This window comes from Pelodiscus sinensis, chromosome 11 (assembly GCF_049634645.1).
Source record: "Pelodiscus sinensis isolate JC-2024 chromosome 11, ASM4963464v1, whole genome shotgun sequence".
NCBI lineage: Eukaryota > Metazoa > Chordata > Testudines > Trionychidae > Pelodiscus > Pelodiscus sinensis.
This window is the reverse complement of record NC_134721.1, coordinates 49,335,151-49,911,866: the sequence shown is the minus strand read 5'-3', so window position 1 is coordinate 49,911,866 and position 576,716 is coordinate 49,335,151. Positions and strand designations below refer to the sequence as shown.

Below are 576,716 nucleotides of genomic sequence, written 5' to 3'. Positions count from 1 at the left end.
CAGGAAATTATCTGGGGGTGAAGGTTGAAGACAATCACAGTAGATTGTGGCATTCAAGAAGTTAGCACTTACAGCCTCTAAAACACAAGTTGTCAACATTATGACAAAGATATTTAATTTGTATAGTTTGTCAGACTAAAGTTCTCGATCATCATCTTACTTTGCTTTTCTTTACATTTAAATCATCACTGGAAATATTTTTTCATCATTTAATTTTTCCAACACTTTATACGTTCAAAGCACAGTTCTGATTGACCCTGCAGCTCTGAGTGTTCAGCATAAAGAATCATAGAATACTAGAACTGCAAGGGGCCTCGAGAGGTCAAGTCCAGTCCCCTGCTCTCATGGCAGGACCAAGCACTGTCTTCCTGATAGACATCTATCCAACCTGTTCTTAAATATTTCCAGTGATGGAGATTCTACAGTCTCCCTAGGCAATTTATTCCAGTGTTTAACCACTCTGACAGTTAGGAATTTTCTTCTAAAGTCCAACCTAAACCTCCCTTGTTACAATTTAAGCCGATTGCTTCTTGTCCTATCATCAGAAGCCGAGGAGAACAATTTTTCTCCCTCCTCCTTGTAACACCCTTTTAGATACTTGAAACTGCTATCATGTCCCCCCTCACACTTCTCTTTTCTAAACTAAACAAGCCCAATTCTTTCAGTCTTCCCTCACAGGTCATGTTCTCTAGACCTCTAATCATTTTTGTTGCTCTTCTCTGGACCTTCTCCAATTTCTCCACATTTTTCTTGAAATGTGGTGCCCAGAACTGAATACAATACTTCAAGTGGGGCCTAATCAGTACAGAGTAGAGTGGAAGAATGACTTCTTGTGTCTTGTTCCCAACGTTCCTGTTAATATATCCCAGAATCATGTTTGCTTTTCATGTCTTCAAATCAGATCACAGGCTCTCAAGTCAGGCACCCATAAAATAAAGAACATGGGATTACTGACCACCTGTGAAAAGTTTAGTTTAAGTGACTTACCTGCCATCGTACAAGAACAGTTTGAGAGACAGGGATAAAATGTAGGTGTCTATGGTGGCGTTCAACTCTCTTACCCTTGAGATGATTCTTTCTTCCTGCAGTTCTTTCCTTTTTCACCATACACCTTCTAACTTCTGCACCAAGTGAGGAAGGGCCTTGGATAAAATAGCCTCCTTTTCTACCCAGTGCTGGTCCATCCTGTGCAGGGACTGAGGCAGAGGGGACTGTCCGAAAAAGACATTCTATCCTGGCTGGAGCATGCTCAGTGCAGATAGAATCTTCAGAGAATTTAGCAGCTGACCTTTAACAAGAGCCTACTGCACATGTGCAAAATGTGATCTCAAAGACCTCAGTGGGCCAAATTCAGGCAATTTTTCACAGGAATAGTAAAAGGCAGGGGTGGGGAACTCCAGGCCCTGGGGCTGGATGTGGCCCCTGAAGCATAGGGCCTCCCCCAGCACTGCAGAGACCGCACTGGCACACCCTCCTACCCGCTGCCGACTGATTTTTCTGTGGGCCAGTGGCCCCCAACCTAAAAATGATTCCCTACCCCTGGTAAAAGGCAAATCCTTCACACTAGGATGAACCCCCTTACCATCACCTTCCATCACATTTCAAATCTCTGTGCCAATGCAAGGAGGCACTAAAACTTTAAAATGAAGTGGTTGGGGTTTTGTTTAAAAAAGAAAAAAGGAAATACCCAAAACAAAACGAAAGTAAGAAAACCACTTTTCCTACTTGAGCTCTTTGTCAGAAGAGACAACACTATACTTGCTGAAGCTTTCCAGAAAAATTCAGTCTAAGGCAGGTATTCAGAATAGGAAATTCTAACCTGGAAAAGTTAGAGAGTCTTAAAATGGGCAGTGTTGGGCAGCCTTAACATCAGGCAGCATTAGCAAGTCTGCCTATATTACTTTGAGTTTTTATAGTACCTCCCATTCAAGGATCTCAAGAGAATTACAGCGACCTCTTGTCATAGGTATTATCCTAATTATTGAGTGCATTGTAATATGTGGATACAAATCCCAAAGCCCAAATTCTGCTTGGTCCTCACATGGTGGACAGGGCACAAAGGTATTTAGGCTCCGAACTTTCATTGGTTACACTGAGAGTTATAGAAATATTTAGGCTCCTGACACCCCTCTCAAAATGAGGCATTTTGGAATTCCTGCTGGTCTTGTATCTGTACAGTGCCTAACACAGTGCAGTCCTGCTTTATGACTTGACTGCTTAGATGTGTTGGTAATATCAAAAATAGATAACACTAGTTTGCTGCTTCATTTAGAGTTTGCTTTTTTGTCTTTAATACTACTAGTAAAGGTCCTAAGATTTAACTACAAGGGGTTGAAGACACAACTGGAGGGGCAGACAGAGCAGAGGATTAACAGTTTCTTATACAGTTTTCAGATTTCTAAACAGTTGGAAATCAAGTATGAAAAAATTAAAACTAATTTGATATATACTTTCCCTACTAAGTGTTCTAGCCAAACACACTCCATCATCAGATTCCTCAAAACACAGTGGTAAACTTACAAAGCAATGTGTCGGGGAAGTAGCCACAAAATTCCCATTAACATCAATGACTCACTCAACTAAATCGTTGTACATGGCTTTGAAAGTTTACCCCAGGGGATTGGTCTCCTCTTGATGCACAGGGGATTTATACACCTAACTCCTATTAATGTTAATGGAAGTGAAGTTTGTCTCTCTCCTGTTCACTGATCAGAGAATAGTTCTTTGTAACTTCTGACTGGTAATTTTATAAGTCCCTAAATGAAATGGCTGTTTTGCTTTAGGGAAGGGAAGATCAACAGGCTCATAAGGTTTTGTGCCTCTTTATGCTCCCTCTGTTTCACACTAAAGTATTCAGAATATGTAGTTTCAAATATTATAATTGCTAAAAGTTGAGAATTGAAGAATTGAAGAAGCAACATGGACTTCTAGTTAACTTCAGTTATCCCTCCTGCTGTTCTTGCCCTTCCTTTTTCCTCCCGTGACATCTTTTGGTGCTGCACTTTTCTTTCATTTGGAACAAAATTAAAAGATTAAGCTAAAAAGGATTCTCAACAGATAAATCATTTTGTAATTATGTGCAGGTGTTAAATTCTTTTTGGCACTGACGTGTTGTAGAGTGCAGCATTACAACATTATGGCATGCAGCAGAGCATCCAGATTTGATCGTCCCACTAATTATCAAAAGACACTGGAGCTGAATCCCGAAGGCTAAGTGTTGATTAGATTTTATCTTTGATGGTGATTTTGTTAATGGTTCGCTAAGATATGAATTTTTCACATTCCATTGAGTTCACATTTTATTCTGTCTGACTTGCAACACAGTCAGTTTAAGGTTTTCTGCCAGCCACCAAACAGTGCTTTTGGCCCAGTTACACATATCTTGAAGAGTAACAACCAACCATGACTCAGTGTCCATAGCATGAGGAAGCATATTAATCCCAGAAATAATGGCCATGCTGGAGTAGGTCTTTAAGAAAGAGCTTGGTCTGTGAAAATTCCTTCTCAAAGCTTCTATGTTAGCACGATGGAGAATGCTGAAAGTTGTACAGTAAGGCTGTGGAGAGCTCATAGTAATTACATGCTGCTCCTTTCGAATCTTAATCCTGAGGCTTTAGGATTTGTAATTCCACCCTTTATGGCTGCACAACCAATTTTCTATCCCTTTGAGTTGCTGCAAGCACAGCCCTTGGGCTGAGACTGATCATTGCAGAAGCCAGATAGGAAGCAGGCTCTGCAATATAAAAAATAACTTTAAAAGCACAAACTGGATCAGAGTGGTGCCTGTCTAAAAAGAAGATCTTGATGTCTATATTTATTCCTCATCTATTACCAAATATGCTCAGTTTCCAGATGTCAAAATAGATTATTTTTTTTTAAACACCCCACTGAGCACAATGCTGGCAAGCAGAACACACCTTGTATTTCATTCTGCTTTACAGGTCATCTCTAAGAATGAAGTCAGAACAGACCTGGCAACGGGAGGCATGGAGCAGTGTTGAACCAAACTCTCTTCCACGGCTTTAGCATCAGACTTGAGAGGTTAACATTTAAAAAAAATGTTTTATTGGCCAACGAAGCAGATATGACTAGGTGCATGCAAACAGGGAGCATTAACAAGTTGGTATTTTAACAGTCATTTTTCTGACCTGAACCCATTTAAAAATAAATAAATGCTTTGGTTTCATGCCATGGAAAAATTCTCACTTTTTGTTTGCACTGTTAATGTGAACCAATTGCCCAGATGCTTATGAACATAGCTGTGAGCTGAGGTAACCAAAAGAAGTTAATGTTTAGCATGAGGCCACATTATTGTCCCATCCTGTATCTGTTCTAGACCATTGTAATTATAAACATGCAATGTCCATGATTATGCCACAGGAAGTATCAAGAGAGGAAACTACTATTATAATGTATGTGTTTATGAATCAGTCTAATAACTCTGACTGTGAAAAACCGCAAACAATTAGTTCCACAAATCTGTATGATTCCAAATTTCCCACATTTTGACATAGGTGACTGATGGTTACTTTTTTCATCATATAGAAACAACCACAGCATCATACAAATAAGAAATTCCGAGTAAGGAAAATGCCTCTTCAGTCTTAAAAAAAAAAAAAGTAAAAATATGACTATGTATGTTAGCTTTATTTTCTACATTCCTTACATTTTTGTTATTGATGAATGACTACAAGTGTTGTTGCCTTCAGGATATAGCCTAGGCACTGCTTCATGCTACACTAAATATAGTTTAAGGTGGACCTTAAGAACCAACCTTAGTGAAATGCTGAAGTTTAACTGCATAGTTTGTACTTGCATACTATTTCAGTGAAATTCAGGTACATAAGATAAAAGGCAGAAATCAATGCATGAAAAAATTATAGCCACAAGCAAAAGCAGCATTTTTCTACACAAACAAACCTGTGCTTTGTCTGCATATGGAGACTTTTTGATATATGGTTGAGGCAAACCTCCATTAACCATGATGAGCACAAGCTTAAAAACAATATCGATGGTTTGGAATAACTAGTATTTAAGAAGTGGTCTTGATCCTTTACTACCGTGGTTCTCAACCTTTCCAGACAACTGTACACCCTTTTCAGAAGTCTGATTTGTCTTGTGTGCCTGAGTTTCATTTCACTGAAAAACTGCTTACAACATTAGACATAAAAACAGTGTCACAGCGCACCGTGACTGAAAATTTGCTTACTTTTCATTTTAACCATATATTATAAATCATTTGGAATATAAGTATTGTGCTTACATTTTGGTGCACAATAGAAAGAACAGTATAAACAAGTATGAAATTTTAGTTTGTACTGACTTCGCTGGTGCTTTTTATGTAGCCTGTTGTAAAACTAGGCAAATATCGAGATAAGTTGATGACACCCCTGAAAAGAACTCTTTGTACCCCCACAGGTACACATATCCCTGGTTGAGAACTGTTGCTTTCGACATATAAATGGACCAGTCTCTTGTAGAACTCACTGGCAGTTTGGTGATTATACATTTAAGGCAACACGCACAAATATGCATGCTAGCACAGATTCCTGCAATTCACTGAGACTACTGAAAACCCCACCAAACTATGTAACGCTCCATGAACCAGTGAATGAGGGCACACAGCCAAGCAGTGTGGGAGACATATTATTAGTCTTTGTTTTGTAAACATGTTTGACTCAATTTAATTGTGTTGGTGCTTCAGTTACATTTAAATAAATATTTGGTTTTTTGTGTAAACAAAAATGTTTTTGCTTTGTCAGGATTTTGTAGCTGGCACCTGACAACGCCTGAAATACCACCTTGCGACTGATTTGTTTGATGCTGTTTTAGGCCATGGAAAAAGGCCCAAATGTATGTTCCCTCCATAATAATTTTAACCTGTGAAAACTGTTGCGTGGCGATTGCAGTCCTCATACTTTACCTCCTATTACAAGTGTTCTGCTACTAAGAACAAAAACAATTATCTGCTAACAAACATCCTCTAAGGCTATGTCTTCACTGCGAGTTCTTCTGGAAGAAAATATGCTAATGATGGACTCATTAGCATAAGTCACAATCTCATTAGCATATTTTCTGTTGTTTCTTTTTGCACAAGGGGTTTTTGTGCAAAAAGAAACAGTGTGGACTTTTTTTGGGGGGGACAAAAACCCTGTTTTGAGCAAGATCATTGTCCTGGAGAGGCATAATGATCTTGCACAAAATGGGGTTTTTGCACCAAAAAACAAAACAAAACAAAAAGTCCACACTGCTTCTTTTTGCGCAAAAACCCTAGCGCAAAAACAAACAGCAGAAAATATGCTAATGAGATCATGACTTATGCTAATGAGTCCCTCATATTTTCCGCTGGAAGAACTCACAGTGAAGAATAACAGTAAGAAGAAAGGCAAGGCATGCTGTGCTAGTGACTGGACTTTATTTCCTGGTCTCAGTCTGTGTCTGGGCTATAAAAAGTTAATAAGGTTTATGCAACAAGGATCATTATCCAGTAGCCACTGTTACACTATCAGAAAGTCTAAGAATCTCACTTTTCTTTGTTTAAAATCTACTCATTCCTTGCAAATGTTGGATGAATTTATGAAGTGCTGTTAGTGTTATTGCAAAAGACTACTACTGTTTATCTCCAGAGGAAGTTCTGTCATGCAGATTTGCCCAAACCCAAAGTAAGATTAAAGCTGCGTGAATGACAAATTTCAAGTCAAACCAAAATGAAAGGTTTGTAGACCAAAAAAGGCTAAAAGTAGTTGTTTTGGGGACTAATTAAACATTGGTCCCCTTGGACTAAATGCTTTGCTCTGATTAAGCATTTTATTTTTCAAAGATGTTTTAAAACCAAAAGGTGAAGGCAATTTCAAAACAAAAAAAGTGTCAAATATTAAGACAAATGTTTCTTTTTTATAAACATTGAAAACCATTTTGACTCTTTTTTGGAATGTTTGGGGGGGATATTATGAAACAATTTGGTGAATTTTACACAAATTTGTGAATTTTCAGTTGATCTGAATTTGTAATTTGAAATGTACCTGTATATTCACTTCAAAATTTCTTACCATTAAACTATTGCTGGTCATGAATTTTCCATAAAATGTAGTTTCTGAAATTGTGAATTCTTTGGGGAAAAATTTAATTTTACGACTTTTAAACATTTTCCCATGAGGCAATCTGCCATTATAGGGAAATGGAATTTAATATTGAATACCTTTGAAACAAAGTATTTTGGGTCAGTTGAACAAACAGAAAACTTCAGTGTAGCAATAACGAGACTGCTTTGATCATAAGTGCCAAAAAATAACATTTTGTAACAAAAATTTTGGTAACTTTTCATTCTGCAAACAAATGTCCAATCATTCATCCTTATAAATGGAGGGAAAAGCATAATGAAATACTGGAATTGCCACAGGACAGAAATACTGATTTTTATTCAGTTTTACAAACAGATTCATTGGACTACTTTCAGAAAAACCCCCTCAAATATACAAAAACTCAAAGTGAAGTCACTGAAATAAATGAAAAAAAAAATTTCATTTTCTTTCTTTTTCTTTTATCTCCACTCCACTGTATGCCTAATCATGAAGTATTTCCTTCACAAATGAAGGAATCAAGAAAAAATGCCCTAAGAGTAAGTGCTCAAAATAGCTAATGGTACATCTACACTACAGAGATGATCAAAGCTGCCACTATCGATCTTCCAGGGTTCAAATTAGCAGGTCTAGTGAAGACATGCTAATTCAAAGAGAGAGGGGAGCTCCGGTTGATGCCGGTAGTCCTGCTTTCCTGTGGAGTAAGGGAATTCAAAAGAAGAGTGTTCTCCCTTCGACTTCCTACAGTGTAGACAGCGCCAAAAGTCGAGTTAAGGTACTTAGACTTCAGCTATCCAATTAATGTCATTGAAATTGCATGTCTTAATTCAACCTTAGCCCATAGTATAGACGTGCCCTCTGTCTCACCAGCTTCTAACATCTGCCATCTGGCTGTGATGTTCTCAGTGTTCTTCTGAATTAAGTGTCCACGAACATTATTCAAAAGACTTCAAAATTCATTAATTGAGCCCAGGAGCTTTTAGCCAATCAGAACACTGTAAAACATGTGACAGAACTCAGCTGGGCTGCAAGTATGTGCAACTCATTACCTAAGAGAAATCCAGACATAATTTTAAACAATTCTATTATAAATGTTCTTATACCATCCTCCCCACTTATATCTTAACACCTTTCAGTAGTGTTTGTTCTCTCATCCTCTCCTGCCGGGAAGAAGAATATGCAGAGGAATGCTATTTTTACAGGGATATTTTTGGTTGTCTGTATTTTTTAAAAAATAGTCTTGTTGCTATATGTTTATGTTAGAGAAAGCCAGGTCAAAGAACCTTGTCTTACACACACTTGAAGTGAAAGGCGATGAGGTCTCTGAAAAAGGGGAGGTTTTTCTAGTCTTGGACTGGCCCTCAAGAGAGTTACGTCTCTCACACAAATGAGCTTTTTTCTCATTTTCTCTTTGCTGAGGGGATTGTGCCAGAGGCAGAGCTAGACTGACCCATCGCTGGGTCTGAGGCAAAAACCATACTGTACACTAAAAGGGTTTTTAAAAAAGAACTAGATGAATTCATAGAATCATAAAACACTAGAACTGGAAGGGATCTCGAGAGGTCATCGAGTCCAGTCCCCCGCCCTCATGGCAGGACCAAGCACTGTCTAGATCATCATGGAGGATACGTCTGTCAACGGCTATTAGCCAGGAAGGGCAGGAATGGCCTCCCTCGCCTCTCTTTGCCAGAAGCTGGGAATGGGTAACGGGATGGGTTGCTTGATTGCTACCTGTTCTGTTCATTCTCTCTGGAGCACGTGGCACTGGCCACTGTCAGAAGTCAGGTCACTGGGCTGGATGGACCTTTGGTCTGACCTAGTATGGCCATTCTTATACTTCTGGGCTGGTGAAGCTACAATTGATTAGTATCAATAACTGATATGAAGGATGATAGAGTACAGCCTGTTCTCCCACCCACGCACAGGCTGGATGAGCAGTTTGGCTAGTGTCAATATTAGCTCCCAGAGGGAAAGTGGGAAAAGGTGCCCCAAGCGGACTCACTTCTACAGCAAAGCCTGGCACTCTGCTTCCAGAACTGCTTGCTGCTCTTGAGAGCTGCTGCTAGAGTCAGACCCTAGCCAGTGCTGGAGGGAGGAGGATGAGCATGGGCAGCTAGTCCCAGAGCTGCAGGCTAAAGCTGCTTCATTTTCCCTCTGCAGGATACCTGCTGCCATCCCCTGGCTCCAGTATCAAAGCAGACAAAACTTTGCCATTGGTTGCCTGGCTCAATTTGCTCAAGCTGTCACCCATGTTGCTGAGGAGACCTCCTGCCGCATTCTGTTCTAATTGGAGTTTCCTCAATGCTGAAGGCTTCCTGCCCATGCATATCATGTTGCTTCAGTTCTGCCAAGAGACGAAGGCGCATGCATAACTCAGGCCACCCTAATGCGGGAGTAGTCTAGTCCGTGAAGATGGTAGAAAACATCTCTCATAGATGCAGTTACACTGAGTGTTAGCCAGGAACTCAGGCACACTCCTGGACTGTGGAGTGACTTGATGTGGGTGTGTACCTTTAACTGAAGGGGACTGCAGTGCAGCTCCAAACTCTTCCAAATACTGGCCTTTGCTCAGCCAGCATCACCTGTCTTGCTTGGGTTTGGTTTCATCTAGTCTTCTTCATTCATGAGTTGATCTCCTCCACACATTGGGAATAGTAGTGGGGGCGCATGTGATGGAAGAGAGAGCTATGTATCATCTGCATGCTGCTGGCACTTGAGTCCATACTGTCTGAACAGCTGACCCAGGAAGCTGCAGGTAGATGGTGACAAGGATGGGAGAGAGAACTGATTAGTGTGGCACTCTAGAAGTAAGGGGTTTACTGATGGAGGGGCAGTTTCCTGACACTATCATTGCGTGGTCCCCTTCAGGAAGGACTCTCATGATTTGAGTGCACTATTCTGGAACAATACAATCCCTCTCAGACAAGACAGCAGGATGTCAGCGGTCCCTCTATTTGTTCTATTTATGTGCAGAATAAATGTTATGTGCACCAAGGCAAGTGCAGATGAGCACTACGAATGGAAACACGTTACCAGCTGTGGGCAGCTATTGGCATTATGCTAATCAGCTGGGCATCACTTGAATCTCTCCTGGGTGGCTGCCCAAGCACTGAGCTTACAGGGGACACTGGTCAGGGTCAATCATGCCAAACACTGCAGAGATTCCAGAGGCTGTCATTGGAAGTCCACCCTCCATCCTTTGATTGGAGGAGATTGTGCATCAGTGAGAATCAAACAGTTTCAGAGCCATATTCTGACCAGAATCCAGCTTGTGCTGGGTCTACAGTATTACCTTCATACTACCTCCATGCTCTGGAGTGCAAACAAATTAAACTGTGTGGGCTTTTTCCTCATACCTCAGGTATGAAATAGTTAAAGATTGACTGCAAGTCCAGTGAGGCCTACAAAGGCATTTTTCCAATGATTCATGTTCCTATTTTGCTTTAGATTAAGTATTTTCGTAATATATATTACAATTAAACATTGCGATTGTGTCAAAAAGTCAACTTCACCACAATGTGCTTTAGTTGTACTAAGATAAGTATGGCTGGTTTAAGAGCTCCCTAGATGGCAGTAATGATGTAAACCATGGCTAAGTAGGTTCCCATAAATGCATCTTCTCTATTAATATCCCTGTATTCATTTCTGAAAATACAATTTAAGAACCAATGCCAAACAATGCAAAATACAAGGACAAAAGATGGTAAGCACAGATCCAGACAGTATGATCTGAGCCTTGGTGAGTCATTTGTATTGATTTTTTAAAAGGCTGTGAGGTCTTTCTACTTGCTTGCATGCTGTGGATATTGTGAAGTTTTACTTCTGGAATGTTAGTTTGAGTAACAAGTCAAAATAACTGTTAGAAATTGAGTGAGTGAGAAATTGAGAAAATAAAAGCACCACTGAGACTAATCCATTTTGAATAGACCCCTACAAAGCTGGAGGACATAACGGGGCAACTTTTGAGAGGGTTGATGTGTGGACTCCAAAAAAGAAAGGAAAAGAGAGGATTCAGTGTCTAGATGCCTTTTGTAGAAATATAAAAATGCAGAGGAAAGCCTCAGTGCCAAACTGGATACATTTCAAGACATGGTGCTATCAATAAGCCAACTCCTCGTTCAGAGGTACAGGGGAAAACTACTCAAGTTTGAAAACTGTCAGCCATGGAAAAAGCACACACTTTTGTCTCTGCAAGCTGCAACACCTAGAGCATTGCCTATGGGGGAAGAGCAAGCATTGAAAATGCTCTGAAACACTAATAATAAAGGGATTAACTTCTTATAGAAAGATTCTTAGATTAGCCATAAACATTTTATTATTAACATATGGAAACTCAAGAGATGATTATTCCTCTTACAAAAAATTAGTTTGTGCCACAGTCAATAGAGTTTAGCCCCAGGACCAAAAAAGGTGGTTGTGTCTCCAACAGGCTGGAGCCAGTGATGATCTTGCAAGTGACTATGGACCCATACCGAAGAGAAGATTAGTGGGATGAAAAGGTACATGACATGTGTGTTGTGTTTCCTGGGAATAAATAAGCTTCAGGGAATTCTGCAGGTACCTGTCTGACAGAATAGATGTGACTTTTTGACCAAGCTTTGGGGCAGGGGATACTTATGAGATACAGCAAGAGACTCGAGAGAGCTGCAAGAATTTAGATCTTGTTTTCTATAAGGGTACGTCTAAACTACATGGCTCTGTCGGCAGAGGCATGTAGATTTGTTTTTTTGGCAAAGGCAAATGAAGCCGAGATTTAAATGATCGCGGCTTCGTTTACATTTACATGGCTGCCGCGCTGAGCCGACAAACAGCTGATCAGTTGTTTGTCGGCTCTCGCGCTAGTCTGGACGCTCCCCCTGTCGACATCAAAGCCCTTTGTCGGCAGCCCCGGTAAACCTCATTCCACGAGGAATAACGGGGCTGCCGACAAAGGGCTTTGATGTCGGCAGGGGAGTGTCCAGACTAGCGTGCGAGCCAACAAACAGCTGATCAGCTGTTTGTCGGCTCAGCGCGGCAGCCATGTAAATGTAAATGAAGCCGCGATCATTTAAGTCTAGACACAGCCTAAGCGCATACCTAGACCCATTCTCAAAAAGAAGGCACAATAGGTGCTTCTACAAAGATTTGCACCAGTAAAACCCCCTGAATTTCCATGTACAAATGCCAAGCATCCCAGTGCCATACAACTTAAGTAGTAGAACCCATGAGTAGGCATTTATTCAGTTTCCACTTTGAACTCCACCAGTCCCATTTGTTGATGCAAACATAAGTTAGGAAGTGCAACGTTTGCATGGATTTGTGCATAAAATCCCATTGTACCAGTTTAAAAGGTGCCCCTTAAATGTTGTTCAGTGTGCAATGTTATGTTCTTAACTGTGGAAGATTCTCTTGGATAATTTAAAAACCTGTTTCACCAATAGAGCATTATTTTGCTTTATTTGGTGTTATATGTAGACCAAAATCCCTTACTTCCAGCTTTCACTAACATTTTCAATACATTTCAATGCAGGTTAGTGCTAAATCAGGTGAGTGAAAATTCCTTTTTGTTATCTATTACTATTCTTCCTATTTAGCCAACAGATTTCTTTTCTGGGATCTCTGATCCCAACCTTGTCTTTGTGTGGAAATGCATTTTAAGTTATGTTCTGAAAATTCAGACTCATTCATTCTATTTACATACTTTGGTTATATTTTACTGCACGTTATAAGCACTATTAATACTGTGCTAGCAGCTGTGCATGTTGCCATCACATTGTCCCATATACATGTGCAGAGGTTTTCAGCAAGGGCCATCTGGCAGCTGATATAATGGCTGTCCTTTTCTCCCAGATGCTAGATATTCATGCATGAAACTCTTTTCCTTTCCAGTCGTACAGACTCAGGGGTACTGAAGTTTTGAATAATACTTGAATCTTGCTGTAAATCCCACACTTGTATGGGTTTTTTTCTTACAACCTTTTCATTTTTGTTTTCTGAGAAGGGCCTGAGGGTTTCACCCGTTGTGGTAGTTAGGGAGAGCCTTGGTGGAGGACACGATGCTGTTGATAGAAATATATGGCTGTGTCTAGACTGCATCCCTTTTCCACACATCGCAATTGCAAATGAAGCGGGGATTTAAACCCCCCCTGCTTCATTTGCATAAACATGGCTGCCGCTTTTTTCCGGCTCGGAGCTTTGCCAGAAAAAAGCGCCAGTCTAGACGCAGATCTTTCGGAAAATAAAGCCTTTTCCAAAAGATCCCTTATTCCTCTTAAAATAAAATCCCCACTTCATTTGCAATTGTGATGTGTCTAATTTGCATCCCTTTTATGGAAAAGGGATGCAGTCTAGACACAGCCTATGAGTAGACTTCAACTCAGTGAGGGGCAGCCTAGGCCAGTGAGTGGGCCGCATGAGCGGTCCTTCATCTCAGTGATCCACAAGATTGTCGTAACCAAGACAATCTCCTGGGATAGGGTAGTTTTGCTAACTGCGCTTGTGTACCTAGAATTAGTGGGATGTGTCGACAGAGCCACAGCAGAGCTTTGATTAGATGCAGAAAGTGCACAGCTCTCACAAGGTTGTGTGCAAACAGAACACACCTCACTTCATCTGCCCTCGCTTTAAGTGTGTGTCACTTTTGTAATACTGGGCGGGGGAAAAAAAGCCATGCAGATGAAAACAAGCAGAAGGCAACACTGAACATGGACAACAGTTAAAATGTCTTGTGGGCCGTACACAGAACCCTAGTGAGCTTCATGTGGCCCTTGGGCCACAGGTTGTCCACCGCTGCCTTAGCTCATGCACACAAAGATGATGCTGGGAATACTACTGCTAGCAAGAGCAGATTAGTTTCACTAGCCAGCTCAGAGAGTAATGAAAGCTGCTGATACAGTGCTCTTGCAATCTTAGATATGTGTTTGTATGTGTGTAGTTAGCCAAACATGGCCGGTACACAAAAATACGTTACAACTTCTGGGGTTTGTAGGATCAGTGGGAATTATGCATCACAGGTGGCTTCCTCCAGCAGCTATTTTTGTAAAATAATGAATGATGGAGCAGTCAAGATGGATTATATTTGTAGTTAAAAATATAATGTTTATCCAGTTTGTTGATGATGGCAAAAGCCTATGTAGAACTGATACATCTTACAATAAAACCATGCAACTGCAATTTCTAAAAAGAAGTGTAACCAAGTGAATTCTCATTTTCCAGCCAGTATACTAGGAAAAGGATTGGTAATGGGAACCACTGTCTTAAAATTCTTCCATGACATTAATAATGACATATTTAGATTATTTCCTCTATTCCATTGTTCACTATCAACTCCTCGCGAGTTTAAGTCAAAAGTTTGGTGTGAAAATGAACATAGGAATTCAGTTGCCAGTGGGGTCATCATTCATAGAAACTTAGAAATGTAGAGCTGGAAGGAACCTCAATAAATCATCAAGTTCAACCCATGAGCTGAAGCAAAACCAAGTAAACCTAGCCCAGCCCTCACAGGTGTTTGTTCAACTTGTTCTTAAAAACCTCCAGTGGTGGGGATTCCCCACAACTGCCCAAGGAAATCTATTCTGGAGCTTACATACCCTTAGCGTGACAACATTTTTACAGTCAGCCCTCAGTTCCCATTCAGCTGAACAGCTAGGCTGTGTCTAGACTACATGCCTCTGTCGGCAGAGGCATGTAGATTAGACACATAGGCAAAGGCAAATGAAGCCGCAATTTAAATGATCACGGCTTCATTTACATTTACATGGCTGCCTCGCTGAGCCGACAAACAGCTGATCAGCTGTTTGTCGGCTCGCGCGCTAGTCTGGACGTTCCCCCTGTCGACATCAAAGCCCTTTGTCGGCAGCCCCGTTATTCCTCGTGGAATGAGGTTTACTGGGGCTGCCGACAAAGGGCTTTGATGTCGACAGGGGGAACGTCCAGACTAGCGCGCGAGCTGACAAACAGCTGATCAGCTGTTTGTCGGCTCAGCGCGGCAGCCATGTAAATGTAAATGAAGCCGCGATCATTTAAATCGCAGCTTCATTTGCCTTTGCCAAAAAAACAAATCTACATGCCTCTGCTGACAGAGGCATGTAGTTTAGACGTACCCCTAATGTGCTAGTTGTGCATATTCTTTGTGCAGAGACCCCTCTCCCAGGGTGTGTCTAGATTACAGGGTTTTGTCGACAAAAGTTGGTTTTTGTCGACAAAACTCTACCTGTGTCTACCCTACCATCGCATTCTGTCGACAGTAAGTTGACAGAATGCGGCAGTTTTGTCGACAACAATAAACCTTATTTTATGAGGAATAACGCCTTTTTTCGAAAGGACTCTTTTGAAAGGACTCTTTCGAAAAAAGGAGCTATTGCATGCAAACTGCTTTTTCAAAAGAGAGAGTCTAGACTCTCTAAAAAGTGGCTTGCTTTGTCGACAATACTGATCGTAGACTAGATGCTCTTTTTCGATAGAGGCTTTGTCGACAGTATCTGTCGACAAAACCTCTATTGAAAAAGGCGTGCAGTCTAGACGTAGCCTGAGCGAAGACAGTCCTTTGTCTCTGCTGTTACGCAGATCAGCTAGCATATTGTTATCACTCAATATTTCTCTAAAGAGAAATGATGCACTCATCTGCATTTAGCAATTTATCCAGGACATATGTCATCTCTCTCTATATTGGATTTTTTAGGTCCAATAGTTTTTTACTTAAAACTCTTGCATGTTTTTGCAGAATAAATATTTCTCCTGTAGTAGGTGGGAAATATTTATTTAACCAAATAATTTGCAATGACTACACAAGCGTGGCGATAGGCGGGGGAGGGAATCTTCTATATTAACTAGGAAGCAATTTGAAATGGTCTTTTATCGTCATATTCCTTTATGATTCACAAACCAATGACTGAAACAAAAAGGGGTATGAAATTATTAATAATAAATTATTGTTGTTGTGAACGCATATGAAGTGCGAAAACGTTACTGGATAGGAAATGGATTCTCTGTTCCAAGCAGCACATTGAATATTATCTGTAAAAATGACCATTAAGGGTCATAAAGAATCTTCATATATTTAAAGATTGACAAGAGGGAGGGGAAGGAGAGACATACACAAACCTACAATTATTGATAGGATGGATTTCCCCCCCCTTTTCACAGAGAGTTAGAAATATTGAACCTATTATTACATGGTCGTAATTACATATCTAGGCAACAGATCACTTATTTTAGGAGAAATACCTACTGACTGGGAAAACATCATTAATTGTTTCTCTTTTGTTGGCATATTATCTGGCTGCAATAATTATAGAGCTGCTTCCCCACTATCTTTTGCTCTGAAGACTTCTGAGAAATATTTCTTCCCAGTTTACAAAGAGTTTAAGCATCTTAAGTCTGAGCCCTTAACTTTTATGGTCCCGTTCCTCCCTCCTCCAGCCGCAACATGGAGCCGTATTCATGTAATGGTCGAATTGAGCAAGTATCTTCTCTGAAGTGTATATTATTTATATTGTGGTAGCACTATGGACCCAGCATGTACACATAATAGAGATGTCTCAGAAGGTGTTAGGCTGTATCTCCAAAAACAACGAGGTGCCTTAGAGACTCAGGGTTTGTTTAGACTACATCCCTTTTCTCGAAAAAGGGTGTAAATTAGACACTTCAAAATTGCAAATGAATCTGGGATTTACATTTCCCATGCTTCATTTGCATAATGGCGACAGCGAGTGTTTTCACGCAGGGCTTTTTGATAGAAAAACTGCAGTTTAGACAGGGATCTTTTGAAAATAAAGCCCTTTTTCAAAAGACCCTGTAAACCTCTTATTTTCACACACAGATCCCTGCACAAAGCACAGTAACTTGTGGCTGACCTAGAATCTTTTTGGAGAGACATCCAATCCTGATTGAAGTACCCAACATGATGGAGGATTTACCACACCGCTTAAGCTGATCCTTTACTTCCATTTCCACGGTTTAAAATGAGTTAATCTAGATTCAATATCTAGCCATTGAATCTTGATCGATAAACTTCCCTCCGCTGCACTGCCCTGCCCTCATCCCGACCATCAGGATTCCTTTTTGTCCTACTCCTGGACTTCCACAGAATTCAATACTTTGGTCCCAGCTTTTAGTACCACCTGCTATTCTAGCCATGGCTTGGCTTTCCCTTCACTGCCAAAAATCTGAAGCAACTCAGAACATTCTAGACCAAGTTGTCACAGAAAGACATTGGATTGTCTTAGATTACAGAGGAATTCCTGGGATTTACTTTTGGATAGAGTTAAGATCAAAGACTTCAGCTCCTGTATGAGCTGCTTGGTTTAGCAATCTCCTGGATAGGACCGGCAGATCTTAATTCACCCTAGAATTTATAAGCCTCAAAATACACCTGATTAAAGCTCTTTGTAGAGACAATAGAGGTAATTTGATGTGAGAGGGAAAAAAAGGTCATGAGAAGCTAAATAGAGTTCAAAAGGCCTTTTCCCAAGCGTAACAGGGATTTTAAAAATCTGCAGACTAAAGTAGCCAGGCTGAAGCCTCATTGCAGAGATGCATAATGACTAGATTCATCGGTATGTGTCAGAATCAGTGTAAGCAGGTATGACAGCTCCAAGTGTTTGGTTTATTAAATAGGCACTCAGAAACCCACTAAATGCAAAGGGAGGTCTTCCCATGGGTTTTGTCTAAAACCCGAGACTGTTGCATTTAGAAAATAGTTTTAGTAAATATTTAAAAAAAAAGCACTGTAAATTCTCCAGATGTCTATGTAACCTATTGGTATGCATATTTCTTTATTAAGAGGTGTATCGTTGAAGTAATTAATTTGAGGGAAAGGTTGCCCAGGTTACTGCACAGATTACTGAATAACAGAGCAAATTGGTATGTAAACATAACACTTATCTAACTTATTGGCACAAAAGTAACTGCTGACAAGTGCATTCCGCACACTCCAAAGGCTCTATCCAGCCCAAATGCTTTTCCTCTTCCATAGCCATCTATTGCAGAGCCTGGTCTCTACTTCAGCGGAACACTTCTCACGACCCCAGAAATGGCTATGAAACACCAGTTTCAGCGCTACACACCTACCTTAGCTTCTTTTTCTCTGGGGTGGGGTCAAATACCATCTGGTCATCCAGCTTATGGGAGTGATATCCCAACACAGCTCCCTTCACCATTCTCATGCCTGTAGCATGCGACACCCAGTCAAACTGAAGGTCAACAAGGTTGTACAGCTCAAATGTTATATCCCAAGGCTTCGCTCTCTGACAGAGCATCCCTGCTCCCAAACAATGGAAAGCATATGCCACAATTACTGTAATAAATGCGCCTTGAAGGATCGCTTCACGTACTCAAGTCCAGCTCTTGAGCCAGTGAAAACAGACCCTGCTCCCTTAACTTGAGTGAGGCCACACTCATTTATAGCAGTTGAAGATGCTTTGCAAGTGATTTTGGAATATTAATTTTCATAAAGACAATTGTTAAGCTTAGGACCTATCTTCACAACTCTCTGTAGTAGAACTATTGCACTGGCTTTTAGCCCTCTGAAGAATGGGTCACTCATCCTCCAGATAGGCTAGCCCACCGAGCAGCCATTTTAATACAGCGTTCTAGGGATGTGCACATCAGATGGGGGATCATAATTCCATCACCATAGTGAGCTAAAAAAATTAAATGTAAAAGTGGTCTCATTAAAAAATTACATTGAATTGACAAGTGACTAGGAATATTACAGAATTTACAAGCTATATTTTGACAAGTTATTTTTGATGTAAATCCCAAATCTGCTAAGACTATCCCATATTGTTTATTTACCTGTTTTCAGTAAGTACCCCTCAGTAAAGTTATTGAATACCATATCGTAACCACTAGAAGTGAGCTGCCTTTTTATGCAAAAACTTTACAAAATATTTCTTAAATAAAATACTATGTTTTGTGCTGGGCTAAAATCTAATCCTCCAAAACCTGACTCATGAGTCATCATTGTGAAAGAGTTTGCTCCAAAGAGAAAGTCCAGGATACATATCTAATACACTTTAAACTGCCTTCACTAAACAATGTCATTCCACATGAGAAATAGATCACATTATGGAGTGGGTCTCATGAATATCACCTAAAGAATCTATATTAAAAATTCCCTAGTTATCACCTACCATCTTATACTGGAGCCCTTGCTGGGTACCAAAGCACTACAACCCACGTGATCACATTCTGAAAGAAATCTTTCCTGACTCCCCTCTTGTGGCCTTCAGACAAACACTCCCTCATAAAGCTCATCAACAGAAGCAAGCTCCCCACGAACAAAGCCCCACCAACTCAAAGCAGTACCAGCACCGGACCACACATGCAAATCCTAAAGATGTATTTTCACAACTGTGTGGCCAAGTGCTCCCCACAACATCTTGTAAGATCCATTCACATGTGGTCTGCCTCATCCAGTGTACAATGTGCCTTAACTTCAACTGTTAGTGAAACCAGAGAAGCACTATACACTCAGATGAATTCTCACAGAAAAATGATAAAAGACAAAAACACCGTATCACCTGTGGACAAACACTTTTCATAACGCGATTGCAGTATGTTGGTTCTCAGTTCTCATTCTCAAAGGAAATCTGCACAACTCCTTTGAAAGAGGAGCCTGGGAACTTGAATTCATAACTCCACTGGACACTAAATCCATGGACTTGAAAAGAGACACGGAAATACAGCTTATTACAATAACACTACTGCATGCTAGCCTTTAATTTGCCAATTTTGTTTTAAGTGGGTCTCCTACAGCATTAGGGAACTCTGATGCTTAAGGAGCTGTGTGACCTTTATTTAGCTCAGACACTGGTTTCTTTCTCCTGACCAGAGGAAGATCTCTGTAAAGCCTATAATTTCCACCAATGGAAGTTGGTCCAATAAAAGTTATTACTTCACCTACCTTATCTCTGTCACATCCTGGGATTAAAATGGCTCCAACAACCATCAAAACAACCATTACTGCATTGCAGTCCCCTAAAAGTATATAAGATCACCTGGTTTTTTTTTGGTGGGGGGGAGCCCTGTGGCATCTTAAAGACTAACCTTTATTTGGGCATAAGTTTTTGAAGACACCTCATTGTTTTTGCAGATACAGACTAATACAGCTACTCCACTAAGGCACAGTTTTTGAACATCTCCTTCAAGGATTACTGTATACACCTTTCTGGTACTTAATCATAAGTAAAGCTGAAGTACTAATATATTTTATATGGAGCCATTAATGTATTTAACACATTACAAAACATAAAAATAAAATGGTCTAGAAAATGTGCACTCTAACATTATACTAAAAATATAAGTTTCCTTTAGTTTACAACCCAAATATTTCATAGCTTTTGCATGCAGACACGGTATGAGTGTACCTAAATGACCTGCTGAATTTTTGCATGGTCATTTCTGTGCTATTACTCACATGCAAGTTATGCATGCATATTGGTAAGAAACAAAAGGCCCAATTTTTAAAAAAGTAATTGCCTAGAAATAATTAGGTTTTAACACTATGTTGGCAAGCTGTATTTTTGCTTGTTTCAAACTGAGGTACAATTGACTACATACCAGCATCTTTTTAACTTACTAGAAATTCTAAATAACTTGTATAATATTAATACAGCACAGCATAATTTACAAGACAAAGCCACAAAAAAGTTTAGAGTAAAACCCACGTTCAAACTAACTAAGATGCTTACTTCAACTGGATAAATTTAGACTGATGGGGTAATGAAAGGGGCATTGACAACCACTTGTGAGCTCCTTTAACATATCTATTTTCAGGAAATGTAACATCTGGCACATACTACATCCATTATCCTATCTGTCCAGTTTAAGTGCACACAAATAATATATGTTCATGACTGATTTCCCTGCTGATGTCTTTATTATTACTTTGAACAGATGAAATCTATGTATTTAGTCCAGTTTTTAACTGTTAAATTTTGTTTTGCACATTCCATTGTCACATTGCTTCACTGTGTGATATTTAGCCAATATTTAGACATTTTTCCTTTTCACACTAGTTTCTCAATAAGACAAAGTGATAACCAATGTAAAATTAAAACTGAATAGACATCAGAATTTCTTTAATCCCAAACAGTACTTCGATAAACTTCAGCAGAAGATTCAACAACATCTTATTGAGGAAACAATATGAACTGCTTCCTGGGAGTCATATATTGTAAAACCAGAAGGGACCATATTATGATCATCTGGTCTAAACTCCTGAATAACACAGAACATAGTATTTAACCTAGTAATTATTGCATCAAGCCCATAACTTCTTATTGAGCTAGAGGATATCTTTTAGAAAGACATTCAATCTTGAGTTAAAGTTTTAGTGTGCTAGAGAACCCATCATATGCTTTGGAAAGTTGTTCCAATGGTTAGTTAAGCTTGTTAAAGATATTTGCACTTTTTTGGAGCCTTTGGCTGCTAGATTAAGTAGCGTTGTTTCTTCTATGAATTCATGCAAATACATGAATTCAAAATTAAAGTGCTGCATACACAATTCACTGGAAGAATTAGTTGCTCTCATATTCAGTAAGTGCACAGAAATGATCCTCCTTGCATAGCTTCAACAACAATTCTTACAATTCTTATCACTTTCTTAAGTATAAACACCCTATGATATCATATCAAAATCTTAATAAGATAATTTATTCTACTTTAGGTCATGCTTCCTTACTGTTATATTAGTGCTCATGAGAGATGTTAAATCAAGACTGGAGTCTGACAAATAATCTTATGTTAAAGGAAATTAAAAAACGAAGATAAAAAATGGTTTATAAATGGCTGCCACATTCATATAAAGTTTCTCTACTACCATCATCCAATCTTTTGTCTATAAAATAATACTGAAATATTCTGAATAGAAAATGTGCTATATAAAATTAGTTTCTGAACTATTAGGATACATCTACACTATCGGACAAAGTCGAATAAGATACACAACTTCAGCTACGTTAATTGCGTAGCTGAAGTTGAAGTACCTTAACTTGGCTTCTTGTGCTATCTAAATTGCAAGAGCACTCTTCCTTCGACTTCCCTTACTCCTTTGAAAGCGGGGTTACCAGCATCAAACAGAGTGCCCTCTTACTTCAAATTAGGTGTCTTAACTAAACTGCTAATTTGAACCCTGGAAGATCGATCTTCCTCTGTAGTGTAGGTGTACGTCTAGTGATAAGAGACACTATGCTAACTTCAGACATCATTAGCACTATATTTAATATTGATTTGTGAGGAAATGTGGTTCTATGATGCGGGCCTAAACTAGAAGTTAAGAGCTCTGGGTTCAGTTCCCAGTACGGCTAGATTTCCCATGACTTTGTGCAAGTCTCTTATTCTATTGGTACCCCATTTGTAAAAATGAGGCTGTGTTATATCTCCCCTCTCCCCCCATTTTGTCTACTTAGACTAAAGGTTCTCAAGGCAGCGTCTCTCTCTTACAATCTATATGTAAAGCATCTAGTACAATGGGACCCTGATCTCAGTTGGGGCTTTTAAATGCTCCTGTCGTGTACCTAATACATTAAAAGCTGTTTTCAGTAGCCCTTACCTTTCTTAAATTTTCACCTTTTGGGGTTCACCTTAAGTTTTTCAGGCTGGTTTCCTGCCTAAACAATAAGTTTGAGAAAAAAATTCCTCTAAAATAAAAAGCCTATAAGTGAATAAAATAAACTTCCTATTATAATATTTTTTAAATCCTCCTTTTTTTTTAAGACGAGCTCTAACCCTCAAAAACAAAGTTTTATGTTTTTCAGGAAAATAGCTCTTATGGAAGAGTGCATTTGAGTGTTCACCTGAAGTTTGGGCTTGCTTTGACAGGTATGAAAGTTTGCAATTCACATGTAGTTAGAATTTAAGCCATTTTCGCTGTCGAACAGGTTGCACTACTCACATGAACACTGAGCTAACTTTAGCCACACAGCTTGTGCCGAAGAGCACGCACAGTGCTGAATGAAATACTGCACAGACAAAGGTGTGAAACAAAGGCAGGAAGGCTCTGCAGAAGCCCTTGCCTCATATGGGCTATGTCGAGACTGCAGGCTTCTTTCCGGAAAAACGTCTTTCGAAAGTGAGCGTCTATACAGCAAAAGCGCAGGAAAAAAGCTATCTGCTTTTTCAAAAGATAGAGTCCACATTGATTGGACGCTATCTCGCGTACAAGGCCACCTGAAACCAGTTCAAGCAGGGCATTAGGTCAGCAATTGCTTCCGAGTGCTGTTGCCTAAGCCTAGCTGAGAGAGGCACTTCAAGGGACACCCCTGCACAGCTGTTGCTCTGCTTCTGCTGTGTGCTTGCTGACCTAATGCCCTGCTTGAACTGGTTTCAGGTGGCCTTGTACGTGAGATAGTGTCCAATCAATGTGGATTGCAGGTTGCAATCGCCATCTGGAAGCGCACCACCCCAGACTGTTACCGATCAGTGGCCAACCAGTTCGGCATGGGGAAGTCCACTGTTGGGGCCTTCCTCATGGAAATGAGGCACTCTCGGACTGCAGGCCCAAGGGCATAGACATCCCCTCACTCATTCTCTGTTGTGTGTGTTTGTTTGTCAGGTTGTGAGGGACATCAACTCCATCCTGCTGCCAGGGTCATCTGCTTGGGAGACCTAGACCCAATTAGCGTGGGATTTGCCACTGAGGGATCCCCAACTGTGGTGGAGCAATCGATGGAACCCACCTCCCGATCTGCACAGTACATCGAACCACCCAGTACCTAAACCGCAAGGGCTACTTCTCCATGGTGCTGCAGGCCCTGGCCGACCACCGTAGACAGTTCACGGACATTTTTGTCGGGTGGTTGGACGGGATGCACAATGTCCATGTATTTAGGAACGCAAGCCTGTACGGGAAGCTGGAGGTGGGCACATTCTTCCCCCAGCATGAATTTCACATTGGGGATGAGTACATTGTGGGGGAAGCCACTCCTTCATGCCGTAGCTCATGAAAGCATATACCAGCCACCTGGACCCCAGCAGGGACCAATTCAATGCCCACCTCAGCCGGGCGAGGATGCAGGTGGAATACCCGTTTGGGGGCCTCAAGGCACGGTTCAGATGCCTCCTGACCCACCTTGATGTGGGGGAGCACAACATCCCCAAGATCGTCTTGGTATGTTGTGTCCTCCACAACATCGTGGAGAGGAAGAGAGAGGCCTTCCTACCGGGGTGGGAGGCAGAGGCTGGCCACAAAGGAAGGGCCTTTGGGCAGCCGCAGACAGCTGCCAGCTGCCAGGCCCATCAGGCCAGAGTGTGCATATGGGAGGCCCCGAGGGAGAGTTTCTCCAAGGATGCCAGTAACTCTCCCCAGGGCCTTCCCGCTAGGGGCCTGTGCCTTCCTCCACTATCCCCTTCCCACCACAGCCCCTCCCTTTGCCCCTTCTCTGACCTCTGAATAAACACACCGGTTTTGATTTTAACACAACGAACTTCATATTTTTTTCTTTCAATAAAATCATCTGGGGAGGAGGGGGGCTGAGAACCTGGAGGGGGGAGGGAGGAAGCAGGCTCAGGGCTGGGAGTGGTATGGAGGGTGGCTGGAAATGCCACCTCGGGTCTGAGGACTTTGGCGAACTCGGGGTTGGGTGGGGCCTGTGACAACAGGAAGATGGGTAGGGAGGGGGGCTGGAGCGGAGTCAGGGAGGGCAGGGGCAGGGGACATAGGCATCGCTTGGGTTTCAGGGGGAGGGAGAATGGGCATAGCGGGTGGGGCAGGAGGGTGGTAGGCAGAAGCAGGGACAGCAGCTGGGTGTGCCATCATTTGACGCATGATGGCACACGTTGCCCTGCTGCACGAGCTGGTCCCACATGCGGGTCCGCCACTCAGGGGGCCTTTCAGACCATCCGTGCCAGGGTCTGCTGTATGTTGTGCAGGATGCCCCCGTGCTGCCTCAGGAGGTCCTTGTGGACCCTCCTGCGCTGCCTCGGCTGGTGCAGCTGGGGAGAATAGGGAGGGGGAGGTGGTCAGTCATCCATGCAGACACTGTCCCTGAGGCCGTGCCCTCCTCTGTGAGCAGGGAGCAACAGTCCTTGGGCAAGAGGGTGGTGATGTCCTGAGAGCAAGGCCATGGGTAGCCTGCTCAGCAGGCCCTGCCTCAGCTCACAGGGGCCCCGAGCTGCCCAGGGGACTATGAGGCCCACTTCCCCCTCCCACCCCGCCCACCAACAACCATGGAAGGGAAGTGTCCGGTCACAGTGGGATCCCTTGGGCAGGGGAGGGGCCCGGAGAAGCCTGGCTCTCCCTAGTGCTGGCAGACACACCTGTGCCTGCCAATGCTGTCTGCAGAAGTGGGTGCTGCCTCATGCATGCAGACATGCCTGTGTGCTGTGTGGGGCACTCCTCAGTCTGTGTGGGATCGTGCATACCCCCTTGTGGCCAGCTTGCTTCCAGGGGTCAGACGTGTGTGGCCTCCTCTGAGCCTGTGAGCAGGATCCAAGGGGTGCTCTGGGGCTGCCTCCTGAGACTGCGTGGCACACGCTGGTGCTGCATATGGTTCCACATCCAAGGACTGCAGCACGATGTTCAGGGCAAGTGATAATTGCACCACATCCCCTCTGCACCCACCTCCCCTGCCCTGTGTGTGTGAAAAACTGAGATTGCTCACCCTCTCTGCTCTCAGAGGATGCCTGCAACCCATCAATACACAGACAATCCAGGAAGTTTCTGGAGAATATTCGGGATAACTTCTTGGTACAAGTGCTGAAGGATCCGACCAGGGACTGTGCACAGCTTTACCTGCTGCTCACAAACAGGGAGGAACTAATAGGGGAAGTGGAGATGGGTGACAACCTGGGAAGCAGTGATCATGAGATGGTAGATTTCAGGATCCTGACCAAAGGCAGAAAGAAGAGTAGTAAAATACACACCTTGGACTTCAGAAAAGCAGACTTCAACTCCCTTAGAGACCTGCTGGGCAGAATCCCCTGGGATGCTAACATGAAGGGGAAAGGAGCCCAGGACAGCTGGCAGTATTTTAAAGAAGCCTTGTTGAAGGCACAGAAAGAAACCATTCCAATGCGTAGCAAGAGAAGCAGATATGGTAGAAGACCGATTGGCTTACCGGGGAGATCCTTGTTGAACTTAAGCACAAAAAGGGAGCTTACAAAAAGTGGAAATTTGGACAGATGACTAGGGAGGGGTATAAATGTATAACTCGAGAATGCAGAGGAGTTATCAGGAAGGTGAAAGCACAATTGGAATTGTGACTCGCAAGGGATGTGAAGGATAACAAGAAAGGTTTCTACAGGCATGTTAGCAAGAAGAAGGTGATCAGAGAGGGTGTGGGGCCACTAATGGATGAGGGCGGTAACCTAGTGACAGATGATGTAGGGAAAGCTGAAGTACTCAATGCTTTCTTTGCCTCTGTCTTCACAGACAAGGTCAGCTCCCAGACTAATGCGCTAATTGATGAGATATGAGATGAAGGTGGACAGCCCTTGGTGGGGAAAGAACAAGTTAAGAACTACTTTAAAAAGCTAAATATACATAAATCCATAGGTCCGGACTTAATACATCTGAGGGTACCGAGACAGTTGGCAAATGTCATTGAGGATCCTTTGGCCATTATCTTTGAAAAGTCATGAAGATCGGGAGAGATCCCAGATGATTGGAAAAAGGCAAATGTCTCATCTTTGAGAAAGGGAAGAAGGATGATCCAGGGAACTATAGGCCAGTCAGTCTTACCTCAGTCCCTGGAAAAATCATGGAGGGGATCCTCAAGGAATCCATTTTGAAGCACTTGGAAGAGGAGAAGATGATCAGGAATAGTCAGCATGGATTCATGAAGGGCAAGTCATGCCTGACCAATCTGATTAGCTTCTATGATGAGGTAACTGGCTCTGTGGACATGGGAAAGTCAGTGGATGTGATAGACCTTGACTGTAGCAAGGCTTTTGATACGGTCTCCCACAATATTCTTGCCAGCAAGTTAAGGGAATGTATATTGGATACGTGGACGGTAAGATGGATGGAAAGCTGGCTGGAAGATTGGGCCCAGCGGGTAGTGATCAACTGCTCGATGTCAGGATGGCGGTCAGTTTCTAGTAGAAAGATTCGGTTCTGGGACCAGTTTTGTTCAACATCTTTATTAATGACCTGGTTGAGCGGATGGATTGCACCCTCAGCAAGTTTGCGGATAACACTCAACTAGGTGGAGAGGTAGATACACTGAAGGGCAGGGATAGAGTTCAGAGTGACTTAGACAAATTGGAGGATTGGGCCACAAGAAATCTGATGAGGTTCAACAAGGACAAGTGCAGAGTCCTGCACTTGGGATGGAAGAATCCCAAGCATTGGTACAGGCTGGGGACCGAATGGCTAAGTAGCAGTTCTGCAGAAAAGGACCTGGGGATTACAGTGGATGAGAAGCTGGATATGAGCTAACAGTGTGTCCTTGTAGCCATGAAGGCTAATGGCATATTAGGGTGCATTAAGAGGAGCATTGCCAGCAGATCCAGAGAAGTGATTATTCCCCTTTATTTGGCTCTAGTGAGGCCACATCTGGAATACTGTGTCCAGTTCTGGGCCCCCAATCACAGGAAGGATATGGACACATTAGAGAGGATCCAGAAGAGGGTGACCAAAACGATTAGGGGCCTGGAGCCTACGAGGAGAGGCTGAGGGAGTTGGGTCTATTTAGTCTGCAGAAGAGAGGAGTGAGGGGGGATTTGATAGCAGCCTTCAACTTCCTGAAGGGAGGTTCCAAACAGGCTGGAGAAAGGCTGTTCCCAGTAGTGACAGATGGCAGAACAAGGAGCAATGGTCTCGAGTTCTGGTGGGAGAGGTCCGGGTTGGATATTAGGAAAAACTATTTCACTAGGAGGGTGGTGAAGCGCTGGGATGGGTTCCCTAGGGAGGTGGTGGAATCTCCATCCCTAGAGGTGTTTAAGTCTCAGCTTGACAAAGCCCTGGCTGGGCTGATTTAATGGGGGCTGGACTTGATGACTTCCTGAGGTGTCTTCCAGCTTTATGATTCTATGATTCTACATCCTGGCCCAGGCGTACTGGCTCCAGGCTCAGCATCATGGTGCTGGCCGTGTCCTCCTACTGCCTCCACTGCCCCTCCTCCTGCTCCGCAACCTCTGGGAGAGCAATGACAGGCATCTCGAGGTCGGAGTCGTCCACCGCGGAGGAGAGGGGAGGAAGGGCTGCACTCCCTGGCTCTGGCATAGCCCTGGTGGAGCTCCTTGACTTTACTCTGAACCTGTTCTAAGATCTCGGGGAGGTGCCCTACTCTGCCAGGGCCTCAGCCATTCACCCATAGATTTCGGCATTTCGGCGCCGGGAGCAGATATCCTGTATCCTCCTCCCCCCACAGCTCAAGGAGGGATAGGATCTCCACAGGATCAGGAGGGTGCACACTGCTTGCTACCCCTGGCTGGGTGCCGCAGCCCTGGTGCTGCTCCCTGCAACAGCCAGGAGAGTTCTCAGGGGGCTTGTGGCTGGGCCATGGCGAGCAATGCCTGTGGCGGGGAGAGCCGCACAGTCAGGTGCTGCTCCCAAGGCTGGCTTCCTGCCACAAGGATTATCCAGGGTGTCTGCAGCTTTAAGAGCTGGCAGGGGACAGGAACTATAGAACTGTGATTACTTTGGCTGGAGTGGCCATGAGGGCACCTGTGTTATTTCCTGGAGGCCTCTTCTTTCGAAAAAGACCCCTTTCCCTCGTCCACACACATCTGTTTCCAAACAAGCTATTTCGGAAAAAGGCTTCTTCCTCATAGAAAGAGGTTTACCACTGTCGGAAACCCCCCTCCATTCTTTCGACTTTCTGTTGAAAGAACACAATAGCAGTGTAGATGTAAGTATAGTTTTTTTTGAAAAATGGTCTTTATTTAGAAAAATACCTCTACAGTGTAGGCATACTTCTGTACAAGGTACATAGTCAGGGTGTCTTCATACACAAAGTAGGGCATAGCAGAAGTAGCATCGCAGAATGGCAGCTCTCTATAGCTGAGACTGAAAGTTGATTACTGTTTAAAAGATGAAAGGAAAAAATATGTAGCACTTTAAAGACTAACAAAATAGTGTATTAGGTGATGAGCTTTCATGGGACAGACCCACTTCTTCAGATTGTATTCTGAAAGTTAATTGGCATGACCACATATAACAAAGGAATACAATGAAGAAAGTATAAAAGATGTTTAAAAGATGATCACTGGAAAAGCCACATGCTGACATGTATTTTCTCAATGTGTGTCACAGGGACATGAATCGTTCAGCTTTGGGATTTTTTGAGCTAGCTGACATACAGCTTCCCTAAAACACTGTGCTTACAAAAATCATCTGTTCTGATTTGTTTACCCACAACTGGAGCTCAAGCTATGGCTTTGATTTCTCCAAAATGATTTCATCTGCTCAGGATTTATCAAGTAGCAAATGCATATCCGATAGCAGGCAGCATAGCTGCAACTGTGCCAGTACAAAAATGCCATAAAGGATATAGTCTTACTTTTGTCTATTTATTTTTCTATCCTCCTATCTTCCACTATTAAGCCTGATATTTACTCAGGGTGCATCTACACCGCACCGTTATTTCAAGATAACTAGCATTATTTTGAAATAACAATGCGAGCATCTACACAGCCGTTCCATTATTTTGAAATAACGGACGGCTTATTCCGAAATCTGTAAACTTCATTCTATGAGGAATAACTCCAATTCTGAAATAGCTAGTTCGAAATAAGCCGTGTGTAGACGCGACACTGCTGCTATTTCGAAATAGCACCTCACCAGCGCCATTCTGAGTTATTCCTCCCTAGTGGCTCCTGGGGCTCTAAATTGAGATAGCACGACTAAATTAGGGGAGCTTGCCTCGGACTAATTTTGAGGCTTCCCTGTAGTGTAGACGTGCTATTTCGAAATAAGCTATTTTGAAATAACTATTCCAGAATAGCTTGTTTTGAAATAGCCCTGCAGTGTACATATACGCTCAGAAAACAGACTTTTTGCATAGATTTTCACCCTTTTTGATTTTTGTAGTGAGCACTGATATTCCTGGTAAACGTTAAAATTAGAAAAACTCTGCCGCATCCAGGGAACGCATCTGCTTTTCCACTTTTTTTTGTAGAAGAGCAAATGCACTCTTTCAGAAGCCCTGTCTTTCTCCTTCCACGAGGAAGAAGGGCTCTTCTGAAAGAGGAGGTTTTTCCAAAATTTGGCCCAGTGTAAACTGGCTAAATTTTGGAAAAGCCTCTTCCAATTGTGGAGCGCAATTTGCATACCTTTTTCTGATAGAGCAGTGTAGTCTATACATAGCCTCAGATTAAATAAAGCGCTGCTGAAAGGCAGCCAATTCTGGACTGGAAGGGAACACTCAACTTTTGCACACGCTGTTGCACAAAGATGTGGGGACGAAAAGTTCTGGTGAACAGCACTATAGGAAACCCCTGTTCTGGAAAAAAAAGAATGAAAGGATATAATATTGTTGCACAGCTAACAAAGGAACCAAATACAAAGACTCAGTAAATTGCATGGAACCAGATTTATCTGCCTTACAGGCTGAGCCTGCCCTCAAGATCTGAGCCTGTGATTCTAAGGAATCCAAATACCATGTTTCAACCATCAAGCTACCAACGTGCCATTAATGCAGATCTACTCCTTCATTTCCCTTTTTGTTGCACAGGAAGATCCAACAAATTTGCAGGATGAACTTTTGTGATTTCACATAAAACACAAAGCTCCCACTACACAGCGTGTCTATCAAGGAACCCTGCTTTACTGCTGTTCCTACCACTCCCACCCGCCAAATCATTCCTTCCATTTGAAGTTGCTATGGCAATGATATAATTATTCTTGATCAGCAGGATACAGTAATTACAGCACTAAAATCATGGAAAGCTTGTCACTACAGGTGAGAGACAAGAACAGTCTCTTCAATTATGCACTTTCCCCTTTAAGGTGGTTTCCATTTCTTCTGTATTAGGTAAGATGTAAAACTCAGCTTTCATTTTTGACTGATTTTACTTTTTATTTAAAATAACTGGTAGTTGTCAGACTCTGCCTGGCTTCTTTGCATCACAGACATTTTCCACAACCAATGTGAGAGCTGAATAGCTATTTTGATCTGAGGATTTACTGTAAAATGAAATATTGTAGTACAAGTTGCACTGCTCTTATCCAGCACCCTCAGGACCTAACTGCTTCCAAACCAGGGAATTTCTTGGACTAGAGAAGGTTCCCTGACACAGCTCCCAGCCACCAACTCTGCCAGCTGGGGGGGACAAGGAGGGCGAATGGTGGACTACCTCCATCCCTTGATGGGCTGCCTGCTAGCCCTGCTGCTGCTGTCCCAACTGGACTGTCTGCCAGGCTCCTGCAGCCTGCATTGCTGAAGGCTGGTTCTGGCTCTGGCTCTGGCTCTGATCAGGCTGCCAGGGGCTGCCAAGTGCTCAGGCTCCAGTCCCAGCCCTGTGACAAACTATGGGCTCTGGCCCCGCTTCTGCGGGTTGTCTGGGGCTCTGGCCCCATGCTGCTGTGTGTTACTAGTGCTGCCACCAGCCCGAGCCCCGGTTCTGCTGCCGTGGGCTGCTGAGAGTGCAGGCTGCTGCCCCACATCAGCTCACAGGCTCCGCACTGCCACAGGCTGTCTTCAGCCCAATCCTGAGCTGCCTGGGGCTGCCGCAACCCAGTCACAGTGCCACAGACTGTCGGGAGCTGCTGCCAGCTCCAGTCTCACTGCTGTGGGTTACTGCCAGCCCCAGCCCTTGGCCCGTCCCACTGCTTCAGCCTGGCCCTCCTGGATTATCTTCCTGCCACTAGGCTACCAGGGTTCTCTGATCAAGAAACATCCATGGTCTTGCCAGACCATGGATGTTGCTGGACCACGGAATTCCTGTTTTGGGAGGTGCAACCTGCATTTTGAAATATTACCAGCCCAGTGCTGAAACGTTGTAATCAGATCACATTCCCTTAGTGCCAGTATATGATGCTTAGTTTGTGGATCTGGCATTATAAAGGTTAAAGAGAAATCCTTTACTTTGAAGTCATTTATGTCTGGAGATTTTAATGTTGGCTATGTCCATCGTTTGGATTCTGTCTATACAATAGAATCTATGCTGAAAGACAAGTCTTTAATGTTTCCTAAATGGAATGTCTGGTGATGATTGTGTATGCTGGGGTACCATAACACTTGTTTATCCGCAATTTGTCATTTTTATTGGTAGATCTTTATTTTCTAAGGCTATGTATACACAGCAGCTTTATTCTGAAATAACATAGTGTGCGTCTACACTATAGGCTTTTATTTCAAAATAATGTTGAACTGGAGGACTTCTTACTCCAACTCCTGTAACCCTCATTTTATGAGGAGTAAAGGAAGTAGAAGGAGTATTCTTCCTTCGACTTCCTGCTGTGTAGACAGCACCTAAAGCTGAATTATGCTATTTTGACTTCAACTATGCAATTGACGTAGCTGAAGTTGCAGAGCTTAATTCGACTTTATCCCTGCTGCGTAGATGTACCCTAAGTGAATGTTACAATGATGGTGTCATGATATTCAACATCCTGAAGTCAATCAATCATTAATATTAATTATTTGTCTAACTTTATGCAGTAAACCCTTTCTAGCAGTCAGTCATTTGTGTGTGCCTGTATGCATGTGTGGTATTTAGATGCAGTATTTCTGTTCCATGTGGAGCTGGTAGCTAATTAACTACCCCAATGATGGTGGACACAGTGCCCACGTTATTGAGGTCTTTGATGGCACAATAACCTTCTTTCTATTACCAGCATCAGTAGAACTGGCAGAGTCTGTTTAATCTGCAGTCCATCGCGTCATGTTGGACATTTTTAGGAGGCAGGACTTGGGAGAATATCACGGGATAAGCTGATCTGCATTTCCAACTTTCAATATTGTTCTGAAAAACATGTTTTGTTAGTCTTTAAAGTGCTACCAGACTATTTGTTGTTTTTACCTAAAACAGGTTATAGGTACTGGAAAGTCCAAAAATCAAACGATTTCTCCCCTCACCTTTTCATAATTAATGTAAACTCCTTTGTGAGCATTCAAATATTTGAATGTTAATAGCTAATAGCTCTAAAAGGTGTCTCTGAAAATGCAGTGGGATCTAGTGCTTTACATAGAACCAAGAGATCTTGACTCCAGATTGCAAAGCAAATGGTAACAGAAGTCCTAAAAGTTACCAAATAAATAAACCACCAGCACCTGAACAACAAATCAGGGCTGAAAAAACTGAAAAATCATCCTAAGGAGGTGTGTGTGTGTGTGTGTGTGGGGGGGGGGGGGGATAACCAACAGATAAGCACTCACAATTATAAAAAACATTAACTGACTTAATAAAAGTATTGAAAAGGTATAAGTTCAAATCTATGTTCAGAGTACTTGCATCTTCACGCAGGATTCTCTAACAGAGAATATACCCTTCAGAATAAACACTGATTATCTGTTCAAGCCAAAGCATTAGTACCACCGACATGTTTTACTGCATGATAGAACATAAAAAGGTAGTCTCGCATTATTCAGGCAATTAGACATTTCAACTGTGTATTTCAAGAAAAATAAAATGGTTAGCGTGTCTGATGGATGTGGTGACACTACAGTACTTGCCTGCCAATCAGCCAGCAGATGTGAAAACCTGCTGGCCAATTTGCTTGGAAGTTATTGTTCCTAGTAATATCTTTTGTTTAATTTGTCTCTGCATTCTCCTGGCCCAGGCAGAATATGGCAGGTGATCAGAATTTTCCTCTCTATGTGAAGTATGTAGTTCTCTCTGCCCAAACAAGACAATGTTTCATTTGTTCATCTTATGAAAGGAACTGCTGGAAGATGCTCCAGCCTTCTGCAAGGAGATCAAAGAGTTGCTAAAACATGTTGGTCAAGTATTTCCCTTTCATCTGAATATATTGTGTGTGACCATATGCCACTCTCAAAGGGTGAGGAAGGTTTCTAATCATTCCAGGAGGGAGTACTCAGAGATGACAGGGAAGAAAAAGGAAGATTAAGAAACATCTATAAACAAACCTCTACAGGGGAGGAGCAGGTAACATACCTGGACTAAATTAGTTCACTTCAGGTTTACAGGGAAAGATAATAGGGTTAATAGTGACTATAAAGGAACATGAGATGGGTCATAAAGCAAAACCTACATCCAAATATTGGATGTAGTTTTGTGCTTTCCTGATTAGTCCATTAATAAAATATATGGTACAGAGCATTAAATGAGAATTAAAATGTCATCTAATATTGATGAAATGGATGTGTCAAAGCATTTGTGACATTAAAGAATGTATCATACTCCAAGCATAATCCATAGCGTTTTTTCAAGGACAGTCTTCATTAGAAAGTAACAAGGAGTCCTATGGTAGCTTAACAACTAATAGTTTTATTTGGGCATAAGCTTTTTTGGGTAAAACCTACTCTGTCCAATGCATGGAGTAGAAATACACACACACACACAAAGTATATCAAAAGAAGGGTGTTATTTATCAAATGTAGGACCTGTGTTAATGAAGCCAATTTAGTAAAGGTGGATGTGGCTCACTCCCAGCAGCTGTGTGGGAAGTGTGAATACCAAGAGAGGGGAAATTGCCTTTGTATTGAGGTAACATCCTAAATCCTTAGTCCTAATCTGATCATGTTAAATTTGCAGATGAATTGCAGCTCTGCTGCTTCTCTTTGTCGTCTGGTTTTGAAGGGTTTTTTTGTAGAAGGATGGTTACTTTTAAATCTGTTACGGAGTGGAGGAGATTAAAATGTTCAGGGAGATAAAATTTTGTTCTCCTACAGGTTTATGTATGTTACCTTCATGTCTCATTTGTGTCCATTTATCCTTTGGCACAGAGATAAATGGTTCAGTCAAAATACATGGCAAGAGAAGCATTGCTGGCACGTTATGGCATATACCACGTTCATGGATGTGCATGTGAATGAGCCCATGAGTCACTGGGGGGGCTTTTAGGTAGGGGCTGTAGGTGACAACCAGTGGTGTTCTGTTATTTACCTTGCTGGGCCTGTTCTGTAGTAGTTGACTTCTGGTTCATCTTTAAGAAAGGGGATAAAGTGGACTGTGGAAACTATCATAGTATCTCTCTCCTTGCTGCTGCAGGCAAAGTTCCAGCCCGGGTACTTACAACCCGCCTTCTGCTCCTGTCAGAAGACATTTTACCAGAGTCACAGGGTGGCTTCCGACTATGTCATGGAACTGCGGATATGATCTTCATCACACGGCAGCTTCATGAAAAGTGTTGGGAGCAAAACCAACCACTGTACATGGTTTTTATTGATTTAACTAAAGCCTTTGACTCAGTGAATCGCCATGCCCTTTGGACTGTACTTTTCGAATATTGGATGTCCTGATAAATACATCAGTGTCCTAAAGTTTCTTCATGACAACATGAAAGTGACTGTTCTGAGCAGCACTGGGTCCCAGAGTGAACCCTTCAAAGTACAAACAAGAGTCTAACAAGGCTGTATCATCGCCCTAACCACGTTCACAGTCTTTATTGCCGTCATTTTCGACCTAATTGCTGGGAAGCTCCCAGCTGTCACTGAAATAATGTACAGAATGGATGGAAAGCTGTTTAGGCTGAGCAGGCTGAAAGCTAAGAGTAAGATTTCCATCACATCTATGGTGGAACATCAGAATGCTGATAATGTAGTTTTTGCTCATTCTAAGAAAGATATTCAAACTATCCTGAATGTGTTTGCTGATGCTTACACACATCTTGGTCTCACTCGGAACATCAGGAAGACCAAAGTGGTCCATCAGCCCTCTTCAAATGAGGTACCATATTCCCCATCTATTAAAGTCAGTGAAAGTTATCTTTCATCCAACGCAGATATTGATGTAGAAATCCAACATCATCTGCGCTGTGCCAGTGCAGCCTTTGCTTGTTTACGGCACAAGATTTTTGAAGATCACAACATTCAAACAGACACCAAACTTCTTAAAAAACAACAAATAGCCTGGTAGCACTTTACAGACTAACAAAACATATAGATGGTATCACGAACTTTCGTGGGCACAGCCCACCTTCAGATGACCTGAGTGGTGGATGTCCAGAACCAAAAATAAATAGGGGAGGAGGAAGAGGAGCAGGTGAGGTAAAAAATTGGGAGGAGGAAAAAAGAGACAGTGGGTATATAAATATCAAAGGGAAAGCCGAGCAGTATGTAACAGGCAAAACTATAATCACATAAAGACTGGATAGTTAAAAGAAGCAGATAAGAACCATTAGTTAGCAATTAGAGAGGAAGAGTACTAACACCAGATTCTACACAGACAAAGAACCATTGGTACCTTCATTGTGTGGTTGGTTGATAATGTCCCAGCCATGTGGTATCTCAATTCAGACCATTGGCATGAGAATTAAACTTGTGAATGAATTGTAGTTCCAACCTTTCCCTGTGTATTTGGCTTGTGGAATTGGTCTGTAATAAAACAGCAACTTGAAGATTTTGACCAAACTTCTCTATAAAGCCATCATTCTTCCAACACTACTGTGTGGATCTGAAACCTGGACAACCTACAGACATCACTTGAAAGTCCTTGAGAGGTATCACCAACACTGCCTCTGCAAGATCTTGAAGATCAAATGGGAAAAGAGGCGCGCTAACATGTGTGTTCTGGAAAAGGCAAAGACCACCAGCTAGCTTGCCTACCTCTTAGAGGGACTTGCTAAAGGATAACTTAAAGAAGCGCAACATTGACATTGGAGACACTTACCCAGGATCGCTCAAAATGGAGACAAGTCCTGTGCAATGACTCCCTGCATTTCGAACTTGCCCGCTGACAAGCTGAGGTGGAGAAGAGGCGCAAGAGAAAGGGGAGGCTGACTTCTCGTCATGGTCAGCAGCCTCCTGATGTACCTGGAGACATCTGTCCACACTGTAATAGAACTTGTAGTACAAGGACTGGTCTTATCAGCCACCTGATGGTCCACAACTCCCATGGAAGAGGATCATACTCTGCAATGAGTGATTGCCATCATCATAGTAATTGACTTTTCCCCACTTTTGGTATTCACACCTCCCCCATCAGTGCTGGGAGTGAGCCACATCAACCCTGACTAATTGGCCTCATTAGCACAGGTTTTTCATTTGATAAGTAATGCCTTCTCTTGCTATACAAGTATCTAGATATAGATATCCCTGCCTCTACTTTCCACACCAATATATCCGTAGAAGTGGGTTTTACTCATTTATTTACTTACACCCAAATAAATCTGTTAGTCTTTAAGATGCCACGGGCCTCCTTGTTTTTTTTTGCAGATACAGACAAACATGGAGGCTTGTCTATTAGAAAGTGTTATTTGTTCAAATCATGCTATTTGTTATATACTTGCAACTTCTACAAAAAACAGTTATGCACAATATATAAAAGAAAATCGGTGAGAAAAAGAATGTACCATGTTTAATGAATAACATTGCAGATAATGTGTGAAAGAAGCAAAGATTTAATCACAAATACAGAAGTAACTGCAAAATAAAAAAATACAAGGTGAGGTTTTCTTCCAGTATAGGGTTTTGGGGTTTTAAAAAATAAAAACTGGATAAAACTTCAGAACACTAACTGGGAAACATGTTATATTGCATTTGACTGATTTATAAGAGAAAACCTTTTTAATGGCATATTGAGAATGTGTGAGTGCGCGTTTACAATCATCTCTCTTGAATTTCCAGCCAGTAGAGTGAGATCGAAATTGCTCGAGGGAAAACCTGTTAGCAAGATTGGTTTGTCACCTTAAAATTTCATACAGATTTCACTGAAATGTCAAAAAATTGCATTCATTTAATAGTACTGGTGATGCTATTTATGCAATTAAATTACTTTAAAGTTTGCTGTTGTCTTGTAAGAGAAATTGTTAGTATTCTATTTATTTTTACACAGAATTTAAGAATGAAATTCTCTCAGTGTTCCACAACATGGGTGAAATTAAGGGACCAATCATGACACATCCACTGAAGTAAACGGGTGTTGAAAGTGCTCAGTAATTTGCAAATTTGCATTATGAGTATAGTACCATTGAACGTGCAGCAGTGCTGCAGGGAAGAGTGAAGAAAGAAAGTGCACTTTAAACTTAGTATCCTCCTGGTGGTGGCCAGCCAGCAGCACCCAAAAAAATTCCAGGAAGTTTTGCTGCAGTGGCACTTTATTCAGTGCATTTTCTAGCAAATGTCCATCCTTTGTAGAGGATGTCAGACCCCAGCATTAAAACTAAATGTCTGCAGAATACATTGCCTGAAGTAGTCTGTTTGTTTCCAGAAAGATGAACTAATTAATCCTCACTATTCCATCTACTCAAGTTTGACAAAGATTCCGAGGGGAATCCCCTCCTCCTGTCTCTCCTTCACTTAGAACAGGGATTGCTACATGCCTGACCTCTCCAGAAAGGCAAAGGTTGGAATTCTTGGTGGTGCAGCTTCTCGAAGGCCAACCCCCAACCAATGCTAATATAATCAGTGGCTTAAGGCTACAATCTGGCCTGTGGTGTTGATATTAGTACAGATCTTTGGTGAATAATTAGAGAAGTATGTTCATCTCAAGAGTTAGATGCACCTGCTACATGTAAATGTAGCTACATAACATTTCGGTCCTCGTCCATTATAATAGTAACAATATTATCATTTTTTATACCATAGAAATAAGCACTATTAAGCACAAGTATCTGCTGTATAAATATTGATGCAAGAGGAAACTGTTCTTCTGTGTAACCCACCAGTGACTGACAAACATTCAACACCAAACTCAATAAAATAGCCTTCAGACGAAAAAGATGAGGATTGTTTAGACAGATGGCAACATTGTTTTTCCAATGTTGGGTGCTGTACGGGAAATAAATCCATAACATCTTTTTCTTTGGGGGTAATTCACAGGAAGTATTGTAGACCATGAAAGTCACTGTAATGTCCATAAAGATCATAGAAAGATACACCCTTTCAGGGAACACAGATAGCTAAGTCCTATGTGCTTGGGAAATGCAGCTAAGAAAGCCTATAACATCAGGGAGTCCTAACTAAGAGACAAGAAAAATTAAAAGAAACACAGATTTCTTCAAATGAAACTGCTTTTGTGAATTTTTAAACAAGGTTTTGTTTAAAAAAAATGAGTAAGTTACTTCAGCTACTGTGACTAGTTGAGGCAAGTTCTTCCTTTGGGATTTCTTAACCAGGGAGATTCTTCCCTTCAGCTATATAACAATTTATACTTAAGGGAAAGGAGAAAGCTGATAACTAGGGTTAGGTGAACTGGTCTGGATAAAGGACTGAGCTGAAACTCTGCCCAAAGTTTGAAAAAAAAAAAAAAAAAGCTAAAAGTTTGGGAAAGTTTAATTTCCTTACTACTTTCTTATTTTCATACTGATGTCCTTTTCTGATTCCAGCTGGAATTGGAGACATTCTCAAATATTGTCACCAACAGATCCTATTATTGCAGCATTTACCCAATGGTCAGAACCAATAAAAGATCTCTTCAGAGCTTGTTCCCTCCAGCCCAGGTTTGCAGATTTCAGAGATTTGGGTATGTGTTTTCTTGTCCAATAATAACATGGATTCCTGCAGACCATGGGCCCTGAATCTCACCATAATGCTAGGATGCCACCTGGTTGTGTCCTCCACTAGCATGGGGGTGATTGTTCTAACTGGAAGGCGAAGAAATATTTATGTTAAATGATTGCATGGCTACAGCAAAAATGAAAGCCTGGAAAACCAGTCAGAGAAGGAAGTCTAAGCACCAGCAGAATGTAGTCACTGCTCCCACTTTTTACAGCAATATGCCATCAGATTAGATTAGTACAGGTAGAAGGATGGGGGGATCTACCACTGTAGTTCTGCTCCTGTCAGGCATGAGAAATTTCTCTCCAGACATCTACCCCTAAAATCTTTTAGAAGCCTACTTCTGAGCACCTGAGGAGTTTGATGGGTCTTTACAGTTATATGAAATTATAACATACGTTGTTGGGAAAGTTATATTGATTTTCTTGTGAACTGTGTAAGTGCTGTGTATAAGTGCTGTGGTTATTTTAACAATGAAAACAACATTGGTTCAGGATTTTTTTGAGCAACTAAGGAAAAAAGTTAAACCAATTCTTTTCAACATCTGTGTGCCAAATTAGTCTCTCAGGGTACGTCTACACAGCAACATTATTTCAAAATAACTTAGTCCATATCTACACAGCAGGCAGTTATTTTGAAATAATGTTGAAAAACTGTCAAGCTGGAAGACTTCTAACTCTGACTCCTGTAACCCTCATTGTACAAGGAGTAAGGGAAATCAGAGGAAGAGTGCTCTATTTCAAAGTAAGTACTGTGTAGACACTCCCAATTTCGAAATAAGTTACACAATTGATGTAGCTCAATTTGCATAGCTTATTTTGAGTTACATCCTGCTGTGTAGACGCACCCTCAGTTACCACATTCCTAACAACAAACAGGAAGATTTTAGTCAAATATGTCCATGCACCCTACCCCATTTCTGTTCCCAACTATGTCAAAATGGATCATCTGGGCTCTTACAAAAAAAACTTGTTTTTGTTCTAACTTCTGATGTTGAAGTATAGATCATTGCAACCAAGTCCAGGGTGCACTTTTTTTGCTCTAACTATCCTCACTAGCATTGACTCTGGTGTCCGATGAAGCATACCGAGAGAGAGGAATGAGTCATCATCTAGGGTGAATAAAATAATCCAAATAAGATGCAAATTTCCAAAGAAAACCAGCAAGTTCATGGGGGTACTGGTGATCTTGTACATTGGATTTTCTAGGGTGCAACCTTCATTTCTCATCTTGTTCAGCGGCAATGCAGTAGAGTGATGTTTTATGCTTTCTTGAAAATATTTGCTGCATGGAATTCTCTTTGACTTCTAGAGAGAGAGAAACCAGTTGAACCTGTGGCAGTTGAGCCTATGTCTACACTACAGAGTTTTGTTGGAAAAACGGTCATTTTTCCAACAAAACCTGAGTAACGTCCACTCTGCAATCACATTCTTTTGAAAGAAAATCAAAAGACTGGAGGGGTTTTTCCAGCATTGGTAAACTTCTTTCTACAAGGAAGAAGCCTTTTTCTGAAAAAGCTCTTTCGGAAAAAGGCGTGTATGGACAGGGAAGAGGGAGTTCTTTCAAAAGAAGAGGAAAGAGGAAAAACAGGTGCCATGGTGTCCATTTTGCCCATAGTAATCACAGCTTAAATGTGAGATAGCTGTGTGAATGCTATCTGTCGAAAAAGCAGATGGCTTTTTCGATGCACTTTTGTAATGTGCTATCTTACCCATTACAAAGATAGCTTCCCCAATTATCACCTCTAATACCATTAGCTCACAGACATTTACCTTCTCCGCCTCCCCCCCCCCCCCCCCGCATCCCTCTTCTGTTCTGAAAGTTGATTTGTCCTTTTCATATGTGTTCATTTTTTTTAAATTGTATCCTTTGGTATATACGGTTGTGACTATTTTCTTCCACTATTTGATCTGAGGAAGTGGGTCTGGCCCACGAAAGCTCATCATCTAATAAACCATCTTGTTAGTCTTTAAAGTGCTACATAGTTCTGTATTTTATTTTGTAATGTGGACACTGTATTTCGGAAGAAATTTTTTCAGAAGATCTCTTCTGGAAAAGCTTCTTCTGAAAGAAGCCTGAAGTCTAGACATAGCCCTACTTTGGGTACTAAGATGTATATTAGCAAGGATTGTTATCCTCACTTGGCTATCAAAGCCACAGAACAGAATTGTGCATGAACCCCAATCCAACAGTCATGACAACGATAATTTCTAGGTGTTTTTTCAGCATGGCAAGCCATTTTGTTCAGTTTGCTGCCTTATTTTGTCAACCTGTTCTTTGCGGCTGCCCAATTCCAGTTAGAAAGACACTTAAGGACAGGTTGGATCAGATCCTCAACTAGTCATAGCTCCCCTGAATTCCATGGAGCTATGACAAGCGGTACCAGATGCAGATCTGTATTCAGTATACTGGCATTCTTAGACACTTCTATACACCAAACAAATGTGTATGCTCCACTGAAGAGTAAGTACCAGGATAATCCTTGAGCATACCACATACTTAATTGGGGCACTGAAGTAATTTTAATAAATCCTTCATAAAATGAAGATTGCAATCCTTCTAAAGTGGCACTGAATTTAAGTCTACCTAGGGAGGAAGGAGAAAGGACATTTACCATAGAGTGTGTATAGACAGACTTACAGAAATCTATACATATAAAAATGCCACTTAAGCATCTAATGCCCATTTTTCAGTAAGCCCACTTTCAAAAGCCTCTCCCCCACACCCGATGGATGTCACTACAAAGGTCTTAAGTAGAGTAGTTAGTCTTCCCCAGGCAATTATTCCTTAAATATTTAGTTGACTTAGGGGAACAGAGCTATCAAAATACAGGGATTATCTATATAAGCCAACACAGATCTCAAAATTTTACCTGCCTTTACTCATTTCTGTTCCAAAGTATTAGAAAAGAATGAAATAAGATTAAAAAGAACTTAATAAGCTTTCAGCTGAAAACCAATTGAGGCAAGCCCTTCAGCTCTTTCTGTTCAAATGAGATTCTAAGATGTAATTCTAGTAACATGCAAGTCATTTGAATATGAAAAAAGACTTCACATTAACACCTAATAAGAACAAAGTGCACACACGGCACACACATGGCAATTCATCTCTCAATAAGACAAAACATCACTATTAATGTTAAGAACAAAATACCTTTACTCCTACACTACATTTACAGTACTTACTTGCGTACATTTTAGCATCAATAATGCAGGCCATGTCTGAGGAAGTCAATTGAAATTGCCCTTCAAAAAGGCAGAAAAAGTAATATCATTAGCATGACACCTCTACTCTTAAATGCACCGAGGGGTTGGTTAGGCTACAAAAAGTTGGAGGTAGGTGTGAATGAGAAACATTCTTTATTTGGCATTAAAGAAAATGTGGAAACAAAAATGCCTATATGACAGGCTGGCTTCTGCTTTTTCTCACTCAAGAACTCTACAGTCTGTGTTCAGAATGAATGTGTACTGGACTTTTTGTAGGGAAATGTGATCTAACAGCATTAAGTTACAGCCACTGTTATAAAGAGAGGAATCCTGCACCTTTTTTGTAGTAAAGTGCAGTATTCTGGGATGTCACCCTATTTGTTGTCTCTACATGAAGAAATGAACTATAACCACACACAGGGGCTTGGCTTTTTCGTTTTAGTGAAACTGCTGAACATTTTTCTGCATTTTGAAGTAATGGTTTAAAATTTCAACAAAAAATGGACAACTAAACAGTTTAAAAATAGGGAAATTATTGGCAAGAATCTCAAATTGTCAGCTCTGGACAGTAGGGAAAACAGCCTTGCCAGGTGTTGGAGCAAGGCGGGGGTGCCAGTTCCACACCCCTGGAAGAGGCGGGGATTCAGGTGGGAGGAGCAGAGCTTGTGTTGGCCTTCCCGGGACAGCCCTTAGCGCTGCCTGGAGTGCGCCGTGTGGGGTTTAAAAGGACCCAAGGCTCTGGCTGCTGCTGTTACCAGAAGTCCCAGGCTCTGGGATAGTTTAGCTTTGGGCAGGAGGCTAGACTCAAAGAGGTCTCTTCCAGCACTATGATTCTATGATTCTTTGTTGTGACTTTCAATTTCAATGAAGCCCTTAAACTCAGAGGGAACTCACTGTGAATATAGTATCAGAGGGGTAGCCGTGTTAGTCTGGATCCTTGTCGCTATTGTGAATATAGGCTCTGCCCCATGACCCCACCCCTACAGGAATGCTTCACCACTGCTGCTCTGGCTTATAAAAAGGCTTGGTGGAATAAACTTTTTATTTTCTATAACTTTGTGAAATATGTTTTAAGATTTTTGTCTTTTTATAATTTTCATAGTTGTGGGAAATTATGGGGGAGGTCTGATAATTTTAATGACAAAGTTGAGATACAAAGAGTTCAAGCTTTAAAGCTGTTAAAACACAAAGAGAGAGACAAGGTGGGAGAGCTATTTTTTTTTAAATCTGCAACAGCTTTGGTTGGTGAGAGATTAGCCCTTTTGGGCTTCACAGACCTGAAGAAGAGCTCTGAAGAGTTCCAAAGGATGCCTCTCTCACCAAGCATATTTAGTCCAATTAAAGATATTACTTCACTCACCTTGTGGCTCTTATCTGGGCACCAACATTACTACAACAAACCAGCAAAAACCACTATATCACAAGTTAAGATATACAAAATAAATACCCTAATACCAGATATTATTTGTTGATTTAACTATTCATTCACTCATCTATTTGTATCAAGCCCAGGTCAAAAGTTTATATCACTGAATTTTAACTCTAACAAGTTCTCAGGCCGCATTTTGCTTTCCCTATCTGTAAAGAATTGAATGATTACTGATGGAAATATTTCAGGATTTCTGTGTACTGTGAAATCAGCTAATTTCCAAGTTATTTGAAAAAAAAAAACCCCAATAAAAACAACCAAGCACCCTAGAGGTTTCAGGTGCCTAAGTATCCTCTGGAATCACAATTAAAGCTGCCTTCTCCAGCCCCACCACAATCTGAAATGGCACCCTGGGGAGTCAGGAGTGGCCAGAAGGCTGCAGGAGGGTCAGAGGCAAGATGCAACCCCCATATGTCAGCATGGAGCTTGCCATGAGCTGCAGGCCAGGCATCTGGCATAAGGGGCAAGTGCAGCTGCAGCAAAGGAGCAGCTCAGACCGTGGAGGAAGAACCCACTGAAGGGTGAGTGACCCACCCTGGCTTTTCACCCACTGTTTCATTTCACAATCTGATGCCATTCAAAAACAGCAGCCACCTTCTGTGTGTCATATCTTGGGGGAAATATTTCATCTCAAATAATCCACTCCCCATGTAGCTCTTAAAGGAAGGGGTTGGCCAAGAAGGACCGTGACAACTCCCTTTTCAAGGGGGAGAAACTGTAGCTTTGCACTAAGGGGAGCAAAGGACTGAGCAGCTTCCAATGGAAATGGAGGGGGAACCATGTCTGGGGTAGGGAGGGCAGAAGCACCAAAATGCAAGTTACCCTGGGGGCCATTTTCTCTAATGCTGGCCCAGATGAAAATATCAAATATTTGAATTTCTTTAGGATATCAGGAACCCTATAAAACTACCTCCGCATTTCTAATCTAATCAATAGCTAAACAATTTTATAGCATTATATCATAATTAGGCTCACATTTATATCATATATTTATATTAGTTATATATTCAATTTTTTGGATTTCTTAAAAAAAATATCGGTTTTTGCTGTTTGGGAATTACCACATGTGGCTGGATGTGATGTAACATCTTAAACAATTAAACTGAGAACTTTGAGAGCTGCCATCTTGGGCTACATGGAAAGCTAATAAAGAACGGGAAGTCTAAAATGACATTGTAGGAACACAAAGGACCACACAAGTAAATCTAGAGTTCTCTTTCCTACAAGAAAAAATAAGTAGGATTTGGCAGACTAGACCAAGTTTACAAACAGTTCAGCTTTGGCACTCTGCACTCACTCCACGAGGTTTTAAAAAGCTGCGTTTTATTACCAGTGCACACTTGGGATATTGAAATATGTTTATTTTTGTAAATGTGTAACCACTGAAATTAACAGAGGCAGCAGAGGAGGAGGGGTGTGGGTGGCTTCGCAGGAACTGGTACGCACAGGGAGCCAGCATAAAAGCTGGCTTCCCAAGTACACCAGCTTCTGTCTGGATACCTGTCACCTCAGGAAGAGAAGCAGAGGTAAAATTTCTCAATGGCTTAAATGACTGCTTCTTGGAGCAGCTGATGCAGGAGCCCACAAGGGAAGAGGCAATTCTTGATTTAGTCCTGAGTGGAGCGCAGGATCAGGTCCAGGATATAACCGTTACAGGACTGCTTGGGAATAGTGACCATAATATAATAACATTCAACATTCCTGTGGTGGGAAGAACACCTCAGCAGTTCAGCACCCTGGCATTTAATTTCAAAAAGGGGAATTACACAAAAATGAAGAGGTTAGTTAAACAGTTAAACAGAAATTAAAAGGCACAATGACTAGAGCCAAATCCCTACAAGCTGCAGGAAACTTTTTAAAGACACCATAATAGAGGCCCAACTTAAATGTATACCCCAAATTAAAAAACATAGCAAGAGACCTAAAAAAGAGTCACCGTGGCTTAACCACCATGTAAAAGAAGCAATGAGGGACAAAAAGGCATCTTTTCAGAAATGGAAGTCCAATCCTAGTGAGATAAATAGAAAGGAACATAGACACTGTCAAATCAAGTGTAAAAATATAATAAGAAAAGCAAAAAAAGATTGAGGAACTAATCCACTCCCTATGCTAGCCCAAAAACTCAAAAGGAAATAACAAAATGTTTTTTAAGTACATTAGAAGCAGGAAGCCTGCTAAAAAACCTGTGGGTCCCCTAGACGATGGAGATATCAAAGGAGCAATCAAGGACAATAAAGCCATCGCGGAGAAACTAAATGATTTCTTTGCTTCAGTCTTCACGGCTGAGGACGTTGGGGAGATTCCCAAATCTGCACCGTCCTTTGTGGGTGATGAATCTGAGGAACTGTCCCTGATTGAAGTATCATTAGAGGAGGTTTTGGAACAAATAGAAAAACTTAATGTTAACAAATCTCCGGGACCGGATGGCATTCATCCAAGAGTTCTAAAAGAACTCAAATGGGAAATTGCTGAGCTATTATCTGTGGTTTGTAACCTATCCTTTAAATCGGCTTCTGTACCTAATGACTGGAAGGTAGCCAACGTGACACCAATATTTTAAAAGGGCTCTAGAGGTGATCCTGGCAATTACAGACCGGTAAGTCTAACTTCAGTACCGGGCAAATTAGTCGAAACAATAGTAAAGAATAAAATTGTGAGGCATGTAGAAGAATATAATTTGTTGAACAAATGTCAACATGGTTTCTGTAAAGGGAAATCATGTCTTACTAATCTGTTAGAAGGGGTTAACAAACATGCAGACAAGGGGGATCCAGTAGATATAATATACTTAGATTTTCAGAAAGCCTTTGACAAGGTCCCTCACCAAAGGCTCTTGTGTAAATTACATGGCCATGGGATAAGAGGGAAGGTCCTTTCTTGGATTGAGAACTGGTTAAAAGACAGGAAACAAAGGGTAGGAATAAATGGTAAATTTTCAGAATGGAGCGGGGTAAGTAGTGATGTTCCCGAAGGGTCAGTCCCGGGACCAATCCTTTTCAACTTATTCATAAATGATCTGGAGAAAGGGGTAAGCAGTGAGGTAGTAACATTTGCGGATGATACCAAACTGATTAGGATAGTCAAGACAGAAGCAGACTGTGAGGGACTCCAAGAAGATCTCACCAAACTGAGTGATTGGGCAACAAAATGGCAGATGAAATTTAATGTGGATAAGTGTAAAGTAATGCACATCAGGAAAAATAACCCCAACTATACGTACAGTATGATGGAGGCTAATTTGGCTACGACAAGTCAGGAAAGAGATCTCGGAGTTATCGTGGATAGTTCTCTGAAAACTTCCACACAGTGTGCAGCGGCGGTCAAAAAGGCAAATAGGATGCTAGGAATTATTAAGAAAAGGATAGAAAATAAGACCCAGAATATCTTACTGCCCCTGTATAAAACTATGGTACACCCACATCTTGAATACTGTGTGCAGATGTGGTCTCCTCACCTCAAAAAAGATATGTTGGCCTTGGAAAGGGTTCAGGAAAGGGCAACTAAAATGATTAGGGGTTTGGAATGGGTCCCATATGAAGAGAGGTTAAAGCGACTGAGACTTTTCAGTTTAGAAAAGAGGAGGCTGAGGGGGGATATGATAGAGGTATATAAAATCATGAGTGGTGTAGAGAGGGCGGATTAAAAAAAAGTTATTTATTAGTTCCCATAATAGAAGAACTAGAGGACAACAAATGAAATTAATGGGTATCAGGTTTAAAACTAACAAAAGAAAGTTCTTCTTCACACAGCATGTAGTTAACCTGTGGAACTCCTTGCCAGAGGAGGCTGTGAAGGCTAGGACTATAACAGAGTTTAAAGAGAAGCTAGATAATTTCATGGAGGTTGGGTCCATAAAAGACTATTAGACAGGGGATAGAAATTGTGTCCCTAGCCTCTGTCAGAGTCTGGAGAAGGATGGCAGGAGACAAATCGCTTGATCATTGTCTTCGGACCACCCTCTCTGGGGCACCTGGTGCTGGCCACTGTCAGCAGACAAGATACTGGGCTAGATGGACCTTTGGTCTGACCCAGTACGGCCGTTCGTATGTTCTTGTGTCTGACCACCCCCCTCCAACTCTGATATAGTCAGCCCAGGTTCATTGGTTAATCATGTAAATGGGTACACGTTCCTATCCCTAGTGCGCACACACTGTTTTGTTTACAATAAAATGGACTTTTGACATGTGTGATTTTTAATTGTTTTTATCTCTTTCACCTTTGCTGTGTATATCCACACTTACATCACAGCAGTTTTGAGAAAAACAGAAGCTAGCTGGCTGTTGGAGACATTATGTACCCAATATTTATAAATGTCAAGATGGACACTTTCTTCCCTCTCTCTAGAAACCCACAAGTCACAGGGAAGATGTTAGACTGGAGAAAGATTAATTAAAGCCTGACAGCTGCAGGTGAAGAGCCCTTCCACCTCAGTGTAGCATTTACTGACTGCCTGTCTTATACAAATAAGACTAATGCATATCTCTAGCCGGTCCTTTTACTGCTAGGGGTAAAACTTGAGAAAGACGGAACATACTGCAGAGTTGTTGAGGGGGGCCAGCAGAAATAGCCAAGTATATCCCACACTATCACAGGCAAGATGGTTGCCTTTCCCAGATTACGTGGGCCGATTAATGAGCATGTGTGGAGACAGGGAAGTGGGAGAAGAAAGTGATGTGTTGTTGGTTTTTTTTAAAAAACAAGGTATCATCACACTTTACAGCCACCATAAAAATAAAAATCCCAAACACCAAAATTTAAAGCTTATGCTTTCTCCCTCATCCTACAGTTAAACGAGCAAATCATTCCACTGACTTTAAGTCTTGCTTAATCAATGAGTGATTGGGCTCTATAACTAATCCAAATCAGCAGGCATGATCTCTCTACTTAGAAGCACAGCAGTCAATTGAAATAGAAAAATAATTTATTCATTCTTTAAATATTTCCTTAATATTGTGTTTTTAGCATACACCTACTGTTAGATTCTACTTGGATAACTCTTTTGCTGGACAGTCTTAAAATATTGTACATATGACACTCATGCATGATTTACACAGATCTTTGCATCGGAAATTTGATACCTAGAAGAAATAAACAATCACAAATTGAGTATGTCCATGAATCAATTTAGCTTGACTGTTCTTGATCCTCTTAATGATACATAACTAAACTGATAAAAAAGTTTATAACAAATGCACTTTTTGTGGTCAAATATTGAATTTTTTTTTTTTTTAAGAATTCTAATGCATGAAGCCAATTTACCCGAGGAAGGTAATCATTTTGTCCTGTAGTGTGACAGATTATCCTAATCACAACTTTAGCATGCACTTCTAAAGAGAGACTATTTGGGTCCATCATTTGAGTTACCAGTTAATTTGATAAGGAAGTTTAGCAAGATCATTGGGAAAGCTGTTAAACTGTAGAATCCATTAGGTATGTGGTTGCCCTCCCAACACTCAGGGGCAAGGTAACAGTGGTTTTAGGAACAATATATCCCAGTTAGCATACCTTGTTAGAGTGTCTTCATTGTATTTGCAATATGACTTAACACTGAAATGTGTAACATGTTCTCAGGATTGCCAACTCTGACTGTAGCTATTCCAAGAGATTTTCCCCCTGACAACAATTTTCTTAAAATATCCTACTAAACTCTCCAGGATTGCTTTCCATTGTGATAGGGAGAGTGATGCTGATTCCAGAAGACTCCAGATAAATCTTGGAGGGCTGGCAACCCTACATGCTCTTCAGCTCACCACTCCTACTTCCACTTTGTTTAAAATGATTCAAGGCACCTTTCTGATACAACAATACATCACTGAGCACTGAGAATTAAAAGTCCACCCTGAAGATTGAAAAAACCAGTTGCTCTAGACTTAGTCCCCAGCTACACTTAAAGGTTTTCTGTTATGTCATTCCAACCCACACAAGAATGTTGGAAGCAGGGATCAAGCTTGAAACCTCTTGAGCTAAATGCATGAGCCTTCATGGCTAGAGATAAAGAAAAAACCTCTTAGAGCCAAGGCTGTAGCAGGCTCACCACTCTCTAGCTGGCCTACCCACCACTAGAGAGACAGACAGAGCACTCTGAGCAAGCAGGATGTAGAAGTGAAGATGACAGATGAAGAAGTGGGCTGTGCCCACAAAAGCTCATGATCCCATCTACATGTTTTGTTAGTCTATAAGGTGCTACCAGACCATTTGTTGTTTTTTAAGTTGTAACTATGTTGGTCTGGGGTGTGGCTATTTTTTTCCTTAACTAGTTATACCAGGAAAAGGCCTAATGTCAGTTTACCTCATCTTGTACTGGTATAGTTATTCTCCTTCCTACACAGGAATATCTATACTAATATAAATTATCTTTACACCAAGATAAGTGTGCCCACACTAGAGGAGATGTTGTACCACCATTTACTATACAAGTACAGTTAAAGTTATGTGACTTTCTAGTGCAGAAAAGCCCTTATGCTACTTCATTTTGTTCGGTGTTTAGACAGCAGGATTATAGCAGAAACAGGATTGTAGCCTAGCAACAGGATTGTAGCCTAGAAACAGACAATTAAAAATACAATACGGTTGCTAGACGTTGCAATGTAACATTTTATTTCTTGGAATTCACAACAGCACACAAGAATCTTTAAGTGGGCTGCTCCCTACAACCAAAGGGAAGAAATTCTTAGACTGACTATAGACTAATGGTAGGAGCCTGAGTAACAAACAAGGCAAATTGGAGGTGTTCATTTAGGAGAATAAGTTTGACGTAGTTAGTAGTACTGAAACCTAGTGGAATAATTCTGCGACTCTCAACCATCGGTCTGCAGACCAGTGGCGGGCCGCAAACCCAGGCCTGCCATGCTTTGGCTCTCTGCCAGGCCACGCCCCCAGCTGCTAATGAGCCCCGTCTGCTGGGGTTCCCCATGCAGCAGCAGGGTTAAGGGCACAGTGGGCAGCCGGGTGTGCTGCGGTGGGGCTGTCACTATCGAGGCAGCCTCGCCATGGCCCCAGTTTCAGCTCCGGCAGCTGCTACGCAGCCTGGCCGGCAGCACTTTGTGATGGGCGGCTGCAGAGCTTGGCTGGGGCGAAGCGCCGTGTGAAAGGCGGCTGCCCTGTCTACCAGGGCCAGCCACCATTTGACAGGCAGCTGCCCCGGTGAGCCCATTCTCTTACTTCCCCGCTCAGTGGGAGCCTCCCCATAACACTAATTTATGCCACCTGAGCACCTGCCCCAAGATTTTAAGGGAGAGTTTTTTAAATGGCACAAAATGGAGTCAGGCCAACAATCTCCTGGAAATTTTATCTGGCATGTTAGTGTCTGCTGAGTGGGGTGCCTTTTTACGTCACAATGTTATGCTCCAAACCTCCTAGTGTAAACTGGAGGAACAACATGTAGAAAACCAGTAGTCCATTATCTTTTTTTGAATGGTAGAAAAGTTGTACTGATTTTTATACGGATTAAAATATAGGTCCATGTCATCCCCAGAGCGGGGGCGGGTGTGACTCCGGGTGGAGGGGAGGTTACACGTGGGAGGGGTGCCCCAGCTCGCACCTGGGGCTGCAGGTGCCACAGGGGGTAGGGCAGATGCCCAAGCTGCTGTGCGTATGGGGGTCAGGGCACTGCGTGCTGGTGCCGGGCGGGGGGGGGGAGGGATGAGAGAAAATGGGTGACTTATGTAACTTTGCAGGCAGGAGGGGGCAAGTCCTGGATGGCACTGGGGCAGGGGCAGCCTTTGAGCCTAGGCAGACTCGGCGGTCACCTAGGGTGCTGCTGGCCCGGGCGCCCGATGATGTCACGGGGTGCTCAGGCGCCTATCCCACCTTCCGCCTGGGGTGCCAGCTGCCACAGCCAGCCTCAGGCTGCTCCTGCACTGGGGGCCACAGGTGGCAGGCATGGGACCTAGGGTGGGTGGGGTGGCCCCTGCAGCGCATCACGGCAGGTTATTTTTTGATTTTTACAGCTTGAGCTTGGGCCCGATTGGGTCCAAAAGTACCTTAAAACCTTTTCCTGGATGAAAGGTTATCCCATGCAAAGTTTGGTTGTGGGAGCCCTTTTAGTGTTCTAGTTATTAGGGCACAAACTTACAAACAGTCTCCTTTATATATTAGATAAAAGTATTTTTGTTCGGTATAGCAGATTCTGGTTGGGGAACTGGTATGAGATACTGGAAATATTTTGTCAGTAGAAGCTGCATCTTCAGTAGGTGGGTTTGCTGGTACAGATGTATTGGCAAACCGTCGGTGTAGATCTGTCCCTTGGTACCCAGTTCTCATTGATTTCCAATGGGCATCAGCTGCCTTTGTCTGAGGGCTTGGAGACCCCCTGGCAGGGCAGCCGGGGATGAGAAGGGGCTACCATTACCTAGGTGGCTGGGGTGTGGTGAGGGGCCCGGGGCTGTTCTGGGGTGGGGGCCCACATGGTTTTGATCTTCTACACTGTATGTTTTTATGCCATTTGGGGAATGGATACTTTACTCTTTGGCACAGCTTTCCTACTGTATAATTCTGCATTCACCGATAAAACTATAGGACAAATAAAATCTAAGCTAATATTGATAATTAAAAACTAAATTATTAAATTCATAGGAATTAGCGCACAGCTTAAGGCCAATGACTGATGTGTATTGTGTGTGCACAGATGCAATGTAAGATAACACATGACCACTTAAAATTCATTACTATAATGAATATGCAAATACATTAATTACCATAAAGAGTATGCAACTGTTTCCGTGCTGGTCTGCCAAAAGTTTTTTAATGAGTTTGCCATCCCGCAGTACAAAAGAGGTTAGGAACTACTGGAATAATTCACTCTCAGAAAGTTAAGATCAATATTTACAACTTCTTTAGGAAGGATTGAGTGAGCAAAAGAGGATGAGGGATGGACACTATGGAAAACATGGCATTAGCTGTTTCCAAGTCACTGATTGCTTGGAAGAAAATGATTTTGAGTGCTTATCAGAGTCCTAACTGATAAAAACCCAAGATGGGGGTATTAGTTGGTGCCTCCCACAGACCACCAAGGTACACTAGTCAACAGGATGATCACTTCCTAATGCAGCTACCTACAATGTGTAGGGGGAAAAAGATGCTTGTTGATCATGGGAGACTACAGTAGGAGTGACATAGCACTCTAAATCATGTTTACAATGTGCACACAGAATAGAGTCCAGATCAGTATTTATATTTATTATACACACACACACACACACACACACACACACGCGTACGTTAAAGAAAAACATATCTAAGACTCACTTTCCTAATGAATCAAGCATACCTCTGAGAACAGGTATACAAGTATCCAAACAAATGAAAAACATAAACAAGACATTCTACCTTGTTTATAATTATGAGGTATTCTCATTCAGTTCCTCTGGGCTTTCTTGCCTTGCAGTATAACAGCCTTCAGGGAAACACATGTCAGTAAAGGAATGTTACTTGTTCAGATGGTTGTAGCTTAAGAAATTTTCCTTGCTTGTATCTCTCAGTTTTAAACGTTTTTTAAAACTGGATCTCTGGACAGAATTTGCATCATGAGTATTACCTCACAGTCAGAAATGGCTTTTGACATTAAAACAGGTCAATAAAAATAGATTTCTAGACATTATTTTGCTCGAACTATCATATCAAATTTTTAAAATCTAGAATTCTTAGGGACACTAGGAATTAGTTTAACAACTATTTGTTGGAGAGATAATACTACAAAACACAACCATTCATATTATTTCAGAGTTAGAACTCAAGTACAGTTGTGAAAAAAAATTGAAGGTAATAAAACAAAAACCACGTAAGTTACTGTAGATTTCAACCTTTTGGTTTCAAACAGATTTTAAAAGTGATGCAACCCTGAGGAGCTCAGCATAGCCATTTTAAAAAGACTCTTTTTACAATAAACAATTATGAATTTTTCAAATTAGCTGAAGATTTACATTGAAGAAAGAAAGATTCCCCAACTCCACTCAAATATTTGTGTTTGTGTAACATATGAAATAAAACAAGTTACAGCAAAGCATGAAATCTGATGAGGATTCTACCTTAAGGAAAAAGAAAATCATCTTTTGTAACAACAAATCGTTGGAACCAGTGCATTACTTTAGTGACATTGTTCCCTTCAAGACAAGTCTAAACTCTTCATCATTATGAAAACTCTGCCTATTGCTTTGTAACAGAAAATTTATTACCACCGAGTCATTTACAACAGACAGCGTGCATTCCAAAACTGATTTGTTACTTTAGGCCACAACAACTCACTTTCAAAGTTTAAAGAATCCATTATACTCTACTGTATGAGGAAGAACACAAACACAACAACTTTGAGGCAGGTTTAAATAGAATTCCATTAAAAAAATCAGTTTATGCTCAGACACTACTATTAAATGTTTTATTTTATATTAAATAGTTATTGCATCAGTTTACATAAGCAAGTTCTCCAATGGGTTACAATAAAAGGAGTTGATTAGAGTAACAACACATTCATGTAGATTCTCACAAGAGCTTTCAGTGGTATTCTCATTTGAAAGATTTTTATTGTGTTTCTGAACAAAAAGAACCTTTATATAGGTTACAAAAGTTATTAGAGGAGTTCAGGATTTTGCAGAACCTGCTTGATAATTAGTAATCTTAATGTAAAAGCACTAGGACATTTTGGTAGATCGGAGCTATAGAGAATAAATCATCATTGTATTGATTCTTTCAGATTGGGAAACCACTGCATGTACTTGTGAATATCTACACAAATACTCAGTTATTATAATCAATACTTTTTGTAAGCAATGGGAGTGCCATACCTCACAGCATCAGTAACTAATGGACAAAAAACAAACCCTACTAAGTTCAAAATAAAGAAGTCAGACAGTTATGCCAAATTCCTGTGCAATAAAGAGTTTTCAAAACTCATTGTATTTCCATAGTTCTTTTCAGGGCAAAAGAAGGTTCACAGAAGGGGCCAGAGACAATGATATAGTAGGGCTTGTATTATTCTTGTCTTTGCAAGCCCATATCCACCCTCTCAGACTTCAGAGGGTGGAATGGCGTAAATGGAGCTCAGAAACGTATCTGAGGTATCACAAAGGTTACCCCTATTGGGGGAATCACACACATTTGTGACATCCGACTGAATATTGTCCTTTGAAGTTCAAAGAACACATACAGAAAGCCAAAATATAAATGTTACCAAAGTGCTTTGATTTACAACTTCTTTAATCATGAGAAACAAGTCTCAGGATATTTTTGGTTCTCTGAGATTTCTTAGTAGGAGCAGGACATGACAGAATATTAAAGTGAAAGTTGAAAAAGTTTCATGTTTTCTCTTCACTTTATTTCAAATACATTTCAGAAAACTGTGTTCCATACAAGGAAGATAACAGTGTCAATAGCCATATCCTGCCTTATATTTATTAGCTCCCATTAAAGGAAAATTATACAGTTCCTTTGATTTCTGAAGTGCCACATCAGGTTGACATTTTAAAATGATGGATTTCATTGAACTGTGTCAGACCAGTATAGTCTATTGCACATAATTGCACATTTACAGTATTCCTATAAATTTAACATGTCCACCTTTATAGTATAGACCTTAATTTCCTCTATTTCCATTCCTTTTACGATTTGCACAAAATAGGTCTGTTTGATTTTAACTTGCAAGCACAGTATATGCAAAGTGGCCACTGAACAGTCATGGTTCTGAGTGTACTAAGTGAACAATCTGGCTCTTAATATTTATTCAAAGTGATGTTTCCATGTATACAGGGACCCAGATATTGTAAAATACTTGTTATTCAACATTTAATCTTTCTCTATATATATTTTAGAGACTTGTGCATCTGTCTGCAAGTCCATTTGTTCAAGAACTCCTCCTAAATGGTAAGAGCTAGGGTCACCAAATTTGGTCTACAGCTTCCTCTCATCCTAACTTAAAGCAAGCTCAGAGGTTGGTTGTACCAGGAAAACTGGAAGCACCAGGAAAGAGAGGGGATGTTCAGGGAGGATACATGATACTGAGAGTGTCCACGGGGGAAAGAGAGCAGGGGAGAGCTGTCCTGCAGAGTGTCAACTGGGGGCAGCTGCAACACAGGGAATGGCCAGCAGGACTAGGGCTCTGCCATCTTGCCTGCAAACATACCGGATAAGCAGCATCCCTGCCCCAAACCCTTTCCCCCATCCCAGCCTTTGGCTGCAGTACTGGCGGTGGGGGCAAAGAGCAATAGGGGCCTCTTCTGGCTGGGTGGGCTGGAGGGAGTGAAGAGTTCTATGCTGGATGGGACCCTGTGCCCTGAGCCCCTCCTCACCCCCCCCAACCTCACTCACCCCAGCCCATCCCCAGCCTCCTGCATACCCCTCCCTCCCACATTCCCAAGGCCCTGCCCTGACTCCTGCACACCCCACCCCATACACACACACACACCCCCCAACAGCCCCCTGCCCTGAAGGATGCAGGCAATGTTAAGTAAGTCTTCTCATATAACAACATTTAAGATCTGAATCTTCTACAACTCTCCCACAAGGAAACCTCCCATGATTTTAATGAGACTTATCTGAGCAGGAGGAGTCAAGGATTGGGCCCAAGGAGTCATTTATAAACAGTGGAAGCTGCTGGGTGGTTCTATGAAGAGTAGGCACGGTCTTTATGGCTGTGTGGTAACTTGCTACGTGCCAAATTCTATTCTTATTGAGCATGAAGATGGTGAATGGCACTCACTTTGGAGGTTGTTTGTGTGCATGTGCACTTGCTCAAAAAGCCTCTTATTTGAGAGTGAAGACTACCAAGAAACAGGCCTAACTCTCATTTGGACAAAGACCCATTTTTAAATATTAGGGTTTAAACCAGGGCTACACAACACGCAGCATGAGGCCCATGGCCCATTTGTTTGCAGCTCACATGTGGGAGCCAAAACAAAAAAGCAGTCAATATAATGGTCTTGTGTTGATATGAGTTTTAGTAGTTAAATTCCTGGACTGTTATTGCTCAGTAAAAGTGCTGTCATATGGGTGGAAATTGAGTAAATATTGCATTTTATTAATATCAGCAGAACTGACTTAAATGGAGCCTACGTGTTGTGTGGTCTTGCCTTAATCTTTGTATTCATGCCCCTCAGTGTGAAAGAAGCTATTTGCTTATATTTGCATATGTGTTGCATATACATGCAAATATACTTAAGATGCGGACCTCAGCATGTGCTGTGAGTATCATTGTGGCCCCTGGGGCTTCCAGTGTTAAGTAGCCCTGGTCAGCCATTCATTTGGTCTATATTTTATACAAAAGGAAAGAATTCTGCACTGCAAGTTGGCCCAGAATTTGAGACAGGAATGAACTGAAAAATTCAAATGTATATACAAACTTTGTGGGTCAAGCACTGAAGAGCTCAAAATGCCATTAAAAGGCATTCAAAAAAAGCTAAGCATGTAAATCTGACTCCCGGTGTGTTGCTGTTCATGAAGTTTCATGAGTTCAGACAAGGAAAATAGAGTACAGCGATTTCAAAGCTTCTACTTCTAACTTTCTATTTGTAGCATCAAGGGCTCTATGTACTCCCCTAAACTTGGTGATTGCCCGTTTGTAAACTTCGGTTCAAAAGGGTATGTTTCTAGTTTCAGAAAGAGGCAAGCAGTTAAGCTTTTATGCTTATATAAAAGTAGTAGCTTGCTGACAGGTAAGAGATCAGCACCACACAGAGCAGCAGCATAAAGATCAGTCATCAACCTTTGCTACACCAAAGTCTTCTTTAGCTAGGTGTTGAAAATGTGGGTTAAAGGGCCTGCTCTTAAAGTCCTAAAGTCTTTTCCTGTATTTTTCTTTACGTTTCTGGTCACTTAGTACACAGCAGAATGATGAAAACAGGAGGGTTTTTTTTTTTTTATTACTAATCAATTGCTTTATGCTAACAGAACAAAAAAGTGCAATTTATCACCATTCATTTGGGTATTAACATAACTCATGCAATTATCTGGTTTTGGCTTGTTTTAAGGGTTCAGGAAAATAGACATGTGTTTATGAATGGATAATGCAATGGATATGTTGGGGCTGTGGTGATAGCAAGGACTTGCTTATAGGACTTTAATTATACCACATAACCACTAGAAAAATTGGTCTCTATAGTCAACCTACCTGGAAGCAACATACTGTAACTGAATTATTCAGAAAAGGGCTTTTGCTCATACACTTGCAAACCTGTTATCTTTAAACAAAGAGACCTGAAATAGTATTCTGAAAAATGTCTAAGTAACTTTGTGATTGAAATACAAGAAACACGGCCTATCAACCCAGATCAAATCTGAACAGCATACTCCTGACTCCAGCCCTGAACATTGAATCTGCTTCATGAGAGTCAAGCTTGGTTCATTCCTCTTTAAGAATCACTGCCAGTAATGAGATTCTAACTGCCAAGTTCTGCCCTCAGTTACACTTGTTCAATTCTATTTCCTTCAGCGTTTGCACAAGTGTAACCGAGGGGAGTGGTCTAGAGAGTGGAATGTCCTTTATTATCCATTGTGCTGTTTGACACTAGTAATCAAAAGGATACACAATTAAACCCGATTATTCTCTGAGATCTTTTCTGATCAGACAGCTTTCTTGGTTTTTCTAATCACCACAAAATTTCTCAGCCTTTCCAGACGCCTCACTTTCTCAGGAAGGAAGCTTTATCTATCCCTAATTATTGCCTTAAGTGCTAAACTACAGAATTCAGATGTACGTTTCCCCAGAATTTTATGATTAGATGTAGCTTGTTATAGACACAGAGACACACATTGGCTGCGTCTAGACTGGCATGATTTTGCGGAAATACTTTTTAACGGAAAAACTTTTCTGTTAAAAAGTATGTCCACAAAAGAGCGTCTAGATTGGCACGGATGCTTTTGCGCAAAAGCATCCGTGCCCAGTATAGACACGCTTTTGCGCAAGAAAGCTCCGATGCTCATTTTAGCAATCGGGCTTTCTTGCACAAAAAATTAAGGTGCCTGTCTACACTGGCCCTCTTGCGCAAGTATTCTTATTCCTGAGCGGGAGCGTTAAAGTATTTGCGCAAGAAGCACTGAATTCTTACATTAGAACGTCAGTGTTCTTGCGCAAATTCAAGCGGCCAGTGTAGACAGCTGGTAAGTTTTTGCACAAAAGCAATTGCTTTTGTGCAAAATCTTGCCAGTCTAGATGCACCCATTGTGTGTGGTTTTCTTGGGGCACTGCAATCTAATGGTTTGGACACCTCTTCTTTTGAAAGACCACACCACTGGCCCAAAGTTTAAGGGGAAATAAATCAGCAACATTCCAGTGACTTCAGTAGGGCTACACTGATTTACACCAGCTGAAAAAAGTGACCCATAGTTTCTGCTTCTATTAATGTTCGTTTCCCTTCATTCTTTTTGCCATTTTTTGACTGATAGTGTAGTTTGGTACATTGTTTTCCAGGGTTATGGTTATACCATTGAATACAAATAGATTTGATTTGCTAATCCCCTGTATTGGTTTCTAGACATGTTTTCAAAATATTAAATAATTTAAATCCTTCAATTGAAACAAAGGAACTTGGCATGGTTCTGCTTTACAGTACAGCCTTGTTACAGGCTGGGGACCGAATGGCTAAGTAGTAGTTCTGCAGAAAAGGACCTGGGGATTACAGTGGATGAGAAGCTGGATATGAGTCAACAGTGTGTCCTTGTAGCCAAGAAGGCTAATGGCATATTAGAGTGCATTAGGAGGAGCATTGCCAGCAGATCCAGAGAAGTGATTATTCCCCTTTATTTGGCTCTAGTGAGGCCACACCTGGAATACTGTATCCAGTTCTGGGCCCCCACCCACAGAAAGGATGTGGACAATTTGGAGAGGGTCCAGCGGAGGGTGACCAAAATGATTAGGGGCCTGGAACATATGACCTATGAGGAGAGGCTGAAGGATTTGGGTTTGTTTAGTCTGCAGAAGAGAAGAGTGAGGGGGGATTTGAGAGCAGCCTTCAATTTCCTGAAGGGGGGTTCCAAAGAGGATGGAGAGAGGCTGTTCACAGTAGTGACGGACAGCAGAACAAGGAGCAATGGTCTCAAGTTACAGTGGGAGAGTCTAGGTTGGATATTAGGAAAAACTGTTTCACTAGGAGGGTGGTGAAGCGCTGGGATGGGTTCCCTAGGGAGGTGGTGGAATCTCCATCCCTAGAGGTGTTTAAGTCTTGGCTTGACAAAGCCCTGGCTGGGGTGGTTTAGTTGGGATTGGTCCTGCCTTGGGCAGGGGTTGGACTTGATGACCTTCTGAGGTGTCTTCCAGCTCTATGATTCTATGACAGCCAGGCCCTTACTAAAGAAAGGGCTAGAAGAAAATTCCAAGGGTGACATCAGATATCCATGAACTGAAAGTGGTGCAGTAGCGGTATCGTCCAGTCACTGATAAAAATCAGAATGAATGGCCAAAACACATGTAGCCTGAGCCTGATCTTACAATTCTTTTACACTCCTGCAACTTCACTGATTTCCATGGAGTCACCCCAGAGCAAGTGGGATTAGAATAAAAAACTGTTCTAAGGAATTCCTGCACATCTTTCATAAAGAGTCCATAAATTAATCTTATGTTTTTCTCAGAATACCTGGGCGATTTGGAATTGGATGTAGCTATACTTTAAAATGGCATGCAGAAGGGATTGAGCTCACTTCTACTCCTTTAAAGTCAATGGGATTTTTGTCATTTAGCTCAATGGAAGCAGGACTGGACCCTAAATCCACAACAGTGCTAAACCATGTGGCCTAGCACAAGATAGTGTAAGACTATCTTGACTTTTTTCTCAGACTGAAAGCTGAATATCAATTCCAGTGATTCAAGATATTTTAAATAGATAATGCTAAGTTAATATTTTCAGGAAGTAGAGCTTTAAACAATGTGTCTGTTATAAAGGAGTTTCCCATACCTCCTCCCTAAAATAGGGCAAGACTTAGCAAACACAGATTCTAATCTTTGCTTCATGGGTGTGAATCTAGAATAATTCCAACTGCCCTCAATTCAGTTATTCTAGATTTATGTCACAGACCAGATTTTGAAAGTCTTCACACATTCAATTTCCAGAGAGACAGAGAGACAGAGAGTTTATAAAATTTGAGATAGAAGCTAAGTGAGATATCAGAACATGCCTCAAAACATAAATTTCAAGTACTTTTCTTCCCAACCCACTTCCTTAATTTTCTTCAAGTCACATCTTTACATGAGGTTGACATTGGTTCCTAAATCTGCAGTTTTTATACATGCCATTTGATAGATCTACCATGTTCAGTTTACTTACAAACTGTTGTAACAGTGTATTCAACTGTCTCAGAAATGAAACTTTAGAACAGTATTTCTTTTGCTTATATTTTCTTTTATTTCCACAACCTCTTAAATAACTAGAGTACTGTGTGTGATCCCATTTTGCGCATGAACAGCGACACAATAAGAATTCCAGCTTTTCAGGGTCATCAGGAAACCCTCATTTTCTAAACAAGTTTGGCTCTGTATACGCAGCTACCTTAGACATTTATATGGCTTCATTTACCACAGCACCTGAGTACTTAATCTTTAGCATATTAATCCTCACAACACCCATGACAGATGCTAGAACTAAGAGTGTTGCCACATCCCTTGGCATAGAATAAGTAACAACCACCCAAGTATATGGTTTCTGCCTTCAGCATCCCCTCTATAAAAACTGCTCCAGCAGCACTGCTTTGTGTGGTAGGGAAACACTAATCTTCACTTTATAGATGGGAAACTGAGCCACAGAGAGACTAACTGCATTTCTGCACTGCTCTACAGCATGGACTACAGGGGTGCAAACAACAGCTCATATCAAAGTTTTGCAGTAATCCCCCATGTGGACATTGAGGATGTGAATTAAAAACATTCCTAGTTTTCAGTAGTGTAATCCAGTGCACCATTTAGTTTGTGCCTACAATTTAGGGGGCTGTAGTTTGGTGCATACTGCTCTTACACTCCCATCATCTGACTTGTGGAGAAGTGTAAACCAAACCTTAACCGAGTTTTCTCCTACCCCTTCTCTCCCCAAAATGCAAAGTGCACCATATGGTAAGATTGTGGGGGAGCAGGGAATTAAATACCGTATATACCGGCGTACAAGACGACTTTTGATGTTAAAAAACATCCCCCAAAATCGGGGGTCGTCTTATACACCGGTTATACAGGCAAAGCCTCGGGGGAAGCCGGTGACGGGGCATCCCAGGCGCGCCGGGGCTGTCCCGCTGCCAGGGCGTCCTCAGAGGCTTTGCTCCCGGTGTCCCTGGTCTGCTGGAGACGGTCCCCAGCAGACCAGAGGCACCGGGAGCAAAGCTGAAGCGGTGGCGGGGTGCCGCGCTTCTGAGGCTTTGCTCTGGCAAAGCCTCAGAGGCCCGGGACCCCGCCGCCGCTGCAGCTTTGCTCCCGGTGCCTCTGGTCTGCTGGGGACCGTCTCCAGCAGACCAGGGAGACCGGGAGCAAAGGAGGCGGAGGGGCGCTGGGGTATAAGACAAAACCCTATCTTTTAACTAAAAAATTAGGGGGTCGTCTTATACGCCCAGTCGCCTTATACGCCGGAAAATACGGTATGTCTCCCTTGATTCCCAAGCTCGTGCCCTAACATGACCATTCTTAATCTAGATATTAATGAATCCCCCCTCAAAGTTCTCCCCCAACTTGCTTCATCTTTAACAAGCTTTATAAATTTAATGAGCACAAATTTATAGCCTGAAAATTAGCTACTACAGACAAATTGCTGCCCTTGTCAAAAACAATTCAAAATAGTTATGGAATAAAAAGGGGGGGGGGGGGAAGGTTATTTTCCAACACACCTTTAGGATGTTTATAATGCTGATAGGTAAGGCAAGCTGGTTTAGAAATCATCTTCAAACAACCACCTGTATTTGCAGATTTAGAAAAATTAATATTCCTGAAGCAAGACTCATTTGCTGAAAGCTTGTCTGTTCATGTCAAATGATGGGAGCACAAACACAATGTTGCCTCTCTACATATGCCATTTTAGAGAATCAGCAACGAGCAGAGCAGAGGAAAGAAAAGGCAAAACCCCCTTCCCTCCTCTCCCCCACCCCCTCCGCAATTTTTAATTCCTATTATTCTAGAACAGGATTTCAGGAAAGGCAAAAGGCAAGCTGGATCTGCAACTTTGGCTGTTCTGACAGAAAACTGTCAAATTAATTTAAAAATGGATTATGTGTTTAAAATCCTTTCCTTGGACAGGGACACTTCCCAAAGGTAGGCAAGTAATGACTGCATGTTTCATCTTGTTTATTCAATTTAGGAAGGTCCTGATTTGTAATGAAAGCAGCACTCAATACAATGTTTTTCAACATGAAAAATGAAGACATCTACTAGGATTCCACATTGCATACTGTATCACTTCTCATTCTCTGCAGACAGCGTGTCATATGAACCTAAGGCTAGGGTGCAATCTATGACAACCATATGACTTGAGTCACACAGTCTATGGAACTACTCTGGGATTGCCTGACTGAAAAAAGACACCGTATAGCATTTTACATTTTTCACTAAGAGTAAAGGTGCTATGGAATATGGTCCTTATTAGGCTGCATCTACACTGCACCGTTATTTCGAGATAACTAGTGTTATTTCGAAATAATGTGAGTGTCTACACAGCCAGTCTGTTATTTTGAAATAATTTTGAAATAACAGATGGCTTATTCTGAAATCCGTAAACCTCAGTCTTCAAGGAATAATGCCTATTCCAAAATAGCTATTTCAAAATAAGACATATGTAGATGCTCCACTGTTGCTATTTTGAAATAGCCCCTCACCAGGGCTATTCTAAGTTATTCCTCCCCAGTGCTTCCTGGCGCTCTAAATCAAGATAGTGCGTCCACATTAGGGAAGCCTGCTTTGGACTAATTTTGAGACTTTCCTGCAGTGTAGATGTGCTTTTTCAAAATAGCTATTTTGGAATAACTATTCTGGAATAGCTTATTTTGAAATAAGCATGCAGTGTAGATGTACCTTTAGATGTGTAGTCATAACTCCCACTGAAGTCTCTGGGAAATGTGCATGGATATCTACATAAAACAGCCAAGCATAAAACAATTCTGAGTAATTCTTAATTAACAGTCTCAGATAGATGGAAAGACACACAGACAGATGCAAACAGTCAAATATATAGCAGATATCTTTAGTGAAAGAATGATCTTCTCCTAATCAGGGGTCAGGAACATGTTGAAAGCTTGTTGCTGAAGTTTGTAGTACAGGTAGAGAGTCTCAGGGAACATAGGTAAGATTTCTCCCCTTGCTTTTCTGGATAGGAAACTGAGCTATAAATTTTTGCTCATTGAGTTATGACATACTCCAAAGAAGCACGACAGTCACTTTGTATAAAAACCCAGGAAGGCTTCTGATGTTTCTAAATAAAATTAAGTTTACTGTGCAGTAATTTAATAGCTTTAGATACACATCCAGCAGTTGTGAAAAATATCAGTTAACATTGGGGTGTGTCTAGACTACATGGCTCCATCGACAGAGCCATGTAAATTAGTTTACTCGACAGTCAATGAAGCAGGGATTTAAATAATCCCCGCTCCATTAAAATAAAACTGGCCACCCCTCTGTGCCGACAATCATCTGATTCGGCACAGTGTGGCAGTCTAGATGTGGCACAGTCAAGAGAAGCCTTTGTCGACCACTCCTGTAAACCTCGTTTCACGAGGCTCGTTTCATGAGGTTTACACGAGCGGTTGATAAAGGCTTCCCTTGTCGACCACGCTGTGTCTAGACTGCTGCGCTGTGCCGGATCAGCTGATTGTCAGCACAGAGGGGTGGCCAGTTTTATTTTAATGGAGCGGGGATTATTTAAATCCTTGCTTCATTGACTATGTCGAGTAAACTAATTTACATGGCTCCGTCGATGGAGCCATGTAGTCTAGACACACCCTTGCATTTTATTATGTTCAAGGAAATAGACAGAAACAATCTTTGATTCAGACCCAAAAGGGCACCTGTAGGTTACTTATCCTTATCAAAACTGTGCCAACTGCATTAGAAGCAGTAACAGATTTAAGCACATCATCACTCCACCATCAAGACTAGTAGGATTTTTTTTAAAATTGTTTACTGTCAAATGAGTTGATATATTTCACATTTGGTTAGAAAGATCCTGATCTTTAAATATTCATGTTGCTTAGAGTTATGGGCCACACACTGAAAGAAGATGAGTATGATTTCTTTGATGTATAAATAAAAATGCCTTATTTTTCCACTCCAGATTGACTTTTACACAACAAACTAGAAAAGATTCCAATCTCAGTTATGTCATTACAAATTTGACTCATGTAGAGGTCAAGATGGCAAGCAAAACAATGGGGACAATGGTGTGTGTACAGCAGGAAAAGCATTTAACAACAATTACGCTACCAACAGGCTCTCATATCACACTTTACCAGCAAGTCCCAAAGCATTAGCAAAAGGAGGTCAGTTCTCTATCATCATCAAGTCAATGTTATCATGATGATGTGCATCCCATCCATTGCTTCAGATATTCTGGTTCAGCATACCTAATAAATGACAAATCAGTACTAGTTTAAACTATTTTATCACTTTGTACCCATTTTCTGACCCACCAACATGTGTGTCTCAAACTGAGAAGTTACAAGATGGGTGATTAATCTCCAAATCCACTGTATCTCCACGGCTTAACACTCAAGTATGTCAGTGTAACTGAGTGCCGGGGCATATGACATCTGCCTACACAGATGTGCAAGACTTGGTACATGGTAGATCATTCCAAAGTAATTTGTACAACATTGGAGAGAATGCGGATCCTTGTGGGAGTTGAGAGACATTCTTGGAAAGTGAAGGTTTAGTAAAGTACTGCACTTTATACAATGCAGAATGTTAGAAAACTGTCTGGTATTCCACTATTTTCAAACAGCTGCAAGATAAATGAATTAAAATTCAGGCCACTTGGATCATTAAACTTTCAATACTTCCTCAGCGCCAGTACAGAGTGAAAGATCCTTCAGTTGATAAAATTCAAGGCAACATTACCCATCCTTACTATAAATCCAAGATACATTCCAAAGAACTTAGACTTTAGCAAAACAACTTGAAATGGTGAATTTTTTCTCTACAGCTGACTTCCTTCTGAGCATATTGGGGATTTTTTTTTTGTGTGCAGCTAAAGAGCAGGGAATGTGAGGACTTATAACGCATCAGTTCCTATACACGTTATCGACTTTAGTGCAGAAAGGATGTACACAAGGGCAACTTATCATAGAACACTGGAACTGGAAGGGACCTCGAGAGATCATCAGATACAGTCCCCAGCCCTCATGGCAGTACCAAGCACTGTCTAGATCCTCGCTGACAGGTGGGAACACCTTGTATTTGTGTTTCTAGTGGAGTTCCCCAAGGATCTGTTCTAGGACCGGTTTTGTTCAACATCTTTATTAATGACCTGGATGAGGGGATGGATTGTACCCTCAGCAAGTTTGTGGATGACACTAAAATGGGGGAGAGGTAGATATGCTGGAGGCAGGGATAGGGTCCAGAGTGGCCTGGACAGATTAGAGGATTGGGCCAAAAGAAATCTGATGAGGTTCAACAAGTGTAGAATCCTGCACTTGGGACAGAAGAATCCCAAGCATTGTTACAGGCTGGGGACCGAATGGCTAAGTAGCAGTTCTGCAGAAAAGGACCTGGGGGTTACAGTGGATGAGAAGCTGGATATGAGCCAACAGTGTGTCCTTGTAGTCAAGAAGGCTAATGGCATATTAGGGTACATTAGGAGGAGCATTGCCAGCAGATCCAGAAAAGTGATTATTCTCCTTTATTCAGCTCCAGTGAGACCACATCTGGAGTATTGTGTCCCATTCTGGGCTCCCCCCTCTATAGAAAGGATGTGGATGCATTGAAGAGGGTCCAGTGGAGGGTGACCAAAATGATTAGGGGGCTGGAGCACATGACCTATGAGGAGAGACTAAGGGAGGGATTTGGGTTTGTTTAGTCTGCAGAAGAGAAGAGTGAGGGGGGATTTGATAGCAGCCTTCAACTTCCTGAAGGGAGGTTCCAGAGAGGATGGAGAAAGGCTGTTCACAGTAGTGACAGATGGCAGAACAAGGAACAATGGTCTCAAGTTACAGTGGGGGAGGTCTAGGTTGGATATTAGGAAAAATTATTTCACTAGGAGGGTGGTGAAGCACTGGACTGGGTTACCTAGCGATGTGTTGGAATCTCCATCCCTAGAGGCGTTTAAGTCTCGGCTTGACAAAGCCCTGGCTGGGTTGATTTAGTTGGGATTGGTCCTGCCTTGGGCTGGGGGCTGAGCTTGATGACCTCCTGAGGTCTCTTCCAGCTCTATGATTATAGCGGAGACACTGTGTAGTCGTGGCTCAAATAACCCCATTGTAGGTTATAACCTTACCTTTCCCTCACCAATTCAATGTCATACACAGAGCCAAGTATATTGACCCAATTGAACCATAAAGAGAAATTGACTTACCTGCAGATACTTCTGAAGCAAGAACAGGACAGGCCTGAGACAGCTATTAGGTGTTGAAGCTGAGAAATATACTATTCAACAGTAAGAAAATCTTTCAAAGAACCAAACCAAGAAAGAGAAAAGCAGCTGGCTTGACAGACAGATAACTTGAGACCCTTTGTTACTAACTGTAAGGACAGGGATTTGAGCTGATAACAGGTTTATCCATTGATATGGAGAAACCAATGAAGGGTGGAATGTGCAGCTTTCAGGTGCGTGGCAAATAGCTCTACAACCATTCCTATTCACTATGAAGAACTGGCTGGTAAAGGAGCACCAAAAAAGGATTTTTATATTTGCATTAGTAATATAACGTACTAGAAGATTTACTTGGCATTGCTCAGGTCCTCCCAGATAGCGGGCTGGAGGTGTGAGGTGTAGGAGTCAGGGCAGGGGGGACTCAGTGGAGGGAGAGATGGGCTGGCTGGCAGCTGCTCCCCATAGCCAGGCCAGGATGGTGGAGGCTGCACTACAAGGGCAGCAGCTGCCCCCTGTGGCCACTCAGCAGTATAACTGTCCTCCAAGCATGCTGCCTCCCTATGGTCCTTTTGGGAGCATAACTTCCCTGCTATCACACTCTCCCCTTTCCGTGTGAGAAACAATCACATTCCATGCCCATCCCGCTGTCCTAGTACAACCAATCCCTTACCTTGCTTTGAATTATGATAAGAGAAAGCTCCATCGCACATTTGGTTGGCCTGGCTCTTACTGTTTAGGAGGACACACAGAGATGCACAAACTCTTCCAAATACATCGTAGAGGCCATTCTTTCACTCAAGACCTTCTCCTAACCTAGAATCAGGAGCTTGTGGAAGGTTTGTTGCTGAAGCCTGTAATACAGGTCAGACTCTCATCGAACATGGGTACAGACTGAGCTATAGAGTCCATTGTTCCAGGTTCCGAAGAGTAAGTCTCCAAAGGGTGGAACACTTCTCTTATCCGTGTACATTGGGCTACACTTACAGGGAGATTTGAATTAGGAATTTAAAGGGGGGGGGAGCATGGACCATTCCTGCCATAAGATTTTGTATACTCTCTTCACTCTTATGTCCACCAAGAAAGCCTCTTAACCTTTATTCTTTGCTCCTAATTTTGTCTGTGGACATATTGGGGAACCCGTGCGCACAGGAAAGGCTCCCAGACAGAATTACTATCAACCAATACGTTCCTGGGTACTAAAGGGTTAATTTGTATCTAGAAAGTACATGGAGCACTGTTGCTAGGGTTACTAGGTGGAGGCACCACCAGGAAGTCATCACCCCTGCCTAGGCAGAGAGTATTTAACAAATAAGCTGAATAGTTGCCAACTGCAAGACTATAAAACGCCTCCCCAGAGTAACCGGTCCCACAAGGTGTAAATTTGGCACACACTGCTGGGGACTTCACCGTTTACAACTCTGTTCCGGTATAAAGGACACAGGATACAAAGCAATGGAATGGAGACGATGGCACAAGGAGCTGGAAGTGCAAACAGCGGTGATCTCATTTCCTTAAGGAACACAGAGCTACTTGGCTCTTCTCTCCTGTGTAACCTCGTCTAGGAATGGATTCCACTGAACAATCATTTTTTCAGTCTGAGGATGGGGAATCATACACGTCCAGAAGCTAATGACTCTCCCTCCCATTTAGCTGTGATGGGATCCCCAGGGTGCTACACAGGACTGCTGTGCCCCCTGTATTCTCTAGCCTGGGCTGACCTGCAGTGCTTTGCAAGTGACACGCAGCAGCAAACCCCTCCAGGTGCTGTGATCACTCAGCAAAACAGCATGGTTGAGCCTTACACCTAGTTATATTGCAAGAATGCTCCCAGTGCCACCCATGAATCACTCAGAGAAAGACTCTAGTCAAATCTCCCTTCCCCAGCCCTATACCTCAGGCATGGACTATCATGTACTACTTAAGATGAGCAGTGCTAATTTTTTAATTCACCGCTTCATTAATGACAATTGGATATAAACTAACCTTTGCAAAACCTGATCAAGTTTATCAAACACTGGAGGCAAACTCACTGGTAAAGATCAACAGGTAAACGAATGTATTGACTGCAAAAGACAGATTTAAGTGACAGGCAAAAAATGTCAAGAGTAGTTACCGAACAGACAGATAAGCATGTAGTCTAAACTCTCACCCTGTTAAGCTGTGCAACATCAGATCAGTGATTCTCAAAGTGGTTCATGGACCCACTCTGAGAAAGCTACCACCAGCCGCTCATAGTTTGTTTACTTACTGGCTCCACAGCCACAGGGCCTCGTGGCTCCCAGTTGATGCCAAGGGGAGCCCCGGGAAGCAGTGTGGGTCTGTGGACCACTTTGAGAAAACACTGATTGATCTGTTTCCCTCAATCCACTGGATATTGCAGTTCATAGTATATGGCAGGGGTCCTTTTGTGACTTGGGGGCCACTGACCCACAGAAACATCAACCAGGGTCCACACAAAAGTGAGAAGCACCCCCCCCCCACACACACACACATCTCACTGATGTGGCCCCCCCCCCCATAGGCCAAAATGAGGGTTTCAGTGGGAGGGAGGGGGGCTTCTGAGAAACTGGCCTGAGGTCTAGGTGGAAGAATGGAGGTGTGGTCTGGGAGGGGAGCCCCAAGACTCAGGGGCCAGATCTAGGCAAGCCAGTCCCCGGGCCTTATGTTCCCCACCCCAGTATATAGGTTTCACCCTCACCTGGACCATCCCCCTCTGTTAGAGTCTTCTGTCTTCTTTTCAGCGTTGTTGTTGCTTGCAGCACAAGTGGAGGAAGGAGAAAGGGATTCCATGCTTGGCCAGAGTTCTCTTTTATACTCTGTTTCATGTGCTGGGGGACTATAAGTCTACACATGTCTGTTGGGCATTGCTAAGTCCTGAGGCAAGGTTGAGCAAGTCCTCTGGTGTGGCCTTATACAGGTGAGTCATTGAATCAAAGCAGCCTTGCTGGACAATGGCTGCTGATGGTTGTTTGACATCCTGCCTGGCCATTGGTTTCTCTCTCTGCTGTTGTCTCCGAGGAGCTAATATTTGGCTGATTCCCCAACTTACAGCATGTTTTAATGACACCTGCCTTCTTGCTCTTTGGGCCTCCCACCATCCTGTCCCACTGGGCCAGATTCTCTGGTCTCCCCTACACAAGGGACACAGTTGGGGTTACTGCACCCTGAAAAGCAGTGCAGACACTGAAGCACTTCAGCTCTGGAGAATGCAGTTCTAAGGCACGGCACCCAGAAACCAACTCTTAAAAAGGGATCAAACCCCCAAATAAATCAGTCTCTCGGTGTAAAAAAGTTTTAGACAAGGAAAGCTCATGAGGATGTTTGCCCCCTCTATGAATGAAAGAGAGAGATGCACATTGATTGCTTCCTCCCCCGGGTAACAATTATTTACACTGCTCTTGATAGTAAACAAGTGTTTTGATTAAGTTAAAACCAGTAGAATTCAAGAGGTTGCAAATGAAAAGACAAAGTTAGTTACTAAATTAAAATGAAAAGAATATACCTAGCTAGTTCTAATTAACTAAAAACTTATTGCAAGCAGATTCTTATCCTAAAGAGCTATTCTTATTTCTGGCACAGTCTTCAGGTTTGAGGTTGTTTTACCCTGACCGGGGTCTCCAGCCCTTTGTATCCTTTAAGGGTTTTCCAGGCCAGCTGAAAATAAAGGGCTGATAGCATCCCATTGCTTAAATAGTCTCCCCCCCCCCTCCCCCCAGGCAGGAACCTTTTGTTCTACAGCCCCACTTTCCATGGAAAAATACCAGGGTCAAAATGGCATCCCAGTACCAGTTGCTATGATCACATGTCTTCCTAGGACTAACCACTGCTTAGACTTACAGAACCAACAAGGCTGTTTATAAGTTAAGTTGATCACCAAGTGATTAAGGCTTCTGGGGCACCAGTAATGGTTCTCATTAGCATATTTAAAACTATAAACAGTCTCCCACTTCATATTTTTAACTTTTCATATAAGGATACATGAACCAAAATAGGATATACAGATCTAGTAGATTGTAACATTAACAGGTTACGAGGCACTTTTTCCAAAGTGTCTGAGTTATTAATATAATTATGCATAAGTCAATTTTCATAAATCATAGGGGGACCATCACATCTCATATGGTATGCTTTTATATGCAATATCACAATTATATACAGATGAAGAACATGGGGGTTCCCCAAGGTATAGAACATCTCAGAGTATCCCAACTTTTTTTCTGTTACACATGGGGATGAGGATGAAAGGAGGTAGCAAACCACTGCTGACTGAGCAAAAGACAAGAGATGTGGATATTGAGATGACTTTTGAGAAATTGTTTTTAAGTGATGCAATATGCTCCAAGCTGTGTTTTTGCCAGTCAGCTTTGCAATTAGGTACACCTGCTGCTGTGCATGTAAATGATACTAGCAATCATGTTAGGATTTGAAAACCACTCAGAAGAGAAACAATGCAGGAGCACAATGAGCAGACCAGTTATTCTTGTTGTAAGATGTAGTTTGTTGGCTTAGTAACTACAGATCTGCATGTTCTGGTAAGAGACAATTGTTATAGTGATAAAACCTACCAGAGTTAGACGAAAGTCTGAAGCTACGGGTGGGCCTCCTGTCCATGTCCATACAGATGGGGAGTAACTGTCATCAGGCAACACGCAGTGCAGCTGGCACATCATTACTTCACTGTATAGAAGGAGGAACCATCAATCACCTACTGCTTCAAGGATGAGAGCCTCCTGCCAAATCCTCAAGAATGCCCCTCACTTGATAAGAGCAAACTATGAGTCAATACAACTGTGACGGGGCAGAGTTGCCCTGGCCCAGCTGGCTGAAGAGGCCCCACCCTCACAGTCCTGCTGGGCATGCTCCCAGGAGAGGCAGGATATAAAAGCTCAGGGAGCCAGTGAGCTTGGGCCAGAGTTCTGGAGTTATCCCTCCAGCAGCCACAGCTACCCAAGGAGCAGCACCCGCAGCTGCTGCCATAGCCCTGCCTGCAGGAGTCCAATGGGCTGAATAACCCACAGAGGGTGGCAGGAAGTAGCCCATGGTGGAGGATTAGCCTGCAGGGAGCTTGGTGTATCGGCAGGAATCCCCACTGAGCAGGCAGCAGTAGTTGCCTCTGTTACAGGACCCTGGGCTGGGACCTAGTGGAGTGGGAGGGCCTGGGTCCACCTACCTCTCCCCCACATCTCCAAATAGGCAGCTCCCCAGCCCTTGGAGAGCTGACGAGGCCTCAAACCAGAAATACCCTGATCGCGGGACCAATACTGTTGACTGGGCCATAGGGCTGTAAATACCGATAGAGGAACCTGTACTTTTGGCTGGGCTGTAAGGCCATAAGTACCCTGATAGAGGTACACATACTCTTGGAGGAACCTGTACTTTTGGCTGGGCTGTAAGGCCATAAGTACCCTGATAGAGGGACACATACTCTTGACTAGGCCGTAGAGCTGTATATACCCTGTGAAAGGGGCACTAGTTAAAACTAAACCTGCAGGTTGTGTTGGCCCTAGGGAAAGGGGGCTTACAATGGACGTTGGGGACTTTCCGTACTGTCAAGGGAGCATACCCTTCAACAACTACTTAGATTCTATATCTCAAACCAAAGTAGGGAAATATTTATTCTATATTCTTAGATTAGAATATTTTATATCATCCTGAACTATGTTATCAAACATCCTGCAATAACATTGCAGAGTAATAATCCTAAGAAAAACCTGCATATTTTTGACATCCATACCACCTACTTTAGTCTATGGTACATTTGATTTCCCAAGGATTGCAGGACAGAGCTCTTATTTGCGTTGTGTTCACAAATGAAGGTGAGGGTGCCTATTAGATATCACAACGCCAACTGATTTCAGTTAAAAATGGCTGTCAAATAAGTGTTCAGAATCCAAAGAAAAAGCTGAATATCCCTCCAAACGTAAATTAACTGTTCCTCAGACACCAATCTAAAGGATATTAATATACAAAAGTTTTAAATAGGAATATGACAGTGGAACCCAACAGCTTTACAAGGGTGGAATGGTATGTCTCCGTTTCATAGCCTCACCAAGCTATTTACTGATGGACCATAAGTATGTACAAACCAACCAAGCATTCGGCATCATTTGTAGGACTTCTGCATCCAAGACCTGGGAGCTTCTATCAATCTTGTGTGGATTATACTAAAAAGTCTCAGAGGGGTTGACATGTTAGTCTGTAACTTTAAAAACAAGCAGTCTTGTGGCACCTGAGATTACGGCTACACTATGCGCCTACTTTGAAATAAGCGATTTCGAAATAACTCCTGAAATAACTATTTTGAAAATAGTGTGTCCACACTACAAATCCCCCATAGAAATAGAGCAGATTTAAACTGAAATAGTGCAGCCACACTGACTAGAGCCTGAATTGCATTTAAAGCCCGAATTGCATTTAAAGCCCCCCGGAAGCACTCCGGACAGAGCATCAGGACAGCAGCCTCAGGAAGTGACTATCTGAGGGTTGTGCTTGAAGGAGCTCCCCTCTACAGCTGCGTTTCAGACTCTTCTCCATTGCCTACCTCCTTGAAGGACAGCAAACTCACCCTGCATGGTCTGGTTGCACTTGTGGATGCCACAGAACTTCCATGATGGAACTGGACCTGCTGCAAAGCAGTGCCAGGCTCTTAGACCTCGTGCCACAGTTTGCGTGGGCTGCCCATGTGGTGCTGCAGGAGGACAACGACTAACCTGGATTGGGGGACCTCCTCACCCAGGCCTGGGTGCTCCTCCTGCACCACATACTAGTCCATCCTCCCCTGCACACCGTGTACCGCCACTTCTGGCATCAGGAGACCCATTCCGACTGATGGACTGCATCGTCATGGAGCGGTGGAGTGGGAATGGACACCTTCCTGGAGCCAGAGTCCATGACGAGGGGCTGGTGGGAGGTGACTGGCTCCTCTCCCAGGATGCTCTGGGGTGCTGTTGCAGAGTGGAAACTTTGTTCCTTGGCCTTGGTGTAGGCCTGGCACAATTCTTTTATCTTCATGCACACCTGGGCCAGCATGCACACGTGGCTCTTCTGGGCCAAGCTGGCAGCCATCCCACAGTACACAACAGCATTCCTGTGCCTGACAAGGAGATCCTGGAGGTTGGATTGGTCATCCCAGGCCTCTGAGATCCAGGATCTTTGCACCAGTCCACCATGATGCCCTCTCTTGCCCCTGGTCAGGGGCTTCAGAGGTCGCTGCCTGCATACTTGCAGCCATGGGGGGCTCGGACGGAGCGCAGAGGTCTGCCATAGTAGCAGTGTGGGATACTGTTGTGTGGCATGGGGCTAGCAGGGCTGATGTGGTGCCACAAGCCCTTTCCCTTTAAACCCTTTAGGAGCAGGAAAACTATACAGTTTTGAGCGCTGTGGACAGGGTGGACACCACAGCAGCTGTGAGAAGCCCTGGGGGCCAATTATTTCCAAAAAAGCACAGCTGTGCATCCAAACACCCTATTTCAAAAGAGTTATTTCAAAATCGGTGTTATTCCTTGTAGAATGAGGGGTTATTTCACTACAGCACGCTCATTTTTAAAAAATAATTTCAAAAGAACGTGCTTGCTGTGTGGATGCCTGCCTTATTTCAAAATAATGAGAGTTATTTCAAATTAACTCTGTTGTGTAGGCATGCCCTGAGAGATTTACAAATTTATTAGGACATGAGCTTTTGTGGGTAAAACCAACTTCAGATTAGTTGGAGTGGATATTACAGAATTAAGGGTATATACAACAGCAAGAGAGGTTTCCTGTCAGTTGTAGGACCAATGTTAATGAAGCTCGTGGCCTAATAAGTTGTTAGTCTAAGGTGCCACAGGATTGTTGGTTTTTATGATTATACTAGTTCAGGAGAATTTCTTTGAGATCTCTTGCTGATCTGTTAATAGCTGAGAATTCACACATGTTTAGAAGGTGCCATATAGTTGGCTGGCTCCTTTATTGTAAAACATAAAAAATTGAAATGTTACTTCAATTTTTTATATGTTTCGCCTACAGATTCCATACTCTGAATACAGATAAAGATGAATTAAAGCCATAAAAATTCGAATCGGGTTTGAGTTTAGACTAAAGTTTAGACTGAGTCTAGAGTTTACCTTAGAGTCAGGGTATGTGCAGACCATGTGTTTTTGCTTTGGTCCATCTAGAATGACCAAACACACAACAGAATGCAGAGTTTTAGGGAAAGAAGGAAAATATTTATGTGACACGAGTACCCATGAATCTAGCTTGGATCAAATTATTAATTACACAAGAAGCAGTAGAACAGGAAATAAAAATGTTTAATCTCCTCTGTGTCTGGTAGTATGTGGTGAAAGCTGCCATTATGACAGCACCTTTTGCTAACATTTGATGAAGGTCAATCCTATAAAACTCATTACTGTCCAGAAGGATTTAATGAATGGGGAAAAGTTTCACTCGCAAGACAAAAGCACTAATCATGAAATTTTAACTTATTGTAATATTACTGCACTGCAGACAGCAGTCCCAGACAGTCTGGACTAAAGAATTCAATAGAAGGAACCTACTACATGCACAATACCTGTATTAATACCTATCTACAGCAAGCACTGAACTATGCGGCAAAGGAGACACTTGTGCACAGAGTCAAGTTAGCCATTAAGCTGTTGCTCCACTCTTGCATGGCAAGCCATTCAGACAATGACATTTGTGATTTTACCAAACAACCCAAGGCAGATCTTGGTCATGCTGCATGAGATGCAATAGCCCAACTGGCCAGTATGACAGGATACATCTACACTAGCTCGTTAGTTTGGCTAAGTAGGGTAACTAGGGCAAGCAGAGTTGCAAACGAAGCCTGGGATTTAAATATCCCGGGCTTCATTTGCATGTTCCCGGGTGCCACCATTTTTAAATCCCCCTTAGTCCAAACTCCATGCCTGAACTCCGTGCACATGGCATGGAGTAGGTAGTTCGAATTAAAGATCCTAATTTGAACTACCATTACTCCTCATTCCACGAGGAGTAGCAGTACCACAACTCCTTCACCTACAATGATGTTGCCACCACCCTACAACTCTTTTTTTGCCAGGACCCTTAGACACAACACTGAAACTTCAGATTCAAATAGCTCTGCATTTCCCAAACTGTGGGCCGCGGCCTGGTACTGGGCCGTGGGAAAAAAATACAGGGCATCAGCATGGCTGCTGGGGGGGAGCAGAGCGGGGCGGGAACTGGCTGCCGGGAAGCAGTGCTGGGGGCAGCGGGGATGTCCCAGTGGAGATCCGGGCAGGCAGCCAAAGCAGGGCTGGGAGCGGCAGGGCTCTCCTGTGGAGATGTGGGCAGTGAAAGCAGGACTGGGGCTGTCCCGTGGAGATCCAGGCATGTAGGCAGGTGGGGGGCAGAAGCAGGGTTGGGGGTAGCGGGGCTGTCCCACAGAGATGGGGGGGCGTGGGCAGGTGGGGGGCAGAAGCAGGGTTGGGGTAGCGGGGCTGTCTCACAGAGATGGGGGGCGTGGGCAGGTGGGGGGCAGAAGCAGGGTTGGAGGCAGCGGGGCTGTCTCACAGAGATGGGGGGTGTGGGCAGGTGGGGGGCAGAAGCAGGGTTGGGGGTAGCGGGGCTGTCTGGCAGCGGAGATCAGAGAGGGCAGGCGGTAGAATCAGGGCTGCATGGGGGGAGGGGGAGCTGGCTGGGGGAGATCAGGAGGAGGAGGACGGGAGAATCAGCTGCCAGAAGCAGGGCTGGATGGGGGCAGCGGGGCTGACTGGGGGAGATTGGTGGGTGGCGGGGGGAACCGGCTGCTGGAAGCAGGGCTGGACGGGGGCAGCGGGGCTGACTGGGGCAGATTGGTGGGTGGCGGGGGGAACCGGCTGCTGGAAGCAGGGCTGGACGGGGGCAGCGGGGCTGACTGGGGGAGATTGGTGGGTGGCGGGGGGAACCGGCTGCTGGAAGCAGGGCTGGATGGGGGCAGCGGGGCTGACTGGGGGAGATTGGTGGGTGGCGGGGGGAACCGGCTGCTGGAAGCAGGGCTGGACGGGGGCAGCGGGGCTGACTGGGGAGATCGGGAAGAGAAAGGTGGGGGAGGGGAGAGCGGGATTGACCTGGGCACATGCAGACCCTGGCAGATGAGTGAGTCTGGCCGGGGATTCCATTTTGCCCCCTCCCTGGAGTAGCTGCAAACTGCCTGGCAGGTAGACACACTCAGGCAGTGTGAGCACATCTACCAGCCAGGCAGCTAGTTATAATAAAACATACCTAATCAGAAAATACCAGGCATTTTCTATGTCTGTGTCAGGGGGTGCACACCCCCAGTGTGCCTCAGTGCCCCCTGACTGTCCTCACATAGCCCCTCTCAGGGCAAGTTACAGTCTGTATGGGTTGCTCATCATAGGCATTTGTCTCAACAGCTCAGCTTACCTAGTCGGCCTCATGGTCTGCCCGCAAGCCAGGGGCTTTGTTTCCAGCCCCCAGCCAGGGAGGGTCTTGGCTGGTCCTCCTCCAACCTTTGCTGGTCATCTCCAGCTTGTCTCCCTTCAAGGCACTCCTGCTGACTCTGCAATCAGCCCTCCACTGGCTCTCCACTTAGCAAACTGTGCTCCTCCCTTTATAGCTGACAGCTGGGCTCTCATTAGCCTAACCGCTTCAGCTGGGTTCTTCCAGCCACCCTAAGGCTCAAGACCTGAGCCTTGGGCTTAAAGGCCCAGTGCAGGGCAGGCGCCCTGTCACAGTCTGGTAATTTCTCAATTTCTTTCCCAGACAAAACCTTCAAATACCAGACTATCCAGTACAAAACCGGACACCTGGCAACCCTGCCCTTCCTTGCAACCTCCCACTTAGCCAGATACCCTACCCCCGATCTGCTCCTGCTCCCGCCTCCTGAAGTGCCTCCTCCATGTGGCGCCGGGTCCCCCAAGCCCTGACCCAGGCTGGATGGAGGATGCAGCAAAATGTATTCATTTTTCATATGCATTTATATTTTTGGCCTGCAAAAGACAGTACTGAAAAAAAAAAAAACAGGTTCCAACTAAAGTAAAAAGTTTGGGAAATCCTGATCTAGCCAGCTTTCTATCCATCTTACAGTCCATTTATCAAATCCATATTCCCTTAACTTGCTGGCAAGAATATTGTGGGTGACTGTATCAAAAGCTTTGCTAATACTGGCACTGGGGGCTTTGGGAGAAACAACTTATTTGAATATTCATCATTTGCTTATTGAATATGCAAATGAATGTTACTGGTCCTCCAAAAGCTCATGAATGGATTTACTGGTCCTCGTGTCAAAAAGTTTGGGAACCCCTGCAATAGCTGAAATAATTAAATGAACTATTTAAAAAATTCTACAACAGTGAACTTGACCAGAATGAACCATGAATTTGGAAGGGCTCTGTCTGGGTGTGTCTAGACTACAGAGTTTTGTCGACAAAAGTGGACTTTTGTCGACAAAACTATACCTGCGTCTACACTACCACTGAGTTCTGTCGACATAACGTCGACAGAACTCAGCAGTTTTGTCGACGCTGGTAAACCTCATTTTACGAGGCATAACGCCTTTTGTCGACAGAGTCCTGTTGACAGAAGGTGTTATTGCATCTAGGGTTGTGTCTAGACTACACGGTTTTGTCGACAAAGCAGCTTGCTTTGTTGACAGAACTGAATGTAGTCTAGACGCTCTTTGTCGACAGGAGCTTTGTCGACAGTATCTGTCGACAAAACTTCTGTCGACAAAAGCCTGTAGTCTAGACGTACCCTCTATGTGCATGCCCTACGTCACCCATCAGCCTATGAAATGTCTGAGTACGTGCCTGAACCCAGCATTGACAGTGAATGGTGTTGAGATGTGTAAGACACCTTGAGAGATTCTTCAGCACGCCCTTTTTAGGGGAAACATACTAGCGGCAGGTGTGCTATAGGTAGGACTCGGGCACCTCAGTGGAGCTAAGAAAGCCTATAAAGACAAGAAACAAAATCCAAACAAGAGAGTTTAGAAATCAAACTCTAAAGCTAATTGAAGAGAGCACCGATAAACCCTGATATTGCATCATTCTGACCAAGTATAGTTTGGTTAGGAAATTGCTCATAAACCAAACTGGATTTTCACTGGAAGCATTAGTCAGTCAACTGTAAATATTCACTAATTATACAGTTTAACATTTTTCAGTTTATGGTTTTGTCATTTTAATTTTTTTTTAAACTTTTGTCACCTGTGTTAGTGGGGAGACCCAATCATATCAGAGTCCCATTGTGTGGGATGTTGTACAAACCCTTAACAGTCTCTGCACCTATGCATTTACAATCTAAGAGCCAGATTTTGTCTCCCCTACTTCGACAGTACAGCACCTCATTCTTCAGACAGTCCTATTACTGTGTAATATGCGATCAGCATCTGCCTTTAAACAATGAGAAGATGCAAAAAACTAAGTTAACCAGAGGAGGACCAGATTTTGAAACTATTACATTAAGTAGTAGCTGACAATTTGAAAAGTCCCCCATAGTGAGGTGCTACCATCACAAAAGGTACACCCAGGAAAAAATATGGATTAAAAAATGTCACCTAAGCAGAGGGAATAGGGGTAGGAAGACAAGACCCTGAATTAGGCACTTGAGTAACACAAATAAACAAGGTTAAAAGCGGCAGTTTAATATCTGGTATGTTCTCTGAGAACTTTATATTAAAGGAATATATATATGAATAGTCATGCACACAGTTTAAAGGATTTAAGCTAGTTTTAAAGAATATATAAATACTATACACAGGAGATAATGATGTCAGTGAGTTTGTTTTTACAAGCTACATGCTGTCCAATACAGATTTTCAGAAAAATCATCATTCATCATTTTTTATGAACAGCAAACAGTTGTACAAATACTCCTCAATGATTTGTGACCATAATTAAACTGACATTTTATTTGCAAAAATAATTGTGAATTAATTTAAGTGTTTGTTTAAATTATTTAACTAGTTCTAATTTTAAATCATAAACAACTGTATGAAAATGCAAGCCAAGCACCAAAGATTATGTTAACTGACTTTTTTGAAGTTTAGTCGAATTTTTCTTACATAATCAGGCCTGCCAATGGAGGGGGGGAGAGAAGAGGGGGGGGAGAGAGAAGGGTGGAGACAAAGGGGTTGATTGCCCTAGAGCCTGGAGAGTCAAAGGAGTCCAGCGGTCTCAGCCACCTCCACTACTGAGGCAGCCATCAAGCCCTTTAAATTGCCATGGGAGCATTGATCAACATGGCTCTGAGAGATGGGGAGAGGGCACCATGTCAAAGATTGGACGATGGTAAGGGCTGACTACCATTGGTCCCGCCCCTTCCAGGGGTACAAAGAGCTTGCCTTGGGGCCCATGGTGACTGTTGGCCCTGCTGTACATAACAGCAATATACAAAAGGCTTTTGGATATGGATTGTGTTTGTTGTATGTTTGTACAGCACCTATTGCAGTGGGGTCCTGGTATAAAGACTAGGACCTCTACACACTAAGGGTATGTCTACACAATAGTGTTATTTTGGAATAATGGACATTATTCTGTGATAACATTATGCGCTGTCTACACAAGAGCCCGTTTTTTTTAAATGAATTTGAAATAATAGGATTCTTATTCTGACTTCTTGTAAGCCTGAGGCCGCGTCTAGACTGGCATGATTTTGCGGAAATACTTTTAATGGAAAACTTTTCCATTAAAAGTATTTCCACAAAAGCGCATCTAGATTGGCACAGATGCTTTTGCGCAAAAGCATCCGTGGCCAATCTAGACACAATTTTGCGCAAGAAAGCCCCAATCGCCATTTTAGCCATCGGGGCTTTTTTGCACAAAACAGTATTTCCCTGTCTACACTGGCCCACTTGCACAAGTATTCTTGCACAAGAGGGCTTTTTCTCGAGCAGGAGCGTGAAAGTATTTGCACAAGAAGCACTGATTTTGTACATTACAAAGTCAGTGCTCTTGCGCAAATTCAAGCGGCCAGTCTAGATGCACCCTGAGGCTGTGTCTACACTGGCATGAATTTCCGGAAATGCTTAAAACAGAATAGTTTTCGTTATAAGTATTTCCGGAAAAAGAGCGTCTACATTGGCAGGCTGCTTTTCCGGAAAAGCCCTTTTTCTGGAAAAGCATCTGTGGCCAATGTAGACGCGCTTTTCCGGAAAAGAGCCCCGATCGTCATTTTTGCGATCGGGGCTTTTTTCTGGAAAAGACTACTGGGCTGTCTACACTGGCCCTTTTCCGGATCAATGTTCCGGAATAAGGACTTATGCCCGAGCGGGAGCAGCGTAGCTTTTCCAGAATATCGGCTGATTTTGTACAGTAGAGCGTCGTTGCTTTTCCGGAAATTCAAGGGCCAGTGTAGACAGCTCGCAGCTTATTCCGGAAAAGCGGCTGATTTTCCGGAATAAGTGGCCCAGTGTAGACACAGCCTGAGTGTACAAGGATTAAGGAAGTCAGTAGAATAGTGACTTATTTCAGTGCTATGTAGGCAGCACCAAATTTTGAAATAAGCTATTTTGACTTCAGCTATACACGTGACGTAGCTCAAATTGTGTAGCCTATTTCAGCTTTAGCTCTGCTGTGTAGACGTGCCCTAAGCAAACCGCAGTACTCCTGTGAGGGGAGATGGAAAGAATTAGGTTTGTTTAGTTTAGAAAAAGAGAAGACTAAGAGGGGACATGATAACAGCTTCCAAGTACCTAAAAAGCTGTTACAAGAAGGAGAGAGAAAAATTCATCTTAACCTGCAACAGGACAAGAAGCAATGAGATTAAATTGCAGCAAAGGAGATTTAGGTTGGACATTGGGGCTCTGGCTACACTGCCCTCTCTTGCACAAAAAATATGCAAATGAGGTGAAGTGTGGAATATTGCTGTGCCTCATTTGCATCATTCGTGATGCTCCATTTTTTGGCACAAAAGCCTCCTCTTGTGAAAAAGCAGTTCTTCCTCTTTTTCAGGAAGAACAGTTCTTGTGCAAGCGGGGCGCTTTGCACAAAACCAGAGCCTCATTTATTATGCAAATGAGGCACGGTGATATTTCATGATTTGCCTCATTTGCATATTTTTGGCGCAAGAAGGGGCAGTGTAGACGTAGCCTAGGAAAAGCTTCTTCGCTGTCAGATTGGTTAAGCACTGGAATAAATTGCCTAGCGAGGTTGTGGAATCTCCATAACTAGAGCGTCAGAGCAAGTCAGACAAACACCTGTGCGGGATAGTCTAGATGGTGCTTCGTCCTGCCAAAATTCAAGGGACTGGACTTGACTTCTCAAGGTTCCTTCCAGGTCTATGATTTAAAAGTGCAAGGAGACCATGGACCAGAAATCAGCCTTGGGATAAGGATCACGATGCACTTGTATTAAAGTGTGTTTTTATATGGCTCTCCATTTACTCTGTACATTTAGAAGAACTACAACAGAATGAATCTTGTATGCAGTTTTGGAGCTGCTCTCTATCCACTGCCCCTCAGAATTAGTAAACCTTTCAGATTTTGTTGCTTATTCACCCTCCCTCCCAAACCATACAGGTGATCTTCTCTTTAGCAGGAGAACCGCTGGCTACAACCCCTAGAATAAATCAGCCAAGTATAGTCCCAAATCAGAGAGAGGCTCTCATCCCTCCTCAATGTAGAGCTTACTACCTCAGTAGTGCTTTTCACCTAGCAGATAGGAACCATGAGAGGCTTAGAACTCTGATCTGCTATGTTTTGTTTCCACAGGTTGTACCTCTCTAATCCAGTAACATCAGTGGTCCTGCATGATTTTAGTTAGCCAGAGGTCCACTTATCATGGGTGTGGCCAAGTTTCCCATGGTCCCATAAAGTTTGTTAACAGGCCCCAGTTCTTTTCTCAGTATACTGTGCTGTTATTTAGCTCCAATTTACCCCTAATGTCTTCTAACATCCTACTAAGGAATGGAAGTGTTGATAATGCCTCTAGACAATATTGACCTCCTGTGGTTTGGAAAATTCTCTAGTTCAGCAGTGGTCAGATCCTGAGGGTGAAAGACTAGAGAGGTTCAACCTGTACTATACAACTCAGCTGGCTACGAGCCCTTCCATATTACAGGTTAGAGAACTAGGGGTGTTTTCTGTTAAAGAACCTTCCTTTGCAATATTCATTCAGCTTGGAGTACATTTTAAACCAGAGGTGAGGTTGAGCAGCGCGGGATCTTCAAACCTTACTGTCACGGATCTCTCTGGGATTCCGCAAAGAATCTAATCACCTGGGGAGATATGTCAAGTGGTAGGTGTTATGCAGTGATTTTTCATTAGTTTTAATTACTGTCATTTTATAGGGTAGTTAGCATCTTCAGTCCTCTGTCTGAATCATACTGGGATTTCTGCCAAATGTCTTTCCCTTCATTGGTTCCCTCGAGCACTGTTTAATAATGGAAGTGCTTTAACATGTTTTAATAAAAATATAAATGCCAAACAGTTTTGAATGAGAGGGAAACTAGATTTTAAATGTTTATAATAAAATCTTCTTTATTCGTAATTCTACTAAACTAAAAACTTGGAGTACCTGCTGTTCAACAAAAGGCTTTCTTAGGGTTGAGGAGAGAGTATATGGAGCATGCCCACCTAAAAAACATACAGCAACAAAGCCACCCAAAATTTTAGCCACTATTAATGCCATCCTGGGAGATGGGCAGACGGGAAAAGTACCGATTCCTATCCTTGAAGCAGTTGCCTTGGTAGCTTATTGCACATTATTAAAACAAACCTTATCAGCTCCAGATTTTAAAGGAAGTCTCTCTTCTCTGAGTAGATGACATGATTTACAGAACTAACCACAATCCAAATTGTGATTTGTGACAAAATTGTGCTTGAAAGATCTGTAGCCCATAAATTATTTATAGAGGTTTGCAAGCAAATATTAAGATAATGAATAAACCCAGATATTACGTGTTCGTGAACGATGTGCCTTCCCCCCCAAAAAAAAGACAATTAACTGAACAAATTCATTGGGAATTTTTGCTCAGCTCTATGAAGTAAATATTTTATTTGTCCACAGTATTTACAATTAGGATTGTTTCTCTGTTTCCTCCAATGTTGTTAATAAATACAATCATATTTATTTTGCCCTTTGGTTTTCTGTAGGACATCCTCAAAACACTGTTTGCTATAGGAATCTTTGGGTTATTAGAGATCTTAAGTGTGAGCTCTCTCAGCCTTTAACTTGGGAATGACATCTTCTCCTAAGTGTCTGTAAGGCATCTGAAGTCAACGGAAGCTTATATAAGTGGTAAGTCAGGGTTTTTATACATTCCTACTTTGATAGTATACACTGAAAAAGTCTCAGTTCATGCAGAGTGTTGTCCATGTGTCAATGTAGTGTTGAGTAACAATGGCAGGTACAGGCTCCAGTCAAAACTGAAATCAGTAAGCTACCCAAGGTAAGAATTTCTGGGTTGGACCATTACAGTGAAATCCTGGCCTGAGTGAGGCTAATGGCAGAACTCCATTAATTCCAGTGAGGCCAAGATTCCACTTTTGGGCTATACATTTTCATAAGTTTCTCTCTGACATTTGTTTCAGATGGTGCTAGAATGTCAACACTGTTTTAAGAAACAGCAGGTGTTACACCTGCACAGGCAGTCTGTTAGCAGCCTGTGGAGCAAAGGCTAAGGCATTTTGAAACCTACAGCGTTGGAGGGGGAGGAAAGAGAGATGTTAGTATTTAATTAAGGAGCAGGCATTGCAACATGTCTCTTACAAAGCAAGCCACAGACTGAAAGATGTTTAAAAGATCCAAGCAAACATAAGATGTTAACACAGCCGTGATAAGAGCATTCACATTAGAAAAGTCATATTTAGAGGAAACTTTCCATTGGTCCAAGCCTCCTTTAGATCTGCTGCAACGTTAGGCCATGATCCTGCACTGAGGACCACACAGGAGGACCTCTTTAGTTGCCCAGAGTTCTACTGAAGTCTATCGGACTCTATGCAGGTGCAGGGATCCTTTCACTAGAAGACTGGGGTGTTGGTACTGAATATCTGTTTCAGGTTGTACGTTGTACTGAATTCCAAATGGGACACAGATAAGTCACCTCAGTTGTTCATAGAGAGACATTGAGTGTCATCTCGCTTATGCTTTAAAAGGCTACAGAGAGGAGGAATGGGGTACAGGTGGGGGAGAGAGAGAGAAACATGATATTCTATATGGCCACTTCTTTTTTAAATATGGGGTGAGGAAGCAAGGAGACTATTATCACCTTCCCAGCTGACTGGTGCTCCCTGTGCTGCTCTATATTGCATGGAATTGTATGTTAGATATTAACTGTCTCCGCACATGAATGATACTCAGAAGTTAACTATAATTTGCCCAGTGTAAAATGAACACAAACAAACCATCACGAACTGTTTGGTTCTTTTCACTGACGATTGAGGCTTTTGTTTAAGTTGTGGTGATATGTTAGAACCAATCCTACAAGAAATGTAACATCAGTCCTTTTACAGGATTTTCTGTCATTGTTTGGCACTGAGGTCTGGACACATGAAGAGACATCTCTCAACATCAGCAGACTTAAGAGAATCTACAGCATGCTTTGAAATATAGGAAAGTTGATCTTGCTGGGCTGTTTACTTCAACACAATTAAAAAAAAAAAAAAGATGATCTCTTCTCTCAACCACAGATGAGAAAATTTGTAGTAGGTAAAGCTACAGGCAAAGGAAGATTTATAACCAAATTTAACAGATTAAATAATACCCTCTTTAAAAGTCTTCTGGGACCAACACTGTATTCTATAACAGGCCCTTTGACTCAGTATTAGAGCTTCGTAAAGCTCACTCATTTAACCTCAAATGGGTCCATGTGGAATACCTCCTTCATTTGAAATGTTAAGTGTTCTGGAGCCCACACAAATTTTGCTTTGCACTTTAGGTCCACACAAACAAAATCTGAAAGCAAAAGTCACTAAGTTACCATTCTGCCTTGGGTTTATGTCAAAGTTTCCTATTTCTGAATTTGTACTTCAAAACTCCACAGATCAGCCCATACTTGCTTAAAAGCGTTGTACACTTTAGCCAACTTTTCTCTGAATGCACATACAGTGTGCTTACAGTGGTACCGGAGGTATAATTTCTAACTTAGCTAGAGTGCTAAAATATAGAAGTGCAGCCAGAGCTGTACAGGCACAGGGACAAGTAAGCTGCCCCCGAGTACAATTCCATTTGGGAACCTTAGCTGATTAGCCCATCCTGTTGCCCATGCCACTGGCACTATCAAAGCCTGAGCTGAAAATGACACTTCCAATTTGTGGTTGCTAGGAAATACAAACCAAGCCCGCTGTAGACAACTGCTTCATTCAAAGCATTTTGCTCAACTCTTCTCAATATGCCAATGGAACACAGGAAACCTTCACCATTGTAGGTGGTTATATTCCTGACACCGCCATGAATCGTGAAACCCACAAATACTGGGGGTGGGAGGGAAGCGGAGTGAGTGCTCCATTACCCGGCATCTCCTGGCCCCCGGATGAGTTCCCCGCAGCCCCGAGCCCCTACAGGAGAGGGACGGCCTGACTGCTGCTGCCACCCTGCAACAGCTCCCCCCCCCCCCGCAAGGCTTTGCCCTCCAGGTCAGGCAATGGAATACAATGAGGGGTGGAGGAGAGGGCACGGCAGTGGCAAGAAGGGGTGGAGAGATCTACAAACAAGATGAAATCGCAAATTGCAATTCTGTGCATTGCAAGGATCTCTTGTATAGTGTTCACACTCCATACAAAACTAAGCTGTTGCCTTGATAGGCTTCTCGTTCTCTTTGAGCTGTAAATTCTTGATAAAGCTCAAGCATTTTCAACAAACTTCCTTGAGACACTTGAAGAAGTCTTACACCACGGTTACATAAGAGACTAACACATGCCCCAGTTTCGCAAGGTATTTGAACATGTGCCTCACTTTAAAAATATAAACAAACACCTTATTGCATTGTAAAGAGACTCAGAAGGGTAGCCATATTAGTCTGTAACGTTAAAAACAACAAGGAGTTCGGTGGCACCTTAGAGACTAACAAAAAAAGTGACGGGTCATCTGAGGAAGTAGGTTTTACCCATGAAAGTTCATGAGTCTCTCTATATTTTTGTTAGTCTCAAAAGTGCCACTCATTGTTCTGATTGTATTGGGACAATAAAGCAGTTATCAGAGGCATCGGAGCAAAGATACAACCAGATCAGCATACTCATTGCTGGAAGCATACTGTCACCACCCCTAGACCACCCAGAAAGTGCAAGACAGCTAGGTGGAAGGTAAAGGAGAACTATATAAACAACACTAACCAATATAAATGGTAAAGTGAAGAAACATTTTCAGAAGTGTGATTTGAAACTGCTCATCCATCCCAATCTTTTGATCATACTAGGAGATAAAGCCAGATCTTTCTTTTGATGCATTGAGTTATAAACAAAAAACTGTAAACTGGTTTTAAAAATATTACATCAGAAGTTGTAAACATATGTAAAATCTTTAATATCCACTGCTCAAATGAAGTTGACCCAACACTAATTTAAACTTATACCACCAGCTTCTCTTGTTCAACTGAAAAAAAACTTAAACAAATTGTCCTGCAGCACCTTAGAGACAAACAAAAAATGTAGATACTAGCACGAGCTTTCGTGGGCTAAAATCTTTAGGCCTACGTTTTTGAACCATCTGGTGCCACACTCAATAATATGTAACTCTTACATGGAGGTTTTCCTATCTCAAAGTGCTTTATAAGGCACATTCCCTTATAAATATGGGGAAACAAAGATGCAGAAAGGTGAAATAAATTGTCCCAGGCTAGCGGCATAGCAATAAAAGGACCACATCTGATTTCCCCTCCATTGCATACAAGTTACAAATACATTTCATTCATCTGTTACTAATAATATTTTGATTCACTAATCTTATTTAAATCCTGTACGCCCCTCAAAAATTAGACTACTCCATTACCCCATCTGTTAAATGCCAGGAAATATTTTCACACCAACTTCCTGTCCTGTTAATCCCACTTGGGGACAGGTCTCCGTTGACCAGAATAGGCCTCATTTTGTCTCCCTCCCTTCTTTCTCTCTGCCTATCCCCTCTTCTTCCCTTTCAGTTTCACATTCTTGAGCATTTCTTTCCCCTCTTGCTTAGTTTTTAATCGATGCCAAACATTAATGCACAGACTGAATACTGTTAACTTGGTTCCAATCCCATGAGACTCACTTTTAATTTTTGTATTTCCTTTCTATTCCTCACCCTCCTTGAATGATAGAGAAACTTTAAATGTTTCACTTAAATGACCTGTCACTTTTTTGGGAGGTGGGGACAGGGAACTCCTAGAAGTAGTTTCCTTGTACAGACTGTGCTCTTCAAGGCCCATACTGCAAGCTGCTCCACATAAGAGAAACCTATCCTCTGCATGGAGCTACTCTGAAATAAGTGGGAGACTGTATAGCCTTTGGGGCTTCTTTGAACAGAACAGCTTTCAGGATTGGGACCTAGATTAATATTTTATTTAGGAAACATAAAATGCCTTTAGAAATATTTTGGACAAAGCTGGTAAGATCAATTTGTGCAAGAGTTTTGTAAAGACCATTTCCTTCAAATTAATTATTTCAAGACCTCATACATTATATATTAGTGTGTGGCATGACTGATTTCTGGGTGAATCTTTGGCTGCAGATTGATATTGGATTATCTAACAAAATGAGACCCAGATTATACTATGCCAAAAATGTTTCAGAGGGATAGTCATGTTATACTGTATCTGCAAATATCAATTAGGAGTTCTGTGATAATGTAGAGACTAAAGGTACGTCTACACTTGCTCCCTAGTTTGAGCTAGGGATGCAAATGTAGCCGACTGAAATTGCTAATGAAGTGGGGATTTAAATATCCCACGCTTCATTAGCATAATCTCACCCGCACGCTATTCTGCTCAACAGCTGAGATTATGCTAATGAAGCACAGGATATTTAAATCCTCACTTCATTAGCAATTTCGGTCGGTTACATTTGCATCCCTAGCTCGAACTAGGGAGCAAGTGTAGACGTACCCTAACAGAGTTATCAGAGCATTTTTGTGGGTAAAACCTACTTATCAGATGTTTGGAGTGAAAGATACAGAGGGAGGCATGTATATATACAAGCACTAGTAGAGCAAAAGGAGGAAGTTACTTGTCAAGTGTAGGACCAGTGTTAATGAGACTAATAAAATCAGGGTGGCTGTAGCTCACTTCCAGCAGTTGATGGGGAGGTCTGAATACCAAGAAAGAGGAAATTGCCTTTGTAGTAAGATAACCAATTTAAATCCTTATTCAGTCCTAATTTTGATTGTATTGAATTTGCAAATGAATTCCAGTTCAACTGGTTCCCTTTGTAATCGGGGTTTGACTTTTTTTTTGTAGAAGGATGGCTACTTTAAATCCATTACTAACAGTCCAGGAAGGTTAAAGTATTCTCCTGCAGGTTTACGTATGTTAGCTTTCTTCATGTTTGATTTGTGTCCATTCATCCTTTGGCACAGAGACTTTGGCCAACATACATGGCAGAGGGGCATTGCTGGCACATGATGGCATATATCACATTAATAGATATGCAGGTGGGTGAACCCCTGATGGAGTAGCTTATGTGATTAGGTCTAGTTGGCAAGGGGGGTTGTTGCAGGGATAGCTCCTGGGTTAGTTTCTGTGGTATGTTGTGTGGTTGCTAGTGCATATTTGCTTCAGGTTGGGGGACTTTCTGTAGGTGAGGACTAGCCTGACTCCCAAGGTCTGTGAGAGCGAGGGATCATTTTCCAGGATAGGTTGTAGATTGTCAATGATGGGGTTTAGGCTGGGGCTGTGGGTGATGACCAGTGGTGTTTTGTTATTTTCCTTGTTGGGCCTGGGTACTCGTCTGGCTCTGTCAATCTGTTTCTTCACTTTCCTGGGTGTGTATTTTAGTTTTAAGAATCTTTGATAAAGATCTTGTAGATGTTTGTCTCTGTCTGAGGGATGGGAGAAAATCCAGTTGTATCTTAGGGCTTGACAGTATACAATAGGTCATGTGATGTGTCTTGGATGAAAGCTAAAAGCATGTAGGGAAGACTAGCAGTCAGTAGGTTTCTGGTATAAGGTGGTGTTTATGCGACTATCATTTATTTGTACTGTAGTGTCCAGGAACTAGATCTCTTAAGGTACATCTACACTGCACAGCTATTTCGCGATACCTCCAGTATCCCAAAATCCCTTCCCTGCATCTACACAAGCTGCCCGTTATTTTTATTTATTTTTCAAAATAACGGCTGCCCGTTATTTTGATGTATTTTTCAAAATAATGGGTGCACTATTTTGCCATCCTGGTAAACTTCGCTGCATGAGGGATGACTCGAAATAGCACATTATTTCAAAATTTGGCACTGTGTAGATGTGCCAAATTTCAAAATAAGCTATTTCAAAATAGATTTGAAATAATATATGTAATTCACAGAGAGCAAATTGTTTATCTTATTTCGAGTTTAGGGTGCTGTGTAGACACACCCTTATTTGTATTAGTCCAGGCTGAGGCTGATGGTGGGGATTTCAATAATTTCCACCTCACCACCACAGAAACACCTACCTAGGAACCTATCCCTGCAACAAACCTCATCACCAAGTCTACCAAAACAAGTAATTATGAAAGCTATACAAACTATTCCCAGAATGAACACATGGATAGGTGAAAGTGCTTAAGGCATATTCCACAGTAAATAGCTAGATTTCTCTCATGAACTATAAGTATGAAAACTATATTCCAGGTATTATTACATAGCCTGTAGCCATGAAATTGAAAAGCAATGGTTAGAGTAGATTTGACACAGTTGAGAAAACTACTTGTACTGTCTTGTATCTTTGAATCAAGTCTACTAAATTAATTGTATTTCTAGTATGACACTATATCACTCATCTAAAATAAAACTCCAATATTATGAAACAATAGTATAAGCACAGTGTGAGGTGAATGAGGGCCAACACAACTTCAAGATGATACTAGAAAGGATTTCACAGGGTCTCATCCAAAGCCCACTGAAGTCAAAGGAAATATTGCTATTGATCTCAGAGTTTAAAGCCAGGAAGGATGGCCAGAGCATCTAGTCTGACCTCCTCAATATCACAGCTCTCAACACCACACAGCACACTAAGATGTCTGTCACAGGGTGGAAATGCCCCCCCCCCCCCTTCAGGGTACTAGGCCTCTCAGGCCTTCCAAAGAGGGCTCCACCCTGTGTGTGTGTCTTGGTCTCCATGGCTCAGGGCCAATAATTACACCCTGTCTTCAATGAGGCAGTCCATTCTAGTGGCCTCAGTCAGTAAATCACTCTCTTCTCGAAGGTTCGTGAGGGCCCTCTAGACTGGGCGCTTCTCCAGCCGTTCCCCACTGACTGGCCTCTGCGGGTCTCTCTGTCCGTAGGTCTCCTCACAGCTCTGGCAGCACCTCCTTCCCGGATAGCAGTCAGCCCGGCCTGAACTGCTCTACCAGCCTTTATATCTGCCCAGCAGGGCTGTGGGGTGGGGCTCTTTCATTCATGTAACCCTGGCTGACACTCACCGGTCCAGTGCGGGGTTGGGACTCCTCATCACAATGTCCAATAACCAAAAGGGCCTGGAGCTCCTGGCCGCTGCTGCTACGGTGGGAGCGGCTGGAGCCCCTTGAAATCACTGCCAGAGCCCAGCGCGCCGCACTCCCCGTGACTCTGAAGGCTGGTGGGGGCACGGCGGGAGCTGCAGTGCGGGGGGGGGGGGTGCTGAGAGCTGGCTGCCCCAGACCCACCACTTCCACCCAAGACCCAGCCCCTTCTGGCAGCACGGAACTTCCCTTCCCCCCACCTTGCCCAGGGGCCTGGCAAGTCTGTCATCCTGCCGCCACACCGGGAGAGAGGCACTGTGACTATCTGGCACACTCTGTCCACAGCACACACAGCTCATAGCAAGATGGCTGCAGTCGGGAGGAGAAAGTGACCAGAGGCAACATGAGCAGACCCAAGCTTGAGAGGTTCAGGTTGTCTTCTGACTGGAATCCAGCACTTGTGCCCCAGTCCCATTGGGTTTCGAGCAGGTTTTATTTTATTAAAATGAGCCCATTTCCCAGAACTCCTGGGTGCAGAGGAATGCTGGAAAACACAACCCCTACAGGCTCAAAACCCAGAAGGCAGATAAAGAAAACCCCACATTTATTATCTGAAAAAGCCTGATGGTTTGAAAAACAAACATGAGCCTGTGGCTTTACTGTCCCCACAGACCGAAGGGGCAATAAACTTAAAGGTGGTTTTGCCTTATGGCAGACAAAAACTGCACTGCGTAATGGAACTGTGGAAAAATTAAACAACCTCCACCCGATTCAGAGCATCCTCTGACAGATTAACCTCAGGAAAATATTTGGAAGCCACCCCCCTCCCCGGCTTTCCCTAAAGCCAATGCACAGTTCCAAGGTAGAAAGGGAAGAGAAGGATATACTCCTTTGTAGAGATAACAGGCACTGTCTTATCATGCGGGAATATTTCCTTAGTGGCCTGGATCAGCTCTGGATTCACCAGCACATAGGTGCTTGCTTATCACAAGAGGATGCCATTTTGGAATACTGTGATTGGGTTCAGGAGCACAAGTGATCTATAGCCTCCCACAGCAGCACTCACTGTAAGGAATGCAGTCCTTTAGCCTCACAATGAGATGGATGGGGAAAAGCTACATAAACTAACCTGTTATCTTGTTTCGTTATTTTTCCTTCATTTTCTTGTCTTATTTCCTCTTGGGTTGAGCAGTGGTGATAGGCATTTACTGCCCGTGACTAAAGGGGGTTGCGGGGGAAGACAGTACTAATGGTTTTAAATGAATATACAAATATACTAGCACATTGCTTGGGTCCTTAAGCAGGTGCTCGGTGCAGGAGTCAGGGTTGGGAGTGAGGAGGGGCTCTGGGAAGGGGACTCCGTGTGTGTGTGCGTGTGTGTGTGTGTTTGTGTGTGTAAGAGGGTGGGGATAGCTCCCTGTCCCTGTCAGGGTGCGAAAGCAAAGCGCACAGCTTGTCTGCTTCCTATGCTCCCCAGCCAGAGCGAGGAATGCAGCAAGCTGCACTCTTTCCTCACACGCTAATGAAGGGGAATAGCCAGCAATGTCTCTGAATGAATATGGGGGGTGGAGAACTTCACCCCCCCCCCCACACACACACCCTTCCTAATAGGCACCTATAAGGTGAGAGGCTTGGGGCTGGAGTACTGTAGGGAGCAAGCTCAATGTAAGCTAGCTCAGATACACATAGACATGTTGTAATCACACCTCCTGATTGCAACGTAGACATACCCTTACACAATGCATAATTTATTATACCTGGAGGACTGATTTGAGCCATAGCATCATGCTATTGTTCTGGCATCTAGCTGAACCTTCAAGGCATGGGAAATGATTACATTAAAATGTGTAATATTTTATCATCTATAGTTGAAAACACCCTGCTAAAATGCTCCATTACTTCACTGAACATGCATTCCTTAATTAGACACTCTTAGGAGTCCCACTCCTCTTTGAATAGAAGATGCAAAAAAAAAAAAGGAACTTGTCACTCCCCCCAAAACCATTCCACCATGAGATTAAGATCCCAATCTTGAAAATACCATGAGTGGTTCCCTGCAGTCAGCGTGAAGTCTGTAAATACATCCCTGGGATCACTCATAATAGTAAGCAGTACACCTGGTTGTAAAAGGATGCAGATTCAGGTTGTAACCATATAGGATTAAGGGGATTCTGGTGGGATATCACAAAAGATCTTAAATACGTTTTTGGCTACTGAGTTATCATAAATTGATCAAGAGGATTATTAGAGATTGTTATAATTTTTATTTTAAACTGTGTCAAAGGAGTGTTTTGTGAAACAGTCTGTAGCTCAGTAGGCGTTTACTTCTGTTACATTCACTGCTTTGCAATATATTCTGTTTTATTACATTCAGCAATAATGCAAGGAACCTGCAGGTTTGTATCATAGAATCAAAGAGCTGGAAGAGACCTCAGGAGGTCATCAAGTCCATCCCCCTGCCCATGACAGGACCAATCCCAACTAAATCAACCCGGCCAGGGCTTCGTTAAGCCAAGACTTAAACACCTCTAGGGATGGAGATTCCACCACCTCCCTAGGTAACCCATTGCAGTGCTTCACCACCCTCCTGGTGAAATAGTTTTTCCTAATATCCGACATAGACCTTCCCCATTGCAAATTGAGACCACTGCTCCTTGTTCTGCCATCCGTCACTACTGTGAACAGCCCCTCTCCATCCTCTTTGGAACCTCCCTTCAGGAAGTTGAAGGCTGCTATCAAATCCCCCCTCACTCTTCGCTTCTGCAGACTAAACAAACCCAAATCCCTCAGTATCTCCTCATAGGCCATGCGCTCCAGTCCCCTAATTATTTTGATCACCCTCCACTGGACCTTCTCCATTGCATTCACATCCTTTCTATAGAGGGGGGCCAGAACTGGACACAATACTCCAGATGTGGCCTCACCAGAGCCGAATAAAGGGGAATAATCACTTCTCTAGATCTGCTGGCAATGCTCCTCCTAATGCAACCTAATATGCCATTAGCCTTCTTGGCTACAAGGACACACTGTTGACTCATATCCAGCTTCTCATCCACTCTAATCCCCAGGTCCTTTTCTGCAGAGCTGCTACTTAGCCATTTGGTCCCCAGCCTGTAACAATGCTTGGGATTCTGCTGTCCCAAGTGCAGGACTCTACATTTGTCCTTGTTGAACCTCAGGATCCTGTATCCTGTAAGACATTGGCTTTAGCACTTAGCATGACGCTTGAGCCTAGGAACTTTAGCACAGATAAGCTTCGGAATCCCATAAACTATGGGGAACTGGAAGTGTTATGTAAGGGGGGAGTTTTATCCATAATTACATCAGCCAACCACAGAACATGAATTGACACCAGCTTCTGTAAGGTTCTGGACAGAACATCCAACCGCAAAGGTGCCATGGCAACAAACTGATGTATATAATAATGAGGTGAAATGATGAATATACTACCCTGTAGAAAAAGGACCCTTAACACTGGTAGAAGAGGAAATGCAAATAAGAAAGAGGGAAAACCCTCTATCGAATATACATTAGATGTAAGATTTTTTAATTCCCATTCCCATTTTTAAAGGACAGTTCCATATTTAAGGCCTCCTGCAGATGACCTGACTTTTTCTTTAAAATTGGTAAATTGTCCCGTATTTTCTGTTTCCTCGCCATTAGCAGTGGCAGATCCTGCTGCTGGCCAGATCCCTGCTCACCACCCTCCTGCCCACCAGCGGTGAGTGGGGAAAGGTGCAGTGTCCAATGATTGGGCAGAGTGTGCAACTCTGGTGGCAGGGTGAAAATGCAGCACATGGTCCCAGCTGCTCCCCCTGCTGATCTGTAAGGGCAGCCTCTGCTGTGTGCTGGCTCTCAGCTAGCAGGGCCCTGCCCTCCTCCCATTTTTAGCTGGCACTGGATGCTGCAGCGGTGGGTGAGTGCAGACCAAACAGAATTACTCCAGACCTCACTAGCCTCACAGAGAAGGCGCTAGCAAGTAGTGTACATAACAACAATGACATCTGAGGAAAGATTTCAAAGGGAAAACGCCCTCCCAATTGCAGGAAGAGGGGTGGTGAAGCTTCTGGGCAGAGTGAAAAGGAAACACGCTGGAGATTATATGGATTGGAAAAGAGCTCCAGTTCCCTTTAGCTCATTAGGATTTGCATTCATCTCTCACGCTACTTATACCAAGCCAAAGAGCTAGACGCCCTATATGGGTCTTAAACTCTGCAGGAACACGGGTACCAAAAGACACATCAATAGAAACTGTTAGGAATCCTTAAGGATGGTGGCAAATGAACCATCTTTTACACAAGACAGTGGCATAGGAATAGGAATGGTAGGTGAATTCTAGAGTTTGGGGAAAATGAGAAAAGTGGGAGATGATGTTACAGTGATGGCATTAAATTAGAGCAACTCCTCCTTGCTTTCTGACTACATTCATAGCATACTGATTCTCTCCTCTGGGACGGCAGTTTTGTTATCGGGGAAGAAAAGCGTCTTATCAGTTTTTCTTCCCAGTTGTTTGTTTTGGCTCCTGCCCTGCTATGCCAGTGCCTGTCTCCGGTGGCAAAAATGTTGCCCCTCTCTCTGCAGCAACAGTTGTCACTTCTCAGTTGCTACAGGCAGTTACATTAATAACGTTCTGTCTAAGCAAATGAACTGCCAAATCCTACTCCCCAAGTTTTACTTAGGCAGACTCAAGCTGCATTCAAGATGGTACGAGCATTTCACAAATGGTACTGGATGGAAAGCATGCATAGCACCTTTTGGAATACTGGAAGATGATGGCTATTAGACTGGCTTCAGTAAAGTTCTGCCTGGCTGTGGCGGGCCACTCCTGCCTGGCCCTCCTGCAGGGCCTCTTAAGTCCAAGGCCCTCTGGCCTGTGTCCAAAACATAGTTTCAGTCTGGCCCTTTAAGGCAATTCCAAGGCCCTCCAGCCTGACTCCCAAAACACAGTTTAGGGTTGTAGCGGGGACGCACCCCAGGTAGGGGGACCCAGGCCCACCCTACTCCACCGGGTCCCAGCCCAGGGCCCTGTGAGTGACCGGATAGTATGTCACTCCCTCGGCAGGGCAATCTGACCAAAACGTGCCGAGGTTCTTGGGGAGGGAGAGGCAGTTTCCGCTCCTGCCCTGGGCCATTTCCTACCTAGTTCATTGGGGTTCCTTCCCATCTACTCATCCAGCTTGCTGCGCCCTCTGGGCCGGCATTTCCTTGGCGGGCAGCCTCTGGGATGCACCAGCTCGCCTCCGCGTCCCCACCGGCCTCTTCTGAGGTCTCTGGTGACAGCTGTATGGGAGCTCCCTTCACAGGTTCTTCTCCTCGGGCTGCCACCCTTGACTGAGTCCTTTTCCAGGCTTTTATAGTGGAGCTACAGCCCGGGCATGCTCGGTAGAGCTGTGGGGGAGGGGCCTTGGCAGCCAGGTAACCCTGGCTGGGCCCTGCAAGCTTAGTGCGGGGCTGCCTTGCCCCGTCACACTAGCTCAGGACTAAGTCACATATCATGATTTTGCAAGAGAACAATAACTGCTCACCATAATTTTATTGAGTCTGGTTACCACTGTTTGTGAAACTGCTCAGCTGAAGATAGCCAAGGACTGGGTATGAAGGTATCTGGGCTCTATTCACAGCACTGTGACTGACTCTGTGGGTGTGTCTAGACTACATGGCTCCGTCGACGGAGCCATGTAGATGAGTGTACTTGGCAAAGGGAAATGAAGTGGCAATTTAAATAATCGACGCTTCATTTACATCAAAATGGCCACCGCGCTGTCTCGATCAGCTGATTGTCAGCACAGCGCAGTAGTCTAGACGGGGATCAGCCAACCCCAGAACCTTTGTCGTCAGATCCTTTATGCCTCATGATTTAAATAATCGCCACTTCATTTCCCTTTGCTGAGTACACTCATCTACATGGCTCCGTCAATGGAGCCATGTAGTCTAGACACACCCTGGCTGCGTCTAGACTGGCATGATTTTGCGGAAATACTTTTAACGGAAAAGTTTTTCCGTTAAAAGTATTTCCGCAAAAGAGCATCTAGATTGGCACGGATGCTTTTGCTCAAAAAGTGCTTTTGCGCAAAAGCATCCATGCCCAGTATAGACGCGCTTTAGCGCAAGAAAGCTCCAATGGCCATTTTAGCCATCGGGCTTTCTTGTGCAAAAAATTAAGGTGCCTGTCTACACTGGCCCTCTTGCGCAAGTATTCTTGCACAAGACAGCTTATCCCTGAGCGGGAGCGTCAAAGTATTTGCACAAGAAGTACTGATTTTGTACATTACAAAGTCAGTGCTGTTGTGCAAATTCAAGCGGCCAGGATAGACAGCTGCCAAGTTTTTGCGCAAAAAGTTTTTGCACTGGTTTTGCGCAAAATCTTGCCAGGCTGCCACTTTTTTCGGCATGGAGCTTTGCCGGAAAAAAACGCCAGTCTGGACGCTGATCTTGGGGAAAATAAAGCCTTTTCCGAAAGATCCCTTATCCCTCTTAAAATAAGGGATAAGGGATCTTTCAGAAAAGGCTTTATTTTCTGCAAGATCCGCGTCTAGACTGGCGTTTTTTTCCAGCAAAGCTCCGTGCCGAAAAAAAGCAGCAACCATTTTTATGCTAATGAAGCGGGGGAGATTTAAATCCCTGCTTCATTAGCAAGTGCGATATGTCTAATTTGCATCCCTTTTACGAAAAAGGGATGCAATCTAGACGTAGCCAAAAGGTTTCAATATTTTCTTTATTTATGGCGGGGGTGGGGAACTGTTTTTGTGCTGGGGGGACCACTGACCCACAGAAAAATTAGTTGGGGACCACACAAGTGAAAAGCAAAAAAATCTCCTCCAAAATCCCCCAACCCTCACTGATGTGGTCCTCAACTAAGACACCTCACTCCTCTAGAGCTCCAGCCCCATGGGGATTGAGGAAGGGACAGGGAGGACTGAGGTTCAGGGCTTCCAATAGGCCAGATTTACTTTTCTGAGGTTCTGGAGTTAGTGGATTTTATGGATCCCCCTTAGGCTCTGGGGTGGAGACAAAAATGAGAGGTTCAGTGTGTGGGACAGAGATGTGGTGCAGGATCTGGAAAGGAGGTGGGGTGTAGCCGGGAGAGAGGTTGCAAGGTCTGGGTGGGAGGCAAGGTACAGAAGCAGGCTGGGGAAAGGATGTCCGGCCAGGGGGAGTGAGCAGGAACAAGGGAGGGTACAGTGAGTGGCCAGGAGGCAGGGTGCAAGGAGTAATGTTGGATGCAGGAGCAGGGAGGAGGTAGGGTGTCTGGCTAGGAAGAAGGCCAGGCCAGGAGGGAGGGTGCAGGAGCGAACTGAGGATAGGGTATCTGGCAAAGATAGAGGGAGTCTGGCCAGGAGGAGGCTGGAGTCGGGTGTTTGGCCAGGGGCAGGAAGATGGGGGCAGGGAGTGCCTGGGGGGAAGAGTGGCTGAGGGGGTTCAGAGAGATGGGGAATAGGTCTGGGGTCAGAGTGACTCAGGGGGCTTGGGGAAAGAGGGACAGGAGAACTGGCATGGTGAAGCAAGGTGGGGGTGGGCAAGTGGATGACCCCTAGGTGTCCGGACCTGCTGTGGGTGGGGTCCCATCGAGATCTGGTCCATGGCACCTACAGGGGTGGGCACTGAGGCAGCTCAGCCCCTCCCACCAGACCAAGTCCCCATGTGCGCAAAGCCACGAAGGGCCCCAAGACTCCACCTATGTCTTGAGTGTGCAGGATCTTCAGACCCAGTGCTGCCTCCTCCCACCACCACCAGGCACAGCGCAGCCGAACCTGCTGCTGGGGAAGGGGGAGGGCACCAGCCTCTCACACACCAAAGAGCCGGGCCCCGTGCAGACCAACCGCGGGACGCACCGCTCTTGCCATGGTGACCCTGAGCTCGGTGGTCACCCAGCAGCAGACAGAACTTTTCCATGGAGGGGGCGGGGCAGCACTCCTGCACATGTAGCTCCACAGCCCACGCAGTGGATGGTGGGGATGAGTTTGCATCCTTCCCTTCCCTGCCTGCCCACCACAGCTGGTGCTGCAGCCTCGTGGCTGCACGCTGGCCACAAGGCTCCAGGAGATACGCAAACTTCCTGCTGTTTGGAGGGGGAAGGTTGGGGAGACTGAGCTCCCACCTTGGACCACCTGGCAGGCAGCTGCGGACCACTAATGGTCCATGGACCGCACTTTGAGGACCACTGCTCCCTCTGTATATACATCTAAAACCATTTCCTGCAGGATGACAGAGCGATGTCATCACTTCACTCTGCATCCACGGGAGCCAAGCCCTACCCACTCCCAGGGCCCACATGGAGAGCAGGGGCTGCCTGCAGCCCAGCCTGGCTCTCTCCTGCCCAGCAGCCTGGGGGAAACCCCTAACTGGCATGCCACAGTCCAGCCCTTCCTGGCAGCAGGGCTGGGGGGGTCGAGAATAGAGGGAGAAGGGGAGAAAAGCTAGGCCCTCCCCAGCAGCCAGTGTGAAGGCCTGGGGGGAGAACTAGAGCTGCCATGCTGCGGCCTCAGCCCGGCCCTTCCCTGTGGCTAGTGCAGGAGAGAGCTGGGGAGAGCCAGGGTAACCTCTGCCCTTCCCGGCAGGGAGATGGAGGGCCGGGGTGGCCCGGCCTGCTGAGACCCCGCACTCCCAGCCCCCTAACTCAGCGCTTCCATCAGGACCCTGCACCCCCATCTCACTCTTGCCCCTTCCCCCTGGCCACACACCTGCCCCCAGCCTGCTTCTGCCTCCTCCCCTCAGCCAGACACCTACCCCCAGAGAGAGGGAGATTGGTGAGCATAGCAAGCAGGAGACGCAGCCCCCTAGTTTCTTTATATGTTTCTTCTTTCTTCTTTTTTTAAAATTGGGAGTAAAAAGGAGAAAAGGGCAGGTATTTCCTTCTTTCTAGTTCTACTCCACCTATTTACTGGGCCATTCTGCATGCTTGGGAGTTTCATAATGGGAATTGGAAATGGGATAAGAAAAGGAAATTGCCAAAGATGAAGCAATTTCCTAGGTGTAAACACTGTGTACAATTTTGAAGAACAGATCTAATATGGGAACATTTTTTCTTCTGTAAAAGATTGTGAAGATTTGTTATAAGATACCATTTAGCACAGAACACTAACAAATAACCTCATTATGGCTGCTGATGAAATAAAACAGTGGACTCTGCAGTCCTTACTTAGGCAAAACTCCAATGACTTCAATGAGGACTTTGGGAGTTGGCTCTGGCAAGTTACTAAACTACTGGTTAACAATAGGCCTTGGGCAAAGTATCTAAGTCACTTAGAAGCCAAAGTCCCATTGACTCTCAATGAGACTAAGACTCCTTCGGCTACGTCTAGACTGGCCCCTAATTCCGGAAAAGTCATGCAAAGCAGGTAAGTCAGAATAGGGAAATCTGCGGGGGATTTAAATATTCCCCGCGGATTTAAATAAACATGTCCGCCGCTTTTTTTCCGGCTTGGGGAAAAGCCGGAAAAAAGCGTCTAGACTGGCGCGATCCTCCGGAATAAAGCCCTTTTCCGGAGGATCTCTTATTCCTACTTTCAAGCCCTTTTCCGGAGGATCTCTTATTCCTACTTTCAAAATAGAGTCTCTCTTTATTGAACAAAACTCAGGGAGACTGGGAAAAGGAGGTGGGAGAGGGGAAGAGAGAGGGTGGGAGAGGGGAGGGCAACTAAAATGATCAGGGGTTTAGAACAGGTCCCATATCAAGAGAGGCTAAAGAGACTGAGACTTTTTAAGTTTAGAAAATATGAGACTGAGGGGGGATAGAATAGAGGTCTATAAAAGCATGAGTGGGGTGGAGAGAGTGCATACAGAGTTCCCATAATAGAAGGACTAGAGGACACCAAAGGAAAGGAATGGGTAGCAGGCTTCAAACTAGTAACAGAAAGTTGTTCTTCACAAAGCAAAGAGTCAACCTGTGGAATTCCTTGCTGCAGGAGGCTGTGAAGACTAGAACTAGAACAGAGTTTAAAGAGAAGTGAGATAAAGTGATGGAGGTTGGGTCCATGGAGTGCTCTTAGCCAGGGGGTAGGAGTGGTGTCCCTGCCCAAAGTTTGTGGAAGGCTAGAGAGGGATGGCACAAGTTCGAACGTCCGTTAGTTCGAATTAACTTTGTAGTGTAGACATACCCTAACTGGCCTAGGCCACTAGGTACCTAACTGCATCATTAGGTGCTTACCTACCTTTGGAAAACTGGCCCCAAGTCTGCTTTGAAAACAGGACTTAGAGCTTTTGAAAATTTCCTCTTTATTTCAGGATATAGGGCTGGGCTTTAAACAGCAGTCTTTATTTTTGTCAGAATGGCTTTGGACCCATCATTAATTGTCATCACAAATAATACCAGATAGATGTCTAAATATCTGGTTTTACCCACAAAATAGAAGTCAAGTAGAATGAAACTTTAAAAAAATTCATGTTATAGTGTTATTATTTGTATTATCGTAGCTTATGCTAAATAATCTAGTAACTTGAAAATAGTGTTTGAAGCAGTTAGACAAATCAACATCTTCTAGTCTCTGGCTGCTTGAGAATCCTATTGACATACCTGCGGTAGGATGTGCTGGCATGGAAATGACTATATTTGTTTGAACAGTGGGAGCCAATTTCATCCCTTGTGTAATACAGCTGACCTTACCTTGCTGCCATGGAGCTAGACCAGGGATACATTTGGTGTTTATATTTCTTTTCTATTCTATAGCTGAGAGGACATCTCCTCTACAGAAACCCAACCTATGTTTCTTATGGTGGCATGTGAATTCTTTTCAAGCGACCCTTTAAGAATTACAGAGGAAATTTTAAAGAAAAGGTATTAAACACATTATTTGTAACCTTTGTTTTTAGTAATCATGCAGCCTAATGAATGTGTGCACTGTGAGGGCATGAAGACTGCAATGTCAAGAACATCAGAGAATGTAGCCGCTGGAATGTGTGAAATGAAATCCACCACCAGAGTCAAATACATCATTGAGATATAAAACATTTGGCTCATTGTCTGTTGTAGTAGCAAAAGTAAATTATAGTTCAGCAACCCTGTGTGTACTAGATGTTAGAAAATCATTCATCCTAGAACAATCAACTTCTGGAAATCATTCACTGTTGCTATAACTGAACACAATGCAGCGGCAATTAGCTGTGCATCATTGCTTTCAAATTACACAAAACTGACTGCAGTGGGATGGTGAACATTTATTAGGCCAGGTTTTATACTAAATTAAAGATCGTGCGGAGGAGGAATATTACAGAGATTTACATCTCAGGTCAGTTTGTACAATGTCTATATTTGGCTTTCAAAATTAATGATGTCACAAGTCCAAGACATTCTAGGCTTATATCTTAGACAGGCCTGCTGAAGGGATACGTTTCCATGCATAAGACACCGTAAATAAATTAACCTCATGGCCCTCTTCCTGTTCTTACACCAAAATAAAAGCAGAAGTAAATCCACTGAAATGAAGTTAACCTTTAAATTCGTGTGAAGTCTTTGAGCCCTCTGCAAAAACAGCAATACAGGTTCATAGAGTCAGGAAATGCTTACATAAAATAAAATTGGGAGCACTCTTCTTTCACACTTGCCTAAAATAATAATAGAAAATATGCAGGACAGCAATTTGTTATAGATTTCTTTACATTCCTGGAACAAAGCACATTCAAATTGATATGAATCGTCCAGGTACAGTTGGAATTGCATTGTACGTGGCCATTTGGCATGTTTCAAGGAGTGTACATAAACTCCATGGTTAAATGCCTATGTCAGTTTTGTTTGCCAACTCCATGAATCAATGAGTTTTCATACAATTTTTGGCCCCAGTCCTGGAGGAAAGTTTTTTAATGGTGCCCTTTGCATGCTATTCCCAGTCAGCTTTATAGCTAAAGCTCAGTTTAGCATGGACAGGAGAAGCTGGTGAATGGAAGAGCTATTAGATTAAATTATTTTCAAATTCCCTGGACCTGGCTTTGTATTCCAGTGCCACTTTTCTGAGAAATTTACTTTTACTTAATATAGGTTTATAAAACCAAGAGAGAAAGTGGGTCACATTTTTTAAAGGCACTACAAACCTGCCCCCAATTTGTTTTTAAATAACTATGTGTGTGTAAACACATGCACTTTTGTAAGTACTATTACCAGCCCAGCTGGGTTTTGTGCATGTAAATTGTATTGTTTTGAGAAATGCATGTGTAATGTGTTTGAGAACACTAAGCAGCATGCACACAAATGGAAATCGGGTTTTGAAATTTAGGCCAAAAAGAGAAAACTTCTTAAAATAAACTATATTGATCAATGGCCTAAAAACCTTTATTAATTACCTTGGTTGTAAAATTGAATTTCTTTTGCAGTTTTAGACACTAGTAGGTTTTTTTTAAAATGCAGATTTTAAAGAAATTATAAAATAAAAAACATAATTATATGCTTTTACTTTGTTTTTAATTAAAATAATAATTTATTAAATCAATACAATTCTAGATAGGAAGGTTAGAATATCAGCACCCATATGTGGCAGTCTGATCTAATAGTCAGAGCCCAGAGTAGAGTCAAGAGTCACATCCATAATCAGAAGCCACACCAACGGCCATCCAGAGTCATCATCTGGAGTTAGGGAGAGGGAGCAGGAATGGGGCAAGGTAACAGGAACAAGGAGGAGGAGGAATAAGGCTAAGAGGCAAGAATCAGTTCTCAGAGAATTGGTTAGCAACAAGCCTCACAATTAGTTGCTCAGAGCAGAGATGGAGCAGGAGCAGGAAGCTTTATGCTAAGTCGTCTGTTCTAGTCAGTTGATCCCACTAAGTGAGCAAGTGTAGCCCTGCTGACAGGGTTTTGTGTCAGTTTCTGTCTGGCTTTGTGGGGTTAGGTCTTCCCTTGGTTCAAGAACTACATTAACTGTCAGATAGGTTATCCGATCCTCTCAAAATCCTTCCTAATCTGGAAATGTGGTGTTGGTGAAACAAATAAATAGGATAATAGATTACAGCAGGCAAAAGATATACAGGAAAATGGAAAAACCAACATGGATTTTGCATGGACAAAAGATAAAGGGAGCAATTTAGGAAGATAAAGACATTGATGAGAGAAAAAAAATATATATATATACGCACACTAGCAGATTTATTGAGCATTGCTCAGGTCCTTAATTCAATGACATCATTTTTTGGGAAGGAGAGAGAATAAGAGAAAAATGTACATGTTTCATTTAAATTATTGTATTTTTCAAAATTACAGTGTTATTTTTATGAAGTTCATTTTTATTTTGGATTTCTTTAAAAAGGGGTTATTAAAATGTGTCAGTTTAATTTATTTTAATAATTTTTAAAAAATGGGAATTCCATCAAGTGTGTTTTTTCTTTATGCCTATAGATTCTTATCATTCACTATGTTTTAATAAAAAAGGGCTATAGCCAATTTGCTTTCCAATAACATTGTCTTCTAGTTTTCAACCCTTAAGCATTGATTTAGCTGCACCATAACAGAACACAACTCCAAATGCCTCCATTTTCTCTCTTTTCTGTAAGGTTCACTGAGAAGTAATCCTATTGGTCAGTCTCATTCAACATTCACTCAGTTATGTCAATTTTGTTGATTATACTTGATTTGGTGATTGTGTCTCTTTTCTGTTTGTTTTCTGAGAAGCAATCCCATTCCAGGCACATTCCATTTTCCTGGCACAACCCAACCCTTACACTGCTCTAAGAAGTTATGCTGAATACTGAATTTGGCAATCCTAGCTCTTACGAACTTTTGTTAGTCGGTAAGGTGCCACAGGACTACTCACTGTTTTTAAAGTTACAGACTAACGCAGCTACCTCTCTGTATATATTTTCAATCTTCACCGCCAAGGATGTTAGGGTGATACCTACCCTTGGACTTGTTCTGATCAAAAGGACGAGGTACTCTCTGAGACTGAGTTGTCAAAAGAAGAGCTGCTGGAGTAACCTGCTAATTTAAAAAAATAATAATTTACCAAGCCCTGCTGGCATACATCCAAGAGTTCTAAAGGCGCTTAAAAATGAAGTTCCCGGGCTGGTAACAAAAATACAACCTCTCTGATTAAAAACTGCTCCTGCTGCAGAGGATTGGAAAGCTGCAAATGCTATGCAGCACTAAGCCTTACATCTGTCCCTGGCAAATTGTTTGAAAACAGTAGTCAAAACTAGAACAAAACCCCCAAAAGAATATGATGTGACAGGGTCTAATTAACATGGTATCCACAAAGGAAAATCTAGGAAATCTACTCTCCTAGAATTTTTTGAACGTGTTAAATAGTGGATAAAGGAAAAGCGGTTGATAAACTTTAGACTGATAAAAGGCTTTGACAAGGTCCTGCAAAATAAATTCTGAAAGAAGGTAGATAATAATGGGACGAGAGAAAAATTATTGTCATGGATCAAAATCTGGCAATCAAAATCAGGAAACAATAAATAATATTCATCATGGGGGGATGCCTCAAGTTTTTGTACTTGGTCCAGAATGATTTGGGTAGGCCAGAAGACCCTGAAGTGGTTCAGAGACATCTAAACAAGCCAGGTGAATGGGAAATGCAATGGCAAATGAAGATGAAGTTTAACATTGACACATGTAAATCATTGCACCTTGGAGGGAAAAATGAAAACCTCTCAGGCCTTTTAAAGGTTCTAAATTAACTTTATCAAATCACAAAAGAGACCTGGACAACACTGTAGACAGCTCAGTGAAAAAAATCCGCTCATCCGTCCACACACAGACTACCTAAAAAGTTTTTACATGAACAAGGAATGGGATGGGAAATAAAATGTGTAGAATTGTCTTTATACAAGTCAAAGGTGCTGTCTTACCTGACAGGATGTGGACAGTACTGGCCATCCCATCCCAAAAAGAAAAGTGCAGAATCAGTGGGGGTCAGTGGAAGGCAATGAGAATGGTTAGGGATCTAAAACTTTCATATGATGAGAGACTGAGAAGACTGGGATTGTTTACCTTAGAAAGGAATGAATAAGAAGGCACATGCTTAAAATATGTTACATAATGAATAGCATAGGGAAGGAACTTCTGAACACTCTTCCCTCGCTCCACTCTTTAGCTGCTGCTAAAATGTTCCTGTCACCATGATAATAATTTTCCTCTCCTTAAACCCTTTCCTCTTGCCTTATACATGAAGTTCAACCTTCCTGGGAGAAATATTCGGTGATGATTTACATTGCCATTTTATATGAGCTGAGAATTTGGTCCTCCACTTTCATGATTGTAGCCTTGCCTCTTCCTCTCCCTTCCTACTGCTCAAATTCATCCCAAGGCACCCACTTTTATATTCCTTTTGCATCCTGCTCCTATTCTCGCCTGTGTGTTTTCTTCTGTTTAGACTCGGAATAGCCTCTTTCTCTACAAGCTCCAAAGTATTTCTGATTCTTCATTCAAATCACTCTATAAAACACACGTCTTTCATGAAGCTCAGGCAACAATCTACTGCAAATAGCTCCACTTGATCAAACCTATTCCTTCATCCACTGTATTGTACATAGCTGATCTCAGCTGATTGTTTTCAGACTGTTTCTCTTATACATTTGTATAACACATGGCACACTGCTCGTGTCAGTAAATAATAGAGATACATCAACTAAGTAAAAAAAGAGAAGCCCCAAATCATGGTAAGCCATCTATTAAGGAGCAATAATATTATTATTTATTTATAATAGACCAGTAGTTCAAATAAAGGTAAAAACTAAAACAGGAAGTTGCTTTGTCTTGAAGAATTTGTTTCATGTGAAAGATCAATCAAATAAATTGGTAGCAAATTTTGCTAATTGGTCACCATGTACAATTAAAAAAAACCCCAGCGTTGGAGAATCTACAACTTCCTTAGGCAACATCACACACATTGGGAAAAATTCACAATTTGGGGGGGAGTGTAATTATACTAAACTGAAAAAATACATCAAATATGGAAGCAAACAAGATCATACTAATTATACTCTGTGGTAGATACTCCAGCTGTAGTGTCAAAGACCTCTTACTATATAAACTTAATCAGTCTCCCATTTTTTATGAGGGCATTTGCAAGCCAACTAAAGAGAGATTGACTGGTACATGAATGAAACTGTCCATGTGATCTCACAGCATGGGGTGAAAATAATTTCCCTGACAACATCTTGAAGAAAATTTATTGTCCAGTGTACCCTTCTGTTCTTTGACATTGCTGAGAAAGGTATCAATTAGTGCCATTTGTGATAGTCACTTGCGTTATGTAGACACCTGTTGGCAAGGAAGTGGACTGAAACCACTAATTCATTTCAGCAAGCAACTGTCAGGATGGTAATGACTTTTTATCACCATCAATCCGGCCTAGAGGGAAAAAGAGTGTTGCCTCTTATCAATTCCCTGAGCCATGCCCGCTACTATTTTAACAACATAGAATAGTTTACATATCTATAGGCAGACCTAGTGTCCAGGACTCCTAGCTAGTAGAAGGCAGCTAATTTTCCACTTTCAAGTTACCCATGTTTTTTCAATTCAAAATGCATTGGGCCAGATTGTCAGCTGGTGTAATTTGTCATAGATCTGCTCATAGATCAGAATCATAGCAATTTGCAGCAATGGAGGATCTGGCCCATTATCTCAAGAGGAATCACAAATAATGAATACAATTCAAGTTGTGTGACATCCTTTAAAAAGTTTGTTATAAGCTTTCTCGTCTAATAATCAGCATCAAAGAAAGTAAATTCAATTGGAGTTTGCATATATGGTGATTGTTCAAATTGGCTAAGATGAAATAAACCCTGCCCAGCACTGATAATGGCATAAATGCTAACATTAGCATGATAGTCAACTTCCTCTCTTTAGGCCATCACTGCCATCATATCAGATAGTGCTTTTAGCCACTGAGAGTTAAAAAAATGTTCCTCTCCAGAAGTTCAAATCCAAGACTAAACACCAAGGAACTGAATTTGACCTTGAATTGATTCCAAAATGTTGGCTTGTGCACTCCCAGTTGAAAGAAAATCAGGGGCTTTGGCTCATAGGTGAAATGGAAGTCTTGTTTGAACTACTAAACTAGCGCAGTTTGAGAAAAATGGTTGCATGGTATGGAACCATAAATTAAAGGTAAATCATGTAAACAATGAAGTAAGCTTTAAAAAACGCTTTCTGTTAAAAGTCAATTATTTTGTTACAAGGTCAAAGAGATTTTCAGCAATAACATTGTTCACTAGTAGACCATGAAGACCTGTACATGTCTAAAATATGTAGATCTTTTAATATGCACAACAGAAACTGAATGTTGGAACAGTGTCAAACAGTCTCTGCAAAATTACAATGCAAGTCAGACCACATACAGTAATCAAAGTCTTGGTTTATTAAAATGTGTTATTTATGACTTACAGAAAATATTTCATGTCTGTGAAAGAGAAATGAGCTAAGAAATTAACCCTTTTATATTAAAGACTGTTTCCTTTTCATTATATTTACAAAATACAGAATTATATTCCAGAAGCAAGGAAAAAAGAGATGCCAAGTCTTCCACATGGTTGAATTAGGTCTTTAACTAATAAATCATCTGAATCATATAATCCTTTTACAGGATTGTAAGTGTCTTACCCTTATGGCTTAGGTTGCTGATATCCTCTCTGTAAAAACTGCCTTTGGCTGCTGGCATGCTATGACATACGGTGCCATAACTAAAACTATGCAAGCAATGATGTGAAGGTTCATTTTGAAATGGTTAATGGCTGCCTGACACCAATGCCTGTCAAGGACACTCTATTTGTCAAAGAGAAAATAAAGTGGATTGGCCCCTCCTGAATTAATATGTTCAGTATGTAAATTTGCTCTCTGCATGTGAAAACTGCACACAGTTCCTTTTTTATTTTAGTTCAGTTAATTATGATGTCTTGACAAAATATTTGAGTTGTTGCAAAAAACACACCCCTTCCTTGTGCACCTGCACAAGTAGCAGCCATACACTTGAAATCCTGTGGCTTGAAGACAGGGGTTTTTAGCACTGATTTCCCAGTGGCATCTCACTGGGAGTAAACTGGTGTGGTGCCAGTTTTCCTTTCTTTTGCACAAGCTGCTAAAGCAATATTGGAGAACGGGAGAGTATGTGCTTTCAAAGAGTGTTGCAGCTTGTGCTCTGGCACGTCTTTAGTTTTGCCATCTGCGGTCACCCTAACACAAATTCTAATTTTAAAAAAGAGGAAGTTAGCCTTTCCTTTTCTTTCTTTCTCTCTCTCTTTCTCTCTCTCTTTCAGGGAAAACCCTATAATGTCATGCAAATATTATTTAATCATACCGCTATTTATGTCTACCTACACATTGAGGGACTGCAGTCAGATCAGAGGATGCATGGTTTTCTCAGTGTTATTTATTGTGCTTCCTACAATTGTAATAAAAAATTAGTTGGAGCAGGAGTGATATTTACTGGCCCAGGCTGACTCATAGTTTTGGATGGTGTCACAGGGTAGCCCGCCTCTTAAAGAGTGATAAGCCTCAGCTTTAGACATGACAAGATCAACTTACCTCCTCAGGTGGGAAAATGATTTTCATCACATGACAGGAAGGTCGTGTGACTAATCTGAGTAGGCCTAGGCCTATAAGGGAAGCAGTTCTGTGAGTGTCAGGCAGAACAGAATTTTGAGAAGTCACCTGGGGAGAGATTGTCAAAAGTCAAAAGGTGTCAAAGCAAAGGGTCCGAGACACCAGGGAAGTTGTTTCCACTAGGAAAAGCTGGGAGTGGCTTGCTAAGTCAGGGTAGACCCTTAGGGTATGTCTACACTGCCACCCTAGTTCGAACTAGGGTGGTTAATGTAGGCATTCGAAGTTGCAAATGAAGCCCGGGATTTAAATATCCAGGGCTTCATTTGCATCTTGCCGGGCACCGCCATTTTTAAATCCCCGTTAGTGTGGACTCCGTGCCCGCGCTACACGCGGCACGGAGTAGGTAGTTCGAATTAGGCTCTCTAATTCGAACTACCGTTATTCCTCGCGGGCACGGAGTCCGCACTAACGGGGATTTAAAAATGGCAGCGCCCGGCGAGCTGCAAATGAAGCCCAGGATATTTAAATCCCGGGCTTCATTTGCAACGTTGAATGCCTACATTAGCCACCCTAGTTCGAAGTAGGGTGGCAGTGTAGACATACCCTTAGATACTAGAGGAATTTCCAGCCAGGAAGAACTGAGAGTGGCTTGCTAAAGCAGGGAACTCACTTGAACATGACTTTATTTTTTGTTTTATTCTGAACTTTTATGTTAATAAACCTAAACCCAAAGGAAGGGTTGCACAGAGAGAAACCTATCTGTGGTGTGACTGAAGTTTGATCCAGGTTTGGCAAAAGTTATATACACCTTGTTGAATCTGGCTGAGGTGTTTTGATTTCTCAGATTTCTCCTGCTTTCAGATTTAATAATGATCATTACTATTTTGTTAGGTTCTGATGATAGCTCTGCACAGTTCTGCTCTTCTGCCCTTCATCCTCTTAGTCTCTTGTTTGGGCCACTTCATCAGGTAAAATCTGTTGGTGGTATTTCAGTGCCCCATTAGTGTTTTAACTGAAAATGCCAGAGGGACCCAACCTAGGTCCCTGGATTCACAGCTCCTTAAACTTAGGAAAAGTTCATGTTTGCATTCAAATTTCAATATGAACTTTGTGGACTGGCCCTTTTTTATTCAAAATAAAACTCAGGTCTGAGGGATGTACAGAAGCACAAATGTATTGACAAGGACATGCTGCAAACAGCCTGTAGTGTATTGTGTACCCAGTGCAGTGTAGTGTATAACTATGGATGGAAATGCTGGAGGAAGATAAATAAAGACTTGACTTGCTTCAGGAGGTAGGGAATCCTGACTCTTACTTTTAGATGTCTAAATTCAACTGTAAAAAATAAACACAGGCATGAGTGATTCACACCACTCCAAGGATTGTCTATTAAAGAGGAATAGGGATGTTTCCTTTAAGAGCTTATCCTGCTCGGAATGGTCTCTCACTGCTACCTATTGTTTTTGAAGCACTACAATAATCATGGAAATCTAGGGCTAGAAGGGACCTAATACACACCTTTCTCCAAAGGGCTTTGTTTCATCCTACAAGCGTGCCTGGCGTCATCATGCTTCTGTATGCTACTGGGCTTTGGACTAGGATGACCTAATTTCTTGGCACAGTAGATGATGATTACCTCTGGTGTAATCAATGTCTCCTGGCTCTTGGCCAAAGTCTACCCTCGTATACACATGCAGCTTGTATTGACTGCACTAGAAGCTGAACAATCCTCCCCTCCGAAGGCAGAATGTAACCGTCCTAATATACTTTTTTCATCTTTACTCTGCAATGGCACTGTCACTGACTTACACGGAACATGATGCTCTGTTTGTAAAGACTGAAAACTGAGCCAGTCAAACATGTGTATGTTCACTTTAATTAACAACCCCATGGAATTATCAGGGAAAATAATTTTTGTGACTGTCAATGCACTCTAAATATTCTCCCGACTAGTTCCACTGCTGACACCAACATGTATATTTGGTTATTTATGCCATATCACTAAATAGTCAATTTAAAATGCCTCTGAACTATCTCACTGTGCACAGTGCCAAACTATGTAGCTACAGGTTCTGAATTCGGGCACTGTTCCTCTATGTCCTCCCTCTCTGGTTTTTCTCATTTTTTGATACACCAACCTTTGGTCCTAAACTCCCTTTCGGATTTGTTTGGGCAATCACAGGAGGGCCTCGACTGTTACTGAAATATAAATTATCCTGGTTTTCATTCTGAAGTGCAAACTGTATTGCAAGCAGAATATCATGACTTGATAGACTCCTCAAACTGACTGTGTCATTAGATTTCTATGGGGTAAAATATGTTATCTTTTTCCAACAAGCACCACTTGACAATAGTTGAAAAGTATACCAGCCCAGTGCTTGTGGCTCAACACTAACCAAAGCCTAAACACCCCTTTGTTATACCTTTTTATTAGGCATGAATCTCAGGGGAGGGGGCTAACGTTCCTCACGGTGAATTCCTCCTAAGTTCATAAGAGTGGTTCCTACCTTGCTGGGCCCCGAGACAAGGCAGGTGGAGGGCAGGGAAGGGCAGGGGCTTAGGCAGAATGGGCGGGGCTGGAGCTAGTCTCCCCCAGGCTGCCCTTAGCTCTGCACGGAGCATGGCAGGCAGGGCTTGAAGGGTGATTTAAAAGACCGGCGGCTCTGGCCACAGCTGCTGTCACAGTAGCAGTGGCAGTGACCCGGAGCCCTGGGCCCTTTTGAATCACTGCGTCTTGGAGCTCCCCTTTACCTCCCTCTGCTGGCAGGCCTATTCCTACCAACACAATCAGCCCTGAGACAGTTTTCATGGATCCCCTAATCCTGAGTCCCGCTCCACACACTTCCCAATTGTGCAGCCCCACTGGAACTACCCTGACCATCTCCACTGACCACAGATGGAAGCTATGGAAAAACACAGGCTTCGGCTGTATCCTGCCTTTGAATCCTTCCTCACTCAGTGATTGACCTACAGCCCTTAGTTAGCTCCTGGTAACTTCAGGTCTAACCAGGGATGCTGGGATAATTTTTGTAGTGGGGATGCTGAGAGCCACGGAACCAAACTGTAAATCCAATATATAACAAAAACCACTTCAAGGGTGCAGCAGAATCCCTAGCACCTGTAGCCACAGTCACTGCCTGTTCAGCCCCCTTAGCCTGTGTGGACTGGATTCTGATCCCACAGAGAGCACTTAGCTTCAGAAAGCAGGGACTGGAACCACCAAAGTGGCTGATCTTCCCAGGCAGGTGAGATCCATGCACAGAGGGCTCCAACTGCACATGGAACACCAGAATGTGGTCTTGCTTCAAGTTATTTCAGTTCCATGTGTCTACAGTAGATCTGGATGAAACTAGGGAATTTTCATGCAAAATTTTATATATGAATTTTTGCCTTTTTAGTGGGCAGTTGCATGCCCTTCAACTTTAGCTTTTAGCAAAACCTGAAGGAATGGCTATTTTGCTTTAAAAGCAATTAAGCAAAGAACATTTTTGCCTTGCATTGAGAATGCCACTAATCAAGAATCAATGGTCCAAATTCCACTTTCATTTTACTGGCATACTCAAGTCAATGGGATTGCATCAGTGAGAAGAATTTGGTTCAATATCCAAAGATTAAAACACAATCAGATGTTTTAAAAAAATAAAAAATAACAAAATCAGCTAGTATGAAGTTCCATACCTGGAATAAATGCAGAATATGCAAGAAGGATCTGCTATGCGGATTAGAGAGGAAAATTCTACCCTTGCTCATTAACCTGCGGCTCAAATTTGCTGTATCAATAGCAATGTTGAATATACAGCTAACTCTGAAAACAGAAGTTATTCATTATCCAATAAGAGGCTACATCTAGATTCTGGGGTTTTTCTGCAATACCAGGAAAACTCTGCTGCATCCAGGGAATGTGTCTGCTCTTCCATTTTTTTGTGCGGAAGAGCAGATGCGCTTTTTCGGAAGCCCTGTCTTCCTCCTTCCATGAGGAAGAAGGGCTCTTCCAAAAGAGGAGGATTTTCCAAATTTTAGCCCAGTGTAGATGGGCCAAATTTTGGAAAAGCTTCTTCTGAAAAAATTATCCGAAAAAGGTATACATTTTGCGTACCTTTTTCCAATAGATCAGTGTAGTCTAGATATAGCCAGAGACAGGCCCAAATAAGTTTCCATACTAACCTACATCAACAAAACATCCATCTGAAGAGGGAAAGACATGTTTTGGCAACGGCGCTGAGTGCTATATAACTAATGTCTCTCAACTATTCTTACAGCAGCAGTGTTGATTTGGAAGCACAAAAGGCATGAAGGAAGAATATTCTTAGCCTCTGGCCCCCTGTTCAGTATAACTTCATATAATGTCTTAAATCAGATCTCTTATTTAACCAACATGATTCTATCAGAAAGTTTATATTATAGTAAAAAATAATCATGGACTAGATAATGTTATATCTATATGCATGCAGAGGAGAACTATATGCCGAGTGGCCAGTGGGGCAGCCATACTACTAAGGGAGTGAACAGTAGGGTGGGGTTCTGCCATTTTGCCTGCCAGCACACTGGATAAGTATCCCCGCCCCTGTCTCAAACTCTTCCCCCGCCCCAGCTCTGGAAGGGGGGGGGGGGGGAGAGAGAGAGAGAGAGAGAGAGAGAGAAAAGGCCCCTTGCAGCCAGGAGGGGCTGGAAGGAGAGGGGAAAAAGGCCTGTGATGGATGGGACCCCTGCCCTCAGCCCCTCCTCATCCCCAATCTCACTCTTACACACACACACACACACACACACCCACCCATCCCCAACCTCCAGCACTGCCCTCCCCCCCAGATACCCAAAGTCCTACCCGGTCAATGCAGGCTGAATCTTCTAATATGTATAATGTTCCAATATTGAAATACTAGCATTTTTAACACTTTCCAAAGGCTTTAAAGTCTGAATACTTCAGACCTGAAGTAAGCATTCCCTTAGGGATTTAGTGCATTTAATTATCTCTGAAGCTTTATCCATCATAATAACTAAGTGAAATCACCATTCTTCTATAGAACAAAGAGGAGCTAAATGTATAAATCAACATCTGATTTGAAAAACTGTGTTTACAACAGAAGCAATGCATGGCAAGATTTTGCAAAACTGATAAAAAATTATTTAAGAACAATAGTATTCAAAGGGCTAGATCCTCAGATGAGACAGAAATACCTTCAAAATGACTATGGAAGGAGGAAGAGGAACAAGGGTGGTTCTGAATAATATGATCCTAGGGCCAACGGAGGCTGGCCTAATCCCTGCTTAACTGAGAGTAACCTTGAAGTTGCTCTGTGTAGCAAAGGGCAATTCTAGCTGTATGAGCTCTGTGAGTAGTGGAAGAGAATTCCATGGAGGCTCCAGCTCCATCGGCTCTCCTCCCAGTCACAGCCCCCGTGTCTATATGTTGCCTTGTCCCAAGTATTTTACATTCCAATGCAGTTTATAAATACTGTAGGCCACATATTTAAAATCGCAAACTAGAACAATAGGTGTACAGTCTGGTTCATGCGTCAATTTGAATCTAAAGTGCAAAGCTTAAACATATGGCATCCCCAGACTACAATGAACAGGGTTGCATTTTATATGTTGTCACCCCATGTATCAATAAGATCCCTGAAACATGTTTTACACTGCAATATTGACTATCATATTAGTAACTCACAAGCTACAAGAAATACGATGGGGATCATAATCCAGACAGGCATTGGGCACTGGATTTGTTCCCAAGACCTGTAATCAATGGGAACCTGTTCACATCCATTCCTACTAGATGCCCTTTGGAGAAGCCACCGGCTGTGCTATGGGGAAAATGAGGCCCTGAGGGAACGTATGAAGAAATAGATTGCAGTGGAGATGCACTGGCATAAAAGTGATGCAACCGTGAAGAGAATCAGGGTCTACAGTTCTGCATAAATCCCACATCCCTCACCCAATACACCCATTGTTGTGTTTTCTCCCTACAGAATCTGAGGTATTCACTGATTAGGGCCTTGTCTCCTCTCTCTCCCATCGATCTACCCTACACAACTTCGGCTATGTTAATAGCGTATTGGAAGTTGACATATTTACCATGGTGTCTTCCACGTGGTAAGGTCACTAGGATCTGCTCTCCCTTCGACTCCACCTACTTTTCTCCTCCTGGTGGAGTACCAGAGTTGATGGGAGAGTGCTCTAAGATTGATTTATCATGTCTAACCTGCAGTATAGATCCATGGCGTAGTGGAGACAAGGCCTAGGAGAGCCCGGAGGAGAAGAGCAATGCCAATCCTCTGATAAGGACAATTTTAGGAAAATCCTTTGACTTTCAACTCCCAAAGTTTCCTGGCCCTTCTGTGAGTTTTGCCCAGGTAGGGCATAATTTGGTTGTATGCCCCTGGTATCATAACAAGGATAAGGTGTCAAATGCCATTACTCCTCAAATGTGGCGTAGAGAAATATTACAGCAATTAGCAATCTTTTGTTTTATTGCTGCTTTTCAATGTATCTGTATACATTCTAAATAGTAATAATATTAACTCACTTTTCCATAGCAAGGGACTTTATAAAGGAAGTCAGCATAACTATTCTCACTTTACAGATGGGGAAACTTAGACAAGGTGGCGAGAAGAGACTCACCCAAGGTCACCCATCAAACCAGTGGCAGAGATGGGACTAGAAACTAGGCATCCTCAGTCCAAGTTCAGTGCTCAATCCACTAGGCTACATCACCTATAAGAACTTAAGTGTATAAGATGATCATCTTGATGAACATATTTATTATTAACTGTTAAATAAACTACATTCTAGAAAGTGGGCTGCATATTGCAGCACTTAGATCAAGCGAGTTATAAGGGAAAAGACAACTGTTTCTAAATAATGAATCATCATGGTTCAGGAATATCTAACACGCTATTTATTGGCTACTTTATGAACATCTACCATTGGTGTCTGAAGAGACATCCAACTGCTGCGAAATAAATTATCCCACCCAGACTGTTAGAAAATGAATTACTGAACTTAAAAAAAAAAAAAAGAGCCAACCCTGCAGCAATTAGATACCAATCATATCACTACCACAGGGTTATAAACAGGAAAAGAACTACAGCTCAGCATATGCACCCAGGTTTCTTTAATCCTTTCTCCTTTCAGGCAAATTCCACACTGTTCCCACCTGCCTGTTCTACTTCTGTTGATCAATTATCTTGTTGAACTGACAGTGAACCTGCTGCAAAGGGTTAAAGTTCCAGAGTTAACCACCATTTAATTTTTTTTAAAACAAGCAATCGAGTGAAGAAATAAAAAATCCCTAGATTGATAGAGGTCAAACACAGTGTCTTTTTGGAAAAATGTCAACGATGTACTGTAACAACTCCGATGGCTTTTAGTTTCTCTGTTTAAATAACTGATTATTAACTGTGAGTCTAGAAAGGTTTAAGGCCCTGATTCTGCAAACTGAATGCACTCATGGCCTTATATACATACCAGACCATAGAATTCAATGGGGCCTTTCATGGGCACAATGGTTTGGTTTTCTCTTGCAGATTCAGGGCCCATTCTTGAAAATATTATACATAGCTCTCAAAAATATGCCTCTCTCAAATTGATACGAACTCATGAAAGGGGCTGGAATAAGAACTCTCAAGTCTAAAGTCTTCTAATTACCAGACATATGATTATAGCAAGGAAAATGTCAGTAGAAATTCCCGAAGCTGTCCATGTATCCGCACAGAATTGCAGGAACCACACCCAGGGCCAGGCCATAATTCAATCTCCATGATCCACTCTCCCTTGGCTACTCTGCTAAAATTGCCAAGGAGGTTGCAGTTAGTGCCGATTATAATGGTGATATGGACACCTGATCTAAATCCTCAACATTAGTCACCTAAATCCAATTTAAATCAATGAGAGTTAGGCACATGAACACATTTGAGGATCGGGGGCCCTCTGCATAGGAAACATTACCCAAAACAACCACCTATTTCATGAATCTTCCTAAATAGTCATTAGAAGGCAACACTTTCAGTTGCAACCAACCTAGATTAGATTTCAATCAGCTGTATAAGGCTGAGAGGCTGTAAATGATACTAGCCCACTAAACCACCCAAGAGACCCATGTCACACTCCCTTTGCTTTAGGAAAATTGACTTATGAATGTGAATATGCATAACTCAGAGACACTGTAGGCACAATGCATCAGGTGATATATCATTTTTAAAGTTAGTCTTCTGAATGTGTATATTCCATTTCTATGTATGTATCATTCTAGTAGGTAAAGTTAAAAATATGAAGCATGGATCTGTTTATATTTCTAAATGTGCTAATAAGGGGCATTACTGATATGCCAGAAACTTAATGGCCCGGTGTTCAAGGTAACAATCTTTGAATGATTCTGTTGTTCCAGTATGCCAGGATTGTGGCTGGTCATGCCAAAACATGTGGCCAAGCCATCCAAGACTGGAACCTATTCTGGATCTGGTACATTGACACTCAAGGTGAGAAAAGTTTGATGGAACATAAAGAATTCCTGCCTTGGGCAATAGTGATATAAAGGTGGGAAACTAAATAACAGGAGTAGAGGCCAGACACTAGGAGACCCCCCCCCCCCGCCCCCGGCGCACACACAGTTATGACCCAATATAGCTGCTGGAAACATCTAAAACTTAATATGCTTCTTAGTGCATTAGCCTTAATTGGAGTATTTTGTTTATTTTTATCTGTCTGTTTTCATTTACAATCACTTAATTCCTACTGTTTTACTTTAAAAAAATCTTGTTCATTTTTAAGCTTTGTGTAAAAAATTGTTAGGTGGGAGAACAACAGTTGTGCATCTTTTTCTTTCATTGATAAAGAGAGTAAATCGTATAAGATTTCTCAGTGTAAAATCTTTTATACAAAGTAAGATGGATTTATTTGAGGTTTTGGTCATTTTGGGGCTGTGTTCCTGGATGCTGTCAATGGTCTTATAGCTGAACCCTCCTAGAGATGAGCTGTTATCAGCACCTGTGTTGCTCTTCTGGGGAGCTGAAACCCCAATGCTGTGCCTTGGTTGGGGACCAGAGCTTCTGGCCCAGCAGAACAGGGTGGTGAGGTGTCCCAAAGGGCAGGTAGACAAGCTCAATGGCATGACCAGCACACTGAGTGACAGTCTTAAGGGACCCCTGTGATTGAATCCTTTCGCCCATGTTTCTAAATTATAATTTACTAGAGGACTTACCCAGTATTGCCTGGGTCCTTCAGGGTGGAGGCTGGCAGTGTGGGAAATACAGGAATCAGGCCAGCGTCTTGAGGTTGTGAGGGGTTTAGGACAGGAGGCCAGAGCATGCAGGGTGCAGAGGTCAGGGTGGTGAGTTGAGGAGGTGCTCAGGGCAGGAGGCTGGGCATGTAGGGGGATGGGATTCAGGTAAGGGGTGAGGAGGGGCTAATGGCAGGGAGTAGAGTGAGGGAGTAAGAGCAGGTAGATGGGAGGAGGGGGGAAGCTCAGAGCAGAGGACTGGGGGCTCAAGGCAGGGAATGGGGTAGCTGTTGGCTTCTCCCCGGAGGCAACCCAGTGTGGAAGGGGCCATGCGCCCTGCCTCCTGGCTTCTCCCTGAGGCTGGTTTGAGGGGGTGGGGGCTTCAAACCCCAGGACGCAGTAGGGATTGTGCACCCTGCCTGCTGGCTTCACCCCAGGGGCCGGGCTAGGAGGAAACAATCAGGGTTTTCTTGGCACAATCAAACCCTGACCTTGATTTAAGTTAGGATAAGAGGAAGCTGCCTACCAAATTTGGTGCCTAACCAATGTTGCCTCTAATTTTTTTTTCCATTAGTGTGTGTACTAAATTTTGTTATATGCACCAAGGCATATGTGGATGTGCACCACAATTAGAAACATATGTTGCTAGTTGCTATTGGCTGTGGGTGCTCTGCTAATCAGCTGAGAGGCATTTAAATCTCTCTTGGGCAGCCAGCCAAGTGCTCAACTTAGAGGGAACATTGTTCATAGCTCTAACCGTTTCAAATGAGTTCTTGAACAAACGGACTCACAGACAAACAGATGAACAGACTCTCAGACAGACAGATGGACAAATCTCTAATATATATATATATTTATTTATTTTAACTTATTTATTTATAAGTTTGCAATGTGTTCCCTGTGTATTTGGCATTATTCAGTCCTTCGCACATTGCAAATAGAATGTGCAACTGTGTTACAGCTTAGTGCATCTTTCTACTCTCTCTTAAATTTAAGATGTATTACACCCCCAAATTTAAATCTCACAGGTTATGCTGGTTTTTGGGCAGTCTTTCCAGAACAAATATGAAATTATTGACACCAGGCTTGATTTTGAAGAATTAAATCTTTGGAATTTCGAAGGATTACCTCGATCAGGAAAAGGTATTTCCCCTCATTACTTCTACCTTGGACCTGTACTGACAAGTCATAGTATTTAACGAATGTCAGAGAACAAATCTTAATAGCATGCTGAGAGGGCATGGACATGCAGCAGTGACATCGTGCTTTCTGAGCCAGTCTGCTGTGCCATATGATTTCCTACGCCATGAGATGCCCGCTCGTAGTAACTGAAGACGACCACACCGGAGAATAACAAGCATGATCTTATGAGAAAATGACTCCACCATCTTGTGACAAAATAAACTATTAACAAGTACTAGCTCTGTTGTTGCTACAAAACAAAGTCCCCTTTTGTCAGATATGACTACCGTAATTTAACCCATGGGTTTTATTCGTTTTTACAAACCCTGCATCCCCCTCCCCTGTGAGGTATATTCGGGTGCGGGGTATACAGAAGTTTTTTACACTCACCAGGTGTGAGCTCTCCGTTGCCTCTTCCTGTGGCTGCACAGGAACCTGTGGAATGAGCGCTCCCCCGCCCGGAGGCTGGCGGCTGCACTGGATCCTGGGGTGGTGAGTGGCCAATCCCCTCTCCCCCACCACACTGTAAATATACCCCAGCAAATATACCCGCAGCACAGAATAGTCTTGTATACCCTGCGGGTTATATTCATGCGCAGGGTATACAAGATTTTTTTTACTCAAATAGAAAAAACCGTGGGGTATATTCGGGTGCGGGGTATATTCGCTAAATTACGGTAACTTGCTACTTTTTCAAGGGCCATGGTGCAGACCTGCAAAATCATGAGATTGGCTTCTAAAAAATTATGACCTAGAAATACATTTTGGGTTCTTTGTTTGCTTTCTGGGTTTTGAATACTCAGAACACATTTTCAAACTTTCCTCTGCAACCAAAATAAATAGAAATTTAGCTTTCTTAAAATAAAATTTCCAAAATGGCGACCGGCCAGGAACATACTAATGAAGCGTGGGATATTTAAATCTTGCACTTCATTTGCAATTTCGGTCGCCCTCATTAGCCTCCCTAGTTCGAACTCGGGGGCTAGTATAGACATACCGTTAGATTTTTGGATAGGCCACTGAATTACCATTGGCCGGTAACAACTTTTGGTCACTTCTAAAGCTCCTGTCAGCACTGCTGAGTGGGCCATTAGAAGTGGCTCCCTGCCTGCCTTAGCTCCGTGCAGCTCCTGAAAGCAGTGGCATGTCCTCCTGGCCTCTGCAGGCTAGTCCCTTCCCAAGTGCCAGCTCCACAGGGCTCACTGGCCAGGAACCTCGGCCAATGGGAACTGTGGAGGTGGCTCCTATGAAGGGAGGAATGCACAGTTGCCTGGCCAGGCCTCTGCCTAGGTACCAGAGGGGGACCTGCGGCTACTTCCAGGAGCTGCTTGAGGTAAGTGCCACGTGGAACCTCCACCCTCTGCCGCACCCCAACTTACTGCTCCAGTCCTGATCCCCTTCCCACCCTCTGAATCCCTTGACCACAGCCAGAGCAACCTCTTGTACCCCAAAGCCTCCTGCCCCAACCCCACCCCATAGTCTTCATCCCCAGCTGGAGCTCTCGCACATCCCTATACCCCAACCCCCAGTTCAGTCCTTACTCCTCTCTTGGCCCCAGCCTGGGGCAACCTCCTGTACCCCAACTCCTTCATCCCCAGCCCCACACCAGAGCCTGAATGCCCAGTGAGAGCCCACACCCCTTGCACTCCAACCCCCTAAAAAGCAAGTGGGGGGGGGGAGCAAGTAACGGGAGGAGGGGAGATGGTAGGCCAAGGTGTTGAATTAGAGGTGGGACCTGAGAGGTGAGGAAGGGCAAGGGGAAGGGAAGGAGCAAGGCAAGGGTGTTCAGTTTTGTAATAAAGTTGGCAATCCTATCTACAGCTAACAGACTCTGTAGGCCATACGTGGACCCAAAGCCCTGTTACTTCTCTGGCCAAAACCATCTGGTGAAATTTCATTCATATTTCAAGGCTTTGTTGGCAAACACTAGAGTCACTGGTAAAAAAACAAATATTTTCATCTATTTGTAAGGGTAGCTGCAATGTACCTGTGATACATCACTCAGCAAGGAATTCAGCTCACGAAGCATGGGTTTTCACTGGGAGGCTAGGAATGGATGCATACCCCAGTTGTGCTGGCTTTCCTCCCACCTAAAACCCACAGAGGAGCTAGAAAAACAAAACTCAAATTGCCATCCTAGGATGATCACTTATCTGACAATGGTTGTCCCAGACTCATCAGCACAAGCAGACGAAAGCTTGATGAAACAGAGAGCAAAAAGGACAAAAAAACCCCCCAAAACATTGCAGTTATTTCTCAAATAAGCTTTCCATGCTAAACAAAGTTTAATAGCTGACACTGCTTTAAAAACAGGAGTATAGGTATGCAAGATAAGTGTGTGGATAATGTGAAAGAAAAAACGTTCAGACATACTGTACCTTAGGTATCTACATTCCTATTTTTATAATTATCTTAATTAAAGAGTAATTATTTTATGTCTAGATAGGCTTATCTGTAACATGAAGCTACTTGTCTGCCATTACAAAAAAAAAAAGGAAACATCAAAATTGCATTTGTGACCTACTTCAATGGCTGTTCTCGATTGTTAATACCATTTTAACCACAAGAAAAAAATACCTTGTTACATGCAATTGGTATTCGTGGGCTGGAGAAAGCAGTCAGGTTACTAATTATGGAAGCAGGATTTGCAGATGTACCCAGGCAGTCAACTAACAAAAATGTAATTTTTTCTTTGCTTGACAGAAAAAGGACAAGAATACGAAATACGAACCCATTGTTAGCCACAAAATATAAAGAGAGCTCATTCCTTTTAAAAGGTAAAACTGTTGTCTCCACTCAATCTGAGGTTCTCCTTCTTGCTCTGTTAATAGGGATGGAGAGGGGTTTCTTCATGTAAAACACACCACAGGACCTACACAATCCACACAACTCCTCCTCCCCCACCCCAGATTCTGGGCACTACGGAGCCATGTGAAAGAATGCTCACGACTTCTGCAACAGCTTTTGGCTGCAACATGACTTCACTGGAGCCATATTACCAAAGCCTCCTTTGGTTGGTACCTGCACTCAACAGTGAGATGGGATTCTGACCACATAGGGAATGATGATGACCCTTCTCTGGGAATCAAGCCAGGGTGGCATGGGGAATGTGCTTTCCCACCAGACCCAGCACTCCATTAATGACTACAGTTCCCCACTCACTCGCTCCTGACTCTCCTCTGCACTACCTCCTTGACCAAAGTACAGTAGTAGTACCAGGATGAGGCTTGAAGAAAGAGAAAGGGTCATGGAGGTGGCTGAGTCTCTCTTGCACACAGAATATTAGCAGGTAAATAGAAAGGGTTTTAAAGTACATTCGCTAACATGAGTGAATTAACATGCTTTTTAACATCCTACAATGGACAGGACTCAACAACTTTAAAACCACATTATCTGGTCACAGTAACCTCCAGAGCTGACCCTGCCCCGCCGTCTCATTCTTAAATGTTACCATCTTTACCTGCACTGCATGCAAAGTGTTATTTAGAAACAAAATAATTAGCACATCAGCTAACACATTTTTTAATATCATAGAATCCTGGGGCTGGAAGAGACCTCAGGAGGTCATCAAGTCCAGCCTCCTGCCCAAAGCAGGACCAACCCACCTAGTGAGATAGTTTTTTCCTAATATCCAACCTAGATATTAGGAAGTATCCCCCACTGTATCTTGAGACCATTGCTCCTTGTTCTGCCATCCATCACTACTGAAAACAGCCTCTCTCCATCCTCTTTGGAACCTCCCTTCAGGAAGCTGAAGGCTGCTATCAAATCCCCCCTCACTCTTCTCTTCTACAGACTAAATAAGCCCAAATCCCTCAGCCTCTCCTCGTAGGTCATGTGCTCCAGCCCCCTAATCATTTTGGTTGCCCTCCACTGGATCCTCTCCAATCCTTTCTATATATCACGTTTCCCGCATCTAGACAAGTCTTGTATTGCTCACTCAAGTAACCACTACAGCCATTAGTACCTGTTTTACTCAGGGTGAGTCTGGACCCATTCCGATCACAATCAATAGGAATTCGGCCAGCCATTGCACCTTTTGGGAAGGGCATGCTGTGGAGGTGCAACTCCCATTAGCACCAAGTTTTTTATTGCTCACTGTGACTACATCTACACAGCAGAGCTATTTCAGGATATCTCCGGTGTCCTGAAATAGCTATTCCATGTTTTAAGAGCAAGCCCATTATATCAAAATATAATGGGCTTGCTATTCTGACGTGCCTGTAAATGTTTTGGAATTGCACCTTATTTTGAAAGTTGGCGCCGCATAGACCACGCCAAATTTCAAAATAAGCTTTTTTGAAATGATATCAAAACAAGCTACGCAATTTGCGTAGCGCAAATTACAGAGCTTATTTTGAGGTAAGGGTGCTGTGATAGGTGCTATGCCCCTGTAATTAAGTAGCTAGACCTCTGTCCAGCATCACGTGACTTCCACCAAAAGGTTCAGACAAAGAAAGGTACAGACAAACTGCTCTTTGCCTTCCAATTCCCCGATTGTCTTCTTTTCTGATGGGCAGTGGAAATATTAGACATGCTGAACTACATGGTTCAGTTCTTAGAAGCTCTGTCATTATTTTAAACAGAACGTATGTTTCCCCAGAACATCCTACTGAAGGACCCCAATACCGATATTTTTAACTAAATAGATGATTAAGACAATTACTGAGTATTTATGGGAGGAAAGTAAGTTTCTAAAGCAGTATTCCTCAAAGAGGTCACAAAACCACTTTGAGAAACCAGCTAACTGACCACTCTGATGTGTTTATCTACCAGCTCTGCAGCCATGACTCCCATTGGCTCCAGTTTGCCATTTGCAGCCAACAGGAGCTGTGGGAAGTGGCCAGTGAGCAGGTTTTTCAAAGTGGTTTGTGGTCCACTCTGAGAAACACTGTTCTAAAGCTGTATTGGAAAGACTGCTTAGAACACAGTGGGGTATCATTTGTAACAGAGAGGTGCCATGGTAATTACTAATTATGGGAAATGTGTGGCTTTACGTAATTCCCTTAAGCACAAAGTATTTTGGCGACTGGAGAGCTACTAAACCCTTTTGGGGGGCAGTGTGAAGTTAGTTCTTAAGAAAAGAGACTTCTTTAGGCTGACATCCCAGATTGGTTTCTGCAATATTGTTATTTATCGTGAATATTTTTTAAAATTACATTACTCCTAGGATTATGAGAGGCACTTATTCCATCAGGCTTATCAATACTAAACCAATAGAAATGTATCAAGTACAGGCAAAGTTGTGTCCCCCTTTCTAGTCAATGAGAGTTTTGTCATCAATTTCACTGGGGCCAGGACTTTCCCCTGTTTGTTCTTGCAGGGACAGGTTTGTAGGCTATTTAAATATTCACAATGTTCTTTCTTACAAAAGAGATTTGCTTAGTCTCTATTCTGCCACCAAGTGGCTTAACAATGAAACAGGCCAAGATAAATGAAAAAAACAAAGAACAAAAACAAAAACAAAACAAAAACCCAACCCCAAAAAGTAAATGCTCCAATCTATATCTGCTACATTTTACTTGTGGATATAAGAAGTAAGATTTGTTAAATAGTAGCTGATTATGGAAAACAATCAGAAGACTGCACTTCTGTCTCCTAGGCTATGTCTACACTGCAGTTATTTTTCAGAAAAAGGTACGCAAATTGCCTTTTTCCGAATCTTTTTCGGAAGAGGCTTTTCCGACATTTGGCCTGTCTACTTGGGGCCAAATGTGGGAAAACCTCCTCTTTCAGAAGAGCCTATTCCTCATAAAATGAGAAATACAGGGCTTTCAAAGAATGTGCCCACTTTTTCGGAAACTGATCCGAAAAAGCAGATGTGTTTCCTGGATGCAGCACCCCGGGAAAACTCTGTAGTGTAAATTTAGCCCTAGCAAACAGATACTGTAAAGGCAATTTTCAGTGAGATAAATTCAGCATCTATATAAACAAAACCACTAGCATTTACTTTTTCCCTAATGAATAGAAAATTTGACCCAAAAATAAAATAATTTGCAAATCAGTTGTACAACATAGTTTTAAGGAACTATTTTTGAATCATTTTAGTTCATTAAATAAGGGATTCATATATTTATTAATGCATTAAATTTGCTGTAAATGTATCAAAAGTTATTTTCTTCTGGCTTTAAATGTATTGCCATGAAAACAGAATATTATTTTAGTAGTGTCTAATAAATAATTCTTCTTTATTGAACAAAAATCTGGGTCTTAAGCAAGGTTTCCTAATTCAATCAATGTTTTCTAATTTTTTCCATGTACAGAATAAATTTTGTCAGGTGCACCAAGGTATGAGTTAATGTGCACCAGCAATAGAAATATATGCCATGACTGTGGTTATTGTGGGCACTCTGGTAATCAGCTGGGCGGCATTTGAATCTTTCCTGGGTGATCACCCAATTGCTCAGCTTACAGGGAACACTGGTTAAGTAGTCTCAATTGAGAGGTGAAAATAAAATTCCTTTTCACAAATGATTTTGTACTTTACTGCTGCTACTATCCATATGTTGATAAATGATAATGATGCTGGCAGGGGAGTTTGTGCTTATGTGACGTCTCTTTTATCTTGGAAATATACTTCAAACAGATTTATGACATATTTTCCCTGTAATGAAAATTCTGCTGTTCTAATTTGAAGAAGTTTCTTCTTTGGATTAATATTTCCTCTCATTTTTCCACAGCCAGAGATGCTGAGAAGTGGAGATAAGTAATGAGGCTCTATGTATATTTTAGCTCTTATTTCTCTAGCAAAAACTCAAATTAACAGAGAATTTGAGGCTTAATCTACATTGATAGTTCAGGTTAAACTTAACTGCATTAGATCACATTTCTGAACAATGAATCCTCACCACCAAGCCTGTTCCATCCACTTTAAGGGCTGTTAAAGTCAATTTTGGCACATAAGCTTTCCAGAAGGAGTAATGCTAAATTCAAGCTTGTATGGTCGACTTTACAATAGTGCAGACACAGCACTGTGAAAGCAGACGTTCTTTGCCTCCAGGAGGCGACCCGCAGTGCCCTGCTGTGAGTGCTTTGGCCAGGATTTTCAACTTTACTGCTGTACAGGTGAACAGGGAAAGCTCTGGGAAAATGTGAATTTCATTTTTTGCATGGCCAGCATGGTGAGCACTCTTCAGAGGAGGTGAGACACTTGAGCCACACACCTGACCATGAATTCCCAGCATTGCAGACAAGCTCCAGCATGGAGCATGCAGGAGATCCTGGACCTTATTGCTCTGTGGAGAGGGGAATCTGTTCTTGTAGAACTAGGAACCAGCAAAAGAAATGCAGGTATCTATGCCAAGGTTGCAGAAGACATGCAGGAGAAAGAATATGCCAAGGATGCCCAGAAGTGCTGCTTGAAAATAAAGGAGCTGAGGCAGGCGTATTACAAGACAAAGGAGGCAAAAGGACAGTCTGGATCATGGCCACAAACATGCCACTTCTATGAGCAGCTGCATGTGATTCTTGGTGGGGGGAGAGGGGGAGAGCACCAACCAGCTTCCCTAGTCAGACCGTGGATTCCTCCCAAGACACTCCTCTGGCAGCACTTTTACACCACCAAAAGCCCAAGCCCTGTGAGTCCAAGGGCAGCTGATACAGTCCAGCTCTAGGTGTTTAATTGCAGTGTAGATACATCCTGTGATACCACAGTTCCTGGGCCATAAGTAATTAGACAGACCACTCCACAATGTGGATATGAAACACATTACCATGCTGGTGGCATTTATCCACAGTGCACAGATAGCGATTAATCCATAATAGGCAAAGAAGGGGACATTGGAGCAGGGGGGCTTTATTCTAAGGCTTTTTTTATTGCTATTTCTGCCACTGCTTCTCTTTTTAAAACTTGAACAGATCAGTAAACCTCTCTATGCCTCATGTTGTCCATCACTAAACATACTTGCCTCACGTGCTTTAATTAGGTGCATTTATGTACAAGGCAAATAGTGTTTATAGATGTGCAAATTATTATTAAAATCACATATAACACTGGCAAGCATTGGGCAGTCAGGAAGCTTTTCTCTGTCAACATAGCTGCATCTACACTGAGGGTTACGTTGGCATAACTACATAGATCAGAGGCATGTTTTTTCACATCTCTGACATAACTATGCTGATGTAACTTTCAAGTGTGGATGAGGCCTTGGTGTACATTTGGTATTTGCAGACAAGATCATACTAATCACACACCTGACTCATTATACTGATTTCTTCTCCCAATAGGATTTTACGTGGAAGGTGCACAAATACTGTGGTGAAGAGCAGCACTGTAAAACTTTAAGATAGAAAGGCCAATTTTTTGTTCTCAGTTATTCTGTGTCAATCCTGAGTAATTCAGCAGACTGAACATGAGTTACTAAGGCTTTGCACCAGTGTGAGTGAAGGCAGATTTTAACCTGTTGGGGTTATATCAGCTTTATATTGATGAAAGATAAAAATCAGGCTCAAAGCCCCTGCCTTGAGAAATGTATTTATTTTTTTCTCAGTTGGACCAGAAAAACTCTGTTAAAGGAAAATAGTGTTTCACCAGATTTACACTTCTGTAAAGGGAAGGCAGAGTCTGGCTTTGGTTCAGGAACTTACAGTCTAAAAGATTTGGATTCACTCCGTGACCCAAGGGAGTGCCAATTGTACCTGTGTGCCAGCAAAACTGTCATGTAAGATAAACTGTTGTTGTGTCTGGGAACATTGCTATGCTTTGGACCGTAACAAACTGAGAACAAGGCACCATGACACGCATTTTCACCAGGAACGCTGACACATTCTAAGTGCTAGATCACAACTGTACCAAAAAATAAAAGAGTATTTGTAGGAAAGTTCCGTACATGAGTTACAGCAGCCTTACTAAAAGAGAAATGGGTACATTCTCTTCCCAGTTCAGGAGCTCCAAAAGCAGTGCCCAGCTTGATTTGTTTTCCTGAGGAAATAATCTGTGAGGACAGCGATACATGTTTCTAAATGCACTGTGGATATTAGTAGGAGGAAAAATATTCTGTGAGCAATGCTCACAAACAATAAGTATTCTGTAAAAGCCAGCTACTGTACTTAAACAACAATGGTCCTGTAGCTCCTTAGGGTACGTCTACATTATGGGACAAAGTCGAATTAAGATACATAATGTCAGCTATGTGAATTACCTCGCTGAAGTCAAAGTAGCTTAACTCTGCTTTTGGTGCTGTCTACATGTGACGTAGTAGGGGTGCTGTCTACTTTTGTAATCCTATGTTCATTCTGGTGTCGCATCCACCGTTTGTCTTATGGGATTGTATGTGATCCTATTGTCCTATGCTGCACATCTGAAGTGACGTTGTCTGTGGGTGTGTGCATGCCTCCATTTCCCCAGGCCCTGTAGCACTAGCTGCATGAGGAGGGGGAAGTTGGATGTGACTCACTGGGGAAGTATGTGCAGTCTCTCACATCCTGAGGCCCATGTTACAGAACATAGCACTTTGGGCCTGGAAGGAGGACAATGGAGGAAGGGAGGCTGCCTGGGGCGAGTGAGCAGTGGCTGTGGGGGTGAGGCAGTCTCGGCTGGGTAGGATGAGGAGAGCAGACTGAGAGCAGGAAAGAGGGGTTCGGGGCCCATGAGCCCCTTCCCCCCAAGAGGAATAAGGCCGTCTGCTCTCGGTGTCTGAGCTAACACCGCTCCTATGCTACGCCATGTCTCTGAGAAGCAATAAAACCTTCTACTCTACTGGCTAGCGGAGAGTCACATCTGGCTGCGGATGAGGGTGCAGGGGCGGGGGCTCCCCGACAAGCTGTCACACTACACTTCAGGAAGTTGAAGGGAAAACACTCTTCCTTTGACTTCCCTCACTCCTTGTGAAAGCAGAGTTACTGGTGTCGACTGGAGTGCTCCGCTCACTTGGAATTAGCTGTCTTAACTAGACTGCTTATTCAAACCCTGGAAGATCAACAGTGGCAGCTTCGCTCTTCCTCTGTAGTGTAGATGTACCCTTAGGTTATGTCTACACTTGAGGCTTCTTGCGCGAGAAATATGCAAATGAGGCTAAGCGTGGAATATCGCTGAGCCTCATTTGCATACCTAATGAGCTGCCATTTTTGCAGAAGAGGTTCTTGCGCCAGAAGGAGCTGTCTACACTGCCCCTTCTTGCGCAAGAAAAACTCTTGGACAATGCCATTATTCCTGAAAATAATCAGTGTAACAGCATTGCGCAAGAGGGTTTTTCTTGCGCAAGAAAGGGCAGGGTAGACAGCTCCTTCTGGCACAAGAGCCTCTTCTGCAAAAATGGTGGCTCATTAGGTATGCAAATGAGGCTTGGCAATAGTCCACGGTTAGCCTCATTTGCATATTTCTTGCGCAAGAAGCCGCGAGTGTAGACATAGCCTTAGAGACTAATCAAAATATATAAATAATATCATGAGCTTTAGTGGGCACAACCCACTTCTTCAGATGACGAATAATTGTACTGTACTAGCCATCCTGCTAGAGTCATTTGGGGAATCTTCGCACTCCTCCAGGCAGAAAGTCTCTGGTTCTTTTCCCATCATTGGCATTAACAAAAAACAGTCTGGTGTTCAGTCAAACAAAGACAGTTTTACTGATAAAGCCAGTGGGGGAAGCAAATAATTTATCAAATCCTGCTACTTCTAAACATGCAGAGAGCTGTGAATCAATACACGGAAGTGTTCTCAGTTTGATTCTGACTGCAAAAAGGAAAGGGCAGCGGTGCGTTCAGTGTCTCCGAGCTAATTGAGTGAGAGTGCACTCTCCATCATATCTACTTCTTACCAGAAAGGAAATGTACAAGATACAGCAGACAACGAGGGACGTGAACGAGGAATTTAGAAATGCTTCTCCATGTTGGACCTTCTTCAATTAAGAAAAACAAACAAACAAACTATACATGTGGATGAAAACACAGGGCTCTGCCCTGATTGAAATGTATCAAGTTTCTGAAAATCACCTCTGAATTAAATTAAACTCAATTTAATTTTATTTAAACATTCTATTGAAATAAAAGTCTGCCATGAGGCATTTAGCCATACTTCCTTGGATGTTCTACTTATCAGCATTATACAGTGTCACTGTATTTATTTCCTTGTAATATTCAAAACCAAGAGCTGCCCAGTGTGGCCCTCCATACAAAGAGTGTGTCTATACTGCAGGGCGTAAGTCGAAATAAGCTACACACATTGAGCTACATCAATTGCGTAGCTTATTTCAAAATTGGGAGCGTCTACACAACACTTACTTCAAAATAGAACACTCTTCCTCCAACATCCCTTACTTCTTGAACAATGAGGGTTACAGGAGTAAGAGTAAAAAGTCCTCCAGCTTGACAGTATTTTGACACTATTTCGAAATAACTACCGACTGTGTAGACGTAGTTATTTGTCTAGACAGGCTAATTTATTTCAAAATACCACGAGTTATTTCAAAATAATGTTGCTGTGTAGACGTAGTCAAAGAATCAAAACAGCCTACTGTTTTTGTTAATGTAACTCAGCATGTAGTTTTTGTTTGGTTTGTTCTTTTTAATAAATATCTTGAACTATTTCTATAATGGCTAACGTATTTGGAGTTTTACCAACGTATGTGCCAACACTGTACAGTGGAATGTTTGCTGACCTCACAAAACTAAAGTAAGCAGTCTATTGAAAATATGCTCAAAAACTATGTTGAGAGCTCTCTTAGCTTTTAAAGGACACCAAGGAGGGCAAAATATTTGAAAAAACAAAGTGAGTGGAATGTTGATGTGACTTTTGTTTAGGCTTGTTGGCAAGCCACTGGCTGTCCTATGATTTGAATTCACCTCTGACTTCTTATTTGAGTCATGGTGGTCACAACCAAATGTGTTCAGATATCTGTCCATTCAGGGTTATGTGATGAAGACATTCTATTGTTCCTGTGCTCTAACTTTCCTTTTGCACATGTACAAGATCACATGTACAAGATTCAAAAGCAGGAAATGCACATTTCATTGTGTGAACATGGCCCTCATCAAAAAGCCTTACATGTATTTTTCTGGACCAGATGATACATCTCTGGCTGGTTTCATACTTTCTAGGCAAATAAAAAAAAATATTTCGTGCAGTAGGGCTCTCTGGCTAAAGATTTAATCTGGTAATGCATCTTTTCTTATCAATGGATAACCTTTCCACTAAGAGCTCATTCCTCAATTGCTCAAGACAGATGGAGGGGAGGGAGGCAAAACTGGCTGAAAGCCACCTTCCTGTCTACCCTTATCCTGCAATGTCCCATATCATACATTAGAGCAGCCATAGAGCCTGTTCTGCTTGGCAAGGATTGGCTGAGAGTAGCACATGCCAGTCCTGTTCCTAGAATGTCCGCCAGCCCCGGAATGCCCTCTATGCAAGACCAAGTTAGTAGCATAAAACTGGTTTTGTTTCAAATTACAGGAAAAGGGTCACATTATATTGGAAGTTGTTTGCCAGTCTTCGAAACTATAACGGCAAAATCATAACAGACATTGAATAATCTGTCCACAGGTCAAATCTTCATGATTCATCAACACCAAGACTAATCAAGTTATCACCCATTAGCTCTCATGACCATGAACACCCCCAGCCAACCCCTTTCACCTACCTGGTGATTCTGTCTCTTTTGCTTTTCTGAGAAGCAATCCCATTCCAGACACATCCCATTTTCCTGGAACAATCAAACCCTTATGTTGCTTTAACTTATGCTTAGAGGAAGCTGTCTATCGAAATTGGTGGTCCCAGATCTTACTGTTTAGGAGTTCTTGAACAGACAGACAGACTCAAATATAGTAGATTGTATATAAAAATCACTTCACTAAATATCAGGCACTATAACTACTATGTAAGCTATCATTTATCCCCCAAATCCTTTGTTGTATCAGTGTGTAATATATCATGGCTTATTGCCTTTGACATGACAAGGGATCTATTACTGCCAGCTTTCTAACTTCACAACCTAATGATTAATTCTCATTCCTACATCAAGGAAAATACTTGGAAGTTAATAACAGATGCAGGAACATCTTGCCCATCATATTTTCCCCAATTGCTTAGGAGAGAAAACAGTGAGGGATAACAAGACCTTACTGAAGGAAAAGAGAATGCATGAAATAATTACCAAGAATTGTAAGAGATGAGTTTTTGTTTGTTCATTTTGAAGTATGCTTTAGGAATGTTTACTAGGGTGGTGCACTAAAAGCAAAAATACCCACCTCAATTTCATGCTAAATCTTGACATCTTGCTAGACAGTGTTGAGTTCAGGAAACTGCTGATGACCTTCATTAAGATGAATAACAACTGTGATATGGCAACAGCTGAGCCTCATTTCAAGAGCAATCGCCACTATAGAGACTAGCAAACATTCTAGCTTCTGCTCCATCCAAACCTATCTATTCGCAATTTGCTATATGGCTTCACTGCACAGTGAACTCAGGTGATTGGCTTCTGGGTCTGAGCATCCAGTTTAGCCTAGCCTGGATACAAGCATCCCCCCAGCAAGTTCAGCTTCTGTTATTGTGTCCTCCCTGTTTCTGCACTAACCCTTGCATGCCTGGGTCACAACTCAAATATTTTCCTGCTGAGGTCCAGAACTCTAGAATTCCTTCCTAGTCAATTCTGGACACTCCAGGAGAATCAGTTTGTTCCTTCAAGGGAAATGTGGGAAGGGCACTGCAGAACTATCCATCTGAGGGATTTTGCCAGCATCCTCACTGCAAAGTGGGCAGGTTTCAGCAAGGAGTCTGGGTTCTAAGCTATGCTCCAGCCATGTCACTTACAGCACCTCCAACCCTGGCTCAGAAATTTTTCAGAGTGGGTGGTAGGGGTGGCTTGGAGTAAAACTCAGGTGAGAGCCTGGGTTCATTGTGCAGTGAAGGTCTACCCAGAATATTTCATTCAGGGAGTGAAAAGTCCTTACACGAAGTCCTCTCCTACCCCGCCAATGGAAGGGGATTTCCTAAAGATTCCCCTCTCCGAAAGTTAATCCTGCATTTGTAACTTTATAGGCCCACGTCTAAAATAATTGTATGTAGTTTAGAAAACACTGCGCTATCTCCTTCCTTCGATTAGACCAGCAGTCTGATCAAGTGTTTGGTTTTTCCCTAATTGAAGCGCATTGCAAAATGTTAACACTACATAGTGATACTGACTTTATCATGGCCTATGAACAAATACACCCCACAATTCTATAAAGATTTATTTAGTTCTGAGCCGACAAGACTACTTACATGCTTAAAGTTAAGCACAGGCACAAGTCTTTGTGGGAGTCAAGCAACACCAAGGGAAGGGCTGCATTACAGTTATAAAATATGGTTCTATTATGTAACCTTCGTGTGTTATTCCGAAATAACAATGCGAGCATCTACACAGCAATTCCGTTATTTCAAAATAATATCAAAATAATGGGCTGCTTATTCTGACTTCTGTAAACCTCATTCCATGAGGAATAACTCCTCTTCTGAAATAGCTATTTCGAAATAGCTGCAATGTGGATGCTTTGCTGCTGCTATTTTGAAATAGTTCCTCCCCGTGGCCATTCTAAGTCATTTCTCCCTAGCGCTTCTTGGGTCACTAAATCGAGATAGCACATCCACATTAGGGGAGCCCACCTTGGATTAATTTTGAGGCTTCCCTTTAGTGTGGACACTCTATTTTGAAATAAACTATTTTGGAATATATCTTCCGGAACAGCTTATTCTGAAATAAGCATACAGCATAGACGTACCCTGAGTTAAAAGAATATTATCCTTTTCTATTCAGCAACTAACTGGAAAACATTACTGGGTGTGAGCTGTCCTTTTCTGACATCATCCTCTGGCAGCTGATCCACAGCACGGCATTGATCATGGCCTTGGAAGGATGTGACATGAGTTTCTCTTTCTGGCAGGATGAAGGTTTGTTGTTCCTTTCTGATTATTACAAATTAATGGCCCTATAAGAGCACCTTCTCTTCCCTGCCTGGTGCACCAAAGCAGTGCAAGTCAGAACTTAGACCAAAGTGAGGACCACTACTATTATGTGTCCACTGATCTTTTGAGGCTGAAAGATGAGGGAAGGTCACCGAGGGAGATAAACAAATACAATTACAAATTACAATTGTCCTTGATGCTTAATTAAATAAAAAATTGTACCTTTCAATTATGGATCAAATGGAAATTATTCCAGGGGAGAACATTGAACTGGTGTCTTTTTTTTTTCTTCCAGACATATTAAATTTCTCTTCTCCTGGCTTTCAGACATTAGATTATTTCTGACTGAATCTAATCATATTCAGTTGCTTTCCTTTATCTGATAAGTGAGATCATACCTGCATCTCTAATCAACTAGTTCCTTTCCTGGATCATTGTGATGCAGCCTTTGTCTTATCAATCTGGCTCAAAGATACATTCCACTTCCAAAGTTAGTGAGAACAGGTGATATGTTTGACTCAGAGGCCCAAGGCCAAGTGCAAACTGATTAGTTACTAACGCACGCAGGTGCATCAATTCATTTTTGTGAAGCTCTGAATTGTGACCCTCTGCAGCCCACCCTTAAAGAGGGCCCAGAAAATCCCCCCCCCCCCAATAATACGTAGCACATAAGACTGAATTAGTGGCGCAGTTTCAGCTGTTGCCAAAATTAATAGTTGGTTTCTCTTTCACAAAATTAAAATAAGAATAGGAGCTGCCTGCATTTTCCAGAACACTCACTGCCTGTTGTTTTGAAATAGGCAGCCTGATTTGGTCCATTACTATTCCATCCATCCAGCACAATTTGCAATAGCAAATGCAGCAGTCTTGGGCCCATTGACGAAGGGGGAGAATGGTTTACTGTCAGCAAAGAATCTTTTACCTTTTAGGAAGAAAACTGTGTGTTATTCTAGAAAAGAGAAAACCCCTTGGATTCGCATTTGACACGTTTGGATCTCATGAGAGATGGGCAACTGTGCAGGCTTCAGAGGAAGTATTCCTTGCTCCCACATATCATACTGAAATTTGTGTGCACAGAGAGGACTTCTCAGATGTATGCATAGCTCAGAATTAAATAAAATGCTGAGCAATATCCCAACATATTGAGTTTCCCCTGGAACACTTGCTTCCCAAATATTGCCTACTGCTATTTCCCACTTGCTTCCCAAGTGTTTGCGTCCTTTCTTGTATCCAGGATAACCAAATAAGACAGAATGATCAAGAAACTCTGGAACATACTGAGGTTAGAGAGCACGAAGTCTTTAGGGGACTGAGACTGAGGCCAAAATATGCAGACTTAAGAGTTCTTAAACTAGCGCACACAAGAGAGTGTCTCAATAAATAAGCAGGCTCACTCCTAGAGAACTTAGAAGATGAACAACTTATTTGCACAACTGTCAAAAGTATCTGTGGGACAGTCCACAGGACAAATGCCATTCCCCCTGTTCCTCTAGGTGCACCCTGGGAACTCTTTGGAGTTTAAATGAATGGGGTTGCTTAGGCAGAATCAGATCTATTTTTGCAAGGCAATGTCTGTGAAGAGTGACTTTTAGGGGGAGACTTTCAAAAAAACAGGAATTGGAGCAAGGTGACAAATTCATGTTGACTTGAGAATCATTTTTTTCTGCCTTTGAAATTTTCCCTATTATATCTTTGGGTTTGTCCCTGGGGGAAAAAAAGACCTTAGTAGCTTTGAATTGGGTTAATAACAAGAGGCTTAGATAAAAAGACCTGTGCTACAGCGATGGACAATTTTCCAAGTGTGATAGTCAGAGGTGGGGGTGGGGCACAGGTTCTCACATCAGGGCCAATCTCTAAGAAACTTGAGATCTGTGCAATTTCAGAACAAGCCAAAAGAATCTTCCTTAGAAAAAGAGGGGAAGTTGAGGAAGTCAGCAAATATGCAGTGCCCTCTGCCTCTAACTACACTTGGTTTCCTCCCATTGCTCTAAGTCAGGAACTAGGGCCTCAGGGCAAGGTCAAGTAGGCAAAAGTCTGGTGGCATGAAGACACCCTCTGCTGGACTGGGCACATATGCTGTATATAGCCTGGATGCTGCAGAAGCTGGACTTCAAGGATCGTTCATGAAAGTGCTATTCCATTAAATTAACAGCAGCAATTAGCACATAAATGGGAATGAAGGTAAATATATTTTACGCCAGATTTACTGCTTCATATTGCTGAGTAGGAGAGCATCATATGGCAAAACTCCCTTTGGAAAGGACATTTTGGTCAAGGAACCAGAGGTAGATTCTGAAACATGGAGAAAAAGTGCTATACAGTCCTTTATGTTCACTGAGTACAAACAGGAGATTAAAAATACATTACATTCTAATGCAGGAAATCAAATTAATTGTTTAAAACTGGTCATGGTTTATTTTTAATGAGCTAAAGATGATGATTTTGAATGGGATTACACAATTCCTTATATATCACCATCCAAGTCCCAGTCCGACCCTTTCCTATATTTACAGTTAAGAAGGAAGTCTTTTGATGATGTCTCACAAAAGGAATGACAAATCACTTAACGAGTGTAAATTGCAAATGTCAAGGCATACTGGAAAATGTGTTTTGATCAAAGGTCACGTTTTTGTATTGGTCAATGTTTTTGAATAGAGCTGGTCAAATTATTTGCGACAGTTTATCCATTTGGATCGGGCCCTTCATTTTATTTGTCCACGAAAAGACCATGAGTTCTACAAATTGATGCATTTGTTGAATTAAAAGACTCGAACTTATGGATCGCTTATGAATGATTTATGTGAAAGCATTTGGAATAAACATGGTCTTTCAGATGATCAGCTACACCTCAGACTATTTTTTCTGTACCTGGATTGGATGACCAGAAATCATCCAATGGAAGCATTTTCCCATGCCACACTGGCAGGTAAGCTGGATTGCCCTCATTATATAGGAGAATGGTGCCCTCATCGAGTATACCCTACTAGTTGCCCAGGACTCTAGAACTTGTCCCCCCTGACTCCCCCCAATCCATCCCCTCCCTTGGTCTCAATAATAGTTGGAGTTTGCTGCCCTTCCAGCTGCCTTTCAAGCAGGCTGCAAAGTTTGGAAATGCTTCTCACACAATAAAGAGACGTAAGAGTTTCTGTGGGTAGCTGGTTGGCTGGCTATTGACATTACTTTAGTACTGCTAGGATTTTACAGTATTAATGATGTGTTAGGGAACCTAAAGTTTTGGGTAGAGTCCTTTATTATTATTTTAAATATGAATAAAAAGGGCTGCAAGATTTAACTGTGTGCTTATAGCCAGCTGTCATTCACAAGCAGGTCTGGGTTTGCCTGTCATCTAATGATCTGTGAAGTAATTGACATAACGAGATGTAAGGTCCTTATCCATGATGCGTCAGTATCCCAGAAATTCTTAAGTCACAGCTTGTGTTTAACTTAAGGTGACTAAGGCAAGCAAGCAGGGGATATCAGCAATCATCTGTGTTTCTCTGAGCAGTTGTGAAAGTTCCTTTGGAAACAAAAACTATCATTTTTATTTGCCTTCTTTTTTAAGTAGAGATTCTCTAAGAATTGGGTTCAAGCATATGCTTTGCCAGGAATGTCAGAAAGCAAAAATGCAGGCAGGCATGTATAAAGCCTAACAGCATGGAATGTATTAAATTGGAACTCAGTTCTGAAAACACTTACATGTAGGTGGCATCTGACCCTGGAGATTGGAAAGAGCTCATTCTTTGTACCAAACCATTTGGCTCTAACTTAATATTACAGAGGGGTGGGGTGCGGGAGACGATGTTTAAAAACATTATAGTTGCAAGGTCAAGCACTCAGTAGTTAAGGAAGCCAGGGGTCCTGTGTAAAAATAAAATAAAATAAATAGAATGTGAGCATTTAACTAAAGATTTGTCATAATGCAAGTGCATAAGGGAACAAAGTTAAGGTGGCAGGCTTAACAACACACATGGGAAAACCATGTATCTTTCTGTAACTTTGTTCTTGGAGAAGTCAGAGTCCTTTTGGCTTAATTTTCAAAAGACATTCAGCCTGAGCATATACCCCACCTGGAACATTTCAGCCTGAAAGATTAAACTTCAGCAAAGTTATAAGCAACAAAAATGGGAAGTACTGCCCAATCTTAACAATAGACAGCTCTACCAGCTCTGCCTGTGATCAGCACTGATGTCAGCATTCACTATTGGAGCAGGGTATCAGGAAGTTAGATGTGACAACAAAAGTGTCAGGACTCTGGTAAAGTCAAAATGAAGAAAACTATGGGGATAATACATACAGATGGAAAATGAGGGACCAGGGGAGGCAGAGAAGAAGCCGGAGAAGGGAGAGAGATCGGATAATGAAAAGGGAGGTACGCTTGGGATAGATGCAAGCTACCACTTTTCAAGAGTTAGGAGAAAGTAAGGGGAGTCTGTGACCCAATTAGCACAGAACTGTCCAGGTAGGACTTACAGGGATCCACAGAGTATGGTATTTGCTTTCTAATTCACTGGAGAGTGAGATTTCTACAGAAAGCCTGTGTCACACAATCATCACAATCCTTGCATAATGCATGTACAGATAACAGGCAAGGAAATGTGTGTGCACATATATATTTATATCTGAAATTATGTTCTTAAAGCTTTGAAGTTTAAGGGAAAGACACCCAGAGGTGACATGCCATAGGACAGTATCTCCCTGACAGACCACTGCATGTTGTATGTCTAGCAATGGGGATCTAGTTGCATACTGTGGCAAATGCTAATGAGGAGATTGCAGGGACTTAAAAATTAATAGCAAGAGGTGATCAGTGGGGGAAGGAACCCTGTTTATAGTCAAAGACCAAAGGACTTGTCTTTGGAAACAAGCTGCCAGCAGGAGTGGCCTCACAGAAGGGGTGTCTGGCTTCCCTGCATACAACGTGCCTAAGTGCAGTGTGTTAAGTAGAGCGATAGAAATGTAGCCGTGTTAGTCTGGTGTAGCTGAAACAAAAAACAGGACGATGTAGCACTTTAAAGACTAACAAGATGGTTTATTAGATGATGAGCTTTCGTGGGTCAGACCCACTTCCTCAAATCAAATAGTGGAAGAAAATTGTCACAACCATATATACCAAAGGATACAATTAGAAAAATGTATCCTTTTTTTAATTGTATCCTTTGGTATATATGGTTGTGACAATTTTCTTCCACTATTTGATCTGAGGAAGTGGGTCTGACCCACGAAAGCTCATCATCTAATAAACCATCTTGTTAGTCTTTAAAGTGCTACATTGTCCAGTTTTTTGTTTAAGTAGAGCAGTGATGCTGAGGTGAAACTCAGAAGCTGGTGTGTACCACCCCCTTGAGACCGGTGCCTCGATGTGCCCAGAGGAACAGGGGCTGGACACGCCACAGGGATGCTCAGAGGATGCAGGGATTGGTGTTTGCCTGTCACTAACCTGCAAAGAGAGAGCGGGGCCTGCAGAAGCATGGAGGGGAGTGCTGGTGTTCCCAGTAGCTGCGGGAGACAGAGTGTTGACCACTGGGGGGCACAGGCAGGGCTCTCTCACACTGACGCCATGGGTAGTGAGAGGCCTACGGTTTTACACATGGACTTATGGTTGAATTTTGTGCCTTAGCTGCTTTCTTTGGGGGGGGGGGGGTGGGGTGGATGGCTTCCCTCAAAAGTCCAAAAATTAGAGGCTATTTTTTAAAACAATAATTAAACTTATTTCATTTAAGGCAAATGTGATTTGGGGTAAGAGGATGTAATGGGAGTTAGTAACATCTCAAATAACTGAGCACTGCACATGTACTTACCACCATCATTTCACCATGGGAGTACATCTACACACCAGCATTATTTCAGAATAACTAACATTATTCTGAAATAACATAATCAGTGTCTACACACAAGCAGTTATTTTGATATAATGTCCAGCAGAAGTACTTTTTACTCTGACTCCTATAACCCTCATTTCATAAGGAGTAAGGAAAGCCAGAGGAAGAGTTCTCTGTCTCAGATTTCTTGCTGTGTAGAGAGCACCAAAAGTCAAAATAAGCTATTTCGACTTGAGCTATACAATTGATATAACTCAAGTTGCGTAGCTTATTTCAGATTTAGCCTGTTGTGTAGGAGGAACATTTCCAGCAGATCTAGAGAAATGATTATTCCCCTTTATTCAGCACTGGTGAGGCCACATCTGGAGTACCGTGTTCAGTTCTGGGCCCCCACTATAGAAAGGATGTGGACACATTGGAGAGGAGGGCAACTAAAATGATTCGGGGGCTGGAGCATGTGACCTATGAGGAGAGGCTGAGGGATTTGGGCTTATTTAGTCTGCAGAAGAGAAGAGTGAGGGGGGATTTGATAGCAGCCTTCAGCTTCCTGAAGGGAGGTTCCAAAGAGGATGGAGAAAGGCTGTTCCCAGTAGTGACGGATGGCAGAACAAGGAGCAATGGTCTCAAGTTACAGTGCGGGAGGTCTAGGTTGGATATTAGGAAAATCTATTTCACTAGGAGGGTGGTGAAGCACTGGAATGGGTTGCCTAGGGAGGTGGTGGAATCTCCATCCCTAGAGGTGTTTAAGTCTCGGCTTGACAAAGCCCTGGCTGGGTTGAGTTCGTTGGGGTTGGTCCTGTTTTGGCAGAGGGTTGGACTCAATGACCTCCTGAGGTCTCTTCCAGCTCTAGGATTCTATGAGTCTCATAGCGCACGTCTACACAGCAGGACTAAATCCATAATTAGCTACACAACTTGAGCTACTTCAATTGCGTAGCGTAAATTGAAATAGCTTATTTCAACTGGACATTATTTTGTCATTATTCTGAAATAACTGCGGACTATGTTATTTTGGAATAGCGTTAGCTATTCTGCCATAACTCTGCTGTGAGGACATACCCATAGTGGATTACATCAGGCCCTCAGAACCACAAGATTATTTTAAGAGGCATGAGATTATATATATTGTTTACTTGTCTTCTGGTTTCTGAGCTTTCTTCTCTCAGAACCTATGAAGGCTAGACACTTAAATGAAAGCTGAGATTCTCTTGCACTCTTGATTCCAGCATCTGAGGGTTTAAAAACAAACACTACTCTGAAGAAGCATGATGCAATTGCTCTTTTTTTTACTACATACAAGTGTAAAATGGTTTCACAGAGACAGCTGGGAACTCTGCTTTAACACTTATGATAAGCCATTGAGAACATACAACACTGAAGGAAGGAAGGAAGGAAGGGTCTCTCTTTTTCCAAAAAAAAAAAAATTGCTGTTGATCACCTGCAATTGACATTAGAAACCCCTAGATGGCACTGTTGGTGCATAAAATGCAGACAATAGCCCATTTATATTTACTTAAAATGCATTTTTTAAAAACTCGCCTGATAATGTGGACGTATATTAATTAAAGACAAGTGGCTCATCTCAGATACACCCATCAGCATCTCAGAGTCCCAGATGCATGTTGTTGTTGCCATATTAATACTCCTTGGCTATTCCTGGTCCAAAAAGAGTTCTGGAACAGGAAGCACTGGCCTATCGGGAGAAATTATACTCGTATGCTATTTCTGGCTTGGTGTTGTAGACCCAACATGTTCTAGTCAGACAGACAACCATTGGAAGTACTAGCTTTTTTTCGCTTTGTGATCCCAAATTAGGCAATGTTGTGCTTGCAAATAGGGACTGTTCTCACTACTTCCAGACTTTCTGCTACCAGCTGTACACTGGAAAGCTCTCTGGACTTCCACAAACTGACAGGATATGCCCTAAAAAAACCCAGTTTCAACAGAAAATGTTGGCCAGCGTAACAGGGTCAACTCACCACCATGTCACCTACTGCTGGGTAGTCCAGGAATTAGCTCAGTTGATTGTACCACCTGCTGTCTGGCATCGCTCTGCTCTCTTTGCCTTCACTCTGACTCCGGACCAGCCTCTCTCCTTGGACTGTGGCTTCCTCTTCAGGACACTGCCCTTCGGCAGTGCCCACCGCTCCACTCTCACCCCTTTCCCAGGGTATTGGCAGTCCTCGGTCTTTACACCTGACACCGTGGCCAACTGCAGCCCTGAAGTCTAATCCCTGGCCTCAGGGACAAGCCACAGTCTGCACAGGACTTGCTCCAGTGTGGTGAGGTGCGGAGAAGATGGTACCAACCATCTTCTGCCCTCCTCCTTTCTCCTTGACTGCATCGTCTCAGCCCCTTTTATCAGGGACCACAGCCTAGTAGGTATCAAGCAGGCACTTCTCTGTGGCTCTCCTGGAAACTACAGATACAAAGGACCATAGTGCCTTCCTCACATATCCCAGTTGCTTCCCACACTTGCTTTAGAACAGCAGTGGGCAACTAAGCCTTGTGAGTGGGCCTTGCTTCATCTCAGTGGGCCACACGATTGAAATCCAGTGGTGGGCAACCTGCAGCCAACTAGAGTTCCACTTGTGGCCAGTGCACCCCTTCTCTACCTCCTTCCCCAACACCTCTCACACACTGTGGCACTGGAGCCTCCCCATTCCTCCTCCCCATTCCTCCCAGCGCTTCAGGAGTGCAGCCCGCTCACTAGGCTTGGCTCCCCATTGCTGTTCCAAAGCAAGCTTGGGAAGCACCTGGGACATAGGAGGAAGGCGCTCTGGTGCATTGTATCTGTAGTTTCCAGAAAATATAACAGCAAAATGTTATCTTTAACGGTAACCAGCATGTTGAATCCCATTCTGCAAATCTCTCTCTCCAAAGAGAAAGATGGGGACCGTTCACTTCCTTACTTCTATGGACACCTTCATTGATATCAGTGGAGTTATACTGTCATAGAACTGGTGAGTGAGGAGATGTGGATTCCTGATGCTTTTAACCTGGTTGTAATAACTCAGCAAATTGCAAAATCTGATGTGGAAACTGCCATTCATTTTTAAACACCCAGAGCACATTTACAAAGAAGAGGAGTCTTGATGGGCTGCATTTTTCTTTTGCTGAAAGGCAGAAAACTGTGGGAGGAGGAAGTGTAAAGTTCTCCTTGCTAACAGCTGCAAAACAAGAAACACCATTTCAGCAGCTCTCTGAGTACTGCAATTAGAGGGCTCACGGATGGTAAATACCTCATGTGACTGAGCAGAAGGCCGGCACTGTCACTTGTATTTAACTCCGCAGACTAGCTTTCCTTTGCAAACAGACCATTGCCAAAGACCTCTTCAGAAGGGCAGCTCCAAGCACACCATCTTCATTTGAAAGGGTGAATCCACCTGTTGAAACGAACCGTGAGCCACAGATAGCCTTGGCTTGAAGAAATACAGGGAAGCCAACAGTTGACAGCAACTGCAGATGTGCACTGCATACATGTCTGGAGATAAAGGTATGTACAGCCCCGTTAATCCAATACAAAAATGATTTCAGCGCGCAAGTTTTAAAAAAAGCAATAAAAGGCTCCGTTTGCAGATAGTCACTTGGGACTCCATTCAGCTCTATGGAATGAAAATGCAAGTGACTCACTGCTGGGGGCAAAGTTACCGAGGGCTAAAGGAGCGCTCCCTGGAACCACAGATCTCAATGGAGCGGATTGGGACTTTCATCCTTCCAAGACCGATACATTGAATGTGCAGTTTATGCTAGGAGGGGACTGGTGCAATGAGATTTTTAACTTTGAGACCCCATCTATTCTGGGTAGAGGCAGAAATGGAAAGATGCTGACACCGGTATCCTGAGAGGAAAGAGAGCTCTGCCACGGCTTTCACTCTAGGGGGGCTGTATTTCATCACGCGCTGTGCACAGCCTAGATTATTCTGAAGAACTGATTCTGGGTCATTCAAAATGAACGTTGCTATATAAATGTAAATGTCTACTTATTTCTACCTGCACACAATAGGAGTAGATCAACTCTGCCCTTTTTGGAGAGCTGTGTGTGAAGACCTTCTTCTAGAAGCATTTTCCATATCTTCCAAGTGCTTCATTTTTCACTGCTTCATGAATCCATGTGTCTAACCCCATCATCTTGCCTCATGCTGCCCAGCTGAGTAGTCTACCTCACTTCCCTCTTAGTTTAGCCCTGCAGACAGATTTAAAAGCCTCCCCCCTCTTCTGGTGTAACAAAAAGTACAAACCAAACAAAACAAATCTAATTCTTTGATCTAGGCTCCCGGCCTCTCCCATCAGCAGATCTTCATCTTTTTTGGAACATAGGTCAGATTCTGAAGGATGGGCTATTTTCTTCCCTCAATTCAAGCAGCCAGCCCCTAACAGAGGTCCATCACAAGGTCCCAGAGAGAAGCAGATGCTTAGACTACCATCCGTAGCACTTAAAAAAAACGTAACAACAAATAGCTCATGGTACCATCTACATGCTTTTTTAGTCTTTACAGTGCTACCAGACTTTCGTGGGCACAGCCCACTTCTTCAGATGACTGGAGTGTTAGAGGTCCAGAACCAAGAATTCCCTTGTTTATTCTTGGTTCTGGACCTCCAACAGCTCATGATCCCATCTACATGTTTTGTTATCTTTAAAGTGCTACCAGACTATTTGTTGTTTTATGTTACAGACTAACTTGGCTACCCCGCTGAAAAATCTGTAGCACTTGTGGGTCTATAGCAATCAGATGCTTGGCTAAAAGACTAACAGGATAATCCATCGGTGACTAAAAAAAGTCACAGATACACTGGATTCGAAAGTACAAACAGTTACATTCTCAAGTGTCTCCTTAGGAAGCCTCCAACAGTGTTAGAGATAACTGAAGACTAGTAACCATGGTCCCCACTTAGCCTATTTCTGTTAGAAGTACTTACGCAGGAAACATGGTCAGAGTTCAATTCTATGTTGCGTATCATTGATGGCCATTTTGCATTGTCCTCGGCTGACACAGTTGCTCCCATACATCTCCCACTAACAAGCTGTTCTACCGCGGTTTGAGTCAATATCCAATATGCGGAAGCTGTTCCATATGCTCACATCCCAGCTCTTACCTCCCTATGGCCCCCAAATGGCATGCTCCTCCCAGGTCTCTCAAGACAACTGGCCTGATGCAAACACTCTTGGCCACCTTCCCACTCCTGCTGACCTGTGACCTTCCAGATGGTGCTGGGAGAAGAAACAGTACATTTGCTCCTCAGCATTGGCCTCTGCACTGCTCTTTGGTTTGGGATGCAAAATGGAGGATGATCCATTTAAGGCTTAATGGAAATAAAGCATTAACCTCTGGGGCTCTGATGTGAAAGGCTACTGTCTGGATTTAGCTCTGCAGGGGGAAGCAGCTGATGCAACTGACCTACATTTTTAAAAAGTGAATATTGATGATGGGTACCTCAGTGTTTGGATGCCCAATTTGAAACACTGTAAATGGGCCTGATTGGGGGTAGGGTCAGAACTCAGCTGTTAGGACAAACTTCATCTCTTTAAGGCAACTCAAACCGGGCACCCAAAAGATGAGACTTGGAAAATGTAAGCCTTGGGTAACTGAGATTTCAAACAACTGTCTTTGATATAAAAATATAGACATACAACTTGGCTACAAAACTTTTTTTTAATCTTCTTTCTCTCCCCACCACATTCTAGAGGAACAAGGAATTTAGGGGCACAGGGTGAAAACCTGGCTCCATTGAAGTCAAAGGCAAAAATGCCATTGACTTCACAGGTGTCAGGCCTGAAAACCCACACTGGAATTAAATCAGAACACAAGGGCTCTTCAATTTTCATGCCAAGGGCTTGGAATGACAGGGACCAAAAGTAGCTGGGACCCTACAGCACTTTTAATATCACATTACTTCTTAGCACCATACCAGGCTGTTAGATTTTAAGGAAAACCTACTCCATCATCCACCATTGTCTACGATAGCACAAGGATCTCTAACAATGTTAATTAGGCAGTGTGGGCAGCAGGAGATAATATTGCTTACCAAATCAGTTCATCCCTCCTCTCTCCCCCCAAGTAAAGAAATTCAGAGGTTGGAAATCTTCTCTCCTATGTTTAAACAAAACTGATGCTTACGATTCTCTATATTCAGTAGATATTTGCAGAGTTATGCTTGCTTCATTACCTGAACGAATATAGCAGTCTTTAGTAGGTACTTAGTCACTGTAAGTCTGTCTGTAAATAAAAATGCTTTGCTACATGGTTAGCAGAGAAAAACATTTTAAAAATCACAGTCTAATTTCTTGAGGACTATCAATTTGTCAGAGGCGAGCTTGTTTGTATAATTTCTCAGGTCTTGTCTGCTGCAAATAAACCTAAATGTTCTGCACAGAAAGGCCCCATTTTTAGCTGAGCTTTAGGAACCTCTATGATAAATAAGAACTGAATTCAGCAGAAAAACAAAAAACACCACTTTGTTTTGCTGTCATCTTGTAATAGCACAGGTTTCCTTCTTTCCAATCGTTTAATATACTGTGTTCTTCACAATATTGATTTTCTGAAATGTGGTTCTGGATATTTGGATTTTACTTAATACCTTTTAACCTAAACATACAGAAAATGTGACTGCCCGCTCTGCAGCCCCTTACAAAATACAGGGAAAGTAATGAGTGCTTCTGGGGGAGAAAATGGGTTTTAAATACAGAAAGGCACATGGAAAAAGAACTTGAATCGCTCTGATTATTCTTCTGGCTGTATACACAGGAAGGTTTATTATTCCCCAGGAACTGGCTCAGCTATGTGAAACCTTAATATCAGAAGGCGGATGATTGCGCTGCTGATTCTGAACAATATTGTTCTGAATGGAGGAATTTTATCTTACCCTGCCACAAGGGGGACTCTTAGGGTACGTCTAAACTACATGCTTCTGTTGGCAGAGGCATGTAGATTTGTTTGTTCAGCAAAGGCAAATGAAGCCGCGATTTAAATGATCGCGGCTTCATTTACATTTACATGGCTGCCTCGCTGAGCTGACAAACAACTGATCAGCTGTTTGTCGGATCAGCGAGGCAGCCATGTAAATTTAAATGAAGCCGCGATCATTTAAATCGCGGCTTCATTTGCCTTTGCCTATCTGTCTTATCTACATGCCTCTGCCGACAGAGGCATGTGGTCTAGACACAGCCTTAAGGAGACCAACTTACTGCAAAGTTCGGAGAGAGTTTCCCCTTGTTCTATACCTGAGCTCGTGGACAAGGGTAAAAAGACACCTTAGGCAGCAAGTCCCATAGCGACAGATATGTGAGACTGCTGTGATGCGTGCCTGCAGAGATCATTTGCTTTAGAGGCAGCTGACCTGTGCTGACCCCAAAGCCCTTAAATTTCTTTGTAATGTGTTCAACTGCATAAAATGGGAATAATAAAAATACTTCACTTCCATTTTTTGTTGGTCTTGTCTGTTTAAATAAGAAACGGTCTTTGGGACTGGACCACAGGAGATGAATTACTTGATGATCGCCCGTTATTATTCAATCCCTTGAAAACATCTGGCATTGGCCTTTATTAGAAGATTAGTGTGACAGGATAGCCCCTTGGGATACCACACGATGTGCTCAAGATACCACTAAGCCCACCTTTTCTGCCATCCTGGGGGTTCTCTTAAATCTGTCTTGCTGAGCCAGGCTCTTACGATGCCTCCAACAAAACACGGGCAGAGCCAAACCGAACTGCAGAACAATATAGATACTGAGACCAGCTCTTGGAAGACTCATCTTAAGGGACTTGCCACAGCACCCAGATGTCCACTTCTCTTGGAGTATCAGCTAGGGATGTAAAAGCTTAATCTGTTATCTGGTAAGCATTAGCCTTATTGGCATGCTTACCCAGTAACCGATTAGCCAGAGGGCGGGGCCCAGCCTAGCTGGAGAAGCCCTAGGCTGTGGCACAGCAGGCCTGGCTGGACCCAAGAAGCAGCCCCTGGCTGGATTGGAGCATCGCCTCCCCCCTGTCTACAGCATGTTAGGCAGACCAGAGCAGCCTTCCCGGCAAGCCTGGAGGCACCCCCCATCTGTGGCAAGATGGCTGACAGGACCCCAGTCACAGACTCCAACCTGGAGAAGCCCCCAATACAGGATCCCAGTACTCCATGGTTAACCAATTAAGCAATTGAAATTATACCATTTCACTGGTTAACTTTTTTAATGAGTTTACATCCCTAGTACCAACACAGAGTAATAAGACATTTGACTCTTCCCTCAATGTGTAGGAAGGTACGCACAAGTTCCTGTCCCTCCTCCCCTGCAGTTAGAAATGACAGAAACTGGGTTATCACACAAACCTGAAATAGATTTAAAGTAGTTAAAGAGTTAGCAAACAGAATGAAACAGACCACTATGAAAATAATATGAAGCATGCAAATGATGCAAGAGTCACTAAAGAAACTGCTTGTAAATAATAATTTCTCACCCTACATGTTGTTTTAGGTAGAGGCCTTCACTGGTCAGGCTAGAATCTTTTAGCTTGGTCTAGCAGTTCCACTACCTGCTGCCCCCCTCAATTCAAGTCCTTTTGTTTCCGGGTATTTTCAAGTGTCCCTTTGGGTGGGGACTAGGGAGGCAGAGGAGATGCAAATGGAAGGCTCTGATTGTTTTCTTCCCCTGCCTTATACAGAATTGCCATAAGGTGGGAATCTTGTGTTTGATTCCCCACTAGCCAGTGGAAACTTCCAGCAGTCCTTACTCTGTTTCTCCACAACGTCCATGAATCAGTGACAGTGTGGCGCATCTGCAAGAAGCTCAAACCTGTTCACAGTCCATTGTCCTTACTTACAGGCCATCAGCTTTGTCTGGCGTTTCCCTTGTAGTCCCTGCAGTGTTAGCATTGGGCATCACCCAGATTAGCACAATTGGAATACAGATACACAGTCAGTATCTCCAACTGTAGATACAAAATGATACTTGCCTACAAACTGGATACTTACATTCCGTAAATCATAACCGTTCCAACGCTGTCTTACATGAGTTATCTTGTATGAAATCCAGCTCACTTATGTCATATTCATATCATAAGCATGTTTTCATAAAGAATAGGGCATGTCACAATGGGATACTGGGCGAGATGAACTACTGGTCTGACCCAGTCTGTCCATTCTTATATTCATGGTCTACAAAATATTCATACCTAGCATGACGGAGCACCAATCTCCTTTAAGGGTTTTGGTTTTGTTTTTTTGGACTGCTGGAATGTAAACAGCAGCAATAGGAAGTCATTTTCTCCTAGCACTGACCAGGGACCTTTATTAAAAGTAAAACAGTATTGTGCTAAAAGCCACTCTGCCTCTTTGCTCCACTATAAAGCTTCCACCTAGGACTTTCCACAGCCATGCTCCTGCCTGATTTCTTACTAGAGATTTTTAAAGGAACAGACATATATTCTCCTACTCCTTTTTACTTCCCTGCTTTTGGGAAGGAAACACACTACTCCCAGCAAGCACTGCTAATGATACTTGCTTCCTGGTCAAGGATGACCCCACCAGATCCTACCTTTCCCTCAACAGTGGCTAGAAGAGCTTGCCCAACACCAAGAGGAGCATGCCCTCCATGGATATTCTGTGAGAAATATGGCTGAATCAAGCAAAATCTCACTCCCCTTCACAAAAGGAAAAGCAATATGGTTAAAAAGCTGAACTAAACTAGGGTTTTGAACCAAGTCTTTGTTAGGCTGTTACTTCTAATAAGAGTTAATTTATGAATATTGCCAAGTCTCAGCTATTACCTGCTACACACAATAGCTGCCTCCTCTGGCAAAAATGGAGAACTTAGAAACCTTAACATGAAATAGTGCTGGATCTGTTGTCAGCAGTAGCCAGAGAGATCTTGGACCTGATGCTACAGACTGACCTGTGCATTAATTTCCATATGATTTCCAGTAGAGTTCCATACATAGACATGTTAAGGATCAGGTTCTTTCTCTGGAGAAATCCTGTAGTGCTGTCATGTAGCACAGACCAACAGCCTGAAGCCGCCATTCAAAAACAAAGAAAAAAAACAATGGACTATAGAACAAAAATGAAAAACTAGATCATTAGAAGCATGTAAGAGTTTAGGTGATTATGAAGGGTCCTATGTAGCCAGAGATATTTCTTGCACAAACTTGACACTAGGTTGGGGAGTGGGGGGGGTTCTTTGTTTTTTGTATCCTACATCTTTTTTTGTGTGTGTCTGTTGAGTGTCATTTTTCAAAATTAGTGAAATGGTGTTTGTATCTATTCAGACTACATCAGCATTTCTGCTTTAAACTCCTGTTCCAGAGAGGCTTAACTTTTTTATTTTGATGTTAAACATTTTTTTAAAAATCCTGAAGGTAGAAACTTGAAGTCCTGGCGCTCAGCCCAGAAACACTTTTAAAAAAAAATTAAAAACAAGAATCCATTTGACTGGCTTTAAATTGTAAGAATGTGCAAACACTGAGGTTTACAAATAAAAATGAAATGTTGGAGACCCTCATAACCTGCTCTATGCTTTTTGCATAAAAATAATAGCACAGTAAACAGCTCTGTATAGTTTCTCTCCAACCGTTTAATGCAGACACACAGCACTACACTAATAAGAACCTCCATTATAGATCATAGGCCTAGTGTGTGGAGGTGAGGCAACATGAGAAGTCAGCTTTGTGCTTGGAATGCCTATTCTCCATTGTGGTGAGTGATGGGGTGAGGGAACAGAGCTGTAGGACAAAGGGACAAATACACTAAGTCCCACACCCCTCCACCTGCATTTATTTCTTTTGCCCAGTCCTCCCCTTTCCCCCCACTCTCCTTGAGCTGCTGGGCAATTCTCTGTTCTTGCAGCTGCTGGAGTTACCTGCTGAATGCCACAGGGTCCCAATGCATCACCTCACTAGTGCTACTTGAGCTGCTCCATGGTGCAGCCTGGCCTGACCTTGAGCCTGTCCTTCTAAGCTTCCGCCATTGAGGGATGGATCCTTCCTTTTACCAGCAGGGGGACCCTCTACCAGCAGAGGCGGCCCCCAGGTGAATGCCATCAATCAGTCTCCATCAGGGCCCCTTACCCATAGCCCAAAACTGATGTCCTCTCCCCCGCCCCGGTGCTCCACTCCTCCCCTCTCCACTGCCCTCTCCCAGCACTGAGTGTGTCAGGGGAAGGATCCTTGTTGCCAGGATCCAGGACAGGGGCACCAGCCCTTATCCCCCTGCCCAGCCTTCTTCTTCCTTTTTATCACTCCAGCAGCCGGCAGCCTTGGGGTTCCCCTCCCCACAGTATCAGGATTTAGGGATCCATGACACTACTCCCCCCTCCCCCCCCCAGGCTGGCCAACCACAGAAAAACAGCACAGGGTTTATGCTGATTGCCACCATTCCATGAGCTTTAAAACGCAACCTTCCTAAGAGCTCTAAAATCTGAATAGTTTCTCCCATTGCTTGGAAATCAGCCTCTCAAACATGCAGAGTAGCACTAGTGATCCCAATGTGGGCTCATTTGGCCAAGGGACCCCTGCATTACAGGCTGCTCCCCAGAAATGTCTGGATGAATCACAGACTGCATTGAGAGAGAGAGTGTGAACTCACCCCACCATCCATTATCATAACAAAGGAGAAGTCAATCCCAACCCCTTAGACAAAGGGGGTGTGTCTAGACTGGCAAGATTTTGCGCAAAATCGGCCACTTTTGCGCAAAAACTTGCCAGCTGTCTACACTGGCTGCTTGAATTTGCGCAAGAGCACTGAGTTCTAATGTAAGAATTCAGTGCTTCTTGCACAAATACTTTGATGCTCCTGCTCAGGGATAAGCCCTCTTGTGCAAGAATACTTGCGCAAGAGGGCCAGTGTAGACTGGCACCTTAATTTTTTGCGCAAGAAAACCCGATGGCTAAAATGGCCATCGGAGCTTTCTTGCGCAAAAGCGCGTCTATACTGGGCACGGATGCTTTTGCGCAAAAGCAAATCTTTTACGCAAAAGCATCCGTGCCAATCTAGACGCTCTTTTGCGGAAATACTTTTAACGGAAAAACATGATTTCCACAAAATCATGCCAGTCTAGACGCAGCCAGGGAGTTTTGCCCTACCTGCCTGTAGGCTGCTACAGTTTGTGACTCATGGGTGGTGGCAATTTGATTTTGAGGAGTAGGAGAGAATTAGGCAGGTGAATGCTTCCTGGGCAGGGCCCAATATTAAGAATCAAAGGAGTGGAGAAATTAGAGAGTGGTATGGGAGCTGGGTGGACTTGCCATTCTGTCCCTGGAGAAGGAAGTAGCAGCAAACTTGGATCAGTACAATCTGATAGCAAACTTTGCTGCAAGGAAGGCCAGAGTGCCAGCAATGTGACACTGATCATGATCAGTGAGGATTTAATAATTGTACGAACTTCATTATAATTATAAAAAGAGCTACAATATAACCACATTATAATTACACTGCTGGGCATTATCAATATTTAACCTGCAGCTGCCCTTGAAATTCACTGTAATCAGATTTCACCTGTATAAAAAAATGTTAAGATGGGCTCCCCATACAGGTGACTTGTCCCAGGCACATCTAAGATCTTATCTCACTCACCTTGTCTCTCTAACATCCTGGGATCAACATGGCTGAACATAGCATAGTCTCCATTGCATCACTCCCCACCCCCAACACTACAGGCGTTCCGGCACACAGTGTGTCCTGCCTCTGGTGGGGAGCAGGAGATTGTTTGGTATTAGTGCCTAGCAGTGGATCCTGTGTCCTACAGCTCTTGCAAGAGACATTCCTGCATGTTGCATGGGCATGAAAACCAGGAGGTAGCATGGAGACAAGGGGTTTCTGCGTGGATTTCTTAAGGTCTGCATACATCTTCAGCGATCTATTGGGTTCCATTCCCGCCTCGCTAATTTGGTATGTATTTTGGACTGTAAGAAAATACATTTGTATCCCAGTTTTCTAGAGACACAAAAACTGAGAATGTTTGTAGGAGAAAGGTATTTATAAAGCTTATCTCCTTACGGCTTATATTCATCTAATATCTAAAAGACAATACAGATTCATATGAGGTGTGTCTGACAACTAGATGGTTTGGGAGTGAGTGCGGGGTATCCAATCCCAGTTTGCACACACAAATGTTAAAAAATGGCACTGCATTTTTTTATGTGCTGTGGGTGAGATTCACTGTGAGGACTTACACATGGCAAGACCCTTTGAAGTACAGGGCTTTGAAATGGAACTGAAATAGGTTATAGGCGTTATGCTGGGGTGAACGTCACCCTCTGTCTGTTATGTGCATTGTATTTTAAACATGTTTTAACGTAGGTATATTACCCCCCCAAAAAAACCCCCACCAAAAACCACAAGCTCCAAGGTGGAGCTGGATTAAATTTGTTCCATTTATGATGTTCAGTGTACTACTGACTTTAGCTCCGTGTATTTCCCACATTTCAACCTGCCCAGAATTTAAAATAATGGGGGGAAAATAGTTGCATGAATAAATAATTCCAGAACCAGATTGCCTGGCTAGTGTTCTAAAGGGACCGATTAATCTGCTTGAACCACACAGCAAAGCGGAAACTGCTGAGCTGCATACTATACCGGCCCTATCTCTTTCCACAGCTAATGAAACAGAAATCCCTTCAGTGAAGTCTTTCAGTAATAAATAATTTCAGGGCTGTTGTTTAATAAGATACTTTCACGCTTGGAGGATTTGAGGAATTTACAGTAAATATGCCCTGTGTCGCATAGTATCTCAGAGGAGCAAATACCTCCACATCCTTTTAAATCATGTCATGTTCTTTTTATAATGATAAACAAGGAACAAGGGATATAGCTTTCTTACAGTTAAACCATAGTACATACATTTATTTCCACTGCTGAGTATTTTGCAGGCCTGGTTTGCACCTAAAATTTAGGTTAACCTAACTACATTGCTCCAGGCTATGAAAAAATTCATGTCCTGTTTGATATAGGCGGGTCAACCTAACCCCTAAAGGGGACTCAAATAGGTCAAAGGAATAATTCTTCCACTGTCCTAGCTATAACCTGTCGAGTGGATGGATTTTGTACAGCAACAGAAAAAAAACTCCTTCCAGTGCTGTAGCAAGTAAAAACAACACTGCCACTATAGTGCTTCTATTGTAGACCTATACTAGTCGAGTGAGATCTAGTAGGACACGAGGCAGTCAGAAGTGGGTTCCATTCCTATCTGTTACTTACCTGTGTGATATTGGGCAAATCACGTCATCGCTGTATTTCTGTTATCCTCCCCTTTGTCTCATTTGCATGGATCATAAGTTCCTCCGGGCAAGGACTGTCTCTCTCTGTACATTCTCCAGAACCTTTGGACCCAGTCTTGGTTGGTGCCTCTAACAGTTAACCTCATACAAGTCAATATACACTATAATCTAAACGAAACTGCCAGACTATAAAAAGGGCTTCTGAACCTGTGACGAATCAAAGACTCATAGACGTTAAGGTCAGAAGGGACCATTATGATCATCTAGTCTGACCCCCTGCACAGTGCAGGCCACAGAATCTCACCCACCCCCTCCCAGAATAATCCTCTCACTTATATCTCAGATATTGAAGCCTTCAAATACTTTGAAGACCCCAAGATGCAGAGAATCCTCTAGCTGTGATCTGTACCCCATGCTACAGAGGAAGGCGAAAAACCTCCAGGGTATCATAGCAACATATTCAATATCTCAGCATTGTGCGCCTATTTAGAAGAGTTTCACATTGAGTTGTCCACATTTGAGAGCAGCTGATCCCTTTTCCAGTTTGGAAGAGGTATCACAATGCCTCTTGCTTTCCTCCCACCCCCCACTTTCTTTTCTCATCTATTATTTGCTAACAAAATGTGTGTGAAGCCTGGATATTATGGTTATATTCTGCCATCTATATTACCAGAATTCTGAAAGTGATTATGAATTCAAAAGCAGAGGGTTATTACGTCATGCAGAGAACAAACAAGAGGATCATATTAACTTTGTGTACAAGCAAAAATCTCTAGAAATAACATAGTTTATTATTTGCATTGCTGGAATGCCTGGGGGCCTAGCTCCATTGAGTTAGACACTGTAAATGTGATAAGGGATGATAAGATACCAAAGATTATGACATAAGGTTGTAAAACAGTTTTAACAGAATGCTTTTCATGGTTTTCCAGAAAACATCCATAGGGCTGTAATTAGCCTGTCAAAATTTACCCTAAAGAATAGGTCCTTGTAATTCTCAGATGATGGGGAGCCTGAAAAAATTTTCTCTTTATGAGTCATGACTAGTAGATAAAGTAAAACAAAATAACTTCACACTAAAAACATGAGCTGTGAAAAGCCCTGTGGTGGTTATTTGGCTCTCCTAGTGCATGAGTGTAAGGAAGTCATTCAGAATGGTCTCTTGGAAAGACCTATTATTACAAGCCAAATGCAACAGAGAAGTGAACTAGTGCAGGCCATTTGTGGTTTCCACAAACTACCTACAAACATCTTGGCTTCTGTGCTTCATTAGTGGTGACACTGTCTATTCAAAAGGACCCAAATGAACAGAAAAAATAGACAATTTTTTGTAAAAGTACATAGTTTTTCATCTCAGGCTATTGTCTGTATAAAAGCTGTGTCTACACTACAAGCTAGGGGTATGTTTCCTGACACTAATCCTGACACTAATGCTCATCAAGCTAGCTTGAGTATAAGTGGCAGCGTAGTCATGGTAGCAGTAGCAGAGGTGTGGCTTTGCTGGGCAGAGTACACCACTGGTTTCAGCAGAATTTGTACTCAGCAGAACTAAGATACGCCTCAGCTGCCGTTACCCGGGCTACTGCTCATCCTTGCACTAGCTCCGTGAGAGCTAGTCCCCGTGTGTGTACACAAGCAGGGGATCGCACCCTTAGCTCAGAGTGCTTTATAAACATTAACTAGTTAACATTCACAGCACACTTGTGATGTCAGGTAACGTTATCTCATTTGTAGAATGGGAAACAGAAGTAGCGAGCTAGAGGTCACAGTGGCAGTTACATCCCTGAGATTCTCGATGGAATATCTGTCTCATACACAGTGTGTGATGGAGCTCCCTGAAACTTGTCCTGGGACACCTCTCCTGGTCTGTGTGTGAGGTTAACACAGGCTTCTTCTGCAGTGGTTTATGCCAACAGGAGCAGTAGGGTGCTGAGTGTGAGTACATCTGGCCATGCGAGGGAGAAGACTTCTTATGCCTTCCTCCCAAAACATGCCACAGCAGCCATGCATGATCCAGCTGGGATCTGCTGTAGACCACAGAGGGGAGTCAGTGGTATAGCAAGGACTCTTACCACTGGAATCCTTAGTCCTGTATTCTGAGCGGTAAACTGTGCCGCTCTCAATTAAATACGGTTGGTTATTCTGAAAAAGCAAATGATTTGGTCATCTGAGTTCACCAGCTCTAGAGCTGCATTTGACTAACATTCTTCTGCCACCTACATATAAAACTCCCATTTGTTAGGCGAAGAATTTCCAAGTCACTGAGGGCAATGCAGTTTTTCAAAAATCTCTGTTGTTCTCCCACTTCTTTCAGTTATGTGATCCTTCCTCAGACAAATTCTTTCTTCAGGTCACTTTGACCATTCTTGGAGGAACACAGAGGTAGTACTGTGCGATAAGACTGCAGCATAAAACATTCATTTTGGGTCTGTTCAGGATTCATTTCTCTCATTAAAGGCAACACTGAAGCTGAAGGTCAAGGGATAAGTCCTTACTGCTGCAAAATGCATTGTCAGAAACTGAATTATAACTGGCAGAACAAACAATCCTATCAAGAAAATAGAGAAAGGTTGGGTTTTTTTTTTTTTTTTTTAACTAGACCAAAATTCCACCAGGCTTCACCAAGCAGTGAAAATAGTTTCACTTCCATCAAGTTTGAATGATGAAATCTTGGGCAATCTGTCTTGCCCCCTCAAGATATATGCATTAAGTTTTGGCTGATTTTAGTCTAAAAAGTTGTACATGGCTAATAAGTTGTTTGTACCCCACCTTCCTGCTCAAAACAAGACGGACAACATGCTTTTTTCATCTGAGGCCTCCACAAAAGATGCATCTGCCACATCCATGCCACCAGAGAAGATAACAGAGATTCTGAGTTGTCAAAGACAGCCATGTGCTACAGGGTTTGCAGTTGCACGAAGATGGTCCTTCATGAGTACGTAGCCTATAGTCTGAAGACTAGATTCAGAAATAAAATCCCTCTCACAGAAGGGAGAGTGATAAAAGTAAGAGACTAGTGCAAGGCTAACCGTGGTGCTTAGTGACTGTGACACTATCTGACACTGATTGATTAAGAGGCTGAAAGTCTGACTGTGGTGTTGGGCTGCTAAGAATAAAAATAACTTTCACTTCTCATTCATTCCCATCCATCACCAGCAGACAAGTATTAGCTTTTGTAATAACAATGGCAGTTTCTTTCATGGGTGACACACGCATCTAAGTGAAGTTTATGCAGTTACCTTAGCAATTTTAAAAGTATCTTTAATCATTACACGAGTTTTGAAAGTTTGTTGTTTGTTTTTGCATGAGCCCCACAATGGCCACAGAATGTATTCAGAGTGCAGGCCAATAAATTCCTGCCGCTGGTTTGGTTGATAACTCCTTTCACAAAGATCTGTAGCAGGGTTATCATAATCTGTTTGTCATTTCCCTGAAGGGCATCATAATTCTGTCCTCAATTATGCATGTGCAGAAATCCCACTGATTTCAAATGAGCTTTCAGCACATGCTTAAAGTTAAGTATTCCTTGGACTAGAAATGCTTTACTGCACTTGGGCTGACGTGCAAACTCTTATATATAGTTGTTAATCCAGTGAACAGTTCCATTAACCGAAGTGGGTCTGGCCCACGAAAGCTCATCACCTAATAAACCATCTTGTTAGTCTTTAAAGTGCTACATAGTCCTGTATTTTGTTTTAGCTAGACCAGACTAACACGACTGCATCTTTATCACTGGTAGTAGTAAGCACTCAGCTCAGCAGCAAATGTTTGTGGGATGGGCACCACATTGTGCAACACAATCATGCTTCAGTGCAGCCTCACACACATCCCCAAGCAATGAGACCGCTCAGAATGAGGCTGTGATCATCAGGCAATGTCACAAATAGAATTTACAAGGTCAGCTTGCTAAGATAGCTAGGCAGGACACAGTGATGCCTGGAACTAATTAACAGTCCTCCAAGCTAATCTTATACAACGCAAGATACACACTTGAAAATTAAAACAACCTCAAGAATTTCAGGGCAGATTTTACACCGAATCAAGAAGTTGGACGTAATGGAGATATTTTCTTTTAGGTTTTGAAAATTGTTGCCATTCTCAGATTTAAAAGATTAAAGATTAAAAAGAGAACAGAGGGGTCCTGATTCAACAAGGTATGACTAATCTGCTGAAGTCAATACGACTACTTATGTGCTTCAAGTTATGCACATACTTAACTATCTTGCTATTCCTTTCCAGCAATGGGCAGTCTCAATCCCAAGTAATAAAGATGATCTGGAGGATGATAATGGCACAAGACTATCGTTAAGAGTTTTTGAGAACACAGTTACTGTCCACATTGACTCACCTTCTTCTACAACTATGGATCAAAGCTGTTAGCAAAGTAAGAGCAAAGCTGTTGAAATAGCTGCAGTTTCAGTTTTCATGAAATGCAAATAATTAGCAAAATTCAATAAATGTAAGATTAAATTTCTATTACATATCTTAAACTTTTTGAAATGTAAAAATTCATCAAAATTCCACATCTCCTACAAAAAACAAGAAATTACAATGGTTTAAGCAGTGGTGAGCTGAGCCTATTGCTTATTGAATAATAACTTGCTTTATCATCTGTTACTTCATATTCCCCATTGCCTTCCATTTGTATTAATTTCATTCACCTGTGATTGTGTTGTTGCCAATCTAGAATGTGAGCACATTGGGGCATGGATGGTCTTTTTACTTCATGCTTGGAAGCACTTAGAATAACAGTATCCCTAAAAGGCAACTGCAGTACAATGAATAATCAATTATCACTGCAAAATAAAAGTAAAAACTTCATACATCACCGTTCTTCCTCCATGTGTCTGATACTCCAATCACATAAGTATCATAATTTTTCAGTTTCTGTATAAAAAAAAAAATCAAGGCACAGTTGGGCATACAGGTTTGGCCATTTTAAACTCCAAATTAAGTTGTAACCTTGTTCAAGCATTTGCTAGTCTTAAGTCAAACAATAGGCAAATTTTAAACAATTACTGAACACAAACTGAATGATTAACTTAACTGGTCAATTTCACTTCTCCATTCCTGGGCTGTCTCAACAGAAAACAATTTTCTTGAATTTAGTTGGTTATCATTGGTGGCAAAACACATCTACTGCTTCTGTTGCTTGATTGTCTAAACATAGTTTATTAAATTTCTGATGCAACTCGTGAAAATTAAATGTAAAGTCACCATCTGCAAATTACAATTTGCTTGCTACAAGCATACATACAAGGAAAAACTCAATTGCTTAAATGTTTGTGGAAGGAAAACACAAAAGGGGCATGAATGTAACCAGAGTTAATACATTTGATAAATTGAACAAAGATTTGCAGAATAGTTTTTGCAGTATTCACTCAGCTCACATAGCGAGAATGTTTTCCACTTCAAAGAATGCAGTCCTTTCATCTAGGCGTGCGTCGTGCATAAAGTATTTTTAGCAATCCGTTTAATGAGTTGACATTGAAATGATTGTACTTCTGTTACAAAGCATTATTATTGTCAGAGAAGTGCACAGAGTTATTTCCTGCTAGCACTGAAGGCAATGGAAGTTTTGTCACTGACTTCAGACCAAGCACAATTATGCAGTTAAAGCATGTTGTCCTCTCTGCACACAAGAGGGCAGACAGAGATCAGGATTAAAAGGAAAGCATCTCATTAAGTGGTCTTTAAAGCCATATGAGAAAGATAAAATCTCTGAACCAATCACACAACCCTCCTGGAGCATGAGATGGGTTGGCATTCAGACATTTACGGGCCATTTGAGAAAGCTGGACTGGAACGTGCCAACACTACCCAAAGGAATGGACAGCTTGAAAGACGAGTGGTTCCGTTTATTCAAGTGTTAGGAGAGATGAAGGCTGAAGTTGGTCTAGGCAGACTTTGTGGGGTGTAGAATTTTGTTGCGGATGAGGTTAATTGTCTTGGGGGTTTTTTTCAAGTTGATTTTGTAATTTCTCTCAGAGCCTCACGATTAGGCCCCTCCCTATATTTTTGTCGAGTTAAATCAATCACTAAACCTCTACTCTGAATCCACCTCAGATCAGTAATGACAAAAAGTCCGTACTGTCCGACACATCCTCCTCCGTGAACTATACCAGTGATCTCATTATTGTTCCTATGGGACAAGGGTCCATAGCACAAACCTGATGCCACTACAATTGGTACTAATTTACACCTGTCGGCAGATACTTTTCCCAACTTGCTCTAACTTAAAGTCTAACCTGTCATTAGGGTAATGAGCCACCTGTGTCAATAACTCAGCAAAACTTGCTTAACCGTATCCCAGTAGCGTCAGGGGGTAGCCGAGTTAGTCTGTGTAACTCTGGTCATCTGAGCTTTTGTGGGCACAGCCCACTTCTTCATGATACCTTCTACATGTTTTGTTAGTCTATAAAGTGCTACCAGACCATTTGTTGTTTGTATCCCAGTAGGTTTGACCAGATTGTTCCTGTGAACCGGGAGTGTTTCAGACCAAACCCTGCCAGTCTGCCCCAGCAACTGAGGAAGCTGAACAGACTGAATGGAATTTGGAAAATGACCTGCTGCTTCCTTGGAGATGGTCTTGCCAATGCAGAAGTGGGACACACACGAAGGCTGAGAGAGCTTGCACGGCCACTGCCTGTGTTGTGTCGCAGCTCTTCTGCAGAGAGACAAGAGACTCAACCTGCCCACTTACACCAATGCAGCTTCCTACAAGACTATGTACTGAAAGTGCCCCAGACTCCCACATTTGTGGGGATGTTTTCTAGAGCACAGCAAGTGTTTGGGGCAGAAAGTAGAGCACCCCTTATTCCATTGCAACCTCCACATTTTAAAAAAAGACACAGTGGACCAGATTCTTGGCCCCTGGAAGGCTGCTTTTGGCTGTCCTGGGGGAGCAAAGCAGGCCTAAACTTGGTGTATTGGGTTCTCTGAGGATTTCCCTGTGTAACTTAGGGGATTCCCTCAAAGGTCTAGAGCCAGCATGACAGCTGTACACCAGTACCCTGTTTAGCCTCTCGCTCAAGAGAAAGCTTAGCTAGTATGTCCCTATGCCCTGGATTCCAACAGCTGGAATGATTCCTTGGGGCCAAGGGAGTCCAGGCAACCTGTGTGATGATCTTGGGGTTCATTAACTAACAAACCAGTGAATGAGGAAGGAATAAAAACATGTATTAAAAGCTGGAAGGCATCTGTAGTGAGCTTTCCCCCAACTTCCACCTCCAGGGAACAGCTGCCAATTCCTATGTTCATAATTCTGTCCCTTAGGAAGGAATGTCTCTAAATTACAATCTTCTACAAAGCTTTCTACTCAACCTGCTATAGTTAAGGCTGGAGACCAGCTCGTCCCCACCCACCCCTAGGATATGGAAAGTGTAATGGTGGCTTAAGGCCCCCTTTGCTTTTTCCTCTTATTTCCACACTGAGCACAACTTGTCTATACTACAGGCCCTGGCCCAGTGACATTGAAACCAAAAGTGGTTAGGACCTCAGTAAATATTCTGCCACAAGATGGGGTTTGCTTTGTAGGTGAGTGATCTACAGAGTTAAAGTAGTGGGATTTAAATATAGTTGGATCCCTGTAAAATAAATCTGTGTCAATATTAGTGCTTACAACACTAGAATCACCTGCTCAAAATAAAACATCTTTAATGAAACTACTTTTCAACATAACAGTCTTTTCTTTTTAATTCTTACTGAAAGAGCAGGACAAAATTAAAGGTACAGAATTTCTCAGGCATATGTGATCTAAAATAAGAAATAAAAGATGATTGCTATTAACTACATTTAATTGAACATATACGTTCCATATCTGAGATCGTTTTTACTTGTAAATCAAATGCACCTTTTTATTCTAACATGTGTTACAGTTTCCCCATATAAGCATGTATATATTAACACACTGTTACGGGTTTACTTTACGTTGGAATGAAAATCTGCTGTGTCAACGTCATTATGTTTTTATAACTCTCTTGACTTTCTTTTAATCAATAACAACAGGTTATGAGTCAAAGGGTTTTAATATTATTGTGCTTATAGGCCATTAGAATTGGAAATGAGCTCTATAATCTTTAATTTCCCCACAGATAACATATGGCGTTCATGATAACAAATGCACCAAAAAGTGATAGTTGGTCTTTATAGTCAATGAATCACTACTTTTGATAACTATAACTTTTTCCAGAAGAAACTCAGTTGAATTTCGACTAAGACATATCAATCCAACTGATATCCAGTTTTTGATTGAATTTTTGCCTATGAGAACTGAATTAGAGAAACTGAACATGTAAGAGAAAGGAAGTTTCTTCATCTCATTGATCTCTACATTAGTTAAGAATTAAGATGTTACTAAAGGTATGATACATACATCAATTACAGTGTAATACAGAACTCTACAATGTCCAGATTTATAAGCCACCCATCATAGAATGTTGGACTTTTGAAGCTCTGTCCTTATAGCATTTTGGCCAACAAGCTTCTTCATACTACAGGTTGAAACTCTCTTAACCTTGACTTTCTGGTCCGGCAGACCATGGATGTTCCAGGACCAGAGTGTCCCACTGGAGGGCAAGTGCCTGGGAGCCCTGCAAGCTGGCACAGCTGCAGGAGCCCATCTCTGCAGTGAGAGCCCGGCACACAGAGGCAGCAGGTCCGAACAGCGCAGCACTGAGAGCCCGGTGTGGGAAGGCAGCAGGGCTGCCGGGCGAAGCAGTGGGAGCCTGGAGAGCAAAGGCAGCAGGGCTGCCCAGCACAGCAGCAGGAGCTGGGCACTGACAGCTGGAGCCCGGTGCACAGAGGTGGCGGGGCTGCTCAGTAGAGAAGCAAGGGCTGACAGGGAAGCAGGGCCAGTGAGAGGGGGAGCCAGCTGGGAGGGTAGTGGTTGAGCCAGGGCTGGAGGGGCTGGTGGCAGACAGGCCAGACATGACCACCCCTGGTCTGGCAAAATCCCTCATCTGGGACCAGTCAGGTCCTGGGGTGCCAGACCAGGGAGGTCCAACCTGTAGAAGTAACACATGATATAGTTGGATGCATATCATACAAGTCAGCATTAAAAAGGTAAAAACAATCAGTCAACTAACTATTTTGATAAAGCTGAGAATGGAGACTAACAGAAAAAAGCAAAAAAGAAAGTACATGGATTACAAATCCACAAAATAATCATTAAGGCGGAGTAGTGTAATTCTACACTTCCTGCCTAGATAAAATCATCGTTTTATACCTCTGCTTCAGAGAAAGTCACTGTGGGGGTTAATACCTGGGAACTTCACAGAAGAGCAGGAAATGCCCACAGGTGAACAGACAGGTGAATAATGGTTGAGCTGCAAAGCACTGTGGGATAGCCATTGGAGGCAGGGGGGTGAAAGTGGTATACAGAAATTGTGCCCGCATGAACAATAGGCCTCTGCAAGCCTAGTCCACCTTCCAAAAAGACTGCAGAGTTCATTGCAAAAGTGAGGCCAGTGTGCAGTGATGGACTGCTTTGAGCGTACACAGCTATTTCCAGCCAGATAAACTGTTTGATCTTCTTCAAAGCCTCTCTGTACACCAGCCCACAACACAGTCGTTCCCTACCCTCCAGGGTATCTGCTTTACCCTTAAACTACTGGGAAAAGCTATTTTCATAGGATGTCACAGATTACATGCACAAGAGAAGTCTGATAGCTAACATGACTGTTGGGCTTGATGTTGGAGCAGTTGATTTCCCCACTGTCAAGAGAGTGAAAGGTTAAAGATATTTTCTCATTCTAGCAAAGCCAAGCAGGAAAACATTGCTGCTATGCAAACTCACAGGGAATGCATGATGCTAGGAGAAGGCCCCCAAAACAGTCTTAAACATAACAAGATACAAAACGTAAGACATAAACACATACCTAAAACAGATTGTTTTTTGGTCTCACCTTACAGGTTTTGCTTTAAAAAGCAGTGCAACAGATATATTATGGATGATATATTGACTATCCACTACAAAGTTCATGAAATGTTTGTTTGTCCACCTACATTGTAAAGACATAGGGCCAAATGCTGCTAACACAGTCACTCCGAATAGATCTTACTCATATGAGGAATCCCATTGATTTTAATAGATGAATAAATGCTAACAAACATGGAGAGAGGGGTTAAGAATCCAGCTCAAGGAGGAATATAGATAAGCATGTTTCTAGCTTGAAATGGCCTAGGTGTATCAAAGTAAGACTTACCTACCATGGCTATGTATTTGGTAACTTTCTTCACTATGAAACTACGTTATCAGCATGCTGAATAACAGTCCTTAAGAATAGGAGTGCTCACATTTGAAATCCTAATTAACAACCATATTAAACCAGAAATGTTTGGACAAAAATAAGAAGTCTCCGGATGCGAAGTTTGTGACAAAGGGCTTAGTTCTGAAGTAAAGTAAAAGAAAATTTACCCTTTCCTTTGTAGGTACACTAATGGAACCCTTCCTCTTCCAGGCTGTTTCCTTGAGGTCTGCCAAGAACTGTCACCAATTCAACAAGACGACAAAACTTCTAGTAACTTCAAGTACACATGAAAATGCAATGGATACAGCATCCAAGTGAGCTGAGAGCCATACCCAGCTAGCTATCACATAATTCAGCTGAGTCAAATGGAAAAATGTGATGAAAACTCATAAGTGACTTTCTTCTTAGTATCTTTCTGGCAGAGGGCGGTTGCCCTTTGTCTACAGTGGCCCTAGGATTTTTGCCTACCCTCCCCACACATTAATATGGGCTCTACTTTTCACTTTACATCCAGCTAATGTGAACCAACGACTCTTAAATGTACCCGTTCCATGAAAAGGAAAGCACTCTGGGTAACGTAGCTGCAGGAATTTGTGCCATTACTGAAAAGCAGTTTTTACGAGCTAAGCTTTTATTTTGACTTGTGAAACCAAACTTATTTCTCACATCTAGAGAGGGGTGATGAAATGTAAAGGAAGAACTCAGCTGTAATGCCACCTTCTCGTGTTAATGGATAGCATATGTGGGTGCATTGCAAGACGGCTGCCTGGCTGCTAACAGTGAATCAGTTCTGCCTCATACATGGGAGAATCAGCACCAGCTTATACCACACATCTAGACAGCGAGCTAGACTCATCCTTGGGGTAACTCCTTTGAATTCAGTAACGTTACACCAGAGGTGACTTTAGCCCCTCCTAATTGGTGCTGGCACACACTTTATGAGCCCTGCTGAGTAGATGCCAAGGGATGAAGCCAAAAAAATGAGAGAGAGGAGGGGGCAGGTACTTCCTGTGAAAATGCTGCTGGAAGAGAACCACTAATTAATTTTAAAATACTTTCTCATGTAGGAGCAGAGGCTACTGCTATGACCTGTGATATCAGCGAGAGTGAGCAGCCAAGTATCTGCTTCTATGCTGCGCTGAGATTTGCAGCGCTACACTGGAAAAACGTGACGATATTAGGCTCAACGTAATGAGACAGCTGTAAAGCCGCTCTCTTCGGAGACCTGCTTTGCAGCCAGCTTCAAAATTCTGCTCTCCCGGTGTACAAAATCTGATTCACATGCTCCGTAAGGATGTTTCTTCAGATCTGTGCTATGACTTGTTCCCCTTTTGCCCCCGGGCCCACCCCATTTCCCCACTCCAAGGGGAGCAGGAAGTGGATGCATTTCCTGTCATGCATCCACCAGGCTGGGAGGATAAGATGCAGACCTAGCTACGCAGTCACCCCTCGCCCCCAGACTGACACATGCAGTGTTTATTGTGATTATATATATGCCTACTCGTGGCCTAGAGGGATATCAAATATTTTCCATTTGCATAAGTCTGGGAGCAGACAAGGTCTGATCGTATCCAGACAGCTTAAGAGTACCCTCCCTGCATTTCCTGTTTTTCACCAGCCCTCCTCTTTGCTTCCTTCTGCCTCCTTGCCTGTTGGTTACCCTACCATAGGCCTCAGAGTCCCTCCTGCACATCTTTACCCCTTCCAGTTTCCTACTGACACCACCCTCCCAAGGCCTGCACCGAGGGACGCTGACAGCCTCTATGGGCCCTTGGGTAAGGTGGAGAGGCCGTTGTTCCATGATCCTGGAAGGGGCAGGACCTCAGGAGGCAGGAGCAGAAGCAAGGCAGCCAGCCCCCTGCACCGTCTGCAGCACATCACGTCAAATCCACAGTGTTCCAGAGACAATTTCAAGAGCCCACAGTTCTGGACACTGCTGCTGCCACAGATGAGCCTGGGGGCACCTGCCCTCTTCATGTCCCACTGTTGACGGGCCTGCCTGCACTAGACATGCTGCTGTGGCCTCATCTTTCTTTTCTCTTGCTGCAGTACCCAGGCTCCCCTTCACCTGCTGCTCTATCTAGGACTATCATTTCATCAGTGTTCCCATTCCCCCTTCCCCAACTGCTGCTCCTGTGCCCGGCTGTGAGAAATAGCAGCTGCACTTTGCTGTGCTGATCCTTCCCCCTGCGAATCCGTACATTTCCCTCAGCTCCTCCAGTGCCAGCCAAACACTCTTGTTTCTTCCTCCCCATTCCAGACGTAGCTCCCAGGAGCTCCTCAGACCCAGGTTCTGAAACAAGTTTCGGCTGGACAAAGCCCTGGCTGGGTTGATTTAGTTGGGTTTGGTCCTGCCATGGGCAGAAGGCTGGACCTGATGTCCTCCTGAGGTCTCTTCCAGCTCTATGATTTCCCCTCTTTCAGTACAAGTGGAAATATGTAACCAGCCTGTAATGTTGGGATGACCCAGAGTTTGCTTGTTTTGGGATGGGGTAACAGCTGTCAGCTATAAAACAGAACCCCATGGTGGTGTGTTGAGCTGGCCATTCTTGAGATTGGGAACCCAATAACCTGGGTTCAGAGCCAGACCAGGGAAGAGAAGCACTTTTGAACTATGATAAAATGGAAGATTTGACTAATACTCTAAGGCTGTCTATACTGGCCGCTTGAATTTCCGCAAGAACACTGACGATCTTATGTAAGAAATCAGTGCTTCTTGAGGAAATACTATGCTGCTCCTGTTCAGGCAAAAGTTCTTTTGCGCAAAAGCTTTTGTACAAAAGGGCCAGTGTAGAAAGCTCAGATTTGTTTTGTGCAAAAAAGTCCCGATCACAAAAATGGCGATCGGGGCTTTTTTGCGCAAAAGCGCGTTTAGATTGGCACGGACGTTAAAAGCATTTGCGGAAAATCATGCCAGTCTACATGTAGCCAAAGGCTACGTCTACACTGCAGGCTTCTTGCGCAAGAACTGTTTTGCGTAAGAGTTCTTGCGCAAAAGGTCTTGTGCAAGAGCGCGTCCACACTGCCATGTGCTTTTGCGCAAGAGTGTCTATGGCAGTGTGGACGCGCTCTTGCACAAGAAAGCTCTGATGTCCATTTTAGTCATAGGGGTTTCTTGCGCAAGAAACCCGTTTCCTGTCCTCACTGCCTTCTTGCGCAAGAGGGCTTATTCCGCGTGGGGAGAGGAATAACTCTTGCGTAAGAAGCCCTCTGTTCCAACGTCTTCCTGTAAATTTACTTGTGCAAGAATGCGCATGCAGTATAGATGCTCTGCAAGCTTTTGTGCAAGAATGGACATTCTTGCGCAAGAAGCCTGCAGTGTAGACGTAGCCTAAGTATTAATAAAAACTTAGTGGGCAACTAAGAAAGAGATGCTGTTTACAAGAACAAGTTCCAGCGAAACAGCATATGGCAAACCCTTCTCTGGAAGTTTATTCAGATAGAATTTCTTACATGGAGGATGAGACATTTCCAAATTGCCTCAAGGAAAACCTTAAGACAATCATTGTAACTGAATTAATCTGGCTATAAATTGTTATTTGTCATAATTATAGTGGTTAATTATGTTTCTCTTTTATAGATCTTGGATACTTTAACATGTGAGATATTATCCCTCTGGGGTTTTATGCATTTTTCTTTGCGTTATTGAGCTAAGGAAGGACGCAATAGAATTGTGAGTACGTTCATGTACGGCAATTAGAAATAAATTATCACAGTTTTGTGGATCACTCCATGAATTCCCCCTTAAGTATCAGGTCTCCAGCTCACACCTGTCAAGGAGCAGGAATCCCAATCCCATCCCTTCTTGACTTTTTTTTTTTTTTTTTTTAAATGCTGAACAGCTCTCTGCCATAGACTGCAGTATCCCCAGCAAGTCAGTCTGCCCAACAGAAAACACTTTTGCTTTGCTGTCTCTTTCTGAGGGCTACAAACAATGTTTTGCCAGCAGTATGGCACCATACAGCTCTTTCTAAGTAAGCACCCTTATTCTAAGGTAAAAGTATTACAAAGATAACATGAAAACAATAAAAGCTCTTATACTCAATACTATAAGCTTACAAAAGGTAAGGTCTTAAAGGACTCTAATAGGCCCATGCCCATCTCCAACCCTTCTGCAAAGGTTGTGGACCACCCTAGGATGGAAGATCCTGTCCATTTGCTGAATCAGAAAGAAGGCTATTAGTCAGCTTAAACCTAGCTTTGATAGCAAAAGACCTTTCTTGTTGTCTGGAAAACCCAGTTACAACCTATATATACACAAGCCTCCTCAGAGAATAATACGTCTCTGGAGGTGTTTAAGGTGAATCATATAGGTTGTAACCACCCGTTCCACACACCTTCATTCCACATGCACCCCAAACACACTCCTCAGTTTTCAGTTCCTGGAGGAGCTGTGATAACCTACTGCCTGGAGTTGCATACAATCCCTGCCCCGCCATAATACATAAATGTCATACAACGTGCTCCCCCAAAATACTCCATGCAGTTACAAGAGCTGGCACAGTAATGTTAACAACTTTTATCGTGGTTCTAATTTAGTTTAGAAGCGCAGAGCTGAGCGTATCTAAGTGAACTGTAACTGTTATACAAATGTTACTTTAAAACTGGCTCTCAGCCAGACGTGTGTGCACTACTGAGTGTGCCCACCTTGTCTAGAGTCGTGTTTCCCAACATGGGGTTTGCACCCCTGGGGATCAATGGGACCGGTTTAAGGGGCTGAAGAGTTCAGGATGAGGGCTGCCCTGAGGAGAGAGGGCTACCCCAGCCCTGTCTCGCTGCAGCAGTTTGGGGCCAGGTGAGAAGTACCTCTCCATGGCCTCTGCAGCTCCAGTAGGCGTAGGCGGGAGAGGGGTGCATGTCCTCCAGCTGAGGCAGGTCTAAATTTGTCTGCCCCAGCCTGAGTGAGGAATGGAGCAAAACTATGCACTTTCTGCTTGCTCCCTGACGAATGGGAACAGCCAGCAATGTCACCATGTAAATGGGTAGGGTGCTTGAGGGGTGGGAGGTTTGGGGTTGAAGCAGTCCCAGCCAACCAGCCCCTTTCACCAGCGTGGTGATTCTGTCTCTTTTCTGTATGGTTTTATGAGACACAATCGCACTCCAGGCACATCCTATTTTCCTGCCATAACCAAACCCTGACCTTGCTTTATGTTATAAGCAGAAGCTGTATACCAAATTTGATTTTCCTATTTCTTGCCATTTAGTAAGAGTTCTTGAACAGACATTGTCAAATATATAGTAGATTTTATGGTACAAATGCAAAAGTCAGCAATGTCTCAGTACTAATGTATATTCCATATTTTTAGGTCTGATTTGGTAAGCGGGTAGTTTAAGTGATGTGAAACTTGGGGTATGCAAGACAAATCAGATTTCTGAAAGCGGTATGGTAGTCCAGACAGGGAGAGAATCATTGCTTTAAAAACACTGCATATATTTTGAAAAATGTTCATGTGAATTCTCAGTGTGTAAAAAAAAAAAAAATCTATCCATTTATACAGCCCACATTGCTCCAGGCTCACACTCAAACATGGCAGAAGAGCATTGCTGGCATGGATCACATTGGTGGATGTGTAGTTACCTGAGCCTCTGATGTGGTCAGGTCCTGGGATGAAATCGCTTGTATAGATGCGTGGACAGAGTTGGCACTGGGGTGGATTTCAGGGGTGGGTTCCCGGATGAGGATGGTGGAGGTGTGCTGTGTGGTTGCTGGAAAGAATCTGTTTGAGATTAGGGGGTTGTCTGTAGGTGAGGATTGGCCCGTCCCCTGTGAGAGTGAAGGGTTATTTTCCAAGATGGGTTGTAGATGGCTGATAATGCATTGGAGGGGTTTAAGTTGGGGCTCTAGGTGATGACAAGTGGAGTTCATTGGAACAACTGGACGGTCTTTACAATTAAGGATTAATGGACGCAAATAACATATTTGAAAAGGTAACACACCGAAACCTGTTGGGAAACATTTTAATTTGCCCAGGCACTCATTAATGGATCTCAACGTTTCCATATTATCACAAGCCAATTTAAAAAAAACAGCTTGAAAGGGAACCTGCAGAGCTTAATTTCAGTTACAAATTTGATACCTACAATAGAGGTTTAAACAAAGACCTTAACTGAATGTCCCGCTACATTCCACATCCTAATGACATAAAAAACCCAAACACCAAATACTTAAGAGCACTTAGAACCCTCTCTGTCAGCTTCATTTAGCATGGACACCCTAATGGACTATTCTTTTCCCATTTTTTCCTCCTTTCCTTTCCCTCCCCATTCTCTCTCCTTCTCTGCTCTTTATTTGGAACCTGGATCCCTTAAACTCCTTTCATCTGAAGAAGTGGGTTGTGCCCATGACTCACATGGCTACCCCTCTGAAATTCAATGAAGAGTTAATCTTCACAATACCTATGGGAGATAGGAAAGTACTATTCACTCCCATTAGGTAGCTGGACACCTGAAGCCATTGTTCCATCAGAACTGTTGGGAAATGAGCAGTCTTGAAAATCTGGGCACTTGAGTTGGTTCCCTAAATGGGAGAGGAAGGCCTCTGAAATATGACTAAGTGACAAGGCTAAGGTCACACAGAACATCAGTGCTAGACACATTAACTGAACCCAGATCTCTTGAGCACCAGTCTCTCTGGTTTGACAACCCTGGAGATTGAAATGCTCTGTCTACAGCATAGGTAGAGCACTCACTGCCTTATCCGTGTGCCTTGACCATGATGTATAGGGCCAACACCTGAAGGTAAAAATGTAACCTGAGACCCTCTTAATGCCAACTGGCAAAGGGGAGCAAAGGTATTACGGGCTTCTACTAAATTTGGTTTGTACATTCTAATTCCCCAAAGACTCGTGTGAAGTCTCAGTTAAAAGCCAGCGTCATACTGGTCATCAATAGCATTGCAAAATACACAGGAGGATGTTGTAGAAGGAGTTACATACATATATTGAAAATTTGTGATGTCATTAGGGCATTGGTCTCAGGCAAAGGTGAAAAACAAGTTTACTGTGAGACAAGGAATGTTCAGCCATCAGTCTGTTTCCATGTCATTTGAGTATGTGTCTCATTCACTAGGGGTCTCCTATCACCCATCTAGGCTGCATGCAAGTGAAGGACTGTAGGACTTACAGAAAGAAACTAACAGGAAGGGAAAAACACCAGAAGAAGAGAATCTTGTCTTAAGACACACTCCTATGGTTTGACTTTATTTGGGAGTGGGGTTGGGTGCAAAGAAAACAACTGGGCATCCCTTGCCGAGGAAGTAGACACACACGATTTTGCTTCATGAAAGTGGGTTCTCAACCATACTTGGCTGAAAATGCTGGTGAGAACTTTAGGTGAGACAAGCGTCTTTAGACAACAGAGAAACTCATTAAAGTTTAGCCTCTAGAAAGCAGGTTACAATTGTGTTTTGTATATAGCCATTTGTTTTCAAGCCTGTTACTCCCAGTCACTTGAACTCTTTCTTTGATAATAGATGGATGCTTGTTTTCACTATAATCTACATACTGTGGTGTTAGGCAAAGAGATGGCCCTGAGTAGAATCGGAACACAAGCTGGCATGTGCTGCTCCTCTGGGAACAGCAGGCCTGGTAATTCGGTGAGTGTTCAGTGGATAAGGGACTAGATGGAGTATGCCCAGGGTAATTTTCCTAGGCACACACAGATGATTAATATATCACTGCTATGGATGGGCCCATTTCGCCTCCAACTCACATCAATGCAAAGACGAGTCCTGAAGCAACTGCATGATGTTATTTTGCATGGGGACAAAATGTGAACGTCGTACAGATTTCTTCATGTACAACTTGATGTTGGCCAGAACAGCCACAGCTCTGCTTTGGTAACAGCTGCAGCTGGGCAGAGTGATGTAGCTAAGTTGAGACCCCTAGGGCTTTGGGGCAGCTAAGATGAACATTACTGAAAATAAGCCTCAAATGAACATGATTGAAAATGTAGGCTTAGCCCCATTGTACAGGTTTCTTCCCACTTGCGTACATTTGTTTAGAAAACACCCTGATGCTGAGTTCGTGTTAAATACATCATCTTATCCCAGGGCTTAATATGGTTTCCGTTCCTCTTTGAATAGTTTCTCTCATTAGCCTCCATCTGTCCCAAAACCTAACATTCAGCATTTGTCATCACTTACTAGCTTCACTTATTAAGTTTCAGCCCATTATCATTCTTACAAATACACCCCTGCTGCATTTAAGGGCTGCAGGAGTTAGCCCATAGTGAAAAAACTTATAAGGGGCACTTTGTTTCTGAAACCTTTTCAGTGTCCACACTCAGATGGCGCCTAGTTTAGCTTCCCTGCCCTTCCTTATATTTGTAAATTTCAGATCAGTTAAAAAAATTTATATTTAAGTGGATTTATGTAATGTATGTACTTAATTTTACATTAAAAATCAACTTTGATGGCATCATTGATTACTCTGGACAGCCGTCATATCATTTAAATACAGCCCACATAAGTACTCATCTTAACGTGACAGATAAATACTCATCAGCACGTAGAAAGAGAAGAGTAAAATAAACCCTCGTCTCATCCTTTCCCCAAAAGGCTGGAAGAAAACGATGGATTTGGCAGTATTCCTGAAAGATTAATACATGCAGGCACAGACAGGCCAAGTGGAGGAGGAATGAGACAGGAGTCAGGGAACCTTCCCAGAGAATGGCCTGTCAGCAGCTCCCACCTGTTAACAGAGATGGCTGTTCTCCTCCGTAGCAGTGGGGCACTAGAAAAGGGTGGATCACTCAGGTAACCAGCTCCCAAAACGGTTAGGACTTTTAGGTTGACATCAGCACTTCCATTGTACCTGTAAATTGTTTTTTATGTGCCCTCAGCCTGACACCCCACTTACAGGACTCGATTCTCAGGGCTTGTCTACATAGGAAAGTTTTACTAATGATACTGATGGAGTTAAATCAGTATAAGCCCCCTATGGCTGCTCTAATTCCAGCTGTGTGGAGTTTAGCTTATGCCCCTTCCCAAGCACCATATAACATAAGCACATAGAAAAAGGCCCAGATCTGGCCACCCTCACCACAGTATCTGAGCCCTGTGTCATCCGGAATGTATCTATCCTCACGGCACCTCTGGGAGGCAAGGCAGTGCTTATGAGAGACAGAGAAGTGAAATAACTGGGCTGAGGGGAAGCCTGTGGCCAACGGGGATTTAAATCCAAGTCTCCCAAGTCCTGGGCTAGTCCTCAGCTCTGAACCATCTTTCCTGTATAGCAGGGGTGGGGAACCTAAGGCTTGCCTGGATCCAGCCCCTGAACCTCAGGGCTCCCCCTCAGCACTGGGGAGCCCACACCGGTACTCCAGTCCCCCCCTCCCCACTGTTCCTCTTGTGGGGCTAGAGCACACAAAATCTACCAGCCTGGGCCTGATTGATTGTTCTGTGGGTCAGCAGCCTCTGACCCAAAAAGGGTTCCCCCTCCCCTGCAATGTAGGAAGAGAGAAACCGGAGTTATTCTGGCATATTTACACGGGTTTACATGAACACCTTCCCTTATACCTGGGTACGTTGTACCCACGTATGCACAAGCCCTCGTTTACACAGAGGCCACTTTCTCTCATTCTGGTGCAGTAAAAGGTTTCCAAAGTGAGTGAATCGGATTTTGTGAAGTGAGCGTAAACATAATCCGTGCCGCCCTAAGTTCCCTTGTACAATCTCCCTGGCTGTGTAATGGCCGTAGCACCAGTGATTCTCTGGCCCACTACACGTTGCACCATCTTCCTCGGAACTTGCATTTCTGAGCAGGCAAAGTGTGACACCATGTTCAGGCCAGTTGCCAGCGGGAGCGGCGAGGGGCGAAGGGCACCACTGCCCGAGGGCCCAGCAGTTCAAAGGGGCCTGGTGCTTGTGGCGGCTGCTACCACTACTTGCGCAGCAGTGATGGCTGGAGCCCCAGCCTTGGGGCAGGCTGCCAACAGTGTGGAGGTGATTCAGGCCACACTGAGAGCTGGCTGCCCTGCCCCTTCTGCCCGAGGCCCCGCCCTTTCCAGAAATGCAGCCCTGCCCCCTCTTGCCCAGGGGCTTGGCTAGTCTGTTGGCTCAGCTGCCCAAGTAGCATGCAATACAGGGACTTCGAGGGGACCAGGGCATGCAGACCTGGCTACATCGACGTCAGAGTGGACCAGGTGCAGAGGAAAAGGTACGTGCTCTGGGACACAGCTGCTCTCGAGGCATCCAGGAGCAGCCCAGGAGTCCTGCACAAACGGCAGCTGCACCTGGCAGCAAAAATTCCACCCACATTTCCCACCAGTGCCGGCAATGCAGCAGCGGTATGTCAGTCTGTTTTACGACACAGCCAGCCTTCATCCAACACTCCGGCCCCTCATTCGTGCAGACTATATTATTCCTTAGTACTGCTCCAGCTGGGTTAGAGGTGAGGGACAGGTATGTTTTTAGATTTATTTTGCCCATTTCTATGCTATATTGTTTTGACTTGATGCCAGATTCCTTGGATTACTCCAGCCAGAATGAGATTCCTTAAAAGCCATACAGAACTATAATAAACCTAGAGGCAGTCATCCCTGCAAGGCTCACAACTGAACCATTTCACCCAAATCAAATATTGTTATTTCCACTTTCAATCTGCAATGTGCACTCTGTTATACATAGCTTCTTTACCACGGCCACCACCATGGTCTCTCAGTGTCTTCCAGCAGTACGTTCAGCAACATCTGAGATATGCTGTTTGGAAACCCAGGACCAGCGCACACCCCCACCCCAGTACCTTAAGCACATCCTTTCCCAGAACTTCAGGCTTGTAAGCACCAGGGGGCTACAGTTTAACTCTTCGGGGCACGTGACATGCAATGCAAACAGCCCAACTTTGGAAAGGTTTCTACAGGTTGGATGGACATCTATCAGGGATGAGCTAGATCAGGCTTCGGCAAAACACCCTCCATAGGCCAGATCTGGCCCACCAAGCCTCTCAGGCAGACTCCTCTGCTTGCCCTGTCCCCTCACACTGCTCAGAAAAGTGGTTGCTGGGTTGTGTGTGTTCCACAAACTTTGAGCCCAGAGGGGCGGAGGGTGTGGTGCTTCATGGCTGCTCCCACTCCCCAGCACAATCCCATGGGCCAGTGGATCCAGTCTGCAGCTGCCCTGCCACTCTTCTGCCCCCAGGCCAGTTGAGACCTGGGGATGGGGGAGCTGGCAGTTCTCTCTAAGCAGTGGGGGCTGGGTAAAGACTTCACGCTCTCCCCCCACCCTTAGGCCAATCGTGGTCTTTGAGCAGGGGAGCATGAGAAGCCTCCTGGCCCCGCCCCTTCCTCCCAAGGCCCTGCTCCTTCTGGGGCAGCCTGCGACCACTTCAGAAATTTGTGAAGTGCCCCCCCCCTCCAAAATTATTGCCCACCCTGATCTAGATGGTGCTTGGTTCTGCCGTGAGGGCAGGGGACTGGACTTGATGATCGCTCAAGGTCCCTTCCAGTTCTAGTGTTCTATGACTCTGTGAATTACCTGTTACTTAGATAGCCTGGAAAATATACAGATTCTACCAAAAATAATAAAATTCCACAACATGGGAGTCTAATTTCACTTCTCTGTACATGGAACCTCATGTTCTATACATGAGCGACAAGAAGTCCTGTTCTATACGTGGTTTTCTTGGTATCTACCACTTACTTCTAACAGTGAGAACAAACCTGATTGGCTTGTCACAAGACAAGGGACGGAAATGCCCACAAGGGCACTCTTTCCCTTGATGGACGCTAATTCAAGACAGATACAAGCAATTCAGTTGATTGTTTTAGCATCTTGAAAATATTATACAATTAAAGTTGATTTTAAATTGTTCACTGTGCCTGCTAGTGGCTCATTATCTGACCACGTAGCTGAGATAAATGCAACTAGCTCAATCATTTTCTTGTACCATTCACAATTTTTTAAATGAGCCTTCAACGTGTGTAATTGGTGTTTAGAATATAGGATGGCCTTTATTTACTGTCCTTCTTGCATGGTTTCATTTGCCCTGTGATCGTTATCCCATCTAACCAATTGAAAAGACTATTCTGTTTGATCATCTGCCGGGGCTAGTCTTCATCTTTTGCCACCCTGCTCACAAACTACGCCATGTCCCATCCATATCTACAGTGCTCAAAGCCTCCCAGTTATTTTCAGTCTTTTGCCATATTATATGCTTTTCTTCCTTTTTTTTTAAAATAGCAATATGGCACCAGCTTCATCTCTGGGATGCTTTGAGTTGCTTCAGCAGAGTTATACCAGCTCGGGGTTTAACAATTATATAGCCCTTTTCATCTGGGAAATATCTAAAACTTGCGCAGCTTTATATATGTCAGAATCATGTTACCTGTCTCTGAAATGTGCTACTGCATGGACTGGAATGCACAGCTGCTGAATAGTGTGCGGCACAACCACACTGCCAGATCAACAAGGACATGGCATCACAGTGACACTGAAGTGGGGTGGTTAGCAAGGACGAACACAATTACGCCGACTGGAATTTGGTCAGATCATCACCTGAGTTAATATCCTGACTTATGAAAAGCAGCATGGAAAGCTTTAACCATTAAGACTTCACTCTTAGGTCTCAAGATATAAATATTGTTTGCTGTTTTCCCCATTAGGTGTCCCTCGACAGGTGAAAGAAATAGATAGCTGCTGTTTCCTGAGTAAGCTCACAAAAAGGCCTCTGTTCTCCACTCCCATTAGTGGTTCCAATACAATCTGGCATGAGAGTAAAGAAACAACCATCATGCCCAAAGCCCTTCAGGACACTGCACATATCTTGAGATGATTAAAATGCCATTCAAGTACATGGAAATGTTTTATTTCCAGGAGATTCCAAAAAACAGGCTTACTTTGCGTGAAAAATAATCTTTCATCTCCGTGTCAAAAGCAAAATGCAAGAGCTGAGGAAGATGCCAGCCGCTTGCTGAAAGGAGTGTTTATAAAATGAAATCAAATGACAGGGAAAACACATTCCAGCTGCTCCTACGCCAGCAAACACCTACGAGCACAATACTTGAAGTCTTTGTACTTTTGGAGCATTCATACCAGCCATACCTTTCGATGGGAAACTTAAAACCGCCAAGTGATTGTGGCAAGCATCTGGATCTTTGCCACTCAACACCAGTTATTCTTGGCAAGGATGATAAAGGCACTTGCCCCAAAAAAGGAGAAACCCAGAAACTGGGTTGTCTCTGCATTTTGCGAGGCAGGCAGTTCTGACAAAACTCAGAAAGCAGACAAGAGAGGGGAACCCTTTCCTCCTCAAAAGAAAACATATGCAACAACTTATGGTTAACTCAGTTATTTCTGTCTAGCCACTATCAGCAAGTATCCTTATGAAATGCAAGCAAGCATAGCATAGCTGATGAAAAATATAACATCTTGCATGATGCATAAGACTAAAACTTAGCATTTGACCAAACATTTTAAACACAAATAGTACTATTAGAAGAACCCACTTTATATTTGTCATATTCTATAGCAAAATAACTATTTTAATTTTTCTTCCTTACATTCTCAGCACCTTGGAAGGTAGGCTTTGTGCTACAGTAAGATGATCACACATGGCAGTTTATTTTTTTTAAATAAATATATTCTTAAACAAAAGGGAGTTCTTATAAAGAAGGAATTATACTGCATCCTGTAGCTTTGAGACGCAATTAGGGTGCATGTTCCTCTTGTATAAATTTACATAACTCCATTACTTCAGTGGAGCTAGAACAGTTTACACCAGCTTAGGAGATGACCTGAGGTTCCAGAATTGCTATCTATGAATTTGCCATGGAAGTGGATGCATCAGGTAGACAATTATTTTGGTATTAAAATTAAAAGCTTTAGAGGGTCCTTACACTGGTTTCTATTCCAAACATATAGCTGTCAGGAGGTGCACGCCCCCCAGTGTGCCTCAGTGCCCCCTGACTATCCTCACATAGCCCCTCTCAGGGCAAGTTACAGTCTGTATGGGTTGCTCATCACAGGCATTTTGTCTCAACAGCTCAGCTTACCTAGTCGGCCTCATGGTCTGCCCGCAAGCCAGGGGCTTTGTTTCCAGCCTCCAGCCAGGGGGAGTCTTGGCTGGCCCTCCTCCAGCCTTTGCTGGTCATCTCCAGCTTGTCTCCCTTCAAGAAGCTCCTGCTGCCTCTGCAATCACCCCTCCACTGGCTTTCCCACCCCCCCCCCCTTAGCAAACTGTGCTCCTCCCTTTATAGCTGACAGCTGGGCTCGCCTAGCCACCGGGGCTTCTCTGGATCTCTGACAGCTGGGCTCTCATTAGCCTACCTGCTCCAGCTGGGTTCTTCCAGCCACCCTAAGGCTCAAGGCCTGAGCCTTGGGCTTAAAGGCCCAGTGCAGGGCAGGCGCCCTGTCACAGGCTGTCACAATTTACCCCACCTCAGTATTCAATTAAAATTTAAGAAAAAATAAATGATTCCCCTAGAAAACAGACATAAGCACACTTCCCAATTTCCCCTTCTGCGGCAATCAGCATATGATAGGATTGGTTTTGTAAGGACATTACAACTATTTCTATAAAACTATAGCAGGAAATCAGGCAAGAGGGTGGCAGAAATGCTAATCTGACTGGGAGGGGGGTTGGGCAGAGACAGTGTAACATCATTGAGATAATGCTATTTTCTTTAATCTAATAATTAGATCTGTGCTGGGATAAAATAAGTCTTTCTGTAACATCACAGCTTTCTGCTCAGTTTGGAGCTCAAAGAAATTATGTTCCAGGACTGTAGCATCCAGGTCAGTAACAGAAACAAAACTCTGTTCAGCTGGCAGGATTAACATAATATTTATTGATGATAAAAACTGGTCTTGGATTTTCAGTGCAGAGAATACCTCTCTGCCACCCGCTCTTTTAGCTTTTTGTGACTAGCTTAGGAAGCAAATACTTCCCTGACGCACAATTGAACCTAAATTGTCTCCTCTATATCACCAGGCTGCCAGCCATGATCATTTTTTAAAAAAAAAATCTGTTTTTCAAACCAGGCTCAGACCATTCCAAAATGGCACCCTCAAACGTCGGAGGGTTGGTAGTGGGAGATGGACATTACTGTTGAGGTCACCACCATTATCCAGTGTGTTCCCTTTGCTGACCTATAGCAAAGACATCTGAGAGGGTGACATCTGTGTTTGTAACTTCAAAAACAACAAGTAGTTTTGTAGCACCACAGAGACTAATCAAAATATAGAGAATCATGAGTTTTTGTGGGCAAACCCCACTTCTTCAGACAAATGGCAAAGCTAGCATGTAAGGAGCCAAGTAGTATCCGCCCCCCCATTAAAAAAAATCAAAGAAAATAATATTTTGGTAAATAAGCACACAACAAAAAAACCCTCTACATTTTGGTTATTTCCTCTTAAAATCTCCAAGTAAAAAAATCAAAACATTTTGCCTTATCCAAAATGTAAATAAATAAAATCAATCAAGGAGTCAGTGGAATTTTGGAAAATAGAAATTACCTTTTATTAGCGATTTCCGAGGGCTCGCATTGAGCCATGCCCTCTCTAGAGTCCCATCTGGGCACAGAACAGCTGCATTCCCAAGCTGCACACTGTACAATTCAAATCCATGGCATTGCCAATACAGTGGTGCTCCTAGCAGACCTGTGCCTTGCCAGCTCTGCTGCAGTGCCAGTGCTCCAACTGAAGAACAGTTTGATGGACTCTCTTGTATGTCTCCCTGCTGTCCCACCAGTGATGTTCTGAGGGGACAGAGAAGGCAAGACACAAAGGCTCTGGATGACTAGAGGAAGAACTGGATGTCCTGGGACCAGCTGCAGCAGATGTGGCAGGAATGACCAAGCTGAGATGACAAACAAGAAAGGAAAGACTGAGGTTTCAGAGGAAGCTGGAGAAGAGAAGCCGTAAGAGGATGAGAAATGACAGAAAGGCTGCGGCTGGAGACAAAGGATCCGAGGTACTAGAACAATGACTCTCACCCTTCCAGATTACTGTGCCCTATAAAAACTACTTGCTTACAAATTCAGACATAAAAACACAAACATGTCGCAGCTCACTAGGAATAAAAATATTGCTCGATTTCTTTTTTTAACCATATAGTTATAAAATAAAGCAATTGGTAGGTAAACCTTGTACTTACATTTCTGGGCTTAGTTTATAAAGCATTAAAAACAAGTCATTCATGCAATTTTAGTTTGTACTGACTTAGCTAGTCCTTTTTTTGTAGCCTGTTGTGAAACTAGGCAAGTATCTAGATGAGTGGATGTACCACATTTGTGTATCCCTAGAAATACACATACCCCTGCCTGGGAGCCACTGGAGAAAGAGAACAAGGAAACAAACTAGACCCCCATCTCAGTCTTTCAAGCCAGTCACTGAAGTGTCTCATGGTACGATGGGGAAATTACACTAGACAAGCCAGACACCAAAGCCCAAACTTGTCTTCTACCTGCCTCATTCAAGTATCTTCCAGCCCAGTGATGTCTAGTCTATATTTGGTACAACTGTGCACCTCTTCACAGTTTCATTCCATTTTCTGCTTGGCCATAATCTAGGTCCTGCTATCTCTATTATTCTGACGTTACAGCCCCCTGATATACAAATCCCCTCGTTCTATCTTCTGAACTTGTGCTTCTTTATGATACAACTGCACCTTCATATTTACATATGTACAAAGGACTACAGTTGAAATTCTGAGTAGCCAAAAGAAGTATAACAATAAAAATAATGATACCATCATAAAATGCATTTCTATGGGTCTCTCCTCTCCTTCTACATTACCCCTCCCCCCATACACGACAAGCAGCAGAGGCACTAAGGAAAAGAGAAGATGTGAACCTGTAATCAAAGACTGCGTGAATATATGGCAATTGAGAGGAGAAGAATTAAAGGTAGCCATGGCAACCTGACATTTTCTAACTTTAAGAACATAACCTAATAACATTATTGTAGTATTTCTGGATGTAACAGGTATTTCAAAAGCATGCACACACATACACCCCATCACCTCCCCCTATTAGAGTCTATTCATATTCCGACACAGCCCTTGCCACTCTAGTATCTCGGTATATTCCAGGAAAACACTGGGAAAGTGGTTCTTAATCTTTTTCTCTCTCAGGCCTCCACAATATGCTATAAAAACTTCACAGCCCACCTGTGCTGCATCAAGCGTTTTTCTTCATAGAAAAGCCAGGTCCAGTCTTAGGGGGTAGCAAGCAGGACAATTGCCGGGGCTCCATGCTACAGGGGGGCCCTGAAATGCTACGTTGCTCTCACTATCGCTCCAGCCCCCAGATGGCAGAGCAACTTCCTGGCTTCAGCACTGCACAGTAGCGCTTCAGCTTCCTGCCCTCCATCCCAGTCCATCTAACACCAGCTCTGCCTGGCGGTCCCCTTGACACCTTGTCAGCTCCTTACTCCAGGCTAGCTCCGCCCACGAGAGAGGAGGAAGCTGGAACAAGAGGGCGGAGCATTTTCAGTGAGGCAGTAATGACAATCCCTGTTGTGGCATTGGCTGCCTGCAGCGCTGATCCTCTGCCTCTGGGAACTCTAGCGTACAGCTGGAGCTCTTCTGGGATGGGGTCAAACCAGGGCAGCATGCACCCTGCCACGCAACAGGGCTCAGACCCTGTGTCCCCGCTGAACACGGGCTCAGACCTTGGGGCCCACCCTTAGGTTACAACAATCAGTTTGTGGGTGCGAGGAAGTTTGGCTTGAGCCCTGGTTTCCATTGCTGTATCGACATCCCTGAAGGGCCCTAAACTCAGCCCTGCAGCCTCCCCTTGCAACACATGGCAAACTGCAAAACTGCTTCTTCCTTCTGCTGTCCCTACTTCTCACCAGTGGGTCTTAGCTCTGGCATCCTCTGCTCCCCTGTGGGCCTTGAGAAGGCTGAACTAACATACTGCTTTCAACATAAACTCACAGGGTAAGCGTTAAACATTCACCTACTCAGTGTATCTGAGAGTCATCCCCAGGGGCGCCACCTCTGGGATGCACAAAGCTGGGACTTGAGCCTAGTTCCATAAAACTGGACAGCTGGAAGCATGTGCGGAGCACAGATTTCCCAGGACAGCTTCCAGAAAAAGGTGAGAGGGAAAACCTGGAGCGGTGACAACTCAGGCTCTCCTGCTGGTGGGCAATCGGACCAGACACTTGCCAGGCCAGCCGCTTGAAAGCCATTGGGCCTGGAGGACAAGGAAAGCAGAACGAGGGACTGGACAGCTGGAGCCCGGGAACCTGGCAGCTGAATTCAGGTGGTGAGTGTGAAATGACGGCAGCGCCTGCGCACAAGCCAAAACGAATTTGCTGATGATGGAAATTATGAGCAATTATTCAGTCCGCTAATTTTAAAAAAACAACAACAGTTTTTGGAAAGTTGCCAGCTTCCTCGTTTAGCTTCATTTCCCCTCACGTTGGGCCTGCGTGAGTCTCCGATCCCTAGTTCCTAGCGCCGAGAGCTCTCCTTGATCTTGCTTCCGTTGTTCTCTGCACTTGACGAGAGGACACCGAGACGTGGCACTGCAGTCTCCCTTTGTCCTGGAGAGGGTTCTAAGAAGCTCTGCCTTCCAGGAGGGGTGTCTGAGAGGGAAGCCGAATTCTTGTCCAATTGTCCCCTAGGGTTTGGTTAAACTGGCAAGGAGGTTTGTGTTTCCTGCTTCACTACTCTTCCTTTCCCTTAGTGCTACTGTACATACTCGTGGCTGTGTGATCCCAGGGGACTGTTCACTGTCCTTATAGCAGAAGTGGTAAAGCTATCGCTGTAATACAGCACTTCTATGATAGCATTAGTTATGAAGAATGATCCAAAACAAACAAAAATCCATGAGTCTGATGTCCGCTTTTGTCCTGTGTCAGCAGGACAGTATCTCATAGGGATGTTCTTTTAAATCAAAGCAATTTAAATCACAGATTGTTAATGTTGGTTTAAATCAGAAAGCAAGATGCCTATTAAATGACTAAATTTAGCCTTATTGGCTTGCACTGGTTTTTAAATGCACAGCATACAGTGTATGACTAGAGAGACCGTGTAGGGTAGAGGGTGGTTTCCAGCCAGGGGGCCTGGAGCAGATTTCGGAGAGTCCACCAATCCATTAGATTCAATAGGGACCAAAGAAGAAAGCCAAAGCTGCCCTGGACTGCAGCCCAGGGCTGAAGGCAAAGCCTGAGCAGCTTCGCAGTGCCCCTGTGGCCCTGGGCAGTTGCCCTGTGTAAGCGGGGGAAGGTCCCGCTATTGTGGGGAACTTTCCTGGCTTCTATACATCCCGGTGAAATGAACCAGCGAAAGGATCTGAGTCCCCGCTCCCACTTCCTTTACCCCACGGCTCCCTGATCCTGAGGGCTCCCCCTCCACTCTCCAGAGTAGCAGAGCTGTCGAAACCCCAACAAGGCTGGGCCCAGGTTTCCTGGGGCTTAATCCCCGACCTTGTAGTCACTAGGGGCAGGAGTTAGGGTGTCCCCACTCCGAGGTGCTCTCTGCACACTGCAGGCCTTCTTGGCCCAGTGATCACTTCATAAGGTTCAAAGCAAATACAATTTATTAAACATCAACTGATTAGAGAGAAAAGAATAAGAAACAATGAGACTGGTTAAATGAGAACACACAGCCCTGCTCTGTAGCACGGGGACATCACAAACAGCAGTCTGCAGAGTGTAAGGATAGTTCACAGTCTGTTCCTTAGAGGCCCCTTAGAGGCCTTGGATGTGCTGCAGGGGGGGGGGGGGGCTGCAGGCTGGACACGCTTGCTCTGGCAGTGACCACACAGCCTCAAGCTCTAAGTGGCCAGACCCCTCTCCCAGTCCAGAGCCTCTCCCCACACTTTGCAGTTCCCAGCTGCTCACCACATCCAGCTGCAGGGTGCTGCTTTGCCAGTCTCTAGCTCCTTGCGTTGCTTCTCTGTTCCTTTTGGCTCTCTGAGCACTGCCAGTCTGCTGCTCAACACAGGGTCTGCGCTCCTTGGGCTGTGTGTGTCAGGCTCAGCTGCTGCAAAAACTGCCCCTCAGCACACAGCTTGCCCCCCCTTGGGCAGTCTCTCAGCTCTCTGTTTGCTCAGAGAGAGCCAGAACAATCCCAGCTCACAGGGAGGACGGGTCCTGGCCTCTCCCCTTCCTCACTGGCCTGTCCAACCTGTCAATCAGGCTAAGCTGGAGTGTTGGCTGCTTTCCATTGTCTCTGGGGTCTGTCAGTCTCATGGACCCTTCCCCTGTTGACACTGGGAGCTGGCAAGCCAAAAAACTCCCACAGAGTTTAAGTAAGGGGTAACAGTCCCCTTACATAAGCACTACTGAACAGGCACCATCCAGGTAAGCCTAAGCCCCCAGCACAGTGCCACCTCCTGCACCCTAAACCCCACCCCAGCCCACCAGAGCCTGTACCACCTTCCCCATGCCATCCCTCAGCCCTGTGCTGGTAACGCCTCCTACATCCCAACCCCCAGCCTTGAACCCCTCCCCAAATCTGAAGCCCCCTCTTGCATCCCAAACCCCTCATCCTCAGGCCCACCCGAGAGTCCTCACTCTCTCCTGCACCTCAACACCCAGCCTCCACTTGTAGCCCCCTCCTGTATTCCAAGTCCCTCGGCCCCACCCCCAAGCCTGGAGCCCCATGCTGCACACCAACCTTCTGTCCCAGCCCTGAACCCCTTATCCCCAGACCCACCCCCAGCCAGAGCCCTTCAACACCAGCCCTGTGTCCTAGCCTTGAGTCCCTCATCCTCGGCTCCAACCTAGAGCCCACACCTCCAGCCAGAGCTTTCCCACACCTGCCATCCTATCCTCTACCCCAAGCCTGAGCCCTTTCCCACACTCAGAAACCATTGGCCCCACTCCTACCACATGTATTTTGTAATGTGCACCAATATGCACACCACCTCCAGGTCACACATCACCTTCACCTCCACACTGGTGCACATAACAAAATTCATTCTGCTCAGGGGTCTGAAAAATGAGAGAGAACACAGCGGATAGATAGGGCTTGTCTCCACTTTGCTGGAGGTCAGTTCAGCAGCGATCAATCCACCGGCCATTGATTTATCACGTCTGCTTAGCACTCTACGTGCTCTCGTACTCCACCGGGACGAGAAGAGTAGCCAGCATCGATAGGAGAGCAGCCCCTGCTGACCTCACTGCACACCAGGCACTGCGGTAAGTACGTCAGCTTCAGCCTTGCTATTTGCCTAGCCGGAGTGATGTAGATTACATCGATGGTGGGGGTTAGTATCGACCAGGCTGTAGAGCAGAGAGGTCATTCTCTCTTATCTGGTTGCCTGTAGCTTGCACTGCTGATGAAAACAGGGTTAAACACTATTAAGCAATATTTTTATATCATAGCATGCAAAGCCTTTTCCAGAACTTTGTTCATCAATTACCTGTCCTAGAAAATGAAAAGCCAGTGTTTCAAACTGCCAGAGGCTTAACATAATGATTGACTGTTGTTGCTTTTAGTCAGCAGAAGTAACAAATTGTTTGTCCATTTATTCTCTGACAGGACAGACTGCTGGAGCTTGAATGGCATTTATACTCAATCAAATACTAATGCTGATGGAGAACTTTGGGTTTCAGTGATTCTTGATGTGCCCTACTGGGGCACGGAGAACTCTTATCACCTCCTAATGTGCAAGCTGCATAATGAATCTGAAAGACTTTTGTACTCATTGTGGCTTTTCCTCTTCATCTTGCCAATCCTAGCATTGCAGAGACAGTTCCTTGAAATGATAAATTGCATAAACGCATTGTTTCCAATTGGCACTTTACTGGTCATTTCTTAAGGCCATTAACTATGAAAAACAGAACTCGTGTGGAGATCACTTTTACAGAAAGGATTCTGATAGCACAAGTACAAGTTTGATGTAAGCAACTTACAGATATTCCAGAATTTACAACTAAAGAGTAACAAATCATTTTCTATAGTCATGGGTATGTCTAAGGTTAGGTATAAAAAGGTTTATGTTTTACTATCTGAAAAAAGTTCAAATTTTAAAAATGACTTATTTGAAATGGTAGAATTGACCATGGGATATAATGAATACAGTACATCTCCCTCTTCACCCCATAGCTAACTTTTAAAATTCTTAATCCACAGCACAAGTTAATATTTTACAAAAAGATGATAATCAAATGGTTGATTATTTCTGTATAAAATGCACAGGCTTTGGTTTCTTTCATTTTATATACAATGCACACTGGCCAATATATGGTCTACTGTAGGATAGACTGGATTATTAAACTACAGAGTAGTGAGTATATTGGATTTATGATTTTCATCAAGAACATTTTGCAACATAATTATAACTAGGTCAGAGGATGCTTAGAAAATTACAGCACTGGAGCTTTTTAAAAAGATCTATAAAAATTTGTTGATATTTGCTTCTAAGTTCTAACAAATACTTTGATTACATTACACATACCACACCTGGCCCTCAACTTTGGGCTATCATCCAGTTTCCTATGGCTATGTTTAGACTGCAGAGGATTGCATCTGCTTTTCCGAAAAAAATGTCAGAAAAGCGGATACTTTTTTTGGCATCTCTGTAAACTTTGTTTTACGAGGAAGAAGGGGTGTTCCGAAAGAGGTTTTTTCCCAAAATTTGACCCCATGTTGATGGCCCAAATTTTGGAAAAGCCTCTTTCGGAAGTAAATCGGAAAAAGATACGTTTCTTTTTCCGATTTATCTTTGTAGTGTAGACATATCCTATGAAACAAGAGGAAATCCATTTTGGCCATATCTACACTAGGAAACTATTTCAAAATTACTAAATTCGACTTAAGAACTCCTAATTTAACACATTCAAACTAGAGTGTCCAAACTACCCAGAAGCATTGAAATTCATCCGAGGAAGCCTCTGTTAATGGGGACTCGAATTCAGAGCCCCAGGAAGCACTCTGGAGATGTGTGGGAGGCCTCCCGGAGGCCAATAAATTCAAACTAGCAGTACTGGAGCGTCCACACAGTTCTTTCAAAATTACTATTTCAGAATTAGCATTACTCAACGTGAAAAGCAGGAGTACAGAGTTCAACATCCGCGGCTTGTTATTTCAAAATAATGGGCTTGGTAGTGTCGATGTACCGCTTATAAATTCAAACTTGGGGGAGGGGAGTTAGGAATAAGGTCCTAGTGTAGGGCTTTGAAACTGAAGTTGTACTGTGACATAATGACACTAAAAAACCTGCCAATTTAACTAGCATTTTTCGCTACATCATGAAGATAGCATACCTGAAGGAATTTTCTTAGAAAATATAAGTTACTCCCCTTTTATTTTGTTTATTTGAAGTTGCAATCTATTAATCTAATTGCACACCCAGACTTTTGAACCAAGTATGTTAATTGATTACATGTTTCCTCTTTGGCATTCCTTTTAAGAAGTATAACACAGCTAATGTGTAATCAGAGCTACCGGAATAGAATGTGTTCAAAAGAGGAGTTCAAACACTTACAGGACAAATACAACTAACTGCAATGTGAATTTCTAATTGACAGTGCAAGACATTACTTTAAGGCTTCAGTCCTGTACATACTTGAACATGTACTTAAATTTAAGCACATGAATAGTCTCTATAAAGTCAACCTATTACAGGTTGAACCTCTCTAATCCGGCACCTTTGGGACCTGACCAGTTCCAAATGAGAGAATTTTCCAGACGAGGGAAGGTCTATATTGTTTAGCAGCATTACCAACACTTACACTGCTTACTGGATTGTAAGAAGACAAATTAGAGCTAAATGACAGCACAGAACACTGAGAGCTAGGACTGGTGGCGGTAAACAAACTTTATGGGAAACGTGGCCACACCCATGAAAAGTAGACATCTGGGTAACTAAAATCATTCTGGATGACGGATGTTTCCAGACTAGTGAGTTTTGGACTAGAGAGGTTCAACCTGTCTTATAGTTTGTTTGTGGGTGGGGCAGGTTTGTTTGCATATGTTCTATGTTTATTGCTATATTATGAAAGTTGGGGGAAAATGAACCTTTTACATGAGGTTCACTAGCTGTCTGTCTGTGTCCTTATATGTCCTTCCTCACCACAGCATCTGGGTATAGAGACACCTCCGTAAAGCTTTTGGCTAAGCAAAACTTTAGGTTTGTGCAATCTGTGCTAAAGAGAAATTGCTCAGTCCATCTACCCTCCCGGTCAGTGGCACACACCAAAGCCTCTAAGGACATGTCTACGTTAGGAAACTATTTCAAAATAACTTATTTCAAAATAGTAACTCCCGAAATAATAATTTCAAAATAGCGTGTCCACACTATGGGGAAGCCTCAAAATTAATCTGAGGCAAGTTCCACTATTGTGGATGTGCTAACTCAACTTTGTGCCCCAAGAAGCTCTGGGGAGTAATTAGTTTGAATGACTCTCAGAAGTAGTTATTTCGAAATAGCAGCAGTGGAGCATCCACACTACCGCTATTTTGAAATAACATATGCAAAATGAGCATTATTCCTTGTGGAAAGCAGCAGATATTTCGAAATAACCAGCTTCTTCTTTCGAAATAACGGGCTTGGTAGTGTGGACACCCACTTGTTATTTCAAAATAAGACCAGGGCTAAGTGAACTGTTTTCCTTTCTAGTGCAGTATCTTATAACTGTAACTAAACCAAAGGAATTCACTGGAGTGAGTCAAAAAGAAGATTCCAGCTAAAGAATTACACAAAAGATACGTCAGTAAAAATTAAGTTAATTTACACAACGGATAAAAAGAATTGGAAGCAATAATAGAAAAGTAATATAAAGGGTAGATACAGTAAATACCAGTTCCACCATAATAACCTTTGTAGACTATTGAAAGAGCATAGCACCAATACATTCCAATGTCAGTACGTGTCTCAGTAAGCATGAGCTGTGATGAATATGTAAATTTTGGCAAGAAACGTCGTGTATGTTCCTTGACGCCATAATTTCATTTCAACATCTAACAAAAAGTCTTTAGGCTCCTTCACTTGTCGCTGAAGATAGACGATGCCTGTATAGGCATTAAGCTTCCTAGTGCTGAAGTAGTTTTCTTCATTTCCTTTGTTGATGGTGAGGATTATGTTGTCTCCAGCATAGGCAGGTGAAGGTCCAATACGGAAAATATGAGCTGGGACTATGATGTTGGTTTGAAAGTTGAGTTGATAGTAAGTAATTCGCACGGGGGTGTTCTGGCAATCCACATAGTTAAAGCAATTGTTGCGTTCACACCTCCTGAGAAAGTACAAAGAAGGAACGATCAGTTCTCCAGTAGCTTTGAGTTAGACAATGTCCATCTGAGTGATTCACAAGAAGCCTTTGGCATATGTTAGACATGCAGAAAAGCCTCAAGTTTCAACTGCATAACTAATAGGGATGTTAAAAAAATGGATAATTGCGTAACCGTGTAACTGGTGAAAATCTCAGTGGTTACATGCTGTGGGCTCTGCAATATAAAGCTTACACTGCAAAGCCTGCAGTGCAGCCAGCTCCCTAAGAGCAGGGCTACCTGGCTCCACCTGCAGGAAGCCAGCTATGCTTCAGGCTCTGCAGTACAGTAAAACTCCAGTGGTCTGGCATCCAATGGTCCGGCACCATCTGGAACCCGGAAGTGCTCCGGGCAGCCGGACAATTGGGGCTGCTCTGCCCCGGCATCCCCGATTCAGCCACTGTTGAAACTGACCAGTGACTGACTCAGGGAAGCTGGGGGCAGAGCAGCTGGGGTGCTGCCGGGTTGGTCCCACAACGCTGAGGGGTGCATCCCCCCGACTCCACCCCAAGCCCCTCATAGCCCACCCTTCCGATAGTCCAGCATATTTGATAATCCGGCACCCCCTGGGTCCTAAAGGTGCCGGATTATCGGAAGTTTACTGTATAAGTTTTATACTGCAGAGCCTACAGCAGAGGGCGGCAGCTGGCTCCCCGGGGGCTCGTGAGTACCGGAAGCTGGCTTTTAAACTGGTTCCCGTGCGTACAAGCTCCCTCTTGCCAGCCCTGCTCCCTAGACAGCTGCTGCCCTGTGCTGAGGGCTCTGATACAGAGCCTGCAGCACTTGGGGGCAGCAGGCAACCTGGGAGCAGGGTGGCAGCCTGCGTGTAATCATTCATGGTAATCAATAAGTCCAGGCGTACTGGTTAACCGTTGAAATGGTTATACTATTACATCCCTAGTAACTAACAGCAGCTTATTCTGCTTTTACAGTCCCTCTCCCCCAAAACATACGCACAACAGCATACCCAAAACATCTTCCGCCCTGTTTGCAAGCTCCACAGTGAGCATACAGACAGACAGAGAAGTCCTACCGGGTGGAGCCTAATTCTTGGATGAGGAATCAGTGAATCATCAAAATGCAAGACTGGGTCTGTGTGTTATGAAGTCCAAAATAATCACATTTCCTGAGGCAGTTGTACTCTCCCCCTCAACAAGTCGGGTGAGCACCAGCCAAACTGCCCAGTCCTAGTTTTTTAAAGAAAGCAATAAAACTACATGGAAGAGGTAAGTGACAGGGATTCTCATTTTGGAGAGGAGGAGAACAGCCTCTGTGATTTCTCAATAGCTCTTTCTGACCCATTCTCCAAGGCCACCCGACATGGCCATTGGCACTGATTGTGGATGGGCATGGCTGCTTTCTGGGCACAGCAGCACCACGGTGCATACAGGGCAAACGAATGCAGGCATTTCCGGGCACTGCCCCGTCAGGTGAATGTGATGGCCCAATCAGAACAAAAGCATGGGTGGGAGTCACAGCTTCCTCTTTAATGGGATCGCTCCTCCATGTGATCAGTGCTTGCGGCAGCTGCTCCAAGGCCCTAGATCATACAACGAACATGAGCATTCCAGCCAGCTGACAACGGCCGTTCCCATTCCGCAGGAAGCGCCAATGTCTCTGTCTCTACAGAAAGGTTCTGAAATGCAACAAAGCCCAACATTTCCGGGGGACTGGAAATTCCAAACTTTCGCACAGAAAAAATGGAGCTGACATTTCTCTTTGATGTTTGTGAAATGTTCCCGAGGGTCCTTGAGTTGCCCGGGACCCTGGCACACCACCAGGTGAAGTGCTAGGCAGCCTAGAAAGCCGAGCTCACAGAGCTTCCAGCCTGCTGAAGAGCCCGGACCCTGGAAGGGACCCTGGAAGACTTCTGCAAGGCTGCTCATGCCAGGTCCGACCAGGCCTAATGCGACTGTTAAAGCACCGCGCTCTAAAGCAGCTGCAACAGGAGTTCACTGGACAGTCCATAGCAGGGAGTGCTTTATAAATACCCTAAGATTAAGACAGTCTGGGGTAGGGGCAGGGAAAGCAGCCAAAGGGAATATATTATGACAATCAGTGAGGACTTACATGTCAGACACTTTCCTGTAGTTTGGAGGACACTCGAACAACAGGCATCGGTAGCTGCCTTGGATATTGTAGCAAGACTCCACAGCGGAGCAATTGTGGGTCCCAATTGCACATTCATCAATATCTGGTAATGGAAAACATGAGGAAGATACGCAGTAAATCTAGTGTGCAATCGTGAGAGCTGAACCTGAAGATACATACACATGCATGTGTACATGCATGTACACACACACACATCCCAATGTAAAATATGAATCTGAACATGTATGTGTGAACAATTATATATATATATATACACACACACACACAGTAAAAAGAGAGGCAAGCCTGTGTTTTTGGATCTGAAGAAGGGCTCTAAGGCTGTGTCTAGACTACATGCCTCTGCCGACAGAGGCATGTAGTGTAGACATACCCTAACTGTGACTCTCTGTGGCTGGGAGGGATTGAGTTTGCCAATAAATGGTGACTGTTGCCTACAAGCAAAGATTGTTTACAAAAACAGTGTTGAGTCACAGGACTTGAAATCCACATCCATATTTTGTAGGTCAGGCTCATCTCTCAGACATATACCCAGATACATAGCTCCCACAGTTTTGGAATGGTAGAATAAAATATGCTTATTTAGGTTATCTTAAAATTCAAGTGCGTATTAAAATAGGTTGTGAAAAAAACTGTTTAATTCCCCGTTAGCATTTTAGTATAATTTATTATTTGTTAAAAGCTGACAGCATACAAGAAACAGGAAAGACAAGGGTTCCTGATCTAAGGGGTTTGCAATCTTTCCCTTGTTATCATTTGAGAGCCAGGACTTCCACTGAGATGACCTGGCAGACTCCAACCATCCTGCAAAGATGTGCCTGCCACTTCTGAGCTTGCTTCAGCTTGTTTTTTATCTGCATTTTGCAAATATTTTTACATCTTTAGAGATGCTAAGTTCCGCTGCTCTTACTTCACAGCAAGCAAATCTGATGCAACGCTGGATTCTTTTAACTTCCAGTGGAGAATTAGCAGGAGACAGAAAAGAACTCTGGAAACCAAAGATCCTGCTATCATACCACTGCTTTCGGTAATCAAAACATTCAAAGGTCAAAACAGAAACATAATGATTTAGGCAGAACTACTTCTGCGTTGGTCGGTCATCTTCTCAGTTGCTCACATGGTGTCAGCAGATCTATGATATGAACAATATAGTGAACCAGAATTATTTTGGTCTGCTTCCTCTCTGTCACTAGCAATAATCTAATAGAACATATCTGGTCTGTACTTACAACAAGAAGATCCTCATTAATTTTTTAATGAATCAGACAGATAGATCATGTCAGCAGACTTTGAGAAGCTGCCTACATAATTATTTTGAATATAGAAACTTCATGAACAACAGTTTAAAAGAAGACAGTTTGATCCTAAGTATATATTTAACCTAAAAGTCCTCTATTAATGACAAAAATTGCAGAAAGCAACACAGTTCTAAGGAAAAGTAAAATACAAAGATGCTTCAAGTCACTGGACAGAAACATGGCTACTTGCATAATAAAAATGCATTGTACTAAACCCTGGTCCTAAAAATGCTGAAAACCAGATGCAAAAACAGGGATCCAACATGAGCCGAAAAGATTGGCAGACATCTTGCAGTCACACTGTGCTTTCTCAAATGTCTAGACAACACAAGGAGATTTTAAAATAAAATAAATGTTAACAGACAAAACCGTGCGGATTGTGCAGTGCTCTGTGATTCTTCCAATCATCATAGAGGAGACAGACTCTTAAAGGAAAACCACAGCCATCCCCCCTAAAGATGAGACTTGCTCTTGCAAGCCACACTGGTTTAAAAGTCCAGCAAAAAATATATACCATAGGAAATATAACTAAATTTAAAAAATGAGATCCCTCACTATTACTCAAAACTGGCGAAAGGAGGATTTTTTTTTCTATATTGTAGCCAAGACTCACCGCAGTAGTTTGGCTCTGGTGTGAAATTTGCATAGCTTTTTAAAAACGTTCTCCATGTTGAGGAACTGTCCACAACTCCTTGGTGTGAATTCACAGTGCAGTGAAATTGCCAGCAGAGAAATGCTACAAAGGACAGTACCTTAGTGCTGTGGTGTCCAACACGCTAGCTACTAGCCACATGCGGCTATTTGGCCGGTTGAGTGTGGCTAGTTTGCTACTGCTATAATGGCTGTTACTTCAGAACTGGTCGGACACCACGGCTTTAGTGGCTTTCAGCATAAGGGCAGAACAAATGAGAAACATTCAGGCCCAGTTCCTCAGCTGGTGTAAATTGATCTAACTTATTTGGATTCATGCCAATTTAAACGAATTGAGGATTTAGACTGTTCTAGAAAGAAATTCATAAGACCATCTTTTTAAAAAGGTCTCTATACACAAGCCTGCAAATTTCTGTGCACATTCTTGACATTGCTTAGAAATCGGCATTTGCTCATGGAAACATGCAAGAAAACAGGTACCTAGTCACACATTCACTTCTGTCGCATGGCCCAGTGCCAGTTTCCATGCACAAAATACACGGTTGCCTCTTCCTATGTATAATTTTGCAAATATCAATGCAGACCTGTGGTTGTAAAGCTGTAAATCAAGTGCATATTTGGCAGAACCTTTAAAAATTTGCCTCAAAAGTGTCACTATATAATTCATTCAGTGGGATAAATTTGCACAGTGCTGGGCTCCCTCTGTGCAGGCTTAAGCTGGCAAGCAATGCACTTGAAAAGAGGGCATAACTCGTGGGTCTGCGTGTGTTACACATTCCCTTCTGTGCCAGAGCTACAGAGGAAAGGGTCTCTCACAGCTCTGAGCTACAGCGAGCCTGGCTATTCAGCTCAGCAGTAGTGACTCATACGAGTAAGTCTGGAGAAGTCCGGTTTCAACTGAAGTGTGTGCAAAGATAGCATGGGTCATACAAGCAGCATCAGGCCTTGCTGTCAGTACATGACAGGAATGGAAGGAGGATAATTAAAGCTACTGCCGGTGGGCAAAATAAATGTTTCCCCTAACATCAATGCAAGAGGCATAACACTGGGAACCTGATTCTGGGCTCACATATACTTTTAAATCCTGTAACTCTACTGAAGTCAAAGGAGTTAGTCCTGAAATGTACCGGTGAGAAGAATTAGAGCCCAAGAGTTGAGTTGTGCAACTAAAAAGTCAGCAGATGCCCTGAAAGTGGAAGCACAGTAAATGCCTGACAGCTAGTGTAACTGATCACACTAACGCATACAGGGTGATAGGTAACCCACTCTTCAAACATTACATGAGAAACACATCTTTTCAAAATGGAGGATTTTACCTTCAAACATGCACAGCTGCACACCAGATGAAAACATTAGCTATCTTGGACACACTTCTGTGATTTTATGGGAGTCTGTAGTCCAGTGTGGCTCATAACTTACTGTTCACTGAGGCCAACATTTTCAAACTTGTATATCCATATTTAGGATTTTGGTCTCCTAATTTTCTTACTCCAAATATAGGGGGAAATTGGCATCTCTAATACCAGTAGGTGGCAACTATTGGTGATGTATAAAATGGAGGCTCGATTGGATAAACCTAAAAATCTAGGTCATGCCTAGAACTGATCTCAAGATACATTATTTTCAGTCCCAGCATCTCATTCTCACCTCGACATGTTCTTCCATTTGCGGCCATTGTATATCCCTGCTCAGGGCAAGCACATTGGTAACTACCAGGAACATTCACACAGCGGAAAGTGCAAAGAATGCCTGCACTTTGGGTACACTCATCAATATCTGGAATGAAATGAACACAAAAGCATTAGAGACGTGACAGATGTAAATGAAGAGAAAATGGAACATAAGGAAATTCTGATGGCTCTGACATAGCTGATGTCTGGTATAATCTATCACCTTATCTATAATAGGTGTTGCTGAATAGGTGCCCAACTCGGAAAGTCTGATTTTGCTGTAGTGCTGTTCACATCGGTGCTGGGGCTTGATGTGTGGAGGGGTGGTGCAGCAGCACCCCATGGCTTGAAGGGAGTTCCATTATATCTAGGGTTTAGTTTGGTTCAATGGTTCTCAGCACCCTCACTTCACAAATTGTTCCAGCACCTCAGCTGTTCACAATGTTTTAGGAAGTGTTCAGCTGGAAGCTCCCCCCTGCTCTCCACTTATATATCTGAAAATTACTACTGTCTGACAGCTTAAAAGTAATGGAGAGCAACAATCAACTGAATAGATGTCTGAGTTTATGCTCCCCTGTGGCTTTCCAAATGTAGAATTCCCTAGAACAGTGGTTCCCAACGTATGGTCCATGGACCGTTGGGGGTCAGTGGTGGTACTGTAGGGGGTCTGCGAGGAGCCTCTCGTAGCCAGCATGTTTTTCAACCTGCATTGCTTCCTGTGGCTCGGGAAGCAGCGTGGGCTAAGGGATGTGCAGGCTGCAGGCACAGCTATATTGTTTGGAGGGGTCTGTAACATGTGAATAGATTGAAAAGGGGTCTGTACCCTTGAAAAGGTTGGGAGCCACTGCCCTTGAACTTTTAGGGGAGCTTTCTCAGACTTTAATGGAAGGAGTGAAATGTTTGACTCCTCCATAATCAGAGACTATCTCCCAAGAATTTCTCAGGTATCAGAAAAGCAGGTGCTCAAACAAACCAAACAAAACCAAAAGGCTCAGTTCCTTCCTCCCCTCAGACAGCACAGAGCAAGCCAGAAAGCTGTCTTATACTTCTGGTGCAGTTCTGTCAGAGCAAGATGGGGGGAAGTCACCAAATTATGATGCACTCCGGTGATCGACAGTAGCGTAACAGCTCCAAGGAGACTGTTACTACCTGTGGAAGTCAGAGCAGGCCTTAAACTCAGCTATGGTACTGCAGAGATTCTCAAACTGGCCCAGGCCTCACACTGAAATGTAAGTACAATATTTATATTCCAGTCCATTTATTTTATAATTATATGGTGACAATGACAAAGTCAGCAATTTGTCAGTACTAGTGGGTGGTGACACTTCTGTATTTTAGGTCTGATTTTGTAAGCAAGTGGTGAGGTGAAACTTGGAGATATGCAGGCCAAATCAGACTCCTAAGAGTCAGATGACAGAGTTTCAGAAAAACAGCCTGACTAAAACCCCTTACCTGCTCAGACTTCAGTCTCTTGTCACTGGGAAGCAATAATTTCACTAGCTCTTCAGTCACACAGAGGTTTCTCCAGGAAAGCAAAGCTGTACATCTTGGGCCTTGTGAAGTCTGATTAGTACTGCTCTGCTGGCGCAAAGCACACTTAAATCTGGGCTAAGTGAGCAGTTGAATTTTCCCTTTGCACAAGAATTCTCCAATCGCTTACATACGTTAGTTTTGGCCTTATGCCACCCCCTTCTCTCAGCCCCCAGGACTGGAGGCGTGCCCAGTACACTGCTACACTCCAAAAATTGTCAGTGGCCGGAACAGCCCTTTTTGGCCACTACAGCAGGGCATAAAATTCAGAGCCTTAGGCACTCCCTGCCGTGTTCAAAGTATCCATCAAATGGCATGAACAGCATCCATACCTTTACATGCATGGCCGTCTTCTGCAAGCTGGTACCCTTGTCTGCAGTAACATTGATAGGAGCCATAGACATTGGCACATTCCTGACTACACGGAGTGCTGTCACATTCATTCACATCTGTATCCAAAAATAAACAAATGTATTGCTACGCTGGAGAAGAACAATATCTAGTACAGTGTCCTGCCTCTGACAGCAGCTAGAATAGGATTCTTCAGAACATGCACCGTTATGTAATAATCTGCTCACAGGAGAAATATCTGTTCAGCTCTCTTTGCTAGTGACTGAGGAATTATAGCCCTTCTGTAATAACATCAATATATAAGAGCTGGTGAAAAACACCAATTTCTGCAAAATAAATAAATACAAATAAGTCAAAGGACCAAAACCATTTTCAATGTTTTGTCATTGCACAAGTCTTGGTTTTAATCCATTTCAGTTTTAATTTAAATCTAAAGAAAAAGAGTTGAGATTTCATTTCTTTTTTTTTTTTTTTTTTTTCCTTTCCTTTTAGTCCCTTTTTCTTCCCTGGAAAAGAGGGATTAAAAAAAAAAACTTCTTATATTGATTCAGTTTGATTTTTTTTGTTTTGATGAAAAATTGAAAAGTTTCAAATGATCCAAAAAATTGCGGTGGAAAATTTTTGGTTTTTTTGAAAAGCTATTTTACATTGAAGAAAAAACTTTTAAATGAAAATTTCAATCAGCTCGAATAGATGCTATCTCCTATAACTGGAGCTGTCCACATGCACGTGAATAACTCAGGAAGAGAAAATGAACAGCAATATGCCAAGCAGTGTTGGGAGGAATTTTTCAGATGAATGTTTTTTAAACCAAAGCAGATTTGGGTCAACCAAAACACTCAGCAAATTTGTGTCAAATTCACTGAATTGTTTCATCTTAAACCAACAAACAACAAGAAATTGCAACAAAAAAAGACCACTCTTTTTCTATCTGCTGTTGTTTTTCAATGCTTATGGGATTATTTATCTGCTAAGTGGACTTGTTAATAAATAGACTTGTGATAAATAGCAATTTCTTGTGTGCTTTTTGGATCCCTCTTTCCAACAACATTGACAACAGTCTTCCTGAGGCTGTAGCTATTCAGTGGACTGAACTTTCATTGGCCACTGCTGTCTACAAAATTAATCAATAATCAATACACCAATCCATCAGTTCAACTACAAATCCCACAAAATTCTGAGCTTGACCTGAAGTGATTTTTGCTTCTTTACCTGCTAATAGACATGGCTTTACAAGAATTGATAGAATGGGGGAAAGACAAGAGAGAAAAAAGGTAAAGGCACAGGAAAGTGGTGCTTTATGTTGTCACCTTATAAAGGTTTTCCAGTATCTCATTTCTAATTTAGTAGAAATGACCTCCACCGCTTACCACACTTGATGACAGAGATATAACGGTGCTGGAAAAGCTTTACATACATATTGCAAGTTTAATAAATACAATAATGACATTGCAGTTTGAGAGCCTTCTAAGGCTGCTAGTAATGTGAAATTTTTGTGTTTACATAGCGTCAGAGCAGTGTTCCCTGTAAGATGTGCCCTTGTGCGGCTGACCAGGAGAGAACTGAATGCCACACACCTGATTACCAGACTGCTCAGGTTTTTTATTTATATTGGTGGTGCACATTTGCACATATCTTGGTGCACATAAAATTATTCCACACTTGGAGGGAAAAAATCCTCACACGGATGGAAAAGATTAGAAGGAACATAGCCTGAGAGCATGTATAAATCATGGATTATTGTATCAAATGCCACCCAGACTTCCTCCCTTAACGTCCTTCTTCCCCCAATGGAAACTTTGTCTTAAAAGGAAAGAAAAGGAGTTTCGGTACCTTCACAGTGCTTCCCATCATAGGCCAAGCGGAATCCAGATGAGCAAGAGCAATGGTAGGACCCAGGAGTGTTCTCACAAGTGTGCTGACACAGTCGTCCTGGGTAATTCCAGCACTCATTTATATCTGTCGGCAAAACAGGCAAACAATGGGAAAATAAAGGATTCGAGAGAGACATGGCAGGATATTTTAAAGGTGTCAGAGACAGATCTCTACAGAGTGAAATGCTGCAACCTTGGTGTTTTATATTGTCTGGCTTTGTAAGTGGCATACAGTGATGATAGACTAGAAAAAGCTTTACTCCAGTGGATTTCTGCACAAAATGGTGAAGACTTTGCGAAACATCCATTTCTGCAGCAGAAAATATTTTACCCAGAAAAAAAAGTACGGTGCAGATGACCTCAATCAATAACCTATCATGGAGTTAAATTGAGGAAATCTACTCCTTAAGAATACAGAGTGATGGTGAAGGCGTAAGCGGTTGGTCACAATGAACGAAGGTAGTTTGGGAAGCAATCTTATTACTTCTTCTGAGCAGAACTAATAACTACACACTGCACAACAGTGCTAAATACTGCCACGGCTCATCAATCAGTAGTTTCTGCTTGCTCTGTGCCTTACATACCAACACAGGCTCGGCTGAATGCATCATACTGATAGCCCATCTTGCAGTCACAGCGATAAGCTCCAGGTAGATTATGACAAATCTGTCCCTCTCCGCAGCGGTGTATGCCTGTCTGACATTCATCAACATCTACAGCATGAAAAAACATCCGTTAGTTTAAATACGGTGGGTGAAACTGGGGGGCATTCATTAAACGACAGCTTAAGAAATGCCATTCCACTGGGAGAAGTTTTGAGTAAAAGAATAAAAAAGTACAGAAACACTGCTAACTTTATTTTTCTTCTGTTGGGAAAAATAATCACTTTTTTCCACTCTGCTATTCTCAAAGGTGTCTTCATGTACAGCGGTGCTCCTCTAAATCAAACTTTGCAAAATAGTACATTGTTTGAAAAAGAAAACAATACTTGCAAGCACCATGAATACTTCCCAAGTTACCTCACATTTAACTCTGAGCAAAATTGCTGGTTACTAAGCTCAACCCATGCCATTTAAGCCTCCTTATCAACAGCACTTTATAGGGACATTCTCCGATGTTGTAATATCAACATGGATTGATTTAACAAGTCACAGTGCTATAGCAGATCACTTAAAAAATAAGACCCGATTCAAACTTCTGCTAATCTCATGGTCCAAACTAAACCTAATTTCTGGTTCAAATAAATCCCCCACGTCTACTTGAATGTTTAATGCCAATTCATTCACTATATATGGCTCTTTTCCCAAACTGATCCTCTTCTCTGCTTTGACCCAAATCAATCCTTGAAATTTCCTACTTTCCATTTCCATCTGATCCAAAAGTCAACCCTGACTTTCCCAATTTACAGGTCATGAATCTCAGTCTCTCCCCTGCTCCTGTTCCATTGTCAGATGAAGATAAGAGTATATTTGATACAGGCTGGTAGGATCCACAATGCAATAAAGATGTCGCCATATCAAACAAACACCTGTTTGTTCTTCTCTGTGATGGACAAGAGCCAGCACTTTCGTTTGGATAACACTCCATGTTAAGAGTTTACTGAGTATCTGAACCTTTTGAATTCTTCCTCTTCCCATCCCATCAGATTCTTCCCCATCCTCCATATCCACATCTTCAGTTTCCCTGGCATCCTAACTTCCAATCCCCAATTAGCAAGAGGGCTGGCTTTGTTTAACATTATTTGGGAGGGCAGCCTAAGATCTGAGATTCTCTGCTGTGCTCTGGGTGGCTATTCTATGCAAATTCATATATTCTGGGGACTACTCCTAAGGCTGCCAAGAATGGATGGTCCCCCTCCACCCAGCTCTATAAAATTTGGAGATAGTAAATCTGTTCAGGAAAAAAACAGACGTTTGCTGAGCCTGTGCATGGGTGTTGTCTGTAGTAGTCCTGCTGGGAGCCTGAGGCACACAAGAGTTACCTATACAAACCTCAAATTGTTCTTATTTAGCACAGAGTCACACATTTCTAATGTCTACCAGCATTAGACCTGCAGAAAAACCCATCCAGCAAAGAATTCCTTGTAAGGGGAAAGATTTCTACTGAAACGCGTTCTCTGACCTTTCTGATCAGAGCAAGCATTAGGAAAAGGGAGTTGATAAAACAGATTGAAATCAGCAAATTTGCAATTTTATTTGCAATGAATTAATTTGTGCCATTACTCCATTCGTTTGTGAGAAACTGTCTATTCCAACATATAAATTCCTTCTCTTAATCAGGTCTAGGACTTTATTCAGTCTGAGGGTATGTCTACACTACAGAGGTTTTTTTTTTTGGAAAAACAGCCGTTTTTCAAAAAAAACCTTCACTTATGTCCACACTGCAATCACGGTCTTCCAAAAGAAAATCGAAAGAACAGAGGAGTTTTTCCGACATTGGTAATCCTCATTCTACGAGGAAGAAGCCTTTTTGCAAAACAGTTCTTTCGGGAAAAGGTGTGTGTGGATGGGGAAGAGGGAATTTTTTTGAAAGAAGAGGAAAAGAGGAAAAAGCTCAGGTGCCCTGGTGGCCACTCCATCCATAGTAATCTCAGCTTAAATGTGAGATAGCGTCCATTCAGCATGGACGCTATCTTTCAAAAAAACAGATTGCTTTTTCAATGCGCTTTTGTTGTGTAGACACTGTCTTTTGGAAGACTTTTTTTGGAAGATCGCTTCTGGAAAAGCTTCCTCCGAAAGAAGCCTGCAGTCTAGACATAGCCTATATGGAGGAAGACGACCACACAAGCTCTGTTCTGCTGCTGAAGGATATCCAGATGATCTATTTCTATTGCTATGAGTTAATCTGAAGTCCAATTAACCATCACAATACCCTAAAGAAATAGATTTTATCATACAAAGGAGAAATTAGAACCACATGGTTTTCTTTTTTCTTCTGAATACTATATCCTTATGTAAAAGAACCCTACTAAAACATTTAGACTGAAAACAGAGGCACAGCTCACTCAGCCGGAGGCACAGAGCTTGCATGTGGCATAGGTCATATTAACATTAAACATTTCTTTCCCCAAACCAAACAGAAACGCAGATTCCTACACTCTCTAGATGTGGCAAACTACCATATGAATTTTCTTGTACCTGGACCGAAAAACCGCGTCAATCATTTAAATTAAAAATGTGGAGTAACATCTGTAATTATATTATCTCATCCCTGTAACCACACAGCCCAGCTATGTATGAGTAATGTTTTTTCTCAAAAAAGAAAAAGAAAAACCGGGCCCATTTTTTCTTAGGCCAGCAACATGGGAACTCAAAATATAGAGAAGCACTAGCCATCACAAGTCAATTCTGACACTGCTTAGAAAACAAAGGCCTAATGCTGGGACTTTGGAGCTGCCTGACAAAGACTATCACCTTGTAGGAAAATGGCCGGTTGTTCTAGTGGAGGGCATGAAAAGTCTGTGTCCTGTTTTGATACTAGTTTGAAAGTCCCAAAACCAGCTGTACGGCCAGACCCTCAGCTGGTATAAGCTGAAACAGTTGTGTTGACCTCAGTGAAGTAACACTGATTTATACCAGCTAAGGATCCATCCTGAAATGTAGCTGCTTTCCATCGTGAGCGTCAGGAGCATTTCCTTTTCTCTTCATGTCCATGGAGGTACCTCCCTGCTTGCTCACTGATAAGAAAGATAAGTGCATCTCTTGATCGAGATAAATCAACTCCCTCCCTCCCCCTTTATAATCATACCAGCCAGTTTTCTTAACCTTCTCATCCTCTAGTTATTTTCAATCCTCCCAGTCAGAGCCAAAACTTGCCCATCTCCCTTCCAGGAGGAGTCAGAGATCTGTGTCGCTCTGGGGATAGCAGCGTAGAAGTGAGAAACACGGTAATGCAGGACAACGTGAAGTGCCGTAGGCGGTCAGCCCATCTGACAGGTGTCCTGTACCCAGACCACTGCTCTCTGTTATGGGCCTTTTTCTTTTTAGCGTCTTTATCTTTTACAGCAGGGGTCACCAACCACTCGATCGGGATCTACTGGTAGATTTTGGAGCCTCTGACAGGTGATCCTGACTGGTTTGGCCAAGAGGCTGTCAATCAAGTGCTGGCTCTTCAGAAGCCCCTCCCTGGACTGCTGCACATCTCCTGCCCTCTCCCTTGGAGCTGTCCCCTCAGGAGCCTCCCGCTTGCTGTGCAGGGGAAGGAGAGGAGCTGATGTGAAGCTGCCCCTCTCCCACCCTGTATCCTATCTCCACAGAGCAGAGAGGGGGCACAACCGAATGTGGGATGGATTTTGCTGGCTGTTTTTGGGAGTGGTGCAGGGCCTGGACAGAGGTGAGCCTGCCTTAGCCCCACCACCCAGGAGCCACCTGAGGTAAGCAGGGCCCAGCTGGAGCCCACATCCTGAACCCCTACCCAAGCCATGAACCCCCTCCTGCACCCCAAGCCACCATCCTAGCCCCAAGCACCCCTGCATCCAAACGCCCTCCCAGAACCTGCACCTAGAACCCTGCTGGCACCTCCAACTGCCTGCCCCAAGCTCAGCTCAGAGCCCCTTTCTCACTTCAAATCCCTTAATCCAAAACCACAGCCTGCCCCTCAACCCACTGCGTCAGCCTGGGGAAAGTGAGGGAGAATGGGGGAGAAATGGAGGATGGAGGGAGCAGGGGCAGAGCCTCAGAGAAGGGGTGCAAAGGAGGCAGGGCAGGGGTATTTGAGTTTGAGATAGATCTTGGATTGCACTTAAATTAAAAAAGTGATCTTGTGCTTAAAAAGGTTGGAGACCCCTGTTTTATGTATATGAAACATTTAGCTATGAGCAAAGTCAGAAAATAAATAAATGAGACTTTATTCTTTCCATCCTGCCCCTAACTTCACAGAAAGGCTGATTTTGTTCATTTCACATTCTCTGGTCACTGAAAGATCAATGGTGGATATTTGTAATATCGGTCATGAAACAGCATTCAGATGGTTTGTTTCTTTCCAAACACAGTTTCCTATTTTCTACATTTACAAAATACATTTAATTCCAAAAGACACAGAGGCACTCTTGTTTGGACTCTGTAGGCCTGTCATTGTTCTCTTGCATCTCATGTAGTCATTTACACCAAGAAAAAGGTTTAAGAGCCTACAAATCAGACTGGATAACACTGTAGGCCCATTTTGTGCTACTGAAAATGATTGCCAAAGGTACAGTACCACAGAGAACCTGGCCCTGAGGATATGTGCAGTTTTTTAAACAAATAGATCAGCACTTGGACTTATTCTGAGAATCTGGACAACAGAAAAATATCTAGGAATTTCATGTACACTGCTGTCAAGTCCATGCACCCATTTATCGCTTCTGATGAATGCAGTGTTTCTTCTCTGGGGTATGTTATTACCCCAGACCATATCAGTCCACAGTGAGATACCGTAAAATGACACAGCGTGAATGTTTTGATTGTCAGGCTGGGACTAACCATTAAATCACACAGAATCCAGAATAAAGTTAGGAGGCAACAGGATGCAGCCAAAAACAAGCTCACTCAAGGTCACAAACAGGAAGTACCTGCAATATTCAGGCATGAACATAATCTAATATAACATAGTAAATACCGCCCAACAGACCATTCGGACCGCATCATCAAGATAGGCTTTAAACTCCTCAGCTCCTGGAACGCAGCTGAAGGTTTTTCTAAAACTATTTTGGAACCAAAATGAGCTTTTCCCTCTAATAACCCAATTGCAGACATGAATCTGATCTTTACCAACACATCGGGATCCATCCTCATTGGAGTGATACCCTCTGCTGCACATCAGCAGGTTTCTCTGACAAGTGTAGGATCCAACAGTATTGATGCAGTTGAAGCCAGGCTTGCATGGCTCAGGAAGTGAGGTGCATTCATTAATATCTAGGATTGAGAAAGCGCATTAGTATTAGCTATTCAAGGAATTTGCTGCTTTCTATTCCAGATGTCACTTTTTTTCCTTCGCTTTGATTTTGATTTATTATGTAATCTAGGTAGGGGCTGATGAAACTTTGTTATGCCTGCATATTAAAACCTGACCGTATGCAAAGCCAATATAGAACATTTTAGAAAGAGCAGCAACATTTGGACCAAATTCATTGAAAATTTAAGGACCATTTAACATGATCAATGTTCAGCCACTGAACAAGGTAACAATATCAGGAAACTGATCAGCACAACTGAACATATTAGAAATGTATTGCTGTAATCACACTTACCGACACAATTACCCTCTGGGTCTTGTAAAAATCCTTCCATGCATCGCTGCTTGGATTCACAATAGAATGATCCTTTTGTATTCTGACAAACAAAGTTTACTTTACAGCTATGAGTTCCTCTTACACATTCATCAATGTCTATTAATAAAAACAAAGAAACATTATGTAATTAATTCTGCCATATTTGTTTCTAATCCTGTTAAATAATTTGTAACCCATTTCCTTTTTTTCAGAAATGGGCTATGAAGTATCTGATTTTCAAAAGGCCTCTGAAAAGGCCCATGGAAAAATTGGTGAGTACAGTTTGGTGTTCCTGCACATAGGGGGTGTGTCTAAACTACATGGCTCCATTGATGAAGCCATGTAGATTAGGCTGATCGGCAAAGGGAAATGAAGCTGTGATTTAAATAATCTTGGCTTCATTTATATTTAAATGGCTGCCGCGCTGAGCCGACAAACAGCTGATTAGCTGTTTGTCGGCTCAGCGCGCTAGTCTGGATGCTCCCGCGCCGACCTGAAAGCCCTTTATCGACCTCCCTGTTATGCCTCGTAGGATGAGGTTTACTGGGGAGATCGATAAAGGGCTTTCATGTCGGCAGGGGAGCGTCCAGACTGCCTCAATCTGCCGACAAACAGCTGATCGGCAGAGCAGGGCAGCCATTTAAATTTAAATGAAGCCATGATTATTTAAATCACGGCTTCGTTTCCCTTTGCCGAACAAACAAATCTACATGGCTCCGTCGACAGAGCCATTTAGTCTAGATGTACCCAGCAATGAGATCCATGCAGGTTGGCCCCAGGACCTCCCCAGAGTCCCATTGAAGTCACCACTGTAGAACGTATTGCAGATCAGGATAGAATCATAAGATTGAAGGAGACCTCAGGAGGTATCAAGTCTAACCCCCTGCCCAAAGCAGGACCAATCCCAAATAAATCATCCCAGCCAGGGCTTTGTCAAACCAGGATGCAAAAAACTCTAGGGATGGAGTTTCCGCCACCTCCCTAGGTAACCCATTCCAGTGCTTCATCACCCTCCTGATATCCTAATAGTTTTTCCTGATATCAAACCTTGACCTCCCCCATTGCAAATTAAAACCATTGTTCCTCATTCTGTCATCTGTCACTACTGAGAACAGCCCCTCTCTTTGTAACCCCCCTTCATGTAGTTGAAGGCTGCTATTAAATCCCCCCCTCAATCTTCTCTTCTGTAGACTAAATAAGCCCAAATCCCTCAACCTCTCCTTCTAAGTCATGTGCTCTAGCCCCTTGATCATTTTTGTTGCTCTTTGCTGGACTCTCTCCAATCCAATCTAACCCAACCCACATCCTTTCTTTAATGGGGTTCAAGAACTAGACACAATACTCTAGATGTGGCCTCACCAGTGATGAATAAAGAAGAATAATCACTTCTCTAGGTCTGCTGGCAATGCTCCTACAAATGCACCCTAATATGCCATTAGCCTTCTTGGCTACAAGAGCACACTGTTGACTCATATCCAGCTTCTCATCCACTATAATCTCCAGGTCCTTTTCTGCAGAACTGTCACTTAACCAGTCGGTCTCCAGCCTGTAACAGTGCTGGGGATTCTTCCGTCCCAGTGCAGGACTCTGCTCTCACCCTTGTTGAACCTCATCAGATTTCTTTTGGCCCAATCCTCCAATTTGTATAAGAGACTCACAGAAACACTGATGTAATATGTGTTTTGTGTGGACTATTTGCTCTTTTTTTCCCCAAAGCAAGATGGACATACCGCTTCTTACAGAATAAAAAAATAGCTAAAATCTTGTGAAGACACTTGTGAAGTCTGTGGCAAAACTCCCATTGACTTCATTCACAGGATTGCTGTGTGTGTTTCTGAGAACTGTACAAATATGAATTAGCCAATAATTTATTGATGGCCTTTTGAAGTCTATGAGCAGCTAACAATTTTCTCCAATTTATTTATTACATGACATTTGACAAATAGTTTCCACATTTAACTCCTGATCTGTTTATTAGCAGTTTATTGTCAGATTTCAGTGTTCAAAATTGAAGCTGCTTTAGTCAGTTTTGACTGGATAGATAAAGTGGCATTGTTTTACATCTCTGACTGGATGACTGTAATCCTGAGAAACAGATTTCTGGTGCAAATACTCACATTTGCAAGTTTAAAAGTCATTTTTGGTGAGTAGTTTCTAGTAACAGCTTATACTTTGGTCTTTCTGTGAACACTCCTGCTGGTAAACTCCTTTGCTAGACTATTGCAAGGCAAGCAAATAAATAAATAAATAAACCCACCACCAACAACAAAAAACAAAAAATCCATGTGTTAGGTAGGAGAAAGCTTGCAAAACCTTTGGAAGCATTCCCTCAGCTGGAAGTATCAGCAAGAGACATATATTAAAGTTGTTTGCAGTGTTGTTGTAGCTGTGTTTATGCCAGGATATGAGCCCTCCAAGGTGGGTGAGGCAATATCTTTTATTGAACCACCTTTTATTGGCGTAAGGTACAAGCTTTCAAATGACACAGTGCCCTTCTTCAAGGCCTTCCCCAGACCTAAAGAAGGGCTCTTTGTGGCTAGAAATTTCATAGATTACATCTACACAGGCTGGTTCAATAAAAAGCATTACAATTCTACTTTGTCTATCTCAATTTTTAAAGTTGTCCATTGGCCAGAAGCTACTATCTTGTAAGGCTTTCTACCAAGGAAAGCTGAAGTATCAAAAAATAAGAGAGTTGGTTATCTAATAGCATAAAATTAACTGCAAAGAAAAGTAGTTGTTCATTCCTTCTTACAGCCATGCTGGAACGCTTACCCAGGGGGGGACACATTAATTTAAGGGCCACTTAAAAACCCGCGTTGTACATTTTACAAACCATTAAGAAGTCTTATAAGTAAACATTAACTAATTTATAAAGCTAATAAATGTTTTATAAATCATATAGGACCAAACTGTAGAACTAAGGGTCCCTCAAGATGAGGAAGGACTCCACAGTCTAAGCCCTTAAGTTTTTGCAGACATGGTATCATATGCTGCCTATAGTTAAATATCTGATTTACTTAGAGTGTAGGAATTCTAGTTACTACAGGTTAAAATTCTCTAAACTGGGACTGTCTGGTCTGGCAACATTTGTGGTCTGGAACGGATGTTGCAGGTACCACAGAATCCCGGTGGAGGGCCAGCAGCAGAGACCCCTGTGGGGATGGCAGAGCACCTGGCTGCCAGCAAGCAAGCTGATGGTGGGGCTGCCCAGCAGGGCGGGGAGCCGTGGGAGCAGTGACCTGCAACAGATGTGGCAGTGGCCCAGCAGGGGAGGAAGCTGTAGCAGCTGTGCTGGTGGCCCAGTGGGGGAAGGAGCTGTGGCTGCAGCTACCTGGCAGGGCCTGGAGCCCCAGTGCAGCTGTCCAGGAGCGATGGCTGCTCAGTAGGGCTGGCAGAGCAGTGGGGATGAAGAGCTGCTCCCCCTCCCCCCAAAACCCAACCAACGCCGAATACAGCCAGAGTCAGAGGCTGTATTGAGACAGGAATAGCTACATTGAATCAGATTCATGCTCCATCCAGTCCAGGATCCAGTCTCTGACTGTGACCAGCACCAGATACATAAGGGGAAGGAGCTGGGACCCCACAGAAGGCAGCAGTGGGATTATCTTTCCCCAGTCTTATCTTGACCTCTGTTAGTTAGAGGCTGGTTTAAACTTTAATCCCTTTCATCGTTTTATCAAGTCTTCACTTAGTGGCTGCGTCTAGACTGGCATGATTTTGCGGAAATACTTTTAATGGAAAAGTTTTTCCGTTAAAAGTATTTCCGCAAAAGAGCGTCTAGATTGGCACGGATGCTTTTGTACAAAAAGTGCTTTTGCTCAAAAGCATCCGTGGCCAGTCTAGATGCGATTTTGCGCAAGAAAGCCCCGATCGCCATGTTAGCCATTGGGGCTTTTTTGCGCAAAACAGTTCTTCCCTGTCTACACTGGCCCTCTTGTGCAAGTATTCTTGCACAAGAGGGCTTTTTCCCAAGCGGGAGCATGAAAGTATTTGCACAAGACGCACTGATTTTGTACATTACAAAGTCAGTGCTCTTGCACAAATTCAAGCAGCCAGTGTAGACAGCTGGCAAGTTTTTACGCAAAAGTGACTGCTTTTGTGCAAAATCTTGCCAGTCTAGACGCACCCATTAAGTTTCCCCTGGAGCTCCTTGAATGCCGGGACTGATCTTCTTGGGAGATGCCAGCTGGGGGCAGCTGTCATCTGAGAAGTCCCTAATAATCTGGTGCTATTGGAGAGCCACAAGGGACTAGGAGTTAGTGCAGAGGCACAGAGCCACAGTGATGCATCTCAGGGGATCTGTAAGGTGTAGTGTGACCATCTATGACTTTGGAGTGTATGAAACTTGCCCTGCTCCACTCTCACCCCCAGAAACATTCCCCTTCCCATGTTTCCCTTCCCATCCCCCTCCCAGAGGTTTTCCTGTGGGAGGATACAACAAGCACTCCAGGCGATAGGGCAATCCAGAAATATTTCCATTATAAACCGTGGGGTGAACCCAAGAACAGAAGTTTAAAAAAACCAAAAGCTTTGTGGCAAATTGGCTTTAGCCGCCTTTTAGGCATAAAAAAATGTTTTTGTGGTGACCTCTGTTTTTCCTCTCATTTATTTAATAACAAGCAGCACCAATAAAAATTATGTATAACCCTCTTTTCTCTCCCCCTTTGAAATAATTACAACTAATTAGCAATTTGCAAAAGATCAGCAGATGCCAAAACAAAAAAAATACCAGGCAGATTCTGATAACCTCACTCAGGGGTCCACTCATGGAGCATTGGTCGTACGTGAGAAGAGTTTAATCGCAGACTAAATGAAAGACTGTAAAGTGCTTGTCTTACCAATACATTCACCATCCTTAAATTCATAGCCTGGCTGACAGCTGAGTTCTTGGAGACAGGTAAATGATCCAACTGTGTTAATACAGTGTTCTCCTCGCTTACAGGTGTGGGCTTCTGTTACACATTCATTAATATCTGCAAAAAGAAGTAGTTCAGAGTCTCATAGCTGCCAAGCAATCTGCCTCTTGCTGCTCTCTTCAGGAATGAGTCAAAGGCTCATTTTAAACCTTTTCTTCCAAAAGAAAGTTTATGTAGCACTGTGCTTTACTATTTTGACTGAAGACATTTTATGTTAGGGTTTTCTGTTGATATAGAACAGCTCAAGAGAACTATAGCTTAGACTTTTTTTATTTCCCTTTTGAATGCTCAGTGAGTGATAGGGATAGAACTGATTAGATAACAAAACCAGCAGAGATTTGATAATGAACATCACATTTAATGGCTTGAAACCCCTGCCTGAGAGAACGAGAAAGTGATTTAGACTTGCAGCTCATAAAAGGCTTTTCACAGCTCAGCTTATCAGTCCTACCGCTTTATGCCAAATACACCAGAGCAGCACGCACGAATTGTAGCAAGGACTGTGTTTTGAGATTATTCACATTGCTAAGGAGTTACATTCAATAGAGAATATCCCAAATGAAGCTGAACACTTTTAAAAAACAATAGTCCTGTGAAAATATGAGGCAGGGAAGAAGAAAGGAGGGGGAGAATCTGAAAGGCTGAAATAAAGCTTTTAAAATTTAATTTCAAGTGATCCATCTTCATGTGGGTGGACAGGGGGCGGAATACAAACAATAAAATTTCATGTTTTTGCTTAAATGTTGGATCATTTCAAGTGGAAAAGGTATCATTTTGAAAAGAAAAATGCAATCTCTAAACAGATAAATGTTAACTTTTTAAAAATGGAAATCAATTCAGACTGAAAAACATACATTTTGATTTGTGCATATGCTAAAGGTGAAAATCAGAAATGTAATGAAAAAAAATCCTAAGTAACAAAATGGAATGGAAAGACAAAGGAAGAAAATCTTCATGCAAATTTCCCCAAGACGTTAAACTTTCACACCGTTCTAGTTAAAATGATGATGTCAATTAAAAGCTGCATGGAAGAGGAATATGAGCAATCAACTACAGTCATCACCAAGCTTCTCCGCCCAAAGTTATTTTCACAGCATGCAACAGAACTAGTCCTATGTTAATGAAGCCTCAAAAGTCCAGGTGGTTCCCAGAAATGTACAACCTGGGTTGCATTGTCACATGGAAAAGCTGCAAAACGAGAGCAGATATGTTAAAAGCTTAATCTCACAAGATTGGGGTAAAGCTGATTTTTCTGCTCACAACGAGAGGTCCGCAGACAAAAATTTTAGACACCAATCTCGCATGCAGCTCTTTGTAGCTTTTGACCTGTGAGTAACCCCAGTGGAAATGTTCCTGTGAAAAAGTTAGCCACATGTGCAAATTTGTGCAAGATCAGGGCCATAGTTTCACTTGAGTTTGTTTATTTCTTATCTTTCTATTTGTTATTCTTTGCCTGTTTCATGCTGACTTCCCAAAGTGAAGAAATCAGTCACTAACAATGCATCTATAGCAGGGGAACGGACAGCATGTGTGAGCCAATGCGCAAGGCGTGTGTGTGTGGGCGGGGGGGGGAGGGGGGCTCAGCTCCATGCCCCCAGAAGGGATGGGCCTTAGGCAGAAGGGGTGGGCCTTGGGCAGAGGGGTGGAACCAGGAGCAACCAGTCCTATGCGCCACCTGGAGAGCGGTGGATCCCCCCACCCTCCTCAGAAACACACCGAGCACGTGGCAGTGCTCCAGCGGCAAATTCAAGGGCCCAGGGTTTCAGCTGCCACCACTCCCATTCCCAGCTTTTGGCAAACAGAGGCTACAGACATCATTCCTGTCCATCCTGGCTAATGGACATTGATGGACCTATACTCCACGTACTTATCTAGTTCTTTTTTCAACCTTATTATAGTCCTGACCTTCTCAACATCCTCTGACAAGGACTTCCATGGGTTGGCTGTGTGTTGTGTGAAGAAATACTTCCTTTTCTTTATTTTAAACCTGCTGCCTATTAATTTCATTTGGTGAGCCCTAGTTCTTGTGTTATGAGAAGGAATAGCACTTCCTTATATACTTTCTTTAAAACAGTCATGATTTTATAAAAACTACAAGTCCTGTGATACCTTAGGGTACATCTACACTGCACGGTTATTTCAGGATACCCCGCGTCTACACAAGCCGTCCATTATTTTGAAATAACGGGAGCGCTATTTTGGCATCCCGGTAACCCTTGTTCCACGAAAGTTAAGGGATGTCTCGGAACAGCACGTTATTTCAAAATCTGGTGCTGAGTAGACACGCCAAATTTCAAAATAAGCTATTTTGAAATAAAATACGCAATTTCTTATTTCAAGTTTAGGGTACTGTGGCACCCTTAGGCTAAGTCTAAACTGCAAGCCTCTTTTGAAAGATACTTTTGAAAAAGCCTCTTTTGAAAAAGAGCGTCTAGTCTACAACCAGTACTTCAAAAAAGCAAACTGCTTTTTCGAAAGAGAGCACCCAGGAAGTCTCGATGCTCTGTTCCGAAAAAGCACAGTTTGCATTACATAGCGCCTTTTTTCAAAAGAGCACTTTCGAAAAAAGGTATTCTTCCTCATAAAACGAGGTTTTCCACGGTCGAAATAACTGCCACGTTCTTTTGATTTACTTTAGAAAGAAAGCAGTAGCAGTCTAGAAACAGGGGAAGTTTTTTTTCGAAAAAAGGCCACTTTTTTCAAAAAAACCCTGTAGTCTAGACACACCCTTAGAGACTAACAGATTTATTGAGACATAAGCTCTAAGATGCCACAGGACTGCTCTTTGTTTTTGCAGATACAGACTAACAAGGTTACCCTTCAATGATTTTATAGACTTCTATCATATCCCCCCCTTAGACATCCTTTTTCCAAACTGAAAAGTCTGAGTCTTTTTAAACTCCACTCACACAGAAGCTGTTCCATACCCCTAATCATTTTTATCATTTCTGAACCTTTTCCCATTCCAATATATCTTTGAGATAGAAAGACCGCATCTGCATGGTCTCAAGATTTGGGTGTAGCATGGTTTATACAGAGACAATATGACACTTTCTGTCTTCTTATCTATCCCTTTCTTAATGCTTCCCAATGTTCTGTTTGTTTTTTTGACGGCCACTGCATACTGAGTGGATGTTTCCACAGAACTACCCAAAATGACTCCAAATCGCTTTCTGGAGTGGTAAAAAAATTTAAACCCCATCATTCTATATGAATTATGTTTTCCAATGTACAACTTCACTGACTTAGCTTGCTACAGTGTCTCTGAGACAAAGAAAACATTCCATATGTTCACATTACATGATATCTGACTGTATCATGGGAACCTAGCTCTGTACACATTGTTAAAAGTCAAAAATGTCAGCATGACAGGCGAACAATGTTTGTCTGAAACATTCCACACTGTTAAAGGGTGTCAGTCCTATAAGGAAAGGGATAGGTGAGTTCTGCCAAAAAAAATGGTCTGCAAAATATTATTTCTCCCCTACATGCCATTTTTGAACAAATTACTTTTTTTCCCCCCCAAAAAAATTCCTCAGCCCTCAACAATTAAGTGGAGCTCACTGGAATATTGTCAATTAAATGAAAGTTTGTTGAAGCCAAAACATTTCGCAGAAATGTTTTGGTTTTCACCAAGTCTGCATCAAAAATAGTTTGCTAAAGATACTTATGCTTTATAGTCTGGTGATTAGGGCCCTAGCTTGGGATGTGAGGAGACCTAGGAACAAGTCCCTGCTCTGCCTGAATCAGCATCATCTGGCACTGAATTTGGCAATGCAGAGTCTTGACCTGGATTCCCACATCCTAAGCCAGTGCCTAACTGCCAGGGTATAGGGGACCCCCAACATTCCGAAAATTCGGTACTTGCAAAGATGTTTATAATGTTGGGGTTTGTTTCAATGTAGAAAGAAAAACCACTTCAAAACCTCAAAAGTGGCCAAACGTGAAATTCCCATTGGCCAGTCTGCTCCACCATCAAGTTCCTGTCTGTTCATCTCCCTGGAATAGGAACGGGAGGAATCCAGCACCACCAGGATTAGCCCCCTTCTCCCCTCCCTCCCAATGGATAATTGCTACTGATACTATGTGCAGTTACAGAAAAATGCAGAACGGGAAAGAGGAAGGGATGGTGATGGGCAAAAGTCTGTTTGTTGCCTCTGGATCCTGAGACCAATTTGCACAGGCCCAGAATGCTGGTACAAACGACAGAACAGGCCACAGAACTGGACTAATTTACACCCAGAATTTGCATGGTCAATCTGGCATTTTGGGATTGCTGTGGCACAGGTATGTCCTGACTATGCACCTGCCCTGCTATTCCTGCAGACTTGTCCTCTGACATCAGGGCTAGCAAGGGAGCTGTTATCATGCTTCTGTACTACCCAAAGATTCACTTACACTGGAGGAATCCTCCAAGGGTTGATGAAACCAGTGTTAACACTGCTTGATGCTAGCAGAATGATGCACAGCTGCTGGAGTAGGAATGAAGATTTTGTCCATTATATTTTTTAGAATCTCTCTTTTTTTTATTATGGATTGTTCATAAAATTAAGAGTGGTTGATAACTTTGTTCTCCTGGGTATTCTGAGAACCAGTTGTCACATCTGAATGATGCTTGACCTCACACAAGAAAATCTGACTCAGGTTTTCACTAATCAAATCAAATTAATTCCTGCTGCTGGACCAAGCATTGTTTCAGCTTCATTTGGCAGCGGACAAAAAAAATAGAAGGGAAAACACCTCACAGTCACAAGAATAAGAGGAAAAGAGATTAGTGATGAGAAGCAAGAAAAATACTGTGGAAAGGTATCAGAGATTAGAACGGTAGTTTTTTTATTTGCTCTATCAAAGACCCACAGCATTGCTGAAATGTGTTTGTGGGCCAGGAACAGAAAATTATTTTGCATTACTATCTGTAACAATTCAGTATTTTTGTGATCGGTCAAAACATCCTTGACAAGTAGGACTGAAGTTGTGTGCAAAGCAGTGTGAATGTCTTAAGTATAGCTAATATTCCCATCCTTTATTGCAAGTCAGTAAAATCTGGAATAACGTGGTCATAGGACAACACTTCTTCTCCCAACCCCCTAGATCTACTGTTTACAATAGGAAAGTCTCATAAGTTGCCTTAGCAGAAAGGGGATATTGGCAAAGAGCTAATAGCTGATTTTATTGGGTTTGTTTATTCAGTTCAGTGGCTGGGTTTTTAAACATAATTCTACAATAAATTAGATTTTTTACACATTCTTACAAATGGTCAATGCAGGCTTCTAATGCAGTTGCTCAAATTTTTTTCTCTCTTTAAATTACTTCAGCTAAAAAATTTTTATGGACCACATCTGTTTTATTTTAAATGGTTATACTTTTGCAATTACTCTGAGCACCTCTTGGTAATTCTGGTTGTGTGCAGTCCCCATTGTGCATAAATAAAGCGAGCACTTACTGTGAACTCAGGGGGAAAAGTTTTGGATGGGAAACAGCAAAGAAAAATAGCATTCTGTGTTCTGCCCATGCAAACAGGGGTGAATCAATATGGAAAAGAACCAATGGGTAAGTGCAAGAGTGTGTGTGTGTGTGTTCAGACTATACAGTGTCAATAGAAACAATCCTATTTAAAACATACTTCACAATCTAGTTCTTATCTTTGGTAAACATGGAGCTTTCAAGAGTGAAGAAATTATAATCTGCATTCAAGGATCCATTGAAGGAAGAGGTGTTTCCATGCTGTTTAAACAGCTGGTGAGTCTTTAGTCTGCCTGACTGACTTTCAGGAATTTTGGAAATCTACTTTTAAATGTGTAACACTGACAGGCGGAACCAAACCTGGGACCTCGGGAGCTTTGTGCATCAGCCTCTACCTCTTGAGCTAAAAGCCACCTGACTTGCAGCTAAGACCACAGTAGAAACATTCTTTCTCTCTCTCTGGAAGTGGTCTAAGTGCCATTATGTGGGGACAGCGCACCCAGAAGATGTGTGGGTTACATATGTACTTGGAATTTTAATCTTCCACAACTTGACTCATGGAAATTCAAGAGCAATTTTATCAGCTATTCTGTAATTTGCGGACAGGCCCTCCCATCCCTGAAATACATTCATGTTGACGTTAAAACAATTTGCAGACATAGTATTACATGCATGGCTCATGTATCCCAAATAGTTCAAGATGAGCACAAAAGCAATTAGCTTGCAAGGGATTCAAAGGTAAACATAGCTGTTGTAACAGGCTGAAACAGCAGCTCAAAAAATTAGAAGTCAGAATAGATTTGTGGCTTTCCCCTTTAACTAAACAGTTAGAGAAGTGTTAAATGTGGCAAATGTTCTTCATGCACACTGCACGTACAGTTAAGGTTGTGCATAGGATTGCCAGGTGTCCGGTATTGACCTGGACAGTCTGGTATTTTCGCCTCCTGTCCGGTAAAATTTTTTTAGAAAATACCGGACACCTAAAATGCCTGGTATTTCTGATTTTCTCCCGACCAGGAGGCGAAAATCCTGGGTCCTTACCGGGTTCTGCAGGGGAGCTGTCCATCCACCAGCAGCCTGTTAGGGCCCAAAAGCCTCAAAAGTATTTCTCAAAGAGGCCACGCTGTTTTTTTAAAAACAATTTTTATTGTTTTTGCTTAACAACTCTCGGGGGTCTTTTTTTTTTTTTTTCTCAACAACTTTGGTCTCTTCCTTTGTTTTTCTCAACAGAATTTTTTCTCCGCCGGGGTTTTTTTTTTTTTTTTTTTTGGTTAAATCATCTGGCAACTCTATGTGCAAGTACAAGAAGCAGATATTTAGCCAGGGAACAAGGAAGGTTTTTGCATTTCACAAATGAATGTTTCCTTTTGTGTGTGTATCACTTTAACAAGAAATATATGGTGTGTGTTTCCAAACTGGTATAATATCTTTACTTTGGTCAGCTAGGGCAATACCTTGTTATAACGCCATGGGGAGGGGTCAGAGGCAGTTGAAAAGTGAAAATGATTATAGTTCCTGAGATACCCTTGCAAATGGCTATTCAAGTCAATGGCAAACAGTCATTAATTTAGCTTCCAACCACTCCTGTGAGGTAGGAAAATACTGCTGTCCCTTACTTTACAGAGAAGGATACTGAAGCACGGTGACATGGCCAGGATTTACACTAGTAGTAACAAAAATGAGGCTCCAGAATTTCTTAAAAGCTCCTTAAATAACATAGCTGGTTTTCAGAAGCACTGTGCACCCAACAGCATCCACTGGCAGCTACGAGAGCAGCTGACTAATGCTCCACGCTTATGAAAAATGTGGCCCCAGTCACACAGAAAAGGCATGGTGAAGCATAGAACAACATAGGCTCTCAGTCCATTCTGTAATCTAAATTATTATTATATTTACATTAATACATCTATCAGCAATGGGGGGGGGGGGGAGGTTTCTAGATTTTTGAAATACTGAACATTTGAAAAGCCAGGATTTGTTTGTGTTCCTGTTCAGCACTTTGACATGGTTATTACTGGGTCCATTTTCCTGCCAGCTCCCTCCTGTTTCATGCCGCATGGTGCTAATAAAATGAGATCACAGAACACTAGAGGAAAGGAAAACAGAAAACTTGCAATATTGCAGAGCCCCATAGGATTCAGTAAATGATGCTTTAAACAAGATCTCTGGGCAGTCAAGGAAGAGAAGGGAGAAGAAAAATAATGACGCTACAAGTGGTATTATAGTCACAGACAGCAGTGATTTTCAAATATCATTAGTGATTTCCAGGGCTTCAATTTTTGAATGGTTAACTCTAGACACCCTAAATGGGTCTAATTTTCAGAAGAAAACAATGTTTCTGAAAATTAGGACTCTGAGATGTCTCTAGTTTGGGTTGTGAAAAATCAAGTCATTTTTTTAAATGGGGGCCCAATACAGTCTTTCATAAACAAGTAAAACTCTATTAAATGACTCAAGTGGTAAAAACTAATTATTGTCCCACTGAAGATTATAAACCAGAGATGTCTTAACAAGCTGCAGCAGTATATGACTTACTCTTTCAAGAGCTGAGAGTTAATCTGAGAATCAAAAATTCCATTGTTTGGGAATGCATTGTATACAGAAGCTTTGTTGCCTGGATTTGTGCATGTTTCATGAGATAAACTGATCAAACTCCTGTGCCAAAGCCCCAAACCTAAAGCAGCAAAATTCACCCCATCCAGAAAGATCAAGCCATTCTATGCTACTTTACTCCAATTTAATGGTCATCTGAATTTCTGCTTTTTATAATGGTGTTGACTTTTATGTCTTTCCAGCTGAATAATAGGCATCCTGAGAATGTATTGTTAGGGGGAAAGCCAAACAGCACAAGAACATACAATGGTAAAAACCGCAGAGTGAGTAGCGCACATGTTTTTTCACTAATCATATTGAAATGTCATATGCGAAGATGGCCAGAGAGCCTTTTAGCACAAATGGTTTAAATGCATTGCTCAGCATGAAGAATAATGATGCTTCAGTGAATGGGTTATACCTATCATCTTACCAACACATTTTCTATGCCTGTTGAGTATAAAGCCCTCTGCACAGATCACTCTGCGGTTGACACAGTAGAATGATCCCAATGTGTTCACACATAATTGGCTTCTGGAACAATTGTGAGCACCTGTAAGGCACTCATCCAAATCTACATCAACAAGTTGCAACCAAAAGGGAAAAACAGAATTCTATTAGCTTCATTCCTGAAATTATACAGTATTTCTTTCACATTGGAGCTATTTAAATACAGTCTGTTGAACCTACCATGTTAGGTTCACATTACAATTTAAGCAGAGCACTATGTTCAGTGCAAAGGATACAATTAACATTCCAAATTTACCTCAGCTGCCTTGAGGTAATCATGTCGACATTGACATTGGTGAAACAAACTGATCTCCATATTGATTAGATTTAAGTAAGAAATCATAGAGAATAATGTATCCAGGATTTCAAATTCTTGTTTTTGTCCATGGAATTTCTGGGGGTTCCTTGAACTAGGCTAATTCAACTGATACTCAATAGCATTTGAGAATCTATGGGGTTTTTTAACACTGTGGATTGATTGGTAACCATTCTTTGTGAGAGTCCAGAGGATGCTATCCAATCTTAGTTGGTTATGTTTGATTGGATATTTATAATTGATTGTATTTGTTCCATGACTGGAAGACTGTGGAAGCACTTCCTATGTGAATATTCAGATGTGTGAAATACAGATTCTGCAAATAATCATGATGTGACTTTTGAAACTCAGTATTTGAAAACACCTAGGCCACATATTCAGATGGTGTAAAGTTCACAGAATTGTGCTGATTTATATCAGCTGAAGAGGTCATTTATGCCAGTGAAACTGAGCTCATTCAAGTGTTCCAGAACAGCAAACACAAAAAGCCCAATGAAAAATCATTTAAAGATTCAGGTAAATATTCACAGATTTCCACTCCTTCCCATTATTTGCTTAGGACCAACTATTACAAATCCTATTTCATATGTGCATTGTAGTTGTAGCCAAATTGGTCCCAGGAGATAAGAGAAAAAACAGGTGGGTGAGGCAATATTTTTCATTGGACTAGCCTCTGCTGATGAGAGAGAGAAACTTTTGAGCCACACAGAGCTATTCTGCAGGTTTGGGAAAGTAACTCCTTAGCATCACAGCAAAACACAAGGAAGAACAGGATGTTTATAGTATGTACTAACGTTGACGGTTTTGCCCCCCCCCATACTTGACTTGCAGATACAAATATGCATAACTCATGGATGCTTTGAAGAAAATACCTCATGTAACCTATCAGTTTTAATGCCACAGTCTGCTGGATCTGTATATCTTATTTTGGTGTATGTATCATTCTTGTATGTAAAGTTAGCAATATGGAATATGGAATGGTTTATGGTTTTAAATGTGCAAATGAAAGCCATCAAGGGTGTTTCCAGTGCTGGGACACCTCAATGTCAAGGTAATCCCTGTAAACAGCTTCCTTTGTCCTTTAAGTCTAAGCACTGGTTGGTTTTAGGAAGACATGTGACACCCCAACTGGTTGGAACTAACCAGGTAATTTTACAGGAAAGGGGAGAATGTGAAACAAAGAATGCCCACCCAAAAGGAAGGTTCTTTAAGATGCAAAGTTTTCAGACTCTTGGTCCTTGGCTTGCAGGTCACTCCCAAGAGAATGAACCAGAGATTTTCCCTGGCTTGGCGGTTTAGCCGAAATAACAGTTTTAGGGTGAATTTGCAATAAGCGTTAGTGTGTTAGAACTAGCTATGCATTTTTTGTTATTTTAAATTTGTAATTCACTTTGCTCTGCCTGTTTTCACTTGTAGCCACTTAAATCCTACTGTTTGTATTTAATAAAATCATTTCTATTTACTATCAAGCCAGTGTGAATGATTGTTACCAGGAGGAGCAATCAGTGTGCACATCCTCCTTTCAGAGTGAAAGGGGGCTTACTTGAATGATTTATTTGAGGTTCTGATCCCATTTGGGGGTGGATTCCTGGAAGCTGGGCCCAAAACTGCATTTTCCTCAGACCTGAAGAGTTTCAGTGTCTGTATTACTTTTCACCGGGGAGCCGGTGATCTCAGCTCTGTGCCTTGGCTGGGGGAGATCAGGAGATCTGGCCCAGCACGACAGGGTGGTGAGAAGCCCCAGAGAGCAAGGAGGCAGGTGTCAGTGGCTTTATCAGCACTCCGGTAAGCAGCCCTAAGGGATCTTCTGTGACTGCACCCTGTCACACTAACTATTTGCATTAAGGGACCAATCAGAGTAGAGTGACCCATTATCATCTCTGCAGCGATAGGACAAAAAGAAGGGGACAGTGTAGTTGTAGTTGTCTGATGACGAGTTACAGTGTATGGGGGTGGTTGAGATACCTGTGAGTAAGCACCTTAACAAACTTAAAACCACCATCACCAAATAATGACACTTCACCAGAGAAGAGAGAAGGCCACCCAAATACTTCAAGAGAACCTGTTTCCATAGAGAAATAATCCCCGCTCTGACTGCACACCCCTCATCCAGTGTACGAAATGGCCCAACAACGCAGGCATTGAACTCCCGCAGGAAAATGATAAAGACAAAAACACCCATGGTTGAACACTTTTCACAAACTGATCGCTCCATTCTGACCGATCAATCCTCGTCCTCAAAGGAAACCTGAGCAACCTTTGCAAACTTACGTCAAAGGGGTGGTTTTCCTACATCCCTGACCAACAAAAGTTTTACTGACAGAAGTGCTAGTGTAGACAAAGCCTAAAAATCACGGACTGGACACAGATACTAGATTTATGGCTTATTATAACAGCCCGTTACCCACAATCATTGTTCTAAGACTGCAAAGGTAACAGACCACTCTACTGCAAAAGCTTCTCTCTCTCACGAACAGAGGTTGGTCGAATAAAAGAAATCACCTCCCCCACTTTGTCTCTCTAAGACCCATTCCAATCACCTAGAAATGCTTCTTCTATCATATAACTTCCCACAGTGAAAATAACCCTGCCTTAGAATCTTGGTTTGAAGGATGGAGTTCCGTCCTCCACAGGTAGAGAGAAGACAGATTTGCAGGAGAGCCTCTCTTAGCTTCCATGCTAGCTCATAGCCTCTGCCATTTTACAACCTCACTTCAGAGTGACAGGGCCATGGATTTGTGCTGTTGTAGACCTCATGGCCAGGCCCCAAATGCTTTTCCTTGGAGGGCCCCCCCCCTCCAATATCATGCAAGCCATGTACGAGCCTCAAGGTCCCAACCTGAATAAGTCAAGTACAAGATGTCGGCAAAGCATCCAAAAAGTAAATGTCACATTTAATAAATAAAAGGGGTAGTAAAAAGGTCTTATGTTTAAGAACTGGAATGGTCTGACTAATCTTAACTACTTTCCCATGCACAGTTAGGGAATGCATCTTTAAACACCATGGTGGAAATGGCTGCCTAGGCAACTGTTCAAATGACCTGATGGATGTTGTACATCATATCTCTGAGATGCTGAAACACTTTTAGCATCCCTAGTGCCATCTGGCTTTAAGTGCAGTAACATTAACTCTCTACTACTGCCTGTAGTTAGCAATTCCAAAAATAGCAGGCCTTAGAGTCCTATCCATGAAGCTCCCAAGACCAACGGGAACCATATAATATGTTTTTAGTCTATTATCTCAGTGGAAACGCTTTAAAACCTACTTACCTTCACAGGAAACGGCATCAGCCATGAGAGCATATCCACCTAAGCACGAGCACACGGCACTGCCTTCTACAACATTACAAAGGTGCTTGCAGGGGCCATTATCTAGACAAAGCAAAGTTTCAAACATTTTAAAATTCACCACAGAAATTACTGAAAGAGCATTGTTCACCCAAGTATAATACCAGCCATGGCAGTGCAATATGTGAGAAGGAACAAGCTCATCTGATAACCTTCATCTTTACTTACCGTCCTGCTATTATACTCAAACACACCTGTGTGGTTACCACCTGTGTTAAATTATCCTGCGCTGTTCTTCTGATTAAACTAACCTACGTAGCATGTGTGTAATAACCTTGAAATTAGAGTCTAACCTCAGACTGCCTCTGCACATTCTCCCTGACAATCCCCTAAACTCCTCAGGCTCACACCAGAGGTAACTTATGTACGGACGCGCACTGACACAAAGTCAGCCAAGGGAGCTTTGGAATTTCATTCCGGGCTCGTAGACAATGTGTCTCCAGCTTGTCTGTCAGACATACCTTTACACTTATTTTGTTCGACTTGTAAAGTCTTAATAGTGGTAGGCTGAATATTGGAGGCTTCTGGAGCAATGGTGGCTTCCACTCCTACGTCAGTGTTCTGTCCATCATCAACATCTGTAATCATATACAAAACAAATACAGAAATGAATGATATTACATAATATCCCTCAAGTACCAGAAGCAAAGATTCCAGGTCAGACGCTTCATTCAGTTATGTTACTTTCTGTAATGTATAAGGTTTCATTTTCAGATGACCTCCATAACTGCTCCTGCAAAAGTCTCAGGGGGTAGCTGTGTTCAAAACTGAAAAAACAACAAATCATTCTGCAGCACCTTAGAGACTAACAAAAATGTAGATAGCATCATGAGCTTTTGTGGGCACAACCCACTTCTTCAGATGAAAGTATATGAAGATACTGAATTGATATCTGTAATCTTAAAACACATTGTGTACAAACAATTGTCCACGTAGCATGTACGCATGCAGAGGGTGGAATGCATAAATGGTCGTGCTCCAGACTTAGAAGGCAAGTAACCTGCTATAAATTTCCTCCACAAAGTTAATTTTTTTCTGGGAAATGTCAGTCTAACATATCACATAATAGCTTATGAATTAAACCATAGACTGCTGCCCTGCTGTGAAGTCAATGTCCATGTCTTAATTCCTAGGGTAAACTGCATGGTCAATATATAAAAATATACATGATCCTCAAACATATGCTGTATATTCTACTAAAATGTAAGTGAAAATAATAGACCCACATTGTATGCACAGTATGCAAGAGAATAACATCCAAATGGGCAAGTAGGAGATTTGGTGACTAACATCTATCATTTTACTTCCGTTTCCAAAACAACTTTAAAGGATCAGTGCTCTGCTCTGTTATATCAACAGAAGCAACCTAGTTTGTGTGCGCCCTCTGTTTGCGTCTAAGCTGAAAAAGGCCCAGTTCTGCCCTCAACGTACAGCTCCTGCTGACTTTAGTGGAAGTGGTACACACACACACATCTGAGGCACAGTATAATCCACCAGATGTATAGCAATGAAATATGACTGCCTGGGAATACTGCCTGGGGATTTTCAATACAAGTCACAGTTATGTCATGGCTCCCAGTACATTAGAGAGGAAAAGGTATGAGGAAAGGCCCAGGCAATTTCATGAGATAAATCCCAATTTAGATTTCCCAATCTCAGAAAATAAGATACATATGTGTCGATACAGATAGATTTCCTTCCATGAGGTCAAGCTAACCCAGCTAAGAAAACTAAAAGGCACATCACTGATTAAACCTCTGTAAAATCAGAGATTTTCTTTTTCAAAATATTAATAGGAAAACATAAAAAGAAATTGAAACAGAAAAATCAGAGTTCTACAAACTGTTCAGGGAGTTATCCATACCTGAGAGTTCAGGAAACTTATTGGGGACATAGGAGACATATTTAACATGATTGGTTTGTTACACACCTCCTGGGGGGAATATTAAACCGGAAAAGACTGACAGCCATAGCAGGGAGGAAGATTTAGCCAGATATCCAATGACATGGATGGCTCTTCTTGCTGCATACTCAAGAATAATCATGGGCCCTCTCTTCCTTTGGCCCAGCATGAAAATAAGACGTGTAGTGCTGGAGGAGGAGATATTCACTTCGTACTATGGCCAGAAAAAGAAAATAGGAAGATACCACAGCTACTAGATGGCCAACAGGCTATCTGGTGGTGCATTGCAACCTGGCAGAGCAATGAAATATGCATTCTTCCTAAACTCATGTGCAGAGGGGCCCTTTAATCTTGCTTATAGTGCAGCAGTGTCAATGAAATATTGGTACAGAGGCCCTGTCCCAGCTATACCATCTATTGTACCACAGCTTGAGCTCTTTCAGCCTTATGGAATTAATGTTACTGAACGCCTAACTCACATCTGGCATTCCTTGAGGAATGTGACGATTACTTCATCCTGGACTGAGGGTAAAATTTTCAAAAGTAACTAAGTTACTTAAAACACTGCTCTCATTTTCAGAAGTAATTTTGGCCCTTAGAAGCATAAATTCCATTGACTTTCAATCAGGATCTTAAGGGCCAGATTTTCAAACCTAAAAAAATGCAAATAGGCACCTTGTGGAATTTTCAAAAATGCCTAGACAACTGTCTGCATTTTTAGGAATCTATATACCTTTATGAATCTGGCCCTATTTGCCTAAGTTACTTGTGAAAATGGGATTTGCGCTCCTACGCTACATTGGCACTTTTGAAAATCTTAACCTAAATGACTACTGGGCTTTTTAAATTGTACATATGTTCTTAATTATGTTAAGCCTTCCTTCTAATTCTAGGAAGTCACTGATGAGGAAATAATGATGTCTGGAAAATGGTATGCCAATATCCCATTTCCCACTTCCTGTAGGACATTTTTATTTCCTCCGATGAAAACTAAAAGTGAAATGGACACTGAATTTGATCGCATGCATTTTAAAGAAGAGCCCACTTAAAATAGAAGTGACAGAAAAAAAAAGATTTGCCAAGGAAATGATTTGCATATTACATGTGTTATTGTTCTTGAATAGATATGGGCAAACTAATCTATATCTATAATAGATTTGAGTGTCTGTCTGTTGGGCTGCGAGTCCATCTGCCTGCAAGTCTGTTTGTTCAAGAACTCCTCCTAAAAGGTAAGAGCTAGAACCATCAAATGTGGTATACGCTTCCTCTTATTTTAACTTGAAGCGAGATCAGGTTTTTGTCATGCCAGGAAAATGGGATGTGCCTGGAATTTGATTGTTTTCTATAACATGGAAAGGGAGAGGGCTAATCGGAGGGACAGCCATATTGCAGAGTGACCACAGGAGGGTGGCCACGCCTGCAACAGAGGGGCCAGCTGAGGACAGGGTTTGCCATATTGCCAGCCACCGGGCCGGGTAAGTGACTCTCCAAACAATGTCGGACGGGAGGAGAAGCTCCGCTGCCCACTGGCCCTGTTGACGTGGCCCCTGTGGGAGTACCCCTGGGGTCTGGCAGCAGAGCCCAACCCCCCACAGGAGACACCGGGACTGGGAACTACCCACCCTCCGAAGGAGAGACCCCCCCAGAGGAGAGGACTGGTACTGCGACCAGGCCTCCCCATGAGACACCTGGAGTCATGGCTCTTTCACAAGATTTCATGGGTGGAAGATACATGGCTAATTCTCATAGATAACTTTGAAAATCTTCTCAACCAATATCAGGAAAAGATCCCTGACTAAGAACTATAAGATTCGAGAAAAGTGGTGAAGGGTCCATTCCTTGGGTCATTAAAAACTAAACTAATAGACTAGACGACATATCTGCAGGAACAATCTTGCTTATCTAGTTGCTATGACTTCATATTTTTCTCACAAAAATTCTCTCTCTCTCTCCCCTCAACATTGAATTCAAACTCTTTGTTCCAGATAGTATGAGACTAAATAAAAAGTGAGATTAAAGATGGATAGGTCAGTAAAAGTGACAAGGTGGGGACCTTTTTAGTCACACATGGGACAACTTTTCTTTATTAGTTTCCTGTCATTGTTTCTCACCTGGGTTACAGCTGAGTCCATCATCTTGCAGAGTAAATTTTGGGAAACACGAACACTTGTAAGATCCCACTGTATTGATGCACAGGTGCTGACAGAGCTCTCCAGGGTAGACAAGGCACTCATCCAGGTCATCTCCGGGTAAGCTATTAGACAGCTCAGCTTCATTACTGATGGACAAGGCTTCATTGTGATCCTCAATCTCTGAAACTATGAACATTCCGGCATCATTAAGCAAGGAAAGAATCTAGAGAATACTGCATGTATGGTCATTGTTGCTGTCTAGTACAGTATACTTGGCCATGGGGGGAAACCCCACCAGACACAGGGAAACCCACGGTAATCAGCTATTCAAGGGATTTAAAAAATTGTCCTAATAAAATGGCTCTTTAAGTAAACAATAATCAGAACTGTATAAGCTTTGAGGATGCAGTTCTTTAAAGTGGCCACTGACTAAAGGAAGGACCTTAATGCACCTTCCCTTTGTTTGCAAGGTCCACTATATTATTTGTATGACAATAGTGCCTAAAAGCCCAACTGAGACTGGGGACTGACTTTGTACAGAAGTGCATTTTGAGCCAGTCCCTGCCCTAGAAGCTCACAAACTAAAGAGACAAGCCACACCAAAGATGGGAAGGGAATCAGAAGCTCCGAGAAATCAAGTGACTTACTGTCATAGCTCAATCCCCCAACCTGACACTGTGTGGAGAGATGAGGGGCTGGTTAGTAGAATAGCCACTGCAAAACCTGTCCCCATGATTCCCAGAGACACTTATTCAATCTCAGTTTCCCTGAGATCCAAAAAGAAAAACAAGACTGGTTCCTCGCTGCCACCATCCAAGTGATTCCGAGAAAGTCAGGGAAGAGATCACTTGGGTAAAGCTCCAACCTTTGTATAGCTTGGAGATGGGAAAAAAGAGGGAATCCACAGACAACTATGGACCCTGCCCTTGTAACTAGGCACTTAATCCTAAGGCCACAACAATCAACAAATATCAGTTAATTAGAATAAAAAAGAAAATTATTTTATTATCAAAACAAAAACTAATGTTGCAAGCATAGTAAATCGGCTAGGTGGAAAATAGCCACAATTTGATATACACTCAGGGAAAGTACCTGGGCTGTAATCCTTAGTTACAAAAGAGAAAAACAATTAGCCAGTTCAGACATGATTTCTAAATCCCCAAACAAGGAAAACAATAAACCCGGATGGACTAGCTAAACTTTTCCCTGCTTACACATTTCAAGAAGTCCATTCTTGGAGAGAGAAAGCATCTCCCATCTCCCTTAATACCTGGGAGAAACTGCTCTGATCTCAAACAAAGAAGAGAGAGACAAAAAAAATCCTCTTTTCCAGTTTGAAATTCCTACCTGCATTGTTATTGGCTGATTGCTCAAACCTGACACGCCCCCCCCCTCCCAGTGAACACCTTTGCTTGGTACCTGAGTTAACCCCTTAGCGACCGGGAGCTGGTCAGCACTCCTCCTCATCATGACACTTACCAAAACAAAAATAGAAGGTCAGTGAAAAAAATCAGAAAGAGAATCCAGGTCTTGAGTCCCAATCCAGGGCTCTATCCTGACTATCACTGCCCATTATAATTTTATCTTAGGGTACGTCTAGACTACATGCCTCTGTCGCCAGAGGCATGTAGATTAGGCTACCTGACAGAGTAAAATGAAGCGGCGATTTAAATAATCGACGCTTCATTTAAATTTACATGGCTGCCGCTTTGAGCCGACAAACAGCTGATCAGCTGTTTGTCGGCTCAGCGCGATAGTCTGGACGCTCCCCTGCCGACATCAAAGGGAGCTGTCGACAACCCAGGTATGCCTCATCCCAGGAGGCATACCTGGGTTGTCGACAGCTCCCTTTGATGTCGGCAGGGGAGCGTCCAGACTATCGCGCTGAGCCGACAAACAGCTGATCAGCTGTTTGTCGGCTCAAAGCGGCAGCCATGTAAATTTAAATGAAGCGGCGATTATTTAAATCGCCGCTTCATTTTACTCTGTCGGGTAGCCTAATCTACATGCCTCTGGCGACAGAGGCATGTAGTCTAGACGTACCCTTAGATAAAGTTACTGACATGCCTCCAGGGTGGGTATCTTGACCCCCACTGTCAGTTTTGCTTGAGGACACTCTGTAAGCCCCAAGCCCTTAGGCCGCAGCAAACCTGTAGCTGCTGTGGTGTTCCTTTTCAAATCTCACTAACTTATTCTGTGATTGTGCAAAAATAAAATTCAGAACACCTACAGACTCTAAAGCATGTTCATGTGTGCTCACATATTTAATGTTGTGTGCCACATCATTTCTGTGTTAAGAAACAATATTGAATATGAAACAAATGTCTAGCTCCAAGCACCTAATGTTTTAAAATAATTGAATTCCAACTCTTTGGAAACTCTTGAGGTTTTATCGGTTTTGTTTTTTTAAAGAAAAGCTGTCATCTGTGGGCTACTGTAATACGAAACAGCAGTGCTAATGATTCAGTGTGAACAACAGCAAAATCTAATGGCAATCCCCTTCATAGCTTCTTTTTATTTTAATCCTCAGCCTACAGCATTTAACAATAAGACAATCCCCATAGTTTTGCTAAAGAAGAGATGCTTCCAACCAGTCAGAAAGGGGGAAAATGTGCTTGCTTCACATAAGTTCAGTATACCTACAGTATGTGACCAGCCAGTGCTCTCTTATCCATTTTCCTATTCTTTCCACTTTGTCACTTACAAACTGATTTGGTGAGTCAAGTGTCTGAGAGGGAACATCGAGAGCAAAGAGTCCAGCATCTATTCATGTGCAGAGCTAAATTTTTAAAAGGGTACTGCTCAGAAGAGAATTTTCTGAAATCCTGCAGATAGTTTGAACAGATAACTCTACTGCATCGAAACTACTATTTTAACAGGTGTGTCCCTTTAAAGGGGAACTGTTTATGAGGATTCTGTTTCTGGAAGATATTTTAATGTATTACACAGATAACATATTTATCTAGCAGATGTTTTCTTTTGCTAGTCTACTTCCACTTGTTGACTGGAAATGCCTCTCTTTCTAATAGGTGTAATAGAGTATAACATTACTAAGGATTTAAAGGGGGTTTGATGTATTTTTGTGTGAGTTTTAGTTTAATGCTTAGAAAAAGAGTTTCCTTTCAAGGGGTCAGTTTCTTTACTAAGCATTTGTTTAAGATGGTGCTACTAAAATGCATTAAAAGTTAATTGTCAGAAAAACCAAATGCTACATTTTATGCATTTCAAAACAACAATTTAAGAAGCATTACAATAAAATATGGTAATTCTTCTGTTAGAGTTGGCAGGCCCAAATGAAGCCGTTAGAGAAGAGGGAGACAGAGCTTGAGCAGATTTAGGATGGAAACATCATGCCCACAAAGTACACGTGCAAGTATAACAGGTCCAGGAGTGCGGGGTCAGCATGCCCATTAGTGCCCCATCTACCTTGTCACCTGTTCTCCAGGGCCCTGATTCAGCAACACCATCCCTATTCAGCATAGCACTACAGCGAGTGCTTAACTTTCATCAATCTTACATCCCATTAATATCCCATTCTGAAATCCCATCAACATCAACAGAACTTATGCACATGCTTAAAGTTAAGTATGTGCTGAATGCTGTGCTGAACTGGGCATGGAGGCTGTCCAGTGCCTGACAGGGTAGGGCAGGGCAGGGACAATAAGAACGCCTCCAAACATCTTGCTCTGGGGACGTGGCCCTCACCAAATCCATATCTACATGCTTAGGGACAAAGGGTACTACAGCACAGGGCTGGGTAGGGAAAGCTCCTGCCTCCCTCTTCTCAGCCCCACAGCGACCTCTACTGGGGCAACAGAATGACCCCAAAGTAAAGTCAGAGATATTTTCCCTCTATGATTTTGTGTATGTAACACGGCAAACAACACGTAACTATTTAAAACGGGACTAGTTACAGCCGAGAGGCCTCACACAAGTAGAGTTTTCTCTCCTCTCATGGCTGGAGGTGGCAAATCTTTTCAGTTCTATTCTACACAAGGGTGGACAGAAGTTGACATCCCATGATCCTAAAAACTCAAAGTGAACCTGAGGCTTTTACAAATAAAGGGGAATTTTTGTCAGCTTCAGGTACAGAACCAGCAAAAGCTTCATCCTTCTCCCAGTGGGCTATACCTTGCGAGAACCACAGCGGAATACCAGCTTTTAAAAGAAACAGGCTACTTATTAGATAGGGGCATGTGACCAGACAGTTGTCCAGCACTGGAATAGAAAGGGTTAAAACAGCCCTGAGAGAGGGCTGAGGCTGGACGCCAAGGAGGAGAAGGCTTGACACAGCCAATCAGAGTCTGGCAGGGCTGAATAAAAAGGTGGCTGCTCAGGAGTTCATTCTTGCTTCAGCTCTGGAGAGAGAAGGACCAAGCTGCCTGCTATCAGGAGAAACTTGGACAGAACAGTGTTGGGTGAAGGCAGGGTGAAGCAGGGAAGCTCAGGGCCGGAGCAAATCCCTGGCTGAGGCCCAGTGACAGGGACCAGGGAGGTACTAGGGCTGGAGAGGAGCAGCCAGGACAGAAATAGGCAATAGGTCCAACCCTTCTTGTCAATTATATGGCGGCCAATTCAGACTGCAATTTGCCCGAGGACAGGGTTAGATGACAAATGGCAGTGGGTCACTGAGGCACATGGTATCTTAGGGGTGACTGGATTTCACTGGGAGGGGAGGACTTCAGAGTGTGGGTGCTGCTGCAGGGAAGTACCAGGTGGGATGTGGAGTCTGACAGGAATGGTGGAGAAAAGAGAAAAAGACAGGCAAAAGCGGCAAGACACAGCCAGGAGAGGATGCTCTGAGGCTGGACTGAGATAATTCCTGGAGTGACCAGCAGGAGGCACCACAGAGGTGAATCCTAAACTCCTATAGGGCAAAATTCAGAAGTGTTCATTGAAAACAAGGAGACCTGTTTCACCTTAAAGACTAAGGGTATGTCTACACTTGCAGCCTAATTTGAACTAGGGCTGCAAATGTAGGCATTCGGAATTGCAAATCAAGCAAGTATAGACATACCCTAACAGATTTAGTTGGGCATAAACTTTAATAGTGAAAAACCACATTGTCAGATGCATTTGATTAAGTGTTTTTTACCCATGAAAGCTTATGCCCAAATAAATCTTTTAGTCTTTAAGGTGTCACAGGCCACCTCATTGTTTTTTGTTGATACAGACTAACACGGCTACCCTCTGACATTTGAAGGAACTTATTTGTGCACAAAGGTTTGTTATATTTTCCCTAGTCCCACTGTAGGAATTTTCACATTAAAAAAAACTAATTTTCTCTACAGTTTAGATTTGAAGCTCTTTTCCTTTGGAAGGGCCCCTTTCTGTTCAAATATGGCCATACCCAGCCAAATTTCACTCCAAAGATGAGTTCTCCAGAATGACTTTTCCTCCTCAAAACAGCTCAGTTTTGAGTACCACGTGCAATGCAAGAAACACAAAATGCAAAATTACTCAAAAATAGTTACAAATGTTTTGCACATCTCTATTAGCAAGTTAACGCTAGCATGGCACAGAGAAGGGCCAAGAACCCTCAGCTGCTATTACTTAGTGTAGTACCATTAAGCCTAACAGAGGATCTGGCTCACACGCAAATACTTTAAAACTATGCAATGGATTTTTGCAACTTTTTGCATGTTGTAAGTATCTGAAGAATTAAACTACTGCTGCATCTACTATTGGATGCATTGACTATTGGATTAAGTCAATTACCTGCAATTAACATCCCTACTGTATAGTGAACAAGACTTTCGTACAGATTTTTGGAGATTTTTTGTGTTGGAATTCCCAGGAGCGTTGCAGATTTTCACATGAAAGCACTGAGAACATCAGGGTCACATTTTATGCCACCTTACTTTTTTAATTTCCATGTAAGTCTCCTGCCTTCCTTTCTTTTTTAAATGCTCAGTGTATTTTTTCCATACCATACACTACTACTCTGGAAAAAATCAAGGGTAGAATAACTCTCATCTTCTGCCCCAGGTGAAAACATACAAATGTTGTAATCTTTAAACCATTACATCTTAAAAGTCATTCCACTCTTTAAAGAAAAAAACGCATGAATTAATAAAAGCCTGTGAATTCTAGATTTCTGTTTCTTATTCACGTTCCACAGCTTTGAATGTCAGCAATGTGCATGTAACACAGCACTAGCTGCACTACTCAGTCCCTACACTGGTTTAAAATAGAATCATCCCACATCACGTGCAAGTTGGGAGAAGAGAATGAGAAAGAATTTGAAACCCAGATGTCTATCCAGAGGGACAATGGCTACTTGTTACTTACATATAACCGGTACCTGACAAAAAGTGTCAGAGGGGTAGACGTGTTAGTCTGTAACTCAAAAAACAAGTAGTCGTGTGGCATCTTAGAGACTAAAAAAAAAAAATTATAAAATCATGAGCATTCATGAGTAAAACCCACTTTATCAGAAGATGAGCACTGACACCATGGGCGCTGACACACTGAAGTGCCTGACATATCATGCTGGAGAGAATATCATCTAGCAGTTACAGCTGGGGTGGGCAATCATTTTTGAAGGGGGGGCACTCCAAGATTTTGGATAGTGGTCAAGGGCTGCGCTCTTCCATATTAATGGAGGAGGTGTGGAGTCTGGGAGGGAGTTTGGATAAAGGAGGCAGTTGTGACCTAGGGCAGGGGACTGGGACGCAGGGTTTTGGTTTGTGATCTAGGGGAGAGGACAGGGGTGCAGGAGTTTGCGTTGTGACCTAGGGTAGGAGGGGACTGTGATCTAGGGCAGGGGATTGGGGTGCCAGATCTGGGAGGGGGTATGGGTGCAAGAGGGGGGCAGAGGGTTTGGGTATGTAGAATGGGGGGTAAGAGGGTTGGAGAAGGGAGGGACAGAGGTAGGCTTTGGACAGGAGACTTACCAGCCAGCACCCCAACCAGCCAGCCTGCCGGCAAAGCTAAATGCTTCCAGAGCTTAAAATGTTTCTCAGCCAGCCTGCCTGCCTGCCCCATGCCTACACAGGCTGCTGGGTCATGTGTTTGTGTGAATAACTGAACCAGGGGGGATGGAAGTGTGCTACTTTGTGTGCTGCCTATTACTCAAACAGGCAACTCCCATTGGCCAGTTTCTGGCCAGAAACCGGCCAATGGGATTGCGCTGGGGTGAGGGCAGTCCCTGAAGCCTGCCCCCCCCCCCCCCCCCAGGCCTCCAGGATCTCAGTTTTGAAAGAGAAACAGCCCCACAGCCGCTGTTATGAGAAGCGTGCGGGGCTGTGGGCCAAGCAGGGGAGCCTGCCTGGGGCTCCCTGCTGCGTCCACAGGCCTGGTCCGTTGGCTTGATGGGCCAAATGTGGCCTGCAGGTCGTATTTTGCCCAGGCCTGAGTTAGAGAAAGGGACCGGGACATTTGACTGTATAATTGCATTCCCTGGTTCCACAACTTTTCACTGTCTGACCTTAGATCAATTTACTTAAGTGCTGCCATTACACCTGGGCTACGTCTAGACTGCAAGCCTCTTTTGTAAGAGGCTTTTTCGAAAGTATCTTTCGAAAAAGCCTCTTTCAAAAAAGAGTATCTAGACTGCAACCAGTACTTTTGAAAAAGCAAGCCACTTTTTCGAAAGAAAGCACCCAGGCAGTCTGGATGCTCTCTTTCGAAAATGCCCTGTTTGCATTAAAGAACGCCTTTTTTCGAAAGAGCACTTTCCAAAAAAGGCGTTCTTCCTCGTGAAATTAGGTTTACCGCTGTCGAAAGAAAAGCCGCGTTCTTTCATTTTAATTTCGAAAGAACGCGGCTGAAGTCTAGACGCAAGTGAAGTTTTTTCGAAAAAAGGCTACTTTTTTCGAAAAAACCCTTGAGTCTGGACACAGCCTTACTGAGCCTGAGAGGAAGGAAACCCCAGCCTCCTCCACATCATTTGATGGGGAGCAACGTGATTCTCCTAAAGGTGAGTTGAAGGGAGAGGATGGGGAGGAAATGTAGCTAGTGATGCTCGAAGTCTGCATTTTGAAGAGGCAAGTGCTTTTTTTCAGTGAAACTATTCAGCTCACCCTGTAGAAAGTACTTGGCGTTACATCAGTGTTGGGACAAGCCAGAAGGAAGCAAAAGGACTGAGAGCTTGTTGGCCTGGGGAGTTACTCCTGATTAACTCCATGTGCAGATACAGAATAAGCATGTCTTACTTCAAATTTGCTTAATACAGTAGAGTTAATTTGCTTTAAATTCATACCCTACCCTCAATCATGTGTTGACAAGCCCTAAAAATGAGTAGGTATTTCCAGCACACAGAAAGGAACAGCCAATCCTATTTGGCTCAAGGAAAGTTTTGAGAGTGACCATACTGGACAATCTAGCAGGCTGAACTGTACAACCAGGTAGTAAATGAAATAGGTGGGGACTTCAAGTTCAGAGGCATGTAAACTTTTTCTGACCCAGTTCAGTTCATCTCTGGTCCAAAAGAAATGTTTTATTGTTGACGAAAAGCTAAACCAATTGTACTTCCACAGTAACCCTTTTTTATAGCTTGGAATGGAGAAATCTCTCAACTCTGCAACTGCCTGTAATTAAAACCAGGGAACCTACTTCTCTCAGGCGTCACTGTTGGCAGTGGTTCAGGATGCCTTTTTATTTCTGGAGGAATAAGATGATCTTCTCCTTCACAGCAGGATAGCATCACGTGGTTGCAGGGATAGCCGAGATTAGGGTTGGACTCACAGGTTTGCCCCTCACCTTTTACTCTCAGGCCCAGACTGCAGCAATCACAACATTGCTGTAAAGGAAGGAGACAATTAGCAACTTACCTTTTCTTGTCCCTTGTGTTATATATAATTGAGATCAGCCCAAGCCCCAAAACTGGAATCGATCTGAAATTCCCCTAGGAGCAAGGAGCAATGGTTAGGATTTAGCCAATTACAGAACTGGGAGCCTGTTTGTATTTGCCTTGTTTGGTTCAAAGTGGGCAATAGAATTTGGAGAGGTATTAAAGTGTAGCTACAATGTTGACTTCAGTTACTGTTCACATGGAAGCAGAAGGCAAATGATGTTGGAATAATTATTCAGATCTGTTGTGTCATTAAAGGAGGGTTTGGAACACATTAATAAACTAAACAGCAATAAATTACCAGGACTAGATGTATTATCCCAAGAGTTCTGAAGGAACTCAAATGTGAAAATTGCAGAATTACTTCTTATGGTTTGTAAACTAATAATTACATTATCATCTGTACCAAAATGCCTATAGGACAGCTAATGTGATGCCCATTTTTAAAAAGAGCTCTAGAGGTGATCCTAGCAATTATAGCCCAATAAGCCTGACTTCAGCACTGGGCAAAATGGTTGAACTTGAACCTATAATAAAGAACAGAATTGTCTGATACATAGATGAATATAATTTGTTGAGGAAAAGTCAACATGACTCTAATAAATGGAATTCATGTCTGACTAACGTATTAGAATTGTTTGAGGGGGGTCAACAAGCATGTGGACAAACAGGATCCAGTGGATGCAGTATACTTAGATTTTCAGAAAGTGTTTGACAAGGTCCCTCAACAAGGGTTCTTAAGCAAAGGAAGCTGTCATGGGATAAGAGGGAAGGTCCTCTCATGGACTGATAACTGGTTAAAAGATAGGAAACAAAGGATAAGAATAAATGCTCAGTTTTCAGAATGGCGAGAGGTAAATAGGGGTATCCCCTATGGGTCTGGACTGGGACCAGTTCTATTCAACATATTCATAAATGATCTGGAAAAACAAAGAGGTGTCAAAATTTGCAGATGATTCTAGAATCCTAGAACTGGAAAGGACCTTGAGAGATCGAATCCAGTCCCCTGCCCTCATGGCAGGACCAAGCACCATTTGGATCATCCCTGATAGACATCTGTCCAACCTGCTCTTAAATATCTCCAGTGATGGAGATTCTACAACCTCCCTAGGTAAATTATTCCAGTGTTTAACCACCTTGACAATTAGGGAGTTTTTCCTAATGTCCAACCTAAACCTCCGTTGTGCAATTTGAGCCCATTGCTTCTTGTCCTATCATCAGAGGCCAAGAAAAACTATTTTTTCCCTCCTTCTTGTAACACCCTTTTAGATACTTGAAAACTGCTATCCTGTCCCTTCTCAAGCTTCTCTTTTCTAAACTAAACAAGCCCAGTTCTTTCAGTTTTCTCTCATAGGTCATGTTTTCTAGACCTTTCATCATTTTGGTTGCTCTTCTATGGACCTTCTCCAATTTCTCAAAATACAGTGCCCAAAACTGGACACAATACTTCAATTGAGGCCTAATCGGTGCAGAGTAGAGTGGAAGAATGATTTCTCATGTCTTGCTCACAACATTCCTGTTAATGCATCCCAGAATCATGTTTGGTTTTTTTTCAACAGTGTCACACTGTTGACTCAAGTTTAACTTGTGGTCCACTATGACCCCTAAATCCCTTTCAGTGGCAGTCAAAAAAGCAAACAGAATGGTGAGAAACATTAAGAAAAGGATAGATTAGAAGAGAGAAAGTATCAGATTGCCTCTATATAAACCACGGAACACTCACATCTTGAGACCATGCAGATGTGGTTTCCCCATCTCTGAAAAGATATATTGGAATTAGAAAAGGTTCAGAAAAGGACAACTGAAATGATTAGGGGTATGGAATAGCTTCTGTAAGACTTTTTAAAATACAAACTGGGACTTTTTCAGTTGGCAAAAAGATGACTAAGGAGGAGACAGGCTAGAAGTCTATAAAATCATCACTGTTGTAGGGAAAGTAGATAAGGAAGTGCTATTTCTTCTCATAACATAAAAATTAGGAGTTGCCAAATGAAATTAATAGGCAGCAGGAATAAAATAAACAAAAGGAAGTATTTCTTCACACAACATACAGCCAATCTGTGGAACTTCCTGCAAGAGGATGCTGTGAAGGCTAAGACTATGGCAGGGTTCAAAAAAGTACTAGATAAATTCCTGGAGGACAGCCACAGCTATTAGCCAGGATGGGCAGAGATGGTGTCCCTAGTCTCTGTTTGCCAGAAGACAATCACTTGATGATTGTCTGTTCTGTTAATTCAGTATGGGACACCTGGCATTAGCCACTGTCCGAGGACAGGCTATTGGGCTATATGGACCTTTGGTCTGACCCAGCATGATCGTTCTTATGATACTTCAATTGTTTGAAGTTTTTGTCACAACATATTTTCCCAACAAAAATAGCTTTTCATTTTGCTAGAAACTTTCTATGTTTTGTTTAAAACAAGCAAAACCATTATTAAGGATGACTTTCAATGGCCACACTATAATGAATAGTTTGGGGCCCAGAGAGAGGGTGAAAATGACTCTACTGCTAGATAGTTAGGCTATCACCTAGAATTTGGGAGACCCAAGTTGAAATCCTTTCTCTACATCAGTTGGAGCCTTCCACATCCCATCTATAACCATAAAGGGCTATTTAGTGAATCTAAACCTTGTTAGATTTTTTTTAATAACTGCCAAAATCAAAATGAAAAAATTTGAGTCAAGCCAAAAGAAAACATGTTCATTTTTTAAAATTTGGCTGAAACTATTTGGCAAACTTGATACAAATCTGCAAATAGTTTTGGCTCAATAGAAAACACATTTGTTGGCAAGTAACTATTTGAAAAAAATAAAAAGTCATGCAGCTCTATTCATTGTTTCCTGTTCTGCTCCTCTCTGGAGTTATAGTGTCTTCAAATGTTGGTTAATTATATCAGAATGTTGGATCTTTTGAAGAGGAACCTCATCATTTTTATACCTTCTGTAATGGTCTTACACTGAGGGCATGTCTTCACTATGGGCTGCATCGATGGATGACAATCAATCTAGTGGAGGCGGTGTCGATTTATCATATCTATACTAAACACGATAAATTGACCTCTCCCATTGAATCCAGTATTCCGCCAAAATGAGAAGAGTGAGAAGAGTCAACAGGAAAGTTCAGCTGTCAACTTATCACTGTGAAGACACCGCATAAGCCGACTAAGAAAGTTGACTTGAGGTATATTAGTCACATAACTGAGGTTGCATAACATAGGTCAACAGCCCACAGGAGTGTGAGAAAAAAAAATAACCATATAATTTCCTCATTAGCATTTTCTATTATGCTGTCAATTAAAGGAGAAATATTTTATTACAATGACGTTGAAATGTCTCTCAACTTTCAAGAGATATGATTTACTTCTATTACTAGGGTGACCATCTGTCCCATTTTTCCAGGGACAGTCCCGTATTTAAGGGCTTTTCCCGGCGTCTCAACTTTTAGAAAATGGACCCACTGTCCCCTATTTCTCCTGCAGCAGAGGACAGGGAGGAGCCGCCAGCACTCAGGGCTTCAGCCACTGAAGCCCCAGAGCCAGCAGCTCCTCCTTCCAACCCTCTGGGGCTGGAGCCTCAAGCACTCCCAAGTGCTGGCAGCTCCTTACCCGCACGTTCCCCCCGGGACTGGAGCCCTGAGTGCCACCCCCCTGCAGGGCTGAACCCCCAAGCAGTCCCCCATTGCTCCAGGGCTGAAGCCTCAAATGCTGCCCACCTGCTGCAGGGCTGAAGCCCCAAGCTCTAGCCAACCCATCCCCCCACCCCACTCCATGGTATCCTATATTTGGTATGAGGAAATACGGTCACCCTATCTATTACTATTATTGAGTTCTCTGTCTGGTAGTAGCCCTTACATCAGGGTGGGCAATAATTATTAATAGGTGGCCACTTCACAAATTTCAGAAGTGGCTGCGGGCCAACCCAGAAGGGACGGGGCCTTGGGTGGAAGGGGCAGGCCATGTGCTGTAAGGAGACGCCACTATGGTTTTTACATAACAAAGTAATTAAATTTTAATAATAATTAACTGCATACAACATTATCCATAGAACAGCGGTGGGCAAAAGCCTCTCAGAAGGCTGGATCCCCCCCACTCAGGGCTTTGATCCGGCCCGCGAGGCAGTTCCAAGCCCCACCCCCAATGTGTTGCCTTGGAGCGGGAGAGGGGCGTGAGCCCTTCTAACTGCTTCTACTTAAAGGGCTCAGGTCTTCCCCGCATCTTGCCGAGCATCCATTGGGAATGTGCAAGCCCTTTAACTAGAAACAGTTGAAAGGCTCGTGTCTCTGGCTCCCTAGCAACACACTAGAGGCACGGGGAAGACACAAGCCCTTTAAATAGAAGCGAGTAGAAGGGCTCACACCCCTCTCCTGCCTCAAGGGCCAGACCAAAGCCCTAGGTGGGCCGGATTTGGCCCACTCCTGCCTTACATCCTAGGAGCTGTGCAGACAGACTAGAAAGGCAAAACCCCTGCCTTGAAGAGATTAAAGTTTAAAATCACTTCATTTGAATGTAAGCAATGTATTAAAGCCTGAATAACATGGATAATCTAACTCTTAATTCTGAAGACTGCAAGTTTCACTACAGCTAAGATACAAACAATAGACAAAATGTTCTTCTCCACTTACATTGGAACTAGAAGTGTCTATGGGTATAGGAATGCTATCCAGGCAAAGCTGCTCTGCCGCCTGCCTCAGTGCTGTGCCACGCGGCTCCACCCGTGGGGAGGTGCTGCCACTGTGGCCAATGTGAAAGGCATGCTCTGCCCCCTCCCCTCCGCACCAGCTTGAAGGCAGGAGCCGTCATGGGTGAACCTCGGCTCCTGGAGATGGGGAACTGGCTGTGCAGCACTACAGGTAGAAGCATGTCACAAGCAGACCTCCGTCCTGCCATAGGCGGGCACCAGCCCATAATACTCCTGCCCGCTGCGGGAGACTTGCATGGCCGCCATCGGCTGCCCTGCCAGCCCAGTGCTCTCCCCCAGCCAGTGATTCTCCCCAATCTGTCCCAAGCATCCCCTGCCAACCCTGCTCGCCCTCTCCCCCACATGTGCAAACCCCTGATGTGTAACCCCCCCGGCACAGCATGCCCCCCCCCATTTGCAAAAGCCTCCCCGGGCACAGCCACCCCCAAATTTGCAAATATATTTAAAAATACTATTTTAAGGTTACAAAGAACTAACAATTTCATTTTCATGGCCCTTCACCTCATCTCCGCTGTAGAGATGTCTGTCCTGACTTGCTGCCAGCGTGAATCACCCATTTCCAATAGTCCAACAAACAGCTACTCACTACCCTTACCTATCAAATGAACTCCCCATCAACATCCACAGCTCCTTCACCTCCCCCCGAAAGCCTACTTGCGCTATAATGTGCTGTGTACAGCATCCATAGGCGGGCAGTTGATGTTCTGTGACAACTCTTCGGCTGTGTCTAGACTGGCCAGTTTTTCCGGAAAATCAGCAGCTTTTCCGGAAAAACTTGCCAGCTGTCTACACTGGCCGCTTGAATTTCCGCAAAAGCTCTGACTTCCTACTGTAAGAAATCAGTGCTTTTTGCGGAAATACTAAGCTGCTCCCGTTCGGGCAAAAGTCTTTTTCCGAAAGACTTTTGTGCAAAAGGGCCAGTGTAGACAGCAGAGATTTCTTTTTGCAAAAAAGCCCCGATGGCGAAAATGGCGATCGGGGCTTTTTTGCGGAAAAGCACGTCTAGATTGTCCATGGACGCTTTTCCGCAAAAAGTGCTTTTGCGGAAAAGCGTCCTGCCAATCTAGACGCTCTTTTTCGAAAATGCTTTTAACGGAAAACTTTTCCGTTAAAAGCATTTCCGGAAAATCATGCCAGTGTAGACGTAGCCTTCGTGTCCATTGCCTTCTCTCCCCACCCTTTTTATCAATTGTACTCATCTGTTGTCTCACTTATATTTGGAATGACAGGTTTGTTCTGTGTTTCTACAACACCTAGCACCTTGAACATTCTTACACGAATTCCAGTCACATCGAACTTTCCAGAAGCCCTTCCAAAAACATTTTGTAAAAAAGTCTAGCTCAAAGTATATAAGCATATCAACACACCTTGGAGTTTCTTTTAGTTGAAACACACTAGATTTAAGACCAAAAAGACAAAAATAAAAAAAAATATATAAAAAAACTTTTAAAAAAGACAATCTTTCTAAATGCGCACCAAAAGACTAAAAATAATAAAAAAGTGCACCAAAAAGTCAAAAATAAAATTTAAAGCTAGCAATTTAGGAGAAAGATTGAATGGCTAACAACTAGCTTGAATTGTACTTAGCCATCTGATCTTTCTCCTAAATTGCTAACTTTAAATTTTATTTTTAGTCTTTTAGGTGCACTTTTAGAAAGATTGTCTTTTTTAAAAGTTGTGTGTGTGTGTGTATATATATATATATAAATTAAATCATCCCCTAGAAATGATATGCCTAATTAAACTCTGTACAGTGGATGACCTTATTTTTTCATAAGAATGGCCATACTGGGTCAGACCAAAGGTCCATCTAACCCAGTATCCTGTCTTCCAACAGTGGTCAATTTACCAGCACATCACATTATTTGCAACACTCTCAGCTGAATTACAACAGACAGAGCTAATAAAAAGAGACAGAGCTAATAAGTTACCTGCTGACACAATGGGAAAATACATTGGAGTCTACAAACATGAATGCAAATTCTTATCAGTGTTTAAGGCAGGGGTGGGCAATCACTTTTGATGAGAGAGCCATTCAAAGAATTTGGAAAGTGGTCAAGGACCACACTTCCATATTAATGGAGAAGGTGTGGGGTTTGGGATGGAGGTTGGGTGCAGAAGGGAGCTTTCAGTAAGGGATTGGGGTGCAGGAGAGGGTGTGGGGTCTGGGAGGGAGTTTGGGTGAAGAAGGCAGTTGTGACCTGGGTTAGAGGACTAGGGTGCAGGGGTTTGGATGGTGACCTTGGGCAAGAGGGGGTTGTGACTTGGAAAAGGGGACTAAGGCCCAGGAGGAGCTGCAGGGGTTTGGGTTGCGACATAGGGCAGGGGATTGGGGTACAGGAGCTGGGAGAGGATATGGAGGCAGAAGGGGGCTAGAGGGTTTGGGTTCTGACCTAGAACCAGAGGGGGCTGTGATCTGCAAAAGGGGACTAGGGTGCAGGAGACGGTGGAGGGGTTTGGGCTGTGACTTTGGGCAGGAAGGGTTTTGTGACTTGGGGCAGGTGACTGGGGTGCAGGAGGAGGTGCAGGGGTTTGAGTTGTGACCTAGGGGAGGGGATCGGGGTACAGGATCTGGGAGGGGATATGAGGGCAGGAGGGGGCAGAGGGTTTGGATTCGTAGGGTGGGGGGAAAGGGCTGGGGTGTCAGAAGCAGGCTCTGGCTGGGAAACTTGCCTGCTTGACTCCCAGCCAGCAGCCTCCTCAGGCAGAGTCCCTGCCTCCCCCACCCCTGCACTGGCTGCAGAGACTATATTGTTTTTGAACAGTTATGAGCCTGAACGGAGGGGGAAAGGGTGCTTTGCAAGCTCCCTGTTGACAACCTGCCAATGGGATTGTGCTGAGAGTGGGGGAAGCACATGAAGCTGCTCCTCCCTCCCGCGGGCTCACAGCTATTCAAACGGCACCCAGCAAGGACCGCTTTTCTCATCAGTGTGTGGTGGGCAGGCAGGGAGTCTGCCTGAAGCTTCCCACTGCGTCTGTGGGCCAGATCTGGCAGCTTGGAGGGCAGCCTGTGGAGGGTATTTTGCCCAGGCCTGGTTTAAAGAGTTCTGAAACCTTCACTTTAGGCCCAAATTGGAGAAATATGCATAACGAACAAGAGACTGGATACTTAGCCAGGGTAAATTGGCTTAGCTCCTTTAATAGCCCTTCTTTATTTATGAGAAAAAGCCTTTATAGGAATCCAAATATGTGTTTCTTCTCAAATATTTTGTTTAGCTGGTAAATTAAACTGCTATTCAATAATGTTCCTAACTGACAAATTATTCCATAATGGGCCTTTCCAACTATATCTTTGATTAAGCTTTCCCCTATCATTGTCTAAAATCTATTACACTACAGATATAAAAACTGAAATCAACTTCTCTCAACCACTTCCAAATGGAGAAGGCAATAATACATCAGCAAGTTTAGTCTTAACAATGAGAGAGAAACCATACAAATTACCCTCATTACAAAGTTTTACAACTTAGATCTATGCCCCTCAGGCACAATTGAGGTCTGAATGCAAACTATGAATATATTCAGCTAAAAGTGATTTCCATGCCTTACCCAGGCAACTTTATAAATAATTAACCTCCATGACACAAATATAAAGCACCTTTAAACATGCTTGCACAACACTAAATACATCTGCATCCGAAAAGGACTTGCAAAAATACCAAGGGGTCTTGCCTTATATAAAGATCCTCCACAGGTATCACTTTCATCAGGTCCACACATATCTCCTTCCTTGGCTGCAATCATGCCAGCAACACAGCTATTTTCTTTTAAGTAGGACACACAGCACTGCTTCTGAGCAATTCTGCAAAGATGAAACAGGGTTAAGTGTTAACTGTCATTCAAAAAGTTGTGCCATCAGGTTGCAAGAATATGCTGTAAGAATTGGTGAACACAGAAGTGTATGCATTCTGTACATTTCATCACCTTTTTTACATGTATATGTTGGGTGATGTCCTTTTGCCATTGAAGTCAATAGTTCTGCCATTACTTTAATCAAACCAGGATTTCTCCTGTTAAATTCTTACTTAGATTGGAAAACATTGTTTTTAATGAAAGACTTAAGGAGCTCACTCTGTTTACCTTAAGAAAGAGAAGAGGAATTAATACAGGGAAATCTTACGGCCTGGGTTATACTTTATCCCAATGGTCTTTTCTGAGAAAAGATAACACTAAAGCCCATCCTGGCATTATATAAATATGAATTAAACCTTATTCAACATACAGCATTATACTCATGTTCTTAATGTTATGTTTTTGTGGGGGGCCCATTTGAGGTTATAAAGGGAAAGCAGGAAAGGATTCGCTTTCTCCCTGCAGACCCCTTCTTTGCTGGTGAGACCAATTCTACTGACTGCCACAAGGTACAAGAATTGTCCAACAGGAGGCATCCTACAACCATGCCCGCAAGTGGCCCAAGCTCAATCTGCTCCAAGCCCTCATCTCATAAATATGCAGTAGTTGTACGGGCTGTTGCTTTTTGGCAGCCAGTTGCTAAGTCAGTTAGCTTCCTTTATTGACAGGAAGTTCCAAGCCAAAAAATGGCTGTCAGTAAGATATGTATGATTATTACAGCAAAGAAATAAGCAGCATCTCAAGCCAACTCCCCCCGAGGAAAAAAAATTCCAATTCATGTTTTTTTCCTGATGTTTGGGGGGAAAACAGGAAGGAGATGTCTCATTTTCCTGAGCAAACCAGCCTGGTATAGAAGTTTGTCCATTGTCAATTCACACTTAAAATGTCAGTGGCTAGCTGTGTCAGGTTTAGGTTTGTATTTACATTGTGGAGCAATGATCTATGGGTGAGTAAAGGGAGGTTCCTTTCCCAATTTTGTGTTTTGTTTTTCAGTAATATTTCTTCCTGTTATTGCCAACTAGAAAAAACTATAGCTATTCGTTTGAAATGTCAGCGGCTAATGTCTAACCATATTTGAGGACAAAACCTCATTTTTAATGCCATCAAAGGACATTTGAAATTTCAGTAAAAATTTCAATTCATGGATGGATATTTTGACTTTCTGACAAACATTCAAAAAACCAAGACTGAATGGTGGTTGTTGTTTTTCTTAATGTAGAGCATCTACAATACAAAAATCAGTAGTTGCTCTCAAGAGGCTGAAGTCTTCATGGATTCATGTTCCTCGGCAAAACTACAATGATGATCCAGAGCTATAGGAAATAACACTGGCCGTTTTTACACTTGTAAAACTTCTTTAGATATTTCAAGATGGTTTAATTTTAGGTACTGTTCCATTGAAACATGAATTGAGCAGATAAAAACTTCACATTAGCAACTCTTATTTATTTTCTATTCACAACACAACTCTTAGGAAGCAAGGTCAATGGATTGTTGGACTCAGAGCCTTTCTTAAAAATTCACACTGGTGTAACTACATCAAAGTATTAAATCAGTGCAAGTCTACAACGTAAACATCCTTCCCAGGCACAAGGTAAGGCTTATGCCAATGCAGTGCACCATGATAACATATGTCATGGGGTAAGAAAGAAGGTCTCCTTGTGGATCTATCACTGTGATTAAAAGAGAAGAAAGGGAAGGAATAAATGGCCACTTTTCACAGTGGAAAGTGGTAAATAGTGCTGTTGAACATTTTCCTAAGTAGTCTGGAAAAGGGGGTAAATAGTGAGTTGGAAAAGTTTGTAAATAATACAAAATTACTGAATTTAGTTAAATCCAAAGCTGATTGCAGAGAGTTACAAAGGGATCAAACAAAACCAGGTGACCCGGTAACAAAATGGCAGATTAAATGCAATGCTGATAAGTACAAAGTAATGCACATTGAAAAACATAATTCTAACTGTACATACAAAATGATGAGGTCTAAACTAGCTGTTACAACTCTCAAAAGAAATGTTGGAGTGATGATGGAGAGGTTTTTGAAAATATCTGCTCAATGTACTGTAGCAGTCAAAAAGCGATCAAAATGCTAGAAACTATTAGCAAAAGGATAGATATAAAGACGGAAAAATAAATAAGTATATGCACACCTTGAATACTAAGTACAGTTCTGGTTGTTCCATTAAAAAATACCTTAGAATTGGAAAAAGTATAGAGAAGGCAACAAACACAACTAAGGGAATGGACAACTCCCATATGATGAGATTTTAAAAGACTGTAACTGTTCATCTTAGAAAAGAGATGATTGAGGGGGGAGTATGACAGACTTCTATAAAATTATGAATGAGGTGATTAAAGAAATGTTAGTAACCCCAATGAAACAGAAGAACCATCGGTTACCCAGCCAAATTAATAGGCATCAGGTTTAAAACAAACTTCACACAAATTTGCATAGTCAACCTGCAGATGTTGTGAAAGTCAAAAGTCTAACTGGGTTTAAACAGAATTAGATGAGTTCTTGGAGGATAGATAGGTCCATGGAGGGTAGGTCCATCAATGGCTATTGGCCACGATGGTCAGAGATGCCACCCTATGCTCTGGGTGTTCCTAATTCTCTGACAGCCAAAGGCTAGGAGTGGGTGACATGGGACGGATCTCTCAATAATTGTCCTCTTCTGTTCATTCCCTCTGAAGTATCTGGCATTGCCCAACAGGCTACTGTGCTAGATGGACCATTTTCTGATCCAATATGGCCATTCTTTATATTCTTATTGATGTAAAAGGGAGGAGCATAAACCCTGATTTATTCTGGTGCAATACATCTACTTTAAGAGTTTGTAGTGGTTTGTACATTGATATAGTTATCCCAGTGCAAATTTCCTTAATATTGACAAGTCTTGAGCAGAATTCTTCTGTGCTGTAGAAGTTACTCCCTATTAATTTACTGTGATCATTTCTTGGCAGCTAGTTTGACCTAGGTATTATTGGGATCACAGAATCCTAGGGCTGGAAGAGACCTCAGAAGCTCATTGAGTCCAACCCTCTGCCCAAAGCAGGACCAACCCCAACTAAATCATCCCAGCCAGGGCTTTGTCAAGCTGGGACTTAAACACCTCTAGGGATTGAGATTCCACAACGTCCCTCGGTAAGATACATGCAACTTTATTCCCATAATGTTACTGAGAAAAGTCAAAACTAGTTAAAATATCTTTAAAATATTTTAAACAAGTGTTAGTTCATGGCATTAAAATGAGGAGGGTTGGAGGAAGGAAGAACAAGTTATCCCAATCTAGTTTTTGGTTGTTTTTAAACTTATGATTCTTGGGCATCGTGAGCTAAATATGGTGTCTTTATTATCTATCCAGAAGGTGGGCCTTTCACTTCACACATGTGCTGCAGTGAACCCCCCCAAAACTTTTGCAAACTTTATAGTAACTTGAACTTCACATCAATAAAAACATTTCCATTCATAAATTTTCAATTCCCCAACTAGGGAATTGTTGCATCATGGAACAAGCAAAAGTTAGTCTGGTGGGCAGGTGAATAGAAAACATTCAAGGAAAAGCCATGCACTGCAAGAGGTGGTGTGGGTGATTTAGTTAATAACACCCCAGCCTTTGACTTTGTACTGCTCTAATGCCCCAGCATAGTGCTACAGGATTCCTCTGTTGAGACAATCTGGGCTCTTCTCAACTGGTGTAAACTAAGGTCCTAATACAGTAGACTAATACAGTAAATTCAGAAAATGACATGGGGTTGGCAAATGTCCTCATTACCCTTCATTACTCTTTCACTGGTTCTGTTAATAGGCCTGGCAGACGTTTTCACTTTTAAGTGAACTAGATCCTCTCCAGAGGAAGCAGAGCAGGGACAGGAAGAGGCACTGGGGGGGACAATAAGGCCCAGTGGTGCCCCAAATTTCAAGATGCCCTACCTAACTGTGCATTCTGAGTATGGGTAAGGACAGCTCCGGATTTACTGCTGCTTTCCACCAGCAAGAGTTCAGAAGTAAGAGCAGAATGTTAAAATGCTGAAATCGGTTTAAAGATTCCACGTGGTTTTCAGATCTGACACTCAAAATATTTTGTTTCTAGTTTTGCCTCAAGCTTCTTTTTCAGACTAGAAAGAGAAAATATGAAATTGAGTTAAATTCACATGTTATCTGTATTTTCCTGCTCCCTTCTTACTGTCATATTTTTCTCCTCCATGTTGGGAAGAGTGCAGTTATCCTCATTCACCTACCACAGGGCCTTGTGTGGCAAGCATTTCCCTTGATTGCCATGGGGATATTTAAGGAATACTGGTACAGGTGAGTAAGGGCATCAGAATCCAGTCTTTAGATTCTCCCACCTACCTGATTAGTTGTCAAATTTACCATTTAATAAAAAGTCATGAAAATAATGTAATATGTGTCATACAAAAAGTGTCAAGAACATTTGGCTACACTCTCCTAAAACCTAAAAACTCCACCCATCTGGGTACAACAAGGACACAAAACACTAGACTTTGTTTTTGAGCAGCAGGGGAAAAAAAACTTTAAAAACTTCAGTTTACATTAGGTTCTAGATCTTGGGAGGAAAACTCTTCCCATTCCGCTCTGACATATTGTCAGTCAGACAGCAGTCTGAAGGATGGACTTGGTCATAGCTTCCTGGAGATTGGCCAGTTCATGCAATTATTAGCCTTCTTCTAACGTAATGTTCACTGCATTTCTCAGGATTACTTTGACTTTGGTTTGCTTACCTGCAAATATCACCATCAGCCCCACTGACTGGGATTTCTGTGCATTCCCCGTTGTCTATAGCCCACTGTTGTCCCGCTGCACAGCAAGTTTCAATTAAGTCCTTTGTAGAACCTGAAAGAAAGGTAGATACGATTTGTGAGTGGAGTTTCTGTTTTTTATTAAAAATAGGTTTCAAATAATTACACTTTTAAAATCAGCTATTGGTTAATAAGTCTGGCTTGAAAATGTATTGATAGGAATACACATATGGACTCTGTAAGGCTGCAATGCTATTAACACTGGAGAGGTACAGTATATATCCCAGTTCTACCATCTTTCATGTACCAGGCATATAAGTGGGTCTAATGCAGGGGTAGACAAATTCCAGCCTACAGGCTGGATCCGGTCCGCTGGGTTAGTCCGTGGTGGGCTCATACCTCCAATGTATATCTGCGCCTCCGCAGGGATGGAGGATCGCAGTTCTGGTTAGCCGTGAATGGCAAGACGTGAGAAGTGGCGTCCTGGTCTGCAACACTTCCTGCCTCTTACATTGGCCGTGGACGATGAAGGTATCAAAAGGCTTCCCCTTTCAACAGCCACCAAGTCCACCAGCAAAATCCCAGGTCTATTTTACTTCTGGGAGGTGCCCTTTTAGCCTATATATACATACTAGATGCCAGCTACAAGTTGCAACACATAAATATTAGGAATGCTTTCTTCAATGATTAATATTAAAGTTCTAACGGGTTGTCTACATGGTGCATAAGTATGCACCAGCTGAATGTAAATTCTAATGTGAACCAATGTGTTATGCACTGTGTGTCGGTGTGAACCTTGCGGACGAGCACTAACAGAGCTCTATTTCAAACACCATAGCAACGTATACACAAGAACTTATAGTGTGTGCCGGTAGGGTATGCATGGAGAGTTTGCAATAAATGGTAATGCATATTAGAATTTACACCTAGCTGGTGAGCCCTAGCCCACCATGTGGACAAGCCCTAAGTCCTACTCCTATTTTAATGAACTATGCATCCATGATTCTTTGTTATTTTGGCTCAATGGGAAAAAACTTCTTCCTGACCCCAGTGTAAGTGACTAGAGCGGCTCACAGCATCCCAAACACAAAGTGCCCATAGTACAACAACAGAGAAGGAAGGGGGGGGGGGCAGCTGAAGGGGACAAAAGGCCCCCAATAGGTTTAAATTAATGGGGGAGAACAAAGGGGCAGAATCGGCACTCAAGCACACACGCACTCTGCATGGCCAATAGAAGATGGCGGGCCCTTGGAGAAGGGGCCCAGCCCTACATTCCCAAACATGCCCTACCTTGCTTCTTTCTGGCCTGTCTGTTCCGTTGCCAGTCTGACCAGTCTTCCTCCCTGGTGCAAAGGGGCAGCTGGCATTTGGGTTTTCAGCATTTAGAAGACAGCACAGTAAGAAACAGTACAACTAGAGCTCTAGGGGTTTAATCCTTCTCCCATGGAAGTCAATTGGACTTTGTGTATTGACTTAAATAGAGCGAGTTGGTCCCATGTCTATCATGAAATGGCTTCCATAGCTCTGCACTGAATGCCTGCAAAGCAATCACAGTTTCATCAAAGGCTATCCTTATCCCTATCTCCGGGAAAGGAATATCTTTAGGGATTGATCATTCCAAAGATATTTAGCAGTACAAAACCAAGGGCAAACCGAAACTTGTCCTTAGCACTTTGACATTTATATAGATGCATCTTCACAGGTATATTATGTTTCTTAGTTGTTTGTGTGCACTGCACATACAAACACTTATGTGTTTGACGTTTTGGGAGGACAGAGGTAAGTATAACCAATGAACAGATGATTTACTCAAAACGAATTTAATAGACCTTTCTTTGTATTATGTTAAAAAGGAACAAAGGCAGGATTTCATAGAAACAGCTTCTATTCCTGGTCTGATGAGACAAAAAAAGGGCTGAGCTATCCATCATGTAGGATGGTCAGACATATTAGAGCACATTACATTTGCTTTTAAGGAGACAACTAGAAGTTGTAAATGGGAGGACAGCCATCATTTGTTTGAAGATAAATGCATCTTTCAGACATCCAAAGACCATCATAAATATCATATTTGATTCCATTCTCATATGAACGTAGTTTGTTAGCAAACTGTTTACGTATTATGCGGACTCCCCTGCCAGTACTTGGACTGTCTAACATGTAGGAGAGGAAACCCATTAGAACTTGCACGTAAGTACTACATACCAGATATGCATGAGCATTTCCTCGATCTATCGCACATGCACGCCTCTGTGTTGCTATGTTTCCCTGAATTACACAATATAAATGAAATGCAATATACGAGTAGTAAAAATACACAATGATAACAAACTGTGAACAAATGTTCCTTGTTCTGGTCTCTGGGAGTTAACAGGATTTAGTTAGGGATTTTGTTCTGTAGATTTTGACAGATGAAGTGTTAAGAAATTGTTTCCATAAAGTGGATTAAAGTTTTGTCCATACAGCATTTGGTTGGAATATAAGCCTAGGGCTAAATTTGATGCTTTAGTTGTTTTAAACCACAATAAAAAGACCTGGGAGACATAGCACTGGACTGGCTGATTAGCTGATGTATAGCACAGGTGTAAATATCGTAAAAAAAGATGGAAGTGTGGAACATTGAGCTATTTCATATATTTTCCCTATTAGATTGATTAAATGCTCAGGAATAAGTGAATTTCAACATATTATACAGGCAGTCCCCGGGTTACGTACAAGATAGGGACTGTAGGTTTGTTCTTAAGTTGAATCTGTATGTAAGTCGGAACTGGCGTCCAGATTCAGCCGCTGCTGAAACTGACCGCCAGTTCTGACTTACATACAGATTCAACTTAAGAACCCCAAGCGTCCCCAAGTCAGCTGCTGCTGAAACTGATCAGCGGCTGATTCCAGGAAGCCTGGGGCAGAGCAACTCTGCCTCGGGCTTCCTGTAGTCAGCGCTGGTCAGTTTCAGCAGCGGCTGACTTGGGGACGCCTGGGGCAGAGCATCTGGGGTGCTGCTGGGTTGCTCCAGTAGCACCGCTCCTCGCTCCTTGGCGCTACTGGACCAACCCAGCAGCATCCCAGCTGCTCTGCCCCAGGTGTCCTGATTCAGCCACTGCTGAAACTGACCAGCAGCGGCTGAATCAGGACCTGGGGCAGAGCAGCTGGGGTGCTGCTGGGTTGGTCCAGTAGTGCCCAGAGCGGCGCTGCAGGACGAACCGGCAGCGCCCCAGTTGCTCTGTCCCAGGGTCCACAACAAAAGCCTGGTCTGCTGGGGGGGGAGGGCACACTAGCTGCGCCCACCCCCCCCAGCAGACCAGGGACACGGGGAGCAGAGCCGCAGCTTCATGGGCACTGCAGACTCATTGCATCATGTTCCTATTATCCTCTGTAGGCCAGATTCCCAAGCAGACTTCACCACACACAATGCACCATGAGCAAAAGGGTTAGTGTATCATGAGAGATTTAGTCCAACCACAGGCTACACCATCCCGTAAAGAAGAACGGGAGCTTTAGACTCTCACATGAAGCTCCACAGTGACAGTTCCAAATTGAATTAATAGAATCATAGAATCATAGGACTGGAAGGGACCTCGAGAGGTCATCGAGTCCAGCCCCCCGCCCTCAAGGCAGGACCAAGCTCCGTCTACACCATCCCTGACAGATGTCTATCTAACCTGTTCTTAAATATCTCCAGAGAGGGAGATTCCACCACCTCCCTTGGCAATTTATTCCAATATTTGACCACCCTGACAGTTAGGAATTTTTTCCTAATGTCCAATCTAAACCTCCCCTGCTGCACTTTAAGCCCATTACTCCTTGTCCTGTCCTCAGTAACCAAGAGGAACAAATTTTCTCCTTCCTCCTTGTGACACCGTTTTAGATATTTGAAAACCGCTATCATGTCCCCCCTTAATCTTCTTTTTTCCAAACTAAACAAGCCCAGTTCATGAAGCCTGGCTTCATAGGTCATGTTCTCTAAACCTTTAATCATTCTTGTCGCTCTTCTCTGTACCCTTTCCAATTTCTCCACATCTTTCTTGAAATGTGGCGCCCAGAACTGGACACAGTACTCCAGCTGAGGCCTAACTAGTGCAGAGTAGAGCGGCAGAATGACTTCACGAGTTTTGCTTACAACACACCTGTTGATACAACCTAGAATCATATTTGCTTTTTTTGCAACAGCATCACACTCATATTGACTCATATTCAACTTGTGGTCCACTATGACCCCTAGATCCCTTTCCGCCATGCTCCTTCCTAGACAGTCGCTTCCCATCTTGTATGTATGGAACTGATTGTTCCTTCCTAAGTGGAGCACTTTGCATTTCTCTTTATTAAACTTCATCCTGTTTACTTCAGACCATTTCTCTAACTTGCTACGGTCATTTTGAATTATGTCCCTATCCTCCAAAGAAGTTGCAACCCCACCCAGTTTGGTATCATCTGCAAACTTAATAAGCGTACTCTCTATCCCAATATCTACATCATTGATGAAGATATTGAACAGTGCGGTCCCAATTATTTTGGTTTTTTAGCTAAAATATTCTGGAGTTTGACTTTTCATCAAAAAGTTGAAATATTTTGTGGAAAAAAATACTCCATTTTCCAGGCATCTTTTATAAAGGCCAAGGAAAAAGAAGAATTATTTAGGGTGAAAGGATTAGGTTGGACACTAGCAAAAACTTCCTGTCAGGGTGGTTAACCACTGGAATAAATTACCTAGGGAGGTTGTGGAATCTTCATAATTGGAGATTTTTAAGGGCGTATTAGACAAACACCTGTAAGGGATGGTCTAGATGGTAGTTGGTCCTGCCATGAGTGCCTGGGACTGGACTTAATGGGCTCTCACAATCCCTTCCAGTCCTAGGATTCTATGTGAGTTGTTCTTATTACAGATGTGTATGCCAAGAACAGGACTAATCTTGTGGATTAGGAGAGAGAGTCTTCTACAATCATCCAACAGGCAGGTGAAATACACCTGAACTTTTTGTTTCAACCGATAACCTTAATAGCATAAACTATCCTGTGGCTCAGTTAGAGGGCCAGATCTTCCTCTGACTCCATCTGGGGCAAATCAAGAGTGACTCCAGTGAAGTCATACTCGTTTTTTACTGATGTAATAAAAAGGAATACCTGGCTATAAAGGCCAAATTCATCCTTAGTGTAACTTCATTGCTTTCAACGGAATCACATACTCGTGTTATTTTAATATTTTTATATAAGGAAAGAATTAGGTCGTTGTGCTATAGGACTTTGTTAGCAATTTTCTCTACGGTAATGACTGCAGAAGACCCTGGGTCAGTAATATTCAGTTCAATAGTAACACCTATCACTTACTGTGCAGAAAAATAAAAATAAAGTGAGAAGGAAGTGCCTCAAACTGTATTTAATGATGCTTTGTTCCCTTTCAAGGCATGACAGGGTAAGACTCCAGAAGACACTAGCTGACATTGGGGCCCTGACCGATCATCATCCCCATGTGGAGATGACATGAGGTCAGGGTGAAGAGAAGACACTGAAGTAGGACTTCCTAACTTGCATGGGCCCAGGTTCCCATATTTGTGTAGACATACAGGAGAGAATGGGACCCTGACAAACTACATCTGACTTCACAATCTACATTATCTCTGCAGTTTGTAGATTATGTTAACTTTTTTAATACAATTTGACTTTTGATAGCTTTACTGTGTATCTGAGTTATTATAAAACAGGAGAAGGATTGTATGCACAGTTAAATGAGACAGCAGATGAAAACTGGTACCAGACAATTATTTTTAGCAGGGTATTTCTAGTTTCAGTATACAAGAATACAGAAAAACTCATTAACTTGTACTTCAGTAATCAATGTAATTTATAATTATAAACATACAAATTAGTAATCCACACCCAGAACTCAGCAAACTCAATTTCAAATGTGCTGTACTGAGGTGCTGTGTTATTAAGTTGTCGTTTTTACAAAATATAGTACATTTCATTATGACTCATGAATAATTAAAAGTAAATTTTAGGTGTCAGAATAAATTAACATTTTCCCAGCATTATCCTTGCTTTTTTATGTTCATTTATCTCTTTAAAAGAATTTTACAAAACTGAATAATTCCCAATAGCTCTCCCAGTCACTTGTGTGAATTTGTGAAATTCTGACATACACGACTGAGACTTGTGAATGAAGATAGCAAAGTAGAACTCTAAACTGACTGGATGTAAATAATGTTGCATGTGACAGAAGACATTTGAAATTTGTCTGATTTCCAACAGATCTTGCCTCCTTTTGTCGTTCGTCTTTCAAAAGATTAAAAGGTTGATGTAAAAGTAGATAAGTACGTATTCAATACTGTAGTAGGATGAGGATCTGTGCCTGGCACCTTTTGGGGTTCTCTATTCTAGGGATGTGAAGGACTAGTTGATTAATCAACTAGTCGACTAGTTGCTCCCCCCCCCCCACACACACACATACCCTTCCTGCCTCTATCAGAAAGAGGCAGCAAGGGGGAGGGGAGAGAGGGCCAAACCCTGGGCTCCATGCGGCACTGCTACTTTGAAACGCCACATGCAGCCTGGGGCCAGCTGGGGTGTCCCCAGGCTGCACACAGCGTTTCAAAGTGGCAGTGCCACATGGCGCCCAGGATCAGCTGGGGACTCTCCCACTGACCCTGGGTTCCGTGCAGTGCTGCCATTTTGAAACATTGTGGGGAGCCCAGCGTCAGTCTGTATGCAGCATTTCAAAGTGACAGGGCCGCGTGGAGCCTGAGATCAGATCAAGGGCGGAGGCGTCCTATCGACTAATTGAATAAGTCAATTAGTTGAACGTCCTTACTCTATGCTTGACCCTGCTTATGCTATGTCTTGTTTGCTGTGCCTCTTTCCTGCCTGCTAGTTATCCAGTAAGCTTTCACCTAGCCAGCACGCTATCTGGTTGGGATTAACCTGAAGCTGGTGTGTGAAACAGAAGGAAGACAACAAGCGGGGTCTATCCATAGGGCCATCTCACTCCATATTAGGATGGCTTGGGGATGGACTGTTGTAGAGATAGGCCATACCCAAGAACTGCCAGCCTAAGAAATTGACACCAATACTAACCCTAGCCCCTACAACACCCACTAAATTGACAGTATGATGGATAGTAATGGAAACCCCCCTTCTGTAAGGTAAGGGTTAGATGGACCTTTAGTCTGACCCAGTATGACTGTTATGTTCTTATGTTCACTCTAAAGTTGGTCAAAACGCTGAAAAATTGACATAATATTTCATCAAACATTTCAGAGCTCTTTTTCCCTTGTCAAAAAATAAATTTTGGGTGAAAAATTGTGTCAAAAATTGTTAATATCCTTGACTTTACAATAAAGTGCATGCATTACTTATCCCACCTGCTCAAATACCACAAAACATTGCTTGCAAACATTTGAATACCAACATACTATTTGAGCCAAACAGTTTATTTAGTCTGTGTTTGCTATCTGCAAATATTAATGGAGTTGGTTTTTAATTTATACCTGTATTTACTGAATGCCTGTTATTAGCATAAATAAATGGATTCATTTTGCTATGAGCCATATTTTATTTAATTGTTTTAAGATGTTTCAGCCACCTCATCAGGAAAATAACATGTGACTTTGTTGACTAATCACACAACATGAATAATGAATAGCAAGTAGTGAAGCAGAACAGTTTCTGAATAACTCATAGGTTGAAATGTGTTTGTCCAAGTCCTGTCCTAGCAAATAGTTATGACTAATGGATTAAATCCTGGTCTTTGACTTCAATGCAGCCAGGATTTCACCCAGTTAATATTGGGCCTCGTTTTTGTTTATACGAAGGCCCCTTTACATCATTCTGGTAACACAGAGAGGCCTAGAAGTAGGAGGGAATGTAACTGGGTGTATCTACTTACTATAAAAGCTAGCGAAGAAGCTGGCAGCTTGCAACTGCTATAAATAGCTATTTTGCATGCCAATGCCTTACCCACATAGCTAAGACTCAGGACACGTGTAACTAATGCCTCTTTGGGTGAGGCACTCTGCCTCCAGTGCTCCTCGACCATCTCATCTAGAGACTGATTTATCTGCTACAGCCTTAACGAAGAGCCTTTTAATGAACTGAAAAACACTTTTGAACACATGCAGTAGAGGTCCCAGGAATGAGCTCATTTGCCAATGATTGGGATCTGTCAGGATTAAACAAATGCCTTTTGTGAGGTGTTTAGTGTCCACCTGGCCCATTAAAGACACTGGTCTGAGTGGCTGAGGGCAGCAGGACCACGCCTTTAATTGCTTTGCTTATGTATGGTATTCCTGTCCCAGCTCCCCTTGTCTATGGTTGTCTTCTAAAATTGCATAATCTCTGGGGCAGGCAGCATATTGTTCCAAATGGAAAACACCTTGCACAACCATACAATAAAGCATCACATTATGCTCAGTCCTCTTGGAAATTCACTCTCGGAATTCACTGGCGCAAACCCCACCTCTACCACAAAAATCATCTGAAGAAGTGGGTTGTGCTCATCTACATGTTTTGTTAGTCTTTAAAGTGCTACTAGACTATGTGTTTCCTGTTACAAACTCGGCTACCCCTCTGAAGCTTTTGAATAAGAATCAATATTAATGTAAATATACGCTGGCCAATTATATTTAAGGAACTGGACCCAAGTACTGCAAAGGGGATTTCTTAAAATTGGGCCAAATGCTCCATAGTTTTAAGAGTCACTGAAATCGTAAAACCAACTGACACTGGAGCAGACACTTACCACTTACCAGACACTTACACTTGAAACTATTTTTATTTTACCAGACCAATGTAAAATTGGGAAATACATATCACAGGGTCCACTACTCACTGCTGGTCTGGAGCCGGATCCTGTTCTCTCTCTCTCTGATCTGCAGTCCCTCTCCCAGGAACCACGGTGTCCTCCTCGTAACTTAATCCTTCAGCGAGGTCACTCATCAGTGTTACCCCCTTCCAGGGCATCAAAGTCCCTTCTCCCTAGAAGGCCTAGGAAGTCTTCCCTCTCACTGCGTCCATGCCACGGGGCTGGTACACAAGCCAGGGCCTGCCCTCTGCTGTGGGTTCCACTTCGTAGACCCTCAACTCAACAGTTCTGGGCTTTCCTCCCAGCTCTCAGTGCTCTTTTCCTGGACTACTTCCTATCATACTTGGTTTCCCTTCTCTCTCAGTATGTGAGCCCCAAAGCCCTCCTCCCAAAGATTGCCTGCTGCCTGCTTTCCTATAGTCTTCCCCAGCAGTTACTGTCTGTTGCCAGCTACTTGGCTTTATGCAGGCCCCCACCTGTTCCTGCATAGATGAGCCTGCTTTCAATGAGTTCCCTGTTCCAGGTATAGGCAGTGGAGTTAATTGGCCTGGGATGAACACCCCATCACATCACAATAGAAAGTTATTTTAAAAGGTGGATAACTTAACAGACAATATGGATTTTTTTTTACAACAGATAAATGACAGATTTCATAGGATGCATTTACATTTTATGTAAGTCAATGTATGGTCAATTGTTAGCTGCAAGGCTGCACATACATCTTAGGCCAGGTCTACACTGGCATAGAAAATCATTGTCAGATACAAAATTCCAGCTACAACAATTGTGTAGCTGGAATCGATCTTCCTTCTGGGGCAGACCCACAGCAGGATGTTGACGGAAGAAATTCTCCCATCAACTTTCCTTATTCCCTGCAGTTGCAAAGAATACCGCAGTCAACAGGAGTGGCATCAGCATTCGATTTAGCAGGTCTTTCCTAGACCCACTACATTGAGCACCAGATGATTGACTGCTGCCATGTCAATCTCTGCAGCAGTGAAGACAATCCCTTAAAGTTGTAATGATGCTATAAAATGTTGACAATTCACTTATTTATATTTTGGAGTCAATGTTCACAGCTCTGTTGGGCTGAATTTTGTACTTAAAGCAAAGAACATTGCATTTTCCCACCAATTGGAATATTTACTCTGAGTACTGAATAATTATTAGAGTGTTTACAAGAAAATTATTAGTTTACAAGTTAAAGTTGATCTGGGTCCTTTCAGAAAATTAGCACTCTGTGTCAGACACTATTTTGTTCTGCATTGTCAAGTTAGGCATTATCCATCTATACAAAAATTGCAGTGGTTAATCCAGAGTTGATTGGATGCAATCAGTAGTTTCTGAAAATAAATTTTAAACATGGAGCTAGACCCTCAGTTAGCTTAAGTAAACACCTGCATTAACCTCAATGGAACTACATTACTTTACACTAACTCAAGATCTGGGTAACAATATATAGTAGTATGTAGGGCTAATAAAGCAAGCTTCAGGGTTATAAATGAATCTCCCAGATGACAAACACAGGACAGATAATGGCTTTGCCAAGTAGCACAATAAAAGGATGGCTTCTGAGCCATAGGGAACAGCCTTAGACTAGTTTTCTTTCACAATTTTTCAGTATTACTTGTTACAATCAAGTATCAAAATCTGATTAGCAGGCCAGATTGCCTTGCACTCGTGTAGCCATTTACACCAGCACCAAGAATGGTAAATGCTTACCCCAAGGTGCAGGGCTGCACACAGAAGTCGTCTTTATGCCTTTTTATCTACTGGCAAATTTTACAGTTTTGTGTGCGTTCTGTTCACAGAAACATACTCTTCGACTATTTTTTTAAAAACAAGTACAGTCAGCCCTGGCAGTGGCTCAGAAGTCAGCTGCACCCTCTCCCCCCGGCTATACCCCCAACAATAAGAACCATTTGCATACCCCGGAGAAAAAAATAATACCCGATACAGAAATAAATTGCATAGTTTCATACTCCTGAAAGTTTGTTGGTAGTAACAATAAAAAAAGATTGCACCAAAGAATGACAATTGCACATTGGTGGTGGAGTCCTTAAGGTATTGAAAAGGTCTATTTTCAATAAGGTTTATTTGTTATCTGCTCTACTCCCTTCCCCATTTAAAGCACAAACAGGACACTCTGAATATTGTAACTCTTCCCTATAGTAAACTATCTGTTATTTTTTATCAGTAGTTGGTGATATTTCATTATATTCACCCATTGAATAGCACTACTTGGATATGCGGGATAGCATGTTCTTTACTTTATCTCAAAAGGCAAGTACACATTTTAATTGGTGTAGATAAAGGAAAAGGAGGTGAAAGTGATGATATGACATTGAGACTAGATATCTTCACTTTGAAATTGAATTTCCAGTTATGTAAGAGCATCTGTTCTGACATTTGTTTTGTGCAAGGAACGAGCAGAAATGAACACACAGGAGGGTATTTATTTCGTACAGCAGGGGTGGGCAATAATTTTTAAGGGGGGCCATTCCAAGATTTTGGCAAGTGGTCAAGGGCTGCGCTTCTATGCTGGGGGTGCAGGGTCTGGGATGGAGGTTGGGTAAAGGAGGGGTTTGTGATCTGGGGCAGGGGCTTGGGGTGCAAGGTCCAAGAGGGGGTATGAGTGCAGGTGAGGATTCTGGCCTGGGGGAGGGGCACAAGATCTGGGAGGGAGTTGTGACCTAGGAGAAGGGGGAAATGGGTACAGAGGGTTTAGGTGGTGGGCTAGGGCAGGTAGTTGGAGGGGAAAGAAGAGGTGGGGTGCCAGAGGCAGGCTCTGGCTGAGAGGCGCGTTCTTAGGTGGCTCCCAGCCAGCAGCCCTGCAGGAACCTGAGGCAGCCTGTCTGCTGCAGTCCCAGGCTCGTGGGATCACTCTATCACGTGACTCTGGTCTGGTCATGGGAGAGGGGAGAGAGGCAGGGAGGCTTCACACACTTCCCGTGCCCCCAACAAAATTTCTCAGCTCCTATTTGATGGAAATTGGCCAATGAGAACTGAGAGATTTTACTGGGCGTAGGGCAGCACATCAAGCTTTCCTCTTCCCTCCCCAGGGTCCAAAGCAGAGCGTGAGCTGCTCTCTGCCTAAGGGTTCTGGGGAGGCAGCTGCAGGCCGGATCCTGTAGCTTGATAGGCCGGATCTGGCCTGCTGGCTGCCTCTTACCTACACCTGTTGTACAGTGTTGTGTATGTGTGGGAAATGAATTCTAACTTGAGACTACTGTATAATCCTAGGAGTGTCTAGTGATTAACCTTAAACTCCATTGAAGTTAAGCTGGCATTTAAGCCTTACTTAGCACATTGTTTGTGGTCTGATCATGGTTTACTTCTCATATCAGGGGCACACAACTACAGTCACTTGAGACAGAAAGATGATGCTGTAATTCATAATGCTGCTGAAAAAAAGGAAGCAAACATCATTCTGGGGTGTACTATCAGGAACGCAGGAAGCAAGACATGAGAAGCAATTCTTATGGTGTACATAAGGCCTCAACTAGAGTACTGTGTCCAGTTCTGGGCACCAGACATTGGGAAAAATGTGAACTAACTGGAGAAAGTCCAGAAGAGAGCAACAAAAATGATTAATGGTCTTGAAAATAACCTATGAGGAAAAGATTAAACAAACTGTGTTTAGTCTGGAGAAGAAAAGAGTGGGGGGAACACAATAACAGTCCTTAAGTGCATAACAGGTTGTTATAAAGAGGAGGTAATAAATAATTCCCTTTAACCACCAAGGGCAGGACAAGAATGTCATGGGCTTAAATTGCAGCAAGCAAGGGAGATTTAGGTTAGACGGTAAGAAAATTGGCCTAATTGTAAGGGCAGTTTAAGCACCGGAATACAATTACCTCTGGAGGCTCTGAAATCTGCATTCCTGGAGGTTTTAAGCAGTTTTGACAAACACCTGTCAGGCTGGTCTAGGTAAACTTAGTAGGCCTCAGTGCATGGGAATGGGCTAGATCAGTGTTTCCCAAATAGTGCTCCGTGGAAAGTAAGGGTTCCACAAGAACCTGATCACCTCCTCCCCTCCAGGCCAGTCTTAGGAGTGGGTGAGCTGGGCAGTTGCATGGGGCCTCCATTTTAAAGGGGATGCTGTGGTCTATGGGGCAGGCCAGCGTGGTTTTTTGGGGGGAGGGTTTGGGTCGACAGTTTTTCCACTTTTTTTTTTGTGGTCAACCAGTTTCCCCTGGCTTTTTTTTGTTGTTGTTTTGTTTGTTAAAGGGTTCCATATCCAAATAAAATTGGGAAACTCTAGACTAGATTCTCTCTCTTTTAGCCCCCCATTCTATGATTCTGTGATCCGGTTGGCCCTGTCCACCTAAGGGAGTCTCGGGTTGGCTGTGTTACTCACGATAGACGCCCTCCATTCTTCTTCTTGGGCTCTTTCATTTCCCAAGCCAGGATTTGGGGCTTGTCCACCCGGGGAGATATACTGGGCTAAGCTAACCTGGACTAAAGGCACTCCTGCTCTGGAATACGAGTGTCCACACAGTAGTTACACCATAGTGAAAAGAGAAGTTGGAAACGAGAAGTCTGTGAGGGGACATGATTACGGTTTGCAAATATCTAAAAGGGTGTCTCAGAGAGGAGGGAGAAAAAATGTTCTCCTTGGCCTCTGAAGCAATGGGCTTAAACTGCAGCAAAGGAGGATTAGGTTGGATATTAGGAAAAACATCCTAACTGTCAGGGTGGTTAATCACTGGAATAAATTCCCTGGGGAAGTTGTAGAATCTCCATCATCTCCATATTTAAGAGCAGATTGGACAGACATCTATCAGGGATGATTTAGATGGTGCCTGGTCCTCCCATGAGGACCAAGGACTGGACTTGATGATCTCTCGAGGTCCCTTCCAAGTCTAGTATTCTATGAAGTTAAGTATTTCCCTGTCAGGTGAGGATGTTTCTCACCCTCCTCCATTTTAGGGACTTGGGACTGAGGATGAAGTGATTAAGTGTCTTGCCCATGGTCACAAAGGAAGCCTGTAACTACTGAGCTGTGGATTGAACCTACACCTCCAGGCCTAGATAGTATCTAGGCTATCATTCCTTCACTTTTGTGTTCTCTCTTCCATTCCTTCAGGCCTGGCAACACTCATGTAAGTAGTGTAGGGATGTAAATGTGTAACTGGTTAACCGGTAAGCCTCATCCTTACCAGGAGAGGGTTACTAGTTACCCTAACCCCTCACCTTAGTTGATGAAGCTTGGTTATCCAATGGGAAGCTGGAGCATCTCCGGGCCCGTCACTGACAGGGACACTTCAGCCCAGCCAGAACAGCCCTTATCCGTGGTAGGGTGCTGCTCCATTCCAACCAGGCTGGAGCGCCTCCCCCCCACACTCATCCCATTTAATTGGTTAACTGGTTAAACATAACATTTACTGCACTGAAAGAAAGGGATGTATGTATCAAAACAGCTTTTCGGTTTTCTTCTACTCCCTATCGTTCAACTGATGCTCTTTAAAAAAATGCATTCATTTATTTACAAAGTATGAGTTCTTACAATATTGCCCTGTGCTCTTGGCTAGGCATCTGCTTCCTATTTCTACCTGATAATACTCTCTTTGTTTCATAGATTCTTCTTCGGTTCAAAAATTCCTAAGGCTGGTTTCCCTGGCAAAAATTAAAAACAAAACATTTATGCCTCCCCAAAGGCACAGTGAAACACTGGCTCAATCAAACAATGTTCTCATTTTGTCATGCTCTGTGCCATACAGACATACAGCAATATAGCCCAAGCCTGGATTGTTTGAAAGATTTTACTCCAAGTGTGAATGAACAGCAAACTAATATCCCCTGCGGTCTTCATGCTGGATAATCCTTCTACGTCAAACCCTGAATTACCTGTGCCGGAGGTCAACTCATTTAGCCAAAGTTTAGTCTTTGCTATTTTCATGACAGCACCATTTATTAGCTCCAGGTTAGAGTGGGAAAAAATAACAAAATTAAGTCAATAAAGAATGTCACCTTTACCATTGTATAAAAACCTAAGCAGTTTCTCTTGCCTTCTACAGTTTTCTTTCATGTCAATCTATCCTGCTGTCAAATGAATATATAGTGAACCAGTTCTTGGACAATCACACTGCTATTATTTACAAAGAGAAATCATCTAGCAATAATAGGTCTTGTCCTTCAGCACATTTATCTCCTCTGCCTTCCTTCCTCTCCTACTTCACAGATTATATTTATACTGATGATGCTGTTTCAAGCATGGAGGGTCCAATTCTGCTCTGTAATGACTCCTATTTCATAGAACTGGAAGGGACCTTAAAAGGTCATTGAGGCCAATCCCCTGCCTTCAAAGCAGGACCAAGTACCAATCCTGACAGATTGTCCCAGATCCCTAATCAGCCCCCTCAAGGGCTGAGCTCACAACCTTGGGTTTAGCAGGCCAATGCTCAAACCACTGAGCTATCCTTCGCCCTGCTCACTTGAGTGAAGCCAGAGCAGTTACACCCATGGCAGATAAGAATCCTGCTTGACTGTTCAAAGAACATAGCGATGCCTAGCATGTGGCTAAGTAATTCTTTGTCTCCAGAGATACCAGCCTAACCCTTTTCATTGGCATTGTACTTAGTTATTCATACACTTGAGTAAAAGGGACGTGTGATGGGGGGGCGGTCCCAGAAGGCTCCTTGGGGGTGTTTCCCAGAATGCTGACAAAGCCACTGACACCTGCCTCCTTGCTTTCTGGGGCTGCTGGGCCAGATCTCCTGGTCTCCCCCAGCCAAGGCACAGAGCTGAGATCGCCCCTCTCAAAGAGCAATATAGACACTAAACCTCTTCAGGACTGAGGAAAATGCAGTTTTGGGCTCAGATTCCAGGAAACCCACTTTCCAAATGGGACCAGAACCCCAAATATATCATTCGGGTAAGCCCCCTTTCACAATGAAAGGAGGATGCACACTCTGAGCTTGATAGTAAATAAAAGTGATCTTATTAAGTACAAACAGTAGGATGTAAGTGGTTGCAGGTGAAAACAGGCAGAGCAAAGTGAATTACAAATTTAAACTAACAGAAGACGCGTAGCTAGTTCTAACATCCCAGAGCTTATTACAAACTTATCCTAAACCTGTTCTTATTTCACCTAAACTAGCAGTCGCCAACCTTTTGAAGCACAAGATCACTTTCTGAATTTAAGTGCAATCCAAGATCTACCTCAAACCCAAATACCCCTGCCCCGCCTACTTTGTGCCCCTTCTCTGAGGTCCTGCCCCTGCTCCCTCCATCCCTCCCTGATTCTCCCTTCCTTGTACCAGGCAGGTGCAGAGGGTTGGGGCACAGACTCTGGCAGGGGGAGGCAGCTCCCAGGTAATGATGCTAAATTGCGGTTAACTGCCTACTCGAGTAGTTGATGGAATTTCGATATCAGCTCGACTAGCTGATCGGCACGGTGGGGCTCTTGTACATGTCACAGGAGGAATGAGGAATGGGAAGTCCCGCTGACTCCAGGCTGCATGCGGGTGCCTGCTTTGGAATGTACAAGAGTCCCCAGTGGGCGCTCTTGGACATTTCAAAGCCACAGAGCCTGGGGTCAGCAGGGGATTCAGAGTCCCCCTCTGATCCTGGGCTTCATGCTTTGCTGCATGCGGCAGGGAGCCTACGGTCAGCTGGGCACTTTCCAGTGGACCCCAGGCTCAGATGAAATGCTGCGGGGAGCCTGGGGTTAGCTGGGGATTCCCTAGCTGACCCCGGGCTCCACAGTGTTTCGGAATTTTAAAGGGGCAGCACCGCCCAGCTGCCCCTTTGAAACACCCAGCTGATCCCTGGCTTTTCAAAGTGACAGCGCCACACAGCTGATCCCTGGTTCAGCGGTGCAGCGCTGTCACTTTGAATTACCCTTCCGCCCCTGGCTGCCTCTATCTCATAGAGGCAGCAAGCGGGCGAGGGAGGAATCGACTAGTCGACAGACTATCTGATAAGCAAATGCTTATCAGACAGTCAACTACTCCTTAACATGCCTTCTGCAAGGCAAAGGGCAGGAGATGCACAGCACTGCGGGGAGGGGCAGCTGAGAGCCTCTAGGAAAAACCAGTCAGGATTACCTGTCAGAGGCTCCAAGATCTACCTGTGTATCCTGAAATACTGGTTGGTGACCACTGACCTAAACCTACAAGCCTGAGGAAGATCTTTTCTTTTCTCTGGGATCTCTAGTTTATTCTCTTGGGAGTGACATTCCAGCCAAAGACAAAGAGCCTGAAAACTTTGCATCCTAAATAGCCTTCCTTTTGGGTGGGAATTCTTTGTTTCTACATTTTACCCTTCCATAGAAAATTACCTGGTCAGGCCCTAATAGTTGGGGTGGTCCCATGTCCTCTTCCTAAAAATAACCATTGCTTTAAACTTAAAGGACAAAGGAAGCTCTTTTCAGGTGATCACCCAGATGTTGAGGGAAATGCCCTTGATGGCCCTTATTTGCACGTTTTAAACCATTCCATACCCAACATTTTTAACTTTGCAAGCAAGAATGATACATACACCAAAATAAGATATACAGATCCAACAGATTGTGACATTAAAATTGATAGCTTACATGAGGTATTTTGTCCAAAGCATCTTTGAGCGATGCATATTTATATCCATAAGTCAATTTCATAAAGGAAAAGGGGGGTACAAAACCATCATAGTATCTTATATCTATAAGAGACTCGGTCAGTTCGTAGCCAGCTCATTTAGAAAACCTTTACCAATATGCAATTCTCCTGGTCAACACTTAAAAAAATTAAAATCAACCCCACGACATCACTCAGGATCACAAAAAAATTGTGCCCATGGAACTGTATAACCTCACTTATGGTGTAGATGTGACTGGGTAACCATCCAAACTCATAAATTGCAAACTAATACACTGGAAAACCATCTTCAAAAGGCTGAAGAACCCACTAGTGAAAAGGATCTAATTTTTGAGCTAGTGATGGCAACCAAAACCAGGTGTGTTTTGAAATTCTACTGCTACCACTTTGCCATGCAAACTGCAGAAAGGAATAATTTAATTTAATACAAACCAGCTTGTTTTGAAGCTATCCTTGATTCTATAGCCGGGGATGGGGGGGATCACACTTTCTACCAAGTTCAGTTTCTACCAAGATACAGAATCACACTTTACACCAAGATACAGAATACACAAATACATATAATTCTATTCAGATCCAACTGGAACACAAATAGAGGTGAGAAAATACTGTATGGGGTTTTCCATAAATATTAATTTCAATTCACAAGCAAATTTCAATTTCACTGAGTTTACTATCTTTCACTTTTACTTTTGTGAACACTAGGGCACTTGGATTTTAAGCACACATATTTGAAGACAGCAAATTTTCCACTATGATTGGTGCAAGACAAGTGTTAACACAGTACAAATTGTGAATACTCACAGTGAGCTGCTAAATGATCTGTTAGCCATGAATTATTCACACATGGGCTCACAAATCATTTTGAAATATAATTTCTCACTTCAGTCACAGCCAATTTGTGTACAGAAAATAAAGTCAAAATTAATCAAATTAGTTACTCATTGTTAAGTAAGCACTCAGTTTGCGTCACAACCACTGCAGAAACACTGAAAAGACCTAATCAAATCATTGGGCCCATACGGTACCCCTGGTAGTATTGTCTTGCTCACCGTAGTGTGTTTTACAAATACAGTTTTCCAAGTTACTTTACCTAGCTACATTACATTAAACAACAAAAGCAGCAGCCACTAGGCAATATATTTTGGACTAAACATTTTTTTGCAAAATATTCAGATTCAGCACCACAGAAACGTTTCAAGAATTCATGTCAGGTTTGCTCAACTGCTTCTGTTGAAAAAAAAAACCTTCAAATCAAAATGAAACAACTTTGTGTTTAGAAATTTCCCTTGATCTTAATAAGTATAAAATACCTAACACACTTGACGTACAAATGAGATATTTTGTTTTGAACAAAATTTTTCATTACACCCCTAAACTATTCCACCCCATTTGTATAATAATCAGTTGCCTGGCTCTAGGAACTACAGCTCAGCAAACAATCTTGCAATGCACCTTGCAAAACCAAGAAAATATGGGACTACAAGATAGCATCAGTTAACAGCCCCCACCCATAATGGTGCCATAGTGCCAGATAAATATATGCACTCAGATCTTGTTTTGACAGGATATTAAGCCAAAGGAACTGAATAGTAGAGGAAGGAAAACGTTTAGTTTCTGATTAGTGAGTAGAGATGTTTAAGTATCACAGAACACATGCTCTAGGGCTTTGGCATGCCCTATTTGGATTTACCCATACTGGTCCCTGTCAGTTTTATAATTATAAATTATGTTGTTTATTTTTATGATGTTTTGAAGAGAACAAACATAAAAAGTCCATGTGAGCCCAGGCATTTCCTTTGGCTTGTCCCTCACTTACTTTAATAAATTTTGTAATCAGTGTTTGTGCAAGAATTTCAGCAATAATGATTACTGCTCAAGGCATTTCCTGGATTAATGATACGCTGCAAAAGCTGATAGCCCAAGGATTTGCCTTGATCCATTAACCCAAAGGAGGTTAATTCTCCAGGAAGTGCCTGAGTCCAGAGTTGTTGCTGATATTAAAACTCTTTGAGATGTTTTTAGGCAAGAAAACATGAATAAATAAGCTTTTTACGTTTTTCCTTTTGTTCCTTACAAACATGATGGGAAGTATTGATTGGCTGCTGAAGTTCTGAATACTTTAGGGGCATTAGCAGCAGTTACCAAAAAGCTTAGACAGAAATGTGAGTTTTGCAGGGAATTACAAATCAAACTTTTCACAGCTAGTGCCAGTAGGAAAGTAGGTTTGTTCTTCCCCACTGAAAATTTTGAAATTTTGGTGAAAATAACCCCTCCACACACTAAAATTATTAACTGCTATAAACGAAAAAAAAAAAGGAAGTTTTAAGCCAAAATTTTTAAGATGGAAACATTGATTTAGAAATGTTGCTGTGATGTCTCATGAGAGTACCGTATTTTCCGGCGTATAAGACAACTTTTTATACTAAAAAACATCCCCCAAAAATCGGGGGTCGTCTTATACGCCGGGTATAAACATACTGTAGCTTCGGCTACTGTGACGGGGTGCCCCCGTCCCTGGGTGCGCCCGCGGACGACCCCAGCAGCGGGGGGAGGAGAGCAGGAGCCGGCTCGCTCCCCCGGCGGTGCGGCGCGTGTGCCCGAGTCTGCCCGCCGCGTTTAAAAGGCGGCCGGACCAGCTGGTCAGGGGCGGAAGCGGCGGAGAGCGTGGGGCCGGCCGGGGCGTCCCAGGGAGCGACCGCAGACGCCGGCCGGAGGAGGATCGCGGCGGGCACGGCTGGGAGCAGGGAGGCAGCCAGGGGGCCTCCGGGGACGACTGCAGACGCCGGCCGAGGGAGGAGGCCGGCAGAAACCCCGGGCAGCAGCGGCGGGGGCAAGCGGGGAGCACGGAGCTGGCACGAGAGGCAGGCACCGCGGCAGGGCGACCTGGGGTGCCAAGGCAGCAGAGGTGGCCCGAGAGGTCACGAGGTGGCGGAGGACAGTGACACGAGGGGAAGAGAGTTCCAGACCCCCGGACGTGCACTGGACCCGGAGGCGAGGCGGCCTGAGACGCTGGCCCTTGGAGCGACACTTCCAACAGACCCAGAGGGGCCGTGAGTAGCCCCCCTGACGGGCGCCGGGTCCTCCCCATCCCAGACAGGAGGCGAAAATACCGGACTGTCCGGGTGAATACCGGATACCTGGCAATCCTATGCACCACAGTCCCATCTCTTGCTATGCCACCACAGTGCACCATGGGAATCCCTGGCCATGATGCATCATGGGTATGGTGACCATATTTTCAGAACTAAAATTAGGGACGTTAGCCACACCTCCTGCCACAAGAACTTTTTCCCCTAGAAGTAATACTTACAGGGTCAAGGTGGACACATGACCAGAAGTAAAGGGTGTCATGTGACCCCTCTAAGAACTCCTCCCAATAGGGATGGGTTTAGCCCCCACAGGACCCCCCCACCCATGCAACTATCCTGCAATTGCATTAACCCAATTTGCATTGCATTAACTCAGGAGGAGAGACTGGGGGAAGTGTTCCCTCCAAGGTGTTCCTCCCATTAGCGGAGTGAATTTTGTCTTGTGCACCAGGATTGAGTTCATGTGCGCTTGTTCAGATCTGTGCTACTGTGGCACCCAAGTTATTATCTTATAAACCTCTCCCTTTTCCCTCTGCTGCCATGTCTCCCACCCTCCCCTGATGCTTGCTGCTGCCCCCCACCCCTCACCCTCCTCTGCTGTACTGGCTCCTGCCCTTATCACTCCCCTCAGCCCTTTGGGGACCTGCTCCCCACCTCTGCACTAGCCCTTCTCTTCCCCATGTCCACTCCTCCTCTAGTCCCACTCTGATCATCTGTAGCTTCCCCTCCCAATCCCCTCTCCTAACACTTCCCACTACCCACCTGCCCTGCCTCACCTCCATGTGTGCCCTTCTGCTTCACCCCCCGATCTCCTGGCACCTGCACCTTCCCTTACCCCTGCACCTTCCTGGTGCTTCTCCCTTCCCTCATTACCCCACCCTCCTTGCCTTCTTTCTGCCTGGTGCCCATCCCCTCACCACCCTTTGCCCCAGTTCTCCTCATTCCCCTCGGTGCCCTCACACACGACTTGCTCCTACCCCTGCCTTTCTCATTCCCACCCCTCCTTTCAAACCCTCTTCTCCCTGCACTCACTCCTCCCCACTCCTCTTCTTTCCTCTTTCCCCCATTGTCCCTTCTCTCCCACAGCATCACCCTGTCCCCTCCCCTCTCCCACTCCCACTGACACCTTCCGTCTCCTCCCCACTCCTGCCCTTTTCCTCATTGTCTCCTCTTGGCCCCCTGGCATTTGTCTCTTCTCCCCCCTGCTCCATGGTGCTTGACCCTTTCTTCTCCTGCCCTGACCCCGTCCCCTCAGCACAAACCCCTTCCTCTTCTCCCCCTACCCCTTCCCTCACCTTCTGCCTTCAACGTGGAAAGCAGTATGCGGTGCTGGAGCTGGGGATGTGATACTATTTTTATTACCACAGTCGGGCACAGAAGCCCCTTCAGCCCCGGCCCCAGTTGCTCCCGGGATGGGACTGCATGCTGGGACTGGAGCAGAGGCCGCCCACAGTGCTATTTTTAGTACTGCAGTGCCAATCCCCATGGGCTTCCCGGCTCCACTTGGAGTAAAGCAGCAGCCACACAAGGCCCATTCCAGTGAGGCTGCCCCGGCTGAAATGCATCTCGTGCGGCTGCTGCTTGATTCCAGCTGGAACTGGGCCACCTGTGGGGACCGGGACTGCGGTACTAAAAATAGCACCGCGGGCAGCCTCCTGCTGCAGTCCTGGCACCCGCTGAGCCTGAGCACGCCCCACCCTGCAGCACCCCAGCTGGAGCGCCAAGGCAGCCTGGAGGAGGAGGAGGTGGTGCCGCCGGACCAGGACCCCACGTGGCAGAGGCGGTCCCATGGGAGGAGGAAGGGGAAGAGGAAAGGGAGGGGCCTTATGCCACTGGAAGCTGGCCAACTTCCTTATACACCCTGCTGGGTGGAGGGGGGGGAGGAGGAGGCTGCTGTGCTGGGCGAGGAGCAATGGGATAGTGCATTTCTTGCTTCTCCCCACAAGCTAGTGTACCCATCAAGCAGTAAAATGTCCAGCCGGGCTTTCCGGGATATTTCACTATTTGATGGGGTACCGGGACAGAGTATTTAAATTCGGGACTGTCCCAGAAAAATTGGGACATATGATCAGTGTAATCATGGGGAACATACTAGAGCTTGGGAACCTGGCTCGAAGAGGAGATGGAGCCATGAAGCATGCAAACTAGACTCACATGAAGCATGGTGCAGCATTTCTGGATAAAATTATGCTTGGTTTTCAGCTAAAACCCGAAACTTCTTGGTTTCCAAGTGTTCTGTTTTTAAATGACAAGACAAGTTTTTGTGGACAATAAGCACTTCTGTAATTCAACTGAAAACACAATTGTCAATAGAAAAAACAGTTTTGAAGGGAAATTTTCAGTCAGCCCTAGTCAGAGTATATGCACAGAGAAGATCTGAGTAGCCATGGGATTCATTGCTGGTAACAACTACAGAAAAGTTTATCTTCGTCACACCACCCAATTGTGGTTCACTGTTTGAAACTACCCATCAGAAACAGTTAGTAAAACAGAAGTAACATGTTATTTGTACTGCATCTGTACTGTTGGAAGATATTTTATTTCTGTGCAGCAGTTAATTGATTTTTACTTTCTACTGTCTGGACAAAAACTGACTGGCATTGTAGTTGAATGAATAACATTTCAAAAAGTTGAGAGACTGTAGAAAACTGAGTTAATGGTTTCATGAATTCATAATGATATTAAGATGACTTCCACTTACAGCATATAATTATAAAGCAAAACTGCCTGGGATAGCATAGCAATTTGTTATTCAAAGCTAATTATTCTTCCACAGCAGCATCTGTTAAAGTAATGATTACTGCAGCTGTATGCATTTGATTTGTGCATTAAAGAAATCTGGTGGGGATGTAAAATTAAAAAACAAAAACAAAAACACACACAAAAAAGAGAGGAAAAAAAGCTACATTCAGAACAAAAACTAGATTTCTGTTTTGTTCTCCTTCCCCATGAATACCTCTTCCTTCCACATATTTTTATGCTTTTATTAATTTCTGGAAAGGCTACATTTGAACAAAATATTTTGCATTTTCCAACTTCCCAGCACGTGGTGGCAGTTACATTGTTCAAAGCATAGATGAGAAAGAATGTATTTTACAAACGTGTACAGTGGATTGGCACATAACCAGCACTGCAAAGAGAAGAAAATACATTGAAGTTTAAATTTGTGAGATCGGATGAACTCCCTTTCCTCGGCATCTTACTTCAGACGAATCCAGTCTAAGCTGGAGCCAAGCTGCTTTATGTCCTGTCAATGGCACAGAGACCCAACATGAACAAGAACACTACCGACAGGTAAGTTATTCCAGTACTATTTCCATGGAAACAGTTTCAAATTACTTCATGCTTCTAAAAAAGAGTCAATTAAATTTGATGTGCTTACTTGAGTTCCAGTGACATAGGTTACAAGAAAAACACTCAAGTTTTGCAATTCTTGATGTAATATATTCACAAGCCAACCCAGCATGGGAACACAGAGTTAACACTGAACTTATGAACTGCTGTACCATACACTGGATTCTGCCACAAGAGGGCAAATTATCCAGATGGTGCCAATGAGCAAAATCCAGAGAGCTGCTAAGCACCAGCAAGAACTATGGATTACTATTACAGCTATAGGTTTGTGATTGCTCAGTGCTGCACAGAATTTGCTCCTACCGGATTACACGTATTTCCTGCGAGAGGCCTTTTCTTAGCTTACTGACTTTCAGAACACTGAAGACCAGAGCCTCAGTGTGGAGAATTCATGCTGAGGTTGTAGCCATAGGACTTTGAGCACTTCACTCCAAACCAATTACTTATGAATATCTCGATGTATCTTGAGACACTTTTTCTTTTGGAGTCCACAAATCAAATGACTTAGGTTATGTCTACACTTGAAACACTACTGTGGCGCAGATGCAGCACTGCAACCTCTCTGCTGTACCGCTTCACTACAGGCAAGGGATGGGCAACCACGAATAATGGGTGGACCACATGAGTGGCCTTCCTTCACGTCAGCCTGCGGCTCCCCTGTCAGACCCCCACCTCCACGTGCCCCTCACACACTGGAGTCCAATATTTACCTGCTCCTCCCCTTCCCTCCCAGCACTTCTGGAGCAAGTGGCTGATTCGTGGCTTCTCCGAAAGTGATGGGAGGGAGGGGAGAGATATAAGAAGTATAAGGGGCTCTGTTGAGGAAGGGGACAGCCAGGGGGTCCATGGGCTGAAGGTGGAACCTCAATGAGCCGTATGCTGCAGGTTGTCCACCACTGCTATCGACCCTCGGTACAATGATGGGAGGGGTGCTCCCATCCTTGTAGTTAATTCACTTCCTTAGGAGTTAGTAGCTAGTCAGCCTGGCACAGTCTATGCAGAGAATTAAGTCAGGATAGCGTGTGCTTTCGTGCTCAGGGATGGGGATTTTTCACTCTCCCTCCTGAGAAATGTAGCTACCCTAATGCACATTTTCAGAGCTGACCAGCCCCAAGAATTTCTTATAGTGTTTTATACACAAAGCAACATGTATTGTTTTCAATTCAGAAAAGACCATGGAATCTCCCCACTCCTATGACAGTTTCCTCCCTTTGGTACCCCGGAAGGAAATGAACTAACTCCCAAGTTCCGGAAGCATCAGGAGTTGTCTTTTGCACAGTGTATGCTCCCATTACTGGCCAACAATACTTTTAAAAGGTAATTTCAAAAATGGAAGTAGAATTAGCACAAGAGTTTTTCTACTATTATGGTAAGAGAGTTCTCCAGCACCCGGATAGGCAGCAACTTTCACCGCCCATCTCTAGAGCAACCACTCATCTTTCCCATCAGAAAGGGTATTGATGTTTCTAACACATATGAAGGGGAGTTCATTTATGGTGAAACCCTAACATCCGTAAGGCTTTTTAAACTACGCAGCACATCCTCTCCCCAACATATTGGCTCAAAGATTTCTAAGATCACTGTCAAATCCCGCTCTCCTGCAAGACTACACATTCTGCAGCTCAATAGTATTAAATCAGTATTAGGTGTCTGATTCAAGGGTTTCAAGAGATGCTCCATAGATAGCTAGAGCAATTTTGTTTTGCACTTCCTCCTCAAGATTTTCCACAACTGACTATATATATCCTGAGTTCAATCTAGGTATCCAGTGTTGCTTTTAATGCACCTATGTAGGGTACATATTTCATCTACTGTAACTGGCTGCCAGACCCCTGATGAAATTATAGGACAAAAAAACGCCAATCACAATACAGGGTAGTCCTCTATTTCCTATAACTTGACACATACATGCTTCTGAGTGCAGCAATAAGATAGTGTTTATCACCTTCAGTTGTTAATGTCACATGCTTGTGTCCGAGTAGCTTTATATGAAACATCTGATCTGCTGTTAGAACGTCAGGTAGTTTACTGCCTCTTGTTGCAGTTAACAATGAAATGTATGTCACTGAATTATTGGTGTGAAATCCCGGGAAAGGAACTGAATACAGAGTTTTGGCCAAAGGACCCCAGCATACCTAGTAAGAGGTGGCTGCTCCCCCCTCATAAAAATCAATTGTTAAAAGCACTCAGAATGCATCTGAGCACTGTTTTGTCTTCTTATTTGGATTAAAATAGTTCCAACAAGCCCCAGTCTGAAGTGGGGCTCCAGGAGGCCACAGACCTTGCTCCAAAGAATTTATGAACCCAAAGGATGAGGAACAGAAAAGGGAAAGGAAACCAAATGCACAACAGGAGCAAAGTCATCTGGGAGACAACAGCCATGTGTGTTAGGGATGGGCAGAAGTGGGGCTACCAATGACAAAAATTGCACAAGTGTGTGGAGGCAGAAACAAACACCATACAGGTAGGTACAAGTTATATCTATTCTACATCCGTGTGGCTAAAGAAATGTATTCTCTTCTGAAAGACCCTAACACAGGGTATGTCTACACTACCCTGCTAGTTCGAACTAGCGGGGTAATGTATGCATACCGAACTTGCTAATGAAGCCCGGGATTTGAATTTCCCGGGCTTCATTAGCATAAAGCCGGCGCCGCCATTTTTAAAAGCCGGCTAGTGCGAACCCCGTGCCGCGCGGCTACACGCGGCACGGGCTAGATAGTTTGAACTACGTAGGAGTTCCACGAGGAGTACAGATAGTTCAGAATGGCTACGTAGTTCGAACTATCTAGCCCGTGCCGCGTGTAGCCGCGCAGCACGGGGTTCGCACTAGCCGGCTTTTAAAAATGGCGGCGCCGGCTTTATGCTAATGAAGCCCGGGAAACTCAAATCCCGGGCTTCATTAGCAAGTTCGGTATGCATACATTACCCCTGCTAGTTCGAACTAGCGAGGTAGTGTAGACATACCCATAGTGATGGGCAACCTAGGCTAGTGAGTGGGCCACACGAGTGGCCCTCCTTCATCTCAGTGGGCTGCAAAATGGTTTCCTGGGACACGCTGCGCTTCTGTACCTTCAATTTGTGGGATGCACCAACTGACCCACAGCAGCACTTTGACTGGATGTAGAGCAAACTCACGGCTCTCACGGTCAATGTTGTGTGAAATCCGCATGCATGTCAATCCACATGCCATTGCTTTAATCACTTCAGTAATACTGGGGAGAAATGGAAACCAGAGGAATGTGGCAACTCTGTGCATGGGTAATGGTAACCAAAATGCCTTGTGGTAGCGTTGCCAGGTGTCCAGTATTCTACCAGACAGTCTGGTATTTGCACTCTCTGTCTGGCAAATAAAAAATCAGAAAATACCGGACATGTGCAATATCTGGTATTTTCTGGCTGCGCACCGGATGGAAGCCTGGCGAGGGCGGGGGGAGTGGCTGGAAGGCAGGGCCACGATCGGCGCTGGGAGCCTGTGATTGCGCAGAAGAACTCCTTTTTATCCGGCAGCTGAAATGATTGTGGAGAACTCCCAGCGCCAATCGCGCCCTGCCCCCGCTAGGCTTCTGACACGCCCAGAGCGGCGATCGCAGCCCCGCTTCCCAGCCTGGGAGTCCCAGCTGGCAGGCGGGGCCGCGATCACCACTCTGGGCACGTCAGAAGCCCAGAAGCCTAGCACGGGCGGGGAGAATGGCTGGAAGGCGGGGCACGATCGGCGATGGGAGTTCTCTACAATCATCTCAGCTGCAGGATAAAAAGGAGTTCTTTGAAATTCTTCTACAGCCTTAGCTTTAGAGGAATAGAAAACAATGACACTCGTATGCACATCTGCACAATTACTTCTAAGCCTCTTTACATGGAGATGGTTTATAATAAAGTTAAGTATTAAACAGGATGAAGACTGTTTATAATAAAGTTAAGTATTAAACATAGCATGTGTGTTCGTGGCGGTGTTTTTGTTTTTGTTTTTTAGCTCGACAAATTTTTAGCCTGTGTGTTCGGTATTTTTTGGGAGACCATTTGGCAACCCTACTTGTGGGGTACACGTAAATCTCTGATAGGCTGCATGCAGCCCGCGGGAAGCAGGTTCCCCACCACTGCCCTCACAGCTTGAGACAGATTCCCTGTACAGGCAGTCCCTGGGTTAGATGGATCCGACTTACATCGGATCCCTACTTACAAACGGGGTGAGGCAACCCTGCACTAGCTGCTTCCCCCCAGCAGACCAGGGAGACGCGAAGCTAGCGCCCCTCCCAGCAGACCAGGGAGACGCGGAGCGGCTTTTCTCAGCAGACACCTCAGCTTGAGAATAAAGGAGTGAGGGAAGTGAGGTGTGGGAGAATAAAACTGAGCTCTGGAGAAATGTTTGGCTAGAGTTTCCCCTACAATATGTACCAGTTCCGACTTACATACAAATTCAACTTAAGAACAAACCTACAGTCCCTATCTTGTACGTAACCCGGGGACTGCCTGTACTTAAAAGTTGCAAACTGGTAATATTTCTAGAAAGAATGAACCTTTTAAGTACAGTCAGGGTGTACGTATGTTTACAGACATGAAAAAAAAAACCAGGTAACTTGACTATACCAAACTATGCTCAGTCTTGAGGATAAAAGGGGCTGTGCAGTGTGGGGAGGTAGGGTTGAGGGCAAGATGTTTCCATGTGACAATTTAGGGAAACAAAGAATGGGGCAAGAAGGCTACACACAGGCTTAGGTTCAGAAAGGGAATTTTCTAGCAAAGAGATGCTGGACAATGCAGGGTCATCTTAGACTGTGCACATGGAATGACATATGGGCAGCCTTGCTATTGTAATCGTTGCCTTTGTTTCAAGGCAAACAGGAGGCATGTATATATTGGGTGAATTTCACCTCTGTGAAGAGGGGCACAATAAGGCAAATTAGCATCCCAAGTCTTCACCAGAGGGCTTCTGTGGGACTTGTACAGGCGCTCGATACAGCAGTGAATTTCACTCCCACTGAATAAAACTGGCCAGAAGGAACATGTGGGAAATGAGAGAGGAACCGAGATTCTGCAAAGTCCTAACCTCTACCTACTACTTGTGCCTTTTCATCCACATTAGAAATTTACCTGAGCCGCACTCTGCTGGCATGTCACGCAGCACTGAAACCGTGAAGGGATGCACAACAATGTTGTGCATTTAGAAGCCCTTCCTCACGCAGCTTTACAGGAATATCGTTTCCACATCGTCAGAAGATAATGCCTTCCTGACATGGATTATTAATACCCCATCTTTAATCATGCGTGTGTTATCACTGAAATAAAAATCATTCCTAGAATCCCGGTTTTGTTTTTATTAAGTGAAGAATTCATTTAACTTTTCATGTTTTGGGGACATTCTCCAGTGTTTTAGACAATAGTGTTCCTAAGCAGAAAGAATTTTTGCACTGTATCTACTTCCATAGCCTACTCGATTCCTTCTCATAGACCCTGACTAAACTAAACCTAAGTTACAAGCGTGAACATTCAATTACCCATAATTTATTTCAGCAGGGGGGAAAAGCATATTTTACACATAATGTGACTTGTTCATATATCCTAGTACACCGAAAACTGCACTCTCCATACCTTAAACCTGGCTGCAAGAAAAAGAAGGGCATGCATCTAGCTTTGCGTACAATATGTAGCATATGAATCAGTATTCTCAAGGAATATACTTTAAACATCAGACTCTGTTGACTTTTCAGTAGAGAAAAGTGAAATGTAAAAACAGGACGGTTTGGGAATAAACCAACAGGAGAGGACAGACTTTGCCCCAAGAGACCAACACAAATTGCGTAGGGCAGTAGTTCTCAAACTTTAGTAACCTGAGGCCCCCATTTTCATTTAAAATTTTTCACAGATCCCCAAGCCAGTTTCCCAGGGGTCCTCAGCCTGCCCATTCAGCCTCAGTACCCACCTCTGCTCCCCTCTTTCCCTTCACACCCCCGAGCACATCCCGTCCCTATTCCTCCCTCTCCCTCCCAGTGATTCCTGTATGCTGCTGTTCCATGGTGTACAGGAGGCACTGCGAGGGAAGGGGAGGAGTTGATCAGCAGGGCCTGCAGCCCCAGACATGATTCATAGACCCCAGTTTGAGAACCCCGAGCATAGTCAATTCAAAGAAATGGCTCAGAACTTATACACAGGGGAGATTTCACAATTGAGAAAAGAGTGTTACTTAACTGTATCTGGAGTTTCTGATGAATTCCTTTGCAAGGCCAAATAAAGCCATAGCTATTTGGCATATTCTTCAAAATCATTGACTTGTGGACTGCCCTCCTGCCTACCCAGGGCAGTTGCCTTGGATAAATTGCCAAACGGTAATGACTAGGTGGACAGCCAGTAAGCATTAAAAATACACATCACTAAACCAAGCAACCAGAAATTCCTGTAACCCTTCTACTCCTCCATCCATACCCCCATCCCTTTGTTTGCTGAACTCAATTATTTCATCTCGTTTTAGCACATAAAGGCAAGGACTACAATCCAACAGTCCTACAGTCCTGGGTCGGGGGAGTTGGTTGGCCCTTTTCTCTAACTTGTTATGAGTGTTTAAGACTTCAGAGGGGCCAAGAAACTGTTTCTCCTGACAATGCAGGTCTTGCTTTGCTAAAATGCACATATTTGTACTCTCTTTCATCCCGTTTGTCCTTTATGGTTTTTTCCTCTGAACTCCCCGCAACTTGTAGACCTCTGACCAGTACATGGGGCCTAGCATCCTACGCACCATTCCATGTGTGCCTCCTCAGGGCAATACTGGGAGTCTGTAGCAGCAACTCCTTAGAAAACAAAGTGCTAATGACTGTTTTTCTGACATGGCTCTCTCTGCCATTTAAAACCCATAACCAATGAAAAAAAATCCAGCCTTCTATACAATTGAAAATTATTTTCCATTTGAATCTAGATGTAACAAGCCATGCGTACGTAGTGCCAAATATAAAGCAAACTTTTAAAAAACTCAGCAAAACCAATAACCATTCTACAAAAGGGTGTTTTATTTTCCTTTCAGTTCATGGTGGAATTTACATCCAGCTCCTAGTTTAGCTAACAGAATTTACTAACAATAATCTGTCACATATCCAGGGGAGAAAGTATCCACTATGTTTGTAAAAATGCTGACAGGAAGTGACAAATCAAATATTTTTAAAAGTGGAATAGAAAAATAGTTAACTGCACACCAAAGATTGTTTTAAATGAAATTCCTCAGCCATCCCTCTTTTTGTCCAAACAAGTTGCTACAAATTGGATAGGCATTAAATATTCCCAAATAAATCTTTAGAGAAGCCCAGGTTCTTAATTTCTTCAATATATGTCAAATAAATACCAGAAGCTTGAAGCAATACAATAACCAAAGGGACTGAATCATTTTTGGTCACAGGAAAGAGAAATCATTTAAAAGCTGCATACACCCCAAGAGAGTGACAGCTGAGGAAAACACCTCAAAGGACAGGTTTATCTGAGAACAATCCACATAAAGAGTGGCAGGATCCCAACACTTTTCTGCAAAATATCACACACTGATAACAGATTCCACTTAACAATTCTAAGACCTCTCTCAAGTTCAGTTTTCCATATGGAAACTATATCCCTAACTCAGTGTGCTCTAGATCTGGGAAGTTTAAGTAACATAACACAACACAACACAACACAACACACAAAACAACGTAACATAAAATAACATAAAACATCACATCACACACAACACAACATATAGGGAAACTGATTCAAATAATTTAAGGCTTCCTATATGAATTGCATATAGATAGGGTTGCCATATTTCTGATTACGGAAAACCAAACTCTCCTGCCCTGCGCCCTCCCCACTAAGTCCATCCCCCCAGCCTCAGTCACTTTCACTGGGCTGGGGCAGTGGGTTGGGGTGCAGGAGGAGGAGAAGGCTCTGGCTGGGACTGTGGGCTCCAGTGTGGGGCTGGGAATGAGGGACTTGGGGTGCAGGAGAGGGCTCAGGGTAGAGCAGTAGGTTGGGGTGTAGGAGAGTGTGAGGGGTGCAGGCTCCAGGCAGTGCTTGACACAAGAGGCACCCAGAAGCTGGCATGTCCCAACAGCCCCTATGCGCAGGATCAGCTGGGGGCTCCTAGTGCTGCCCTCACCCACAGGCACTGGCCTCATAGCTCCCATTGGCTGCAGACAGGGCTTTTATAAGGGCAGGGTGCGTCCGGGCACATCATAATCAGGGGCACAAAGACACAGTAAGCAAAAATAATAAGCTGCAAAAGTAAAGAACAAGACGTGCTAACCTAAGGAGAGGGGGCGAATAATTAATAATTTGGCCCAGGCACAAAAATACTTAGTTACAGATGTAAAGAGCGTCCCCTGCCTATGATACATCTCAGCCTGCCATGGAAAGGGGCTGCTCTGGTCTGACTGGAGCGCCCTTGTCCACGGCAGGCCCCATGGTGCTGGAGTAGCCCCCTGCCTGCAGTGGTGGGAAGCTGCTCCAGCCCCCACAGGTTAACTTTTGACACCCCTAATACATACATATTATAGCACAATGGTATTTTGTGTCTTTTACTCTTTACTCAATAAAACCCATGAAAACACCACATGGGCACAGCTGGGTCCCAAATAACCATATTTACTAGTGATTCACAAACATGCAAGGCCTATGGACCCATGCCCTGATTGGTTTCTGGCAGTTTGTAAAACACAGAACACAGTGAGCGCTGCCAGAGAGCTCAAATAATTGAAGGGATAATACCCTTTTCCTACACATTACAACCAGGCAGGCCAATTAAACCGTTTCTTTAATACTGGCAAGGCATTAGATACACAATAGCTTTTCTTCAGAAGAAATGTGCTGTTTATCTGCTCTCCCCCACAGTGGGATCTAGAAATAAATTGTTAAAAAAATGCAGGAAGATGAGTATTGGTTTTTAAATGGCAGGTTCTTTCCTAAAATATTCATACTATTAACAACATTTCACCCTTACGTATTATCTAGGATAAAAGGATCTCTCAACTCCTACAAAGACTAGAATGAAATTTACCAGAGAGCAAGCATAAGGCAATGACTCACTTCAATCCCATTTAATACCACAAAATAAGGTTTAACTGAGATTATATGATAGACAGACCACATGCTGATCTGTTGCACAGAGAAGAAATACTGGCAAATTACAGTAAGGCTCTGTGCTGTTCTGTCCGGGATGCCCAGACCTGTAATCCACTGTTACACCTCTGCCTCAGCATGAGAGCGCTTTGCTGGAGATTAGTTTGGGTCATCTTCCTGCCACACCAGCCTGTCTACCTCACCCACAAAGTTCTCAAGAGTCTGCCAATCTAACCCTGGTCTTCAGGTTCATTCCATGCCCATCCCTCCCGTTCTGGAGTCTCCCAAAGATGCCTCTCTGCAATGGCCAGCCCCCCTCACTAGGACACTCACCAAAACTATAACATTCACTCTCTCTGAAGACAGCATACACCAGTGGGTTAGGTCTAAAACAGCAGTTCTCAGCCCATGGGCCACTTGGGGCCCACTGAGTACACAGCTGCAGCCTAGCTCACCTGCGTGCTAAAGGCTGCTGTGCAGTGGGCTCCCGGCTGCCAGGTGCTGCCCTGGTGCGCTGAGCTCCATTTCTGGCCAGAAATCAGCCAATGGGAGTTGCTTGTTTGAATAACAGGCAGCCAAGAAGAACCATGCCCCCTCTCCTCTCGTCAGTTATTCAATGAAGCATATGGCCAGGCAAGCAGGCAGGCTGGATGGCTGGGAAATGTTTTAAGCTCTGCAACCTTAGCTCTGCAGGCAGGCAGGCTGGTTTGGCTGCCAGCTGGTAAGTCTCCTGCCCACAGCCTGCCTCTGGCACTTCAGCCCCTCCCTTCCCCAACCCTCTGCACCCCCCACTCAACATACCCAAATCCTCTGTCCCCCTCTTGCACTCATATCCCCTCCCAGATCTGGCACCCCAATCTCCTGTCCCAATCAAAGTCCCCTTCTACCCTAGGTCACATCCCAAAACTCTGCACTCCAGTTCCCTGGCCTAGGTCACAAACGCCTCCTTCACCCAAGCTCCCTCCCAAACTCCATTCTCCCTCCTACACTCTAATCCCTTACACCCCAAGCTCCCTTCGGCACCCAACCTCCCTCCCAGATGCCACATCTCCTCCATTAATATAATGGAAGAGTGCAGCCCCACATATATCCCTTGAGGGCGGGGGGCTGGACTCGATGACCTCTCGAGGTCCCTTCCAGTCCTATTATTCTATGATATGATTCACACAGATTTTCTTGATTTATGTATTGATTATAATGAATTAACGGGGTAAGACTAAGCGTGGATGTGGTATGAATGTGGAGTGGACAGAAGAGGCCAAAGGCAAAGAGGAAGAACATCAGGAGACCTGATTGCACAACGTGGCTATGGAACAAACAACATGAAAAAAACAAAACTAAGGAGATTGCCTGTCTGTGTGATACCCAAAGGAAAATCCTAAGCAGCAGTTTCAGAGGAAACTCTATTTAACACGGTATTTTCTCAGTGAATCATCAACAGACCTACTGATTAGATGTTCATAAGGGTCCTTCATGCTGGGGCATCGGTGGAGATGAATCGACAGAGAAGCTGAGACAGCGCATGCAACTGCCAGATCTCCAGCCTCTTCCAGTTACTATCTTAGGGTATGTCTACACTACCACCCTAGTTCGAACTAGGGTGGTTAATGTAGTCAATCGAAGTTGCAAATGAAGCCCGGGATTTAAATATCCCGGGCTTCATTTGCATCTTGCTGGGTGCTGCCATTTTTAAATCTCCGGTAGGTCAGACTCCGTGCCTGCGGCTACACGCGGCACGGAGTAGGTAGTTCGAATTAGGCTTTCTAATTCGAACTACCATTACTCCTCGAAAAGGGGAATAGAATATCTCACAATTACATAAAAGCGATCTTCACATCTTTGTCTGTTGATATATCTATAGAATAAAACTAATATAAGGATACTACTCTTGCTGTGCCCTCAATCCTTCAGTTCTCCTCTATAAGATCCCTGGAGTGGTCTGATCACCCACACTCAGAGGGACAGATTTGTAACACCCTTGTTCCAAAATCTTGGAGTGGCCCTTGGTCAAAGATTATTGTCCAGCCTTTACAAAGAATGTTGTGTTACAGTTTTATCCAGAAATGTAAACAGTTTAAGGGGTTGGTTGTTGTCACGGCCTGCAATTAATTAAGCAGCAATTCTGTATCATCTACATAGGCAGAAATTGGAGAGGAAATAAAAACACTCAACTATACACTCTATGGGCCAGATCCTCGGCTGGTGAAATTCTGTGCAGCTCTGCTGGCTTCACTGAAGCCATGCTGTTTTACATCAGCTGAAGAGCAGCGTCCCCTGACGTCTCCATTTTACAGATTTGCTCTCTTTAAAACAATTCCACTTGGAAATCGCTGCAAGCAGAGCCATGGATCATTCTCTCAAAGTGAAGGATTTCAGGAGCTGATTGCAGTTGTCACGAGACAATACCACACACCTACCACACACATGGTGCTTCCAAGTGTTTCCTACTCCCTGAAGTGGGGTAAGCGTGTGTGAATCAAATCCTTCAGAATAGCCTCCTCTCATCATGCCAAGAGCTTTCCACCCGGTGTTTTCTTTTCATAGTCTATTATGCTGGAAGAAGATGAAGGCAGCGTTGGCATATTTATTACACTAGAAACATAGCCTCAGTTAAGACATTATCCAACAAATGCCTTTCTCCACATTAAGTTTTTTAGTGTTCTGCTGCCTTTTTGCAGCAATGCTATTTTAAAATAAAAACTCAAATCCATTCCCTGAAAAAGCAGGGCTCCACAGGGGTTTCTCCAAGCTCAACAGAGCTCCTGAGGCAGAAGGCAGGAAAACTTTTGAAGTGTGAAAATTTTTCCTTTCCCAGAGACTCTCTGCCAACCTGAACTCTTGCAGAAGCTGCATAGTGACATCAGCTAAATACAGCCACAACCGCCACAACAAGGCTGAATCATTGACTATGGCAAAATGAGCTTCAGCATGACTCTTCATACATGCTCAGGTTTCACCCAGCCAGTCCAAATTTTGCTTTGGCGAGTATACGGCGGATTTATTCCAGACTTGGATTTTCAAAGAATAAATTTCTATTTTAATGCATGCAGTTATATATATTTCCACATGGATTTTGGCTTCCTTGTCTCTTCCACAACTACTTCATAACCCAAAGGGTCCCTGGCCAGAAGGATTGGGAGCTTTTCGCAATGTATCCCTATGTCAACAACCTACACACTATGGTTCTTTGAACAGAGCATGCCTTCTGAGGCATCATTTGAAAAACTCATAATTTGCTGGTCATTATTGTCCTGATAAAATGTGTGCAGCAATATTGCATATGAAACCATAAAAATCCATTGTATGGTATTATGGGATTGAGGTTGGCAAATGGCTCTGTTTCAAACGTCTTCTCTGCTTAATTTGCATTTAAGAAGTAAACAGTCATCAAGCAGCATTCAAAAGGTGAGGAAAAAGCAGTAGGGAACATACTTCCATATAGCCTCCGTCTCCTGAATCTCACCTGGAAGGGTTTGTCAAAAGGGAGAGCAATACTATAAAAAGGAAGGACAAACCCCCCTCTGCACTGCCTCTCTCTTGCTGCCCACCACATTAATGGCACCAGAAGCAACAAAGAAATCATTTGTTGGACTGAAGAAGGAGCTCTGACATGACTGCTCCCTTAGCCTCTGGCATGATCTGCATATAGAGCCCACACTGTATTTCTATAGTAGGTGTAAAGAATTTCATTTGATGAACTTATCTATGGCCAGGTGAGACAGAATGCTTCAAAGTGCCTTCACATAGCACTACATTTTCACTCTGTCCATCCCCCTGCACTAATTGCTGCAAACGCCAAACTGTGCAACTCCTCACTAGCGACCACGAAAATGGACTGAGGTTAGGGCCATGAGGAAACTTGTATACTTGTGACTGCAGATCTCTCACACCAATATATTGTAAAGAGGTGCACTTAGGAATCAATTTGAAGCATACAACAAATGTTATAAAACCCAGCAGCTATTTTACATAATCTTAAGCACCATCTACAAACACCATTACTATTTACACATCTACAGAGACAGAGCACTCCTAGAACAACACATACAATGGCCCGGTCATCTCCCCTTTCGGATGTTGTAAAACTCCCATTTCCAGTTTTGCAGGGAGGTGGCACCCTGGTGTAGGACTGATGCTGCTTATCCTGCCACTCGAACTAGTGTAATTTTGAGGGCCAGGAAATATTTCATTGTTAAGTTGACTTTGAAAAGTTGTAGAGTGGAGCTGTTAAAAGTTGACTACAGCTGCTCCAAAGTTTGGAAGGGCAGTAGCAGTCCTGCGATGCATGAATTAGTGGAAAGAGGACAAACACTTGAAAGACCATTTATTACATGGTTCATCGTTTGTCACATTAATATCAGCTCCCCATGATATTAGGCATGGCACTCAGAGAGAGAATCTATATCTGTGGAGGGATGGATATATTCTGTGATTGCAGTCAGGTTCCACTGACTATTCTGTGATCATCTGAATTTGGGGGGGGGGGGCAGATTGTGGCCCATTCTGCACATCAGCCCATGGAGTAAGGGAGTGGAAAGTATCACCCAACTCTCCTTAGCCTGCTACTGACATAAAAGATAGAGGCTCAAGGGTCAGGAAAAAGCACCCTCCACTCCCCCCATATGCAGGCAGAAAGGGGGAAAGACACTGCCCCATGTAAAGGGTCTGCCTCCTCTCCCACATCAGGGAGGAAACAAGAGACCCATCAAGCCACATCAAGCTCCTGTGCTGAGGGCATCACAATAACACACCCACCTGCACATGGGGATTTGGGAGAGCCACTAATGAGCTGCTGGCAGACTGGGATGTAACTCACCTTAGAAATCGTTGCCAGCTTTCACTTGCCTTTGCTTTTGTGCAACTGTTTGCTCTACTGCTTGTCTGCAGCCTTGGCAGCTTCCATGGTTAGAAAGTGTTTGGAGCGGTTTCAAGTGGCAAAGGACCCATGTCAAGTAGTTGGCGGTATGTGCCCAGCCACAAGGCAGGCAAGGTTCTGAGACCCTTCTCTGTCTTCTTATTTGAAGAGAATAAATATATAACACGTCAGCAAAAGCAAGAAAGCTTGGCTTTCGAGGAAATCGACTCTGGTGCCTTGAATTTCTATAAGTTCACACATTTGAAATTACCACCCATTCAAGTGTGAACATGGTGTGAAGAAATCCCAGAGAGATCTGTTTGGGCCAGGACCCTTCCTTCAGTTAAACTGGTTTAAATCACACGCTGCTCCTCTCTGAAAAGATATCTGAGCTCTCAGAGGGTACATCTACACTAGAGGAAGATCGAAGCTGCCGCTGTCGCTTTTCCAGGGTTTGAATTAGAAGTCTAGTTAAGACAGCTAATTCTAAGGGAGAGGAACACTCCAGTCAATGCTGTAACCCTACTTTCACGAGAACTAAGGGAAGTCTAAGGAAGAGTGCTCTTCCTTTCACTTCCTGCTATGTAGACAGCGCCAAAAGCCGAGTTAAGCTACTTTGACTTCAGCTACGCAGTTAACGTAGCTGAAGTTGTGTATCTTAATTCGACTTTGTCCTTCAGTGTAGTCATGCCCAGAGGCAGCATCTTTTATGGGAAATAAAACAATGCAATTACTCGAATTTGCACTGATATAATAAAGAAGAATATGTCCCTCTTGCATTTTAATGTCTAGAGACAAAATTTGCTTAAGTCTGAAAAAACTGACCAGGTGCTTAAGTACTTATTGTGCTGTGGAGTTCTGATGCTATGATATTCCAAATAAATAATGATAATCTTGATGAATCTGGGTTTTTCTATGTATGGCAGGGGAAATACAAACTTCCCACTATGCTTTGTCTAGGGAAGTATATTTAACAGACAGCAGACACTGCTTTCTGAGCAAATACTGCTAACTGCACCAAAAAATGAAGGACCAAATGATTCAGTCTGCCACTCTAAAGGGAGCTCAACTCATTAAATCCAGCTCATGTGTGCTCTCCAGAAGCGGCCATGGGATTAATTCACAGTACTCTTAGTCAACATTACCTTCTGCAGCTCCATGTAAATTAGCTTTGCTTGTAACTTAGACATTTCATTTCTGCAATTTGAAAACACAGTACAAATGACTATAATAATATTTCTGCATAATTACTCACATTTCCATGAGATCTTTATTTATTATAAATTAACTATATGGCCTCGGAGAACAATTTTGATTGTGCAGAATAGAACAAATATACTAATGAGGTTCTCATTGATGGAAAGAAATTGTTAAAAAATAAACACATTGCTTTACATCCAGTAATATAAAATGCAGATATTAATATACTGCTTTTTAAAAATCTCATTTAATTTGTATAATTCCATGCCTATGGCAAGTGTCAGTTGGTATTTTCCTGTAAAATAGAATAAAAATGTACACAGGGTATAATTACTATTTTTTAATTATACCCATGTAGGTTATACATAGTGCTCAGCAAACAATTTTATACTAAATTTTTTCAGACAAAAATGTAAATTCTGTGACCCTGAAACATTTGAGTTGAGTTGAGTTGGTTTTGTCAAATTATTTCAGTTGAAAATCCCTTTAATCTCATTAAAACCTTTCTTTTTTACATTTCTGCAATGAAATAATTTTGTTTCAAACGCGTCCTTTCATTTTATTTTAATAAACCAACAAAACATTTTTAAAATGCTCAAAACTGAACTCAAACAATGTTTGAGGGAGCTTGGGGGAATGGCCAACAAACTAAAACATCCAATAGTCACAAAGGTCTAACCACATGGATGCTGAATGCCCTTTGTGTCATCATTTAAACTTAAATAATGGTGAGTGTTGGCTCTTTGGAAAATCAGAGCCAGAATGCAAATTTGCACAAAGCCACTTCAATGAACCAACCTGCCATCTTCCAAAATTACACAGCAAGGACCCACTCCTGCCATCAGATGCACACAGGAGACACTTGCTATCATGTCGTGCACTACTATGATGTGTGTCACTGACTCACATCCTCAAAGTCTCTTGAAGTCAATGAGACAATGCACATGCTCAAAGTTAAGCCTGTGCTGGTGTAGTTTGCTAGATCATACCATCATGTTGCAGAAATGAGTTCATAAAGCTGAATCCATTGAAGACAATGTCTCTCTGAATTGACACTTGAATGAAAAAATCACAATCTAGTTTTCTTTAATTTGGGGGGGGAGGGAGGCTAAAAAAAACAAAAATAAAATAATTGAAAAACTAGCCAATCTTGAAATTAATAGTTTTAAAATTTAAAATGAAAATTTCATAAAGAAGGGTAGTGCAAATAACTAAATTACTGGGAAAATTTAACTGACACTTTCTAATACTACTGCAAACAATCTTAGGGTATGTCTACACTGCAGATTCTTCTGGAAAAACTGCCATTTTTCGGGAAAAACTACACTTCTATCCACACTGCTATTGCATTCTTTCGACAGAAACTCGAAAGATTGGAGGGGTTTTTCTGACAGCGGTAAAACTTTTTCTACAAGGAAGAAGCCTTTTTCCAAAAAAGCTTTTTTTGGAAAGAGGCGTGTGTGGACACGGAAGGGAGTGTTTTTTCGAAAGAAGAGGCCTCCAGGAAAAAGCACGTGCCCTGGTGGCCGCTCTGTCCACAGTAACCACAGCTGAAATGTGAAATAGCATCTGATCAATGTGGACGCTATCTTCTGAAAAGGCATATTGCTTTTTTGTTGCATTTTTGCTGTGTAGACACTCTCTTTTGAAAAAAGGTTTTCCAGAAGATCTCTTCTGAAAAAGCTTCTTCTGAAAGGAGCTTGCAGTCTAGATGTAGCCTTAGACTCGTTGTAGCCGGTTATTAAGTCAGGCTGCTTTTCATTACTAAGAGCCCTATAAAACAGCCAGAGAACAGTGATGAATGTGTGCCCCCACATCTACAGCACAGTGCTGAGCAGGCGGTCAGCTAAAGCATCCATTAAGCAAGTACTGTAACTTTTTTTCATTTTGTTTCATATAGTTTTTTACCATCTATATTGAGGGCCTAACACAAACGCCAATGAAGCCAATGTGAGTTTGGCACCCTAATACATATGGCTATAATTGCATTGACAGGATAGAAAGCAATGGCTAAGAATGACTGACATCATCGTTTCAAAGCACAGAACCGCTTACTGTGTCAATATCCATATTTCAGTAATTCAATAACTTATACTGTGGAGCTGCTAATTCCTGTTGTGCTGTTTGTTTAAAATTAAAGACCACATCTGGCACAAGTTTTAGAAACACAGAATCTCAAATCAGCATATGATTCTCCTATAAGCACCGCAATTCTAAGGGTATGTCTACAATGCAGAGTTTTTTCCGAAAAAAACTTCACTTACGTCCACACCGCAATCACATTCTTTAAAAAAAAAATCAAAACAACAGAGGGGTTTTGCTGATATTTGCTCTTTCTATGAGGAATAAACCTTTTCCCAAAAGAGCTCTTTTGGAAAAAGACGTGTGTGGATGGGAAAGAGGGAGTTTTTTCAAAAGAAGAGGAAAGAGGAAAAAGCACAGGTGCCCTAGTGGCCACTCCAGCCATAAGTAACCACAGCTTACATGTGAGATAGCGTCCATTCAGTGTGGACACTATCTTTCGAAAAAGCAGATCACTTTTTCGATGTGCTTTAGCAGGGTGGACACTCTCTATCGGAAGAAGTTTTTACAGAAGACCTCTTCCGGGAAAACGTCTTCCAAAAGAATCCTAAAGTCTAGACATAGCCGAAGAGACATAAGGAGTTCTAAAGAATGGACTGACAATCTTGTATCTTCTTTATCATCCACTCCAATTCAACTGATGAAGTGGGGTTTACTCCAGAAAGTTCATGATCCTATATATTTTTGTTAGCCTCTAAGGTGCCACAGAACTACTCATTGTTTTTAAAGTTACAGACTAACATCACTATTTTTCTGAGACTTTTTGTCATCAACACACTTTTAAAAACGCAAGTACTCTAACTTTTGTTGCTCCCCAGAGAGCGGGAAGTAGCTAATTACACAGTTTTCAAGAAAGAAAGAAAATTAATTACCTTGTATTTATAGTTTCAGAGGGGTAGCTGTGTTAGTCTGTAACTGGAAAAATGTAAAAAACAAATAGTCGTGCAGCACCTTAGACACTAACAAAACATGTAGCTAGTATCATGAGCTTTCATGGGCACAACGCACTTCTTCAGATAAATGGAGTTTTCCTTGTATTTATAAAACATTCTCTGCAATTGTTTTTTTACCATCGTAACAAAGCAGCTTTGTTTGAGAAAATATTCATATCCATTGGCCCAAGAGGTAAATATTCATAGACTCATACGGTTGGAAGGGACCTCAGGAATACAACCCCAAGCTAAAAGCAGGACCAATCCCAACTAAATCATCCCAGGTAAAGCTTTGTCAAACCGGGACTTAAAAACCTCAAGGGATGGAGATTCCACCATCTCTCTAGGTAACCCATTCCAGTGCTTCACCACCCTCCTAGTGAAATACTTTTTCCTAATCTCCAACTTAGACCTCCCCCACTGTAACTTGAGACCATTGCTCCTTGTTCTGCCATCTGTCACCACTGAGAACAGCCTCTCTCCATCCTCTTTGGAAATCTTCCCCCCGGCCCTTCAGATAGTTGAAGGCTGCAATCAAATCCCCCTCCCCACCCACCCTTCTCTTCTGTAGACTAAATAAGCCCCAAACCTTCATCCTCTCCTTGTAAGTCATGTGCTCCAGCCCGCTAATTGTTTTTGTTGCCCTCTGCTGAACTTTCTTCAATGCAGTCACATCCTTTCTGTAATGGGGGGCCCAGAACTGGAAGCAGGAATCCAGATGTGGCCTCACCAGTGCTGAATGAAGGGGAATAATCACATCCCTAGATCTGCTGGCAATGCTCCTCCTAATGCACCCCAATATGCCATTAGCCTTCTTGGCTACCAGGGCACCCTGTTGCCTCATATCCAGCTTCTCATCAACTGCAAATTCCAGATCTAAATCAATAAATATGGAGGATATCCACTGAAACAAGATGGTAATAGAAATGTAGCTGTGTTAGTCTGGTGTAGCTGAAGCAAAATGCAGGACTATGTAGCACTTTAAAGACTAACATCATCTAATAAACCATCTTGTTAGTCTTTAAAGTGCTACATAGTCCTGCATTTTGCTTCTGAAACAAGATGCACATACATGGTTTCTTATGTGCATTCTTAGGGTTGGTTCATCACTGAGCCCTTAGACAGGGAGAGCCTTAAGAAACCATAAGGCCTCTCTTGCACCCTCACGTAACCTATCCTGATTGCCAGCCTAGGTGCAGGGAGTACAAAAGGCTCCACATAACTACTACCCCCACCATGAGCAAATGGGTAGGGAGTAAGGATGTTAAGTAATGGTTAATTGACTAGTCGAGTAGTCGATGGAATTTCCATCGACTGCTCAACAGGCACTTCCCGCTGGGTTCATTTCGAAGGAGGAATGCGGGAAGTGCCACTCACTCTGGGATGCACAAGGTGTGCCAGCTTTGAAATGCACACGAGTCCCCAGCAGGGGCTCTTGTGCATTTCAAAGCAGCAGCGGAGCATGGAGCGCAGGGTCAGTGGGGGATTCGGAGTTCCATGCTGCGCTGCCGCTTTGAAATGTCATGCAGAGTTGAGGTCAGCGGAGGACTCCCCAGCTGATCCCAGGCTCCGTGCAGCATTTCCGTGGGACCCGGGTTCAACGCAGCACAGCTGATCCCAGGCTCAGCTGTGCAGCTCTGCCCCTATGAAACGCTGAGGCAGCGTTCAAAGGAGCAGCCCTGCACAGCTGATCCCCGGCTCAGCTGTGTGGCGCTGCCGCTTTGAAAAGCCGGGGATCAGCTGTACGGCTGCCCCTTTGAAATGACTCATCAGCATTTCAAAGGGGGCAGAGCTGCACAGCTGAGCCCAGGATCAGTGCAGTGCTGCCACACATGGAGCCCGGGGTCAGCTGGGGACTTCCCAGCTGATCCTGGGCTCCAGCACAGGAGTCCCCAGCTGATCCCAGGTTCTGCCAAAATGCCACACATATCTGATAGAGGCAGCAAGAGGGGAGGGGGAGAATCAACTAGTTGATTAGCAAATGCTTATCGGATAGTCAACTAGTCCTTAACATCCTAGTAGGAAGTGGGGACAACTGGAGCTGAGCCAGCTCATGGCAGAGAAGTAAGTTACCGCACTGGGTTAGTGGGCAAAATTAAAACTCCATTATATCGTAACACTGAGACCCTCCACAGACAACTGCCGCGTGACAAGATCAACCCCAAAAGCTTATGTCTTGGCTTAGAAAGCTGCACTTGACACAACTGCAACTTTTTAAAGAGCAGCACAATCCTCAAGAGACACCAAGGCACGTTCCCAACCTCAATGCTGATGGCAGCCACTGATTCTCTCCTTTTGTCCTCTTTAACCACTTACGATTTAGCTTCTTCCCACCATTCATTCATGCCTCCATAGCATTTAGCATCTCTCTCTCACACAGAGACACACCCTACCTGTGACAGGGCGTTTGCCCTGCACTGGCCCTTTAAGAGCAAACCCCGGCCCGAAGCAGGGTCTGGGAATTTGGCCCCAGCTGAGGCCATGTTAGATGATTGGGGCCCAGCTGGGAACCATATAAAATGATGGGCTGCTGCTCCTGTGAAGGGGGGCAGTGAGAGCCTGGCTGCTAAGGGAGGAGGAGGCGGCGGCTCTCTGGAGCTAGAGCAGGGCTGGCGAGGCGAGCTCTGGCCAAATAAAACCCCAGACTGCTGGGCCTGAAGAAAGGCCCACTGAGGAAACAAAAACCCCCGGAAGGGGGGCTCAGAGACTGCTGTGGGCACTGCCGGAGGGCGGTGTCCTGAAGAGGACGCTGCGGCTTGAAAGAAAGAGGGGAAACACTGCCGGAGGGAAGGAACACTGACACCGGAAGGAGCTAATTCCGTGGATGGACTGCCGGGGGTGCTACGGTGGTAGGTGGACCCCCTCACACTACCCTAAAGGCATATAACTGAGTGTGTAAGCACTGCAGGACTCTACAGTGGTCTTCAAAACTCAGTCCTGGAGTACAGCCTCTTTTACCATTTCTTTGTTTCTCTAGGTGCATCGTGTAGATTTCTAGGCTCTTATATTCTAGGTGTATCTCCCAGTTGTCATTATATAATATGGCTAAATTAGTAAATAAATAAATAATGTGATCCTGAAGAATTTGCACATTACTGTGGGTTTATGGAGAGGATAAGATGCAAATTCCTCAGACACAACACCATGATAGCATTTCTTCACGGTGGCATTTCTTAGATGAATGTGGATAGTGGAGATCTCTGTGAGACAGACATGTCATCTGCATGGTATTTACTTTGTGAAAGGATCAAGTAATACAGGCAGTCCCCAAGTTACATGGATCCGACTTACATCGGATCCCTACTTACAAACAGGGTGAGGCAACCCTGCACTAGCTGCTTCCCCCCAGCAGACCAGGGAGACGCGGAGCGGCTTTTCTCAGCAGACACCTCAGCTTGAGAATAAAGGACTGAGGGAAGTGAGGTGTGGGAGAATAAAACTGAGCTCTGGAGAAATGTTTGGCTAGAGTTTCCCCTACAATATGTACCAGTTCCGACTTACATACAAATTCAACTTAAGAACAAACCTACAGTCCCTAACTTGTACGTAAACCGGGGACTGCCTGTATACAAATCTCTGGTACGCATTTCTTATCGTTGCAAAAGATGTTAAAATTCAAATACAAAAATGAGGACCCTTACAAACTTAAGGGCTTTAATCATAGATAATTCCTTTGATAACTACAGTACTCCCTTGTTCCTCCCCAAATTTACTAACTAAATAGCTTTGAAGTATTAAAAGTATTTCAAGCAACTGGCAAGTTTAGAAAGGGCTACTGCTGTATGCCAGCCCTACTGTACATAAAATATTTGAGTGAGGTATCCTTTTATGCCCTGTAATCAAACACAATCAATTCAGGTGCTCTGAAGGAATCCTGTTGGAGATTCTACCATTGTTGTGGTTTATTCTTACAGCTCTTTCTTTGAAACCTCAAAGCTGCTACTTACAAAGCTTGAGGAATCCACTATACATAAGAGAATGGAATAAAAATTAGTTCTCTTCTTAGGTATCAGAGTTCCATTCAGCTTTACACACAGACACCAATGCTATGTCTACATTGCACAGTTATTTCGGAATAAGCTATTCCAGAATAATTATTCTGAAATTGCTTACTTTGAAATAGCACATCTACTCTGCAGGGAACCCTCAAAATTAGTTGAAGACAGGTTTTCCTAATGTAGACATACTATCTCGATTTAGAGCCCCAAGAGGAATAACTTAGCCTCTCACCAAAGCCACTCTATTTCAAAAGAGCAGATAATACTGTTAGATAATACTGACGTTAAAAAGAAATCTTCTGAAGTAGAATGTTAATCCTGAAGTAGAATGTTAATTCAGAAGATGATCAATTAAATAGTTTGTACTTTTAAATAGTTTTGTACTTTGCAAGGAATAAGAGGAAATTTTGTTTGACACTGAAGTAACATTAAGAAACCTGTTGAGATTGTTATTTAAGATGTGATAAGAAGTTTGCTAGACACAATTTATTGGTGACATGCTGGGATTGTTACCTACTTCATCCTGCAAATTTGCCAGGATAAATGGCTTTATTCTGAGCTTGGAAGATGTTTCCATGAAATGAAAAAATAAGGTTGTGAAATTATTTCTCAAATATCTGCCAGAGATCATAGTCTATCCTCACTGATAACTCTGCGCTTATTTCTTTACGTAATGCATGAGTTCAAAACTTGGCAGTAGCCCACATAAGCCATGCGTCTCCTTTGATTTAAACTGCCACGAATTGAACTAAATCAATGTTTATGTGTTTTGATTCAAAACCAATAAAAACACAACACTATTATCAACAGATCAGGCATTACCTAGAGTTTAAATTATTTCTAGTGGAAAGCAGTTCCTTACATAATTCATAGCAAACGTCTTACAACTAGGGTTGCCAAATGGTTTAAAAAAAATACTGGATAAAAATTTATCAAGCAAAAAAAAAGTGCCAAGGAGTAACCAGGGAGACTGGGGATTCGGGAGGTTGGGCTGAAATGCAGTCTTGGCCCCTTTAATTGAGCATGTCCTGAGCAGGCTTCTGGGAAAAGCAGAAATTTCCTTAATTAGAAAATACCGGACATCTATATGTCCAGTATTTTCTCAATTTGTTTATCACACAAAGTCCAAATACCAGACTGTCCGGTTAATACCGGACACCTGGCAACCCTACTTACAACATCATTAATTACAGTTCTGAATCAGGACATGAGAAGTGCTGATAGTTTTGTGCAAGTTTTGTTATAAGAAGTTGAAAATGGAGGTCCATTATAAGGGAGAGCTCTTGGAAAAAGGAAGAACCACAGCATCTTTAGCCTTAAGGGGGGTATCAATACCCTGTATCATCTAAACAAATTAAGAGGAGCAATAGGCCTACCTGGCAGTTAGAGATGGGTTGAAATATCTGCTGTAAATGGATAGCCCAATTTGCTTGCTACTGAAAGTGTTTGGAGGAGATAGAAAGCCTTACCAATCAAATAATGGATTGATTTAACAGTGGTCTCTAGAACAACTGTTTCCAAAGACAGCTAAATGTCATTAAGGAGATTCCATAGATGACATTAAAGCAGGATGAAAATTTTGACCAAATATTTTTTGCCCCATTGAAGATGGATTTTTAATTAAATTTGCAAATGAAAATCAATTTGTTTACAAAATGAAAAAAAATCACAAACATTCCCAGGTTTTTGATTATCTAAATCCAAATACTTATACTTTATTATGAAAAACCGAAACACAACTCGTTTATGCAAAAAATAAATTGCAGGGGAAAAAATTGTTCTGACGGCCCTGGTTGCCATTAGTCCTTTTCATTTCAATATGTGCTTCTCACTGTACAGTCTTGTTAAGAGAGATGCATGGTTTGTATTGTTTTCTGGAATTCATGTGCACATGTACTATACGTGCAATGAGTTCGGTATAAATATACGATCCCAACTCCTCACTTAAAATTTTGATGCTGATTCCAATGTAGTCTGATCTCAACGCCCAATGCTGGAATTATTTTCTACATTTCTGTAAAACTGTGCAAATCCAGTACAAACCCTAAATACGATACTCTTCATACGATACTCACCACTTCCACTTATGCTCAGCACGCAACTGCATTAAGAAACGGCTTTTGAGATGTTTAAGCAAATGAGCATGTAAGCAGTGAGAGATGAGATGAAAAAGCATTTAGTTTAGTATTCAGTAATTCAAAACCAGGGCCATAAAAAAAATCTGAACCCCTATTATAATCAGCCTCACTTTGGTCTACAGAATGGAGTCACATACTAATGCAGGGGAAGACTATGGTCATATATATTTTCCTTACTACAGAAATGTTCCTCTCTCAAGGGCAGTACTTAATTTGGGCTTATCATGGCACCTCTAGGCTTGGCAGGTCTTAGCCCAAGCACCTCTGCGCTGGCTGCATCAATTAGCAAAGTAAAATATTGCCTGTGCCCTGGCACCTCTTTCATTACAGATTAAGCACTGCTCAAGGGATAAGAACTTTCCAGACACCGTTCTCAGAAACGATTCCTATAGGACTAAAGAAATGAACAAAATGTGTCCCAGATACACATTGTAAAGTAAATCCAGTGAATTTCATTTAAATGAAAGGGGAAATAACCCCCAATCCTAGAGATTCTGTGGCACGACGATTTTCAAGTTCATTTGCTCTTACAAAACGTGCGGCCAATTTTTTTAGCTTGAATGTCATTGCTATTTAATATGTAATGTAAATGAAACACAAACATCTACTGCTATGTATTCCACATAGATTGAATTAATGGCTATTGCAATGCTCCCAGTACCTCTAGACAAAGGCAGGAAAGGGGATAACAGGCAGTAGAGGTTTGCTGTTCCTAATGATAACGTAATTACTTTGCCTTTCCCCTAAAGACTCTGGCTTTGTGCCATGAATGACACTAGTGGTTTCTTGAGGTAGCTCTGGAAAGCAAGTGGTCATCTGTGGAAGAACAGAGACACACTGGAGAGAGTCAATAAAAAATGAATCTTGCACGTACTTGAGGACGCTCATAAAAGTCCAATTACTGCTTGCGGGTTACTTAAGAATCCCTAAGAGGTAAGATATATTGTGCTTTAAGAGACCCAGGGTAATAGAATTACAGCTCCTTTCATGATTAAGCATATGTTTAAAAAAGATAGGTTTATTTGGCCTACGTATCTGAAACTGTTCAAAGAGTTATTGTCTCACAAAATTCACATCACAAAATACTAATTACATTAGTGTCTCTCTTGCTAGGAATTCTTCTCAGAGTCACTTTTAATCTACAAGAGATTGATATTAATACACCACACCAAATACTATTTCACTACAGAAAATTATATTTAAATACTATTTTCTTAAAATGTATTAAATGTATGTCAAAGAAAATCTCTCTCAGCACACATTAAAGATTACTATAAAAAAGCAAAATAAAAGGAAACTAGAAATATGACAAGCCCAATACTGGATTTTTCATTTGCCACTTTGCTATTACAACAAAATTTCATTATCTCATCATTTTCATAGTTTATGTCTATCCATACTTTACCTTCAGCTCAAATAATGCTTCTCTCTTCAGATCCCGAACGTGCCTCTTGCAGATTATGTATTCATTATGGATGAAATTCATTCCTGTGCAGAAGACCTTCAAAACAGGAGCATGGGACCAGATTTCAAGAGGTATTTAGGTATCTAGCGAGGTTTGCCTAAACAGATAGGCCTCTAAACCACCTCTGGAAATCCCACTAGGCACTTGTATTCATTCTGAGGCACCCAAATGTGATGGGTTCTTTGCACAGCGGTGAATTCTGCAGCATTTCCATATGACATTGATAGTCTGCCTTGAAGAATGCAAGTCTTTGGTATCACAGAAATAAAGCTTCCCAGTTGCTTCTGAATGTTCCATTCTAGGTCTCACCCAATTTTTCTTTAGACATTCCCTCCTACCCCAAAGTGAATTTCCTTATAAGTAAAGTTGAGCCAAATGAATAACATTTGCTCCTTGAACTGTAATGTGGAACATACACTCTATGCATCTATCTATGGATGTGTACACTATCTACCAATGGATGACAAGTCAGACTACATCACACCAGCTTGACAGTTCCCAGAAAAGTTTGCACTTGAAACTGAATGTAACCAAGACCAGGCAACAAAGAATCTGAACAGGTACAACACAAGCATGTGTGTTCCACCTCCTAATTCACATCCTATGTTAGTTATTTGTAGGGCTCCTATTGCCATTGTATCTGATGTCTCAATCTGTAGTTTTAGTCTGTGCACATGCATTCTAAGTGACTCATACAAGGTTAACCAGGATGCAGCAAAGCAGGAAGTTGAACCTTGATATTCTAAGGCCAAGCTTAGGGCCTTAGCCACTAGACCACCCTTATCTACAAGAGGAAATTCTCCATTCAAGTTGCTGCTCTAGCGATCTGCTGTGTATCACAGTGGGTGAAGCACTTTTGGGTAAAGCTGTGAATGACACACCCTACTAATTTCAAATATTATGAACTGAGCCGGGGACTCTGGTTTAGGAAAGAGAAAAAGGGCAGCATGGGATGAATGGAAGAGAGCCAGTAAAAGATGAGAACATGCATAAAAATTGAATTCTGAGATGGAGAAAGGTGTCAAAACAGATTGACTGCTATTATTTTAAAATACATGTTGAAGGGAACTCTGGTGGGAAAGTGTGACCAGGGCCAGTTGGAAAGCACTCAGCCTGTTGGATGATCACCTGCTACAGCCACCCAAAATACAGCCAGCCAAGCAGCAAATGACACGGTGAGCTAACCAGACAGCCAAAGATAAGGGAAAACTTTTTGCTGGCAGGAATTGTGCCCTGTTGGATGCTGACAACACTACAGACTTACAATACAGGCATGGCAGCGTCTCCAGTGGCTGACTACATACCCAGACAGGTGTCCGCCCACATTTAAAATTAGACTTCGCCTGCTCTGAACCCCGGGGCTTAAAGTTCTATGGCAGGGTTGTCAAAAGTGCTTAGCCTCAGGCTCTGATAGCAGTGGGAGTTTTGCCATTTGCTTCAAAGGGAGCAGCAGTAGGGCAAAGGTGACCTCTTTAAAAATCTCACTCTTGGCATCTTTTGTGCCTTTCGGTGCAGCCTGCTTTAGCTTCCACTAATAATAACTACTCTGAGGGCACACCTGAGCACTGCTGGACCAGAGCCTGGCATAGGCCAAGCCTGCTTTGCACCACCCTTATGACAGCTAGAGATGGCCCCTATGTAAGAACCAATAGGTGGGATTAAGTTTACTCAGTTATCCTGCTTCCCAGACAAGAGCATGGCTGAAGGACACCACATCAGAGTTCTGCTGGTATGAGACCTTTGCAACCTGTTCCCAACCGTCACAATGGAAAGCAGCCCTAAAGCTTTTCTAACTTGAACTGGGTGTTGGCCCACCTCCCAGCAGCCTCCAGAATCAGGTGTGGGATGTGGAGAATCTAGCCCACAGATTGTAGAAAAACTGAATCTTTCTTTGTGCTCTCCCAGCGCCTGTCCCAATGAGCCACTCACCTTGGGAAATGGAGGCTTTGGATACATAGGTACAAACTTAATACTACACATTTCATTTTAGATATATTTTGTTTTGCTTTTTTTTTTTTTTAGCATGCACAGGCACTTCATACCACTTGGTTTGCTAATGTATGCCCATGGGCAGAGGGCTGGCTCCTTCATTTGCTGACTTGCCACTAGCAGTGTTATCCACCATCCGTTCCTGCTCATGTTCTCTGACAGTTTTTGGATGTGGCAGGGAAGGCAAGTGAGGGGAAAGAGGAGACATGATCACGACACTTGTACTCTGGGTCTGTTTGCCTTCAAAACTATAAGTAGCAAGGTGAGATTCTCTGGTGCACTCCGCTGCCTGACTCTCTGCTCCAACAGACTTCAGCAGCTTGGGAATTACTCTAATTTGTGCCACCTGACAATAGTCCCCAAATGGCCATCAGGCAACTAACTAGGGAGGCATGCCCCCAGCTCCACCCTCTCTGCTGAGGTCCCGCCCTCCATCATGGGAAGGGGAGGAGGCAGGGAAGCATACTGAGTCCCCTCCCCCCCCATGTGTAGGGGAAGAGACAGGAAGCGGCATGCATGCCCAGCCTCCCTGGCAGAGCACCGGGGAAGGAAGAGGCCAAGCGGCTCCAGCATCCCCAGCCCCAGAGCATGAGGAGGTCAGACGTTGGGGGCAGCAACACTTCACCCACAGAACACCTACAGCGGGGGCAGAGTGTGGGCAGAGCCATGCCTGGCAGTTTAGGAAGACAAAGCCTAGGCTTTCAGACGCCCATTACTTTGTATACCTTGAAAGCACAGTTTGTGCCAATGGCAACTTCATAAGGAGGTGGAGGGAAGAATGGAGAAGTAAAGTAGAGCCTTTACTATCCAGACAAATATCTGGACAAATAATTTACTCAAAAACTAAGATAAATTTAGACAACTGTATTGCGATACCACCTTGTTATATGTTTCTGAAACTTGACAAATACTAGAAACCCCAACAGAAAAACACTAAAAAATCCACAACCGGAAACTAAATGCAGTAAACTAAATGTTAGATTTGTATGTTTATTAAAAACTTCCACGTTGCAGTCTATTTTATGTATCTTGCAGAGATGCTTACAAAGAACATTTGTTATCCACTGATAACTGATCCCGCTGTGTTACAAAGGACTGGCAAGCAGAGTGTAGCGATAAGAAGGCTGAACATGGTATGGACACATTGTATGGATGCCAAAATCTGTATTCCTAGACAAACCCTTGATTAGACACCAAGTGGCGGAAGAGGGAAAAGAGGAGAACAATAGATGACATTAAAAAACCATTCAGAAAGGTGCCTCTGTCACAGAAACAGACTATAACAGACAGGACAGTGGGCTAGATGAACCATTGGTTTGATCCAATATGGCCATTCTTATGTTCTAACTAGTGTTAAAATGTTTAGGAATGACAATAAATTCATCCATATTTAGTGACAAGGGAGGTTAAAATGGAGACATGCACATAGTCTGAAAGATACTGGTTCCAAGTGTATGCAACGCTGCTATGCAGACTGTCAAAACAAAAAAGAATACTGTAAAATATTCACAATAAGGGCATTTGCTAACTGATCTATATTTATTCAAACACCAGTGCTCTACTGGCAGAAAGTAGGCAAATGGAAATGAGTGAGAAAATAGTAATAAAACTTGACAGCAATGGCTTTTAAGAGGTTTTATCCTTCCCTCCTGCGTACACAGCTTTTGCAGGAAGAGAAAACAGGAAATGTGGTAAAAAGGGTCAGCTAGCTTTTTTAAAAATTTTTTTTGGTTACTGCCATGGTAACTTACAGGACTAGATTAGCGTTAAATGTTTTGTGCAGGATCTAGTCAAATGAAAATCTGTTTTCCTCCTTCTCACTATTTGTAAAAGTGCTTGAGTAACTAATTTATATTTTCCTAGCTGAGTAGTTACTTTATTTTATACTCAGTGTTCCCAAGAACTCCTTCTGGAATGCACTAATTAGTTTTTATGGGAGAACTGCAGAAGGTCTAACATACTGCTGAAGAAGGAATGGATCATGAATATAAACTAAGGAGACACAGATGAGTAAAAAAAGTCAGTCTAGGAGAGAAGCAGCAGCATCATAGACAAGAATTTAAAGAAACAAGACAACAGAAAGCAAAACATCAACAGACTCTTTGAAAGCAGGCTAGCAATAATAATATTTTGCACTTTCAGAAAGTTTTCCGCCTCAGGTTATCTAAGCATTTGCACCCCTCCAAAGTTGGTGTCATTATGACAACAAAAACTGAGAATTGTCCAAGATCACTCAGTAAATTAATTACTGAACTGAAAATAGGGTCATCTCCTGTTCTGACTGCTAAAGCACATTGCTTCTTCAAGTAGTTGAGGGTAAGGTGGTACCTTGGAATCATCTGCTGATGAGGATTTTGGCTTCTCACTCAAAAAACATCCCACATATCCCTCTATAACAAACTGTATATATCTACTATTGCTCAATAGTGAGCAAAAAGACCTACAAAGGAATAAAAACCCTATCGCTTACAACAGCTAAAAGACTGTATTTAGCCCAAGCATTCCAGGCTGGTTGGAAGCAAAGATCTTGGGTTCTACACTAATAGAATGTGGTCCTCTGTGAATGACGCCACAGAACTGCTATACAGCATCAGGATAACTAGTGATTGCTATCTGTATGCAATGTTCTTGTCACCATTGTTGGTCTCGGGATATTAGAGAGACAAGTTGGGGTGAATCTCTTTGATTAGACCAGCCTCTGATAATGAGAGAAACCAACTTTTGAGCTTCTACCAAAGAAGAGCTCTGTGTAAGGGCAAAAGATTGTCTCTTTCCCCAGCAAAAGTTGATCCAGTAAAAGGTATTACCTCATCCACCTTGTCTCACTAATGCTGTGGTTAGTCAATAAACCTTTTCATTCTTTACACGGCTCTTTAGTTTACTAACCAAAGTCTCCCAATAACATGCTATCATGTGCCGAAAGTGTCCGTCTGCTATGTACATTGGACAAACATCTCAGACACTTTGCCAAAGGATTAATGCCCACAAAACAGATATCAGACAAGATCACAAAGAGAAAACAGTTTCTTGCCACTTTAACCAGAAAGGACACTCTCTAAATGACTTAGCCACCTGCATTCTGCTACAAAAACCTTTTACATCTGCACTTGAAAGGGAATCCTCTGAACTGTCATTCATGTTAAAATTCGACACTTGCCAACAAGGACTTAACAAGAATTTGAACTATCTCACCCATTACCAAGACAGTTTCCCCAATTATCACCTGTAATACCATTAACTCACAAACATCCCACTCTCCCTACCTTTAATATCAATTCACAGACACTTACCTTCCTTCCTCCCCCTCCCCCCCCCCCGCATCCCCCTTCTGTTCTGCAATGTGATTTGTCCTTTTCATATTTGTTCATTTTTTTAATTGTATCCTTTGATATATATGGTTGTGACTACTTTCTTCCACTATTTGATCTGAGGAAGTGGGTCTGGCCCACGAAAGCTCATCATCTAATAAACCATCTTGTTAGTCTTTAAAGTGCTACATTGTCCTGCATTTTGCTCCCAATAACATGGAACCAGTATACCAATAAATTAGCATACCAAGTTAAATGACAACCACGTGGAAAAAAATCCCATCAATTACATGCAACCTACCACCTTCTAAAAGATGCCGGCTAACAAATCACAGATGTGATGCAATGATATATCTTATTTTATTATATCCATTTGCAGCTGGTATGTCTGCACACTACAGTTCGTACATTAGGCCAATCAATATCACTATGGTCTTACCGCAGTCAATTAGGACAGGAATTCTTTTGAAATAGGATACACAATGGCTCAGCTATGAAACTAGAGAGAGCTAGGGCCATGCACTTCCACCCACTTGTAAAGCAAACATAATGACACTGTTCATCATGGAGAAGGGAGCCTGGTTTTGGTTCTAAAACCAACATTTCAGACTAAACCAAAGATGAACAACTTAAGCGTGAAAAAGAACAAACATCAAACCCAACCCAAAATGTTTCTGACCCGCAAACTATAAGACAGGCCACATTATTTCCACCAATGGTACTTACTGAGATTACATTTGCAGCTGCAGTGATTCAGGACATGAAAACTAAACTACATATAAAACCAAACTGAGACCTAAAAAATGTAAGTAGTGAAGCCAAAATTTTAACCAAAGGCATCAGGAAACCAAACATCACTGAATTCTGATACTAGGAGCCAGTTAATAGGAAGAAGAGAAAGATCACTGAATGGATTCACTTCTGAAGAGTCATTTCCATCATCTTCACACACTGACATGCAACTGAGAGAAAGGCTTGTTTCTGGGAAGCCTCCTTTAAATCTCTATGCTCTTGGAAAAAACCTTGAGAATGTATTTGTATGCAGGACTTGCTTGCATGAGAATTTTTTAATGTATCTTCGGTAATGTATTACTTCAGAGAGGTAAGTAAATAAATATTATCTCCTCCCCCCTCCCAAAAAAAGATAAATTATTTGACATTAAGGGCATATCTCAATAACTTTACGGGAAAAACACATTTAAGCACACTGAAGCAAAAATCAAACATACAGAATGTGATGATGGGAAATTTTAGGTAAGAGGAAACTTGAAAATAAACAAAACATAATACACATTCATATATACACCTAAGTCTATCCAGCTTCTATCCCATAATCTTAATACAAAGCACAATTCATCAGTCACCTTCACTTTGTGTAATCATTTACACCAGTGCAACGTGGTTATCAATGTTACCAAATCAGAATAATAGGATTTTATACTAACTTTGTGTAAATATCCAGAGCATAGGGTATTGGAGAATCAGTTCTCTGGTGTCCAATCTTTATCCTACATTCCTAATTAAAAATGTACTTCTTCCCCTCCCCTCCATGTTAACGATGGATATTTATAAGTCATTGCAGTATTTTGTTGTTTGGTTCATCAAGACTCCTTGTGAGCAATGGCAATCTTGAACTGTGAGTAAATTGCTATGTACAATTATTTGGACATCTGTAACAATGTTCACAACTTCTTTAAATACGCAGGCAAAATGTATAGAGTATTTAGGTGTTCCCATGCACAAAGAAATGTAACATTTAATATGCCTAACAATATTTGCATATTTTTCATTTTTTGTTAAATATTGTATAAATTTTCTGGGTTTTCTACATCTATAGCTTTTTTAAAAATTCTCTTCGTGTGGTTAATACAAATGTAAAACATTTTAACTTGACCTTCAAGTTTTTCATCTGGGAATTTCCTTCGTTTCTGTTATGCTGTCAAGGAAAATTACTGGCATTCCTGCCATATGGAACTATTTACTCCACCTCTGGTGTAGTGGTTAAAAGAAGTGGGTAAATTAACCTCATTCCATATTCTTCAAATGAAAAATGGATAAACTCAGCTGTGTTAAGCAGCACACATCAATATCCTCCTCAGAGGACACAAAAAATTCTTCAGTGATAGATAAAGCAGATGACATCTGTGACGGGGCGAGGCAGCCCCGCACTGAACCCGAAGGGCACCGCAAGGGTTACCTGGCTGCAGAGGCCCCTCCCCCACAGCCCTACCGAGCATGCCCAGGCTGTAGCTCCACTATAAAAGCCTGGGGAAGGACTCAGTCTGGGAGGTCAGGTGGAGGAGAAGGACCTGCAAAGGGAGCTCCTGCACAGCTGTTGCCCGAGACTCCAGGAGAGGCCAGAGGGGGCACGGAGGCGAGCTGGTGCGACCCAGGGACTGCCTGCAGAGGAGACGCCGGCCCAGAGGTCGCAGCAAGCTGGGCGAGTACAGGGGAAGGAACCCCAGGGAACCAGGTAGGAAGTGGCCCAGGGCAGGCGCGGGAGCCTCCTCTCCCTCCCAGAGAACCTCAGCGCGTTTCGGCCGGATTGCCCCGCCGAGGGAGTGACCCGGTACCCGGTCGCTCACAGGGCCCTGGGCTGGGACCCGGTGGAGTAGGGTGGGCCTGGGCCCCCCTACCTGGGGTGCGTCCCCGCTACAACCCTAAACTGTGTTCTGGACTCAGGCCGGAGGGCCCTGGGCCTTGCCTTAAAGGGCCAGCTTTAAACTGTGTTCTGGTCTCAGGCCGGAGGGCCTTGGCCTTGAGAGGGTAGGCGGGAGGGGCCCGCCACACCATCCTAAAATATTTCAGCCCAGCAGGTGCCACTCAAAGTCTATCAAGACAAAACTGTCTTAAAAGGTCTTTGACTAAGCTGAATCTAAGGATTTCAAAAGCTTCCCCATTAGGGATGTAAACGTGTAACCGTCAAATGGTTAAATGATAAACATCAGCTTACCGGTTTCCATTATGGTTACACACTGGCTCCTGCTTGCAGGGAGCTGGCTGTCACTCTGCGCTGAAGGCTCTGCAGTTTAGAATTACTGGGGCCAGGAGCAGGAAGTTAGTGCACTTCGGGAGCCGGCTTATCATCCAGCTCCCAGCACATACCATCTTTTAGCACATATAACCCGCGGGTTACACACATTTTTACAAACCCTGCCACTCCTCCCCCCTCCGTGGGGTATACGAGTTTATTTTTACTCGCCAGTGCTGTGCTCTCCGTTCCCCCTGCCTGGAGAAGTATGGGTTGCGCCCGGCTGCGGCTGTGCAGAGCCTGGGTGTGAGTGTGGCTCCCCTCCCGCAGGCTGGTTAGCTCGCCTGCGCTGCACTCTCTGTTCCCCCCGCAGTTTATCCTGGTATGTGCAATTACCTTAAAGTAGCGTATATAACCCGTGGGTTATAAGAGTCCGCGGGTTATCTAAAACTTTTTTTTACACATTCAGGAAAAACTGCAGGTTATGCATAGGTGCAGTTTATACACAAGTGCAGGTTATATACACTAATTTACGGTACCTGCTCACGGCTGCCGGATTCACTCCCAGGCAATGGGGAATGGGAATGGGGCTGATAGCCAGGAGTAGGTACATGCCGGTATAACGCTGCAGAGGCCGCAGCGAGCGTAACCATGTAACCATTTTATAAATACATTAAAAGCAAGAGGAAGACCACGGACAGGGTGGGCCCACTGCTTAGTGAGGAGGGAGAAGCAGTAATAGGAAACTTGGAAATGGCGGAGATGCTCAATGACTTCTTTGTTTCGGTCTTCACCAAGAAGTCTGGAGGTGTGCCTAACGTTGTGAATACAAGCAGAGAGAGGGTAAGTTTAGAAGATAGGATACACAAAGAACAAGTTAAAAATCACTTAGGAAAGTTAGATGTCAGCAAGTCACCAGGTCCTGATGAAATGCATCCCAGGATACTCAAGGAGCTGATAGAGGAGGTATCTGAGCCTTTAGCTATGATTTTTGAAAAATCAGGGCAGACAGGGGAGATTCCAGAAGACTGGAAAAGGGCAAATATTGTGCCCATCTATAAAAAGGGGAATAAGAACAACCCAGGAAACTACAGACCGGTCAGTTTAACGTCTGTCCCAGGGAAGATAATGGAGCAGGTAATTAAGGAAATCATATGCAAACACTTGGAAGGTAATAAAGTGATAGGGAATAGCCAGCATGGGTTTGTGAAGAACAAGTCATGCCAAACTAAACTGATAGCTTTCTTTGATAGGATAACGAGTCTTGTGGATAAGAGAGAAGCAGTGGATGTCATATACCTAGACTTTAGTAAGGCATTTGATACGGTCTCGCATGATATTCTTATTGATAAACTAGGCAAATATAACTTAGATAGGGCCACGATAAGGTGGGTGCATAATTGGCTGGATAAGCGTAGTCAGAGAGTTGTTAACGGTGCTAAATCCTGCTGGAAAGGGATAACAAGTGGAGTTCCTCAAGGGTCTGTTTTGGGACCCGTACTGTTCAATATCTTCATCAATGATGTAGATATTGGGATAGAGAGTACGCTTATTAAGTTTGCAGATGATACCAAACTGGGTGGGGTTGCAACTTCTTTGGAGGATAGGGACATAATTCAAAATGACCTTAGCAAGTTAGAGAAATGGTCAGAGGTAAACAGGATGAGGTTTAATAAAGAGAAATGCAAAGTGCTCCACTTAGGAAGGAACAATCAGTTCCATACATACAAGATGGGAAGCGACTGTCTAGGAAGGAGCATGGCGGAAAGGGATCTAGGGGTCATAGTGGACCACAAGTTGAATATGAGTCAACAGTGTGATGCTGTTGCAAAAAAAGCAAATATGATTCTAGGTTGTATCAACAGGTGTGTTGTAAGCAAAACTCGTGAAGTCATTCTGCCGCTCTACTCTGCACTAGTTAGGCCTCAGCTGGAGTACTGTGTCCAGTTCTGGGCGCCACATTTCAAGAAAGATGTGGAGAAATTGGAAAGGGTACAGAGAAGAGCGACAAGAATGATTAAAGGTTTAGAGAACATGACCTATGAAGCCAGGCTTCATGAACTGGGCTTGTTTAGTTTGGAAAAAAGAAGATTAAGGGGGGACATGATAGCGGTTTTCAAATATCTAAAAGGGTGTCACAAGGAGGAAGGAGAAAATTTGTTCCTCTTGGTTTCTGAGGACAGGACAAGGAGTAATGGGCTTAAAGTGCAGCAGGGGAGGTTTAGATTGGACATTAGGAAAAAATTCCTAACTGTCAGGGTGGTCAAATATTGGAATAAATTGCCAAGGGAGGTGGTGGAATCTCCCTCTCTGGAGATATTTAATAACAGGTTAGATAGACATCTGTCAGGGATGGTGTAGACGGAGCTTGGTCCTGCCTTGAGGCGGGGGGCTGGACTCGATGACTCTTGAGGTCCCTTCCAGTCCTATTATTCTATGATTCCATGATTAGGATTTTTAATGGTTATATGGTTAAATTTGTACCCAGTTTTTTACATCCCTAGTCTCTATGGAGACGTTAGATGCTCCATAAGAGTCTCTGTGGTGTGCAGAAGGGCCCAGAAGGAAGTCTGTGGGTGATGTGGTTTGGGGAGGGACTATGTATGAAGAGGTGACGTGTTGGTGAAAGATTAACATATGTACAGGAAGAGATATGGAAGGTCCTCATTCTGCTTTCAATAAATCCAGTGATTTCTAAAACTCCACGAGTCTTCAGGTCACATCCTCACCTCAGATTGCTTCTGAGGAACTAGGCCAATTTGCACTCGCTAAGGGTCTGGTCCTATCTTTGCGAGGCTTGGAAATTACAGAGACATCCATGTAGCTCTCAGGTTTCATAAAAATCCTTGTAGGAATCAGAGTGTCTGCAGAAGTGATTGTATTTGTACCTCTGCTTTATACACTGATTTCAATGGCAGCTAATTGGGAATCAGCCGATCTGCCTCCCAGTTTTTAAACTGACCTTTTAAAACAAGATTATCTGACTGGTGCTGTCAGCGTAATTGATTTTTTGTTTCAGGCAAAAGGCAAAGATTAGCTGAAGAGTCTGGCATATTATACTAATTTACCATTTGTAAGTCTACTCAACAAACACAAGTTTCCATTGTACACCCACATGCCAAATTCAGTTTTCTTGCAAGCTCTGGATACTAACTAAAGAGTCACCAAATACATAGGAAATATGTATTTTATTCCTCAAAACACATTGTTAAACTCATGAGTCACAACTCATCCTAATTAAAACAAAAACAAAAACAAAACACACAAAACCCCCCAGTTCCCAGGCAATAACACTGGCCCCAACCATGATGAACAATATTCCCAGCTGTGGACAGCTTCAGATTTATAATAGGTCTGTAGAAATACATGACTATCACCTAGCATCCTGGGAAATACAAAACAGCTGGTTTTCTGAGCCTTGCCCAACATTGGTCTTAGGGGAAAAAAAGATTATTGCCTAGTAGCAAAGACACAAATGTGGAGTCTGTTTCATTCTATCAGCCAAATTCAGCACTACTGACCTCAGTGAAGGCGCATCATTTGTATGGGAACCAAAAGGACTATGAGTAAGGGCTACTGGTTTTCATATTTCCATTGCAAAATCGTCACACGAATACTAATTTTATTGAAAGGCAAAGTCATCACCTGAAGATATCCATCTATCTTCACACTGAACATAATAGTCAGGGCCTGGTAAGATGTTCTTTACTTTGGCTAGAAAATTCACTACTGAGAAAATATTCATCTTGCCCATGTCATGAATATTAACTATTTCCCCATTTGTTATATCCAGGCTTCAAATTCAGCCAATTATATTGAAACGTGTGTTTAAATAAAAAAAATCACCTGAGGAAGCAGTTAACCATAACTCCCACATGGCCAGTATGGCTAACCCCTTGTAACATGGTGTGACTCACCGCCATGGTGGTCCTCCGCCTTAGGGACGCACCTCCCCGCCCAAGTCCCTAAACCTATCTTGTCTCAGTGACGCACTGCCAGTCATCTTCTATTCTCTTACCTCAAGAGCAAACTGTAGTCTGAAATGGCCACTCATCATAGGAAAGGAGTATGGACCTGCTTCCTTCTCCTGCCCTGTTTTCCCACAGCCCTAGTAACCTTGGGCCTTGCCACAGGCCCTGCAGCCTGGGAGTTTTCCTGGCCGAGTTTCCTGCAACCTGGAAGCTTTCCTGGCAGCTCTGCCTGCCTTTCCCCAGCCCTGCTCTAAGTCAGGAAGCCTATAGCTCCCCTGGCAGCTAGGTCCCTCCTGCTCCACAACTGGAGAAAGAGTGAGTTTTTCTCTGCCCCTCCAGGAGCCCTCATTTATATTGTCCCAGCTGGGCCCTAATTGGCTGTCTCTACCTCAGCTGTGGGCTCCACCACTCCAGCCACCTCTTAGGCCTGGGTTTTAACCCTAAAAGGTCCTGTGCAGGGCAAATGCTCTATCACACCCCTCCACAGGCAGCTGACAACCAAACAGCCATGGTACCAGAAACGTATGTATTTGTGTGTATGCACTGAGATTCCTCTCAAGATAGCAGCAAGGATGAAAGAAGAATAATGTTCTGGCAGGAGAGGAAACAAGATCTTGTATAGATGGTTGGGAGTAGATTCAAACCTAAATGTGAAAGACTCTTGGCTCTCCAGGAAACTTCAAAAGATTGCAGGCAGAACGTGGGGTTGGCAAAACATCACCTCATGGAGGAGCAAGGCTTGCTGCTGAAGTTTTAGTTCAAGCGTGCAAGAACCATAGGGCTTCACTACATGTAACTTTGATGAAGTTTTATTACTAGGATTCACATTCAGGTTTTCTCCCAAAGGATTTTTACAAGGGACAAAATACCAAATGGTTCCAGTGTTCATTCGGGATCATACAAATGGGATATTTGTTTTCAGATCCAAGGATAAAGCATACCTGTAATGTTAAAATCATCAATCTATTCCAACTCCTTTGAGTGAGATGGAAGAAGTGCATTGGCAGGCTTTTAAACCTAAACCTACATCTAGAAGTGTGCTAAATTCTCAGCTAAATTGAACAGAAGCTGGGGTTAAATCCCCTGTTTATTACCAAAAATCTCTGAACAGTGTGGTCTGATTTTCGAAGGCCTGGCAATTTGTATGATCATTTACACCTCTTCAAACTGTCATTCAAGTCGAATAACAAACTCCATTTAACACAGATATTACAATGGAGAATCAGATCCATAATATCTAGGGTGTTGGCAGGAACACAGAGGAAAGTAAAAAAGTGTTTTACTGATAAAAGTTATCAAAAGAATACATGACAGGGTGGTGTAGTGTGTAAGTTTTACTGACATGAATTTTTGGATGGCAACATAGGAATGAGCAGTTTAAGTAACTCAGCCAAACTAACAAGCAATTAATGCTTTTTCTTTCTCCACTTTGTGTTCCACTTATCCAATCTTGAATTTACATAATGGCCAGCACTTCTTGTACAGTTTCACGCTTCCCCCATAGGGTCAGGTAGTTTCCCCTGTGGGTTCTTATCTTTCAGAAAAATGTTAAGAAAGAAAAAAAAACCAATGTGATTGTAAATCCAAAGCACTGGGAGATGAGCTCAGGGTCAGTACCTGAGATGACTTCCAAAATCACTTCTTAACGTCAGAAGTTAATGATGTGTCTTTAAAGATTTGCATATTACTCTGGTGCTACATACCAAACATTGACTTCTGCAGGTGTTATGTTTACTTAACACATTTGAAGTATGTATGGTGCCAATATATAATTTTTTTTTTTTTTTTTACAGAACAAGACCTTTGGCCTACTGCTGTTGTTCAGGATATTATTCTAAGTTTGAAAACACAAGGTCCCACTCTGATTAACTCAATTAAATCAGCATTTGCTATGAAAACAAAGGAAAAACAGAAGTACTTGGGTTCTCAGATTAGCAGGAAAGGGAGAGGCTACCAAGCCCAGTTCACGCATATATAGTTTATTTTGGACAGGTGCCATCATGACTCTTTCAACCCAGTGTCTAGATCTGATCTTAGTTCCCCTGTTATCACAGTGGGAAGAGGTGTTTCAGGATGTTACCTGGATGACATCTGAAGATTAATCTGCATTTTCTAGATCCACTGCAGACATTTTACAAGAAATAAAGAAACATTAAAACCCATCATGAGAATATTTGGTGCCACATCATCAAAAAATGATGTTCCATTTGATTTGATGAAGAATGAATCAGAAATGTGAGATGCATTCATACTGATTTGCAGCAGTGGAGTCCGCATTCATTACTGTAATGAGCACAGCATAAAGCTTCTAATCAACGTTTATTACAGATGTCAAAAGGAAACCAGCAGCAAAGAGGAACTACGTGCTCTTGCCAACCCTGATCAAAAACATCATAAACTTCTAGACCAAAAGTGTCAAGAAAAATGCAGTATTTCTTTTGCTTCCTATTAGTGCCTGTCAATATATTCTAGAGTTTTTGAATGAAGTTCTTGCATTACTGGGTTTAGACATTTAAAAATTTAGCATCACCTACAGCAACTATTGTAAATACTTCTGTAAGAGCTGTGGTGTCTTCTTGGAATACTAGAACAATTTATTTTTATCAATATGGTCACAGCTAAAATTGTGTTTAAGTGGCTAGTCAAATCAGGCATATAGCCAGTTACATCTAATCCCTTCTCTGCGTGGTAAGTCATTTCAACATCAGTAATGAGTGGGGGAAGAGAAAGGGATGTCTATGAATGATACCTAATTTGAAATGCAGTTGGACACCAGAAAACACTGTCCACAGTCTTTAAAATTCATCTAAGAGAAACAACAGTAGAAGTCTATTTATTCTGCCAAATTAAGCAGGTAAAAAACCTTGTTTCTTTTAGAAAGACAAAAGAAGTTTAGAGATTTATTTGATTTCATGCGCATGTGTCTCAGTGAGAAGGCAAGAACAAATGTTTCTGGGCCATTTTTATATAATGGTTCAATATTATCAACAAAAAAATCTATAGTGTAAGTAAGAAAAAAGCCTTACCTTCTGGTAACCTGGAGGCAGCATGAATAGAATTAGGGTCTCCACCTTCTTCAGGCTGATAATGATAAAGCATCTGAGACTGCTTTTGGGATGCCTGACTATGGTCTTCTTTCAGAGCAATGGGAGGTGATGTGGTGGAACTAAATTTGACCTTAGGGAAAGTATTTTCTCCATGCTTTTCATGGGAAGGTCTGTGACCATGTGACACGGTCACATTTGTCTCTTTCAGAGCTGGAGATATACTGCTCCCCTGCTCTTTATAATCTTTTCTCATGTGTTTCCTTGGCTTAGGGCGAGCAATTCCTTCTTGTTCATGTCGCTCTCTCTCTCCTTGTTTCCCCTTTGTTTTTCTCTCTGATTCTACCACTTGCTTTGCCATCAGCATCATAGCAGTTGTTTGTTCCTCAGGGGCACTGCTAGGTGTGGTTACTTTTTCACTCAGGACCTGCACTGTGGGGGCCATTGTGGTGCGTAGGTCTCTCTTTTCCTCCTCTTGTGCCGATGCACTGCTAAGTTCAGGATGGGGAGTAGAAGCGTTTGTGGTGACTGCTACAGCAGCTTCTTCGGTGTGTGTAACAGGTTGAGTCAATGGTGGGGAAGTAACGCTGATTGCATGGTACTCGTAATCCTCGCTTTGCTCTTGGCCAATGCTGTCTTCTTCTGTATGGGCTGCAGAGTTCCTGAGTTTTTTGGGAGATTCCACCTGAATGGCGTCTCCTTCGGGTGCCTCCTGGTCATAGCTGTACGGATCATCGTAGTGCCTCTCTGTCTGGTTCTCTTCAGTATCCGTTGGACTCAAGGTGGATGCCCCACAGTCTGGGAGCTGGTAGCACATCAGTTCACCTCCAGAATTTGGGCAATGGCAAACCTTGCATGGAGGAATATGGAATGTATGGCCAGCTACATACTTCTGACCTTCATGGAGACAGCCTATTCGTCCACACTGAGGACAGCCATCAGCTGGTAGCACCGCATCAATACAGTTTGGAGGCAATTCGGGGCAAAGCATAAACTGGCAACTTATCTTGCCTCCTCCCTTGGGACATGAGCATTCAGTGCTTCCAAAGTCCACAAAATAAGATTGCCCTTCGGGCACTTTGCCATTCATGAATCCCACGTTGACACAGTCATAGTACTGGTAGCCTTCACAAGTACAACCATGTTGCAAACAAGAGGCACAGCATTCACCAGGCTCAAGCACCTCTTCAATACAGTTCTCCAGTTGCTGGCACTCCACTCCTGTGCAGTCTTTCTGGGCATGTGAGATGCCAGTCCAAATGAGCACCAACAGAACAGTGCACAAACAGCTCAGATGAGGTGCTATGTGCTTATCCATAGTCCTTTTATACAAATAAGGCACCAAACGATTTTTGCTCACCCTATTTTTTTCCTGACGAACTGAGGGTTCAGCTCCCAGTCTGCAATATTTTCCTGAATTCTCCTTTTCTCCTAGATCCTAGGTTTATGAAAGAAAACTCTGTTAAATGCTATATTCAGCACATATCCTGTTAAACATTAGAAATCCTTAAAAGTTGGGATACAGTCCAACATCTGGAAACCCAAGTATAAAATTAATCATAATGTCTTCCAAGCATTGCAAGCATTGGACTTCAAGCTGCATATTTTTCTTTTCTCTCTCCCTCCTTTTCATTTAAGGAAAATAAAAAAAAATTGATCAATTCATAAGAAACTTAGTAAAATTTAAAAATTGCCCTTTTTTACTTCAGTGGACTTTAGTAATCGTTTCATCTGACTAAATAAAGGCAAGACATTTTTGGCAGATAATAAGCAAATGCGCAGCTCTTCCTCTGCAGATATAACTTTTAGATATTGAATCTTTATATTTTAATTACAAAAGATGAAATCCCGAATATGTAAATGAAGCAAAACTTTGATTAGGGACTTTTTTATTTGTTCCTGTATATTTAAGCTCTGAATGAGTGGGGTTTTTTTTTCCATTAGCTAAATACAATGACATTTTGCTGACAATGATGTTTTTCCCTCTGCAAAGCTTGTAAACTCAAGACATAAAGCTTCCATTATATGTCACTGCAGTTATGTGTAAACATCACATTAGTTGTGCATACATGAACCCCTCTTCTACTTATCACCTCAAGGGCAAGATCCTCAGCCAATATAAACTGACATAGCTTCTCTGAAAGCCTAGGACTCAACTCCAGATCTTCAGCTAGTGTAAATAGCCATCCACGCTGAATTCACTCAAGCTATGGCAATTTACATCAGCTAAGGATCTGCTACAATATGTAGCGATGTAATTTATTTGTGTCAGTACCAAAAAGGCTTTGGTTCAGCTCCTCAAGGATCTGAAATCCATGGGAGTTAGGTACCTAAATACTTTTGAGAAACTGGACTGCTCTGACTTTGAAACCAAATATTCTAGAGTAATCAGCATGTAAAAGCATTGGAATCTGAGACATTAATACCTAAAGTGCACATTGAAAATGTTTAATCATTTTGACACTGTGCTACAGACAGATTAATTTAAAAGTTAAGCAAATCAACTGCTGTCATATCACAAAACATACAAACAACTGTTTACGGTTAACATGGAAAGGTACATATTGCAGAATAAATCTGACTTTAGTTTGCTAGAACTAGTGGTTCAAAACAGGGTTTTTTTATTTTAAAAGTTGTCTGATGGGGAAAAAGTTTTCACTCTCAGCATCACCAGGAACAATAAACATCAGAAAACAGTAAATCTGCCAAAAAAACATTCAAAAGATTACTTCTCCCACTTACACTGGGTTTCCAACAAGTGAGCTCAGAGGTACTACTGGAAATTGGCCAAAATGTGAGAAAAGCGTGCCTGTCTTGATAAGATATAAATCTTTTATTATATTTAGACTTTTCCAAGGTTCCATGGTTCTGCAGTACAATTGCTAGATAACATTACTAATTAATAAAATAACAAGTCAGAGTTAAATTAGTGGAAACTACTGTGATTCAATGAAAAATAAAAATACAATAGAATAAGGATGTAAACTAATGTTTAAAAAGTTAACCAATGAAACACTGTGATTAACCAGTTAAACACGGAACAGCTAGCCGCCGGCAGCAAGTTCAGCCCGGGTTGGCTGGAGCAGTCCACGGTGCAGCGGGCCCAGCCAGAACAGCTAGGTCCACAGGACCGCCGCACCATGAGCTGATCTGGCAAGGCTGGGCCAAGCCAACCACACCACACGCAGGCTTGGGCCAGGGTGGGCCCACTGCACGGCTCTGTGGATAGGGAGCTGCTCCAGCCTGTCCAGGCCACAGGTTAACTGGCTACTGGTAAGCATCACACAGTAAAGGTGATGCTTACCGGGTAACTGGTTAACCGGTTACCCCTTTACATGCCTACGATAGAACACTGGTCTCCAACCTTTTTATGCCCACGTTCACTTTTTAAATTTCAGGGCCCCGCCCCTACCCCAAAGCCCCACTCACCCCCCCTCCATTACTTGCTCTCCCTCCATCCTCACTCAGAGGTGCGGGTTCTGGGCCAAGGCTGAGGGGTTCAGGAGCAAGAAGGGGTGAGGGGTGGCAAGTTCTGTGAGGAAGTTTGAGTGAAGGGGGATAGAGTGTTGGGGTGCAGAAGGGAGTGTGGGGTGCTGGCTCTGGGAGAGGGTCAGGACTAGAATGGGGGGTGCAAGGTGCAGGTTCCGGATGGCAAGGCAGCAGGGCTCAGACAAGCTGCCTGCTTGCTGTGACTCCATGCTGCTCCCAGATGTGGCTGGCTGCAGGTTTGTCTCTATGCTCTCCTTAGAGAGAAGGGGACAGCATGTCTCTGTGTGCAAGCCCCTGTCCCCAGCACGGTCCTCACAGCTCCCCTTGGCCAGGAGCCAGTCAACGAGAGATGGTGGAGCGGGCAGCTTGCAGAGACATGCTGTCCTCTTCACCTCAATGGGGGCCACAAAGGCCCTGCTGTGGGCTGGACTGTAGTGGCCCAGAGATCACAATTGACTGGTTGAGGCTCCAGGATTGACCAGTTGATCGCGATCAACCGGTTGGTGACCCCTGCAATAGACAGTACTAAGAACCACTATCAAACCTTGGGCACAAATGAAAAAGTAGCAGAGTATTCACTCAGCAGTCCCTGAATGAGTTCACACTGGGCTCATAAGATTTAATCATTTCATTGTTTATATATTAAGTCTGCTCTGCTCTTTCAGCAGTTCGTCCAGGTAATATGAATTTGTAATTCATTATCTGGTTTAGCCTGTGGACTACCTAGAAAGAGAATTAAAGATAAACCGCTGTTCAGACACTTTAAGGACAGAGCTCTGTTATCAGATCCTTCTGGTGACATATCTAGGTTAACACCTCAGCACGTTCAAGTCAAATTTTCCGCTGGTTGCAAATATACACACACCACAATCCTCCATGTTTCCCTCCCTAACATAAGGTTAACTTTACAGATGGTCTGAGGCACATGGCTGAACTTTGTTGCAACTGGGAGTCAGGGCCTAGCTTCTCCATTTGGGCAGGGTTTCTATGTTAAAATGTTTCCCGGCCCAGAGAAGTCAAATCACGCACCATACTGGTGCCAACATGAGCCTGCGATGCCCTATAACACTACAGTAAGACTGCTGAGTCAGAAGGTTAATAAGGGAACAAAGAACCGCTCATCTCATCAGTTTGAAAACCAGCACAGCTGTGTAGTGACTAAGAGCTGTTACTATCTACACCAGGGGTGGGCAAACACTCGCACTGGGCCAGATCCTATTCTAGAGGGTTAGCCCCAGGCAGGCCACTGCCACTATATTTATCAGTGATTCTGTGAGTATGGGCAATTGAAGCGCCCATTGGCTGCGGATCACCATTCCCGGTCTGTGCCATTTCCCCACAGCTCCCATTAGCCTGGAATGGGGATCCACTGCCATTTTATTTCCCACCCTTGATTTCCACTAAATTGGAATTTCTGTTTTCCACTGGAATAGTTTCCCTTTCTAGATCTCCTACTTTGCTTATTCCCTCCAAACCCAATAAAGACAATAAACATTAACTAGCACTTTTGTTGATAATCTCAGTAAAGCAACCAAGCACTAAATCCTACAGCTGGGCTCTCCAAGTCAGGGTTGAGGTAATTTGGTGAAAGCAGTGTCAAGAGATACACATTGAGTTCACCTGTGGTTTGGAGTATCTCAAACACTTGACTCAATAAGGTTAGCCGCCTGACCCCTTCAACAGCACTAACCTCCCTAAAGGCTCCCTGAGGCTGTATTAAAGGATGTATTGTGCTTATATATGTTCAGTCTTATATTGAAATGACTAATGATACTTGTGTAGCAACCATGTATTTTATAGTTGTTGTTGTTGCACCAACCTATTAAATGTGACAAATGGAGCTGGATATTTCAGTGAGTCTCACACAGTGCTATTTGCCAGTGTAGTATAGTGCGCACCATATGCTGTCCATTGTTTCCTGCCTCTCAACTGTAGCACATGAGCAGGCTCACTTCTCATGCATAACTTGACCATCCAATGAGAGGCGACTGAGTTTGTTTTCTGAAGTGAGTATTACAAAACCAGGGGCACTTTGGATCCAGCATGCCTAATAAACCCTTTACTGGATGTAAATACATAAGAATGGCCATACTGGGTCAGACCTATGGTCCATCTAGCCCAGTATCCTGTCTGCCAACAGTGGCCAGTGCCATATGCCCTGCAGGGAGAGAACACAACAGGTAATCATCAAGTGATCCTTCTCCTGTCATCCATTTCCAGACAAACAGAGGACATCATTCCTACCCATCATGCCTAATGGCCATTGTTGGACCTAACCTTCATGAATTTATCTAGCTCTTTTTCGAAGCCTGTTAAAGTCCTAGTCTTCACAAGATGCTCTGGCAAGGAGTTCCACAGGTTGACTGCGCTGCATGAAAACAACCTTCCTTTTTCTTCTCTATTTCTTCCTGCAGTGTCATCTTCACTGATCTGGCTCCTTTCTATAGCTTTCAGATACACTCCAGCTTCCCTGAAAAGAAAATCTTTTCACTCCACTTGTCTCCATCTTCAATCTCCCCCTGCTGTCTATTCTTCCCTCTTTCACTTAATCTCCTTTGATGCTACCTGGAATCCCTGCAGTCCCATATCATCTTAAAATGGTCTTGTGTCTCCTTCGTTATCGACTGTCTGTAACATAGCTGATTATTGCTTTGCCTTGGTCTAGCTTTGAGCTTTCTTGGTTCTCTTCTTCACTCTCCAACTTCTTCTGAAGATAATTCAGTTTCCTTTCCCATTAATGATTCCTCGTCCCTATCAGTTTTGTCCCTCAAGGTTCTGTCCCTAGTTTTCCTCTGCTTTTCCACCTTTTCTCTTGAGTCTAACGTCTTAGCCTATTACAGTATTTTGTCTATGATAATTCCAACTCCTCTCCCTCCTGTCTCTTGCACTGATTTCTCATTCAAAACACTCATATCAACCTAATTAAAGCCAAATTTATCTGCCTCTTAGAAATCTTTGCTTAGTAACCCAAAGTATCTTTCCAGTTACCCAAAGCCAGCCTCTGTCTTTTTGGAGTGAATACTTTCAAATGAAATATCTCATTTCACTATTTTAAGCTGCTACCTCTTCTTCATATTTTCCCTTTGTTAACTATCATTTTCTCTCTGCCCCAAATAAACTTCTTTGGAGCACCTACCACTTCCCCACTTCCGCACCGGGCAGAGAGAGGGAACAGGCATTCAATGAAGCACAGAATCATGTTTTATGTTTTTCAGCTGGGGAAAACGTGACTTACACTTGTTCCACAGAAAGGCTGCATATTCTATGTAACCCTCAGGAGTTTGTATACAACCACTGTGGGATCTCAGCTCTTCCTGGAGACAAACTGTGTTGTGGAGACAGCAACTAGTTTAAATGCACCTCCTGCTGTTATTGTAGATAGGGTGACCAGATGTCCTAATTTTATAGGGACAATCCCGATAAGCAGGACTTTGTCTTATTACATCCCATCCACATCCTGATTTTTCACACTTGCTTTCTGGTGACCCTGACTGTTGTAGAAGAAAGGTGGCATGAGCAACTGGAGAAGTTGCATCAGCTCAGTGCATATGAAGCTTTCCGAATTTTTCCAGCTACTTTATTATATTTCAGTTATTCTCCCCAGCTGTGATAGTATTTACATTCATTTAAACCCCCTTTACATGGCCAGGGCACTAGAGAGGGGCCTCGCTGTAAGAGAGAATCAGGCCCATTTCTACCTTTCACTGAGTCTTATTAACTTCATCGATGTTTGTTGCTGAGAGTTTGGCTGGGAGGTCGCAACGAATTGAACCCCACACATAGGAACAAAAATCCTTCCTATGACTGTTTTCGAGGCTCACACAACTCTGCAGCAAAACCAGCTGAATCTTATCCACGAGCTTCTACTCTGCTTTATAACCCAGAAGGCTTGGGTGTTGTTTGTTTCTTTAAATAAAATATATCTTTGGGGAAATGTCTTAATTATTAGACTCCCAAAATTCCACACTGATTTTTATTCCATCCAATCCCATTTGCTTCAGTGGATTTGAACTGGGGCAAAGGTAGGACAGAATCGGAGTAATCATATTAATGCCCAGGGTACCACATAAAAGTCAGTCCCAGTTAGTGTGGGAACTAAAGACCTGATGCTCTTATACTGGTGAGAATCTGGAGAAATTCCACTATGACAGAGAAAAATGAATCCCCAAGAGGTTAAGTTTCCCAACAAAAGCAGCCTAGCTCCGTAACATAGGTTACGGCTAGACTCCACCGTGTCAGCTTTTTTTTTTTTTTTTTGTGGAAGAGCAAATGCACTCTTTCAGAAACCACTGTATTCCTCAACTTTTGACAGAGGTTTTTTTTTCAAAATTTGGCCCAGTCTAGATGGGCCGAATTTCGGAAAAGCCTTTTCCAACAAAAGTATTTTGCGCATTTTGTGTATCTTTTTCCGATAGATCCTCGCAGTCTAGATGTACCCATAGGTAATGCCCACAATAAGACAACATTCCACAGGTGGCCATCTTTGCAAAAGAAGAAGCTCGTGTGATCGGCAGGAATACAATCTCTTTCAGAAACTAATTCCCCTGCCATCCCAACTAAAACAATTGACTGTTCATGAAGTCTAGGCTTTTAATTTGACATTCAAGTATATTCCCACTTTAAGCACTAAAAGAATAACTTAGATTCATTTCTATTATTTTAAAATCAACCTGAAAGAAAATATTTCTTCTGGCAGGAGAATGTTTTTCATACTGGTAACATTTTTTCTCCTCAGAAATTCATAGCAAAGGAAGAATGAAGACATTCTGTAGAATGCTAAGGGAGAAAAGGGAGGCAAATGCACATATGGGATAGATGGGCATTAGACATTGGGGAAGACATAAGAGCCTTTTTCAGTTAGCAAGTGAGATGGACATATTTTCAACCAAGGACATTTAAGGCTAATGTCCATATGCAGCAGAAACTAACTAGGGCCAGTTAAAACACAGAATTTCCATCACATAAGAAAATCTCAGATTTCAAAGTGTTTTCTCCCGAATCAGGACAAAAAATCAAAATCTCAACATTTTTCATTCACTTAAATATTTTTAAAGTATTTCATTTCAGTAGGCCAAAATGTTTCATTTTGACAATAACGTAAAAAGTTGAAAAAGATCAACTCTAGCTGTAACCCTCAGCTGTCAGTTTATTTCAAGTGTCCACAAATGAGAGGCTCATTCCTTAACATTCTTCCTTGTACGAATAATTTTAACATTTGCATGTTGTGACACTTTGCCCCCATATTGTTATGGAAATATGTTTTGAATAAGAACATGCATAACTCAAATATGTTTTATGTAAATAGAGCAAATTACCTATTGTTCAAGAGCTTGTAATACCCTGAATATTTATATTCTATTTGTGTGCATATATCTTTCTTGGAACTATGAAGCATAAACCTGTTTATTAATCTAGGACTTCTACTGAAAGCCATTAGTGGTACTTAAGCAACTTAATAGCCCAATGCTCAAGGCAATGATCTCTGAATACTCTTGTTTTTCTGAGCTTGGATTGGTCCTACAAGCACATGTGACCATACCACCAGGTTCTGGAATCCATCTTGAATTCAGTATTTTTCCACAGGGGTGGAGAGAATGGAACAAAGAATTTCAGCCCAGGGGAAATTCTATTTAAGGGATGGGAAGCAAATAATGACTATCCCCCATCACAAGAGACCTGGAAACAAAGAACTCTAATTAGGTTGTGCGAGAAAAAGCAGCTGGGCTCAAGTCAGAGAAAAGATCAGCTCTGGCCTGAAGAACTTTACCTGAGATAAGGACTAGGATGAGAAATTATAATTCATAACAATTTCTCTTAGTGTATTAGGCTTAGCTGGGGTGTTTTGTTTAATTTAGCTCAGTTACTTAATTTGATCTGTCATCACTTGCAACCACTTAAATCCCACTTCTTATATGTAATAAAATCACTTCCATGATTAACAAACATATGTGCATCTCTCTCTTTCACTGATAAACAGAGTGAACTTGATGAGCTTTCTCTGCATAAAACTTTTAAACAGAGTAAGACTTATTCATCTGGGGGTTTAGTCCTTTTGGGGGGCTTGGCTCCTGGGTGCTGTCAAGTCCCTGTAACTGATGCCTGCCAGAGCAGTGTCTGCATTACTCTGCTGGGGAGCTGTTACTCCAACTCTTGCCATTTCTCGGGGAGACCAGAGCTTCCGGCCCAGCAGGACAGGATGGTAGAGTGTCACAGAGGGCAGGTAGGCTGGCTCAGTGATATGATCAGCACATCAGGAGGTAGTTTTAAGGGGATCTCTGTGATCCCATCTGTCACACATGCAGTCTCCAGCAATCTGACTACATACAAAAGGATTACTCAGAGGTATATCGTGTTGCTTGCTTTTAAATGTTTTTATTGGGATGAAGGATAATCAGATTATAGATGTCACGCCTCACCCGCATGGGTCTTAGTCAGTGTTGCCCCGAAACAATTCGGGGCGATATGCTGGGCACTGCCGGCGGGGTGGGGTCCGGGCCCTCCTTTGCTCCCGAACGCCGGCCCAGTGCCCTAACACCAGGAGCTCAACTCCTGGAGGAAGCAGGTGGGAGCTTTCCCCTAAACTCGCCTACTCACAGGCTCCGCGACCCTCCCTGGGCTTGGTGACCCCGCCGGCAATGGGCTCACTTCTTCCCCTACCCCGGCGTGACCGTCCTGGGATCCCCGCCCGCTGGCTCCCCTGACCCCTCAGGTACCTGCTCATCCTTTCCTTCCACGTCCTCCTCCTCCCTTCCCTTTCCCGTCTGGCCCATTTTATCCTCCCCCCAGCCAACTTCCCCCACTTCCGGGTGCCCGGTGTCCCCCCTCCCTGGTGCGCCGGTGACGTCAGACGAAGTCATCACCGGGCACTGCTGAGCGGTGTCTTCCCCGCTCTCGGGCCTGCCGGCCGCTGCCCTCCCCAGCCCCACCCTTCCCGGGGACTGTCAGGAGGTTGGTCTCCCTGGGCCGCTGGGGCTGAACCCGCGGCTCCCACAGTCACGGTCGATCCTCCCGCCCGTGGCTGGTGATGGGGTTGCTCCACCCCGTCACAATAGATACAGTGTAAAAAATGTATGATATTATATTAATGCCCTAAAAGTGAAAATCAACCCTATACAGTGGGGCAGCACAAAGCTCATGCTTCCTTTCATTCCCACTTAAGTTCTAGTTTGAAGAGTTAAAAGATGTTGAATTGGCAGTCAGGCTTTTTCATCCTAAAGGAATTCATACAATTATCTATGGCAGGTTTGGTTATAATTGTTCTTCCTTCATATGCTCTGTTGACTGGGCAGCATATAAAAATGTGTGGTGCCATGGCCCATGGTGTACATCAGCCATGGCCAACCCGCAGTTTGTGAGCTGCATGCGGCTCTTCCTCCCACCCCCCAGGGTGCGGCTCGTGAAGCTGCCCGTGCCCCTGAAAATTGCTCTCTTCTCCCGGCTCCCTGTGCTCACCGGGGCAGAGGAGCTGTCCGGCACAGCCATTAAAGATGGAGTATCAAAGATGGCACCAGCCGGCGGGAGCCCGATGTGGCCAAAAAGCCTCTAAACGGATTTTCTTAAAGGGGCAGTCCTTCATGCTAGATCCACTGTTATCTTGGCTCTTTGCCCGGAATGGAATGGCCATCCCTGGTGTATATGGTCTGTAATATTAAATCTTTTGGAAGATAATTTAAAAAAGGTGTCATAATCTGGAGAGGAATGCCATATATATCTTTTTTGAGATGTGACCACACCTGTACAGAGTATTCAAGATGTGGACGTACCACGGTTTTATATAAAGGTAATAAAATATTCTGTCTTATTCTCTATCCCTTTAAATGATTCCCTAACATTCTGTTTGCTTTTTTGATTGCCATTGCACACTGAGTGAATGTTGTCAGAGAATTAACCACAATGACACCAAGATCTCTCTATTGAGTACTTATAGCTAAATTAGTCCCCATCATATTGTACGTATAGTTGGGATTATTTTTCCAATGTGCATTACTTTACATTTATCAATATTAAATTTCATTTGCCATTTTGTTGCCCAATCACTTAGTTTTGTGAGATCTTTTTGAAGCGCTCCATGGTTTGCTTTGGTCTTAACTATCTTGAGCAGTTTAGTATCATCTGCAAATTTTACCACCTCACTGTTTACCTCTTTCTCCAGATCATTTATAAATAGGTTGAATAGGACAACGTTTCCTCAACTCCCGTCCCCTTTTACCCCTTCTCTACTTATGCTACATCGATGACATTTTTATGATCTGGACCCATGGCCAAGAAACACTGGAGACATTCCACAGAGATTTTAACAACCTACACCCCACCATCAATCTCAGCCTGGACCATTCTACATGAGCGATCCATTTCCTGGACACCACAGTACAAATCAGCAATGGAAAATTAGACACCACTCTCTACAGAAAACCCACTGACTCACACAGTTACCTACATGCTTCCAGCTCCCATCCAGCACACACCATACAATCCATCATCTATAGCCAAACCCATTGATACAACCGCATCTGCTCTAATCCCACTGACAGAGACCAGAAACTTCAGGATCTCTACCAAGGATTTATAAACCTCAACTACCCTCCCGGAGAAATAAAAAAGCAAATTGAGAGAGTCAGACGAATACCTAGAAACCATCTACTTCAAGACAGACCCAAGAAAACCAACAATAGAACACCACTTGTCATCACCTACAGCCCCCAACTTAAACCTGTCCAACACATCATCAATAAACTACAGCCTATACTAGAACAGGATACTAAACTCCGAGAGGCTCAGGGAGACAGACCCATAGTCTCCGAGGGTATGTCTACACTACCCCGCTAGTTCGAGCTAGTTGAATTTCCCGGGCTTCATTTGCATAAGCGGGGAGCCGCCATTTTTAAAACCCCGCTGGTTCGAACCCCGTGCAGCGCGGCTACACGGGGCTCGAACTAGGTAGTTCGAACTAGGATTCCTATTCCGAACTACCGGTACACCTCGTTCCACTAGTTCGAACTACCTAGCAAGTGCGGTATGCTTACATTACCCTCCTAGTTCAAACTAGGAGGGTAGTGTAGACATACCCCTATAGACAACCACCTAACCTCAAGATGATTCTTACCAACAACCACAGGACATACCACACCATGTACATTGGACAAATGTCTCAGACACTTCGCCCAAGGATCAATGCCCACAAAACAGATATTAGACAGGATCACAAAGAAAAAACAGTTTCTTGCCATTTCAACCAGCAAGGACATTGTCTCAACGACTTGATTATCTGTATCCTGCTTCAAAGGCCTTTTAAGAATACACTTGAAAGAGAATCTTCTGAACTGTCATTCATGCTTAAATTTGACACTTTACACTTAAGTTTGAATAAAGACTGTAATTACCTTACCCATTACAAAGATAGCTTCCCCAATTATCACCTCTAATATCATTAGCTCACAGACATTTACCTCCCCCCCCCCCATCCTCCTTCTGTTCTGAAATGTGATTTGTCCTTTTCACATGTGTTCATTTTTTTAAATTGTATCCTTTGGTATACAGGCAGTCCCCGGGTTACGTACAAGATAGGGACTGTAGGTTTGTTCTTAAGTTGAATTTATATATAAGTCGGAACTGGTACATATTGTAGGGGAAACTCTAGCCAAACATTTCTCCAGAGCTCAGTTTTATTCTCCCACACCTCACTTCCCTCAGTCCTTTATTCTCAAGCTGAGGTGTCTGCTGAGAAAAGCCGCTCCGCGTCTCCCTGGTCTGCTGGGGGGGGGGGGAACGCTAGCTTCGCATCTCCCTGGTCTGCTGGGGGGAAGCAGCTAGTGCGGGGTTGCCTCACCCCGTTTGTAAGTAGGGATCCAATGCAAGTCGGATCCATGTAACCCGGGGACTGCCTGTATACGGTTGTGACAATTTTCTTCCACTATTTGATCTGAGGAAGTGGGTCTGGCCCACGAAAGCTCATCACCTAATAAACCATCTTGTTAGTCTTTGAAGTCCTGTATTTTGTTTTAGCTACACCAGACTAACACGGCTACATTTCTATCAATATTTCAATTGTGTGCGTTATTCCACCAAGTCTTTGGAATACCAACTATGTCATAGTTGTGTTCATTTACTAGCATTTCCAGTTCTTCCTGCTTATTCCCCATACTTCCTGCATTTGTATACACTACAGCACTAGGGTATGTCTACACTACAGCACTAATTTGAACTAACTTAATTCGAATTAGTTAATTCGAACTAAGCTAATTCGAATTAGTGCATCTAGACCTAAAAGCTAGTTCGAATTATCATTTTGCTAATTCGAACTAGCATGTCCACATTGAGTGGACCCTGAACAGAGGTTAAGGATGGCCGGAAGCAGTGCTGGAAGGGCATCAGATTAGGACTTAGAGCGTGGAGCTGCTGTCTCAGGCTAGCTGAGGGCTGTGCTTAAAGGGACCCGACGCCCACCCCGGACAGACAGTTCTCAGGGGTTCCCCACTTGCAAAGCAGGCCTGGCTTGGAGTGCCCTGAGTGCCCACACTCGGCACATCACAGCACTTGGCCATCAGCCCGGCTGCACTTGCCGCAGGCTGCCATCCGGGGGGGGGGGGGGGGGTTAATTGGGGAGCTGCAGGAGAGCTTCCACCCCGAGGAGCCCGCAGAGCCACCCCAGTCCTCCCCATCGGGGGCTCGTACCCCATTCCTCCCTCACCTCCTTCCACTTACCCCTCCCTAGCCCCCCTTCCTGATGTACAAAATAAAGGATATGTGTGTTCAAAAATAGAAACTCTCTTTATTGAACAAAACTCGGGGAGACTGGGAAAAGGAGGTGGGAGAGGGGAAGAGAGAGGGTGGGAGAGGGGAGGGCAACTAAAATGATCAGGGGTTTGGAACAGGTCCCATATGAAGAGAGGCTAAAGAGACTGGGACTTTTCAGCTCAGAAAAGAGGAGACTGAGGGGGGATATGATAGAGGTCTATAAAAGCATGAGTGGTGTGGAGACGGTGCATAAAGAAAAGTTCTTCATTAGTGCCCATTATAGAAGGACTAGAGGACACCAAATGAAATGAATGGGTAGCAGGCTTAAAACTAATAACAGAAAGTTCTTCTTCACAAAGCAAATAATCAACCTATGGAACTCCTTGCTGCAGGAGGCTGTGAAGGCTAGAACTAGAACAGAGTTTAAAGAGAAGTGAGATAAAGTCATGGAGGTTGGGTCCATGGAGTGCTATTAGCCAGGGGGTAGAAATGGTGTCCCTGGCCTCTGTTTGTGGAAGGCTGGAGAGGGATGGCACGAGACAAATGGCTTGGTCATTGTTTCGGTCCATCCCCTCTAGGGTCCCTAGTGTTGGCCACTGTCGGCAGACAGGCTACTGGGCTAGATGGACCTTTGGTCTGACCCAGAACGGCCATTCGAAGCTCAGGGCTCAGGGTCGGGGGTCTCACTGGACCACCCTGATTTTCATGCAAACCCTGATTTTCATGCATTATATCTTGGAACATACAGCCTTGCTAGCTACTTAGGTCTGTTATGTAGGAAATCTGTTTCATATTCATCTTTGAAATTACAGTAAATATGTTTAATTTATAAGAAATAAATTATCTAGGTCACAAAGTTAAGACCATTGAATTTGCTCATATAGCCCCCTCTAATTGCACAACACTCAAAAAATCCGGAAGAAATACAAACAAATTTTGACAACGTGCCGCCAACACAAACTTCTCTGTTCTCACGGGTCACAATGCAGCTTCCACAAGCAAACAGAACTACTGTGCTCTCACAGTGCACATGGAATACATAAAAGAAGCTCCTCACCGCACAGACTTAGACTGTGCAACACATGTGCAGAATATTCTATTATATGTAAGCAGTGCAAATTTGGCAACACTATTACATAGATGCCATATCACACATGTAAAATTAGTTCAACACCATGAACATCGGTATGTATGCAACCAAGATGGTACTGTGATGAGAGTAGTATAAAAATGCAGATAGATTACTAAAATAGGTAAGAACACTCAGGAAACTATAGACCAAATTTTCCAGAGTTTTACCTGAGAAAAACTGAGATCAATCTCCTGGGGTTTGATTTAGTGGGTCTAGTAAGGACCCTCTAAATCAACTGCTGATCATGCCCCATTGATTCTGGTACTCCCTCCCGCAGTGGGGATGCCACAGAAATTCAACTTGAGGTACGTTGACTCCAGCTGTGCTAGTTACCTAATCACCTAGCTGGAGTTTTGTATCCTAGTTTGACTTTGTCCCCTATTGTAGACCTGATATGATACATTCTAGTCTTTGTCTCCTTTTCTCTCTCTTCCTTCAGCTCACATACAAAGGGTTTCTATTCACCCTCTCCATCAGAAATTTGAGAGCAAAAGGAGCAGTGATCTCAGACTATGTCATGCAAGTATTGAGAGCCCTCTCCTCCCAATATTAAATTATTACGTGCCAATTAATGCTCCAACTTAGATGAAAGCATGTGGGGATCTACAAGCATGTGGCAACAGTACAGTACTCCTAAGGTGCTTTGAACCTAACAGCCCAACGCATGTGAGGATCTACAATGCAGACATTCTCCACTCTCTAGGGAGCATGTGGTTTTAAAACTGAATATAAGCAACAGATGGAAACCTGTCTATTTACTGTCTAACTCTCATGAGTAGTCCTGCTAGAACAGTATTTACTTTATTGAATGAAAGTAGATGAAAGGAGAAAATACTGTAAGTGACTGTTCAGGGGGGCAGGAGACCCCAGAACTCCACTGGATTATGTAGGAAGTGTTTCAACATCATTAACAACTGTACCTGCTTGACAAACCCTGAAATGGAACAGCAAAGTGTGCTCTCACAGCTTTACATCACCACCCCAAAGGCAAAAATGCTTCCAAGTCCATTAATGAGCTCCCTCTTGGCTCAGCTCGTCTTCAAGTCAGATCAAGAGCCTTGTATAGTCTATTAGCGTTAGATTCCCAGGGTAACACACAGGATTTGGTTTCATTCTGACAAAGGACTCCTGAAGAGCCACTTGTGTCAATAAATCTTGATACCATCATCTAATATTTATGAGGGTAAATAAAGCAGTCAAACTTGTCGGGACATTGACATTTTCATGACATAAAAACATAAGAACGGCCGTACTGGGTCAGACCAAAGGTCCATCTAGCCCAGTATCCTGTCTGCCGACAGCGACCAACACCAGGTGCCCCAGAGAGGGTGGACCTAAGACAATGATCAAGCGATTTGTCTCCTGCCATCCCTCTCCAGCCTCTGACAGAGGCCAAGGACACCATTTTATCCCCTGGCTAATAGCCTTTTATGGACCTAACCTCCATGAATTTATCCAGCTTCTCTTTAAACTCTGTTATAGTCCTAGCCTTCACAGCCTCCTCTGGCTAATTTTGACTAATAATGACTAATTTTGGATTTCCATTGTTGTATCCTGTAACATGTTAAACTGCAGAGTAAGTTTTATTCCACCCACATCCATCAATCTCTTTCTTATTCTGGTTTTCTCCATGGCATTTCATACTTCTGTGAAAGACAGATTGCAGCCAACAGGGCGAGGCACACAGAACTCTAGCAACGTACCACTGTGTCAATATGCAACACATGTGCCTGCTGCCAGTCACAAACGTTTCCCCTCCATATTGCGTAGTGGTTTTGTAAAGTGGCAAACACACACTAGAATCTACGATCGAACTTTCTTTCTTAGCAGGATTCCAAGAACCAACTGTAGCAGCAAACTGATTTCTTTCTTCATCTGTGCTCTCCCACACACAGCTGAGAATATATCACTTTCTACTGTCTCCCCTGTCAAAATGTGCTTGGCTAAGAGATAAAAATGCCATGCCCGGGAGCAAAATTCTATATGTGCAGAGTCAAAATGTGGGCACAGCAATATGTCAAACCTACAAATATCAGACCAGATAGGCTTCGTGATGGTCTTAGTTCCAGAAATAGAGGAGCACGTACACCTGCTGATTGGCTGAGAGAACAATGGAAGAAGTGAAAGTCAACTCCACAGCTTCATCTCCCTTCCACTGAACCAACTCTGTGGGGTTGAGAGTAGGTGGGTTGGCAGCTGAGTTCTAGCTCTTGAGACACGACAGTGTAAGTGACTGAAATGGAGCTCACAGTAATTTGTGCTGTTTTACTTTCCATAGTGTAGAATCCTTCCCCTTCAGAGGCTGGTTATGAGGGGTAGGGAGCTGCCGTCAAGCAAAGCCTTAGCACAAAGTCTTCTGTGAGAGCCATGCTCTCAAGGGATTGCATGGATTCTGCCTCTGCTGGGAGAAATCAAAGCTCTGCAAGGGGCAATGCCCATGAAAGGATGACTGGGTCCTCATTCTCAGTCAATGAAACTTCCACTCAAGTCAATGAAAGTTTGCCTGAGTGTCTACTGCAATTCCTGTGCTATCGTTTACTTAGTATTACCCCAAAGTCGTATTCTCCAATGATTGGCATGGCATGGACATACCATCAGTATAAAGTGAGCTACCCTCACCACCTCCACACAGAAAGACTGCAGACCCTGGGCGCCAGGTATAAAGCTCAGGAGCCAGAGTCTGATATCCTTGCACATGCTCAGTGGCCCAGTACTGTACAAACGCTCCCACTGACTTCTGTGGGACTGTTCACTAAGGGTACGTCTACACAGCACACTTATTTCGGAATAAGCTATTCCAGAAGAAATACTCCGAAATAGCTTATTTTGAAATAGCACGTCTATACTACAGGGAAGCCTCAAAATCAGTCCAAGGTAGGCTCCCCTAATATGGATGTGCTACCTCAATTTAGAGCCCCTGGAGACACTGGGGAGTAATTATTTTGAATGGCACTGGGGAGGAGCTATTTCAAAATAGCAGCAGTGGAGCATTCTGTAGGGGCAGTATAGATTCTGTAGGAACTGCCCCCTTAGACTGGACTTTCCCCTAGGACTTCACAGAGCAGCCCTGGGTGGGATCTTGATGGAGGTTCCAGAGCTCCCTAGAGGTAAAATCTCTGGCTTTCCAGGTGGAAATCTGAGCACCATGCATGGACTTGGTCTCCTCCCTTGCTCTACCTTCTCACATCCCCACTTCTCTCCTCCAGTCTCCATGGCCATCCATATCAGACCAGAGCCCTCATAGGTCTAGAGTCCCCATGAAAAGGATAAAATAATTCAGTCTTGCCATGTGGTATCCACAGCCTTCTTAATCTAAGTGGCAGCTTGTTATCTCTTTGCCCAAATATGTTTAGTAGACTAGGCAGAGAGGAAAGAGAATATTGTAATATTTCCAGGCACACATCTCTCCCCCCCACAAAAAAAGAACTCCACCCAATCACAAGTCTACAATGGACTGAACACCAGTCCTTGCTTATAGATAGCCCCCCTCAAAATGTGTACTCTCCACCTACCACGCACCCCAGAACAGAAACACTAACCCAGGAACCAATCCCTGCAATAATCCCGTTGCCCACTCTGTCCACACATCTACCCTAGTGACACCATCATAGGACCTAACCACATCAGATGTACCATCAAAGGCTCATTTATCTAATGCGATATGCCATCATGTGCTAGAAATGCCCCTCTGCCATATATGCTGGACAAACTGGACTGTCTCTGTACAATAAAATAAAAGGACACAAAAACAGACATCAAGAAGAGTAACATACAAAAACCAGTGGAAGAATATTTTAACCTCTCTGGACACAGTTACAGGCTTGAAAGTTAGCATCCTCAAAGGAAAAAAACTTCAAAAACAGGCTGCAAAGTGAAACTGCTGAGCTGGAATTCATATGCAATTGTGCCATCATCAGAATGGGTTTGAATAGGAACTGGGAATGACTCTCTCATTAGTAATTTTCCACATTTTCACCTTCTTATCCACATCCACCCTGATTGAATTAGCACTAATGTAACATCTCTGTATCGCTACTATCTGTTTCTTTTTCCTTCACTTCATGCATCTGATGAAGTGAGTTACAATTCATGAAAGCTTATGCCATAATAAAATCATTAGTCTTTAGGATTTATGATGCTAATTATAAGTTTTCCATGTCTTCTGTGAACCTCCAATTGTACTCTGACAACTTGCTCCCGCTCTCAGACTGCTGACAATAATACTTCCAAGATGGGACTTTTATAACCACTCATTAACATCTTTTAGCCAAGAGCAAAAATTATTATTTTAATGGAGGACAAAACTAGAACATTTGGTTAGAACCTTCTCAAAGAGATGTTAATTACTACTGACTTCAAACAAGTGGAAATCAAAGCCCGCCATTTGTGGAGCCCTTTGAAAAGTTCTAATGCCAAGATAAAATGTGCTGGAAAGAAATCTTCAGGTTTTTTCCTGAATGAAAAGTGAAATCCCTGTAACTGAAGCCTGCATCTATCATCCCCTTAGTCTGCAACTGCAGATGTAATCCATCAATCAAAGCAGTTCCTACACAAGCTTTCCGTAAAAGACAATAGAATTAATTTTGTTTGCTGGATACAGAAATGTGAAAAGATGCATGTCTTGCTATTTCGTCTACATTTCTATCACTCACAAACAATACTGCCAGATGCAGCTACTAGAAGTTACACTCACAGTTCCTCCCAGTCTTCTAGCGAGTGTTTGTTTTTCAGTGTGCTGCAGTGATGGCAAAAATCTGTTGAAGAGTTGCTACGTGATTCTCTGGGCTAGAAATGTTCTTGGCCTCATGGACTGAGCATAGGGCTAAGAGGTTCTCTTTGGCTGTGTCTACATTGGCAAGATTTTGCGCAAAAGCAACTGCTTTTGCGCAAAATCTTGCCACCTGTCTACACTGGCCGCGAGTACTTGCGCAAGAACACTGACGTTCTAATGTACGAAATCAGTGCTTCTTGCGCAAATACTCTGACGCTCCCGCTCAGGGATAAACCCTCTTGCGCAAGTATTCTTGCACAAGAGGCCAGTGTTGACAGGCAACATTAATTTCTTGCGCAAGAAAGCCCGACGGCTAAAATGGCCATCGGAGCTTTCTTGTGCAAGAAAGCATCTACACTGGCACGGATGCTTTTGTGCAAAAGCACATCTTCTGTGCAAAAGCATCTGTGCCAGTGTAGACGTAGCCTTTCTGTTTCCTGCTATGCTATAGATCAGTTGGGCAAAGACAGGCAAGTCATCTAGTCCCAGATCTTCAAAAGGCATTTAGGCACCGAACTCCCATTTTAATCAATCAATGGCAGTTAGTCCCCTAAATGCCTTTGAGGATCTGGGTCCTCCCCTCTTTGTCCCATTTGAGAGGGTGAGGAACTAATCCTTAGAAGTCATGATTTTCAAATTGTTTGATCTGAAGTGCTTTAAGAGGCCCTGACTTCCAGAGAACACTTTGTTCCTGATCTCTGAAAACCAGGCCCCTTCAAAATGTCTCAAGTTAGTTATCCACAATTGTGGTCCCCACAGTCACTAGTCCATTTTGAAAATCTTGGCCACCGATCTTCGTGAAATGCTTTGACATCTTTAGGTAAAAATAGTTCATATAGGAACGAAGGATTTGTTCACTCCGTAGCTTACAAGTTATTTACATCCTAATTATCTTTACCTCAGACTCAAATCTTTTGAGATAGACAGCTATTCTCCCACCTCATAACTCCCGCTTTAAGCCTTAGATCTGGCTTACTCCATGACTCTACTGTAGATTTTGTATTGTCAACCATTCACCTTCTTAGCTGTTATCATGCTATCCGCTTGTTTCATTCCTATTGATCTCAGGCAAATCTACTGCACTTCCCCAATCACCGAGTTCCCAACTGAATCACCATTACTCATCATGGGCAGCCATTAATCAACCATGGCTCCCACCACACCCCTTCAATATATTATAGTCTGTTCCTTCAACTTCTTGCATCATATCTTGAACCTTCCCCTTTTCCTCACCTCCTCCCTTTCTCAGCCTCCCACACTCGCAAATCCATAACCCATATTACACTACTCTGCCTGCTTTCTCATCTACAGTGACATCTGTCCCTGTTCCAGCTCTCCCTTCATTCCACCCTTTCCACTTCCCATACTCTCTGATGATCTTTGTTCCACTGGGCCCTCTGACACACATCTGTCCCCGCTATCTCTCCTCTATTTCTTCTACTCCCTCTCAAATGTTTTGTCCACCTACGACAACACCACCGCCACCTATGACCTCTTCATTTTCTTATATGCACGTAAACCTGGCTCCTGGACTCTTTCCACTGACCTCAGTGGGTTTTGGACAAGGCCCAAAATGTCTGAGATATATCCCTAATTTGGATGATTAATTCTTCTGAACAAAAACAGTGTCTTTCCCTGTCTGTTGTACAGCTGTACTTACTAATATAGGGTTTGTTCTAGACTTCAATATTTATGGACAAATTCTGCCCTTAGATACATGTATATAGCTCCTAGATTTACGATGAGCTTGTGGTTTGGTACCACGCCTACCCTACAAACCAGAATGGTGTTAGAAGATCTAGGCTCATTTCCTGTTTAAACTATACATTACATTTTTTCGTTACCACATGATCTTTTACATAAATAATATGTATTTTATAGTTCTGCATGAAATTTTGCTTTAAAAATGTACTGACAAATACAAGTGAACCGCCCTAACAAAAACAAGAGGTCTGAGCCAACCAACAGCTATGATCAGGCGTAGAAGGACTCACTGGACTTCAGAAGGACCATTCATGTGCTTAAAGTTAGACTTGTGGTTAAGTACTGTAGTGAATTAGGGCTAGGGCAGCAAGTAAGTACATACAATTACAGAAACATAGGGCTAGAAGGGACTTGAGAGATCATCTAGACCAGGGGGTCTCAAACTCCCGGCCTGCGGGCCATCTACAGGCCAGAGTATAATTATGATCTGGACCGGGAGACCCAGCAGCCAGGCAGTGGGTGGGGAGAAGAAGTGTCCGAACCCTTCTTCCAAGTCCCACCACTTCCCATTACCACTCTGCCCTCTACCTCCAATAGCACCCTGTCCCATGAGAGACCCAGCCTCAGGGATTACTGGGGGAGCCTGGCACAGTGCAAAAGCAGTGGTCATATACCCCTGTGTGATGGGGCAGTCCCTCCCCCCACTCAAGCCAAGGGAAACCACCTGGCGCAGGGAGCCGAGAGGGCCCCACCCACACACAGCCCTACTGGGCATGCTCCCAGAGGAGCCAAGGTATAAAAGGCTGAAGGCCTGCTCAGAAGAGGCAGACCGCTGTCGGAGCCAGAGCTAGCGCCCAACCTCCCGAGCCGCAGACCCGACCGCCAGAGAGGGAGTCGCCAGGCCAGCTGGATGCACCGCTGCCAGGCCCAAGCCGGACTCGACTCCAATGACACCCCCTGCGACCCAGGCACCAGACCTGCCACCACAAACCCCAACGCCAACTGGGGAGCTGCCGCTACCACCACCCGACTTGCGCCAACAGGTGGGACCGCGACAGGCTGGGGAAGGGGGTAGGAAGCAACCCAGGACAGGGAGCTAGAAAAGCCCCTGAGGGCTCGGCGCAGTGGTGGGAGCCGCCCGCCACTGATAGGCCCCTGGGTCGGGGCCTGGTGGAGAAGGAGGGCCCGGGGCCCCCCACCCCTCCTGCCCTGAACCCCGGCGAGTGGGGGCTCGGCTGAAGGACTAGGCCTCAGACCCTGCATACAAAGGACTAGGCCAGGAGGCCGTATTTCCCCTGAGACAGGGATATCGTACTTTAAGACTAGGCCAGTGGGCCATAGATCCCCTTATACTGGGGCAGCATACTGGGAGACTAGGCCAGTGGGCTGCATTTCCCCTAGTACAGGGGCAGCATACTGGGAGACTAGGTCCGAGAGGTCTAAACTATGCCCTGGACATGGGTGGCACCCCCCCAGGGGAGGTTGTCCCCCGACACCCTGCAATCAGTGGGCACACTTGCTCCACTTTCCCCGCAGCTTGAAAACCTCCAATGATGGGGATTCCACGACCTTCCTATTCCAGAACTGAATTACCCTTTTAGTTGGAAAAATTATCCTAAGATCTACCCTAAGCCTCCCCTACTGCACATTACACTGATTCCTTCTTACCCTCTCTTCAGGCAACACAGAGTACAATTATTCACCATCCTTTTAATACCAATCATCAAATATGTTAAGCCCTGGGATCAGATTCTCCCCCTCAATCTTCTTGTCTCAAGACTAAGCATGCCCACATTATTTAACCCTTATTCAAAGTGCAAGTGTTTAAATCTTTTATTACTCTTCTCTGGACTCTCTGTAATGTACCCACATCTCTCAGTGGAGTACCCGAACTGGTGTCCCCCCCACTCCAGTATAGGTCTCAAAAGTGCTCAAGTGTGACAATTACTTCCTGTGTCTTATGTTTGACATTCTGGTTTATATGCCCCAGAATGATGCTAACTTTTTTATTTTTTATATATTTTTTTGCAACTGCATAAAAATTGGTGGCTCGTATTCAGTTTTCAATCCACTGCATCCCCAAATCTTCGTCAGCAGTACTACTGCCTAGCCAGGCAGTCCCCATTTTGTAGTTGTGCATTTGATTTTTCCTTCCTAAGTGTAGTACTGTACTTTGTATTTGTTTTTTCTGAATTTCATCTTGATACAATGGAGAACTGCTCTGAAACCAGCAAGGTTACTTTGCATTTCTAATCCTGTCCTCCAAAGTGTTTGCAACCCTTCCCAGTGTGGTGTCACTAGTCAGTGCTATAAGCAAACTCTCCACTCCATCATCCAACTTATTAATGACAATATTGATTCATCCCAGACCTCCGACAGAAACCTGTAGGAACCCACAAAATACATCCCTGCAGCTTGACAGTGAACCACTGATACAATTTGAATATGATCTGTACCAGTTTTGCACCCACTGTGACATACCAAGATATAGTCCAAACTAATGAGCAGCTGTGTTACCCTTGCCTTGCAACTTTGGGTCCCTTATAATGCTTTGTGGCACTAACTCTCCCCTGGGCTGCTCAGAAGCTTTAGTCCATCATGGAAGCCACATGCTATGTCTGTGTGTGACTGCAGCCTGCCAACCACACTTGGGTTTAGGGTTGTAAAATCCCATTAAACTAGTTAGCCAGTCTGCCACAAGGCTGCCAACTCCCAGCCTGCATGGGCTCAGAGCCAGCAGTATGGTGGGGGACTGCCCCTGGGTAACAGTTAACTAATACTGCATAAGCATTGCCCATTAAGGGTGATGCTTATCAGGTAACTGGGTACCCATTCACATGCCTGCTTGGGTTACCCTCTGGTTCCCACCAACCTTGGCTATCCTGCAGCACACCAACATACACACCCCAACGCAATCCCAGACAAAGATTTCCCTCCAGAAATCTGTACGGCCCAGCTCCTTCCTAAGGGGAATAATAGTTAAATAATTATTCTAACACTTCATATGAAACACATTGGATTCCATAACATAGTAAAACAAGTGTATTAACTACAAAGAGAGATTTTAAATGAGCACAAATAGTGAGGCATGAAACTCAGAAATGGTTACAAGAAAAATAAAAATAAAACATTTCCTAAAAGCCTAATTTAACCACTTATATCCGATTCAAGCCAAGTTTTTCACCAGTCCTACTGACCAAACTCTGTCAAGACCCCTCCTCTAAAGTCCAATGATTACTTCCATTTTCTCTTCAGATGCCGTGAATGCAACAGGCAGGTAGAGAGAGAGAAGGCGGTACCTTGAAGCGCTTGTCCCTCCTGTTTATCTGTTCATAGTTTCGATCCCCCTGTAACGGGGCGGCCCAGCCCTGCACTGGCTGAGGGGAGGCTAACCAGGCCTGCTGGGCTGAGAAGGCCCCTCCCCTGCGACCTTGCTGGGCATGTTCCAACTGCAGGCCTGGTATAAAGGCCAGAGAAGCAGCTCCGTTGGGGCTGACCTCCGAAGGGGAAGGAGCTCCTGCTGGAGCACAGGAGCAGCCGCTGTGGCTGGTGGAGCCCGACGCGCCGCCCCAGCCAGAGCTATAGCCACAACCACCGCGCTGACATCAGCCACCATGCCCAACAGGGCCTGCAGCCAACCTAACCGCTGTCACTGCACCAGCTGTCACCCCGCCAACTGTCGCCACCTCATCAGACGCCCCTACCAACACCGCTACCGCAGCGAGATCTTCATGCATAGGTGGGGCCTACACCGGTCCTGGGGACAGGGTAGGAAGCAGCCCAGGGCGGGGAGCAGGAGGTGCCCCAGAGGACTTGATGCGTTTCAGGAAGGACTCTTCGCCGAGCCAGTGGTGGGAACCACCCATCACTGATAGGGCCCTGAGCTGGGGCCCAGTGGAGAGGAAGGACCCGGGCCCTCCTACCCCACCACATCCTTATGCCCCCCAACAAGGGGCATTAGAGACTTGGCCTCTGGACCATATTGACCCCCAGACCGGGGGAGTTGGAGACTTGGCCGCTGAGCCATATTGACCCCCAAGGGGTGTGGGCACCAGCCCCGTGACATCCCCTCTAGAAAAACATTTCCAGCTGGACAATAACAAACAGTCTATATGGAAGAATACTTTCTACTGGGTTTTTTTTTAACCTGTTTCATTTTATACAGTCTTCCCTTCCAGCTTGAAGATTCTATTTACTGATTAAATGCAAATTAAGCAGAGCACACATACCTTTGTTTAGGACAGACCAAGCTTCTGGTAGGGCAAGGCTGTGGGGTTTGGAACTTTTATCTTACACAACATTGCCACACACGTTTTATCAGGATGATATTGACCAGCAAATTATGAGTTTTCAAATTATACTCTACAAGAGTAGTCTTGTACAAAAACTACTACAATAGTGTGTAAGGTGTGAACAGTGTTATATTTTCACACCCACCCTACAGTAATTTCCTCTAGACTACATAGTTTGCTTAGGAGACTGTCATGTGTCGGTATCAAAAGCTTTACCAAAACCAAGATTTATTACACACTTAACATCTTCCCTACTTGAAATAACACAAAACACATACAAAAGTCCTATTTACTTAAACATATGGCTAAGGGTTGTCCCGAATGGAGATACTTTCCTCAATCAGAATCTTACGCCCAGTAGTAAGCATCCTCACATCTGATCCCAAGTTTGCAAGAATCTTGACATTCATAATTAAAAGGTAGTTTTTTTAAAAAAAAATGCTTATATATAAAAAGATCATCAAAAACTAAAATTAGACCCTTCCTCTATTGTTTTCTATTTATTTTTTGCCCTTCATATTAAACTTGATTTTCCCCCATTGTTTTTCTTAATTTTACTTTTATTTTTTTTTCCCCCAGTTTCAGGCTCTTATTCACTAGCATAATGCTACAGGTTGGACCTCCAAAAACCGGGACTCCCTCGTCCAGCAACATCCCTGGTCCTTCAGGACCACAGATGTTCCTGGACTAGAAAGTCCTAGCTGTGAGTCCTGAAGCACTGGGTTGAGACTGGGGCGGGAGCACAGTCAGGGCTGCAGCAGCCCCAGTAGTGGGGCCAAGGACGTGGCAGGCGTGGCAGCCCCAGTATCGGAGGCAGAGCAAGGTACACAACAGGCGCAACAGCCCCAGCAGCCCTGGTAACCAGAATTGCAGCAGACCAGACTGCCAGGGCCGCAGCAGGAAACCTCCCTAGGTCTCACAAATTCCCTCATTCGGGACTGGTCAGGTCTCAAGGGTGCTGGACCAGAGAAATTCAACCTGTATTACTATGCCTGAGTTTTCCAGCCCTGAGTGCAATAGGTCAATTCCTTCACACATCTGAAATAAACTTCATAAAAAATATCTGGGTTTTACTAGATTTTTTTATTAAAAAAAAAAAATCAGTAAAAATATTCTCTTTTTATACCAGGCCAAACACAAATGCTGGTGCTATGGTAGTATAGAGCCAGAATCTTAAACCTTGCCATGATAATTAGAGATATGAATGCTTGACTCCTTCATTAAATTTATATACAGACTGATTCCTCCCAGTAACATCAAATGAAAAAGATCATTTTAATAAATCCTTTACTTTATGAGAAATATACTTAGTTAAATAATGAGAATGTGCCTTTCTTAGTTTTTCTGAATGGATAAGCCACATAATAAATTAAGTCAGATTTTCATTAAAAATAATTACTCCAAGCTTGCTTTGGACCAGTGAACACAATTTGTTAGAATTTAATATTCTCCATATGAACCGTTCATACTTTTTATTAGTGTTTTTCCGTTTGACAAGAGGTAGCTTTCCTTCTCTTTTCCTGTAAATGAAAAATTATAAACATAAAAGGAATTAAGTGAGAAAAAAGAAATTGTTGATAAAAGAAAATGAGAATGAGCTAATATACACTAGCACCACGCTGATTCCACATAGTGATGCTGGACTAGACTGTAGAGGAAGTAAAATTAATATGACAGAAATAAATGATGTGCAGGAATCCCGGGGAGGGAAATTGCCCTGTTAAAAGAGAAAAATGCAGTTGGATGGGAGAGTCAGAGCTCAATAGAAATAAACCTGAGTGATTACAGCTAAAATGCATCTTCCATCATGTCACCAAAATGCCACCTCAGGTCATTACAGTTAAATTCGGTGTGTCCCCTGCCTCTTCAGCTCGCAGTTTCCCTCGAATTTTCCCCATTGAAGAGGCAAGATTTGCCCTCCAGACATCTAAACTGGAAGATCTAAAATCTGACAGCAGGAAGTCACAACCTTGTGCTGAACTCTTTTCTTACTGAGCCACATCCACTGAGGTTCCCTCACCCTGCAAGATTTTTCACTTATGTAGCTCTGTCACAGGTTCAAATACAGTGGGCACAATGTCCTAGGGGAAAAAAGAGGTTTACAAAACTTCACATGAACATTAAACATACTTTTGAGATATGACTGTGGAAGCAATGTAACTAATTGAGACCAGAGTTTACTCATTGTGATCTCAAATCACAGAATCACAAAATATTAGAACTGGAAGGGACTTCAAGAGGCCATCAAGTCCAGCCCCCTGCCCTCACATAGCAGGACCAAGCACCATCTAGACCAGGGGTGGGCAAGATATGGTCCGCGGGCCGGATCCAGCCCCTCACAAGCCATTTGATCTGGCCTGTGGGTGCCCTGCTCCTCCCCCACTCCCCCTCCTCCCCGCTCAGGCCAATTGAGCCCCGGGAATGAGGGAGTGTGCAAAGTCTCCTCCCCCTGCCAAAGGGAACCACCAGCTGTTCAAACCAGATGGTGTTTCCCTCTACATGCCATACACCACTGGCAGGGCATGGAGTGAGAGACTGCACACTCCCAAGCCTTGATTGGCCTGAGGGCGTGAGGAGGGGGAGTGCCTGAGGTCTCTTCTTACCGCTACAGGTGCACAGTGCCTAGAGGGAACCACCAGCTGTTGAAAATGGCTGGTGGTTCCCTCTAGGCACCACGCACCCCTGGCAGGACAAAGGCGGGCAAGAGACTTCATGCACTCCCTCACCCCCAGGCCAATCAGGGTCTGGAGGTGGGGGAGCACACGAAGTCTCCTCCTCCCATCAGGGTTGGGCCAGATCTAGAAGGAACAGCCTGCTTCCTCTCAAGGCCCCACCCCTTTCACCCAAGGCCCGCAACCATTTCCAAAATGTGTGAAGTGTCCCCCATTCAAAAATTATTGTCCGCCCCGATCTAGATCCTCCCTGACAGATGTTTATTTAACCTGCTCTTAAGTATCTCCAGTGATGAAAGTTCCACAATTTTCCTAGGCAATTTATTTTAGTGCTTAATCACCCGGACATTTAGGAAGTTTTTCCTAACGTCCAACCTAAACCTCATTTGCTGTAATTTAAGCCCATTGCTTCTTCTCCTATCATCGGAGGGAAAGGAGAACAATTTTTCTCCCTCCTCCTTGTAACACCCATTTAGGTACTTGAAAACTAAAAAATAAACTGAAAAATGAACCAAGTCCAGAGAGGACTAACCTGAGGACAGAGACATTCATATAAAATATATTCTGGCTCTGGAATCATGGTATGCTATAGATTTAAAGGAAATATTATGCCATTATATGTGCATGGCATTTGAGGCATAAACCCCAAACCAAGTATATTCAGCCACCCAAGAAGTTCTGGTTTTCTACTAGATCAGCACACAATGAGGGGTTGTTTTCTGAAATGACTCTTGTTCCCTCTTTCCCCTCAATTATTTGGGATTTAAAAACCCAAAGGAGTGAGGTACTCAAATTTCAAAGGGATTTAGGAACCTAACAGTCTTCTCTTTGGGTGTGTCTGAACGCCAAGTAGGAGCATGCCTGTCACACCAGGTAGAAAGACTTGCATTGGCTTGTTCACACTAGTGTGTTAAAAACAGCAGTAGGGATATTGCAGCACAAGTCTGCCCAGACCCCAAGCTCAGGTGGCTAGCCCATGCCACCACCTGCGCTAAAACCAACTCATGGTTATTTTTCATGCACTAGCTTGAGTAGACTTAGAGCCTCTCTCTCTATCTGGACTAGGAAGCATGTTTCCATCTGTAGTGTAGACATACTCTTCGGTGCATCTGAAAAACCAGGTCAGTCCTGAATTGGGTGGAGATATCAGCAAGGGAAGAAGGATGGTCCAATGGTTAAGAGCAATAGCTCAAGTCTCAGGAGATCCAATATTCAGTTTCTTGTGCTCTCAGAGACTTCCTGTGGGACTTCCTGCACCTCAGCTCCCCATATGTAACATGGCTAGAGCCATACTTCACTACTGCACAGGGGTATTATAAGGATAGTCCAGTCATTGAGACCATAATGTATTTAGATACTACCACCTGCGCAGGTCAAGAACCCCCATATTCTTTTTCAGACCATCTGCTCCCCACAGCTGAGTTAGTAAGAGGGAGACCAATATAGGTGGAATGGAATCTAGGAATGAGGAGAAGAGATGTAGATGATCAGCTCTGTACAGCCAGAGAGGCATACATTGAGGGAAGGGTTGAAAATCCAAGCCATCCTACAAAGCACATTATCTTCCAAAGGCAATTTAAGTTAGGGTACCAAAAAGAGTCATAGGTGTTGAGCCTTTTCATGTTGGCGTCCCATCCTAAGCTTTTTCCAAACTGTGGAGGGGTATGTGGCCGGTAGTTGGTGTGGCTGAAATAATGGTGGTAACAAAAAGCGATACACGTACTTCAGGGGAGGACTGTGCTGCCACTATACCAGGGGGAAGTGGTAGGAACGTGGACAGACTGAGACCATCAACAGCTGTCCCCATTTAAGCAGATCTCAAACTTCTGCTGCATAACTGCCCAAGTCCTCTCTTCTTCTGTTCGAGTCATCTTCTGGCCAAGAATGGATGTGGCTGGGAGGACTGGTACTTCCCTCTTCCATATAGCTTTATGGCCAAAGGAGACCACACACCCCCAGTGCCTGTTTGATAATCCATATAAAAGTTCTTGTTCACTAGGCGCTTCTACGTCACAGGCCGAGCATTGTCTTCCATGCCCTAGTTTTCCATTTCTTCTTTTTTTAAATCACCTGATGGTCCCCCGCCATGCTTTATGAAATTGGCTTATGAATACAAATATATATTATTCAGAGATACTTTGGACAAAATACCTCATGCAACCTATCAATTTTAATGATACAACCTGCTGGATCTGTATATCCTATTTCGGTGCATGTATCTTTCTTTGTATGTCAAGTTAGAAGTAGGATATATGAGACTATTTATAGTTTTAAATGTGCTAATGAGGGCTATAAATGGTACTCCAGTAGCCTCAATGACTGGGTGATCAACTTAACGACTTATAAACAGCCTTGTCTGTCCTGTAAGTCCAAAGGTGATTGGACTAATAAGACGTATGATCATACCACCTGACACTGGAATTCCATTTTCACCAAGTAATTTTCCATGGAATGGGGAATAGAAAACAAAGGATTCCCGCCTTAGGGGAAAGACTATTTAAGCAAGGAGAAGTTATCAGGTCTTTGTCCTTAACTGGTCTCGGGAGTGGCCTAGCATGCAAGAATACAAAGAGAACTGGAAACCAAGTCGGATTAAAAGATCAGCTTTGACCTGAAGGCTTGCCTAAAATAAGAATATCTGTTTAGGCTAAGAAACTAATAAGTTTAATGTATTAGCACTAGTCATGCATTTTTCTTTTCATTTTGTAACTTACTTTGATCTGTCTTCACATCCTACTGTTTGTACTTAATAAGAACACTTTTGTTTACTAACAAGCCCAGTGTAAATAACTGTTATCTGGGGGAGCAACCAGTATGCGTATCTCTCTTTCATTGATAAGGGGGCTTACCTGAATGAGCTTTTACACAGAGAAAAACAGATTTATTGGGAGGAGATGATTCCTTTTGGGAGTTAATTTCCTGGGTTCTGTGCCCTAGAACTGCATTCTCCCAGAGCTGAAGTGGTTCAGTCTGCATTGTCTGGGGGAGACTAGAGGATGTAGCCCAGTAGGACAGGGTAATGGGGAGCCCCAGATAGCGGGTGTCAGTGGCATGATCAGCATACAGTAGAACAATACCCAGAGGGTCTTCTGTGACTTCATCCCATCACATCCCCCATTTGGGATTCATCTGACAAAAATATGCTTCCATTTAACATGACAACACCCATTCTGGAGAACATAGATAGCACCTGGGGACAGGGACTGTCTTTTTGCTCTATGTTTGTACAGCACCTGGCACACAGAGCCCGGGCAATAGATACGGCTCCTAGGTACTGTGATAATGCAAATAATAAGTGATAATAATAATAATAATAATAATAATAATAATAATAATAATAATAATAATAATAATAATAATAATAATAATAATAATAATAATAATGTGCCTCCTGGTCAAATACAGCAATGTGCTTCCACCACTGCAGGGCACAAAGGCTCTTTTTCTTGTGAGTCTGATTTCAATTTGTTTGAATCTACCCTGTTTACTTTACACAAATCCTGTTTCTTCCTTACAGATGGATACGATCTGTCAGGGACCTGGAACATTTTATCCCATAGCAAAACTTGTTTAAAGTACCATCTGTTCTTCCTGCCAGGGCGCAGTAATGCCAGAAACTATTTAACATTCCATATATTCAGAGCATATACTGGTTAGCTTATTGTGAAAATGGAGCAAGGGATCATTAGAAGCCTAACAATGGACTTTTTACTGGCATTTTCCTTAAAAAAACCAAACAGTGTTCAATATGAGTGAACACACAATGTTGAGCAACAAAAATACACCATGATCTGGACCATCTCCTTTCAAACTGGGCTTGGCCTTATTGCCATCAAAAGTCAGTGGAAAGAGTTTCCACTAACTCCAATGTGATTTAAACTGTCGCAATCCACTGGCTCAGATTTGTTGGGCCAAGTTCAGCTCTCATATACACTTTATCCAGAGTCACTCCTATGATAGATCCGCCCTGATGTAAAAACAGGATTTGGTCCTGCAGATTTAAGCTAATCAATTTCTGATGTGTGACTTGTTCTTATATTAATTTCAAACACACAATGATATTCACAGATACACAACAAATATTAGAGAACACTGTTCATAGAAGCATTAGCCTGTAGATCATAAATAGACCTCAACTAGTATCCTTTGCTGTAATGTTTAAGTTGAAAGTGTTAGGGGACACAGAGATTTACCGATTTATTACTAAGCCAAATATTTTGAGTTAAAATTAAAACGGCTTCTCAGCTTCTCATTTGTCATCTATGCAACAGTGATATGTTACACAAATTTAGAAGAAATATCAAAAAAGATAGATGTTTCTTTAAAGCACACACACACACACACACACACACACACACACAGAGTAAGAATAGCTATAGAAATCTGCCTGATGTTGCAAGATTCTTAAGAACAAACATTGATCTTGATGAACATGAAACTCCAGTTAGTTTCATTTAATGAGAATCAAGTGAGCTAAGCTCCACATGCCACTTGGAAATGAAATCCTCAACCACCAAAGACTGTCATAAACCACTGCACGTAGAAAAGCTATTCAGCGAAACTACTGACAGATCACTAACTAATAGCCTAGTGGTAATGATTAGTATCAGTCTGATTCACTTCAAGGTTTCAGTGAAGTCATTTTTAAGCAAAGTAGAAAAAGTGTACATATACTACTGGATTACTCCATTCCCATTATATTTTACAGAGAAAATTCCATGGTCCTATGAGAAAGTCACTGTAGCAGAGAAAATGTCATCAAACACTTACTATTCCTACAGAAAATGCAGACATTTTTCATCACATCAGATACTTGGTACTTGAGGGGGAGGGAGGGAGGGAGAAGGAGAGAAAAAACACTACTTGTGAAGTGGTAAATGTGTCAAAAATCTAAAATTACTTGGAGGTATTCTGCAATACAATCATCCTTTATGCTTATATAGCTCAGCTCATATGGCTTACATTCAGCCTGTCACACTGAATCATGACTACTTCTTGACTCGCATTAACAAAAACAAACTTAATTTTCACTTCAGCATATGAGATAAAATCCTCTCTGAATTCACAGTCAAAAAGGCCAGAAGCAATGTTGGAAATAATTGTTTTTCTGAGACACTCATTTGTGAGGAATGGAAAAAAATAGTTCACTGGAGTTCTGACTAAAATACCAACATACACATTTTGTGTTTGGAGCATTTTGCAGAAAACTCTATTGCAAAGAGCTTTGTTCATGTGCAATGTAGCCATAGCTGTTACAGTTAAAATACTACTGAAAGAACATCTATACACCCTTCCAAATCTGCTGAAGTCTTTACTGTGACAAACAAAGGGTATTTAAACCTGTGATTATCTTTTAGAAAGTAAATGTGAAAAACAAAGTCAGTACAAAGTTTAGAACTAAAACACAGTCAGGTATAATCTCTACACCAAGCAAAACAAATTATATAAAGCAAAACTAAATCTTAAAGCCAAATTATTTCATACCAGTCACAATACATTCACTATAAGCATCTAGTTAACCACAATTTCTGCTAACCTGTAGATGTGCAGGACTGTAGATGCAGTTAAATTTTCCTATAACCTTTTGTCTCCAGTCATGTTACTAGTGCTCTGTTTCCAAGTGTTTCTTACACTCACAAGTTCCCTTTCCCAGCTCTGTCCTAGGAACTGCCCAGATTTTGTGGTGTAATCCGAGCAGGGAAGTACCATGTGCCTATGATATAGTTAATTCACTTCTTACCCCCTGTGATGTGTAAGGAAACAGCTTAGAATTTCAAAGGACTGTTCTCTGTCCAGTCAGTCATCTAGGTATAATGAAAGGCAGGTCGTTTGCAACTGGCAGCTTAAGACTTTCATTGGGCACCTCAGAGTCAGAAACTGATATTATTACAAACCATGATCATTGATTCTTCAATCCTGCCATATGCAAAACTCTCACTGGCTTCTCTAGGAGGTGCACACACAGAGTCTTGCAGGAGCAGCCTGGGAGAAACCAACACTCACTAGCAACTTAGTGGCTAACTCTGCTCCATGGGAGAGTAAATTTGTCACTCGTCAATTTGGCCAACATGAAGAACTGAACTAAGGACTTCCTAAGCTACTGGCATGAGCCTTTACAGCCTGAGCTAAAACGCTAGGCTCTTGTAGGTGCAAGCTTAAACCGACTCACACCCATTATGTATGGAACAAACAGGGAGACATTCAACATGCACTGACCAGTTTGTTACACCAGAGCAGGAGAGGGTCTTCAGTGACCCAATTCTGGAAGTGTGATGCCTGTGGATGCTGGGTGTAGCATACAGAGCGGAGCAGCAGGTGTCGCTAGCTCTCTTCCCAGTGCTGCCCATCAGGGTTTCCCAGTGCAGAGTGTGCTCAAAACCACTCTTGGATGGTGTGTGCAGGAGAGGAAGCACAGCACACCTCCCCCCTTGTGTTCTGTCTTGGGCTTTCAATTTGTGCCCATCACCTTAGCGTCTGAACACCTGGGCTATGTCTACACTGGCGGGTTCTTGCACAACAACTTCTTGCGCAAGGGTTCTTGTGCAAGAACTCTTGTGCAAGAGAGCATCCACACTGCCATGTGCGAGATGTGCTTTTGCACAAGAACATCCATGGCAGTATGGACACTCTCTTGTGCAAGAAAGCTCTGATGGCCATTTTAGCCATAGGGCTTTCTTGCACAAGAAACCCCTGCCATGCGTCCACACTGCCCTCTTGCACAAGAGCTGTTGTGCAAGCGAGCTTACACTTGATAGAAAAGAACATAGCTCTTGCACAAGAAGCTCTCTCTTACCACGCCGTACTGTAAATCGTCTTGCGCAAGAGCGGGCGGGCAGTGTGGACACTCTGTGGATTCTTGCGCAAGATCGGCTGTTCCTGCACAAGAACCTGCCAGTGTAGACACAGCCCTGGAGTGCAAGCAGCCTGGTCAGGAGTGTCTCTAAGTTCCACGGTTATCTACATAAAGGCAGGGATCATCGCACCCTAAATTGTGAACTTTGGCCTTTTGACTCCAACAACGCCCTTATCTCTTTGGCGGCACTATAATTCCTTTTGCATCAGTTTACAGAAGCCTGTGCTTTGAGAAGTTAAACAGCCCAACTCCTATTACAGAGCCGCAGTGGGAGTAGCGAGTGCTCCCCTTCCTTATTGACTAATCGAGTAGTTGATGGAAATTCCATCGACTATTCGATTAGCTGATTATCTGCATTTTAACATCCTTAGTTACAGAGGGGTGGTAGCTCTTTCTGAGCACATACCTTTTGAAGGGCACTAGCTTACCTCAGTATACAGGTACACCTACGGAAGTAGAGAAGATAGCATACCTCAAAGTATAGGCACCTCTATGAGTAGAAAAGAACTACATGGCTCAAGTCAAAAATTGTGCTTCATCTGCACCATGGGGGTTACAACTCTCTAGGATTGTCCTGGAGTCTCTAGAATGAAAGATTAATCTTTAAAGATTATGTCATGTGATGAAACCTCTAGGGATATGTCCAACCAAAACCGGCAACCCTACCATGACATCTCTGCCATTGGCAACCCTATCATCTACACCATGGTTGGGGAACCTATGGACCTGGCAGGGGAATGGCAGCACAGGGAAGCTAGCTCAGGGAAGCTCTGTCCCTGCAATTGCTTGAGAGGGTGGAGCCTGTTTCTCTCATTGGCCAGGAATTGCAACCAATAGGAGAGGCAGAGGGCAGTGCCTGAAAGTACAGGGCAGCATGAAACCAGCTGTGCCCCACCTCTGGGAGCTGAGCCAGTTAGGCACCCCAAACCCCTGCCACCTCCTACAACCCCTTCTGCCCAGACCCGGACCCGCATGACCCAAAAAATGGTTTCCCAACCCTGATCTACACTAAGAAGAAGGTGATGTGCGTATCCCACCTCAAGTGGCTGGACACTCACAGAAAATGACATATGTTGCAAATCACTTTGTGTTTATCCCCTGGTGTCCACCAACAAGTACACTGGAGGCAAAGTGACTTTACCCTCTGCAGTAACTTTACCCTCTTCAGTTTCTCCAGGAAACTCCATTTGCATCCGTTTGCTCACCACTTTGTCATTGAGTAGGAGGATTCAGTCATAAGAACTGATTTAGGCCTTGCCTACATTGGCACATGTCATTCCTTTTTTAATGTCTCTTTATGTAAAAAATCCGGGACCACATTCACCGCTGTGTTTCATGCCACACCAGCAAGGAAAAGGAATCCTTCACCAACTGAACTGGTCAGATAAACTGGATGGATGGCTGCTTTGCATTACCCCAGGACACAGAGCAGGCGCTGAAGATCAATGAAACTGATTTTCTAAAATAACTCATCACCCTTGCCATCTAATCCCACCAATAACGTATGGTTAGAATCAGCACACACCTAAACCCCATATAATTTTATGAAAAGGGCTGATTTGATGCTGTTGTGTGTTTGAGTATATAACCCAGATATTTTGAAAAGAGAAAAAACTAGAAAGTGATTATCTTGTGTCTCCAGCCAGCCTCTTGCAAGAAAACAGCATGTAAAGTCATTCACTGTCAATATCCATTTTACCCTGCCACTCCCCAAATGCTCATACAGTTTCAAGTACATTTCACAGACAAAGAGGATATAAACCTATCTGGCAATAATTCATGCGCGTAGGGGTGGAGGCTTCCATTTGCTTCCCAGGCAAAGACAGTGAGATGTGAAGAGAGGGAAACTATATCATCTGTGAAACGCTCTCCACGGAAGAGTTGCAACAGAAGATTAAAGGAGAGCAGCAGCCAGGGATCCTGGCGGAAGGAGAATCTGAGACCTCATCCAGGCGACAGAACAAACAGGAAACAGAAACACTCTGTGAACAATCACTCACAGCCAGAATAGTGCAAAGCAAAGCAGTTATGATGCAGGATTTTGCTTTCTTTTAATTTTTTTGTCATTCACTTTTAATGGACCTTGCAGGCAACACCTGCTTTTTATAAGATAATTTGAAGCTTCACATACGTAACATATAAACCCACTTCCCTTCTGCCCAGCTCCTTATACTACTATACAGCCTACTAGGAGAAAGCCATTTGTTCCAAAGTGAACGCCCTAGATTGTTTGACTGGAGAGCCGTTAGTTAGTTAGTTAGTTAGTTAGTTAGTTAGTTAGTTATTGCTGTCCAGAAGTTGCCTGAGCATGAGATTAACCAGAACAATTTATTTTTTAAAAATTGTAGAACCCCTTTGTAGTGGATTTTGGGCAACAAAATGGCAGATGAAATTTAATGTGGATAAGTGTAAAGTAATGCACATCGGGAAAAATAACCCCAACTATACGTACAGTATGATGGGGGCGAATTTGGCTACAACAAATCAGGAAAGGGATCTTGGAGTTATCGTGGACAGTTCTCTGAAAACTTCCACACAGTGTGCAGCGGCGGTCAAAAAGGCAAATAGGATGTTGGGAATTATTAAGAAAGGGATAGAAAATAAGACCCAGAATATCTTACTGCCCCTGTATAAAACTATGGTACGCCCACATCTTGAATACTGGGTACAGATGTGGTCTCCTCACCTCAAAAAAGATATTTTAGCCTTGGAAAGGGTTCAGAAAAGGGCAACTAAAATGATTAGGGGTTTGGAACGGGTCCCATATGAGGAGAGGTTAAAGCGACTGGGACTTTTCAGTTTAGAAAAGAGGAGACTGAGGGGGGATATGATAGAGGTCTATAAAATCATGAGTGGTGTGGAGAGGGCCGATAAAGAAAAGTTATTTATTAGTTCCCTAAATAGAAGAACTAGAGGACACCAAATGAAATTAATGGGTAGCAGGTTTAAAACTAATAAAAGAAAGTTCTTCTTCACACAGCGTGTTGTCAACCTGTGGAACTCCTTGCCAGAGGAGGCTGTGAAGGCTAGGACTATAATAGAGTTTAAAGAGAAGCTAGATAATTTCATGGAGGTTAGGTCCATAAAAGCCTATTAGCCAGGGGATAAAATGGTGTCCTTGGCCTCTGTCTGTCGGAGGCTGGAGAGGGATGGTGGGAGACAAATCGCTTGGTCATTGTCTTCGGTCCACCCTCTCTGGGGCACCTGGTGCTGGCCACTGTCGGTAGACAGGATGCTGGGCTAGATGGACCTTTGGTCTGACCCAGTACGGCCGTTCGTATGTTCTTATGGATTTAAGAGTTATATTACCATTCAGGAATTCTTATCTTGCTCAGTCATAATGATTACAGTCTACCAAGCAAGGAAAAAGGGGAGCAGACACAGGGATTTTAGTGTTTAGGAATAATTACAAATAGATGTCTCTAAAAACAGGAGGCTGCTTGTAATCTATAGGGGAAAGCAACTTGCTTCTCTACCAGCCTGCCTCCGACTTGCTTAGAAGAGACCAGAAAAGACAAAGGAATCGTGATTGCCTCTTAAGAATTTAACTGAAGCCACCAGTACATGCCTCAAATTGCCAAGCAGCCATCGCATGAGAATTACTATTAGCCACTGCACTGTGCTAGAGAAGGATCCCTATTCGGTAACCAATAACCTGAGCTGTAGAGTGCCCCATCATACTGAAGTTAACATACCATCATACAAACTGCTAGGAGACCCTTCATGGCCTGCCCATCTTCTACTACACAATGGAGCCTCTGACTTCTGCCCTCCAGTCTGCCAATGATGCCAGTCTTCATTGCCTATTTGTCTGATTTCCCCAACAAGCCCCTTCAATGCTCCATCCTGGGCCATCCTTAATGCCTAAGAAGAGTTCTCAATAAAAAGCCACTCGGCCACAGGACAGTCCTCCTTCAAATCCCACCTCTGCTGTGATGCCTGCATTAGACCCAACGGCTCGACAACACTCCAGCGTCCACTGCTTATCACACTGACCTGAACTGCCTCATTGTTATCTTGTTCTCCCCCTGTGTTTGCTGTATTCACTTGTTGTCTCATCTTATGCGTAAGCTGTAAGCTCTCTGGGACAAGAACCGTCTTTTTGTTTTAGACGTTTGCGCAGTGCCTGGTACAATTGGGCTGAGGCCTCTCTCCAGATATGATGCAAATATACAAATCTTTAAGGAAAGACTCATTGGATCTTTAATGAAACAAATAAATCCATTTTACATCTTACTCCAAATATACCACAGTAAAATGTGCGACAGAGTGGACCTGAAGTCAGTATTTAATACTAAGAAATTCCATTTTAAAAAGGGAAAATGGAAAGTGGCTTTTCCAAACATTGCTTCAGTGGAAGTATAGCTGAAGAACAGTCAGCCCGGTAACATCCTCCAAGTGAGGGCTGTGTGAAAATATCAGTTTTCACAACATTTCAAAATAACTGACATTTTGCCTTGGAGTGCACAGTTCTTCCAGCAGATGCTATTTTATGGCCAAAAGAGGTACAACTCCACCATGGAACAATCTGCAATGTTCTTTCTTTGCCTGGTAAAAGGGCCATTTTTCCAGAGTAGTCATGCCATTTTCAGCACAGAATCAGCAGTCAGCAATGACCCAGCAGAATTTCATAATAGTCTAACGAAAAACAAAGCACAGCCTTTGTTTTAGGGAGAAAACAAAGAATTTTAGGAGAAACCACAAAATGTTCAAGACAAACATTCATCTTTTGATTTTCCAGTCCTGTGTTGCCAGCAATGCAACTTTTCTCACAGCTATAATATCCATGTTAATAGGAAAAGTAGTTTTATACTGACTACATTCACTCCTGCAAAATAAAATGCCAGACAATAAAAACAGGACAAAACAGGATTCCAGTTGGAGAAACCATTTTTCAAAAACTCAGTTTCCTTTAATGGATGTGTCTATAATTTAATGATCAGGTACTAGAGCAGAGAGGCCTGGGTGGCAGATGGGGAGGGGGGAGATGGGACAACAAAAACCAAAAATCCACTGCACACCTAAAAGACCAGACTCCAATCCTGCAAATCTACTATATATTTGAGAGAGTCCGTCTGTCTGTCTGCTCAAAAACGTCTCAATGGTAAGAGGGAAGACCATCAAATTTGTATACAGCTTCCTCTTATCATAACTTAAAGCAAGGTAAGGGCTTGGTTGTGCCAAGAAAACAGATGGTTTGGAATGGGATTGCTTCTCATAAAACCAAATAGAAAAGAGACAGAATCACCAAATCACAAAAGTACAGGGCTCAAAACTGACATAACTGGGTGAATGTTGAAAGAGACTGAACAAAGATGAGCCAGAAACATAGGACGAATCTGGAATAGGATTGCTTCTCAATAAACCTCACAGAAAAGAGATAAAACGGAAATATTGGGAGTCATGCTCTGTTTTGGCACAGCTAAATCAATGCTTAAGGTTTGAAAACTTGAAGTCAACGTTATTGGAAACCAAATTGACTACAGCCCTTTTATGTTAAAACAGAGAATAAGAGTTTATAGCAGAGTTGTGTAATAAAATGGTAGCGATTCACTAGAGTTAGCCCCTGGCAGGCCGCCACCGCTATATTTACCCTGCGCCTCTGCACGTACAGGTGATTGCAGCTCCCATTGGCCGCGGATTGCCATTCCCAGCTAATGGGAGCTATGAGGAGCAGCGTGGACCGGCACACCATTTCCCGCGGTTCCCATTGTCTGGGAATGTCAATCTGCAACCAACTGGAACTGCCCTCGCCCATACCTGTGGAGGTGCAGGTAATCATAGTGACACTGGCCCACCAGGGACTAACCCTGGAGAACCATATCCAGTTCGCAGGCCAAGACCTGCCCTTCCCTGATTAACAGGGATGAATAAAATGCCCATTTTTTAAAAAATTACTAAAATTAACTTCATAAAAATAACACTATTTTTTGAAAAAAATACAATCATTTCAATAAAACATTTACATGTTCCTTTTATTCCCCCCACCCAAAAAAAATTAATTAAGGACCCGAACAATGCAGGGTAAATCTGCTAGTGATAAAATAGGGTAAATAGCTGCATTCACTCAGAACTCCATTAACCAAAATTTCATCCCTATTGAAGCACGACAGCCCACTTTCAGCCTATCAATCGTAGGACGAGAGTCCAATAGCATACTATCATGAGGGTGCTATTGATAGCAAATTTGATTTAGGCCAACAAGTTTTGACAGAACTAAAAGACAAAAAACAGCCACTGAAAATCTGTTATTTTAAAATGTCAGTAGAGACTATTTTCTTGTAATGAAAAAATATTTCCCAGCAACTTAATCACTGCATTATTATTTTAGTGCTTGAGAACCTAAGTTGATGATGATTGTAGTAGTACCTAACAACCCCAATTATAGTCAAAGAACCAAGTGTAGTAGACATTACTCAGAAAACATGTTCCCAGAGGCTGGGACTGCTATGTAATCTAAGAAATAAGCAAAGTAACCAGAAATTATAAACAAAAGTGAAACTAACTTGATTATATTTGTTGTCCAAGTTGAAAGATCTGTACAAACCAGAATGAAGAGTAAAGAAGACTTAAAATATATTCTTTTTAATTATCTAAGCTGTTATTGGTAACTTGACTAAGGATTTGTATTTGTATACAGTTGTGTTGCATTTCATAGTATTACTTTATTCCTAAATCTCAAAACAAACAACTGACAGCCCAAAAGGGAAGTTGTAAAATAATATCTCATGTCCCTTAACACATCTTATATATTTGAGACTCAAGTTCCCTATTGAATAGAATACAGATTTCAGCTCATTCTCTGTCATGCTGTTCTAGGAGGAAGAAATCAAAATGATCTTCTGACTATATATTTTTAAAATGTGTGTCTGTCTTCCCATTTGTAAACGAGTCCATTTGTTCAAGAACTCCTCCTAAACAGTAAGAGTTAGGACCACCAAATTTGGCATGCAGCTTCCTCTTATCATAACTTAAAAGCAAGGTCAGGGTTTGTTGTGCTGGGACAGTGGGATGTGCCTGGAATTGGACTGTTTCTCATAAAATGGAAAGGGAGGGGTCTGGTAGGAGGGACTGTTATACTATAGAATGACCACAAGGGAGCAGCAATGGGGAGAAAGGGATAACTATCTACTGTATATTTCAGAGAGTTTGTCAGTGTGTCTGTTTGTTTGTGTGTTTGTCTGTCCCCCAGTTAGGGGATATGAACCCATCCCCCAGCTGTGCCCACTGCAACTGCAGCAACCACAGAGAGGGTATAAAAGCTGCTGCAGCAAGAGAGGGCTGGAGTTATCCTCTCACCCCGGGGCAGACTGCATCCTGAACCCCTCATCCCTAGCCCCACTCCAGAGCGATGATTTAAATGAAGAAAAACAAAACTTATTTAAGTTAAGGACCCGAGCAATGTTGGGTAAATCTTCTAGTCCTAAATAAACTGAAATGAATGTAGAATCCCAAAAGGAAATTTCTCTCTCTTGTGAAGTACTCCTGCTATTAATCTTGATATTTTACCAAAAAAAATTGAAATATGTTTTTTCTTCAGGGCAAATTCTTACAACATCAAAGCAGGACGTCATGTCAGTAATCCAAGAGCATGCCAGAAAGCAAAATGTATTTACACTTTGCCTCCCACGTTTAATGCAAATTGCAGCATGTTATAACATACTGCAATTCCTATTACTGAATGAATCCATTGACATTTCCTTATCAATGCATGATTGAGAGGTAGTCCCCAAAGCTATTTGCATAGGAAAACCCATTGCTATTGCAAGTGATTTCCCTTCCAAGTTTCCAGCATTGCTTATAATGTGACTCATATTATCCCTAATTTTCTACTTCTGCTAAGGTTTTGGGCTGGTACATCATGTTGATTACAAAGGGGTTTTTTTAAACAAAGGGAGAGAATAGGTTGAGTGGAGTCTCATCTAAATAAACTGCATGTTCAAACTGATTTTAAAAAAATTCTCAGGACACAATTATTCAGGGCAATGAATAACCAAGAGCCACCTAAGGCCAGATCTTGTTGCCTTTTTTATAGTCACTGAATCTGACTCAGTTATTGGTGCAATTCTCATCAATACAGAGAGTGTGATTTGGATCTTGGATTAGCAACTTCCTTAGTAAGCAGTTATCTGTGCTGGCAAATTCCCTGTGCAAACCCTAATTAAAGGCATTGCAGTGGGTATAAAAACCAAGGCAGAATGTGATGCTACACAGTATAATCAGCACAAGTAGCTTTCCATTCCAGCAAAGCCATTATTGCAAAGGAAATTTTGAAATAATAAAGTTAAATAAATTAATGGAGAGTTTTGTGCCTAAACTAAGATCTGGCATTCCCTTTGCATGCAGAATTCAGTGGTGTTATGCCTGCATGCAAATCAGCTGGAATGAGTCCGTTACAGTTAATGATACAGTAAAAGCAAACCTTAAAACAAACAACTAGATAAACAAATGCTTGCCATTTGAAATATCCCTGTAAGCAGGCAAGCTTCTTAATTATTTAAAATACTCAATTCCTTTCTAAACAAAGCCAAATAATCTTTAATTTATTAAATCAGGATGTGCAGAAGGAATGCATCTTTTCCAGGCCATGACACATATTTAAAGTGTGCTTCTTTTCTCAAAAAGATACTGCTTAATAACGCAGTGAAAGTTCCAAACTCATTGGGTCTTGTTAATTTCCATATTGAAGGTACTCAGTCCAAAAAAATGAAAACAAAAAGATTTTTTTTCTAACTGCCAGGACTACTGTTCATTGGGTTTCATAACTGGTTAAACACTAATCAGTTCAGTCTGAATTGGTTTATTACTACCGGGTATTCCAAATAAACTGGACAACTTGGTGGGCTTCTCCACCTCTTCAATTCACATCATTGCCCACCGATGTTCCAACTAATTTTTTCCATCCATGTGCAGAATAAATTTTGTTCTATGTACTGAGGCATGTGTGGATATGCACCACCAGTGGAAAAACATGCTGGCAGCTGAGGGTGTTCAGTTAATCAGATGGGTGGCACCTGCATTTCTCAAAATGCACCATGAAGAACTCAGCTTGGACACTGGGAAAGGGAGCTGAAATTATTTAGATACACTGAATCCAAACTGGTGCTATCTTAAATCAATCCAGCTTGGTGAGCATGGATGCACTGAAACATCTGAGCTTACATTGGTTCAAGTCCAGGACAAACAACCCCATAAAGGCTTTAGTTCTCCAGTGCAGACAAAGCCTAAGAGTCAAGCAGCATTTTTTTTCCTTCTCACACACTGGTATACAAGTTCTGTGTCAAATTAGGCCCTGGCTGACACCAATGCAACTGTTTCCTTGAATCAGTCCTGGGGGAATTCTGCAAATTTATTATGGCTCCAAATGCAACAATTAACCAGTTAGGCCTTACTAAATATTTCTGTTGCAGTACAAGCAGGGATAAGCTTATTATGTATCCAGCTTATTCTGAGTTACTTTGCTCCAAAGGACTAACACAAGTAAAAGAGCAATAAAAATGTCACGTTAGTGACCTAAAGCAGACTGAGTATGCAGGGGGAGCAGGTCAAAAGGTATAATTACACCAAAAGGTGCAATTTTTACCTAGTCGCTTTGCAGAGCAGGAGAACACCTTAAAAGTTTTTCAATCTACGACTTTTGGAACATTTGTGTGTGTGTCTATGAAGCAAAGTTATTTGGAAATAAATTCAAAATAACGGACAGCTGATTCCGACTACTGTAAACCTCATGATATGAAGAATACACCTATTCCAAAATAGCTATTTCGAAATAAGGCGTGTGTAGACACTTCCTTTCTGCTATTTCAAAATAGCCCCTCACCAGGGCCATTCTAAGTTATTCCTCCTGGGACTTTAAATCAAGTTAACATGTCTACATTAGGGAAGCCTGACTCGGACTCATTTTGTGGTTTCCCTGCAGTGTAGACGTGCTATTTCGAAATAAGCTATTTTGGAATAACTATTCCAGAATAGCTTATTCCAAAATGCAGGACAATGTAGCACTTTAAAGACTAACAAGATGGTTTATTAGATGATGAGCTTTCGTGGGCCAGCAGGCCCATAGTCTGCTATTCAATTGTTCTACCGTCAGTAATGGAAATGCTGCTCAAGCTTACGTTTCAGTCCACATCCCTGGGATGCTGTATACTTGGCACAGTTTGAGACAGCACGGCTGTCATTGCCTGCACCGCCCATTCGTAAACTGTGACCATGCTGGTGAAAGTCGTCGTCTGTAGTGCACCCACAAATGTCATATCTCAGTCAAAAACACACTTCCATACATTGCCTCTACTTGGAAAGCCTGGAGATCGCATCTGGACTGTGAAGTCAATGGGAGTTGCATACACGGGTCAAGGGCAATATTTAAACTCCTGTCTGATTTTGGAAGCAATCCACATAGAGAGTTCATTAGTAAGTCAGTCAGACAACGTATACAATTCTTAAAGCAGCATGGAAGATGAAGTTAAATTAGCACAGCTTGATTTTGGTGAATAGTAATGGAGGGCTTGTAACACACAAGTCCAAAAACTAATAGAACTTCACCGACCGCAGTGGGAGAAGATGCAGACCTTCACCTGCCCTCCAAAAAAACCATCTCGCCCTTCTCTTGGCAGGACATCACCATGTTTGTTTGTTTAAACAGCTCACTTTCTTATAGAGAGAACACAATGGTGTAATCGGGATCAAACAATTCACTCCCTGGCAGACCAGCTCTTAACTCATTGTTGGGCTCATAAGCCAGCCAAAAAGAAATAGCTTAACATCGTGCCCCATAGCCAACAGGAAATCCAAGCTTCCGCAAGGGCAAGAGAACTAGGGAAAGATGGTACCAACACAAAAGGAAACTCATGGGACCTTATCATTATATCAAGGCCTTCATCTAATCACACGGATTGCGGGGGCATGTAAGATGAGATAAGAGTTGGATTAAAGAGACTCAGGATCTTTTCTGGTCTTGTCGTATGCATATAAGGTATGGGAGACAGCCCTCTGGGAATGGATCTGACTACACACAGTGGCTGTGTCTAGACTGGCAAGTTTTTCTGCAAAAGCAGCTGCTTTTGCGGGAAAACTTGCCAGCTGTCTACACTGGCCGCTTCCTATTGTCTGAAATCAGTGCTTCTTGCGGAAATACTATGCTGCTCCCGTTCGGGCAAAGTCCTTTTACGCAAAGCTTTTGCGCAAAAGGGCCAGTCTAGACAGCTCAGATTTGTTTTGCGCAAAAAAACCCCAATCGCGAAAATGGCGATCAGGGCTTTTTTGCAGAAAAGCGCGTCTAGATTTTGCGGAAAAGCGTCCGTGCCAATCTAGATGCTCTTTTCCGCAAATGCTTTTAACGGAAAACTTTTCCGTTAAAAGCATTTGTGGAAATTCATGCCAGTCTAGACGCAGCCAGTGAAAGGAGTAGGGCTCTAGTAAACTCAGAACTGTGGGGAAAATGTCAGCCATGCAACATGCTGCCTGCCTTTTGGGAATCTCACAGACACATCTCTATGGCGCTCTGTGGGAAAGCAACCATACTTGATTGGAGGGCACATCCAGAACAAGAGAGGAAGTGACTGGCCCTTTCCGCAGGATGCTCTCTTGCCGCCTCTGTGGATGTTACAGTGGGACACTCACCAGACCACATGAAAACCCACCTCTATGACTGTACCACCTCGCTTAGGGGAGTTTCGACTAAGGGCAGCATGGCTCCTTTTAGTGCCCCGCCTGCCAGAAGATCTTGGTTTACATGGGACAAAGTACAACTGTGTGGACGCACAGGCCCAATGGGTCTCAACATTCGCCACAAACTGGGGCTATCCCCTGACTGAAGGGAGTGAAACTTGCTTATTCCCTTGGGAAGAATGTAGCCCGGATCCGAGGCCGCACCAAGGAGGCGAGCATTCCTCATGCGGAAAGGCCTTTCTCCTGCACAGACACACAGTACGAGAGGGTCTGGCCCAGAGAAAGCACACAGTGCACTTTTACCTCAGAACCACCAACGCAGCAACAGAGGAAGACAAAGAACGAGAAAGCAGGCACACCGGGGCATGTTTTAGGCAGCAGCGCATTGTCACCGGTTTAGTGTATAAACCCTAGGCTACTCCAGCCACCAAGGAGTTAACAGGGAAACTCCTTGTCTCATCAGCTGAGGCTAATTGCTAGATTTGCAGCCACTGAGGGAATAAGAGGACTGCAGGTGCGCCCTGCCTCCATTTCCTCCTCCAAGGGCGGTTCCCTGCAGCCTTCCCCACCCAGGCTGGAGCTGTTGCCGGCCATAGCTTTGTCCTCCAGCCAAGTCATTCACTAAAACGTAACCCTTCAGTCCTGGGGGAAATTCTGCAATTTTACGAATGCTCCAAATGCAAGAGCTGCAGAATTCCCCCAGGGCTAACCATTTCCAGGGCAACACTAACATCCACACACAGCTTTTCTGCCCCACTCTGGCTCCTCGTCAGCCCCTTCTCTGGGCCCAGCTCCCAACCTCTTCCGAGCTCCCTTCCAGTCTCTATTCCTGGTGAGAGCTGTGACTCCTAGGCTGCTTCCCCAGGGTCCTGCTCATAGCCTCCGCCCCTGGAGGCCGTCTTTCAGCCTTCCCTGACCTGGGCTAGGCCAGGGACTCCCAGCTCACTCCCATGGGGTCCCGATCATGCTCCCTGTGACTCCATTCTCTTCTTCTCCTCCCCCCCCCCACTCTTTTGATGAGGCCCAAGAGATTCTCAGGCTGTGTCCAATTAGCCCTGCCCCCTAGACTAGGAGCTAATATGGCACAGGTGGGTCTGACTGAAGAAGGCTGGCTAGCCCCAGGCCTCTGGGCCCTTAAGGGCAGGCCACCCTGCTACAGCTTTATTTGGGGGAGGAGGACGAGGACATGGACATGAAAACAAAAATTAGAGAGATGGATGGGAGCTTTGAATTAGCTCTTTGGTCCCAAACTAGTCCAATTAGGAGCCTTAAAATAAAACATCAAGGACAGTTCAGTAAAAATGTGACGTCTGTTGGAGTATTCACTGTGTAGGACCTACAGGATCGGGTCCCGAGTAAAAACAGCAAGATGGTGCCCACAGTGGAAGGAGAGCTTGGTAACAGAACTCCAATTGCCTACTTACTATTTATGTATTTTCAAGGAAGTGGGAAAGGCCCCTAAGCAGGCTTGTCAGTACTCTGACTAAAGAAGTATATCCAACCTAAGTACTCAACCTGCATAAGACAAAGGCAATGAGAGGAACCTATATTTGCCCCTATGTACATTTCTTAGACACTTCTTTAAATCTGGGAGCAGATACTCCTGTGATGAGAACTCTATAGACACCTACGCAAACAAAAATAAATGCAAAAATGCATTTAATTTTAAGTCTGGAAAGGGATCTGTGGTCTGAGAGGCAAAGTGGGGCAAGCTGTAGGGGGAAGTGAAGTCAACTAGCTAGGAACTGAATGTTCTCTTCTACTACTGTAAACAGTGGAGCTGAAATCCATGGATCCTGGCTGGAAAAGCTGGTTCCACAGCACAACCTCCCAGATCTGATGGAAACCCCTTTTCACTTGCCAGGGAAGATTGATTTGTATAGCAAAACAAAAATAAACTCGGAAAATATCATGGTACCAGAGCTGAATGACACCCAGTTTCCAAGTGACAGAGCATCTTAAATTTCTGTAAGACTTTTGACTTAAATTATTTAAACAAAATAGAACAAAATAAAATTAACGTGGTGTATGTGCAATGATTAAAAACTGGCTAACTAATTGGTCTCAAAATGAAGCAGTAAACAGGGAAACAGCACCAAGCAGATCTATTTGCAGCGGGTTCCCCCACAGATGGAGTCTTGGCCCTAAGACATTGAAATAGTCATATCAAGAGCTTGGAAGAATATGCAAAATGATCACTGATAAAGTTTGCACATGATACAAAACTAGTGAGTGTGGTAAATAATGAGAAGGGCAGGTCGTTAAGGGCTTGTCTACACTGGCAAGTCACAGTGTGGTAACTTTCTCAGTCAGAGGTGTGAAAAAAGCACCCAGTGTGCAGCAAGTTACAGCTCTGTAAAGTGCTAGTTCAGGGGTCTCAAACTCCCCCTCTACGAACAACCCCCAGCTGGAGCAATTGCGCCTCCCAGCCTGGGAGTCCCGTTCCCCAAGTCCCGCCCCTTCCCACCATCACTGGACACAGCCTCAGGGATGACCGGGGAGGTCTGGCAGAGGGCGGCAGCAGGAGTCGCCCCCCCCCCCCCGAATTCCTGCACTAATGTACACGGGTGCTCAGCACTGGTGTCATGGTTCTAAGTGCAGACTTAGCCTGATTCAGAGCAATCTAGATTGCTTTGTAAACTGGGTGCAAGCAAACAACATTCATTTTACTATTGTTAAATGTAAATGCTACACCTGAGACCAAAGCCCATGGACTATACTTACACCTCAGAAAACGATTTGGGGGTTGTGGTGGACAATCAGCATGAACCCTATTCCCCCCCCATGTGATACCGGGGTGAAAAGAGCTCATATGACACTAGGATGCATAAACACGGGAAATCGCAAGTGGAAGCTAGAAACAGTAGATATCATTTAATTTAATAATCTTATAACTGCACCAAATCTTAGTGGTTACATTATTTGATGTAATAATCAAATAATCCGGCCACCCCACTCTGCTGCCCCTGTATCAGAGACAGCAGCCTTTGGGAGGCAGCAGCCTTTGTCCATGGGGGGCCCAAGTTCCCCGCAGACAGAGGTTGCTGTGGCATCCCACCCCCTGCATGCCACTGCCTCTGATATAGAAACAGCAGCACAGAGAGGGGGAGGCAACTCAGCAAAGCCAGTGCTCCCACCTGCCCCCCCTCCCGCTGCCTCTGTGGGGAGTCTCTATTGGAGGCGGCAGCTTGGGATGGGGGAGGGGGGCAGGCCGCTCCGTGGCATCCAATGCTTGTGGGGCATCAGCTTAAAAGCCGGCCTCAGGGGCACTGGCCCCAGCCTCCCCCCGCTTGCTGCCTCTGATATAGAGGCAGCGGGGCTGGGGGGGGGCAGATGCATGTGGTTGTTTTGATTAACTGATAAGCCCAGGCCCAAGAGAAATGAGCTATATCATTATCATGCATCTTTATACCAGTAGAGTGGGAACAGGTGACTGGGGAAGGATCATTTGATGATTATTTGTTCTGTTCATTCCCTCTGGGGCACCTGGCATTGGCCACTTTCAGAAGACAGGATACTGAGCTAGGTGGACCATTGATCTGCTCCAATAGGGCCATTCTTATGTTCTTATAATAAGTCCACACTGTGGGTTGTACTGGTATATCTATAATATCATATCAATCACACTTGATTTGATGCTGATCCAAAATCAGTCATATCTGAACTATTTCTCCTACCTGAAACCTACAAAGACATTCTGGAATATAGATAGAGGTGTAGCTGTGTTAGTCTGGTGTAGCTGAAACAAAATACAGGACTATGTAGCACTTTAAAGACTAACTGAAATGTGATTTGTCCTTTTCATATGTGTTCATTTTTTTAATTGTATCCTTTGGTATATATGGTTGTGACAATTTTCTTCCAGTATTTGATCTGAGGAAGTGGGTCTGGCCCATGAAAGCTCATCATCTAATAAACCATCTTGTTAGTCTTTAAAGTGCTACATAGTTCTGTATTTTGATTCTGGAATATAGAATATCTGAGCCCTCCAAAAGGAGAATACGGATTTAATAATACAGAAAAGTTAGATGCTGCTGATCTTTCAGAAACCATGCTGACAAATACACGGTACCATCTCTCTAGGCACTGAGTGATTCAACAACATTTTTTTCTGCAATGGAAGAATTAGAATAAGGCCAATTGCTATCACAGAGCCAGGAAGATCAAAGGAACTTGCAGCAGGGGGTACAAATGGGCATGTCTAATTATACCCTCCACCCACCTCTCAGATTCCTCAACTCTAGACATGAGAGAGAGCCCAACAAAGTTTCTGAGTTGCAAAGAGGAAAAAAGGAAAGGAGAGGAGGGAGTGGGTGGATAGGAGAAAAACAAGAGACTGGCTGTCAAGGTCTGAGCAGTCACTGAGGATTCTTATTCTTTTCAGTAGAAAGAATGGCCCCATTCCCCTTCCCTCCCAGCAAATATCTGCCACGCACCTCATCTCCCTCAGCAAGAAGTTGGATGTTTCTCCCTAGTCACAGTGCAATGTATCTGCAGAGCACGTCACATGCCACTGCTTAGGAAAGTCCACAGCAAAGTTGAGAAGCCGGCATTAATCCCTGGCTCTCAGAAGCTAAGTATGGGACACTTCCAGCCCACTCAATTAGCCTCATTAGCACTGCCACTACAATTAGCAGGTACATTTTCCCACTCTCCTTTCTTGTTCTAAGTTCTAAGAGTCCCCCTTTTTTCTCCACTCAAGCTTATCTGAAGAGGTGGCTTTTGGCTAGGAAAGCTCACGCTATATATTCTATATTGTGCATCTCGGAGGTGCCACAGGACTAATTCCTTGTTTCTACAGGCAGACAGAGGCGCAGATTTCCTTTTAAACTCCGCCCGAGCGCTCACTAGGCTCAGGCCAGGCTAGCAAGCGAGTTTGCCAATTTCCCCTTGTTCTAGGTGTCATTTGGTTTGCAAACCTCGCCCCCTCCCCGCCAGCCACGGAGGGTTCCCTGCCCGTCGGGAGTTGGTTTCAATCAAGCGAGTCTCCCGGACACATTTCCACTTTGCCAGCAGCAGCGTCCGGCGAAGATTTGCAGATTCGCCCGGTCGCCAGGACCCAGCGCTTGGCCCGTCGCCGCGCCCGGGCGCACTGGCTCTGGGGAGGCTCGCCTGCAGGGCTCGAGCCCCGAGCAGGGGGGCTCCGCTCTGGGCACGTTCCCCAGGGGCAGGGCTGCAGGGATGCTGCCGGGGCTCTCAGTGCCAAGGGGGGCGCGGGGCTGGGCAAGGCAACGTGCCCGGAGCAGCGCGCCCAGGACCTACCGGGGGGTGCGCAGGGCGGGCAGAGCAGCTCGGGGAGCGGGCCCAGCGCTGCGCCCTGGCTCGGTCCGCTGCGGAGCCCCCGCCGGCCGCAGCCACTTACCCTGCGGTGCGGGCGCCGCGGCTGGGAGCGGGGCGATCCCGGCGCCCACGAGGGGAGGGGCCGGAAAGTTTCAGTCAAACTGACCAACAGCGCGAAGGGTTCGTCTGACCCGAGCGCCCGGGGCGATGGCCCATCGATCACTGGGCAGGACCCGGCCCGGAGGCGGCTTCGCTGGTGAAACGTGCACGGGGGGCAAGGACCTGCCTGCAGCCCTCTGCAATGGGCGAGACGCCCCGCTGAGACCGGCCAGAGATCAGGCCATGTGGCCCCCTTACACCAGCGGGGAGGGGGAGTGAAAAGGGGGAATCCTGGAAATATTTACTCTTTAATGGGAAAGATATGGGTCCCCAGCCTGGCCCTGAACCCCCCCTTCCTGCAGCACCCTCCTCTCCAAAGCAGGGGAAAAGCTGGACATATTGAATCAATGAACTCGTCTGTTTTATAACATTCTCCTGGAGGAGGAGGAGAAAATCTGCATCGTATTTCCTGGCTTAAAAGGAAAACGAAGAAAAAGGTTTAAAAAATCCCACCACAGCCCTGCTCCCAATGCCATGCAGGACCGCCTGGCAGTACAGGTTTGCTGAGGTTAGAAGCTTAGTTAAATCCCAGTTCCACCCAGGACCAATTTTGTTTTTATTTTCTTAATGTTCTACTGCTGCCTGCCGAGATCTCCGCTGTTATTTGCTTTCCTTGCAGCAACTCATGACTGCAGCACTGGATGGATGTGACCTTAACGTCAGATCTTCCACTTGTCATACGGCAGTGAAAATATATGCAGGCTGCTAGGAGAAACGCACGCTGCTACGAAGATATGGTTTATGCAAAGAACAAAGCCCTTACATTGCTGAAAATTTCTTTGCTGGCTTTAAAAGCAGGATAACTCAGCCACCCCTCTCTGCACCGTTGCTCCAGCTGGAAGCAGCTTTACAAAAGCAGCCAGGAGAGGCTGGCTCAGTCCAGAGCCATTTCCTGCGTCAGTCACGTTGGCCAAATCAATTTAATCCTCTCTGGTCCTGGTCCACAGAGGTACTTAGGTACTTAAAACTCTATTTAGTCTCCACTGTGACACAGAAAATTCCCACCAGATTCCATAGGCCTCTACATTTAAAGTTACATAGTTCTGAACTTTTCATGGTAGAAGTTCTTTCCACGCCTACGCTTCTGCCTCTGGGCATGTGCTCTAATGGTATGGTACCTTATGGTGGCACATAGGGTACACACGCAGCACATCCCTCAGCACATTTACCGACAGCAGTGTAGATGGGAAGGTTCTGCGAAGGACAGCAGAATGCAGACACACCACAACCCTAGGCTATATATGTAGCCTACACACCCAAATAAGGCTTCCCCCCATCTACCCTGCTATTTTTAGCAGCGTGGAGTCCCCCTGTTTCCCTGCTGCCAGAGCTATCCCCCTGCTGCCTCTTTATCAAAGAGGGGGAGGCAGGAGCTGGTACCTGTGGGGAGCCGGCTTTTAAGCTGCCTCTCCATGCGTGCCAGCTCCCAGAGCTGCCTAGGTGGCGGGGGAGGGGAGAGACGGACAGGCAGGAGCTTGTATGCATAGGGAGCCAGCTTTTAAGCCAGCTCTCCACACCTGCCTCCCACAGAGCAGTTACATGTTTCAGCAGGTACAGGTTTATACAGACACAATTTTTAGCATCCCTAGTGCAGAGACAGAAGGCTGTTTCTGAGGGAATTAGCACACCCTCCTCTCAACAGCACCGCCCAGTGGCTAGCTTAGGCCGCTCCCAGCCCAGGGAGCTGGCTTTTGTGGATCCCATTTTAAGCCACCTGTGTCTCCCTATTCATTGTCCAGAGAGCCTCGGTGTCTAACTCAGACTTTGCGGCTCTCACTGTTGTTCCGGTGATTATCTAGGTGGGCGAGGCTGAGCGCTCCAGAGCCTATGCTGCTGTGTGGATCTGGGCTTTATCCCACCATCTGTAAAACAGGGGCAATAGTCCCTACCTTACAGGGCTGTTAATACCTTTTGAGATGCTCTGGCAATAAGCCCCATAGAAAAACCTGCACAAGAGGGGCTGGGCTATTTCAGACTCTGGGCAGAACAAAGCTCTGGCAGGAGCTCAATGTCTCCAGTGCAGTGTCTGCTCCAAGCTTCTGATCAGACCACCCGTCTGAAGGCCACGCTCCTACTGCCCAGATCCTTCAGACGACAGGTCAGACTGTTTCCTTATCATTGAATTTTCAACTGCTGAGCACCCTCCTTCCCAATGGATCTTGAGATTTTCAAAGTGGCCCCTAAGAGCCAGATTTTCTGTTGTGTGCTGCACCCGGCCGCGCCCACACAGACACTATCCCTCGGGTTTTCAGATCAACTCAGCATGCAGGGTGCAGGGCTCTTCAAAACCTGCCCCGTTCACTTGGGGTCTAACCAGGAGCCAAGGAATGGGAAACGCCTGTACAACTGTAAAAGACGGAGTATAAGAGTTTCCATCTCTGAATAATGCCTGTCTCTGACACAGGCCAAAGGAGGAGGAAGGCAGTTAACCGCCTTATTGTGCAATATTAACTTGGGGGAGGGGGGAGTGGAAGAAATACTTTCTGACCCTGCTTGGTAATCACTTTATACCCTGGAGGCTTGAGTAATTATATGAAAATGATTGTGTAACTTTAACCAAAAAAGCCCAGACTGCTCCGGTTGTGAGGGAACAATCAAGGCCCCATCGCAAAGTGATCTCTTCTGACTTGAATTATCTTAGGTGAAAAGGACAGAGCTTAGAAAGGAGCGGGGAAGTGCCGGCCTCAGGCCTCGGCTTGCTTTCTGTCTACAAAGAGATATGCTGCAAACCCTTGAGGGGTGACTGCATCGCTTATGTTATCACCAGTCCCTGGTTTGCATACATCATTAAATGTCACATGCTGCCAGCCCATTACAGAACTAACTGCTTGGGCACACAAAGAGAGGCCGCACAGAAAAAAGCCTGGAACAGGATTAAAAGCAGCCAAATCCAAGAAAGCACGCGATGTAACTGGGGATTTTATCATAGCGATAGCATCTTGCTAAGATTGAGTCCAAACCTCAAGCCCTTGTTCAGCTAACTCAAGTTTGAGTAAGTAGTTCAGGATTTAGCACAATGGAGAGTTGACGGGAGCCAGTGTTAAGTGATCCTGCTCCCTTTCAAAGTCAGTGGCCAGATTCCCACTGATCAATTAGTTCCCAAGCAGGGACAGATGTCTTGTTCCTAGCAGCTCAGGCTCAAGCCCCCTGCTGTAACTGAACAGCAGCAAGCACGGTCACTGATAAAGGAATGTTTTGATGTGCAGTAATTCATGCAAATCATGTCACTGTTCACACATATCACATGGGATGTAAGTCACTGATGTTTATTTCCTTGTTGGTATTTAGACATTAACCTCCACCATGCATACTTTAGTTAACATCAGACTCGTGCTTTCTAGGCATAATTTGCTTATCTGCTTTGTAATATCGTGGTAGAGGTTGCTTTTTCAGAAGATTAATAGACCTTCTTTACCATCCCTGAGTGCTGTTTTACAGCACCCTCTTCCAGGATTGAGCCACGCTTCTCGGGAAAACGTGTTTGTATTTAATTATGTATAAAAGACCCATCCACTGGGGAGGGTCGTGTCACCTAAAATAATGTTACTTATATCAAAACTGAGCATGGACCATGATTTCCAGATATCAAACCCAGTTGCTTCAGCATAACTCACTCTGTTATCTGTTTATATTATGGTAGTGTCCGGAGACCCCAGCCAAAACTATGCCCCCTGTGTGCTGGGTAATCTCCAGGGACAGTCTCTGTTCAAAAACTTTAGGACTTATATAAACAGGGAAATGTCACCCATAAAATAAACTGAATTAAGGCCACTTTAATTCTAAATGAAAGTGCTCACACAAGAGTTGATTGCACTTTAATCCATTTTAAATTCACTCCCAGAGTTAATCCAGATTAATTTTTCCAAGGTGTCTGGGTGTAGACAAGGCCTTTGAGTCTAAAGAGGTTGGAGCAAAACAGAGGCAGGGAGTTGAAATGCCCTGTATGGGGTCACCCAGTAGGCTAGTGGCAGAGCTGAGCAAGAATAATGCTTTATCCACTGACACATGCGCCCATCCTATTCCATGGGGTGGGTAAAAATTAAGCTAATAGTTGGAGTTTGGGCTAGATTAGGCTTTCTCTCCAATAGATCCCCCCAGCCCCCAGTAGAGTTGTCTATAGTTTCCTCCAGAAGCACTAGCCTTGGTTGGAGCATCAATGCCATGGACAAGGTAACAGCGGCTGCCAGGCTTTTAACGATCATGCCATCTAGATTGCTGTAAAACTGGTGGTTAAAATGTAACTAGCATCTTTTATACAGCAGCATATCCACAGTCGCTACTAAAGGGAGAGCTGAGCTGATGGTAGCCCCGTGTCTTGGGGTGGGGAGCACAACCCTTCTGGGGGAGGCAGTACTAAGGCAGGTGTCAGTCTGCATCCAGTGGCCCATACCTAATATGATATTGTCCCTTTCTAAGCCAGTTTTCTGTTCTTGTCATTAACGCACAATGCAGGAATACATATGGCCTGGTTCTACTCCCTGCTCTGCCAATGATTTTCTGTAGGATCCTGGGGGAGAGGAATCATTTTAGTGAGATGTGCCTTGGTTTCCCCACTATAAAATGGATAAGCCCCTCGGCAAGGCCTTTTTGTAAAACACATGAAGTCTTCAGCATAGCAGCACAACATATTATTTGTTATTGAAGGACTGTCCTGGCTGTGTCCTAGGAGAGCACTACACTATTGAGCCAGACAAACTGTGCTTCCACTCACTCAGCAGGACGTTTGCCTGAATAAGAATCAGGGTCAGCAATAGTTGCTGCTCTCTGATCCAACAGGGGAGAAGAGAGAGAGTGTGTGTGCAAGATCCAAGAGGGCCCAAGGTAAAAATCTCAAGATCCACTGGCCTTGACTAGATCCAGGGGTCTCCAGAGCCCTGCATGCATCAGTGCTCACTAGAGGGGTTTGCTTCAGTTCCAAAATGCATCAACCTGTGGAACTCCTTGCCAGAGGAGGCTGTGAAGGCTAGGACTATAACAGAGTTTAAAGAGAAGCTAGATAATTTCATGGAGGTTAGGTCCATAAAAGGCTATTAGCCACGAGATAGAATTGGTGTCCCTGGCCTCTGTTTGTCAGAGGCTGGAGAGGGATGGCAGGAGACAAATCGCTTGATCATTGTCTTCGGTCCACCCTCTCTGGGGCACCTGGTGCTGGCCACTGTCGGCAGACAGGCTACTGGGCTAGATGGACCTTTGGTCTGACCCAGTACGGCCGTTCTTACGTTCTTATGTTCTTATATATCATACAGGAAATACAGCTAGGGTTTTATAAAGCAAAAAGAAAGAAACAGCCTGAAAAGGAAAACAAAACAAGCAGAAAGAAACTGTCCATTTGGGAACTGAGTAGGCAAGATATCATGTGATTCTGCACAGACTAGACAACTACATTAGCCTCTTGTGTGGGGTTCACGCCATACACCTTTAAGAAGCTGGGTTTTGGAGGCCCAAGAGCCCTTTGTGCTGATATTTGACTATTTCCTTAAGAATAAATGTGCCAACAAATGTGTTCTATTGAGACTCTCAGTTGTGGGCTTTGGACAAATTCCCAACCCCCCCCATTCCCTTCCCAATAAGTACCAATGCCTTGTTAGTTCTGCTTCTGTTGTGTTCTCTCCCCTAGGAGGGAGCAGGAAAAATCGACTCGAGCTCCCTTTCCACGGTGGGGGTTCCCTAGTACAGAAAGGGTCCTCCATAAACGCTAACACGACCTTGGTCTGTATTCAAATTTTGAACTGAATTGCTACAGGATTTGGGGATTAAAAGAACCATGTGCATCCCCAGGCCCTCCCTCGCTCCTCCCCCTGTGCTCCCAACCAAGCATGTAGATCCCCAGGCCCCACAGAAAGGAGAGAGCGCTATAGATTCACTGACCTTCCCTTCCACGTGGTCTGGAGTAGACCTGCATGGGGAAGAGGGCTCTCCGTGCATCACCCTCGAAAGCATGATCTGGCCGACACCACTAAGCAGCTGGAAGGTTTCCAAACAAAATTTCTAGGAGGAGAGAGATTTACAACAGTCTCTGACCCTGTACAAGCAGCAGCAAGACAGAAATTCATAACCAAGGGTTCACTAGTTGCAAAGCAGATATGACGTCTCGATCTATCGCCAAGTACCCACTGCTGTTCTATGTCTCCGAGCTATAAACTCTTTGTAAAGATGTGTTGCCATATCTATTGCCTGTGATCCACATAGCTACCTCACTCCCAGGCTCCCCTAGCATTACTCTTGTTGACTAGCCATTGAGCAGCACGGAACATTTGTCATGTGTGGGTGGACCCAGAATGAAATACATTCTCGCATGTTTGCAGCTGACTGCAGTGTTAGACCTTTGGGAGAAGTCGCAAAGCAATGAAAACAAGAAATCTATTTAAGCAGATACTCAGAACGATCATCTGTTAGAATTCTGCATTTGCGAGGGGAGGCGGGGGGGGGGGGGGGCGAAACATATTGATTGTGTTTGAAGTTATCATACCCAGACCAGCTGCTTTGAAATGCCAATCTCTAGTCTAACATTTTAAATGGGAGAACAACGACCAGGTCGAAAGATGAAGCTTCTCCGTGCCTGCATCAAAACTTATCAATTTAAAAAAGTCAATTCCAAGCACCCCAGCAGAAAGGAGAGACTGCTAGGAAATGGGTGTTAGCTCAGTGCTTGCTAAGATTTGCTGTGACCTAAATGGTTGAACTCTGAACAGTGGAGAGCGAAAGAAACCGCTTACAAAGAGAGGATTCCCACTGTGCTGAATGAGTACAATATGAAAATTACATACTTGGACATTTGAGAGGAAAACAGCACCACCCTTCCTTTGTCAGCAAGCCACTTTTTCCGCAGGTAATGGGCCCAATATATTTGCTACACCCATGCAGTTTGTTGAAAAGAAATAAGGTTGAATAGAGGGAAAAGGGCAGAGGTTAGTCCATTATCTGGCTAATAAGTGCATTCTACAGCAATTTTGCATCTCTTGGTTATTTAATGCATTGCCAAAGGGAGACTAATTATAAACAACATATAGTGATTTGTGTTCCTTGAGCTTCCAATATCCTGGCAAAAATGTCAAACCAAGAACAACAGGCTCTAGTGTACAGCCTGCAGGAAAATAATACTGATATCAGAGACTAACTTGAGAATGCTGGTTGCTTTGGAATTTTTGTCAAAATGAGTCAATCTGCAATACAGTGCTGGTGAATTTTGGCATGATGAGGATACTCCAGCAGTAAATGTGTCTTTTTTTGTGGGTGGAAAAAGGAATATCTCAGTGATGATTAGACAGCAAGAAAATGCAGCGTTCCATCTGTCAAATTACCTTTTTGATGTTAGGCAAAGTTAATTATCCTGTGAACTTTCAGACTGCCAGTCCTGCTGAGGTAATGGTTCTAATGTGGTCTGCAATCTGCCTTTCCCTTCCCAGGCGCATCCGCTGATATTACATGACACACCTGCCTAACATTTAGCATCTGTGAAGCAAGTTTCCAGGAAATAGTTTGCCCGCATGAGGTGAACATGTCAAATGCGCCTCAGCAAAAATGGACCTGTAATTATGGAACAGCAGTTTAAATCTGACATTGGGACAAGTGTTCAGCTTGCAGACTCGGGTTCATTTCCCCAGCCATCCGCTATTAGAATTTCTTCTTGCCTCTTTCGCATCCCAGTTTCCTCTCACAGAAACCCCAGGAACATGTGAATTATGGCCGTGAGTGAGGAGAGGGATGAAGACAATCCGAGCACTATTTTTTTTTAAAGTTCCAGTCTTGACCTTGCAAGTTTACAGCGAGCATACAAAGCTCTCTCTCTTTTGGAAGTGAATAACCGTCTGTTAAATTCTACTTGAGGTTTGCTGCAGCAAATTATATGCAGGTTGTACCACAAATACATACATGCCCACCTAAGGGAAGAGTGACCATTGCTGTGCTTCACTGCTCCGATTTATGCACTCGGGAATAGTTGCATTAATATTCTCACATCTGCTTTTAATTTAAATTGGATAACAATGTCTGAAATGTCAGCTGCATCATTAAAAAAAGTACCAGGAGTACCAGCTCAGGTCCTGTACATTGCTCTGTACCAGCGCACGTCTGCACCCACTGAAATGAGTGGGGTTTTGTGTGGGCACAGGAGCAGCACAGAGCAGTTTGAAGGATCTAGGCCTAAGTAAAAGGGCCTCAGTAAACAATGGGGTTATGTTTACACTCACGGCTTCTTGCGCAAGAATCCGCAGAGCGTCCACACTGCCCGCCTGCTCTTGCGCAAGGAAATTTACAGTCCGGCGTGGGAAGAGAGGGCTTCTTGCGCAAGAACTAGGCTCTTTTTTATCAGGTGTAAGCTCTTGCGCAAGAGGGCAGCGTGGACGCTTGGCAGGGATTTTTTGCGCAAGAAAGCCCTATGGCTAAAATGGCCATCGGAGCTTTCTTGCGCAAGAGAGCAGCCACACGGCCATGGGTGTTCTTGCACAAAAGCACATCTCCCACATGGCAGTGTGGACGTTTTCTTGCACAAGAACCCTTGCACAAGATTTTCTTGCGCTAGAAGCCGCCAGTGTAGACATAGCCTAAGTGGTGTAGTAAATGGCATGGAACTTGGAGGGGGCATGGAGCTTTTTAAAAAGTCTACAGCTAGCAATTCCAGGCCTTTAAATGAAGTAGCAGTAACCATGGACTTACTCCATCTGGGGTGTGTGTATAAAGTATACATAGATAAAACAAGTGTGAATCTGTCCCACATTGTTTAGTCTTTTGCATCACCAGAGTAGCACAAAGGGGATATATAAAGCTTCTAAGTTCTTTGGGGGCAGAGAGTGTCTTTTTGTTTTGTTTCTACAGTGCCTCTAACAATGGTGTCTTGGTGACTGGGGGTCCTAGATCCTATCTCAATACACATTTATTAATATAAAAGTTGCCCTAAATGGACAGCGGGGTATTGGCCCCGAATGAGGGAAATCTCCCAGTGACAAAAAGCTGGTTTAGCTGGCTGCATGCCACTCCCTTCCCACATCAGGGGGACAATAGTCCTGGAGGGCTATTACAAGCCATCATAAATTAGAGCAGCCTTGAGACTGCTCTAGCTTTGACCAGGATTAAACCTTTTCCATCAGCCCAAGGTGCCAAGAGAATGCTAACCCCTCAACCTTTTTCAAAAAAATATTCTTTGGCAGAAACAGCAGCAGACTTTTCAGATAGAGGGCAGCTTTTAAAAACAGAAAATCATACTAGCTTAAAAATAATCATTTAAAAAAAAAAAGCTTTGAATAGAAACTGTCCTGCTGAGGGTTTTTAATCTTTTTCTTTCTATTTGCTCTCCAGGCCCTTTGAAATGCACACTGCTGTGGATCAGCGTGCCACAGCCTAACTCTCTTAAACATGATAGAGGCTGAGGTCCCTGCTGTGGGGAAGGTGGTACCGGGTCCTGAGCACTGCTGGAGACAGTCCTCGATCCAGACAGGCGCTACAAACAGATCTCTTCCCAACCAGTAAGGCCTGGGTCTAGGAACAGCCAGTGTGAAGATGGGCACCTGAAGGATAAACCTTGCAGGGAATCTCAAGTACTGCTGGATTGTATTAGGAGATTGGTACCGGACGGCGTGTTTCTTTGACAACAATTACTTCTAAGTCCAGCATCATCTATGGAGCTGAAGTATTCCTGTCGGGTGGGGTGGCCCATATTTGCAGCTAAAGTCACTAGCAAGAAAGCCAAACCCCACCCAAGGTGCTTGGAGAGATCTGCCAGACCAATACAGCTTGGGAGTTCAAACCAGGTGATTCTCCTTTTCGCAATTACACAGCACAGATAATGCAGAGCTTCCTTCTCCTCCCTTCCCTCCAATCTTGCTGAAGACTAGGTGTGGATCTGAATCTGCTTAACTGGCCTCCCTGTTAAAATGTATTCTTGTTTGCTGACATTTACAAAACCGTGTAAGGTAGTAACAAGATTGTAGCTATTATGCTTCCTTGGCTAGTTCCTACCCAGAGGCCAACTGTGCCAAACTACTATTGCCTGGGATGCAGTTCTCACTCTTCTAGCAAAGGGAATGGATAACTCCTGCAAAGTAGTGATAGAAATGTAGCTGCAAAATAGACAGCCACACCCACTTGCCAGCTGTCCACAGTTTTGCTTCTGAAAGCTGGCTGGTTACTTTCCCTAAGAACCAGAACAAGGATGTGAACTGTTGGGGGTTATTTTTGTCTCCTCTTGAGAGAGAAAAGGGAAACATGGCCTTAGTTGTACAGCCTTCAGAAGCAAATCAAAACAACAAACAAACAAACCCTACTAGAAAGAGCTAAATTGCAGCAAACTGGTTCTTTTCCCTGAGCACTTTACAGTTCCTGGGAAGGTGTTAGTACAAAGCCAGAGTGTTCAGACAGTGACCTGTGGATCCCCAGTTGTCCGGTTAGCCTGCTTTGGTAGTCTAGAGCAGAAACAATGCACTGAGAGAAAAAATGTATTGGGAATTTGGGAAAGGAGAGAGGCCATGAAAGGTTCTCTCTTTTGAGATTGTTCTTATGCTAGAAGCGAGGACTGGATAATAAGGATCGAGCACTTTGATAAGTTACCTTGTTCTGTTCATTCCTGATGAAGCACTGGCATCCGCCATTGTCGAAAGACAGGATACTGGGCTAGATGGACCATTGGTCAATCCAGTATGGCCATTCTTAGTGATTTGTAAATATTCCATCCCTGGGTTGTTCCAGTGCTGAAGCAATGCCTCAGCAAACAGGCTCCATTTATCATATGCTGCCAACTAAACCACTGGCTTTCCTCTGAGTCCAGACTGTACTCAGCCCCTACATAGATGCACATGGAGGGAGAGAATATACGCCCTTTGCTCTTGGATCTGTTCTGACTCTTTGCAGAATCTAGGAGGATGTACCTCCCACAAGCCCACTTGCCCACATGTGAGTTAGCCATGCAGAGGAATACTTTACCCAGAATGGTGGTAAGGAGTCTGAACTTCTCAAAAGGAATTTGATCTCAGACCCAGAGCCTTCTCCAGCAACTCCTGCACAGGTGGGCGATGTCTACACTCACCGCTTCTTGCGCCAGAAATACGCAAATGAGGCTAAGCGTGGAATATCGCCGAGCCTCATTTGCATACCTAATAAGCCGCCACTTTTGCAGAGGAGGCTCTTGCGCCAGAAGGAGCTGTCTACACGGCGCCTTCTTGCGCAAGGAAAATCCTCTTGCGCGATGCTGTTATTCCTGAAAATAATCGGCGTCGCGGCATTGCGCAAGAGGGTTTTTCTTGCACAAGAAGGGGCCGTGTAGACAGGTCCTTCTGGTGCAAGAGCCTCTTCTGCAAAACAGGCGGCTCATTAGGTATGCAAATGAGGCTCGGTGGTGTCCTTCCTCTGCATCTTTTATATGGTTATATGCCAAAATGTAGCTTCTTTCGCCATTAGAGGCACGTTAACAACCAGCTGTGCTCCCTTTTATGTGATTTTTGCATCACAACCTGCAACAATAGAAACAGGCAAATCATTGTTAGTGCTTGCTGTTGACAAAGGGACTTGCAATAGAAATACGGGCAGAAAATGATAGAAAGATGCAACTTGGAAAGTATGCAAGAAAAAACCCCGGGGAGAAAAATCCTCTGGCATGAGACAAATACTTCTTGGAAAGCAAAGAGGCGTAAACTGAAGCAGAGAACCTGAAAAGCAGTAATGGTGAAAGGGGTTTTCGAGTGATAGTGGAAAACAAGTTAGACACGTATTGGCCCAGATGTTTTGGGCTCCACGTACAGAGACAGCACATCATGGAGATGGAGATAATAATCCCCCAGAATGGGCCTCTAATAGGACAACATCTAGAAGATCTGCATTCAGTCTGCTAAGGAGGTGTCCATTAAATACACTGCTAACTTGGAAGGGGTTTAGAATCAATAGGAGGGTGGAGGAACTGATTTACGGGGGTGATTGAAAGAGCAAAACCTGTTTAGTTAAACAGTGAAATGGGCAGAATCAGGCCTGCTGATGGGGGGCAATTGCCCCGGGACCCAGTTATTCAAAAGAGCCTCAGGCTCTTTAAATCACCACTGGAGCCCCGTGTGTGCCCTCTGGGAGCTCTGAAGGCTGCCTGGGGGAGATTAGATCCAGCAGCACCCCTGCCACTTAAGGCCCCACCTCTTCTAGGGGCACAGAGCCAGCTCCTCCCTCCCCCAGCTCGCCCAGGGGCCTGGCAAGTCTGTCAGCCCACTGGGCAGAACTGCAGAATACAGTTACCTGCAGGGCAATGAGAAGAAATCGAGAGCAGTGCTAAGGGCTGAGACTGGGGGTAAAGGGTCACATTTCCTATCCGGGAGAAAGACTTGGCTGGGTCACTGTCTCCCAAGAGCAGGAAGATCCCATTCAAGCCAGGCTGTACAATGGAAAGCAGCACGGTGCAAAACCCAGCCGTGCCTTTGGGAAGAAGGGGTGGGTTGAGTAAAAATGTGTCTTTGCCACAATTCCCTATTCTAGGTTTAAAATATTTCTGAAGCAGCTCCATGGCTTTCGTTTCTTATGAGTCATATGTGAGCCCAGCCCTTTCTTTGCTTCTCCGGCAGCTCCATCACCAAGGGAAAGCTCAAAGTGACTGAGGGAGGGGCAGTTCTAAGAGTTGCCATGCAACTGAGCTACTTCTGAGGGGCTCGCCTTGGAAATCCCAGCCAAGCTTCTTCCTATTCTACAGCCCGGCTGAGTCTGCTGCTCTAGCGCACACACGTTAAAAACACAGCTCAAGGGATTCATAGCTCAGGCTTTTGCTCCTTCATACACCCTACAATTCCAGCTGTAGCGCTGGGCTCTGAGAGACTGGCCGCGGTGGGATTCTGCCAGCTGTGTCGCTATAAAAGGACCCAGGATGATAACTGGAGTGTCCTAATCGCATTCCAATTCAAAGAATTCCATTCTGGCTTCCTCAAGTCATCTTTCCGCCGCTGCTTGATGCACACTTTGTGTTAATTTCCTCGCCTAAACTGCTGTCATGTTTCTATGCAGACTACTGTTGAATGTTACTTGGGGGCCCGGGGGAGGGGGCTGTATTTCAAAAGAGGGTGACCCTTTATTTCTCTCTCGGGAGCTATAATGTTTAAATTAGTGTTTATATATAGGGTGAACTGATATCCTGTTTTTAAAGGGACAATCCCATAGTTCAGCCCTCCTGCAGGTGTTCCTACTTTTTCTTTAAAATGGGCAAATCTTCCCATATTTTCTCTTTCCTCTTTTGTCAGTACTGGTGGGTCCTACTGTTGGCTGGATCCTTGTTCACCAGTCACCCACCCACCAGCTGTGAGTTGTGGGGGGCCAATGGCTGACAATGCGGCGGGTGTGGCAAGGTTAGTGCTCAGGCAAATGTGGGGCTAGTTGCTCCCCCTGCCTACCCATCAGTGCAGTCTCTGCTGCATGCCTCCTCTTGGCCAAGAGCCCCCCACCCCACCATTGCTGACTGAAAACGGTGGCTGATGGGCGGGAGCAGACAATGGCTGATTATGTGTCATCTCTGCTGCTGGCCTATCAGCTCTTTATATGCTCCCTCCATCACTGTCCTCCCCCTGCTGTGCCCCTCCACCCTTCAGCAATGTTCCCTCTAATCTTTTCATCCACATGCAGATGTTTTTCCATTGACGTGCAGAATAAATGTATGTGCGCCGAGACGTGTAAATGGGCACCACCAGCAGAAACACAAAACCCAGCTGTGGGTGCTCTGCTAATCAGAGGGCCCTGGAGGGCACTGGGAATCTCTCCTGAGTGGCTGCATAAGCGCACAGCTTACAGGGAACACTGCCCCTCACCCTTGTTCCTGCTCCTCCATATCCTCCCTTCCCTGGCAAGGTGCATCCTGCTCCCTCCCTCTCCCGCCCCCCGGTGTGGAAAACCAGCCTTTGGTCAGGTTATTCAGCTCACCAACAGCCTGGCAGGCAGGCTCCTTCCTCCCCCATGGCCGCTGGCTGGCTGGCAGCAATGGAAAGCCCAAGACCCTGTGGCCTGGGACACTGGCCAGGAGGAGCCAAGCCCAGCATGGGCCAAAGCCCCACAGCGCTGGGCACAGGAAAGCTTTTCTGCTCCTCAGTTAAGCTCTGGAGTGGTGGAGGGAAGCTGTTTCCAACCTGTTTGCACCTCAACACTGCAGGCTCCGCAGCAGTCGTCCTCCTCTCCCCCGCCACTCCTGCAGGGGCTTCGCACCCTGGTCACACACTGCCCCGCCCTAGGCCCTGCAGGTAGTGCCGGGTTGCTCTGTTCCCCTGCTGAGTCAGGTTCCCTGGGCCTGCTGCACAAGTCCTCTTTAGTGATTAACTCCTTCCTGCCCATGCTGTAGCCAGGGTGCAAGTGGTGGCTGGGTTATGCCAGTGACCAGTAGCAGCCTGGGGGTGTTAGCTGCCTTTCTATGGGCAGGAAAGGACAAGCTGCTTCTAGCCACAGGGGAGCAGCGTGTGCTTGTGGAGGAGAGGTGATCTCTGCAAAGACACCTGCCCAATCAATCCTATGTGCCCCAGCCTCCTTGGCTCCAGCACCACAGGGAGGGTGGTGGGTGCATGGCCACAGCTTTCCCGGCCCTGGAGCATAGGGCACTTGGGGACAGCAACACTCCACCCCCAGTTTGCCCACCGTAGGCGTCTGAGGGTGGAATATGGGTGGGGCTAGGCTGGTGGTTTGGGAAGGCAATGGCTTCTCCTGCCTATTATACCTGCTGCCCCGATCTGTGATCCTGCATACCCCCCACATGTTGCCTCAAGACGACGCAGCAGCAGGTACCAGCAGAGTCGGGTCCATCCCAGGGACACTTCTCCCCCTGCAGACCTTAAAGATAAGAACATAAATAAGACGACTCCAGCTACTCAGTATTTCTGTTTAACAGGGTCTCAGGAATGTTTGTACTACGTAGTTCTGACTGATTGCTGTCGAACTCCCTTGCATACAAGTAATTTTACCAGGTATCCTGTAGTAAGCAGAAGGAAATATAGTCACCCTTTTTATATAGTGATCTGGGATCCTACTATGAAAGGCTCTGTGGAAGTGCAAAGTAATCATTTAATTCCCACAGATGTTTGCTTCTTCACTTTTGGAGTTATCAGAAATTGAATGCTGATGCTGGAATTAGATGCTGGAATTTAGGTTAAATTTGGGTTTTGCAAGCTGTTATTTACCAGCTGGTTTCTCAAGAGATTTAGTCATGTTCAAAGCATTCTGTACAACTTGTGCGTGCATGTTTGGGCACAGGAGAGGGTTGTGTTTGTGTTCAATTCCTTGCGGTTTACTGTAAGCCTATTTGAGATGCAAATTTTTGTTTTTGTTCCACTACTGGGACCTTCTGAACATGTGGAGACCTGAATTAGAATTGCCCAAAATAGCTTGGGCTTCCTTAGTTGGTGTAGAGGCTTAAAGATAAAAGGGATGCTCGGGTATTGTGTGGCATTTACATGGCACTAGATAAGAGGCACTCTAATATAATAATAGTTTAAAAAGCTTGTTATCTGAACTGAGCTGTTGTCTTCATATACGGCTTATCTGAAGTGAAAAAAGAGAGAATCAACAGAAAGACATAAAAAAGACCCTGTGGAATCCAAAGCAGAGATTTACATTAATTGTAGAACACTACATACCACAAATTAACCCTTCCTGTCACCTTTATTTGCCAGCTGAGACTAGAAAGGTTACACTAATTTTAAAAGGATTAACCAACATGTTTCACATAATTAGAACAATTAATAGGATTCCACAGTACTTTAGCGTCATAGGATTTCTGGAGCAAACACACCACCGTAGATTTGCTTTTAAAAAGGTCAAATACTATGAAGTGAATGTGCACTTTAAGTCATGATGATTTAGCAATGGGAACTGGGGATTTTCATTTGAGCTCAGTCAAATCATATTCTTGTTTTTACCAGTGGTAAAATGAACAGAGGTCAGTTTATCATTTGAGACAGCTAGCCCCTTGACAGCTCCACACTTCACTGGGATAGGAGCAATTCTCACATAACTGGCTGTATGTTTACACTAGGGTTAGCAAGGACTCTCTACTAGTGTGCTGGTTAGTCAGTCCAGGATGATGTTTGCATACCATCAATGTACATTAGTGTTTCTAGTGAACACCAAATTGTTCCAAAAGGGAGAGTTTATCCCAGCAGCTGTCCGACAGGGTTACAGACATTTCAACTGAAGCTGACATAGGTGCAGCTAAATTCTCTCTCATATACCAGATTTGGATTTATAAACCTTGTGTAATCAGGTAACAATTAGAAGGTAAAGGTCACATACATAAATAGGCACAGTTCCATTAAGTGTGTGGAGCTACACTGATTTTCACCAGCGGTGGCCCTAATTCTCTCAATTTCACCCGGTCAGCTTTATAAAAGGTGTTTAGTGTCTCCAAGAGAGTGAGATTTTCAAAAGCACCTAGGTCTCCAATTCCTACTGGAAATCAATGGGTGTGAGGATTTTCAAAGCTGCCTAGGGACCAGTTTGGCATTTACACCTGCATTTTGATCCTTAATATACTTGGAAATAAACTTACCTTCTCCGCTCTGGGAAGGGGGAGGGGGAAAGGAAGGAAAGACGACTGCAAGCTTTACGCAGCAAGTTTAAGGCAATCTATAAGTTGTTAAAACCCATCAGAGAGTCGGAACTGTACATGTCTTCTGCTGCTGTTTACTGATTTAGAGGCGGTGAGAAGCTTCTGTTTGTGAAGTGAAAATTCCTGAAGGAAAGACTCACATTAGTTTTTCCATCTGCTGGATATTCAGATCTTCCATTTAGGAGGCCAACGTTAATTAAACGAAGCATGATGAATATTCAGAACTTTCTCCATTATCTATGAAGAGATCATTTAAAAACCAAGCTAGATTCCAGAGGACAGGGTGGTTTGGGGAAATGCAGCTCTGGACAGAGATGTATTCATGGAGTCATATGAGATTTTAGAGCTTCACAGGAAACTCTAAAAGTTCCTTGTATCTCCCTTCCCTCACTACTGAGGCCAGAAAACAGTGGATGCCTTTGGCACAGGCCTCAAATCAGCAACCCACAACCATCCAAACCTGAAACGTTTAAATCAGAAATTTCAGCCCTCATGAGTAGCCCTCTTCTAGTATAGGCACAACCATTACCATCAACAATCCAGTCATAGTTTCTTTGAAGCTTGCGCCTCAGGCAAGGCAGCCTGTAGTTTATTGAGATGCTTTCCAGAAGAGGATGGATTTGGGGCAAGGGCCAGGGAGGTCCAGTCAACCTGACACAATCAAGTAGTGCAAACAGTTCAAACTGGCACCTTCTGAGGGAATGCGTGAACTGTTGGTTTTTCTGTTCCTAGGGGAAAGCCTGAGGTTTCTAGTTCTCAGCACACGACATCTTTGGATAAAAGAAAGTTATGCTAATCACTCAGGCTACGTCTACACTACAAGGTTTTTGAGCAAAAATGGCCCGTTTTGTGCAAAAATCCAGGGAGCGTCCACACCTCAAGTGTGTTTTTGTGCAAGGAAATCGACAGTAAAATGGCAGAACAGAGGGCTTTTTGCAGTGTAGGTATACCTCCTTCTATGAGACATAACTCCTTTTTGTGCTACAGCTCTTGCACAAAAAGGCATGTGTGGATGCTCCACAGGGGTTTCTTGCGCAAAAAGAGCCTATTCGAAAAAGCACAGGTGCTCTGATGGCCATTCTGTGAATGGCCATCAGAGCTTTCTTACGTAAGAGTGTCCATGCCGTGTGGATGCTCTCTTGCGCAAAAGCGCATCACAAAAGTGATGCCCTTTGACATGTGGACGCGCTTTTGCACGAGAAGTTTTTGCGCAAGAACTCTTCCACAAAAGACTTCTTGCACAAAAACCCTGCAGTGTAGATGTAGCCTCAGTCTAAAAAGGGACAAACTACTGTCACTGTTAATACCAGAAAAACTAAATTCAAGACACCAAGAAGAAGCACAACTCTTTGGCAAAAGCTAAGGAAATCTCTTTCCACATGCAAAGAAGCAACAAGATACGTGATTTTAAAAAAAAACTGGTGAAATGGGAGAACAGAAAGAGGAGGAGGAAGTATGTTGTTTCTTTATGACATTAAAATTCTGTCAGATTGCAACTATTTTTCAAAATGTTTTTGAGAGAGGAAGGCTCTGGAGCTCCCCAAATTTAGATGTGTGAATCCACATTCAGTTGCTTGTGCTTTAAGAGAAAGTTTAGCAGAGGAGTTTGTGCAGATTTCTGTATAAATTGCTTTTCAGCTCAATTTCCGTCATGACGACAAGCTCATTTGTAACTAGCCAATTGCCTGCAATTTTGAGTAATTGTCACAGCCCTTAGGTACTCTTTCAAGTCAGTTTTGTTTCATTAATTTGAGAGAGTGAGCTCCAAGGCAGAAATATGTTTTCTTTCACCAGATGCCTTATTTAGGTGTGATTTACATGAGAAAAAAGTGTGACACAAATGCAAATATTGATATTTAAGCATTATTTCAGGATGTGTGCAAAGGCTCTTGCATCTGCTTCTTGGGTTTTCATTGCATTGAGCTCACTTTTATTTTACCGTATGAACATATGGTCTCATTAGCCTAATGATGTGTTTATTTATTCTTCATCATCTCACTAGCAGAATGATTTCTAACTTTTAGTTGCAGTAAGGGCCTAGATGTATGGCAAGCCTATGCAAAATGGCTCATACCGAGAATTATGGATTTTGTGGGTAATTGATGCTGCTTAAATAATCAAGAATATGTCAATTGATGATCTGACCCATATTTTTTACTCTTGATTTAAGCAAGGAGTTAACTGTGAAGTCTGGGTGGGATAGACGGAATTGTTTCCTGAAAATGATTTCTGGGGTACTGCTGACTTGACGGCTATCTTGGGCCACTTGTAGGCAAGTGCAAAATGGGTGTAAAATACTCCTTCCAGTATGCTGTTTTATACTGGCTCTGCACAGGTTAAGTGTCTAGATAAATGGCAGGCAGAACTACTACTTAACTGGTTGGTCCACAGCTTGTAACTATGCTTGGGATTCTTCTGTCCCAAGTGCAGGACTCTGCACTTGTCCTTGTTGAACCTCATCAGATTTCTGGTGGCCCAATCCTCCAATTTGTCTAAGTCACTCTGAACCCTATCTCTGCCCTCAAGCGTATCTACCTCTCCCCCTACCTTAGTGTCATCCGCAAACTTGCTGAGGGTGCAATCTATCCCCTCATTCAGATCATTAATAAAGATATTGAACAAAACCAGTCCTAGAACCGAACCTTGGGGCACTCTGCTAGAAACTGACCACCATCCTGACATCGAGCCGTTGATCACTACCCGCCGGGTCTGGCCTTATAGCCAGCTTCATATCCATCTTAACGTCCATTTATCCAATCCACATTCCCTTAACTTGCTGGCAAGAATGTTGTGGGAGACCGTATCAAAAGCCTTGCTAAAGTCAAGGTATATCACATCCACTGACTTCCCCATGTCTACAGAGCCAGTTACCTCATCATAGAAGCTAATCAAATTGGTCAGGCACGACATGCCCTTTGTGAATCCATGCTGACTATTCCTGATCACTTTCCTCTCTTCAAAGTGCCTCAAAATGGATTCCTTAAGGATTCCTTCCATGATTTTTCCAGGAACCGAGGTAAGACTGACCGGCCTATAGTTCCCTGGATTGTCCTTCTTCTCTTTTTTTGAAGATGGGCACTACATTTGCCTTTTTCCAGTCATCTGGGATTTCTCTCGATCTCCACGACTTTTCAAAGATAATGGCCAAAGGCTCCTCAATGACATCTGCCAACTCCCTCAGTACCCTCGGATGCATTAAGTCTGGACCCATGGATTTGTATACGTTTAGCTTTTCTAAATAGTTCCTAACCTGTTCTTTACCCACCACGGGCTGTCCATCTTCATCCCATCTTGCGTCACTTAGCGCATTAGTCCGGGAGCCCACCTTGTCCATGAATACAGAAGAAAAGAAAGCATTGAGTACTTCAGCTTTCCCTACATCATCTGTCACTAGGTTACCTCCTTCATTCAGTAGGGGCCGCACACCCTCTCTGATCACCTTCTTCTTGTTAACATGCCTGTAGAAACTTTTCTGGTTATCCTTCACATCCTTAGCCAGTCGCAATTCCAATTGTGCTTTCACCTTCCTGATAACTCCCCGGCACTCTCGAGCTAGACATTTAAACCTCTCCCTGATCATTTGTCCAACTTTCCACTTTTTGTAATCTTCCTTTTTGTGCTTAAGTTCATCAAGGATTTCCCCTGTAAGCCAATCCGGTCTCCTACCATGTTTGCCTCTCTTGCTATGCATCAGGATGGTTTCTTTCTGTGCCTTCAATAAGGCTTCTTTAAAATACTGCCAGCTGTCCTGGACTCCTTTCCCCTTCATGTTAGCATCCCAGGGGATTCTGCCCATCAGATCTCTGAGGGAGTCAAAATCTGCTTTTTTGAAGTCCAGATGTGTATTTTACTACTCTCTTTTCTTCCTTTGGTCAGGATCCTGAAATCTGCCATCTCATGATCACCGCTTCCCATGTTGTCACCAACCTCTACTTCCCCTATTAGTTCCACCCTGTTGGTGAGCAGAAGGTTAGCTGCGCACAGCCCCTGGTCGGATCATTCAGCATTTGTGTCAAGAAGTTATCCCCTACATTCTCCAAAAACTTCCTGGATTGCCTGTGTACTGCCGTATTGGTTTTCCAACAGATGTCAGGGTGATTAAAGACCCCCACAAGAACCAGAGCCTGTGATCTGGAAGCTTCTCTCAGTTGTCCGAAGAAAGCCTCATCTACCTCATCCACCTGATCCGGTGGCCTGTAGCAGACACCAACCACAACATCACTGCTGTTGTTTGCTCCTTTAAACTTAACCCATAGACTCTCAACAGGTTTTTCTCCCTCTTTATACTGGAGTTCAGAGCAATCATAGTGCTCTCTTATGTATAGTGCAACTCCTCCTCCTTTTCTCCCCTGCCTGTTCTTCCTGAACAGTCTATACCCTTCCATGACAGCGCTCCAGTCATGCGAGTCATCCCACCAAGTCTCTGTTATCCCAATTAAATCATATTTCTTGGACTGGGCCAGGGCCTCCAGTTCTGCCTATTTGTTGCCCAGGCTTCTCACATTAGTAAACAAACACCTCAGGTAACCAGTTGATCACCCTATCTTCTCCATTCGAATCAGGGGTCCTCCTTTCTTGCTCTTTCCACTCTGCATTTCTTCCCGGTATCCGACTTTCCCACTCCCCTCAGGGTCTTGGTCACCATCTTCTGACGAACCTAGTTCAAAGCCTCCTCACTAAATTTGCAAGCCTGCTTGCGAAGGTGCTCCTTCCTCTTTTGGTTAGATGGATCCCATCTCTTCCTAACAATCCTTGTGCCTGGAACAGAGTCCCATGGTCAAAGAAACCAAAGCCCTCTCTGCGACACCACCTGCGCAGCCACGCATTTACGTCCTTAATTTGACGATACCTGCCCAGTCCTTTCCCTTCAACAGGGAGGATGGACAAGAACACCACTTGCACTCCGAATTCCTGGATCCTTCTTCCCAGCGCTACGTAATCTGCAGTAACCCGCTCAAGGTCATTCTTGACCATATCGTTAGTTCCCATGCGGAGAAGCAGGAAGGGGTAGCAATCCAAAGGTTTGATCAGTTTAGTAAGCCTCTCAGTCACATCCTGAATGCGAGCTCCCGGTAAGCAGCACACCTCTCGAGATTCCAGGTCCGGACACTAGATGGATGACTCAGTCCCTCTTAGGAGGGAGTCCCCGACCACCACCACCCATTGTTTTCTGTTGGGGGTGGTGGCCATGGAACCCCCATCCCTAGGACTATGCATCTCATGCCTTCCAGTAGATGGTGTGCCCTTCCGGTTTCTTCCTTGTGAGGTCCCTTCCAAAGCATTCAGCACTGCAGAGCCTGTGGAGAGAGCTTGAAAGCGATTACTTACCTCTATAGCATTGGGGGATTCCCATGCTGGCCTTTTTCCCCTTCTAGAAGTTACATGCTGGCAGTTCTCTTCCTGGTCACGTACTGCCCTCTCTGGCTCTTCCGCCTGCCGTGCTTGAAGGATTAAACGCTGCCTTCTATCGAGGAAGTCTTCATCCTCTCTGATCGAGCGTAGGGTCGACACTTGGGCCTCCAGTCCTCTAATTTTTTCTTCCAAAATGTCAACCAGCTTGCACTTCATGCAGATGAAATCCGTTCTTTCTTCCGGGAGGAACACAAACATGGCACATGCTGTGTAGGTAACAACAGCAGACCTATCACCATCCATCGCTGCTGTCTTGTTCGCAAGCTCCTTGGTCGCTTGCCCACTGCCTTATAAAGCCCTGGAATGCCTGACAGTTCCTCCCCCTACCACGGCTCAGCCAATCAGCAGAGGCTTCTAGAATTCAAATTTTAATTAGAAGCCAACAGTTTCCACCTGCTAGTCACAGCACACACTCCATGAAGGGAAGGGGGAGGGCAGATGGGAAGTGAAAAAAAAAAGCCTCACTCACAAACACAGGGGAAAAAACAAACACACACCAACCCTCACTCAAACACAAGCTCAGCATACATCAAGAAAGCCCCAAACATAACACACACTTCCCTCAAGAGTCCTGTATCTGCTTCTCCTTTACCTGGAGAACTCCCTCTCTAAACTCCCTGTTAGCACTCACCTGTTTGCCCTGTGTTTCAATTTGCCTATGTTTCTTCATCTCTAAAGGAGAAATTTTACTACTTCTCTATCTCAGAGGTGTTGTGAAATGGAATTTGTTCACGTTTAAGATCCTCCTCACACAGGAAGGGCTACAGAGGTACAAGGTGAGAGAATGTCAATTGAAAACTGTGTTGGAGAAAAATCAAAGTTGTCCCCTTCACTAAGCAGGTTCTGTGAAGTGATGCAAAGATCTTAGCTCAGGCCAGATAAATACTTAACATGCATCAACTACCCAAGTTGCATAGAGACTAGCAGTACACAGACAGATGTAGACTTGCTGTATTTCTGCCAATCTATTCAAAGCACATCTGAATTTATGCTCCTAATCTGGTTGATATATATAAAGCAGTGCTGACCTCTCTGATGTCAAGTGTTTTCATAATTACCTCTGTTTCTATTTGTTTCTCTCTTTCCTTTGTTCCACCAGTGGCGATGATAGACTGCTGCAAGATTCTAGGCTTCCTTTTGAAAGAGATACTTGTGCCAATTGCTACCCGTCGTCTTTTACAGCTGAGAAGTACCTGCTATGGTTAGTGTTGTCTATTATTTTCTTCCCTAGGGAGTACCTAGTAAGGGTTGTCACAACTTGAAAAAATTAATACCCACACAGCATACTACAGGCTAGAAGCTTCCTGCAACAATAGTAATTGAATTTCCTAGTTTATGTATTAACAGTAGGATGTCAAACAGTCAAACACATAGCAAGTTCCATACAGGAGTCCCTTATTTTATCTTCCTGATATCCCATCTATGCTGACAAGTTTTAAATTTAAATTGTGCTTGGTTAAAACTCCCTGAAATCCTGATTTTGTATTTAAAACTCCCTGAAATCCTGATTTTGTATCCAAGCAGCATTTGTATTTTAACATTAATTAGCAGCTTGATTTCCCCTCTCCCTACACACAGACCCCTCAAAATCAAAAGGTCTCTAGAACTCACATCTCTAGAACTGAAGATTTATCTCCTGCATAATATGCATTATCCATGAACTCTTTAAAAATCCTTTTTATTACTATAGAAAAAAAGTCTCACTCACTTTCATTAAAAAGACAATTTATGAAAAGACACAAGACGGAAACCCATTATGTAGAACACAAATGATCAATCCTTTACTACCATGAAAGAGGGAATGATAAACCACCAAACAATTGCACATAACAGATATTTCCAGATGCAAAATTAAAAGACCAATGAAAACATCTACAATTTTTCTCCTAAGATGAAGAAAAATACGAGTTTCCTGCTGTTCTAAATTCTCTGGGATGAAATTAAGCTCAATAAAGCACTTCTGGCCCTCCAGGGGGGTGAATTTCACTCTTAAACAGCAGGAAGTTACATGGTTTGTCCAAATCAGCGTTTGCCATTTTAAATTACCCGTGCATGTTCAATACAGTGGGTGAAAACTTGGCCCCTTTGACATCAGTGGAGTCAGGATTTCACCCAGAGTGCACCGCGTTAAGTGTAGTGACAGCAAATGATGCCCATATGCACAGGGTTAACTTCTGCCACAGATTCTAAGTAGTTCTGTGTCCTCAGTGTGGTTCTTGGCAGCGCTACACAAGTTAAGTAGCAATGAAGGAGGCAAAATCTGGCCTAAGTACTTTAGAAGACCCATCGCTTGAAATCTCCCGACTGCAGAAGCTCCTCAGTTGCTGGCTGAGACCCCAGCTCTGAAGGCAGCACTGCTGCCAGCAGCCGCACAGAAGTGAGTATGGCATGGCCAACCTTCCTTCTGCTCAGAGGCTGCTTGTGGGGGTGCTGCCATCGGAGCTGGGTGCCTAGCCAGCAGCCGTCTGGCTCTGTAGGCAGAAGCACTGAAGAAAGGGGTGGCAATACTCACCCCTCCCCACAATAGCCTTTCTCCCCCCAGCCCCAATCCCATGAGTTGGGGCCTCTATGCTTACAGTACCATGAAATTTCAGATTTAAAATACCTGAAACTGTGTAATTAGCTATTTTAAAACCCTATGGTTGTGAAATTGAACAAAATGGATTGCGAATGTGGTTGGGCTCCACACATTGATGAGATATTTTAATTTATTTAATAAAAATGGTCTATGCTATGAACAACTGATCATTTGAGGCCACGTCCTTACCTTAGTGGCTTCAATGGACCTTTGCTGATTTACACCAGCTGTTGAGATTGACTCTGCAATTGAAAGCAGCATCAAAACTCTCATTGACTTTTGTGATGCAGAATGAAGTCATTGTTAATATTAAGGTTTGGAAAATCCATACAACCTAGGGGAGGGGAAGAAAGGATGTGCCAAACATATAAATTAATATTGGCAAAGTCAGAAAATACTTAGTAAAATAGAGAGATTGTATTTGATGGGGAACAAATCTTCAGCTGGTGTTAATCACCAAAGTTCTGTGACATCCATGGAGTGATGCTAATTTATACCAAAATACCTCTGAGGATTTAGCCCGAGGTGCAAGCAAAGAAGGAGTGATGTGTGTTCAGAGATGGAGGGCTATTTCCAATCTGACCGGAGCAATCTACAAAGAAGGGATGTGTGAGGGAAGGAACTAACTCATGCGATTGGCTTGGCTGTGAAAGTGCTCATTCTGTGGGGCTGATCTATTTGAATGATAACGAGGATACAGATACTAGAGTTCTGAAACTGAAGTGATCGGCTGCTTTCTGAGTTTTGCAGTCTCCCAAATGCCATCAGGACTTAGGCCCAGATACACAAAGGTGTTTTGGTGCCTCTGTCTCACTGAGATAAGTGGAAGTTAGGTGCCAAAATACCTCTGAGGATTTGGGATCCAGTCCTGTCCTCCCATTACATATGTTCTTCAATTCATATTACTATGTACATATGAAGAAATATCAGCTACTGATAGTTTACAAAGAATTAGGTATATTTAGTGTATATAACACCTTCCACATTGAAAGCCCTGGAGCTTGAAGTCCTTTGTTTATTCTTGGACAGATTTATGATGGGCAGCACCAATATGGATCAGCTTTGACATGCAGGGATAGCTACCATTTGCTCATAAAATTCAGTTTCCATTTACTCCAGCTGTTTGCCTTTATGCTGACTGAGGCTAACAAATGCACAATTTCTATGTTTAAGTATTCTCTGTAGCTTCCATAAGTTAAGCATTCCACCTTACCAGTTTTCCTTCCTATTTGGGATGGCGGTGTCTAGTGTTCCTTGTAAGCAGAGCGCTTGGGCAGCCACTCTGGAGAGATTCACATGCCGCCCAGCTGATTAGCAGAGTGCCCATGTGTGTTTATACTGGTGGTGCACATCTGCACGTGCCTCAGTGCACATAGAATTTATTCCGCACCTTGATGAAAAAGTTAGAGGCATCCACCTTAAATTTGTGTGTCAAGAAAAATAATTCACTAAATGAGTTTGTTGCTGATCAGCAGCTAGTGTGACAGCTGATTGTGAGACTACTGCCCTTCAAACTGCATTCCAATTTGTGTATCTTACACATAGTAGTCCATTTCACAGGAGCTACAATTGGATCTATAAAACAGAGAGCAAGAGAAACTCTAACAAAGGTATTTACATGAACAGGGTTTGGTTTTAATTCTCCATTTCTTGCATCACAAGAATGAACATGATGAAAGTGACAAAATAGTGACAGGCCTGCAAAACAAGAAAATCTACATTGCAAAATGATATGTTATACACCCCTTCGTCCCCATCAGACAACTAAGTAAAGTTCGTTAAGGTAGCTATGGTCCCAGTACATGAAGGGCTTGTCTACAAGGTACAGCAATAAGCTCTACAGGTGAATTATTCCTAAAGCATGCTAACATGGTGCACACTACGGGTACGTCTAGACAACGGCGCTATTTCAGGATATTTCCAGTATCCCAAAATAGCTATTCCGCATTTTTTAAGCAAGCCTGTTATTTCAAAATATAATGGGCTTGCTAGTCCAACGTCCCTGTAAACCTCATTCCATGAGGAGTAAGGGACGTTTCGGAATAGCGTTTTATTTCAAAATTGACTCTAAATAAGCTATGCAATTTGCATAACTCAAATTGCATAGCTTATTTTGAGCTCAGGGTGTAGTGTAGACACATCCTAACTGGCCAGTGTAGACCCTGCTGATGCACAGTAAAAGTTCCCTAGTAATTTTTGCATGGGCCTCCCATTGCCCAGGCACCCGTTAGGGAGGGCACGGGGCTGTAGCTTACCCGCCTACAATTCATACAGGAATATTGCCTGCTGTTCCCTTCCTTCAGAGAGTGAGGGGAAAGTGCACAGTTTGCTCCATTCCTCACTCTGCTTGGGCAGTGCAGGGGGCAGGCAAACTTGGACCTTCCCCCGCTGGGGGGACATGCACCCTTCCCCTCGCTGTGCCCCCTGCAGCGCCAGGAGGCGTGAAGAGGTGCTTTTCACCTGGCTCTGCGCTGTTGTGGTGAGAGAAGGCTCAGGCAGTCCTCTGACCCTAGGGCAGCCTGCATCTGATCCTCTCATCCCCAGCTCCAGCCCAGAGCAATGATTCAAATGAAACAAGTATGTTTGCATTTTATTGTCTAAGAAACAAAAACTGAATTAAGGACATGACCAATGCCGGGTAAATCTTCTAGTTCCAAAGAAATCTTTTCCGTGCTAATGTTCCATAGTAATCTGCTTACTGATATGCAGATTAGTAACATTTTATAGAATATTCCTGAAATGCACATGCTAAATCATGGATTGAACAAGAGGAAAAACAACCCAATTTGCTTATTGTCTCTTTAAGGAATAGGGCCCCATGTTAGGAAATGTTCCCTTAAATACTTTAAGGAATTAGTGATGCATGAGTAATAGAGGAATCTGGTCCAAGAAACCTTCCAGAATACTTTCAAATTATTTTTTTTCCAAACATCTAAATTTCACTAATTATCCACAGAATACTGGAAGTGAAGATTAGCCATTGGAAGTAACGCTGAAGACATGGTCAGCCTTGTCCTTCCTGACTGAGAAGCTGATTAGCATTCATCACAGCTAAATCAGTGGAATTACACCATGGATAAATCTGGCCCACCACCTAATACTGAATGAATTAAATCTGTCTGGACATCATCCATCATTCACAGCCTTATGTCTTTTGAAACTGACAAATACATGTTAGATTCATCTCTCATATACATACACACTTCACATGCATAACACAGCCACAAAAGGTTATAAAGTAACTTGCCCAGAGCTGTCAGTCACTATCATCTGAACTAACATATCATGTTCGCAGCCTTTCTGAAATATCTCCTGTAACCTTGCCTTCGACTTTCCCTTCCCCAGGATTGCTCAGAAATTACATCCCCATGAACAATATCTTCCTGTGTTTAACTATGAAAAAGTTGCCCATCGGGCAAGGGTGGAGTTTTGTGGGGGCAGCAACCATGAACTTACTTTTCTTCCCATTCCCCAGACTGCCAGGGAGTGAGGGGAAAGTACTTGCATTCTGTGCATGCCTCTCACTCCCGGCTACTAAAGGGAAGGAGCAGAGAAGTAAATCACAGAATACAAGTACTTTCCCCTTGCTCCCTGATAGTCTGGGGAACAGGATGAAAAGCAAGTGGCATCCTGGTGTGCACAGCTGCTCCCAAAACTCCGCCCTTGCCATCAGGATCTATTTTCTATCAGCTTAAAACATTTTTGAAACTTAAGGACCAGTGCACAATCATTTAATGAGTGGCATGTTTTGTCTTTATTTATTCTCCACTAACATGACTTATTCCTCCCATTTATTATTCCTTGTCCCAATACCTAGTTGTATACTCCTGTACACCCACTTGGCAATACTTAATTCTATCGGACAACATGCAGATTCTACAATTGCTAATGTTTCTTACCTGTAGAATGGTAACACATTGCTTTAATCTGAATTTAAAAATCTCACCTCCTTTCTACGTTATGTCAGTGGTAAATAACTGGTTTTCCATGCTCTTTTGGGCAAGATTCTATCCAGGCTTCATAGCCATACTGTTAGGACATGGGCAGTCCTGTCTAGTGGCTAGACCAGGAGTCAGGCACTGAGAAATGGAGCTGAGGGTCAGAAGCCAAATGCCAGAGCCAAGGGTCAAACCAGAGCTAGAGATCAGAACCAAATTCAGATGCTAGAGCCAAGGATCAAGGGGAATTGAGAGAACAGAAGCATGAATCAGGAATATGGCAGGAAGACAGAACCTGGGAACAAAGCAGGGAAGCAGAACTCAGAAGTCAGGTGAGAAAATTGGCTGCTATGGTGGACCCAGGAACTCACCCAGCTGCTTAGAAAATTGACTCTTGCTCACTTACATAAGGCAGCCAGGCCAGACACCCCTCCAGTGAGGACTCCTGTAGGCAATGCTTCTGGAGGAGTGAAGGTTCCATCAGCCACCTCCACCACACAGCTGCTGGTTAATATCTGGGCTACAAAGGTGACCTTGGAACCTAGGAGCAGCATGCAAGATCCATGGCTCCTCACACATACTTACTTCCTTAAGTGGTACCACCAAGGCCATCACCTGCTAAAGATTTTATAGAATCACCTGACTTCAATAACATGCAAACAATGTTATCACATCAAGTAGTAAGGAAGCTCCTGTGTCTACTCATCACAGCATGGCTACGTCTAGACTGACATGATTTTCCGCAAATGCTTTTAACGGAAACGTTTTTCCGTTAAAAGCATTTGCAGAAAAGAGCGTCTATTTTGGCACGGACGCTTTTCCGCAAAGGCACTTTTTGCAGAAAAGCGTCCGTGGCCATTTTCGCGATCGGGGCTTTTTTGCGCAAAACAATACCGCATTGTCTACACTGGCCCTCTTGCGCAAAAGCATTTGTGCAAGAGGACTTTTTCCCGAACGGGAGCAGCATAGCATTTCTGCAAGAACACTGACAATCTTACATGAGATCGTCAGTTTTCTTGCAGAAATTCAAGTGGCCAGTGTAGACAGCTGGCAAGTTTTTCCGCAAAAGCTTTGCGGAAAAACTTGCCAATCTAGACACAGCCCAAAAGAATAGGGGTGCTGGAGAGCATGGATCTCAAGCTAAATCTAACAGTGCTATTCTCTGACCATGGCAAGCCTTTACCTCCCTAAGGCAAAATTCGGGTCCTAGTGAACGCACTGGCAAAGCCCCCATTGAACGTAATGGGCATAGGATTTGGCTCTTGAGTATTCTTATTGTAAAAGTGCACAAATAAAAGAATCTCTTTGAAAAACAACCCAGATCATTCAGCTGAACGCCGCTTTTCTGGTTATAAAAGTTACAGAACAGTAAAGAAGTTCTGAGAGTTTTTAGTAACAAAATTCTTCTGGTCTCCCAATACTATTTCCATACTCATCCGCTACTGCCAGCCGCTAAAAATTAGTGCTGAGAGAATTTGTGATGAACATGTGATCTTACAGGCATAGTTATAAAGAAAGAAAGAAAATTTGGGTCTTTTTGAAGACCCCCAATAATTTTTCAGAAATGTTTTTGGCCTCTTTTAGAAATAAAGCTGTATTGATTTAGTTTACAAAACAATGCACAAAGTGAAGATTGGATTTTACCATCATGTGAAATCCTGCCATATATGTACCAAGAAACAATAAGCAGCACTATAAATAATTTTATTTCAAAAAACCAAGAAGCTTCCAGCACTGAGAAATCCGTGTCTGATAACAAGATCAGAACATTTTGCTAAATTTCTGTCACAGATGAATTAAACGAATTTACAATGTAAAATGCACAAAGACTTCCCATGGTAGAATCAGAAGCTTCCCCTGCCTATCTTCCATCTTTTTCTCCTTCCACCTACCTCATTATCCAGCCTCTCCTCGGACACTCTAAGATGCTATCTTTCACTGATTTCTCTGGATTTTCTTACTTTGGTCTCTCTGTGCATCCACTTTACTTCTAATTAAGTTCCATCAAATAAATCTCTCAGCCATTTATCATCCTGAGCCCCCGCTCTCCCTTTGCAACTGTGCAATCTGTCTCTACCTGATTGTGAAGCATATTTAAACATCTATAATATTCGTTCAAACCTGTAGCATTTCCAAATTCTGGCTCTGAAACCATTCATCCTGTTCTAATTGCCAGACTGCTAGGTCAGTAAATAGGCAAACATTTTATTTGGCAGAATTGCTTATCACAGAGACAATGCTTTGCAAATTGAGGTCTGAAGGAATTAATTTTTTTCTGTGATGTAATGTAAAGCAGGTAGGAAAGTCTTCTCAGTTAGTTTGTTGACCCTATTAAGGGAAAAAGTGTAACCAGGAAATCCATAAAACTAATTAAACCAATAGAACTCTTTGGAGGGATCATTTCCATTCTGACAAGGTTTGCATTGACAGGCCATCTCTTCAAGGCAGAGTCTTCATACACATTCAAAACCATCATGTATGAAGAGATGTGAATGCATAAAATAGTGGGAAATAAAATCTTCCCAGTATATCAATTCAATTGACAAACTGGCAAAAGAAGTATGCAATGGACGTTTAAAGAGATTGTTTCTGAAAGATGTGAAGGCTGCTCTGTTCCTCACAGAATAACTCAGTGACAGCAACATCAACATAGCTTAACAATCCTCATGCAATGTCAAAAATATGTCAGACCACTCCTGTGGAGATCAAAAGGAAAACTGCCCCACTTTTTGCTCAACTTCATGGTTCAAAACACAGTTTGATAGAAAGAGCTTCCAGCCAAGTGTAAACTTAGAAATGGACATCAAAAATCACCTTTTTGCTGTTGGACTTCATGACTGTCCTGCCCTTGTTACAACTACCACAGCATTCAGCTGTACCAAAGCACTACAGGTTTGGTTGGGAAGAAGGCCTTTGTGGCTATAAGACTGGAGAAGGGCAAATTTAGTGCCCATCTATCAAAAAGGTAAATAAAAACAATCCAGGAAACTTCAGACCCGTCAACTGAACTTCTGTGCTAGGAAAGATAATGGAGCAAATTATTAAGTAATTCATCTGCAAATATCTGTACGGTAATAATGTTATAGGTAACAGCCAGCCTGGATTTGTAAAGAACGAATCATGTCAAACCAATCTGATAGCTTTCTTTGATAGGATAACAAATCTTATGGATAAAGGGGAAGCAGTAGACGTGATATACCTAGACATTAGTTCACCAATAAGGTGGTCATGTGAGACTATATCAAATGCTTTACTAAAGAAATACAACCTAGATGGGGCTACTATAAGGTGGGTGCATAACTAGCTGGATAACCATTATCAGACAGTAGTTATTAATGATTCATAGACATGCTGGAAGGGCATAACAAGTGGGGCTTCACAGGGGTCTGTTTTGGGACCAGTTCTGTTCAATATTTTCATCAACGATTTAGATGATGACATAGAGAGTATGCTTATTAAGTTTGCAGATGATACCAAGCCAGGAAGGATTGTAAGTGCTTTGGAGGACAGTGTCATAATACAAAACGATCTGGACAAACTGGAGAAATGGTCTTAGGTAAATGGAATGAAGTTTAATAAGGACAAATTAGGAAGGAACTATCCATTTAACACACAGATAATGGGAAGTGACTGTCTAGGAAGGAGTACTGCAGAAAGGGATCTAGGGATTATAGTGGACCACAAGTTAAACATGAGTCAACCATGTTGACACTGTTGAAAAAAAGGCAAACATGATTCTGGGGTGCATTAGCCGGAGTGTTGTGAGCAAGACAACGAGAAGTCATTCTTCCACTCTACCCTGTACTGATTAGGCCTCAATTAGAGTATTGTGTCCAGTTCTGGGCACCATATTTCAAGAAAGATGTGGAGAAATTGAAAAAGGTCCAGAGAAGAGCAACAAAAGATTTTAAAGGTCTAGAAAACATGAGCTATGAGGGAAGGCTGAAGGAATTGGGCTTGTTTAGTTTAGAAAAGAGAAGACTGAGAGGGGACATGATAGCGGGTTTCAAGTATCTAAAACGGTGTCACAGGGCGGGAGGGGGGAGGGGGAAATTGTTTTCCTTTGGCCTCTGAGGACAGGACAAGAAGCAATGGGCTTAAATTGCAGAAAGGGAGGTTTTGGTTGGACATTAGGAAAAACTTCCTGTCAGGGTGGTTAAACACTGGAATAAATTGCCTAGGGAATCTTCATCACTGTAGTGGAATCTCCAACCTGTAGATATCTCAGAGCAGGTTAGACAGACATCTATCAGGGATGATGTAGATGATGCTTGGTCCTGCCGCAAGGGCAGGGGACTGGACTTGATGACCTCTTGAGATTGCTTCCAGTTCTAGTGTTCTCTGATTCTATGATCCCTGGGGTTGCACGTTTCAAATGGCTTCTTTTAATTGCTCTTTACATCAGCTCAGCATATATTGGGCTGCACCCTGCCCACTGCAGTAATGCAGCTCGGCATGGTCCTTGCCATGGGCTGTGTCTAATGGTACAATCCACTATGTGCAGTAATGTCCACTTCCTTTCCACACCTGAAGAGCTCTGTGTGGCTCGAAAACTTGTACTTTCCACCAACAGAAGTTGACCCAATAGCAGATATGACCACATCTACCTTGTTTCTCCCATATCCCGGGGCCCACAAGGCTATAACAATTACTGGAGTTTGGCTATTACTATAAGTACCATGCAATTGTCCTTAAGATATCAGTGGGCACATTGCTGACAGGTTTATCCATTTGTAACACTAGCAGTATTAACAGGAACCCAGTTACTGCCCTCTCTGAGTCAATGCAGGCTTAAGAATAAGACAGAATGTTACCATGAGACAGAAAAGTTTTCACTTTTATATGTTAAAATTGTTTCCCATTTATTAGACTTGATAAGATTATCCTGTTTGTAATTAAGCAAAATGTAATCAACCCTAATTCCCAAGTTCAGGGAACTAGCCCCCTTCCTACCATATGAAAGTCCACAGAACAGAATGGGTGTTTATTTCTGTTATGGCAAGTGTAGAAGTGGTTGGCATAGGTGAAAGTCTCCTTCACAGACTGATCTCAGGTGTGTGGTTTGAATGTCATCCCATTGCTGAAGGAGGTAGAACAGCACACGTGTCCTCTATTGAATTCCCCAGTCTAAATCCTTGCCCTTGGGTTTCAACTCTCAGCTCAGGTAGGGTTACTCTGACCCTTCGGCTGCGTCTAGACTGGCATGATTTTGCGGAAATACTCTGTTTTTCCGTTAAAAGTATTTCTGCATAAGTGCGTCTAGATTGGCACGGATGCTTTTGCGCAAAAAGTGCTTTTGCACAAAAGCATCCGTGGCCAGTCTAGACGCGATTTTGCGCAAGAAAGCACCGCTCGCCATTTTAGCCATCGGAGCTTTTTTGTGCAAAACAGTTCTTCCCTGTCTACACTGGCCCTCTTGCGCAGGAATACTTGCACGAGAGGGCTTTTTCCCGAGCGGGAGCGTGAAAGTATTTGCACAAGAAGCACTGATTTTGTACATTACAAAGTCAGTGCTCTTGTGCAAATTCAAGCGGCCAGTCTAGACGCACCCTTCAGGCTTTCCTGCAAAGCACCCTTAAACATAAGAGGAAAATTTGCATCCCCTCCTCCCAAACCATTCCCCTTTCTTCTTCTTCTTCCCCACCCTTGCCTTATTGAATCCTGTTGCTCTGCTCTCATCCCCATTATGCTCCCTGACTGCAAGGAACAGATGAAGCCCCAGCCATATCGAACTGTTCTGGGGCCTGCCGACTGTGGCTACCACCCGCAATGCTGTAGTTGTCAAGTCTCTCTGATCTCTGGGGTTCTCGTGCTGGGATCTAATTTGGTATGGTGGTGTTCAGTAGGCTTACAGCCACTCGGACTGTCTTTTACTGTCACCATTCTTTACCACTAAGCTCTGGAGGCTGGAGATGTAGTTTCCATACACCCAATACACTGGGGTAGCCTTTGTATTTCTTACCTTTCACCTGGATTCTTTGAAACATTGTTACATGTCTTATAAGAGTTTTTCTATAGGACGTCACTAAACCCAATTCCCCTCCAGAAGTGGCACAACGTCCAGAATTCCTCTCTTTCAGACCAATTCAGGCTGCTGTTCCAACCCAGTCTTGCTATGTCCCCGAGAAGTGGAGCACTCTACTACAGCAGTTCCGAGTAGTGCTGACAGCCATTGGCACTGCAGATTATGCTCCAATGGTCTCAGTGCTACTCATGGCCATCTGATGAAAGCTTTCCTCTTCCCCAAACTCCTGGGATGCTCCTTGGGCCTGGGTTGCCTGCTACAACTAAAACTTAAGATTTTCCTATTTTTGTAGTGGGAGGAAGAGACCAGAGAACTTTGAACGGTTCTGTACTCCATGGGTAAACAGAGACCCTAGTACTGCCAGACTTTGCCTGCAGTAATCCCTTGTAATTGCTCTCTGTCATATGTGCTTTCTGCACTAACAATAGCAACATTTGATATTCAAACTCCCAACTCTGCCCCTCTCCTCCACACACATTCAGAGATCAAATCATTCCTCAGTAGCTCCATAGCTCTCAAAAGAAAAAATTTTGGAGCCTTCTGACCCTCATGAACCCACCAACAATAACTAGGTCCATCTCAGCATCTATCAATTCTTCACAGAGAGAAAACCCCCACATAATTACCAGCTTTTCTTTTTAAGCTGTGTTCCCTCTCTCTCCTTTATCTTGAAGGGGGAAATAAAAAATCCATTCACTCCAACAGGTTTCAATAGGGGCTAAACACTATGTCCCTAATTTCCTTTCCAATAGTCCTTATTAACAGTTTTCCAGTGCTGGCATCTATATAAAGATGAATCCACTGTATAATATATGGGGACCTGAGATTAATTTATTCTCAGAAATGTCATCCAGTAGACATTTTAGCAAATCTAAAAAACCATGTCTCTCACAGCAAAGAATTCACCATTTACACCCAGGTATTAATAGCCTAGTATGTGGTATGATTGTCCAATCAAATCCATTGTTACTTTTCATCGGTGAAAGATTATTTCTCTTATGGAAGGACTACAGGTGCCATGGAGGCGTGTTTACTACACCAGGAACAAGAAAATTGGCTGTGCTTAGCCATGGTGAAAGCTAGTCTCTGACAGAGCCACTTACCTAAGGTCTCCTTATGTTCAGTGCTTCATAATGGCACTGAAAGGACAGGAAAGCCTGAGGCTGAAGGGGGAGGGAGGAAAGGGGAACTAGCGAAGCACAGACTTTGCACTGTATGGCGTGCACAACCAGGATGAGTTTGCCTCAGGCGTAGTGAGGAAGGCTTGCTGTTTTATTATGTGAAAAGCGTGAACGCCCTTGTGCCAGAGAGCATTTCACAGTTGCACCATAGGCAGCAGCTTAGACCTATGATTTATAGGTTTGCTGCAACACTTTCATTTTAAATCACTCACCTGGCTAAAGTCAAAATATACCTCCCAGCACTGATCTAGAGGGTCTCAGTTGGGTACTTGCATTAGATATCCTAACTCTAGAGATGCAAAGTGCCAGCTCATCCATCTTGGACCATGCACAGTTGTTCCTGACTGTATATTTACACTGATTTCTCCAGTCCCCATTTTGAGTGTACCTAGCAATGAGATTTCCATCACTTCCCTTGTCACGATCAATCAATAGCACTCAGCGGACATTTTTTTCTGGATACAAAATGTAAATTTTCCCTTTCTTAACTTCCCATTACACCCCTTTTTACTGTTCTAGGCATTGGCATATCTGCTACATGTGTTCCTCTTCAGTTTCAGTGAAGTATGTTACTTTTCAGAGAGTGGGGAAATCAGCTTTACTGGTGACCTGAGAAACCCATCTAAGAGGGATCACTAGATTAACATGTCAACAAGGGCCAGCTTTAGACATTACTTGAGACTAGCGGAGGATTTTAAAAACAGACTGACAGTGTTTGCCTAGAACACACCACCCTACTCTGAGAATATTGAACAAAGTTCTACTGAAGCACTCTCTCACTGGATAGAAACAATGCAGGTGTGGGCATCTCTTTTATTGGACAAGCTGAAAGGTACGAGCTTTCAAGCTCGACAGAAAGGAAAGGCAGGATCAATGCTCTGAACAGCTGGTAGAATTGCTTATTCCTACAGGAGTGAATGTCCTCTGATAAAGAGTCTCAAAGGGGTAGCCATGTTACTCTGTAACTTTAAAAACAACACATAGTCCTGGGGCACCTTAGAGCCTAACGAATTAGAGAGAGAGAGTATTGTATGCTTTTGTGGGTAAGACCCACCTCATCTGCCCCTGAAACATTCATTCACATGGATGACCACACTGAAGAACGACTTGCCTGAGCAGATGCTGATGAAGCAGGCCATGAGGTTACATTTTCCTATATTGCAGGGGTGGCCAACCCATTTAACAAAGAGCCAAAACAGCGGCGGAAAAAATGTGAAGAGCCTCACCAGAATTGTGAGGCTCCCTCCCTCCCCAAAAAAAATATGGGCACAGCTCCAACCTGATAAGCCCAGGGAAACCAGGAGCCAGGGAGGAACCACCGGGGGATAAGGGCCATTTGTGGGGGGGCGCAGGAGCGGCTTCGCAAGCCGCATTTTTGGAGGGCAAGAGCTACATGCAGGTCGTGAGCCATGGGTTGGCCACAGCTGCTATATCGGATTTGAAAGCCTGAGTCCACATTTTGAGTTGAGTGCAAGAAGCGCTCAGACAAGAGGGTGGTGCAGAGTGGCTGACCTGGTTCTGAGTCAGTCCTACAGCACTATTTAAAATCAGCCTTGTAGGTCTGTCAGTGGCTGTCCAAGAGCCATGGTGAACCCTGAGCATGTTTCCTTTCCTCAGACCCTGCCCCTGCCTCAAGAGAGGAGGAAGTGGTTGTGGTGTTTCTACAGCACCCACTCATTCCCTGGGTGGGAGCACAACACTCAATTGACCTGCTAAGCCTATGTGTAGGGCAATGCAGCAGGGCTCCTGACTTTTTGTCTTGTCGGATGTCCTATAGTTTTCGAATTGTTCAGTTTGCCTGCATGCAGCTGAGTTCAATAATTTTTCATTCACTTATAATCAGGTGCTTTTCTTAATATCTTCAATACATTTTCATCCGCTTATTAGTTTTTCCCCCAACCCTTATTTCCTAAGCATTCACAATTTCTCTGGAATACAGCACTGCGTGTGCCCCGCAGATAATGTCCTTTAATGTCACTGAGAACTCAGAAGAGGGTCTCCTTTCTCCCAAGCAATGGGACTTTAAATTTTGCAACTAATTTGACAAATGAGAGTGAACACAAACACTTGCCAATTGTAATTTGCAAAGTCTTGACTAATAATTAACCTTTCTAATTGATAATATAATACTAGCAGCCTGTTCAATGCCCCTTAAAATATATCCTCTCTAATAATCTTGTGGTAATAGAAGAGATAGCGACCAGCGGTTTGAGTAGCAGCATTATCTTTCCTTTTGTTTGTTGACACTTGCTTTTAAAGTGCAGTGACCCAAGGTAAACTTGTCATTGTGGCTGCTCTCCATTTAATAAGTGTTATTTGATATTCCTGAGCTAGTTAGAGAGGCTCAAATTGTAGCCTTCTTTTTATGAAAATTCCCCTGATTTTGCCACCAATAGCTTTTGTATACTGATAAAAAAAATCCTTTAATGTTATTTACAGATCCTCACACTTAATTAACTGTAAAGGCTATAAATCCTATCAAGACTAGAATATATGGAATCTCATTAGTATGTTTCAATAGTGATGGAGGTGCCAAACTGGATTAAGTTACATTAAAGAATTGGATAGTAATCAGGTCCCCATACTCCCAATTCAACTCAGTCTGCATTATTCCATACACTACAGTACAGCACAAGTATTCGCAACTACCCTACCAAGCTTATAAGTACATGGAGAAAAAAAGATTAGCAATGATCCACTTGACCCTGAATCTGTACAAATAAAAAGTAGTTCATGGATCATCCGTAGCCAGCACACGTGGAGTGAGACCTTGCCAGGTCTTAGAATACAAGACTGGCCATACTGGCTCAGACGAGTGGTCCGTCTAGCCCATAGCCTATCTTCAGACTGTGGCCAATTCCAGATGTTTCAACAGGAGCAGAACAGGGCAATTCCCATTCAAGGGATGCCTCCTCTGCTCCACTCAAACAAACCAGCCAGATCTCCCCATGTTGGCACAATCACCTGTGCTCTTTATTTACCATAAACTTTCCAGAGACAAACAGCCTATTTGCCCATAAGGCCTAGGCTTATTCAGCCAGCTCCAATTCCCTTTCTTGATTGGAGCTGGTCAGACAGAGGCCTGGCTCAAATTTCCTCAGCCAGCACCTTGTCGCACTGCCACTGCACACTGAGCAGGTGTTTTCAGAGAACCATCCACAATGACGTCAAGATCTCTTTCTTAAGTGCAGTAGCTAATTTAGACCCCGTCATTTTGTACCACTTTAACATTCATTTCAATAGCCAGTTTATTGCATGGTCATCCAGTTTTGCGAGATCCCATTGTAACTCTTCAGAGTCAGTTTTAGATTTAATTAGCTTGAGTAATTTTCTATGATCAGTTTCCCTGCCTGTATGAAAAAAGATACGAGGTCTCTTGCTTCTTGTTCCACTGCAGAACTGGAGCAAGGGGGGAGAGGAAGAGACTGGGGGAGCAGTTTGCTGATGTACATAATGATGTTCTGGGCACCATATTTCAAAAACAATGTGGAGAAATTGAAGAAGGTCCAGAGAAGAGCAACACAAATTTTTAAAGGTCTAGAAAACATGAGCTATGAGGGAAGGCTGAAAGAACTGGGTTTGTTTAGTTTAGAAAAGAGAAGACTGAGAGGGGACATGATAGCGGTTTTCAGGTACCTAAAACGGTGTCACGGGGGGAGGGGAGGAATTGTTTTCCTTGGCCTCTGAGGATAGGAGAAGAAGCAATGGGCTTAAACTGCAGCAAGGGAGACATTAGTTTAGACATTAGGAAGAACCTCCTAACTGTCAGGGTGGTTAAATACTGGAATAAGTTGCCTAGGGAGGTTGTGGAATCTCTATCTCTGGAAATATTTAAGAGCAGGTTAGACAGACACCTGTCAGGGATGATCTACATGGTGCTTGGTCCTGGTGTTTGTCTACCCCATCACAGCAGTACTATCATCCCTTTTGAACGGATGAAGCAGAAGGGCAAGATGCCTACAAAGCAATTATAACACCCATGGCTAGCTTAGACATATTGAGGGACCTTGGCAAGGGCATATAGGGGAAGTCTGGGGCAATGCTGGAGACTGAACCCACATCTCCCAATTCTCTGTGCAGCTTCTCAGCCACCAGGTCATCCTCTCTGTCATAGCCACCTTTACACATAGAGGAGCATGAGACACAAGGGAACACTTACAGGTGCTCACTGCCCAGTGAATTGGTGCTATTAATATGAAAGCTTCTCTTCTCTGTAAGAGCATGAAACATTAGACGAGCCAGGTTTTAGCTACAAACAAGAAGAGAGCTATCCATCATGCTTGCAGCTTTCCCAGGAATACCAGCTATAGGAAAGACATTAAATTGCTGCATGTCCATAGGTACAAATGCTAGAGGCAGATAGTATTTTGAGTCTGTTTCTCTGCAGATGTGGAAATTTTGGTATGCTATTGAGTCTCTACATACTGGGCAATTTCTTATCATTTAAAAAGCAAAGAAAAAATTAGCTGCAAACCAGACAGTGAATCAGGATGTCATCCAGCTGATAAGAACCCCATTATTTTGGCAAAATGCTGCAGTCAGCATTTGTACTTACAGCAAAGCAATCAGACAGAGTTGGAGGGAGGAAAGGAAGTCTCCTAGTACTGGCACAATAAGAAAGTGTTTCTCAGTCTTCTCCAGATCTAGTCCTGGGCCTCCAGGTACAAAGCATGGCACATTTTAAATGTCACTCAAGAGTGAAAAGTTCAGTTCCCAGAAAATATTTTTCTAAAATGTAGATTCAGCATACAAACAGGAGAGGAACATATGTTAGACCCAAATGTGCCCTCAGGTCACCTTTTTTAAAATCATAAAATGGTTTTAAAATGTGCTAAAATGCAAATGCCGAGATGCTTTATGAGATCTGTCTGGGAAGTCAAGCAGTCATAGTGTTCTATTGACATTGTTAGCAATCAAATAATATTTCTTCCATGAAGATTTTGTCAACTGTCAGATGCCAAGGGCAGTTGCAAGATGTGAATACCTTGGTGGAGAGGGGGAGTTGAGGTGGGAAGAATATGTTACAGGTTGTCTGGAGGTGAAACAATGAAGCATTGGCTTCCCAAATAGCCAGGTTGACATATTAGCCAACAATGGCCCGACTCCTACAATTGGTTCTATACAGGCAGAGTCTGGTGCCCACAGGGAGAATGACTGAGTGAACAGAGCCTATTCATTACAGGATACTCCATTGCACTCATCAGTGAAAGAAAGTCAATGAATATGGACAAGTAAGCCACATGGAGAGAGAGAGAAGATTAGATATATTTTAGGTGTGATGTTTGTCTCTTCTGATTTGCTGTCACTTATGGGTCAATCCCTATGTTCAAAAATTACAAGGTATTATTTTCCAATTGAATGTCAACTAACTAAGGCCTTACGCATTCTCTGTGACACATCTATTCAGAATGACTGAACTGAATTTAGTAGTTAATTTAGACCAGAATTAGACATACAATTTCCACTGGGGGTCATTCATCCTGATAGCGGAGGCAGAGAAGGGGGAATTCTAGAAATGGTTTACCTCTTTGTGAAATAGTTTTCAAATTTTGTATTTTATCTCAAAGCTTTCTTGAGCACTGCTCTGATCATATTTTAAACGTGCCAACTATTGTATTACTTCAGTTGTCATCTTTGATCAAGTTATACCATCGAAATAGCTTTAGATAATCTTTGAGGCATATAAATCTCACTTTTTTGAAACTGCTTTTGCTCCTCACTTAGCTCTTGAAGGGACTGTGGACTTTTTATTATGGCCTGGTCTCTCTCTTCTTCTAGATTAGCTAATGCACTGGTTTTCTGAGGTGTGTTGGTATGAATTGTACATACTATGCGGCTGTGTCTACACTGGCACCCTTTTCCGTAAAAGGGATGCTAATGAGACACTTTGGAATTGCAAATTCCGCGGGGGATTTAAATATCCCCCGCGGCATTTGCATGAACATGGCTGCCGCTTTTTTCCGGCTCGGGGTTTTGCCGGAGAAAAGCGCCAGTCTAGACGGGATCTTGTGGAAAATAAACCCTTGAAAGTAGGAATAAGGGATCTTCCAGAAAAGGGCTTATTTTCCGCAAGATCCCATCTAGACTGGCGCTTTTCTTCGGCAAAACCCCGAGCCGGAAAAAAGCGGCAGCCATGTTCATGCAAATGCCACGGGGGATATTTAAATCCCCCGCGGAATTTGCAATTCCAAAGTGTCTCATTAGCATCCCTTTTACGGAAAAGCGTGCCAGTGTAGACACAGCCTGCATGTTTACCCCAAATATAGCTTTGAAGTGCATATGGCACTCAGACTGCATACAGAACAAAGAAATTCTTATCTCCTTACACCCTGTGTAAGAACTACCTTCTAGCAGATGGATCAGGAAGTGAATGATTACAGTGGACAGGAAGCCATTTACATGGTTTCCATTAACTCTACCCATTAACATTTGATTTTTTTCCTTACACTGAGTGACTTCCTAGGGCACGTCTACACTGCACCCTAAACTCAAAATAAGATATTCAATTTGTGTTACGCAAATTGTGTAACTTATTTCAATTTTAATTTAAAATAGCTTATTTTGAAATGTGGCGTGTCTACACAGCACCAAATTTTGAAATAACGCACTATTTCAAGCCATCCCTTATTCCTCGTGCAATGAGGTTTACCAGAATGGTGAAACAGCACCCATTTTGAAAAATATTTGCGCTTGTGTAGACGCAGGGTAGCTATTTTGGGATACCAGAGGTATTCCGAAATAGCCTTGCAGTGCAGATGTACCTTAGTGCAAAGCTGATGCACACTTAGACTATGTCTACACAGCAACATTATTTCAAAATAACTAGTATTATTTCAAAATAACATGGTCCTCATCTATAGAGCAAACAGTTATTTTGACATTATGTTGAAATACTGTCGAGCTGCAGGGCTTCTTACTCCAACTCCTGTAACCCTCATTTTATGAGGAGTAAAGGAAATCAGAAGAAGAGTGCTCTATGTGGAAATAAGTGCTGCGTAGACAGCACCAAAACTCGAAGTAAGCTATTTCAAAATAAGCTAGGCAATTGGTGTAGCTCAATTTGAGTAGCTTATTTCGTGTTAAGACGTGCTGTGTAGACACGCCCTTAGTTGTGAAGGCTCATCCTCCAATTGCTCTTGAGAAAGATAGGATTATTATTAACTAAAAATATGACTGTCCAAAATTAGCAATGGGCAAAACTCCCCTAAAATTCAAAGGGATTTAGGAGATCTTCAAGATCGAAACCTGCTTCCAGAGTTGTGGGTTACTTTCAAAGTGAGAATGGGCCTATTTGGACACAACAAATCCTCTATAAAACCATTCTGATTATATTTAACCAGTGTATTAGAGGAGACCACTCTACTCAGATGCTAATTTGACAACGTATTTAGCATTTTTTTCAATTATTACCGAAGAAAAGTTATTCAGTTGTACACATACTAGCAGTCTTAATTTTATACAGTTCATCCTTTGCTCTTGGCTTCTAAAAAGCCGAGATTATTGTACTACAGTTAAAAATTAAAGCTAAGAATATTTGAGGTCATTGAAGACCCTATTTTGACCAGTGCAAGATTCTTCCCTAGGGCTATCCTTGTCCTTTAGATACCCCAAGTTGAATTCTCACTGACCTCCTTGGAATTTAGAAGCTGAAGGAATGTCAGCTCAGGCTCTCTTTCATTGTCCTGGCTAACACTTAAGCACAGCCCCAGTTCAGCACAAGACGCAAGGACATTGTCTTCAGCGAGTTATATACATGCCACAGGATTTGCAAATATAGTGCCCTAACCTGTAAATGGCTTAATATGAAAGAAGTAGCCCTCATGGATTAAAAAAAAAAAGAGTTACAGATTTTCTTCATGCACAGCTATATATTTCACTTTATCCTGACAACAGAGCTGGCTCAATAATATAGATATAAAAAAGAGGAATAATTTATTCAGTGATTAGTGGAGTGAAAAAACCTTAATCTATTAATAAACCATGAACCTGGTCAACTAATGAAGACATTTACTCAAAATTAACTTATTCAACTTTGATGGAGAAAAAAAGGCACAAACATTTGAAATTACTATTCTACCTCATCTAATACAAAGCTGTGTCTTCTTTTAGCTATAGCTTCTATACAAAGTGCACAGTGAGCTAATTAATCTTGTAGTCAAACTGGGAATCTTTTAGCAGATTGCAAAGGCAATGGATGCAACACTCAATTAAAACCCATATTAACTAAGGAATGCATTGTCCCCTTTGGGATGCCTACCCTTTTCTAGTTATTATTTTGCTTTATTAATTATGAATAGTATTTACATAAAATGCCAGTGGGAATCTAATAAGAAATTAATGCATTGACTCCCACCAGAGATGTTAGATTTTCTGAACCTATTTTCATTACCTAGAATTAAAAATGAATAAACTACTTGGCAGTACTGCCTATCACATGCACCTGCTCTCACTGGTTGCCACTAAATATGAAAAAATTCAGGTAAACATAAAACAGCAGGGGAGTTAGCTAGAGACATTTAGAGAGTAAACATTCTCAAAAGCAATGAGTCATTGCATGCTTTAAGCACTCTTAGGAAAAAGACAAACATCTAGCATGGCTATGAAAAAAGCTTTAACAATTGCAACATTACAAAGAATGCTTCACAGATTCTCCCATATAAAAGTACCACCCCCAAACAGCTTGCAAAACCAGTTAATTATACTCAGTTTGTGAGCTCTGAGCTCTTTGTTCTGTTTTTGTACAGTCCCTAGCACGTTGGAATTAAGGATGTTAAATAACGATTAATTTACTAGTCGAGTAGTCAATGGAATTTCCAGCGACTATTCGACTAGTCGATAGGCACTTCCACAGGCCTCCTTTGAAATAGAGCCACTGGGGCTCTTGTGCATTTCAAAATTGGAACTCTGTGAGCAGCCTGGGCAGCCAGCAGGAAGTCCTGCTGACTCTGGGCTCCATGTGGGCATTTCCTCTGAAATGCACAAGAGCCCGGTGTGACAGATTTGAAATGTACAAGAGTTCCCAGCAGGGGCTCTTGTGCATTTCAAAGTAGAAGCACCTGCATGGAGCCTGGGGTCAGCAGGAGACTTAGAGCATGGCATTTCCCCAGAACCCAGGACCAACTGGGGACTCCCCAGCTGACTTTGGACTCTGCGTGCTTTGAAATGCCGTGCTGGAGCTCAGGATCACCTGGGGAGTCCCCAGCTGAACCTGGGTTTGGTGGAAATGCCATGCAGAGCCTGGGGTCAGCTGGGGTCCTTCCGGCCACATTAGGGCTGCGGTGACGTCTGTACCGTTCTATTCCCTTCTTGACTTTCTGATCGCTCACACCTGTGTCCAAACACAATTCCGTGGAGGAGATGCAAGGAGGAATGGAACCCCGCTCACTGTTGGCTTTGTAGCTAGAGTAATAACAAGCAGGAAGGCCCAAATCAAAAGGTATTTTAGGTGCCTAACTCTAGATTCCTTTGAGGATCTGGGCTTAAGTCCTTGCAGAAGAGCCAACAGATCTGCACCCATGAAGAGGATACTTACCATCTTTTCAGAGTGGAACTGCACTACATTACGATGCTATGCTTGGGGCAGGGGTGGGCAATAATTTTTCAGAAATTTTTGAAGTGGTCCTGGGCCGCCCTGGAAGGGGTGGGAGCTCAGGTGGAAGGGGCGGGACCGGTACACTTCCGTGCTTCCCCACCCACAGACCCTGATTGGTCTGTGAGCGGGGGAGCGTGTGAAGTCTTTGCCCCGTCCTGTCTCCTCAGAGAGACCTGCCAGCTGTTCTGACTCTTAAGTGCCGAGCTCCTTGCAGGGCAGGAAGAGATTTTGCGTGCTTTCCCCCACCTCCAGGCCCTGACTGGCCTGGGGGTGGGGAGAACACGAAGTCTCTCACACCCTGCCCTCTGGCACATGGTGCTCAGAGTCATCCACCAGGATTGACTGTAAGCACCACGCACTCCCCCATCCTGAGGCCCTAATTGGCCCACAGGTGGGGAAGCAGCAAAACATCCATAGCCCAGATCTGGTCTGCAGAGACCCTTTTGCCCATCCCTGGCCTGGGGGACGAGACTTATTTTATCAAGTTCTTTTTCCTTGAAAAATGTCATATATGCCTCCCTTCATATATATACAGGCATAAGAATCATGCAGCCCTGATGCAGCCCCGTCCTTTCCTTTGCATCATTCTGTTATTTAATGAATTGCTTTGCTTATTTATTTGTTTACCCAACTGATTTCAAACGAGGCCCTTGGGGCCATCATTTGTTAAGCAGTGAAATTTCAACGTGGAGTTCGGATTAACAGTTCCATGTGACAACATCACTTGGATTCCGAACAAGTGCAGGGAACATACTTGTGAGGTTTTGTCCACGTAATATTTTTCTGAACAATTACTGCACATGGTGAAATAGCACTAAGCTCTTTATTTAAAAACATATTTGAGACATGAAAACCTTCACTGTAAGTGGAAAGAAAAAGATGCCAAAAATAAATTCTAAATGGAAGGTGCATGTGAGTACAGAGCATAAAGGAGAAAATATGGCCAGGAGTCTTCTGGATACCCATTTGGTTAACTACATGCTCCTCCCATGGAGGTGATGGGGGGAGAAGGGGAGGGAGTGTTCATAACTATGTGTATAAACAAAAAAAACATTTTAGAAAAATCAAAACATGTAATAGATAGCTGTTCATCCAAAATACAATACAATTAGGCTGTGTCCAGACTCAGGGGTTTTTTCGGGAAAAGTAGCCTTTTCCCGAAAAAACTTCCCCTGCGTCCAGACTCAAGCCGCGTTCTTTCGAAATAATTTCGAAAGAACGCGGCTTTTCTTTCGATGGCGGTAAACCTCGTTTCACGAGGAAGAACGCCTTCTTTCGAAAGTTCCTCTTTCGAAAGAAGGCGTTCTTCAATGTAAATCGGGCTTCCTCGAAAGAGAGCATCCAGACTCGCTGGGTGCTCTCTTTCGAAAAAGCGGATTGCTCTTTCGAAAGATCCGCCTGCAGTCTAGACATAGCCTGAGATATTAGTGTTCAGGAATGTTCATTCCAAACGTTATCAGAAAAAGAGCTAACTCTTAGCTTTATCACCATGCTGGGCAGTACAGGTTGGACCTCTCTGGTCTGGCAGCATCAGGACCTGACTGGTCCTGGATGAGGGATTTTGCCGGACCAGGCAAGGTCATTTCTGGACACCCTGCTGCCGGCCCCCCTGACCGGCCCACTGGTCTCCTGGTTGGCCTGGATCCCGCTGGGCAGCTGCACATGCCGCGCTGGAGATCCGGATCCCATCGGGCAGCCGTGTGCACGTCTCCCAACCCCACTGGGCAGACCTGCTGCCACACGCTGATAGTGGATTTGCTGCGGGCAGCCCATTGCCTTGCTGGCCCTGCAGGGATCCTTGCCACTGGCCCTCCACCAGGACTCCTTTGTCCTGCAACATCTGTGCTGGACCATGGGTGTTATTGGACCAGAGAATCCCGGGTAAGAGAGTTTCAACCTGTGGTTTGCTTTGACTTCTCCTCAGATGCCCCTGAAAGCTCCCTTCAGTCTTCTGAAACAAAAAACAGGACTGTGTAGCACTTTAAAGACTAACAAGATGGTTTAATAGGTGATGAGCTTTCGTGGGCCAGACCCACTTCCTCAGATCAAATAGTGGAAGAAAATTGGATACATCTTGGATACAAATTGGATGAAGAAAATCTTCCACTATTTGATCTGAGGAAGTGGGTCTGGCCCACGAAAGCTCATCACCTAATAAACCATCTTGTTAGTCTTTAAAGTGCTACACAGTCCTGTTTTTTGTTTCAGCTGCACCAGACTAACACGGCTACATTTCTACCACTATTCTTCAGTCTTCTGAAACTCTGTTTTGGTCAAGCTCTGATAAAGTACTGAAAAGGTCAGCATAGGACTCTTCCAGAACTTCAGGGAAAAAGATCCTCATTAAACTGTCATCTTAATTTGTAGCAAACAAAGCAATACAACTGTAGATTTGATCAAAGAAGAATTTAGAGCTTCATCTTAAAGACAATTGTTACCTATTATAAATAGGAAGTTAGAGGTTGGAGATATTGTGGAGGGAACAGATGCCCTGCTTAGCTGCACACTAGAACTTAGATTATACTCTTATGCTAAACCTCTTCAGTCCAGCACCCTTGGGACCTGACCAGTGCTGGACCAGAGAATTTGACAGACCACAGGAGGTCAATACTGTCTAGCAGCATTACCCACACTTCCACTGCTTACTGGGCTCTTAGAAGACATTTAGGGGTAAATTAGAGCTAAATAACAGCACAGAACACTGAGAGCCAGGACTGGTGGCTATAAACAAATGTTAGGGGACTGCAGAAAACTTGGCCACACCCATGATAAAATCATGCTGGACCAGAGAGTACCAAACTAGAGAGGTTCAACCTGTACTATATAGACCTGCTCGAATTAATCATACTTAAATCCAAGAATCCTGTTTTAAACATAGCGTACAAATAAAAGAGACCTTTCTAGACTTCCAAATGATTTCCCACAGAGTAACTGTACTAAAATAGGATTTACTAGAAGTTTTATATGATCCATTTCACTTCCTATATGTTATTACACCAGATGTGACATATGGTAAAAATCCGAACAACTATTATAGATTTTTAAAGTCACCATCAGAGAAGCTGTATTAAGGAAACTTAAGAACAATCAGCCCCAAAGAGGCATTCTCTACTGTATATGACGCTATCCACACATGACAATGGGGCATAGTCTAAATTGCTGAGACTATCTACAGAACTCTGACAGCAGGAATTAACAAGTGGCCTGGATACCACAATTCACACAGTAGTGTAGACAATGCACAAGAAAACAGATGGGCAATTAGTAATAGGGGCCTAGACCCTGCCAACATTCATGCAGGTGTGTAATTTTACTCATATAAGCAGTACCACAATGGGCGCACTCACAGGAATTGGTTTTGAACTCAAATGCATAGGTGTTTTCAAGATCAGGGCCCAAGACACTAAATACATTGATGACTTACATCAAGGATTCAAGAGGCTCATAAACAGTCAAGTGGGTGCATGCAAAATGGCAAGTGAGCCCTGTAATTAAGGCTCTGGCTTTTTTCAGCACCAAGAAAAATAAAGTCCATTAGCAGACCTTTCCCAGCATTTCCTTTGCATTATACATTCAACTCGATTTCAGTCTGTCCCTGAGTTATCCTTTCCTAAACATGCTCCTCTGTTCTAGTCCGACGCTGCTAATGACTAGCTTGTCATTAAATCCTCCTGCAACACTCACATTTGTCAACTCCCTGTTACTTCAGCATAATGAAACACACCAGCTGTCCTGCAAAGGAGTAATTAATGAACATGCTTAATTGAATGGCACTGTAGAACAGATCCTCAGCTGGTATAAATCTGTATAGTTCCATTGAGTTCAGTGGAACCAAGTTAACTCACCCACTGAGGATCTGGTGCTACAGATAATCCTGGTCTGGTTCCCATGCTATTACTCACCGTACACAGTTAAACACACGTGTAAGTCTTTGGGGGATCAGGAGCTAAATGAAGACGTGTTCTTATATATTTGCTTTTATAGCTCTTTGGGCTCCCCAGCCCCACCTCTTCCTTTCCCCCCAGCTAAAGCATCATTTCTGATGTCTCACACATTGCTCTGCCTCAGGACTGAGGGGGTTAGCACTGCTCCCTCACACTGTGGAGTTTTATACTGAGAATAAGGCCAACTGTGCCTTAGGAGGCTTCTGTCAGTATAGCAATGCCAGCATAATACTCCTAGGATATGTCTAGACTGCATCCCTCTATTGGCAGAGGGATGCAGCTTAGGCAGGTCGACATTGCAAATGAGGCAGGGATTTAAATATCCTGTGCCTAATTTGCATAAAAATGGCCACCGCATTTTGCCAACTCAGCACTTTGTCTGCAAAAAGTGGCAGTCTAGAGGGGGATCTGTCAAGAAAGAAAGCCTTTTTCAACAGATCCTTTAAACCTCCTTACAGGAGGCATAAGGGATCTGTCGAAAGAGGCTTTCCTTCTCGACAGATCCCCCTCTAGACTGCCACTTTTTGCCGACAAAGTGCTGAGTTGGCAAAATGCGGTGGCCATTTTTATGCAAATTAGGCACGGGATATTTAAATCCCTGCCTCATTTGCAATGTCGACCTGCCTAATCTGCATCCTCTGCCGACAGAGGGATACAGTCTGGACGTACCCCTAGTGTGGGCGCAGGCAAAGCTGCACTTTTGCTGGAAGAGCTTATTCTCATGCTCTTTGCAGGTCTGATTGTAGGTATGCATGGGGCTTTTGCTGACACTGGGTATATCCCTCACAGATCATACCTTTCCACACTCCCAAATGACACAGCTAGAGCAGCAAAATTTTGCAGTAAGCTCAGGCCTCGGACAGTTGCTTTTTGTAAAGCATCCAGTGCTTGTAGGCAGGTAGGGGTACCACTTTGCTTAGAAAAAGAGCAAACTCTTCTCCTGCAGTCCACTCATGCCCCTTCCCTGAGGCATGGCTGTATTAACCATGCCAATAAAAACTGTATCAACCTACAATGTGGCTCTTCCTGTTATCAAACCCTAATTTGTCTTGCCTAGATAGCCACACCCATCTCCTTTTATCCTGAGGGAAGCACACCTGCTGCAGCAAAGCAGTTCGAATCAGCAGCATCTCTCTGAGGGATTCTAACACCTGCTTTACAACAGAACATGGCCACCTTTCCTCTTTTCATTGGAAAATAATTAGCTACTAATTATCTGGAGATAATCCTCAACTAATAGCCTGGAGCCAAATGGGAGTTGTGGTTTTGATCAACATTTTATAAATGTGTGTGTTTTCAGATAGGCAATTTCAGCAAGGAAATAAGGCTACCTCTCAGATAAAGAACAGCCACTGGAAGGTCAGCCTTTGCCCAGCAGGCAGTGATGCTGGAGCTGAATAAGTCCCAGGATATTAGAGAGAAGTAATATCTTTTCATGGACATTCAATATACCTGTCCAAGGGGGCTTCTGTATAGAAATCTATACGAACGGATGTCTTCCTGAAGTGAAGGAAGGACCCACATGTTGTTCTAGTGCCTACTGGGAGAAGAACTAAACCTATTAAGAGCCATCCCGCCTACAAAGCAGGAGCTACTGAGGAATGTGACCCTGTTTCTGATAGCTGGGAGCTGCAATAAGAGAGGGCTTTCTTACTGAAGTATAATGCACTTTGAAGCCCTGTGGTCACTTTCTTCAGACTCTTGCTATTCTGCCATGAACAAGTCAAGCAATAAGGAGGAATAGAGCAATCGGAAATCAGGGCAGGGTTTTTTTTCCTGTGGGCACTTGACCCTCTGAACCTAGATTCTTTCATTTTGGTTCAAATGAAAATTCAAATATATCAAGCAACAGTCACATACTTTGATGGTTCCCTGGGTCTTCCATACTCAACCCTGCCAGCCCAGCTAATGCAAATGTTGGTAAAAGCATTTACCTTTAATTACATAAAGAGATTGCTAAGATTTTGGGGAACATGGGAAAAAACAGATGGTGTTAAATGTGATACAACTGTTGTAGTGATTAATTGATACACTACAGGATATTGTTCTAATAGTGCAAAGAAAAGAAATAATGATCAGTTTTAACTCATTATTAATGTTCATTTTCCTTTCCAGAATTGCCTGCGGGCTAAGTCACTTATTAAGCATGACAGTAGAGCTTTAATATATCAGCTATAGATTCCAGTCACAGCAGTCTATTTCAATAATTGGGTTTCTTTTGGCTTCATTTTGACTAATAGCATGCTTATGGCAATTATTAAAATCTGTCTTAGCACAAAAATAGGCCATTTGAAATCTCACCTAAAATGGCAGACCCATGGACCTCTGTTAACTAATTTATCACTACATTTCATAACAGCTACTCGGAAAACACCTACCAGCTTGCATGACCAGCTCAGAACTGTCAACAATATTAACGAGGGTTCTTTCAGATATGTTTTGATGGTGCTCCAGTTCAGCAGCACAGCACACGTCAGGGTCTTATCACAGTTAAGAACAGGTGTACCCAACATTTTGGAGACATACATTTCAAACTTCTCCCAAGAGAAAAGAAATCAGCCTAACAATGTTTAGTTTTGGGTAGACCAACAACACTTTACCAAGCATTTACTGGATGTTATTGCCAGTGGCATTGGTTGGTGCAGATGCACGAAGGGAGCCATCTTCTGTCCTTGTTATACTCTAGGGCATATCTAGACTACGTTTTTCTTTCAAAGGAATATATACAAATTCGGCACGCTTCTGATCGCTTTTCAAAAGAGGTTTTTTCAAAAAAGCAAGCAGTCTAGACATGGTTCTTTCGGGGAATAAAAACCCTTTTTCGAAAGAGCGCTTCTTCCTCAAAAAATGAGGTTTACAGCATTCTTTTGAAAAAGGATTTTTTTCCCAAAAGAACCATGTCTAGGCTACTTGCTTATTCTAAAAAAAACTCTTTTGAAAAAGCAATCAGAAGAAGATGTGCAAATTCATGCCAAATTTGCATATCTTATTTCGAAAGAAAAACAGTCTAGACATGCCCTAAGAGTCTTACAATTCACAGAATCATAGAATCCTAGGGTTGGAAGAGACCTCAGGAGGTGATCAAGTCCAAACCCTTGCTAATAGCTGGACCAATTCCAACTAAAGCATCTCAGCCAGGGCTTTGTCAAGATGGAATTTAAAAACCTCTAGGGATAGAAATTCCATCATCTTCCCAGGTAACCCATTCCAGTGCTTCACCATCCTCCTAGTGAAACAGCTTTTTCCTAATATCCAACCTAGACCCTCCCACTGTAACTTGAGACCATTGCTCCCTGTTCTATCATCCGTCACCACTGAGAACAGCCTCCCTCCATCCTCTTTGGAACCTCCCTTCAGGTAGTTGAAGGCTGCAATCAAATCCCCTGTCGCTCTTTCGTAGACTAAACAAACCCAAATCCTTCAGTGTCTCCTCATAAGTCATGTGTTCCAGCCCCCTAATCATTCATGTTGCCCTCCACTGGACTTTCTCCAATGCAACCATATACTTTCTGTAATGGGTGGCCCAGAACTGGACACAATACTCCAGATGTGGCTACGCCAGTGCCGAATAAGGGGGAATAATCACTTCCTTAGATCTGCTGGCAATGCTCCTCCTAATGCACCCCAATATGCCGTGAGCATTCTTGGCCAAAATGGCACACTGTTGAGTCATAGCCTGCTTCTCATCCACTGTAATCCCCAAGTGCTTTTTCTGCAGAACTGTTACTTAGCCAGTCAGTCCCCAGCCTGTAACAATGCTTGGGATTCTTCTGTCCCAAGTGCAGGACTCTGCCCTTGTCCTTGTTGAACCTCATCAGTTTTCTTTTGGCCCAATCCTCCAATTTGTCTAGGTCACTATGGGCCCTATCCCTATGCTCCAATGTATCTACCTTTCCCCTCTCCCTCAGCTTAGTGTCATCTGCAAACTTGCTGAGGGTGTCATCCATCCCCTCAGCCAGGCCATCAGTAAAGATGTTGAACAAAACTGGCCCCAGAACTGGCCATTGGGGCATTCCACTTGATACAGACCATCAACCAGACATCAAGTCGTTGATCACTACCTGTTGAGCCTGATGGTCTAGCCAGCTTTCTATCCACCTTACAGTACACTGATCCAATCCATACTTCTTTAACTTGCTGCAAGATTACTGTGGGTGCCAGTATCAAAAGCTTTGCTAAAGATAAGGTATATCACATCCATTGCCTTTCCCATATCCCCTTCCCCATATCCCTTGGATAACCAGAGCTGAGTCAGTTGCATCTTGTGCTGTGCACATCCTAAAATTCGGTTCCCAGGGTTACAGGCAAAGCAAGTCCTGCAAGCCTGTTCATTTGAAGTTTTGAGTGTGATCATCTTGAACACTAGGAAGGCCCTCCCCCCACGTATCACTGGGCTTGTGCAATTAGGAAAGGGTGGGTCTTTGTAGCTGTTTGGAGTTCTAAGGTAAGTAAAACACAAAATGCAAAGCTCAGCTCAAGGAGTTTGGAGGGTGACCAGGTACTTCACACGCACTTTCAGGTAAGTCACTTTTACAAAAGTTTGTGTTTTGCTATCTCCAATGATTTGATTCAGTTGTCTCTGGCTGTTATATTACTTATATTTCTTACTGAGTTCCTATACAAGACACTCAGGGTATGTCTACACTACCACCCTAGTTCGAACTAGGGTGGTTAATGTAGGCAACCGGAGTTGCAAATGAAGCCCGGGATTTGAATTTCCCGGGCTTCATTTGCATGTTGCCGGGCGCCGCCATTTTTAAATGCCGGCTAGTTCGGACTCCGTAGTTCGGAATAGGAAGCCTAATCCGAACTACCTAGTCCGTGCCGTGTGTAGCCGCGGGCACGGAGTCCAAACTAGCCGGCATTTAAAAATGGCGGCGCCCGGCAACATGCAAATGAAGCCCGGGAAATTCAAATCCCGGGCTTCATTTGCAACTCCGGTTGCCTACATTAACCACCCTAGTTCAAACTATGGTGGTAGTGTAGACTTACCCTAATAGAGGAATGGCCCCTGCCAGGAGAAATTTATAGTTTTCATTCTCAATCCTGCCACCTCTTACACACAAGCATAACTTTTAGCAAGCAAGTATCCACTCACACTGACTTCAGTGACTCAAAGTCAGTCATGTGCACAAGTGTTGGCAGGCCTGAAGCTCATGGTCCTTGGGATAGCACCGTCCTTTGCTGTGACCCTTTTCACACTAGACAGTATCTCTTTGTTGAGATCAGGCTTTATGATGAAATAGAAATAGCACTCTGCAAGTGCTGCCAGCATTCCCATTAAAATAATTCATGATTTCCCCTTGTATTGCAAACACCTGTAAAAATAGGGTATGAGGACAGATGAATAAAGATTGTCCTGTTTTCACACTTCTGATTTGCCCTTAACAACTTAAAGGAAAGATGTTTATGGTGGGTAATTTGTCATTTAATTGTACAAGGTCAAATTTAAAACACTGCAAGAAAGGATTTAATTTTTGCTTTGTTGTTTCTTGAGTGGGTTTGTTCAGCTGTGATCAATTAATAGGGCAATCCACCAGGGTTCCAGGTAGTCACTTCTGAAAGGCTACCTAATACATCACAAGATCAATCCTTATAACATTACCAGGGCCTGGAATTATTGAAATACATAGCAAATGTACTCCAGGCTGTGACTCTATTAGGGATGGATGCGAGGTAACATCAGCGTTTGTGTTAAGACACAGAAATACAGATTGATTTCTTGAGTTGTGTACAATGAAAATAAATCTTCTACCTTGAAGTAGTTTAACTATAGAGGCATAAAATGCAACACAGGAAAGACTGGAGAAAAATCTAATATACATCTACCATGAAATGGATTACAGGATGACTGCAGATTTATATGGTCACAGCCTAAGCATGCAAGTCCAACCAATAACTTGGATGTAAGACTTGGAACAGATGCACCCTCTGCTTTATGGGCAAAAACTACTATAGATGTTGAGCCAGTAAACAGGTAGAAATGGAGAACAAGATGACAGATTACCCCATTACCCTGAAGGTTAATGAAAACTTCATTCCTTGTTGTAGGATCCAATACATTTCCCCTAAAGATTCAGCTTACTATAATGAACTGTTACAGCTTCCCTTTGTAGGCAGAGCCTCATATCCACTCAGGTAGCAGAACCGGACACATTATAGTGCCTGCTCCTGCTATCATGGTAAATGGGAGTAAAAGCCTGGGTAAAACAATTACATTCTGTACAGTTGTATTAGTGGAAAGAGGCTACATTCTCCTTGTTACACTGAATTAAGATGCTGGAATGTGAGGCCTTAGGGCAGTGTAAAGAAATATGAGGAGTATTATTATTTGTGCTTTAAAGTCGGAAAAAGTTCATTTGCCGTTTAGTTACATAAGAAATGATGAACCATGTAAGTCTGCCTATTCATAACTCACATCATCAGGCCACCCACAGATGAATATTCAGGGAAAACGAAAGGCTAGAAAAACAATGGAGACGTAAAGAAGATTGCTTACTAATTTATCATTGATATGAGTCTGAGAGAGCCTAGAGCAGTACACAAGCCAGATAGTGGATCATTTGAATGTCATTAATCCATTGGCAAAAGGAGTGGGGTGGGGCAAATAATGGAAATATTAGAATCCACTTTTGTGGGTGAAATCTTGGCTGGCCCTAGTGAAATCAATAGCAATATTCCCATTGACTACAGTGGGGCCAGGATTTTATCCAGGGTGTGTTACTGCATCATTAATTTGTTAAACACGTTTTTTGTCTTGTGTGTTTAGATGTTGCATAAAACATGATTAGGCTAAGCTTTAGAACACAGGCAAATTTATTATGAAAAACAGAAGAAATTATGTTATAATTGTTGGTTTGCATAGTTATTTCGTTAAATAACCTTCTGGGAAAAGATTTGTTATGTATGTATAATTAATGGAGTGAGATTTTTATAAATGAATCATAGCTAATGAGAAAAGTATTCCCTATTCAGAGATTTGGAAACAAAATAATTCCTGAATATTTTGATTTAGATAACTGTTCACCCTAATGTAAACAACAAAGCCAGAACCTGGCATCTGTAGAAAGTTCTCTAATATATTATTATTTATACCATTACCAAAGAAGTGCTAGGTAAATAGATGCTAAGAGGACTGCCCTAAAGACTTTACAATCTGGAGTTGTGAACCCACAAATATGCATGTACATAAGTAGCACTATAACGATGAATGAGCCTAAATCACGTGCATAAAGTTACTCACGTGCAATAGGTTGTACAGGATGAGGGTCTAACATCTGAAACATGGGGGGGCACAGGCTAGGCTCTGGCAAAAGCCTGAGATATACAGGGTGGCATAGAAAGTGGTGCAGAGATGAGATATGCCTACTCTGCAAAGAGACGTGTGTCTGCAGCATTGCACAGACATACCCCAAACTAGCTTTGATCTATGCAGCTCAAATAACAATAGCAGAGAAGGCCTGGCAGCATGGGCTCCTTACTCAAGTATATATCCAGTGCTCCCGATGCTGCCTTGGCTGCTGTAACTTCACTGCTATGTTATTCCAGCTAGCTAGATCAAAGCTAGCTCTCGTGTGTCTACCCATGCTGTGCTCACACCTCTGATTGCAGGGGCGGACTTACCTCGAGAAGGAGATGAAGGATGGAAGGACCTTAAAAGACCAGGTTGGAATTGTAAGTGGAATCAAAGAGATGGCATGGGTCATAATGGTTGGGGAAACTGGCCTCAGTGCAATTTTGGACAGACCAGATGGGCAAGATGAAGATGAAGTGGGGGGTGCAAGAGTGAGGGTTGGGTGAAGAGGGGCTCAGGGTGGAGGGGTGGAAGTGCAGGAATTAGGGCAGGGGACTGGGAGGAGAGGAAGCTGCATATCAAATTTGATTGTCCTAGCTCTTTACATTAGGAGGGGTTCTTGAACAAACGGACACACAGACAGACCAATGCACATTTCTAAAATATCTAGTTGGAAAACAAAAGCTCTAAAAGAGGGCTGGTTTTGCTTTTAATCCTTCACACCTGCACCACTGGTCTCTGAATTCAAACTACAATCTGCAGGAGTGCAGAGAGAAACTTGACTTCTTCTCAAAAGATTTCACATCATTTTCCTAAAATGTTTTCTTACTCCTTAATCACTGTTTGTATTTGTTTTATTTGGGTGACTTTTAAAAGAAAAAAAATCGTTCTCCTTTCTTACCACAAAGTTTCTTTTGGATAATATGTTCTAATTTGATAAACAACATGTTAGAAAATAACAGCAAAGGGACAAGATTCACTGGTACACACCAGAATCCCTTTGCTGTTTTTGTAATACAAAAGAGCCAGATGACAATCTAAGTGACTGGTTCAGCAAGTTCACAGTTGCTCTGCCCTGCCAAAGCACAATATAGCAGCCAGAGAATACCAGTGAATCTGACCTAAAGTGATTTTACAGTGTAGTATAAAGTTCTACTCACCTACTTTATGTGTTCGACCAACAAGTTCTGCCAATTTGCCAGGGCTGTGCTGTGACTATTAATAAGAAAAAACTCGTAGGAGTACATCGAATTAATCATCCTTGATGGATCATCCTTGGCTATGAAGGGACCCATCACAATCCCTGTTCAAAATTCAGAACCATACATAAAAGAATTATTAAGCATGAAAACTGGTCTATCTTTTTAAAAGACCAATCAAAATGTTTGCCGTGGCTGGCATCTTTGTATAATTAGCAGCTTGCATTACCCTGGCAAATACATTTATTGACACTAAAAGAAAGCAATAAATCCTGTGTGTGTTTAGTTAGGACATTTTACACCATGCCATTCTAATTAACAATAAGTATTAAGAAAACAATAAATTGTATTTTACAGTGTGCCGTGCCCATCCAGGGAAAATGTAACTATAATACAGAGATTCTCAAACTGTTCCATGGGCCCATTTTGAGAAAACTTCTAGCGGGCCTGCACCACTTTCTTTACTTAAGGGCTCCACAGCCACGTAGCCTCGCTGCTCCCATTGGCTACGATTCTCAGCTCCCATTGACTACATTAGCCAAGGGGAGCCACAGAAAGTGATGTGTCCTGGGCTGCCACTTCTTGTGGCTTTCCTGGCTAGAAACAGTGAACCAGAACCAAGGGGAGCTGCAAGGCTCGTGGCTATCAAAACTTCAGGTAAACAGTGTGGCATGGGCCTACTAGCAGCTTTCCCAAAGTGGGCCCGTGGAACAGTTTGAAAAGAACTGCTAGAATACAAAGTTTAAAGGTTTTGTTACCAGTCCTTACCGTCAAAATAAAGTACGACTAATGGAATAGCTATTGTAAATAATATACAATATCAATTTTAAGTGCTTAAATTCTCATTTCAGCACCCAAATGCTGAATTGGCCACAAGTTTGGGCCCTCTTCTGTATTTTTCCTTTGTCATTTATATGATGTGTTTATCTAAAGTGACCGTGTACTTCGATTTTCTGATGATAGTGTTTTTTCACCGGATTTCTCATCTACTCAGGAGTTTCGTTTTGAGGCACCTGAAATGACCCCCACCATTCTCATTCTCTTTTTATACAATTAAAAAATGTTCATTCAGGATGCAATGCTGTACTGAGTAGTGTTTGCTCCATGTTCACTAGGGGTACGTCTAGACTACCGCGTTTTGTCGACGGAAGTTTTGTCGACAGATACTGTCGACAAAACTTCCGTCGACAAAGAGCGTCCAGACACATTGAGTTCTGTCGACAAAGCAAGCTGCTTTGTCGACAGAACTCCGTAGTCTGGACACAATGTTACAGGCAATAACACCTTCTGTCGACAGAGCTCTGTCGACAGAAGGTGTTATGCCTTGTAAAAATGAGGTTTACCAGCGTCGACAAAACTGCTGAGTTCTGTCGACGTTATGTCGACAGAACTCAGCGGTAGTGTAGACGCTGGTATAGTTTTGTCGACAAAAGTCCACTTTTGTCGACAAAACTAGGTAGTCTAGACACACCCTAGGTGCAAACAGTCCAGTGGAATGATTGTTCAATGTGATGAACAATATTTGGAGTGAAGAGAAAAGTCAAACAATTGCAGATGCTATTGAAACTGTACTTTTCCTCAGCGTGAATGTTAATGATGCTCAAATGTTTCAGGAGAAGCTCCTTAAGAACAAGGATGGGCAATCTAGGCTAGTGAGTGAGCTTCATGAGCAGCCTCCTTCATCTCAATGGGCTGCAAGATTGTTATAACCAAGATGGTATCCCAGGACAGGGTAGTTTTGCTAACTGTACTTGCATGCCTAGAATTTGTGGGGTGTGCCAACTGAACCACAGCAGTGCTGTGATTGGATGCAGAGGGAGCGCACAGATCTCACAGACAATATTGTGCACAATCAGCACGCACCTCACTTCACGTGCCCTTGCTTTTCAGGTGTGTCCTGTTAGTAAAAACCGACATGAACAGAAACCAGCAGAATCTGGCAACCTTGTGTGTGAGCAATGGTAAACAAAATGTCTTGTGGGCTGGACATAGAACCCTGATGGGCCGCATGTGGCTCTTGGGACACAGGTTGCCCACCATTGCTGAAGAACACTAAGTAAAACTAGAAAAAACTCCCCCTGAGTAACAGGCTCGTATCCCTATTGTATCAGAAGCTGGCACTAATGACACTAGTACATGGTTATACGTTAAAAATTCTATGACTATTCATGACATGCTCAAAAATGCTGCTACAAAATATTACCGTTTTTCATTCTGAAAGTATGGCCACTTTCTTTTTATGTTTTCTGATATGCCAACTAAACAGCTCTATGCCAGACTACGTATGACTTATTGTGACTATGAGCCTAAAACGAACCCCTTCCTTGCCTCCAATCTCACTTTGGCTCTCTTTCAGACCATGAAAAAAAATCATGTGACACTGAAAGATGTTTCTCTCTTAGTAGCAGTGACCCAGAATTAACAACAAACATACCATTTTCAATTTCTCAGCATAACCCAGAGGTCACAGAAGGCATCCCACAGATATCTGATTGTGTAAATAGATTTTGCTGACCACGTATAAACCAGCTGAGGAACATTTTGGAAAATGACTAATGGCAGTAGGAATTCTGATATTTCTTCGGACTTTGTACAAAGCTGAAAGTCCATACTAGCAAATAGGTCAGATTTGCTTTCATGCCCCTTCTTTGTCAAACTGTGGTTTAAAACTCAGCTGTCCTTGTAATAAGAGGTTCATCCATTTTATGTTGTAGGCTGTTTTTCCCATTCTAAAAGAAATTACAACAGGTTTGTAGCTTTTGGACTTTTTTGAAGGTTGAGCTGCAGGCAAGAGAGGCAGCTGTGGAATGGTTCTGCCCTTTCTAAACTGCAGTACCGATGAGGGAAAAATTGGATTTTGGGGTCTGTTCTCAGATGCATGTGCATTCCACTGACTTCCCTGGGGAGCAAACCCCCCCATCCACACCAAGTGCAGCATTTGATTGCTGATTCTATTCATCTATTTCAGTACACTTCATTTTCCCTTCTAACACAGCACAGCACAAGTCTATTATTTAAGAACACCCTGAATGAAATTCTTCTGCTATTAGGCACAGTTTGAGGTGATCCAGCTGGCCCACTAGAAAAGTACAAGTGATTTACCTTAGGCTGTCTTGCACTGTAGATGTCACATCATATACACACACACACCTCATAAAAGAGCTATAAAGCAGTTGTATTCTAGTGGTGTATTTGCATTGCTATAAAAGTTATATCACACTTCCATCACAAACCCTATTTCAGTGGCCTATAAGTCAAGTGTAAAAAGTCTCTTTGGGTTGAAACTTGACACAAGCATAGAGTCAGGAATGACAAGAACTGGTCAGAACTTTTGCACTATTTTGTGAATTATGTGTAACTAGGATTTTGTTTGTTTGTTTGCTGTTATGAAAGTAGAGCAGAAGCCACATAGTTCTTAAAGGGTCATGAGAAGGGGAGGGGCCTACTGAAAGCTGGAGAAAATAATGATTTGCTTGGACTCTCCATGCTACTCACAGTCCCCAGCTTCTCACAGAAAAACCTGTGTTATCCGGCACACTCGGACAGTAGGGCGTTCCGGTTATCTAACAGTTCCGGTTATCTGAGGGTCCCATCAACCTAGGAAAAATCAATGGACAATACTAGTAAAACTTAAGTTTTTAATATTGGTAGTTTTGTAGTATGAGGCAGTTGGTCTCACATTTCTATTTTGAATTAAAGATGATTAGTACTTCTTAAATACAAAATTGTTAAGCCAATCATGGTAAACCAAGCCAGACCTGTGCGCCTGAATTATGGCATGGGGCAATGCCGGTTAACAAAGTTTTCTGGTTAACAGACTGCTGGATAACAAAGGTTTCACTGTAATTCTCAGCTTTAGAAGCTGAGGAAAAGGGAGGAAATGGGGAGGCTTTTTCTGATTTTTCTCTTGCTTACCTTGTAGTTTGTATGGTAACTCAGTAGGATGATCAATGTCTTTCATGCTCGGTCTGACTTGCTCATGTAAGAGAGGGCTCTGTCCACATTACGGTTTCCACAATACTAATAGCTGTTTAAACAGATCTTTAGCATAAACGAGGTTGATGCAACGCAGAGGCTAGTATAGAAAAATAAGATCCTTGTCCACATTAGCCATTGAAGCCATGCTAGAAGCGACCATGTGTCACCATGGTAACAGGTGGTATAGTTTTAACATAGACACTTCAAAGTCCAGTCCACTCTAATAAGTATAATGGAAATATCAATCCTCGTGGGATTTCACTCAACTCTTCATGGCACAGTTAGATCTGTCTACTTACCTGAAAGGAATACAGAGCATATATTAATTTTAACTGTAGTACACTTTACATACGCAATTTCAGATGTGTAGTACACTTGACCTTTTATAATAACACAGTAAGTGTGTCTCCTTATTAACAACTACTTCACAGCCCACAAAATTATTAACAAATGAGACCCAACTTGCAGCAACCATTTGACATGACATTTTGTTTTTGTGCTATGCATCTCCAAAATAACACAACACCGTCACTAATGTCGTACTTCCTGTGGCTTGGTTGGTTGAAAAATCCAGCGCTAGCCCATGGGAGGTGACTCACTTCCCCCGTTCACTTCCATCCTGCTGCAGCTGCAATCTTTCCTGCCTCCAGTTGCACGTATTGAAGGGAGGAATATTCATAAATAAGTATATTCATATCATCTGGTAATTAAAAAAAAAAAGGGAATACGGTTGATAATAGGGGTATTCTTATTCAATCTCTCCAGACTGCACTTAATTAAATTAGTGGTTCACACATTCACAGCCAAGGATAAAAATGGAAATTATTTGAGTCCCTATGTGCACACTTCATCTAAGTTCAGGAACTGACCACAACTGCTTCCTTTAATGACACATACAGCACTAGAAAATTGGCGACTAATAATCTCACTTAGAACCTCTACCATCTCCAGGGTACTCTCAAAACAATATGATCCTACCTAAAATCGTCCTAAAGAATAAATTATTGAGCACGACATTACAACAGGGACTCACGTGATTATCAATCATGAGATAATCATCACACATCTGCAGTGTTTATGAGACACCAAGCGTAGCCTGACACTTCACAGTCTCCAAGGATATGAACTCACCATAACCACACTGACCCCTGGAGTTGCACTACCAACATTCACAGAACTCTTTATTGTGGGGAAAATCATGCATTTCTGTGGTAGAAGAACACCAAGTTGGCCACGCCGTGATGGAATTTCAGTCAAGCTGTTCAGTTCTTGGAAACAGATCTCTCCATTTTCAGCAGTTCGGAGTCAATATGAATGTACTATCACAGCAATCAGCTGTGTAACAGTGTATCTCCCATGCTCCAGCGGTAGCAGTGGGACCAGTGGGACCTTTTGAGCGGGAGATTATGCTGTAAAAAATAAAGGGATGTATTTAATTTGCACTGCTAGATAAGGACAAAAAGTCTTTCCCAGCACATGTGGAAACTGCTTTTATGTTGCCATAGCATCTGGAGGCCACAATCAGAGCTTGGTGCCCACTGTGCTAGGCACTATATGCAAATCAGGGATGATGACCTGTCTTCATTCTTAATAATAATTTTAAAATGCTTGACAGCCCTGATTTGCTAAGTCTTGAAGCCAATCATCCTGTCTGTTGCACAGCAGTAAGAGAGGTTAAAAATGTCCATGTCTCAGCTTGACAAGGCCCTGGCTGGGTTGATTTAGTTGGGATTGGTCCTGCCTAGAGCAGGGGGCTGGACTTGATGACCTTCTAAGGTCTCTTCCAGCTCTATGGTTCTATGGTTCTATGATATCCTCAATCCTTAGGACAGTAAATTGTGTCAAATTACTAGTGCTGGTATATATAGACGGGTGAAAGATGGAAAATGTAAACAGAGTGACTGCCATATCCAAAGCTACATGGCACGCCTTGTATAATACACTGCTGGGGAGACCCAGAGCTGTGAGCCCGTGTGCTACCTCTCTGTCTTGAAGGCAGAGAGATTTACTGGCAATGAGATGGTGTTTTGGCTCCCTTCCACACTAGTCTGTCCTCGTCTGCATCTCCTCAAGGTTCTCCTGGCCCCAGCATTGCCTAACAGATAACACTCAGTGAACTGCAGTCCCCAGCTCCTGAGGGAGGTCTCTGGACAACGCACAGCCCCTCCCACTGTGCAGTCACAGGAGGGATTATATTCACTGCTCTGTTAAAGAGCTGCTATATCACAGTTCAATAACGGGGGTAAATATGCCCTTCTGTTCAAACAGAGCACTGAATTGGCTCAAGGAAAATATTATAAAGGAGTGTGGATTAAGTGATGCCAAGGAAGACAGATAAAAGTAGTGATGGTTACAAGAATTAAATGTGAAAACATGCATCTTAAAGTCTAACATTTAATCATGCATGATATAGTCTTGGTTCAAGATGATTTCTCTCAAGCCAATTTTCTTCCACAATTTGATCTGAGGAAGTGGGTCTGGCCCACAAAAGCTCATCGCCTAATAAACCATCTTGTTAGTCTTTAAAGTGCTGCATAGTCCTGCCTTTTGTTTTCACCCACAGTCTCTTTCCCAACTTTTCCTGCCAGCCTGACCAGGATCCATCCCAGAGACCCTCCTGAGGTGAAGGATAATGATAGAGTCAATTTGTGTTCCCTATGCCCCACAAAGGGCTGTCTTAGTCTTCCAAATCAGAATCAGAAAGGCTTCCTGAGGACTTGGTCCAGCAATTGTAAGCATGAAGGGCAGATGAAATGCTTCCAAGACAGGCTGAAACAAATCTGAAAAAATGAACCTTTGACTCAACCTTTGCCCCACTACTGATTGATCACATTACATACCACTGCCTGGCACTATACCATAAGGTTGCATATCCATAACTTGGAGAAAAATCAGCCCTACTAGGTATATGGCTCTGTGACCAGCGCACTAAATGTTCTTCTTGAATTGGTCTATGTAGTCATACAAAGTCCCATTAATATCAACTATGGTCAACATCATCCTCAAAACTGAGGTGACCAGCAGCAGCACCATGGGTGCTGTTTGACTGTAATTGTAAGAGTCCAGAAGAAAAGTTCTGCACCCCAACATGATCCATCTCTTTAAAAAGGGCACCGGTTCCACATTTACATTGTGTAGATGCAAGTACCAGTTTTCATCGGAGAAGGTTTCTTGGAATTCATTTTGCTACGGTCACAGCTTGACTATGCAGACCTGTGTGAATCAAATGTGCCCACTTGGCACATGTTTTCTCCTACTTCTTCCAATCAAAAATCAAATGCAAACCTTAAGGTGTTAGGTTAGTCCATCACTGCCAATGAGTGGCTGCATGAGAATATCAGCAGTATCCCAACCAGATCCATTTTGCTGCATTGAGCTGAGGTTGCCCTGGAGCAGGGCAGGAAACTTGTATGTTTGAAAAATAGCCACACACATTGCAAATATGTATGCTATGGAAAAGACAGACTTTTAAAATCCTGACTCAGTCTTTTGTTTAACCTTCTAATATCTTGTAAGTATCTGTTAAAGTCTGTAAAAATCTGGTTTAAGCCCCTTTGCAATGAATCATTCTGTTAACAAGAAGACATGAGACTTAGGCATCAATTACTTCATGACTTACACTATTACTCATCACAATTGCTTCAGCTCATTCTCCTCTGCCTTTGCACCTCTGTTGTTTCTCACCTCTCTCTACGCCCCTGAAGCTAAACTGACCATTAGCCCTTCAACAGCTGAGACCTCTAACAACAGGTAGGGGAACTCTAGGAAAACAACATTTTATCTCATACACTAGACGATTGACAAATTTATTTTAACTTTAAATTTTAAATTTATTTTGTTATTTATTATCTATATTAACAACAATGGGGAAGGAATACAAGCCTGAATAAAGACAGAACTGGTTAAAGAATATTTAAATAAGTTAGGTATACTTCCAGTTAGGAGCAGTTAGCAAAATTCACTATAGGGTACTTAAGAAATTAGCTAAACCTCAGAAACATTAGCAAGTATCTTTGAAAACTCATGGAGGACAGGTGAGGTCCCTGAGGTCCAGTGAAGCACAAATATAGCACCTATCTTTTAAAAGGGACACAAAGAGGACCCGCAAATATTATAAACTTGTCAGCCTAACTTTGATACCTGGAAAGACACTGGAACAAATTATTAATCAGTTTATAACAGGGGTCTCAAACTCATGGCCTACAGACCATCCCCAGCCAGAGCAGTTGCACAGTCCAGCATGGGAGTCCCTGTAGACAGGAAGGGAGCCTGTCCATTCCCATTCCTCAAGACCCATCCCTTCCCACCATTGTCCTGCCCTCCCCCCATGGCACCTTGTCCCCCAGGATGTGACTTTGGAGATTGATAGGGGGCCTAGCACAAGGTGGCAGCAGTGGTCGCCACGGTTCCCTCTAATATTTTCTATCCTTGGGCAGGTTCAATTTTCTTTTGGGGAGGTTGAAATTTCTTATGTGCTCCACCAATATTGAGGTAGTGTGAGTGTGTATGTGCACCACCAATACAAACAAAACACAGACACATGCTATTAAGCAGTCCATATGTGTGGAAGAAAACATATTAAAATGAAGAGTTATTGAACACAGAGCAATGCAAACAATGTTTAATATGAAATCAAATAGAAAAGAAAATTAACACTGTCCTTGGAGTACATGTATCTACCTATCATGTGGCCACTCTCCCTTCCTCCCCACTCCCCAGAGCCCTTAAGGGGATAGACTCTGGCCATAGCCCAGAGCCAGCAGTCACTGCCCCTGACCCAGTGGCCCCAAAACATGAGCCAGCAAGTCACTGGCAGCCAGCCCTCCACCGCTCCCCAGAAGCAGTCTGCCAGCTCCCAGGAGCCTGCCAGGGCCCAGAGAAGGCGGGTGCCTTCCTGGTCCAGGGTGGAGATCATGGACCTTATTCAGGTTTGGGAGGGATGCTCCCAATGTCCATGATTTCTGCACTAGACAGAGGAACGTGGCCATCTATGGCAGGATAGCTGCCAGCCTGGCCACCAAAGGCCACATGCGAACCCAGGAGCAGGTTTGCATGAAAATCAAGTTGGTCCAGCGAGACCCCCAACCCTGAGCCGGAGCTTCCCCTCCCCCTTCTTCCCCTCACTTCCCCCTTCCAGCTTCCTCCTCCCAGGTTTCCCCTTCCCCTCTCCCACCCTCTCTCTTCCCTTCTCCTGCCTCCTTTCCCCAGTCTCACCAGAGTTTCATCCCCCCCCCGTTTTGTTAAATAAAGAGAGTTTGTGTTTATGAAAATACATGTATTTTATTTGACATCAGAAAGGGGGGTTAGGGAGGGGTAAGTGGAAGGACGTGAGGGAGGAATGAGGCACAAGCCCCCAGTGAGGCAGACCAGGGAGGCTCTTAGTGCTCCTCAGGGTGGAAGCTCTCCTGCAGGGGCTACTGGATACTGACAGCCCCCTGATGGACCTCCCAGATGGCAGCCTGCAGAAAATGCAGCCAGGCTCGGAGCAACGTCTCCATGAAAAGCACCAGAGTGCCCATGGGCAGCTCTGGCTCCATGTTGCAGAGTGCTGTGGTGTCCCAAGTGAGGGCAACCAGAGCACACAGAGACAAAACTGCTTTGCTGTCCTTCATCGAGGTACACAAGCAAGCAGGGAAACCTGAGAACCGGCTGTCGGGAGGGGGAGAGGGGGTGGAGTGGGAGCGGGGAGGTCCCTTTAAGCACAGACCTCAGATAGCCTCAGGCAGCAGCTACACAAAATAACTCCTGACAAATGCAATTCAGAGTCCACTCAGTGTGGACGTGCTATTTTGAAATAGCGAAACACTATTTTGAAATGCATTTTGTGTGTAGATGCGTTATTTTGAAATAGATTATTTCGAAATAACACTGTAGCGTAGACGTACCCTTAGAGTGTAACAGATTTATTAGGGCATAAGCTTTCATGGGTAAAACCCACTTCATCAGATGAATTGGAGTGGAGTTTACGGAGGCATGGGTATATATATATATAAGAACAACCAAAGAAAGAGGGTACTTGTGTAAATGAGGCTAATCAAGTGAGGGTGGATATGGCTCATTCACAGCAGTTAATGTGGATAGCCAGAGAGATGCCTTTATAATGCATAAACCAATTAAGATCCTTATTGAATCCTAAATTGATAGTACTGAATTTGCAAATGAATTCCAATTCAGCTGTCTCCCTCTGTAACTGGGTTTTGAAATTCTTTTATAGAAGAATGGCTAATTTTAAATCCATTACTGAATGTCCAGAGAGAGAAATCTTGTAGATTTAGCTTGGTAGCATTTTTTATGGCTAATATGTAGACTGAGGTAACCCCACATTCCTTTGTCTAGGACCAACTTTGGTTATCTAAGTTAGGCTGGTTGGTCTTATAATGACAGAGGGAATTCATAACTTCACATACAATGATATTAACAACCAATGGGTTATCAACTGTCAGATATACTTTACAAGATATGTGGCATATCACTATTGTTGCAGCAGTATGTAGGGTGTGAATTCAAGAGTGCCTAAGGGCACAGTTCCCATAAATCATCCCTGGAAAGGAAACAGGAAAGCAAAAGGCAGAGACACGGTAAAGCAGATAGATATGGCAGTAGCCATAATCTTTCTGACTTTTGTGCATCTCATTCCTTAAAGAGTGCATGTCTCATCTTTGTGTCAGTAAGCAATGGTGAAGAAAGAGAAACAAGTAAGGCACATGGAGAAATAAGACTGTGGAGTAATGGCCAGGGAAAGCATCTGTCAGTAAGAGCAGGAGGGAGCTACAAGCCCTCAAACACCAATCCTGCCAAGTACCATTACATGAAAGCACATAGGATTGGAGCTGGATATTTTCTTTCCCATTAGAAGGACAGCAGAATTGCAATCTGTTGTTTATGTGTAAAAAAAAAAATGTCGGGACAGAGAAGGAGGAGTAAACTGGTGGTAACATCTGCTCTAAAAAGCCATTTGCAAAATAGCTATGTAATATCCGGAGAGAAACATTTGCAATAGGAGAATACAGGATTGGAGAAGGGTAGAAAGTAGATGACACTAATATTCTCTCTTTTAGCCAACCTCTCTTATAAGGGACTTTGCAGCATTAACAAGGGAAGTGGGGTGAGAGAAACTACAAATGATCATTCAGAAAGTAATATCCACTAAAAAAAAAACAACCAGAAAATCCAAAGTGTCCATCCAAAATGCTAAAGCAGTGAAAAGGTGACAGCATGTCAAATAGTTTCTTCAATCGTGAAAGCTGGAAGTCTTAGAACAATATGGAATCTCCAATCCCTAGCTGGCAACTTACTTGATGTTTTTCATCAGGAGAACCATTCTGGTCTCCAGACAATTGGTAGGCTAAACATAAATCTCTGGATAACTATCAGTAAGGATGAGTAAGAAAGAGGAAACATCTCCATTTACATTAGGATATCTGGAATGCATCAAAGCAGGTATTGGTTCTGAAATCAGACAGCATAGTGCTAACAAGTCCCACTTTTTACAACCCACTTTTTCACATTTTTCTGTTATTATGCTGTTCATGATTTGGAGGTTGAGGAAGATACCAGATACCAGTATCTTATTATTTATTAGTCTCAGAGGGGTAGCCGTGTTAGTCTGTAACTTTAAAAACAACACGTAGTCCTGTGGCACCTTAAAGACTAACAAATATGTACATACAGGCAGTCCCCGACTTACTCTGCCCCAGGCTTCCTGGAATCAGCCGCTGATCAGTTTCAGCAGCAGCTGACTTGGGGACGCCTGGGTTTCTTAAGTTGAATCTGTATGTAAGTCAGAAGTGGCGTCCAGCTTCAGCCGCGGTTGAAACTGATCAGTTTCAGCAGCGGCTGACGCCAGTTCCGACTTACATACAGATTCAACTTAAGAACAAACTTACAGTCCCTATCTTGTACGTAACCCGGGGACTGCCTGTATAGTATCATGAGCATTCATGGGAAAAACCCACTTCAGATATGCTTGAGTGGAGAAAAAAGGCGGGACTCTCAGATTTATAAAGGAAAAAAGAGTGTGTGTGGGGAGGCGGGGGGAGAGAAATACTTAATTATAATGCTGGTGCCCACATAATTAGCTTTGAGTGGGCACTGGCACTACAATTGACAGGTATTTCCCTCCCCCCCCCCCCCCCCCCCAGCTTTTTCTTCTTCACTCAAGCTCCTCTGAAGAAGTGGGTTTTGCCCATGAAAACCCATGATACTCTATGTTAGTCTCTAGGGGTGTGCCTATACAGCAGTGTTATTTCAGAGTAACTGATGATATTCCAAAATAACATAGCCCGCATCTACACTACAAGCAGTTAGTTCAACATAATGTTGAAATAATGTCGAGCTGGAGGATTTCTTATTCTGACTCCTAACTCTCATTGTATGAGGAGTAAGGGAAGCGCTTTCCTTGGACTTCCTGATGAGTAGAGAGTGCCAAGAGCCAAAATAAGCTATTTCAACTTAAGCTACGCAATTGATGTAGCAGAAGTTGTGTAGCTTATTTCAGCTTTAGCCCTGCTGTGTAGATGTGCAGTAAGGTGCCACAGGACTACTCATTGTTCTGTTTGCACAGCATGTAGCACAGTGGGGTCTTGGTCCCATGACTAGAGCTCTTAGGAGCTATGGCAGTGCAAGTAATACATAATAACAAACAGGTGATCTCTGGCCACGGGAACTTACAATCTACGCATGAGAGAAGAGACAGCAGGTAGACACAGACAGAGGAGGACAAGCAAATGAGACAATAATGATCGCAATGGTAGACAAAGGACTCTGTATACCAGCTGATTTGCCCTGGTCAAGATTTTTGTGGGTATCATGGCCATGGGGAGTTTTAAGGAGAGATTTGAAGTGGACCATTGAGGTGGCTTAGTAACCAGCTTTGCCTCTGTCTTCAACAGTGAAGCTGTACCTGCAAAGAGTCTGCTCTCTATGGCACCAAGCAAGAGCATGAACTTCTTTTCTCCTATCAGGGATAGAACAGTAAGCAAGACGCAGCCTGTCTAGGGCCAAGCTTCTCTGGAGTAGAATATCCTAGCGACCTAGTATCTTTTAAAGAATACGTGGGTGTGGCTAACGTAATTGTCAATGACAAACTGTTTATTCCACTAGTCAAGAAAATACCACTCGCAAGCATTATTAAATATTCACACTTTGACTCTTGAGGCCTGATTTTCAAAGAGATGGAAGTCCAGATCCTGGTATAAAATGCACAGAGTTATTTGTATTGCAAATAACTGTACTAGGCACTTTACAAATATACATACAAATATCTGTCCCTGCCCCAGAGAGCTTACAGTGTAATTTTGTGTGTCATTTGCAACACAGCTGCCACGGTTGTGTGAGCAAGTCAGGTATTCACCCATATAAACATCTAGCCAGGATGCCTGTCCACTTAATGTGAGGTAAAAGAACATGCAGACTAAGTGCACAATTGCAAGAACACCCAAATTATTCTTACACTAGGAAGAGGTAGATGATGCAACTTAGCTTGAGTAAATGGCCATTTTAAAACTATACTTGTCTGTCAAAGCCCATCTTTGTTTCTGTAGTGTAGGTTTTTTTAGATCTTGCTCACAGCCCTGTTCTACATCTGTATTGACAGAGGCACTCAGAAAACAAGCGACTTGACCACATTCTCACAGTGAGTGATTGCCTCAGTGAGGCAGTTGGATGTGATCACCAGTTTACATTCCAAGAGTCATGCTGCGAGAGGAATTCTCTCTTCATTTTGGGTTTTCAATCCAGACTAACCAGAGGATACTCCTCTCTTTTAGGCAACTGTTCCCTCAAGAAATAATTGGCACTTTTTGACACAACTCATAACCCTTATTTTGGACAGCACTTAACGAAGCCAATGGGACTGAAAATGTGCTTAGGTGCTTTCCTGAACTGGGACATTAGATCTGATTGCATCCAGCTTACAATACAAAGCTGGTCTAATTTGCCATTTTTTAAAACTGCTCTTGAGAAGCAGGGATACGTCATCTCCAGTAGGCTGATTTAGCAGCCTACAGAAAGCAGTTTTAAATCCATCAGAAAGTATTCCAACTTGTTTGGCGGTGACAGAACTTTACCAAGAGTCCCTGCCAGCATATCACAATCTCATCATTAAAAGTCAAATGCCCAAGGTCTAAGGATAGTTCATCTTTAATTTTTACCTTATCTGGAAGCTTTGACATTCTAAGGGCTGTTTCTGTAGTGACCCTGTCAGCATTTCACTTGGTAAGGCTAGTGTTGGGAATGTGACTTTGCTTTTGGGTGAGCTCATTCTGCTGCTTCTCTAAAATTTCCATGGGGATTTTTTTTCAACTCTCTTTCTGGATTGTCATAGCCCTATCATTCTTATTTCTGATTCCTACCTACGTGAGCCTCGGTACTAGTTTTTTTTAAACACACGTTGTTCTAGTTGCTCTCTTTTCTGTGGAATTTATGCTCGTGCTGTAAAAGGCATTACTTTTATACAAACAGCTCAGCAGGCTTTGAAGAGCTTTGTGTCCTTGATTATATTAGCTTGTGGGATTCACCAAATATGAGTTTAAGTAGCTTTTGTCGAATGATATATTTCACCTGGCAAAGGTACTGATGCTCTGTTCCTCGCAGAGGCCAAACTCATTGATTTCAATAGCAGTCCAGCCAGCATAAAGCGTGCAAAACCATTCAGTGCTTTGCATTTCTCCTGGGAAAAGTGATTATATAAAAAGGCAGGTACAGAGCATCAGTACCTTTGCCAGATGAAATATATCATTCAACTAAAGTGACACTCTCATACTTTGGTGACTCCCACAAGCTAATAGAATATATAAAAGCTGACCCTGGTGGCTCTGGTCAACACTGCTAACCAGGAGGTTAAGAGTCAGGTTGGTGGCACAATTGGGCTAAGGCAGGTTCTTTGCCTGCTGTGGATCCTGGAAATCGCTGATTATATATTTCATAAGTTAAAAAAAGCTACTTGTCAGAATTTCATTCCTTGGGAAAGCAACTGACCATGTGCTCTAGTCATCATCATGAGTTGCCTAATAAACATGATACTGCAAACTTTTTTATACTCATCTCAACCTTCAAATTAGAATATAGCTGGAACTATTGAAAAACACCTCTCTCATGGTGGACACGCAAGTCAAATTGAAATGGGCCCCAGGACACAAAAGAAAATGAAATATTCTCGAGAGAAGACCCCTTTTATAAAGCTCGTAAAATACGTCTATTGGGTTTCAAGTACAGAACTCTGTGTACATTAGGCAGTGATGTACAGTAGCTCAGTGGCTCCCAAGCTTTTGTTCCCACAAGATGCCCTTTGGCAACTGTCCCTTTTTCATTTCTGGTAGCACCAGAACACCCCGGCAAGCATGACCCCTCAGCCAAAGTGGCATCCTCCATGTAGCACAAGTGCCAGAATGTTCTGGCACATTCTGGCTCTGGCTCAAGGGCCAGATCCCCACATAACCCTTTGTGAACCCCCCTATGGGAACCCCTGTAATATCTCATTGCCAGAACTCTTTTAGATTAATATACACTGCTAAGCCCTGAGGAAATAATTCTAGCAGCAACTAAAGCCATGCCAAAATAATTTCTTTTTTAATAATGGTGTCCAGAACTAAACATACACAGTTATCTACCCACATTCAGAGCATGCTAGTGTCAGAACACCGCAGACCAGATAGTATCGACTGTTTCAGGGAAGGAGAAGAATGTAGCAAAGGGATTCAGGCAGGTAACTCATCATCTCCAGTTGGAATTGGTTTGGAGTTTGGCCAGGAATAAGATATTATTATGAAAATGGAAACAAGGCAACATATCCCAGGGGTCCCCAGTCAAGCTGAATTAGGAGGTCCCTCCCTCCACTCAAGTGTATTGGGGCAGATGGTCTACCCAGAAAGTCAGGCTGGATGTCTTCTGAGTCCCGTCCCCCCCATCCCAAATTTGGAAGCCCTGTGGCTGTTTTCTTTTTATAATGAATTCAGAGATTCAGCTTGCTCCAAGAGCTGACACACGCCTTGAAATCTATAGCAGTGAGTCAATTATAAAGCAAGCAACTTGTAATTCGACCATTTAAAACAGGCCAACTTGCACTAACATATAATCGTATTGCTAAAGCCACGGTTCTGCTTTCTCCCATCCTCTCCTACTGCTCCTCTAGTCACTCTTAAAACTCTCTGGGCCAGGGAATTTGTCTTTTTCTTAAGTGTGCTAGAGGGAGGTGCCTCATAGGAGGGAAAAAAACACACTGCCTAACAAGCTGTGCTTATTTTACTCAAGTTTCTTGGGGCCTTGCAGCTGGAACCTGAGAAGGGCAAGTCCCACTCCAGCAAAACAAAAACAAACGAGGAAACTGGTCCCCAAACATTTTTCCTTGCCCGACGTATAAATTCAAGGCATTGCCTACAAAGCAGTTTGTGTGTGTGGGTTGGGGGCGGGGGGAGAGTGCTGAGAAGGGGACGAGACTGAGTCCCTGTCTGATGTAGTCAGTTCTACCTCTGGGAGTGATTTGAAGGCTGGATAAACTAACTGAAATGCTCTTGCTTGAAAGGCTCCTTACTGTACAATACAAAGATTTTGTGGGATATGAACTATGTATGAATGATTGAGTCTGTCGGTATAAGAAACACTCCAGCCTTTAAAAACACTGCTTATTTTCTGTTCTCAAGTTTCACCATTTTTGTGGTGGGTAAGGTGGTTTTACCCAATGTTATAGCTGCTCTACTTTCAGGTGTATGCTGTTAAAGATGAGAAATAGATCTGATGCACAATAAATACACTGTAAATATGCCACTCCGCTTTGACTCCAGGATGCAGAATTAGATGTGATCTTTCTATATGAATACCTAACAGAATAGTAGAGTAGAAATCTACACTATAAGTTCAAGAGTGATATTTCTGCAAGTAGGTATTAGAGTTGTTGTTTTCTAAGAGTACGTCTACACAGCAACATTATTTCAAAATAACGTAGTCCGTGTCAACACAGCAGGCAGTTATTTCAAAATAATGTTGAAATACTGTCAAGCTGGAGAACTTCTTACTCCGACTCCTGTAACCCTCATTGTACCAGTAAGGGAAGTCAGATGAAGAGTGCTCTGTTTCGAAATAATTCCTGCATTTAGTGTTAACATAGTTTGTGACCCAACAGCCAAATTGGTTGCAATGGGCAAAACATCACTGTAACAGTTCCTTAGCAGGCCTATGCAAACTGGGGCTACATCTAGACTATACCTCTCTGTCGACAGAGAGATGTAGATTAGGCACGTCGAAATTGCTAATGAAGCAGGGTTTTAAATATCCCGTGCTTCATTAGCATAAACATGGCCGCCTGAAATGGAGCTTTTTAAAAAAAAACAGCAGTCTAGACGTGGTTGAAAATCCACATCTAAACTGCTGTTTTTTTTTTAAAAAGCTCCGTTTTGAAAAAAAGCAGTGGCCATGTTTATGCTAATGAAGCATGGATATTTAAATCTCTGCTTCATTAGCAATTTCGACGTGCCTAATCTACATCGCTCTGTCGACAGAGAGGTGTAGTCTAGACGCAACCTGAGTGAACTGTGTTTACACGCACACACCCAGAATCTCATTCTTTAAGCTCAGAATGTTTCCCTCCTTTGTGCCAGGTTAAGCACAGACTTTCTTCTTCTGCATTCCCCCAATAATTACAGACATTGCAATTAGTATTAACAGAATTTGTGATCCAACACCAGCCAAGCTGATTACAATGAACAAAACACTATTGTAACAGCCAAATATCCAACACATCGAAGCAAAGCAGGAGCAAACTGTATTTACAGAAACACACCCAGGATTTCTTTCCCATTCCAGCTGACTGTAATGGAAGCATTGATTCAGGCCCTGCTTGCTTCACTGTAGTGCAAAACAACCTTAGGCAGTGGTAGGCAACCTGTGTCCTGCGAACCACCTGGCTGCAGCCTCCTCTTTCCTTCCCAGCACTTTTAAAGGAGCTGTGAATTGCCTGGTTCACAGTCAGGCCCCACTGTTCTCCCTCCCAGACCTGGAATGCCACAAATCAGCTGTTTGCAGCATTCCAGCTCTGGGAGGGAGGGGATGGAGTATAAATCAAGTGATCTGCACACCTCTAAAATGCTGGGAGAGATGGGGAGGAACAAGTAAGTGCAGGGCTCTGGTGCCCCAGTGTGTGAGACACGCATGGGGAAGGGGTGGAGACAGGGAGGACACAGGTGGAACTCCACTGGGCAATGGGCTGCTGAAATCTATGGCCCACCTGCTATTTATGGTTACCCATCCTTGGCCTTAGGGATATAGGGCCCGATGCAAAATTCATTGATGTCAGTGGAAGAACTCTTACTGGCTTTGGAACAGGCCCATACCTCAATCTCCTTCTCTTGGTTGGGTCTCTGACTCCCAGGCACTTTGTTTTCATTCCCATGCAAGTCATAGCATAGACAGGAGTGAGACAAAGCCACGGAGAAGGTGTAAATATGAACATCATTACGGCCACAAAAATGAAGGTTTTATAGTGATTGTTGTGCAGCACAGAAGTTCAGGGGTCCAGCAGGAGTTATTGATGAAACCAGTGCTTCTCCCGATTCAGAGTACCCTTCCTTTCTGTCCCAGGCTGGGGTGTAGTTTCTGAACTCAGAGAGGAAAATATAATAAATATCAGGATATAACCCCCCAAAAAACTGATAAACGCCCAAGTTTAGGTCTGATGGAGCTAAGGGAGAAATAGAACAGAATCCTCAGTGTTAGGTTTCTATTGTAGTTGATATGACCAAAATAACGTGAAAAATAATATACTGTAGGCATTTGAAGTACACTTAACTTTGAAATAAGTAATGAAAAATGTCTCTTGCTAAAAAGACAGCTATATTGTTGTGTAATGAACAGCAGATGGCAAGAAATATTTCAAAAGACTTAAAAAAAAAATAGAAACATAGCACACATACCACACTCCATAATTTAGTCTGCGTTGCTATAGTATCAGTTACAAACATTTCAGGATACATGTGTTGGCACTTTGGGTTAATTTAAGCACAGGGTCCCTAGGAGTAACATACAACATACGTACCTCTTTCGTATTGCATGGCTGTCAATAAGGCTTAGATTCTTCCTCATCTTAGGGAATTCCTTTTCATGCATCTAACAGTATAAAGCCTGGCCTTCTTGAGAGGAAATTAAAAGACAGCTGTGATGTGAATCTTGTCTTTAGAAAGATAAATAAAAAGATTAAATGTAGGGTTGCCAACTTTCTGATTGCAGAAAACCAAACACCATTGACCCTGCCCTGCCCTTCCCCAAGGCCCTGCCCGTGCCCCATCCTTTTCCAAGGCCCAGCTCCAGCTCACTCCATCCCCCCTCCCTGCCTTGTTCACTTTTCCCATCCGCCCTCACTTGCTCATTTTCACCAGGCTGGGGCAAGGCATTGGGTTGCAGGAGGGAATGTGCACTCTGACTGGGCTGCAGAGTCTGGGGTGGGGCTGAGAACGAAGAGTTTGGGGTACACAAGGGGGCTCCAGGCATGGGGGGATGGCCAAGCATTCAGAGTATGGGAAGGGTTCAGAGTGCAGTCTCAGGGAGGTAGTTTGGTATGGGACAGAGCTCAGGGCTGGGGCAAGGGATTAGGGTGCAGGAGCAGGTTTGAAATTCAGGCAGCATTTACCTTAGATGACTCTCAGAAGTGGCTGGTGAGTCCTTATGGCCACTAGGCAGAGGTGTAGTCAGGTGGCTCTGTGTGCTGCCCATGCCCACTGGCCCCACACCTTTGCAGCTTCCATTGGCTATGGTTTCCAGCCAATGGGAGCTGCATGTTGGGGCCTTGCTGGCTGCCTCTGTGCCTAGGGCTGCAGAAATATGCCAGCTACATCCAGGATCCACAGCAGGCAAGAAACCTGCCTTAGCCTCACTGTGCCGCTGACCTGACTTTAATGGCCTGGTTAGCAGTGTTGATCAGAGCAGCCAGGGTCCCTTTTTGACCATGCATTCTAGTTGAAAACACAATGCTTGGCAACCCTAGAGAAACCGTGTGCTGAAATGCAGAACTTGCAGCCCTGGATGGTGGTTGGGAAAAGCAGCTTTAAGGTCTATTTCCACTCTCACTGTCCTGAGCCCTTGTGGGATTATATACTGCTCAGGCAGTCTCCTGCATTGTCTGGAGCCTCCTACATGACTGTATGCTGTGGTTCTACTCCTATATGTCCATCCAGCCTTACCCCTGGCATTCACCCTATACAGGACTGCAGAATGGGCCTTATGTCTTCCCTCCATACTTCCTGGTTGGGTAGAGCCCTGCCCCAGCCAGAATAAAGGCTATTAGGTCCCTTTGTGTCATGTAAAAGGACAAGTGCTGTATATGTGTAAGATCTTGCCATTAATGCCCCTTAGGCATACAGCACCATATCCTGAGCTAAGGTAAATCAGTGCAGCTCCATTGGCTTCATCAATAGCTTGCTGACAGTTGTGAAATATTTTAAATATGCATTTCGATGCAAAATTAAATTCATGTAAAACTTGATTAGAGGCCAGAAGAATGGTCAGCTTTGTCTGGAGTCTGGCAGGAGAGCGGATAAAGATTTGGCTCAACCATTATGGTCTGTAATTAATAAACATAACTTACAATAGTCTCTCAAAAATTAGACCGCCACTTCTGGCTCTTGTTGGAATTCTCAGCAGAAGCCAAGGAGTTAGTATGGATGGTGAGGAGGCTTAGCTCTCCTCTTATCATGAGGAGTGTTCCCTCCAGATCAGATTGTTATGCTTCTAAGATGCACATGGAATCTTTTTCAAGGGGAAAAGCCAATATGCCCTATTCATTGAGAATACAATGTAAAAAACATATGCATTCATACACACACAGAGTCCTGCCTGTCTGTGGCTTTGTAAAGGGTCCACGTCAGCAGGAGGCCACGTTGACTCCCTTTACTGCCCAGTTAAAGGACAGTCACCATGTCCCAATACATAAATAGTTAGAGGTTCAAGCCTCCCAGTAGACTGCGAAGCAGCTTATCAGGCCTGGCCTTCAGTTAAGGCAGAGCCACAGTTCAAGAGTCAAGGGCCCAGCCTGTGGACACCTTGATAACATTGGTGGGATTTTTCAATATGAGGTAGTGTTTTTGAATTGAGTAGTTAGCACACATAGATCACAAATCCACACAGAAACACCTTCTGACCCCTGACCAGGATTGTTCTATCTGCTTCCCAACATCCATAAACCTGGGCACCCCGGACGTCCCATCATCTCTGGTATTGGCACGCTCACTACTGGTCTATCCAGCTATGTAGACTCTCTTCTCAAACCCTTCGCAACCAACACCCCCAGCTATCTCCAAGACACTACTGACTTCCTAAGGAAACTACAAAACATCGATAACCTCCCCAATAACACCATCCTTGCCACCATGGATGTAGAAGCTCAATATACCAACATCCCACATGAAGACGGATTACAAGCAATTAGAAACTCTATTCCAGAGGACACCACTGCCAACCTGATAGCAGACCTATGTAACTTTGTTCTCACCCACAATTATTTCCAGTTTGAGAACAACTTATACCTCCAGATCAGCGGCACAGCCATGGGTACACGCATGGCCCCACAGTATGCTAACATCTTTATGGCTGACCTAGAACAACGTTTCCTCAACTCCCGTCCCCTTTCACCCCTTCGCTACCTACGGTACATCGATGACATCTTTATGATCTGGACGCATGGCCAAGAAACACTGGAGATATTCCACAGAGATTTCAACAACCTACACCCAACCATCAACCTCAGCCTGGACCATTCTACACGAGAGATCCACTTCCTGGACACCACAGTACAAATCAACAATGGAAAATTAGACACCACTCTCTACAGAAAACCCACCAACTCATACAGTTACCTACATGCTTCCAGCTCCCATCCAGAACACACCACACGATCCATCGTCTATAGCCAAGCCCTTCGATACAACCGCATCTGCTCTAATCCCACTGACAGAGACCAGAAGCTTCAGGATCTCTACCAAGCATTTATAAACCTCAACTACCCACCCGGAGAAATAAAAAAGCAAATTGAAAGAGCCAGACGAATACCTAGAAACCATCTACTTCAAGACAGACCCAAGCAAACCAACAACAGAACACCACTTGTCATCACCTACAACCCCCAACTTAAACCTGTCCAACACATTATCAATAAACTACAGCCTATACTGGAACAGGATACCATACTCCAAGAGGCTCTGGGTGACAGACCCATAGTCTCCTATAGACAACCACCTAACCTCAAGATGATTCTTACCAACAACCACAGGACATACCACACTAATACCAACCCTGGTACCTTCCCTTGCAACAAACCCCGTTGCCAGCTTTGTCCACATATTCATTCTGCTGATACCATTATTGGACCTAACCGAGTTATAAGATCAAGAACACATATTCCTGCGCATCCAGAAATATAATTTATGCTATCATGTGCCGAAAGTGTCCGTCTGCTATGTACATTGGACAAACATCTCAGACACTTCGCCAAAGGTCCAGTGAGTCATAGGCCCCGATCCTTCATATATGTATACAACTAATTAACTTTAAGGAGGGTTAGTTGGTGCATTGTAGCCAAAGGAGAAAAGTCACAGTTCATAAAGTTAAGTCTCTGTATAAATTTGCAGGATTGGGAGTCATAAAAAGCATCTTGTGAATCACCTAATCTATTCCCTTACAGTGTATATTCTAATGCTTTGTCTAGTTGAATGAAAGATTATTTAAGCAAGGATTGTCTTTTTGTTAAGTATCTGAACAGTGCCTAATCCAGTGGGGACAGGGTCCCTTTAGAGTTACTCTAATACAAATAATAAATAGTAAACACTCTGGGAAAAACATCACGTACAAGATGACAAAAATCTGATTAGTCTATACTGAAAAGACATTGGCTGATATTCATGAACTCTGACTATGGGGAAAATAATCCAAGATGGTGACTTTCAACCTTTCCAGATGACTGTATCCTCTTCAGGAGTCCAATTTATCCTGCAAAGTGCCCCCCAAAAGTTTCACCTCACTTAAAAACTGCTTGCTTACAAAAATAGACATAAAAATACAACAGTGTCATTGCCACACTGACTGAAAAATTGGTTACTTTTTCATCTATAAAATAAATCAATTTGAATATAAATATTGTACTGATATTTCAGTATAGTTTTTAGAGTAGTATAGACAATTCATTGTCTTTATAACATTTTAATTTCTACAAACGTCATTAGTTCTTTTTATGTAGCTCATTATAAAGCTAGAAGAATATCTAGACGAGTTGATATACCCCCTGGAAGACCTCTGCATAACCCCTGGTAGGGACCTACTGATCTAAGGAAATCCAAAAACTTTGGCTTTAATTAGTGACTGTCTTATTTAAATCTAATCAAACGTAAGGCAGGGGCACTTGCTGTAGTGTTTTTAATACATTAAAATTGGCACATTTCAATAAAACAAGTTGTGTACATATGAAATTACAGTAAGATTTTTGTATATTTAAGATTATAATATTTAATGGGTCTATTCCCTAAATCTTTACTTTTATTAAAAAAATCCATCACAACTTCCAAAAGATTAAATGAATATTTTTCTTGAATGTCCATGATGAATGAGCTCCAGATAAGGGATAATTTCAAATAAATTCTTGTCAGTACCAAAATCTTAATCCAAAGAAAACTGACAAGAACAGAAGATCTGAATAGCCAATGCCAACTTCTTCTGTATGTAATGTACTCCAAACTTTAAAAAAAATCCATATGTATATTAATAAATCACTTCAACAGTTCATGTCAGGCATATTAATTGGGCATGCCTACAAATCCTATTTTAAAAACTACCAAGTAGATAGTTGTGGGATTGCTTTTTTTCAGTGTCTGACATGATTGTGATTTAGAACTAGAGAATTCCTTCCTTTTACTCACTTTATTATTCTACAACTTAATACACAGTATTTAATGCCCGTGTGATGGGTTCAGTCACCGGGACCCCTTGGGATTGTCACTTGATCTGTTGAAATAACACTGAACTGAGTTTCCTGCCCTAATGCGTGCCCCTCAATTCTGTCCTGGGGAGCCTCAGGTCTTCTCCAGCAGTGACACAGACATGTGCTCACAGCCCTCTGCAGTAATACTACTGATGCTGAGACCAGCTCAGCTAAAGGGACTTGCCTTGGCACCCAAATGCACAACCTCAGTGGGACTGAGCCCCAGATAAATCCATCCTTCTTTGTATAAAGTTTGATACAGAGCAAACTCATGTTGTTCTCCCTCCTTCTTATAGGATTTGCATAAGGTGGGAGGCCATTGTTTCAGTTTGACTCCCTCCAAGCTACTCATAGAAAAGTGCATGGCCTAAGATGGCTTCCACTAGAAGATGAGATGGTCACATATCCTTATAAGAACCCAGTCTCCATCCTTTGTGGGCTGACTCGCATGCCCTCTAAGCCTCATTGTCTTCTTGATAATGGGACATTATAGACCTGAAGCATTAGTGGCCCACACTTAACATGACTACATTAACACCAGAGGATTATAGTCCATACTCCTAACCGGATCTACAAAGATAATACATGCATACACGGGGAAAAAATCATGGTCAGTAAATTATAGCTTTTCCAATGATATCATACATGAGGCATTTTGCGTAAAACACATTCCAGTTACGTTATGTTCATAAGACTATTGTCAGAAAGCACATAGAACGCCCTAGCACAGCCCATAGACGTTTGATCCATATGAGTCAAATAAGGATTGCAGCTATGCAAATGGCTGATATTAAAGGTCAGAAAATGTCAGGGAGAAGCGATGTTAGTTGGTTTAGGAGCAGTGCCTTGGCCCCACCTCCAGCAGCACCAAGCAAGCAGAACAAATCACTTTTAGGACTTCCTTAAGGCAGGAGAATTCCTGGGTGGCATGCAGGCAGTAGAGTCAGTCACTGTAGCATTCTGCCTCACAGTACTTGTCACTGGTGGCTGTGTTTGGAATATTCTTTCGTATCCCCGAAAGCAAGAATGGTCCCTTATGGCCACTATAGCTTGTCTCAAGTTGGGGCAGTGGAAATGGGCCAAAGGAAGTGGTATACCGAAGAAAAAGATTCATATTATGTTTACACTATGCGCCGGGGGTCAGGCAGGCCCTTTGATAGGAGGGGGACAAAGGGAGCAACTATCCCTAGTCTTTTAAATGGCCGCCAGGGCACTGAGTGGTACGCTGCAGGGGGATGTGAGAGCCGAGGGGAGGGGTCCCCGGCGCAACACTCTGAGCAGCACGGACTGGCTGCCCCAACACAGCACCTTCCACTTGAGGCCCCATCTCTTCCGGGAGCACAGAGCTGCCTCCCCACTTTGCCCAGAGGACTGGCCAGTCTACTGCCTTCCCTGGGCCAAAGCAGTGCGGGAGTTTGAGTTCAGCTCCCAAGCCAACAGCAACACACGCGCACTGTTCTCATGACAGCTTTAGGTAAAAAGGCCAAATGTCAGGATAGGGCTCACCACTGTAATCCTCCGGAACCTTCTGTAGGGTGGGAGTCCTGGAAGGTGTGATGTGGTTTTTGGTACAAGTCCGGAGACTTGAATCTGAAACCTCCCAGCTGCCCCACTCTCTGAAAGTGAATGGGTTTGCTGGAGATCCTGGTTTGTGGCCATTTTACTGATGAAAACAAAACTGAATAAACATTTTCAAGTACAAGACCCTGAGCAGGCTGCAGTGGGATCATGTTGCCTCTGAGCCTGGGTGGCCCACGTGCTGGAAGTGCCTTGACAGGCCTGCATATTAGACAGAATGACCAGATTTGGTTTCAACACAAGCTTTAAGTCCAACATTTTCTCTCTCACAAACAGCGCGGGCAGCTGTGCAAGTTCTCCCCTCCCTGCAGCTCCTTCGGGGACAGTGGCCCATTCTGGGTTTGCTACTCACTTATTTCCTTCCATAAATTGTTGAATCATTGTGGAGCAACAAAACAAACTAGATTGGGGGTCATATGCCGATCTACTTCCTGCTTATAATCCTGACCATTGTCTGGCAAGTTACCTTAACATCCACTATACACGGCATCAGCAGGGCAATGCCTTGGAGCATGGCAAAAGGGCTGACAAAGAGATTTAAAATGTAGCCATAACCTGATGAAATCTAGATGCATTTATTCTTTTAAAATGTAGCTGATTCTTGGTCTATAGTTATAAAAACTGCACTGCCCTAAGGGACTGCAATTAATAACACCCCCTACCTCTCAGACAGCAATTTCCTCAGGGAACCTCAAAGCTGCTTGGCATCATTATCCGAATTTACAGATAGGGAATGTAACATGTTGCCACCCTCTGCCATGGCACCCCCTGCCAGTCACTCAGGGAATCATTCAATTCAACCCTGGAGCATCCCCTTCCAGCCAGTGTCTGACTTCCTGTTACCTGTCTAGGTGTTAATGGTTCTGCATTAGGGCCTGCATCCCTCTCAGACTGCAGCACCCACCCCTCTGGGTAGTACCCTGCCGCAGTGCTCCCACACTCTGGGGTCTTCCCCTTCAGCAAACTTCCAACCCCCTATGTCCACCTTGCCCAGCGACCCCTGCCAATCGTCATCTCCCCTTGTACCCGAGGAGCAAACTGCAGTCTGAAATGGCCACTCATCATTGGCAAGGGGTGTTGGCCTGCTGCCTTAGGCTGCCACGGTTGCCTCCCTGCAGCCCTAGTGCTCTGCAGCCTGGAAGTGAGGTCAGGCCAGACCTCCCCAGCTCTTTCCCCAGCATGGCTCTGTCTCAGAAAGCCTCTCACTTCCCTGGCATCCAGGTCCCTCCTGCTCCACAGCTGGAGCAAGAGTGAGTAAGTCTTTCCTCTCCTCCAGGAGCCCTTAGCTGGGCCCTAATTGTCTGATACGTGCCACAGCTGCTTGTTCCACAGCCCCAGCCCTCTGCCCAGGATGAATGTAATCCTTCTTCGATCAGCGTGGGGCAGAGACCCCATCCCAAGGAAACAAAGAGAAACCTGGGAGTAGAACTGATGTGTCCTGAGCTCTGACCACAAGCCAATAACCCTTGTGTGTGGAGGGTAGCATCCAGTATCTCATACCTGATAAAGCTGGGACTGCTAGGCAATACTGTAATTCAGTTAATAAAGGGGTTCTCCTCTCCATCTTCATCTGCTTAACATCCCACCTAAACTATATGGCTGCGTCTAGACTGGCATGATTTTGTGGAAATACTTTTAACGGAAAAGTTTTTCCGTTAAAAGTATGTCCGCTAAAGCGCATCTAGATTGGCAAGTGCCTTTGCAGAAAAGATTTGCTTTTGCACAAAAGCATTCATGGCCAGTCTAGACGTGATTTTGCGCAAGAAAGCCCCGATCACCATTTTCGCCATCAGGGCTTTTTTGCGCAAAACAGTTCTTCCCTGTCTACACTGGCCCTCTTGTGCAAGTATTCTAGGGTTTTTTCCCAAGAGGAAGCGTGAAAGTATTTGCGCAAGAAGCACTGATTTTATACATTACAAAGTCAGTGCTCTTGAGCAAATTCAAGCAGCCAGTGTAGACAGCTGGCAAGTTTTTGCACAAAAGTGGCCGCTTTTGCGCAAAATCTTGCTACTCTAGACCCCATGTATGCTGAAATATTGCTAACATTCCTTCCTACTACAGAGTACTTCAGAAAGAACATGGAGGTTTCAGCCAAGGCTCTGGCTGCTTTGTCAACAAAATGGCGTTGTCTCATCTAGGACTGACACTTTTCCAAATGTCTGGCAGCAGGCAGAGGTGGAGAAGGTAGGGTATTGGCATTTTACCACTGGCACACTTTGATTTGATTTGTCAGAGAAACTCGGCTGTTCTTGCTGGGTCCCATAGACAACTACACACACAAAACTGCATTTCTCTTATGTTTCCATCCTATTCCTATACTCAATATGCTGTCACTTTGGTTTTGATCCTTCATTCAGTTCAGGAGCATAAACTCCAAGGGAATGGGTCAGAGCTAGGCAATGTCATAGTGTATAGTCTGTCAACAAAATTTAATGGGCCCTAAGGGAGCTGAGAGGTAGTGAAGAACTGGAAAGAAGGAAATGTAACTGTAATGTCCAAAAAAAGAACTTAGCAATAGTCTGCCAGGGAAGATCCTAAAATATTAATAAGAGATGAAATCATAAAACACCAGGCAAAACAGAAGAATATATCTACTTTGGGCCAGATTTTGATCTCATTAGCACCAATGTAGAACCACAGCAATGCCAACGAATCAGTGCCTCCTGTTATAATCCAGTTTTTCCATCTGTTAAGAGAGATCAAAATCTGGCTCTTTGTTGGCTCACTCTGCAGGAAATGAATGAGCAACACAGAGAGGGGTAAGTAGAGAATATTCAGATCTTTAAAAGGCATTTGACATTACCACTGTCACGGAGTGCTCTGCCAAGTACCTCAGCCTCACATCTGGTTAGCACTCCCCATGTAACACAGCCTCAAACCTTTAAGGCAAGTCATGGTTATGCCACTGCATTCAAAACACTTTTGAGCTTGATTTGAATAAGACTGGGGCTACGAGTGAAAATTCTTCTTGTTGTCCTAACTAGAACTACTATACACAATTAATAGAGATGTAGCCGTGTTAGTCTGATCTTGCTGAAACAAAAGAAAGGGCAATGCAGCACTTTAAAGACTAACAAAGATGGTTTATTAGGTGATGAGCTTTCATGGGCCAGACCCACTTCTGATCTGAATTTGATCTGAGGAAGTGGGTCTGGCCCACGAAAGCTCATCACCTAATAAACCATCTTGTTAGTCTTTAAAGTGCTGCATAGCCCTTTCTTTTGTACACAATTAGCGAGAAAAACTTCCTGAACATTTCAGACACTGCTAAGCAAAACTGAATTTCAGATGTATGCACAGGGCATCCTCGCTATGCATCCAAAATACGTTTAAAAAATGGATGTATAGTGAAACAACGTAAAGAGGGGAAATTTTTCCCATGGCTGACTTCCATTTGCATAAATTGGGGAGTTAAGTGTCAACAACGTTAGTGTGGAACTGATGTATACCAGGGTGACTTATCCATTTTATCAGCTTTTTGCAAACACACTTGAGGATTACTTTTTGTTTAAAGGATGGAGAAGAGGGCTTAGGCATTGACTTGGGGAATTTCACCCAGAGTATGGGTAAATATTTTGCTCTTAGCTAAAGCTTGTATAATTGAGACATGGAATTCGTGTCAAGAAGAAGCAAATGTAACTCATAAAGATCACACATGGCATCTATTCAGGGAAAAGGAATAAAACCAGGTGACTTATGTGAGCAGCAATGCTCAAAATATCAAATCACAGAAATCTTAACACGTAATGAACTAGTTACAACTGACCCAGAGCCTGAAATTTAGTTTGCTCAAAACATTCATTAAACAATTCCAGTGAGTTCATTCAGGAAATTGTTATTTGCAGGCAAAAAGGCCATTATTTACTAAAGAAATAATGACCAGTTTGCCCAGTTTCTCTCCAGGAATGAAGGCCCAACCAACCTGCCTGTATTATACATTTCTTTGGTAATGTGTCTTAGATAATCACAATAGCACTTCTACTGCAGTCACAGAATTATGGATCTGACACTTATTCACACATTTTATAATGCCAAAGATTTAGAGGGAACACGAACATAATAAAGTAGGTGATACATACATTCCTGCAAACAAGCAAAAATGTTTTGGCAATGCAGGCAGGAAATATAGTTGTAAAGGAAAACATTTAATATAAAGCTGGAAGTTTATTCTTTTCCATATTTCATCAGCACTGCATTGTCTCTAAAGATAGCAGCAACTGGGGAATGGGAGAAACGCAGGCAGGGTGTACATACTTGTCCCCCCTGTCACGGATCTATGTTTATTCGGGTATTACACCCCGTTGTTTCAAGTGTCTATCACATCCAGGTCACTTTGTGTTGCCCGCCTCGTCCCTACATATCTGCTGTGGGGCCAACAGGAAACCAACCTTCTGCCTCCGTATGTAGCTCCTAGGTCGCCTGCAGGTGGCAGGGAGGGAGGTCCGGGCCCACCCACACTCCCAGACCCCGGCCCAGGGCCCTAACACTGGGAACCAAGCTCCCAATGGTAGCAGGCGGGGGGTTGCCCATAAACGCACCTGCTCACGGGCTTCGTGACCCCATCCTGGGCCGCATTCAACCCTGCCAAAGGAGCCACTTTTAGCCCCTCTCAGGGGAACCTCTCCACCCGCTGCCTTCGTCTGCCCCCCCTTGCCTCTGTCGTCCCCTCCCCCTGCCCCGCTTGTATCCTCTTTTTTATCCTCTTTCTCGCTCCTCCATGGGGCCGCTGGCTGGTAAATCTCCTGGCCAAAGCCTGCCTCTGGCACCCCAGCCCCTCCCTTCCCCAACTCTCCCCCTCCCCAGACATAACATATCTAAACCCTCTGCCCCCCTCCTACACCCATACCCCCTCCCAGATCTGGCATGCCAATCCCCTGTTCCAGATCACAATCCCCTCCTCCCATAGGTCACAACCCAAACTCCTGCACCACAGTCCCCCAGGCTGGGTCACAACCACCTCCTGCCCTAGGTCACAACTGCCTCCTTCACCCAAACTCCCTCCCAGACCCTATTCTTCCTCCTGCACCCCAATACCTTACCCTAAGTTCCCTTCAGCACCCAACCTCCATCCCAGACCCCTCACCTCCTTCATTAATACCACAGAAAAGTGCGGCCCACCACTTTCCAAAATCTTGGAGTGGTCTCCCGTCAAAAATTATTGCCCACCCCTGCACTTAACACATTAACACATTAACACAATCATTTAACAGAATCATAGAATCATAGAGCTGGAAGTGATCTCAGAAGATCATCAAGTCCAGCTCCCTGCCCAAGGAAGGACCAATCCCAACTAAAATAACCCAGCCAGGGCTTTGTCAAGCCGAGACTTAAACACCTCTAGGGATGGAGATTCCACCACCTCCCTAGGTAACCCATCCCAGTGCTTCACCACCCTCCTAGTGAAATAGTTTTTCCTAATATCCAACCTAGACCTCCCCCACTGTAACTTGAGACCATTGCTCCTTGTTCTGCCATCACTACTGCGAACAGCCTCTCTCCATCCTCTTTGGAACCTCCCTTCAGGAAGTTGAAGGCTGCTATCAAATCCCCCCTCACTCTTCTCTTCTGGAGACTAAACAAACTCAAATCCCTCAGTCTCTCCTCATAGGTCATGTGCTCCAGCCCCCTAATCATTTTGGTCACCCTCCACTGGACCCTCTTCAATGTGTCCACATCCTTTCTATGGTGGGGGGCCCAGAACTGGACACAACATTCCAGATGTGGCCTCACCAGGTTTCCCCACATCATCTGTCATTAAGTTACCTCTCTCATCCAGTAAGGGCCCCACGTACTCTCTGATCACCCTCTTATTGCTAACATGCCTGTAGAAACCTTTCTTATTATCCTTCACATCCCTTGCTAGCTGCAGTTCCAATTGCGCTTTCACCTTCCTGATAACACCCCTGTATTCTTGAGCAATATATTTATACTCCTCCCCAGTCATCTGTCCAAGATTCTACTTCTTGTAAGCTTCCTTTTTGTGTTTAAGATCACCAAGGATGTCCCCAGTAAGCCAATCTGGTTGCCTACCATATTTGCTTTTCTTGCTGCTCATCAGGATGGTTTCTTCCTGTGCTTTTAATAAGACTTCTTTAAAATACTGCCAGCTCTCCTGGACTCCTTTCCCCTTCGTGTAAGCATCCCAGGGAATCCTGCCCATCAGTTCTCTGAGAGAGTCAAAGTCTGCTTTTCTGGAGTCCAGGGTGTGTATTTGGCTACTCTCCTTTCTTCCTTTGGTCAGGATCCTGAAATCTACCATCTCATGATCACTGCTTCCCAGGTTGTCACCCACCTCTACTTCCCCTACTAGTTCCTCCCTGTTTGTGAGCAGCAGGACAATCTGCGCACGGCCCCTGGTCGGTTCTTTCAGCACTTGTACCAAGAAGTTATCCCCGACATTCTCCAAAAACTTCTGGATTGTCTGTGTACTGCTGTATTGGTCTCCTGACAGACATCAGGGGGATTTAAGTTGCCCATGAGAACCAGGGCCTGCGATCTGGAAGCTTCTCTCAATTGTCCAAAGAAACCCTCGTCTACCTCATCCACCTGATCCGGTGGTCTATAGCAGACACCAGTCACAACATCACCCCTGTTGCTTCCACCTCTGAACTTAACCCATAGACTCAACAGTCTTTTCTCCCTCTATATACTGGAGCTCCAAGCAATCATACTGCTCTCTTACATACAATGCAACTCCTTCTCTTCTCCCTCTCCTGTTCTTCCTGAACAGTTTATACCCTTCCATGACAGTGCTCCAGTCATGCGAGTCATCCTATCACGTCCCCGTTATTCCAATCAAATCATAGTTCTTGGACTTGGCCAGGGCTTCTGAGTCTTCCTGTTTGTTTCCCAGGCTTCTCAGATTGGTGTACAAACACCTTACATAATGAGTTGATCGCCCTACTCTCTCCATCCGAATCAGGGGTTCTCCTTTGTTGCTCATTCCTCCTTGTGATTCTTCCCGGTGTCTGACTTCCACACTTACCTCAGGGCTTTGGTCACTGTCCCCCAACAAACCTAGTTTAAAGCCCTCCTGTCTAGGTTTGGAAGCCTGCCCGTGAAGATGCTCTTTCCTCTCTTGGTTAGATGGATCCCATCTCTTCCTAACAATCCTTGTGCCTGGAACAGAGTCCCATGGTCGAAGAAACCAAAGCCCTCTCTGCGACACCACCTGCGCAATCAGGCATTTACTTCCTCAATTTGACAATCCCTACCTGGACCTTTTCCTTCAACTGAAAGGATGGACGAGAACACCACTTGCTCTTCAAATTCCTTGATCCATCTTCCCAGCGCTACATCATCTGCTGTGACCTGCTCAAGGTCATTCTTGGCTGTATCATTAATTCCTACATGGAGAAGCAGGAAGGGGTAGCGATCCGAAGATTTAATGACTTTCTGAACTCTCAGTCACATCCTGAATGTGAGCTCCTGGTAAGCAGCACACTTCTCATGATTGCAGGTCTGGACAGCAGATGGATGACTCAGTCCCTCTTAGGAGCGAGTCCCCGACCACCACCACCCGTCGTCTTCTTTTGGGGTGGAACTCCCATACCTAGGATTATGCATCCCATAGGCATGCTCACAGGCTGGCTAGCCCGAGCCATTTTTGCACTCTGGGTCCCACCCGGCCCGGCAGCACCGCGCAGCCCAGCACGGTGCCCTTGAGGTGCCCGGGAGCGCCCCCGCCCAGCACGGCAGCACCACACAGCACCCTTGAGGCGCCCAGGAGCACCCCTGCCCAGCCCGGCAGCACGGTGCAGCGCCCGAGGTGCCCGGGAGCACTTCTGCCCAGCCTGGCAGCACAGCGCAGTGCCCCTGAGGCACCCGGGAGCACCCCTGCCCAGCCCGGCAGTACGGTGCAGCACCCCTGAGGCACCGGGAGCACCCCTGCCCGGCAGCACGGTGCAGCACCCGAGAGTGCCCCCGCCCAGCCTGGCAGAACAACGCAGCGTCCCTGAGGCACCCAGGAGCACCTCTGGCCAGCCCAGCAGCACGGTACAGCACCCCTGAGGCACCCGGGAGTGCCCCCGCCCGGCCCGGCAGCACAGCACGGTGCCCCTGAGGTGCCCAGGAGTGCCTCTGCCCATCCCAGCAGCACGGCGCGGTGCCCCTGAGGTGCCCCAGGCTAGGGCCCAGCCGGACTGTAGCTTAGGCCAGCTCTGACTCCAGCCCCGCAAACAGGAAGGCAAAAGCTGAAGGTAAAGTAAGGGAGGGGATGGGAGGGGAAGGAGGAAAAAAAGAGAAAGCAGTGGGAGAGGAAGGGGCTTGTGCTGAGGGGAGGGGGCAGGTCAGGAGAAGAAAGGGGAAGGCACCAAGGGACAGGGGTGCAGGAGAGACAAATGCCAGGGGGGCCAAGTGCAGACAATGAGGAAAAAGGCAGGAGGGGAGGTGTCAGTGGGAGGGGGACAGGGTGATGCTGGGAGAGGAGAGGGTAAAGGCACTGGGGATTAGAAGGGGGAGGGGAGGTGCTGGGAGAATGCTAGAAAGAAGGCGTGGGCATGAGGAAGGCAGGGATGGGGCGGGGGGGGGGGGGGAGTAGAAGGAGGAAAAAAAACCCAAACAGGCAAACACAAGATCAGCACACAGCAAGAAAACCCCAAACACAAACACACACTACAGACAGCCACTTCTCTCAAGGGTCCTGTATTAGCTTCTTCCTTTATCTGGAAAACTCCCTCTCCAAACGCCCTGTGAACAGCCCCTGTTCACAGGCTCCTTGGTCACTGACTCATTCCTTTATAAAGCCCTGGACTGCCTGATAGCTCATTCCCTTGATTAAGGTTCAACCAATGAGCAGAGGCTCTTAAGTATTCATTTTCATTTGGCTACCTGGACTCATATCATGGACTACCATTTTCTTGTGCTGCCTCGTTCCTTAAAAGATATTAAAAGATTGATAAGAAATAGTTAAACTCCATCAATCTGGAAAGTTTATGGACTAATAAATTATACTATAGAAAACCTGGAAAATGTCTTAAAACACGAAGAAAACTTTCCTGTTAAAATCTTAACCACACTCCTTTAGCCATTGGCTGTGACATTAAGAAAACACTGTCTTCATTAATCAGTCACTGAATCAGTATTTTAAAAAATAAGCCTTTGATCATGGCCCCTGGCAGGACCTTGGTAGTTTTTCACATATTAGAAATTCATTTTTTCCAACAAGATTGTGTTTTGCTTCCACTGTTTTGACCTCAGATGCTTTAGGGCTGCAAATCTCAGGCATCTGTCTGTCAAAAATATGTTCCCCATCTGGATGCCTTTCAGTCAAATGAAAACCTCAAGAGACTTTTTGCACCAAAATGATTCTCAACCAACAGTAAACCTTTGTCAGTCAATGTAGGAACAGATTTGACTACTATTGCAGCAAGGGAAATTGGTAAAATTAGTATGCAGCTGTAATTAAAATGATGCTACTTTCAGCATTAAACGGAGGAAACATAGATGGAAGCTTTCTGAGGTATTTTCATATATGCTTCTAATAAAATGGAAAATGTGTGCCAATTTACCTTCAAGACACAGTTCCTTTTGACCTTTTTCCATGGAGATCATACTTCAATACTGTACATCCACTTCAGGATTTTTCCTTGTTTGTTTAATCTCCAAGAGGTTATTTGGTCCTGTATTAATATAATAATACCAGGTTTTCTGTATAGAATTTTTTTTATTCAGACAGCGTATGTTTATTAAGAATATGTATTTGCAGAGGACGCTGCTGCAAATTAGCAATGTGAGGTGTGTTGTAGATAAACACCGAAGTACACTAATCTATGCAATGAATTGGGTATCCAAGGGAAGCTTAGGTTGGACATTAGGAAAAACTTCCCATCAGGATGGTTAAACACCGGAATAAATTGCCTAGGGATGTTGTAGAATCTCCATCACTAAGAGCAGGTTAGATAGACATCTATCAGGGATGACCTTGGTCCTGCTGTTAGGGCAGGGGACTGGACTTGATGACCTCTTGAGGTCCCTTCCAGTTCTAGTATTCTAGGAGTCTATGTTGACGATGTATACGACCAGATTGCACATTCTAACATATTGTATTTTCCAATGGTTATAATATCACTCTATCAGAACTGGATTCAAGCTTAGACAGCACTCAACTACGCATAAGAACTAAACAAAGCCGGTTCAGTAATTCATTCCAGCAAGTTACCCCTTCCCAATCAACAAGGTATTTTGATGCTCAGTATACAGGAGAATTTCCAATGCTCGGAGGAGATACATTTAGTTGATTCATGAAGAAAGGTGTCCAAGCTCATGGCAGAATATCAAAAAACAGGACTATGCAGCACTTTAAAGACTAACAAGATGGTTTATTAGGTGATGAGCTTTCGTGGGCCAGACCCACTTCCTCAGATCAAATAGTGGAAGAAAATTATCACCCTTTGGTATATATGGTTGTGACAATTTTCTTCCACTATTTGATCTGAGGAAGTGGGTCTGGCCCACGAAAGCTCAACGGCTACATTTCTATCATTATTCGGCAGAATATCAGTAAGTTTTAGGATTTAACTGAAAACATTCAGTTGTTCAGCAGTCTGGCAGATGGACTGGCATGTCAATGTACACGTGATATATACATGTTTGACATGTTCCTGTTAGTAACAATAGGCCAGACTGTAATGCTGTATAGTGTCGTCAATGGAAGGGGCATCACATGGCCATGAAGTTACACTGACTCTCCTCCATGTTCCTCTCTGGGTTTGACCATCCCAAACAAGAAAGTGAGGATCTGGCATACAAACCTGCAGATCTCAGGCTTCCCCAGAAGCACAGAACCATCCCAGAGGATGCCTGGGGCCTCCACTGCAGCACTTCGTATGTACTCATCATGGGGTGATGGAACATGGAAATGTACACAGACTCCTCAGAATTCTGTCTACGTTGTATGTTTGGAGGCATCCCTACTGGGTTCCCGAGGAAGAGAAAGTCAAGCATCTTTTCCCTAGCTCCCGTTCTGACCTATCCACAGCCCTGGCAGGCCACACAATGGAGCGCTGGACTTAGGAGGCGGGTACTATTCCTGCTCCATTGCTGGCTGACCATCCCTCTGGCCCCTTTCTGGGTTTTGGGAGCCCACACTTTATGGTGTTTCCCCACTTCCTGCATAGGATAGACCTGTTGTTCAGCAACTCCCACCTCCACTCTTGGGAAAAATCAAAGGAACAACTCATTGTGTGGCTATGAGTAAATAAAAAACAGATCCGTCTTCTCAGACACTCCTTTTTATGGGTCCGTAAAAGCAAAGGGAAAAGCATATGCAGCCGGAGAGCTTGTAACTTCGTGTGAGTCCTATTGACTGATTGCTCACAGATGAGCCTGACATCCAACCCAATTGCTGCACTTAATATTGCAGGCTGTTTTAGTGCTGCTCTTCGCTCTCAGGCACTGCACAATAAGATCTGGAACCTACTTTTGTTTAAGAAAACAGCTCCGCTATCTTTCTCTAGGCATTTAGAAAGCACTCACCCCCTTCTAACCATACGGCAGTGCGAGCTGGATAAATATATACAGTGAGGAGCAAAAGACAAAGGACAAATTCAATGAAAAGAAAAGCCCACTTGATCTGGCAGGTCTAAATTCACAGTGCTGGGCAGATCACCCACCACACCTCTAGCACAATAATTTGTTTTCCAAGGAGTAATGAGGCTATGAGCTCTAGAAGCTGAAGTTTGGGTCTGAGTGTTCTGTTCCTGAGTTCTCGTCACAGCTCTGCAACTAACCTGCAGTCTGATTGTGGGCAAATCACTTAGACCTAACTGTTCCAGTGGTCATTAATTTTCAGCGTCTCAAATGCTAGGTGCCCAAGCTGGCCAGCTATGTTTCAGAGGTGCTGAGTACCAGCAGCTCTCCATCAATTTCACTGCATTTCTAGAAGGGCAGGATATATAGGGACACACAGGGAGGGGGCAAGGCATTAACACTTCTGCAGTGTTGTTGCTGGAAAAATACTGTGTCTCCTTCCATGTCAGCCTAAGATTTCCGTCTTCATTCTCATCCTCAAATTTTGATCACAAAACATCACATGAACTAAAATGGAAGTCAGAGCACCTCCTATAGCAGGGTGGACGATGAGTTGAATATGGTTCACCAGGGTTAGTTGTGGGTGGGCCACTGGTGCTTTATTTACCTGTGCCTCTACAGGTATGGCTGCTCGCAGTTCCCATTGGCCATGGATGGGTGTTCCCAGCCAATGGGAGCTATAAGAAGCAGTGTGAACCAGGACACTATTTCCTGCAGCTCCCATTAACCAGGAACAGTGATCCATGGCCTACTGGAGCTTTAATTGCCTATACCTGCGGATGTGCAGATAAATCAGGCTCACCAGAGGCTAAGCCTGGCAAACTGTGTCTGTCCGTGGGCCGTTTATTGCCCATCAGTGTTATAGAGATTAGGAAGCCCAATGTAAAGCTGTATTATGCTAGAATAAGAGGTCTGTGTCCCTCTACTCCATTTCTCTTGTATATCATGAGCTTAGTATTTAAACCAGTGGAAATGCATGTCATCATATTTTGCTTCATATTTTTCAGAGGAATACATCCAAGAGCAGATGCTAAATTCTCCAACCAAATCCTGTTGTTTTTTCCAGGGAACAGTTAGTTCACCAGACAATAAATGCCAGCAGATACTTACCTACTAGTCATTGGGACGTGCTGTCTCAGAATAAAGGAAGGACAGTTCATGGGATCTAGTTTCTATATCCTTGATGTATCATTTCCATTATCCAATGTTTCTGTGAAAAGGTTCGTACACCTTTAAATCAGAAAATCTCTAACAGGGGCACTCCAGATCTTGCATTTGGTTAAATGAAATGTCAATTTTTAAATATTTCCATCTGGAAAAATAACATTCCATACAAAGACCAGCAAAAAAGAGTTCCTAAAAAGGTCACAGAAGCTGGAGGTCACATGCATAGCCCCCAATCATATCAGTTATAAGCAGCTAACAAGATCCTGGTAATTTCAATGCTCCTCTGTAAATGATTTTTTGGTTTTATATTGGGTCAGTTATACAGCTCAAGGAAAAGTTTCCCTCTTTGGTCCAGATTTAAAAGTGATTATACCAGGGTAATTCTGAAATCATCTATTCTAGGTTAATGGCATTAACTAGATTCACCCTGGTTTAAAAAACTCCCAGCATCTAGCCAAATGCACTTAATGTACAATAAAAACACTAGAGAGACAATAAAAGATATTACTTCACCCACCTTGTCCCACTAATATCTTGGGACCAATATGGCTACAACAACAAAGTAAAATCACTGACATTCAACCTGTAATAGGTTCACTGCCTGTAACTAGAGAGGGTGATATAATTCTAATCAAATATCTCCACAAAAACAATACCACACAGCACACATCATAAATATTGTAGCTCATTGTAAAACTGGTGGCCTTCCAAATTCTAATGACTGTGATGCACTGAGACATATTAATGGGGAACTTGATGAAATGCTACAGTCTAGAGAGAATTTTTTTGACCTAGCGGGAGTGCTGGAATTTCTCGTACTAAAGCACATTTCTCCCTATCTTTATTCCAGCCAAAACCAGCAGGCCAGCCTTCAACATGAAACGATTCTCCAGAGCTCCTACAATGGAGACAGAAGGCCTAATCACATTTTAATTGAGCCAAATCAGACTTCCAAATTCAACACAGATTCAAGATATATTTCCTCCAGTTAAATTATAAAACCATGGGGCCCTCCTCTGACAAGTGACTAATTCAGAAAGGACAGCCTTGAGGATTGAAGGATGACAAGTGTGCCAGGATGAAAATGTATCCCCTGAAGAAGAACAATGCAATATTTTACTGTTCTGACACTGTCGATACCCCACAAAAATTACAAACCCATATAAATTGGTGGGATTCACCACTGGATCATTGGAAAATTGGTCATTTTCCCCAGTTGCCTGTTTTCTCAGGCCTTCCTGGGGGGAGAAGATTGGCTCAGAAATGGCAGTGAGATTGCAGTGGGGCCGTAGAAATAATGTACAGGAAGCAAGCTGGGCTATGTAATTATGGTCCATAATGAGGCCTATGCTATGAAAGAGTTTAAGCTCGTCCCAAGAAGGCTTTTAGGTGCTCGCAGCTGGCTAAACACTGTGCTTTTTAAATATTGCAGTGTATTTAGCTTGCTATGAATACAAAAAAGTGTAAATACACATTAAATAGTGAGTCTCTAGACTTTATCTGATGCCTAACACAGACTGATTAAGCAATCTACTGGGAAATGATCATAACAAGCCAACAGACCCACACAGGGCTCTAACTTATGAAGTGAGGCGCACACTGTCCCAGATCTAACAAAGCACTTGCTTAATTTTAAGCCTGCGAGTAGTTCCCCTGGCTTCAGGATTGAGAGTCTTCCCCCCACCCCCCGAAAGAATATTTTTACCCTCATTATTGGCTTCTATTCCATTTATTTTTTAAATCCAAGGTGTCTTGGGATTAAATACCCCAGCAATTGAAAGTAGCACATTGGCTCCTACCTGATGCCTGCCATTTAAAATAAATCACTATAACAGAAGTTGCTACTACTTCATGTCTTACAGCTCAAGAATCAGGGAAACCATTTATCAGCTTACAGATGTTTTCATCTTAAACAAATATCCTAAAAGCACCTTGATTGTCTCCTGTTTTAAAACATTCAGAATTCTTCTGCTTTTATGTAGAATGAAAGGTAAAGACTTTGTATCATAGTGAATAGCTCTATCACTGGAATCAACACAAAAACATCTCTCCAAGATTAGGCTTGAGCTAACATTTCTTGTGTTTTTTTTTAAATTAATTTTGAAAGGTTGTGAAACCATAAATGTCTCTTTAGAGTGATAAGTAATAGAGAGGTTTAGTGTTAGTTTGATCTTGCTAAAACAAAAGGAAAAACTATGTGGGCCAGACCCACCTCCTCAGATCACCACAAAAGCTCATCACCTATTAAACCATCTTGTTAGTCTTTAAAGTGCTACATAGTTTTTCCTTTTCTTTTGAGTGAGACACTAAATAGGCTGTCATGCTCTAAGGGTTATAGTCCAGAATTCAGTTTGTCTATGGACCCAATCTCTCTGGGCACGTCTAGACTACATGGCTCTGTCGAAGGAGCCATGTAGATTTGTTTACTAGGCAAAGGGAAATGAAACGGCGATTTAAATAATCGCCGCTTCATTTAAATTAAAATGGCTGCCGCGCTGTGCCGATCAGCTGTTTGGTGGAACAGAGCTGTAGTCTGGACGCTCTGCGGTCGACATCAAAGGCATTTGTCGACCTCCCCGGTAAACCTCATCCCACGAGGCATAACGGGGAGGTCGACAAATGCCTTTGATGTCAACCGCAGAGCGTCCAGACTACAGCACTGTGCCACCAAATAGCTGATCGGCACAGCACAGCAGCCATTTTAATTTAAATGAAGCGGTGATTATTTAAATCGCCGCTTCATTTCCTTTTGCCTACAGCCCTAATCTACATGGCTCCGTCAATGGAGCCATGTAGTCTAGATGTGCCCTCTCAGACCTCAGGTCTACCAGGTTAAAGATGACATTTTCATAAGTGCTCAGCATTGGCTTAAGTCAATGGGAGATCTTCTGCTGACATCAACAGCAACTAAGTAAGTCTGACAGAGCACTTTTGAAAAGCTAGTTTAAAATTACAATAGACATTAAAATTTCCACTTATAAATATTGGTTACAAATATTTACCAAGCAAAAAAGGAAAGTGAGGCTATCTTCATTTTTTTTAAAAAGTAAAACTTCATTTTCTAGGTATGACCAGTAAAATTCCAATCCAAGACTATAAAAGTTAACCAAAAGATTGCTTACCACATATTTACACCTATGTATTATAAATCATTACCAGATCTAGTTCTTGTGGTTCTGAGTGCTTCCCAGTTATGTATCCACAGGTCTTTTTGATCATATCCATATTTTAATCTAGCAGAACAAATCACAAATACATTTTTGCTAAAATGAAACTACCGGATTTTCTGTATGATATGGAGATGGGGAAGTAAGTGCTGCTTAACAGGCTGGAGAACATACACTTCAAGGACAATGTGTTGTCAGGCAACAAGATATTAGTCAAGCACTCACTAAAGAGATTCTGCTTGCTAACTTCCTTTAAGTCTCAAAGTTGCAGGTGTATCTTTGCATAAGAACACAGAATGCTAACTGCTGATTTAATAGTACTATGCAAATGTGTTTTCAAAAAGGAATAAAGTAAAATCCGATCCTATGCCTAATGTGCTAGGATTTTTGTATTGAGCAGGTTATTTTAATACATCTAATTTTCCCCTCAACTGCTTCACATCTTGGAGGAGTAAATCATATGACAATGTGTAAAGGGAATTTATCATATGGGTTAAGCAAAGTATTGCTATTTCCTCTGTGCAAATGGAAACACTAAATCATACATTTTTCTCACAGACAATATTTTGAAAGGCTTGCGTTCTTTTACATTTCAGTCTCAACTCTTCCTACCACTAAAGCTTATTGAGAAGGAATTCATGTTCTTAGGGCATTCCCTTCCAAATAAGCAATTACCCTAAACACCCCCTGTTGAACAATGCAGACTTGTTCATTCAAAATAAACAACTATCTTTTAATTAGAGATTTATTATCTTAATGTGCTCAGTTTCATTGCTGGCTTTGGCATTGACATCCAGATTTCAGAATGAAAGAAAGTGAAAACAGACAAAACCTTAAACCCCCAAGAGTTGCAAAATCCTATTAGATGGCAGATGGGAAAGATAATTAGCCTACAATTCAACCATCTCATGCTTGACTAAGAACTCTATTTCTCTGCTTCGCAATGTTACTAACTCTTCATTTTTAACCTTAAATCTTGTAAACTGGCATAAAAAATATGGTCAGGGATTAAATGGGTGCTCTTAAAATCGAGAGATGATAATGACCCATATTCTCTGTATTCCAGTTGCTTTGGTCCATGCCAACCAAATAAAGTCCTAAGACTGGTGCACTAGGGATATGTCTAGACTACATCCCTCTTTCAACAGAGGGATGTAAATTAGGCACTTCAAAATTGCACATGAAGCTGGGATTTGAATTTCCTGTGCTGCATTTGCATAATTGCATCATGGCGCTCTTTCCAAAAAGCGCTATTTTGAAAGTAAAACTGCAGTCTAGATGCAGTTCTTTCAAAAATAGAAGCCTTTTTTGAAAGATCCTGTGAACCTCATTTTTTGAGGTTTACAGGATCTTTCGAAAAAGCCTTCCCTTTTTGAAAGAGCGTCATGATGCAATTATGCAAATGAAGTACAGGAAATTCAAATCCCAGCTTCATTTGCAATTTCGAAGTGCCTAATTTACATCCCTCTGTCAAAAGAGGGATGTAGTCTAGACGTATCCTAGGGCACTGAAGGAAAACTCCAGTGTAGGAGAATGCTTAGATGGCAAAGAGTCAGCAAAATGGCTCCTATACTAACCTCCTTCCTTGCAGCTGGCAAAGGGTTTACATGAGAGAGAAAAAAGGTCTGGCTAGGTCTTACCTGTCCCAGTGTTCCCTGGATGCTGCAGTGGCTAGCTGGGGCCATTAGCCTCTAGTGTAATTTAGAGTTTGCACATTTATGAATTCTAACTTCACATTGGGAACACGAGGCAAAGAACTACACTCAGCCAACCAGCAAACAGAACTATAAGAGGTGTCTTGTGGCCAATCAGAACAGCTCAACTCCCAAATACTATTTGCCAAAGGCAAAATTGCCATTGGTTTCAGTATGAGCAAGACTGAATCAGAAAAATGTAGCGTGTGTTAGGATATCAGGAAAGGACACTATAAAAACTTGTGGACCAGATGCCATATTAATACAGTTGTGATAAAAGATTCCTGATCCTTTAAGATGACCTACTGAACTCAGATAGGGTTGTTGAGTGGACATTCAGATTTGGTTTATAGGTGTAATTTTTAATAATAATTTTCAAAAGGTCTGTTGGATCATTGTATATATTTCTGTAAAAACAGAGCTTGCAGCATATTCCGATTCCATGGATACAAGTTACTGTCACCCAAAGGAAAAATCCTTCTAGCCTCCACGTTCTGAATCCTCAGCTACTGCAGCTCAATATTTTTTGCTGATACGCTTCAGCTTCCTGTAGGGGTCAATTGCGGAAGAACTCTGTACATGTGAAGTATGGGGTGGTGAGGCCTGCATTCCCCCCTTCCCCATTCTCCCCCTCCCCTTCCCTACTACGGATGAGCCAGAAGTAAGTCTCTAGGAACATTCGCCATTGTAGCAAGAACGAATTGTAGATAAGGGCGGGAAAATAACAATCTTGTTTACCTAAATGTACTGATCATGTAAAGGACAAGCAGTACAGCTGAGCAATACTGTAACAAGCAATGGGTAACCCCTGGAAATTTCCAAACTGCCACAAAACAAGGTAGAGACACAGTATTTAAAGCTGTACCAGAGCTCAGCAATTTGGACCTCACTGATGGGCTTTGCGTACCGGCTCCTCAGAAGCTGAGACAGTATCCCACTTCATCTGCAGTCGAAATGGGGTTCCCCGGCTAGCAGAAGGGATATAAGAAATACCGTTTTTACTATCATGTTGTTGTTCTTTTAGTTAAGGGGCACAGCTGATAGCTGTCAGAAAATAAATTGCTTGTGTTTGACAGATACCTGTGTAGCATGTCTTTGTACTTTGAGAACCCAGTGTCAGACCTGAGACTTATTCTTGCAGGAAACACTTCCGATAGTACTTCTGTTGTGTTTACACAAGGCTATTTCTTTAATAACTACCTCCTTTAAAATGAAAAGAGATTGAATTGTTTTAAATACAATGATGGGTGCAGTGCAGGAACTTAGAGTAAAACAGAACACTATGTTGCTATCCCCTGACATGTGGGTGCTTGTAAGAAGACATTTTAGAAGCAATGCTCATTTGTTAATCTGACCACTAGGTAGAAATGATTTGACCTTCTGCAGGATCATCAGAAACATAAAGTTGGTTGTCTCCCAGTAAAGCAGTCTAAACAATGCAATGGACAAATGCAGAAGAAAGTCAAATCACTACTGTGGGAAGAAAGGAAGTAGTACTCAATTGATACCATGTGAAGTAGCACATTTTGGATTTGATTCTTTTTGTCTCATGGATTTTTTCTAAGCAACAGAACCATCTCTTTGACATTCTCCCTCTTAACTTGGGTCATCAGAAATAGGAAAAAAAATCTTAAATGTATAGTCAACTAATAGAACTCACACAGCTGAACTATTTCTCCCAAGTCTGACTAGAGCTTTGATTAGCTTTTGTTCCCCTCAAGTCAGTGGATTTTCTCTTTTCTTGTGCAGATGACTGACAGCTTCCTGGTCATAGCTGTGGTAAAAGACAAACATTTGCTTTCCATCTTTAGAAAGAACTGATTTACAGTTTCCAGGTCAAGGACTCAGAGGATTCTACCTCAGAATGATTTAGTCTGTCTATAATGTTATAATGACAACATTCCTCTCCCCAAGAAGAGATGGAAATAAAAGTCTAAGTGGGCATTACTCCAATTTCAAACCTACAAATTTAGCTGCCATGAGAAGAATGTCCCCATCATTCCTCATCTGTGGATTTAAAGCATCTCTGTCTGATTACTTGCACTAAAACAATACAGTATTGTGGAACTGCACGGTTCTGAAGGCAAAGTCTCCCAAACATTCATAACTTCCCTCTTACAGGAAGGTTGAGATGTACCCTGGATTCCTTATGAGGCTTTGTTCTAGATCTGAAACCCATGTAGATGAGCTTCCTAACACTGTGTGATGCAGCATGAAGAGAACTGGATGGATATGTACAAATTGGAAGGACAATAATATTTCCCAGCCTGGAGTCAGGCTCTCATTGTATCAGTGTCTCTTGATGGTGATTTGTTTTCTCAGACACATGCTTTAAGGCTGCACTGCCTGGCTAATAAACACCCTGAAAAGAAACAAGAAGCATGGCTGTTGCCATGATGAAAATTTGTCATATCATATGGTAATTTTTATTTCTTCCTAGAAATCTGCCAGTGGTGAGGTAACCTTCTGAACACCATCCTTGCTGGGGAACACATAATAAATCAGGCCCAACATGGCTAACATGGTTCCTGGTGCTACTTCGTAGATTTCTATTATTCTTACCGAGGCTGGAGCTTTCCTTGCCCTTATTAGAGAAAGAAAGCTATTTCATTGAAACTAAGCACCCCGTGATAATGCATTATGGTCTTGTAACTTTGTGTTTTTAAACTTAGATACACTTAATTAGATAATCATACATCTGCCTGGGTGCTCCCAGGTAGTGCAGGTATATCAAAATAGCAGAAGAAGGTAGAGGTTACTAAAGATGCACTGCAAACACAAGTCTAACAAGGTATATCAGAGTACATTACATGGGAGAGCGGTGATTGTAATCTTTGGGGAAGGCGGAAGAGTAGGCATCTTGCTTTTACCTGTAATCTGAGGGTAATAAAAGAGTATGAGGAAATTGAACCTAGAAAAGATACCTTGTGTGGAGCTCCTTATTTGTGAACAACCACTGAAAAATAATTTTTCAGTGAAAATTATTTCACTGAAGCCTAAAAAAACATGACTTTTCTTACATTATAAAAATCAGAGACTTCATTTTTTAAGTGACAAGAGTGTAGTGTAATGCAGGTGGTAATTATTTCAGATGTTTTTTTTTTCTGCACTCCTTATTTAGTGATTTAGCTCTGTATTCCAAGCTAATCATTTTTGTAGCCCATTGGTCAAAGGTACCAAAAAATAAGATAGAGCTAATATAGCTGTATCGTGTGCTGCATTTATTGTGACCTGATGGCTAATTTAGACACACAGTTTACAGAAGTAAGAATATAACAATGAATTGTTATGTTTTATCATGTACAATCACATCTGTCTGCAATACTTCTATAATCCACTATCATCAAGTTAGCCATGCAATACTAATCCCTGTAATCAGAGCCTCTTGGCCCAATAGGTTGTGTTTTGTGTTTAAAATTCAAGCTCTATCTTTATACATGCTTATTTTGTGCATACTCTTTTCCTGTACAAACAACATTTTTGTGTCCAAATAAAATGTGCATGTAATAAAGTAATATGAATGCAAACTGGATGTTTGGTGACCTTTTTTCCAATTAGCTATTCCCCTGTAAAACAATAATTTCTATTCTAATAATAATTTGGACATGTCTATTTCCTATTTGAAACTCCAGTAAAACCTTTAAATGAAACCTTTGCAGGTCACTTCATTTCTAAAAGCAGAGTTATAGCACTGTGTATGTGCAGCAAGTTTTCCCACAAATATTTCATAAGGATTTTTAACACAAAGACCAATCTGTATTTCCTTTGTAACTTTAGGTACAATAAGATAGCACTCTTTACTGAGTCTGTTCAATTGCCCCAAGAGAAAAGGAACTACACCATCTCAAAATGATAGCCACAGCTTGTTCGTTTTCTGTTATGAGGCATTTTTCTCTGTCTATTGACCCCATGAGAATTAAATTAAATTAATAAAGAAACCCCCACCCCACATATAGGGCATGGCTACACTACAGGGCAAAAGTTGAATTAAGATACACAGCTTCAGCTTCGTTAACTGTGTAGCAGAAGTTGAAATAGCTTAATTTAGCTTTTGGCGCTGTCTACACAGCAGGAAGTTGAAGGAAGAATACTCTTCCTTCAACTTCCCTTATTCCTCGTGAAATGAAGGTTGCAGGAGTTGGAATAAGAAGTCCGCCATCTTGAAATTATTATGAAATAATGGCTTGCTCTGTAGCCGTACACTTAGTTATTTCGAAATAATGTCAGTTATTTCAAAATAATGCTGCAGTGTAGACGTGCCCTTATTGTAAGTAATGATGGGGTTATAAGAAGCAGCAAGGAGATTCATAGTAAAGGCTGACATTCCAACCTTAACTTCTGTATTAAAAAAGACATTACAACAGTCTAATACCAAGCATAGTGTGACATATACAATTCCAAGGCAGAGCTGGACAAGCTAAGGGCAGAAACTCAGCCTTCCTTTTGAATTAGCTTTGTTTTGCCTCTTTAAGTCACAGTCCATGAAGAGAATACCACATACCATTGTTAATATGGCATAAATACAGGCGGCCCCCCGACTTGCGACGCGATTGGTTCCCGGGGAAGCGTCACAAGTCGGGGGTGTCGTAATTCAAACCCTCATTTACGATAGGCGCTGTGCGCCGTTGTAAATGCAGGGCTGAGGACGTAAGTCAGGGATATTCAGCCCCTTCCGCACTTACAAAAATGGTTGTAAGTGCAGGGGGTCGTAACTTGGGCGGGCAGAAATCGGGGGTTTTCTGTACTGGTAGTGTAAAATGGTCAAAAGTGCCCAAGAGGTTTAGAAGCCTATATTCCAAAGAGTTTTAGTAAGGCTTAGGCACCAATATCATTTAGGTCCTTTGAAAATTTTAACCATTACTTATTACTGACTTATGTTAGACACTTTTTGGAGTGAGTTATAACAACACAGGCTGATCAACGGGTTTATTTAAATGTTGAATTTGTCTCTAACACTTTAGATCATCTTCACTTAAGTCAATGGAGCTACACTGCTGTTGCTGAGAAGAACTGGGCCCTATGTTTTGCCTTATTCAGCTATAATAAAAGGCATCTTTCATAACACTAATTCAGTTACTATAAATTCTGACAGAAAATCTCTGCTTGCATATATACTTATTCGGAGCACTGACAAACCAAAGCACATATGTCTAAACAAATATGAATAAAACCCTCACCTGGCATTAAATCGCATTTTACTACTTATTTCAACCTTACCATTTAATGAATGATAAATTCGGAAAACCAGGAGACCTTTCTGTGGTAACTGCTTACCTTGTTTGTACTTGGCCAGCGATGATCACACAGTTTCATTTCTTTTAAATAAGCCAGGTGAGAAATGAGCAAACAACATGGGAAATCTATATAGACAACAGTTGCTTTGTGTATGCATACACAGATAAATGTAAAGCAAATAAGTCTGTTTAAGCATTAAGATTAAAATGGTATTTTGTGGTCTTGGCCCACATGATATGGACAATCTAAAAACCCCTAATTCCAGGATCTAGATACAAAACCATGAGTTGATAATTGCAATAAGGTATGTGAAACCAAGGAAAGTGCACTCTCTCATAATGTTGTCATTAATCAATTTCTGTCAATATTCTACTCCTTAAATAGGAAGTGAATATAGGACAGAAAAATATAAAGACGATTCTTGACTTCTATCATATCAATTGCACATTTTACTATATTATTATTATTATATCATAGAGTTTGTTACTAAGTACTATTAATACCTGGTCCAGCTGTTAATTAAGATTGGTTTTAGTAGATTTTATATCACTTCAACAAATTAACTACCTTAAGTTCATTTCTGCTTAGGGTCGTCAGCCCTCCTGCATTGTTTTTAATCTTTAATTTTTAAAGATTATGTAACTGATGAAAACTCCAAGCATACATCCAACCAAAATTAGCATCTCCGCTTCTGCTGTTTCCCAGCTTGTCAATAAAGTGTCCTTAACAAGCATGTGTCAATACTGAAAACTCTTATAATTCTTGTAACCTCAGTAACTTTCTAAGTAAAGAATGAAAATAGCAAGAAACTGAAAATTCTCATAATGAAAGTCCAGTAGAGGAAATGTATTGCTTTATTGATTTTTTGGGCGTCTCTCACCTTTGCAGCAATACATCAGTAAATAAGTAGTTTTATGCAAAGATCCTGTGGCAAAGAATCAATTGTGAACCAAACTTGTGGGATGTATGGCTACCTCTCCAATAATCAGAACAATGCTGTGTTCTCCCTATGGCGTCATAACTTGAAAACTATAAGCCTCCAACTTAATGTTTAAATCTAGAAAAAATACAAAATAAGGACATAAGATTATCATAATCCAATATATTTAATAACAAAGCTACCAAGAGCACACATTGGACTGGGGAAGGGAAGTAGAATGAATACCAAAAATTTGGCTTTTCTCCTTTTAACACAAGTACAGCTAAAATTTGTTGGTTCACTTTTCTACCATTTTAAAATATTCCTTTTACTTTTATCATTTATAGCTGTCAACAACATTCAATAGAGTCATATTTACAGATTGTAAGGTCAGAAGGGGTCACTGTCTTATCTAGCGTGACTTCCAGGATAGCACAGGCCACTCCTCAGAATAATTTTTGGGCAGGTCTTTATGCACCTCAACATGGTTTTATGCACCTCGACATAAATCTTATGGGCACTTATATGGTTCTTAGAGCTGAGAGTACCATCATGCATATTTGTCTGCAGGACTTCTTCATCTGCTCCCACCAAGTTAAATTATCTCTGTTTTCAGAGCATTTCTCCGTAATCTCTAAATTGTATTAATATTGCTAAAACAAACAATCAAGAGTTTAACACAACAAATCTAGCTGATGAAAGAAGGACTCAAGAAATTATGGACCGAAAATTAAGACAATAAACCCCAGACTTAACTTCAGAGACAATGTTCCCAGAAGCTAACATAAGGAGGCTCAATTTCACCCACATTTCAATTGGCAACTTCCACTAGCACCTCCCCCAAATACTACATTAGGATGGATAAAGATACATTGAAAGATAGGGATCATGGCAGCTGATATACATATATTAAAATCGGGCTCCTGACGTCTTTTTCACACCAGTTTTTCACCATAATAACTTCAACTGGTTTTATCATTGTTGACTCCCAATCACGCGGATAAGATCAGAATATTAATGGCCTGATTTTCAGAGGTACTAGCCACCTGCCTCTCCTATTAACTTCATTTGGAACTGTGGCTTCATAGCTCCTCTAAAATCAGAAAACACTCAATGAGACCACTCCCATGCTTCAACTCTTAACAGTTTTGCTGCTTTGGAGCCTGAGTTAAGTACTATTTGTCAACTTTATACTAGAAATTGTTGGAATCAACAACTAATATCTGAAATAAATTATCACTCAATCTCATGATGTCCAAATAATTACACTAACTAACTAACTATGGCTTCTTTGAAAAAAGAAAACAATTCTGATACTATCCTGTGTTTTAAAGAATATTACAAGCAGCCCAAATAAAGCTAGACTATTATAGAAAGATAAGAACTATGGTCATCACGTCACCTGCAGTAATGCCTCTTTAAACCTGTTTTTTATTAGTCTGTACTCCCATGTTTACCACAGGATATGGGCTCGGCAAAGACTTGTAAAATGACTCGCATAAATTATGGTAGCAGTCTGAGACAAGTATAACATTTCCAAGCCAAGATCTGTCAAAAATACTAGTTTCCAAAAGAACCACAAAAATAGCTCTGTCTGCTTCAGATAATTTCTTGAAGTTGATTTCTATTTTAAAGGAACACCAACGTAAAATCTAAGCTGTTTAAAAGCACAATGATCGCAAAGCAGTCTATTAAAGCAGCATCCAAAGGCCCCATCCAGATTAGGAACCCAGCACAAACACAAGGGCTGCTGGGTGCTCAGAGCATTGGGAAATCAGGCCCATTTTTAACGCACCTAGGTATGGATTGAAGAGGCTGATGTTAAGACTCAATTCTTAAAACCTTACCCGTTAGCTGTATGCAGATGTAGACAGGAAGTTAGAGAAGGGACAAAGTCAAGGTCACAAGAGCAGAAAAGGAAATTTACTTGGGTTGCAACATTCTCTGATGGATTGTAGTGGTGAAAGATGGGAAAGAGGAAAAATTATCATTGTATGCATTAACTTGGCTGAGGACTAATGTGTGGGCAGCTGGGGGAGCGAGCAGAGTATGAAAGCTATGGAGAGCTCCTGCCTTATGCATTGCATGGGGGCAAAGAATGGCGTCCCGCACAGCCTGTATTCATTGCTTTGCACTATGGAAGTCAAGGGCAAACACCAGCCTTTTTTTGGTAATGAGTTTTTCATCCCCCTCTATTTTAATGAGTCAGCAATTATTTTCTCCTCTGCTTGCAATGTGCATCAGGGCAACTGACACATATTTATTACTGTGGTTTTCACTTTTTCGCTAATAGGTTTCGTTTCAAACTTCTTTAGACCTCTAAAATGGAAAGAAAATGGACATTCCAAAGTACTCACAATGTACTATATCTGCACATGATCGGATACATTTAAGGTTTAATTTACAAGACATTAAAATGAAGGAAGAAATGTCTACCATATGTTTTAAAAATGCAATGTTTGGTTTATGACACAGAGAGACTTCTAAACTTGAAAAGACAAATATATATTCATTACCCACCTAAAATAGTCAGTTCTCTTAAGGTTTCCATGAAAAGAATTACATCACAAGTGGAAATATATACAGAATTGATCCAAAGATTGGATCTTATTGGTGGAAAACATTAACTGACTTTATATCTGATAGTACGCAATATAGCTAATTATTTGTAACACTAGTACTGAGCGTGGAAAAAAAATGTAATAGAGGGTTTTGGCTCCACAGACCATTGAATTGACAAAACAAAAGTGTTGTATTTGTAGTGTGTTCAGTATCTACTACAACTGGTTGTCTTTCCGCCACTGCTGTACTTAATTAAACTCCAGGCAAAATTTTGATCTTAGGTAAAATCCATGTAACAAGGATCAGCATTGGACCTATCATGTGCATTCGAACTATAGCCCCATCGCATTTGTTTCCTATGCCAGTTCCATTTTTCCCATGAAAGCAGCTTTGCCTTTTCCCACAATTGTTTGAATTTGGCTTTAGAAAAGAATTTTTCTATTCAGCATGCAAAGCTTGATCTCCAGTTTTGCCCCTTGCTCTGGTGTAAAGGGGCCTTAATGAGAATCAGGCCCTATATGCTTCGTTTCCAATAGATCCTAACACTTCATGTAGCTCTGCAAGACCATCAGCAGTCTCTGGAAGGAACCTCCTCCATTCCTGAGAGTAAAGACATTGGTTAAACCAGTACAAGTTGAACCACTGTAGTCCGGCACCTTCAGGACCTGCCTGGTGCCAAACCAGAGAATTTCACAGACCGTGGGAGGTCAATATTGTCTAGCAGCATTACCAACACTTCCACTGCTAATTGGGCTCTTACATACCAATTAGGGGACCAAAAAATAGAGCTAAATAACAGCACAGAACACTGAAAGCCAGGGCTGGTTGCTATAAACAAACTGCAGGAAACTTGGCCACAGCCATGATAAGTGGACATTCAGATAACTAAAATCATGACATGTCATATAATATTGTAAAAGCTGCAAGGGAACAAAAAATAAAGCTGCCAAAGAGGTCCTCAAAACATGAAAATGTGACCTGTTTGCTAGTTTCATCCTTAGTTGATTTGGATGTCTAAGGCTCTCATAATATGATGAGACATTGGGCAGGCAAAGTATATTAGCTATTTTCTAACAAAGACAATACTTAAGCTAACATGATTTCTAAATTAAGTACAGACATGGCCTAAGAACTAAAACATCCTCATACCCACATGGAAAAAAATGTGGACTGATTGAGGAGGATTACCAGAATATAATGGCAGATAGTGGACAGACAGTACACTCTGTTCTGCTGAATGTGCCAAACTGATAGGCTACATCTAGACTGAAAGCCTCTTTCGAAAGAGAGCATCTAGACTGCAACCACTTCTTTTGAAAAAGAGAGCCGCTTTTTCGAAAGAGAGTACCCAAGCAGTCTGGATGTTCTCTTTCGAAAAAGCCCTGTTTGCATTTTTTGAAAGAGCGCTTTTGAAAAAAGGCATTATTCCTCGTAAAATGAGGTTTACTGCAGTCAAAAAAACCACCACGTTCTTTCGATTTAATTTTGAAAGAACGCAGCAGCAGTCTAGATGCAGGGGGAACTTTTTTCGAAAAAACTCTGTAGTCTAGACACACCTTAGTTAAAGCAATTATTTGCTTTTGTAGTAAAATAAAAGTTCAAGGAATAATCATGTTAGTAGTTTAACTACCTTAGCAACTTTACTACCAAGAAGTTTGTATTGGGGCAGGTCCCATAGCTGGCATCTAGCCAGCGCTTTAACTTGCCAACAAGTCAAATTTATTGCTGTTCCTCTTTACTAGAATTTCTTTCACTGGACTCCTTGGAATGTTAACACAACTAAAATATCATGACCATTTGGTGAAATAACGGCACACCCAGTATTATGGTAACATTATGAAATTGTAGGAAGTTTACTGTGGGAAATGTCACTGCAAAACATTTTGGTCAAATTAATCCCTTTCTTTGCAAATATGTAAAATATGGTGGGTTTCTAGTGTTCTTCTAAAAACACTTTAAAAGAAATGTACAGGGAGGATTGCTGAACTATGTCCTGGTTGTCTAGTAATTTGCAGTAAATCAACAATCTGCCTTACAATGTATTTTCCTATAATCCCAAGCAATAAATCATACCAGAGATTTGTCATATTATTTCCACAATACTTCTATCTAGTATCTTTTGCTCCTTTTATCTAGTATGTTGCTTCTATCCCACATCTTTTGAAAGGTGACAGATTCTGATCAGACGTTACACTAGCAAAACTAAAATCGACATCTGAGATCAATATATGGCCAATCTCAGTATCTCAGCCTCTGCACAATACTGTCTCTTCATGCTCTTTCTAACAACTTTCTACTGACAATTCACTTTGTTCAGTGAACTTTCCACCTTTAACCCTCTTCCCAACAATATAAACCATAATAAAAATAGTAACAACCAAATTAATTCCTTTCCACTCTCCTGTAACTATAAAATGCATGTCAAACACAAGCAATCCTAATCACATGAGCTTGTTGCATCTCCTGCCTCACCACCTTTGTCTGTACATTGTCTAGCTTAGGACCTTTATTCATTACACTAGCCCCAGTGAAAACAACACAGGATCGATCCCTCAGAGTCCCTGCAATCATGCCCAGACATAGTACCACACTTGGCAGGAAACATTATGCCCATTCGTATTTCCACACTCAGGCCCTTGTGCCATTAGTTTTTCAGAGGAGGGCCTGTGAGTCAATCGGACCCACTTATGTCAGTGTGAATGCAATTCCACTGACTTCAAGGATGCTACTTTAGTCAGATTTATAATAGTGGAACAGATCAAAATGGGCCCTTTGTCTCACATGTGGCTGTAAAAGTCCAGACATCCAATGTTCCTATAAAATAATGTCCAGAGCTGTGTCTGGAAGGGCTTGCAATAAGCTGCCATTCTCATATTGGACAGTTTGGAGACTGACTATATAATCATTTACATGGTCTGCCAGCCTCATGCATATTCATCTTGCTCTCAATTCCTTTGCTTAAGCTCTAGATTTTAAACCATTTTCAAATGGCAAAAATCCAACTATGGCACTTTTTAAATTCCTCTGGGGGGTGTTTCTTATAATCAGTTCTGCTACAAACCTGGGACTCGGCTCTGTGGATATCTTTTATGAATTAAATCCTGAAGTTCAAAAACAGATTGTGTATAAACTTAAAATCAGTGACATTTGGCCAGTCTGATGGTATTTTTTTGAAGCACAGGCTTTTCTGAGATGAATTTATTATCAGTTGTAGACTAGTAATGGAACAAATCTAATGGGATACAACTGTTATACAATCCATAACATATCAAAATATGAAATCTCCTATAGACACATAATTTGAAACATTCTGTGTGTGAAGATTGCTAGCAACAAACTTACATAGTATCCACATTCTTTTATCCTATGAAAAATGTGTTCTCAATAGAATACACTCAATCCCTAAATCAAACACCCTTTGTTCTAAAAGAAAAGTTCTATTAAATATTTTGTATTGATCTTTTAGTCTGTTAAGCATTATGGGCCGAGTCCGGAAACGACATGCCAAATAAGATAAGGAGATAAGTTACTAGTGCAAGACAAACCTTTCACAACAAAATCTGTAACCACAAAGTATCCCACTAGCTATCTGGTAACATGGACAGGAATTCAGCCTTGTGTCGTTTTTTAGGGGTATGTCTAAGCCTCAGTGTAAAATGGCACTAAACCCAGGACAGGTGAAGGGTCCAAGCCTGAGACAAGCCAGGACTCAGGGTTCAAGACTTACTGCTTTGCAGGGTAGATGCAGCCCTGCTGAACTTGCATTCTGGATGTCTGTCAGAAGTATCTCACAATCCCATGGGCTGGCTTTCCTTGTTCTTTGGATAGTCAAGTGTGATGGACAGTCCAGTTTTTCCACATTACACTACAAACAAAAGGCGAAAGGGGGCACATTTTGTGACGGCACTACAAATCCTGGGATATGGGTGGTTGGACTCCAGCCAGCGTAATGCAGCATAGATACTGGAGCCCTATGGGTCAAGAATTCCTAACCCGGGTTTACAAGTGAGTGTAGATGCTCAAGCTCTAGGTTAACAACCCCAGGGACTGATACATCAAGTCCTATTAACTGTAGGCTTACAATGCAGTGTAGACATGCCATGGGAGTCTCACAAATCTTTTGTCAAAGCACAATTTTTGAATGCCTCTAGCAAGGTACAAGATTTTTTGAGATGTAGTTTTGTAAATTAGAAATGAAACTTCTGACCCCCGATCGCACATTTGGGCTGTCTGAGTCAGTGGAACTTCACCAATTATGAGCCTCATAATGCTGAGAGTTTAAACTCATTTTATGAGTTATGTTTTGAATTTCACCTTTGCTAAAGCTAAACTCAAGCGGTGCAAGACAATGCAAAAATAAACACACACAAAAATGTCAGTGAAACACATTCTAATTTAAACTAGCAAGTTTAGCAGAGGCTTAACTAATACTCTTGATCAATAACAGAGAACAAACCATCAACTTATGTGTCTCTTACTAAGATTAGATAATCAGATGAAACGAACATTGATGCTTGGCCTGATAGGTCAAAGGATTTCTTTGCACGTGAATGATAAAATATAGCAGACATTTAAAAATTTGTAGGTAGCTACTCTTTTAGTACAAGCAATTAGGGTTTATTTGGAAGATGGAAGAGAGTTGTTGTGTTTAAATAAAACTGGCTCAACATTTAAGTTAAAAATTATGAAACATTTTGAGTTGGAGTTATTGGTTTTCTAAAGACTTATCTACTTGCAGAGTTGTTCCCAAATAGCTCCTCCTGATTAAGGTTGTGGGTGAATTCTCTTATTCTGGAATAAGAGTATCCACACATAGGCCAGGTCTACACTAGGACTTTATATTGACTGTAGCGACATATGGTCAATTTTCGAAGTGATGCATTCACACTACAAAGCCTCTCACATCGACCTTAAGAGCGACAGAAACTGATTTAAGTACTCCTGCTTTTCATGAGAAGTAACACTATTCCCGGTCATGCACAGTCAAATTTACAGTAGTGCGGATGCAGGGCTGCTGTTGGTCTTCAGGACGCCTCCCGCAGTTCCCTGGCCAGAACGTTGGCCTGGACTGCTCTCCCTGATGAGCACAAAAAGCCATGGGAAATGTTGATGGGCCTTTCCTGTGTGGTCAGCATTGTTAGTGCTTTTGAGAAAGCAGCACACAGCAGCACATATGGAAATGACTTTGAATAATCCAACCAACGCTGTGACGAGTTCATATACTCCTGCTTCCATGGGCTTTAGTTCCATGGGGCACATAAGAACACCAGCATGAAGTATCCAGATCTTGGACCTCATTGAGGAGTGGGGAGATTAATCCATCCTCTCTGAGCTCTGAACCAGCAAAAGGAACACCGACACTTACAGCATGATCACAAGCTGCCTGGTGGCTAAAGGCCATTCCAGGGACACCTAGCAGTGCAGAGTGAAACTCATGGAGCTGAGGCAGTCCTACCACAAGGCAAAGGAGGCAAGTGGATGGTCTAGTGCAGCACCTCACAGCTGCCACTTCTACAAGCAGCTGAATGCCATTGCGGGGGAGGTGTCTGGCCAGCTTCCCCAGTGTGGTCATGGAGTTTGGCCTACACATACCTGGCATCAGTCTGGTGGACAGCATGGTGGCGGAGGTATAGGAGGAGGAGGAGTTGACTAGCCAGCTGGTGATCTCCAAGAGCCAAGATCTGGTCATGATGCTGGAGCCAGTCCCTCCTCCCAGGTTGTATCCCAGGCCAGCACCAACCCAAGGGAGAGCACTTCTGGTGAGTTCACAAACTTTTTCTAATTACAACTGGGTTAAGGCAGTGGAGTGTGAGATGCCTATACAGTGCAGAGGACTCGGAATGGCTTGTTAACATGTCTCTAGATAGAGTGGGAGTCTGGTCTGTCTGCACAGCACCATGAAGCTCTCACATAGGAACTCTTTAATTCTTCTCACAAGGTTTTTGAAGAGGCCAGCCTTATGCTGTCCTCTGTAATAGGACACCTTCCCAAGTCACCAGTAAGTGGTCTAGCATCATTGGACCACAAAGCAGTGCAGCTTAAGGCCCAGGTTTATGGCCACATTCAGTCAGGATATGCTTTTCCGTTAAAAGTATTTGCGCAAAATCATGCCAGAGTAGACGCAGCCAGGGGATGTAAACAAGTCACAACAATTGTCACGTTAAAGAAAATACATTCTCATCTTTCCTAACTACTCTATTACTTTTTCATGTAACCAGACACTATAACTGCCACAGGAAGGATGTGGGAATGGGACGTTCCCCTTGCATCTTATCTTTAATAGACCGGAATGTAGAATTATAGAAACAACAAGGTTTAAAAAATAATTAGGGGCAGATAAGTAACTGATCATTGACTTATCACCAGGGGAGCCAATAATGTCTGTGGGCCCCAGAGCAAGGTGTATGGGGCAGAGGTGGGACAGCCAGTCCTCAGCCTAACCTGGACTGTGGTGCTGGGTCCCCCTCAAACCCTCACAGCTGTGCAGAGTGGCGCTCCGGTGGCAATTTTAATTTTAAATTTGCAATAGCAGCAGCCAGAAGCTCTGGGCCCCTCTGAATCTCCGGGCACCAGGGCAACTGCTCCCTTTGCCCCTCCCCCATCGTTGGCGGGCCTACTCAGCCCTGAAAAAATTAAGTGCATGCAAGACTATTGAGAAGATGTCTCTACTCCAAACAATATTTTAGTTCTCACATTTGTGTCTTTTCCTTGTAATATATTCATGATAAGAGGTATTTTGACTTTTTCTTTTAGGAAGTACACCAGCAGTTCTGGAAGGCAAGTGTAAATGTAAGGGAGCAGCATGAATGTTTGGCACAACTGCTCCCCACACATGGAGCCATTTTCAGGAACTACAGAAAAATCAATAGACCTTAATTCGCCTTTTTAAATGAAAAATTGATTTTTGTTGATAATGAACCATTTCTCTCACTTGGCAGGAAATGCCTTTGTGTGAACAACTGTTCAATTTTAAAACTAAACTTTTTCTTTTTAGTGAAAGAACATTGGTACTTCTTGTATGGGAACCAACCAACCAACCAACACAAAATGGATAGAAACGGCAAGATGAATTGTTCCAGTTTGCCTTTTTAGGACCAACCTCAACCCTAGTTTAAGAAGCTGTAAATTTGTCTCTAAGTGTTTAGGCATAGACACACTAGTACATGAAGTATGAGAAGTACTTGAGAAGAAAGCTGCCTGACTGCAGTTTCTCTACACTACTTTCTTCTACATACTTCCAGCCACTGCTATTACCAGTTAAGCTTGAACTGGTAGAGTGTGCAATGAAAATTTACCATATTCAATGCAGAATACAAAATTTACATATAAGTATCAAGGAGCAGCTTCCAGCTGCACAGCAGGTGCAAAAAATTAGCTAGTTTCATAGGAATGGATAAGAGAACGTGTCCTATATCTGCTATGTATTTGAGAGAGTTTGTGTGTCTTTGTTTGTTCAGGAACTCCTCTCCTCCTAAGTGGTAAGAGCTAGGACTACTACAGTCCGTATACAACTTCCTCTTATCAGAAAAGCGTTTGGTTGCGCCAGGAAAATGGAATGTGCCTGGAATGGGATTGCTTCTCAGAAAACTATACAGAAAAGAGACAGAATCACCAAGCAGGCGAAAGGTGCAGGATGGGGGCAACCCCCATCTGGGACTGCCCCTAGCACCGAACCTCCCACTCCCCAGACACCCTTTATGGAGAGGAGGGCTGATGCTCACTCCACGCCAATTCATATGTAAAGCTGTGAGGCCCTGGCATGCCCCGCCGACTGGGAGGGAAGGGGATGCAACGGGCGAGCTCCAACTCAAACAGTGTATCTAAACAGGTACTTAACAAGGAAAGCAAGGGAAACAACTAGGCGCTAACTACACTAAAGGACTTGTGGGTACTGCTGGAATCACGCCTGTGAACAAACGAGAAGGGAGCTCCAACAACCATCGTGGGGATAAGAAGGACCTGAGGGGGTGGAGGGCCAGGGGGGATGTATCTGCACCGATATAGCGGTGCCCCTCCAGGGGACTCTCCAGCTGGCCTGACAGGTATCGCTAAGGGAAAATTCTCTGGCAATCCATCATGCGGCACACACACATCTAAGTGGAAGGGACATGAGCAAGCACTCAGAAGAAAGGAGTTTCCCATAACATACAAGGGGAGGGGCTGCTGTTCAGAGGGATGCAGTATGCAGAGAGGCCACTGCGGGCAGCCGCACCACAAAGAGAGTGGCCAGCAGGGCCGGGGCTCTGCCATCTTCCCTGCCAGCGCACTCCTACGTAGCCCTCTTGCCCAAAACCTTTCCCCCCCTCCCAGCACTTGGGCACAATGCTGGGGGGGGGGGGGAGGAGAGAAAAAGCACACCTGCAGGCTGGGGCGGGGGCTGGGGGAGAGAGAACAGGTTTGGCTGGAGAGACCTACGGTGGGGGAGAACAGGCCCTTGGTAAACAGGATCACCTGGGGAGAGAACAGGCCCCTAGCAGGTGCGGGGGCTGTGGGGAGATAGAAAAGGCAACTCACTGGTGGGAGGATCCCCTCCCGGAGCCCCTCCTCATCCCCAACCCACACTCTCCCTGCCCCAACCTCCTGCAGACACACCCCTACATCCCCAAGGCCTTGCCTTGAAGGACCCGGGCAACGCTGGGTACGTTTACTAGAAAACTAATTTCCAGTAACCTTGGGCCAAATTTCCACAGAGAATCAAGTATCTCAAAGTATGATCATGAGAAAACACAGTTTTCAAACTTACTTTAAGAGGCTGAGTTAACTTTTAAACCATTTAAAATCTAACAACTGGATTTCAAATTAAGTAAGCTAATAACTAATTGTATTTTAATGTCATTAACCACGGCATTACATTTCCCATAAATCTTTCTATAACACTCCACGATTAGGTAATCTAGGAGGCTACTGTCCTGCTGAATGTATTCGTTTGGCAATGATTAATCAATCAGTCAGCTCATCTCTTACACCCCATTTATTTGATAAGTAATCTGTATCATCTGGGGATTCCTACAACAGCAGCCGAGACTGTAAGAGATATAGTTTAAATCCAGAATTAATTTACTTCTCTAGAGATAATAATCTTAACCTAAAAGGGCACTTCTCCAGTGCTTTCCCAGAGGGAATCTCCAAGTGCTTTATGTATGTTTACAGCCCAGATCACCACCTCCTGCAGTAAAACTCCTTGTGGAGTTTTTGTCCCTATTTTTTCACTGGGGTGGACATGGGGAACTGGGGGGTGGGGGGGTCACCTGGTCCCTGTGGTGTACGTTTCAAGGCCAATTACAAACCTAGCAGAAGTCCCAAAAGCCAGCATCTTTATTGGACCGCTATATCTCTGCTCCCAGAGGCCCACCCTTCTGGTACCGGACAGCATGACTGTTGGAGCTGCAAAACAAGAGACTCACCCAAGATGCAGCAGACCTCGGGGAAAGGGCACACCACAAAAGGTAACAGAACCTCAGGTTGTATCATCTGTAATGACTCAACTCCAAAATACTCCGCCAGCTTGCCCTGGTTTTGCTTCTTGCTGAGGGGTGGATGTCGGACTCGAGGAGCTAACTTCAGTTCCCCATTTGACAACACAAGGAAGACCAATGCGTGGAGTGCCCTCCTTCCAGCACAAATATAGAGGAGTTAGGACTTGGTTCTTTTACCCTCCCAACACACCTGTGATGTAAATAAAATCTCCACTTTATGGATGGAAAAACTTAGATCCATTGGCTCAGATCTTCAAAGACACTTAGGGTGTGTCTAGACTACCTAGTTTTGTCGACAAAAGTGGACTTTTGTCGACAAAACTATACCAGCGTCTACGCTACCGCTGAGTTCTGTCGACATAACGTCAACAGAACTCAGCAGTTTTGTCGACACTGGTAAACCTCATTTTACGAGGCGTAACACCTTCTGTCGACAGAACTCTGAAACAGGTGGTTTCAGTGTATGACAGGCTCAGGTTTGGAGTCTGGAGAGGTACACGAGTGTTATGATGCTGCGGCCAGATGGGGGCTTGGCCCCAATTGGCCAGGCTTCATTTTTAAGTAAAGCATTACGTCAGACACAAAATGTTTTGGCATTGTCTTTATTTCTGAGAGGGGCAGGGAACCTGTTTTGAGGCAGGGGTCACTGACCCACAGAAAAGTCAGTTGGGGCCACACAAGTGAGATGCAAAAAAACAACCCCCTCCAATATCCCCCAAGCCTCACTAATGTGGCCTCAACTGTGCTGGTGGGGGCAAACAGGGTGCTTTTGGGTGCTTGGGCAGGAGCCTAGAGCAGAGGACAGGGTACTGGGGCAGGGGACAGGGTAGGGGCCTGGGGCAGAGGACAGGGTGCTGGGGTAGGGGACAGGGTAGGGGCCTGGGGCAGAGGACAGGGTAAGGGCCTGGGGCAGAAGACAGGGTGCCAGTGGGTGTCGGAGCAGGGGCCTGGGGCAGGGGACAGGGTGTCAGGGCAGGGGGCCAAATGGTGCTGAGGCAAGGGACAGGGTGCCAACGGGTCCTGGGGCAGGGTACTTGTGGTGATCTGGGGGGAAAGGAGGGGAGAGAACAGGGACTGGCACCTGGGGATCCTGCAGCTGTGCACCAAGGTCCAGGAAGTGCATGGGCTGCTCCCCCGTCCCCCCAAACAGTGGTGCAGTACCTGAAACGCTGGTACCTTCCTGATACCTTCCTACACGGGGGTGAGGAGGAGTCCTGGACCACGCCAGCCCCAAATGCTCGGGCAGCGTGTGCCTTGCTCCTGCGTTCCCCACGGCAGCACGCTCCACCGGAGCAGCCAGAGTCAGCACGGTCCTGGACGCCCACCTCTCCCCCCACGTGCAGGAAGGCAGCAGGTGAACAAAGTCTGCAGCATGCAATGGACCGCCGTTTTAGGTACCTCGCCGGCTGTTGGGGAGGAGGGGGAGAGCAGTCCGCGTACTTCTGGGACCTGGCACACAGCTGCAGAACTCCCCTCACCCTGAAGGAAGTCCCTGGAGGTAGCATCAGCACGGGGTTCATCTTGGGGGCAGCGCCAGTGAGCACAGGGGAGCCAGGGACCATTGGAGATGGGGGGGGGTACATGGGCAGCTTCGCGAGCTGCACTTTCCGGGGGAGGAGGGGAGCCGCATGTAGCTCGTGAGCCGCGGGTTGGCAACCCCTGCTATAGAAGTTAATGCACTAAGCCCCAGAGGTCCCAGGTTCAATTCCGCTTTTTGGTGTTACACAAAAACTGGTTTCTGGACAAGGGGACCTGTGAGATTGGGGAGGGATAGCACACACCTGCCCCCGCCCTCCATGGAGTGCACCCAGCAGCCAGCTGCTTTAAGTGACATGCGGAATGTGGCAGGAAGGAGTCTGCCTGAGGATCCCACTGGGCCACAAACATTGGCAGCAGAGAGGATCATGGCGGCTAGATCTGACCCGCAGGCCACAGTTTGCCTGCCTCTGCCCTAAACTATTTACTTTTCATTTTTAAAGCACAACATGATGAAATTAACTTCCAAACATCCTTAAGGCTGCTATTGAGTTTATTTTGTTGAGGTTTCAGTTACATACTAAATGAGCAATGGGGAAGGTAAAGAAGAGTACAGGAGAAAAAGTCAGTCAAGATTATTCAATATTATTTTAATTTCCACCAAGAGACTAATATAAACATATTAAACACAAACAGAACAAGTTTTTGAAAAGACCATATGGCACTATTACAGTGTATTAGCTCGATACAAATGTAATTTTCAATTTTATAAAAATTATAAGAAAGTATAAGAACATCTTTAAGTAATACATCAGTAAAAATAAATCAACATTTTAATGTATTCTGAATATTCTTAAAGTAGGAATTTTAAAAGTGTTTTTAATAGCAGTGTTGTAACTCAACAGTAGTGCAGCATGCCAAATAGATTTTAAAGCAAATAATTTATAGCAAGTTGTACAATTTTCTAGAACTAGTAGACTCAGGAGTCTGAGAACTAGTGTTAACTGAGGTAAGTATTTCAATTACAACTAAACATTATTTAAGTACCTTACATGCTGATTCTATCACTAAGAGACAAAAGTCGACATCCTTTCATGTGAAGACAGAACCCTTACTCATGTAACAAAACCAGCATTATTATAAGTGAACATTTAAAAGACAAAGAAAAATGTATTCTCCAAAATCTTTATACTTTTTAGAAAAATTTGAACCTATGCCACAGTGTTTAATACAAACATCAAATTCTTTATAGTTACTAGGTGCACGCAATTCTCCACTGAGTAAATTATTTGTTGACAATTCCTGACATTCCAAGAAAGCCCAATTTCAAGATTTTTGTAGTTAATATATTCCAGGAATTAAGTCAGCCTTATTTAGATATTTCACAGTATATTCATCTCTGAATAAGTATGTGATTTTGTTAACTATCAGTGACAACAGATTACTAACATATCTACTGCCAAATTTTAGAGCAAGTTAGAAGTGCAACATCGTAGCAGAACAAAAACATGCTGCCCCACTGTTACACTATACAAAAATAAGAGTAAGAGGGCCACTGTACTTCTGAAAACCACAGTGTAATTCTTGGAGGTGACACAGAGGTAACCTTTTCAAATTACATCACTTTTTTTTATTCAAGTTCTTTATTGACTGTTAGAGTATACAAAAAGGTTTGGATATTCACCACTTTTGCTAATGCTCTAATTTTTATAGTAACAAGAAACACAATTTAAGAACCAACCTCTTGGCCTTCATTTGCATATTATAGCAGCGTTTCCCAAACTATGGGTGAAAAAAATACCGGGCCTCAGCATGGCTGGTGGCTGCTGGCAGGGCCGGCCTCAGGCCGATTCAGGCCCCGCGCCCCTGAACCCGGAAGTGCCAGCTGGGTCTCTCCCCCGGTTCTGCCTGGTGCAATCCATATTCCTTAACTTGCTGGTAAGAATATTGTGGGCGACCATATCAAAAGCTTTGCTAAAGCTGGCACTGGGGGGTTTTGGGAGGACCAGAAACAACTTATTTGAATATTCATCATTTGATTAATGAATATGCAAATATGCAAATGAACATTACTGGTCCTCCAAAAGTTCGTGAATGGATTTACTGGTCCCCATGTCAAAAAGTTTGGGAACCCCTGTATTATAGGATCTGAACATTTCTTATTCAATATTTAGTTTGCTTAGAGAAAAGATTTGTCAGTGTGACAAAAAGGAATAAAAAATAAATTAATTCGTTTATTTTATAAGATGGTATGGTTTAAAAGTCAAAAAATTGACCATTTTTCATAATATTACACAAATACTTTTATACAAATATTAGCACTGAGTAGATAACTAGAGATGATTACACAACTATTTCTCTATCCCTTCATTTTAAAAATTAAAATATCATTCCTTTAATTCGGAACATCCAGTAATGTTTAACCCATTTTCCACCTCTGTTTTTACAAATGCATTAGGAATGGCTTAACAGATATACAAATAGATATATTTTTGTTAACCACTTCCCAGTACCAAACAAACTTGGGCTAAAAAATGATAAATATAATGCAGGAATATTTGTATCTTTTCTCAGCAGGAAATGTTGACAATAGTGTATATACTTGTTGCAAAAATGGAGCTAAACAATTTATTAATAAAAGAGATTTGACAACAATATATACAGTAAGAAGTGAAATGTAGTATCTTATAGTTAATTCAAAACACCACCCTGATTTTCAAATGACCACTCAGTAATTTTTATTTTTCGATAACAAATTCTTGTTAACTAGTGTACTAAATTCTAAATTAATTTCTTATCCATTTTTTGAAAGATTTCCAGTGCATGTAAATGTGAGAGATTGTGATTCTTTAACGTTTTGAATTGTGTTGATGTCAGATTAACCAGAGTTGCTGAACTTAGAGCAAAACATTCACCAAATAGTGATGCATGATCCTAATTACCATTACAGAATAATAGAGAGAAGCATTATGAATTATTGAATGGGGAAGGATTTCTGAAAACTATTTGGCTCAACATGATTCTCAACTGTTACAATAAAATTTGTCAAAATGCACAATTAATATTACTAGGATATTGTGGAAAATTCTGCCCAAACTACATGTATATTGTGACAACTGTCACACTACCCTTCATGCCTCTCTTGTCTGCTCCTCTCTATCTTTTGGTTTCTCAATGCCCCTTCTTTCTCTGCTATTTCTCATCTCCTCCACTGATGTATGTTTACAAAATATACTATCAAAATCCCTCTCAGTCAAATGTTTCTGCTCTGGGATTAAAACTTCCCTTCTCCCATCTACTGAAACAACTGCACCATTATTAAAAGGCCTGGGACAGTCATCGGAGTCTAACGATACAGTCCTTTCAACAATACGGTAGACTTTCCATAAAAATAAGAGAAACAATTAAAGCCTGTTATACTATAGATTATAAACAATAACACTGATCTTTGAGCATCTTTTTTAATTCATTCTCAAAGTTCTGCTGCATTTCATCCCATAGCTACTTAGGAGTACAGTATTCAGAAGCAAGTTAGACACTTGCAAACATCCTGGGACTAGCTCTTATCTCTAGTTTGTTAATGTTTTATAGACAAATCTCTCTCATGTTATATTAACCCTGATAGAGCTGGGGAGACTATTTGTTCCTACATATCAACACTATACAATTAGTGAGTTTTCTGTCTAAAACAGTACCGTCTCACTGCAATGACAGGTTAGTTAAATCTACAATAGATTCTCTAATCATCAGTTCTACCTTGGGGTTTTCAGCTTCACTGGTTGCTAGCTCCTTGTCAATAAGCCCCAGGTTGTGCAAATTCAGAATGGAGTCAGCAATTATCCGTGCTGTCCTCTTCTGGTAGCCTCCAGATGTCACCATTAAGATAGGGATTCGGTGGCTTCTGGCAGCCTTGAACACCACCTCATCTCTTTTAACAATCCCCTGCATATGGACAAAAATGAAAAGTGAAATTCTATAAATGTCACTTAGTTTATATTTTTATGGATTTTTTTACTTATCATTGATGCTTTTATAGTCTTATATTCATGAGAAATCACCATTACGTGAGCTACATGTTTGCAATAGGAATACAATGAAAATCTGTTGATATTATTTAAATATCCCTCTAGAAATATCTCAAACATTATGCTTTGGCTTTCTGTATAAGAACTTTTCAAAGACAAGTCATTATTTGTATTACAGTGGTAAGTAGAGGTCACAACAGATTGGGGCCCCCTTGTGCTAGGTACTGTGCAGACTCAAAGCAAGATAGCTCTTGCTCAAAGAACACATGGACATGGAGGTGGGAAAACGAAGCATTATGCCAATTTAACAGATAAGGAATTGAGACAGTAAGAGATAATAGCCTTGATTCAGACAGGCATGCAAGGATACTTAATTTCAGAAGGATTAGTCACATTCTTAGGATCAAGCAACTTGCCCATGATCCTATATGATATTACTAGTAGAACTAGGAACTCAATCCAGATCTCAAGTCCAAGTCCTATGTCATAACCACTGAGCTCCTTGCTCGCCCTTTAAAAAGGGTATAATATTACTGCAGTAAGAACCTATGCATGGACTGTGCAGTTGAATTGGGTATTTAATGACCCAGACAGTAGAGAATCCAACAAGAGCATCAATCCAGATCTGTTACTTTCTTAAAGAAAACATTCAAAAACATGAGAATAATAGGAAAAACTAGTGATCAAGTGCGTCAATGCCATCACCAAATTCAGAAAAATAAAGAATACCCATTTTTTACTACATGCAACAGAGAAGTAAAATGTATTAAGTTTCAAGAAACCACCTTTGGGAAAGGGGGAATTCAAAATTACTTAATGAGAAAAATTAAAATCCACAAATATGAAGTAAGAGCAATCTAAAAAACAGTCTCTAAGGTGCCATAGGACAGCACAATAAAAGTTCAATCAACTCACTACAACTACTCTCCAAGAAAATAATTCAAAGAAGAAATGTAGTTTCACAAAGGACAGTTCAAATATCAAAAAGTTAAAATTATTATTAATAGAGAAGGCGAAAGGAACTAAACAAGAATACTGAGAATCACTTAATCGTAGGAAGATAAGGGACCAAACAGATGTCAAGTGAGTCTGTGCTAGATAAAGGAGCTAAGAAAATAAGAAGCTCCCTTACAAATTTATCAGGGAAAAATACCAGAAAAAATTAGAAAAAGGAAAAAGAGGTGAAATGAATATTTAAATAGGCCTATTGTTAACTATTTAAAAATCTGTCTAAAGTTTGTTTGTTTAAATGGTACCATATAATGACAAAGTGTTCAACCAAGAATAGTGAGATGGACTTAAGCCTAAAAACTTAGGATCAGTGTAGCAGATTCTTAAATGAAATAGCAGAAGTTTCAGCACAGGTTACATTTTAGAAATGACTGGACTAAAATGTAGAAAAATAGACTATAAGGAAAAATTCTGAATTTGCAAAAGGATGAGCTAAAGAACCTAGCAATTATAATTCTGTGATTCACAGAAATCATAAAACACAGCCTTAATAATTTATCGAATGCCCATACAAAAAGAGGATTCTCATAGAAAAATAAAATATACGAAGAGGCAATATAAATATAGTTTTAGATTACAGAGGCATTACCTTTTTAGATTGCATTATATTTTTAGATTACAGAGGTATTACCTTTAGTCTGACCCACTATGGCCACTCTTATGAAAGAGTATTCGACTGTTTGTTACAAAATGCATAATAAAGGAGGGAACGCCTATACGACAAAAAGGAACAACAATCTTTGCATGCCTAGAGAACTTTCCATCCAAGGACCTCAAAGTACTTTACTAACATGAGTGAATTAAACCTCACAACAAAGGAATCATCAATATCCATAACTTAAACATGGGGAAAATGAGGCACAGAAATACCACATCATACAAGAAGTCAGAGAGCCAAAAATACAACCTAGATCTTCAGGTATTCATTTATGTGCTTTATGCATAAAATTATGTATATTGTGTTTACAAGTAGGAGTTTAATTCAAATATTTTGAGAGTAGAAAATATTTGTAAATAGAGTCCATACACTTTGAAATATAGTTCTCCTCTAATTTTGGTTCCCATTTCCAAAAACAGTTTTAAATGAAGTACATGTATCTCAGTACAGCACATAGCATATCCTGATAGAAGTTGCATTCTAAGACCAGTTAAAAAATACCATCAGTGCAACTAATTTCTCAATACCGTAATTCTTTCCAGCCTACTTCAATATTTACATCAGAGAATAAGAGCTATTCTGCTGACCCTTTGCTTGCTTTACACGTTGCAATTTATAAATTGAGTATTACTACTGAGCTTCTCTTCTATTATCAATGGCAATGGAAAAATGAGTCACCGCTCAGACACTGAAAATCAACCCCATCGCATGCTATGTCATTATTCAAATTTCCTTTGAAATGTCTGTATCCTGAAGTACTGTAGCGGATTTCTCAGAGTGCAGGATAGGATTAATTAAAAAAATTCCTAAGGCAAATATGTACATAAAACAAGATTTGTGATATGTTATCAGCAAGGATGCATCAATGGCAGCTTTGCAGACACTTAGAATTGCCTCCGCCTACAGAGGACAACACATGCATCCCTAAATCCAAAGGGGAACTGCCACAAGCTAAGCCACAGCCTTGCTGGCAGGACTTAGGCTATGTCTAGACAGCAAGCCTCTTTTGAAAGAGGCTTTTCTGAAAAAGAGCATCTAAACTACAACTAGTACTTTTAAAAAAGCAAGATGCTTTTTCGTAAGAGAGCACCCAGGCAGTCTGGAAGCTCTTTCGAAAAAGCAGTTTGCATTACATAACACCTTTTTTTGAAAGAGCACTTTTGAAAAATAGCGTTCTTTCTTGTAAAACGAGGTTTTTCGCGGTCAAAAAAACTGCCGCGTTCTTTCGATGCACTTTCGAAAGAACATGGCTGCAGTCTAGACGCAGGTAAAGATTTTTTGAAAAAAGGCCACTTTTTAAAAAAAATCCCTATAGTCTAGACACACCCTTAATTGATTACCTAGCCCCATTCTCTCCCACCAGCATCTGCAAGCTTTTTACTTGCTGACTATGGCAGCACTGGAAGAGAATGATGGAGACTACAACACGCTGTTCTACAGTGGCCTGTGATCAACTGTTCCCCATGCCCATTGAGGCCAGGACAAGTAGTAATGGACTTAACCCAGCAAGGAAGATTTACATCAGGCATTAGGAAAAACTTTTTAATTAGAAGGGTAGTTAAGCTCTGGAAGAGGCTTCCAAGAGAGGCTGTGGAATCTCCGTCTTTGCAGGTTTTTAAGAACCAGTTGTACAAACACCTGCCAGGGATGACCTAGATTTGCTTAATTCTGACTCACAGCTGGGGCTGGACTTGATGATTTCTCGAGGTTCAGTGCAGCCCTACATTTCCATGAAATTGGAAAAACATTCAGCAGGAAGGAACGTCATTCACATAGCAATTCATTCTTGTTTTTCTTTCCCTGTTGCCTGCACTTACGGTTTTACAAGCTATGGGCCAAGAGCAAGCACAAGCTAATTAAGGGCAAGAAAAAATTAACTTAGAAAGCTGCAGTTGCTATGTCTCCCCACTCCTGGGGACTAAAAGAGGAAAAACAAGAGCCATCGACAAAGGTCAGGATGATAACTGGCCAGGAAAGGGGAGATTAGGGAATGGGCTGAGGTAGAAGGTGCCATTTGCAGGGCTGGATGGATTAACATAAAGAATGCGAGTGAGGAAGACACAGGAAACTTGGGATGGAGGGCCACGTTTAGGGAGGGAAAGCTCATGATGGGGAAATAGTATCATGTTAGGCTTCAGCAGAAAAGAATCATCAGCTGGGAGAAGGCGATTAGCTTCCAGGGAGGTTCCAAAGCTTCAGAGGTGAGGGGACAAAGTTGTGGTGAAACCAGCCACTGATACTGGCATTCACTGGAGGGCAACCAGTAGAGTCTGTGGATATTTGTATTGTTATACAAACCTGAGGTGAAATAGCAAGACCACCCAGTGGATCTCCATCCAAGATATCAGTTCCAGCATTATAAACGATAATGTCTGGGCGCAATTCATTTAATGCCCCTTCCACGTGTGTTTGTACCTTCTGAAGATATTCTGTATCCTCTGTTCCCCAGTCCAACTCAACCTTCCGCTTTATGGCTCCTAAAAAATTGGTTTAATAATATTGAATCAAAGAAACAAAAGAATATGCTGGGGGGGGAATACAACTTTTAGATAGAAGCAAGAGGAAAACAAAGATTACAATTTATGAAAATTTTGAAAATATACATAACTTAGTAAGATTTTAACTTAAAAACATTTTAGCAACCTTCTCCCAATACCCACAAGTTGCTGGTAAAATAAAAACTACAACCTGGGAACATTTTGTACGTCTGAAAGAGAAACAATCAGGCAAAATGAATAAAAGATGACATATACAGCAGGACGATTATTTAATAACATTTATATTTATCTCATAAATATTCAACAACTGGGAAGGAAATTGGTAAAAATATCTTCAAAGTGACAAAAGACAAAAACCCTGAAAGCAGTAAAAGAAAGATATAAAGAAAATTTAATTGCAGTGCAGGACAAGTGATGGCATAAAAGGCTGATAAAACAAGTATTAAGACAAATTATTAATATTCATTTGTATTACAGCAGCACCCAGAGGCTTCAACCAGAATTAGATTCCCTCTGTATGAATGCCCCAAACAGCTTACCATCAAATATCCTTGTCTTGTAATCAGGTGTGTTGGCAAACACTAATTCATGCTAAGTGATTACAGGCAGTCCCCGAGTTACGCAGATCCGACTTATGTCGGATCCGCAGTTACGAACGGGGTTTGCTGCCCGTCTCCCTGGTCTGCTGGAGACCAGCAGACCAGGGAGACGGGGAGCAAAGCCGCGGAGCACGCGGGCAACGGACGGCCCAGACGCGCCACGGCTGTCCCGCAGCCGGCGTGTTCCGCAGCTTTGTTCCCCGTCTCCCTGGTCTGCTGGAGACCAGCAGACCAGAGAGAAGGGAAGCAAAGCCGCAGAGCACACGGGCAGCAGGACAGCCGCGGCGCTTCTGGGCTGTCCCGCTGCCCCCGTGCTCCGCGGCTTTGCTCCGGATGCCTGTGGTACAGCAGCTGGGGCGCTGCTGGTTGGTCCCGTAGCACCGCTCTGGGCGCTACTGGACCAAGCCTGCAACACCCCAGCTGCTCTGCCCCAGGCGTCCTGATTCAGCCACTGCTGGTCAGTTTCAGCAGCGGCTGAATCAGGACGCCTGGGGCAGAGCAGCTTCGGTGCTGCTGGGTTGGTCCAGTAGCGCCGAGGAGCGGCGCTACTGGAGCAACCCAGCAGCACCCAAGCTGCTCTGCCCCAGGCGTCCCCAAGTCAGCCGCTGCTGAAACTGACCAGCGCTGACTACAGGAAGCCCGAGGCAGAGTTGCACTGCCCCGGGCTTCCTGGAATCAGCCGCTGATCAGTTTCAGCAGCAGCTGACTTGGGGATGCCTGGGGTTCTTAAGTTGAATCTGTATGTAAGAACTGGCGTCCAGATTCAGCCTGTTGAAACTGATCAGCGGCTGATTCCAGGAAGCCCGGGGCAGAGCAACTCTGCCTCGGGCTTCCCGTAGTCAGCCGCTGGTCAGTTTCAGCAGCGGCTGAATCTGGACGCCAGTTCCGACTTACATACAGATTCAACTTAAGAACAAACCTACAGTCCCTATCTTGTACGTAACGTGGGGACTTCCTGTATTTTGATAGCAGCAGCCATAAGTATGGGTCTGTCTAGGCATATCTGATTGTGGGGTGAGACAATTTAACTCAAGTAACTACAAATGTGTGGAGCAAAGTTTCGGAAGAAATGCCGGATGAGGACAAGAGAAAGGACACAAAAGAGTCCATACCCTAGCTATGTGCAATGGAAAGAGGATTTTGAATAACTTAACAAATATATTAAAGTATTAAGAGACAAATCAAAGCCATTTCAGACATTTTTCGGGTTTCATTATCCTGTAGGTGCTGTACAAAACACACTGGAGCCTCTGGATCCACTGAATATAAGCACAAATTATAACGATAGATAATAAGCTGTCCTAATAATCTTTGTGAGGCTCATTATTGCATTCCAGTTACTATCCAGCTTTGCAGGTGTTGTTCCTTTCCAACTTTCTTTCATACTTTCATCACAATATCTGTTCTTGTTACATGAATGTTTATAAAATTATGCACAGCTGTATTCAGCATACAATTATGGACAACACTTAGCTCACATTCTGGGGAAACAATACAATAGCTGGATGGATTGTGTAAATAGGAGGGAAACAATTAGAAGAGAAAGAAAGATAAGTGTTGTTCTGATTAAACCATTAAATGTCAGTTCAGACAATCATGGGCCCATATCCTACAGTTCTCAAGTACCATGTCCTCATCTTCAATAAATACAACCTAAGATTACAGCGTTTAATTACTCAAATGTGAATACAGGCAGTCCCCGAGTTACACGGATCCGACTTATGTCGGATCCACAGTTACGAACGGGGTTTTTCTCACCCCGGAGGACAGGAGTGGCGGAACGCCCAGATGCGCCGCGATCCTGCCGCCCGCGTCCTCCGGGGCGAGAAAAGCTGCTCCGCGTCTCCCTGGTGTGCTGGGGGGAAAAGCCCCCCCCAGCACACCAGGGAGACGCTGAGCAAAGCCGCGGAGCACGCGGGCAGCAGGATAGCCCAGACGCGTCGCGGCTGTCCCGCTGCCCGCATGCTCCGTGGCTTTGCTCCCTGTCTCCCTGGTCTGCTGGTCTCCAGCAGACCAGGGAGACACGGAGCAAAGCCACAGAGGACCCAGGCGGCGGGACCGCGGTGTGTCTCGCTCCGCCGCCCACGTCTCCCTGGTCTGCTGCAGGAGGGGTGCGGGGGGGCGCCCGCAGCTAGTGCACCCCCCCCCCCCCCCCAGCAGACCAGGCTTTTCTCCGGACGCCTGTGGTAGAGCAGCTGGGGCGCTGCCCGTTGGTCCCGCAGCGCCGCTCTGGGCGCTACTGGACCAACCGGGCAGCACCCCAGCTGCTCTGCCCCAGGCGTCCTGATTCAGCCACTGCTGGTCTGATTCAGCAGCGGCTGAATCAGGACACCTGGGGCAGAGCAGCTTGGGTGCTGCTGGGTTGCTCCAGTAGTGCCGAGGAGCGGTGCTACTGGAGCATCCCAGCAGCACCCCAGCTGCTCTGCCCCAGGCGTCCCCAAGTCTGCCACTGCTGAAACTGACCAGCGCTGACTACAGGAAGCCCGAGGCAGAGTTGCTCTGCCCCGGGCTTCCTGGAATCAGCCGCTGATCAGTTTCAGTAGCAGTTGACTTGGGGACGCCTGGGGTTCTTAAGTTGAATCTGTATGTAAGAACTGGCGTCCAAATTCAGCCTGTTGAAACTGATCAGCAGCTGATTCCAGGAAGCCTGGGGCAGAGCAACTCTGCCTCGGGCTTCCTGTAGTCAGCCGCTGATCAGTTTCAGCAGCGGCTGAATCTGGACGCCAGTTCCGACTTACATACAGATTCAACTTAAGAACAAAGCTACGGTCCCTATCTTGTACATAACCTGGGGACTGCCTGTATTTGCCAAGTTCAAATTAGCTCAAGTGACTTCTTTGAGGATGTGGGCATGCAAAATTTTTCTGGTTCAGACTGTCTCTCTCTAATAAAAAAGTAGAGCTACGTCTTCGGTGAATCCTAAGGTAGTCTGCGATCATTATTTTCATTTTACAAGGGGAAAATAGAGGCAAAAAGTGGTGGTATGACTTTTAAAGTCACACGTTGACTTAATACCAGAGCTGAGAGTAGAACTCAGTTAGGGGTGCTGGAACATTTGTATACTGGGGATGCTGAGAGCCTCTGGACTAAACTGTAAACCTTGTACATGATAGAAACCACTTTAAGTCAAGGAAAACAGTAGCACACCGCCCTACCCTTAGTTTCCACACCAGTGAGCCTAGTGGTCCTCACCTAGAGTCTTGCATATTAGCCACTAGACTATCTTTCCTTTATTTGGCCCTGAAGTATCTCTGTTGCATTTTTTTCTCGCACACTGCCCTCTTTGTCACTAGGGATGTAAATGGGTAACTGGTTAACCCTTACTAGGCGGTGCATACTGGTAACACAGCTAACCAGTACATGTAGGGTTGCCAGATGGTTTCAACAAAAATACCAGACACACTTGACATTACTTCACAATCTACATTACATCTGATTTATAAAATACTGGACATTTATGTTTTCTCAATTTGTTTCCCAAACAGAAAGCTCAAATACTGGTCCGGTTCAAAACTGGACACCTGGCAACTCTAAGTACATGGCCTGGCCAGAACAGCCACCCACCCACAGCGCAGTGCAGTAGGCCCTACCTGGCCTGGCAAAAGCAGCCCCCCAGGGCACAGGGCCAGCCAGCAGGAGCCCCACAGAGCCGGCAGCCAAGAGCCCAGGATGGCACATAATGGCATATATTACGTTAGTAGATGTGTAGGAGAATGAACCAGTGACAATATGGTTGATCTGGTTAGGTCCTGTGATGGTGCCTACAATGCCCCACTGCTATACACATCGGCCAAACTGGACAGTCCCTACGTAATAGAATCAATGGACACAAATCAGATATTAGGAATGGCAACATACAAAAACCTGTAGGGGACACTTCAATCTCCCTGGACACACAATTGCAGATCTAAAGGTAGCCATCCTGCAGCATAAAAACTTCAGGACCAGACTTCAAAGAGAAACTGCAGAGCTACAGTTCATCTTCAAGTTTGACACAATCAACTCTGGATTAAACAAAGACTGTGAATGGCTTGCTAACTACAAAAGCAGCTTCTCCTCTCTTGGAATTCACACCTCCAGATCAGCTACTAGAAGTGGGCCTCATCCTCCTTGATTGGATCCACCTCGTCATCTCCAGCCTGATCCTGGCCTGCATATTTATACCTGCCTCTGGAAATTTCCACTACATGCATCTGATGAAGTGGGTCTTTGCCCACGAAAGCTTATGCTCCTACACTTCAGTTAGTCTATAAGGTGCCACAGGACTCCTCGCCGCTGTCACCTTTTAGGTACTGTACACACACTTATTGCATAAAAGTTTTAAAATTAAGCAAAATGTTAACAGAATACCAATGAAAGTTTGACATGCTTAGTTAATTAACAAAGGACCACACAACAGGAAATATAAAGTAGCAAACAACAATTCACACCATTTTTAAAAATACAGCTATTAAAACCACAGAAGGGTTGCCATTTAAAAATCAACAAGCATGCTCCATTTTATTTGGAAAAAAGTTATAAGCTAATTATACTCCATATGTTAGAAAACATAGCTATTTGATAAATAAGTGCAGGAATGCAGTGACCAATTTTGTTTTAACTTCATCTGTTAGTAATTTTTCTCTTGGTAGACGTGATGTTCCCTGGACAAACATCTTTGATGTAATACATTGAAATGTGTACACTATTGTGTAAACACTGGAGTAAAGCATTTGAAAAATAAAGAAAAATGTACTGCATTGCATATGTTCCTTGTCAATCATAAGAATTAAACAAGTATGTTGTTTATCAGAAAAATTAAGAAGAAAAAATTACGCACTGCACTTTTATACTGTTAACAAATCAAGCCAGCCACAGACATCTGCATCTTATCACACTGAATCAAAAAGTCAGTCCAACTTTTAGGCTTTTTGCTTTTAATTAAAAAGCCAGTCAATTAATTATGACAGAGAACCATACTTAAGGCATACACCATGGTGAAACACTAAATACCTAGGATCTAACAATGGTGAGAGTATTCTATTTCTTTTCAAAATACTAACATGATTCAGAGGTTTCTCATTTTCTGAAGTCTTATATAAATAACAATTCTGCAGGGAATATGATCCCTAGTTACGCAGAGTTAGCTAATCCTGAATGAACCATTTGTTAAAAAATGTTTAGTCTAATGAAAACATAAAAGCAATTCTAAATAGTGACAGTTGTCCTTAAATCAACAGCATGTCTAGCCTATTGTTATGTTTTGTATGGCCTCTTAAATGGCTCACTAAGATGACCAGCTAATGCTGGTGCCATTCTTTTTTAGAAATTCATTAGCTAAGTACATAAATAAGGTTAAAGGTGTTTTTCAATGAACACTTAAAGAATCTTCAGGTACAACTACAGAAAGGGCAATACCGCTTTTTGGTGAAACTATAATTTTAAAAATCAATGTGTCAATCAATTATAAATGTAGTGAAATTCTCAAATAAAACCAAAACAAAACCATTGCTTTGCACAGCAAGCAGTACATAGTTAAATTCCTCTAACAACATCTGGAAAACACTTTACTTCCCATTAGAGGTCACAATATGCTATCCATAAAAGTTTCAACCAGTGCTTCAACTGCTTCATTTGAATGGTCCTGTGATGGGCACAGCATCACCCTGTCCCACTCTGGATTGGAGGGGTTAAAACACCCTACCCTATGCTATGGGCTGAGAAAGCCATGATCCCTCACACCAGCTAGGCATGCTCCAACTGGAGCCAGAGTATAAGAGGGAGAGATTAGGTCAGTCTGGGCTGACCTCTGATGAGAGGTTGTTGCCTCTACTGAACCCCAGATGACCGCTGGGGCCAATGGAGATAAGACAGTGATTGCTGAGGGACTACCCCACCGGTATTAGAAGAAGGCGTAGGAGGTGCCTCACGGAATGGGAGAATAGTTATGGGTGACAGAGACTGAGCAGTAAAATGTTGGTTCCCTACCACCTTGGATTGGGACACAGTGGAGAAGGGTGGGCTTGGGTCCTCCTACCTCATCCAACATGCCATGGACACTGCAACATGTGAGGAGGTGAATTGGGCTGCTATGTATCATAGCATTAGGCTGCTAGACCTTACTGTCCTGAACTGCAGGGCAGCCTATTGACTCTGGGCATTAAACTATACTGCCTTGGAAAGAAGGGTGGCTACTTAGACTCTGACCATTAAGCCCTATGGTCCTGTAATCCAAGCTTGCCTTAGTTATTCAGGTCCTGGGGCTGAAGGTGTGTACCTGTCCTATGACAGGTCCAAGTCTATAGCATATAGACCTGCAAAATAAAGTTAGCAAAAAGTATCATGAACCCTTTCACTTATTCCTCCCAATTTGTTTTGTGCATTTTTGTGCCCTCAACATTTTGCCCATCCAGTCTGTATATCAGACTGTTACAAAGCATAGCATGGATCTACTTATTATTAGTTCCCTAAATAGAAGAACTAGAGGACACCAAATGAAATTAATGGGTAGCAGGTTTAAAACTAATAAAAGAAAGTTCTTCTTCACACAGCGTGTAGTCAACCTGTGGAACTCCTTGACAGAGGAGGCTGTGAAGGCTAGGACTATAATAGAGTTTAAAGAGAAGCTAGATAATTTCATGGAGGTTAGGTCCATAACAGGCTATTAGCCAGGGGATAAAATGGTGTCCTTGGTCTCTGTTTGTCAGAGGCTGGAGAGGGATGGCAGGAGACAAATCGCTTGATCATTGTCTTCGGTCCACCCTCTCTGGGGCACCTGGTGTTGGCCACTGTCGGTAGACAGGATACTGGGCTAGATGGACCTTTGGTCTGACCCAGTACGGCCGTTCTTATGTTCTTATGTTATGTTCTTATGTACTCATTTGCATGTAAATGCCAAGGTGGTATAATCTAGGTTAGAAGAAGCATGACATAGCATTTCATCTGTAAATTCTACAGCATATCAGTAGCAGTCTCAGCCTATGTGGACAACATGCATCTTACCTCCGGATTCAAAAGACGTGTGTCTAGGGTCCGACTGCCTACATATTTAGGTTAAATATATATTTTAAAAATAAATGCCTTGACAGCAGCTTTCTGTGGTAATAAAACTATGATTCTAATGTTAATCCTGTCTCTTCACATCTAATTGCTGCCATTTTACAATAAATATGCCTGAGATATTTAGTTTTTTTTTGGAGGGGGGGAGAAAAGGCCCCTGCCAACCCAGAGGGAGGGCTGGGAGCAGAGAGACGACGGCCCCTGCTGACCCAGGGGAAGAAGGAAGTCTGGAGGGGGAGAGAGAGCCCCTACCACCTGAGGGGAGAGAGACAGCCCTTGCCGACCAGGAAAAGTGGCCAGGGGGAGAGAGGAAGCCCATGACAGCCAGGGGAGATACTGGGGGGAAAAGAAGGTCACTGTCAGCTGTAGAGGGCACTGAGGGAGAGAAAAACCCTGAGCCCCTCCTTACCCCCAACCCTCACTTTCACACACCTCCAGCCTCCCCAAGGCCCTGCCCTAACTCCTGCACCACCCACACGGCCAGCCTCCTGCCCTGAAGGACCCGGGCAATGCCAGATAAGTCTTCTAGTATTTGATAAACAGAATGAAAAATAAAGTCTAAAGATGTAAACCTAAGACAAGCACTGACCTAAACTTATTACTTTGAGGTGAAAGGAAAGGCCAGTAGTGATAATGCAGAAAGGGACACATACAAACAGTGCACTGTGCATATGTGATGGGAAAATACATGTGAACAAATCAAACTGTTCCTGTTACTGTTTTAATGCTAAAAAAACCAGACAAATTTAAAATATAAAATTTACCTCAAGAGCCAAGTCTACACTAGAAACTTATACCAATGTAGTAATGCCACTTACGAGCAAAAGCACTAGTGCAGACAGCTCTTATGGTATGAGTGCTATATGTGATATAGATTATGATGTTCAGGGAACTGCTATGAGCTATACAAGCAGAGGCACATTTTTTGCCAATATAAATTGCATTTACATTTGGAGGATTAGCTGGTATAGTTAGACTAACAAATTCTTTTTAGTGCAGACTATCTAAAGAAAGAAGTGTAACTAAAACTTCACCTTTAAAAAAACAGAAGGCAAACTAAATGGTTTCTCCTAATGCCCCTCTTGGCCCCCTAGGTCCAGTCTCAGCCAGATAGCAAACCAGAACCAATACCAAGTGGCTCATGGCTAATCAGAACCATGATAGACACTAAAGTTCAAATATCCTCTGTAACATTTTGCAACCAACTTCACAGGGAAGTTTTTTTACATCATTTTCATCAGTAGTTTTGTGCCTCTGTGCTTCATCTCTGAGTGAGCAGCATTTCAGGGGTGAATGAAGCACTTGCTCTGTGGTAAAAACATGTATAATACTTTAGGGTCCTATCAGTTTAAAAAATACTTACGTTTAGCAAATCCATCCCCCGGATAAATGTATCTATTGTACACATCCATAATATACACCCTACGATCATCCATGAAGTCTCTCTCATGGCCATTACCCTATAAGAAAATTGCAATCGATTAATCTTAGCAAGCAAACACAGAATTAAAGAATCTGTTAAGATTAAGGAAATTATAATACAATGATACACTGTTTAATGTTCCCGGTACTTTTTCCTGTCTAGATCTTTAAAGGTTATTGTGATGTTGCTAATAACAATATCTGCATCTCTATCCCAAGTGCTTTACAAATATTACTGAAATTAGCATTACAATACTCCTTTACAGATACAGAGGTATTTTCATCCCCACTGTGCAGACAGGAAAACTAACGGACAATTTGCTCAGCGTCAGCATGGAAATTTTCACCTAAGCCAAAAACAGAAATCAGACCAAGTCCTGTGTTTTAAACAGACTATATTCCAGAAGTTTGTCAGCTACTGACAATATATAAAATGAGACCAGAGTTCTTCTGATAATCAGTGAAATGTTGAAAATATTAATTCACCTTCAAGAAAGCCTACAGGAGTAAAATATAAATAAGATGTAATACAAAACATATTACATTCTACCATTGTAAAGTCAGGAAAGGTAAAGGGAAAATTAGATTCTGATCATCATCTCTTTTTTCTACACTCTTGAATTCCAATATGATTTCAGTGACTGTCATCTGCACACCCATCAGACAGCATAAAACAATCTCTAATTAGTAGTTTATAAGATACAGTATGTTAACATTATATCAGATATGATATAAGGAATGAAAGCAAGATGGCAATCAGAATGATTTGATTTCAAACTATAAGGAGTAAATCCATGGAAATAATATTTTCTGTAATTTTGTTGTCCAATTTAATGTTAATTTAATAAAACACTCTGAACAGTTAGAAAGTTGCATCTCTGATATGGTTCCCAGTCCTGAGACATCCAAGAGAAAAAGAGGCATTACAAAGTTAAAACTGATGTGAAAGGAGGGAGGGGAGTACACAAATGCTCCACTGTATGCTTCTGAGCCACGGACATGGCTTGTTAGAGGTGGCTGAGCATGAACTCATACTCTATTACTTCATTACACTCAGGCCCCAAAGAAGAGGGTAGTACAAAGGGAACTAATGAGAATAAAGCTTTGGAGTGAGCAATGTTCCCAAGGCTGATGGACTCAGTGGGTGCCCTAAAAGCCACACAACTTTCTTATGACCTTGGCATATCCGCACTGTTAGAGAGCTCTTGTCTAGTCTTCCGCCTCACCTCCCCTTCCCCTAAAGAAAGGGAAGCATTATAGATAGGGGTGATTTAGCCTATAATCTACAGATCACTGGCACAACAGCTATAAGGTCGGAAATTTCTTGAGAAGCATTTTAATGAAGAGACTTGATACCCTTGAAAGATCCCATCAGAAATACAAAGTAACAACATTGAATTATCTGTGTCCTTGTTTCATAGCCAAGTTTAGCATACAGATAAGAGACATGATGGAAGATAACATCCTTCAAGATCATTTTTCATCATACCAATGAAACTGTCTCAAAAGTGGATTAACACCACATTAAAATATTGTATACATTTCTGATTAAAGGCCATTTTAGTACATTACCAGCTTTTCTAAAATAAATCACTTTTTATTGCTGAACAGTAAAAGTATTCAATCTACAATATGGATCGATCAGGTTTATACAACAAATCCACACAAAAAAATGGTGTAGCCCCTTATTAAGATTTTACTGAAAATCCTACCATCAGAAATGTGATCTGCTCTCAGTATAAATTGTAAATAATTCCTTCTTGGGGGGGGGGGGGGGGGGGGGGAGTGTATATGAATGTATATATACTGTGCTCCATTAGGCTGAAGTCAGTCTTCCTGTTACACGCACTGAAGGTCAAACTCATCTCTTGTAAAAGCTGCTGCAATAATTTTGCATGCTGAACTAATTACAATTCTCTTTAAGAGCCTCTTGTTTCTTATGGGATGCTGAACAGTTCTCAAATATTGTTAGGCTGCACAACAGTATGGAAAAACAATAAGGAGTCCTGTGGCACCTTAGAGAACAGGTTTATTAGTTTTAGTTAGGTTTTACACACAAAAGCTTTTGCCCAAACAAACCCATCTCAGAGGGTATATCTAAACAGCAAAGTTATTTCGAAATAACAGCCATAATTTCAAAATAACTTTACTAGCATCTACACAGCCAAACCGCTATTTCAAAATTAATTAGAAATAGCGGAGCACTTATTTCGAATTTGGTAAACCTCATTCTATGAGGAATAATGCCAAATTCGAAATAGCTATTTTGACATATGTGCTGTGTAGACACTTATATCGAAATAGGGGGCCTCCAGCATTCCCAGGGTGCCCTGGTGGCAACTCCACCCTCAACCAAGAACACTCCTCTCCCTCCCCACTCCCTGGAGCCCTTAAAGGGGTTGACTCTGGCCACAGTGCCTGAGCAAGCTCCAAGCCTGCCAGCCCAGAGCCAGCAGTCACTGCCCCGACCCAGTGGCCCCAAAACATAAGCCAGCAAGTCACTGGCAGCCAGCCCTCCACCGCTTCCTGGGAGCAGTCTGCCAGCTCCCAGGAGACTGCCAGGGCCAGGAGAAGGTGGACGCCTTCCTGGTCCAGGGCAGAGATCATTGACCTTATTCAGGTTTGGGGGGGATGCCCCCAACATCCATGATCTCCGCACTAGATGGAGGAACGTGGCCGTCTATGGCAGGATAGCTGCCAGCCTGGCCACAAAAGGCCACATACGAACCCAGGAGCAGGTCTGCATGAAAATCAAGTTGGTCCAGAGAGACCCCCAACCCTGAGCTTCTCCTCCCCCTTCTTCCCCTTGCTTCCCCCTTCCAGCTCCCTCCTCCCAGGTTTCCCCTTCCCTTCTCCCACTCTCTCCTGCCTCCTTTCCCCAGTCACACCAGAGTTTCATTCTCGCCCCCCTCCCCCAGTTTTGTTAAATAAAGAGTTTGTGTTCATGAAAATACACGTATTTTATTTGACATTAGGAAGGGGGGTTAGCGAGGGGTAAGTGGAAGGACATGAGGGAGGAACGAGGCACAAGCCCCCAGTGGGGCAGACCAGGGAGGCTCTTAGTGCTCCTCAGGGTGGAAGCTCTCCTGCAGGGGCTACTGGATACTGACAGCCCCCCGATGGATCTCCCAGATGGCAGCCTGCAGAAAGTGCAGCCAGGCTCGGAGCATCGTGTCCAGGGGCAGCTCTGGCTCCATGTTGCAAAGTGCTGTGGTGTCCTGAGTGAGGGCAACCAGAGCATGCAGAGACAAAATGCTTTGCTGTCCCTCATCGAGGTAGGCAAGCAAGCAGGGAAACCTGAGAACCAGCTGTTCTGGAGGGGACAGGGGTCCCTTTAAGCACAGACCTCAGATAGCCTCAGGCAGCAGCCACACAAAGTAACTCCTGACCCGATGACCTGCCAGACCTGATTCCGGCCAGCCTTAAACGCGATTCAGCGTCCACTCAGTGTGGACATGCTATTTCGAAATAGCAAAAAGCTATTTCGAAATGCATTTCGTGTGTAGATGCATTATTTTGAAATAAGCAATTTCAAAATAAGATATTTCAAAATAATACTGTAGTGTAGACATACCCTAAGGTACTACAGGACTCGTTGTTTTTGCAGATACAGACCAACATGGCTACCCCCTCTGAGACTTTTCACCATATGTAAACCAGAAAATATTTTTACACTTTAGCCACATGATGGAGCTACAACTCAGCTTAAATTTGCAGCAATGAACATTTTCATTAAGGTTGCTTCACTGCCAGTCAAGGAATAAAATATAATCAAACAGCAGGGTTGTGCTGAGTAATTAATAATCAAACACAGTAACTGATGATCCTGTGATTTTCTATAACCAGTTATTCAGACTACTGTTGCCTTAATTTTTACTGACTAAATCTGTGAGAAGGAAGTAAATTAGTAGTAGTATATGATACTGCTTTACGAAGGTATCTGTCTAAAGTGTAAGTTAATTCTCTCTGGAGGATTACCCTGGCTGCTGATTGATAGAGTAGACAATGGGTCTGGTTTTCTCCCTCCATCCCCCTTTTTTTTTTTTTTTTGGCTTGTCAGAGATTGTGTGGGGGTGCTTACAAGTTCTCAGAATTTGGCTCCGTTTGCCTGTAAATGAAGGGAAGACTGCCATCATCCAATTTTTGTTCCTTGTTTTCATTCATTCAACATTTTTTGGGTGTGTGTGTAACAATTGCATTTAAAATGGCAAAAAGTATCTAACCGTTGAATGTTGATCATCAAAACCTCCTCAGGTGCATGCATACATGTGTATCCCTCTTCACTGCACAGATTAATGTACAGTTTGCTGATACGATGGTTTTAGTTTTCTGAACACTGAATACAAACATCTAAAGTGTCCTGCAGCAGAAAAGGTTTCAATACTGCCAATGGTAGGTATAAATCTTTGGCATAAACATTCTTTAAAGAGATATCTAAAATGAGGACCTCCTAAAGCCTCCTGGGTTTGCATTTACAGAATGCACTGAAACACTCTGGGTATAATTACATATTTACAGAAACAAACTTCACAATATGTTGATCATTGTACACCAACTATAGTCTCTTAAGATAAGCTAGACATTTATCCCTCGCAATCTAATCTTTCGCTCTAATTTTTATGTCCATGTGTGGAATGACTTTTGCTATGTGCACCAGTATGTATCACCTCCATATTGGAGCACATAACAAAAGTAATTCCACATATGGATAGTGTGTGGCAGGGTAGGGCCAAGGAAAGTGTTGGGGTGCAGAAGCGTGATGACTCTGGCTGAAGATACAGGCTCTGGGATGGGGCTGAGGATGAGGTGGGGGCTTGCAAGAGGGAATTCAGTATTCAAAGGGTTGGGGTGCAGGGTGAGGGGTCTGGCTGTGGGTGTGGGGCTAGGCATGAAGGGTGTGCAATGCCCACTGCACTGCAAAAGAGGACTCCCCTCAGCCCTCTCTCACCGCAGTAGCTCGGGGCCAGGTGAGAAACACCTCTCCACAGCCGCAGCAATGCCACTGGGCACAGCCAGGGGAAAAGCACCTATCCCCCAACTGGGGAAAGTCCAGGCTAGACTGGATGGGAGACAGGGGAGGGGCACCTCTGGAGGAGCTCTGCGTTAGGACTGATAGGGAGAGGTGCCTCTTCCCTGGCTGCAGCAGCTGGAGCTTGGAGTCAGTGGGGAGATGCACCCATCACCCAATTGTGGCAGCTTCAGGCATCTCTCCCTGCTGCAGCCCTGAGCCCCTGTGCAGGGCTGAATAGGGAGCGTGCAGGCTGAATAGGCAGTTATGCAGCTCAAAGGGAACTTAGCCTATAATCACTCGGGAAAACTTAAAAAAAGATCAGCCCTACTTTGTTCCCTAATGGTCAGATCATTCCTGTTGGACCGATGGGTGAAGTGACTCTTAGCTGAGTCTGAAAACATTCAAAAGTAAGTAGTGTTAGACAAAGGCATCAGAGCTAACTGAAGGTGTCAAGATTGGTGGTTTCCCAGGCATTTACAACCACGCTATATCAATCTAATGTCAGAGACAATATGGATGAGGTAATATCTTTTATTAGACCAACTTCCAATAAAAGATATTACCTCACTCACCTTGGGTGTGTCTAGACTGGCAAGTTTTTCCGCAAAATCAGCTGCTTTTGCGGAAAAACTTGCCAGCTGTCTACACTGGCCGCTTGAATTTCCGCAAGAAAACTGACTTCCTACTGTAAGAAATCAGTGCTTCTTGCGGAAATACTATGCTGCTCCCGTTCGGGCAAAAGCCCTCTTCCGCAATTCATTTGCGCAGGAGGGCCAGTGTAGACAGCACAGTACTGTTTTGCGCAAAAAAGCCCCGATTGCTAAAAAGGCGATCGGGGCTTTTTGGCGCAAAAGCGCGTCTAGACTGGCATGGATGCTTTTCCACAAAAAGTGCTTTTGCGGAAAAGCGTCCGTGCCAATCTAGATGCGCTTTTGCGCAAATGCTTTTAATGGAAAACTCTTCCGTTAAAAGCATTTGCGGAAAATCATGCCAGTCTAGACGTAGCCCTTATGTTTCTCAGATATTGGGACCAACAGGGCTACAATAATGCTGCTAACATTGAATTGATCAAATGTATACAGAGCTGCATAAGGAATTGACCTGATAGTTACTATAGTCATCTAAGATTAGATGTCCTATGTTCTTCTTGATAGCTCCACTTCGTAGCAATTGTTTGTAATCAGTCACCTGTAAAAAACTCTGGGGAGAGAGGCTGGCTTCACAGTCTTGCAAGTGCTGTCTACACACACATTTTTGGAGCAACACAAGTTTGAGTCTCTCAACCCAGGCTGGGAAGTTTGCTACAACAGGCTGCAGCCACATACCCTGAAATGTACTTCCAAAATATGTTAATAAGCAGGTTCAGTCCGAATACTAATGTTCAGTGCTTAGATATGTTACAATCTGTTAGAATAAAGCAGAATCCATGTGCTTCTTGTTTTTAAGTCTGAAACAACAAAACAAAACACAGGACTATGTAGCACTTTAAAGACTAACAAGATGGTTTATTAGGTGATGAGCTTTCGTGGGCCAGACCCACTTCCTCAGATCAAATAGTGGAAGAAAATTGTCACAACCATATATACCAAAGAATACAATTTAAAAAAATGAACACATATGAAAAGGACAAATCACATTTCAGAACAGAAGGGGGGTGGGGGGGGAGGTAAATGTCTGTGAGCTAATGATATTAGAGGTGATAATTGGGGAAGCTATCTTTGTAATGGGTAAGATAATTAATGTCTTTGTTTAAACTGAGGTGTAAAGTGTTGAATTTAAGCATGAATGACAGTTCAGAGGATTCTCTTTCAAGTGTGGTCTGAAAAGGTCTTTGAAGCAGGATGCAGGTAATCAAGTCGTTGAGACAATGTCCTTTCTGGTTGAAATGGCAAGAAATTGATTTTTCTTTGTGATCCTATCTAATATCTGTTTTATGGGCATTGATCCTTTGGCAAAGTGTCTGAGACATTTGTCCAATGTACATACAAAATAAAGACTTCATCCATCCTGTGCAATCCTTAACCTAGTCTGCTTTTCTTTAGTTTACTGGAGAGAAAATTTATACTAGTGAAAACAAATCTCTGGAACACATGCTTTGAAGAGAATAGCTTCATTCTGAATTTCACTGCCAAGGATCTGAAATACACTGGAAGGTTCCTCTTGCCAAAGAATAAAAGACATTACAGAGATCATTACAGAAAGCTGGCTCAGAAGTTGCAAAAAGTAGTAAGAAAAGGGTTCATTTCTGTTGGCTCTTCAACCACAAAAGAAAGAAAACTAAGTATCTGAGTTGAGAAAGTATAAAGATTTAACGAAGACCCTATATTATTAAAATCCTGGTATCCTGACTAATATCATAAGATTTCTCTTTTTCTTATGTATTCCTAATTGCATTTGCCACCAACACCGTAGTTATATAGGCACCAATTTGAATAAAGTTGTATTAAAAACGGTTCCAAACCAGAGAGCGGTTTCCCATATGCTACTGCACAGCATATGTCCTGACATAGTTTATATGCCTGTCAAAGATCTTACCAGGGGATATCATTTAGGAGCAACATGCTGGTATCAAAACAATGTTTGCAGTGTTCAAGTAGGTCTTCAAGCAGGTTTTAAAAAGAACTACATTCTTTTGTAAAGCTTTCAACTATGCAAAGATTCTTGCACCAGGTAACTCTTTTGAGACTTACATCATAGCACAGATTGCATGTGTAATCATGTACTTCATGAGAACCACTGTAGTCATATATATTCTAAGACATTTGAAAGACTAAAATTTTACCTATGAACATTTTAATTTAGAAGCTTTCATTAAAAACCTCTGTCAATAGATCCAAATCATTATCTGGAACTAGATATTAAAAAAATGCTGTAGGCAGTTTCACAAAAAGCGAGACAATATGCCTTTTTCTTCTTCCACATGTAATCTGCATTCAGCAGGAAAACATACACAGATTTAACAAAATTTCTCCATATAAGCAGGGATGCTCCTTGCTGATTCTTCTTGAAAAGACAAAATACTTTTTTCCCTACATAAGAATGGTCATACTGGGTCAGTGCAAAGGTCCATCTAGCCCAGTATCCAGTCTGCCAACAGTGGCCAATACTAGATGCCCCAGAAGGACGGAACACAATAAGTAATCCTCACATGATCCCTCTTCTGTCATCCATTTCCAGACAAAAGGATGGCCTAGAGTCTCAAGAGGCAAAACATTAAAACATGCTATTTCACTTTCTGCTTCCTGCAGTTCCCATTGGCTAGGAAGGGCAAACCACAGCTAACAGCAGCTATGGGTGGCCGTACCTACACATGCTCAGATTAATAAAGCATCTGGCAGCTGCCCAGGGCCTAACACTGGCAAATCGTGTATGGCCTGCAGACTGCTTATTGCCCACCCCTGCTCAAGAGTATTAATGACTAGGGATGAACTGCTCAATGAGCATGCATCTACTGCCTACCTTACCTGAAATAATTCTTCAAGAAAAACGTTGTTTAAAATACAATTGCATTTCCCTACATGTGGTAACTTCAGCGGGATTTTCAACTTATTTTCAGTGAAAGACCCACTGAAGTTACCACATGTAGGGAAATGCAAGAATTAGATTTTCAGTACTGCCACCTCTCATGATTTTACTGAAAGACTTGTGATAACTGGTGTTTTTCTTAAAGCCTCCTAATAATATTTTGAGGACTAACTCACGTTTTTCAACTCCTGGCATTGGCAACAGTGGATTTTTTTTCTGAATTCTACTTATTCTACAAATCAGCTCTCTGGTTTCCCAGTCCTAGGGTTTAGCATGTACTGCTAAACGCTTCTTCCAAAAACAAGTCCTGCATTAATTAATACCTGTGGTGTGAAGAAAGATGAGCTATTGATGGCTGTAGGACACGTACCTTGGGAAGCACCTCTTGCTAGGGATCTTAACTCAGTGGCTCAAAATGTTTTCTTATTAAAGTTTTAATTTAATGCACTGTGCCACAAGACAACTAAATGACACATGAAGCAAAGGGAAAAATTAAAAACATAGGAGCTAATCATAGGAGAACAAACTTATGTAAACACATTTTCAGAACAATAGAGAAGAGAATTAGAAATAGTTTAAGCATGAAGGAAAATGACAAAACAGTCTGAAAACCTGACTGATTTGATTACTAAACATAATCTCAAGACGACACACAGTAATCAGCACTGACAGAATCATCAACCAAACCTGAATCCCAATGGCACTTTGTCAGAAACCAGCACTCTATTAATTAGCCGACATATGAACAGATAGGAGCAGGTCTTCAATAGCTTATTAAAAAATTGTGACTATATTTATATAACAAACTAAAACTATTTCTATAATTACGTGTATAATAATATCAACATAATACATTTCCTAATTCCTTTCCAATTAAGGTTACAGTTGCATTCTGCAACTTACATTTTTACCATTATATAGTTAGAAAAATGGTATTTTTGAGGATTTTGGCTTTTTGATTAAACTTCTTTTTAACAGCACCAAACATGTGAGTCACTCACCTGATGTGCATCCAGATCTATAATAGTGGCCTTAGACACTCCTTCTACTCTTTCAAATAAAAACTGGAATCATAGGTATATACAGAAGAAAGAGAGAAAATAACACAGTTAAGAAAATAAATGAGACTAGAATGGAAGTTTGCACTGGCAATGGCACATTTCATCCTCAAACTGAATGTAGTATATATATTTCTTATTTGCCAAAAATTAAGGGCTAAATATTCTAAAACACTTTATTATGGAAACAACAATGTGTGAAGGAATAATTACATTCAGTACTGAGAGGTTTCTTTATAGTTTGAAAACTACAGGCAGTCCCCGGGTTACATACAAGATAGGGACTGTAGGTTTGTTCTTAAGTTGAATCTGTATGTAAGTCGGAACTGGCGTCCAGATTCAGCCGCTGCTGAAACTGATCAGTTTCAACAGTGGCTGAATCTGGACGCCAGTTCTGACTTACATACAGATTCAACTTAAGAACCCCAGGCATCCCCAAGTCAGCTGCTGCTGAAACTGATCAGCGGCTGATTCCAGGAAGCCCGGGGTAGGGGCTTCCTGTAGTCAGCCACTGGTCAGTTTCAGCAGCGGCTGACTTGGGGACACCTGGGGCAGAGCAGCTGGGGTGCTGCTGGGGTGGTCCAGTAGCACCGCCGCTCCTCGGAGCTACTGGACCAACCCAGCAGAACCCAAGCTGCTCTGCCCCAGGCGTCCTGATTCAGCCGCTGCTGAAACTGACCAGCAGTGGCTGAATCAGGACGCCTGGGGCAGAGCAGCTGGGGTGCTGCCGGGTTGGTCCCGTAGCGCCCAGAGCGGCGCTACGGGACCAACCGGCAGCGCCCCAGCTGCTGTACCACAGGCATCCGGAGCAAAGCTGCGGAGCACGCGGGCAGCGGAACAGCCCAGACGCGCCGTGGCTGTCCTGCTGCCCTCGGGCTCCATGGCTTTGCTCTGCTTTGCTCCCCGTCTCCCTGGTCTGCAGACCAGGGAGATGGGGAGCAAAGCAGAGCAAAGCCGCAGAGCACGCGGGCAGCGGACAGCCCAGACGCGTCTGGGCTGTCCGCTGCCTGTGTGCTCCGCCGCTTTGCTTCCTCTCCCTGGTCTGCTGGAGACCAGGGAGACGGCCCCGTTCGTAACTGCGGATCCGACATAAGTCGGATCCGCGTAACTCGGGGACTGCCTCTATTATCTTGAGAAGCTTACGGACACAATGCGAATCCATATATTTGCATCACGTTATATACATGAACTACATTTACAGACTAGCTTTCATATTAAATCTTACAATTGAAAAAAAGAAAAGGTCCAACTGCCTGTGTTCAGAGCTGCAAGAGGCAATGCAGGTTCTCACATAATGAATGTCTTACATTTCTAAAGGGCTGTGTAGGATGAATATATTACCTGGTTTGTGATAAGGACACAGACTGAATGGGCATAAAGAGCATTCTTCTCTCTCTCAAAATAAAAAAGTTGGAGAATGTGTAGTGGGGACCAAACTCATAACTCAAAGTTTCTTTATGAACTAGTAGTGGAATTCATTATTTGCTATTTCACATGGCTGAGAAAGCACATTATTAAAGTTTTCAAAAAAATCTCTGAGTTATAACACCACCTATTATTAACTAATGAATGGTAAAATATATTTAGTACTATGGAAAAAGAATCTCCAATTTGCACCAGAATAGTTGGGAGACCCAGTGCAGATTAAGAGACTGAGTAAACTAACATACAAAAAAAGCTAGGGTATTGCACTATATAGTATGCTGCATTTGTTTATATCTTACCATTTTAATTCTTTCTGTTAGTATTTTATAGAATACTAGCTCATGTTCTCTGATATACTTTGTAGGAGTAATTAAGTCTTAGTTACAGGAGGTCTAGTTCTGCCTCTGTATATGCATGTTTGTTTACAGAACATACAACACTAAATATAATCAAGTCTTTCAAACTCTCCCCTTCCTGATTTTTGAAGACTTCACATTTTTATCTAGGAAGACACCATGCATCTAGGGCAAGATCTTGCAACTGGATCTCCGAAGGATGCAAATGTCAGTAGAAATCAGTGTAGACCTACATGGTGCCTGGTTTGGCAATTGCAGAATCAGGACAGTTCCCACTAGAGATTTTAAAACAATTAATTAACCTATGGTATCTTATTTGAAAGAAAGAATTGTAACAAAACTGTACTGGGTCATACTTGCGTGTAGTAATCTGATCCTGCAGCACTTCCCCACACAATTATAGCTCTCCTTAGTGGCAGGTATGCATGCGTAAATGCTGCTGCATCAGGTAAGTTAGACTAGTGATTTAAGAAATGTATGCTGATAAATTTTTCATTTGTAAAAATAGTAGAGAAAATTACTTTAAATGTCCTACCTTAATAGCCAGTGTGATATCAGCATATGCACAAAACCCTCCACCTTTATCACTTGAACAGTGATGGAAGCCACCACCTAAATGTAAAAATGTAGCTTTAAAGAAACACTACGCTAAAAAGCTAGGTACTATGAAAAGCACTATCACTGTAAATGTGAGGTCAGTTTGTATTTACTTTTTATTTAAGCAATGACTGTCATTTTTTAAATTGAACAAAACTTCTAAAACCCCTAACCTATTGTCCTGGCAGCATATCACATTCAATATCACCCCTTCATATATATTTGGCCTATCAGGTCCCAAGAAAAAGGAGCAGTATGTGTCCCATTTTGAAGTAATCTGGCCCCAGAACTGGAAATCTTGGAATCATATAAAGAACTATGCTTAAAAGGTGATGTGTTTGGCACCCTACAATTATGCGCTACATTAGAACCCATGCTTTGTAGTAAGGCACGTCTCATCCATGGCCCACCTATCCTGAGTCATGTGCCAATTCAACTCATCAAAGTGTAAATTTGCTTGACTCAGTAACTGTGCCACAAGTATGCTAGAGTACTTCTGCCACAGTAATAAGCGAATGAATTATCGAGGGGGGAGATGAAAATCCCCACAATGTACCCAATTAACTTGTGGAGTGAATAGAATGGGTAAATCCTTCTCAATCTGAAAGTCAGGGGTTAGCAACAGCCCAAAACAAGAACCATAACTGTCAGTGAGTACAGCCAATGCACCCAAAGCCATCCTGTATCTATAGGCATTAAACTAAAGGACAGATGCAACATATTGTTTTGTTTCAACCCATATAAAGTTACAAACATAATTCCATCTGAATTTCCACAGAACATGTCTGCTTTTGTTTTATTTTTTAATCCTGATGTTTATTCTGTAGAGGATTATATTAAGAAACAATGGAAAGATATGTCCACAAGAGTGAAAAAGTTAATATTTTATATATGCTCTTAACAAGTCTGGGGTTTTTTCCTCTTGCGGTACAAACTTGCTCAAATTCTTTTTAAGACATAATGGCTTCACATATGCTCACTATGTGGGAATTGCCATCTTTAGAAATGTCTCAAATATACGTTAAAGGGGGGAGGGAGAATCAAACATATGACCCGGTGACATCCAAATTTAATTATAGCCCTGACTATTCCTTGTACAGGCATTGTCCTTCCTCCTTTTGCCCTATTATGAAAAAGGCTAGAAAGAGGACCAAAATATATTTCCATTATACCCTTTGTAATTACTACAGTTACGTCTCTTTTAAATGAAGTAATCTCAGTAATTCCACAAATCCATGCCTATAACTAAGCCCTCACTACAATATTAGAAGTTCCAAAGATTTCTGTGGTTGGGAGAGACCAAAGATTCTTTTTTCTTCTGTGGCAGAATTAATGCATATTTATTTAGCAAAATAGTGTAGTTAGGTGCCACTACTATTTATTTACTTCATGATAGGATTTGCATGCAAATGTGCTCATAACTGATGGTTAGAAATGTAATATATGTGCCCATAAAAAACATGTTGCATTTCTCAAACCATTAACTTTTATTTTTTCACACTGTAGGGTTCATTACATGCATAAAATATTTCAATTTTGTAGTGAAACAGAAATGGACATTGACAAAACAGAAAAATAAGTCCTGAAGTTGAGTTAAATGCAACATGGTTTCTGTTTATTTGGGACACTGAAGGGAAGCCGCACTGCGGTAAGTTTTATGGAAATAAAAGAACTCTGAATCATGCTACAGTCAGAATGAATCTCTCAACTATTCTAATCTAGCATCATTTAAGTGTGTATTAAATGCCAATAATTTATAGGTAGGAACACCAAGTCTCTAGATAGGAATCTCTACATGTAAGTAAAAAGAATTTTCCTATAGATTAATACGATCCTCCAAAAAGGCTGTGTTCTCCAAGCAATGAATGGGAAGAACCATTAAGGTATAGTGATAACTTTGAATTTATTCCTCAAGGTTTAAAATATTAAATGTTTTTCCACTTTATTTTTGCCTTTTTCTGAAGCCTTCTGAACTGGGTACTGAGGGAGCAGGAAGCCAAACCAAACTGTGTCAAGGTCTCTATGTTCCTCTAAAATTTAGCAGATACTCTAATTTAGTTGTACAACAAGGGCACAGTGAAATTGCTAATTTGTTTCGGAAGTGTCATACTGTACTGTTATTAGTTTGGCAAACATGGGTACAAACTGTGTCCATCATGATTACCTTTTAATGTATGACAAGGAACAGAACATTGGAAGCAAACAACATTTTCTTATTCATAGCATTTGTGCCCATAATTAACATTCTCTACTTTCCCAGGAAGTGTTTCACCTGAGTAAGTTTCAAACAAGTTTATGTCTTCACAAAAAGTACTATATCTTTTAAACCTTCTGTAAGGAAAAATTTATATATAATGTAATTAACCTCAATTGTAAAACTTCACATATCTTTTTAAAATAACATTCATCTTTGTCTGCAAACTTGGGATAAAATTCACCAAGGTGCAGAAGGCCAGCACACTTTTTGCCTCAATGGGCTATGCATGACTTAAATCCCTATTCATGTACCTTGGGTATTTTATGTTCCCCCCCCTTTACTGTAGTAGTTTTAGTCCAGGTCTATCCTAGATCAGGAAGGTCAGCTTAAGGTACGCAACTCCAGTTACATAAATAACATAACTGGAATCGACATTACTTAAGCCAAGCTTGGTGCAAGGTGGACAGGAGCCAATGCTCCCGTTGGCTTCCCTTATACCAGCGCTGACCGAGAGCACCCTTAGTATTCAGTTTAGTGGGTCTTTACCTGCTAAATCAAATGCCAGATCGATCTACATGGCAAATGGAGATATGGCCTTAGATAATGATATCTCCTCATTAAATCCCTGTGAGGAAGGAAAATGCTATTATCTCCATTTATAGAGGGAAAACTGAGGGCACAGAGGAACTAAGTGCCCAAGATCTCATACAATGTCATCAGTGGACCCAGGTTTTCTATGACCCCAATCAAAAGCAATAGCATTGGACCATCCTCTCAAAACTAGAGACATAAGAGGTGCCTGGGCCTTGTGTTGACCCTGGAATGAATTTCACACTAGAAGTATATTTAATAAGCAACTGCAGAGCTACCATCCTGCACTTAACATAGGATAATGATGACAGTGAACTAAATCAAATAAAATTCAAGGTAATTACAGATTTGATTATTAGACATCATTTGAAAAATCATTTTGGTAATAAATATGGATGTTCCTTAGGTTTTGAATGTTGTTATGATTGAGATTAAAATAATACATGAATAAAATATACTTTGTTTCATTGTATATTGTCTCTAAGGTGATATTTGATGTTGTGTGACTGATTTTTTTAAAAAACATTTAATGAAAATTTAGAAACCTATCACAATATATCATGTAATTTTTCTTCCAAATCCTATTTTTTGTCCTTATTTTTCCAGTTTTTTCATTCCAAGAACTTCTGCTTCAATCACAGTTTTATAGAGTGGAAAATTTAGCTTTTATCATGTAAATATTCAGATTTTTCAAAACAATATTAATATTGTCTACCTTTATATAATTAATAACAGAAAAATGAAGATTTATCATCACAAATAAGCATTCTATTGTTTGTTCTCTTAGGAGAATCCGATTGTTTTGTTTACCACAAAAACATAATATGGATCATAGTAGACTAGGAAACTAAAATTCTCTTCTCAAAAACTTATTCTCTTCTCTAAAATACTAAAATTAGCATATCTTCTCTAAAATTAACTTTGGACATTTACATTTGAGGCTACAGGTCATGTTGAGAGGAAATAAATTATTTTTTAAAGTAGTTGGTAAAGCTTCATTTGGTTAATTACATCTGTGCTTACCCACGTTGATTGCCCAGCCTCTGTCAATGGCAAGTTTTCCCGCCTTTAAGAAAAATAAAATAAGAAATTCAGGAATGCGTGAACTATGACAATTTAGGCCTTTATCCTGTATCCCTTAGGCATTATGAAGGTTCCCACATAGCCTCTAAAGACAATAATTGAAGTTTTACCATAGCAAGGCATGCTGGAGGAGACCCTTTAACGAGATGTCTATATTTCATTATGTTCCAATTGTTCGTGTAAAATTAACTTTGCTATGCAGAGACAAACACTGACCCCTAGTAGCCAAACTGAAAAGTGCAGTAATGAGAGAAAATTGTTCCAATAGGTAAAGCTTCCAAACATAACAAGCATAAACATAGTGTTCAATCCTTTTTTATATCATTCCAATTTATGTAATAATCTCCCAAATAATGCATTGAGAACCTGTAAATAAATGCAAACATATTGATGCACTTATAGTTACCAGTGAGTAAAGTGGCAATATGAAAAATGTCCTGGGATTTTTTTATTAAGTTGTATTTGTCGACAATTCTTTTCCTCAGATTTATGGAAATGGTGATGACTGCTCATTTGCGCATTCAAAAAAGGAGAGTCAACAAAGAGAGGACACACTATGCTGGAATTAGGAAAACTTGAATTTATAAAAAATGCAAAATATTATTAGCGAAGAGCCATCTTAAAGGAGCATTTTTGCTTTTGAAAGCAGATATTATTTTCATTCACAATACTGTTCACTGATGACTGATAAATTATAAGTACTTCAAGTGTCAAATATTTTTAAAGGACATGTTATAATATCTAACAAAATAAATTATTTCCAAAAAATCATAGAGTGAAAATTGCATTTGTAAGGGGACCTGGAAAGCTTCGAAGTAAGAGACAAGGAGCTTTTCCATACCTAAAATTGGTCTTTGGATACCTCTGGAAGATTACTTAATATTTAAGAAACTGGGGGAGAGGGGAGGAAGAGAATGTCATTTTACTACCCAAACACTGCCAATATGTCCAGCTTCGACCTTAAAGAGGGATTACGGACGGGCAGAACCCGGAAGTCACAGTGCTTCTCCACTAACTCCTCATTCAGTATACTTCCCAGGTATTCCTCATAACACTAGCGACGGCACTGGCAGCAATGAAGGCACATATGTTATACTTCTGAATTTTTAAGAGCACACAGATAGTTTAGGCCTTTATTTATTGCTTGATGAATTCAGTTTATGCAGGCAGACACTATGCTTTTTTTTTTTTTTTTTTTTTTTTGAACATGGAAGAGTATTTCTGTGATGAGAACTAGAGGAAGCTTGGAACACAGAGGCGTGGAAATCATGACCATAGAATCGCCACTATTGTTATTTATTACTTGTATTACAGTAGCAATAAGAGTGCCACTGTGCTAGGCATTACACAAACGTAACAGTCCCAGCCCCAAGAGCTTACGACATGAGTAACGCTCTCCCAAAATCCAGATTTACGAATAGCTAATAGAATGACATCAACTCTGGTCTCATCACGGAGAACTGTCTCTCTATAACAATTCACACTACACAACTAAAACAAAAGACAGGACTATGCAGCACTTTAAAGACTAACAAGATGGTTTATTAGGTGATGAGCTTTCGTGGGCCAGACCCACTTCCTCAGATCTGACCAGACTAACACGGCTACATCTCTATTACTACACAACTAAGAGAGACTGGTGCAAGGCTCCCAGATAGTGCTGTAGCACTAGCAAGAGGCAGTGAAACAGCCACAAGAGCATTCAGAGGAAATCCACTAGCAGGGAAATAAAAAGAGTTTTAAGCAGCATGGCAAGGGCCCTCTGACAGTAATTGATAATTTTAGAGAATGATTTTTCTTCTTCCTCCTATTGCCTCCCTCTGTAACACAAATGCTTAAAAATTGCAGACCAGATTCTATCCTCAACTATCCCTATTCATTCCCATTAAAATCAACAACGTTGCCTGGCTGTATATGACACAGAATTTCACCCTATTTGTTACTGCTGCTTTGAATTTGCAGGTCACTATATTCCAGTTGCTTATTTTAGACTTGAATGAGAATTATGAGATGAAACTAAAGTCCACATGCAGTTAAGTCTTCAGCTCTCACACACTGATCTGCTTTTGCCTTTTCCACTTAGGGCACTGGCAATAAATTGCCTGCTGAAGAAGTTACACTTGTTTCTACCTCAGCTACTTTATCCATATTAATAAAAGGACACCTCTCACAGGATCCCAAATTTTGGACAATGACTTTATCACTTTCTCTCTGCACTTCTTGCTAAGCAATCTTTTATGAATAATGTAGGCAAGGATAATATTCCAGATAGCATATCTACTTTTCCTGCTTTTCAAGGCAGCTTTGGGCTGGCCAAACAGCATTAGAAATTGTTACAAATATATTCAAGCGCTTTCCTTTTTTCCTAACTTATTCTTCCTCAATCTTCAAGAAAACACAGTGAAAGTAAGGATATAATCAAAATGAAAAGGGAAAAAAGGAAGCAGAAATTGAAGACCAGAGAGGAGAAGGAATGGTACTAAGAAAACACAGTCAAAAAAGGGCAATAGTAATAGAGATGTAGCCGTGTTAGTCCTGTCTTTTGTTTCAAAAAAGGGCAAGATATTCTTTACTAGATCCCACACCAATGAAATCAATAACTTGTGGCAGTACATAAATGTGGAAAGTACCACTGGCCCCAGCACTGCCTAGGTGACTTGGTAGTAGAAGTTGTCTATCTTATTCCTCAACCCATTGCAGAAAAAAAAAAGAGAAAATGTGACCTTTATTTTCAGGGTAGCTGTAACCTCCACAGTAGAATCACAACCTCTTCTGCCACTTTTCCACCTTTGTTGGAAATTTATGTAAAATCTTTCTACTGTGCTAACTTTCACAGTTTGCTTCTTGATTTCATGATCTACTTGCTAAATTGTTAATTCTCATCTTTATCATCATATTAGCAATGCTTCTGCCAAATGTGTATGTGTGTGTGTGTGTGTATGTGTGTGTATATATAAATACATATTTTAAACAGGTCAGTATTCTGTGTGATTATGAATACATGAATCACATCGGAAAGGATAAGCAATTATGCTGTTTAACTAGAAGTCTTGAAAAATCAAACAGTTTTTGCAACACAACTTGAGCATGTGATTATGTAGATAACAGATAAAAATTTTACAAAATGTTTTCAATGTTTAATATCACTGACCAGTGAGCAAATTACTCTTTCACACAGAGAATTAAGATGCCATTATGTGCGTAACATTAAGACATATTGTCAAAAGTGATTTCTGAATGCTTAAAGTGAACAATCATACATGACAGATTACCCGTCCACCAGTTATCCATTCTATTTCTTTCCTGAATATCTCTTGATGACTAATTACAACAACTGGCAGGAAACTGGAGATCCTTGACAAACATGAGATTTTAGTTGCAGAATTAGGGAAAGCAATTTGTACAGTTAACAGCACCAATCAGCAGAAATTTTATGAATAAAAGGCAATTTATTTTGTACGTGTTTATAGAATGCTTGAAAATATAAAGTGTTAATAATATTTTAATTAATGGCTATGCTGGACTTAAAATTTTGACAATACATCTGAGAAGAAAAACATGAAAATTTTGTGAATAAATGCTAAAGCAATACTAAAAGTAAGTACTCAAACACTTTTCAGATTTATCTTATTAAATAAACGTGTGTAGGAAAGTAGAACTGTGTTCCCACAATCATCTATAATTCATCTAAATAATAGGGTAGTTATAATGTCGCTGGCTCTGCCTTGCTGTGATGGAGTTTTACAAAAAGGATAATGGCAAGGTGCCTTGGAAATTAAAAATGTGAGTAACTCTGATTATATTAGTTGTACTGTGGCTGAATGTAGGAGCCTCAACCAAAATCAGAGCCCTGTTGTGCAAGCCACTCTACAAACATAATGAGAGACTCTGTCCTTATGACCTTACAGATCTGTGGCCCCAATCCTGCAATAATTTATGCACACGCTTAACTTTAAGTACTGGCAGCAGTCCTGTTAGACTCAACATGCATAAAGCTAAAGCATGTGCATATGCTTTGGCGGGATTGGGAATAAACTGGAAAGACACAGAAAGAATGGGGATAGAAACAGAGGCACAGAGTGATAAGGCAACTTGCCCAAACAGATAGCCAGTGGGTGGCAGATCAGTGAAGAAAACACAGGTCTCCTGATGCAGTTCAGGGCCCTCGTTAGTACGGCTTACATTTTTAAAAAACTTAAATTGGCTAAGCAAAACCTGAAGTGTAAGAAAGTTCAATGCCAACCTTGACTCAACAGAGAAAGCATTCTGATTTCAACATGAGAACTACTAGATGGGTCTGAGTGCATGAAGAGATATAGAACTTCCCACCTCTACATCACTGGACCAAATCCAGTCCACGTTAGAAACCAAAAAAGCATGTACTCAACAGTCTGTTTCTCATTAGACTATGTAATTCTATCATTTTCTGAAACACTTTCCCTTTTATTTTTATTTATAAAAGAAAGAAAGAAAGAAAGAAAGAAAGAAAGAAAGAAAGAAAGAAAGAAAGAAAGAAAGAAAGAAAGAAAGAAAGAAAGAAAGAAAGAAAGAAAGAAAGAAAGAAAGAAAGAAAGAAAGAAAGACATACTCTAAAATACATGCTGTCCTGTGCAGCCTGAACAATATGAAGCTATAGAATTCTAAAAACACTATATATTTTCCCTCTGGCAAATGCTAATTTGCAGTATTTTCTTCAACAGCAATTAATAATACATTCACAGTTTAATATTAATGATAAACTCCTCTGGGAACTAACCAGGTTCATTAACATCAAAGAGAGTTTTTCCCATGACAGATGTGGTACTTTCTTCTTGAGTATTGATTAATGATAACATTTCTTGAGAGCTATGGGCAAAATTTTGCCCTAGGTTAAATGTGTATAGGTCCCACTGACTTTCATGGGCACTATCTACACTCCTTTCAAGGACATAAAGGAAGAATTTGGCCTTGTGTATTTTATTACTTCAAAAGGTCTAGTCTAAATAATTATGCTACAGAAACTCAAGTAAGTGCTTTCTACAGTTTTACTATTTGTTATGTGCCTTTGCATCAGGAATGTTTCTTGCCATACAAGAATATGTTGCTATTTTTAAAACATGCATAAATCTGAATAAACACTGAATATAGCTTACTGCAAACCCACTGCTTGCAGTAAACCTGACTGACAATATTGCCACATAAAACAAAAACACAAGGGATAAGATATTTTACTCCATGAATTTTAATTATAACCAATGCAGTATTTTACAGTTCTGGCTCTCTTCTTATGGTACAATCAATCCTTCTTTTGGGAATACAGCATTTCCCAAAACTAGCAAAAATATACACAACATCTAAAATAGATGTTTTTAAAAGTGTATTTTAATTAATTTTAAGTCTTTAATTTTATTTAATTTTTAAATAAAGTGAAATTAACTTCCTATTTTGGTTGCTTTAAATAATACCTCTTACACCTTTAGTATCAGAGGACCTTTACGAGATACCTGGGAATGAGAGAAGCCCAAAATGCACGTGTTTGACAGGAAAAGGAGCTCTGCCCCTTCTCCCTAACCTCCATAGCAGTTTTCTGCTTAGCTGTTGGCTTGGCAAAGGGATACAGAGGCAGCCTATTGGCTGCTGGGTGCCCCTCTTTATTTAAACTACAGTACTCTGCGGTTTTCAAAAGCTTCTACTTGCTCATTAGTTGTCCCACCTCTGGACCCCTGAGGTGTAGATTAGGAGTGATGCTGTTTATGATGCTGTGGGTCAGACTGATCCCATTTTTATGGATCAGAAAGGAATTTTTCCCACTAGGCCAAACTGACACGGGATCAGGTGAGTTTTTTGCCTTCCATGCAGCCTTTAGGAAGCTCACTTGGAATAGAAATGACAGGATTTGAAATTCACATAATGCTGTTAAGATTACAGATTCTTCATAATTGCAGTCAGTGTTCAGAATTGGGTAAAGGTTAAAAGGGACAGCTCCCAGTCTTGCACAGCTGGACCTTGCACTCATGGAGGAGGGGAAGAGGAGACCAGAGACAGTGGGAGGACCGTGAGATTAACACAGACTGAGGTTCCCTTCCCTAGCTTTGTGGCCTCTTGCTACTCCACCCCCATAAGCCTTTATGTGTAGTTTGCATCTTCAATGAATCTTTGATATTATTCACCAAAGGAAGAATTTGAAAAAAAATGCATCTTGCTTTTCATGTTCAATCTGATTGCTGCAAAGTGCCTATTATCACCACTAACCAACAATTAACACAGATATCCTCTCAGTTTTGTGAAAATACTGCTGCTGCTTTACTGTTCCCTTCTAGCTTCCCAGCCTCCTCCACTATTATATCTGCTAGTAAGATGAAAGAAATCTTTTATTCCAGGAATGGGCAATAATTTTAACAGGGAGGCCACTTCACAAATGTCGGTACATGGTCACAGGCCGTCTCCAGGCCCCCCTGAACGAACGGGGCCTCAGATACAAGGGGTGAGGTTAGGAGCTACAGAGAAGACAAAACAAATGACTGTGAAAGAGACCCTTTGTGTGTATGGCAAGTGTGTATGTGATTGATTCTGTGCCACACACACACAGCCACTAGGTGTGAGACAATGACACAGAAACTGTGTATGCTTCTGGGTAAGTTTCTGAGAGAAGCCACACACTGTCTCTTTAAGGCTATGTCTAGACCGCAGAGTTCTATTGGAAAAAGATATATAAATTGCATATATTTTTCTGTTCGTTCCCCCCCCGAAGAGGCTATTTTGAAATGTGACCCAAACTCCTCTTTTGGAACACGCCTTATTCCTCATACAATGAGGAATACAGGGATGCCGAAAGAACACATCCGCTTTTTTGGAAACTGTTCCGAAAAAGTAGAAGCGTTCCCTGGATGCACCAGAGCTTTTCCGGGATACCTCCAGTATCTTGGAAAAGCTCCTCAATGTAGACATAGCCTAAGGGAAATGTGTCCTGATCTGTGGTCTTCCCTGTCCCTTGCTCTGCACTCCTCTGGGTCCTTGAGCATCCACGCTGTGTCTCCCTCCCCCCAACCCCTGCTCTGCAGAGATGGGCTATAGGGGCAGGGGGACAAACTAACGTCAGCACTCCCTGCCCCTCCATACACACCCACAAACAGCTAGTAGGAAAATCCTGAAAGCAGCTCAGCTACATGACCTAGCAAGGTGGGGGAGGGCAGCTGAATACATGTGGCTGGCTGTAAATATGCACTCTCTGCTAATCAGCTGGGCGGGCCAGAGAGAAATGGTTGGTGGGCCAGATCTGGCTCCTGGACCTGATTTTGCCCATCCCCGATTTCTAGATCTGAAGGAAAAAAAATAAGTACACTCCTCAAGACAATGCACTTCAATAGCTGGCCTTAACATATGTAATGTGAGATTCTGTATCTTTCCATGGATCTCCACTCTAACAGCTAGTTTGGGAAGGGCACGGGAGAGTGAAGCTGCAGTAGAAGCAATGAAAATCTATTTGCCAGCACAATGATTGTGATTTTAGATAAAATCCCTCATTTTCATTGCTATAGGTCAGCTCCTGTGAAAAGAGATAGGGAATGCCATTAAGGTCTTCCAGCACGGTGGTTGGCTCTGAAATGTGCTTCTACTCTGACAAACAACATAGACAGGTTCCGTGGTTGTTGCCGTCTGATTTTATGATCAAAATGTGGTGGGTTTACAACGAAAAAGATGTTTTTTCCCCAAATTACTGGCCCTGCAAACTCAGCTTTGGCTCAGTCTCTCAGGGGTTCTTTCCATCTGGCATCTCACTGTCTGTAATAAAGGTTCTGTAGGAAAAAATAAGCCCGCAGTGACACCTGTGCAACTCCACTGCCTGCAGTGAGGAAGAACAGATGTAACTAATTGGAATTTGGAAACAATTCTGTAATGATTAAACAGAATACAACTCACTCCATTTTTGCCGGGCTCTCTCTATAGTGATAACACCACTAAAACTTCTATTTTAATCACTAATTTGAGGAGGTACAAATTTCTGAATACACAAAATAAACAGTAAGAAGATGTCATTTTCTCACTAGCTGTATTTCAGAGCAGAAACTCATTGTAAGCAGCACATCCTTTTTCAGGATGCGCTGAAAACAGAATGATAAGAGCAGATGCCATCCCAAATAGGGAAAAAAATCTCCCCGTTTTAGTGATTGTTCTCTTTCCATGCCCTCGCTTCTTGATAGTGTTGATAGGCATTGCAATGTGATGCTGGATTTAGCCACTGTCTCTATGACAGATCATTAACCCCCTTCTTGCCCTGGTCCAGTGTAGTATTAGTAAACAACCCAATTACAGATCCATTGGTTTACATGCACAGATTTTATAAGTTATAAAATCTATGAGAGGGCACAGGTTAAGTACTTTTTTAAAATGCAGTTCATTAATTCAAGCTGATGAAAGAGATAAGAAAAAAACCTTACCATTATTGTTCCTCCTGTCTGCATTCTCAGAGGCTTCAGCACCTTTCTCTGAACAAGGAAATTGGGAAGAAAGAGAACTGGAGGAATTTCTGTAATTGTAGCCACTACAAATGACCACTACAGAAAAAAAAAACAGAGAATAATTACAAATTAGTTTTTGTATAGTTTATCCTAGCTCCTTATTACTATTAAAATATTCTGTGTCACAGTTACTATATACTAAACAAAAGCACGTGTCTTTAACATACAGTATTTTTCCCTACAGAAACACCAGTATCCATAATAGCAATAATTAATATTGGCCTCTAAACAGCTTCCTTTCTTTTAGAGAGAGACCAGCAGGTCTCAAATGGCAATTTAAGAGAAACTATGTTTCAGAAGTCAGATTCTGGATTCTTATGCCAAATTTTGACAAGACTATTATTTTTTCAGTGATGTACACATTTCAAATAGGCTAATAATGTTACAAAACCAACAATGAACATTCTTAAATGGTATTAATAGTTGGCTGTGCTTACTACATTGCTCAATCCAAAGGGTCAAAAATACACAAATAGATTTGGACTAAGATGTTTAACACTTAATGAACATTTTACGTGCATCTTAGCTTAAACAATGCAGTTATTTTCATGCAAGATCAGGTAAGATTTATTTTGGGTAGTAAATATTGTTAGACTATTTTTTAAAGTATACATTGTATTAAATAAGCAGGTAACCAAGAAAATTATTTGAAAAATTACTTCCAAAATATTTACAATATGTGATCTATTCTAGTGAAGAACTTTAGTTCTTCAGATATTGCTTCTAAGAATCCATATTAGCAGTGTAAGGCGCCAATATAGCTCAAAACCTAAATCACAGCTAGCAATATTTAATGTCTGCATTTCAACTTATTCCTCAAAATTTCATAGTCAGTTCAATACATTGAAACCTTTGCACAAGGATTTTGTGTGGATCCCACACTAGTATAATGAAGTTTCAAGAAATTCTGTAGACCTCTGAAGTTCTCTTATTTCATCAGTTGAGCTATTGCAAGTGATGGGGTAAACTGGTGGGTGAGTATTAACAAAAGAATAAAACCTAAATGCTTATTTGGTCTACTTAGGTATTCAAAATATGACCACTTACAACCAAAACAGCTTAAAGGAAGACTGTAGGTATGATTTATTGAAGTGGTTATGCATTTTGTTTTAAGCATAAAAAGTATATGCCTTCAGCACTGTTTACTTTGACAGCAGTTCACTTAAGAGTTTGTTGAACTTTTATATTGAAAGAAATTTCAAAGACAACATATGGCTTATATTATATTGGAAATTATTTCCCAATAACAGCTGCCCATCAGTTATACAATTATCTTCACTATCATCTTTTAATGCAGCAAGATTTGCTAAAATCTATTTAAAAACCTTTGTAACCTCAGGTTGGTATTATAAAGAGATAATTTCCACTTGTAATGCATCTTAAATGGAGTAGCACTAGGTAGAATTTGGCCTACTATTAAAACTAGTGTCAAGCACTGCAGATAGCTGGAGAGTGTAAGAACATTTCACAAAAACATTTGCCTCTTTAATTTATGTTTTTTGGCCTGCTCTATAAATACACTGTAACCCATGTGTAATAATACAATTTGTAATCTTCTCCACAATGTAATTTGGCCAAGGAAAAATATAGCCTTACTATTCCGCCCCATTTTCACGGTGCCAGCAAATGAGAAAAGCATCTAAGAGAACACTGCAGAACAGCTATTTACATGAACATTTAAAAAGAAAAAGGAAAATGGGGCCAGAAAAATAAGAAATGGGGCACAGAAAAGTCAAATAAATGTATTATATAACAAATTTTGAATCATGATGCAATAATCCTATCTTGGCATTCTTATGACTACATAGATGACTCGCAGCTTTGCATTTATAGTTAATGACAGAGGAAAAATGTGTTTGGGTAATTAAACTCTCCAAGAACTCTCAATGTTTTCTAATTAACAGCATACTTGACTAGATATACAGAGTAAGATAGTCATAAATCATGACAAACAAGTAGACCTGTGGCACCTTAGAGACTAACAAATATAGATCGATCGATAAAATAGGATAGGATAGTCTCCACTCAAGCTCATCTGAAGTGGGTTTGGCCCATGAAAGCTCATGATTATTATATATATTATATATATTAGACACACACACACACATACATACTGTTTGTTTCTGAAGTGCCACAGGACTACTCATTGTTTTTAAAGTTACAGACTTTAAAGTCATGGGACTTATAAATCATGAGGAAAGCCTTCAGTCCTGAAACATACAACTAAACCTATGGAAAACAGACTATTTATTGAAATTGTTATAATCTTTGTGGTGAACAATCAGGAAATTAGGTGTCCTTGATCATATTTTGACACAGTTCTGCTCAAATGTTTACAAAGTCTGAGTATTCTGTTTTTCTTGTTACTTCCAACATTAATTATCCTGCCTCCTCCACCTTCCTGCGCCCCACAGTTATTAGCCACAAGTTTTAGGAACTGATGAATAGAATATACCACTTTATATTTGTCTTTTACAGCATATGTTCATCATATTAAATTATTTTATAAGGTTAATAACTCTAAATATGAAACAACAAAACACAGAGCTTGCACCTGACACACCTACCCCCTCCTACACCTGAACTCCCTGCCTTAGGTCCCAACCAAAGTTCCCTCTAAGCTACGTGACTAAGCGGCCGCACAGCTACGTTCTGAGCCCTGTACAAAGGTTCAAAGCTCCCCACACAGGCAGACGGGTAGCTGTGTTAATATGTAGCTGAAAAAACTGTTTGGGTTTTTAAAATTCTTTTAACAAAATTTTTTGATATGCTGCAGATTGCTAAACTCTGAACTTAATGATTTTTTTAAATTCAGTGTTAGTAATTAATACATGGTAAATTGTGTTGCATTAAGGTCAGATCTTTGCTGTCTGGTAGAGTTCTGGCTTTTATGAGTTAGAAGTAACAAGTACTGGGTGTGATGCTAGCTGTTTTGTAGGATGAAACCTTATTTGCAAGCTTTTTGAGACATGCAAATGTCTACAAACCCTGAAGCCATGTGTTAATTTGTTCTGGGCTTCTACTCTTCCTCCAGGGAAAGGTTAATTTCCTACCTTTGTACAACACCTTTGTATTCACTAAGACTATATCTACACTACAGGTTTCTTGCACAAGAAGCTTTTTGCAGAAGAGATCTTCCACAAAAACTTCTTGCACAACAGAGCCTCCATATTGCAAAAGCACATAGAAAAAGCGATGCGCTTTTGTGCAAGAGAGCGTCCACACTGTATGGACGCTCTCTCGAAAGAAAGCGCTGATAGCTGTTCACAGAATGGCCAGCAGGGCACCTGTACTTTTTCCTCTTTCCTGTTTTTGCGCAAAAAACCCCTGTTGCCTGTCCTCACACACCTTTCTGCGCAAAAAGGAGTTATTCCTCGTAGGAGGAGGAATACCTACACTGGAAAAACCCCTCTCTTCTTTTGTTTTATTTGAGCAAAAACACGCTTTAGGTGTGGACACTCCACGAGTTTTTGTGCAAAAACAGCTGTTTTTACGCAAAAACTCTGTAGTGTAGACCTAGCTTCAGTGTACCTCACAGCAACTAGTCACAGGTGTCTTGTTTTAATATATTTTATTCCACACATATGGACTGCTTTATATATATATATGGTGGGTGTGAGTGTGTACATACACACAGTATGTTCTGTTTGTATTGGTGGTATACATCTACACACTACCTCAATACTGATGGTGCACATAAGAAAATTCAACCTGCCCAAGGGTAGAAAATGTTAGAGGGACTACTGATCATAACCCAGACCCCTGCTCCGGATCTCTCACACAGACCCCAACCTTACACCCATCCTACGTCCCATCTCCAGAATCCTCTTCTGCACCCATGCCCCCTCCCAAACCCTGCACCTCCATCCCCTGCCCGAAGTCATAACACTCTCCTACCCTAGGTCACAACCTAAACCCTCTGCACCCCCTCCTCCACCCCAATCCCCTGCTCCTGGTCACAACCCCATCCTTCACCCATACTCCCTTCAGACCACACACCTTCATGCACTGCAATCCTCTACTCCGAGATCCCTTCTGACCTAACCTCCATCCAAGTCCCCAAACCTCCTCCATTAACATAATAAAAGAGTGCAGGCCTTGACCACTTACCAAATTCTGAGTGCTCCCCCCCCATCAAAAATTATTGCCCACCTCTTACAAAGTATGTTTCATTCTCTAGAAGGTGTCTGAAGCACTTGTACACCAATGTACACCGCCAAGAGGAGAACAGACAGCATTTTATTATGGTTATCCACCATGCAAGGCTTCCCATTGCAACTACACGTAAGAATAAAAAGGACTTATATTCTGCTTTCCTGTATGTTTTTATGGGAGCTGAGCAGAATGGCAGATTTCTTCTCAGACTTGTTTGAGGCTCCTATGCACAAGTCTAACAAAAGAATCTGCTTCACAGCAAATAGCCATCTTTACAAGTAGCCTCAGATAACTATGTTTAGTAAGCCTGCTGCTAAAAGCAAATGGCTAACACAGGCAGTTATTTATTTTCAGGAAAAAGCAGAGATGTGAATCTGATTTTTCAATTTATTCTGTCCAGACGGTTCTCCTGTCAAATATTTAATTGGAAATTGATCTTCCATGAGATCTAGAAAGGAGCATAACAATAACTCTTTGTATCAACTCAACACTGAGATTTTCACTCACTGATTTTTGAAGACTTTTCTCGCAAACCTTTAGGACAATATTACTCAAGCTTCAGTTTGCAACACCAGCATAAGTTAGGAAGCTGTGGGGTTTGGTGACCACATTTTCTATAGGCTAAAGTTTTTTGTGTTTTTTAAAAAAATAATTATTCTTATTATGTTTCCAGTGCTTCGAGTTGCAAATATGACTTAAGTTTAAATGCTGCAGTTATAGCACTGACTGAATATATACCACTGGGTAATCTGAAATTTTGACATTTTCCATACATAGAGTTTATATTTAAAATATGAAATTATCAGATGTATAATGTCCTGAATGTAAATGCTGGTTCTGGTCATATTTGGCAGAATAATGCAATGGGGGGGAGGGGCTGACAATCAAAATAAATGATTTTGAGACATAAGATATAAAACATTCTGAGATATTTGATCTTTGCCTGCAGCTCCAGGCCAGCCCTGCCATGCAAAGGCTTCTTACTAGCTCCTGCAGGGGTTTGGCTTCCAACTCTACAGCAAGAATCTTGAAGTTCGGCAAGAACCCCAGTTCAAGCCAGGCTTTCAGAAAGTTCAAGCTCTCTGCTCTAAGGCTGGAGACTGGAAGTCCTGGAATAGTCAAACAGAGCTCTAGCTTGAGGGCAGTCTGCAAGGGACTTCCCTTGGCCAGCCACTCAATGGCATTCAGATTCCTAGGCCAGCCAGCTCTCTGAAAACCCTCTCATCCCAGCTTGAAGCAGTCCACATGTTGGAGCTGTCTTAGAGCTGCAGATTTCAGAAGCAGAGCTGAACAAGGAACTGATTTTTCAGTTCAGCCAACAAACCAGAAAAAAAAAAATCCAGGTGAAATATTCAGTTCAGTTGCAAAAAATGTTGGGAATGTGTCAGCAAACTGGAAATTGCTCTAGAACCTGGTGATTAAGGCACTAGGATGGAGATGTGGGTTCAAACATTTCCTCTGCCCAATTCAGAGCATGGACTTGAATCCACATCTCTTACATTCCAAGTGAATGCATTATTCTCACTTTTTCTCTGTGTGTAGCTCAATTAATTTTTAAGTATCTATGTACAGCGGAACAGCTTAAACAAGAAGGACTGAGATACACTCAGCCCAAAAAAGTAAATAGCTTAGTCATTAGGACCCTCACCCAGACAAGGGGGAGATCTGAGTTTAAGTCCCTGCTCCAGAGGAGGTGGTCACATTTGGGTTCTCCTGCGTCTTAGGCAAGTGCCAGAACCCATGAGCTAAAGCTTATGAAGAGGACAGTAAGCCACACATGCAGTTTGCTGATCCCGAAAATAACTTTTCCCCAGCCAAAGCTATTCAGTCAAATGTGCAAATAGTTTAGGATTTATCGAAACTGCATGTTACAGTGAATAAATTCTTTCATCTAAAACAGTCATCCAACTACACATGGGAGCCCTAGCAGCACCTATTAGCAGCAGTGAAACTGATGAGAATGTCAATTTCACACAACAGCTGTTCTGGTTGGGTAGCAGATTTCATTTTAGAAACATTATGTTAGGGTTTCTCAAATTGGAGGGGGGCAGAGAACCGGGGGGGGGGGGATTTTCTGGTACACAAATTTTTAAAAAATAGATTCAATCTGATCTGGAATTAAATCAAACTTTGAAAATGCAACATTTCCTGCAAGCCAGAAATCCCATGATTTGGCCAGCTCTACTTGTCAGGCCCTTCTTTTTGTTCAGGGCCTCACTCTATCAAGGGATAGATATTTTTATTAAGTGACACAATCGAAGTGCTTATTGTTATTTTTCACATGTCCCATACAAACTAAAAAAAATAACATTAATACTACAGGACTTCTTAGTAAAAGTTACAACTTTATATAGCCACAGTTTTAAACTCATAATGTTTTTCATTTCCAAGTGGCCCAGCCACAATGAAAGCTAATCACATAATGCTACTTGACTTGTAGGGCAATATTTGTAGGTTTACCCACTCTGCACCAATTTCTGTGTGTGTTAAATTTACATACACACACAACTTGAAAGTATCATACTGATCACATACTGCACATGTACTTGCAAGCATAATTGCTGCTTTTTACAAGTGAAAACATGTCACAATTTTAAAGTCTAGCTCAGTAATCAAGACTGGAGTAAGCACAGTAAACTTTTAATATCAACAAATTTAACCTAATTTGAATCAATTGTTTTTATATACTTATCGGGCAAGCTGTCTAATGCTACCTTGAAGCCACAATTCTTACCATGAAAAGGCTTCCTATTATGAAAATAACTTTGTTCCACATCAACATTACAAACAAAAACACTACATGTACAGAAAAAAAATCAAAATGTAATTACAAAGTACAAAGAAATAATGGATAATGATAATGATTTGCATACAACAGGTAGCCAATGTATTACTGGTCATTCTATCAAGACATCACAATTCAATGACTAAATAATAAATATTTTATATTCATAGTACTTTATGTGCATAGCAAAAGCACAAAATGATTTACTGGATACCTCTTGAAAGCCCTCCAAGATATGGTTCTGTATGCAGTATAAAAAAAATTAAAGAGAAATATATTCAAACATTTGGAATAGATGGTAATTGAAGGTAATTTTATTTTCCAAGCTGTCAGTTGGTTAAGTATCTGTCTTCATGACATAGCTCTTTATTAGTTTATTCTGATATGGAACAAAAGGACAGACATTAAATAGTAATCTTAGAAGGCAATGTACTGTCTGCATTACGATTATCTAGATAACATATTATAAATCAATACATGTAACTATTTCTTTGATAGACCATTTGTTCTCCTTCAGTCATTATCAACTTTTTAAGCCTACTTCCATCCGTTTATAACAGTATACTTGTTGCATAACTCAGGAACTTGACTCCACTCAAAATGGATCCTATGTCCACTAGAGTAACAAGCAGCACGTTTCCTATAGACAGCAAACACTGCATTTAATGATGTCTTCATTTTTCTCTTGTGCACTCTTGTGCAGTTACAAAGTGTACCTAATCCATTTTTGTTTGTGTTGATAATAAGGGATGTTAAATTTTGAGTAATTGACTAATCTAATAGTTCATGCAATTTGCATCGACTATTCGATTAGTCAATAGGGCACCTCTGCCTTTGAAGTTGATAGGGCACCTCTGCTGGCCCCATGCTTCCCATGGCATTTCAAAGCAGCAGCATTGTGTGGAGCCCAGGGTTAGCACTCCCCCGCTGATCCCTGGCTCAGTGTGGCACTGTCGCTTTGAAATGCCACAGGGAACCCAGCGTCAGATTGCATGTGGCGTTTCAAAGCAGCTGCTTTGAAACGCTGCGGGGAGCCCAGTCTCAGGTTCCATGCAGCATTTCAAAGCGGCAGCACCACATGGAGTCCAGGGTCAGTGGGGGAGTCCCTGGCTGATTCTGGGCTCCATGCAGCGCTGACGCTTTGAAACACCACATGCAACCTGGGGATACCCCAGCTAGCCCTGGGCTGCACACAGTGTTTCAAAGCTCCAGTGCTGCATGGACCCGCAGGTCTGGCCCCAGGCTCTATGTGGCGCAGCCATTTTGAAGTATCCTTTCATATCCCTCTCCCCCCCCCCCACTGCCTCCTTCTGATAGAGGAAGCAAGAGCTGGGGGTGGAGCAACTAGTCCACTATCCTGCATTTGCTTATCAGATAGTCGTCTAGTCGTTCACATCCCTATTGATGGGAATAAAAAAAAGATTCACCATATTTTTCTCAGAAGTGGGAATAAGTAATTTTCTGAGGACAAGAATCCAGTTTATATATTTTTAAAAAATATTTCACTCCCTCTCTGATTAAAAGAGGTAAAATAAAAGCATATATTTGACAGACCAAATAAACCATTAATCATTTGAGATTTTCTTCTGCTGAGAACACAAAATGAAACTCCTTGAAAGTATTATTTAGTTTGACTCACAAAACAGCATTCACCACCATTTCATTATCTTAGTTTTAAGGGTTCTTCACATAGGCCCAGATCCTACAGACACTTGACTTATTCATGTGCTTAACTTTAAACATTCTGAGTAATCTCTTTTCCTCATTCACTGTGACTGTTCACGGGCATAAAGTTAAGCACACACATCATTATCAAGATCAGTTCTTTAACCTATATAAAACACCAATTTATTATAACAGACAAGGTTAAAATGTTTCCAAAATTGCTATCTATAGCAAGTAGTAACTAAGTGAGAGGGAGTGAAGAGAGAAGGACCTGGCACTACAGGGATTAAACAAAGCTTTTTGGCCCAGCTAGCCCTGCCCCACTTTAGGTATAGCCAATGCCAGCCCTGGAGGGAAGATAAAAAGAAGGAGACTGGCTTAGTTAGCTGCTGACCAGCAAAGACAGGAGAACAGGCAGTCCCCGAGTTACACGGATCTGACTTATGTCGGATCCGCAGTTACGAACGGGGTCCTCTCCCTGGTCTCCAGCAGACCAAGGAGAGGAAGCAAAGCAGCGCAACACGCGGGCAGCGGACAGCCCAGATGCGTCTGGGCTGTCCGCTACCCGCGTGCTCCGCAGCTTTGCTCTGCTTTGCTCCCCGTCCCCCTGGTCTGCAGACCAGGGGGACGGGGAGCAAAGCAGAGCAAAGCCGCGGAGCCCGAGGGCAGCAGGACAGCCACAGCGCGTCTGGGCTGTCCCGCTGCCCCCGTGCTCCGCGGCTTTGCTCCGGACGCCTGTGGTACAGCAGCTGGGGCGCTACCGGTTGGTCCCGTAGCACCGCTCTGGGCGCTACTGGACCAACCCGGCAGCACCCCAGCTGCTCTGCCCCAGGCGTCCTGAATCAGCCACTGCTGGTCAGTTTCAGCAGCGGCTGAATCAGGACGCCTGGGGCAGAGCAGCTTGGGTGCTGCTGGGTTGGTCCAGCAGCGGCGCTACTGGACCAACCCAGCAGCACCCCAGCTGCTCTGCCCCAGGAGTGCCCAAGTCAGCCGCTGCTGAAACTGACCAGTGGCTGACTACAGGAAGCCCCTACCCCGGGCTTCCTGGAATCAGCCGCTGATCAGTTTCAGCAGCAGCTGACTTGGGGATGCCTGGGGTTCTTAAGTTGAATCTGTATGTAAGTCAGAACTGGCATCCAGATTCAGCCACTGTTGAAACTGATCGGTTTCAGCAGCGGCTGAATCTGGACGCCAGTTCCGACTTACATACAGATTCAACTTAAGAACAAACCTACAGTCCCTATCTTGTACGTAACCCGGGGACTGCCTGTACAGTTCAGTTGCCTGCAGGACAAGAACCAAAGCCCATCCTCTTGGCCAGCCACAGGAGCATGTAAGCCTCCAACTCCACGCCCCCTAGAACAAAAGGGGAAACCTGCTAGAACACTAGCTAAGAGAAAGAGCTGGACTCTTGGGGCCAGCCCCAAACTCAAGAACTACACTTATATGGAGTTTCTATGCCAGGACATCAGCAGCAAGGTTCTGCACCCTTTTTCTGCTGGATAACTCTGGGACCTAAGCATTAGGCTATACCATGGGCAGGGAGACCAGGCAACATTAAGATTTTGGAGATAAAAGTTAAATCTAAACAAAAGAAATAGAAAAACAGCTAAATTGAGAGATGTCACTTTAAAGCAGAAAGTGACCAAGTGGGTCTTTGCCCTTGAAAGCTCATGCTCCAATAAATCTGTTAGCCTATAAGGTGCCACGGGACTTATCGTTGTTTTTGCAGATTCAGACTAACATGGCTATCCCTCGGATACTTTAAAGCAGAGAGCATGAAAGTGATCAAAAGCAAGTTTGTATACCATCTTTCATGTTGTGCATCCAAATCCTACAAACTAGTATTTTAACAGCTCATTAATTAAAACAGGCCAATTAAAATCATAGCTTAGATGTTAAAAATAAAAATGGAATTCATATCTTGAGTAGAAGGGAGTACCAAGTTCAAGTAAACAGCACGTAAAGGTTTTAAATCTAAAGATCTGAAGCCAATCAACTACTGAGACTTTCATAGAATCACAGGATTGGAAGAAACCTCAGGAAGTCATCAAGTCCAACCACCTGCCCAAAGCAGGACCAAACCCAACTAAATCATTCCAACCAGAACTTTGTCAAGCTGGGTCTTCAAAACCTCTAGGGATGAAGATTCCACCACCTCCCCAGGTAACCCATCCCAGTGCTTCACCACCCTCCTAGTTAAGTAGTTTTTCCTAATATCCAACCTAGACCTTCATTACTGCAATTTGAGACCATTGCTCCTTCTTGTGTCATCTGTCACTACTGAGAACAGCCTCTCTCTATCCTCTATCAGTATTCTATCCTCTTTGGAATCCCTCCCCCCCTTTTAGGTAGTTGAAGACTGCTATCAAATCCCCCCCTCATTCTTCTCTTCTGTAGATTAAATAATCCCTAATCTCTTAGGCTCTACTTATAGGTCATGTGCTCCAGCCCCCTAATCATTCTGGTTGCCCTTCGCTGGACTTTCTCCAATGCGTTCACATCTTTTCAGTAATGGGAGACCTAGAATTGGACATAATACTCCAGATGTGGCCACATAAGTGCCAAATAAAGGGGAATAGTCACTTCTCTAGATCTGCTTGCAAGCAACGCTCCTCCTAATGCAACCTAATATGCCGTTAGCCTTCTAGGCTACAAGGGCATGCTATCAATTTATATTCAGCTTCTCATCCACTGTAATCCTCCTGTCTTTTTTTGCTGAACTGCTGTTTAACCAGTTGGTTCCCAGACTGTAACAGTGCTTGGGATTCTTCTGTCATTTGGATTCCCACATTTAGAATCTTATTATGAACTAAACGCTAAGGCCTTGTCTTCACTAGAGGAAAAAAGATGTTTCTTGAGTTAATTAACCACACAGTAAACTCCTAGTGAAGAATAGGCAGTTTCCACAAATTAGACTGTAGGCTCTTTACCTTGCATACTACTTCATGTGACAACTACAAACTGCCTTATCTTCACTAGGGTTTTATTGTGGGGTGAATTATGTATTAAGATGTGAGATTTTTTTCTACTGAAGACACAACCGAAGGGCCTGATTTATTTTCATCAGTGCTGAAACCCTTTAATTCTAACTGAAATCAACAAGAACTCTGAGCACTCAGCTCCTATGAAAATCAAGAACTAAAATACTACTTTCAGTTAAAAATATCCGCAGAACTACTTGCTTGATAAGAGCTGCAGACCTACTACCAGATATTGTCTTTTCACAGTCACACCTCTCATTTTGCAGGTTAGGAATAGTAGGATTTTAATAACAGTTTTAGTTATGGCTGCCTAAGTATTTACATTATATTACCATTTCCATTCCATCGTAACTTTCTGAATCTTCAATTATTACCCGTTGTGGCTATGATATGTATCTCAAATATAAGCTTAATAAAAAGAATATTTATATACAATTATTGTGATTTTTGGACAGTTCTAGAATTAAAGCTGTACTAAGTTGAAAACTGGAAGTGAAATTGCCTCTCTAAACACCTGACTAGAGTTCAGCCCTGCATGAAGCCCTAGGACACTTGCCACATTTTCTGTGCAGTAAACACTGAATCATATAAAGCTTAATATGCTTCTCTTCAGATTTGGTATCAGAGCTTGTCAACATTTCTCAAAATTCTATATTTTGACAACAATTTTCATTCATTTGATATTTTGACAAAAAAGGTCGTTAAACTTAATTCAGAATTAACTTTGATATCTAAAAGCAGTTTCAAGTTAGGGATTTTCTTTTTTTCTATTTATGAAATGTAGTAAATTCCATTAAAAAAGTATGTTGAGATGATTAAGACTGCATATGTAACCGTTCAATAATTAAGGTGTGCAACAGGAAAAGTTAGTAGTTTAACTCTACCCTCTGAACTTCCATATTACAGCATACTCTATTTACATGATTACATACCATTTCTCTAATAGCATATGTAATATTATGTAATATTGTGTATATTTGTCCAAAGCAGCTCTTCTCAAACTATGGGTTGGGACCCTAACATGGGTCACAGCCCCATTTTAATGGGTCACCAAAGCTGGAGTTAGCCCACCACATAGGGTCAAGAGATTCTCCCACCTTCTCCCACTCCTTGGGACTGAAGCCCTTGGGCTTAGGTTTTGGGTTTGCTGCCCCTATTACCCCAGGATGGCAGGGTTCAGGTGGGCTCAGATTTCAGCCCCCCTCCTGCGGCCATGTAGTAATTTTTGTTTTCAGAAAGGGGTTGCAGTGCAATGGCATTTGAAAGCCCATGATATAAGGTGTCAAGTAAATGAGACAAGATTGTCCCAAAGCCCTTAAAGCATCTTGAATTGTCAGAATTCAAGCTAAGTAATGCCCAACACTATACAATGTAGCACATTTAACTGAAGTTATAGAAAAAAATGTGCATGATATTTATTACATTTGTGAAATGGTATCTGCTCATGTAAGACCACCATAAAGTACAAGAGACAGAGTTAAAACTGGGCATATAACTTTAATTTTGACATTTCTAGTCTTGAGTGCTTAACCATTCATCCATTAGGTTCTCTTACTTTTTAAAAATGGGACTTTATTAGTATTCTGAAGATAGATAACAGTTTTTCTCAGTGATTTTGTGGATCCAGAAGCCAGAGTTACCTGACAAACACATCTTATGAGCCAAGCAGTAGAGCAAGTATACATGCAACTGATGCCACATGACCAGAGTTACAAAGCAAAGATCTGAATAATAAAGCAAACTGGATGGAATTAATAGCAATCTCTGCCAAAACATGTGAGAGAATACTTCCATCACCTTTCAGCATACCATATCTGTTTTACTTATCTATAATCAAGCCCTCTTCCTTAACTGAATTTCGATGTATGCAGTCACCCTTTATTACCATAGAAATATTATTTTCTGCAAGAATTCCTAACAATCTTAATTTGATAGTTATTTGCCTGAGAGTCTGGGTGACAGACAAAATCAACTGATTTCAAGATTTTTTTTTTATAAAAGTTAAGAAAAGTAAACCACCACTGATCATTACAAAAAGTTTGTCAGTGAACACCAAAAACCAAGGTAAAAAAAAAAAGTCAAGGTGAGAAAAAAAGTAATATCAACAAAATGTATTAAAAACAGAAACAGTATGAGAGTCATAAGAGAGTCATAGCTGCATGACCTGAGAGATTGTCATATAAAAATCTGCATGAATTTGGAGCTACAGAGAAATAACTACTGCTGTCCAGGGAACTGGCTAAAAGAAATCTAAGAATATCAGAAGATGTTTATTGTTTCACCTTATATTTACATATAAATTCAAATGAGTCACCGAAATGAACGAGTGTCTTCATTTCATAGCAGTAAAACAACGTGCAATCAATGCAGAGAATGGAATTTTTATATTGAATTGTATAATTGTCTGTTGTAAACTCCACGGCTACATCTAGACTGGCATGATTTTCCACAAATACTTTTAATGGAAAAGTTTTTCTGTTAAAAGCATTTGCGGAAAAGAGCGTCTAGATTGGCACGGACGCTTTTGCGCAAAAGCACTTTTTGCGGAAAAGCGTCCGTGCCAATCTAGATGCAGTTTTGGGCAAGAAAGCCCCGATCGCCATTTTCGCCATCGGGGCTTTTTTGGGCAAAACAGTTTTTAGCTGTCTACACTGGCCCTCTTGCACAAAAGCATTTGCGCAAGAGGGCTTTTTCCCGAGCGAGAGCAGCATAGTATTTGCGCAAGAACACTGACAATCTTACATTAGAGCGTCAGTGTTCTTGCGCAAATTCAAGCGGCCAATGTAGACAGCTGGCAATTTTTTCCGTAAAAGCAGCTGCTTTTGCGGAAAAACTTACCAGTCTAGACGCAGCCTACTCGTTGCATAAAAGCCAAACAAACTAAAAATTGGAGCTTCGTCCCTTTTTTTAAATTTTTTGCTAATAATGACCAATTTTGATTTCCACTTACAAAAAGTTAATACGTTTTTTGATAAACTTAATTTACAATTATATAAATTAATTGATCAATTTCTCAGTCTAAAGGGGGGTACAGTGTGTGTCATAACACCCAAATGATAATTGATTCCACTGACACAGAAGCAAAAGAGTGATCCATTTTGCAGGGGCAATTTCTATTACACTGTTCACTCTCACATGTTATTGCAAAACAGTAAATGGTTTCTACTTTGCACATCCAAGAAGTGTAAATTTTATAGGTTGCCAAATATTTTTCGGTTAATGGTACTTATTTCCTTTTGAAACTTCAGTGTGCTGATTTGAAGTAAATGGATAAAGTACTTCCTTATAACACACAAATACTGAAGAAAGATGCATAAAATATTATAGCTAAATCCTTTATAATTAATTTATTGCCTTAGGGACCTAAAGCCGTCTAGGAAGCATCTGAAAAAAAAATCACATTTTCCAAGACCATGTTCAGCAATTATAACTGTGCTTTTCCTAAAGGATGTGACAGAAAACCCATACATCACCGGACAACCTTTCAGTTATATATGTACAGAAACACAAATTATTTCACTTAAAAATTCAATGTACAAAGAGTTCTTGCTCATTTGTCTGCTCTGTCCTATCGTATCTCCCCTCCGACTGCACCTCAGCCTGTCATCTCCCTATCAAAAGATCTGGCCAGTCTCTTTAGCTGTTACTAACATCTATACCTGTCTTTCCCACAGCAGTTGGGATTTTTCCAGGGGCTCACAACTTCACGTTCAATTTCGCTCATCAGAGTATGGGCTTACGTTTGCTGTTCATAGATCTTTCACTTGTTTGAGTTAAAAGGCAGTCAAGCAGACTTTGTGTGGGCCTTTTACAACAGAGCTTAAAACTTTTACATTTTTAAACTGTAAATCCTGCAAGCAAATTCCTTCAAAAAATTGCACTCAGGACAGTTCACCAGTCACACCTCTTTATTTCTACAGCTGCAGGAGCCATACAACCAGGAAAAGACGATGGCACGTACAGAGATGTAATTGCCTTCTGCATTCAGAAGTGATCTTGACTATTAGCCTAATGTAACGGGCCTTCTTTGTCCAAGACAAGTTTGAAAACCATATTAGTTTTACAGAGTGGAGGTGGGGCTGGAAGATCAGTCAATCTTTATTTATCAGAAGCTTGGTCAGAGCCATTGCTATCAGATGTATTAATAGGAATTAATATACAACTTCACTTCCACGTGGATAGAGAACACATCTCCATAACAATTCAATTCTTTTCCCACTGTTTTGTGTGGAACACCACTACCTTTTGTTCAGGGGTATTGTGTATAGATTTCTAGAATCTTGGGGTGGCTTGCTTATCCATTTCAATCATGATTACCCTTTGACAGTCTACACTTTTGAGCTTCCTTAGTGTATTTAGGACAGCTCCATCTACAACATGCATATGTAGCTATGGATCCTAGACAAATTACATAATTACAATTTCACCTTGGACTGCCATCATATCAGAGAGGTAAGGAAGTCAATTGTCAATTATGTATAAGGTGAAAATCTGTAGCTTATGACCACTAAGACCAGTTACTGTAGAGCTGTCCTAATAGGTATTAGGAACATCTCTATGGCACTTGGAACCATGATATGTGTGTGGTGTCTCCTTCCTTGCCTCAAGAAATTATTTAACTTAATTTAATAATTATTTAATTATTCATGCTGGGTGGTGCTATGGAACTACGGTTCAATACTGAAAGTAGTTCTGGTACGAACAGAACCAATAAGGCCTTGAATCTCCAAGTGAAATTATAATAGGTGAGTCAAGAGATTAAAAGATTAGCAGATAGCAACATGAGTGACCAACTCCACATAGGGAAGAGAGCCTCTAGGCTGAGGAATACAGTTTTCTAAAAATGAGATTTCAAGCCTGCTTACATTGTCCAAAAGCAATGATGGCAAACTCAGATGAGTTCCTTCTTAATTAAGAGTACAAGATCATTATTTTCTACTTATATAGTTGGAGAGGTTCTAAATTGACATTTCATGTCATCTGTATTCATATATCTTGTTCTGTACCAGCTCAGATAGATTTTCAAAGAAAGATTTCAACAAAATACAACCTTTTTACAATTAGAATAGTCAGTTCTCTCTCTCTATTCACTACTACTATGTAGAGATAGCAATTGACGTTTTAAGCTTTCAAACACAGATGACACCCAAAATTGTAATTAGTCTCTCTCACTTTTGTCTTTCTATTCTTTTGTATTCCAATGCTACATATGTATCTTAAAGTATGAAGTCCCTTTTTTCAACTGACTGGCACAAAGAAAATCCTGGACCTGGGATGGGGAACCTCACGCCTGGCTCTCAGCTTGCCTGGATCCGGCCCCTGAGGTTCAGCGCACGCCCCGCATTAGAAAGCCTACGCTGGCACTCCAGCCCTCATGCTGCATACCCCCCCAGCCCCGGGGCTGGAGCACACAAAGTCCACTAGGCTGAGCCCCTCTAGGCTCTGATGTGCAAGGGGAATGTGGAAAGTGTCTTTCTCCTCAGTTGGGGGCCACAGTGAGGGTTTTTTCCCCCCACTTCTCACTTGTGTGGGGCCCCCGATCGATTTTTCTATAGGTGAGCGCTCCCCACCCCTACCCTAGACAAATTCCTTTCAGAAATTACATAAAACCTGAAACTATTAAGTGATTATTATTTATAGAAGAACAATTAGTATAGTATATTTTCTTTTTAATGCTCTATTCAACGTGTTTTCCAAATACAATAGCACTTTACTCTAAAATAAAACAAAATTTACCCTTGTAAAGACTAGAACCCTAGAGCTACAAAGGAAATTAATTGTGTTTCAAATGTTACTAATTTCCTTATGCTCACTTAAATTTGCCAGTAAGTCATTTTGCCTGAAGCAAAAAAACAAAAGCAAAAATGAGTACAATTAGTAGGATGACTTCAACATGTTAAGTATGTTGCAGAAGAATCTAAGATGCAACAGACCAGTCACATTAAGTCTATTAAAAGTGATACATTTATTCATGATGAATTCGAAATTTGAGCCATCTCCTTTGAGAGCAGACCAACAGAAGTCTTGATTCCTGCACATTTCATCTGCCATTATTCAATTACTCTTTTTTATCATCATTATGGCATGTTCAAAAGTGGAATGAAGAGGTAGTTCTTTTGGGTGTTTGGATGCTATCAAATTACAAGGAGAAAACTCACTTTAAGTGACCGGAAAAACATAATATGAAAGTATTACTTTTGATTATGAACATTTTAGTATGACATGGCTGTAAAGCAAACACCACCCAGGCTGTGTCTAGACTGCATCCCTTTTTCGTAAAAGGGATGCAAATTAGACTTATCGCAATTGAAAATGAAGCAGGGATATAAATTTCCCCCGCTTCATTAGCATAAAAATGGCTGCCGCTTTTTTCCGGTTCGGAGCTTTACCGGAAAAAAGCGCCAGTCTAGACGCGGATCTTTCAGAAAATAAACCCTTTCCCGAAAGATCCCTTAGCCCTCATTTTAAGAGGGATAAGGGATCTTTCGGAAAAGGCTTTATTTTCCGAAAGATCCGTGTCTAGACTGGTGCTTTTTTCCGGCAAAATTCCGAGCTCATTTTACGAAAAAGGGATGCAGTCTAGACACAGCCCCACAGTCTTTGTAGCACTGCAGCCTCTCTCCTATTCTCTCCCACATTTTGAGTCTTCCGTCAGTATTTAATTCTCTTCCCACACTTTGTGACAAGGGTACATTTGTTTACCATGAACATCCTACACAAGATTATTCTATAATATAGGCAGTAGCCAGATTTTCATCTGCTTATGCCTATGAATTTTTCTGATACACTGAAAATACAACTCTCTTTTATCCACTGTCAAAAAGTGCACTCCAAAATGCTGTACAGAAAAACTACAGATACCAAGTTAAAACAAAAATTCTAGCAGGTAGAGGGAGGATTGGGGAAACCCTGCAGGCAGTGTGTCCGTGCTCTGTGGTTCCCCAGGGGGTTTCTCTCCCCAGCACAGAGCACTGCCCCAGAGCATGCCACGTGTCCTGTACCTGCCCACTCCAGCCCTAGAAAAACTGGAGACTCACCTCTCTACCTTCAGCTGCCAAGGTTCTCCCCCACCCACAGCAGGGAGCCCACACAGGCACTCCAGCTCCGTGCCCTCAGTTGGAGCACCAGCACCATTTCCCTACTAGTGGGTGAAGAGAGAAAAAATATTTTTGAAAAATAAATAGAAAGATTAAGTTCAGAGCAAAGCAAATCTATTTCAATTAGCAGGAGCTGTGAAGAAGTAGTATCTTGTGGCAAGACTATACGATGGGACAAAAATAGGCTGGTGCTGAGCATACATATTGAACAGTGGGATAAGCAAACACTTATATCGTCTACCTGGTAAAGCAGAGACAAAACCAGGGAGAGTTTTAGGCTTGGATCCTGCACCAATGTTGTCAATGGATGCTTTGTCACAGACTTCATTATCAGGCAGTTAAAAAAAAAGGCAATTTTGAGCTAAACCCTAAGGAGCTAGTGTACTTGTTTAAGGACAGGTGTGGACTGGCCACATCTTAATATTATTAAAAATAAATTTAATCCAACTCTGATTCCAAAATCTCCAAGCAATTAAATAAACATTAAAACACAGCAGGATTCTACAGGACGACTACAGGGGGGGGGAAAACCCAAAGCAAACCTAAGATTTTAATTGTACCAATTGTTCTTCCCTCCTCTCATCTCCCTTATGTTCTTTGGAAGGAAGGGACCCTGTTGCATGCTCCTAGTCCTTTGGGTCGTATAATAAACAATGACAGCTCAAGTGAGAAAGGAGGAATGACATATTGGACCTGCAGGAATTTGAAGAGTTTGCAGGAAGCCAAAGGGAGAGGTTATGATCATGGCAAGAGGGGAGACTGCATTTTAGCCAGGAAGTTAAGGCAGTGGAATACATGAGCAACACTGCAAAGACAGCAACAATCAGTTTTTTCCAAGGAGTTGAAGGAGGAGAATATTGTATATTGCCACACATACAGCACAGAACCATGGAATCAAAGAATAATATTAGCCTGTAACTTTAAAAACCTGTAACACTTTAGAGACTTACAAAAATATATAGAATAATAAGCTTTCATGGATAAAACCCATTTCATCAGATGAGCTGGAGTGGAAATAACAGATTTTGTTGTTTGTTATTCTGTATTTCCATTCCAACTCATTTGATGAAGTGGGTCTTACCAAAAAAGTTCATGATCCTATATATTTAGTCAGTCTCTAAAGTGCCTCAGGACTGATTATCCTCAAGAGGTCATCAAGAACCAGAACCCTGCACTCATGGCAGGACCAATACCATCTATACCATCCCTGATAGAGATGGTCTAACCTGCTCTTAAAAATCTACAATGATGGAGATTCCACTACCTCCATGGGTGATTTATTCCAGCGCTTAACCAACTTGACACTTAGAATGTTTTTTCTAACGTCCAAGCAAAACCTCCCTTTCTGTAATGTAAGCCCATTGCTGCTTATGCTATCACCAGAGGTTAAGGAGAATAATTTTTCTCTCTCCTCCCTGAAACAAACTTTTTGTTACTTGAAAGCTGTGATCATGTCCTCTCTCAATCTTCTGTTTTCCAGACCAAACAAACCCAATCCTTTCTATCTTCCCTCATAAGTAATATTTTCTAGACTTTTAAAATTTGTTGTTGTTCTCTGCACTTTTTTCCAATTTGACCACATCTTTCCTGAAATTTGGCACCCAGAATTACTTCTTGTGTCTTGCTTACAACACTCCTGTTAATACATCTCAGAATGTTCGGGTTTTTTGTTTTGTTTTTTGGGGGAGGGGGTTGGCTTTTGGGGGGAGGGGTTAGCAACAGTGTTAGCCTGACGACTCATATTTAGCTTGTGGTCCAGAAACATCTAGGAGCTTGGGATGCAACTATAGCTAAAAAATTCTTCTAGTTGTTGTCATATTTCAATTTTAGAGCAATAACAACTGAGAAAGATATTGACGGTAACCTAGAGAAAGTTATAAAAATGTATACCAATCATTCTGCTATATTTGCAGTATTAGTATAAATACTTGTATGTACTGTAAAGCCTGTGTTATCCGGCATGCTCGAGGATTAGGGCATTCCAGCTATCTAAATATTCCTGTTATCTGAGGGTCCCATCACCTTAGGAAAAACCAATGGACAATACCAGTAAAACTCAAGTTTTTAATATCGGTAGTTTTGTAGTGTGAAGCAGTTGATGATTGGCTTAACAATATTTTATTTAAGAAGTACTAATCATGGTAAACCAAGCCAGGCCTGTTGGCCTGAAGATGTGACAGTATTGTGGCGGAGGCAATGCCGGTTAACAACGTTTTCTGGTTAACAGAGTGCCTGATAACAAAGGTTTCACTATATCTTAATATGATTATATTACTTAATTATTTAACAAATTTCAAATCACCTCATTAAGTTGATTTTTCTTCCTCTAGGACTACATTAACTCTTCGGGCCACAGCATCACACTGGGAGATGATGTTCAGCTGATTGTCCACTATGATCACCAAATCTTTTTCAGAGTCTGCTTCCCAGGATAGAATCTCCCATCTTAGAAGTATGGCTTATGTTCTTTGTTCCTGTGACAGGGCTGGCCAGCCCCGCACTGAACATGGGGGCGGAGAGCCCGCCTACAGGTGGGACCACCGTCAGACCAGGCAAAGCGATAGGAAGCAACCCAGGGCAAGGACCAGAAAAGGGCCCCCCGGGCTCAGCGAGTTTCGGGGAGGACGCCCTGCTGTGCCAGTGGTGGGAACCACCCGCCACCGATAGGGCCCTGGGTTGGGGCCCGGTGGAGAGGGAGGGCCCGGGCTACCCTACTCCTTCCTTCCAGATCCCAGATGATGAGGGGGATCCATTTAAAGGACTAGGCCGCTGGGCCTGCATTTAAAGGGACCGGACCTTGGGGAGAAGAGGGCGGGGCTTGCGAACCCGCCACAGTTCCTAGATGCACATGTTTACATTTAACTGTATCAAAATGCATATTGTTTTCTTGCACCCTATTTACCAACTAATCCAGATCATTCTGAATCAGTGATCTGTCCTCTTCGTTAACTACCATTCCCCCAATTTTGGAATTATCTGCAAACTTTATCAGCAATAATTTTATCTTTTCTTTAGGTCAATGATAAATGTAATCTCTGTGGGACCCCAATAGAAGCACAGCTGCTTCACGATGATTTCCTTTTCACAATTATATTTTGAGACCTTTCAGTTAGTTAGTTTTAAATCCAATGTGCAATGTTAATTTTATATTGTTCTTGATTTTTAATCAAAATGTTGTGTAGTACCAAGTCTAGTACCTCAGAGAAGTCTAAGTATATTACCTTATCAACCAAATGTGTAAACTCATCAGAAAAGCCATCAATTTAGCATGACAGGACCTAATTAATATTGATTTACAATAGTGCCCTCCTTTCATCTTTTATTAATCAAGCCCTGTATCAACAAACTACATTATTTTGCTATGGATTGATGTCAGGCTGACAGACCTAAACTACCTTTTTAAAAAACTGGTACAACACAGGTTTTTTGCAGTCTTCTGAAACTTCCCCATTGTTCAGAGACTTACTGAAGTTCAACATTAATGGTCGAGTGAGCTCTTACACCAGCTCTTATAGAACACTTGGATGCAAATTATCAGAACCTATTGATTTTAAAATGTCTTGCTTTAAGAGTTTCTGTTTAATACCATCCAGAATTATGAGCAGAAAGAGTGTTATCAGGACTATGTGATAAGGCTATATATAATCATGGTTTTTTCTCCAAATAAAGAACTGACGTATTCTAGTCTAGATTCTGTTTAGATCTCATGTATGCTGCCATTTACTGCTAAGAAAAAAGGAAAATATTGTAAGATCAGTGGCACCACTTTGCAGTTACCCTGCATCTCAAGGTACAGGTGCAGTCCTAATCTGTATCCAACATAATATCAAGATTACTGATAGTTTGTAAACTGCACTGATTTCCAGTTCCAATATCAACAATTATTTTAAATGATGTCCAATATCACAAATACATGTCTGACTTTGAAACAGTAACTTTGAAAACAAATTCAAAAGTTAGAAGGAAAATCCAGAATATAGTTCTGGTAAACGGTTACTAGAATTTGCTGGTTCATTAATAACAGATTCTGAGCTAAAGAGGGGAGCAGCATAATACAAGTGGCAGGAGATCTACTGCTTGAAATAAACTCTAAAAAGTGTATTTGAAAGATAACTAGTGGGTACAGCACCTTTAATTTATTCAAGTAGCGTCTTGTGTGGACAACCAACAAATCATCTTCAGTAGCTTCTCGTGCCTGTACAATCAAGTCGTCTGCAATTAGTTTTTCTTCTGAAACAGCAGAAAAAAAAGGAGGAAGAAAATTGTTACTCAGCATTGTTTAACATTCTAATTTTTCTCCCTACAGTTTTAGATTCTGGCTTGTAGGTGTTGGAACTCCTATTTTGAACTACACTGGAACTGGATTTTTTTATTCAAAGTGCTCAGAAATGCTCAAACACATAGTCTATGCAACTTATTAATCATATATAAATAATATAACAATAGCTGTTTATAAATAAAAAATACTCATACTTTATAATTTCAAACTGTTAATTCCTTTATTTTAACCGGAAAGGAAAGATAGGCAGAGGCACTGACATTTAATTCACTAAATCATCAGAGCAGGAAATGCCAAAATTCAAAGAATAATAATTACTTAGGGAGAAGTTCTGATAAGAAGTGAGAACATTTAGGCTTAATTACTACATTTAACACTGTCAAACCCCTATTGATATTTAATTTGCAAAAGCCTGGAAGCAGTCGTAGCTTGCTCTCCATATTTGGTTACCCACTGGCAACTTACATAAAATTACGTATTCCCAATACAAACTATTGTTCTCCTAAGTATCACCCCAAGATGTCTGTACATGGACATATGATACTTTTACATAACCAGGGACATAAGTGGACATACTGGAAGAACATCTGTGTTCCTATTGACCAAGGCTTCAAAAACCATTCACTCAGCTCATATAGAAATTTTGCCTACATGAATGGGACCAGAGACACAACAATTTCTTTCCTGAGCCAAAATACCTCTAGCGGTTTTCCAGTCAGGAGTGCCCCTTCTCTTTTACAAAATGGAGAAGGAAGCAAAGTGGCTGGGGCCATCAGTTTTTCCTTAAGAACTGAAGAGTGAAGAGCAGAGTTGTCAGAAATGTGTGCGCATCTTAAAGAACAGGAACCTCAGAGGAGCCCAACAAAGACGAACCCAATGTTCATTAATTGGGAGATGGAGGAGAACAAATCAAGATTCAAATACTGCAGAAGGGAACTGGGAATGATCCCAGAATTCATTAAAGGAATGTACTTAGCGTGTATACGCATGAATTTGTGTGCAGAGGCAGAGATAGTTTATTGACAGAGGAATGACTATGTGGCAACATCAATGAGATAGTCATGATTCTGGTTGGACCACTGGCTTGGGCATGATGGAAGCACAGGTATTTTTGGCCTGGCTACGTAAGCTCTATCCTCATGTGAAAAGGTGCTGAAATTTTACAAGCTTTTATCCTAACTTCTTAAATTTAAATTCCCAACAGTATTTCTCCATAGAACTTTTCATCTGTGTAAACAGCAATATTAGTGCCCCTCAGCACACTAATCTTCATTTCAGCAGAATTGGAGCCATCGTGCAGTTTTAGTTTCAGGGTTAGCCTTAAAATAAAGTTGTAATTGGAACTGCAAAACAGGATCTGCCTCCAGTATTCAAAGGTAACCTTTTATTAATTTAGCTTCCCCTCTCATCAGGTGGTGACAGAAAACATTTAGTAATCAGTTTGTAACCACAATGAACACAGTAGTACATAAAATGCCAAAATGTTCATTACATCGTTACAATTCAAATAAAGTCAGCTAGCAAAGTGGTCTGTTGCGAATAGGGCTCATTTGTGTCTGACAAGCATTTTATACTAGATGTCAAAAGGCAGTCGCTTAGAATAAACATGTCAAAAGGCATTTATTTGTCCTTCTTTATGATAATCTCAGAGAGACTAAAATTAAAGGGGTATGGTGACTGAAATCTAACAACTGTGGATGGAACAGATGCGGTAGTACAAGATTAAAAAAATGCAAGTATTGCACCTGCTCTGAGAATAAATAATTTACTGAGTACCATAAGGATGCTTTGTATGCTAAAAGCATATGGCCTTGCACTTTTTCATCTGAATCAGCACAAGAAGAAGAGTCCCCTGTTAAGAGTCCCACAGTTAGATTCAGCATACTAGCTTCACAGGAGAGGCAATGTGAAAACACACAAATTTGTTTAAGATTCTCAGAAATTTCAAGTTAATTTCTCCTTAAAACAACAGAATACTTCATATAGTTAGTGATGTATTATTGCCATGAATTCGGGATCTTCTCTACTCTATATAGTTTGTGTAGTTCTTTGGTACGAGTTTTAAAAATGCACTTGATCAACTATTAGTGAGAAGTAGGGAGCTTTCAGCAGTGACTGGAATTTTTCATGCTAAGCAACCAATTTCTGCAAGAGTAAATCTTTCATTAAAGATGTTTCCAGCTGTTACGATTTGAAAATAACCTGCCAATGCATTGCTGCCTTCATGAGTTTTTACACATGTAGCTCCCCTAGTTTTGCTGTTGCTCACCATTTTGCCCAGAAGTGAGAATTTTTCCTGCTGTTTTTCAAACCCAATGACAGTGTGAAACTGACAACCATTATGTGAGTTTCACTTTACATACATGGCAGAATAGAAATGCAGCCAAAATGGGAGCAGGGATGTGAATGTTTATCCAGTAAGCTTCACCCTTCATGGAAGAGGCTTACCCGTTAACGTTAACCAGTGATGACTGAGGGCCCACTGCAGACAGGGGCTGCTCCAGATGGAATGCCAGAGCAGCCCCTGCCTGCAGTGCACCTTGGCCTGCCCCAGGCAGGGGCTGCTCTGGACCAGCCAGGGGACACTCTGTGGCAGGGGACACTCCAGCCCAGCTGCAGACAAGGGGCAGAGCACTCCCCCGCTCACCACCAACCCTCTCTTTCAATCAATTAACCAGTTAAACAATATGTTTAGCCAGTTAATCACTTAAATGGGAATTTGCTTCCCTAAATGGAAGTGGAAAGTCCTCTGCAAAATATTTGTGGGAAAGAAAATGTGGTGGAGCAAACCCATGATTTAAAGAAAACCACAGTGGTTTCTTTAATGTCCAAGTGGCTCCACTTTTAAATTCTCCATTTTTAAAACATAATTCTCAATAATGTAAAGTGCATAGACCTCAATTTACATACGAAATGTTAAGTCTAAATTAAAATTACTGAGGTTTAAATTTGTGGATTCACAGACATTCAATTATTATAAAGGGGATACATTTAAAAAGAAAAAAAGCATGGTTTGCCCAGAAAGTAAAAGATAGTAATGTAGAGCAGCTATTATCTCTATTAGCAGTAAGTATAGTTGATGCTTATAGATCCTGCCTGCAATTACTTTTTCTGTTCCATTTTCTTTGCACAATTATCAGCTTACCACCACTTAAACACAAGTTGGATAATGAGCATAACCTTGTCATTCTTTTACCTTTTAAGAAATTGATTACTTTTCCCCATTTCCCTGCATCAAATGGATGTAGCTTCTCCAATCCCATAAATGTGATGTTGTAGTCTGGAGAATATACAATAGGCCAGCATGTTGGTGGGACTTCATGATACAGCTCGGTTCTGTGAGGCCTTAAGGAAAAAAAAATAAAACCATCACTATTTCTAACAACTGATAAAGAAAAATCTAAAGGCCTCACCCTTCAACAAGCAGCGAGGGCCATTGTCTGGCTTGTTGAGAATAAGAATGGCCAATGTGAGTCAGACCAGTGGTCTATCTAGTTCAGTATCTTGTATTCTGATAGTTGCCGGTGACAGGGGGTTTAAAGGGAATATACAGAACAGGGTAAATATCAATTGATCCATTCCCTATTGTACAGTGCCAACATCTAGCAGTCACAGACTTCTGGACACTCAGAGTATGGGGTTGCATTCATGACCATTTTGGCTAATATCTATTGATGGACCTAGCCTCTAAGAACTTATTTAATTCTTTTTTGATGTTAGATATAGCTTTTGCCTTCACAACATGCCCTGCCAATGAGTTCCACCGGTTGACTGTGTATTGTATTAAGAATGACTTCCTTTTGTTTTAAGCCTGCAACCTATTAGTTTCATTGGATGACTTCTGGTTCTTGGATAAATAACATTCCCTTATCCACTATTTCTACCCTTTCATGTCATTTAGAGGCATTTCTACTCCTCTAATTATGTGTCCCTCATTGTCTCTTAAAAAGATGAATAGGCTCAGCCTTTTTAATCTCTCCACATATGAAATCTGTTCCATACCATTATTTATTTTTGTTGCCCTTCTCTATACCTTTTCCCTTTTCTAATGTATCTTTCTTGAGATTTGGCAACCAGAAGTGCATGCAGTATCCAAGGTTTTGGCATACCAGGGATTTATGTAGGGGCATTGTGATATTTACTGTCTTATTATCTAGCCCAGTGGTTCTCAAACAGGAGTCTGCATGCTTCTCCATGGTGGAGGGGCTGCAAGTCATGTCCAGGTATGCAGGAGATGCTGGAAGGAAGCAGGAGGAACAGGAATAGTGTATGCTCAGGGGAGGGAAGAGGAGGGGCAGAAAGAGTGAGGATGGAACGTTGGGAAGAAGGGTGGAGTGGAATTTGGGGCTGAAGAAGGAATTGAGCACCCCTAGGTAAAGTTAGAAGCTGGCTTGCAGAGGTCCATAAAAAAAAATTAAGTTTAAATGGAGGTCCCGGAGTTGCTGAAGTCTGAGAATCATAGAACTGGAAGAGACCTCAGAAGGTCATCAGGTCAAGCCCCCTGCCCAAGGCAGGACCAGTCCCAAGCACTGATCTGTCCCTTTTCTAATAGTTCTGAGTATTCTGCAAGATTTTTTGACTGCCACTATACATGGAGATGTTTTAGAAAACTAGCCACAATGAGTCAGCTAGCTATTAACAGTAAGGGTGTTAAATGTCAAGTAAATGACTAGTCGATGTTGATAGGCATTCCGCATTCCTCCTCTGAAATGTACAAGAGCCCTCACTGTGGGGATGCTGATCCCGGGCTCCAGGAGAGCGCTTCCGCTTTGAAATGAACAAGAGCCCCCACTGGGGCTCTTGTACATTTCAAAGGAAGAATGTGGAAATCCACATGAAGCCCAGGGCCAGCGGGAAGTCCCTCTGACTCAGGGCTGCACACAGGTGCCAGCTTTGAAATGTACAAGAGTCCCCAGCAGGTGCTATTGTTCATTTCAAAGTGAAAGGGCCCTCCTAGACCCCAGGATCAGCATACAGTACTGACCCCGGGCTCCATGCTGCGCTGCCGCTTTGAAATGCCACTCTGCGTGCTGCACTGGAACCTCAACTGACCCCGGGCTCCATGCAAACGCCGCCGCCTGTCAGCCGACGGTCAGGGCAGTGAGTGGGGTGTGTGTGTGTTATACACCCAAGACTTCAACTGCTGAGACCAGAGTCCCTTTGCAGCGGGCAACCTGGAGAAGGTTGACAGGCGCCCCAAGAAGTTTACAGATCAGATTTCAGCTGCTAAGATACAGGATCCCTTCGCAGCGGGCAGTCTAGGGAAGACTGAGAGATGCCCCAACGGATCTGTCACCTGGGAGTGACACGATCCAAAATGCCCAAGCTCTTCCTATACCTGTCCCTTATGACCGGCTGAAGTTCTTTTTAAAATTGTGCTTGGTTCTGTTACAGCAAATGAAGGAGTCAGGTTAAAACTTAAACAGTTACAGGTTTATTGTTACAGGGTAAGCTTAGCTGTTAAATGCTACTACACCCTCTTTATACCCCTTGGGTCACGTAGGCTTCTTCCTGGTCTCAAGTGGCCAATTAGGAAAAATGGCTTTGGATGCCAAGTTTCCCAAGAAGGATGCAAAGCATAATTCACACCTGGAAAATGCAGAAAATGGGCATGGCACCTCTGGTATGTGATGGGCGAAGATTCCTCTCCTGGGACAGTGCAGGCATGTCAATTACTGGTACTAGCCATCAGGGCGGCGGGAGGCCCCGGGTCGTCAGCTAGCCTATTTACTGTCTGGTTTCTGTTTATGGTAGTGTCAGGGACAGGCAGCACACCTGCATTCCCAGGGCATTAAAGGCTGACTGCCTTTCTCTTGCTCTCCGAGAGGGGGGGGATGGGACAAAATGGGGTTCATGTCCGGCTACACCGCCGCGTTTCAAAGCAGCACCACATGGAGCTGACCCTGGGCTCCATGCGGGGCTGCCCCTTTGAAACGCCAAGAATAACTGGACCATTAATTCTTACATATTGTTTCCGGTCTTTTAACTAGTTTCTGATCCACGAGAGGCCCTTCCTTTTTAGCCCATGAATCCTTAACTTTAAGTGCATTTCATGATGAACCTTGTCAAAGGCTTTCCAAACATCCCAATACACTATATACTGTGGATCACCTTTGTCTCCATGTTTACTGACCTCTCAAAGAATTCTAATAGATTGGTATGGCATGATTATGTGTTACAAAGACTCTTCCTCAACAAATTGTGGTCATCTATGTGTGTTGATAATTCTGTTTTCTTTTATAGCTTCAACCAATTTGCCTGGTACTGAAGTTAGGCTTAAGAGCTTGCAATTGCCAGGACTGACTCTAGAGCTTTTATTAAAAACTGGTATCATATTAGCTATCTTCCAATCATCTGGTAGAGAAGCTGATTTAAATGACAGGCCAGAGGTAATATTTCTTGTTACAAAAATCTTATCTCAGAGGAGCGGGTCAACCTCCCCACAACTGGCCTGCTGGGGGCAGGGAAGGAAAGGCTCTCTGTCCTTCTCTCCTTGTGTCTCTCCTCCACCATGTTTGGCCACTCTCCCTGGCAGCCAGCGGTATGGAGCCACTTCTGCCTGAGAGTGGAGGATAGAGGCTGCAGCTCCAACTGTCATCTCCCTCACTTAGGTGGGAGACTGCTAAGAATACCACACAGATAGTATTCTAACATCCCCCACCCCCAAACCCTGCCACTTTCACTTCTACACTGCGGTTGGCCACAGCCCTATCTTCTAAGCTGGATGCTTGGTGAGCAGGCCTCCCTCTCAGGCTGTTCAGCTCTGAAGGCAACAGCCTGCCAGCAGCACCACAAAAGTAAGGATGGCAATCCCATGACCATCTACAATAAGCTTGCAAACCTCCCACCCTGGCTGACCTATGAGTCAGGACCTCCATTTATGATGTGAAATTTATGATGTAAAGACTTGCACACAAGATATTAAAACCCCTTGGCCACAAAATTGACCAAGAATTTGGTAGGGTCTCACTTATGTTCAAGTATCTGAACAAAGCAATATGTCAATACACTCAAAGATGCACCAATTATGTACATTACTTTATTCCAACAGTAAATTCAGCTATTGGCAAAACTGAGTTCCATTTCCACCTCCACCGTTCTCCAGACTGGCTAAATTCTAACCCACTTTAAATTTTAAAATGGGGGCTCAATCTTTCACTTGACAATCTGAAGTTTATTTTAAATTACTGGGCTCAAGTTTCAAAGTTTTGTTTCTAAATACAAATCAAAACGTAATGTCCTACACATTAGGGAATATAAATAAGAGAAGACATCCAACCAAACCTAAAACTTGATGGAAATATAAAACACATTGGAATTTTCGAGTCCAAACTTGAGTCACACAAAATTTCCACAGAGATTGTTAGAAATTCTTGAATCAGGATTATAGAATAATATTGTGATTGTTCTATTGTCTTTCATACCAACTGTACCTCTGACAGGATTATAAACATAATATTTAAAAAACTCCAGTCTAAAAATGTTACATATTATCATTAAAATTAATACTCACAACTCTTGGATATAACAGGAAAAATACAGAAGAGTTCTTTCCAGAATCAGACACCACATGTGAATGTGTAGCTATGTACACGATTAACTGATGAGTCTGGGCTTGGTTAATTCTAACGGTTACGCGCAGCCTCCCCAGCTCTACCTTTGTATCAGACACGGGGGAGTGGGACAGGTGAGAGTTGGTAATCATGGGGAGACACCTGCCACCCCCACACTGCTGCCTCCCACAAAGGCAGCATCACGGGAGCAAGGAATGGAGGAAGCAGGTGGGAAATGGCGCTCGCAGGAAGTTGGCTTAAAAGCCAGCTCCCCAAGAGCATCAGCTCCTGCCTGCTCCCCCATGTGTAAACATGTATTCATTGAAATTTATAGCAGTTCCACATTTACAAAATAAGCACCCCTCAACATCCCTAATACTCAATTTCCCCCTTCTCTTTGCATGGGTTCTTTCATACAACCACAGACAGAAATTCAAGACACAAAAAGTCCTCATGGAAAAATGACGAATTCAGAAAATCCATTTGAAAGAAAACGGATTTTTTAATTTAAATTATTCCTAAAAGTATCTAAAACTAAATTGGAAATGATGCCAACGGACTGTGAAGGCCTAAACTTACTGTCGGCCAGTCAAGTAACTTACAGGAATTAAAGACAATATGAAGCAATTAATTAGTTGCTGACATTGTGAAGCGATTCGGATCACTACACTGGCAAAGGTCACCACGTGAAACACTGGCGACGCACCCCTGGCGCCTGCACGGCAAGGGGCGCAGCCCGAGCAGAGCCGGCCCTGGCCTGAGCAGCTCTCCCCACACTGCAGGGCGGGAACCGGCCCGAGCCGGGGAGCGCTGCGGGGGGGGGCAGCGAGGCGGAGGCCGCTGCTGGGGGTCCCGGGCGGGGGGCGCTGAGGCAGGCCCGAGAAAAGGGGCGGGGGAAGGACTCTGGAGCGACGGGCGCCGCAGACCCGCGGCCCGGGGAGGCTGGGAGCGGAGCCGCGAGGCCAGAGGCGGTTTAACTGCCGTTGCTAAGGCCGGTCGGGTCCCGCCTCCCCGCCCGGGATGGGCTTGGCCCCCCCCTGCCGCGGCGGCGGAGACAGCGCCCCCGGGGGCCCAGATGGGGCCTGTCCGGGCGCCGGCCCTACGGCCAGGCCTGGGGCGCAGCAGCCCCCGCCCGGCGCGGGGGGGGAGGGGGGCACAACGGCTGTTCCCGAGGCAGGGAGCGCGAGGCGCCAGCAAGGCCCCGGCCCGCCTGCATCGCGGCAGCTACTCACATCCCCGGCCGCTGCCGCCAGCCAGCGCTCCGCAGCGCGCGGCCCCGCCCCACAGCGCGGCCGGGAGGCGGAGCCGCGGGAGGCCCGCCCTGCCACTGGCCCAGCGGGGCTGGGGGGCGGGGCTTGGGACCGGGCGGGGCCGGGGGGAGGAGCCGCGGGAGGCCCGCCCTGCCACTGGCCCAGCGGGGCTGGGGGGCGGGGCCTGGGACCGGGCGGGGCTGGGGGGAGGAGCCTCATTCCCCGGCAGCCCCGCCCCCATTTCCCTCCCTCGTTGCTTCTTTCAGTCTAGTCTCTGCTGCTTGAGTGCGTGGCCCTGGCACGTGGCTCTGCAGGCCAGGCCAGCTCGCCCAGCCCTACCTCCGCGCCACAGAGCAGGGGCGAGTGGAAAGAGCTGCCACTGGCCCCGCACTGAGCTGGCACTGAGCCCCTCCCGCCTCCCAGCAGCAGTTATGCTGTCCCGGCCTGTCGCTCTAAGGCCGGGTTTGGGAGGGTGACTTTCCAAACCATCCTCCAGGCTGCCTGATGGCAATTGAGGGGCTCCTGAGTTACTATTGAATCAGTGGTCCTGCATGAGGTTAGAACTGGGGCGAGGAACCTTGTTTGGGTCGGGGGCTACTGACCCACAGAAAGATCAGTCGGGGCCACAAACAAGTGAGAAGCAAAAAAAAAACCAACCACCCCCTCATTGACATGGCTTCAAAGGACAAAGACACTTCTCACATTCTCCTCCCACACCAGAGTCTGTGGGGCCCAGCCTGGTAGATTTTGCTTGCACCAGCCCTGAGGTGTGGCACTGGGGTTTTGGGGCCATGAGCCTCAGGGGCCAGATACAGACAAGCCAGGGGCCACGTCCAGCCCCTGAGCCTGAGGTTCCCCACCCTGCATTAGAAGGCCCTGTGCTATGTTTTTCACTTGGCCAGATTACAAAACAGATTATTACACTCAGCTACCTAAATTGCCCCTTCTTTTTTCTGTCCTAAATTGTGTGGATTGCTTGACATGTTAGACAACTGTCATTTCATCAGTAGGTCAAATAATTGCTCCACAGCCTATATGCTTTAGAACAGAGGTGGGCAAGATAGGGTCAATGGGCTGGACCTGGCATGCCAAAGCACTGGATCCAGCCTTCAGCTGCCCTGCCATTCCCCTGTCCCCAGGCTAACTGAGGGGACAAGGGAGCTTGCAAAGTCTCCTCCCCCCGCCAGGGACGCATGGCACCAGAGGGAACCACGAGCTATTCAAAATGGATAGTGGTTCCCTCTAGGCACCGCACGCCCTTGGCAGGGCAGCGGTGGGAAGGCAGGAGAAGCATATAAAGTCTGCTCCCCCGCTAGTGGCACATGGCGCTTAGCGGGAACCGCCAGCTGTTCTCTCTAAGCACTGCGCACCCCTGGTGGGACAGGGGTGGGAGGCAAAGACTTCGCATACTTCCCCACCCCCAGGCCAATCAGGGTCTGGAGGTGGGGGAGCATGTGAAGTTTCTTCCCCCTCATCATGAGTTGGCTGCACCTAGAGGAAACAGCCCTCTTCCATCTGAGGCCCTGCCCCTTCCAGGCAGCCCGCGACTACTTCCAAATTCACAAAGTGTAACCCCCTTCAAAAATTATTGCTCACCCCTGCTTTAGAATACTAGCTGCAGAGGATCAATTACAAATTGAACTTCACAGCAGCCACCAGTACTGACTATTGCACATATAATTGCTGGCTATTTCCAACAGGTAAGTGCAGAATAACAAATATTCATAATGCATCATGATATTTTAATACATCTCTGGCTGCACGCTCAACAATATGGTCAGATCTCAGATCACTATTGCTTTGCAGTGAGTCACTGCAGGAGCTAACAGGTTAGTTATCAAAAGTGTATTGTTTTAATAAAGATTAAGTATTTTGTGAATGACTTCCACGTGGGTGTTCTGTGATTTGTGCTTTATTGCTTACATTAAAAGGAAAATATCTGCTAGGGAATATATTGGTCCTTATCCATCATGACCCAGGTAGTCAAAGAAGAAACAGTGATGCATATGAATACAAGCTGCTACAATTCAGCCAGCAGAGAGCAGTAGTGCTTTTGGCTGCTAGTCAGTATAAAATTATATGCAGTAGACAGTGTCTAGGCTTTCACACACTGGGACTTCAATCACCCAGTCATAGAGCAGGAAGGAAGGTCATTAAGGTCCAGAGGTCATTAAGTCCGGTCCCCTGCACTCAGGGCAGGACCAAGCACCATCCCTTACAGGTGTTTGTCTAATCTGCTCTTAAAAAATCTTCAGTGATGAAAATTCCACAACCTACCTTGGTAATTTATTCCAGTGTTTAACCACCCCGATGGGAAGTTTTTCCTAATGTCCACACAAAACCTTCCTTGCTGAAATGTAAGCCTATTGCTTCTTGTCCCAGAATGGATGAATACGTTTGTTTGTTTGTTTGTTTGTTTGTTTGTTTGTTTGTTTGTTTGTTTGTTTGTCTGTAAGAATCTCTTACACTTGAGACTGTTCTGGACTTTTAGTAGCACAGAAGAATTATGAAAGATCAATTGAAGATGAACGGTTGCACTGTAAAATGGATTAAGGAAAATATAAAAGATCACAGAAGAAAAGTAACTGATTTAATGCCATGAGAAGTAAAGCCATATCAGGATTTTCATAAGTGTGCCTATTACCTACTGCCAGTGCTTTTTTTGTAAGAAAAAAGGTGCCGATACTCCAGGATCAAAGTAGTTGAGCCCTCCCCCCCCAAAAAAGCCACATCGGGGACCAAAATGCGGTTGCGGCCCCTTTAAGAGCCGCATGTCCCGGGGAAAATAGGTGTTACTACACCGTACCGAGGCATATCACCACAAAAAAAGCACTGCCTACTGTGCATTATTGATGTTGAATAAAGGCTTTATCCTCCCCAGATTTTCAATGACTGCTTCACAGCATATTTCACTGAGTATCTCTAAGTGCTTCATAATTTATAAATTTGTTAAGCAGATAAACAGCTAAAGTTAATGACTTGCCAGAGGTCAAACTAAATGTCAGTAGCACAACCAGGGGTAGAAACTAGAAGACAACCCCTGATCCCATTGAAATCAAGGGCAAAACTCCCATTTAATTCAGTGGGTCCACGATTTCATCCCATGACCCTGATGACCAATTGTCTGCTCTCGCCCCCAGACCAACATTATTAAATTTGTATGCATGCCTAAGGAGCACATTTAGTTGTTAGGTTGAGAATCCTTGAAAACACAAGTCATACCTAATTGCAGAGCTACCTGATACATAAACAGGTGAAAGTAAGGCGCTGCACCCCACTGCGCAGCTTCAGCAACAACTGGCTGAGCTGAGGCAAAAGCCAGCAGAAAGCTATTTAAAGAGCTGTCAGGGACCCTGGTTATGATAGAACAGTACCTGTAAGAAATTTAAGTTCCTTTCATCCCTGTACATAGGAGGAGAAAAATAATTTAGTATAAAAAACCCAACAAATTCTAAGAGTGCTTAATTAACTCTTTAAATATGCACATAACAAATTTTACTGTGCAAACCCAGATAATTAATACAGCCATCAACAACAGTCCAACTAAGTCAACAATATCCATGAACCCAGATGACTAACACAGAGATTTATCATTTTCTGGGTAGAAGAGAAATAATGTGCGGACTTCCATAAGAGTACTGGATAAAGTCTCCCACTTTAAAATATCTTGGCTGTAACTTGACATTTAGTTTTGACAGATGCCTGGATTTCACCGTGGTATTTATTTAGCACCAGGAGACCATTATCCTCTGAAACTATTTTATCCTTTTAACAGTCTTTTAATTATCCATTTTTCATGCTGACTTCCTATGCACATGCCTGAGAACATTAATTCATTCACATACACCTTTTATTTCTTATTAATTACTTTAATGTGCTAATTAGGGTTTGAGTATTATTTGTTTTATTGGCTACAGATTAATATTAATTAATACATAACTGTTAATGTATTTACATATACATTAGCTTTAAAATTCAATTAAGAACAAATTTACAGTCAGGTTTATTTATTTATTGAATTCTTGTATTTTTTTTCTATCTACTGTTTCTGTTAATCATTCTCCTCTGAACTAAAGCTTTACACAGACACCTTCCACCATGCTTCTCAAAGCTAAAACTTTTACTTAGTTCCCAACTTTTTCCAAAAAGTTACCTGGTGAAGGAATATTTCCTTCATATTCTGCTTAGCTATGAAATTCATTGTATTTGTTTTAATTTTTCCTTCTGCTCTGCATCACTCCACAGTGCTTTGCATACATTGTTTCATCCCTAAGAGTATCCACCAGCAGAGCTGATGGCATAGAGAGTTACTTGCAACAGTTCTCTCTTCTTTTGGCCTTTCTATTTTCCTCACTAGGATTTAACTTCCACTTTTGAAACAATGTCTTTATGCCAGTTGCTGCTTTTTTTATATTTTTTGTTTAGCTACAGTAGCATGTTTTGTTTCTCTTACTATGTGTGTGTGTGGTTTTTTTTTTAAATTTGGGACATACGTTTAAGTTGAGCCTCAATTATGGTGTCATTGAAAAGCTTCCATGCAGCTTACAGAGATTTCACTTTTGGTATTGTACCCTTCAATTTCTGTTTAACCTTCTCATATTTGTGTACTTCCTCTTTCTGAAATGAAATACTAAGGTGTTTTGTGTTGCTACTGAGGTATTAAAATTAATTATATCATGATCATTATTACCAAGCAATCCAGCTATAGTCACCTCTTGGACCAGATCTTATGCTCCATTTAGGACTAAATAAAGAATTGCCACTTCTCTTGTTGGTTCTTGTTGGTTCTAGCTGCTCCAAGAAATGGTCATTTAAGGTGTTAATAAAATCATCTCTGCATCCCATTCTGAGGTGACATGTATCCAGTCAACGTGGGGATAGTTGAAAACCCCCATTATTAAGTGTTTTTTAATTATTATTATTTTAATAGACTCTCTAATCTCCCTGAACAGTTCACACTCAACTATCACCATCATGATCAGGTTGTCAGAAATATATCCCTCCTGCTATATTCTCATTATTAGAGGAATCCTATGGCACCTTAAAGACTAGCAGATTTATTTGGGCATAAGCTTTCATGGGTAAAAACCACTTTGTCATATGCATCTGACAAATGGGTTTTACCCACAAAAGCTTATGCCCAAATACATCTCTTAGTCTTTAAGGTGCCATAGGACTCCTCGTTGTTTTTTGCAGATACAGACTAACACGATTACCCCTTTGAGAATTATTAGAACATGGAATTATCACCCATAAGATTCTATGATATAGCTGGATTCATTTGAAATTTTTACCTCATTTGACTCTATGCTTTCACATGTAGTGCCACTCCCCTACCAGCACAACCTGTTCTGTCCTTCTGGTTGATTATTCTCATTCCACCAAGTTTCTGTGGTGCCTAATATATCAATATCCTCAATTAATATGAGGCACTCTAGCTCACCCATGTTATTATTTAGGCTTCTAGCATTGCTATATAAGTACTTTTAATACTTGTCACTTTTTAGCTGTCTGCCATTACATAATGTAATTGAATGGGATTCTGTTTCATTTGACTGTTGCTTGTATTTTATAATTTTCCATCATCTCCTCCTTACTAGGACAGAGATCTGTTACTAGATGTTTCCCTTAGGGATGTTTCTGTCCAGACCATGTGCTCTTCTGTGCCTGTCAGCTTTCTCCTAGCTATTAAAACTGCTCCACGACTTTTTAAGTGCCAACAATCTGGTTCCCATTTTGGTTTAGGTGGAGCCCATCCTTCCTGTATAGGCTCCCCCTTTCCCAAAAGTTTCCCCAGTTTCTAAAAAATCAGAACCCCTTCTCCCTACACCATCATCTCATCCATGCATTGAGATCTTACTACTTACTGTCTGTAAAGCACTTTGGGATCCTTCAGAAAGGAGGGTGCCAGATGCCTGCTGAAAACAAGCCAAGATGGACTGCAACCCAACTTGTAGAGTATTCTCGTGTAATTTGTCAAACTGGTGTCTCTACCATTCATTCAGTTCTGCTTCTGTTGATACACAGTGCAAGTTGAATAGCTTTGGATCACACTAGTAAAACATGGTAAAGAACTAAATTAATTACAATGTTCTTGAAAGTATACACATATATCATGGTTGTCATCAATAACCTCCAGCCTGTCTACTCCCAAGGTTTGGTCAGTTTAATATGCTTTCATGACAGTCATCTAAAAAAATCACTCATTTCATACTGTAAATCACAAAAGGCATATTAGAAGGAATTTCTTACATCCAGAAAGGAATTATTTTGCTTACTTATGACCCCCAACATTGCCAGTCTAGGCATATTCCTGTGTATGTGTGGAACCCACCAAAGGCATTTCAGATTATAGGTTCTGGCTTCATCTATTTATTTCAAGGGGGCTTTATATAAGCACAGGAGTCTATTTGCACAGATTTACTTGCATGCTCAAAGCCTATAATCTGAAATACCATCAGAAACAATCTTTTTACTAATGCAGATAGAGAAAATATGACCAAAATGATGCACTGTAAGAGCATGAATTATTTTGACCTCCCAGAAATATAAGGATGGCTCTACCAATATCAAATAAATTCACTCTTTTCATCCAATGTCCATATTATAATGGGATATAATAATATATCAGTCCTACTTTGATCTAATAACAATAATGTTGGAAAACCAAATTGTTTCTTGGGTGACAATGTGCTTTTGAAAGCACAATGAGTTCTATGAGAAATTTAATCAGGTTCTCAAATTCTTTGGTTTTAAAGAGTGGATCTCTGGATCAGTTAGGTCCATTAAGAGGGGTTTCAGCTTCGTCTGAAACATCCAGGTAACTGTCTGAAACTGTCTGATCTGTTATGGCAAATTCCATGGCCTTCTGACATTTGGAATTATGTGTCTTGTCTAGTAAACACTGCTAAAACTTTTCTTCTGTGTCACCTTCCCAACAGCCTGTAAATGTTGTATTTTTGAGCAACTGGGCAATCTCATAGCAGAGCCAAATTAAAAACTGTTGCAATTACATAATTATTTTCACCCATTATCTTTTTTCCAGCTGGAAATTGCCTAAGTGCCGTTACTTTCAGAAATAACTGTGCATGTCTCCCAAAGGCATACACAACACAAAAAACTTCTTGCATCTGCCCTGATTTCTTTGGATATTTTCTCACCTTTGCTTCCCAAGTTTTTTTTCTCTTTCATAACATAGCCTCCCATCTGCCCAACCTTCAATTTAGTGACAGTATGAAAATATGAAATTGTTGTTTTTGGTGGATAGGCCTTTTGGAATTGAAGTAAATGGTTTATCTGTCAGGCTCCAAGTAGAATGCCCATAATAAGAATCCACTATCAGAAATGATCCTTAGATTAATAACATTTACTGGATATAGCACCTACAGATCTCAAGGCATTTTATATTCATGCATCAAACCTCATAGCACAGCTGGGAGGTACCACTGGGTAAGCACTGAAACACTCATTTTACATGAGAAAAATAAGTCAGAGATCAGTGAAGTGTGTTATCAAAGTCACACAGCAAGTAAGTCAGTGGCAGATCCAGGAATAGAACCCAGGAGTCATGGTTTCCAAGTTCATTCTTTAAACCCTAGATAACACTGTCACAGTTCACAGTAACTGCACTTGTACATCCCCTCTATGGTCCAGCACGGGCATCTATTGTGAGGCTTGCACTTCCCCAGCTACCATCTCTCTTGGGTGAAGACAAGCATCTCTTTCTCTCCTGACCAGGGTAATTCCAGGCTGCACAATTCCTTACCTACACTGAATTCCCCAGCAAGTCAGACTGCGAAGGGTCCTGAAGTGGAAATTTGCATTCCCTAGGAAATCCACTCAACCACAGGTTAATTCTTGGATGAACCACTGTTTAAAAGAGTTCTAATATAATACTTGAAAAGCATTATTAAAGAGTTCATAATATTTCCTGTGGTTTAGCCATTTCATAGCCACCTCTTCCCCTTAAAAAAGTTACATACAATTCCATACAATAATGTATAAACCTTTCCTTTTTTTATTATATGAACTCCTAAGAAACTTAAAACATAATTCAGTACGGTTTGTCCAAAATATAGCAAGAAATTACCACAAATATCTCGAAAAACATGGGAATGTCTGCACTGCAAAGCTTTAAGGGTACGTCTACACTACAGGACAAAGTTGAATTGAGATACGTAACTCCAGCTACGTTAATTGCGTAACTGAAGTCTAAGTTGCTTAACTCAGCTTTTGGCGCTGTCTACACTCCAGGAGTGTACTCTTCCTTCAACTTCCCTTACTCCTCATGAAAGCAGGATTACCGGCATCGACCGGCGTGCCCCTCTCACTTTGAATTAGTGGTCTTAACTAAAACGCTAATTCAAACCCTGGAAGATCGGCAGCGGCAGCTTTGATCTTCCTCTGCAGTGTAGACGTACCTTAGTGACAGGGCTGTGTCCACACAGGCAGTGTAAACATTGTCAGCACTTTCTACCACAAAAAACTTCCATCCCTATGAACAGCAAGCAGCGTTTGCTTTGTCAGCAAGACAGTGCTCCTGCTGAGAAAGCATTTTTTATACTAGTACTTGATGCTGCAAAGCTTTTGTCATTGGACAGGGAGGGTGATTTAAGCCCCCATAAATGACAAAAAACGTTGTCGCTCAATAGCCAGTATAGACAAAGCTAACCAGACAGCAGTAAAAAAATGAAAATGGAAGTAATTTCAATAAGCTTTATTAGGCCCCTGAAACATGTGCAAAAGTCCTCAATATGAGAAGGGAGTGTAATTAGTTATGAAACCACATTTTCTTTCCTATGGACACAGAGGAAGGTGCTCTTCAGATGGAACATGTGGGAATGGTCACTTTTTAAAAAAAAATTGAGGTGTAAGAACTTGCACAGGCTCATGAGTGATGTGTCCTTGAGCTACATCAAAGGGAATTTATTTTAAAATGATCATACATTTAGATCCTGGTATCAGAGTATTCGGAGACTGAATCTGGTATAAAACAGATGTACAGAATATCTGTATACTACAGAAACATGTGATAGGTAATACAAGGGGTAAAATAGCTTTTAAGGCAATATGAAGAAAACAGTGATTTTTTAGATTACAATAGAACATTTTTTCTGTGAAGCTTTTCCATAGTACCTCATGATGTGAATTTCCAAAGATGTTTTAATTAATGCTTTTAGTGAGAAACATCTTGGAAAATCATGCTACTTTAATCTCTTTAATCCTAAAAGCTTTTATCTATTATGTGGTAACATGATTCATATCAGAAATCTATTTCCATGGGTGTAGAAAATGTAAAATTATCGATTTCTATAATCCAGCAGAACAGAGAAAGATCTGTGTTTTATACAGCTCAGAAGCAGCTGTAAATTTCATACCTCTGTATTGCTCACAGCTGCTGAAAATGCAATTTGGATGCTTTCTCAAAGACATCATTACTCTACTTATGGGCTCATCTTTACTAACAAGTCCGCCTCCCTTGTTGACATTCATCTAGCCTGATATTCCCAGTTTTGAAAATAAGACAGCCTGATAGCACTAACTACCATTTTATGGCTTCAGTTTAGTGCAATTTTCAAAAGAAGAATGAGGTCTTTTTCGGCCATATTTAGAATATAAATCTCTCCTTTGGTTTATCTAAAGTAGAGCTATAGTGATTTTAGATTCCCAGCTTTAGATTGCTAAAGGCCCTGAGATGATCTGATGGAGACAGAATCATAAGATTTGATGTATTGCTTTACTCTGTAAATCTTTGTTGTAAAGCGAGATAGCTAAAATTGCTTCTAGTGGAATGAAATTCTTTCCAAATGAACAGAAGTTTTCAAATCAAATGTTAATTTGCAAGTCACTTTACAAGCATGAATAGCCAGTTAATGGGGTGATGGTATGCAAAGGAGTGAAATGGAATGAATTTAATAGGACAAAATATGTACACACACACAATGTGTAAATTCTGATGTATCTGTCTTCATATAGATATACATGATCAAACCTATTTAGAAAAGTATATATACTTCTAAGAAAAAATAGATTATCAATCACAGTAGAATAATGCCGTCTGAAAAACACTTTTAGAGCATTAGCTATGTCAATTTGTGTCAAGACTGTTCCCCACTCTGGCACTCAGAGGCTACGTCTAGACTACGGGGTTTTTCCCAGGGAACGCATCTGCTCTTCCGCTTCTTTTTGCAGAAGAGCAAACGTGCTCTTTCAGAAGCTCTGCCTTCCTCATTCCACGAAGTGGAAGGGCTCTTCTGAAAGAGGAGGTTTTCCCGAAATTTGGCCCAGTGTTGAAGGGCCAAATTTCAGAAAAGCCTCTTCTGTGGAGCACAATTTGCATGCCTTTTTCTGGTAAAACATTGTAGTCTAGACGTAGCCTGAGTGTAGAAGATAGGGGCCCGCAAGAGACCTTAAATATCTTGCCACTGTAGGCTCCTGCTTACTAAAACTCTCCAAGGTTACAGATTCCCTGGCCTTGGGAGGTAGCAGCCACGACCAAGGGAACCAAAACAACAATAACAACAACAACAACAAAAACCTTTCTTCTTAGGCTTAGGAAGGAAGCACTTGGACTTCTTCTGGAGGGGTATCCTTAAGCTCTTTTACCACAGGAGAGCTGGAAAAAGAAAAAACAGAAAACAAATTGCAGTCTCTGGGTATGTCTACACAGCAGGGCTAAAGTAGAATTAAGCTACTCAACTTCAGCAGCGTCAATTGCGTAGTTTAAGTTAAAATAGCTTAACTCAGCTTTAGGTGCTGCCTACACTGCAGGAAGTCGAAGGAAGAATACTCTTCCTTTGACTTCCCTTACTCCTCGTGAAATGAGGATTACCAAGAGTCAGAGTAAGAAGACTTACCGCTCAACATTATTTCAAAATAAAGGCTTGTATTGTAGATACGGTCTTTGTTATTTTGGAGCTGACCTCTGATAGCTGACCTCTTAGTCTTAGGCATGTATACACAGACCTCCTGCTACATTCCAGGGCACAAGAATCAAATCATCACCTTAAAAAGATGATTTTATTAATAAAACAAAAAGATATACTTGATAAAAGCATACTTGGTTGGTAGGTGTTACAGATCAAATAATAAAAAAACAGACTACAACACAGAGAAAAAATGGTATCTCTGGGTGCAACTTAGATATAGGGATTGGGGGCACATGAATTTAACATGGAAACATTTAACCAAACCAAAAAAAAAACCCCAAAGAAAAATAACCTGACCACGACTAAATATACATTTTTCTATCTACTCATGATCTGTACTGATCTGTACTTCCAGGTCCAGTCCATTTCCATACCTAGTATTCCCTGTAGGCATGGTAGCTCTGCCTCATTAAATTCATCTTGCTTCCCCCCTGCTCCTAGCTTAAAACTCACACACAGGAAACAGCAGGCAGGTATATCTTCAATTTAAATTTCACCAACTTCTGCCATTGGCTCTCCTGGCTCCCTGACAGCACCCCCTAGATACCTGAGATACCTAACCCTAACCCCCTAGATACCTAACCCTAACCCTTTAGTCACCGAATGCTGGCCAGCACTCCTCCTAGCCATCACAGTCTGTAATTGCAAAAATAGCTAGGAGTCCTGTGAGCACCTTAAAGACTAACAGATTTATTTTTGTAGTGAGATAACCCCTCTAACTCCTTATGCAGTCCTAATTTGATCATGTTAAATTTGCAAATGAATTGCAGCTCTCTTTGTGGTCTGAGTTTGAAGTTTGTTTGTAGAAGGATGGCTGCTTTTAAATTCATTACTGAGTGACTAGGGAGGTTAAAGTGCTCTACTGGTTTTTGTATGTTACCTTTCTTGATGTCTTATTTGTGTCCATTTGTCTTTTCATGCAGAAACTGTTCAGTTTGGCCAATATACATGGCAGAGGGGCAGTACCGTTACATGATGGGTACATATATATATATCCCTGAACATATTCTGATGGGATGCAGTCACAGAAGACCCTTTAGAGCTGTTCCCCAGTGTGCTGATTATGCCGCTGACACTTGCCTCCTTGCTTTCTGGGATTCCCTACCACCTTGTCCTGCTGGGCCACATTCTCTGCTCTCCCCCAGACAAGGTACAGAGTTGGAGTGAGCCACCCCTCTCTCTCTCTTCCCTCCCCCTCCCCCTGCCCCGCAAGAGCAATGCAGACATTGAACCACTTCAGCTCTGGGAGAATGCAGTTTTAGGGCACAGCACCCAGGAAACCAAACCCCAAAAGGAATAAAACCCCAGATAAATCCTTCTTTCTTTGTGTAAGAGTTTTATACAAAGAAAGCTCATAGACTCATAGAACAATAGAATTGGAAGGGGCCTCAAGAGGTCATCGAGTCCAGTCCCCTGCCCTCACGGCAGGACTAAGTGCCGTCTAGATCAGCAGTCACCAATCAGTAGACTGGAATCTACCTGTAGGTCTTGGAGCCTCTGACAGGGGATCCTGACTGGTTTGGCCAGGAAGCTATTAAGTGCTGGCACTTGCGTTGCCCCTCCACCCATCCTCATGCTGCTCCTGCCCCCTGGGAGCCTCTTGCTTGCTGTGCAGGGTGTGGGAGGAAGATGGTGTGGGGGGGGGGCTGATGTCAGGGTGTCTCTCCTGCCCCCACTCCTGTGCTCTGTCTCCACACAGAGGGAAGGGGATGGAGGGAGCTTGACAATGCAAATCTCTGTCACACACTGTGTGTACCTGTCACTCTCACAAACACGCTGTCCTTCCCTCTCGTCTCCTGACCCAACACGTACATGGGAGGTTGTCACTACTTTTACTGCTGGCAAAGTGGGTTCTTTTTTGGTTTTTGACTGGCCTGTGCTTTTCATAACTTTCATTTCTCTCTCATGCTTAAATTCAATTCTTTGAGTAGTGAGTTCTAAAATGCCTAACTTGTCATTATCCCTGAAGTAATTATCCCCCTACTAATTGTGCTCCTGCAGGTGGCTGTCATGTCTCTGCAGCCCCTGAGAGAGGCAGGGAAGAGCAGGGGGTCTCCACATGCTATCCTTGCCAGCAGACCACGCCTGTAGCTCCCATTGATCAGTAATGGGGAAGCCGTGGCCAGTGGAGGCTATATGTGAAGAGCAGCTCATGCAGCCACTGCTGTGCATGCCAGCTGCATTCGGGAGTGATACAGAGCTAGGGCAGAATTAGGCCCTGTCTTGGCTCCACACCTCTGGCAGCTGTCCAGCCACTCCCAGAGCGGGTGGGACTTGAACCCACAGCCCTTGTTTTCCAGGCAACTGCTCTAGTCCCCTGCTCCATTCAAGAACCCACCCCACCTTCAGAGGGTCCCTTATCCTGCTTTCCTGATGTGGGAGCCAGCTCCATTGAGGGCAGCCTGTGTTGGTGGTCTGGCTGCTCCTAGGGTGGGTGGGACTTAAGACCCTAAGCCTGCACATCCTGGGCAAGTGCCCTATTCCCTAGTCCACTCAAGAACCCACCCCACCTCTCTACTTTTCAGTGGATCCCTTATCCTGCCTTCCTAATACAGGTGCCAGCTCCATCCCTGGGGCAACTGATGTTGGCTGCTACATTAGTGGGTGGAGTAGGGGAAGGTGGGAACCAACCTGTACTCCAGATGCTGACACCATATACCCTAGGGCATTCCAGAACCCACCCCACCTTCCTACTTTCAGGGGGTTCCTTATCCTGTGTTTGCTGTCTGGTCACTCCCAGGTTGGGTGGAACTTAAACTCACCACTCTGCACCCTCCAAGAAAATGCCCTATCCACTAATCCACTCCATGAACCACGCTGCTTTCAGTGGGTCCCTTATCTTGCCTTCCTCATGTGGGAGCCAGGTCTATCACTGGAGCAGCCTGTGTTGACTGTCTGGCTGCTCCCAGGATGGGTGGAGGGGGGAATCAGGACTCAAACCCCTTGTGCTCCCCAGGCAAATGCCATATCCCCTAAGCAACTCCAGAACACACCCCACCTCCCTACCTTGAGGTTGTCCCCTCCCAAACTCCAAGTCCCATGGCCCAAGACCAAAGCAAGCACCCTAACCCCCTACCACAGCCTGCTGAAAGTAATGAGATTTGGTGAGGAAGAGGGTGGAGTGAACAGGATGAGGCCTGGGAGGAGAGGTGGGGCAAGGGTGGGGCCTCAGAGAAGGTGGGGAAGGAAGCCAGGCAAAGGTATTTGGGTCTGAGGTAGATCTTACATTGCAACTTAAATAGCAAGAGTGATCTTGTGGTTAAAAAGGTTGGAGACCACTGATCTAGATCAACCCTGACAAGTGTTTGTCTAACCTGCTCTTAAATATCTCCAGAGAATCCAGAGATTCCACAATCCCCCTACGCAATTTATTCCAGTGTTTAAACACCCTGACAGGAAGTTTTTCCTACTGTCCAACCTAAGCCTCCCTTGCTGCAATTTAAGTCCATTGCTTCTTGTCCTCTCCTCAGAGGCCGAGGAGAACAATTTTTCTCCCGCCTCCTTGTGACACCCATTTAGATACTTGAAAACCGCTATTATGTCCCGTCTCGGTCTTCTCTTTTCTAAACTTACCAAGCCAGGTTCTTTCAGTCTTCCCTCCTAGGTCAAGTTTTCTAGACTTTTAATAATTTTTGTTGCTCTTCTCTGGATCTTCTCCAATTTCTCCACGTCTTTCTTGAAATGTGGTGCTCAGAACTGGACACAATACTCCAAATAAGGCTTTATCAGCACAGAGTAGAGCGGAAACATGACTTCTAGTTTGCTCTCTTCATCAATGAAAGAGAGATAATCACACTGATTGTCTGCCCTAGGTAATTATTTACACTGGGCTTGATTGTAAACTAAAGTATTTTTATTAAGTACAAATGATAGAATTTAAGTGGTTGCAAGTGAAAACAGACAGATCAAAGTAAGTTACAGAATTAAAATTTAAAAACTGCATAGCTAGTTCTGATACACTCAAGCTTATTACAAACATACCATAAAATCTGTTTTCATTTCAAACACTTTTTGAAATCAAAGGTAATCTTTTTCTCTG

General features: G+C 42.9%; 2 protein-coding genes and 5 long non-coding RNA genes across 16 annotated transcripts; 2 read left to right on the top strand and 5 right to left on the bottom strand.

Annotated features, from left to right (window-relative positions):
• Positions 1-65,040: 65,040 nt before the first annotated feature.
• Positions 65,041-78,182, bottom strand: LOC142830990 (uncharacterized). The gene is made up of 3 exons (XR_012906574.1): positions 78,052-78,182; positions 72,234-72,345; positions 65,041-65,704 (listed from the first exon to the last, which is right to left on the bottom strand). It is a non-coding gene; the product is annotated as an uncharacterized LOC142830990 (long non-coding RNA).
• A 66,242-nt stretch (positions 78,183-144,424) lies between these two features.
• LOC102452398 (uncharacterized) lies at positions 144,425-164,343 on the top strand. The gene is made up of 3 exons (XR_003089896.2): positions 144,425-145,227; positions 160,169-160,313; positions 162,385-164,343. It is a non-coding gene; the product is annotated as an uncharacterized LOC102452398 (long non-coding RNA).
• LOC142830991 (uncharacterized) lies at positions 156,809-180,303 on the bottom strand. The gene is made up of 3 exons (XR_012906575.1): positions 180,169-180,303; positions 160,754-160,816; positions 156,809-158,477 (listed from the first exon to the last, which is right to left on the bottom strand). It is a non-coding gene; the product is annotated as an uncharacterized LOC142830991 (long non-coding RNA).
• A 7,557-nt stretch (positions 180,304-187,860) lies between these two features.
• FBLN2 (fibulin 2) lies at positions 187,861-373,956 on the bottom strand. 6 transcript variants are annotated; one of them, XM_075939673.1, is made up of 18 exons: positions 373,826-373,956; positions 315,187-316,642; positions 250,346-250,457; positions 245,423-245,552; positions 236,815-237,001; positions 228,238-228,444; positions 224,685-224,801; positions 224,146-224,247; positions 220,483-220,623; positions 211,917-212,051; positions 207,055-207,192; positions 206,576-206,719; positions 201,413-201,541; positions 200,788-200,913; positions 198,936-199,052; positions 197,051-197,179; positions 193,416-193,539; positions 187,861-191,311 (listed from the first exon to the last, which is right to left on the bottom strand). In XM_075939673.1, the coding sequence occupies exons 1-18, from the start codon at positions 373,895-373,897 to the stop codon at positions 190,954-190,956; spliced, it is 3,924 nt and encodes a 1,307-aa protein (XP_075795788.1). In that variant the 5' UTR covers positions 373,898-373,956; the 3' UTR covers positions 187,861-190,953. The 6 variants fall into 6 exon arrangements, with proteins under 6 accessions (XP_075795788.1, XP_075795790.1, XP_075795792.1 ...); XM_075939675.1 differs by lacking the exon at positions 373,826-373,956 and adding an exon at positions 367,881-368,218; XM_075939677.1 differs by lacking the exon at positions 373,826-373,956 and adding an exon at positions 367,990-368,132.
• Positions 273,949-279,426, top strand: LOC142830993 (uncharacterized). Its single transcript, XR_012906576.1, has 3 exons — positions 273,949-274,119; positions 276,415-276,643; positions 279,263-279,426. It is a non-coding gene; the product is annotated as an uncharacterized LOC142830993 (long non-coding RNA).
• Positions 373,957-427,152: 53,196 nt separating the features above from the next.
• LOC142831023 (uncharacterized) lies at positions 427,153-431,172 on the bottom strand. Its single transcript, XR_012906614.1, has 4 exons — positions 430,767-431,172; positions 430,179-430,335; positions 429,573-429,934; positions 427,153-429,254 (listed from the first exon to the last, which is right to left on the bottom strand). It is a non-coding gene; the product is annotated as an uncharacterized LOC142831023 (long non-coding RNA).
• Positions 431,173-474,792: 43,620 nt separating this feature from the next.
• Positions 474,793-561,774, bottom strand: HDAC11 (histone deacetylase 11). 5 transcript variants are annotated; one of them, XM_075939669.1, is made up of 12 exons: positions 561,732-561,774; positions 556,143-556,291; positions 552,797-552,897; positions 529,901-530,017; positions 521,424-521,466; positions 517,551-517,627; positions 515,178-515,240; positions 505,582-505,678; positions 496,382-496,560; positions 492,146-492,331; positions 481,165-481,302; positions 474,793-475,013 (listed from the first exon to the last, which is right to left on the bottom strand). In XM_075939669.1, coding segments are annotated over exons 1-12 (1,158 nt in total). In that variant the 5' UTR covers positions 561,734-561,774; the 3' UTR covers positions 474,793-475,007. The 5 variants fall into 5 exon arrangements, with proteins under 5 accessions (XP_075795784.1, XP_075795785.1, XP_075795783.1 ...); XM_075939670.1 differs by lacking the exon at positions 561,732-561,774 and adding an exon at positions 560,460-560,726 and having other exon boundaries at positions 496,499-496,560; XM_075939668.1 differs by lacking the exon at positions 561,732-561,774 and adding an exon at positions 560,460-560,616.
• Positions 561,775-576,716: the final 14,942 nt, after the last annotated feature.

Coding starts and splice junctions, on each gene's coding strand:
- HDAC11 (XM_075939668.1), bottom strand. CDS start 560,518: ATGTGGTGTCTGATTCTGGAAAGAACTCTTCTGTATTTTTCCTGTTAT. Junction 515,241..517,550: donor ATATCACACTGGCTATTAAG/GTAGGACATTTA, acceptor CTATGATTCCAG/TTTTTATTTGAAAGAGTAGA. Junction 505,679..515,177: donor TAGATCTGGATGCACATCAG/GTGAGTGACTCA, acceptor ATTTTCTTATAG/GGTAATGGCCATGAGAGAGA.
- FBLN2 (XM_075939673.1), bottom strand. CDS start 373,897: ATGCTTTCGAGGGTGATGCACGGAGAGCCCTCTTCCCCATGCAGGTCT. Junction 316,643..373,825: donor CAGACCACGTGGAAGGGAAG/GTCAGTGAATCT, acceptor TCATAAACCTAG/GATCTAGGAGAAAAGGAGAA. Junction 200,914..201,412: donor ATTCAGCCGAGCCTGTGTTG/GTATGTAAGGCA, acceptor TTTTGCCGACAG/ATATAAATGAGTGCTGGAAT.